Here is a 491,863-nt window from a genome sequence, read left to right on the forward strand (position 1 = left end):
TCCTCCTCCTTACACACATTATAGAGAAGGATGAAAACAAAATTCAATGGCCTGCAAAAGGCTAGGTCAGAAAGAACAGAGCAATCCAGACATGTTCTATCTTACCAAATGGACTTTATTTTCTCATTTACCAGAAGCACCTCAGGAACTATCTAAAAATGAATTCCTTGTGAATTATAATTGTTATAATCCTCCCCACGCTAAAATAGAAAAATATTCTAATGGAACACATGAGAATTATATATGGCTTGGGAATGAACACTTAATCCAGTGCCATGTTTTCAGGATTACAAGTTTGATTTAAAATGGTGCAAGATCACTTTTAGATGGAAACAGAACTATTATCCATACATTAAGAGCTGAGTAGTTTTGACTGAAAAGGCAAGTATGTCTTTTATTTGTAAAGGGGATTGTGCTCAGGGATGCCCAGAGGACTGGCAGACGCTATTTCTAGGTGTGTCTGATTGGACTCAGAAGTGACTGCTATCTGAATAAGTGAATTAAGGACTACAGTCTGCTTGTGATTTCCTATGCACACACCGGGAATTCAGATTTCATACTGAACTTCTAATCTTGAAGGCAATGGAGCTTGAAGGTGTGGTCACTGGGAAGATGGCCGTCAGGAATGGGATACTACTCTCATAGAATGAGCCCAAGGGAGCAGTCAGTCTCCATTTCCATCTGAGGTGAGAAGGTACCATGCTGGAAGCCAGGGAGTTTACCTTCACCAAACACCAAATCTATTCATCAGACTTCTAGCTTCCAGGACAACAAGAAAGCGTAGCTTCTACGACTATGTGAAGAATTTCCGATGCTTTTCATCCTGTTTTACAGACTTAGCTGAGGAAATAGTATCCATTCTTGGCAACCTGAATACAGTGAAGCTCAGAACTCATTCCATTGTGGAAGAAAGGTGAGTTTCCCCTCTCAGCCTTCTCCTTCCCTCCCTCCCTACTCCTCTATACACGCCTTGAGTAGGGAGATCCAGCATCTGCCCTTAAACATGAGAATTTGTGGTGTCTGACTTTCTGACTCTAGGACTAATAAAAGTAGTCCCCTCCCCTATCAATTCTTGGAAGTTTGAAATGAATGACGCCATTACCTTTTCCATGTCCCTACGTTGCAGATAACAGATTTGCGAGACTCTCAGCTTCCACACTTTGGCAAGCCAATGCCCATACCTAATCTCCTTCACACATATCTATAGACCCTGTTTGGTTTTATTTTTACTGAGATTCAGGACTGATATAATCAGGTACCAGAATTTATTCAATGCAAAGCAAACTTAAATAGTCACACAGAACGGGACATATTAAAAACTGAGAATAGCCAGTTGTGATCTCCAGAGCACACACCACGACAGTGATTTCCACCGTCTACGACAGTCCTTACTAGGGTGTAATCAAGGAAAAATCAGTAAGAGATTCAGTACAATGCATTTTCATTTTGTCAACTTTTCTTCCTAAAAATGTTACATGGTATTTTAGCTGAAAGACGATAAGCTCCCTCGCTACTTATAAATTCTGTACTGTAGGGTGAACACCGCCTGATAGATAGGCAGACACAAAGGAATGGTTATGTTTAAACTTTTTTTCTAAGAAAACAGGTGACTATTTGTATTTCGCCTAGGGCTATGTTTTGCCAAGGCTTTATTTATACTGGGTCTCCAAAGCAAATGGTCTCCAAAATGTCCAGCGTGCAGTACCTATTTCCAAAGAGACATCTGCACACATACAAACACATCTACCTGAACAGGGGAACATTGTTATGTGTGGTTATTAAATAGAATATGACTCAAGAACCGAAAGTAACATTAGAAATACCTAAATGCCAACTTGTGAACCAAGATATGGTAGACACTAGCTTACATACTTTGTGGGGAGTTTTAGGTTTTGTCTTGTTCTGTTTTTGTTTTTAGTTTATGAATATGAATATTTTGCCTACATGTCCCTATGTGAAATATGCCTGTGTCTGGTGCTTGAAGAAGTCAAAAGAGGTTTGGGTCCCCTGAAACTGGAATTGTGGATGCTTGTGAAATACCACATAGGGTGCTGGGAACCAAACCCAGAGGCCTTTGCAAGAGCAACCGATGGTTATGACTTCTGCACCACCTCTCTGGCCCACATATTTTATCCTTTAACAAAACAGGAATTAAAGAATTTAAGTAAACAATAAAACAGAAAACTCAAAGAAGCATTCTCTAGAAGCATTTAATGAAGCAAGAGACGCTGTGGCGGGATTTTATCTCCTGTGGCAGGAGAGGAAGAATTGGCCTCACATGCCTCTGTTCGTTTTATTGACTCACCGCAATTCATCATCAACTGTACTGCTTATAGATATGGCTTTTGTAAGAAAATTAACCCTGAGTTCCTGTTAATTTATTGGGAAGGAAATCATTAGGCATTTCAGAGAGGTAAGCAAGCAACAGCTTTATCTGAGACATTTAAGATAATGTCAAATATATACATATTAAAATGTGTTCTTCATTGAACATCTTTTTTGATTTTTCAGATATATTTTTCATTCTTTCTACTATTTGTTTACTGTGGTGCTTACTTGGATTGTTGCTGCAATCAAATGCCTCACAAGAAACAACGTCAGACAACAAGGACCCTAAGAGAGGCATACATAGATCTAATCTACATGGGTAGTGGAAAAAGATAAGATCTCTTGAGTAAATTGGGAGCATGGGGACCTTAGAAGAGGGTTGAAGGAGAAGAGAGAGGCTGGGATGGGAGCAGAGAAAAATGTAGAGCTCAATAAAAATCAATAAAAAATAAAAAAAGAGAAACTATGTCAGGAAGTATGCACTATGTCTCACAATTCAAGAGTACAATTATTCATGAAGAAAAAGGCAAGGTACCAGGAGAGATTCGCATTGGAAGCAAGAATGAGCATGAGGATACTTACATTTCAGATCAGGAAGCGGGCTGAGGACCGCAAGTACACGTCCTAGCTACAAACCTCAAGATCTATTCAGAATTGACCCACTTCTACCAAGTAGGTTCTTCTTCCCCAAGATTTCTCAGCTTCCCAAAACCACATTACAAGCTGGGGACCGAGCACTTAAACACAAAAATCTATGGAAGGGCATTCTGCCCTTGGTCCTTTAGGCTCATTGTCAACCCATAAAATTTAATCCAAGTTCAAATATCCTCATAGGCTTACAGTTCCAACCTTCTTCAAGATCCAAAGTCCCTCCTGTGATCAAGACCATATCCTATCTTTGACCACCAATACAATAAAAAACAAGTTACATCCCAACATACAATGGAACCCAGGATAAACAACTCTATTCCAAAAGTGAGAAATGAGAACACAGCAAGCTCAGAGCAAAGCAAGAGAGAAACACAGTTGGGGACATGCCAAACCTCGCAGCTCCATATCCTGCATCCAGGGCTTACAATGGGATCACCTGTGCTCTGGTGTGCTTGCATACACCTGGCTTATAGTTCCGCTGAGTATGGAACATGTGGCCTCTCTCTTGGGTCAGTCATACTCGGTGCCTGCAGCCTTATTTGGCGCATGCCCAACATTTCTAGCATTTCCAGTATCCTGGGGTCTCCGCTGCTACTTAGTCTTCCTTTGAAACTCAACACAATGGCCTCTTGTTGCCTCTGCAGAGGATCCAACCCTGCAACACATAGGCCTGATCTGCTTTCCGGAACTTTGGAGCAAGCCTCCGTAGCACTGTAACTTTAGTATTATTTTACGTGCCTGCCAGTCCAGCACCATGTAGACAATGCCAAGTTCTGCTGCCAGCTTCAGATGTCGGCATCAATACCCTTTTCACAGCAGTTGTGACGGCCTCCTTGTATCATTGCCACTGAGCAAGGGAAAACAATTTTTTAACGACCCTGCCTACACAGGATGCCCTGAGGACCAACTCGCTTTCCAAATAGAAGTTGTCTCATTCGGTTGCACTGATATGCCTGGAATTATCAGCGGAAGATGCCTTGCCTTCCAACAGCTTCCATCTTGTGCCACTGCAAAGCCCCTGCTTGCACGTTAGTGGTGCTAATCTTTTCCAAGCTTCTTGTCCTTGAATACACCTCAGAAGCTTTCTCGCACCCTTTCTCACTAAATTTCACTCTTTTTCATCCTTCTTCAAATTCCCACCATAAATCTTACTAAACACAGTAAAGAATAACCATTTCACAATATACATGCCTTGAAATTTCCTTAGCCGAACACTCTAGTCTATTTCTTTTCCAATTCAGCCCCATGAAAGTTAACAGGTCATAGACAGGATGCAGGAACCTAGACATTTTGTTTCCCTCTTAAATCTCAAGAGCCAGGCTTCCACTGCCCACAAATTTCCCCAACATTCGAGTCTTCGGTGCTCTCTCCAGTATGACTCATTAAACTCTGTTGATCATGTTCTAAGGCTTTGCCAGCCCACAGCTCCAAAGGCTTCTACATCGACCCCTCACCCCCAAGCCAGTCACAGAGGACTAAAACCATACAGGTTTCTCAGAACAGCAACAACAACAAAAATCATTTCTTGCTAGCAGTTTTCTGTGTCGGTTACTTTTCTCGACGTTGTGAACCAAGTGCCCTGATAAGAATCAACTTAACCTCTGCTGCCAAAGCAGTGACATCACTTGTCGCTAGGCGCTTTTCCACCGCCAGCTGTGCACCGTGTGCATCCCTTAAAAGTGTCCGCCAGGCACAGCTCGTTCTCTTGCCTCTTGCTCCTCTTGCCTCTCTTCTTCCTCTTGCTTCTTTCCTGTCTGTCTGTCTGTCTGTCTGTCTCTCTGCCTGCCTCCCCCATGTACCCACTCCAACAGGGCCTTTTATTCTTTTACTCTCCCTGTCCCTGGTTCATGATTGTTTGAGGGTACAGTCCATAATAGCGTGGGAAATGGAGCGTAAGAAGAGTATTGAGACCTAGGAAGCAAGATATGAGGCTTCTTAATCACATCTCAGATTGTGAAAGAGAAAGGGCCAGACGCAGGGCCAGACTCTAAACCTCAAGGCTTTCAGTCCCTCTTCCCCACCCAGGGACCCATTTCCTGCAACTACCATTCCAGGTCCCTAATGAATCAGCCTTCCAAAACAGCGTCAGCACTTGGGACCCCACATTCAAATGTAAGGCCCATTATACCTCAGCCATAGAATCTGCCCTGTTGGCTCTCTGAAGAGAGTCTCCATATAAAGTAGATTATTATTCAGCTTTTGAAATCTCCATGCCTCAATGGAAAAGAGATGGTTTATATTTCTGTCCATATGGTGGAGTTTTAAGGGCACAGAATAAAGTTCTCTTGCCCTGATATTAGTATAGTGTTATGCAATAAGAGAACTAAGAATAAGAGAAAGGCTTATGAACGTTTGCAAAGTTCATTGCTGTCAACAGTGAATCAATTAATAAATATCAAATGTTGGCCACTCCTCTAAATGACCACCTCTACTTAAGTTTCTTCTTTAAAAGCGTCTTTGGGATGTTCATAAGTCAGGGAGACATAGAAGACATAATTTTAAAAAATTAAACAAGAGAAAATGCAGTAAATAAGAAGCATAGAAATATGAATATATTAAGACACAGATTATGTGTAAACATTTACAAGCTTGTTTTTCTTAAACACTCCAAAGTAAGGTAAAAATCCCCTACAATTCCATTGCTTTATCATGTTTGTTTAAATACTTGGCATTTTCTGAATCGCTATTCGACCAAGTCCATTATTATCTGAACTTCATGATTGCATGAGATTCTAAAGCAAAGAGACATGATTCTTGTGACCATTTCACATTTACCTTTCATGAGAAAAATGACTTAACATGAATAAAATTCAATGAGAATCTTTATATTATAAACGGAGTGATAATTCAATACAGCATTTAAAGGCATTGCATGGTTTCATCATGTTTGAAAGGCCTTCTTTTTAAGAAAATAAAAACTTCCTTCTATGAAGTAACACATTTTTCTAATCAATGTGGCCAAACAGCAAGGATGACTTGAAAAAGGATAAAATTTTGTCCCTTCACTCAAGTGTCACATTGTCATTATGAATGAGAATAATGTATTCAGGACAACTCATCTCAGAAAACTGCTATGTAGTTCAATTCTTTTTTTTTTTTTTTTTTTTTTTTTTTGGTTTTTCGAGACAGGGTTTCTCTGCAGCTTTTTTAGAGCCTGTCCTGGAACTAGCTCTTGTAGACCAGGCTGGCCTTGAACTCACAGAGATCCACCTGCCTCTGCCTCCCGAGTGCTGGGATTAAAGGCGTGCGCCACCACCGCCCGGCATAGTTCAATTCTTTTCCACTGGAAAAAGTGCTGCCTACCCAGACATGGTGGTGCAGGTCTGTAATATAACAATTGGGAGGCATAGATAAGAGAATTAAGAATTTGAGGTCATTCCCAGCTACATAGTAAGTTTGAGGCCAGCCTAGGTTACATGGGACATTGTTCAAAATTATAAACTAAGAAGAAAAAGACAAATAAAAAGTGTTCTAGCTTTGTGTCAGTGCCCCCTTTTAATTTTTCAATAAACCTGAAAGCTAGCATATGCACTTTTGAAGGTTTGACTCAAGCAAAGATAGTTTAAATCTCTACTATTAATTACTATAAAGAAAATTCAACGTCATTAGTGTGTTGGTTTCTCTCATATAAATTACTATTTCTAGATAGCTTTTCAAATTTTTATTTATTTAGTGTCAGTTTTCTTGATCTCTCATTTTAGTCCTTTGCTTTATGGCAAGAGAGAATATGACCTTCGTACCAATTAAATATATCTATCAGAAAACTACTTGGGGGTAGATGTACTGGTAAAAATAAAATGCTGCAGGTCCCCGAGAGGCACAGCGGCAGAAAATGCTGCAGGTCCCTGAGTGGCGGCAGTGGCAGATGGTCCCAAGACCAAAGCGGGTTCCAAGACCACAGCAGTCCATGAAGGCAGCCAGTCCCAGGCAGGGAGCCCCCACGTGACCCTTGGACAATAAGGGCCAGCAGGTACTAGGCGGGGAGCCACATGGTGGATGAGAGAGACTGAGATGGAGAGGCACACCATGCAAAGTGAGCTTGGATGTTTATTTAGTGGGTTATGAAAGGGAAAGGGAGAGGGAGGAAGAAAGGGAATGAGGAAAGAGAAGAGAGAGAGAGAGAGAGAGAGAGAGAGAGAGAGAGAGAGAGAGAGAGAGAGAGAGAGAGAGAGAGAGAGAGAGAGAAACTGAGGTGTGGGGGTAGGAGGGAGAGGAGCCACGGCAGCAGCTACCTCTTTGGGAGAGAGAAGGAAAGGAAGAGACTCAGACTGCAAGCAGGAAGGAAGACCTGCCTGCCTCAGTGGGGGGTGGGTGGGCGGGATTTGTCTCTTAAAGGGACAGGACAGACCATTATAGTAGACAGCTTTTAGCTTAGCCACAGAAATGTTTAATCAGTACCCTCTCTCTTCCTGCGATTAATAGTTTTCCTTCTTTTTCACTAACTGTGCTTCTGCTAAATGCTGCTTCAATTTATGCTTCTCAAATCCTAGGTGGAGAGTTATATCTCTACAGTTGTGCCTATAACCTCCGTATGCTGAGGAGAACTCCGTCCTCAGTTAGACGATGCCACTCTCTTTGTATTTGGGCCTTTGAACCAAGTTTCTCAGTTCCCCCTCCCAAATCCTTATATGGAAATAAAAGGATCCATAGTTCTAGAATCCACAGGTCACTTTGCCCTTACCTTTTCATAAATCAAAGTTTGCAATGAAAGGGAACCAACATTGCAAAGACACAGAAAGGATGGAAACTATCCAAGATGTCAGTAAATAAATGATGTTTGCAACATGCCCCTTCCTTGGCATCTTGTTATGCTCATTTTTAATAAAAATGTTTATCATAGATAACAATATGGAAGATTAATAAAAGTATATCTAAGCATTAGCCAGATCACACACATCAAAATTAGAACTACTGAACATTTTAAGAGGTAAGTGCACAAACAGAGAAACTTGGATGCTTTTCAGGAATACTGATTATCATTGGAGTCATTTTTGTCAGGGAAACATCATGTGCAAATACATTGCAGCAAAAGTAAGAAAAAGCTGTTGTTAATTATTCCAGAATTTATTCTTACCTAATTTTACCTAAATCAAGTACTAGTCTGGTTTATCATTTTAGATGCCCTTTCTCCTGTAGAAGAGGTATATAATATAAAAGAAGAATTTTTATTCTCATTCTTGTAAAAAGGAACATTCCTTCATCACGATAAAGTGAGATGAAAAATATATTTAAAAGCAAATTTTCTCTTACTGAGGTTAGAAATGATTGATATTTTCTAGTCTTTTATTTGGGGTGTCAGGGTAGGGTAAAATGTGTGAACTCTATAGTCCTGGCTGTCGTGGACTTCATTGTTGTAGGTCAGGCTGATCTCAAACTCATGGTGATCCTCCTGTCTCAGATTTCCAAGTGTTAGCTCCATCCAGCAGACCATGTCATTTTACATTATGACTGTAAATTGTCATTTTTCACTATAAAAAAACATAATTAAAGTCTAAACCCTTTAAATTATCTAGATATTAGCCGTGTCTAATCCTAAGGAAAAAAATGATTGTTAAAATAGATAACAGATGTTTGTTTCCCCAAACCTATATAAAACTAAAAAATTCATTTATATACAAGATCTCATCTCCTAGAAGTAACTTCAACTCTAGGGAGACAGAGACAGGAGAATTCCTGAGACTTGCTAGCCTGCCAGTCTAGACAAATTATAAGCTCCAGATCTGGTGAGAGAACCTGTCTTTAAAAGTAAGGTAAGGAGTGACTATTGAAGTCTACACATACAAGCACACACACACACACACACACACACACACACACACACACACACACACATACACACCATACCTACCACATCACAGTACACATACACACACAACACAGTATATACACTCAACACAGTACACAAGTACACATACAGCACACCACACATAACACATATTATACCACACACACATGCCACAACCACAAAGACACACACACACACCATACGACATACCACAAACATACCACATATCAAACACCACAGAGACCACACATATACACACACCACTCATACTACACATACCACAAACACACACATCCCACACATAGAACACATACTCAGACACACACCACATACCACACACATATATGTGCACACACCAAACACTAGAGACATCACCACACCACAGACACACACATGCACACACAGCAGAGACAGAGAGAGAAACTTTAGTATTATTAAGATAAGCATTTCTTTCTCTGATGTATCCCCCCCTCCCCAATCAGGGCGACAACATCAGCCAGATCCCATGCGGCTTATTTGTCCATGCTTGGAGGGAAGTGTGAGAATTAAGAAATGGCAGGTAGAAAAATTAAAGAGACAAAAAGAAAGACAGAGACACAGTACAGTGTCAGTAAAGCAACCCAGTGAATACTGGATGGGCCTATGTTTGTTTTTCATGAGGTTTAAGTACCCCAATCCAAAGAGGAGAGGAAAGACAAAAGGCTTCTTTGCCAAGATTCAAAAAACAAACGCCCACTTCTGATCATTCTGGACAGCTAGTTTGTTGTTGACGTCAGATCTTCCTCAGCACCAAACCGGGTGTCTTGTGTACAAACCAGCTGGGACCACAGTTCCCAGGAATTTAGTTTTCATCTGAAAGTTTAAGATAAAAATTCAGTTTTAATTCATAACTTTTCTTAAAACAACTCTCTTCTAATTTGTAGAAAATAATGGTACGATAAATAGGATGATGACTACTGTAATTTGGGCTCGTGACAATCATAGCCACTTGAAAATCATTACAAAAAAATAACTACTTGGTAAAATAGAGCTGAGTTAGATTCTGATTTTACTTACGATTCAGCCTCCAGTTCACAAAGTGAGTGACAGATAAGGAGAATGACAATTCCAGTCTCGAGTTACTGCAGGTGGCTCTTTGTTACCAGCTGAACAGCATGTTGGGTAATTTAAGGTTTGTCTTTATGAAGCCTGAGAGCCTTGTGAGGTTAATATCAATCTTCTGCTTTAGCCAAACTGTGACAATTAGTATATTAACCCAAATTAGAAACAGTCTGAATTGAGAAAGGCATAACTCCTATCCTTTTTCATATATATATATATATATATATGTGTGTGTGTGTGTGTGTGTGTGTGTGTGTGTATGTATATATATGTATATGTATATATATGTATGTGTGTGCATATATATATATATATATATATATATATATATATATATTACCTACCCCATCCCCCTGAATTAGAGAAAACTAGCAATATCCTAAAGCAGCATTGTTGCTGCTCTCCTGCATGGAATTGTCCTCTGAATATGATGCTCTCTACAAACACACTCTTGTCCAGACAACAGCAGATGACAGGCCTGTTTTTACAGTCCTTCTCATACCCAGGGCTGCCTTCCTGGAAAGCAGTTTCATTTTACCTCTCTCCTCTGTGTCTCCTCTTCAACCCACACTTGATTCTATCTGTTCTTTCTTTGTCTGCTGGATTCCTCCAGGTCAATGACTGTCAAACCCTCCTCCAGGCCCCTTGGTATCTTATTTCAACTGAGTTCTGTTTTTCTCCTCAGGGGTTATTTCCTAATGTCTGAAATTACTTCTTGATTATCACAGTTAGGGAAGATCTAAGATCTAATAACATCTAGCATGCAGAGGCCCAGGATGCTGCCAAAAATCCTACAATACACAACAAGATCATCGGACTCAAATGTCTGTGGTGTCAGGCCAAAAAAAAAAAAAAAAAAAAAAAAAAAAAGAGCTGAAATTTTTTTTTAAAAAAGTACTGAGTATTTTGAGCAACTTTCAGTAACTTTTAGAAGAATACTAAGTTCTGTGGTTACCAACATAGTAAGATGGCTTTCAGTGTATAAAAGTTCTTGCCATCAAGCCTGACTCCGAGTTTCATCTCTGGCTGCCTACCACATCTTGAAGGAGAGAAAGACTCCTGCAAACTGTCCTCTGATCCCCCGCACATGTGCTGTGCATACAAATGTGTATGTATACACACACACACACACACACACATACACACACACACACAAATAAACGAACATAATTTTAGAGATGTGTGCTTTCCTAAAATCACAATGCACAAGCTGGCTGCAATTGAAGTGTCCTTTGTTTGGGCTTGGATGTATAATGAATGGGTGGGTTGCTGCTTTTCATTCCAAGCTTGTGAAGAGCTCTGACTGACAATTGTCTTTCATTATTCTATTTAATGAGAACTAATCTATTAATAATAAGTGCAAAGGAGCTGCAGGTCTTTTTTTCCTCCAAAATATACTATGAATGGGAGAGCAGACAAAGAAAGCAATGGCAGTGACCAATCCTGAGCAAGCTGAGCATCACTGATACAGGGTTTCTTCGTCACAAAGAATGCTTAATCCTACATAAATAATAATCTATTTTAAAAGAAAAAAAATAATTTCCAAGTGACTCTCTCTCTCTCTCTCTCTCTCTCTCTCTCTCTCTCTCTCTCTCTCTCGTATTCCACAAGAAGCCTTCATTAGCTTGGAATATTATCTTGTGACCTGTCAGTTTCATTTTTGTTTTAATTGCTTATTGGCCTCCATGCTCAGTTCTTATCCACTATGTAGATCTTTACGGACTTTCAGACGTGAAGATATTTCCACAGTTTGAAATTAAGAATGTCATTTCTTGACACAGCCATGCTGTTCTCGTACTTTCCACAAGAGTGCTCAAGTGGAATGCCTTTGGTGCTGTGTTTTGATTAGCTGTCTCCTGTACCCTCCTTTGGTGTGAGAGCAGAAATAGATCTACAAGAACCATTGTGACCTGGGTCAACAAAAGTGTCTCTTTGGCTATGGCGGAGGCTTACTTCCTTTTGACCTGTCTGGATCCGTCGGGCAGGAGATGAGTGGTGGCGGAAAGAAGGAAAACGGATGACCCAGTTTTAAAGAACTCATCAGGCAGTGTAGCCCTTTTCTTACAGAGCTGAAGGCTGCCTTGCTGCCTCATGACCTATCCTCACCCTGTTCCTGCTAAGATTTTGATACGCCTCCATTTTCTTGTATATTGCATCTTATAAAGCCCTACGCTACATAGATTGTGTATACCTGTGTGCACCAGTGTGCATTTTCTTCCTGCTCTCTATACCATTGTAAACTTTTTGCAGTGAAGATAGCCATGTTACCCTTCCCAGATGATACTAGAAATTTTGTGTCCAGAAAATCCATAAGTCTGGTGTTTATGGAATAAATAATAAAAGTATCTTTTGGGGGGTCCAGGGAGATGAATTACACATCCCAGCATCCAAATAGTGACTCACAATTGTCTATGCAGCCAAAATAGTCATATATACAAACCAAGATGAAATTAAAAGAATTTTAATGTAGTCTTTTGAATAGATGATAAAATGAAGTCACAGCTAAATGATATTTATAAATATTTTAAGATCCCAGAAATAAATCTGCCTTGAACCATTTGATAAACTAGCTCAATGTGATGTGTCAGGACCCATATAAGGGGTCCTCTCTGTGGAGGATCATCATCTGGTAGAGAACACAGGGTGCAAAACAAATGATTGCTCATGGACTGTGACACCCAGTGAGTAAAGGCCAGCAATAGCTACAAAGGTGCAGAGCACCACAGAAATACACAGGACCAGAGGTCAGTCCTTCAGAAGAAGAGAGCAGGAGAATAGTGAATAAGTTACATTGAAACTGGACCTTTCAGGGGGAGGTTCAGCTCACATAATGAAATTTCCATATTTAAATTCTTTGACTTCACTGTGACAACACTGAGAGAGGGTGGAATTTTAGGAGAAGGGACACACAGCATGCCTGAAGCAAATATTATGAAACGTTTTCATTTGCTCCAACACAAGTCTCTCCCATTATATGCTCCATCACCCTTACAAATGGCCAGACCTAGAGTCACCATATCTGCTCAGTCCTGAGCTTTGATCCCAAACTGAGAGAGAAATAAACATTTTGGTAAGTTAGCTACCTTGAATATTTTATTATGGCAATACAAAGCTAGATAAGTACTGAAGAAAAATCATATTTTAGTCAAAAAGAAGACAGAATTCCATTTGGGCTTCCATAATTCAAAACAAGAATAATTTAGGTTCTATTCTTTTTTTACAGAGAAAGAATGCAAACAAAAACCAAACTGCTGTGCTTACTACCTTTATTTCAAATGTTTTGTGTGTTATCATTCTGTCAACCTCTGCAAAAGATACAATTGGCGCCTAAGAAGTACCTGGCTGGAGCCCCACACAACAGGGCTCCTTCACATTCCCTGGATAAGCAGAAAATACACTCAAACATCTGTTTTCACAGAGAGATCTTTTATTAAGTGGGGAAGAAAATTAAAAGTGACTGATTTCTAACTTGGGCAGAAAATCAGCAGCAAATGATCTTACAGGTGTGATTTTTTAAGAGGACAAAAGGGTGATCTGTGTTAGAAAGAATGGACCAGTTGTGGTAGGTTTTGGGGGTGCAGGTTAATTAGGTGAGGCAAGGGGGGATTTTGATTGCCACACTTCAATATTTTAATAACTGGACCTTGGTAGTCAACCCCAGGAGGAGGAACTGACCAAATTAGGGAATCAGCATTAGTGGTTAGCTTTAGGAATGTAAAGATTTTCAGCAAATGGGGGAGGGCAAGGTCTTCCAGAGCCAAGTTTGCCATGCTCAGGCTGGCTAGCATCCCTTTGGTACTTACAAGGGTGACTGCTCTATAGTCCAATGCTGTGGGATATTGCTCTTGTACACTGTAAAGATTTGTCACTCATATTAGTTTAATAAAATGCTGATTGGTCAGTAGCCAGGCAGGAATTGTAGGTGGGGTGACTAGACTAAGAGGATTCTGGGAAGAAGAAAGGCAGAGATACAGTCACCAGCTAGATAAGAGGAAGCAAGGTGAGAATGCCTCATTGAGAAAAAGGTACCAAGCCAGGTGGCTAAACATAGATAAGAATTATGGGTTAAGTTAAGGTGTAAAAGCTAGTTAGTGAATAAGCCTGAGCTAATATACCAAATAGTTTATAATTAATATAAGCCTTAGTGTGTTTCTTTGGGACTGAATGACTGCGGGACTGAGTGGGCCAGTCCACACTTTGTGTCTGTTCTACATGTTCTTTCAATTTTCTCAATTGCTTGTTTTTCCTCTCATCCCCTCATTGACTACCAGCCCTCAATTTCTCAGAGATATCTTTTGCCACTTTTAACCAAGTATCCACAATTTCAGTAACAAAACATGACTGAGAACTTGACTCCTTAGTGCCTTTTACTAGTTATTAGAGAAAATCAATTTAGTTTGGGCGATATCTTTGTTGTTAGCCATTAATTCTTTTTCACAATAGCATAATCATAAAAGACCCCAACTTTTTATCTAAATATTTTGTCTCTGACTAAAAATGTGACTTGGAAAACTCTAACAGAATAAAATACATACATTCCAGCAAAGGCAAATTTTTATTCAGAGATTAAGGCTTTCAGTAAGTACCAATATATATAATTTTCTTAATTTGTGTTTTACATGTCATCTTGGCTAGGTTTTTTATGGTCAACTTGACACAAGCTTGTGTCATTTCATAAGAGAGAAACTCAACTGAAAAAAATGCCTCTATCAAACTGGCCTATAGGCAAGTCTGTGGGGCGTTTTTTTCGTTTTTTTTTTTTGTTTTGTTTTGTTTTAGTATTGATGTGGGAGGATCCAAGCCACTGTGGGTTAACTCAGCCCTGGAGAAGTGGTCCTAGATTGTGTGAAAATGTAAGCCCAGCAAGCCATGGAGAGCAAGACAGTAAGCAACATTCTTCTATAGCTGTTACTGCCTCAGTTCCTGCTTCTGGGTGCCTACATTGAGCTCCTGTGCTAGCTTCCCTTCACAGTGAACTGTAAAGTTGCACTGGGCCCTGATGTTTGTCAAACAATACACATATTTTAAAAAAAACTAAAGCACCTGTCACACCAGAATAAGACATTGCCTAATTCAAGATCGAAAACATTCATATCTATATCTTTTCCTAAAAAGCTTATAGTCTTAGCTCATAAACTGAGGCCTTTGGTCTCAGATGGTGCAAGGCAGGAGGGTCCACAGTATATACTGCAAGGATACATACTTTTATGTAATTAAAACAGATACTTAAATTATATTGTATACTCACAATTATGATACATTCCAACTTAAAGGTCTACAAATGGCTCATTCATAAAGGTACTTGGTGAGAACCATGACAGCCCGAGTTTCATTCCTAGAATTCACACAGTATAAGGACAGAACTGAAACTAATCCTGCAAATTATCTTCTGCCCTACACATATGCATGATGGTGTACACACACACACACACTTGTACAGAGTTAGGAACACAGACAAAATAAAGAAATATAACTTAAAACTTAAATCTTAGCTTAGTATATGATCTTTCAGTTCCAAAAGAAATATTTGTAGCCTAAATTTTGATGATGAATTAAACATTTCTCTCAGATGATAGGGGGCACTACACTGAAGTGCAGGAGTGTTGTGGCTTACCAGTCCATCTCATCTGCAACGGGGAAAACACTTCTGGAGTCACAAAAGCTTGAATAGCTCACAAAGCACTCACAAAAGCACCAGGGTGAGCGTAACTGCAAAATAGGAGAGATGATGGGGAGAAACTGTCAGAGACACAAGCACTATTGGATATTTTGATGGCCACTTTCAACGAAGCATATGATCAGTATCAAAGGCATTGATATTTGAACAATTACAAATGTCAAAAACTTGTAAATAGTAATTTAGTCCCAATAAAAGAAAATAATACCCTTGGATAAATCAAACAAGGCACATTATACATCAGCAAAATTTAGGCAGTTCTGAAGGATAATACCAGACTGAACCAACAGAGAGCTCTTAGTCTAGACAGAGAGAAACTTGACCTCAAGAAATCCTACTAGATATTGCTAAAGTTCTGTTTCTAGTTTTAAAAGTAAGCAAATAAGCAGCAAAACAGAAGATATCCAATCTCTAAAGAGATTAAAGTACCAGTTTATGAATGTAAATGATCTACAGGGTAAAGATAAAACTTAATAATCTCATTTTTGTCAAAAAGGAGAAAATGTAATGTTCACTTGTATTTGACTATAAATATGACTCCAAATAGATCCTCACATTCAGTCTGTAGTCAGATAATTCTATGTCTTGTAGCAAAGTCTTCCCAAAGAGCAAAAATGAAGAACTTGACAAGAATGGTTACAACCTTTAATTAACTTTCACGAGGCTTATAATTCAATACATGCACAAACTGTAAATGGATTAATAGAGTATACTACCAAGCTCTGAGCAAACTGGTCCTCACTTAAAGGGTAGATAAAGAACACCTTTATAAATGCCATAAATAAGGAAAGGAAACTGAAAGCTGAAACTTTTAGAACCACTTCTCCTAATGTCAGAAACAGCATCTCTTCAGCCACATTAAAGATGAGCAAAGATAAACTGATGAGCACTGACAGAAATGGTCCCAACAAGCTGTTGTGTGACCAGACTTTTCCTGGGGAAATGCTACACACATCTACCCACCCAGATAAGGGGCCCACAACAGACTAAAACAAAGATACCATCAAAGAGCAACCTGGTCATCTACAAGAATTATTAGTGTTACTTACAGGAGCATATGGGTGAAGGGTTACTTATAGGAGCATAAATGATCCAAAGACAGCTGAATCATCAGATCTCATCCCAGCAAGGGTAACAGCTGGCAAAGCTATGAACCTGCAGCATACTGCCTAGCTGTAGGCAGCTCAATAGCTTGAAGGGTGTCCTTTCTAAGAGACTCATGTGGTCTAAATGTCTTCCAGGCATCTCTGCTGGTTTCTATTTTTTCCAGACAGTAGACCTTGTCTCAGCATAATTGCAGCTTAGTTTATTTTAGAAACTTCTTTGTAGCTTAGCTTGTCTCAGAGTGACTCTCAACAGCCATTAATGCCTACTATGACAGGGATATGCATAGTGGTTTTGGTCAGTTTCAGGGATTTCCTTGAGTTATTTTGTTGTTTTCCTCCCTGAAGAAAGATATTCCCTTCAGGGTGAGATGTTTTAGTCTCACAGAAAACTGGTAGATGGAGACTGTTCATTTGTTCCTGGTTACCCAGGCCCGAAATCATCACACAGAAACTGTACTAGTTACAATACTATTTGGCTAATAACTCTAGCATATTCCTAGCTAGCTCTTACTTCTTGAATTACCCCATTTTTATTATCTTATATTTTACCACAAGGCTTGTTGTCTACAGGTAAGTTTCCCAGGCATTTGTTTCGGGATACATAGCATTTCTCTGACTTCGCCTATTCTCTCTATATAACTTTTTCAACCTGGCTATAATCTGTTAAGCCATTGACCAAAAGCAGCTTCTTTATTAACCAATGGCAATAAAACATATTCATAGCATACAGAGGGGAATCCCCACATTACCTCCCCTTTTCTGTGTAATTAAAAAGGAAGGTTGTAACTTTAACATGGCAAGATTACATACAACAAAACAGTTATTCAGCAAGAATTATAGTTACAATATTAAGTTCATTTACATTTGGAAAATTAAGGAAAATACTTATCTATCCTTTCTTTGGAAGTCTAAAGTTTTATATCTAATTTATCTTTTATATAACTATCTTTTTAAACTCCATCAAAGACTTCAGAAGGACACAATATTACCTAAGTTAACAGGAAATGCATTGTAAGATACTTTTAAAACTCTAGAATTGACAGAGACTTCTTGCTGCCTGGACAGTCACCTAAAGTTCTTCTGTAACATTGGGACATCCATATTTAGCCTACATTCCCTTAGTATCTAACAGACTTTTCCATGAAGCAGGAAATTTAAAAGATTGTTTTGCCGTTATTTTGAAAGTTTGTCAGTCACTTTCTTCTGTATCCTGTAGAATATCTGGCAGACTCAACCCTGAAAGACAATCTAACCTTTAGCCAAGTTCAGCACTAAATTTTCTTTGGGTGTGCATGTCCATTTCACACAGCATAACATCAAGCAGTCCAGGCAAGAATAGTTTCTTGTCCAAATGAATAGCAAACCCCAGAAAGAGTCTCTTCAATGCCCACCTTCCTCTTGAAATAGATTGGTGCTGCTAGGAGCAGATGAGTCTCATTTTCATGAAAAATTCTAATTCTTAAAACATTTTATATGCCATATTCTGTTAGTCTTTGAAAGGTCTGAAGAATAACTATCCATCTGAAATATATCTCTGTACATCTAGAAAATCTAACATGATTACAAGTTTGACTATTATAGATAACTATTAATCTGTACTTTTAATTATACATTATATTTTTAATGAGCTGTACAAACACAATACCTTAATATATTTTACCATGAGGCTCATGGTTTACCAGTAAGGTCCTTAGGTGTTTGTATCCTTCAGCAGATACATGACATCTTTCTGACTCTGCTTACTCTTTTTCAGTCAAGTTATATTCTCTTAAGCCATTGGCAGAAAGAAGCTTCTTTATTAATCAATGGCAATAAAACATGTTCATAGCAAAGAGAGGGGAATCCCACATCAGAAACTTTTACACAGCAAATGTTAAAATTATTTCTAAGGCCATTTGAATGAGAATTTGTATATTAATAACAGTGAATGGTGTTATAGAACATTTGTGGCTTTAATAATACAGGAAGTGACTGTTTCTTCTAAAAGAACATCATGCTAAACCGGGCGGTGGTGGCGCACGCCTTTAATCCCAGCACTCGGGAGGCAGAGGCAGGCAGATCTCTGTGAGTTCGAGACCAGCCTGGTCTACAAGAGCTAGGTCCAGGACAGGCTCTAGAAACTACAGGAAATCCCTGTCTCGAAAAATCAAAAAAAAAAAAAAAAAAAAAAAAAAAGAACATCATGCTATGAAGAGAATCTACTGTTAACTGTGTGGTTTATACTAAAATTAAATCAAAACAAGTTGTTGATAAGTGTCAATATATTGTGAAAAAAATTATAAGCAAATTAGGTTTGGGGGCTTTTTTGCTTTGTTTGGTTTAGTTTTTGTAATAAAGAAAAACATGAAGTTGGATGGGTAGGGAGATAAGGGAATGATCAGAGAGGAGTTGGAAAGAGAAAAGAATGTGATCAAAATATCATATATGAAATACTCTGTGTGTGTGTGTATGTTTGTGTGTGTGTGTGTGTGTGTGTGTGTGTGTGTGTGTGTGTGTATTTTAAAGAAAGGCCATGACCACACAAGTTTGTTAACCTGAATTTTCTAATTCATCTACAAGAAGAGTTTTAGAACTTCAAGATTATTGTTCAATACCACAAACTGTGTTTCTTAGAATAATTTGTGACTTCTGGAGAAACAGAAATTTACAAAATGAATGGCATGCACTGATCCTTACATAATAGTGACAGGGATGTAAAAGAGAATCTCATGATAAATTAAATGCAGCCAAAGAAATATTCCAATTAAATCTCCTACTTCTGTGGCAGTCTGTGACATCAATAATCAAAATACACAGAGCTTAGGCCTTGACTAAATTAACTGTCACTGGCACATACGCCAAGATGCCCAAAAACATTAACAAAGGAAGTGAAGCAGACTGTATCTTCTGAGTAGTAATAATTGTTATTAAAAGCAGAAGAGGATGTTGTGCTGTCAATAAAAGCATTTTAAAGTGTCCTTCACCCTTTATATCATTCATTAAAGCAACTATTACAATGTTTGAGACTTTAAATGTTTATTACTAAACAATTTAGATATAATTAAGGACATTAAAGTTATTAAGAGATTGGTTTATATCATCAAAATGTTTAAGAGCAGCAAAGGAAATGGCAGAGTAGAAAAAAAAAGCTATGCAAGCCATGAATGCCAGAACCTACATAGAGCTGTGTACATTAGCATGATGTTCACACTATTCCTGTGGGGAGAGGGAAGGGAGCAGAGATAAGAAAACCCCTAGAAGCTTTAGGGCCAGTCATGCTCCTAGGTAGGTGGCAGGCAGGTAGGAGCACGGGTCCTCTTATACAAAGAGAGATAAGACAGATGCACATTTGAGGTTGTCTTCTAAATTCCTCATGAAAAAATATCAGGTAAAAAATCTGAGCCTATGTCGTAGTTTGAATGTAACTGGCACCCATAACTTCAAAACAGCCTGTCATGTGCTTACTCGTGTTCTTGCTTATAAAGATTTGTAATGAGAAACTGAGCAAGAAAAAGTAAAATAATGTACAATTTGAAGAGTAAAAGTGTCCCAGGAAGTGGAATAAAACTGAGCTCTGTCTTCAAGGAGATAAACAGATTAAGAAATGGAATAAAGGGAGTAGTGCCCTCAGGGCAAGATCCTACCCAGCTAAATTTCCAACTTGTGAAAGGAATTAAAGAAAAATGTAGGACACATCGTGGAACATACCTTTGATCCCAGCACTGGGAAGGCCGAAGCTGGCCAGTCTCTGAGTTTGAGGCCAGCATGACCTATAGAAAAAGTTCCAGGACAGCCACGTTTAGGCAGTGAAGGAGTCATTGAAAACAGAAAACTGATGATGATTTTAATTGAACAAGACAGCCATGTTCCAGCTGCAACAAGCATCAGAACTTGGCAGCTTTAGCCACATGGTTCTGGCTTTAGAGTCAAGAAGCTACTAAGGAAGGGAACTGAGGTCAGGCATGTGCCGGGTTTCTAGAAAGGCCATTATGTGAAGCTGTGTAGGTAAAGACTGGATTGCCTTGGATACCCCAAAGTGTTGGAGATTCCAGATTTGGGGGATATCTGCCAAAGAAAGCTGCTAACGGAAATGGAACCAGCCCTAGTGAAAAAAGTATTTTGCAGTCAAAACTGAAAAGAGTCGGAGACCTAAAGAGGGACTTGGTATCAGACATGGAGATACACAATTTGGAGTTTGCCCAGCTGATTTTCAGTCTTGCTTTGGTCCTCACTATGTTCCCTTTCCTGTGTTTTGGAATGGTAATGTGTATCCTGTTCCATTATATGTTGAAAGTATGTGATCTGTTTTCTTTTTATTATTTTGATTTGTAGGGGGTTACAGTTAAGAGAATGCCCCAATCTCGGAAGATACTTTAAACTTTGGACTTTTTAAAGCATTGTTAAAACTCTAACAGACTATGATAACTTTTAAAGTTGGACTAAATACATTTCACATTATAATATTGTTACAAGCTTTGGGGGAGTGGAATGTGGTGATTTGAATATAATTGGCACCATAAGCAAATGGGCAGAGGCACTATTAGGAGCTGTGGCTTGGTTGGAGTAGGCATGGCCTTGCCAGGGTATAGGGCTTTCAGCTCCTTCTCTAGTACATACCTACTTGCATGCCTCCATGAACTGTAAACCACCCAATTAATGTTTTCCTTTATAAGAGTTGCCATGGTCATGGTGTCTCTTCACATCCATAGAAACCCTAACTACAACCACCCACTTGCAGGTTTGAAAACTTAGCAAAACTCACCAAATCCCTGAGCATGAAAACTCTCTAATCCCTGAGGGGGGAAAAATTCCTTGGGTTTGGTTTGAAATCTCACCAATCCCCATCCTGGGAATCTTTACCCTGGCCCACCATATATATATATATATATATATATATATATATATATATATATATATATATATATATATATATATATGCCTGTCTCCAGAACAGTTCCCTGCTGCTCTCACTTGAGCGGGTGCAGCCACCCTCTTGAGTCTCTCCCAAAAAATCTCTTATGTGAGGTTGGTTACATGGTATAAGTTTGTGGTATTCCTTGGCTCCCAACTGCCAGAATACTGTTCTCTTCAGAACTATAACACTGAAGAAACCTTCGCCCTACACTGGGGAAACTTTTCCCCCTCAAAGTTGTAATATATACACAGACTCTGCCACATATGTGCCAACACACACACCACACACGCACAGACACACACAGAGAGGAGAGAGAAAGAGAGAGAGAGAGAGAGAGAGAGAGAGAGAGAGAGAGAGAGAGAGAGAGAGAGAGAGGGAGGGAGGGAGGGAGGGAGGGAGGGGGAGATAGATAGATGATAGATAGATAGATAGATAGATAGATAGATAGATAGATAGATAGATAGATAGATAGATGATAGATAGATAGATAGATAGATGATAGAGATAGATAGATCGATAGATAGATAGATAGATAGATAGATAGATAGATAGATAGATAGATAGATAGATAGATAGAGAGTCTTTTTCTGTATGTCTGTCTGTCTGTCTCTGTGTAGGAAACTCTGTAAAGCCTAAGGAAGGTGAATTCACTTCCCTTGCACTTTTCCCCACTTACAATGTAAAAACAAGGCCAAACTGAGTAATTTCTAATGAAACACCAACTCAGTGGAAAAAAATCCTGGTTTCAAGATGTTCAAAATCTCCTATGGGATTTTGCATTAACAACTATTTTATGGTACTGTAATAAAATAACAAGGAAAAGCACACTGTCATAAAATAAATTGAAGTGTGTATTAAAGGCCAGATCTCAAAAATGAAAATCTGATCACTCATTTTACAAGCCCCTACCATTGGTCAAATGGTAAGCATGGTGATCTTGATCTTGGATTGACATAAAGATGAATAAAATGTTGTCACTGATGCTGAGATCCCAATTACACTCCAGACAAAACTTTGTAAATGAGAGTACCAGCTGTCGTTATGTAATCACGACAGGAAGCTCCTATTATTGTTTCTTATTTTTCAGTGAAATTATTCATTTTCGTAAGTATAATTACAGTCTTAGGTAAAAAGGGAAGGAAATCAAGTAATACATCCTAATGACCCCAACTGAGTACATTAGAAGATGTTCTTTTAGCTCTATAATGGCTGTAGTTTTCCTGGTCAGACTGACCTTGGTTGCCAGGACGACAAAATGTCAATCATAAATGTTAATGTGCCTAATTTACTATAGTTCTCTATGATAGGCATGCTCTAAGAGAAATATTCCTCATAAAATATGCATGGTCATGTGACTTCATGTAAATAGTCCTATTGTCACATGATAAAATCATTTCTATTATGGATACCGAGCCTAAAGCCAAATTCAGCCAGCAAGAGGACCTATGGATATGATGGAAAATTAGACTAGATTAACAATATTTTAACAAGATTTCTTAAAGAAAAACCTCACTTGAATGATTTGTTCATTCATCAATTCGATGGTTACAATGTCTACTCTGCACTGTTCGATGCTGTAGACCATGGGATTGAAAAGTTGGAAAGCCGAACCTTCTAGCGTTCAAGAATGTCCATTCTAGAGACTGAAATATAACATTGTTAAGCAATATGTAATATTTTTTATAAATAATACAGCAAGCTTTTAGGAGTTAGAGTGATTCTAACTTAAATTGAGGATTTTTCTGCAAGATAATAGTGGTTTGACCCCTAAGACATACTTGAGAGATATTGGTAAAGCTTAAAATCAGAGATATTTAGAAAACTCAAATGCTAAAACTTGGTCTTCCCAGGCATAGCATAACTTGTATGTTTGGGTTGAACTGACAACATTTGACACTAAAGGCATAAGATATGTCAACAACATGGATACTTATCAAAGAAGAGAGCTGGTAAGGAATTATAAAACAGGTAATAAAAACTTGTCATAATTTTATAGGAATGAAGATTGAAAAGAGCTATTTATAAAATAGACACCTGTAGCTAGACTACATTCACATGGAATGATGAGTGGTATTTTCAAGGAAAAAAAATGAGAGAATATGTATTTCTTTATAACCATTCAAAAAATATTTTGAAAAGACAGTGGGGAAGATGAAACAAGAGGATCATAAGTTCCAGGCTATCCTGTTCTATATAGGAAGAAAATGTCTAGTGTGTGTGTGTGTGTGTGTGTGTGTGTGTGTGTGTGTGTGTGTGAAATATAAGAAACATGAGTCTGCAGGAAAATGAGCAGTATTAACTGGAAAGGACTATGCAGACTGAGTGTTATCAAAAGGGCAGGGCAACAGAGTCAAGGAGAAAAGATATCAGAGGCATACTCCCAAATCAGAAGCATCGTGAAGAGGTGAGTCACGGATGGGAGTAACAGAAAAAAAATGTCTGAAAAACTCACAATAAGATGATGAATCTTGGTAGAAAAGAAACCATACAGCCAAATGTGGATTAAAATTCTTAAGAGGAAAAATTTAGAGGAATTTGTAATGTATGTATATTCATAAATGACATGATATAATAATTAAAAGAGGGCAAACCATAAACCATTTGAAATAATCAGCCACTGGCAGACTTGCATACGCGCACACACACACACACACACACACACACACACGTATGCGCAAGCACATTTACATATGTAACATAAAATTCAAGATACACATTATGTAGCACAAACCATCTCAGGTGTATATTTTTTCTTCTTGGTTTAGAAGGATTCATTCATCCATCCACTCACTGTTTCAAAGCCGCTTTTTGAGCATCATATATTTTACAACTAAAATTCTAATTAGGATATTCTATTGAACATGAACATTAGAAATAGTATCACATCAGGTCTCAAGACAATTAGGCTAAAATGAGTCTTTCTCATTAAAACGATTTTGAATAGCTTCCTCTTCTGATCCCTCCTTATTCATTTCTACCTGATTAAGTTAGTAGTAAGAAAGAGTTGCCAGGTGTGTGCACTGATGAGCTCTAGTTAAGAAAATTTTTGCTAGGTCCTTAAGTGTAGACACTTATCCTGTGGAGACCTGGTCAGAATGAACGTGTGAATGTGTATTGCTACTCAGTATAGAAACGCTACACTCATTTTCCCATATTTTACTGTGTTGTAGTATAGGAGCACTTTAAAGTGTCTCAATATTGTATAAATACAAATGATTTCCCCCAGTCCAGATCGCTGCCTTCCTCTGACTAAAAACCTTTATTCTGATATCATTATTTCCTGAGTGGTTTATTGTTTAAATCTATTCTAAAATTTTTCTATGTGGATGTTCACAGCCCATAGATGAGAATAGATGGTAACAAGTCTTTTCTCAACCCTAACTTTTTAGTTAAACTTTGGGTTAAAATTTTTTAGTTAACATTTATGTCACATGATATGAAGTATTAAAAGCAAAAGTCAAGCAGGGCGATGGTGGTGCACGCCTTTAATCCCAGCACTCGGGAGGCAGAGGCAGGCGGATCTCTGTGAGTTCGAGACCAGCCTGGTCTACAGAGCTAGTTCCAGGACAGGCTCCAAAACCACAGAAAAACCCTGTCTCGAAAAACCAAAATAATAATAATAATAATAATAATAATAATAATAATAATAATAATAATAGCAAAAGTAAGTATGGAGGGCTCTTAACTGAGGGTAATAAATAATCGTATGGCCAAATCACACCGCTACAACATGTTATGAAAGTAAGCAAAGCAAAATTAAATCTCCAATGAGTAGGTATTTTATATGATCTGTATTCAAATGGATGCTGAATTAAAAAATTATGCCATTATGAAGAGTAGTGGTGGCACACTCTTTTAATCTAAGCACTTTGAGGCAGAGGCTGGTGCATCTATGTGTTCAAGGCCAACTTAGTCAATAGAGTGAATTCCAAGATAGCCAGGGATACACACAGAAATCCTGTTTCAAATAAGAAGGAAAAACCTGAAAATGAACAAAATAACAGAAAATATGGAATTGGTCAATTTGGTTGTTTCTGTCAACTCAGATTTGGCAAAAGTACCTAAATGACTCATTATTTTGATAAAGTTTATATTTTAAGTCATCATAACTAGAATATTTTTAAAAGTTTAAAACTCATATTTATGATGAAATCACCATATAACATTCATAATTGATACTATAATCATTGCAAAACATCCAGACACTTAAGTTTTTGCTGGAAGAGGGCAGGGATGGGTAAAGAGGTATAATCTATTAGAACAGATGTCAAATGTTTGCCCTGAAGCATACCTGAGGTACACAGCTTTGAGTATGATGTAACAAAAGATCATTTCTTATTTCTTCTATTTTCTTCCACTTGGCTCTACTTCACTGAAAAACTTGAAAGAAAAAAACTGAGGAAACATTTCTTTAGGAAACATCGAAATAATCCAGCACCTGTCTCTGTAGCTCTATCAAACTCACAATATAGGCCTTTGTGTTGTAAAGGAAATTTCACATGTTAAAAGAGTCTCCTGCTAATTAAATCACCACATGCGCTGCAGTGTGGAACAAAGATAGTGAACCAGAAAGAAGAGATGAATTTCCTGGGGTAATTCCCTCTTCACAGAGCTGCTTCCACCAGGGTGTTAGCAAATACATCACCCTTTTGTTAACTGCGGATAAATCCTTGGTTCTCTTCCTGGCTTGTCTTCCTGCCCTTTTCTTCTTCTGGAGGGCTGGGTTTGTTTTTCCTGACAGCGCTGGGGATATCTAAGAGACCACAGTGGTGCCAGCCCACACTGTGAACAGTAAGTGAAGAAGAAACAATCTGGCTGTTTTAACACTTTGCAAATAGTAACTTGTTTCTGCTGCTTGATTTCTTGCCCCTGGACATCCCGTGGTATGATCATCAATACAGCAAGAGAAAAACGGGCCTCCTCTTCATCTTCCCCTTGTGCAAATTTAACTCAGACAGATATTTTCAATTAAAAAAAAAAGTCCTTTTAAAAAAAAACTGTTAGGATTTTCTTTCACACAGTGAGAAATCCATTATCGCCCTCAAAATTTCCCACCAAATCTTGATAAATTCCCCCCATAGGGTGGATGCAGACTGTAACAGCAACTGCAAAGACTTGGCCCCCTAGCCTCATCCCTTCTTCCATCCGCCCCATCTTATGTTCTAGTGGAACCAAATTAAAAGTCAAGTCAAATAATGTACATTGTGGATTTCAGGACCCAACATCATCTTCTATGGCTTGGGTATAATGAACATATTTATTTGAAAAATACTGAAACATACCTTCCTTTATTACACATGCCTAGTAAGTGTTCAGTCAAGTTGCCTCTAGAGTCGACACTACAGCATTTTCAAACAGCCAGTAGTTCTTTTCTAAATATTTTAGTTAGGAATCTCAATATATGATGTGCACATCAGTCACCTATGATCTTATTTGAATAGAGATTATTATCCAAAGCCTAAAAACATGCAATCTAGGTCGATCTTAGTTTGGGTTTTATTGCTGTAAAGAGATAGCGTGACCATGGCAACTCTTATGAAGGAAAACATTTAATTGGGGCTGGCTTACAGGTTCAGAGGTGTAGTTTATTATGATCATGGAGGGAAGCCTGGTGGTTCACAGGCAGACACGGTACTAGAGAAGTAGCTGAGAGTTCTAGATCCAGATCATAAGACAGTAGGAAGAGAAAGAGAGAGACCGGGTTTGGCTTGACCTTCTGAAACATCAAAGCCAACGCCCAGGTATGTACTTCCTCTGACAAGTCCACCCCTACTCCAACAAAAACATAGTTCTTAATAGTACCATTCCTTATGAGTCTGTGGGGACCATTTTCATTCAAAGCACCGCAGCATCTTCAGCCTATATCATGCCAGAAGGCTGAGAACAAGCACTTCTGGGAAACACTCGTAACTGCTTTGCTGTGAAACACACGATAAAAAGGTTAGTTACTCTGTGACTCTGAACGCTTTCTCTGCCCTGGGTTTCTCTTCCATGCACAGCACAAAGCAGTCCCTAGACAGTCACTTCATAAAGACCCAGGAAGAGAGGTGTAAGCTACTTCACCAAACATAAGCACTTGTCTCATTGTACGCTATTTTCTGAGGCATGATACAAAGTCAAAGCTATTGAATTTTGTAATAAGCACAGTTCTTACCCTGGGATAATAGGTAAGTTCTAAGAAAGAATCTTAATAGGAATGACTTGAAAGACTTCCCAAATGTTATAAAATCTGCTGTACTTGAATCATGTGGTCTTTTTTTTTTTGTATCTTGTATGTGAACAAAAATTTGTTTTGCCGACTCAACTAATAAAACAGATGCATACATATGCATTTACAAATATACATGATTTATAAAAAAATCTGTAAAAAGTTTAGAACCCCCAAAACTTGACATAAAAGCAGTTCAGGAATTTAAAGTGACTAAAATATACCATTTTAAGTTGTACCTCCTTGAATATTCCATGGCTTCCACCATTCAAATCCTGTCAACCATTCCTTGGGTCCTCTGTGGTTTTATCTGCTTGATCTAAAATCTGTGCCTACTTTGTCCATTTTTATAAATAAAGGTTTGTAGTAACCATACTACAAAATGGGAGTTGGAACCCTCTCTGAAACTGTAAATAAAACAAAAATCATTTCATAACATTCTATTGCTGATGATATCACACATTTTTTGATACAGGACACCGAGAAATCAAACTAGATCTGCACTGGTAGTCACTTTTCTCCTGGCTAGCATTCACAGTGCTTGAAAATCAAGGGTCCCAACATTTCTAGACACTGTAGGCTACAAAACCTACCTGACAAGAAAGATGTGCCCTATAGAGCAATAGTTGCACGACTCTTTTCGAGTGACTAATCACTATATTTAGATTTGAAACACATTCCCTGGGGGTGGGGGGAACACACCAGTTACGGTAGACCCTGTCAAAATTCAGCAGCTAGAGAGCTCCCAGGCTGCAGAGGAAAATTTACTAGTCATGTTTTGCTTAAACAGGAATCTAGTGAAAATGCCTACAAATCATTTTCAGTGAAACCTATAAAATAGTAAATCTTTCAGCCTGGGTCAGAGCAGCCTCTTCTTGCGGGGTGATGCTTAGCAGAAAGTGTCATAATTTGCAAAAGTGCTGAGAATAAGTGATTCTTGTCCTTTCCATCTCAAACAGAACACCTATTGCTACCCAATAAAAGACCAAGGGGACATCACAGAAACAAGGGGCAGAAAGAGTTTAAGAGCCAGAAGACAGAAAGGAGAACTATAAAATATTGTTTTATAGAGATGGCACAGCCATGTTAGTCATGAACACACAACCAGTGTAGCTGTATGGACAACACACACACTTACACATGCAATCACACACTCCACATAGCAGGGGCACTTTGGGAACAGGAATTGTTGTGGGAACTTATATCCCGAAATAACAACAGACAAATTGTATCCATTTAAACACTGTCTGGCCTGTTATTTCTAGCTTCTTATTGGCCAGCTCTCACATCCTAATCTAACCTATTTCTAATAATCTGTATGTCACCATGAGGTTGTGGCTTACCAACATGAGTCTAACCAGCGTTTGTCTCAGGAAGGAGAATTATGGCATCTGCCACACTTCCCTTCTTCCCAACATTCTGTTCTGTCTACTCTGCCCACTTAAGGGCTGCCCTATCAAAAGGCTAAGGCAGTCTCTTTATTCAACCAATGAAAACAACACACAATAGAAGGAACTCCTACACCAAGGAAGGGAGTTAGAAGGACTGGGAAGAGAGAAAGAAAGGGCAATGAGAGATGCATATAATCATAGCACATTGTATTCATGTGTATAATTAAAAAATACTTTTTAAAAGAAGATAATCATTTTGGCAAACAGAAAAACATGCAAGTGTTCATGAAAGAGGATCTTTGTTATCACAAATATTAATAAATACTCCCTGGGGAAAGTTGAATTGTAAGTGTTTTCTATGAAGTATAGTGTTAAGTATTTTTTCTTAGCTAACAACCCTCAATTCTGATGCAATAATTCCAATCAGACCAAATCAGATCAAATTAGAAAATGTCAAGGTTTAATGGTTGCCAACAGTCACAGGTGGCCCAGCAGGAAAACACAGAGAGAGGGGAAAGAAGAACTAGAACAACTACGAAAAACCAGGAGACCACGTGTTTATTCTCTGGTGCAGTTTAAAAAGCTTGTGGGTGTGATCTTGACCTTCCCTGGGGAGGGGCCACCTTTTGGTGGGCTGTCATGACCCTCCCTGGGAAGGGGTTACTGTTTGGCGGGTTTCTTTGAGGTGGAGTCTGGACTCTGACCACTCCCAGGGGATGGAATTTGGAATGGAGTTTTCTGCCCAACATTTTAAGATGTATGCCAGAGGGCTGGGGTGAAGCCCCCAACTAAGCATTTTAGATTCTTTGTATAAAGGGGTGTTAGGGAGTTGAGGTGATGCTTTTAACCAAATATTCCAGACTCTCTTTGGTTAAAAGGGTGCTGGCTCAAGTCTGGCTACTTTCTGCAGGTGTGGGCAACATGGGAGCGGGAGTTGGGAGAGCTGGGAGTTGGTCTTACACTCAGAGAGAGGTGTGGCTGGAGTGGCCTCTAATTTACTGTCATCCTAAAGCCCTCAGACAGCTGTTTCTTGAGGGAAATGAGAAGGCAGGTGGCTAGGAGAAAAAACTATATTGTTATTATTGGCCTTATGAATGGGGCTAGCCATGGGAAGGGTCATTAACTGCCAGAAAGAATGGGGCAGAGAAGAGCCCTGGTTGCACAGGTGAGGCTTGGGTGAATAAGTGAGACACGAAAGCAGATATGCCCTTTTAAAACCAGATTTTAGTTGGTAGGTGTCCTTGAGCCAGGAGAGTTGGTACCAATGGTGAAGTCCCAGGAGCTGGTGCAGGTGTTGGCATTGCTTTGTAAGTTGGTCTTGGCCTAGACAGCAGAAGAGACCTATAAAATATGATTAAAAATGGGTAGGGTTAAACTAGGCTCTGGAGACTGTTAGCTTTTACCAGACCAGATTTCTTGATAAAGGAGCAGACCTTTTTCAGGAACCTGCAAGTATCTGTAAGAACAAGAACATTTTAGAACTTTGGATCGTTTAAGATACACCTGAAACCTGTTAATCCTGGACTATGACGGCTGTGAAAGAGGCACCCCTGTCTGTATTTTTAGCAGGAAACTTAACAAATGAAGTAATGAGCTACCAGTACCTTAAGTCATCAAATGCTATTAGGCAGATCTGGGAAGGATAAATGAGACAGGTTTTTTTTTTTTTTTTTTTTTTTTTTTTTTTTTTTTTTTTTTTTTTTTTTTTTTTTGTGCTATGCAGGCAATCCCAAGTCTCTCCTTAGTCTTTGGAGAACATCAGCCTAGAAGCAGTGCTTGCCATTAGCTGCTGAGTACAAGAGGTGTAAAGATTTTTCTGCGGGAGGAAGATTTAGTCTACCTGTCGCAGCAGGATGAAATGATCCATCCCCCGGGTATAGCATCCAGGAAGCTGGAGAGGTGCAAAGCTGCTTTTTGCTGTGTGGGTGGCTTTGCTATACACAAAGGCATCTAAAGGCAGAAGGTCTTCTGTAACCATGCATCTTCTTGGAGGAGCTACCGGATGCTGCAGACACTGGCATGTCTCTGGGTTAGAAGCTCTTTTGTTAAAGGCCATACTCTCAGATCCGTAAAGGCACTTAAGAATTAGGTACCATTACCTGTTAGTTATATTTAAACTGGACATATAAGTTAAATGTAGACATGTATTTTACCCAATTAGTTACAGTTTGCCAATGCTAGTAAATGTAAGAAGACTAAAAGGAATATTTTAATAAGTCAAAGAATGCTAGCACACGTAGGTACTCTTACCCAAGATGGCAATGAGGTCAAAATAGAGGGTACCCACCTGTCTGTATTTTCTCAGAGTTGTTGTAATCTGGAGTTATAAACCACCCAGCTTGTGATGTTGGGCGCCTGACACAGACCATGGCTTCCAGAGATGCTTCGACAAACATAAATGTAAACGGGATCTGGGCCCTACAGGCATGTACTTGAAAAAGAGGAAATTGCCAAGACAAAGCCAATCTTAGCCTGGAAGAGAGCAATGGGCAAGAAGGGCATTTTCCAACACATAGCACAAGGCCAGTGAGAAAATATAGCCCCTCTCCCCTTGGAACCTCCAAATGTTAAGTGTTTTTCCTTAGCCAACAAACCTCTCCTCCAACGCAATAATCCCAATCAGCCCAAATCAGACTAAATTAGAAAATGTCCAGCTTTAATAAATGTCAAAACTCCTGGATGCCCACCCTCACCAACCCCGGAAAACACAAAGAGGGAAAAAGGAGAACAAGAACAACCACGGAAAACCAGGAGACCATGTGTTCCTTCTCTGGGGGCAGTTTAAAAAGGCTGTGGAAGTGGTCTTGACCTTTTCTGGGTGGAGGTCATCTTTTGGTGGGCTTTCTTGACCCTCCCTGAGGAGGGGTCATCATTTAGCAGGCATTCTTGGAGGTAGAGTCTGGATGCGACCACTCCCAGAGGAGGAGGCTTGGAATGGAGTTTTCCACCAATCATTTTTAAGATGTATTCCAGGGGGCTGGGTGAAGCCCCCAACTAAACATTTCAGACTCTTTGTATAAAAGGGTGTTGGGGAGCTGAGGTGATGCTTTGAACCAAACATATAGTCTGTCTTATCTGTGCATCTGTCTTTACTGCCGAGGAGAGAGATGTGTGAGACATGAGAATATGATATGTCAGATATGCTGGGTGATGGTGCCACACGCCTTTAATCCCAGCACTTGGAAGGCCAAGGCAGGCAGATCTGTGAGTTCAAGGCCATCCTGGCCTTTGGAGTGAGTCTAGGACAGTCAGGAGTACACAGAGAAATTCAATCTTAAAAGAAAAAGAAAAAGAAAGAGAAAGAGAAAAAGAAAAAGAAAAAGAAAAAATAATAACCTGGTAGTATCTGAAAAGTTATAATTATATAAGCTGAAGGTTACAGCGCCAGATGTATAAACTGAGAACATGACCAGTCCAAAGTATGGTTGAGGGAAGGTTTTTTGTTTGTTTGTTTAATATTAGGTAAGAGGGGGAGTACAGCCAGAGGCACCTGAAAGAGTCTAAAGCTGGGGGAGGAAGTAATACACTGAATGTGGGCAGTAGACTCTGCTGGGTCTTGAGTGAAGAGAAATGGGTTGGGAAGAGCCAGGGAGGAAACAGAGAGCACAGGCAGACACACACACACACACACACACACACACACACACACACACACACACACACACACACACACACACAGAGAGAGAGAGAGAGAGAGAGAGAGAGAGAGAGAGAGAGAGAGAGAGAGAGGAGAAGGGTCAAGAGAGGAAGGCAAAGGAGAATGTACCAAGAAAGCACATTGCAGAAATAGTGAGGTTATATGAAAATGAGAAGTGGGAAAAGGGAAACCCATGAGCTGGAGAAGTTTAGGGTGGGGGTGGGGTGGGGTGAGAAGAGCTGGGAAGAGTTCCTTGTAGTTGTGATACTGAGCCTGGAGACCAGCATCTCTTTCGCATGCTAACAAGCTCCACAGCAGCCATTTGTCCTGAACCTGACAATAGTCATCACCCTCTATAAATGAACTAGCTAGGGTATTTTTACATGCCATAAATTTGAGACTGGAATAGGTAAGCTTAAATTAAATATACTCACAAAGTCATCTTTTTCTTAGCAGTAATAGGATGAGGATTAAAATATTTACAGGTGGTAATACGGAAAGTAATATTTTATGAGAAATGTCAGTTTGCTGATCTGAAGAGGTGAAAGATAGTATTTGAGAAAAAGCTTGGAAAATCTGGAAACCTAGGGGCTATGATAGTAATTCTGTTCTACAGGGAGCATTGCTAGAAACGACTTTAGGAAAAGAAAAGACTGTCCAAGGAATTTTTCTAAATAGAAAATACTTTTAAAATATATAACAAAAACAGAAGAAAATTGATTCAGGACCCTGAATTGATCTTCATATAGCTAAAATGCAAAATGGTATTCATTCAGATCCTCCCTCCTAAACTATGTGAGTGTTTTGAAAACTATAATAATTTCATTCTATTTATTATATGACAAAAACAGAGACATGCAATTATAATCTTCTTTGTTCTATAACTGCTTATGGGGCCATAGCCAGTACCCATAAGTACTTTCTACTATTCATTTCATTTTTTTCTATACCCTCAGCAAGCATCTTAAGTGGTCTTCATTCTTTTCTATGGATGAGTGATCCCCACTTTTATTTCTGAAATGTCTGAGCCATTTCTTATCTTGCAAGGACTGAGTTGTTGCCATTTCTTATTGATTTTGTTTTAGTTAGGATTTTTATTGCTATGACAAACACCCTGACCAAAAACAATGTGAGGAACAGGGCTTATTCCATCTTGCAACTTTCAGGACAGACATCTCCACTGAGGAAAGTCAGGGCAAGATCCTAGAGGGAGGAACCTGGAAATGAGAAGTGATCCAGAGACTATGGGGGCAAATTTCTTACTGGCTTGTACCTCAAGCCTTCCTCAGCCTTCTTTCTTATACAACTCGGGACTACCTGCCCAGGGTTGGTACCACTTACAGTGGTGGATCTTCCCATATTAATAATAATTATTATTAAAAAGGAAACCACCAGACTTGCCTATAGGCCAATCTAATAGATGTATTTTCTCAGTTGAATGTGCTTCTTCCCAGCCGGGCGGTGGTGACGCACGCCTTTAATCCCAGCACTTGGGAGGCAGAGGCAGGCGGATCTCTGTGAGTTTGAGGCCAGCCTGGTCTACAAGAACTAGTTCCAGGACAGCTAGGAATGTTACACAGGGAAACCCTGTCTCAAACTGCCCTCCAGCCCCCAAAAAAAGAAAAATGAAAGTGCTTCTTCCCAAATGACTCTAGCTCATGACATAAATCAAACCGACAAAGACCTTAATCACGGGACATGGAACGCCAAGAGATACCTTAACATATCTTCTGCTCTTCTTCACTTTCATTAATCTTGGACTATTCTTTATACCAAAATATATATTTAACAGTTGCAACAGGATGGATCTGGTGTTTCCTTCAAGATTTCATACGTTAAACACTTGGATCTCAGTGTAGCGTGATAATAGATTGATAAGAGGAAGAACCTGGTCGGAGGTCCTTACTTGGATGAAAAAGTGCTCTCAAGTGTCATATGGACCCCAGAAGTATGGATTCTTGTTTCAGAGATGTGACATCTGGTAGCCTAACTTCTTCCTGGGATTCTGACTGCTTGCAGCTATGAGGTCCTCACTAGAGAGAGTTGATGGTAGTATCACGTGAACTTTTGAACATGCAGAACTATGAGCACTTCTGATATATAGTCAGCCTGCCTCGTATACCCTGATATAGTCACAACAATAAAAACAGGTGAACACAGCACACCTAAACAATAACTAGCCCCAAGCTTTCATATACATTGAACATAAATGAAACTAGAGGAGATAATGAAACTTTTGATATCATACCAGTTTAAATGAATGTTGGATAAGAGCAGTCCCATCAAAACTGACTCCAAGAAACTCAGTCTGAACATGACAGGGCTATCTTTTCAAAACATGTACAACCACAAATAAGGAGAAACTATCCGACATCCCAAATACTCCAGACTGTTCCATACATTAGAAAAACAAGGAGTTTCCTTTTCAACATTGGAAATCATGGCCTAGGGAGCCCAAGAGAAGCAGGAATCTCACATAGAGATGCGGATTGATTTCCTTTTCACTCAATACAACAGGCTAGTTTTTCTAGACACACCGGTGGTATAGAACACCTTAGACCAGCCCAGAGAATGCAAATGTAAAAACAGAGGGAAAAAATGCACCAAACGAGTTGGCAGAAAAAGAAAGGAAACTCTCAGAGGCCAAACCTGCCAGCAAAATACAAGCCCATAAAGCCCCAAAGCACTAAAACCAACATTCTCCTGAGTTTCATTTTAACGGTCCATGAGCCTGACTTAGTAGAGAGAAAGAAAGAGGAGTGCGGGGAAGAGAGAAGGAAAGAAAGGAAGGCCTGTTTCTTGCAAGTTGCAAAATTAGACCAGATATCCCCAAATAATGTTGGACACTTGAAAGAGTTCCAGTCCATGGATGAAAAAGACAGTTTGACCTGTCCAACACTATTTCCTCTTCCTGAGCACTGGAAGAGGCTATGCTTGTGCCTCTCCTGTGTAGTGTGTTCGGGGCTGTGAGGCGGTACGCTGGCCAGCAGACTGTGGGTGGAAATGCTGTATTCGATTTCCTGTCGTGGCCCTTTGTAGGTAATGGGTTCCAGATAGGACTGGAAAGCTGCAGAACAGCCCACTCCGCCTCAGACTTGGCATAAAGAGATAGGCTTTCTTTCCTAAGCCGCTAACAAGATTTGGGGCTTATTTTTTTTAACTGACTTTAGTCTGTCTTGTTCATTATAATGAATGAACGGAGAAAAGCAAAGGGTCCCGCAAAAAGAAATAACAGAAGCACCTGCCCACACATTGGTGGGGACAGCGTTGATAGATGCGGTGGAAAACAATATAGCCCGTGCAGAAAAATGACAGGGGACCTTCGTAGAGCTAGAGTCCCTCAAGTGCCTCCCAGAATCAAATTCAAATTCTCCCTGAGGGAACAAACATTAAATCTGGGCTCACATGCTCTAAAAGATAAGATTGCAAGGATTATGGCATAATGAATAAAGCCACAAAACAGAAAATAAGCCACTGGAAGCAACGGAGTAATGAAAGCAAGTCTACCATGTGGGATCTGAAGGATCCAAATGTAAGGTTTTCCACAGTGAGAACATGAAATCAGCATATATGTAAGATGGCCTTTATGGCTAGTTGAAGAAAATATTGAATTGAAAATATATTTGAGATTAAACGTATTAAATTTCCCACACAAATTTAGGAACACACACATATAAACTAACCAAAATGATGACAGTCGAATTCCAGAGCTTTATCATGCCCAAGTTTGACTCCCTAGAGAGTACCAATGAAGGGAAAGCCAAGATGTCGTGACCTAGAACCCAGCGTGGGAAGATGTGTAGGCTGCGGGGAGAAAATGAAGGCTCTACAAAAGGAAGATCAATGTAAAATGTAAGGAGGTATTTGCAAATTTCATTTCATCTGGAATTCATAGGACAGTGTAAGCTTAATTGTTAATATATAGATTTAACAGTAGAGAAAATGTAGGCAGAGAACTAGTAAGTTTAAAGGGGAAAACGGCAGCAAAGTTCAGACAAGTGAACAAACTGTTAGAGGAGATAATGAGAGTTTTAAGCTGTTGTTTTTGTGGGGTTTTTGCTTGTTCGGAGTACTAAGGAATGGATGCCAGGGCCTTGCAGGTAGTAGACATCCTTCCACTGAATGACCCCAGACACAAAACACAAAATGGTTCAAACCTAAAAATAACAATTAATAGGCCTTCTAGAAGGAGGGTGACAGAAAACTAAAGGTAGATGACTAGAGAAATTTCCAGAAATGATAAGACTCAGTTGTGAATTGAGAAATTCAAAATATACCCCAAACATAATTATAAATAAATAAAGTAAAAAAATAAGTAAAAAAATAAAACAGCTACATCATCTTGCAATAAGATCATTCCAGGGAAACTGAAGAACACTACATACGAAAGGAAGATAATTAAAAACCCAACCTAAAGGACATGACTTCTACAAAGAACTGACATTTAACTAACCATGTATTTCTTAACAATGGAAGAAGAGAGAGAATTAGATTAAGTCTTCAAAGCCCAGACAGGAAAAACAATTTTCAGTATATACCCACTTAGACCATATTTTAAGAACTGGGATAAATTAAAGACATTTCGTGCAAACATTTACTGAAAGTTCTATGACCAACAAATGTTCATTAAAGGAACTTCTAACGAATGTACTTTGAGAAAATTGATCTAAGAAGAAAAGTTAAAAAGTACTGAGTGTAGAAAATGGTAAACACATGAATAAATCATTGAAATATTGACTGCCAAACAATATGAATATGTTTGGACTTAAAAGCTAATGCAAAAAAGTTCCTGATTTAGAATAAATTTAAGGTAATAGGCATTTCTGCTGCAAAAGTGGACAAGGCCAGATAAATTATATATGCCATATTTTTAAAGGATCAGAAAACTTCAGAGCAGCAAACAAAAAAAAATCCAGAAAGAAGAAAAACCGTTTCATGTGAGGAAGAAAGCTTATCCTTTTTTAGTTCCTGAGGCTTTGCTGCCATTGCCTGCTTGGAGAGACTCAGGCTTGACTAATAGAGAGCAGGGGGCTTGGGACTGGGAAAGATGGGAATCAGGAAAGTTCTGTGAGGCTGCGGGACTGACTGAGAAAAACCGCATCCAGGAAGGGTTGTGATTGCTCTGCTGACGTTCCTACAGGACAGGGGCGGAGCAGCTGCCCCTACAGGAGGCTGGGGTTGGGGCCAAATCTTCCTGGAGGCGATGTGAAATGTCCAGAAATCTTAGGCAAATGCCCGGATGCCAAATATGCCACTAGTCTTATTGTTAAGGAAGCTGTTTTATTTTAAAGTTATAGAACGTAGATTTAAAAAAAAAAAAAAGCCAGTCTGCAATGTTCCAAAGCACTTCCTTTGCTGCAGTCTTCCTAATGACAAGACAGTGCTTCGCTAGTCTCAGAGGCAAATACCTGTAAATGGAGCAGGGAAACTGCCAGCCCTAAAAGGCAAAGAAAAGTAGACTAAGTCTCTAAAGAGGAAACCCAACCCATCTTGTGTTGCGCATGCCTGACCGGATTGAGAGGACCCGCCCGCATCCCCGCTCCCAATTGCCTGCACAGGAAAAGGAAAGTTTCCCCTACTGCTGTATGACTGGGTATCTTACATGAAATGTTTATCATACTTTAGAAATAGCTAAAAATTCACGTTGGAAAATGTGACCGTCCCTTATGAGAAAGGGAGAGATGACTCAGACACTTCAGTTAGAAAGGGGTTATGAAACCCGTGGTCAATATGTTCAAAAAAAACAACAGCAAAATGGGAGACAATAAAGACCAGAGGGCAGAGAATTGGAAAGAGGTTGGGGAATGTTGGAGAATATTAAGGGAAATGAAGAATACAGTGTGTAAAATAAGAAATATACATGAAGCTAAGGAATTGATAGATGAGCTCAAGATCAGACAATACACATGGAAACAAGAATGTCAACTAGAAGTAGGTGTGAAATCATGAAGAAAAAAAGATACAGAAAGATAAACATAGACAAAGAATTGAAAACAAATACCAGCAACTTGTCTTTCTCCTGGTGTTCCACTCAGAAGATCATTTAAAAAATTGTTTTCCCACTTAATTTTTTAAAATATTATGTTTTGATATTGTTTTTAGATTTTATCAAGCCTTTCTAGACCCTCCCACTTCCCTATACACCCTGTTCTTTCTTTCTGTCTCTCAAAAAACAAAATCACAAAATAAAATTCAAAACAAACAAAAAAAACCAAAAAAACCCAGTGAAACCAAAACCCACCCCCAAATAAGCAAAAGCAAACAAACAAACAACAACATGAAAACATAAAATTCCTTTTATGTTGTCCAACTACTTCTGAAAATAGAGCTGGTTCTGGAGAATGACTGATATACCCAGGGATTCTCCTTTTTTAAAAAAAAATCTGATTTTTTTCTCCCCCTTTGCCAGCAGTTATCCATTGCAAATGGGATTCTAGGTCTTCTTTGCTCTCTCAATGCTGGGACGCCATTTGGCATGAACGTGTGCAGGTTGTTTGTACGCTGTTTTAGTCTGTGAGTTCATATGTGTATCAGTCCTGTTGTGTGTAGGAGACACAGTTTCTTCTGTTCATCTACCATCTATGACTCTTACTATCTGCCTCCTCTTCCATGTAGATCCCTGCACCTTGAAGAGTGGACATCAATGAAGGCAGCCCATTTATGGTCAAGTGTTCCAAAGTTTTTCATATTCTACTTATTGTTCAGTTATACATCTCTGTATTAATTTCTGTCCATTGCAAGAAGTTTCTCTGATGATGGTTAAGTAATGCACTATTTATGGGTCTAGAACTATGTCATTAGGGGTCATTTTATTGCTATGTTCCTTTAGGAGAATAGTAATAGTAGATACTCCCCCTAGGCTCGTGACCAATCTAGTCTCAGATTTTCGGCCTGTTTAGCACTGCCAGGTATGGGTTCCATTTCATGGAGCGACTCTTAATTCCAGCCAAAAAAGTACTTGGTTACCCCATAACATTTGTGCAATTATTACTCCAGGGTATCTTGCAGTCACTCTTGGAGGTTGTAGGATTTGTTGCTGGGTGACAGGGATGAATACTTTTATCTTTTGATAGCACATAGAGTGCCTGTCAACTCCATGAACACTGGTCAGTAGAAGTGAAACATACATATGAGAAGAATTTAAACAAAGTCACCATATAAAGGGAGAAAGAACACCCCAACTAGAAATCTTACGTTACAAAATAAAACCTCTAGTACAGGGCACAGGTTACATCTTCTCAAGTCATTGGCCAAAGGTATTCTGTGATCCCCTAAACATCACAGGCTATTTCCTAAGGTATCAGTCACCCTCCACCACCTGACGTTAATGGCCTATTGCTGAGGACAACACTTATGTCATCAAACGATATATTTTGATTGAAAAGGTTTGTATATGAAAATTTTAGAGAGTGTCAGAGGCAACGATGTTAGGGAAAAAATTACAATTGAGATGTAGGAGGAGCTGAGCTGAGCTGTCGTTGAAAGACATCTCCGAGTTCTACAAGATTCTCGCAGGAATTCCAAAACCAAAAAGGCCCTTCAGAGATGTCACAAATGAGGCAGGAGACTTGGACACTTTTAACCTTATATGATCCGTTGGTAATGTAGTTGCCTCTGGGAGGACACATACAACTTGGGCAAAGCAGTTCTCTTTGGCAGAAGGCCCCGCTGTGCAAGGGATTCAGCTGTGAGTCATCAGCAGTCAACATCCCCAACAGCTGGGAATGTTACGAATAAGTGGGGCATGTGGGCGTCTTGCCCCAGCCCCCACTCTTGTTCACACCTGTGTGCTCTGAGCCACCTTTTCAGATGAGTTCACCCGGCTGGGAACGACTCCTCCAGGAGTCTGGTCTATCTCTTTTCCTGTATAAATTTACAAGAACAAAGTTCATGGAAACATTGCAACCCTCGCCACTGCAGCTGCTCTCGGGGCTATAACGCATTCATTGTCTCCCTCTTCTAGGCCCCATTTCAGTCACCCTCGGCTAGCACTTCAGCTCACGCAGGTGGCTGTGGCAGCGGCAGCTGGCTGATCCGTACACTCATTTCTGAACCTCCTTACCATAACTGTCTCAGAACCTGGAAGCATCAAAATTGAGCAAGAAGGAGCTGAGAAGATGGATCAGTAGGTAAGGGCACTCTCTGCTCAAATATAAGGGCCTGAATCCAAGTTTCAAGAACCCACATAAAAGCCAAGCATGGTTAGTCAGCACTGTAGTCATGGTTAGGGGTGGGGGGCTATAGACAGTAGGGTCAATGAGGCTTGTTGGCAGCAAGTTCAACTGCAAGGTCTGTGAAGACACCAAACGTCTCTGTTCTTTGCAGAGTATACATAGGTATGCACACCCACGTACAAACATGGTCAGATCACACACACACACACACACACATACACACACACACACACAAGTGGTTGTCAGTCTCTAGTTATCAAAACTCAAAGTCGTCAAGCTGAAATTACAATATGAAGTTTCATAGGAATCGTACTGTGTTGCCTATTGGAAGCCCTCTTTCTCTGGGAATACACATCTCTAGACTTCAGGTGGTTGATTCAGAAATAAAAATCTCCATATGGATCACAAAGAGTGATGGGAAGTGCAGTTAGCCCTATATCCTTGGATTCTGGTTCCTTGTAATTGAATTGTTAGAGACAGAGTAAGTTTTAATGATTGATAATTAGGGTGTGGATGTAATGTATACTGTATCTTCAGTTTGTACCATGGCTGCTGAGCATGGGTTCCAAGCTGGTCCCTCGGTGGCTACATCTTTAAAATCTCCTTTTATAGCTTTATGAAGCTAGCAATTCGGGTGGTGGGTTGTGCCCCCAGTGGATCCTAAGTTACACGCTAACTCTTATAATTCCTTTGCGTTGAAGGAGATTGTAGACCTGGGTTTATTATATCACATATCCTGTCAGTGAACCAAGCCACTACAAACACTCACAGAGGATAGCTAAAGCTCTCCAGGTAAACATGACAGACACAGATCTGTGTCAATGCCTGTCACTGTGCATCAATACCTCAGGGATGGAAGCAATATGATACACTCAATTTCCAGCTGGGTGGCGGCTGTATTTGGCATCCTTCACAGACAGAAATATACGGAGGAACGGGAGATTTTTGTTTCTAAATCTGGCAGTTTAGACATCAGCCATAGCACTGTGAAGAGAATTCACACAAACTCCACGCCCACTTTCACTGTGATTTCACACGGGAGCGGAGTGAAGAATGACGGGAGGTGGTTGACGTGGATTGTTGAGGGAATCCTGTTTTTCTTACTGCCAGTTCTGCTACTTTACTGCGTGTTCCTTCTCAGCCAAAGCAGCCTTCAATGTGTGTGCTGTGGCAAATAGCTTTAAAGCCTATCACCCTCTTCTGTGAATACAGTGTTAAGCTTTCTCAGTACAGAGACCTAGAAGAACATTTGGGCACAAGAATTCCTAGATTATCCAGTGAGGGCAAGGAGTCAGGGAAGACAGGTGTGAATTCGCTTCAGGTACCAGCCAGTACATCTTCCTTGCATTGCTTCAAAGCTACCTCACTTCTCATTCCATCTGGCACCATCATCTTACACAGCGTTTGTTTGCCTTATTTTCCTGTACTGGTTTGTCTCATTGCCACCACCAGTGCTCACTGGATCTGCTGAGCAATGCATGCTCTGAGCCTGAGAAGACCATTGGCACCACAATAAGATACACGCCATAAAATCTCGGTGGCCAAGCGTGTTGTGAAATGTCTGCGAGTTCCATTGTGAGAATGCCAGGATATCCTTTCCAAAGAAAATGTTTTAGAATTATCCCTACCCACAACTAAAGAGGAGTCACAGTTATTAATAGGTATTTTCAGAGTTTCAAGGCAAAAGTCATACAGGAGCAGTCTGTTCTGAGTCATTAAACAAGTGTCTATAAACCCGAGAACAGTAGCCTGAAAGAAAAGCTCTGCACCAGGTCTGACCACGGTGAAATTTGTTCTGATTGAATGTTATGACCCTGAACATCCAATAATGCTTAAACGGTACAGGGCCATGAGAGCACTGAACAGAAACTTCAGCCATACTAACTAGAAGAGCCACAGAGCAAACCCACAAGCAGCAGAAACCAAACCAGCGCCTTCTGCAGATGACTGTGCTCGCTGAGGAACTGCCCCTGCTTTCTGCTCGGCCTTGGAAATACCGAGTGTCTGACTGCTGAGCATCAAGGAATGCTTGAGATGGGGACGGAACTGTCTTCTAACATCCACAAAGCCATAGTTTGAGCATGCACATCAACTGGAGAGAAAGTAGGAATGGACAGAAGCTAGGAGGTGACAGCTCGTCGTCACAGCATCTGAGAGCGGAATGAACAGCTGTGTGGGGACCACAGCACCTCACCCTGCTGCTGCTTCACCTCCTCCAGGTATGGAAACTTCTTTGTGATCCCTTGACTGTGGAGATTTACCGGAGGCCATGTAAAACAGCTCAGCCAACTAGGAAGTATTCATTTAACAGAATGCTCACCCACAATGAAAATGATTGGCTAAAAGTTACTACGTATAAGTGGATTTATACGTGGTGATGACATAGATTGACATCTGTCGTGATTATGTTTATATCGAAGGGTTTTAACTAAAAGTCACAGGGAAGATACCTAATAGGAAAACAAAATATGGCCTCAATAAAACATAGGCTGTATATTCCTTACACAGGTCAAATGGGGTGAGGAACAGCTGGGGATTCTTTTAAAGATATGTCAGTTTTACACAGTAGAAAAAAAATAACGTCTTGAATTTTGGAGGCAAATGGATGGAGCTAGAAAACATCATTTTGAGTGAGGTAACCCAGACACAGAAAGACAATTATCACATGTACTCACTCATAAGTGGTTTTTAAACATAAAGCAAAGAAAACCAGCCCACAAATGACAACCCCAGGGAACCTAGACAACAATGAGAACCCTACGAGAGACATACATAGATCTAATCTACATGGGAAATAGAAAAAGACAAGATCTCTTGAGTAAATTGGGAGCATGGGAACCTTGGAGAGGGTTGAAGGGGAGGGGAGAGGCAGGGAGGAGAGCCAAGAAAAATGTAGAGCTCAATAAAAATCAAAAAAGAAAAAAGAAAAAAAAGAAAAATACTAGAAATACTAGTAAACTTGGGATGGGAATATCAGTTTTCATCACATATTTATTCTTTTACTAATGGTAAAAATTGTGTAATCAAAATAGACTCTATAAGAAGCTTAAGAAACAAAACAAAAACAAAAGAACTTATATTGAGCTTAGGGATATCAGTATTACTTCTAACCATAACTATATTGGAGAATCATTGCTGTGCACCCTCAATATACTTCTTTGTACACATTTATATTTCAAAAAGAAAAAAAAAAGAATTTAAAGGCCAAGTCGGAAATGATTCCTATTCCAATTTTCTACTTAGCTCCACTCTGATGTATGGACCCATTTTGCTTTGGCACTTCCTGTCGGCAGGCCCTACATGGCTTTATGGGTCTTCAGAGGCAGCCATACTAAATGTTCTCATGAGGTAATGACTGGTCCGAGCACAGCCCTGTCAGCTCTGTTTGGCTATTCTCTTTAATCACTACCTCATCTGCAGATGAATTCCACTCTGTCCAAGCAAACTTCCTGCTTCAGGAACTTCGACACATTTTTCTTGAAGGTTTATTCTCTGCCTACTGGCATTAGTCTGTTTCCTTTTGCTGGTTGTACGTCTGCAGGCCCCAACACTGGTTCTCCGCTTGCCTCAGAGACAATCCCATTTACTGCTTTTCTTTCTATTACCTTCCTTCATGGAGGCGTCTAAGCACGGACTTTCTTCAAATGAAGGGGACTATTCAAGAAAGAAAGGGAGAATTGAAACTCATTATCTGACGCCCTCCTTGATGGATAAAAGGGAAAAAAATCCCCTAAATGAGGCTAACTCTGAGTGTTCCCACGGGTTTTGTTGTTGTTTGTCTACTCCATAAGCTTTTAAAGAGTACACAGCTTGGGGCTGGATTGATGTCTTCACCAATAAACTGCCTGCTACCCAACAGGGCCACGTCTGATCTTGTGTATAATGTCAGTCATGATGGCAGACTCTTACAACCCCAGTTGGGGGAAAGTGGAGACAGGCAGATCCATAGAAGTAGCCAGCTAGCCAGGCTAGCCCATTCAGGAGTTCTGGGTTTGTGACCGTGGTAAGACCCTGTCCCACAATGCAGTGCAGCAGTCAAGGGGTAGAAAGAAGCCGCATTTTAAAGTGTGTCACTTCTTCATTGCTGTGTTCCAGTTGCTAAGGGAAGTATGTTGAATATTCTTGAAGCCAAACAAAAAAAATCCAATGTGTAGAAGTGAAAATATGATCATTAAGAATAAACCAAACCAAATAAGATCAATAGTAGCTTTATATTATCATCTAAATAAAGTCTGAGCATTCAAGCGAGGAACACATTGGGGAAATCTGAGGCAGGAAACGTTCCAAATTTACATTACTGGGTATAAGATGCTCAAAAGGAACAGAATGCTGAGAACAACTGTCATTTTTCACCAGCACACTGGAGAATTAAACTGGACCTATTAAATACTTTAGTAATGACGGGTACTGCAGGTGAAGTATTTCTCTAACACCTTGGAAAAGACAGTTTGTCATCATAAGTATTCACTAAGACCCAAAAATAGAAAATTTCCCAAAACATCTGTGACTTCTCAGATGGTAACTTTTCCCCAGATTCCAAGTATCTTCAAAAGAATAAAATATTTATTCATATTTTATGACATTTTCCCAAAGTATTTTCTCAAGATAATTTGTCATTAATAGAGCCAATATTTACAGAAAACAATTTTCCAAATACAATAGCATACAAAACAGAGGGCTTTTTACATTTTTCTTCTAAGAAGTATGTAAAAGCAGCTGTTGCTAAGACACTAACATTGTTATGTTACGGCAGCTGACCTTAGAGATAAGACTGATTATTTAATTATATTTCAAAAGATTCCTCGCTTCCTGCCAGGAAACTTGTATAGGTCAAAAGAGTCTTTTCAGGAAAAGAACTATGATTAGGCAATTAACCTTTCACTCTGTTTAACAGTTCGAATTCCTCTCATTTCAAAGTTATGCATGCAGCACGATGAAGCCAGTTGTGGATGTTTAGAGAGCGTCTGTGAGTGATAAAGCATGGTGTGTGGATGTGTGCGCCCATGAGCACATATGTGTCTGTATGAGTAGGGGAATATAATAACTAAAAATTAAAAATACAAAGGCTACTAAAGCAGTTAAAATAATCCAAGGTATTTTTCACCAACAGAGTTGAGGTCATTATTGTTACATGCCAGAGAGGTTCAAAGCAGAGATGGATATTATAGCTAAGATTTCAAAAGGAAATATATATTATACTTGGATAAATAAAATTACTAACCTAATTACCTCATATAATCCAGCCAAGATGTGTGTATGTTTACTTAAGACAGAACTAAAGCATAGAGAGTACTCTGGAAGTGAGAGAAGAGATGGACATATCAAATAATGTCAAAACAGAGGGTGACAATTATTGTACTCCTCTACAACAAGTAATCTTTTGCAGTGAAGTTAATACTCAAATGGGAATTTTCTGTGTTGAAAAAGTAATCTTATTCCCATAGAGCATAGTTGAAACTGAGCATTAAAAATATATTTACTGTAGTATGTGAAATTAGAGGAATTTTATAACCACAGGAAATACACTTTTCAGACTGGTTGATTTCCTGATCAGTTTTGAGTCACTCGTGATTTTCCCCTTCCACTTTTCACCTGGTCTTCTTGTACAGGCTAGCCACAAGATGGCCACATATGTGATAGGAGTTAGACACAACCCTGGCCGTGAATTGAGGGAAAACAGAAAGCACCAGTTCTACTTTCCTTTAAGAGTTAAATTTCCAGTCTGGTTGATTTTCCTTAATACTTCATTGGCAAGAATGGCTATACCTGTTTCACATTAAATCAGTGATAAGGGGTAATTCGTGGACAAGAATGGCCATACCAATTTGAGAGCAAACAGTGATGAGGGGTAATTCTTTACCACTTAGCTAGACTATTTATTTGGGGTACAGTGAGCAATGTATGAAAAGTCTGTTAGCAACACGATGTTTTAGCTCATTGCACCAGTTCCTATACATAAAATGCAGCACTAAAAGTACAGTTAGGAGCGAAGTCGTTGTAGTCTTTAATGACATACAACTAACAGGCTAGCTGTAAAGAAATGGTTTAAATTTTATAGAAATAACTCAGAGTTTAAATTTTTTTAAAAAAATACATAGTTGGGTACACCAGACTATGAACAAGATCTATAGATGGAAATCTATGTAGTGAGGGGCTATGGGCTGCTTTCTTGCAGCCCTGCTCCCGCATACTTAGCTTTACACCCGAAATAACATCACACAAACTGTATTCTTTTAAAGACTGCCTGGCCTGTTACTCACATCTTGACTAACCCATATCTAATAATCTTTGTAACACCACGAGTGGTGTCTTACCGGGAAAGATTCTAGCATACGTCCATCTTGGGCTGGAGCTTCGTTGCATCTCTCTCCCTGAGCAGAGGCATGGCAGTCTGTCTAACTTAGGAGAGGCGTAGCATCTGACTGAGCCATCTACCTCACTTCCTTCTTCCTGTTCTGTCTACTCTGCCCACCTAAGGGCTGGCCAATCAAATGGGCCAGGCAGTTTCTTTATTAGCCAATGGGAAGCCTCCATCAAATCTATACATTTTTAAGGAAAGAAATAAAAGAAAAATATGTGGAGGTCTAAGCCACGTTCATAGGTAAGATAATTCAATATTGCTATAATATCAGTTCTTTTTAAACAGATTAAGTAGAATCCCCAGACAAATTCTCAAAAGTTATCTTGTGGCTATGGATAAACTGGGTTGAAAACTAATATGAAGGGATGGAAGATCGAGAAGACATCCTAGCTAGGAGAAGTCACATACAAATATAAACTAGGCTTTCTCCCAAACAGCCAATCTATATTAAGCAAGCTAAAGGAAGTATGATCTGTAAAATGACAAATAAGGTAAACACCCTTGGGGTTAAAAACTGCTCTGTAACGGGCTATCAGATATTGAAAGAGCAAGCCACAGGCTTGGAGAAAGTGTTTGCAAATGTCATACCATATAAAAGACTAATCTAAAGCATAAAAATAATATTAAAAACTAAACATTGAAAAACAAGCATTTCAAAAAGTCGACTCATTAAAAAGCAGTCCAGATCCCTGAATAGGTATCAAAGAAGGGACTCAAGTGGGAAGCATGTGCAGAATGTGCAGCATCTTTTAAGCATCTTTTGCCATTTCAGTAAGTGAATGTGTAGCCCCAAGAAAAGACACGAATATGAAACACTGACATTTATGACTGGTAAACATCTGGAAGAGTGAAGTGTCTCCATTTCCGGTGGGGATGTAAAAACAATGATGATGCTCTGGATGACGGCTTGCAAACTTCTTAGAGAACAAGCTCTTGCTGCAGGAGCAAGAACTGGCCTGTTTGCGTTTACCCAAATGGGCTAGATTCCTATAACAGACAGAAGTCGTACATAAGCTTGGTACAGTCCCACTCACAACTAACAAAACATGGGAACAACTGAGACATCCTTCAGTGGGCCAATGTTCGAATAAAATGCATTCTATCCAGACAATCAAATACTATTCAGTACTAAGGGCAAATGAACTATGGGTCTAGGGTCTACTCCGCAATTATAAATCCACTCTCAGAGAGCCCAGTTTAGTCAGCATCTCCTTGTTAGGTGGCTCACAACCAGATGCCCTCATCTGGCCTCTGATGCAACTGTGCACACGTGGTACACATAAAGTAGCAGTCACACACTTGCACATAAATATAAATAAATATTTTTATGAAGATGAGTGACTAAAATTATAATATATATATAAATATATAAAATTATTAAAAAATTATAAAATTATAAAAATTATAAAAGGCACCAAGTCAAAGAAACTGTGGGAAAGTTCTGTTAAGTAGTGTTCTGATCCTATTCACCTCATATAGAAGGAAAACCTCTAGTGGAGTGGTTAAGAGAAAGGATAGCAATTGGGAAGGACTAGCTCCTTTCACTGAGTTCTTGCTTATATATATGAGCAGAACCCGGAATTAAGTCTCTAGCACTGCATTAAGCTGGGCATGGTGGTCTGCTCCCATAGTACAGTCACTGGAGCGGTTGAAGCAGGAGGTGTAGAAATCCAAGGCGTCCTCTAAATAATTTGAGACCAGCTTGAGTTGTATGAGATCCCACTCCAAAAGAAATCAATGGAGCGAAGGAGAAAATAGTGAAGCCTATGGAATCTGCACTACTGTGTAGGGCACTAAGGTGTAAAAACATTACATTTTCTAAAGCAAAAATGAACTCTAATGTAAATTTCAGGGTTTGGTGATAGGGACTTAACAATATTGATGCCAGTAAACATACCTGTTTGGTTGGAGGAGTCATAGTGTTTGAAGAATCAGACAAGAGGAAACAGGGAATATAGATAAGAAAACAGTACTCTCTCATCAGTTTTTCTGATTATATAGATACTCAAAAATGTCTTATTGATAAACACTACTGGGGAGCTAGAGAGACAGCTCAACAGCTAAGCATACATATTGCTCTTGCAGAGGACCACATTTAGTACATAGCACCCATATCAGCAGCCAAAAGCTACCTATGACTCTAGCTCCAGGGATCTACTGCCCTCTCCTGGCCCCTAACAGCACTGCACTCATGTGCACACCCACCCATACATATACATATGATTAAAAGCAAAAACAAAAACAAAAAAAAATACTATTGGAATCCATTAATAAGATAAATCAGGCAAAGATTTATTAAGGACATGATATCAAAGCAAGACACAAAATATAATAATAATTAGCCAACAACAATAAGCACATGGGATGGGAGAGGCAGGCAGAGGAAAATGCATGCCCATCTTATACCATGTCTCATGTCCATGTGCCCTTTCCTTTCTCAAATAGCACCATTGTACATATTTAGGTGACAGATTCAGATTCAGACACAGGGACACTGAGAGAAAGAGACTGTTACATTTTAAATAGTTTAATTCATCCCTTTCCCTGGGTGTTTGCACTCAAATCAAAGGAAACAGTTTCCATCCTTGCTAATAAGCAGGCATTGCAAGAATCTCAAGAACTTTCTACAGGGATAATATTGACCACATAACATCAGACTGGGTGCATTGCTTTGTCTTTAAGAAAGGAAATTTGGCGATTGTTATAAACGTGAAGAATGTGATGTGAAGTTAATGAGCAAGACAACAAAACAAATGGTGTGTAGAGTTCTTAGCCTATCCTCAGGAGTAAGCTCCCTGCTGCATTATAGGGTGTACGTTTTAAAATTCACACATTATGCATAGTGTGATGTATTCTCATACTCCGATAAGTCTTCTGATAAACTGATTCTATACTGCATTTAGTTCATTAAATTACACCGGGTTGATCCTAATTTTTTTTATTTTCATAAAATTAACTCTGAATGGTTTATGAGATAGACTGAACTGATTATTATAGCCAGCGTCTCATAGTTGGGATGGATATGACTTCATAAATCTTCTTGATATATTTACAGAAAATGTTAACATTAGTAATTAAATATCAGTTCTTGAAATGTTTGTAGTAGGTCCAGTACATAACCCTACAATATCCAGGCTAAAATAAATAAAACCAAAAGAAAAGAAATAAAAAATTTTGAATGCATGTATAGAAAACAGATATTTATGATTTAATTCCCTGCTTGAGGGATTAAAAGTGATGTTTAATGCTCCTAAAAACCTTGGTTTGACATGGAATGCAGTAGATTAAAGAATATAGGATTGGGAATTAAGAAAATCTGGGTTTAGATTCTGGCTTCCTATCTTGTTAATTCTATGACTGAGTAATTTTTGCAATTCCTTGCAACTTTAGCTTCTCATTAATATTTCACTAAGGAAAAAAATTAGTATTTATCTCTGGGATATAAATCACGTAGAGACATCGACACATGATATAGGCTTAATAAGTCATCAATACAAGTTTCATGAACGGCTCCTAAGTTCATTCAGAGGGCAAATGTCATGTTTTTCACCCGATATCACTCTACTCATAGGGAATCTCGAACACCACACTAGATTTCATTATCAATTTAATTAATCACAGAGTCCCTAATTTGGAAGGAAACTTAAGTAATCATGCAGAAGTGTTGTTTCCAAAATAAAACTGCACACTATTATAATCTGAAAAGCTCTGTGTATTTTTCCTAAGTTGTAAGATGATGACAAAACATTTTTAGATTATCATTAATAAGGGTAAAAATTAAAGTAATTAATTGCTTCAAGTTCTAAGTGCAGTTCCATGTAAGAGATAGTTGGTCTTATTTTAATAGAAAGCAGTGTCTACTGGAGTCATTAGTTATATTGATATGTTAGTTTTTCAACATGCTTCAGACAAAAGTAGAAATGTAGAAGTTGGCCTGTTGGAGACACAAGAATAGCTCCAACCAATCTTTCTTTCCTCCACACTGCCACCTTCACCTCCTCTCTCATCTTTCTGTGTTGGTAGAAAAGCGACCTTAAACTTGGGAAACAGGGGAGACTAAGACCCAGGAATGAGGTATGTCATCAGGAAAACTCTTCCCCTAGGTAAGATAGAAACAAGCATTTATCACAAATTACTATCTCCTGAAAGTGCTACCTGAGGAAGCAATGACTTTGTTAGGCTCATGTACAGAGCCTGGATGAGAGCGATTTACAGGAGCATTGAGGACCATGAAGCCATCACACCACCAGGGAACAGTCAGTCAAGAACAGTAAAATGGAATTTTTTTAATACAGCATAAATATCAGGGTCTTTCCATGTGGAAATGCATGTTGCTACTCTCTGGGAAGTCTGAAAAGTATTTAGATATTCGACAAAACGAAACAAAACAACCTATTTTTATTTGCCAAGACATTATAAAGGTTTTGTACCTAATAAAACACACACAAAAATATTGTCTCCCACGTTTCAGAACTTAAAGTCTGTTATCTCTTTTAACAGATAAATTGGGCTTAAATGAGTGAGGCATCCCAGACCCAGAAAGAGAAATGTGCTATATATTTATTTCTGTGTGGATATTAGCTATTAAGACAATGATAACTAGGGGTTGGAGAGATGGATCAGCAGTTAAGAGCACTGGCTGCTTTTCCAGAGGTCCTGAGTTCAATTTCCAGCAACCACATGGTAGCTCACAACCATCTCTAGTGGGATCTAATGCCCTCTTCTGGCATAAATGTGTACATGCAGATAGAGCACTCACATACATACATACATACATACATACATACATACAAATAAATCTTTTCAAAAGGTGATGATAACTAAGCTACAATCCATAGACCCACATAGAACAGCAGAGGTTAGATATAGAGTAAGGGAATGAGACAAAAATGGAGCTTCTAGTACCAGAATGGGGTTAAATCTATTTGAGTTATTGGCCAAAGAAGTCCCATGGGAATCCCCAAACAACTCAGGCTCCTGCCAAGACTATAGGTTCCTCTCTACAAGCTGATGGCAAGGTCCCATTGCTGAAGACAGCACCTACACAACTCACTGAATATGGGGAGGTTAAGAAGATGTCCACATAGAGCTTCCACCCCTATGTGGCAGTGTGTTTGGTATAAAAAGGTACTTTGCATGCTACCAAAAGAGAAACATAAACACCTACCCAGCCACAAGCCCATAGATTGCCAGTGGCGTCCTGGCTACAAGATATACTACAGCAACGGTGGCACAAATCTTGTGGGAGTAAGCAACCAATATCTGATTTAACTTAAGGCCTACTCATAAGATGGAACCCATACCTGAAAGTGCTTAATTGACCAAGAATCTGAGACTAGACAGTTTAGGAATCTAGGGTAAAATCAAATCTTACTGTTGAACAGCAATTACAAAAGTAAAACGACTCCTCCTAATGACATTCTGCTGTACTCATTGATCAGTGTCTTGTTCATCATCCGTTTCCTCCCTCAACAGATGGGGAAAAATACAGAGACATACAGCCAGAAACTGTACAGAGAATGAGAGATGTTGAAACAGTCAACCTTAAAGGGGATGTCTCCATCAAATCCCTTCCTCTGAGCACAGAGAAACCAGTTTTTTTTTTAAAAAAAAAAAAAAAAGCAGACAAGCCTAGTCTACAAGAGCTAGCTCCAGGACAGGCTCTAGAAACTACAGGGAAACCCTGTCTCGAAAAACCAAAAAAAAAAAAAAAAAAAAAAAAAAAAAAAAAAAAAAAAAAAAAAAGCAGACAGAAGGAAGAGCCAGAGAGGATAGAGGATACCAAGAAAACAAGGCCCTTGAAATCAACACAAGTGAAGCTTATAAGAACTCACAGAAACTAAAGCAGCACGCACAGGGCCTGTTCATATTTCCACCATGACCTCGGCAGATATATTATGGCTTCCATTTTAGTGTTTTTGTGATATTCCTGAGTGTGCAAACAAGTGGGTCTCTGTTTCTTGTGTCTTCTCTTGGGTTCTTTCCCTTCTGTTGTTTGTTTTGTCCGATTCCAATGTGTTGATTTTTGTTTTATACCATCATTATATCTTTTTATTGCTTTATTTTATTTCTTTATGATCTCTTAGAAGTCTGTTTGTTTTCTCATGAGAGACAGAAATAGGTGAATCTGGCAGGGAGGGGACGTGAGAAGGAACTTGAAGGAGTAGAGAGAGGGAAGATTGTAATCAGGATATGTTATGTGAGAAAAAATATCTATTTGCAATTGAAGGGAAAAAATTTAAAAACCAAAAAAGGGCTCAAATGCTTTTATCCAAACAAACGATCGTGTTTAATATTAACTTTGCTCTTTTCAGTTAGCATGCTCAGGTATAGCTTTCCTCTTTTCTTCCTACACCGGCACCACCCTTCAATTAGCTCTTCAGTTTTCATTTGCCACAAATGTTAAAAACTTTAAGTACTCAGCCGGGCGGTGGTGGCGCACGCCTTTGATCCCAGCACTCGGGAGGCAGAGGCAGGTGGATCTCTGTGAGTTCGAGGCCAGCCTGGTCTACAAGAGCTAGTTCCAGGACAGGCTCCAAAGCCACAGAGAAACCCTGTCTCGAAAAACCAAAAAAAAAAAAAAAAAAAACTTTAAGTACTTGTGCCCAAGACATAGTCTTTTGTTTTAAGGTTGATTACTTTCATTAAAGTCATATTTAAGTATAATTGGCCCTCCATAGCTATATAAAATATACATCAACTTCAAACTGGAAAACGCAGAAAAACCAGGTAAGTACATATGCAAATGCAAGAAAGAAATTGCTTTAAACATTAAACTATAAAATGTAGTTTTAAGGTGTGACCTTAAAGTTGTCACAGAGAAACTCTTGTCTTTTAAAGTCAAACCACAGTAAGTTTTATAAAGTGTAATTGTTTCCATCTTTAAGATGCCCAACATCATGTATTTTAATATAGTAAAATAATAATAGAGAAAAGCTTGTCAACTGTGTATCACAATATAGAAAGAAGAGAACAAGTTGTAATATACAAAGATAGGCACTTTTCCTAACTAATCTGTCATGTGCACTCAATCAGTGGAAGCAATACCTTTCAAAACTTAGGGTTTATCTCATTAAACACCCAGATGGTAGGAAGCAGAGATTGATACACTATTCTTATAATTAGAAAATTGAAGAAATGTTGATTCCAGACTGCCTTTTGCTGATTTTAAGAGATAAGCTGACTAATGAAATTATAGAGAAGTAGCTCAGTTCATGCCATTATATTGAAAATCGGACATTGCAATCAAGCTACAAGTAAAAACACATTGTCTTCCATTTCCCCCTCCTGTCCCCAACTCATTACCAAAAACCATGGCTTCATGAATAATCCTGGTATAAGAAACGATTGGATTAGCCTCATCCAAACTGAAACAAATAGCTGTAGTCCATGCATTTCCACAGCTGCGTAACAACGTATAAACACAGTACAACTAATTATACACACATTGCTAACGAACACTTTTTTTTCTAAGCTCTTTGATACTCAAAATGTATCTGAGCTTTATTTCACAAATAGGTCTTTGCATACACATTCTGGGTTTCCTCTAGTCAAGAAGAACTGAGAGAATGCTTGATCGTTATTGCTTTGTTGAGACTTCTCCTGGTCAAGCCTCTAGCAGGCTAGTGATCTTTTGATAGTAAATTCCCAGGTCTGGTTCTCTAACTACATTCTTCAGATAACCCCGGAAGAGAAAATCCTTTATAAATGAAGGCTTTGATTTTATGTGGGGGGACACCTATATTTCATTTTTGAAGAGAGACGTAATAAATAGAATTCCAGGGTCACAGTCCTCTCTTAACAATTGAAAATAATTTGTCTGGCTTTCTCCATTACATCGTTGAGAAATTACCTGCTAAATCTAATCCCAGTCCCACACTTTTTCAGGCAGTCTCTTCTTCACTGTCATTTGAACTACACTCCTTTTCAGCAATGTTCTAAGTTCTCAATACACTGTTTAAGAGGAGTTCTTTGATTCCTTGTAGACGTGATTGGGTGCAAGCTGTTAAATCTATGGTTAGATACTTTTATCATTTTTTGAGAAAATTCCAGCTATTTCTTTCTTTAATATACTTCCTCCCATTTTCTCAAAAGCACAGTTGTTTGAAAGTATGTCACCCTCTATTACAAGTATGAATGCATGTTTTATAACATCTTCAAATCTCTGATTTACTATTTTCCCCTTCATTGTTATTCACTGTGCTCTTCACTTTGTTTTCTGACATAAACCAACGTATTTTAAAAATTCAGATTTACATATAGCTGTGACCATGTCATAATAAAACTGTTATTTTGAATGCTAATTTAAACAAAATAATAGAAGTAACAAAAATGGACTGGCTAGATGGCCGCCAAAAAGAACAATTGGTTGCACAATTATTCGAAACAGAGTGTAAATGCCAGCAACTGCATTATAGTCACACATCCAAAAACACCTGTCGCTACAGCTCCGAGGATTCTGATAACCTCTTCTAGGGTCCACACATGCAAAGACATATGTATCCACACACTCTCGTGTATATTTACCCCTACCCACCCACAGAGCACAATAAAATAAAATAACTCTTTCCGGAAAGTAAAAATGTTCTCAGACTTGTCAGGTTTCAACATCAGAACAGAGAGTTTTGGAAAAATTCTCTTTTAAAATTCTCTTTATGTCTTAAGCAACAAGAGCATGTGACTTTAGTTTAAAATTTTAGGGGAGGCATGATGATACACACCTGGAATCCTAACGCTTTGGAGAAAGAAGCAAGAAGATAAGGAGTTCTAAGCCAGTCCTTGCTATACAGCAAGTCTAAGGTCAGCTTGGGCTACTAGAAAAAACTAGAAAAGCAGGGAGAGGGAGCATTGATTGCATCTAATAACAAATAAAGATTTTTTTGGAAAAAATAATCTTAATGTATCTCTTTCTAAATTTTTCAGCACTTAAAATTCTTTTTTATTTAGGGACTATTTTGTTATTAGTGCCTGTCATCAAACCCATATAGTTAGACCTTACATATTTAATATAGTTCATTACCTGTGTACATATGGAAAGATGGACTTTAAGACAAAAAGTAGCTGATAATTCTGATGCGGTGCCAACTCAATCCTGCAAGCTATGGTAGGTAGTTGCTATAATTTTAAAAATGCCAAGAAGAGAAGTCATGTCATGCAACAAGGCTCATGGTAGGAGGTTTATTCAAAGAGGAGAGAGAAGGAGAGAAGGGGCAGAGAAGGGGGCAAAGAGGGGGGCAGAGACCAGTCCTTGGGGACAAAAGTGGTGGAAGAGAAAGAGAGAGGGAGAGGGAGAGAGAGGGGGGCAGAGAGGGAGAGAGAGGTGGGGAGAGAGAGAGAGAGAGAGAGAGAGAGAGAGAGAGAGAGAGAGAGAGAGAGAGAGAGGGAGGGAGAGAGAGAGAGGAGGTGGGCAAAGCCCACGTTTAGAAAGGGAACGCAGTGAATGTGCACAGGAGGTGCTCTTAGTGGCTAAAGCTGAGGACGTATCCTGTTAGGGCAGACCAGCACAGATGCCTGCATACTATTGTTTTTTTCAAAGTTGACAGAAGAACTAAATTTTCCAAAACTTAAAATTATTCACAAACATACACAGATTGGGAGGGGGAGAAGAAAGAGAGAGGTTTATATATAAGTGAAGGGAGGGAGGGAGGGAGGGAGGGAGGGAGGGAGGGAGGGAGGGAGGGAGGAGGGAGGAAGGGAGGGAGGGAGGAGTGAGGAAGGGAGGGAGGAGTGAGGAAGGGAGGGAGGGAGGGAGGGAGGGAGGGAGGGAGGGAGGGAGGGAAAAAAGAAGAGGGATGATGATTCTTTAGGTTCTGTAGTCACCTGAACAAAATTGTACCCACATCCAGCACGCTCCATTTTATAAAGAGAGAAAAAAAATCTCAAGAAACAGCAACGTTTTGTTGCTGCTGAGGTTGTGACTGACACATGTTTTATTAGTTTCTCCATCATCATCTGGATAAATACCTCTGGTTTCATAAATGTAGATCTTTGTATCACCTGCTTTGAGGGTCTGTCTATAGTGTTTTTCTAAAAGCTACCATTCTTTTTTTTTTTTCATCAAAACTTATTTTTTTCAAGGAAGTAATTCTCTTATCCCGCATTGAAGTCAATAGTCAAACGACAACATTCTGATATCCTGGGATTCTCATCTTGAGTAGAAGCAGTCAGCAAACCAACATCATTTGAACTAGTTTATGAGAGTCAGAATGCAGGGATATTAATTTTCTAATTTGCTTTTGACCAGTCCATCCTCTAGTGGCCAGAAAATGACTATAACACCGCTCAATAACTATAAAGGACTAAACACAGGAATAACTATAAACCTGTGCTACCTGCTACAAACATAATGATGACTGAAGGAATTCCATTCCCAGTTCCTGGGAGCTTACAACTGGAAGATGAGTAAGTTTCCCGAGAATGAGCGACAGCCAGTGTGATGGAGCGAGTAACACAGGCACACTGGCGTTTGTGGTTCAGTCTATATCAGTTACTTTTTCCCAGGACCATTGAAAAAACTAGTTTGTCATTGGCTACCATATTGCTTATGGTTGTGTCTATTATGACCCTTGACTCCAAACTGTTCGGAGGTCATTATCATTAAGTTGTTTTTGTGTTTTCTCTTGGAGATGACTCTCATCTTCCTCCCTCCATGGCGGTATATTGCAAACGACCTTCCAATGGATTGATGATGGATTTGTTGTTAGCTGATTCCACAGCTGGTAACTTTAAGGCTGATACAGAATGTGACAAAAAGCAAAAAATAAATCCAGGCTTTGATTTTCTTCGCATCAAAGTTGGTACAATTCCATTGCTATCACGAATTTTAGAACTTCAGTTCCACTAAAGATGTTGGTCATCTCCCTGAGACTTGCATTAGTGGCCTAATTAGCATTCCTTGAGCAGATGGATTGAAGCTATGCCATAAATACCTTCCAAGGTTAAGGTGAGCCGGATTCGGTTCTCTTGTGTCATTAGGAACGCTATCACTAAGTAATGTACAGCCTAAAGAGAATTGGAAAAGTGTTTAGTCTTATATTGTTGGCACAGTTTTTTGGCTTAGTTCCCAGTGCTTGAGTTCTCCTGAAAATCTGAAATCAGTAATAAGATGGTCCATTGCTGAATCCCTTCAGTCCTTAACCTTAAGATGCCTACATTTTTTACCTTTATTTATTTGTTTGTTTGCTTGTTTTGCTTTGCTTTTAGGATCAATGCTGAAGAGTGTGCACTGTATCTGTATCCTACTGAAAAACTGACAGCCATCTTGGTACATGCATAATAGTTTCTCGTAGAACCAGTCAATCCTTTGTCTGGTTTCCACAGAAAAATCATGCCTCTGGCACAAGAATTTTCTCCTTTTTTTTTCTTCCTGCATAGCATTCTCTATAATACTAAATATGTTTACCATGATAAGAGGATTCCAGCAAGGACTTGCCACAAGCAATTACTGTAATTTGACTGAGTATAAGTTTGTGGATGTGGATTTTGTTCTTGGCATCATGTCCCTGCAAAGTTGCTGACAGGAGTTTGTAGCTATTGTGACTTTGGGAATACCCAGCTCTGAGACATAATATATTTCTCATTTTGATGTCTTGGGCACCCACAGGAGACACTGCCTATACTTTTAAAATTACTCTTTCCGTTTCAAACTCATTTCTTTTCTCAAGACATCCTTTTTTTCTTCATCTCACTGTTTCTTATTTTCTAACTTTGCTGTATTTTCTTCGACCAAAAGCACAGACTTTCTCCCCATTGTGATTCTTAGATGTGATTCAAGAAAAAAAAGTAAGCAATTTACAAAGTCATTTAAGGATTCTCCCATGGTTACATTGATTGAACTGAGTAGAGCATCCCTCTGTTCTCTTTTATGTGAGTTTCAATAGATAGTTTCCTGTCATTATTCCTGAGATCCTTTGTGGAAATGGGTATGCCTAAAATACAAATAATAACAATAATTGGTCATGTCCTAGGGTTTTCAGAGAAGTTATCTGATTTTACAATACAAATGGTGTCTTCTTTTTGTTAATATGAATACTCAGACTTTCATAAATCATTCTATTGTACTTTCCTAACTTCAGAATTACTTTTCATAATACCTGTTAGCCAAGGTCCAGCAAATTTTTACAAGTACAATAGTCATCTCAGAATCTTGATTCTTACTCTACAGCTCTGGAATGAGCCTGAGCCTCTAGATTTTTAACAAGCTTCCAAAGGATGTTAATGTTACTGGTCTGTAGAACACACTTTGAAAGGCAGGTGTCAGAGGGTCAAAAGCATAACCCTTGACTCTCTTGCTCACTGCTATCTTTTTTCAAACCATATATCCACTATGTAGATATAAGGCTATCACATTGTTTCCTGTCCACAAGAATTTATCAAGATAATAACTAACTTCTGACTCAATGGCACAGAGACTGGTGCAGATACTGCTGGCCTCTCTTACAGAAGTGCTCAAACGTAATGCTTCTCTTGATCACAAGAGCAGAACCAGAACTCCATTGGATTTCTGTAAATTGCATACAGAAGCTATCTAAGAGGAAGTAACCTTACCTTCCAAGAGTTTCTCAAGTAGCCATGCATACTCTTACAGACCCCTCCTTGCTTTCCTCATAGGCATGCTAGACTGGTTGCTCTTTTTGTTGTTGTGATGGTGGTTATTTTGTTGTTATTGTTGTTTTTGCTTTCAAGACAGGGTTTATTTCTTTTTTGTTTTTCTGAGATAGGGTTTCTCTGTAGCTTTGGAGCTTGTCCTGGAACTAGCTCTTATAGACTGGGTTGACCTGGAGCTCACAGATATCCACCTGCCTCTGCCTCCCAGTGCTGAGATTAAAGATGTGTGTCACCCCACCACCTCCCAGTGCTGGTTGCTCTTTTAATGACAGAGTATGAAAATGCCATTTCAAAGGGAGGGAGATTGAAGAGTCTAATTTTAAAAACCAGGATCAAATAAGCATCACCTTATCCCTCCTCCTAAAATCACAATATACAAAAATTCAAGAACATAACTACCTTGTTAAATTTGGAAAGGAAAAGGCAATGTAATTGGGAAACAAAATGAAGCTTCTCCGTCAAGGCTGTGATTTAGTGGCTGCCATTACTGGCCTCCGAAGGAGCAGGAACAAATCATTTTTAAATGTAGAAAGCCAATTATCAGTAATGAAATATAGTTGAATAACAATTAGTAGTGCTTCTTCAAAGTAATGGATTGCAAATAAACTTCCTAAAGAAGCATATTCACTGTGTAGCTCTTTGAACACACACACACATACACACACACACACTTCACTTTAATTATCAGATCACCTTTGAGTCAAGTACTTCTAAATGATATTTTAGCAAGAATTCTGACAGCTGGGGGAAAATCCACCTGCTGAGTTACTACCTTTTAATTACCCACATTGAAAAAAAAAGGTGAAAGCTTGACAAACTTGACCCAAGAAGCAAAATTTAAAGGTAAGAAATCAATAACTAATGTGTTCTAAAATTAAATGAACTCTACTGTGTATTAGGGAAGAAAACCATGTTAATGATTTACAACAGCCTTCTTTATCCCTTTCCTATAATTTCCTCCATTGGAAAACAGTTCTTAAGAGGATTCACTTGACTTGCTGAGCAGAATAACTTTGGAAAATTTGGGAGAGTAAGATGGTAGGTGCACAAATAAGTCACTGCTGAGTTGTCCAAAACAAAGCATACATAACACAGGAGAAGGGCGGAGTTGCTTTAAGATAAGAATTGTGGAAACAGATGTGACAGCTGCCAAAGACAATGAGGGGAAGTCGTTAAGATAGATTTCAAAGAAGTTTTTGCAAGGTTATGAGTCATGGGAGCCCATTTCCACCCCGCCTAGGGATTTCAATCCAAGCATCATTGATATCTGAGACAAGATGTATCTTCACTTGTTGATCATTCCTCTCATTCAAGAAGTTTGATGGCAGTGCCATCCACCATTCCTTTTGACAAGCTGGAATGTTTTCAGCTATCAGCAATGAAGGGATGGCAAAACTCATTCTCGTTCTGTAACTTGAGATAGACTCTCCAGACTTCTGCTAATGTCTACATTAGTTATCTGTGCTTCGCAAAAATGATATATTTTTGACTTAATAATTGTTATCTCTTAGGAAGTCATGATTGGGTACAAACAGCTGAGTGCTACTACTTAAATAGCAACACATTTCTCATGCTTAGCGTGCAGTTTTCACTATCTGCAGTGTAAATACACCCGCAATGGCCAGTTTCAATCTGCCAATGGGACTGAAGGGTCTAGGATCTAAAATCCTGAAGATGAAGCAGAATGCATGAATAGATGTACACACTTCTATTTAACCAGCCAAAAGTCATCCACCAGAAAAGAAATGTCAAGAGGCTGAGAGTATGTTATCAAGAATGTTTTGAAAACACTAATCCATCAGAGTACAGCCATTTAAAAATCATTTCCTTAAGTTTTTATAATCTTTTACTATGTAGAGTAATGCAAACCAGTGGAATGAATAAAATCAGACACAGTCTGGCTGGAGACATTAAGGTTTGAACAAATATTTACTTTAGGAGTATAACTTATCCATATTTCATTATATTCCTCTAAAACTACTAAAGCCAAAGAATATACATATTATTATGTTATTATCTGAGGTTTAATTAAAACATGCCTCTGAGTATTATATTGGTTTAATACACCTCATATTAGACAACTAAGAGAGATATCCCAGTAGTCTATAGCAATTTATTACTGTACATATAGAGAGGGAGAATGTTTATGGAAGAATGATAGATTCTATTCAAATGAACTTAACAAACATATATGTTTGTCATATTTTACTTTATGGTAAAAAAAATTAATTAAAATGTCACTTTCCTTCTTCGCTTTGGTCCCTCCAACCACTCTCATGTCCTTTCTTTTGGAAACATACTATTTCTTTAGATTCCATTATCTTACAGTAACTCTGAGAAATATCATCTGAACCCTATTAGAGATATTAATTAACAGATCTAAAATTTAAGGTATTTACTGAACTTTCAGACTCCCAAGATGCTTCAGTGGGTAAAGGTACTTGATGCCAAGTTTGATCATTTGAGGTTAATCTCTAGTACCAACAGAATGGTTGGATAGAACTGACTACTTCAAGTTGTCCTGCAGATATGCTATGGGTCTATAGGCTGAAGTTGGATGCTCCAACCTTACAAAAGATCTTTGGGTGGCTGTCTAGGCAGTGAAATGTCTCTGTCAATTCTAGAGTTTTGGAAGTTGCTTACATGCACTCCCTCTTTATTTAGGTAATATTATACCCTTCTGGGGTCTTTGATGGAGTTGAAGACAGATAGTTATAGTTTTTCTTAGTTATGATAAAAGATAAATTAGATATTAAACTTTAGACCCACAAAGAAATATTATAACTATAATTCCTGCTTGCTACCTGTTTTGTTATATGTAATTTTACTATGTTAAAGTTAAAACTTCTTTTTTTATTTAGACAAAAAATGGAAGATGATATTGGATTCCACTCTGTATGCTATGAAATTGTTTTATTACCATTGATTAATAAAGAAGCTGTTTTGGCCTATGGCAGGGCAGAATATATGTAGGTGGGAAAACTAAACTAAATACAGGGAGAAAGAAGTTGTGCAGATGCCTTGTAGCTGCCCTAAAAGCAAGAAGTAACAAATCACAAGCCTTGTGGTAAAATATAAAATTATATCTTAATTTAAGATATAAGAGTTAGTTAACAAGAAACCTGAGCCAGTGTAGTAATTAATATAGTTTCTATGTAATTATTTGGGTCTGGGTGACTAGAAAGCTGAAGCACAGTCTCTGTTTACACTGCCTCCATAAAATCTTAACAATATATTTGTCCAATCAAGCCTTGAATAATTATGATACCAACTGGCATGCAACTGTGAATCAGAGAAAATTTATGATAAGCTATAGGCACTCACTGAATGCTGAGAATGGGAGAAATGTATTCTCCTGACTTAGATAGGGTTTCTATCTCTGTAACAAAACTGATTCAAAGTAACTTGGGGAGGAAAGGGGTTATTTTGCTTATACTTACCTACAATTGTTTATCCCTGAAGGAATTTAGGATAGAAACTCAAGAAATGAAGAAACCTGAAGGCAGGAGCTGATCAGAGGACATGGAAGGGTGCTGCTTACTGGCTTGCTCTTCATAGATTGCTCAGTCTGCTTTCTTATAGCACTGAAGATCACAGCCCAGGGATGACATCATTCACTGTGGGCTAGGCTCTCCCATATCAATCACTAATTAAAAAAATGTCCTACAAGATTGCCTACAGATAGACATCATGGGAGCATTTTCTCAATTGAGGTTTCTGCCTCACAGATGACTGGCACTTTCTGTCAAGTAGATATAAAACTAGTCATCCCAACCATATTGTTCAATTCCAAGCAATCATTCCATAATACATGTATACAAGCCCAACACCAAATGGACTCAGTAGATTAAATAAAACTATATTATGTGTATATATATATATATATATATATACATATTGCTATATATATGAGTGTGTGTGTGTGTGTGTGTGTGTGTGTGTGTGTAAAACAATAAAGAAGAAGAGGTTACAGACCTGAGAAAAATAATGCAGGAAGACACAAGAGAAGTTATATGGAGCGAATAAGGGATAATAATGATGTAAATAGAAGAGTCATGTATGAAACTTTCAAAAAATGATAAATTAAAATAAATAATTTAAAAACATTCTGTTATTAAAATTTGTTTTATTTTATGGGCTGGTGAGATAGTTTAATCTACAAACATGCTGCCAAGCTCATAGACCTGAGTTCACTTGCACACACATCCAATAAATAAATGCAATAAAAATTTTAATTGTTCAATTTCAGGCTGTTTCAACATATTTCCAGATATATAGAAATATCTCAATAATGGATCTGAGCAATTTTACCAAATGAAACAAAACAAAAGGTAAAAATATACATTGCGAGATATTGATCACTGGTTGATTTTTATCTTAGATTATAAATGACACATGTTTTAAGTTAGAATAGGTTAAATTGTGATTTACTTATAAATAGAATAATTTGTAGCTGTTAAGAAGCATAATGAACACACTTACGGTAATTTTTAAATAAAGAGGGTAAAGCTTTGCTATAAGATGATCCTAGGAAAACAAAATTCTTCTAGAATAAAAGACTAAAACGGAACAGGTCACACAGTACTGTCAACAACTCTTGCATCTCCCTGGAAGCAATGATAGTAATGTTTGTCAATTTTTTTAAATATTAATTCTATGGTAATTATTAGAGAAAAATGTGAACTAAAATTCCCAGAAAAAAGTCCAAACATACATTAAGAATTTCAAAGACTGCCTGTTCAAAACTTGTAATTGTGGAGTTATAATGATACCAAAGAGACAAATTATCTGTTGCTGTGTTGGGTATCTTTAATAGTCTCTCATTCCCCATCCCTGAGTCAGACCCAGTGTCTTTGTGGCTCTCAGGTAAAGCCTGGAATATGTTAACAGCACCAGCTTCCAACAATCCAAAGGCTAGCAATGTTGTTAGATACCATCTAAACCCCATGGCAGAAATTTCTCTACTTTGCTGGATCCTGCTTCCCTGATGACTCCGCTAATGTGCTTTTAAATGCATTGATTTATGTGGCTCTGTTTTGTTTTATAAGAAGTCCATTAAACTGTTTCCACATCAAAATATTACTAGAGGCAATTGGAATCTAGGCCATAGTCACTTATATCTAATTCAAAAACAAGGTCTTATTTTCTTATTATTTCACCTTCTTTCTATATGTTTATAACACATGTATATGTATATAATTATGTATAATATACCCAGTCAGAGACAGTAAAAGTTTTTTCCTCTCCAGCATTTGAATATAAACTCTATCAAACAAAGCAATATATAATTAATGATTTTTTTCAATCACTTAGTGTTCTACTCATTTAAGTATACTGAGTAGTTTCTACTTAATGATTGAATACATTAATATTATTGAATATATGAATGTATGTTAAGCTGATAAAACATAACTGGAAAGGATTCTCATGGCTTTCCTGCCAAATAGAACTGTTAATCTGAAGGGATATATTCAGAAAATAAAAAGATTACATGTGCATTTCCAACCCCTTTCATAAATTAATCAGAAACTCTAATACAAATTTAAATGTTTTTGATATTTTTCTATGATCTATGAATTAGTGAAATGCACAATCCAATATCTTAGACATGAGTTTCACAAGCTAAGCTATTAAATGACTTCTTGAGAGAAAGCCACTACTGTTCCTGTCAGTAACATATTACACAGTCAAACCAATGCAAATACAAAGCTAAACTGAGTGTGGGTTTTAAGAGAATATTACCATTAATAGCATGAAACTTTCTGTGAATATGGTATTTGGGAACAGTATGAGAAATATTCCTTTAGTTCATGAGAGTTTAAAATAGTCAGGAAAAATGCGCTGAGTTTTCTGTAGATTAGTAAACTTCTCAATGAATCCGGTTGGAGATATTTTCCTTGCCTCATATCCCCCACCTAACCTCACTCAGACATGAATAAACATATGCCATGGGGCACCAAAGACATTAAGTGGAAAAATACAGATATGTATATACAGCATCTTCCCATGAAAATAACTCAGACGTGGAAAGTCCAAAAACATTTTACAATGTTTTCTTCTTTCAGATCATGCTCATTTGCATCAGCTAGAAATTTCAGATCAGCATCTAAAGTGTGCTATTATGATATATCCAATGGTCACATTAAAATTATGAACCTCAGTTTCTTAGAAAGTGGAGGGGTCCTTGATGATTTATAGTTAATGTGTAAAATGACAGAATTAAATATCTGGTCTTCTTTACCTGCTCTGAAATACTTCCTACACATACTTTTACACAAAGACTCTATTTATATGTGTTTTATGTACCTAGACATGTGCTTGCTAAATTAATCACAATCATATGTACGTAAATATTAACGCCAGAAAGTTTAAAATGTGCAATGAAAGTAACTGGAATGTTCATTATATCAGACTAGTTAATACAGTATAGCATCTCCATTCGAGACTCTACACTACAGTCATAAAAAAAGAATGAGCAGTATATATTATCATAAAGTAACTAATAACATATACTGGAAATCACAGAAGAAATATTTTCAGTTTATATAGACAAGAATTTAACATTTGGCTGAGTATTATGGAAAACATCAGAAGATATAAAGATACAATAGAAATCCCTGAAGAGAAAAAAAAAGTGGTTTATGTAGGCAAGGAGGGTGTCTCTCTCCTATTGTCTATTCACTTGCACTTTTGACTTTGTTTTATGTGTAGGTTTTATCTAACCATGCTAATTGAACTTATACGTATTTAATCCTTTAGTGACTATCATATTTTGTACCACAAACAAGAATCCATGTTATGATCAACTATATAACACCAAGTACAAACATTATAGAAGATATAATAATTTGGAGAAACATTTTACACTGCAGGTCAATAAAATTTTAGCAGTCACCTTTGCTATCATATACTATTAAAAACTAATGATATTACAGATGGAATGCATATTCACATGAGAACTATGACTATTCCAGGAAGTAAGATTAGCATAAAGCAGAAATAACCATGTATTGATACACTTGCATATGCATTTATTTTGGAAACTGTGTTATAATACTGTGCTATTAGATGCTGTGAATTGTTTACAGTCATATTTTCCAACTAAGTTTGTTTGTATTCCTGTTTAATACTTCAAATTGTTGTGTAAATGCAGACTATTTCTTTGCTACTTTTTGTCTTTTCTCTTTTTATATCTCGTGAATTTTTGAGAATTTCATACAACATATTATTTTTATCCCATTCACCCCCAACTCCTCCCTCCAATTTCTATCAGCTCCATCCTCACTTCCCTGTCCCTCCAACCTTTTGTCCTTTTTGTTCCTTGTGTGAATAACCTCATTGACTCAAAATTTTGCTGCCTATATTCTCTTGGGTGTGGACCACCCAATGGAGCATGTTCTACCTACTAGGGGCCAACCCCTTCCTCTAGAAGCCATAAATTGTCAATAGTTCTTCAAGAACTACTATGAACTCCTTCCCGCTTCACGCTAAGTTGTTAACTGGCTTAATGGTGTGCAAGAAATCACAGCTGTCACGAGCTAATGAGTTCAGTGGTCCTGCTATATCCAGGAGTAACTTATCCCTTTGTCCCTTACTGTTCTTTGCCTCCTACAGTTTCTCTGCCTTCACGGTCCCTGAGAATTGGAGAGGAGTTGAGATACAATGTTCTGTTTGTGGCTGAACGCTCCACTAACATTTACTCTCTGCACTTCGCTTAAATTGTGAGGTTCCAGGTTAACCACCATCCTCTACACAAAGAAACTTCTCTGATGGGGTCTAAGAGCTACATCAATCTGCAAAGTCATAATTTCATTTATCTTTGCAACTGAATACAATTTTGTTTTTTTATTTATTTATTTTGGTGGGTTTATTTTTGAGACATGGTTTCTCTCTAGCTTTGGAGCCTGTCCTGGAAACTAGCTCTTGTAGAACAGGTTGGCCTCAAACTCACAGAGATCTGCCTGCCTCTGCCTCACAGGTGCTGAAATTAAAGGCCCATGCTGCCACCACCTGGCTTCATTTTATATTTAAATACCACATTTTAAAAAAATATTTATTTATTTATTATGTATACAATATTCTGTCTTTGCGTGTGCCTGTAGGCCAGAAGAGGGCACCAGACCCCATTACAGATGATTGTGAGCCACCATGTGGTTGCTGGCAATTGAACTCAGGACCTTCGGAAGAGCAGGCAATGCTCTTAACCACTGAGCCATCTCTCCAGCCCCTAAATACCACATTTTTCATTGTCTGTCAGCTGATAACCTTCTTGGCTGTTTACATACCTTGGCTATTATGAATAAGAAGCTATGAACATGGATGAGAATATTACAGGCTCTAGGGTCCAGGAGTGACATAATTGGCTAATATGGTAGACATATTTTTCAGTTTTCTGAAGAACTGCAATACTGATTGTTACAGTGGCGGAGCCAATTTTCACTCCCACCAACAATTCATAAGGGTTCCCCATTCCCCACATCCTTGTTGGTGTTTATTGTCTTTTTGTTTTCTTAATCTTAGTCATTCTGACTAGGGTAAGATGGAATCTTAAAGTGGTTGTAATTCACATTTCCCTAATGGCTAAGGGTAGCAAACCCATTTTAAAATAGTTAATACATTTTCATTTCTTCTTTCTGGGACCCTAGTTCAGGTCCATAGCCCATTTTATAATTAGGTTGTTTGTTTTCTTCTGCCTAGATTTGTGTGTTCCTTGCAGAGTCTAGACACTAATCCTCTCTCAGATAACTAGCAAAGATTTCTTCCCATTCTGTAAGCTGATTCTTAATTCAATTACACTTTCCTTTGCAGCACAGAATTTTTTTAAATTTAGTTTCATGAAACCCAACTAACTGATGATAGGCCTTACATCCTAGCTAACCAGGTTCCCAAGCAGAAAGTCTTTGTCTGAACCTATTTTCTAGGTTTCACTCCCTGCTCGTTCTTCTATAAGCTTCAGAGTTTCAAGCCTAACACTGACATCTTTTGCCCATTTGGAACTGATTTGTGTGCAGGGCGAGAATTACAACTAACAATTTACTAAACCGGCATAAGTCCTAACTGCATTCTAAATATTTATCCTTATACCCACAAATAAATGTAGCTCTCATCCTTCAACAAAGAAACTTCTTTTTGCAACAGATGAAGACAATTAGAGTAAAACACGACTGACCAAGTGCCTATGTGGGCCCAGCTCTCATGATCCATCTACAATACAACTTCTGCAGCCCCTGAGACTCAGAGAGCACTCTATGTCATTCAATTATTATGTTGTCTCTTACTAGTTTTTATTATTTTTAAAAAGGCAAAGGTTGACCTGTGTGAAAATTGTTCATCACCAAGTGCCTTATTACTTAGATCGCTTCCTAAACTTTTTGTATAAAAAATATTAAAATAGAATTTAACTTTAATTTAACTTTATTCTCCTAGGCTCTTGGTAGATGTTTTGTTTTGAACAGTAAGAATGTGATAAAACTAACAATTGTGAAATGTTATTTGAATCATGCCGATATTTTTATAATTTTGCTACTGATTTAAATATGCCATTTATTTACAAAGTGTTAGGAGGATGGAGAGATGGCTCAAGAAATGTTCATGCAAAGGGAGCAAGTTCAGCCTCCATCACCAACATGTTCGCTCAACACTATCAAGTAACTCCAGTTTCTCATGCCAAGTGCTCTACTCTGAAATCATAGCTGATCTAATGACCTCTTGTGACCTCCAGAGACACCAGACATACCTTCGGTGCACACACATGTGTGCAGGCAAAACATTCATATACCTAAAATAAAATAAATAATTATTTATTAAAAAAACTTTTTAAAGTTCAAGCACAAAATAGAAAGATAGTTATAATCCAGCTGATTTTTTTTTCTTTTCTTAGTGACATTTAGGACTCATAGACGAGTTATTGTCAAGGCTAACTAAATAAAATTGCAAATTCCCTACAATAATAACAATGCAATTCTATTGGGTCAAGCGAGGGAATAAAACTATGATGCGGTTAAACTTGTAATGAATGCTGACACGAAGATGATAAAATAGAATGAGGCACAGCAAGAATCCACTGAGAGGGCAAGAGAACCTATCTCCAAGATGACCACACCTGAATTGAAACTTGACGGCTAAGAAGCCGTCAAAAATTGAAAGAAGAACGTGTAGAGCAGAGGAGAAGGGTGAGGATGAATTCCTGAGGTAGAAACGGTTAGCTTAGCAAGGCTCAAGCTGTATGGCTTAGAGAGAAAGGATTCCATGCTGAGATTTGAACCATCGAGAAGAGAAGTGCAGGTCAGGTCTTGGGGATTTCATCTGAGGTATCTGAGACCGCCATGGGAGGCCTCAGTAGAAGCCACGTGATTGAATTTACATTCTGAGGTCGCTTTTCGTGCGTTGGGGAAAAGATAGTACGGAGCAAAAGGTGTAAGAAAGACGGTAAGGAATCTAGGGAAGTGATACTCGTGGCCTTTGCTGTGATCGTAGATGTTGCATTTGGAAATTTTTGTTATAATTTGATTTGGGTTTGTTGGCAGTTTCTCTGTAACAGTGATAAGGAAGAGGCTGAAAATCGGTCAGGCTCAAGTTTCTAACTCCAACAAGGAGGTGATTGGTAGAGTCCTAGTTTCTAAAGGAAAGAACCGGAATCGTCCATTGTATTTGAGCTGTGTGATAGTTAATGCTCCGCAGGCCAGTCAAATGAACGCCACCCTTAGGGGATGGATTTGAAGTGTCCATATTATTGCAGCATCGTTTTTTAGATCTCTCCCAATGATCAGGTGATATTCCTATTATCTTCCATGTTGCAGTATGACCACGTGAGTGTTGAAACATCATCTTGTTCCTCACTGTTGCCCACAGTTTTGACAGTTATCATAGAAGGCACATATGCATGCATGAATAAATGCTGGGAACTCAAATGCCAGGATTGAACTTGTGCTCTTCCAATCATACCATAGAACCTTACTATGAACATTCTTAGTATTAATAATCATGATATTTAGGCCCCTTTCTTGCTGCCAAACAGCTGCGTCAACTACAAGCCTTGATCTGCAAAGGCTTTTGGCAATCACCTAATCACCCCTCTATTCCCTGGTTAGGATCCAGACAAAAGTTACTTAGGATAGAGATAGTTGTGTCAAGGCTTGGACTAAAACCCAGGTTAACTAACTCCATGACTAAATGATCTTTCTATTGCTTGATATTCTTCAGATCAAAATCCAATAAAAAATTATTCACTTCACTAGCTTGGCGTAGATATAGCTAAAACTTTCACAAAAGAGTCACACTGTTTAAATTACAAACTTGCTTATGAAATAAATTCTCTTTGAAATTAACAAAATGTGAAATACTAACACACTGCTTTTTAATTTACTCTCTCAAAGGACTTCATAAATTAAATAGTAAAAAAATCTACATACACTCAACATTACTAAACGTTCTTTGGTTTCCAAGGAATTTTCTCATCAGGCTTGAGAGTGCAAGCATTTACGGGGGGAGGATGAAGTCATTTTGCAAAAGAAAACATTGGTTCTTCTGAATTCATGGAAAAGCAAATGTGTGTCAATATGCTGCTGAGTCAACTGGACCACAGTAACCACGGTAGAATATTCCTCAGTGTTCTCAGACTTCTGAATACATAGTTTCCCCAATTGTGATTGTACCTAAGTAAGAGGGAGGGAACTTGATGCATCATAAACTGTCGCATTTAAAAGGCACATCTCCCTTTTTTCTAGAGCAAGGTTGAGATCCATATCATAGACAATAGAAGCTTTGGTTTGGTTTGTTTTTTGGTGTGTGTGTGTGTGTGTGTGTGTGTGTGTGTGTGTGTGTCATGCACCAAGGGGCAAGAGTTATAGATAGTTATGAACTATCTGTTGTGAGCATCAGGAAACAAACTCGGGTCCTCTGGAAGAGCAACAAGAGCGCACATCCACCGAGCCATGTCTCCAACCCCTATGCTATTCCTAAAGACAATAATTGTTTAGTCTTGACTTGTAAATTACAGTTTTAAACACTCAGTTCTTCCTTTAGAGCTCAGAAAAACAACAAATCACAAAGTCTGCAAATACATCAGCACACTTACAGTAGTGCCACTCCGTAGTTCTAATTATGCTGGCTGTCTATTAGAAAAAGAATGTGGGGCCGGGTGGTGGTGGCACACGCTTTTAATCCCAGCACTCGGGAGGCAGAGGCAGGTGGATCTCTGTGAGTTCGAGACCAGCCTGGTCTACAAGAGCTAGCTCCAGGACAGGCTCTAAAGCTGCAGAGAAACCCTGTCTCGAAAAAACAAACAAAAAAAAACAAAAACAAAACAAAACAAAACAAGAAAACAAAAATGTGGGGATCCCAAGTCTGGTCTACATTTACACTGACCGTAGATGTATACATGTGTATGACATCTGGATTGTAGCTTGTGTGTATGAGGAAATGAAGAGTCTCTTAGGAAACTAGTAACCCAAGGGGAATAGAATGTGGATGTACAACTGTGGTTCAACGATTTTAATACCACCACAAATTGAAAGTTCCCAACCTCAAAAAGAAAGTAAACTAGAATTAAAAAAATCTGTTATTTTCTTATCCAAAACTCACTAAGACTATAAACTCTATTTCCCAAAACTTGGTACCCTCTCCTGTCTCTCAGTCTCTATAGATGGTTTCTCCAACTAGCTCACTGAGAAAATTAAAGCTTTATCCTCCCATTACCCAATTTAGTAACCTTACTTTTTTACCCACGACCTTCGCTCCATCCTTTGTTGTTTCAGAAGTAGTGTGCTTTTTCCCACTCATTCTTCAATTATTTCAATAATGAATCATTGTTGAATACTTAAGAGTGACTCCATCTTCTTTGGGGGAAACTCACCCATTGGTTGTTTTCTCCTTTTATATTTAGCTTCTTTTTTTTACTTCATACTTCCCCAGTGGTATTGAACATTTTCAATGTCTCATATTAAAAAAAACTCAATATAAAGAATAATAATTCCTTTTACCTTAGGCTTTCCTTTCATAGTTTATGCCTACTTTTGTCTCTTTCTTCCCAAACTACTTGACAAATTCACTCATGACTTGTTCCTGGGCTACCTTTTCTTCTCACCCTTCATATTCAAACTAATTGATCTGAACAACTCCCTCTTCCTGTCTTCAACGGTGCATTCTATGGCTCCCTAGTGGAAATTTGAATTCAAGTAGTTTCTGAATTCTCTACCGATTTTTGGTCAGCTTCCTATACATCCCTGAATTTCTCAGTTGGAAGACTATCCACATTAACTTTGTCAGCCACTAGAGGTATTACTACCATTTATCCACAACCCACACCTATCTTGTGCCCTTGTTAACATCAACAAATAGACACCAGGGGACCGAATTTTCCTGGAAATTTTGTATCACCCGTTTCCTTTCCATCTCCCATATTCTTATAGCCAAATATTACATTCTCATTTCTTTAACCGTACAAGGAGCTCTGAAAATTGTCTGATTTGTTATTTTCTTTAATCAAAGTTGTAATAGGATAAGACTGTTGCTTCCTTTCTCCCCTCATTAGTCCATCCCCAATGCTGTAGCCAGGCTGAGCTTTTACAATGCAATTTATAACTCGATACCTCCATGCTCAGTTTTTAATACTTTTCTACATATACTGCCTGTATTTTTCATAAATAATAGATGGAATTATTCATTTTAAATTTATGTGAGATATAAACCATACATGCTCTTGTAACAAGTCTTTTTAACTAAGCATATTATTTCTCAGTGCTATGTTCATCAAGTCACGTATTCCCCAAGCTAATGGATAGTGTTGAATCACATGAGTAAACCCAGGTTTCTTTATTCATCCCCCCCACACACACACACACTGAGAGCTATTACATTAGTCCTACTTTTGAATTAAGCAGTGCTATGATTCGGCTGCCTGGAAATGTCACTGTGAACATGTGTGAAAGTTTATTTGTTTTAATATAGATATCTAGAAGACAAAGTGTAAGATCACAGGGATCACACATTTTGAGTTTCAGAAGATGCTACCAGATCATTGCGCAGGAATGGTATAAGCTAGCTATATGACGGGGTGTACATGAGGAAAGGAGGGAGGGGAAAGAGGAATGTGCCTCCAAAGTTTAGATAATGGTATCTCATATCTCCATGTACCATAAAGCAATGTATCCAATGAGACTCCATGAAGACCACGAAGATGTATAGAATCCTTACTTTGTGCTTTTGGAGTATTTCATAATTAAAACATTTTTATAGAACTTCCAATGGTTTCTTATTATCTAAAAGTCAAGTCACTTATCATGAATTTCAGGATTTGATCTGGTTGCCTGGCCTTTTCCAAGGGCTCTTCTTTCTAGGAATGCAGGGCCCACCACACACTCCTTCTGCTTCAGACACTGTCCTTTTCTCTTCAGTTCAACACAACCATTTGTTTGTAAGGTTCCTTTTAAGCTTTCTGAAGTCATCTCACATACTGCTTTCTTAGAAACGTCTTAAGTTCCACTCATTGTGCCTGTTCACAGCCATTCCTTCCTTCTTTTCAGTGACCCCATACATTTAGTTGTTTTTTAAACGTATCTTTAAAGAATCATACTATGATTGGTCAACTGTTTATGTCTATCTTCCTTTTAGACTTTGATCATGTAAGGGTGGAAATTTTTTAAGTTTAATCGAAAACTGTTTCTGATACTTAGAATATGCCTGGTACGTGAGTGTTCAAAGAAGCATCTGTGACTTTTTCTAGCTGGTATATGTTGCATCCTCTATCTGCTGCACCCTTTATCCACTGCATCTTCTACCTGCTGCATCCTCTGTCTCAAGCTCCAATAGGCCTAGGAGAGCTAAAGGAGGATTCATGGACTTTCTAGTCAATAAAAATAAAAAAAAATAAGTATAATCACATCACACAGATTTACAAGAAGTTAAAAGCACAACAAAACAAAGCCTTGTAGCACATGTAATTGCAAGAGTTTTGGGGTAACACAAATTCAAACAACCATATCTGTTGTCATAATTGATACAGGGTAAACACAGACTGAACATAAAAGACTTAAACCACAACCAAACAATTAAGATCTTGAATCTAATGCAAGATTTTTGAGGGGCAGAAGTTTCAACTGTGGCAATCAGAGAAGAGACCAGAATGACTGGTGAGCCTAATTGGGAAAGTTCCATTTCCAGGCAGGGGAAGAGAAGAGTCAGCTGATCACACAGTGTGTAGGGGCAGTGTCTCAGTAATATCACTGTTGTGTTATACAAGCATGTGAGTGTTTTTTTTTTTTTTGACAAAACCATAAAATGAAAACTAGAAACTCAAGATAGGGCCACAATTTTTTGTGAGGTGGCAGGGCAGGTTAGCTATCTATGATACTAGTTTATCTTAAAAATGTGTTAGGTCTTCAAATAAGGGTGGGTACATGGAAAAAATAAAAAGATGAATCTTTGTTAAATATTTATTGGTTTTAGTAAAAGTTACCTGCTTTCTGTGGCTGCACCTTAAGCAAGTAGTATCCATCCTAGGGAATACTCATTAATGCTGTGAATGTGCATGACCAAACATGTCTAGGGAAACCTCTCCCATGAACCTGATGCTTCTCAAAAGACTTCCGTCTTCATGGCAAAACAAATCACAAACGAGACTGAATTCACGTGTTTAGCTAGTTGCTTTCTATTTTCTGTTAATTTGATCATGGGTAGAAAAACATTCTTGGGTGTAAGACTGCCATAGGTAATGGAAGCCCCGGCAGCTTATTGAGCCCACTGATTCTCGATTCTCTACTTCAAGTGCTGGTAGAAAATATATTACTTTCTTTGTCCTCCTTAGACATTCCTTGGGGCCAACATCCCGGACCCTCTAATTCACCCAAGAGCTAAAGTTATTGTCATGGCAACAGTTATATCCCCCAAGACTTTCAATAAATAATTCATTGAGTACATCTATTTCCAGAAGATCTGCTCAGCCATGAATCTGGTTCTTCTTCAAGACAGTGCAGATATTGCCTCAAAACTGAAAAGCTAGTTTAACATGGACCAACAATTGGGATAGCAGAACCAGAAAGACAGACTTTAGTATATAAACATTGATGTGCATCGTAAATGCCTTGCCACTGGCAAATTCATTGCTGTCCCTCAGAGGTGTTTTTTGCAGCCACGGAGCAGGAGACAGAGAAAATCCTGATTTGAACACAAAACATTCTGGCTTTTTAAGTAATTCTTGCAATCCCCCAAGAAAAAGGCCAAAATTCCAGGTTAATTCTGGGGCTGATGGGGAGATCCAGGCTTGATGCCAGGTCTCCACCTTCCTTTCTAGCTGATGTGCACCTGCTTTTCCTTGATGGAAACCTTATCGAGTGTGGGAGGAACAATCCACAGCCTCTGTCATTCAAACAAGCCAATCAAGTTCAGTGCATTTAGATCGTGAGGAATAACATGCCGCTCAGTGAAAATAACATCCACGCCTGTGTCTCTGGAAGACTTCTAGACTTTTTCACCAGGTAGCTCCTTCTTTGTGATAGTGCCGTCCCATTATCTAAAAGATGGCACTTGTCCCGCAGCTTATTGAACAAACCCGTACTAGATCATCCCAGGCCGTCTGTCAGGCCTAGAGACTTTGGTCTAGAGTCAAGCTAGAGCAAAGGAAGCATTAAAAACATCTCAAGGCACCTAGACTCCTGTCTCCCAAGGGAAATCTTTGCTATATCACTCAACTCAACAAAGTCTTTCAAAAAGTACCTGTTAAACTGTCCTTTCAGTATTCTGTCTTGTCCACTTTAATACATGTCGCATGAAGGAGGAAATCCCATCTTGCTCACGATGTCCCTGAAATATGGAAGAATTTTGATAAATATTTGTTGGGGTGCTGGGGATGTAGGTCGGTGATAGGGGACTTGCCTATTATGTGCTGCTTCCTAGGATTTCTCTTCAGCATTTCAAGGGAAAAATAGAGTATCAGTTGAGTAAATAAATGTCAATTAATGGAGGCCTAATGGGATTACACAATGCCTATAACCCCAGTACTAAATAAACCGAGGATGGCAGTTAAGGGCCAGCCTGAACAACAGAACAAGACTTTGCCTAAAAATAAAAGTATTTCTACAACTTGATGGCAAATTTCAGGCAGGTGTTTTCTTGAGAGTCTTTGGGTAACAAATATTACTTAAAGAAAAAAAAAACAGTAAGTGTTTTTCAAAATTACATAAGGATATATTCTGTGTCTGGATGAGAAAGGAAGTCTTGTGAAAAGTTCACTTTGATTCCACTAGACACAGTATATGATACAAAAGGAAGAGACATGTTCACACACCAAGGTTACCTAAACATTGTGCAGTCCTATGGTGTATTTCTTGTTGTTAGACTATATGCTGCTAATTCTCACTAGGATTTTCCTACTTCTCTAAATACAATTATAATAATTAGCACTTTGGGGCAATCGATAACCCTTATTATTTCATAAACTGTAAAATATGTTATAGGCATTTCAAGAGTGATGGCATTGCCAAGACTCCTAAGTAGTAATTTCACAGTGGTGTGTGTATATGTAAGGAACAAGAAAGGGGGTCACACTGCTACCAGACTTTCATACCCTGTCAGTGTAACAATAGCATAATCAGAACCATGCCTTTGAAAACCTAACATGGAAACTGATTGTTTTTCAGATGCTTAATGCTAGTACCATATTAGATCGCCTGACATTTGGAAAGAAATTACTTCTGAGGCATTTTGTTTTCTGTTAGTCTAGAGCTGTTGTAGAAATACACATTTCATTTTTTAAAATGAGGAGTCTCTGCTAATATTTAGACAAACAAGGCTGTGCTGTGGAAATGTGTTCTGTGTTTAAAGACGCACATAGACAATATTTAGAATGGCTAAGGCCACCATTATTGCCTCTTAATGTGATTATTATTTTACCAGAAAACTGTAGAGGTTCTGAATCTAGTTTTTATTCCTAAAAAAAGTGCATCTCATAAGGCTGCCTGTACTTAGAATGACAATCTTAAAATTTGTAGGTTTGTTCCTATCAGAGGATATGATAAGATTTTAGGCTTATACACAAAGAAGTAAAACAATATAATAATAATAATAATAATAATAATAATAATAATAATAATAGACATGTACAAGACTTTGAGGAAAAAGCATAGGCTAAAAAGCACTAGAGGTCTGATGAGAGGTGGAAACGCAGAGTTAGGATTTCTGAAAGTTTAGTAGAATTTGGTGGCAGGTTCTCCTAAAAAGAAACAAGAAAATGAAGGGAGGGCCCTACAGCACTACCTTTGTCCTGTCTGCTGTCCAAGAACGCCAACAGATCTGTTCTCCAAATTTCTGTCTTCATTTCTAAGTTGCCAGCAGCGTCCCATGATTCCATTTTATACATAAAGTTATTATCCCCATTTGTATCTGGTCTGTTGTAAATGCTTGTTATAATCATGGCTTCTTAATTTAGCAGATGGTTGAAACTGTGTAATTTTTCTCAGAGGAATTAAATGTGGTTATGTCATTTCCCAGGTTGATTTCAAAGAAGTAACTTGAGATCAAGTAATGTTTCAATTTAAGTATTAGTTCAGAATTGTGGACATGATTGCTTTCTTTTCTCTACTTCTATAACTTTAAATATTGGGGATAGACTTTGATAGTCTTTTAGTAGTTTTGTGTTTGATGTTTATAAATAAAGAAATAAAAAATAAATAGCTTGTTATACTCCCATCCCATATTTTGCTGCAAGACTTATCAAAATTCCTCCCAAAAATTGTCCTATATTTGCATAGAACTGAATCTCACCTACTATCAGTTAGTATACAAGGGATAGAAATCATTTCTCACACAGGACTGGTGTGTGAGTTCTACCTACAATGAATTCTTTTCACTGCTTTCAAGATATGAATGGTGGGATCGAACCAGTTAGAAACAGAGAAGCAACATCTGACAAACATTCACACAATCTCCTGTCTACCTAATACACCATCAGTGCTTTCTAGTCAATGGATACTCAGTTGTCATTGACTGTTTTATACAGGAGCACAGATTTTGAAAGGCAGGAAACTACAAAAGGGAGAGATTGCCCAAAGTTCCAGATCTGTCTCTAAGTAACAAGGTCAATTCCCTTCACCCTGGGGATTCTTCCAAAAAGGTAGCGTTTCTAAACCAAGATTTTACTATTCAAAAGGCTTATGCTTATATGCCATGCAACATTTTTGAATTTCTAATTTCTAAGCCTTTACAACCCCCCACTGTTCCTGTTGAACTTTGCTATGGATACAGCAGGAAGCAAGTGGGAGGGGGGGAGAATGTTTGAGGGTATGCGGAGATGGTCAATTTAATCAGGGAATCTCATTATTATGCCATTATGTCTTGTGTACAGAAGCTTTTTTCTTAGGAAATAAAGGATCTCAAATTCAAATAGGAAATAAGCTGTACAATCCCCCTGTGAAAATGGCAAATTATATGAAAAGAGACAAAGAAGACAGCCATCTTCTAGGCAGTGCTGATATTGTAATGCAAAGTTGTTAGGAACTGTGGGTTTGCCTCTCTGTCTGTGACTTGCTAATCTTTTATGGCCTGATGTAATACTTTCTTTACAATCACAAATTATTGTCAGGATGATGAATAGTACAATGTAAACACACACATATGTACACACACACACATAACACGTGTACGCCGATATGTGTGGGAGCTCTACCCTAAGGATTATGTTTGGATACAAGACATCCTTCCATTGTAGTAAATAATTCACCCCCTCTTTTTAGGGAAGGTACCATTCACAGCCATCCCTGCGTCCTGCCTCCGGCCTTGGCACCCTGGGGAGATGCAGTCATGAAACTACAGGTGCTCTTTTCTCCCTGTGCATGGTCAGCTAAATGTCTGTGTCCCTGTCATGAGGATGGCAGCTATCACTGTGACAAAAAAAAAAAAAAAAAAAAAAAAAAGAAGTCAAGTTCTGCTGAAATAGGTTTTTAGCTAGCTTCCAAAGAGAAAAGTTCTCTGATTCTGGCAGACGGGGTGGGGGAGCGGCAGTGATGATGGTGGGGATGTATGTTCAACTGCCATTCAAGCTATTGTTCTTATTGATGTATTGCTCATACCTGCCACTGAATCCTGGGACTTTAACTGGTCTTTGCAATTGCGGGAATTCCAATTCTTTCCCTACCACATTGGAAGATCTGAACCATCTTTTGGGGTATTGAATGACTAAGTCAGGAAGTGCATGTTTCTGCTACAGTTTTGATGACTTGTTAGGGCTTTAGTGAATATCATTTGCAGTCCTTATACTATTCCATTTCTTCTACCCTTCAGGTAGTAGGCAGGAAGCAGGCAGGATCACCACGGGAAGATCCACCTGTTCTGATCAAGTGATCTCCACAGGATCCTCCCCATACTTCAGTATTTCTGCAATGAAAAGTGTGGTTTGCCTCCTATAAATTTGAATAATTAATTCTAATTTGGAAAAAAAGTATTTTTCTGATACATTCTTGTAAATAAAATAACTTTCTTGCATGCCTCTTAGATGAATTCCTATTCTGTTGCAAAATATGAAGAAGAAAGAACATTTTTGTTTGTCTCAAACTGATATGAAACCAGGGCAAAGGTTTTCATCTGCGGCACATTCTTTTCTATTGGTGTACACACATTTACAGCTTTGATGGTGCTTTGTATATTCTCCCTGGGTCTCCAGTACTTATACGGAGAATGCATTCAGCTATACGATCCACAGATGAATTCCAGCAAACATCGACAAAAGCTTAGTGGTTATTTAAATGCCACCAAATGAATGCATTTAAAGAAACAGTGGGTATCAAGTCTATGAATCTTAGGATCGCTTGTTTCAGTGTCTTGTTCTGAGACAGCAGCCCTGACAGAATCCTTTCACAGAACTATGGGAAATTTTGTAAGCACGCTCAGGGTATATAAGCATCATATTGTTTGATATCTACCCTGTCTTCATCAAACAGATAAGGAAACTGAAGAGAAAAAAGACTTAATAAAATTTCCCTGGTAGAGTGGCAGGAGACCCAAGGCTGCTGATCCTTGGCTTTAGCTCTCCATGTTCATCAACAGCATGACAAAGCAACCTGAGACCAAGGCCACCTAATTTGTTTAAAGAGCATGACAAGATTGTATAAAGACAGCTGGAAGGTGAACATGAGCGTGGTGCAATGATGCATGTGTTTGGAAATGTCAACATGAAATCCATTATTTTGTTTGCTATGAAATTGATGAGAAGGAAACATAATCATGTAAATTAAAACAAGTCAGGGCTAGAAGAGAATACCCAGAGAAATCTAGACGCTGGGAAACCCTTCGGTCTCCCTTTGGCTCTTAAGGCACATGGCCATGTTACAAGATGGGTTCCTGCTTTATTGGGGGCTCCTCACGGAATCCTAAAGGGTTAAATAAACCCAGTCAGCCTTAATTTTCCACTGTTTCCATGTTTTCGTTTTCAAAATTACCGTCTTTTATTTTCCATTGTATAACTTAATTCTTTGTCTTATATAAACCTTTTAAAAATCTTCTTGGTTTTCCCTAAGACAGAAAAAGAAAGACCCAATGGATAGCCATGTAGAGAAATGAAGACAGCACAATCAATTGGGAATAACTTGAGGTTATAAAAACGCATGGTGTTTTGAATATCAGATGATGGTACTTATCTGGCTATTTATATTTCACCCTATTTGTTTATGCCAATGTTCCCTTATTTATGGTAAAAGCAAAAGGTGGGTACTACTTAAATCCAGGCTTGCTATTGCTTAGCATGCCAGCAAATAAATTCAAAAATCACTCCCAAATCTTTTAACGTTTTTTTTTTTAAATTTGAGATTGCAGTTTAATTGCATTTCCCCCTTCCCTTTTCTCTCTTCAAGCTGCCTCATATATCCCTCCCTGCTCTCCTTCAAATTCATAATCGGTTTGTTCATCAGTTGTTAACCCAGGAATATATCTATTTGTGCATACACATATTTTCCTAAGTATAACCTGTTGTGTCTATATAATGCTATTTATATGTATGTTTTTAGGGATGACCATTTGGCACTGGACAATCAATCAATGTGCTCTTCCCTGGGGAGGACCATCTCTCCTGCTCCCAGGTTTCCTCAGTTGCCTGTAGTTCTTTGTGTAGGGCTGAGGCCTTGTGGGCTTTTCCCTGTTATGCTTGTCATGCTGGTGACCTCCTTGTTCAGCTCATGTTTGGGTGGTCATATTGGTGAGACAATTCATATAAAGCTTCTGATATAACTAAGAGAGATCTTCTAGGATACTATACTTTTTAAAATACCACACAGTTACTAAAAATCCAGAGAGGTTGACACAGGTTGTGGCTTTAGGTGAAACCAAGGATCACTTTGAGTCTGGATACAAGACTAAATAGCTTGGTTTACTCTGATATTTTTACTCCCTACACCACTGTGTGGTTGGATCCCTGAATAGTTCAGAACCTGTGACTCTGGTTTTCTATTTCTCTTCCTTTGTTTCCATGTGTTTGGCTAGTAAGGTTAACTCTCTAGGATGGGGTTGTCTGGTTTTCTTAGGGTTTGACCAAAGCTCTCTATTGGAAACCTCAGTTCCTGTGTCCAGCGTCCACTGCTTTGCTCCTCCGGGACCTACCATGAACATCTAAAATTCCTCGTCAGTGGAGAACCATTCAAAACCATACCATCCTCCTTCAATGTGTGAAGGTTTATCCCTTACTCTCTTTCATCACATGGTCTCCACACAAAAGCAAACACTAATCAAACATCATACTAAACTTTATGAAACGTTGAAGGTCAGACGATAATGACTGTGCTGGCAACAATAAAATCAGTATCTTGTTTTTTGAAGCAGAAACTTTGACATGGATGTATGGTACGGTTTGGCTACTCAGCACGGCTCCAAAAGACAAGTATGTTCCTTGGCTCCTGGATCCAACTGTTAAGGTGTGACTGACTCATGAAGGTCCTGACTTCATCAGTAGATTGATCACTGATGGGCTCACATTTTCACAACATGCCTGGGAGGTGATGAAAGAGTCTGGCCATGAGGTCCAGTTGGGGGACGTAGATCACTGGGAGTACGTCATTGCTGGCTAGTTCTTGTCTAGATCCAGTTCCTGCTCTCACTCTGCTCCCTCCTCCCTTCTCCACATCCCCTCCTGCCTCCCATTCTCTCCTTCCTGTCCATCTTGATGTAGGTTTTGTCTCCCCTGCTTGTTACAGACATGAAATTCACTATTTCTTCAGGCTCAGAGCAATGACCCTAGCTGACTGTGGACTGAAATCACCACAACCAGGAACCAAAATAAGTTCTTTCTCTCCCTTTGGTTTTGTTTGTTTTGTAGGTGACAGATATCATATACCCTAAAGTAGTCTCAGAATCACTGTATAGTCAAGAATGAACTTGAACTTCTGATCCTTTGCCATCACCTTCCATATGCTAGGGACAGGCAAGCACAACTATACCCCATGTATGTGATACTGGGGATTAAAACCAGAGCTTCATGCATGCTGGATAATACTCTACCGAGCTACATCCTCAGCCTTAACATTTGGTAAGTTGAATAATAGATTTAATGTGTTCTACAACATATTCTGTCTGACAAATGCACTGACTACTTTCCTTTCAGTTAGTCTATTGTCCCCTATAATATATGTGACACTATGTCACATGCTACAATGCCTGCTGTAAATGTGACTTGGTTAACATGCTTTGCCATCAAAGAAATGTAAGTAAAAACTCGTTTGAGATTCCATATTACCTTAGTCAGAATGGCTATCACAAGAAAACAAGTAACAAGAGATACTGGCAAGGATGTTGGGGAAAGGGGACCTTTGCTCACTAATGGTGGAAATGTAACTGATGCAGCCACTGAGAGAATCAGTGAATAGGTTTCTTAAAAAAAAAACATATCAAGCAACCATGTGATCAACTTCTATCATACTAGATAGATGTTATGGTGTGATGGGTATGTACTAACTCACTATATCATACTATATTGATGTTATGGTGTGATAGATATGGACTAACACACTATATCATATTAGATAGAATGTTATGGTATGATGGGCATGAACTAACGCACTATATCATATTAGATAGATATTATGGTGTTATAGGTATGGACTAACACACTATATGATATAAGATAGTTGTTATGGTGTAATGGTATGGACTAACAGAGATGGGGCTGCTGACTTGGGTGAAGGTACATGGGATAGAGTTGGTAAGGATGCCCTGTTAAATGCAACAAAACTCTCCTCCTTTGAACTATTAAAGAGGGCAAAGAAAAAGACCATTCTCATAAACACGTATCCAAATATCAAGGTAACACTGCTGAGAACATTAATGGACAAATTCAAATGTGCCTGTTCCTATGGAAAAGAATACCAGCATGCATATATTGAAACACCTCCCTTGCCCAAGTTCTTAGAAAATGATGACCAAATACATTCTGTCCCTAAAGGAAGGGAAGAGGAGGACAGGGTAGTAAGGTAGGCATTGTCTCACAAGCCACTGGATGCCCAGGGAAGAATGGCAGAGACGCAGAGGCTAATCTTTCTCATATGCATGGCATCTGGCAGTAAGCAGTTGTTGGCCTGATTCATCTGCTGACCAAGTTTTCCAGGGACCCTTGGGTGCTTGTTATTACTTTTACATTCCTCACCCCATGGTTGCAAGATGGCTGTTCTCACACGGCTCTTGCATCCGGATTTTACTTTCATATTCAAGGCTGGAGGGGAAGCTGAGATGCCAGCCTTTCTCGAATTCCTCCTGGTGGGCCACAGCTTGTGTTGTAGTGTCACATGGCCAGTGCCAGCTGGAGCAGAGCCTGGAAAAGCAGTAGACAGAAGTATCACAGTTGGCTGAAACCAGGGGTCATCACACTTCTTCTGTAACAGGCAGACAATAAATATTGTAAGCTTTGCTGGCTCTGAAGTCAGTCTCGGCTGTAACCACCCAGTCATGCCGTGGTAGCAAGACCATGTCTGTGTTCTTATAAAACTTTATGATACTGAAATTTCACATAAAGTCCACATATTGTTACATATTTTCCATTGTTTTTGTCAACCATTCAAAGTGTTTTAACCAATTTGAGATTATAGATGGGGGCCCTGATTTGACCTCAGAGCATATAGTTGATGGCTCTCCAGCTTAAAATTATGGAAACCCATCACTAGGCTCCATGACAAGATAGGGCGAATTAAGTCACACAGTCTGTATGCTAACAGTTATCTATGAGAGAGAAACCAATACCAGAGAGACAAATAAAAAGGCTGGAAATGGTATAGAGTTTTTATTTTCTACATGAAATAGAATTTCTGCAAGTCACTTGGTAGCTGACCTGGGCAGAATATTTTATCCCATTCTTCTTCATCCACTTTAGCCTAGAATATTTTTTTTTAAGTGAAGGTCATATCCCTTTTTAAGATTAGTGGAAATGCATACTGTTTCTCACACAGTGAGTTATTAGGAACATCTTTTCAGAAGGTAAATATTTTCCAATCAACATGGCATACACTAATTATTGTTGCTACACTTTATAAAGGCAAACTGGAAAAAAAAACCTCAAAATTATGAATTAAACTCTACTCTAGTTTCATAAATTTCACAGTTTTATTCCTGTACTTTGGGTAGTGAGGAAATACATGTGGACCCCTGACATCGGAAAAGATATTCTATAGCTGGTTTTGGCTCAGTCTCATTATACATTTTCTTCTTACGAGAGAGAAAGGGGGAACAAGAAGGCTCCCCTTCCACATTTAATTACAAAGGCAATTTCCGTTATAGCCCACTTACAGGAATACCTCTTAGCATGTTGCCAAAAGTATCACAACTTGTTTATCCAAAGGTCACGTGTGAATCAGAGCCTTTTGATATTAATCAAGTAATTTGCGAGTGTTGCTGGGAAAAAGAAAATGTTAGCTTTATTCTAAGAAATGAAACAGCTCATTAATCAAGCTTACTCTACTGGAGATAATTTGAGGGAGAGAGAAAGGGCAAATAGACACTTCAGATAAGAAATGGGCCTTAAAATAGGGCTTGCCAAAGTTTTCTGCACAGAAAGTACTTAAGTAAACTGACTTCAATCAAACACTATATATATATATATATATATATATATATATATATATATAAAATCCTACCCAGCAGGCCAAATTTAAGTTTTACATATGAACTACTTTATTAGTGTTCACTTAATGTCCCAAGTTAAAGATGCTATGTAGATAGATAATGGGTTTTATTTAAAACGTTTCCTTTCTATTTTTGTTTCTTACTGTTATTACTGCCACAGCTTACTTTTTGTAGCTTTGAAACTTGTTCTCTTTCAATCAGAAATAAATTCTGCCTTAGCAAGTATTTAAAGGCATCTAGCAAAATAGCATAGGTTTCAAGATCGGGGATATAAAAATCCGCTCTTGTCTAAAGGAATAAAGGATATAAGAGGGAGTCTTTTTTTACAGCACGATGAATTGCAAAAGTCCATTAGCCAAATGCAATGAATAGTTAAGTTTGATGAGCCACGCATTATCTGAATCTGTCAGTATATTAAAGTGACATGGGAGAATAAAAGATTTTAAAATATTGTGTCTTATTGTCTGATTCATTTAAAGACCCAGCTTTATTAAAAAATAAATGTTTTAATACAATGTACAACAGAATGTTTAGACATTACAATATTTAAAAATTCTAGGAAATATTTCTTTCTTGAACATTTTCAGTGCCTCTATCTATAGGGGAAGATATGGCTGAGAAACAATGTGCCTTTATAGAAGATCTCAGAGTTACTCTTAGGAGCGACAACATCTTTAATGACAGCAGAAGGCATATCAACAGATGTCTCTGGAGGCCAAGCAGAAGAAGGGGTGGATGGTGTTCTGGCTGGTTTTATGTGTCAACCTGACACAAGCTAAAGCCATTAGAGAGGAAGGAGCCTCAGTTGAATTAATGCCTCCATGAGATACAGTTGTAAGGCATTTTCTCATTTAGTTATCAGTGAGGGAAGGCCCAGCCCATGGTAAGTGGTGTCATGCCTGGACTGGTGATTCTGAGTTTTATAAGAAAGCAGGCTGCGCAACCTAGGAGAAGCAAGCCAGTAAACAGCTCCCCCACCATCAATTCTGCATCAGCTCCTGCCACTGGGATCCTGCTCTGTCTGAGTTCCTGTCCTGACTGCCTTCAGTGATGAACAGCCATGCTGAAGTGTAAGCCTAATAAACCGTCTCCTCCAAAACTTGCTGTTTGGTGATGGTGTTTGGTTGCAGCAACAGAAACCCTAGGAAGACAGATGGTTTGCTGGAATACACACACACACACACACACACACACACACACACACACACACACAAAAATATGAAAAAAAAACACAATAAGGCCAGTGTAAATGATTCTTCGGAATATCCAAAAATAGCCTCTAGACTAGGAAAAAAGAAAGAAAGAAAACCCTTGAGAGAAGCACAGAGTTTGGTCCTAAGAGGTACATGATACAGAAGTACGGAAGTCACAAACAATGAACAGCTGCATAACTCTGTTGAATATGCGTTGACTTAAAAAAAATCCTGTCAAGTTCAGCTAACTCGTGACTGTGAAGGACAGCCTCAATGAGGGCAGCATTTTAAGTTGAAGCAACTGGTTTCATATTTCTCAAACGTTCATTTAAAAAAAAAACAATACCAAAGTAGTTAGCGGAAAATTATGTTTGTGCACCCACCTTTAAAAATGAAATACTGAAATAACATTCATCTCGTCTATTTTTTATCACTTAGAAATATAGTTAGAATTGGTTTCCGGTTCAGGATCAAACTCTTTTAGATGGAAACACTTGTCAGTCATATCCTTACTCCAAAACGGGAGGAAGTAATTAATGGAGCATGCCCATGGAGCATACTGATCATGTCCACGCCCCTCACACCAGCCCTGGCTTTGTACTGAAGCCATTAATGTCAGAGTCAGAATGGCTGACTCTCCCAGGATATGGATTTGGTCAAACCAGGCAGCCATTGTAATCTTCTGAACCCTCACCTAGAATTTTAAGATAACCATGGCTCTCTATACTTAGTTATATTGCTTTGCGGCTAAATAGAAAAGAGATGAAGCCTTTCAAAAGAATAAAACAATCTGAATGAGAAAATGTAAAACAAAAATCTCCCTGTGAGGGAGAGGGGGAAGCTAGCCATCCCCTCCCTTAGATTTACAACCATGGAGACCCCAGAGCTCCAAATCCCAGGAAGCACACAGAATGAAGTTGTGGTGGGTGGGATACATTCCCACCCACGACACAAAGCTCAAAAGGGAAGGAAGGTAATATTGCAACATCCCGTGGTGGTTTCAGTTTCATCTGTGTCTCTGTGTGTTCTTTCCTGTTCTAGAGAATCTGTGTTGTTTGATCATTTTGCTGATATTCCCAAGACAAAATGAATTTAAAACCAAGATACTTGAAAAGCAGTTTGGAAAGTATTTTTATACTGAGTAAGACTTACAAATCTTCATTTGTCCTATCTCCCCCCCCCTTTTCCTTTAATATGGGGGGAAAAAAAGATGAGATGATGAAGGGAATGAGGAAGGTGGTGGGGAGGGGGGAGAGGAAGACAGGGCAGCCAACATCACTGAATTACATGACCACCAAGGTGTCCCTAGCGTTATCCACAATGTCTGCCCTCATCTCCTTTTGACTTGACTGAATTTAGCTCACCTGAAACCTTTGCTTTTATGCTAAGTATCTGCTAATCAACACATTTCAAATTACATCTCTCTTTTCATCAATTTCCCCTGGCGGTGAGTCAAAGGTGCAGACACTTACGTTTGTCACTGGGTTCAGCTGTAGACTTCATAGACTCATAGTGAGTGTTGTGTGCACAGCAGAGAGAGAGAGAGAGGAGAGCCAGTCAGTGTGAAGAATGGAATATAGCTAGTGATCATGAAGACTTGTAGCAAATGTATTTTCCATTATCACCCTGCAATATAAAAATGACATACTGCTAGTATTTGACTATTTTTATCTGGCTCGCAGGGAGCTCTCACTAGCATGCATGATCCCGAAATCTTTGATTCAACAAAGAATAGCCTAAAATATAGCAAAAGGTGATTTTTTAAAAAAAATTACAACACTGCTTGTCCAACATTTTAGGTGTGTTCCCTACCCAGCAATTCTATATTAAATTAACCCATTTCTGTTAATCTGTGTATTGTCATGAGGCTGTGGCTTACCCAGGTAAGGTTCAGGCATCTTTATCCTTCTGCAGCTACATGGCATTTCCTTGACTGTGCCCTCTCTCTCTCTCCCTCCCTCCCTCCCTCCCTCCCTCCCTCCCTCCCTCCTCCCCTCTCTTTCTCTCTCTCTCTCTGCCTGGCTATATTCTTTTCTGCTTTAGGACAAAGCAGCTTCTTTATTAACCAATAGTAATAAAGCATATTTATAGCATACAGAAAAGAATACCACACATCATCTGATATACTCTCAGAATCACCACATGCCTGGTTTACAGACACAATGTGTTTCAGAAATTCATTTTACAGATACACTGTATCTCGACACCCATCTGCATGCATACAAGGGTGCTTTCCCAGAAAGATATGACAGAAGGTCATTAGGGTCTCACTTTCCACCTCTGTTTCAAAGTAGAACCAGACAACGTGGCAGGGAATCCACCCATTCTGCGGAACATACTTTCAAGATGAAATACATTCATTTTAACATGGTCAGTAAACCATGGCTCATAGATAAATCTGGTCTGCTACTTATTTTTATAAATAAAGTCTAAAAGGTGATTTTAAAAAAATTCATCCATCATGCCCAATTTGGTTTTGCTATCAGAATGTCACACACTGAATCTATTGATAACTGTCAGTGAGCCTTAGATCACCAGCCAGTCAGAAGAAACAGACAACTGTTGCCATCACAACATAGGAATGGAGTCTAATTAATGGTTGATATACCTAGGACTATGTGTTCCATTATACCTAGACCAGCTGTATTGGCTACATATAATTCATAAATTTATCCTAATATAAATATTTTATGTCTTTGGCCAGACCAGAACTGACTTTAGCTAAAATTTTGTGTCTCTCTCTAGTTCAGTGATTCTCAGCAGTTGGGTTGTAATCCTTTTGGTGGTCAAATGACCCTTTCACAGGGGTCATCCAAGATCATCAGAAAACACAAATATTTATGTTATAATTCATAACCATAGCAATATTACAGTTAAGAAGTAGCAATGAAATAATTTTATGATGGGAGATCACCACAACATGAGGAACTGTGTTAAAGGGTCACAACCCTAGGGAGGTTGAGAACCCCTGCCCTAGTTCAAGATCTTCTGCCCTCTGTGGTAGGCTTGGGTTCTGCACGATTGTGGCTAGCGCCTCAGGGCTTTACCTGCTGCCTGGACCACTATGAATGTGTCATCTAATCAAGTCAACTAGCAGCTCTTAACAATGATGTCTACATTTGTACGTGCCCAAGCCTCCTGCTTGGAAGATATGACTGAATTCTCAGAGCATCTTTTTGGAACTAATAAAGAGCAAAAATTTGTAAACAAACACAATCCCAAATAATAATTGATCCACTAAAAAGGAGTTAAAACAAAGTAGCCCCAAATAAATAAAACTAATTGGAGTGATATTTTGTTTGTGTTTTAACAAATAAAGCTTTCCTGAAGATCAGAGTGCAGAGCTAAGCCACTAGAGGCCAGGCAGTGGTGGCTCACACCTTTAATCTCAGGATTCGGGGGACAGATGGATCTCTGCTAGTTTAAGAGAGGCTACACGAAATTGATCCAGTCTAAAAGATAAACAAAACACATAAAGGTGATCCAGCAATTGGGATCACATGTCTTTAGTCTCAGCACTGGGGAAGTGGAGAAAGGAGGGATATGGCTGGGTGGAGAGAGGAATATAAGGCAGGAGGAGAACGGAACTCACTGCAGTCTGAGGAGCAGTCAGTCTGAGCACAAGATCACCCCTTTGGTCTGAGCGTTGGTAGAGGTAAAACCTCTCTAGTGCCTGGTGTGTATGTGTGTACGTGTATGTGGGCGCATGCACGCGTGTGTTCACCTGTGTGCATGTTCAAATGTACGTGCATGGAACTGAAGGCCAGAGGACAGCCTCCACAGCCAGTCCACCTGTTTCGGTTGTCATTGTTAAAAGCACATAGGGTTCTGGGGATGAAAAGCAGGGACTCATGCTTGGATTTACTACTAGCGCTTCATCAACTCAGTCTTTCCCCCAGTCCGCAGTACTTTGACACTGTATTTTAGTGACCTTTTTTTGAATTATCATTAGTATAAAATAGGCAAATAGTGACCTTTTTTGAATTATCATTAGTATAAAATAGGCAAATAGTGACCTTTTTTGAATTATCATTAGTATAAAATAGGCAAAGTAAAATATAATCTATTGTAAAGGGACATAAAATGTCCACATACAGATTATCACAATGCATTTGAAAGAAAACAAAGGGATAATGTAAATGAAATAAGCCATGATTTTCAATTGGTTTTATTTATTTTATAATATGGATTTTAAAGAACTAAAACCTTAACTGTGATTAGAGTGAGTATTGTCCTTAACTGTGAAATGAGCAGACAAGAAGGAAAGAGCCAGGGCTGAAATTAAAAGTAGACACTTCGGCCGGGCAGTGGTGGCACACGCCTTTAATCCCAGCACTCGGGAGGCAGAGGCAGGCGGATCTCTGTGAGCTCGAGACCAGCCTGGTCTACAAGAGCTAGTTCCAGGACAGGCTCTAAAGCTGCAGAGAAACCCTGTCTCGAAAAACCAAAAAAAAAAAAAAAAAAAAAAAAAAAAAAAAAAAAGTAGACACTTCGTACACACCCCCTTCCCTCCAACATGTATCCATCCCCCTCTCTCCGTATCAGTCCTGATGTTCTGGCTTTATATTAGTTACAGTACCTGAGAGGTATGCCCAGCTGATAAACGATATTTTCATTCTTTTATGCCATTTTGAATCTTCAATTTTTTTGAGTAAAATTGGTTGCTTTCCCAGTGCGTGTTTTAAAAACTTTTACTACAAGCTCTAGCTGCTCAAACTTGCCAAGAGAAAAATCTCAGAGGAGTTACTTTGAGGGTTCTAGGATGGAAATGGGACACCGCAGTAATTATTACAAAAGTCTTGAGCTATTATTACTCGAAACACGGAATGCCACTCTCTCCACCTAACTGGAGCCGACAGCTTTGTCTTGAGTAAGTGAGATGCCTGTCAGATGCAAGAGAGGCAGGAGATAAGTGTGTCTCTAGTCAGCGCGGCTAGCCAGTGCTGACGACGACGTAAACAGGTTTAACACTCCAGCTTCAGTCCCAGTTTACTGCTGATGCGCAATTTGCCCATCAGCAGTAATGAAAATGTGATGGATTATAGGGCAAGCAAACCTCTCCAGGGCTGTCTCCCTACTCCATGTCAGAAATTGGAAGTATGGCCAATGCATATCCTCTTTCCATAATCTCAGCAATCCTGAGAAAATTTTGCCAGGCTGAATTTTAAATATTTTCTTTTACCTTCTTAGATCAGGATCAGTGCTAACAAACGTATCACATTATCTGGTGTGTGTGTGTCTTTCTCACTTAAGATTTTCCTGCCGCATAAAATTGCTTCATTTTCTAGAAGAAAATTAAACAACGCGTGACACCAGAAATCAGCTGTAGGAAGTGGGAGAAGGTCTCAGAAGCCGAGAAGAAAGCTTTATAGGAATTTCAGGAAGTTCACATGGAACTTATATCCTACTAGAGCTCTGGGGGTAGGGTGGGAATGGGGTGGGAAACAGCTCAAGCCCCTCGCAACAAGAACCCAAGGCCAGTATGGGATTGAGGGGTGGACAGAATGAAAACTGGCTCAAAAGCCGTCTGCATTCTGCAGGAAGACCACCCAAAATGACAAAGCAAGACAAAGTCCCAGCCCACATGCTTCTCTTCTGCTTTGCAAAAATAAGCACAAGTTAGCAAAACTGCATTGCAATTCAATTCTCTCCCTGTCTCCTTAAAGTATCACATTCCATGCATGCATAACCTCTTTCGCTAGAAATTTTCCTTCATTAATTTTGTAAATGGTAGGATGCAAATTCAATACTACCATACTGTTATACTACTATAGTATTTAAGTGGAAAACCATATTCTAAAGGTGTATACAAATGAGCTGCCACGATTCTAACACATTAGCTACCTACAGAAACCATCTCTCCCCTTTGCATTAGGAAGAATAATCAAGACTTAATGTATTTCCTTTCTCTTCACTGGAAACATATACTACGTGAAAACTGTCATCACTCTGGTGAAACACAAATGGAGAATCATGTATTGCCTATATCAGAGCTCTTTACAAGGTGAGCACTGAAAAATAGCAAGTAGCTTACGAGTAATTAGATGGCACTTTCATTTATATATTTTACGGTCTTCTACTCAGCAATAATGTGCTAGGCTGGGGAAACAATGCTAGATAGAAAGACGTGGTCCATGCCTTCAGTAGTTTTGCAGCACAGCTAAACTGTTAGGTAGGTTTACATCAATTGGGCCGTTATATGTCATTTACTCAGGAAAGACCTCTTAGTAACGGAGTGTTTTTATAGTTATTTGGGTGCAGCTACTAACTAGTTTGGGATAGATAAACCACTTAACTTGTGAGCCTTCTACTCCGGAGGTAGAACGTAAATGGTGCCAGTTGCTGAGCACTGAACTGTCACAACCTGTTCCCAAGATATTGTCCTTTCATTGCATCTAGTAATTGTCATGATCATCTGCAGTGAGAGAGGTACTGGGGAAAGTGATGAACGTGTTAGAAGAAAGCCGAGTGTTGGAAAAATCTGAGTCCAGTTTCGATACAGTGCCCCAGTGCTGAAAACTATAGACAGGTACGTCAGAACAACGTGGGGACAGACTTGTGGTCACTGAGGGTAATGACACTGGGCAAGCTAATTGAGGAGAGATGATTGACACCTCTCACGCAGTTTCTTGACCCCTAAAACTACAGTGCCTCATACATCCATTGGGTGCTCAGCAGATAATACACCTTCAGAGCCAAGTTTTATCCTCTACTGCAAGAAAGAGTTGATACAACCAGGCTGCTGTAGATGTAATAATAAGTTCAGCAAGACCAGAATTCTCTGTATGTTGGCACTTGGTCACCACAGGCTCCCTATCATTGACCCCTGAGTGGGTTGCACCTGCATTTCTTAGCGGAATAGGGCTGTGCTTTTGTGAAAGACAATGACTTCAGAACCAGTCTTCTGACTGCGGCCATTATTTTATACCATAATTAACTGGGACAGTGAGCTGGTGACTGAAGAATTCTGTTTTGAATGGCTCTTAGAGTGTTTTTTCCATATTTCAATAAGCAAAGAAAAAATGTTATCTTTTTTGAACATGGAAAATTAGGGAATATAAGTAACTTATTATTATTATTATTATTATTGTGAGAATTGATTACATATGTATCATGTTTAAATTCTACTCTTTTCAACTTTTCTTCTATTACCTTAAAATTCCAAAATTTATGATAAACATTGTAGGGATTGAGAGATTGCTCAGTAATTAAGAGTACATCTGGCTTACTAAAGTTTGGATAAGAATGTCCTCCCTGGGCTTATATATCTGAAGACTGAGTCCTTAGTTGATGGTGACACTTTGGGAGGGCTGAGGAATGCAGCCTTGATGAGGAAGGACATCACTTGGGAAAGGCTTTCAAGTTTTCAAGCCTCTTGTCATTTCTGGTGCTCTCCTTCTCTGCTTCTTGCTTGTGGTTTTAAGAGGGGAATGCTAAGGTTCTCCTTCCTGCCATTACGCCTACTTCCTGTTGTCATTGACTTGACCACCATGACATTTATGCCCATGGAACCAGAAGTCAAACACTCTGTTCGTTAAGGTGCCTCAGTCAGAATGTCTTATCAGAGTAGCAGAAGAGTAACTGAGACGCTACTGCTCTTTCAGAGGACCTGAGATTGGGTCCCAGAACTTGTGTGTAGTTCCTCTAAGTACAGCTCTAGCTGATCTGACAGCTGTAGACAGAGGGCACCTGCATTCACACGCACATAATGCCCCACACATACACGCAAAATGTAATATACATAAATCCTCAAAAGATAAGCATGGTGGCGCAAGCCACTTGGGATGTTGAGGGAAGAGAATTGCTGCAAGTTTAAGATCAACCTTGAGAAGCCTGTGCCGTGAGACCTTATCTCACACAAAACAAAACACAAAGACTCTCAGAGTTTCAGTGCTTTTGCTATGGAAGAGTCCTAAAGAAGCGATACACAACGTATTTGTTAGCAAGGCTTTATTGTTCAAAACAAAATTGAAATTCTCTGGCACATAAAACAATTATTTCTACAAAAGGAAAGCCTACAAATCTTGATAATTTATACAAATAACAGTTTTTCAAAAAATAAAATTTTAATTTAGTAAACTTGTCTTGTGCTCTACACTTGTAGCACTGTCTGCAATGATCCACCATAAATCCCTGAGCAGAGACGTTTCGATCATGTTCTAACAACCCAGCCCTCCCCTCCCCGAGTTGGTCAGCTACTTAAGTCCAGCCCTGGGGTGAAAAGTGTCAGGGATGTGTAGGTATTAAAGATCCATGCATTTTATGACACAGGCCCAGCTGTTAACAACGTTGGGAAACTGAGTCATGTGGAGTCTGGCTACGGTGCATTCGGTGAACCTAAAGGAACCAAGTGTTGGAGAAAAAGAAACAGTAACGAGAAAGACATAAAATGGGAAATCTAGAATAGCACAACAACTATTTAAATAAATAGAAAATGTTAGACACTGAATTCATCTTTATAGCCTTATATTAAATTCCTTTTTCTTCCTTTGGTCCTAATTGCCAATGCACTAGAAAATGAGACAGATACTTCAACCCGCTATTTTGGTTGCTGGTGTTAATGTTAAATGTAATTCTGACAGCACAGTGCTTTAGTTATAATTTAATTTCTGGCCCTTGAGCGAAATGTTTACAAAATAATATACACCTGGTAGGAGGGCCTTCTCATTAATCTCATCAAACATCCCCCCTTCATTTATCCTTCCCACAAAGAGGCTAACGTCATAGGACCGCTACTTCAGAGTCTTGGCCCACTGTATTCAAAAACATGACAGAACCTAGAATAGAGGGGAAAATATAGTATTTTTGCATGTCCGGCTTCCCTTTAGTAGCATCTGATCATATGTGTATATATACATGACGTACGAAAGGGAAGATGAAAAAACAAATTTTTAGCTGCAAATAACTGTCTTAACAAAACTGTTTTCTTTTTTTGTTCCTTTCATAGGGTTGGATAATAAATAAATAAATATGCAGGATATATAATAGTTAATTTCTCTACAAAGAAGTTGCTAATGCACTGGTATTCCAGGAATTTAATTTTCCGTGGCAAATTTTAAACGTTAAAGAAATTTTTTTTCTGTTTCATTTTATAGTCTTGTTATAAAACGATCACTGAAATACCTATTATTAGGTAAGGACGTAAAATACTCAGTTTTCTATTGGAAAATAAGAAAAGCATTTGGCAGAAGACATAGATATAGGCAGGCTGATGCTTACTTCATGGCATCTTCAAATAATTTATTTTTGACGTCTTTCAGGAAGAGCAAAATAAGATAATCATCCAGGATTTATCTGCATCGCTGTTTGGGCATATGTTTGGAATCGATGGGCATTTTACACCAGCTCTTTCAAAAACACAAAATCATTGACAATAATCCTTCTGTACTCAACCTTCATTGACTCATTATAGCAACCACCGTCTAGGAAGCACCAAGGACTTTGCCTTCTATAGTAACCATCGGGCACCGGGACTGGAACACTCATAGCATCCCTTTGTCTCGGCCTCAGTGATATGTGTATATAGACACCGGAAAAGGTAATTTCAAAAGAATTAACACAACGAGATCTGACGAAAAGTTATGGAGAAAATACTGACGATATAAAAATGAACATGACTTGGGACACACACCCAAGGCCTCCCTAGGTCCTCTCATACCGCCTGTATGAGTGGTTAGCGCATCTCTTCACGTTCCTTTTGAGACATGGGCAAACAAATGATGTTCAACCCTGGGAAGCCTAGGACATTCAAACCATAAAATGTTTAGGTGTATGCGTCAAGAAACAGCGGCAGATTCAGACAGATACTGACACAGTATTAAAATCAAAGTTTCATAAGTTTCAGAAATCAATAAGCAGGCTGTCCCAGAGAGGGAAGCCAACAGCGGTAAGGTCAACTGGTGGGCCACTGGATTCACACTATGCTTTAATCATCCCCTGTTCACACTTAACCTTAAGAGTCCACGGTGGCTGGATGGGCTCTCTGACCTTCCTCTCACAGTGTTGAAGGAACAATATATTTCAAAATTCTCTTTCAAAAGTGAACAATGTTTGCAATGAAGATTTCCCCCTCCCTTCTACAAATGCCAAAGATCCTGTTAAGTGCTCTGGTTTACAGTCTACCTACGGGTAACAATTCCACCCTCCAGGAGGTTTCAATGTTTCCCTTTTTGGTGTTAAGGGGCGATGCCCATAGCAAAGTGGATTCACGCAGCAGCGGCAGTAACCAAGACGACCTCGGTCCTGGACTTAAAGTCCACGGTGAACTTTGATCGCAGCACAGCTGGGAAGGTCTGTCTGTTACTGAAGCCAGCTTTGACAAGCGTAGACGATGAGCCCCCGTGTGTCAGGTCTTGGAGGTCTTCAATCCTTGCTTCTCCATGATGTTCCACAGCTTGCGGAGATTGGACTGAGTGATGACGTCATCTGGCTTGAGTTGCAGAGCCCGCAAGTAGTTGGCCTCAGCCTTCTGGAGCCGGCCGTTGAGATGGAGAATGGCTCCCAGGTTCATGAGAGCAGCGGGATACTGTAACAAGAGAGAGGACATGAGTGGTAAAGAGGCCGTTTCAAAAGCTCCTTCAGGGAAGACAAAAGTCCTCATCCTCTCATGAAGATGAGTTCCATACCTAGAGGCATCCGATGGAAGCAATGTGCCAACTTACACAGAGACAGGAAGAACACACATCTTCAAAAAACCTGCCATGTCCTTTGTACTTTAAGTAGGACAGTAAGGAATGGTATCTTTTTTTTTTCCTTCTTTAATGGCAAAACAATCATTCAGGCTGATTTTTGGAAAGAAATAAAAAGAGTTTTAGCTTTATCAGATCATGGTGGTACATCCCCCTAGGTCTATCTTCAGATGTCATGGTGGTACATCCCTCTAGGTCTATCTATCCGGAGCTGAAGGGCATCCTTGACTACACTGTGAGAGTTATAGGGTAGCATGAACTATATAAGGCTTTGTTTAAAAACAAATTTAAATGAATACAATTTCAGATAGAATTGATCTTCTGAAAAAAGTCCTCAAATACAGCTTAGTGACAGGGTGCTTGCCTGGCAAGCTTGAAACTCTAGGTTCAAGTCCCAAGCAGAGGCAAAGCCAACCAACTAAAAATATACCTCAAAGGTGAGAAACAAGAACTAGAGGGAAAAGGGAATATATATGTCCACGCTGTCTTGTCTCTTCTTGGCTATAATCTAGGCTTTCTGTGTATAAACATTAAGCTATGAGATTTATTGATATTTTCAGAGTGGAAGCCCTGAAAAAACATTTAAATTTAAATTGAACATCTTTCGCAAACCTAGACTAAAATATTTCCCAAGACAAGCCCTTACATTTAAATATTATACATTGTTAGATTTTTCTAATGGTGAATGTATATATAAATATATCAAATTAGTCAATACCAAAACAAAATTTAAAAGACGGTATAGGAAAATATAACTTGTAAAAACAAGTCATTTTATATTACTTGTTGTAAAGTATTTAAAGAAGAAAAAACAGCCGGGCGGTGGTAGCGCACACCTTTAATCCCAGCACTCAGGAGGCAGAGGCAGGCGGATCTCTGAGTTTGAGGCCAGCCTGGTCTACAAGAGCTAGTTCCAGGACAGGCTCTAGAAACTACAGGGAAACCCTGTCTCGAAAAAGCAAAAAAAAAAAAAAAAAAAAAGAAGAAGAAGAAGAAAAAACAGAACAAAACAAAAAACTTCTTAAGTAATGCTTTTACCATGGCAAGTGAAATATAAAACTATCATATAAAAATTGGTAAGAAATTTTTTAAAATAAAGATTATGGTAGCCATAGTTTACTGCAAGGAATTTTGTCTCCAACTTCTCAGATATTTGTTTATTAAAGTATATTGCAATGGGAAAAATATTTTGCTTGCTATCTACAAAGATAGGGGCTGTTGCCCTGTTTGCATCCGATCCTTAGAAGGTTCTTTCTAATTAAAAGCAATCTTTTTGGCAGCTACATAAATGCATAATTCAAATATCAGATAAACAATGTTTATATGCTACGACTGTGCTTTCATTTTGAAGATACTGTCAACCATTAATTGTCCTTCACTCTGTGCAAAAGCCAAAGATAATTTCCAATCATTTTATGATTTAGTATTTTTACAATGCATGCATTTTTCAGTTGAATTCATCTGACCCTACTGTTTACTGTAAAAACAAATATTTCTGAACCAAATCAACGCTGGGGAGAGTGGAATAGCTCAGTGCAAACAAAGGGGGGAAAAACATGTTCAGATTTCACATCGAGGAGATCTGGGTTTGAGTTCTTGCTTAACCATGATGACCTTGGTGAAGCAGCCTAATGCCCTGTGCCCAGTTTTTTGAATGTTGCCAGAAATACATAAAAATAGTAAACAGACAGACATGGCAGAATATAGCCCCAAAGTACATACTCTAAAAATGTCATGGTCACTTTCCCAAGTTTACTAAATGCTTGTTGGTAATTTTCATAATTTGGACTTCATTGGCTAGAGACTGTCTCTCTATACACATCAAATTCTCCAAAACTCTCAAATGCTAGCCATTATTTTCAAGCTTTCCTACATGCTTTTTTTCTTTCCAAAAATAATATCACAAATATAAGCGAGGCTTGACTTTCACCAACCTTTTGGCGAGGATGACTTCATGCTTATGAAGAAAAATACAGATGGTCAGTTTCTAATTTTAAAGCCAATTCAAGCACACACAGCTCTAAATTATATGACAGTGCAAATCTCTACACTGGAAACCAAAATAACCCCATCTACTGCATCTTCCAAAGGAATGCTGCTATCACAGCAACGTTATAATCTCAAGCTCCTCGAGGCCTGAACACATTTCTGAACTGTATCTCCTCACAGTACTTGGCATGACTATCAATAAACAGCCACTGAACTTTAGTATGCATGTATTCACAGTACCAAATACTAGAGATGCTAAAATGGGGCAGGGGAATCGCTGTTGGAGGCCATTCCTTGTTAACCAGAAGTAGAAGAAGCCAGGGAACTGGGATGAAGATAGTCCTTACTTCCTCAATTACAGTGTTACCAATGTGTCTTTACCTATAGTATGTATGCCTCAAATTGCAACAGAGAAAGAGTACACAAAACTCTCAAGGACTATGTAGTCAGATAGCCTAGTTCCCATACCAGCTCTGCCACACAGAAATGCAAATCTAGACAAGCTGGGTGTGGTCTTTGGACCTCAATTCTTGTCCATGTGTGATGACAGAGTATTTGCTTTATCTAGTTACTAAAGAGATTATATGAGAATAAGATAATAATGCCTTTTGTTCCTTCCTTCCCCACTTTGTCTTATCCCTTCAAAACTGCAAACCAGAATCTTCCTCCGAGTGCCCCTGAACAACACACACCAGGGCTTCCTGACTGCCTGTGCCTGTATTAACTTCCTAGTCTTTTTGAGGTTGTTTCCTAAGAGACAGAAATGAAAATCCCTGGGGATGTACACCACCCAAGCTACACACATGTACTGTATTATTGTTTCTAAACTACAGTCCATGATTTCTTCTCTCCTTTGGAATTATCTTCCTGCCATCAGTTGATGAATAAATATTAGTATTTAGTATTATTCTAAGGAAACACAATAAAGAAGCTAAATTAGTTTGATAAATGATTCCTAAATGCTAATTACAATGATGCTTTGGCAACAAATTTAATTTTTCTCACAACCATAGCATGTTATTCAGTAAATAAAAATAATCATAAATCTATGTTAGGAAGTTAATATGTGATGTTAGATCAAGGAAAGTCATTTAATATGTTAATTGTTTTCCCTAAAGAGTAAAAGTATCTGTAAACTAGTCATGTGTATGATATAGGATTTCTCTCTGTATACCATTGGTTAATAAAGAAGCTGTTTTTGGCCAGTGGCTTTACAAAATATAGCCAGGCTAAAAGATATATATATATCATATATATATATGATATATATATATATATATATATATATATATATATAGAGAGAGAGAGAGAGAGAGAGAGAGAGAAAGAGAGAGAGAGAGAGAGAGAGGGCAGAGTCAGTGAGACTCCATGGAGCCGCCAGAGAAAAGAGATGTGAGCCATCAGCTGAAATCTTTCCAGTAGGCCACAAGCCTTGTAGTAAAATATAAAATAATAAAAATGGGTTAACCAAAGATATAAGAGCTAGCTAACAATACGCTTGTCATTGTAATTGGCCAAACATCATTTTAATTAATATAATTTCCTCCTACTACATGTGCATATTTAAGAGCATCCATAGTTTAAGAGGTTGCATATTTAGTTATAATCATAACATTTGTAAGGGCTGTAAATACCTATTTTAATAGGGAAACTACTTGAGAAATAAAAAACCTGTATAAAATACTGCATGAGACATTGTATGATTATCTGGGTAAATGATAAACTGTGACTGAAGTAATGGATATTGGCACCCTACGTAACAGCTTCGAAAGTGTCAACCATGATTTGAACATAATTTTATACTTTTCTAAAAGCATAAAAATAACATATACACAACAGTGCTTTATCTCCAATGACAATTGGCTTATTTTCCCAAGCCTGTCATGTGTCACCCTCCAGAGTGGCGGCTATGGTGGCTTAATGCATGCCCACTGTCCTGAGGAACTTCTGGTCTTCTAGCCATAAAACTGAGTTCAGAGAGTAGTCTTGGCAGCACTTCAATGCTGGACAGAAAATCAGAATTGCTCACCCTACCTACCGAGTCAGAATGCGAGTTTTAACCAGATCCTAAAGTTCTTTTATTCCCATTAACATGCGAGGGGCACCGTCATCAAGGTCACTTCCGGATCAAAGATGCTATTACAGCACTTACAAAGAAACTGCTTAGAGGGGGTATATCGTTTAGAACAAAGTATGTCAGATCATGGATCTATCCCCTTGTAAAGTAGAATTCTCCTTTTAGTTGTGTAATTATTAGAGACAGTAAACGTTCAAAATGAAATTTTATTAACAGAGCTGTCAGTGATTAAATGCTGGGAGACAGAAAGAGGACATGTCTAAACAGCCTGCAAGACTCTTTGGCTACGGAAGCGAATGCAAGACTTTCGAGTGGCAGTCCATCATATTGCAGACTGGTGGCTTTGCTCTGTGCCAGCTGCAGCTCATGGGTTGGAGATGAGACCCACAACCACAACTGCCAACGTCTTCCCTCTCACACATGGTCTTTATTGAACACAGCCGTTGAAATTTGCAGCGTGTTAACCATGGCAGGCAGCAGCTTACGACCGTGTAACACAGGGCTCCTGGCTTAATACAACAAATGAGGCCACCTCCTTCTTCACAGGCTAGAACAGAGAACCAGGCCTCGCTTGCTCCCTTGAAGTGGGCAGATGCTTTACATCAAATGGGATGACTGGCAGCCATGTGGAGGCAGCGTATGACGTCTTTCCCAAGTCTCGAGAGAGCTGCGCCTTGTTATTTTACTGTGGTCCTTGGCTTGATTCTCTAACGTTGGAGGAGGAAATTAAAATGATGGACATGTACTGGGATCAGAGAGAGTAAAGACACCAAGATTATGGAGGTCTGATTATAGCCCCAAATCCACGAGACATGCAAAAACTCAAAGAGTAATTGGGAGCATGAGGTAATTTTTTTCTATCAGTATATTTCATAATGTCGGATAGAAACTTCTGATGGAAGAGTACTAGTGACTGAAGGGGGTACAGAGTTGGGAATTCTGGATTCTCTTGGAAACGGGACTGAGATAGATAAGTTTGGAGGGGCCTGGGAGGGTCCAGAGGGAAGAAAAGGCTAGACATACATTCCCTTAGACCCCGAGGCTATTCCTATCTCACAGGAACAGCTATGGAAGGGTGGAAACGGAGCACAGTACCCAACATTTCTACCTATTAAATGCATTTATTTCCAATCAGTTGGATTGATTCCTTTCCAAAGAAATCTTCTCATGTTGCTGAAACTATAGCATTGTATATTTACTGTTGTGTGAGCTAGATAATATTTGAAGAGAAAGTCTGACATCAGCAAGACCTCCTCCTAATCCATATACTATGCATTAAAGGAATGTTTCCGAGATACCCACCTTCATCTTTCCTTCTGAATATGATTGGCAAACAAATTTATATACTAAAAGTTATTAATGGATTCTCACTCCCTTTTAAAATAGTTACCAAATAACTCAAAGGTGCCATTCAATGTATTCGGTTGAAAATGCTACTCAATGGAACTGACAAGAGAAATGAGTGTACCACGATGCTTAAAAATTATTGACATAAACAGTAAGAAAAATACGGAAAGAACCCTCTTGTGTAAGTTTATATATATATAATATATTATATATAATATATATCAGATATTTAATAAATATTTACTGATTATTTTAATATAGGTCTTGCTGAAAAGCATAATGTACTGAAATAGTACTAGAGACATTAGATTTCTCAGTGCAGGAGATATTGTTCTTCCTGCTTCGCCCAACTGGGTGCTTAATGGTCTAACGTAAAACCAGAATCCTGAGTACACCACCCTTGAATCACTGTCTCCTAAGCCTACTATGTACGTGAGCGTATCACATTCAATTGTTAAATTTTTGGTAACTTGACCTTAAAAATCTCTCTTAAAACTTTTTCATGGGAGGCTGGGGTAGAAGTGATTAAGTAGAGTCTTTGCCTAGCCTGTGTGAGGCCTTGAGTTGGACGGTAACATGTACCAGCAAAACAAAACAAAAAGAAAAAGAAACAACAGCAACAAAAACACAAGGGAAATGCTTCCACTTATATCTTTCTCTTTTCTTCCATCTTGGTTTAAGTCTAGGTCTTAATCATTTTATTCTTTACTTATATATCATATAATTATTTTGACAGAAAATAAACATAACTGAACAGATAATGAGTGGCAGAATCAAAGAAGATTTACGCCATATGCGTTTTTTAAAAATATATTTTAAGTATAAAAAATTTTTCAAAGGGCATAACAAATACCATGGGCCCACCTAGCAAATAGAACCTTATACATACAACTGAAGGTGCTGTCTATCATAGGACTTTGTGCTGACCTCCTTTCTCTGTGTTGGGACTCTTGTCTGGCTTGAACTTGCACAGGTCTTGGGCATGTGACCACAACTGCTGTGAGTCCACGTATGTGCAACAGCACTAATATAGTTGGAAAACAATATTCCATTGTAGTAGCCCACCTCTGGCTTTCATAGTCTTTGTGTGCCCTATTCTGCAATGAACCCTGAGCCTTGAAGGGAAGATGTGTGACACAGATATGTCATTAATGGATGAGCATTCCATAGTCTCTCATTCTTTGCACCTTGAACCATTGTGGGTATCTGTGGCAATTGCCATCTATTTCAAACAGCTTTCTGAGGAAGGAATGAAAGATGTGCTATTGGATATAATAAATCACTAGGAGTTTAGTTAATAATGTGTGCATTTAGCAGAGTAGTAGAAGATTCTACGGCAGGATTTATGGCCTGTCTTGGTATGGTTCATGGCCTGCCAATGGTGCTAGATATGTGTATCATCTTGTGGAATGTGCTTTCAATCTGGTAAAAAAAAAAGGGGGGTGGGTTGGTTACTCCCATGATGTTCATGCCACTATTGCACAAATAGGCATATCTTTTCAGGCCAGTTGCTACTGTAGTTCTTAGCGTTTACAGCTAGGTAAGACTGATGATTATCTTTCGTCTCAGTGGCATGCATAGGACATTCCAGGCCATGAAAGCTAGCCAGAATGGATGAAGCTCCCACGTGAGCACCAGCTTGATATCTCCATGTTTTATAAAACCAAGTAAGTGGTATATTCAGTAATAGGGTCTTTGTCAAGCTTTGGGAGGTAACCAATAGCACTGGCAATCTCCTGTAATGTTTTGGGGTCTGTGGGACCACATTAACAATAATTCCAAAAGAGGTAATTAATTACTAGTACTTGGCTTTTTTCCAACCTTTTGGTGCCTGGTAGGGGCATTATTGACATATTAGAGTGTTTTCGACAAAGAGCACAACAATATACATTAACAAAAAAACGTCATCAACAAATGGTGCTTGTCAAACTAGATAGTTATATAGAGAATAATAAAACTGCATCGTTGTCTCATACTGTACAAAACTCAACTTCAGATACATCAAGGACCTCAACCTAAGACCTAATACCCTGATTCTGATAGAAGAGAAAGTAAAGAATATGGCTGAGCTTGGTACAGAAAGAACTTTCTGAACAGGACCCTAATAGTGTGGGTATTATGATCAACAGTTAGCGATATGGTACCTTCTAATATTAAGGAGCTTCAGTATAAAGGACATCATCAATTGAAGATGCAGCCTATATAATCTTTGCCAGCTATACATCCAACAGAAGGCTCATTCAATAATCTACAAAAAAATAAAAAAGAACCCTAAATGTCAAGAAAACAACCAAATTTTTTTAAAAAATGGGGCGTGGCACCAAATAATGGATTCTCAAACAATGGAATACAAATGGTTAGGAAACACTCTTTCTTTTTCCGTTCAACATCTTTAGCTATCATGGAAATGCAGATTAAAACTATTTAGAGATTTTTGTCTTACCCCAGTCAGAATGGCTAAGGTAAAAAACTAAAGACAAAGCAAAACAAACAGAAACCCCAAATGATGACACATGTTCAAAGGAAATGCTTATTTATAGCTGAGAGGAGTACAATCTGGTTCACCCCTATGAAAATCAGTATGAGAGTTCTTCAAAAACCAAAAATAGATACACCATATAATATATCATCTTTGATCATATACCTGAAGGATTCTATATACTACTGTAGGAGTGTTTTGCTATCCATGTTCATTTCAGCTTTATTTACAATAGCCACGAATGAAAACAGCCCATCAAACAATGGCCAACAAAAATGTGCTATATTTCCCCAAATGGAATGCCATTATTCAAGTATTAAAGGAAAACAAAATCATAAAATTTTCAGATAAACAGATGAAGCTGGAAAGAATAATTCCGAGTGAACTCACCTAGCCCCAGAAAAAGAAATGCTGTGTGTTTTTTCTCATTTAAATCTTCAGATATATATGTTTCATTTGGAATACGCACCGGAGGCCACGAAATTAGAAAGGAGCTATGGAGTGGAGTGGAGTGGAGACAGAATGCAAGGGCACGCAGAGTTAAATGGAAATAATGGGACAGGAAGGGATAAATTAACACTACATAACTTTGAAAAATGCCATATGGAAACTAAGATGCTCTCATTTTTTTTTTGCTTGCCTTTTTTGGTTTGGTTTTGTTTAGTTTTTTGAGAGAGCATTGTTCAGGCCCCAGGCTTTCCTGGAACTCTTTACGTAGCCATGGCTGGCCCTAAAATCACATTTCTTTTGCTTCTGACTTCCAAGTGCTGACATTACAGCTGTATAGCATCACGTCCTGCTATCAGTGTTTCTCAACTGAAAAATATAGCCAGGAGTGGTGGCTGACATCTGTACATACAGCATTTGGCAAGCTGAGGCAAAGAAATTTTAAGTTAATATGAGTCACAGAATGAGATCCTGTCTCAAAAAGAAAAAGTTTTTAAAAAGTAAAAAAGTAAATCTACCCTAAACAAACCAGAGACTTCTTGAAATGTGTTCACGTCTGTGTGTGTCATGTCTGATGTGTGTGTGTGTGTGTGTGTGTGTGTTAGGAGGTGAATGATGGTAGAAATTCTGTGAGTCATATGATGACTTTGGGCAGAAAGACAGCCCTTCAAATAACTCGAAGTAATCATGTAAAAAATAAAAATCTCAGGTCACCGTAGAGGGAGAACAACGGCATTGACTATCCAACCAGAACACAAAATAAACTTTATTTATGACCTTTGTCCAACTGCCTTGCTATATGGCCTCCCTTTCATATCCATTAAAAAGTAGCAATGTGAAAATAACTTAGGTTTCAGATGATCAAAAATCTTCCTATTCCCCCCTCAAGTGAGTGCTTCCATTTCTGCTGGCATCTTGTCCCATTTCCAAACTCTACCATCCTCATGTGCATCTCCCTCCTTCAGTTTCTCCTCTACCCCACTATGTCTCCCACTTAAATATTTATATTTCTAAAAGAAAGGGGGTGTTTCTGAGGTTTCAATCTGTGCCTATCAGAAAGAATTCAGAACCTTCAGCCCTGGTTTTAAGCAGCCTTTTAAAAATCCAACATTCAAAATGCTTTCTTTCTGGGCTACGTGAACTTCTGTTTCTGTTCTGTGCCCCCTAGAGCATCTGTTTCCCTCATAGAGGACTCCTCCAACAATGCCCTTCTTCCTTTCTCTCAGACAAACTGCTCATTAAAATAAACAGAACCAAGCCAGAGAGGACAGCAATGTCTATTGATTGCTTACTTTCAATGTTCCCATAGTATTGCCTGCATACATTAACTGCAACATTACCACAATGAATTATAGCTGCTTGTTACACACGTCTGTCTTCTTCACTGAAGGGTGAAAAACTCATTGAATGTATTTCCATTGTCTTTATACTGCTGGAGGTAGAGAGTGGAATAAGAATGAAACCCTCCATGAATGCTTGCTGAGATTCCGTATGGTCAAGCAGAAGAAACGGCTGAGCGATAGTCAATTCTATGCCAGTGTCAGTATAATTGGACATGCATTTAATGGGCACCTATATGTCAAGTTCTCTGCTAGACACTAGCTCAGTTATGGACAAAAGAAGCTTTTATTTTAATATAGACACGGAATTAATTCGTTTTTAGCATACCCTGGTATTTACCACAAAGCAGTAGGAGGTAAATCTGTATTATCTCAGTGCTGTTCCTCAAATTTAGGAGGTAGAGAAAACTGCCACCCATGCATTAAAGTAAGTGCTAATAGGGACCACACCAGAAGGACTCAATAGCCTCAGGTTTCCGTCCTCTTGATGACAAGCGCATCCCTTGGAAGGTAAAGGAAGATGTGTCTAAATGGAGCATAGTAAGAGCTGTGAGGGAACTGGGGTGAAAGCCTTTATTTCTGGGTACAAGGCTATCAGTCAAGACACACTATTTGGTAGCTGCAAGACTCTTATGTTTAAACTGAGAATGTGTATACATTTTTGCAATTAATGGGCAGCATCAAAACCATTTTTTAATTTTTTTAAAAGCATTTTTGGCAGACTGTTGAGAGTGGAGCTGAAGCCGGACAGTAATCCTAATAAATAGGAGTCTGGATTTCAATTAATATGGAGATTAAGCTGACAATAGCGAGAGCTATGATGTTAACCCTTCTGGGACCATACCAACTTCAGGGGAAAATACCTACTAAAAATGCAACATGAATGCAATGTACAGATGCTTCCTCATAAAACAGCATGGTGAAAAGAAACCCATAAGCAACTTAGTGCTCTCTGCTCAGAGAGAATAGTTCTCGGAAGTCAAATTTTGAATAAAGCATCAATGAGAAAAAAAATACCAAATCATAGACAGAGAAAGGGTAAACAGCACTGAAATCCAGCAATGGCAAGGAAGAGCCTGACAGATTATATAAATGATTCATTTTGTGTCTCAGTTTCAATGTAGTGTTTGTATTTATGAACTAGCTTTTGAATAAGACAAAACAGATACAGGCTGCCAAGAAGGCATAATATTGTATTAAGGGAGTTGTTCCAATCTGTCAGTGACACATTTTATCCTGTGTACTCAATCTTTGCTACCTACATCTGCCCCATCCCACGGAGAATAACAGGAATGTTCATTTAACTTTTATGACCGGTGTGATTGCCACAATGTGGCACGCTATTCATTTTGATGGCAGTCAAAATGTCAGCAGCTGTGGTATGGCGGGTGAGCAAACAGTCATTGTAATGGGATCATCTCCAAGGTAGCGGTTATCTCTGACTTAACAGTGCACCGCTTAAATTAAGAACCTGACCTCTGAAATTGCCTTTCGCTGGAAAAGATGCTACTTCAGAGCTGCGTTTCCTAATGCCCTTCGTTTCGCAGGGATGTTTTTCACAGGTCATGGCTCTTGCAGCATTTTAAAAACGCAATCAGTGCGCTGTTTGTTTTGATTTGCAGCAAGAACAACGCTCATCAGAAGAAGCAAAACTACCAAACTTTTGCTCTTCATCACTGAAAATTTCATGCAGATGGGAGTGGGGATAAAAAGAAGAAGGAATTAAAATTTAGAAAACAACCATAGCAGACAAGCGTCATTTATGTGTCAAGAACAAACAAACAAAGAAGCCTAAAATCAAGCTCTATGTGACCTCATTTATCTAGATAGGTATCACAAAATGCCACAAAACCTTTGAACTAATTTCTTAGCCTATTGATTTACATAATATAATTGGCTGTACACTATACTCAATAGTCTTAGCATGAAGAGGAAGGAAGAGCATGTGCATACATACATTCTTAGTCATAGTTGTATTACAGAGAATGGATTCTGTCCAGGTTGTCCCTAAAGTGCTGTACCACTCACTCAGTGGCTCTACGTATTCCTCACTATAATCGGATTCCAGAAGTCTGACACCAGATCACTGGTGTCTCTTTCCTGGATGTGCCGACCATGCCATGGCCTTCCCTGGTGTGTATACCCAGAGGAGACATGGGGATATTCCTCATGTCCAGTTTTAGAAGGGCTTTATTCTCTCAGAGGCTGTCATATGTCCAATGATGCCAGGATTCGGGTTTCAGCATATCATATGTGTTCAGGAGACAAACAAATATTGAGTTCATAACAGGCAGGCAGCATAACCCCTCCCCCTATTACACAGCAGACACGGACTACGATGTGAACACACAGATTAATTTGGGGTGAGGCTTAGTCAGAATACTCACATTTCATCACGACATAAGAAGGCAGCGAGTGTCTACTGACCAAACAAGCATCAAGGAACACATTATCCTGAGCCAGCTACCCACAGCCTTCATGCCCACAACAAGCAGAACATCTTTCTCATACACTAAATAACGATGACCAGATTAAACAGCACCAAACTGGAGTAAAGCAATCCCTTCACAAACTAGAATTTCTAGGTTAAAAGTAAAATGTGAACACTCCCTGAAGCACGGTATTCTATTCGCACTTTTATAGGGCCAGGGCTTTGCTGATACGTGCTAGGAGAACAGCAGGGCAAAAGTCTTTACACACCACTTCAGAAAATATTCCACCAGGACACACCCATCGCGGTAAAGCCATGCCTCACTCCGAGCCATTACACTTGCCACGGTATCGCACCTGCTATAGGTGTAAAATAAACAAAGGTAGTTTGTGCGTTTACACTCACGGCACACCAAGGGGCACTGAGTAGCCGAACTTCTCCCAAGCGCACTAATGAGTCAAGTACCACTAGGATCTCTCCAACCTGTGCATATTCTGCAAAGTCAGTATCTGGAATACTGGCTCGAACCAGACGGTATTAATCATCTCCTAAATAAGGCATGTCCAGCCAGCTTTGCTTCTACATCTATAAGATTTTAATAAGTGATTCGAGGACCTATTTTTCTTCCATGCTATTACATAATACAGATTTTGCAATGCTTTTGAACAGTCAGCCTACCAATATCTCATTGCTTCCTTATTTGGAAAACTCAAGGCTTTCTTTTGGGCCTCTCTTCCTTGGTTTAGTCTGTTAATATTTTTTTTTGGGGTTTTTCGAGACAGGGTTTCCCTGTAGTTTCTAGAGCCTGTCCTGGAACTAGCTCTTGTAGAGCAGGCTGGCCTCGAACTCAGAGATCCGCCTGCCTCTGCCTCCCGAGTGCTGGGATTAAAGGCATGCGCCACCACCACCCAGCTAATATTTTTTATTTAAAAAAAGGAAGCAATCAAGCAAATAACTAGATTTCTATGAGTTGTCACACATGCCCAATGTCTTTGCACTTACTAGTTTCAAAGACATTGACTCAGGACCCATAGCATCAATCCTCTCCAATAACAACCAAAATGAAACTTGAAAAGGAAGGCAGATACAAGTAAATCCTTTCAGACTCCATTAGTAACTTTCCTCTGGTTTATCTGACTCCCTTCAGATGCATTTTCTATACCAAGTTAGGGTTCCTTAATGATTATGAAAGTATGTGTCAAATACATTGCATGTAATACATTCCTACCCTTTAAAAAAAGTAATTTTGTGTGTACAGTGTAACAACATCTGACATCTGACCGTGCTAACACTCAGCTACTTCTCACTGCTACCTGTGATTCATGCCTGAGCAAGCAAAACAAAAAGGGCGTCTCTGGAATTATAAGAAGGCATATCTTTCCAGTTCTTTTATGTAAGAAACCAGACATGATAATTTTGTATTGCTATGTATTAGTTATTTTTGAGACAAAGAACCTTATGACTACTCCACTAGTTATCTAATTAAATTGTAGGACATTTATGTCATAAATGTTTAATGTCCATTGCGTACAATAATTAAATCTAATTTCAGTGTCTTGAAATGGCTCATAGAAATTAAACTATGCTCCAGTGCCTGTAATTTGATACTTTATTTCATTTAGTCAAAAATATAAGTTTAAGAACTTTGCTCACTTTTTGGATCACCCAAGAGAAGAATTAAATGGTAATTATAAAGGTTACGTTCTTAGAAAATAATGCTACGTGAGCCTGATCTGGTACATAAGTGGTCTCCAAGAGGATTCAGGGTGGGTGTAGGTCCCCTCAACTCCAGAGATGAGAGGCTTTTAGGCATCTCTTACTACATAGATTAGTGAGAAAATATATTTAAGAAATTTTATATTTATGAAAAATAAAAAATTAAATTAAGAAGGTTACTGAAATTCTTTTTCAGATTGTAAATATTTAAAATCAAGTCTGTCCTGCAGTTCTCTGACTCTGAGTTTCAAAATTATGAGTGTCTCATTGGGTGTGGTACTACATGTTTTTAATCTCAGAGAAGCAGAAGGAAGTAGATCTCTGTGCTTTCCAAGTCAGTGTGGTTTACATAGTAAGTTCCAGGCCAGTCAGATACACAGACCCTGTCTCACAAAATGAAATTATGAGTTCTTTTTAACTGTTATAGGCCATTTACATGTTTCCTTTAAAATGGAATCTGTGCAGCTACTAATTCAATCAATACCTAATTACTGAGCAGCTTCTGCACGATGGAGTCAAGCCGTACACAAAGTAACAGATCTGATGGAGCTTATGATCTCCCTCTATGCTTAAATAACATGTGTGGGCACCATAGATACTGTGATACCTACTGTCTTAGTTAGCGCTTTTATTGCTAAGAAGATACCATGACCACAGCAACTCTTATAAAAGAAAAATAATAAATTGGGGTCGCTTATATTTGCAAAGATTTAGTCCATTATCATCATGGAAGGGAGCATGGTGCCATGCAGGCAGACATGGTGCTGGAGAAAGCTGCTATGTGTTGGTCTGCAGGCAACAGGAAGGAGACTGACCGAATGGACAAGACTTGAGCATATATGAGACCTCAAATCCCACTTATATACTTCCCCCAAACAAGACCACACCTACTCCAAGTAAGACTACACCTCCTAATACTCCTAATACTGACACTCCCTTTGGGGGTCATTTTCTTCCAAACTGCCATACATACTAAGATTAACAAGCAAATCAAGATGTGCATTTAAGGAAAGAATGGGTAGGAAGGCCATGCATTTGTCTGTTTATCTTGGCTGACTCATCCTTGACCTTCAAAAAGATTCAAAAGAAGAGTCCATAAGGATATATGAACACTATATCCACAGACAGTTAAGAACCAGCAGTGGGATGAAGACTGAGAGGAACCTGAACTGGAACACCCTGAAAATATGGAAGGAACGTGCTGCCAGGAGGAAGGAATAACCATCTGTCAAATGTTTCTCACAGGATAACGAATGTAGAACTGAGCATGACCGAGTGCGGCAAGTGTGTGGTAGGGCAGGCTTGAATGAAGAAGTAAAGGTTTGCCTTAAATCGAAGCTGAGAAGTGGTGTGATTGTTAACCACAGAAAAGGGGTTAAGAGCGATTCTTATTGTTTTTACAGGTTTCTAGGAAGAATATGCTTTATAATGGGGACATCGTTACAATAGAGGAGAAAGGGGAGATAAGAAGACGAGTAGGAGGAGGATGAGGAGGAAGAGGCAGTAGCTGTGGGAGTGTTGGCCATTACCTACTAATGAAGAGTTTCATTTGAATTAGAAGTATGAGCACTATGTAATAGCAGCAGAAAAGTACAGATTATAACGATGGTTAGATGTGGTAACAGAAGCTTATGGAAGCTCTCTAGCGACTTCTGAATTTCTAGTAGTAGAGAAAATAAAGTAATAGCTTCTAGTATGACCCTGACGGACTCAGGAGAGAATCTGGAGAATTCTAGGCATGAGAATAAAGTAGAAATACTCCAAGACAGTATGAGAAAATACTGGAAAAACTCTGCAATGATTCCCCAGAATAGACGACACCTGATGTTACTGATTTTAAAGGCACATCTCTTTTTATATTTAGCTTTAAGGTGCAGACATGGACTACACAGAGATGGTCTTTTTCTGAACAAACATGCATGCTTATGTGAGAGGCAGCAAAGCAGAGGGAATAAATAAGGTGGTATTATAAGTGAACAAGCTGGAACACAATTTTTAAGTACGAAGAGACGGGAGCAATGCTGTGATGATGGAGCATAATGAATGGCTAGCCATTCCCATGTACTGTTGAGTGTGTGCATTCACACAGGTGGTACGCAGGGCGAAGATATAATTAAGAATGGGAACAATAGGGACCGAAGAGATGGCCTAGAGTTTAGGAATACCAGCTGTTCTACTAGAGGACCTAGGTTCAATTCCCAGCACCCACATGGCAGCTCACAACTGTCTGTAAATCCATTAAGGAGTTATGTATGGTTCCCTCACACAGACATATCTGTAGGCAATTATGTAGACATACCAGTAAACATAAAATACATTGTTTTTAAGAATTCATATAAAAAAGAAGAATAGGAACAGCAACCAGGCAAGAGGGATCACCAGAAAGAAAAAGGATTGGAAATATTCCAGGGATGTGCAGTATGGAAAGATACAGGTGAAAGAGAGCTGCAGTCATATAGGGAACATGGAAAGAGGGATGATCTTAAAGTGCTTATTCCACAGTATAAGTTTTGCTGTTGTTCCTACCGATTACTGATTATGGTTAAATTGGCACCCTCTGCAGATACATGTCATTCCTTCCAGCTGCTCTGAGATTTCCATTTCTATCGTTGGTACTCTACTGTATTGACAGGGATGAGTGAAGGTACATCTCCATTTATTCACTTTGCAGCACATTCTGCTGTATAGATTTTTACTCTCAACAGGTTACTACCCAAGTACATATGTTAGGAATCTGAATAGATAGTAGGTCTTATTGTATTGACTTAGCTTGCTTTCTTCTTATATTTTCTGTCCTGGGGATCAGAAAGCCCAGAGCATTGTATGAGCTAGGCAAGTGTTGTGTTACCATGTGTCTCCAAACTCCTTTTCCCTCACACTTCTGACCTCCTCTTTATATCCTGATTTTCTTTTCTTTTGTGGAAACCTAGATAATTTTCTCACACATATCTTTGCCGCTGTTCTCAGGAGAATCTGATGGTTGACTAGTCACTGAGTTTTGCTCTCACTATGACTCACGCCCCATCTTCAGAGTACTCATTTCCATTAGTAGTAGCCCCTCGAGACACAAGTGGCCAAACATTGTCCTCCAAAGAAAAAAAAGTCCGAGGTCAGGCCACAGAATCCAACCAGTCCCTGAGCTTGCCCAAGATCAGGCCACAAAATCCCACCAATCCCAGACCATCCAGAGAAGCTCTACTCCCAAAGAAATCCTATATAAGCCTGACTCCTGCTTAGTTTTTTGCTGCTTCTCTGCCAAACATTCTCCTCTGTCTTTCCCATTGAACCTCTTGTGTAAGCATTGTTTTACAGTGTGATTTTGTGGTTTTGCTTGGCTCCCGGCTGCTAGGATACATTTTCCTTCAAAGCTGTAACACTCACACCTCTCACGATCAATATTATCAACACAGTCACAGGTAGCTATATGTTCCTGATAATTCCAGTTTCTGTAGTCCTTAGGGAAATGCATATTTTGCTTCTACTGACTCTTTTGAGTATGCTGAAAACATCCATGTTGAAAGTAGAAAAGATTTTCAAAGGAGACTATTATTCTATCATCTACCCAAAGAAAGAGGATCTGTGCTTTCCTGACAAATGTCATTGAAAGGTCATAATGTTTGACAATTAAAAGAGCTGGCTCTAGTAGAACTTCAGGGTGCTGGACACAATACTGAAACGTTAGTCAACAACAGTGGAGGAGCTGTGTCTAAACAAGGGGGAGATTCAGAGGGAATTGGTCCTAAAACATTTTCTAACTCGCAGGAAGACTTGGAATAGCAAATACAGATAAGCAACACTAACAAAAACACAGAGACAGCTAATAGCATGCTGTGACATCCTCCTGGAATGATGTCCGTTCTTGGAAGGACTCTGCTTTATTTAGCTTACAACCGAGAAGCATGATAAACCCACAGTTCATTTATCAGACGTATCAAGCGAAAGTTTTTTTTTTTTTTTTTTTTCCCAACAGAGACAAGCTGTCCTATGCACGACTGTTTTGCATTTTGACAAAACTACTTCGTGATAATCCAGGGCAATTTCAAGTCGATGCTATAATGTTAGTAGAGCCATTCCAGCTCTTGCCAAGACAAAGTCTAATTCTACCCTTAGAAAATGAGACGTGATTTGCCTTCCTTTGTCTTGATTCTTCCTTTATCACTTAGCAGCAAATTATAGAGCAAGGCCTAGTGAGCCCAAACACTGATACTTAACAGACTAAACGTATTCGTGTCTTACTTCACTTATGAGAAGGGTGAAAATAGCCTACCTTCCCTGCTGCCAATATTGGAGTTTACAGGGTGGAAAAGGAAGTTGTATAATAGCTTTCATTGGTATCTAGTCAACAGAAAACTTTCCTTCTATAGACACACCATACCACAGCCATATTTGTACCACAAAGTACTGAAATTATAAATATTTCAACAAGCACAGAGAGCTATAGCCAGCAAGAAAGCAAGCTGTGTAGACATACCTGTCACAACATTCTTGAAATATCTTTATCATATTAATTTACTACCTCCTTTCTACACACAATTTCCCTAGTGAAAGTATCACTGGCCTTAAGCAGTGCATATCATTTTAATTCTCAGGCAATTATTTAGTCAATATTCACCACATTCAAAGCCATTAGAATCTTCTCTTATCATCTTTTTTTAATGGGCTACAAACTTAGATTCCATTAATTAAACAACAACTATCTCACATTTGCTCGTTACTTTCATATTTCCAAATTAGATATGGTTTTGTGACTAAGTCTCATGATTGGCCCTGAGAGATACCAGCCCTGAGAGGGGTTAAGGAAGCTGTTCAAGATAACATAACTAGTGAGAAGTCTGCCAAGTCCAATGCTCAGCTCTTATAAACTATTTCTTTACCTTTTCTCTCTTCGATAAGTATTCTAATTTATTAAAATAATGATATAGTCACAATTTCACATCCCCCCCCCTTTTCTTGAGACAGGGTTTCACTGTAACTTTGGAGCCTGTCCCGGAACTAGCTCTTGTAGACCAGGCTGGCCTCGAACTCACAGAGCTCCGCCTGCCTCTGCCTCCCGAGTGCTGGGATTAAAGGCGTGCGCCACCACCACCCGGCCACAATTTCATCTTAACAAGCACTGGTGGTGGTTCATAAAGTCTGACATGGCATTTGGACTGTGTGAACTCTAATACCCTACACTCATGTTGTGGGTAGAAGTTAATGGAAAAATGAAGACAATGAGTGAACTGGTAATTTTTCTTGTGGTTGTGACAACATACCTGGCACAAAGTAATTTAAAGAAGGGTTTGTTCTGGTTTCCAGTTTGAGGACACACATTTCATTTTGGCAGGGAAGCCATGAGAGCAGTAATTGGAGCACAGTTAATCACACTGCATCAGCAGTCAGCATGCAGGTGGAAGCAAGAATTGGGACTCAACTCTAAAACCCATGCCCAGTGACCAGCTTTGTCCAGCAGGTTTCATTGCTTGGAGGTTTGACAATATTCCCAAACAGCAGCAGCACTAGGGAACCAGTGTTCAAGCATGTAAGCCAAAATGGTGGACATGTCACATTCACATCCCAACAATGAGGCTGATGTTGGCTGTCCTTTTGTATATGTGTTGTTTTTATTGGTTAATGAATAAAACTGTTTCAGCCAATGGCTTAGCAGAGTAAAGGCAGGAAATCCAACCAGATATATAGACAGAGAGTAGGTGGAGTCAAGGAGATGCCATGTAGCTGCCAAAGGAGAAGGACATGCTGGAACTTTAGGAAATTTTCCAGCAGGCCACAGCCTTATGGTGATTCACAGATTGATAGAAATAGGTAAATTTAAGATGTAAGAGATAGCTAGGAATACACTAGAGTCATTGGCCAAGTACTGTTGGAATTAATATAGTTTTTGTGTGATTATTCAGGTCTGGACAGTTGGGAAACGAACAAGCAGTCTCCAACTACATACATGAGACTAAAGTATTAAGGAATGATAAAAAATTGTACTTGTATGAATTTTTCATAATTTTTCTCAAAGAAAACTAAACAACATTTGTACTCTATGAAACTATTCCAAATTTAGCCTTTACTGCTCGCTTCATGCACCCCAAAGAGGAAAATAAATCACTACCCATTGAAAGAAACACAAAAGGGATATTGACAATTTCCTTGCTCTTTTCCAGTATACCCTTAAAATCATCCTGCGTAGACATGTAGAAAGAAAAAAACAGCATCCAAGAATATTAAATCAGATGGAAAAACTCAATTCACTTTCTTCATTAAATGTAAAATAAGATCACAAACCATCAAGCTAAACACTTGTTATTGTAATTCACTTCCCTTAAAAATTTCTCATTTATTAAGTTAGGCAGAGCAAGGACTTTCTCAGAATGTGATCAATGTTGTTTATGGCTTGCTGCTGAACTATGAAGAAAATCAAGATTATAAAAGATGAAACTTTGTACGGCTCAGACACTCCAATATTACAATGAAGACATTGGTAAGTACTCAGAGACATCCAGAGTGTGCTAGTAGGATTGTGCCTGGTTTCAGAGGTTTTCTACAGCAACTTCTGTGTTCCTTAGATCTTAGGAGTTTTAATTGCATCCTAGTGCTGTTAATAATTTTAATGAAAAAAAAATTAGTGCTCCAGATAGGGAGGATCCAGAATAGCCTCACATTTATCACAGTTTAGAAACACTGCAAAATTCCTTCCACATTGTTTTCTCCACCTAACTACCATTGTTACAAGAGAGTGTGTGTTCTTGCGGAAAATAAGAAAAATGCCCCAGTATACAAGGATATTAATTAACTTATCTGAAAAGCAGAAGAAAATGTTTCCAGAGACACACTATAGCCATGCATGTGAACACAGAGTCAAAATCTGTTAGAAGGAAAGTCGGCGCTCAGGACGTCCCAGGGTTTTGTTCCCATTCATTTTCTCACTATGTGCATGGTAATTACATTATCATGGCAGCTTCTGAATGGAAATGCAAACCAAGGTAAGGCTGTGAAAACACCTGCCCAGCTTTCTTCAGCATTATGAAAAAAAAGTCATAGCATGAGTATGTAAATAATTCTTAAAACTACACAAGATATGAGACATTGTTTTATGGCACATATTTTCAAAGCAGCAGGTATGCCCTTTCAGGTGACATGTATAAGCTTCCAGGTGGTATTCCATTTTTGAAATAAAATCAGAGGGTGCAAATATCAAGGATATAAATAAGGGCAAGATAACTGGAAAACTGGAAAAATATGTAATATTTACATAATACATATACTATGTGTATATCACATATACAAATAAATATATAACACACATATTATACATATTACATTTGTATATTACATGTATTATTTCATTTGCTGGGGGGAATGTACAGAATGTCAGAGAATAACTTCTAAGAGTTGGTGTTCTCTTTCTGTCATGTGGGGCTCCAGAGACTGAACCCAGGTCATCAGGCTTGGAGGCAAAAGTGCCCTCACAAACTGAGTTATCTGACAAACACTTGTGTGTGTGTGTGTGTGTGTGTGTGTGTGTGTGTGCACGCGCGCAGGTCACTGTATGCACCTATATGTGTATGCACATGTGTGTGTTTGAGATGAAGTTAGTATTATTCTGTATGGGCTAGAAACTTCTATGTCATTGAGGAAAATTCTGAACATCTGATCTTCCTGCTTTCATCTGGCACATTCTAGGATTACAGGTATGTGTCAAAAGGCCTAACATAACATTTATTTAAACTTGTGAGAGACACTTCAATTTTGTGAGTCAAATAAGAACAAGAAGAAAATGTGGGGAATCTTTTGATTGTCTTCTTCACTAAAGATATGCAAAGGGTGATAAATGCATTTGTATACACCCTTTCCCCTCAATATACTCATACATAGAGAGGGGTAGGGAAAAATATATCTTAGGCATAAAATCCAAAATCTTCATCTGCAAATTAGTGTTCTTCCTGGTGCTAGAAGAACTTGGACTCTGGGAGAACATAAAATATATCAGTAATAGCATAGGGTATAGAAAGAAGCATATGTTTAGATTATAGATCTAAACCACACTTATATGTGCAAAGCACACAGGAAGGTGTGACAGAATTCTATTAAAGAGTTAATTCCTATTTATTTGTTTTCCTGTGGGGCTGCTTCTCTTTAGTCCAACTTTTCATCTGTGTTACAAACTTTTACCATAAATGCCAAAGAATAGCAGCTATTGTGTAGGGAAAGAAAGGAATTGGGTTTTTAATCAAGAAATTAGAAGCTCCCTTGGAAATAGCTAAGAAAGGAGAATGTCTCATATTTTATTCTTTTGCAAAGTAGAAAACTCTGGGGAAAAAAAACAAGTCTTCATAAGAGGATGTTAGTAGCAAGAAAATGCAGTTATTATGAGGACAATTTCTTTTTCTCAGTAATGGGAATGGAATCTTCCATTTGGTATGGGAAGAAGCCTCCTTGAAGACAAAGACCTTCTCCACAGGCTTCTGGTCTCCTCCACTGGAAGCAGTTTTGATGTACACAGAGAAGACAAGTGAAAAACTGAATTCCAGGATGATGTCATCAAGCCACGGTGATGGGCGGAATAGATGGACAGAAGGATAATTAACGGAATAAAAGGGTCAAGAATGTGACATTCCACCGTATTGTGTGCTCATTGTGGATTCGAAAAGGTGCTGGAAAAGCTGAGGGAGGCTGAGCGACAGAGAGGCAGATGGAGAAAGACTGACTGATGTAAGAAACCTGCAGTTTTAAAGGCAGGATAGGAAAACAAACACTTAAGACGGACAGAAGTCGTAAGCTTTTTCTAAAAAAAAAAAAAAAAAAGGATACAAATGACTATGCAATATTAAGCTAAGGTGATAAATGGACAGATTAGGGCAAATACCACCACATGCTCTTTTCTGAGTTTTCATTCAGGATCTGGTGAACTGCTGAAGAGGGGAAGGATGTTTGAGGCAAGAGCAAGCCTGCTAGAGTGGCCACCTGAGTGGAAGACACGTGTGATAGCCGATGTGCAGGACCAGAAGGAAGAGATGCTCAGAGGCCGAGGAATGAAGTCACTCATTCTGGATACATCTATATCTTCTCACTAAGAGCAAACCATCTGCCTCGACAACAGGGACTACTGCAGTAGCTCCCTGCCTTCCTGCTTCCAGCTGGTGTCTAACCCATTTTCCAAAGGAGCCTCTCTCTCATGTTGAAATCACTCAAGAAGTTTCTCTCCATACTTATAATAAAATCCAAGGCATTTCTGGCTCATCATCCCCCCCTCTTTCTAGCTTCTGTCTCTAGTATGCTTTCCGTACATGATCCAGCTTTCTGCTCCAAACTACTTTCTACCTTGTTCCAGGCCTCCCTTTTAAATAACTAGAACCTGGTGTTGTTTTACTCAGATTAAATCTCACCTTTTCTAGAGGCCACAAATTGATTATTCTATCCAAAGTGAACTTCTTTCTTTATTGGATATATGTATGTACATAAGGATGGATACATGTTAACAAGGGGTGATATGTGTGTGTGTGTGTGTGTGTGCAATATATATGTATGTACAGATAGATGTGTTCATGTTAACAATGTACATACAGATGGATGTATGTTAGCAAAAATGATATTTGATTGTACACTTACTTATTTTGAAACAGTTTCATGTCTCTCATAGCCTCAAACCTGCTATATAGTAAAGGATGATCTTGAACTTCTGATCCTTCCACTTCCTCCCCCTGAGGGCTGTGGTTACTGGAATATTCTACCACGCTTGGGTTTTACACGGTGGTGGAGATAGAATCTGGTGCTTCAGATAGGTTAAGGAAGGACTTATAAACTAAATTACATTACCAGGTCCACATGTTATTCCTTATGGCTTGCTTTTTATATTCCTTACAATAGTCACTGCTTAATAATTTCGTCTTCCAGTCTTCCTGCTCTTTAAGGGGAGGAGCCTCAATTTGCCTTGCAGCGCCCCTCCCACCTAAGCTCAGAAAAAGAGAAGCCATTTCCTTAGAACTCTTGAACTTGCTCACAGTCTTAGGAAGAAAGTACTGAAAGGCACTCTTCATCCCAAACCACTGAATGCACTCACGCTCACCTTTTAGATGAGAGAGAATTTACCACAGCTGCAGAGAAGTCCTGTCTCACATAACGCAGACTCATTTAAGCCTCCCCATTCAATAGTCTCATGGCAACATGGACAATCTTTTCGCATTCACCAGAACTCGTACCTCAGGAGTGTTCGTTTCTTTCTCCATCACTAGGTTCTAAGTCCACTACGGCAAGTAAACCTTCTTTTATTTCAGTCTCTGCATGCTAACTTCTAGAAGGGGACATGGCATCTAACTGGTACCCAGAGAGTATTTATTGGTTGGAGGGAAGCAAAAGAGTTCCACTTGTCTTTATAATTTGATGACATATGAGTCCTTTTTACTCTGAAAGCTCTAGTTTCAGGGAGTTTTCCGGTGGCCTCTCCTTTCTAGGCCCCTTAATTTACTTCCGATGCTGTTCAGGTGAAAGGAATACTAGAATTTTCATTACGAAAACTCAGCGGGAATGAGCTTGGCATGAACTCTTCTATCATGACCCTTTGCTACCTCCTCGACTCTCCCAGAAACAAGAGTAGCAGTACACTGACAACTTATCCAATACAGAAAAGTCTGGAGTAGGAGTTATAAAACTTATAAAACGGATTTTCATACCTTTTCTTCCCTGTTGCCTAATACACTCAGGGATTCACTGGAAATACTGTTTCATTCACTGAAACTGGCAGCTCCAGGACACAAAAGAATTGGAAAACTTTAGAATCATCTTGAGGTTTATATTATACTTCCCTCTCATTTTTCTTTGTTCTCTCTCTCTCTCTCTCTCTCTCTCTCTCTCTCTCTCTCTCTCTCTCTCTCTCTCTCCCCCCCCCATTGTCTCTTGTCTCCCCCAACACACACACACACAGACACACAGACACACACACATACAGACACACACACACACACACACACACACACACACACGGTCAAGTTCAGAAAAAGGCAGGAAATGTGGAACAACAATTTTAAAATACCACTTTATGGTATTAATTTACTGATGACAAGAAATTTAGCTGTGCGTCTCATGCCTGGAAAGATTTTCTTCTTCAATACTTCCTTGGTCATCGCCTTCTTGAATTGTTCCATGTGCACTTAAGGCAGAACATGGTCCCAAAATGCAACCCCTGGAATGTGTGAGTAAATACGGTTCTTTACAGACCAAGAATACGGGATGGGCAGCAGACTTAGTTTCTTGTACATCTCCCAGGGGAGTACATGGGCTCTTTCAGGGAAAAGTTTTGGTGAGAACCCTTAAGTACAGCTACTTAAGTACTTCAGTACTGAATATGTATCTTGAGATTGTTTATACCAGTTTTATATAGGTGTTTGAATGACCATATAGAGAAGAAAGCTTGAGAATTTTTTTTCAGAAATCGAACCCAGGTATTATGCTGCTAGCTCAGCGTTCTATCACTGAGCTACATCTCCATCTAAAGCCCTTGGGTTTTGGAACAGCATCTCACCTGTCACTCAGGCTGGCCCTGAAGTTATTTTGAAGTCCACACTGACCTCCAGCCGTTGTTTTAAATTTAATTTTGCGACATGTTTATTTTTCAAGGAAAGAAACCTTCAATGTCATATTTAGTTATCTGCAATTAGTATAATTAGATACTATTTGGTGCCGGGATGACTAATAAGGACCACATGACAAAATGTACAGTTTTAATCCTGGTTCTACCAAAGACGTAGATGCGATTTGTCCTGGGCTGTGCAAAATAATGATACAGACAGAAACTTGCATCCAGTAAGCAATGGAAACAAAGGAGTTCTGTGGAGAGGGCCGGTTGATCTCCTAATCCTGTATGATTTTTCCCTTCCTTCTGGCTACATGCCGGCCAGTTACAAGCAATATTTCTTAGTGTCTCTTGTGGCTAAGCTTGGCTATTGTATTGCTTGGCTTCGTGGCAGTAAAATAAAATACAAGACACAGGCTACTTTTGAAGCTAACAGATGTTGCTTCCACCTTGCAATTTAGGAGATTCAAATTCATGATCCAGTCTGTCCACTGGTCTGCATTTCTCACAAGGATAACATGTGGCAGAAGCAAGTGCTGGAACATGTACTATCACCGAGAGTGAAAAAAAAGACCATCCATAAAAGTCCTCCTCTTGGGAGATCTTTATTTCTTCATCTCTTTTTACAGCATGGTCTCACCATGTAGATAAGACTGGCCTTAGTGTTGAGGGTACAGGCATGCACCATCATTATTAGCATCCTTATTCTTCAAAGCATGCACCATTCCCAGACATGATAGACTGGGGACCAATCTTTTCCTAGTGAACTTTTGTGGGGACGCTCATCCAAACCCTAGAAGCTACGCACTACAGCTTTCACCAAGAAAGCAATGATTGGGTGTTTATAACGAACTGACACTTACGGCTTGCATAAAGGAAACCTTTATGTGCTAGAAGAAAGTCATGACTACAGTCAGCCCTGTTCGTGTCAAAGACAGTAGTGTTCTGGGAAAGCATGGAACTACCAAATAGAGAAAATGAACACTCAGACTCCATTGTGAGTGCATGTAGTTGGGCCTGGCCACTGTGTAGGAGGGAACACAGTAGAAAAGAAAGGTGAGTTAGGTGTACCCTATGAGGGGGGGGGGGGGAACACATGCCTCTAATTTCAAAAGACGCTTAATGATTTCCATTTCTCTAACTTGTACAAGCCACTATATACCTGTGCACAGCTGTTCTGTAGCTCTTATTCCCTCTCGGAATATGCATAAACGCATCTTCAGCATCGCACCAAAGGGACACAGCATTTACTTTCGTTTCTGGTAACTACTAAACACAGATGTACGTTCATGCGAAAGCTGAAGAACAATATGCATGGCTCTCACACAGTTGCTTAATGATTTAGATGGGAATCCACAGGGAAGCCATTTTACAAACTCCATAGGAATTCTAAGATGAAACCGAAAATTAAAAAAATAAGTCCTTTCGATAGTGTCTTCTTAAACAAGACAGGTTTTATCAAACGCTGAAATGAAAAAGAAAGACATCTTGAAAATAAAAATATGATAGAAAGGGCAAGATACAGTAAAGGCCAGCCTCCAAGAGGGAGAGGATTAATACATGAACAGACAAGATGTCAATGAAGCATCCTGAACCAAAGATGCAACCTGAGATAAGAAGCTAGTGTTGGCTGGGGGTGGTGGTCGAGAGAAGGGGATGGGAGTGAGAACATGAGGGAACTGGAAGGGCGAGTTGCAGGAGAGCAGAAGAATGAGAGCAATGAAAGAGATTTCTTGATAGAGGGAGCCATTAGGACCTTAGCAAGAAGCCTGGTGCTAGAGAAATCCCCTGGAATCCACAAGATTGACCCTAGCTAAGACTCCAAGCAACAATGGAGAGGGTGTCTGAACTGGCCTTCCCCTGTAATCAGATTGGTGACTTCTCCAAGAGTCATCAAAGAACCTTCATCCAGTAAATGATGGAAGCAGACGCAGAGATCCACAGCCAAGCACCACGAATAGTGATATCTCATTTGCATTTTAATAAATACAACTTTCCTGAACTCCAGAACACAAAACAGCCACACTAGTTAGCCATATAGGTCAGGCAGTGGTGGCACACACCTTTAATCCCAGCACCCACTAGCTAGCTAGCCATAGAGGCCAGGTGGTGGTGGTGCAAGCCTTTTATCCCAGCACTAGGGAGGAATATAAAGACAGGAAGTCTGTCTCTTTCAGGTTGAAGATTTCATAGAGGTAAGAGTTCGTTAATGACATGGCTGCTTTACTTTTCGGATATTCAGGTTAAACCCCAATATCTTTCTCTGGGATTTTATTATTAATGTTACAACCAGGCAGAGACCCAGGAGTCCAGTCGAAGAGAGGGAAAAGGGTATATATGAGTAAGAGGGGTCAAGATCATGACAAGGCAATCCACAGAGACAGGTGATCCCAGCTCGTGGGAGCTCACAGACTCTAGACCAACAGATGGGGAGCCTACATGGGACCAAACTAGGCCGTCTGAATGTGGACAACGGTTGTGTAACTTGGTCTGTTTGAGGGGCCCCTAGCAGTGGGATCAGGATCAATCTCTGGTGCATGGGCTGGCTTTTTGGAGTTCATTCCCTATAGTGGGATACCTTATTCAATCTTGATGCAACAGGGAGGGGCTTGGTCCTGCCTCAACTTGATTGAAATGCCTTGTTGACTCCACATGGGCCCGAGGCCTTACCCATTCAGAGGAGGGAAAGGAGGGTGAACCATGACTGTTATGTAAAATGAATAAAAAATTAAAATTAACAAAAAAGTTAAATAGCAAGGGTTTTTGCCTTCTGGGTTGATAATAAAATACTGCTATTGTTTATATTTGGTGATTGCTCTGTGGGATTATGAATTGCTCTGAAAAATTTTTGAAAGTAATTTGGTAGCATAGCAACTCTTCAGAGTAAAAATGTTCATCTTCCGCTCATCAATCACACCTTTAATGTTTTACCTTAGAAGAAAACATGCAGGAAATATATTATAGGAAGCTTTTGGCCACACTGTAGAGGCAGTTAAAAACAACAAGTAAAATAAATCTTCTTTGCTAGGAAAGAAAAATTGACAAAATGATGGCAGTAAGTTGAATACCTTGCTCTTCTCTGAAATGACCTTTGGTTCTGCTTCGCTACCTTTAAAAGCTTGTCTACATGTTAGACTGGCATTAACTGTACATGCGAGAGTTAAACACGGGCACCTGGGTTTTTAGAACATGCCAGGTTAGACACTGCTGTGTCTGTGTGACCAGCAAACCACCTAGACAAGTAAAGAGAACACACCAGCTTTCTTTGAAGCCTCCCTAATATTATGGAACTAGTAGAGTTTGGTCAGTGACATTGATATATGAAAGGTAACATGAACTTGACAGTCACAGCACGCTAATGTCTTTGGGGTATCTGCTTTGTGGCTGTTCTATTTGGTGATTTATATATAAAAAAGCATGATGTTTGCAATGTCAGATACAAAAGCATTCTGAACTGAATCTGGGTGAGAGCTGCAGACTAAAGTTACCTCAGCAAACATCACTGTGCAGCGAACCAGGAAATGGACCTTAGAAGAAAGAGAGAACTTACATGACATTAGAATCATGGTATGGGTCAGGAAAAGGCAGGTTGCTTCTTATACCAGTGCCCAGTTAGATTATGGTCTGGGTGACTGACAAGCACATTCAAGATCATAGAATCTTCTTACACAAAGAGGTTAACTTTGGCAAAGGACTTTCGATAAGTTAGCTGTAGGAATTTAAACGCTCAGCAGTGGAAACAGGGCTTTCAATATTAAATTATAGCAAATGGGTTTTCTCTCTAAAGGGTATGAATGTGACACTCGTAGGAGGATATGATGTTAGAAATAAGGTACTTCACGATTATATTTCATTGGATTTCTCCAAGTGTAATTGGTTTCTTTCTTTTCTCCTTCAGTCAGCACACGGGTTTTTATCGATATCTCTGTGATACAAACTCTATCTAGCAAAGTATGACTAGATATAATTTTACTTTTCTAATGTCCCCGAATATTAGATATCTTAATGTCACACTTTAAACATTCAGGACACAGTCACAGTCTTCTGGAATATTAAGAGTGTTCATCGCCTTTCCGACTTCATTATTAATATGATGTGGTGTGAAAATGAAGACATAAAAAACGCTAAGAGTGGAGACAGGAAATGCTATTTCTCATTATTTCTATCACAATTCAAATTGGGACCCCTACCAACTGCAGTCTTAGCATATGTGCACTGGGTCTTGAAAATGTGGGGTGTGAAGAGAGCATGCGCAGAAGATCCCCTTAAGATAAAAGTGGGTCAGCTTGGTTGCTCTTTCCTAGTCCCAACTCCAGCAGGTACCCTCTGCTAACCCACAGGCCACATCCACCAGAAAACCTGCCAGACCTCCTCCTCCTCCTCTTCCTCTCTCTCTCTCTCTCTCTCTCTCTCTCTCTCTCTCTCTCTCTCTCTCTCCCTCCACCCCCTCTCTCTCTCCAGATCCAGCCCTCCAGTTTCATCCCCAGCTCTGCAGTACAGCACCCTTAGCAGTTTCCCCTTCTACCATATTATTCCAGCTCCCATCTACTGAGGATCCCACAGGTCTTCCCCTTCTAACCTCCCTCCACCAGGTCTTCCTTTCCCTAGCCTCCAACTCCAGCAGGTACTCCCTCCTAACCCAATGGCCAAGCCTTCCAGAAAACCAGGTAGGCTGCCCACAGATTATCTCTTCTGTCTCTCTTTCTGCACTCCCAGTTCCAATGCCCCAGTCTCTTCCTCCACTATGCAGTAGAGCACCCATGGTAAGCGGTCAATCCCCAACCATCCATCTCTTGTGGATCCCACAGATCTTTCCCCTTATACCCGTCTTCTTTCCATTTGTTGCTCTGTTTCAGACTGCAACCCCAGCAGGCACTCTCTGCTAGCCCAAAGGCTGCTCCTTCCAGCACAACAAGCAGGCTGGAGGCAGACCCTCACCTCTCCTACTGCCCCTGAGATACAATTCTCCCTAGTTCTGTCCTGAGCTAAAAGCAGCAAATACGCTATGGTCTCCCTGTCCTCTCTGACCCCATCGCCAAGGGATCCTAAGGACTTCCTCCCTCAACCTTCCTTCCTCCAAATCATCCCAGCATTGCCATGCTCAAACACCACCAGGCATTCCCTCTGAACCCATGAGCTGAGCAGGCCAGGGAAACAGGAAACATATAACCTTGACATCCTCCCAAAACCTGGGAAGGAAACAGAAAGCAGAAAACAAGATGCCCACTCACCAAAGACAAATCCAGAAATTAGCACCTAGACATATAATCATCCCCATCCCAGATGCATAGACATCAGTGTAAAAACACAATTAAAAACAGCCAGGGCAATATGTTACCAATAATGTTCACCACAGCAGCCCCTAAATATTCCAAGATAGCTGAAGCACATGAACATGATCTTAAAACCAACTATATGAAGATGATGAAAGTCCTTAAAGGATGAAATTAATGAAGCCCTTAAAGAAATTCAGTAACCACTAACAGGGTGAAGAAATGAATAAATCCCTTAAAGGAATCTAAGAAAGCAAACAACTGAAGGAAATTAATAAAACTGCTCAAGACCCAAAAATGAAAATCAAATCAATAAAATATAAATGAAGGGAATTTTGGAAATGAAAAATTTAGGGACTTGAATAGAAACTACAGAGGAAAGCTTCACCAACAGAATACAAGAGATGGAAGAGAGAAACTCAGACGTTGATGATACAATAGAAGAAATGAATACATCATTCAATTAAAATGTTAAATCTAAAAATAAAAAATCTCTTGACATTAAACATCCAGGAAATCTGGGACACTATGAAAAGAGCAGAAGTAAGAATAATATGAATAGAAGAAGATGAATCCAGCTCAAAAACCCAGAAAATATGTTCAATAAAATCATAGAAGAAGATATTTCTTACCTTAAGAAGGAGATGCCTATAAAGATACAAGAAGCATACAGAACACCAGAGTATACCAGAAAAGAACTTCCCTTAGCACATAGTAATCAAGATATTAAACATACAGAACAAGATATTAAACATACAGAACAAAGAATATTAAAACCTGCAAGGGAAAGAGATCAAGTAACATATACAGGTAGACCTATTATACCTGACTTCCCAATGGAGATTCTTAAATCCAGAAGGGCTTGGACAGATGTGCTGCAGACTCTGAGAGATCACAGATGCCTGCCCCTACTACTATTCCCAACAAAACTTTCAATCACCATAGATGGAAAAAATAAGATATTCCATGATAAAATCAAATTTAAACAATATTAATCTACAAATCCAGTCTCACAGAAGGTGCTAGAATGAAAACTCCAATCTAAGGAGGATAAGTACATACATGAAAACAAGGAAAATAAATAATCTCACACCAGTAAAATCAAAAGAGAAAATTCATGTGTGTTCATATCCACGCACTTAAACACACATACACCAGCATCACCATTGACAAAAAATATAAGAACTATCAACTTTTGGGTCACTGACCTCTCTCAATATAAGTGGTCTCAATTTCCCAATACAAAAGATACTGACTGACAGCATGGATGTGAAAAGAGGACCAACCTTCTGCAGTAAGAAAGAAACACACATCAACATCAAAAACAGATGTTATCCCGGGGTACAGGGTTTAAAAATATATTCTAAGCAAATGGACCTAAGAAGTAAGCTGGTGTGGCCATTTCAATATTTAGCAAAAAAACCCTTCAAATCAAAACTAATTAAAAGAGATAGGGAAGGACACTCATAGTCATCCAAAGATAAATCCACCAAGATGATATTTCAGTTATTAACATCTGTGTCCCAAACTCAAGGGCACCCAAGTTTGTAAAAGAAACATTACTAAAGCTAAATCACAGACAGAGTGACCCTCATGCACTGTGTCAGAGAGTTCGATATTCAGCTCTCACCAATGCACAGCTCACCCAGATAAAAACTAAACAGAGAGATGCTGTAGCTAACAGACCTTATAAACTTAATGGACCTATCAGATATTTACAGAACATTTTACCCAACGACAAAAGAATATACCTTCTTTTTCATACCTCATGGAACTATCACTAAAACTGACCACATACCCAGACACAAAGCAAGTCTTAACAGATACAAAAACAATTGAATTAACTCACTCCATATTATCAGACCACCATGGATTAAGACTAGATATCAATATACACTCATGGAAACTGAACAACTTCTGAAAGTGGTGCTGAGAGGAAAGTTTATAGTACTATCTACCTATATAAAAAAGTGGAGATCTTATACCAGTATGATGAGGGATTCCCATCTGTATGCTGTGAATATGTTTTATTACAACTGGCTAATGAATAAATCTGTTTCAGCCAATGGCTTAGCACAGCAAAGCTAGGTGGAAAATCCAAAGAGATATATACAGAGAGACTAGGCTGAGTCTGGGAGACACCATGTAGCTGCCAAAGAAGAAAGACGCTCACCAGAACCTTACCTGTACAACAGCCTTGTGGTGGTACACAGATTAATAGAAATGGGTTAACTTAAGATGTAAGAGTTAGTTAATAAAAGCCTGGACAAACAGTGTTGCAATTAATATAGCTTTGGTGTGATTATTTGGATCTGGGAAGCCAGGACATAAATGAGCCAGGAAAAGGGAGTGCTTACACCAATAACTCCTCAGCACACCTGAAAGCCCTAGAAGAAAAGAAAGTAATCTCATCTAAGAGGAGTAGATGCCAAGAACTAGTCAAACTGAGGACTAACATCAATAAAGGAGAAACAACTAGAACAACACAAAGAATCAATAAACAAAGAGTTGTTTCATTGAGAAAATCGACAAGACAGTCATTAAAAGTCTCCTAATCAAAAAAAAAAAAATCACAGAGACAGAGGGTTTTATTGCAGAATTCTACCAGACTTTTAAAGAAGAGTTAATGCCTCAAATTATTCCACAAAATAGAACCAGAAGAAGCTTTGACCAATTAATTTAATTTTATGAGGCCACAGTTACCCTGATGATGAAATCACATAAAGACTCAACAAAGAAAGAGAATTACAGACTAATATCTCTTATGGACATAGATGCAAAAATATTCGATAAAATACTTACAAACCGAGTCCAAGAATACATACATCATGATCCAGCAGGCTTCATCCCAGAGATGTAGGGAAGATTCAATTTAGAAAAACATAGTAAATATAACCAACCATATAAAGAAACATTCAGACAAAAACTACAATATTATCTCATTATATGCAAAAAAGCCTTTGACAAAATCCAACACCCCCTCGTGATTAAAAAAAAGACTGGAGGGATTAGGGATACAAGGGACACACTTAAACATCATAAAGGCAATTTGCAACAAACCTATATAGCCAAAATCAAATTCAATGGAAAAACTCAACGCAGTTCCACTAAAATCAGAAACAAGGTTGTCCATTCTCTCCATATTTATTCAATATAGCACTTACAGTTTTAGCTAGAACAATAAGACAAGTGAAGGAGATCAAAAAGAATACAAATTAGAAAGAAGTCAAAGTATTGTTATTTGCAGATGATATGATAGTATATATAAATGACCCTAAAAATTCCACTAGAGAACTCCTATAGTTGATAAACACCTTTATCAAAGTATCTGATAGACTATTAAATAAATCAGTATCCCTTGTGTGTGTGTACATGTGTGTGTGTGTGTGTGTGAGAGAGAGAGAGAGAGAGAGAGAGAGAGGAGAGAGAGAGAGAGAGAGAGAGAGAGAGGGACTGAAAAGTAAATTAGGGAAAAAACACCTTTCATAATAGCCTTAAATAATATAAAATATATTGAAGTAACCTTAACCAAACAAGTGAAAGACTTGCATGATAAAATTGTCAAGTCTCTGAAGAAAAAAATTGAGGATTATATCAAAGATGGAGAAACCTTCCATTCTCAAGGGTTGGTAGGATTAACATAGTCAAGATGGCCATTCTACCAAAAGCAATATACAGATTCAATGTAATCCCCATCAAATATCCAATGCAATTCTTTTCAGACTTTGAAAAGATAACTTTCAACTTCATATGGAAAAACAAAAAACCCAGGATAGCGTTAACACTGCTGAGCAATAAAAAACAATTGTTGGAGGTCTCACCATTCCTGATTTCAAGTTATACTATAGAGCTATAGTAATAAAAACCTCATGGTATTGGCATAAAAACAGATACACATATCAGTGCAATCAAACTGGAGACCTGGGCATAAATCCACATACATACGGACACCTGCTTTTTGATAAAGCCAAAAATACACACTGAAAAAAAGAGCATGATCAACAGATGGTGCTTGTCAAACTGAATGTCAGCATGTAGAAGAATGCAAATAGATCCATACTTATCATCCTGGATAAAATTCAAGACTGAGTGGATCAAAGATGTCAAAATAAAACCAGATACACTGAACCTGATAGAAGAGAGAGTGGAGAACAGCCTTGACTGCATTGGTACAGGAGCTGACTTTCTGAGCAGAACACTGATAGCACATGCACTCAGATTAACAAATAAGAAATTATTAATTAATAAATTGGACCTCATAAAACTGAGAAGGCAAAGGACACTGCTGACAATACAAAGTAGCTGCCTACAGAATAAAAAAGATTTTACTAACTCCATATAGAGGACTAATATTTCAAATATATAAAGAACTTAAGAAACTATATATTAAAAACCAATAATATAATTAAAGAATGGGTACAGAACAAAACAGAGAATTCTCAACAGAAGAATCTCAAATGGCTGAGAAACACTTAAAGAAAAGTTCAAAATCCTTAGCCATCAGGTGAATGCAAACCAAAACTACTCTGAGATTCCATCTAATAACTGTCAGAATGTCTGAGATCATTAACACCAGTGACAGCTTATGCTGGTGAGGGTGTGGAGCAAGGGAAACTCTCCTTCATTGCTGGTAGGAGAGCAAACTTGTACTTCCACTATGAAAATCAATATGGTAGTTCGTCAGAAAGTTGGGAATCTATCTACTCCAAGATCCAGCTATACCACTCTTGGTCATAAACTCAAAGGTTACTCAATTCTACCACAATGATATTTGCTCAACTATGCTCACTGTGGCTTTGTTCATAATAGTCACAATCTGGAAACAACCTAGATGTCCCTCAACAGAAGACTGGAAAAAGAAAAATGTGATACATTGTCACAGTGGACTATCACTCAGTTTCAAAAAAATGGCATCATAAAATTTACAGGCAAATGGATGGAACTAGAAAAAAATATCCTGAATTAGGTATCCAAGACCGACCAAGAAAGAAAAGTAAAAAGTGTTTCATTCTACATGGATATTAGCCATTACATAAAGAATTACCAAATACAAGTTATAATCTATAGACCCAGAGATATTAGGTAAAGAAAAGTGGTTGATGGTGAAATAAAAGATTATAGATTTTACAGGCAGACTGATAGTGGGTGAGGGTGGAGTCAGGGTATCAGGTGGGGGTCGTGATGAGCTGGGGGAATAGAGTATGGGCACAGGTGGCTAGAATTGGGAGGACTTGGTGTGAGTGTGGAACCTAATACAGGGAAAACTGCCTGAAATCTGTGAAGGTGATCCTAATGAGAAGTCTTAGCAATAGGGGATATTGAGTCTTAACTGGCCATTTCTTGTCACCAAACAAGGCTTCTAGTACCAGGAATGAGCATTTGTATTTAATTGAGATTTTGGCTAAGGGGGTCCCATGGAAACCTCCAAACAACCAAGCCTGATGCCAAGAAAATGGGTTGCTTTCCACAAACTAACAGTCGGGCCATACTGCAAAGGACAATACCCACACAACTCATTGTACGTGGAGAAAAGGAGATGATGTCTACATGGAGCCTTCATCCCTACAATCTATAGGGTTCCTTCTTTGGTGTGGGAAGGTACTCTGCAGGCTTCTGAAAGAGAAAAGTGGACTCCAACACAACCACAAAATCCTTCATCTACTATCTGTACTGCCTGTAAAATATGCTAGGGCTATGGTAGCATGGAACTTATAGAAGTAGCCAACAATGTATGATATGACCTAAGGTTTACTCAACAAAGAAGGAACCCATACATGCAGTAGACTGCATGTACTGGCTTTTTGGGACCCTAGTCTATTTGGATACACAGCTTCCTAGGCCTGGATGTAGTGGGGAAGGTCTTGGACTTCCCACAGGGCAGGGTTTCCTGCCCTCTCTTGAGGGAGGATGGTAAGTGTGGGGAGTGGGAGGGGAATGGGAGGAGGGGAGGAAGTGTAAATTTTTTGAATGGAAAAATAAATAATTAAAAATAATAAGGAACCCATACAAGATACTGCTTTGGTAACCAATGAAATGGTCTAAATGCTATTGGTGAAAAAAAAAATTAAACTTAAAGAACAAACAAGATGACTCCAGATGATATTTTGTTAGAATCATAAATCAGCGTCTTATCTAGCCATCATCGGAAAGGCTTCCTCTTGCAGTTGATGGGAGCAGACGCAGAGATCCACAGCCGGACATTACTCAGAAAGAGAGTCCTTGGAACACATAGCTCTGAATTGGATGTGTCCATCAAATTCCTTTCCCTCAGAGCTCCGGAAATCCCACTCAGAGCTCAGGAAACCCCACAGAGATTGGAAGAGTTGTAAGAGCCAGAGAGGATGGAGGACACCAGGGGAACTAAGGCCTCTTATTCAACTAAGCAAGATGCTTATGAGCTCACGGGGAATGAACTAGCAAGCACAGGGCCTACATGGGTTTGAACCAGGTCCCCTGTGTAAATAATACAGCTTTTGGCTTAGCGTTTTCAGGGGACTCCTGACTGTGAGAACGAATGGATCTCTGATATTTGTGCCTGCTCTTGGGACTTTTTTCCTCCTGTTGGGCTGCTGCATTGAACTTAAAAGCTACAATTTTTCTTCATCCTATTGTATTTTATTTTGTCATACTTGGTTGTTATTTATTAGAAGCCTGCTCTTTTCTAGGGAGAGACAGAAAGGGTGGATCTGGAGGGCAGGGAAGGTGGCTTGCAACTGGGAGAAGTAGAGTAAGGGGGAACTATAATCAGAATATAATGTATGAGGTAATTATTTTCAATAAAAGGGGAAATTTTTTAAAGGGGAAGGCAAACTATGATGGCAAATTACAATACTATTTTATTTAAATAGATTACTTTAACAACAGCAATAAAAAGTAGGCCAGTTTTGAATTTATTATCATTGTTGTCAAACGAATTCCCTTTTTGCTTTCTCCATGACTAAAACCCAAGGGGCCATGTGGCAGTTTAAATAAGAATGGCCCCCATAGGCTTACATGTCTGAATGCTTAGCCATCAGGGAATGGTCACTACTTAAGAGGGATTAGGAGGTGGTGCCTTATTGGAGGAGGTGTGACCTTATTGGAGGACAAGTGTCTTTTCCTAGAGTCTCCCTCTTCCTGCTGCCTGTTGATGTTGATGTAGTAGAACTCTCGGATTCCTCTCCAGCACCATGTCTGCCAGCATGCCACCACGCTCTCTGCCATGATGACACTGGACTAGCCTTCTGAAAATCTAAGTCTGCTCCAATGAAGTGTTTTCCTTTCTAAGGGGTGCCATGCTCACGGGGTCCCTTCACAGCAATAGAACACTAACTAAGACAGGGGGTATCCCTAGAAGGGGCATGGCTTAGCAGAGTCAACATTGTGGTTTCTTCTGCTGAACATCCTCCCCTATAATAGAAGGAGTTTTTCCTCAATGAGAAGATCAAGATCTGAAGAGACAGCATGTGACTCATGTCTTTGTTTTTCTACTTGTTGCTTAGCACCACGTTGGCTAACAACCAGGTCATAATTATTTCTGTGATGCAGTTTCATGGTATGCAAGTCACCCAAGTGATTTCTTAGCTAAGAGTCTATAAATACAACAACATGCTGTACTATCAATCAGCAACTGGGGCACTATTAAGCTGGAAACAGCCATCACACTAAAAGTGCAGGGGTAACTAGAGTGACATTTATTGACTACTTGTGGTGTGCCGTCCAGTTTCCTCAATTTTCATGCTAATCAGATAATGAACAGGAATGGTGGTGATGGGACAGGGGTCAAATCAGTTTATGCAAGGTAATGCGACAGCTAAGTGGTAAAATCAGATAAAAACAAACATTTTTTAAAAATTTTATAATAGAGAACAAATGAAATGATATTCCAGAAGATCATAAGTTAGGAAGTACATTCGAAGAAGGAATCCTGGGGCTAAGATTTGGCTCAGTTAAGAGTGCTTCCTCAGTCTGTGTGCAACCTAGGGTTCCATACAAAACCAAATGTGTGGATCACGTCTATGGGATCAATGTTTAGGAAATGGTGGCAAGAGGAATAAGAATTTAAAGGTCATCTGTACTGGCATTTCATTTGTATTTTAATAAATAAAGCTTTCCTGAGGATCAAAATGTAAAAGCAGCCACACGGGCAGCCTTACAGACCAGGCAGCAATAACATACACCTTTAATCCTAGTAGCCACACTATCGTGCCATAGAAACAAGGCAGTAGGGGTGCATGCTCTTAATCCCAGCACTAGAGAGGATTCTAAAATGGGAGGAGACAGCTCTCAGTCTCAGTCTCATTCTGAGATTCCTGGAGGCAAGATCGTCATTTTCGGACTGAGGAACAGCCAGTGGCTGGCTCTTTTGCTTTCCTAACCTTTGAACCCCAGTATCTGCCTCTGAGTTTTTATTAATCCTGTTTCAGACATCCTTGGCTACACTGTAAGTTTCTAGGGTAGCTTGGGTTTCAGAAGGTCCCATCTCTATAACAAAACACACACACACACACACACACACACACACACACACACACACACACACACACACACACACACACAAACCAAGTCTCCTACTACTCAGTAGAGGTAAAGGTTGAAAGCTACCACTTTCTGTATATTTATCTTTCCCAAACTATATTAAATGTTCACTATCCATTTTTTAACTCTTTGGATTTACAGAATGATCCTTTGATTCAGATACTAATGCCCAATTGACAGATGAGCAAACGGAAACACAGAGACTTTTAAATAAGAGGTCCAAAGTCACATAGCAAGTAGTAAAATTGGAACTGGGTAGTGAACACAGAGACAACCAAGAACCAGGGGTCCTCAAGCTGAAGTATACATTAAAATCACCTGGGCTTCCAAAACGTGAATGCTGGGCTTCTTCTGTGTACGAATATTAAATTCAAGTATCGGGTTACAGTTTAGATCTTGACAAATTGCAGATGTGCCCAGGTGTTTCTAATGTGCACTAGGATAGATAGACACTGTGTGACATAAAGTTAAAAAGTACTATTTCAATTCCTCACACATAGCATTTGCTCTTAAGGTCATTGACAGGACTTGGATCTGAGAATCATTGAATCATTGTAAGTAGTAGGACTTTTGTGCTGCCAATTTTGCCTATGGTAGAAAATATATTAGCATTGATTGTAAGCAAGAAAATTATAGTTAACTTAAAACTAAGAGTCCCAGAGTGGATGTAGCATCCGGGTTGATTTAATCAATGTCAAAGGCCACTTTCTTGTCAATTTCAATTGAGTAGTAAATTCCCCACGTCGTTTCCCGAAATCACTGAAGAATTCTGTGAGAAGCCTTACAGCGTCTTTGCCAAACTAAGCTCAAAAGAGATGGTTAACTGCTGAAATGCTATTTGGGGGCCTCTGTAATGATTGTCTGAGTATAAGTGCTTGCTTCTCAAGGATTATGAGCCTACGTCAGATGCAGTGGGTCACGTCTATAATCCCAGCACTCTTACTTTGAGATGGGGCTTGCAGACAGGAACATCAACTGTCTATGGGTCACCTAGCTGGAAGACATGAGAAGGAAGACCCTGCCTCAACATTGGGGAAAGCAAGCACCAGCTCTTGACAACAGTCTGACCACCTCTACATCCTTGCCATGCATGCACCCACACTCACATATGTGTACCACACATGCATGATAATAACATGAAAATTAGTTAATAAAATGCTTTAAAATAATTCCTGTCCTACTTTATGTGGAACTTTACTTTTGGTAGATGAGTGGGAAATATTTCCAAGAAATAAGTCATTACTCGTGAAATAGGTGAACACCACCATATGGGTTTATGATTCTGATTTTAAAAATAGAAGAAAATAATAGAAAAATGGAAAACACAAGTCCCAAAGAGAAACTTCGGGAATGAAATGTTCTGGAAAGTGATGGAAGCTGTCTGCAACTGAAATTAAAAACAACTTTAAAGTATCCATGCTGTCTCTCCAGGGCAAATAAAAAAGCTATTAGAAACGGGTAAGGCAGATAAAAGACAAAGCTTGGTGAGCATGATCTATCGAGAGGCGAGAGAGAACAAACAAATTTTATGAACACATTTTCTCTAAGGTGGAGTTCACAAAATGCTACCATATTTTGGGGATTCCCAGCCACACCTTTCCTCAGTGTTCTTCCACCAAAGCAGCTCAAGGAAAAATTCAGTGTATGCGAACTGATCAGGGGCTTAAAACATAGCTCATTTTCAAAGAAAGACTGCTGATTCAATGAAATTAAGGAAGCACGCAAGGAGCCCAGGGCTTCATCCCAGCACATAAAATACTTGGCATGGTGCATTCTAATATTCAGGGGATGGAGACAGATGCATTAGATGTTCCTCACGTACACAGAGACTATGAGGCTAGGCTTGTTAAGACTCTGTTTCAAAAAGAAAAGAAAAACAAATGAAAAGAACAGAACAAATGATAGGTAGGGCTGGGGCTTCCACTCTAACCCTGAACACCACATAAAATCCGGTATTATAGTGGACGCTACAATAGAAGTAGAGGCAGGAGAGGGATTTCTGCAGATTTAATGTCCATGTATTCTTCACAGTGGGTTCCAGGACAACCAAACTAAAACAAGATACCTCCATCAACCCCCTCCATATAGGAGATGCAAACAAGACTGTGGACCCTGCAATCTTATCTAGCAGGTGCACTAGTCAGCTAGCCATAGAATGGGCTACAGACAGTAGCTAAGAAGAAGCGTTCTCCTAGACAGCAAGCATGTTTAGTCAGCCTGCTACTTTAATGCCCATAATTCTTTCCTCTCCCCTCCTCCTTCCATCCCTTCTTCTCCATCCCTCCCCCATCCTTTTTTCTCTCCCTCCCTCCTTCCAGGATCTTACTGTGTAACCTAGGTTGGTCTTGAACTCACCAACTGCCCATGACTAGGGTCAAGTGCCATCTTTCTGTCTCAGCCTCCCAGGTTCTGAGATATTGGTAGGAAACACCTCATCTAGCTCATGATCATGTTTTTGACATGTAAGCTAGTTCTTCATTAGAGTACCAGATTTTCTCTCAGTCCTCAAGTTGGGAGGAAGCCACTGATGTTCAGGCTTCTCAACTGGGGACTTAGGTCCCTGGCATTCTTGTTCTCTCAGCCCTGTGTCTTATGATATCATTCATCTTTGTCATTTCTTCCTTAACTGGAGTTGTTCCCTTATTGTGGCTACAAATTTCAAAATAGGTCATGCATTGACATTAACATGGGGAAATAAGCTACAGATTCTAGACTTTTCCTCTCTCATAAAGCTAACTAATGAATATTTTAAAAAGTTGGCTCATTATTCCTATTCTAATTTTCATATAGATAAAACATATAAAGTAAATATTATGACTACAATAGACTGTTTCTGTGCTTTTTAAAAAAAAAACTTTTATATGGTAAATTGCCTGTTGAGGTGTCTTTTGGGGGTTAGTTGTTTAGAAAATAAACAAACCGCTGACCAATTTAAAATCATCCAGGAGAATAACAAAATCAACCTCTGCTGTAGTAAACTCTATTTTCAAGAATGGTATGAGGCCTCTGTTTTTCCACAAGACCATGCTTTTCCAGATAATAAACAAGTATATTCTGTTATGCACGCAGAGCCCTACATAACATACCTAAAGACATATATCTGTTTATTCTGCTGGATTTGTTATGATTTCCACCATGGGAAACTGGATTTGTGAACATCAAACAGGAGAGCTAGCCATATGACTGATTCTAAATCTCACGATTACTTGCTTTGCAATCACCCAGGTTTGGTGGCATGAGCCTTCACCTCCATCCCTTGAGAGGCAGAGGCAGGAGGACCACAGTTTAAGGGTATACTGGGAGATCTCAGGGGGAAAGAATATCACTTCAAAGGAGCCAAGGCTCCACATTCAATTTGCCATGATAGCTCCTGATGGTAAAAGAGAAAAGCCAGAGACCCAGGGGAAACATCATGATAAGGAAGAATTTCAAGCTTTTACATTTAGCAAGAGTTGAAAACCAACCTCACTTTTGCAACCCTCTTAAACATCACTTGAATCTCCCTTGAAGGACGCTGTGAAGCACATCTTCTCAGTGTGTTCTTGGCAGTCAGTTTGGCTGTGTTTTGGTTTAATTTCCAGCTCTGTAAATGATCACCATGCTGGCGCTGAGCACCCCATGTTGTGGTTGGCTTCTACTTCCAAGGCCAGGTTTTATTGAGGGAAAAGAGGATATGCACAGCCTGTTTAAAATGTTACGTCTGCACTCCACACCACAAGAAGTCTACACCACAAAGCACAGGGGACCGCATACAGTGGAGAACGTCTTCCTATGAATGCCTCACTGGCGATAAGAGAGGACCTACAGCAGGCCAGGTGTGTTCGGGGAAGTGCAGTAGAGAGAACCAGGACTCTGCCATCATGGACTCATGGTTAGAGAGATAAGTGACAGATCCCACAAAGATGTAAGGAAATACAAAGAATACATACAGATAGCGATGATGCTGAGAAGCATAAAAACAAATGGGATCTTAGGATGTAAAGATTGACTGATAGGAAGTGTTTTTTTTGAGCAAGCTTTGATGACAACGCCAGGCAAGCCAACTGACTTTTGGATGGAAGCATGACTGTTGGAGAAACCACTAAGTTTAAGTGTCTAAAACAAGGGTTTTCCATCTGTAGGTTGTAACCCCTTCTGGTGGTCAGGCAACCCTTTACCAGGGGTCACATATCAGATATTTACATATTAGTTCATAAGTAGCAAAATTACAGCATGAAGTAGCAATAGAAAACTTTATGGTTAGGGGTCACCAAACATGAAGAACTGTTTTAATGGGTCATAGCATTTGGAAGGTTGGAAACCCCAGGTCTAAAGGATGGGTTTGTTTGAGCCAATTCCCATCTTTTGAATTGTCTTTGGAACTCGGCAGCTGCAATTTACTTTTAAGTCATTCTGGGTTAAGAATATCAATACAAATTCTTATACTGTAAATGGTTTAGTGCTTTCTACGGGACCAGTAATATTCTAAGTCTATATATACAGCAATTCCTGTGACAAATTCTCTGAGGAAGCAATTATTGCTTCCACTTGCAAGAAGGGCACAGAAAGCCTAGGCATGCTAAGTAGTTCCTAGAAGGCCTCAGAGCTAAGGGGAGACAAAGCCTCCAGCAGTTTCTATTGAACCATTGATTCCAGGTTCACCTACTAAGTTCTACTGCCAATCAGAGCATCCATATGATATAAGTTCATGAGGAGTTCACGGTACAGACAGATTTTCAAAGAATGTGATATGATTTAGACAAACTATTTATAGCAATACTCACTAGACAGACAATAATATATGCTGTACGTTCAGAAGGGGGAAAAAGGTTTCACGTGCGATGTCATGCCAGAAGTGGACAGTTTTCTTGATAGCATCATATATAAACAATGCAGAACAATTTTAAATGTTTCATAAACTAGATTCCACTCATGCATACAGGACAAAGAAGACTGGCTTTTTGAGATATAGCATATCCAAGCTAAACTATGACTATTCATAAAAGTATCTAAAAGTTAATCTGTATGGATGTCAAGGTTCACACTACTTTATGTACTAATACTGTGTCAAAATATTTAGTGCAAAATCGATCTGATGCACTTGATCCCTGGCCAGGCCCACTGAATGGGAAGAGAGAAAACCAAAATAGGTTTTGACAACTTGAAGTGATGCATTACTCTTTGATGGTCAAACTTCAGTGACAAAGTGTATTCTAACGCTTGGTATTTATTTGGCTTCCACTCCTGACCCTGGCTTGTTCTGAAGCCATCATTCACATATGCTCGCCTGGCAGAGCTCCGGATCGTTAATTGACTGTCACATTTTTTTAGCACATCTTAAGTGATCGGCATACATTTGAGAAGTACATTTCCCTCGAGACAGACAAAAATTCAGACAAAGTTTGAAAGGATTGATGTTGTCTGACATCTTCATGCTAGCTTTTCTTCATCCTGCTTTTCAAACACCTTCACCACACTCAGCAGCTTCGGTTTCTCCATATGATGATTATCAAGTACTCAGCACTTAGAGTGATGATCACTAAGTATTCAGTACTTAGAGCAAGTAAGGTCAACTCAGACTCAGTCAAATTTTTAGGATACAGTGAATAACAAAACTTCATTAAAATGATTTGAAATCTGATAACCAGTTAGCATATTCTAGGGCGGACAATGGCTTAGTGGAACAGCATTCATCTAAAATATAGAAAGTTATGGTTTTAATATTCAACATCATTGAAGAAAAATAAAACAGGAACAACAAAAAATCCTGGTATATTTCTAAGTAGGTTGATGTTGTCTTTCATAGGCCAATTTTTTTTCCTCAATTTTTTTATTAAAGATTTCCATCTCCTCCCCTCCGCCTCCCCCTTCCCTCCCCTCCCTTCCACCCATACCCCCACTCCACCCCTCTCCAAGACAAAGAGCCATCAGGGTTCCCTTCACTATGTTAAGTCCAAGGTCCTCCTAGCTCCCCCTAAGTCCAGGAAGGTGAGCAACCAAACTGACAAGGCTCACAGTGAGCCCGTCCATGCTGCAGAGTTCATGTTCATTGCCGTTGTCCTTGGTTTCTCAGTCCTCCTCCACCATCAGTCATAGGCCAATTTTTAAAAGGTAAATGTATCCTACTTTATCCTCATTGAAGGTATGTTTGGTATTTATTGTGTATCAATTTGTGTATTATTATATATTTAAACATTTTATTCCATATATAAAATCCCCAAAACAGTTAGCATATGAACTCATTCTAAAATGTATCTCTTGGTTTATCATACCAAACATATGGCAGAAATGTGATGTGAGAGTCAAACCATTCTATCAGTAACAACATTTCTGAAGAAAGATCTAGCTAAGAATTCTTTGTACCAAGTACCTTCCCTTCCAAAGACTACACCAATGTTAACTAAACCTTTCGGTCAACTTCAGATTTTTCTGAGGGTACAGCAAAGATGAGAAAATATATTTTATTTCTAAGAATTTTTGTGAGAAGCACATTTCTTGTGATTACATGAGTCATTGTAAAAAAAAACAAAAAAAAAACAAAAAAAAAAAACAAGCAATATGTTTCAAGCAACCCAAAATAATTTAACTGCTAGGTTTTTTTGAAGTCCTTGCTCTTTGAAGATGCAATACAGCAAATGATTGATTTCTTACATTTTTAGGCATTGTATCAGTTGCCAAAGATGCAATGTTTCCACACATAATCCCGAATAAATAATTATTTTTAAAGAAAAATAAATGCTATGCTTTTTTGAAAATGGCAAATATGCATTTGTTATACACAGGAGTGCAGGAACCCCAGTCTGTCCCAGGCACATGTCTGTCAGCTCGATCTCAGAAGCTGACACATAGTAGATATCATCGATGATGCTTTCGGGCCTTTAGGTCTATGCCATTTCATTTCCCAATGTCATTCTGAAGGGGATCCATGAATCATGTGCTGTGGGGGGGTGCAGTTAAAGTTTTAATTGAAAAATGTCCTGCAAAATGATCATGTGCTGAGAACTTGGTCCACAGCTGTGGCCAATATTGAAAGGTGGTTGGATCACGAAGATGCTAACTCCATAAGGGATGAATTCATGCTGAATGGGCTAGGAAATAGGTCTGGTTAGAAGTGGGTTGTTAGGGATATATCTTCTGTCATCTCTTTCTTCTCTTTCTGGCTATAGTGAGACATGTAGTTCTCCTCCTCCATGTCTTGGAGTTATGATGATTCCCAGTAACAGAGCCAGCCAACCGTGGACTAAAACAGTAAGTAGTTCTACATTCAAACTTCTTTTCTCAGGTATTTGCCACACATGTCTAACAGAGATGAATATACGTATATGCTAAGGGACTGTGAATTAACATCAAGGGTCTATCAATTTGCTCAACTGAACGTCCCCATTGTTAATACACAATCATTGTCAAAACTTGGATCACCACATCTTAGACAAGAAGTGGTTCACCATTTTAATGCCTGAGGTTGTGTATAAATTTTTTCACGAATAATCATTTGAAGAGGTTTAGGGCACACATTCTGACACTAGACTGTCTACATTTTCAGAATGGCATTTCATGTAGAAGCCCAAGCATGTTACTCTGCCTCATCTTCCCCATATACAAAAATTGGGCATATACTTTAAAAAAAAAAAAAAGAAAAGATGAGACTGCTGTGTAGCCTGCACTGGCCTGCCTGAAATCCACTACTCATTATATAGCTCAGACTAGCCTTGAACTCCAGATGTACACTGTATCACATGACTGAGAACTTAAATTTTAATGCTAAACCAGTACAGATAATACTACATTGATTTCTTTAAAAGATGGGGCCTTATTATATATCACTATCTAGCTTGGAAGTCAGAGATTCTCCCCTAACTCTGCATCCCAAAGGTTGGCATTAAAGGCTTGTGAATCCTTCTGATTTGACATTCATTAATGAAAAACAATGCTGGGAATTTTTTGCTGTCCATCATACTCATATTTTATTTTGTATAACAATTCATAATACACACATAGATGTATGTATATGCATATATATATATATATATATATATATATATATATATCAAACAACCTACTAAATAACCCTTTTTCTTTTCTGATTCTGAATCAGAATCTGGTTATGATGACAACCTGGCCTTGAAGTCACAATTTTTCTGCCTTGGTTGCCTGAGCGGTGAGACAGTATTCCTGCACCATCACGCTGAGTTTGTAATGTCCTTCTTCTTGTTTAGGTGAATGTTCCCTTCTTTTTCATCATTCAGTATTCACGGATTATATGACTTCAGATGTAATGATAACACGTTTAAAGCAATGATATGGTGTTGCAGTGTGGAGGGTTATAATCCATCATCTGTTCTTCATAAGCATTCCCTAAGACATAGGAAATGTTTGGGAGTTATGGTGCCAATTAGCATACTGGAAAATAAAATGATAATGTTCTATTATGCGATGAAGGGATCCCTAAGCACACGCATATGTTTCTAGTAAAGATTTTCGGGACTGATTAAAGAGCAGAATCCTGTTTGGGTAGCAAAACAATTTCATCTTCAAAACCCAAGGAATCCACCATTCCCTGTACTAGCTTGAGAAAAATATACAAAGGCATGAGAGAACAGCCTGGGGAGAGACAACTCAATTGAGGTGAGAAATTAGAAATTCTAAATATACATTTCTTTTCCTATATGAAAACTGATAAAATAAGATAGCCATGTATCTCAGGTTTGCTCTCTAAGGAGATTGAGCCACATAACTTCATTTTAAAAATGCTTTTGTCCTCTAACATTTGCGAATGAATACCCTTAGTATATAACTTTTATTATTGCTGGTATCATTTAAAAATATATCCACCAAAGTGAGGAAACGTCAGTGATTATTAGGGATTATGCACTACAGCAATTTTGATTTGTTGACAGTTTGGTTCATGTGGTTAAAGTGCTGAGGTGAGGGTCAAAAAAAGAGCACAATTATAGTAGAGAAAACCTAAACTTAACAAATAACTGAATACTGTTTAAAAAAGATAAACGACCCTTATTTTCTGGATCTATAGTGTTAAATGCATTGAATACATGAGATGACTTTCTTCATGGGAAACAACATTAGTATCTGGCAAGGATTTCAGATGCTGATTTTCATACATTTTTGTCAGGTCAGGTTTCACATTAATTAATTAATAAAGTGACAAACAAACTCGACCAAGGAAAGACTCCGTAAAGGAAATCCATCTACCTCTTCCATGCTTCAAGACTTCAGCGGCAAGGACACAGTAACTTAAACTGATGAGCAAGGAAAGAACTCCTGTTTTACATCCATGTGTTCTAGAACTTGCTAAGGTCAGTTACATCCCAATTCCCAAACTGAGGCCGATCACCTTCCTATGTGATATAAGCAATTAATGTTTTATAGTGAGGAATTATCGAGAGTGGCCATACCTGTCATCTAGTAAATCAATCTAGCCCATCATCTTTTCAAATTTGCTCCTCTCGAAATCCCGCATTACTGAACTCAGCGAGTTAGTTTCGAATGAAAGCAATTTAGTGATTAGGAGGCCATTGCAAATTCTTTCTTGTCACAGGCTCGTTAATGGCACCACATTTGCTCCTTTTTAACTTGCCATTAATACTTCAAAACGGAAACGCACACATGTGGTCAAGCTGTATTCCTAGGAGCTATTTTAGTAAAGATCACTTAAGACAGTGACACACGCACAAGCTGGAGATGAAAACCCCACTGGAATAATGGGCACTGCCAAAAGACATTCAGCAACAAAGGAGCTGAATTCCCTGTAGTTTTCACTTTGCAATATAAATATAGTGCAAGTTCCTGACCACATATTTTTGTTTTTTTTTTATTTGTGTGGTGTGTGTATATATAGTGTGATGTGTGGTATGCATACTTTTAAGTGTGAGTGTGTGCATATATATGTGTTTGTAGAACTCAGTGTACAGGTTTGGGCATCTTACCCCCATTGACCTCCATCCTTACATTTGAGTCAGGGTCTCACCTTGGACATGGAGCTCACAGGTTCAGCTGGAGTTGGATGGTGAGTGAGCTTCAATAATTTGCTATTGTCTCTCCCTACTTCACTAGTTCTGGGATTATGGGTGCATACCACTATAGCCAGCTGGGATCTGGGGAGTTGAACTCAGATCTTAGTGCCTGTGCTGTAGGAAGCTTGGTAACTGAGCCATCTCCCCTGTTCCTTATGGCAGCTTTATGGCCCCACTGCTCTGACATCCAAAGAAGCAATGGCTATGAACAAGCAAGGACAGAACATATTATAGCAATACAAATTTAACCTTTCCTAAAGAGGTAGCTCTTTTTTCTCTTCTAGGAAGTATCAAAACTGTTACTGCCATACACCTAACCAACTCAAATAAGAAAAGACAAATATTTAATTCTAAGATTGTCAGAAAGAGACCTGGTCAGTTGTCCTCATCAGCTTAGACCATGAAACCCAATATGGACAAGTTCAACAGAACCGCCATATACGGGCTACCCATGCATGCTTCAGCATTGCCAGGGCATAAATTTCATTTCTTTTCCAAGTAGCATGGACTTTAAACAGCACAGTCTGGGAAAACAGTCATCCAGGACGACAAAGACAGTCTTGGACCAAACCTTAGGCAGGCTCCTCTAAGAGCTCTCTTTGGACTAAGCCTCATCTTCTGCCTGCCCAGTCTAGCTGTTGTAAGTGTATTGACAAATCCCTGTAGTAGGAATGGTGCCCTTGCATCTGATGACCTTCTGATTAAATTCCCACCCTTATGCTGGGTACCTGGTCACCTGAAACGCTTTCAGCAACAATCCCACTAAGTCAGAAGCCAGAATTCTCTAGGCTTGTAGTTTTCTAGTGATCTTCAGTTCACTGCCATTCCAACTCTGACAGCTTCTATAGAAGAAGGAAATCTTTTCCTTTTGTTTTCTATCTTAATCCACCAGGAGAGACCCTTGCAATAAAAGATAAACAAGAGAATCCACATCATCCATTTGGCCCAATTTTGATGTGAAAAACAGAACTACAGTGTTTTTAATGCTAGGTTTGATGAAGGGTGAACAACCTAAAGCAAGGCAGGAAAGAAAGGGGAATTTGCACCAAGCCCAACAATAAGGAGAAGCTTTGCAATCTGTTTGTTCAGATGCTCCACACTGCTTCCTCTTTGGAGACCAGGGTGCTCTCATATAAACATCTGATGAACTCAGGGCAGGGGGTGTCAGAAAGTCCCTTCCACACATGCCATTTCTTACATTCCTTCAGCATAATGTATTCAGCATGACAAACTGCCTTATATGCCGGGGAAGTATTTTTGGAACCACAGTGCAACAAATCCTCAGACGTCTTTGTTAAATTTGGATTGAGCCTGATCTCTCTCGCCTGTATCACAATAATCTTGACCCCCAACCCAATGGTCCCACATAAAGACTTCTTTTCACCGAAGTCAGCACGCAATGTGGAAGCCACGTCTATTAGAACAATTTCTCAATAGCTTGCTGGACTGTGAAATCGGCATAGATATTCACCAGTGGATTATTCATGGTTAAATGAAACATGGCAGAGATACATAATGACATATTACATAATCATAAGGAAAGACAAAAATTACATTGTTTGCAAGAAAATGGGTAGAACTAAAGATTATGTCAGGAAAATGAGAGACAGTAATTGCAGAAGGGGCTTTCTGACTGTCTCGACGTTGAAATAAATCCAGTAGTTCCTACAATTAATAAATGCTAAAAAAAATTGTCTTCCTTCACATTTTAAAGTGTATGATTTTTCTGTCTTTATCAAGGACAGCACCAAAATGAAGTGAAACTAGCAATCTATGACTTTCCCAGACTCTGCTAAACCTATTGGGTTTTGGATGAAGTATATTTTTTTTCTCTAGACTAGAGTTTATATAACTAAGGACGATTAGTGGAAAACTCAGAAACAGAGAGTAGACTGTTTTGACTCTATACTATATGGTATAATTAGTACTTGTACACACACACACACACATACACACACACACATATACACTATAAACATATACCATATATTGTATAGTATAATCACTTGTGTATATTGTCTAACAATACTTTTACTATACAGTATAGAGTTATTATTATACAGTTACAAGTGGGAGAGAAGACTTTCCAGCAGCTTTAGGCTCTATCCCCTCAATCAAGGATCAGGATAAATACCTACAATGACAATGGAGACCCAGGAGGCAGCTGAGGAGGGGAACAAAGGGGACGATGGAGAATGAAAGGAACCTCCGCAGGTGGCAGCCATAATCTCCCCTCATCCTCCCAGGTGGGAGTGTTGGCCAGTGTGGTTCAGACACTTGAATTTTCAAAGAAAGCAGGAGTCAAGTTTCTCAGAAGAGAAGTGACTGGATGTAATTTTAGTGTGTGGTCCCATGACTCACACGGTTCCAGCAACAATTCCACATGCAGGGTACCACCCCAAAGAAATGGCAGTAAAAATAAACATGCCGGAGAGAATGTAATTAAATGAAATCCCCCAAGGTTGGATGTTCCTTAAACTAGAATATTCTAGTTGATTTTCTTTATATCCAAGAGCTACTTAAGTTCCTACCCATTTCTTACCTCCACTGAAGGGTTTTTCTGCTGTGAATCTAACAATACACACACACACACACACACACACACACACACACACACACACACACACATTTTTCAAACTGTCTTTAAAATTGATCACATGTGGACGGTGAAAGCCACAATACCCCCGGAACTGTGGCGTGAACTCAGGTCATCCCAAATAATCTTGCCGCAGAGTGGGCTGCAACTTGCCCACACCAGCAGCAAACAAATGGATTGCGCTTACCACCAGTGTCTTCTAATTATGTGACTTGGAAAAATCAGATAAACAAGAGGAGAACTGTAGCCACTTCAGAGGTACATATTTTTTGTTGTTGTTGTTGTTCTATTTATCTAACATTTGCAAAATTGTGTGCAACAGAAAGAAATTAAAATGTAAGCGGGGAGAAATGAGTGCACCAGAAAGCTAGACCTTGCAACTTGTCATAATAAAAGGCACAGCACAGTGTCATTAGGAAAAAGTGATCTCCAGAGAGAAAAGTCGCCATGGAGATACGGGTGGAGTCAGATTAAAATTGATCCCAGGATAAGCAGCTTTCAGAGAATTGAACAGCGATGCTGATCCGGCGGAAGTTAGTCAAGAATTAGTTATTTGATTTCTAAAATGTGTAAGCATACAAATATGAGGAGAGCTATTTAAGAAAGTAACATAATAAAAAAATGGGTAACTATATTTAAGAAATGAAAGTCTATCAAAGACTTCACTGTATAACATCTCTGGGTCCATGAAACATAGTTAGGTTAAAATATGGGGCAAACTAATAATTTCTTCCTTGATTAGAACTTGCATTTTCCCTCTTAGTTTGATGTATTACATCATTCATGTTCTAACTATAAAATATAGATATATTTGAAATGGAAAAAGCTGTGAGAGTGAGAGATTTATGTGCAATATTGAAACAGTTTTGACTTGCACAACTGATCTGGTAATTTCCATATATATATAATATATATATATATACATAATATATATATATATTATATATAAAATCAGTGCCTGAAAGTCCAGAGATATGGATATATATTTTTCCACATCAGAGCAGCCAGACAGTTCCTCCCTCACTTATAAGCATGAATGTGGTTTAACTGCTTCCCAGGCAAATTATTATTAACCCTGTCATTTTTCCCCTAACAAAGCAGTGATCTCAATAATTATCTCCAAAAAAAATCCCTTATATAGTCAAATCTGAATCGGTCTAGGTTAACCTAATTTCATGGTCTCTTGTTCTAATTATGGCTAAGAAATAGAATTCCCAACAGAAAGCAACTATATGCCCAGTGTATTTTATACTCCTTACATCAGAACAACCCAAAATAATTCTAAATACTCCCTCCTTGAGTTCCAGTGTAGATGCTTAATGCTGATCCATCCACCTTCTCTTAAAAGCATGTGTACAATAAAAAGGTATTATAAATTAAAATGAAAAGTAATATATTACAGAATAGTCAGGCTATCTAACCAAATGCACATTGTCATAGTAAACACATTTCTTATCTCATTTTGAACATTTTCCATATAATTGCACACACACACACACACACACACACACACAAAGGGGGGGAGAGAGGGAGGAAGGAAGGGAGGGAGGGAGGGAAAAAGGAAGGGATGAAGAAAGGGAGATAGGGAGGAAGAAAGGGAGGGATGAAGAAAGGGAAATAGGGAGGAAGAAAGGGAGGGAGGGAGGGAGGGAGGGAGTGAAAAGGGAGGGAGGAAAGAAAGGAGGGAGGAAAGGAGGGAGGGAGGGAGGGAGGAAGGGAGGGAGGGAGAGAGGATAGCTCTAGCTTTTGCTTATAAATTCATGGATCCTCTTAAATTTTAGGTACCTGGGAAAGGTAAAACTCAGGCATGATATTTTTGATTAAATAATCTAGGGGACATATTTTCCCTTTAATTTTCATACAATGAATACACTTGTGAAATATTTATGAATTATTATACCACTGAGAAATGTAGAGCATGAATAAAACATGTAGCATATGTCAGAAGGCTGAGTCCAAAGGACAATCTATCAGTGACTTCAGAAATCCACTCAGAGGAATGAGATGACTCCCGGCTTAAAAGAACACCTCACCAGGCAGCTATGTGGTTTGTATGACTACTGCAGACCTCGAGGAAATACAACTTCTGGTGCACCGCAAAGCTCGCAGAAAGCCACGAGAACTTAATCTCAGACTCAGCCCTTCGTTACTTGGGATTCACAAACGGCCAAATGACAACGACTGCATTCGTTTACACTCTACCTCCTCCCTTCCTATGCAAGCACAGCCCCTCTCCCATCCAGTTTCGTCATCCAAGTACAACTCAGCAGATCACGTTCTTTCATAAACGAATTCTTTACGACTTCAATATTTCCTTCATTCTCTCACCTATTTGGACAGATTCTTTTTGTTATCACATTTGAGTGTGTACACTTCCAGACAACTATCTTTATTCTTTAATGAATTTATACATTTTTATATACGTTCTTTCTTCTCTCTAGAACCTTCTTACTGGATAATGTCTAATGAGGCTTGTGACTAATTCTTCCTTCTCTGCACACCTGAGAACCGTCTCCCTCAATAGTATGGAAATGGAGTGTTGAAGGCCACCAGAGGCATCTTATTCTCTGACTCAGTGGACATCCATGTCCTTGTTTCTAGTTGCCTTTTATCGCAGTATTTGTGCTCATCAGCTAGGATTTCTAAACCCTGGAACCGTCTCTGATGCTTCTATCACCTCACAGCCAGATGTAGCACTTCCTAGGGTTGGGACCTTGATCCTTTCCCTCGCTTTCATGCCTTCTCTTCCATGGTTGTTTTATTCATTTTGCTAATACAACATTACTTTCTGCAGATGATATCCATATCGTCATCCTTACCTATACACGTTCTCTGGACAGCTTCCTGAAAGTAAGGTCTAGCAGAAATTTAGGATAGGGCTTCGGGGACAGCTCAGCCAGGGCAGTGTTTGCCAAGAGGACACGAAGACCTGGCTTTTTTCTGTAGCAACTATGTAAAATTTTAAGTGTTTCTGTGCTCATCTATAATTCCACAGCTAGGGAGGTGGAGCCATGATGATCTCTTGGGCTTGCTGGCCAGCTAGTCCAACCAGCCCAGACAGACTGAGGAGCCTTAGGTTCAGTGACAGAATGTGCCTCCGAATCTAAGGCGGAGATGGATAGAAGCGGGCACACACAATCAATTGCTCGCCTCCACAACCTCTCCATACATGTGCACACACCTCTACCTGCATGTATCACACATATAAAACTACATAAGCCCACACAGTCATACATTCATTCAGAATGTGCTAAGTCTAAACTTAAGATTGTACTCTTAAAACAAACACATCCTCGGATGATCTTGTTTGCGGTGTTTCTTTTGTTTCCCAGTTACCTAATTCAAAATTTGAAGCACTTACGTGAAGAACTAATTTTCATATTCACATGCTAGGTTCTATATGTTTTTTTTTTTCCATTCTATCCCTGCTTTTACTCTTTACTGCCTTATGCTTACAATGATCTTCTATTTGATCCTATCAAGGTTGGGTCTCCCAATCCTACTTTTCTGAACACAATACAAATTTTCATGTCATCTTAATTACTGCTTTCATTATGTCATATTGTCTGTCAAATTTACAGAAGCCAGACTTCTTTATCTTTACGTGGGATTACTCAATGTCTCTCACCTGTTTTTATAGGAGTTATCATCTTCCTACCATTCTCCCTGCCTATGTATGAGTATGACTCATGACCCAACCCCACTGCCAAAATTCTCTTCCTTCTACTCTTCTTGCTAAAATCTCCTATAAGAATTCTATCATCACAGACTTCATTAAGTTTTCCGATTCCAACTCAAAACCCTTTTAGATCAACCGAGATGAAAGTAATTTCTCCTATTTATTTAGCACCCAGCTTATGTCCCCCACAAAGCCCTTATGAGAAAGCATTATTTACTGCTCTGATATTCAAGGACTGGGATTTACATGCTCTCCCTTCCCCTGGCTTTCCTACATTAGGTTGTATGCTTCCCAAGGTCAGAGTTAAATTTTTTATAACTTGGAAGCTCTATTTCATTAGACATAGAGTCATATATAACGTTGACATTTGAATTAAAATTGACTGAAATGAGTATAGGTCATAAACAAGTCTACCCTGGAAACCCAAGCACAGGTCATTTTGTCCTCTGGACTTCAGGGTGGATGAGAAGTCAAGCAAAGGCAGGTGACTTTGTCCCATGCAAATTCCCCCATTCTTCACATTAAATTCTTTTATCCCTACGATAATGCAGACTTTGGCTTCGTTCCCAATCAAAGAACAAAGCAGTTTCCTTTAAAGGTTCCCTCTACTTCTCGGGAGTCAGCAGTTTTTGATGTGCATAAGTGGACGGGGGAGGCAGATGGAAAAGGACTGTCACACGGTGGACTCCACTCAGAGCTCAGCTGGCTTATAAAAACGAAAACTGACAAGCCCTAAAGTACGACATTGATAAAGCCTTTTCTTATTGTAAAAATGCTTTAATGTAATCTACTTTTAGAGCAATTTCTCCACAATAGCAACAGAATGAGATTTTGAGACAGCGTATACTTTGCTGTGAGAAACATGCCTATGATGTGTGCCGTCAACAATCACCATTCTCCCCTTACGTACTTCAATAAGGGAACGTATTGAACACTGCTGAGGCAGACAAATCTAAATATAAAAATTAGAATCCCAGAGAACCTAGACAGCAATGAGGACCCTAATAGAGACATACATAGATCTAATCTACTTGGAAAGTAGAAAAAGACAAGATCTCCTGAGAAAATTGGGAGCATGGGACCTTGGGAGAAGGTTGAAGGGGAGGGGAGAGACAGGGAGGGGAGCAAAGAAAAATGTGGAGCTCAACATAAATCAATAAAAAATTATATTATGTTCCTAACCATCTAGTCCTCTTTCATTATTTTACCATTTTTATCACTGGCGCTACACTATAAAAGGTCAACTCATTTAAAAATAAATGATGTAGAACAATGTGCTTTTGTATAATTAAATTGCAGGACGTATTAAAAGTAATGAAAACAGTTCATGATTAAGACAGAAGTATATCTCAGAAATAAAAATCTTTTAAGAAAAGATTTTTACATTATGTGCATGCACATGAGGGGGCAGGGGAAAGAAGAGGTTGCGTACATGAGCACAGTGCCCACGGAGGCCAGGAGAGGGCATCCCTGGAGTTGGCATTAGAGATGGTGCTGATGGGGCTGCTAGGTGGTGAAGTCATGTCCTTAATCACTGAAATGTCTCTCCAGCCCCATCAATGACTTTTTAAACATGGCAACAATAAGAGTCATCCCACAAGGCACACACTTTCTGCTGCACAGCCATGACCTCACACAAGCACTGTTAGATTCTCGCTTATCCTCATATAGCATGCTGAGGAATACACTGGCAATGGTATTGTGCAAGCGAACGGAAAAGAAATTCTATGAGAAGTAAGAATAAGATGAACTGCCTGTGCAGATGCGTAAACAAAAAAAAAAAAAAAAGAACAGGAAATGAAGCTGTTCAACTAGGCAAGAAGAATTGATACCCATTAGCTCTCCTCCCATATAATCAGGTAACTGACAATGGCATTTGCTCATGAAGTGTGGCAGGGACAAGAAAGCTTTTATGAACAAAAGGGAATAAGCAGCAAGATAAATGTTAGGCAGGTGTTTTTATTTAGATCAAATGCAGGATTAAGTTTCTCAGACAGTTCTCTGTTTCAGAGTAGAATTATACTATTGGTATGGTTTGTAATTCCATCATGCTGGCCTCAGTGACACCAAATGTACACTAAAGAGTATCAGCTGAAAACCCAAACGATCAGAAAATAAATAGGGAAAAATGCACAGCTGCTGATTTATTAATTATAGTATCATTTTTTTTTGTCAAATGTGAACTTTATCGCAAATCCCATAAAAAGTACTCTTGACAGATATGGAAAGGCTTGTTTGAATAAAATACATTTTCAAAAGCTAATCTGTAGCATACTTGGGAATGAAACATTTGGGGATCTCTTGGAAAAAAGGTTTTGCATTGGAGATTAAATATTGATTTTATGATTTTGCTAGTCATTAAAAAAAAAAACCCTGTTAGGCCCGGCCCGCAGTCTGTGGTACCTAGATGCCTTTTTCTGTTTTAGAGGCTCTTTAGTTCAGACAATTGTTTCTCCCTATTCCACTAGACTCTGATAAAGGCCATCACTCAACCATTCACCCAGCAAAAAATAAAAGTGACACTCGGGGGAACTGATTCTCAATGGATAAAACTTCATCTTAATTATCATGTAGTTTACATATGTTTAGAACACATTATATTGAGCAGCACCAATGGAGAAAGAAAACAAATGCCTTGATTGCTTGCCTTCAAAGCTACTGCAGGTTTAAGACTTTCTATTTAACACTTCTGTTTGGAAAACAGCCCAATGGGATCAAACTTAAACACTTACAAATGTTTTGTTCTGTTGCATTCTTAACCCCGGTACTGCTTCATCTTCCTCCAAACACACACCACTGCCTGAGAGATTACATAGTTTTCTCATTTATTCCTTCTCTTCTGCTCAGACACTAAATTCCTGATAGGGAGGCTCTGTGTCCTGTGCCTAGCATAGCACTTGATACTTAGTAAACATACAAAGCAAGTAAACGAGTTGACTGCTACCCTGGCTTTCCAGATAAATAATGCCTGTTTCCTCTTGTGGTACAGCGTCCTCCTCACCACCCCCTTTTAAAATCCATTAAGCTTTCTCTCTTTTTTTGCAGACAGGAGGCTAAATGACAAAGTGACTCTCTAAAGTTGTGCTGCCAGGTGAAGCATTAACTTCTCCACCCTTCAGCACCGCCGAGACCACAGAAGCAGCTGCGAGCTACAATAAGCAAATTCTGGCGACGTGTCTAGCAGAGAGAGGGACAAATAAGTGTACAATAAACTTTAGCCGGCATTGCTCTTGCCGATACGATTATTTCCTCCCTCTGTAAACAGCCTGCCAATTCCTCAGTTGTCTTGTAACTACGGGAAGTGGCTCAGAACAGCCGTCGCGGAACTTGGCATCTTGGAAAACTGAGTGTGTGGAGATGGAGAAAATTGAGAAGAGTGCAGAAGCACGGTGGTCCGATGGCCCTTCCCTGTTCTCTCCTGTGAAGGGCGTGCTAGGGCAGGTCTTTACATCCTCATCTCTGATGGTGGGAATGAGCAGGATGCTGTAGTGCCCTCCATCCCTTACTTTTGAGCCTCCCGCCATCCCCTTCATCTATTCTGTCTGCATCCCCCTCCTCAGATGGCCAGTTGCATTTCAACACCAATGGCCATCAAAAACAAAACCAAACCAAACCAATAAAACACAGAACACACAAACCTTTCCTCTCCTTTGGGCTTTCATTTCTGAAGATTCCTTTTTCATAAATCTTTTTTTAAGTTATTAAAACATTTTATTTTTTTATTTTTTTTAATTAAAAATTTCCATCTCCTCCCCTCCTCCTCCCCCTTCCCTCCCTTCCTCTCCACCCACACCCCCACTTCCTCCCTCTCCAAAGAGCCATCAGGGTTCCCTACACTATGTTGAGTCCAAGGTCCTCCCAACTCCCTCCAGGTCCAGGAAGGTGAGCAACCAAACTGACAAGGCTCACACAGAGCCCGTCCTGGTCGTAGAGACCAAATAAATGCATACGCTTTTGTCATGCAAATCTTTTGTTATGATACCTTAATACAGTTCTGTACATTATAATATATTACTATAAATGGAACTTGAGATTTATATATAGGGTCAAGCTCATCTTGGTTAAATCTTAGGGAAACACACACTGGTCCCTCATAGGTCTCTACTCTCACAAGACTACTACACCTCCAAGGAATCACGTTACTATGTCAATTAGTTGAGTGTACTGCTTCCCTAATACACCCCATGTTCTCAACTCTCTGCCTCCTTCTCAAAGCAGCCCCTTTCTACTTATTTGCCCAATAGATGCAATACTCTAACGAAATGAGACTGATTCTTGTATGTGCACTGCGCCCACACATGCATTTTCATCACTGTTTGAAGACTGCACTTCTCAAATGCATGATCTGCATTTGGAGAGAAGGGGAGAAGGCTTTGCTGTTGGACAGTGGTGCAGAATGTATATGAGAATAAATGTTCAGAACCGGAATTCGGTGCAGTGAAAAATCCTGCTTGTCAGGCTGCTAGAAAAGCAGCTTTTGGCTTTTTATAAATAGTAATTCCATTCCAACAGTAATGATACCTAATTTATATCCATCTTCCTTTCTGCAAGCGAAACTACCCTGGGAAAACTTGTAATGAAAACATTATTGATAAACTTGCAAAGCCGAGTTATTAAAAATGAGGATTTTAGAATCCGAAACGGGCATACAGCTGACGGTTTAAATGCAGTGGGAGACAACCAATAAGTATTTATCACTAGAGGAACAAAAAAGGCCTTCATGGAATTAATTTGAAGATTCACCCAAACAAAAGGTATTTAACAACAATCAAATGCATATCAGATAATAAAAGCTAATCATGATCTACAAAACGGGGAAAGGCGGAGATATTTCTGAGGAAGACAAAGAAATTTGAACTGATTGTAGTGATTAGAGGGGCCGAACAGTGGACCTTCAACTGAGAAACCAGGGAGGAAAAGACAAAAGAAGGCAGCATCGATGACAATCACCACTGAAGGCCCTAGGACCGTGTCTTCAACTATGGTGCCCATTGAGAAAGTACTTACATTAGGTCTCAGTTTAGCTGCCAGGTCATAATACTTCTCCGCTGCTTCATTGAGGCTAGCTTGTCTGTCAAAGAAAAAATAAAATACAATTATATTATGTATTTTAAAACGGAAGCACTGAGGAGCAGAATGACAGAAACTTAAAAAGATTACAACCACGTTGACTAAACAGTAAGTTCCCATAAAAATAAACTTGAAATGAACTTACCATTATTTTAAAGTATTACAAAGGGTGACCTAGCATAATCCCATTGGTTAGGTATTGCTAATTTATATTTACATGTCTGTCATAGGAAAAAGTAATTTCCTTCTCAGAAGACCTGCCAGATGGCAGATAACAAAATACAAGAAACGCTTGAATTGAGTTGTTATCTAGTAAAGACATATGCAGGTTACAGATTTAAAGCTACAGGAAAATACAAAGTTTAATTTCAAATGACGTAAAAACCATTAACAAGGGGACGACAATACCACTACCCGGCTATGGGATCTGCTTTAAAAGGCAATGGTGTTCTTAGGAGAAAGTGCAGTAGGTGAAGGGTTACTATACACGCGTTAGGATAGGAGTCTGGCTTCTCAGATCCCACATGAATGCCAGGTGGACATGGCAGTCTTTTTGACACCCCAGAGAGCAAAGGCAGGAGAGGAGGAAGAGCTCCAGAAAAAAAGCTAGACTAGTCAAATTAGTTAGGTCTGGGTTCAAGGAAGATATCTTCCCTCAACATAGAGAAATCAACGGAGAAAGGCAGCCAGCATTAGGCTCTAGCCTTCACACATATGTACACACATGTACACCCTCATACACACATGTGCTCCCACACAGGCAATAGGCATGCATACATGCATACACATGAAGCACACACACATGGAAAAAAGTGGGGAGGCAGAGTGTTCCCTTAAAGCTGTAATGTTAATAAACTTGAGACAACAGGAAGACAGAGAAAAAGGAAACAATCAGAATCCATGAGTAAGTCTCTCAATTAGAGAACCACAGTCAGGCTTTAAAAGAGAAAGCCAATCAGCCTCAATTATTAAATTGAATTTGCACTTTGGTCAAGGCAAAAAAAAAAAAAAGGCATAAAGACATACCCCATGCCGACATATAAATTATGGGAATAACGAAAGATAACATCTCTCTGGAGAACAAGGCCTATCTTGCTAACGTCTGAAGGAAAAACAAGCAGAAACACTACTATGTTTAATGTTTAATGGAAGTTGTAAAGAGAGCGAAGAAAAAAAGAAAAACTCAAAATGAAACCTTGAGCCAAGGCTCTGCTAGACTTGTGGCGTGTTACAATGTGTCACTGCCGTTTATAATCTCATAAATGTCAAAGTTCAGCCTCAGCATGTCAAGAAATGTACCCAAGTCTGGTCTGAAACAGTAAAACTTCCCTCACTAGGGTACTTAAAGAAGGTGCCCTCTACCAAATTACGGATTCGCTTTGGTTCAGATTCATTTGGAAATCTGAACCAGAATTCTTTAGGTCGTGCCCTGGAAGGGTTTTCTCTGGAGGGATATAAAAAGCATGGAGGTAGGAAATGAGAGGAACTTGACACTATGAGGAAGTATGTCGCTCTGAGGTGAGATCAGACAATAGATACCAAGTATTGAAGCGTGGTTCTTACTCACTGTTCTTTATAACCTGCAATTCATAAGGCAGATTCTGATCAAAGGAGAAACTAAGGTCTTCGTTAGACAAAATTGTTTCTAAGATACCTAGCAACTAGTTTTAAAAACAATTCAGAGTTTTTTAAGTAATTATATTTTTCAACTTAGCTGTATGTAAATGTGAAATGTTTCCCCGTAGGCTCATGTGTGCGTGACGACTTGGTTTCCTCCAGTGGAGCAGAAGGCTGAGGAACCTCTGTGAGGAGGAGCCTTTCTGGAGGTGGTATGTCCTGGGAAGAGCCTTGGACATTACTATGACTGAAGAACATATGTCAATTCTCTGCTTCCACACTATAGATAGCGTGTGTGCCCAGTACCACAAACTCCTGCCAGCCTATGCCTTCCCAGCCGTGATAGTTGGTAACTCTTCAAGCCGAAGGAAACTCTACCTCCTTTGAGGTACTTTTTGCTGGGCATTCTATCACAGCAATAAAAAAGTGACTAGTTCGCTGGGGCAATGCTCAAAAGAAATATTAAGAAGAGCTAATTTAAGCTAGAATTATAACTGATAACATTCTAAAGAAATGAAAAAACAGGATTTATTATACATCATATACATACAAAGTTAATTTCCACCATAGAACTTTGCTTTGATTATTAAAAAGTCTTCTTTTTTCATTACTGATCAGAAAGTATTTATGGCTCCACACGGAAAACCAGGGGAAGAATATGTTAGTTCTAGGCATAGAATGGTTATTTATATTCCTGATTTATTTTCTGGACAAGAGAGAAAACTCATGAGGAAGTGTTTAAAGCCCATTTTTATTGTCTAGGTTGTATTTTATACTTCCCTCTGAAAGAGAACTCCTTGGAATACTTATCAAGTCTTAATTGCAAAAATGACTAAATTAATTAACCAGTATTTAAAAGGTGAAGAAATGAGAAGTATTCTGCTCTGTGATTCGGGGAATTTATTAAATACTGTCAGGCACCTCCAGAGGAAAATTGATAGGGATGGGGTGCAAGACTTGAACCCCTGGACTGTCAATATACACCCATTTAAAGTAGCTGAAAATACGCATTTTCCTACATGCTTAAGGCCATTTCTCTCATTATGTCTTTAATATGACAAAAGTATACAAATTCTATCCAGTAATTTATAACTTTATCTAATATGTATAATGCCATGAGGTAATTGCTATTATTAACAATGATATAAACATAAGGGAAAATAAAAAATAGTACCAGATACTTTTCTTCATTTCTGATCTTTCTTTTTAGGGGATTATAGTTAGATATGATAACCATAAAATCTCACAAGTTTTTCCACAAGTATAAGACTCAAAAAGTAAAGTCTCCCAGGCCGGATGCAGACAGCCTTTCATTCTGGCTACAGCACACTATACATAGCCAATAATGATGGGGATGAGAAGCAAGAAAGTCACTCATCCAGATGGGCATTTCCCTCAGTCTTCAAATCAGCAATGTGTTAAGACACGTGACTAGACAGTAAAGGAATAACTAAACTAACAGCAGACACAATGAAGGGGAAATTCAGACGGAGGCCCCCCTACTCATTAACAATCTCTAGTCATTATATATATTAAGTATCCTCTACCCTCCACACCACCTCTCCCCCATAGGGCCAAAAATGTTAAAGGACTAGGAGAAAATTTAGGTGTTCCCTCTTAACTAGACTATTGAGTAACTGAATTTTCAATTATTTTTTGACTTTGGAATAATTTTTCTGTCATCAGTGAGACTCTAGCTGCAGAGTAATAATAGACAGTACAAAGGTCATGAAGTTCATAATTTGCATACTGCAGAATTACATTTTATATATAAGACTATAAAACATCAGTAAATATACACGTATATCTTATATATTTAATTTCTATCTCTGATGTTACTTTGTAAAAGAAAAATGTATTTTTGAAACAGGTTTAAGATCATTAGTCATATATGATATGTAAAAGAGATAAGGTAGTCACAGTTATATAGTTGTGAATTAAAAATCACTTAATAGACTCAGTACCCACTGCTTCATATTAAATATATTTCAAAGGGTCACCTGAGAATATTTTTAAAACTAGAGACATGTTTGTCCACATAACATAAATGTAGATGGAAATAATAGCTTGGCTTTGCAGATTTTCATCTATCATGACCAGATGCTTGCCTGTAAGCCACTCAAGGAAGAACAAACTCTAATTCCAATCTATAAGTTGTATAGAAGAAAAAGAAATAAAACTTAAACAGAAGACACACACACACACACACACTCACACACACACACACACACACACACACACACACACACACACACACACACACACGTATGGAACATCTTCAAATAACAAAACCAGAATCTTACACATGTAAAACAACGAAACCTAAAATCTGAAATAAATCGCTTATAAACTCCTTAGAAATGAACTCTGTCATGGCATCAAAAAGTTATAATACACATAAGTCTTTCTCTCTATTTTACAAAAGAGAGCAGAGAACAGGAAGTGTATCAAGTAGAGAGACTATATGTGCTTTTAAAAATGACATAATTTTAATTATTTTGCATTTACTTAATTTAGTGTGTGTATGCTCACACACACGTGCACACACACACGTGCGCATGCTAAAGGATAGCTTGAGGGAGACAATTCATTCCTGTTGTATGGGTCACATAGAATGGACTCAGCTCTTCATCTTGGGCATCAAGAGTCTTTGCCTGCTGAGCTACCCTACCATAGTCCTCAGGATGTAATTTTAGAAATAGTCCCCATGGGTCACACATTTTATCATGCCCCATAAACTTTTGAGTCCATTTTTTTTCATGGTCTCAGACCCTTCTGGAACTGCTAAAGACAGGCTCAAGCCTGGATATAGGAGGACTAAATGATGTTTTATATTGAAAATTTACAATGGAGGGACTGGTTGATAGTGAACCATTATGTTCATACACAGTAAATTATCACCTATGTTCACTGTGGATTTCAGGCAGGGGAGAAGTTACTGGGAGAACGAATGAGGAGATAGGGAGGAGGACAAATCGCCCATAGTAGTGATTGATGAATCAATGTTGCAAGCATCACCTGGAACTTGTTAAAACTGTAAAATCTCAAGGACCAGTCAAACCCACTAGATCAGAACATGTATTTTCTCAAGGACTCTGGGTGACTTCTTCACTCACTAATATCAAAGTGGCATTGAGTTGAAAGGTACCCACCACCATCAACTTCATCTGCCAAATGTTTAAAGATCTTACAACCCATAACAATATGAAATAAACATGATTCTACAAAAAACAAAAAACAAAAAAAAAACAAAAACAAAAAACCAAAAAACAAATGGCTGGCTGGCACAAGCCTGCTTCCAGTACAGGGAGCTACATGCAAGAGGACCCGGAGCTCAAAGATTCTGATACTTAGACAATTGAAGGCCAACGTGCTTGAAGCTGCAAGAGGAACTACCTCAAAACATTGCTGACTCTATAATTTGAAAATGCCACGAACCTTTCAATGTTCTTGTTCCATTAAAAAAAAAAAAAAACTAATGGAGCAACTGCACAACCTAGACATCCTCAAAGGAATGATTAAAGTGTTTTCCTTCAGATACCAAACAAAACCTCTACATGTTTATGCTCTTCCTACACCTTACTACCTAGAACCTGTGCAGGTCTTCCATATACTTTAAATGAATCCGACATCAGTTATAACGTTCAGAGCATCACAAATGCAATCAAAAGGTGCTAGGATGCCTTCGTTGGTCATTATTCTCTAAAGAAACCAGTATACATGCAAAACACAACACCACACTCAAATTTTGCCTGTAGATATTTAGAGTTCATGAATGCCAAGCCAAACGAAGGAATATTGAAGACTAACTTTATACACACACACACACACACACACACACAGAGAGAGAGAGAGAGAGAGAGAGAGAGAGAGAGACCTTAAAATTGTTTTGCTTTCATGTAAGAATTTAAATTTTGTATCACCTCCAGTAGAACTAATAAAGAAATTATTACCTCTAAATTCTACGTTTGTATAGGATACAATCATCTCATACTGTGATGTTTGAGCAGAAAAATTGCAGTAGAATGATTCTGCTCATATATTCATTCTGTTGTGGAAATTAGAAAAGCAATGAGAATCAGGTGGTATGACAGTTGTACATTTCTCACTGCATTGGAAGCTTGTACCCTTATACCTGAGAAAAGAAAAAAAAGTAACAGCACATTTCCCTAAGTCGTGTGACTGAAGACAGACATGGTCCACGGTAGCATTTTTAGAAGTTTAATATTCCGTCGATACAAAGTTGGAGTAATCTCCACAATGTACTCATAAACACACTTTCCAAGGTTTACCATAAAAGAATGCATTTTAACGCCACATCGAGGCATTATCACTTAGGATTTATATATGTGACAATCTGCCACCTTCTATAAGACTTCCTCCCTTAGTAAGCACCATAGCTTCTGGGTAGTCACATAGTTATAAAGATGAAGGGCACCTGTGATAATGAAAAGACTTTTATATGTAGCCAGACTACAGTGCATTCAGATTTCATCTTTGCGAACTCTGAGAAACCAGGATGGGACCCTTAGGGCTGCAGCTATAAAATACCAATATCACTGTACCCTCTGCCCATGTGCAGGGAGAAACAGGAGAGTGTCCGGTATGCATGCACAACAGCGCCAAGGAGGCAGGAGACACTGGAATCAACACTGCCTTTAGCCCTCGTCAAGTAAGTTCACTAAGGGAAAGGACAACAAAACTCTCATACCAAAGCCTACGAGCTAGGTGAAATGTGTTTTTCTTGCCTTTTAACTTCTTCTCAGATACCAAATAAATTCATACTCTCATTTCAACTTCCAGTTCTGGGGCGAGGTGGGGGCATGGAGAACTGAATACATCCCTTCCTACAAAATGTTTTCAACAGAATGGTTGATTCAATTGTTTCCTCTCCAAAACTATGTAGACCCGATTTCACTGAGTTCAAACATGTTCGGTGCCTTTGATATTTCCCTTTGATGATAATCAATCTGCTTTAAAAACAACAAAAAAAGAAAAGGTTTCATCTGGAAGCATCTATTATTTTTTAGGTCTTATTTGAAGTCCTAAAAGTGTCGCCATGCATTGTCAACGTTCATTATGCGAGACTGTGCACTTAGGATCGCTGTCTGTAAACAGAGTTGGTAATTAGTCACAATGTGGATTCTATGGTCCCCAGCAAGAAGCAGGAAACCCAGACTTCTTTCATCTCCTAACTTTCTTTTTAGCATAGGACTCAGGTTTCACCAATGAGATGCAGTCTCAAGAAAATGGAATTCCAGACTCAGGACAATGGGAGGACACTGAGTGAGCCCCACATTCTCTGCTCTTCCTGCTCCGAGCGATGGTGGTACAGGCCATGCATAGTAAGATTTGCTGAGCCTAAAGGCAGACAGGGTCATCAAGTATTATTCCTGGCTAGGAAGCGTAGAGCTTACCAAACACAATGTTCCCGAGGAATGGTTTGATTTCAAAACCAGCTTAGAATTTCTTAGGATACTTCATATACCAAATGACATTAGGTAAACTATTGATTAATTATGACATATATTTTTCCAAAGTGTATTCAAGGGGCAACCAAAACCATTTATGTGTACTTTCAAAACATCCCTAATAGTCTTAGATACTACAAAGGGGTCAGAAATGAGTTTGTACCGCAAGCATTTGTGATGGCTATCCTTGGTTGTCAACTAGACCACATCTGGAATTAACTACAACGCAAGAGGCTGGGAACATCTGCAAGGGGTTATTTCTTAATTAAATCATTTGAATTGGAAAGCCCACTTTTAATCCAGATCTTCAGAGGTGGGAAAATCCACCTTTAATCTGGACGACACCTTCTGCTAGCAGCCTATATAAAGGGCATGGAAGAAGCGAGCACCTTCTCTTTGCCTGCTTGCTCTGGCAGGCAAGTCCATTCCTTCACTGAAATTAGAGCCTACTTCTTTGGGATTTTTTTTGTACACTGAAAACAAGCTGAGATATTTAAACTTCTGGACTGAACAACTACTGGATTCTTGGATTTTCCTTTGGTAGACAGTCATTATTAGACCTACTGAACTGTAGCCTAGAAGCCAACTAATAACTACTGTGTGTGTGCACACACGTGTGCAGGCATGCTCACACGCACGTGCGTGTGTGTTTGCGTGTGTGCGTGTGTGTACATTTCTGCTCTTCTATAGAATCTCAACTGATATACAACAAATGCTTGCATTTCATTGAGATGAAAAACAGATAGCTACATAAAATATTTCCAGAAATTGCTACCCTTTGAGTGCAATATATTTAGACTGCTAAAGTCTTACTTGTAGTCAGTTCAAAAAGACGCAAGCCTCAATGGTTTAACAATGGATCTCTTCAAGATATCCATAGTGCTGATTACTGAGCCATTCTGAGTATTTTATGTATCTTAAGTATATTTGTATTTGATAACTGTTCACATGGTCAAATACATTAAAAGGTAGCCCCAAGTCACACTCAGTAATGCTTATTATAATAACAGAAACATAGAAACATATTTTATTAATTGATATGATGTTTGTATTTGGGGACATCAAGTAGACAGTTATTAAATTTACATTTACAGTTCTCCTTTTGCAGTAATTTTTGAAGGGAAGAGGAAAGGTAGGTAGAAGTATCTCGATAATTTTCTGGGCCCTGAGAGCTCATCTTCTCTGCTCAATGGACACATAGATTATAATGAATGAAGTAGCTCTTATTAATTTTTAGCTGGCTAGGCAGTATGATTCATTTTAAAAGTGCAGTCTATGATGGTGCAGTGGGGAAATTAATATAATGAATTGCTTTCTTCAAGCCGGAGCATCATTCGCGGACGATAGAGAAACAAGGACTTACCTGAGCATGTGAGCAGCATTGAAGACGACGTCAAACTCTGTGCTGTCGAGTTCGGCTGCTTTCTTTGCCATCTCAGCGGCTTCTGTGAGGCGAGATTCTTCCAGAAGAAACTGACCTGCCAAGGAAAGTAAGCAAGCTCTGTTAGAAACAGGGGTAATGGCTTACAATAATAAATAAGCGGTGGAAACACTGATCTGCCGCCAATATTTAACATCCTGCTTTTTCTTTAGTCATATTTTATATGCCTTTCCCATAATTACAGGATATCATAAACACTCTAGATTTCTGTGTGCACAAAGTATTTTTCTTAAAGAGGAATCTTCTATAATCTAACTCAAACAGAAAAAAAAAAAATCCCGAAGATTTAAAGAAATACAGTAAGCGCAAGTTGCATCTATTTTAACTGTTAGGACTTTGAATAACACTCATTCCTGATATATTCAAGCAAACAGGTGTATCCGTTCTCAGGTAATCATTTTTCTTTTTGCTGAAATTATCAAAAAGACACAGAAAGGAAGATTTGGCAGTAACTCACTCTGAATTATACCCTGCAATAAATGTGGGATAAGTACTAACAAGCTCTAATTTTTGAGACTATTGCAGATCAGCTTTGCCAGGATAAGATTGTTTCAGCTAGTGCCATCCAATTCTCTAAAACTGCAACTTAAGACTGATGTGATATCCTACAAACTCCCTACACTGGCAAAAATAACACGTAAAAATAGGTTAACATTTAAGTCTATATATATGTGAAGAGAGATAAAAGGGATTTCTTGAAAGATGGGGCTTTATTAACTGAAATACTAATTTAAGCATGACTTCACAGAGAGTAAAGTTAAAAATCAAATCAGAGGGGGGTGGGGCTTATGAGTTGATGTTCTAGTCTTTATCTGTCGTTGGGAGTTACCTGTTTTACTTGGAGATCAAAATTTTGAAATCAAGAACTAATGATAGAAATGATTAGAAAGTCAAGAAATTCCAACTAAAAAAAAAAAACCCAGAAAAATGCTTAAAAGGACCAACGTTGGGGTAGCTGTTGAAAAAGCCTGTTGTCAAGTGTTTAATAGTCACCACTGCCTCTAACCTAAAATACCTGCCCTGAAACAAGAAATGAGAACTAAGATTTAAGAAATTATGATGATTAATAGCCACTGTTTGGTTGAAGAAAGCTGAACGGACAATGACAAAAACAAAATAAATTTTGTGTAACGATAAATCTAGTTACTTGCTGTGGTGGTTGGACACTTGTATTTCTCAGCACTTGGGAGGATGAGGCAGGAGGATCATTAATTTAAGGTTACATGGCAAGACTGTTCTTCAAAATCATTATGGAGAAAGTACTAAGAATTATACACAGAAAACACAGTACTCAAAAGTTTCCTCCAAATACTAACTATATGGGGAGAAAGAAAAATATAGTTTAAAAAACACAAAACAATGAAATAATCTGCAGATAATGAAAGACAGATAATGAACAATATCTCCTCATGTATGGTTTTATGAAAGAACCAGGCTAAATTTTTTTAGTTAGTTATGGGTATGAGAGTCTGATAGCTCAGCAGTTAAGAGCACTGCTTGCTCTTCCAAAGGTCCTGATTTCAATTCCCAGCAACCATATGGTGGCTCACAACCATCTGTAATGAGATCTTGTGCCCTCTAGAGGAAGAGACCTTGTCAGTCCTCATCAACTTAGACCATGAAATCCAATATGGACAAGTTCAACAGAACCACCATAAATGGGCTGCCCATTCATGCTTCAGCATTGCCAGGGCATAAAAGAAAGACATATTGTTATCTACCCTCAATATAATATTCAATTTAAAAATGCATAATGTGTATATTAATTATTAATGTACAATTTAAACAAAGTGCAAGGTAGAGAATTGCTCAGTTTTGGTTTTTTCCAGACAATCAACTCTGAAGCACAGCCTGGATTAGGAGTTAGGAAACCACAACAATTCACTGAACGAGGAAGGCTTTTGTTTTACAGTTGGAGAGGGAATAAGAGGAAATACATTAACCCCGCTGGAAAACAGAAAGGAAAGAGAGACACAGAAAGGTTTATAGTCAGATATAATAAACAGTGAAATTCAGTAACACATAGGGCTCAGTTTATACACCATGCCGTAGAAAAAGCCTTTCATGCTTTGTCATGGACACACAAATTGTTAACGTACAACAACAAAATATCTAAACAACATACGATTATATGAACTCAGATATGCCTTTTTATTGTCATGTACCAATATTCATTTTCAAATTATTTTGTCATACAATTTGTACTTTTCAAACTGTTTGCAAAGTCCTTAAACTAACAAAAATGAATAATTTTAGCCATATAGATAACTATGGTTAAAATTCTCATTTGAACATTTTATGCTAGGATATATTTGTATTACTATTCAAAAATAGTTTCATAGCATATTAGCTATGTATTTTTATAATTCTGCCTCCAGAGGCCATGAATCCCCAAAGTCCACCAGTAGCATTCTAATAATATTAAAGTATAAATTATTAAATTACCCAAACAATCTCAAATGACATGTTGCTTGGGCGTTCACAAAAGTAAAATTCTTTAGTATCACTCTGGATCCTTTACCACCAGTCACTATTCACAGTGTGAGCTTTAACCATTACGTCTACTACCAAACTAAGGACTGAACCCTCCCAACTGCTTCAGCTGCCCAGATGGTGATCTATGCTTCACCTCAGTCATTGATTCCCCTGGGAACATCCCGCTTCCATGTTTTCTTGACTGCTAAGGCTATCTCGCATCAACCTCTAGTCCTCTTTTGCTTACCCACTGTACCTCCATTTCTTCTATTTTTGTGTCCTAAATATGCTTTTCTCAATCAAAGCCTTCTCTGACAAGTTTCCAATAGTTACCAGAATTTCTCCTGATTTATATTCACTATAATCTAATTTCCCATCCGAACCGAGGCATTTCAAAGAGGATAAGGGACTGATATTAATTATACTGGGACAAGGGCGAGCACCAGAATTGTCCCCATGTGGCTGCTTCAGTTCTGAGAGAGGGTATCCCAACCCTGTCATCTTCATCACAACTGGGAAGTGAAGGGTTAACAAAATAGCGCCCCGAATCACTGCCAGAGGATTGATGGTGGCAGCAGGAGAGACACAGTGGCTTTTCCATGAAGAAGGTCTCGAGTCCACCAGTGTGGTTACTGGAGCTCAGACTGAGAGAACACTTACTATATTTTAGAACCAGTCTGCCAAAGAAGGGCAAGAAGATGGGGAAGGCAGTCATGTCAATAAATCTATCTACTGTGGCAAATTCTAGAAAGATTGGGAAGTTTACATTGCCACTGATGTCTAGCTTAGTGCCTCACCACCCTATCCCCGGCTGTTTCACATGTAGGAATCTGAGAAAGACTTTGGAATCTGCATTGCTAACAGCACTGTAATTGATGCTGATCCTGCTAGGCCATGCCCATACTTGGAGAATCACTGTGTTATGGTGAAACAAAATATTTTCCATCATACTATGGATTCCAACTATATATAGGATTAGCTTGCAGATAGCCTGAGCTAGGCTGAAAATAACCTACATCAAGCAATAATCCCTATATTTTATGGGACATAACCAGCTCTCACATACAGACACAGATAGAAAGATAACACGTGTATGAACGGCATTGTCAATAATGGTACGTTTACTCTCAATGATAACAAACGCAAGAACAGACTCCAGGAAATCATTTCTTGCCTACCACTTTTTTTTTTACTTCTTTGGTTTGTAAGTTGTCTGACCAAGGTGAATTATCTTCATTTTACATCATTGTCTCAAATCAAAGGAAAAGCGGGCAGCAGAGAAGGAAATGAAAAACCAACTTGAAAAATTACAAGGAAAAATATCATTGTGTGTGGGGAAAACAGAAGATGATTAAACAGCGGGTGCATTCTCAAGAGCTCCTGAGACAGAGAGTATAAGTTACCACGTGGGCTAATAGCAGATGAAAGCAAGCGATAGCCCAAGTCTCAGAGCTCGCAGTGTAGGAACTGAACAATTTCCTCTTTGAACATTTTTCTCACATGCTGAACCATTTAAACTACTTGGTGGATTTGACCAGATTTTTAATATGACAAGCTTATGAAGATCAATCCTTCATTAATTCCTGGCTTTAAAAAGCTCCGCCTGTGAAGTAGAAATCGGTAAAAATGAAAACGTTCGGGATCAATGCTGCTTTGTATAACTTTCACATACAGATTCCCTAAATTAATTGGAACTGGCACTGCTTGCTAAAACACCACACACAAAAAAATTCACTCTTAAGATCATTTCAACTCAACTAAAGACCCACAAAAATATGTACGAGGTATAGCGATGATGAAGACAACATAGGATTTTTATTTACTAAACGAAATCACAGCATTTACACTAAAAGAGTTGTTCGTTGAAAAAGGCATATGATCCTTGGAATAGACTCAGAATCATCTAATCCTTACTGATACCACCATGTTTCAAAGCATGATCTCATTCTGAATTACTGTCCTAACCTCTTAAGTGGTCCCCAGGACTCTAAAGAGACTACTACTGCCTCAAGCAGTAGTCAGAGCAGTATTGATTAAAAGGAGGCTCAGTTGTAGCATTTCATGGCTGATCAGGAAATCCTGAAGTTGGTCTACACAAGTTAATATTATTTCTACCCTCTCTTGCCTTCCTGTTCATTTAACACGCTAGAAGGATAATGGTTGCTGCTCCAGAATAGTTCCTATGTCACTTCCTCCACGAGAATCCTGTTCCCTCGTGTGTATACCCTTGGCTCACCTTCTTAACTTCTGGAAGAGTATTGAAACAAACACATGTTCAATGACAGGACCAAATGAACTAATGAGAGGCCTTTGTGGCTAGTGCTTTGTCTTCAATAATAGTTCTGAAGGCATAGTTATGGTAAACGGCCACAAACCCTGGGCGTATCACAATAGCAATAGTGATGGGACCATGAATATTATGTCTTGAACTGACATAATTGGATGGGGTGTCATGGTTTGTGACCTCTGAATTTTCTCTAGAACATAACAAAATAGTCCATGCTTGATTATCACTTAAAAGACATCTTAGAGCCAAAACAGTTTAAACTAGGCAGAATATTTCACATTTAATGCTGTATTATGGGGAAAAAATTGATAATCTGGGAACAGAAAGAAAATAAATCCAAACAACAGAATAGTATCTCCTGTAGGTTTATCCTAGACATCTACATTATCCCTGCTGCAATAAGATATATAGCTATACCTGGAGAGGCTGCTCAAAGGTAAATGAAATCTTAGCTTTTGAAACAATTCTTATCTACTAGAGGAGGGAGGAGAATGTACAGTCAGTTCAACACACAAATAGGAAGGGATGGGTGCAAAGCTGTTGGGTTAAATTCATTATCTTTGACAAAGAGCAAAGGGCAGAGGTAATAATACCATTGACTGATTTCACCAAGAGAAGACAGTGTCGCCAGCAGTCCCCAGAGTGTGATAAACAGGGCCATTACTCCAGTGGTACCACGTGCATCTCAGGACTTTATGTACAGAATTCAGATGGGGAAACAGAGAGAACAGGTGGACTATGCAGGTTCACTGAATTTGCTGACATCTAGTGGCAGGAAGATGAGCGGGCAGAGGGAACTGAGGCAAGTAAGTCTCCCATGGGGGTGGCTCCACTGTAAAGGAAAAAAATGCAGAGAGCAACCCTCTCCTGTGAGAGGGCTGATGCTGAGGCGGTGGTCAGGATTTAGTGTCGGAAGGAAAAGCGGTTGCACATGATGTTCATAGTGCCTGTTAATTGGACGCATTGAAAATATGGAGACTTTCTTCAAGCCTTGCTGCATATCTTTGTGAGCTACCAGTTACCCTTCCGTTGAATGCTGTCTCTCTTTAAAACCAACTGTTCTAGCCTTCTCTCTGCTAGCTGTTTGCTTTGTTTTTTTTTATGTTCCTGGCAGCCCACGTTTAACGAAAGCTCTGTTTACAGAAGTAATGTGATGAATGAGCCATAGTCTCTGGCAAGGAGACCATGTAGGCCAGGTAACAAGGAAAAGATGCCCAGGAGAACAATCTTTACATCATATCATGAGGTTGAGAGGCCCTGGATTTGTCCCTAGGTGAACACGAGGCCAGGAATCCATCCTTAATTGGACATGTAACAAGGAAAGTGTCCAGTACAAAAGCGATTAGAGAATCGGCCTGCCAGGGTCCTGGGCTCCATTGGAAAAGAGGTCAGGAAGGTGAACTACATAGCCAGATTAATGCCTCCCATGATGCTTTCCAAAAGGGTTATGGCATGTCCAAAAGCTAGTCACATCGTTACAACCGTCTGGTGGGAAATGGGGATCAGGGTGGCAGAAGAGATGAGTGGAGTTGAGAAGGATGGGCAATGACAAGGCAGACAAGAGGGACAGTGAGAGCCCCATCCTGTTTAAATGATTAATAGATTCGATAGGGATTGAGTGAGACAAAAAAAGAAAAGAATGAAATAGGAACAAAAACTAGAGGTCCATGCACAGCTTTTTCGACAATCTGCCACATTTTATCTTCAGAAGATAAAGGAAAGGCCAACACTGGGCAAGGGCCTAGCTTAATCAATGAATACCTCGGTGGGAAGCCTCATTTTGTTAAAAAGTATTGCATATTACACACAGGAGCCAGAGAGAAAGAATTCAGGAGGACAAAAGGATAGAAAGGCACCTTCTTTAGCCGCCGAGGAAGTGACTGTACAACTCACTTGTCCAGAAAATCCTACTTTTTACACTGTAGGCGTAAGTATCTATTGTTAGGACCTGTTGAGGAGGTTAGACGCTACTGGCTTTATGATAGAATAAGTAAATCCTTACAACCAGCCAGTAAAAACCAGAACAGAATCAGGTGTAGTGGCGCAAGCCTTTAATCCCACTCAGGAAGAAGAAGCAGATGGGCCTCTGAGTTCAAAGCTACTCTGTTCTACAAAGTGAGTTCCAGGACAGCCAGGGATACAGAGAAAAACTGCATCCTGATATAACCACAACAAAAACTAACAGCAAAAACTATACAAGAGTTCAGGATAGGCTGGACCAAGTTCATGAAGATCATCCTTAGGCTGCTCCTGAATCTCACACCAAAATCCTTTGTTCACTGTCCCAAATCCATTGCTCTTTTTGCTTTCCCGCCCAATGCTTCTTGCTTTTCTAGTTTGTTAAATCCCATTCAAGGTCAGATTCAAAGGGATTTGCATAAATAGTGCTTAATTCCACCCCTTAGCAAAGCTTGACCCGATAAAGCCTTTAAGTTATACAGAATCACAATGGATCACCCCACAAAGGGGGAAATGGAAGTAAATATGAAGAAAAGGAAACACAAAACTAACTGAAGTGCGGTCTAGACTTCCTCACTGATTCATGTGCTGGGGAAGGCTGATTGATCCTGTATGTGCTGCTATGGACAGGGATGAATCTCCAGCTGGGACACAAATGTCTACAGTCAAGACTCGAAACCCAGTAATTTTATTGGGTTATTAGAACATGGGAGGTGGTATATGTTGTGAATTCCTTGGTAGTCTAGTTTTCTCTTTCTTTCTCCTCTTTTCCTTCCTTCCTTCCTTCCTTCCTTCCTTCCTTCCTTCCTTCCTTCCTTCCTTCCTTCCTTCCTTCCTTCCTTCCTTCCTTCCTTCCCTCTTTCTCTCTTTCTTTTCTTTGAGCCTGTCCTGGAACTAGCTCTTGTAGCCCAGGCTGGCCTCCAACTCACAGAGATCCACCTGCCTCTGCCTCCCGAGTGCTGGGATTAAAGGCATGCACCACCAACACCAGGCTTCTGGTTTGCTTTTTTGTTCAAGGAGAAATGCTGCTGAATGGCTCATTTTTCCATGACTTGCTCAGCCTGCTTCCTTACACATCCCAGGACCCTATTTCCAGGGACAGTATCACCCATGGTGTGTGATTTTCTTAACTGAGGTTTCTTTTCTCAAACAGCTCTACCTTGTTTCAGGTTGGCAAACATCTAAGAAACACACTCAGAAAAAAAATGTACTGTGAGTATTTATACAGATATTGTATTTGATAAACAAGAAGTACACATGAGACTAATTAAATACATATCTGATGAATTCATCATGTAAACAGAACATAAATGAGAATCCATGCAAGAGTCTTTGTGTTTTCCTAAATGTTATAAAGTAGTTTCCATTCCATCTCAAATAAATACTTATGAATAAATATGTATAACTGCTTGCTGCAATTTTTCTGGTATCTTTTCTACATCATACATGGGAAACAGAGAAAGTTGATTGTAATTTTGTATACTATTACATTATATGTATGCTTCACAAAAGGAGCACAGCTATTTTAGAAAATTGAAAAATTTTAAATTAAAAGGGATGTTATGAAGAAATCCATGCGGGGCACCTGACTCGAACCTGTCTGGTTTCTTCTTGGTGTCCTGTCCCCTGTTCCTCTCCCTGTCCACACTGTGCAGGTTCGTTCTCTCCCGACTGTGACAACGCAAGGTATGGACCCCTTTCCCTGCTGTCCACGATAACACAGTAAGGAGAACAACACAGTGATGTGGGAGAGTCCTCTGTTTGTGTTGATTTCATTTGTTAATAAAGAAACTGCCTTGGCCCATTTAATAGACCAGCCCTTAGGTGGGTGGAGTAGACAGAACAGGAAGAAGGAAGTGAGGTAGATGCCTCAGGCAATCACCATGCCTTGCCTCTCTGAGCCAGATGCGATGAAGCTCCGGCCCAAGATGGACGTACGCTAGAATCTTCCCGGTAAGGCACCACTTCGTGGTGCTACACAGATTAGATATGGCTTAATCAAGATGTGAGTAAGAGGCTGAAACTAATGGGCCAGGCAGTGTTTAAATGAATGCAGTTTGTGTGTTGTTATCTCGGGGCATAAGCTAGCCAGGCGGCTGGGAGCTGAGCGGCAGAATGCAGCCTGCCTGCAGCTCCTCGCCACAGTTTTCTCTTTGTTCATAATCTCAGCCTTCTGTGTGCATATATCGCCATCAAGTACCTTGTAATTCTAGCCCCCCCCCCCCCCGCCATAGACATCTTTAACCCTATTCTAAAAGAAGCAGAGTAAAATTTGGTTTTTGGAACTGATGTCATCTTTAAAGGCCACTTTACTCTATTAGCCTGCTCTTATGAGAGTTTCCCATATTGGCGTAGGAGGCGATGACATTGCATTTGGCATAGATAACACTGTGATGTGTCAATGGTATTAGCTGGCAGTGAAATTGGGATAATTTCCCAATGGCTTAAAGGACTTCAACTCCTCATTATGTTGAGTATATAGAAGCAGCTCCATAGTGTATCTGTCTGCTGAGGGATTAAATGAGATCCTACATGGGAATTTCTCAGCAAAATAATCCAAAATATTTATGTGATTATCCTAGTTTGGATTAATATATAACAATCAAAATGTATTGATTAATTCATCATGAAAATTATTTAATAAAAAGTTCATTTAAAATACCTTCCTCTATGTTTTCTTTCTTGATGCTTATGTTTTGAATGCACGTATGTGTCTGTGTACATGCTTATGTTTCTATTTGTGTGCATGTTGACAGAAGGAGAAGACAAGTGCACATTTTTCCTCAAGGATGATGCACTTGTGTTTTGTTTGGCTGAAAGTGGAAACAGGGCTTCTCACTGGCCCAGAGCTCACAAAGTAAACCAGGCTGTGTGCTTTGTCCATCACCTGCCAGGGATCTGCCTAGCACTACAACCACACCCCGTGAATGCATGTATTAAATTTCAATTAAATTTTATTTTAAATATGGTTTCTGGGTATGAAGCATGGGTCCCCAGGCTTTCGAGTTAAGCAATTTGCTGTCTGCGCCATCTTCTCAGCCCATAAAGTCTTATATGCTGAGTTCTTTCAGATCACTGTAGATATTTGTTACTGTAGTGATTCTTTCTGCTATCTTTTTATATAACAGCTTGAATGACCACTGAGAAAAAATTACATACATGTTGAATAGTTTCATTTTTCTCCATTCACTTCTTAACAAAGAGGGAAACCTGGAGCCCCATTGCCTTTATTATTGATGGTTGATGCTACTGATTTCCAAGGTTTCAGTTCTACAGTGATAAGCCTGAATTTCTTCCAGCCCTCCAGCAATGTGTTTATCAAGCATTATGTTAAATATTGGGGCATGGTTTTAGAAAAGGCACAATTCATAAAATACAATGACTTCCTTGCTGCTAACCTTAAGGAGAAATAGCTTAATTGGAGGGTGTCAACCCAAGGGATAGGAGTCTAGGAAAAAATATGCCCATTAGAATACTGTTTGCTAAAACCTCAAAAAAAATGAACACGAGGTCAGCATGTTATATTACAGAAATTTGGGTGCACAATAGAGAAAGCTAAACAGAGAAAATACTTGAGACAGAAGGCATTGTGTGTATCTGGGGGTAATGAAGGACAGACTAGGGCAATAACTAACCATGGCTCCAAAGAATGAAGAAGATCCAAACTATGAGAGACCAGTAATGAAATAAGTGCCCAGTGAGTACCTCCTAGTGTGGAGACAACAAAGGTACGAGGAAAATTCAAGGTTTGCCAACTAGGAGAAGATTGGCCCTAGGCATTCTGAAGCTGGCCATCAGTTATCCTATCTTCCTGTTAAACAGGGATGTTTAGGCACTTAACAGCTATGATTATGTTGATTCTTAGTTGGTGTCTTAGTTAGGGTTTCCATTTGCTGTGAGGAGTCACCATGGCCACAGGAAGTCTTAGAAAGAAAAGCTTTAATTGAGAGGGCTCCATACAGTTTCAGAGGCTCCGCCCATTATCATCATGGCAGGCAGCATGAGATCTGGGACACAAACTCCAGTGGCCACGCTTGTGTAAGACGTGCTTTTCCTCACAAGCCACCACAGTAAGCTCTCTTTCAGCTTGTAGAGCCAGAATTATTCACCATGAGTTCCCATAATTTAGTTGAATAGCTATTCTCAGTACGTTTTCTTTTGAGAATGTATCTTAAGGCTTCTTTTCCATTTATAAATGATTTAAAAATTATCTGGGCAGTGGTGGTACATGCCTTTATTGCCAGTACTTGGGAGACAGAGGCAGGTAGCCAGCTTGGTCTACAGAGTGAGTTCCAGGACAGAACTACACAAAGAAACCCTGTTTCAAAAATTATATGTGTGTGTACACATGTATATATATATACAGAGAGACAGAGAGACAGAGAGCGCATAGGTACAGGTATTTAAAAGAGGTAAAAATGAGAAAGTACTCATATGCTTAAAAGTAGAGAGAGAGCTCTATCTGCCTGTGGCCTCCAGAAGTAAAGCTCTCTCAGACACTGCTCTAGCGCCACACCTCTTTGCTTTCCAACAGCATGGCTGTGGACTAACCCTCTGAAATTGTAAGCAAGCCCCCAATTAAATGCTTTCTTTTATAACAGTTACCTTGGTCACGATGTTGCTTTACAGAAACAGAACACTGACTAAAACATATACCTAGTAGGTACTTTTATATATATACTAACTTATACCTAGTAGGTACTTTTAGACATATACTAATGTATTTTAATCATATCACATTTGCCTCTGTGTATCCAAAGAAATTATATAAAATATATTTTATCTTACCACATGGCTTTTCTATAAAAGCAATTTTGGTTTTTATTAGAGAGCACTTATCTTGTCTTTGAGTTTTCTGGAAAACACTTCCTATTGGAGATAAACAGATCCATGGAGAATCTCTTGATCTGCAATAGACATCACCCTGAGATTCAAGAATCAAACTTTACCAAGATTATATAATTGGTATCACAGGCATGGAAACATTCATTTCTATAATGCATGCATATAATGCTATACTGTAGTCGATATCTTGACATAGTTTGAAACCCATTTCCTGCACATTTATTTATCAGAAGCAAAAAATTGATCCAATATTTAAAAACAGTATTTGGTAAATTATTAAAGTGATAGAAAATTTTACTGCTGGAAAACAGCTAGGAGCCAACATCAACTTTCTAGGCTTCTGTTCCAAGTCTCTTTTTCTCATCTAGAGATCGGAGGTTAACAGAGGCCAAAACTGAATTATCTCCTTGTACCCAATTCTTCAGACTTTCAGATGAAACTGCAGTGAAAAAAATCTTCCCTACAACTCACTCCTTCAGACATGAAACCAGAGGGTCTAAACTAGAAGGAACCTATAGCATAGTCAGATGTCTTCCCTACCCAGTCACAACTGAATGATATTTTCCAAATCACTCATATCATTAACAAGCAAACTAAAAGCAGATAACTGCACGAGAGGGTGGATTTCTCATAAAACAACATTCGCTGGCATTTGAAGCGCATCTTAAAAAGACTCAGAACACATACATTTCATTTAAATATTTATTTTCAAGTTGTGGGAGTGTTTTTACCCATTCAATCTGTGGGTATAAACACCCTAAGGCAGGATGGAAAACTATATATTTCAGCAAATTGGCAAGGAACTGATATGAGAAACATAGTATGAATTTTCTTGGATAAAAATAATGAAAATTCAAGCAGAACATCCTTTCACTGAATTTGTTTTCCAGATTCAGTTACTAGCATGGGACATTACTGACCATTTGACAATACACTAGGTATTGATGGCATAGAAATTAGGAAACAGAATTCTCCTCTCAATATAGAATTATCTAAAGGAGGGATGGTTTTAATGTATTTGCTTTCCCAATATCTCCCAATCCCAAACTATCATCATTTTTTGCCCAATACACAGTAATCACTCTTAAAGGCATTTCCTTTTTGTACTTTGATATCTCTGACCTGTCTTCTCAGTTTGGTCCATCCCTGCACTTGTAGAAGAAACACCTCTTAGCTTTGTTTAGATAGCCCTCTATCTAATTCCTCTTAAGCCTCATCTTCCACTTCTCCATCTGGTTTACCCAAATCCAGTCACATGAGTCCTGTTTCACTGCTCCGAATCTACATTTTTCTGGCCATAGATGCATGAACTTTCCAGGTCTCCTACTGACACCTAGCTATCAAATAGTTGGCATGTTCTCAAAGATGACGCACATCATACACTCATAGATGTAAGACACAGCTACTCTTTTAAACAAATCTTCTACCTTCTACAGATCACTGCTATGGGATAATACTCTTGTATATTGTAAAGATTTGTCACGCATATTATTTTAACAAAACACTGATTGGCCAGTAGCCAGGCAGGAAGTACAGGAAGGGTGAACAGACTAAGAGAATTCTGGGAGGAAGAAAGGCAAAGAGCAGTCATCAGCCAGACAAAGAGGAAGCAAGATGAGAAAGCTGCACTGAGAAAAGGTACCAAGCCATGTGGCTAAACATAGACAAGAATTATGAGTTCATGGAAGTTGTAAGAGCTAGTTGGTAATAAGCCTGAACTAATAGGCCAAACAGTTGATAATTAATATAAGCCTCTGTGTGTTTCTTTGGCACTGAACAGCTGTAGGACCAAGCAGGACAGAAACTTCCATCTATAGATAACCTTCTAAATATGGCATCATGGTGTTTATTCCTTCACAGAATTTTCTGAATAGGGAACAACATCTTGTGCCAAGTAGATACATCTTACAAAAGTAAAATAAATCCTTCTCTAAGAATTTGAACCTAAGTCATAATATTCTCAAATTCTGTATTACTGATTAAAATGTCTATTTTTCTGTCAATCTACAAAGTTATAAAAAGAAATAGAACATATGCTATAAAATGAAAACAATGAGTAACTGAGAGATGCAGAAGTTGCTCGACTACACTAACTTTGGTTGAATCATCTTCATTTTTCAAGGCTTCACTCTATTTGTTTGCAAAACAGAGGATTGATATAGATTTAAATTGAAAACAATTTTTCAGTTCTAAAAGTCAAATATTAATATTGTCTCAGGTTCTTAATTATGGGGTTCTGTGCATTTGTAGACTATGTGCCCTAATTAGTCTTTTCTTTGATGTCTCATCTTGAGTTTTTTCCACTTATATGAGTAACACTGTAATTTATAAAATTATGTTGAATCATGCAGTTTTCCTTCTGGGAAATATAGTTCTAATTATTTGTATAACCCTCAATGTTAAATACACTCCAATAGAATTAAGAAAAAAAAATCAGTCTTTACACAAACATTTAAATACACGAGGTGTCACCATTTTCAAGTAAAATGTGGTACATATACACAACAGAGCACTACTTAGTGATTAAAAAAAAATGACATCTTGCAATCTGCAGGCAAATGGATGGAACTAGAAAAAAACCATGCTGAGTGAGGTTACCTAGACCCAGAAAGATGAATATATGAACATGGTATGTACTCACTCATAAGTGGATATTAGACATAAAGCAAAGGATAACCAGCCTACAGTCTACAGAGACGCTACTTAACAAGAAAGACCTTAAGAGAGGCATACATGGATTCCCCCTGGGAACAGGAAATAGATAAGATCTCCAGAGTAAATTGGGAGAGTGGGAGGAGAGGGATGGGGAGGAGAAGGAGAACATGAGGGAATGGGATGGTAAACGTGGGTGAAGGACAGAGAGGGAGAGCAAGGAAAGAGGTATCTTGATAGAGGGAACAATCATGGGGTTAGCTAGAAACCTGGCACTAGGAAAATTCCCAGAAATCCACAAGGATGACCCCAGCTATGACTCTAAGCAATAGTAGAGAGGGTGCCTGAACTGGCCTTTCCCTATAATCAGACTGATGCCTACCTTAATTGTCATCATAGAACCTTCATCCAGCAACTGATGGAAGGTGATTCACAGCTAAGCATTGGGCTGAGCTCCCAGAGTTCAGTTGAAGAGAGGGAGGAGAGACAATATGAGCAAAGGGGTTAAGACCATGATGGGGAAAGCCACAGAAACAGCTGACCTGAGTTAGTGGGAGCTCACTGACATTGGACTGACAACTGGGGAACCTGCATAGGACTGAACTAGGACCTCTGAATGTGAGTGACAGTTGTGTGGCTAGGGCAGACTGTGGGGCCACTGGCAATGGGCCCAGTATTTATCCCTAGTGTATGAACTGGCTTTTTGGAGTCCATTCCCTATGAAGGAATACCTTGTTCAGCCTAGATATGGGGGAGGGTGCTTGGTCCTACCTCAAAGGGATAGGACAGACTTTGTTGACTCCCCATGGGAGGCCTACCCTCTCCGAGAAGTAGATGAGGGGTGGGGTGGGGGGAAGGTGGGAGGAGTGGGAAGAGGGGAGGGAGAGGGAACTGGGATTGGTATGTTAAAAAAAGACTGCTTTTAAAAAAGAAAATAAAAAAGGTATTGTTTAAAAAAAGAATTCTCAAAGCATCTAAAGTCTGAAGTTAGATTCCCTTCCTTTTGCTTTCACAGTACTCGTGATTGAACACTAGGCCTCACCTGTGCTAGGGCAAGGGCTGTACCAATGAGCCACAACCCTGGTTGTAATAGTGATTTTTAATAATGGTCTCAAATGCGGCTGTAGTGGGGTGTAAGGAAATTCACTGTGTGGATCCCTGTTCACTACATAATGATGGTGGATACTAGCTCTGAAGATAGCGGAAGCAGGAGCAGTTTGAAACAAAGGAAATACAAGCAGAAAGGTGGAGAACAGCAGCACATCTATTCCCTAAAATGCCCTGGCAACAGTCCTCTCATGCTCTAGCAAAATAATCATGGAGATAATTTGATGTGTGGTAGGGGACCCCAAACCAGAAGGTATGAGAAACACCCTAATTTTGAATATTTCAAATAGAAAAACTTGTGGAAATAAAAATAAATTCTGCAGTCAGGTTGGATTACTCCATTATTATCATAACACAGTGGTAAACGAGCAAAGACAGAGTGGTCATATACATGCTTTCATATCATGTGTTCTGCCTAAAACAAAGCATCATGTGACTAGGGTTACATGCATACACATACAATAACATACACATGAAAAGATTCACGTGTGGCTGGCTCAGTGTTTCCTGCATTTTATTATTCCCATTCTTCCACAACTCCTAGCTACCACTGCTGCTTCTTTCTTTCTAGCTGAAAACTGGAAGACGGAATTAGTACCATACGGGAATAATAGCTATATTTCCTAAGGATTTCATTTTTGAACATGTTTACATTTCAAACTACCCAACAATACCTAACACATTAAAGTCAACGGTAATTTTTTTTAAAAAAAAAATAATCGTTATTTTGTTTCTCAAGGGCTTAGCAAAAGAAAATGCTTGATGCTATTGTTCCTTGAGAGACAGACCATCTACAAATCTGGAAGACCCAGCACATCTTATTCCACACCAACCAGCTGTATACTTTGGTGGCTAAACACATGAGTCACGATAATGATAGAGTGTTATGTAAGCTCATTCTGAACTGATTAAGACCAAGGCTAAATGCCATGAGACAGACATTCCTTACACTTGTGATAGCTTATGCTCGGCCTCGCTCTTAGGTATTTACAGCCTGGTATACATACATATCTCCCAGAAAGCAAGGCGTTGAGGCCAAAATGTAAACGCCTAAAACATCAAGTTGGCATGCTCTGTGAGCAATACATTACTGTGCAGAATGAAAGAGTAAAGAAGCTAATATTTTTATTATAAACTATGCCTCAGACAAAGGGCTAGATGCTTTCCTGATGGGATCTCATTTAAAACGCTGTGCTGAACTTGAAAGAAACAACTGGAAACCTGCCTAGTCCATTAAAGGCCAATGAAAATTCGCCGAAGGAAACTACAGTACGGAGCCCTCCTGTGTGTGACGTTTTAAATGGAAACGGAAGGATGTAGCATGAGGCTAAATCTGGAAGGAGGAAGTCAACCTCCTCCCAAAGGTCTCTGACCAGCAAAGAACCGGAATCTCCCTTCAGCATGGACAGCAGAGGTGGGGGTCATGGGAAAAGCGCCACCACTCACCGTAGTGCATGTAACAGTTTCCTTTGGTGGGATCCAGCTCAATGGCCTTCAAGAAGAACTTTTCGGCCTCACTCTTACGACCCTTGAAAAACAGAGAAAAGGGATGATTCAGCAGCGGATCACGATAAGTTATTTTTTACCTCTGGGCAATACCGAAATCCACTAATGTCTACAGACAAACAGTGCCGGGGGAAAGCCCTTATTCCTTCTAACTGAGGATGACCCAGGAGCATGTGTTGAGAGGAAAGACTGATTTCAGGGTCCTGGGAAGCATCGAGAAGAGAAGACTAGAAGAGGAAGTGATGTTGCGTCCATCCATGTAATCAAAGCGGAGGCTGGGGAGCTGAAAGGGATTTTACAGGTGTCGTAGAAAAAGTGTAAAATGGGTTACAGAAACACCATTGCCATTTTAGCTTTTCTTTGAGTAGCACATGTGCATTGCATGAGTATGCATAGATGCACATACATGTGGAGGCCAAAAGATGATCTCAGATGTTAAATGTTTACTTCTTATTTCATGTGAATGAGAGCTTTTGCCTGCAATGTGTGCATGTGTACCATGTGACTGCCTGGAGCCTGCAGGGGCCAGAAGGGAGTATGGAATCCCTTTAACTAAACTTCATGCTAGCTGCCATGTGGGTTCTAGGAACAGAACCTGGGTTCTCTGGAAGAGCAGCAAGAGCCCTCAAATGTTGAGCTGCCTCTCCAGGCCCCCAAGATCTGTTCTGACGATTGAGCTCAGACTCTTGCAAGGCTTTTTACCAACTGAGCTACTGCCAGGACCTTTCACTTTCTGTTTTATTGTCTTTATTACTTTATCTTAATAAAGTATTCCCTCAGCTCACATCACGGGTTGTTACTGCCAACAGGAGTTATGCACTGAGAGTGAAAATGTAGCATAGCTCCAACCATCAAGTTCCATTCAGCTTGTCTTACACTAATTTCATGTAGAGGCAGATGAGCTAGGAATGGCTTAGACACAGGAATTTTAATTGAGAGAAAGTGCTTGCACAACTCTTTAACACTGGAGAGAAGAGTCCGGACCATGCCTGAGACTATAAACAAATATTCAGAATACCGTTAACTTCTCAAGCAAGCCAGACTAGACGACATAGATATATAATTCTAAGAGTTCTCCTGTAGTCAGGAGGCTGAAGCTTGAGGACTACAAATTTCACAGGCCTGTGTAGGCTGCCAAGTGAACTCATGGGTAACCAGGGCAACTTATAAAGACTCTGTCTCACAAATAATAAGCTAAATGGCAGGTATATAGCTCAGTGGTCTGGTACAAGGCCTTAGGTTCAATTTCAATTACCAGCAGCAAACACAGGCTTGCAGGAATGCACACACACGCACACACTCACATCCACTCAAACAAAGTAAAGAAATACAGCGTTCCGGTCGGTGCTAAAGAAGAGTGCTTTCCCATGGCCATTCTCTTCTCTGATCCCTCAAGCACACATCACACTTGGGAAAGTTGGCCCCCAGATACCACTCAGAGATGCTAAATGTTAAACACAGCCAAGGGTTAAGTGAGAGAACACAAAGACAATGAGTGGTGGGCTCTAGTGCAGAGGGAACAAACATTGGTCCCAAGCAATGAAGATGACACTAGTTCTCTTCTAGACATGCCTCATCTCTTACCATGACAAATGTTCTTTCGTGGATGTAATTACTATCTACTTCCAAGGAAAAAATGAAGTCACAACGTGGAGAATTTCCAACAGTTATTTTTCATTGCTGCTAACATTCAGATCTGAAGTTATGCTAACCTAGGACTTAATCTGAACCTAGCTTACCTTCCTAGTTTTAGTTTCAATGAAATAGTGACATCACAGAAAAACAATAAGAACAACAGAGAAATGCTTTCGGGAAACAATTTTATTTTTCATGCAATTATATAATCCAGGCAGCTTATGAAGCAGTATGATCTTGACCTGGTTTTTGCTTCAAAACAATTGTCCACAGTAACAAATAAGAGAACACTAGGAAGAAATTTATCAGAGTGGTCTCTGGTTTGACAGATGAATGAAGATCTATGTGGACTCTAAATGACAGCTAAGTACCACGGTACGTCTAGACAGATTTTCCACAGGAACTATCTGTACGGTCCTCCTTGTTTATATACTACATACACCTCAGGCAATGCTTCATTCTTTGTTCATATACATCTTTTAAACCAAGGTTACTACAGACAATGATTCTAAGTTGAATATGTTCAAATCCCTTCTTATTCTCAATCTGGGCAACTTTTGATTAATTTGTCTGTATCTTCTCAGACTTTTTGTTCATCCACTCATTAAAAAAAATGAGTTACTACATCCTACATGCAATCGCTTTCCTAACTGCTATGCATTACCCTCTCAGTCCCTATCACCTATAACCAAGGATAACCTCCTGCTCGGAAAAATGGACTTGGGAAGTTCTTTCACTTCAATAATGGCACTGCATTCAGCAGCCACTGTCTCCTATTAAGTCTCATCAACTTCGCAGTGACTAAAACTCCAGCGTTCCTTAAGAGTCATGTCTCAAGTCGGACCTTCAAAATAGAGGAGGACGCGCAGAGCAAAGTTTCATATATACGTGTCTGTGGGCTTTCCTAAGGTAACAGCAGCAATTTCACCAATTCCCGAACTGAAGAATCAGCCTGGTGTCTGAAATAGGACAGATTCTAGACGAGCAGAGCAATTCCACACTTGTTTATCTCTATGACTCACGGAAAATCATCCCGTCTTTGAGCAGTACTCTGTGCTATTACAGAAAGGAGGATTTAGAGGGAGCACAGGGAAAACCCACTCTCCGCGATGCTGCCATCATGGCTGTATTCATGACCCATTTGCCCAAACTCATAAAGCATACAGACCAAAGGGTGAACTATCAAATAGCTGCACTACCAATGCCAGCCAGGTGATTGTGAAGACGAACTAAGTGTCGGAAGAACGCGGTCTCACCTTCATGGAAATACTGTTCTTTCTGATCAGAAGGTTTTTGTAAATGAAGCCTGGTCTAAAAACAAACCGTACTATTTTTTTTAAAGTAAAAGCTATTTCATGGGAATTTTGAATTGCACAACAATGATACATATAAAGTGATAATAGTAGGTAGGTACATTAGAAACTTGTAACCAATGTTGCTCATTATGTATATATGCACGCACACATGCGTGTGTAACAGGATACAGCAATGAATAACAAAGAACACGCTTTTTTGGATACACAGCTTCAAAGCACATGTTCATTCTTTAAATCATCAGGAAAATAATATTCCAGGAATTTATAGAAGTTAATAAAATCTATCATTAGTAAAGTGCTCATAAAAATGGTATATGAGATTTAAAAAAAAAAAAAAAAGGCTTTGAACTTTTTTCCACTTAAGGTTTTAAGGACAGAAAGGAAGAAACTAGCTCATTTATCAATGTCCCAGTCACGTGAACAGTAAAATCCTCATGTACCATTCACGGGTGAAACAGCGGTAGGCAGCTATAAAAACACACATCGGCACTCAAGGGGCACTGGTTTGTGGTGGGACTCGGTTTCTAAAAGAAACCGCCACCCATCATCTCCAATACAAGATGGTCATAGAGATCCCTCTTTCTGGGGGAAAGTATTGCACTATTAAAAAAATCCATCAGCTTTGGTTATTATTCAGAAGAATATCAAATAATAAAGAAAAGGAAAACCTCAAAAAGCATCTAAACTTAAGAACTGACCGGAAGACGCATCACTGAGCCCTAGGAAAAAAGTTGGTCATTGGTAAGTAATATTGCGTACAATCAAATTTAATTTACTATATCAACTACTATTAGTTGGAAGGCAGTGGGAATTTTAAAATATGGAGAAAAATAAATTGGGGGGAGGTGGGACTTGGAGATAGCACATCTGATAATGTGCCTACCATGCATAGGACCCTGGGTTCAATCACCATGAGCTATAAGTCAGGTGTGGTGGCACACACCCACAATCCTAGCACTCAGAAGGTGGGGGCAAGAGGATCATGAGTTTGAGGCCATCCTGGGATACACAACAAGTTTAAGCTCAGCCTTGGATATATCAGACCCTGTCTAAATAAGTAGACAACTACAAAAAAAATGAAATAAAATGAATTGTTCAGAAATTAAGGGAAAGGGACCATGTTAAGTACTAAATACATTCAAAACAGTATGATTCAAATTCATGAGAAACCAACAAGGTAACATTAAATAGCAACCCATGCTCCCATACCTTGCCCAGTCTGGCTCTCATCTATTTGTGAGCAATGAAACAAACAAATGAAAGAAAACATTCAATTCAGTTTATATCACATATTCCACATCATGGTATCGCCTTCCAGTTATTTTGCTGGTGCATCAAACTGGCGCTGCCCCTATTGCAGCTCGGGAACAAGCAGCAGGCTGCGTGAACATGAAGCCTATGGCATCTCTATCGAAAGCTAACCAGCGGTTTTCAAGCACAAACTGTATGGCCATAATAGTAGAGACATACATTTTTACACAGAGATATGCATAAACTGCCACAATAGTACTGGAATCTCTTGTTTATAGGACATGGAATACTGAATGCAATGTTAGAATTAGCCTATCATATATGGCTTTCGTTTGGGTTATTAATTTTTTTAAAGAAAAATCAGTTGCTCTGATATGTGGTTCCTAAACTTTAGGAAGATACACACAATGCATCATGTATGTATACAATATGAAAGCAAAACTATCTAGGGGAACACAGAGGAGACGTGGGTGGGGTTGGGGAGAGAGTACGGAGAGATCATACAACATAGGTGTATGAAAATGCCCTTGTGTAACACAAGTCCACGTACAATAAATACAATGAAAAAGCTTTCAAAATTGTAATAAAAATGATACTCAAATTTTTGTAATAATCTTTAGATAAAAATTATTCATGGCACAAAAGAAGTCCTTTACAAGGAGTCATGATACCAGAGTTCAGAATAGCAAATTACCCTGAAAGTCCCTGATGGCAAGACTTTACACTCTTGCATTGTGTTTTGACTTTCTTCCAATTATTTCCTGGCACAGAGCTCAACAAACCTTTATACGTTCTGAGCAATATGATACCCAAAAAAGATACATTGGAACGTCTTGTGTGATGGGATCATCTTTTGTTCCCGTAAGGACAGTCACTGTGGATTCTTATGTAGAAGACAGTTCACAGAAAGACCCAGCACTTATCTCTAGCCTGGAGTGTTTAGCCTCATGCTTGATACTCGAGGGAGGGAAAACAGGATGGAGGATGAATTAATAATCTATTATGCCAATGTGATAAAGCCTCAAATTAAGAAAAACCTTGAATCCTAAACTACAGGGTATGCTGAGCTTCCATTTTGCTGACTAGGCACATAAACATTTCAGTATTGCCAGAACAGACACTTCAGATCCTTCTCAAAATTCACCTACACATCCCTTCATCTGCTGGTTCACTTAGATAGATATATTAAATAACTGGCATCAGGAAGAAAACCATATTACGGGTTTTCTGGAGCCACTCTACAAAACAGCTCCCAGGAAGGAGTTATAGGGCCACAAATTTGTAGTCACGCCAGACAAAAGTTGTAGATTACTTGGAAACCCACAAGAGAAAAAAAGGTCACAACTTCAGGTGTTAAATCACAGGCAAACTGAAAAAAAGGCATGAAGAGGGATGAATCTTATTCACAGAAAGTGTGCCATCTACATGGAGCTGAGTTACTGTTCTGAAAATCAGCCACATCATTTGAGCAAAAAGAAAAAAAGCAGTCTGAAGACACCAAGAGTAAAGCAAGAATAAAGACCAGAATATGTAAAAACAAAATAAAACAAAACAGTGAAGCTTTAAGATATTCTTCTGAGATGACATCACTCACTTATCTATTAAGTTGCAAAAAGGAGACATAATTGTTACAAGTATATTAAAATAGGAATTCATATAATAAAACGTCATTAAAAAGTAATAATATCTTCCTGGGGGGCTATCTTCTGGATACCACAAAGCTTTGAATCATGGTTACATTCCGTAGGTCAGTTTTATTTATAGGCATTGGTTCCAGGGAAACAGATGCAAATACTTGAAGTTGTTCCCTCTTTTCCTTGAAGCCTTGTTTACATAAACTCAGTGCTTACCACCACGGACTTGAATACTGTGCTTCAATTAAAATGATTTCATGGGAAATCTTTAAGAGAGGGAAGGTCAGGACAATACTACATGTTTCAGAGAGGATGCAAACTGTAGTTTATAACCTAATTATAGTGTCTTAATTATATCACCTCTATCACTGACTCATGTTGCAGTTGAGATTCCAATGGAAAGTTGAACTCAAGGATTGGTCCATTGGTATTTCACGACTGATGAAGGAAGAGGTGCCCATCTTGAGCAGAGTGTTAAAAACCACCAGTGTTTTGTTAGCAGTCAAGAGATGTGGCCATAAACACAGTCTGTCTAAAGCTACTGAGAGGAAAAGAGAAGTGGTCACAGATTTTATAGCAGGGAGTATCTTGAGCAGTGTAATCAACAGTAAGGTTGTGTCTTTGTGCTGCTCTCAGTCTAGTTGTGGAATAGACAAGTTAAGAGAAAACTCAGAACACTGTCAGTGTGGAGTGCACTGGTGAGAAAACAATACAAGCTAAGAGGCAGAAGAATATCCAGGTGGGAGTATCAAGTGGTCAAGTCCCTTAGTGACACATGAGAAGTCATCAAAGAGAAAAAAGAGAAAGCAGGTCAGCGAGTCAGCAGGTATAGACTAGCAGGCACTACCATGATATAGCAGCAGAAGATTGAGTAAATCCCACAAAAGTCACAGGAATGTCTAGAGGAGAGATGGCGCTGCATGGGGCTCACTAGACCTACATGTTGACTCTGGAGCTTCTATCTCCATTCTGTGCATTTCTGGTATTAAAAACTACACTGGGTGCCATATGATCTTTTGATGCTTTTATTAGCCAACAAACGTTGAGTAGGCTCTGGGAACAGCATAAAATGGTCCAGTTCAAGAGTGCCATACTTTGGACAGGGGCCATACTCATCCACTCTGGGTCATTTCCGTTTTGGGGTTTGAGTTGCTGAGGTCAACACAGGGTATCTTCTAATGACATATGAACATGACACTGAGTCCAATAAGAAGGCTCGATGAATGAAGGCACTTACTGCCAGTCTAGCAACCAGAGTTCAATCCTCAGGGTCCACACTGTGGTAGGGGAAAAGTGATTACCACAAGTGTCCTCCATCTTGCATGTACACATGATTTAGCTTATTAATCAATCAATCAATCCATTAACTAATGCAATTAAAAAACACTGGAGTATTTTAAGTAGACGACTGAAGCCAAGCCTAAAGCCTCCAGACTTGGAGTTGAGAACTCATTCCATTACACTTCCAGAGTGTTTACACTCGTGGTCTGCATCAGGGTGGCCACAGTGGAAGAGCTGAGAAGTAATAAGACGGAAGATTTTTTTTTTTTTGTTGAGACAATGTGAGCCCTATGGGTCAGGTCTGGGTATAGTATAGCATCAAAAATCACTCAAGAATGACTCTGCAGTCGCTTGAACAAATGAAGGAATTATTTATTCTTCTGGGAAAGATTTGTGAGCACATCAGTAGGAAGAAGCATGTGTAGAGGGCTATTAGAGTTTTATTTGTTTGAGATGTCAAGGCAACACAGACTCTGGAGGACTAAGTCATAAAGACCGGCTGTATTAAGGGCCACACACCAAGAGTGGACAGGAAATAAAGAGACCAGATATCTGATGCTTTGCATTAGAAGAAAGGAAAGAAAGAAAACCTGCAAAAAGGCCAAGCAAGAGGAAGCTATAACAATAAACTCAAAAGCAAACCACATCACCTACGTACAGTTGTAAAGTTTTTAATAATAGACAAAGGCATATCAAGAACAACATTAAACGTAAGCATTCACGATCATTTTTAAGTGGCTATTTCAAATTATTTCAAACTTGCTGTAACGGCTTCCATGCATGACATGGCTGCTGTCCCTTCTTGAAATCAAGACAGTCGTGATCACCCAGAGGTCCCCACAAAGTTGCAGGTACGGGAGAATCACACAAGAGCCTGCCTATTCGCAATCCATCGTGGAAGTGGGGAAGAGTCCTCAGCCCCCCATCTGAGATTCCGACTATTCTGTCACCCTGCTCTCTCCACAGCTGTGAACGGTCTGAGGGGTCTGGTGTACAAGAGTGGGTGGATTGAGGAGATGACTCCTGTGGTCCAGCTTCTATGCGTCTTCCAGGCTAGGGGTGGGACTTTCCAGGGCTCTGGCTGCCTAAGAGTCACTCATGATGCTGGAGGTAACCTCTCACATGTCTTCCTATAACCAATTCCAAAATACTTATGGTTTTTATCATGTTATATTGGACAAAACTGTTTCTTAGTCTGTCAGTTTCTTATCTGCTGTCAGTAGACTTTATTTCCATAACTCTCTAGGAAAAAAAGTCCCACAGCCTTGATCTTTCAAAACACATATTTAGACTACCTGAAAATACTGAATATTCGGATTTTCTGTTTTCCACATGACTTTGAAACTATGGGTAAGTAAACCTGTAAAATTCTTAAGGTAAAAAATTAAATGGCTAACATCTATAAATGATTCATAATTGAAGGTGTTTAGCATAGTCAGACTTCCGGTTGTGTTCCATAGCCAATTTCCCATCTACATACGTTTATTAGTACATCTTCCCCTAAAGCCTAAAGGAATCATGCACACATACCTTAATAGCAGTTAGAGGAGATAATTAATTTGCTAGTATTCAACCATATCATAACCTGCATCTGGGCAAATTACTTTGACATTGTATTGTTAAGCCAAACTCAGAGTCATGTTAAGCCCAAAGTCTCAACATTAAATCTTTTTTTTTCTCAGCAAATACCAGAAAAAATTTATTTTTTCGGATACTATTCTTTTTTTTTTGATGCATTCTTTTAAAGAGGTCCATGTTTTTTTTTCCTCATTTTTTTATTAAAAATTTCCATCTCCTCCTCTCTTCCTCCCTCTCCCCTCCCCTCCCTTCCACCCATACCCAGGCCAAAGAGCCACCAGGGTTCAACATTAAATCTTACTCATCCATAATCTCAGTTGGGGAGAACAGTATTTAGACATGCAATTAAAATGCCCAAGAAAGCTCTAGTGAAGTAGAAGTTTCATTTAAATCAACTTTATAATTAAATAGGTAAATATACTCTCACCTTTTACTTTAAAGCTATATATACATACATAAAATTTACATAACACATTAAATGTTTATTAATTCCCTTAATTTTACAACTACTATGGGACACCCAGCATGTGCCTAGAACTGTTAACTACTAAGGTAAAAAAGGATTTTGCTAACAGGCGTAACTCCTGTCTTGGTAAAGTATAAAATTGCAGCTGTATTAGGCTGGACTAACGTAAGTACTAAACATTTGGTTCGACCTAGTCAAAGCACACATGAAACGTTTCCAAATGAACCAATGCTTGATTTAATGATCAAAGGATGCGCAGTACATTGTTTGAGTGGTAAACAGAAAGGAACGCTAAGAAAGGGAGCAGCAAGGAAGGGCCTGGGAGAGGAACAAACCACAGGATGGAAATCAGACTGAGAGAGGTGAAGCAGCACCCCGGGGAGAGAGGGCTGGGCAGAGCACAGCGCTCTGCAGTCACATGGAGATGCTGTCTGCTGCTTCCCAGAGACCTCTGTAATGAAGAGGAGGATAATAAGGTGGGATGGGAGCAGATAAGACATGTCAGGGGGGTACAGAAGTGCAGACTGGGTGCCTGGCATCAGAGAAAACAGAATTGAATATCTTCTCAGAGTGGTAGAGAGGAAGGGCAGATGGCATAAGACAGACGACAGTGACACAGATGGGAAGGTATTAAAGGAAGAGCAAAGTGCAGGCTTATGGGCCAAGACTAAGAATTCACAAATGGGGTTGATAAGGGATTACCTAGTGATTATCTATGGGTTCTTGAGGTATTTGGGTTGGCAAAAATGCGTGTAAATCACTTTGAACCAAATAGCTAAAAGCAAGGTGAAATATATTTTATGAAGACTGCAGTAGTAAATTGTGTCAAGTGCTTAAAATGGCCAGTGGATTTGGGGACAGAGGCCATGAATATGGGGTATGTTAAGTAATTTTTGAAGCCCGAGGGAAGGGCAGAAGTGAGGGAAGAGAAGAAAAAAATAGATAGTGAAATTACAGATGGTTATTACATTTATGTATGTCTGGCCATGAAGGGTAGTGCAAAGAATGTCATTAGAATGAGACAAGACCCAATGAGTATTAAAAAAAAAAAAAACCTAGAAAACCACAACATAAATTACAACAGTTTTCTTTCTCAGGTAAATTAAAAATTTCCAAGGTAAAACCCAAAAATGTACTTTGAACATCGAACATTCCAACAGAATTTTCCAACTATGGCCATGGCCAAATTACAAGTGCTTAGGTTCTTCCAGCTGCGTCTTTCCCTCCTAGGTATTCTGACTCTTGATTCCTACTTTTGTACTCTACTTGCCATTTGGAATCTCCTTTCTGATTGTAAACCACTCAGAACTGTTTAATCAACAGCTAGCCAAAGGCCAGAGAGAGGGAAAGAATGAAAACGCAGGAAGAATGTTAAATACCTTAGAAAAGCAAGGGCTCAAAACACAAGTCCTTTAAATATAAACAACAGACATTTATTTCTCACAGCTCTGGTGATCGGAAAGTCCCCCACTTATAACACAAATGCATACCCTAACTGGGGAACATGCTGGATGAGTGACAGCACAGAGGCCTGCCTGTATGACATCCAGAATTCCATGCCTAAGGCCATCCACGGCAACAATTCATCTCCAAAAGGAACAGCAAGAAATTACAAATTTAATCAGCATCCTGTAATCCATAAGACGGTATCAAAAGTTCACCATGAGAATGGCTTCCAGGGGGGAAGATCTCCATGGCTAAAGAGGGGAATGCCTTTAAGGACTCAATGAAAACGGAAAAGCCTCAGATCTTAGCTCAGAGCAACGAATCCAAACACCCAGCAGGCCTACTGGAGTACTGGGTCTATTCCTTGAGCAAGGTCATAAACGCTCAGTGGGTTGCTCCAGTCAACTGCTTAGCAATAGCAAGGGGTGTTCCTCTGCTCCGTGGACCCTCAGGGGGCTCTTCTGAACTCCGAAGAGCTCAGAGTTGACTCTGGTGCACAAGTTTTAGCCCCTTGGGGATGGTTAGAAAAGCTGTCTTGTGAGAGTAGAAAGACAAGAGCCCAAACAACAGCTGTTTTGCAGCTGGGTCACAATGGAGCGCAAAAAAAAAAAAAAAAAAAAAAAAAAAAAATCCCTGGACACCATAAAAGGTAACGGAAGATGGCAGAGCAATCTCAGAACCTCCATTTGTCACTGGCAAAAAGCCACTTGTTCGGAAATCCAAACGCTCTCCAAGAGGACAAAGCCAGATGTACATAATTCCCCAATTTCAATTCATTTCATTTCTTTTGGTAAAAAGCTTCGGCAATAAAGGATGCGGGAGTCACTTAATTTATTTAGACATAAAATTCTTTGATGATTTACCCAGGACACTAAAAGAAAGCACCGGATCCAGAAACAGAAACCTGAGTCCCTAGGAGGTAAACAGCCAGAGGAAGTCACCGATTGGAATGAGTTTCATGCTCTTCAGCTGGGAATCAAAGATCTAATTAATTGAACTCCATAGGTCTAATCCTCAGAAAAACAGAATTCGTCTCAAGAGAAGCAGTTAAAGATTCAGATTAAAGAAACCATTTTTAGAAGAAATTTACTTTCTGCTTTGGTTTGTTAAAGATGTATTTTTATATGTATGAGGGCTTTGCCTATGTGGATGTATGGGGGCCATATGTGTGTCTGGTGCCCTTGGAGGCCAGAAGAGGGCTAAAAGGCCATCATACTCCTGGGCGTAGAGTTTCAGATCGTTATGAGCTGCCATGTGGGTATGGGAACGAAACTTGGGTTCTTTCCAAGAGCACCAACTATTCTTAAATGTTGAGCCATCTCCGTAGGCCCCAAGTTCTTTTATGCTTGTCATCTTCGTTTGCTGATTTTGTTTTCAAGACCATAATACATAAGAAAACTGGCCCATTTCTTCAGGTCTGCTCAACTAAAGAAGCTTAGGCTGGGAAAATTTACTTGGACCTGAAACCAACAAACTTTAATTTGATGTACTAATGAACTGACGAATCAAACTAGTACCCCGGGAACTGAACGACTTACATTCTTCTGAAAGCAATTTCAAGGTAATGTTGCCCCTCAAAAGCAGAATATTCTGGAAAAGTTCTTAGAAAAACAGGCCATATTTATTTTGAAAGTATATATTGTATAGTCCTAAAGTAATTTCCAATTTTCCCCCAAAATGCTACTTATGTTCAGCTTTCCAATGTAATTTTACCTACAACTACTTCCTAGTTTAGCCAAATTTTATAATTTGACCTAATTCTTAGTATTCACAAGCAGTTTCTTGAATCAGGGGGCTGAACGATGGCTCGTACAGCGTCACCACGCCACCACATGATGCCTCCCGGAGATCTCCCTCTGGCCTGACACTCCTAGCAATGGGGGCAATTCATAAAGACATCTTTCATTGCTCAGGACCTGGGAATTTGCCAGGAAGAATTAAGTTTCATTTATCGCCTCTGCTTGCCAAAACTCATTTTTTCAAGTGCTCTATTGTCATGGCACACTGATTTTACTTATCCAGGCACAGTCCTGAGCATTTTGCAAATTCTGTCTGCCACATTCCATCTTTAGAACATTCCTGAGATCATATTAAATTCCATTCTGTAGAGGAAGAAACCAAGGCGCAAAGAGGGTAAGTACCTTGCCCAAGGTATAGACATGTGGCTTGCTGGGTTTAGAGCCAATATGGCTGCAAAGTTCGTGCTATGACACCTCAAGCAGTTGTGGGTAGATCACCTCCAGGGATCATGGGTTCATTAAAGCACAGCTTATGGGATAGGGAGACCAGCACTTGGTAAAGCACTATGCAAGCACAAAGACCCGAGTTCTATCGCATAGGCAGAGTCGTTCTAAGCACATGTACACCCAGTCCCGGAGACAGGTACAGGTGGGTCTCTGGGACTTACTAGCCAGTCTAGCCTACCTGGCTGTCTCAACATGGACGTCTTCTGAGACCTAAGACCTGAAGTGGACCTCTTGCCACCATCGCATGCGAACATACACAGATGCACCTGCACACACAGACACCTGAATACACACATGTGTGCATACAGAAACACAATCGTGCAAACCACTAGACCTTATAAAGCTAAATTCACAGGTCTACCCATCTAGTCTTCATCATGTTTGAGGAAATAATAGTCATAGGCCTGCTACCACACAATGTACTAGATAAGTAAAGATAAAATTAGATTATTCTTGATTTTACAGATCATATGATGACATCATGGTGACTCTGGAGGCAGGACCTCACCAACTCTAAGTTATTCTTAGGAGGGCTCTCATGAGACATATGCACTGTGAGTACATAAGAACAGCAAAAGATGTTAGGACATTCATTCTGCCTAAGTGAGTCAGGGCAGGATTCAAGAGGAGGTGGCATAAAAAGCTAACAGATGGGAGAAAAGCTGGCCAAGCCTCCAAGTCATGGACTTTCAAGTCAGTGCTGGAACGGGTTGACTAAAATCTCCCTCTCCAGAATTCAAATTAAGAAAACTATTTAGAAATTCTATTAGTTTAGCACATCCTAAAGGGTTGGCAATCTACAAAGATTAATTTGGTACAAAATTCTCTGTAATCCTAGCACGTGAGAAGTGGAAACAGAATATCAGGAGTTCAGGGCCAGACTGAGTTAGTTACACAGTGAGTGTGAGGCCAGCCGGGGCTATATAAGAGTCTGGTTTTCTTTCTTTTTTTTCTTTAAGGGTAAAAATCAGCTCAGAACATTTATTTGAAAATAAAATAAGCGTATTTAACAACTAGATCTAGCTGACTTTCTACCCTGCTAGGAAAAAAAATCTTTGAGTCACCTTCTATGAATAACTTTCTGTGACTTACAAAGAGAGGAAGAGCTATTGAACACAATATCAGTTAAGCAATACTAATTTACCTTTCCTTCTATAGTATGGCCTGACAAGAGACGGTACATGAAAGATTATAGGAACCTTTAATCTAGGTGGAAGGGAGAAACCACACAAATGGCCGGAGTCTGGCATCTTGCCAGCAGAATGCGGCTGGATGTATAAAAACATATGACAAGCATATCGTTAGACTGGACCATTCCCAAGTCCAAGAATCTCAGCGTTCTGGTTGAAGTACACCACACACACACACACACACACACACACACACACACACACACACTCTCAAACACACACACACACGTGTGCTTTGGTATTTTTACAAAATAAAATCCTTTCTTTCTGACAGTAATGTGTAATTCCACTAGAAAATACGGACCACTAATAGGGAAATATTGAGTGCAGAAGCATCAGTGTTATGCAGCCTAAAAATTCGCAAAGTATTTTCCTCTGGATAAATAACTAAATAGGAATTTTGCTCAGGGATAAATCATCACTGTCAACTCTCAGACCCTCTTGACCTTGCTAGGGAAAATGTGTGAAGTTGGCTGCACATGGCTCGCTAAACATCCACCTCCCACACTGTCCTCCTCACACCATGTGGTTTAATTGTCACCTGAGCTTGCAGGTTCATCTCTGGGATGCAAGAGAAACGGAACGTGCATACTCAACCACTAGAGCTCCTGTACCAAAGCCATGTGCAGGTATGCAGGATGACAGGTCAGAAACATGACCTCATTCTCCTCACAGAGGCTATAAAAAAAGAGAGCTTCGGAAGACACGTGTTGACTTGCTCTGCCTCTCAACGTGTAAGGCTGTATTTATATCAGGTCCATGACGTCATGTCATGGACAGATGTGGAGCTTTGAAGATTTGTGGAAAATTCCAGGCCATTGAATTAAATCATGCAAAATCATTTCTGTCTTCAGACGTGAGTGCATGTGTTCTAAAAAGAGAGGCATTTGCTCAAAGGAAGGGATACTAGTTTGGCAATCAGAATCTTCTCAAGAAGGATCCTGGGGACAGCCATGATTCTTAGGAGATTTTGATAGTATCTCCAGGAATTGGGTTCCTTATGGGGTTAGAGTCATAGCTCCCAATCAGTTCTATAACATAGAAAGTAAACAGAGAACTCTTAAGAGAGTTGCACGGTCTATGAGGTCAACCAGCGCTGGCTTTTAAGATCTCCCTGTATGAAGCAGCAACAATGCTTAAAAAGGATTGGGTGATGTAAAGGACATCTGAAAAGCACAGCGTGGCGACTCTGTGAGCATTCAACCAAAGACTATGTGGGTTTTCTTAACTGGAGCATTTATACCAAATCTGTTTACCCGAAGGCAAACCAGAGATATACAGGATTAGTTTTGCTATGTTTGAAAGAGCCTTCTTATAACAAACTCGCATGAAGAGTTTTGGGATCCAAAACTCTTTTGTCAAGCACACTGTCTCTTGTTCTGGAACGCCTCAGAAGACTGCAGGTAAACTTTGCCTGCACAGTCTAGAAAATGAAAGCGAAAAGAAAGCCAAAAGATTACCTAAGCCCAAAATAGATTTTGGAATTAAAAGAACTAAAGGTTTGCTCTTGATCAAACTGAAAATACCCATAAATACTACTGACAGTTTAAAGATTCTTCGGCTACCTCCTTATCAAGCCCTAAAAAATTTGTTTTCCAAACGGTCCATTTTCTGCTGGAAATGTTGACAGGATTTGGCAAGCTCACAGTGAAGTCATGAGCAGGGCGTAAAATGCTACCAATTTTACACTCAGGGGAAAGTTATAATTGGTTATGATATTACAATTACTGGCTGATACATAGAAAAATGTTAACAAAATATTCTTTCATCCATCACTATAACGTAGCAGAATCCTTTTAACAAAGCTTATAGTTATAGATGAGTATAATGAATGGCTTTATTTTGAAGAATATCATAATAAAACAAGAAGTCCTATATAGGTCATCAAGGAAAGTTATGGCTAGAAAATATAGAAAAGACATTATATAACTTTTACAATGAAGAATAAGCAAGACACATAGTTTTTTTAGAAGGTGGCATTAGGGAATGAAAACACTAGTGAGAAAATCAACTAAGAAACCATGAGAAGGGCAGGTTAAAGACTAAAAAGAAGCATCAGCCTTAATAAAGGTGCAGGAGAGCTATTCTAGGGGTGCATGATTCTGGAGTGTGTGCCTTCAGAAGGGTTTGGCTAAAATGCCCCTCAAATCCATTTACCTGACAGTTGTTTAGTGATGTCCAATATTATGGAAAATACTCTTGAGATACTTTTTAAAATAAAAATTTCTTAAATTCATATTACACAGTAATTGTCTATATCTTTTAAAAGAAGGTCTGGAGGTAAGATAGAATCATGTGAAAAAAATTAAACTTTTTTGCCTTTAAAAACATTCAATTATTGGGTTTTTAATTTTATTTTTGAGATTATAATATAATTACATTTCTCTCTTCCCATTCCTCCCTCCAAACTCTCCCATATACATACCCTTCCATGCTTTCCTTCATGCCTTCTTTTTACAGTAATTGTTATCACATGTAGATATGTATATACATAAATTCCTAAATACAGCCGAAGTCCATATAACGTTACTTGTTAAGATCATAATGAACTTCAGCAGAATAGCATATTCCAAAGTGAAAAGGTTGGTTCTCCCATCACCTTGTCAATTCACACTTCACCCAATTACTTCATATACATATACTTCCTATAAATCTCATCCCGTCAAAATTACATGGCAAACTAATTTCCCTAAAACATAAAAAATTAAATCCATATATAAAATCACACTTTTCCTGACGTTCATACCTCATATTTAACAAAACCAAAGGATAGAGAATGATCCACATTCTGCCATACCTATCAGAAGGTACACAGTTATTATCATAACTTCTATTGATGCAATTCTACAAATTCAACCATAGGACGTGGGTAGCTCATATTCTACTTGTGTTATGTTCCACTGTAAGGCTATAACAGCAGAACAGACAGTCAGTAAAATGATGCTGTACCATAAATAATGAGAAATATAATCGATTTAGCGTCTCTTCATTCCCATTGCTGATCATCATATCTATATCCCGTTAATATATCACATCACTGACACAATATAAGTGAACTTATTTTCTGCCCCAAAGTGTTGCCATCTAAGTCCTTGACTAGGGAGCAACACTCTTCAGTCCCTCCTTAATGCTCAGGTTCTCCATCAACAGACTGGGCCAACAAAAGAAAAAGAAAAAAGCTAACTTGGTGTTTCCCATTTTCATTGCTTTGCCCCACTCCCAGCACCTTCTTCTCTCTGACTACACAATCATTTGCATTCACCTTCATCATTATCATTTATCCCTTTGAATGTTTAATTTTTGCTTTCCCTTGGCTCATCTTTCACTTCTACTATGCAACATCAACATAATTTATCAATTCACCAAATAGCTACTGCTAAACTGCCATTCCTATTCTTGGCATTTCAAAGGAAGGATATCCTACATAGCTTGTTCAATGGCAGATACAGACTCCAAAGGAGCTATTAGATTTCAAAGATGATGCCCTTACCTTCAGGAAGCACAGATCACAGAGCAAGTAACTCAGGGGGTGTAAGTGTCAGTGCGGCATTTTAAGAGGAAACTTACATCTGAACCAGATCGGTCTTTGCGTCTGAGTCAGTCCTCCACATGTCTTTAACACTGACTGGTGACGCAAACAGTGTTATAAGATAACGTCAGACAAAGTCCAAGCATGCATCAGGGAGGACATCATAACTTTGCACACCAAGCTGAGGAGAGACTGGTAGAGACAGCTGCTGTAGGAGGGAGAGTCAGTTTTCTTCAAGGATTTGAACCTTGAGAAGCTATCACCATTGCAGTAGACGGCTCTATACCCATGCAGGTGGTGCAGAACTAAATAGACTCAGTGGGCTTTAAGCTCGTGCAATTGGAAGGAATAGTAATGGGGGTAGAAGGACAGGGAAGAAACTGAAGGGAGGGAATGGGGACAGAGGGATGAGTTTGATTATTCATTTTGTTAAAATATGAAAACAATATAAAAATTCAAAAATAAACAAAAATTAATAAAGAAGAATCAAGTGTTACCACCAAGTTGGTAATAGTTATCGATGGAAGTCATATTTTCTTCTAAAAGAATCAAATAAAATTCCTATGAAATTCACCCAAGAACATAGAAAGGCAAGTGCTCAGGCTGTATTAAAGCATTAATAGTTATTAGTTGAAGGCCTGTTTGCGATGAAGCTGGATGGATGGGTAGGAGTTGCCAAGTGGAGACACAAGAACCAGATATCCTAGATAAAGAATAGATGAACATGGCTAATTTACAGAACCACTGGAAGTCTAATACTGTGGGAAGTGATGGCTGTGGGGGCTGCACAGGAATACCACCACATCCAAATAACAGCGGTCAATGCCATACTGACCGGACAGTGAAAACACTAACAATACCTGAGCCTTCGTCACAATGGCATTTACTCAGTTTATGCTGTGCACCAGATAATGTGTTCTGAATGCTTTACATACATATGTGAACCCCTTTAACCTTCCCAATCTTCTTATCCTTTCAACTAAAAACTGTTGCTCTCTCATTTTACAGACAAGAGAGTGAAGGGGTCGTATTGATTAAACAGTTGCCTTTAGCTAGCAACAACGATCTGCTTTGGATGGAACAAGCCAAGCAGGTGGGAGGCAGTATTCATTAAGGGGCATTCCTCCAAGATGACAGCATTTTTGAAGCAAGCAAGCAAGCAAGCAAGCAAGCAAGCAAGCAAGCAAGCAAGCAAGCAATCAAGCTCTGTGATTAAATATATTTTTCGAAATGTCTTTTGCTATACTTTTGAAATACTAAGAAAAAGTCTTAGTATTTTATCTATAGTAGTAGATACATATATTAGTATTATATCTATATCTTAGTAGTGTATCTACTATATTAAAGTTTTTGTACTAGGAAAAGGAACCCAAAAGACATTCCATAAATATGCATGGTGTCTGATATAGTCAGACACATACATAGACATGGATAGTGTCTTACAAAGCAGCAACAAAAACAAATCAAACATACACACACAAAATATATCACTTGCATGTGTGTGTGCATGCACGCACACACAGCTGAACAGCCTGACAATATAGTTTTTGGGGGACCCATTAGTGAACTGAGTTTGAAAAAGTAGAAAAACTGTGAAATGTGGGAAAACCAATTATGGAAAGTCACAGTGGAGACACACTTCTTAGTAAGAAGTCAACTGAGCCACAAAACGAGTAGATTCATGTATGTGATGGTTTTGACAGTGTGCCGGAGCCTAAGTATGGATTCCGTTAGAGACAAGAAAAAAAAGCCTGAAGGTTAAGTCACTCAGACACTCAGTCTTCCAGGACTTCCAAACTGTTCTCCGTAAAAACCCAAAATGTGACTCCCTCTTGAGGATGGCAGGGGAAGAGAAGACTACCCATGGACGACCATAATCCCTCCAGCCCAGCTGTCCCAGTAGGAAACCCCCGCTCTTCAGGGTAAGTGACTAGCATTGCTACCTTCAGCTGCTATAGAGGAACAGGATTCTTCCTGTTTCATGCCTGGCTCCATTCTCTCCACCTTACAGGAGGCCTGACAGTGGTGATGTGGGGGAAGGGGGAGGTGGTGCTAATAAGCAAGCATCAACCCTGGTGAAGGACACAGGACAGACACACAAGTCCTCCTAAAGACTGAGACTCGATGCTGCAGCATACCTAAAGCAGCTCCAAACTAAGAGCGAATCGGATGCAGTAAAATAAATACAGCAGCGAAAACAAGGACAAAAATGAAGCCACTGAAGGAATGTGGAGACCAAACAACGCACAAGTCCTAGTGAAATCAGTGTAAATCCTTTCAATAAGGGACTATGGGTTTCGGTTTCTCGAATCGAATTCAACAATGGTTACCAGGCATGCCCAAAAAGAAGAAGTCTCGAAAGAAACAAGCCACAGAAGCAGACTCAGATGTGGGGATATGAAGCAGATTTTGGAATTATCAGATGAGGTTCCTGGAGGACAACTGCGACTCATAGGTTGATGGTTCCAATTAAAACAGAGAGAGCACGAAACAAAAATGGGTCATGTCAGCAGAATGTTATGGTGGGAAGAAAGAAAAGATATGCCAAAAATCAAAAGACATCAAGAATACCTTGGATGTGTTCAACCCAAGACTCAACAAGAATAAGGGCAAAATCAAGCTGGGAGGTGGATCAAGAGAAACTTCCAGGACTGCACACAATGAGAAAAAAAATTAAAAGTCTAGGGTATAGAAGCACTGTGTGGAGATTTCGCACATGTAGTGAGAATAATTGAAATATCAGAAAGAAAACACCACTGGATAGCAATGAAAGTGTTTGCCAAAAATTAATGACAAATACCTAATAATGTGACCAGAAATCTCAGAGAATGCCAAGCACACACAATTCTGGAAGTATTAAAATTAGGAATGCTATGTATATATACCAAACCCAGAGAAGCGATCTTAAAATGGGTGACTGTGGGGGGGGGGAGAGTATCTTCCCTAGAGTGGAACCAAGATAAGAATTAAAGTAGCCTTCTACTTAGAAGCCACCAAACATGACTACAGTAATCTATTCAAAGCCAATATACACTCATAAACTTAGAACTTGATATCCAACCAAATTATCGCTTAAAGGTGAAGAATTCTAGATGGCATACAGTGGTAGCCTGGCATGTAGAATCCGCAGCGCAGGGGTTACATGTGCCCAAGGAGAGCTATGGATACAGTCCAATGCAAAAATTATGAGGTTAAAAATTATAAAATATTAGCATTTTAGCTCCACATAAATAAATACTGCTATAGAAGAATGAAGGCAGAGTACGTTCCTTTTTTTAAACTCCTTTGATTCAGAGGATAGCTGCTTGCTTAAAACGGTAACAGTGATAAGTTAGTAATATTTGCTCATTTCAACAACACTGCTCTAGAAGAAACTCCCAGTTCAATAATAGTAGTAGTAAAAAGCTCATTTTGCTCAAATTCATTCACACTTGAAATTTCCCATTTTATACTTAGAAAGAAAACTTGGACAACTTTCACACATGCTATTGTTCAAATGTTGAAAAGCTGTCAAAAACTTCTCTATAAATATCTGGTAGCCCTTTGGGGATGAGCTATGAACCTTTCAAGGATAGGAACTATTGGGATGTCCGAGGTTCACTGAGCTATACCTAGGAGGGCATTGTGGGACTCAGTGGCTCTCTCCTAGTTCTTCATCCTGTCAAAACGCAATCTCTTGTTCAACATATGCTCCCGTTATGATCTGTCGTTGTCACCAGAAGTCCAACATAATGACAGTGCCCAATCGAAAACCTGAACCAATATAAGTCAATATAAACTTTTGTTTATTTCATAAGCATCCCATGTCACGTGTTCCATCATAGTGATGTGAAATGACTGTAACACTATGTAACATTACTTGTTGGGTGAGTGTTTGTTCAACAAGTCACCGCTTGTTGCTACTGTTCAGAGTCAAATGAAATGTACTGTGTTGGTCAATTTTCTTTTGCTAGAACAAAAATACCCGCGGCTGAGAGCCGTATACAGTTTGGAGACCAAAAGCCCACATGGCATGGTGCTACCAGTAATAAAGGCGCCCTTGGCTGCATTGCATCATAGATATTGTAGGGTAAAAGGTACAATTGGAGCAGGAAACGAGCCAGTCATTGAGCACCCTGACTCTGAACCCAGAACCAGTGAAAGAAACACCCTGGATTTGAGACCTGAGCTACGGAAAGAAATATCTTTATCCCTGAACCCAGGATCAAAGAAACATGCCCTGACTCTGAAAACAGTGTCAAAGAAAGACACTTTGTACATAGAATCAGAGCCAGTGAAGGAAATTTGCCCTGGTCCTAAGATTAGAGTCAAAAGGCTAAAAAGGATCAGTGAAAGAAACACAGTTTGGTCATGAAATCAGAGCCATCTCTGCCCCTGACCAACTAAACTAACCCATCTCTCTTCTCTCTGGGAAAACTCTGCCACTAAGAAGCCATATATAATCCTCTCTGCCTGTTCACTTAGAGGCTGGCATTTATCCCTCCCTGGCAGAGGCAGCCACTCTCCTGGACTCCTCCTTCCCAAATAAATCTCTTCTCAAAAGAGTCTTGGGTGACGACCTTCATTCGCCAGTGCTGAATAGAAGACTCTGGCTGGGATGCTCCCTAAGGAGGCTGAGCAAGGCTGAGCAGAAAAAGTAACAACTTTTCCCAAGAGCCAGAGAAGATTGCTTTATTTCTGCAGGAACTTTCTTTCTAGCAGAGTGTGAGCCAAAGAAATAATATCTTGGGCTGAAGAAGAAGAAGCCGATAGCTCTGCTAAAACGTTCCCTTAAGGGAATAGAGCAGAGCTCAGCTGTAGAGGCTCTCCAGAAGAGCAGGATTTCTATATCCTGCACTGCACCCAAGCTTCAGGTAGCCTGGCTTCTGGATAAGTCAGGACACCTTCCCTCCAGGGCTGAGCAGTCCTATTGAGGCTCCAGCCTCCAGAGCTGTCCTATTGCAGCTCTACCCCTCTGATGTGGGATTCCCCTCTGTATGCTGTGAATGCCATTGGTTAATAAAGAAACTGTATTGTCCTGATAGGGCAGAACAGAGCTAGGTGGGGAAAACTAAACTGAATGCTGGGAGAAAGGAGGCAGAGTGAAGAAAAGTCATGGGACCACCACCAGAGATAAACACGCCAGAACCTTGCTGATAGGTCACGAGCCTCATGGTAAAATATAAAGTAATGGAAATGGGTTAAATTAAGATATAAAAGCTAGCCAATAAGAAGTTACAGCTAATAGACCAAGCAGTGATTTAATTAATAAAGTTTCTGTGTGGTTATTTTGGGAGTTTGGGTGGCTGGGAAACGATCAAGCAACTTCCTACAACACCCCTTCAGAGCTGTCCTATTGCGTCTCTAAGTATAGCCTTGTTTCCCACTAAGTCAGGATATCTCTGCAGCTCTACAGCAGGGACATATTCCCCTAAAGATATCAAACAGGGATATGAGCAAGAGTGGCAGATTACATGACATCACAGACAGCCAGAGAACAAAGTGGCCCAGTATTGTTCTTCTTTAACAAACCTTTCCCACAAAACCAGGGTTCCATGAGAACTACAATTGTTCATAATACGGCACTGACTCTATTTACCTAATTGCTACCCACTAGCCCTGCCTGACACAATGGGCATCTCAACCTCTGAAAATAGCTTAACTATAGCATGGGCCCAGCTTAATAAATACTTTCAGACCTGATACTGTCCATTTTATTGGGGGGACAAAAAAATCTAAGCCTGACTGTTGCACCCACACTACCCATTTCTTCATTATAGGGCATGAAAATGCACGGCTTTACATACGACAGCCAGTAACTACGCCAGAGGGCTAATACCAAACCTTCTGGAAGGTCCCATTGAGGCGCGATTCCTGCACACTGCTGTTGTCTACCTAAAAGACTATTATCACCCGACACTAGATTACAGTATGTGCTCACGCATGTGACACACCCTGTCATGTTTTCTAAAGAGCCTCCATTATGTCTTGCCAAAGAGAACCTGCAATTTTAGACCTTTAACAAGAGTTATGCCTCCTACTGGCAGAAGAAATAAATGACTAGTGCGGGAAGGGATTAAGTGCTCGGTCTTCAACTCGACCTTCTGCCAGATGAATGTTTACAAGCTAAAGACTGAGTTCTAATCTCTTTGGCCTTCTTGTTCTTCACCCTACTCCTGTGAGTTTGCCTTATCACATGATTCTTTAAAGTCTCCAAATACATGAGATACTGTGTGTATCACGTGGCCATTCCAAGTGCCCTTAAGCTTTGCTACGACATTTCTGTCACTCTACATAGAATAATGCTCCAGTCCACTCTCAGTAGCTATGCCATAATTATTTTTACTTCAAAGTACACACACACATACACACGCAGACACACACACACACACACACACACACACACACACACACACACTTCCTCTCCACTTCACAACTGCATATGAAAACTTAATTGCTAAATGACTTATCTTTGAAGTAATGTTTTTACATGCTTTGAATTTAGGGATTTACCTAGATGATGTGAATACCTGTGTGTTCCAGCATAATAAAGAATACCCAAGGCTAGAGAACACTTTAAACAGTACAGCTGCATTCAAGGAAACACACTGGGAGAGTATAAGATAATAGGTTATGGACACAGCCCTACACTCAAGCTCTGTGAGTCTCGACTTCCTCAATCATACAGCTGGGTGATGGGGAAACTATCCACCAATTATCCAGTTAGGGTGTGGCTACCTGTAGCCCAGGTAGCAAAACTGGTAGGACATAGGCATGCACTCTCTTGGTGGGGTGCTAGCTGGACATATAGGATGTCGGATCTCCCCCTCTTGTAACCTGAGTTTCCTTTTTCAACTATTAAAATATATGTTATTCTTGAGCTGATCTGGTTATTTATCATACCGAACTAACTTGCTACAGCTGGGATTTGGTCGTTGGGTAACTCACTCACATACAGGATTGTTGGGACAGCATGCACACAATGACTATTTTGATGTGTGCTAAGAAGTATGAGGTCAACTCTGAAGACAGTGGGGTAGATGAGAGACCACTGAAGGGGCAGGGGCAATGGAAGGAACAAATTTAAAACTGATATCTGCTTTGTTGTATTGTAAGGGAAACAATAAAACAAGTTTCATACAAAGAAAGAAAAGAGATGCATAGCAAGCTCATATGGTCCTAGAAGTTCAAGATATGAGGGGAAACATGGGGCCAAGCCTAGAATACACTGTGTTGGAACAAATGCAATCTCAATGACTAACAGTCTACAACTCTGTGGGTCTCCCATTCCAAGCTGCTTGGGCCAACAGCCTCTAAAGTAATGTGGTAAACACAAGGAGGGGGTTGTGTTTATGAGTGTGTTCACAGCTGGGCTGGCTTTGAACCACTTTACAAGTCTGGAAAAATGAGGCTTGGGGATACAGCTTAGAGAGAGAATACGTGCGGGCCATACGTAACATGAGGGATACAATCCATCCACAGCAAATCAAAGGAAGGAAAATTAGAAATTACAAGCCGGGCGGTGGTGGCGCACGCCTTTAATCCCAGCACTCGGGAGGCAGAGGCAGGCGGATCTCTGTGAGTTCGAGGCCAGCCTGGTCTACAAGAGCTAGTTCCAGGACAGGCTCTAAAAAAGCTGCAGAGAAACCCTGTCTCGAAAAACAAAAAAAAAAAAAAAAAAAAAAAAAAAAAAAAAAAATAGAAATTACAACAAACGTCTGTGGTGATGAATACTTTAATACTGTGGTTAGTGTTTTATCAACTTAACCAAAGCTGAAGTCATCTCAAAAGCAGAAACTGTGGTTGAGATCTCCTCCAAGAGATTGCCTGTAGAAGAGCCTGTTGGGAGTTCTCTTGACTAGTGATTAATAGAAGTCCTAGCCCATGGTGGGTGGTGCCACCTCTGAATGGATGACTCTGTGTTTTCTAAAAAGCCAGCCTGAGGAAGCCAAGAGGGACAAGTAAGCAGCATTCCTCCACAGTCTCTGCTTGAGTTCCTGACTGGCTTCCTTCAGTAATGGACTGTGATTGTGAAGTATAAAACAAATAACCCTTTTCTTATCCAAGCTGTCTTGGGTCAAGGTCTTTACCACAGTAATCAACAGAAATAAGCTAAGGCAGCATCCAGTACACATGGGCATGTGTGTGTGTGTGTGTGTGTGTGTGTGTACATGCGCGTGTGTGCGCACATGTGTGTACATCTTCTCCGACTTACTACGATACTACTTAGGATTGTTCTACTTTAATGGTGGTAAAGTGGTCATGCAGTCATAAGAAATTCCAGATATTTTATTTTTATTTTCTTTTGGGATTAAATGTAAAGTGTCGTATTCTCTTACAGGATTATAAAAATAACTCAACCGTCTACACTGTCTTCTTTGCTAGCTAATATTCTTGATAGTTTATGTATATTAAAAAGTATTTTCAACTGCAATTGTTTTCCTAGTACCAGTGGTTGGACCTAGGACCTTGAGAAGACCTCCGCTCCGCCCTATCTACCGCTATGCTCTATCCACCCACGCTGTATCTACCACCGTTCTCTATCTTCCATGCTATATCTACCACTGTGTTCTATCAATGACTTTTATTTCAAGCTCTTTGAGACATTGCCTCTATAAATTGCCTCACAAGTCTTAAACATGCATCCATCCTGCCTTACCTTCCAAACAAGCTGAAGTTATTCACCAATCTCAACTAATTGAACTTTTAATCTGTGAAGGGCTCATCAACAAGAAACCTCACCATCACTTGAAGACCGTCTGTACAAACAATACATTTTAGGCGCTATCAGAATAAAACTAAATCTCCTTCTGAAAAAAAAAAATTGTCCCAACCTCTCAAGAGAAAAGTTACATATCTTAAAACTGTATGTTGTGCACATTACCTTTTCTGATACTAAATGTGTATTTAGGTAGGTCAACACAACAAGAAAGAAATTCAGATTTTCTTATACTTTAAACAATTATTATAAAATTATCTAGACGGTAAATTTTCTCAGTTAGTATTAATTAACCATGTGGCACAAGCTACAATCATTTGAGAAGGGAATTTCAGCTGGGTTTGTGTCTCTGAGGAATTGTCTCAACTGTTAATTAATGTACATGCATGTGGGGAGTGTCCCTGCCTACCATGGGCAGCACCATTGCCTGGTCAGGTGGGCCTGTGCTGTTAAGAAAATTAGTTAAGCACAAGACTATCTATCTACCTGTCTGTCTGTCTGTCTATCTCTATTAATCTGTCTATGCATCCAAACACACACACACATACATACACACACACTCAGCACATATGGCAATTAGCATACACACACATATATCTCTCTATATATACACACACGCGCACATACACACACATATAAGCAGTATTGGTCTATGTTTTCTGCTTCAGGTTCATGCTTGATGAGTTCTTGAACCGATTTCTCTTCACGATGGGCTATGTCCTGAAAGTATAATACAAATAAACCTTTTCCTCCTCCAAGATATATTTGGTCAGCACATTTTATTAGAGCCACAGAATGCAGTCAGCAAGGAATTATACAGTAAAAACTAATGATTCAATTGGCCTTACATCAATACGTTTTCATACTAGGTTACATGACAGGAGAGTCAACAAAAATGCTGGGATAGACCAAGAAGTTGCAGGTTGTAAGGCCAAGGCAAGTATCATAGTGTATGAGTTAACTTCATTAACAAACTTAAGGAACATAAAATGGGAAAGAGATGCCTGCAAAGTGATGTGGACTCCTATTTCTATCATAGCAATACAAGAGTCTGGATACAATTTAGGAAACTACATAATTACGCTTTCTGAAACAAAAGCCATTCCCTCAATCACAAGTACAGGACACTGACTTTTGCTATTAGTGTCTCCTGAACAAAAGTCACTGAGTCTTTTCTGAAACCCTGAAATCACTACTGTTCAGTGGGAATGCTGAGGCAGCAAACATCTGCCCACCGCAAGTCTTTATAAAAGCTTCTTTTTAAAAGTTCTGTGAGAACGCTATATTACATTTAGAACCACATTGCTTCTTTATCTTCGTTACTTCAATAAGATGGAGACATTTGCCTGGTGGTGGTGGTGCATGCCTTTAATCCCAGCACTCAAGAGGCAGAAGCAGGCAAATCTCTGAGTTCGAGGCCAGCCTGGTCTACAAGAGATAGTTCGAGGACAGGCACTAAGGCTACACAGAGAAACCCTTTCTCGGAAAACCAAACAAACAAATAAAGATGGAGACATTCAAGTGCCTGAAGGATTTGGGGGGACTTAAGTTAACAGGCTATTTCAATCGCATGAAATGGAGACCAATACAAAAGACAAGCAAAAGCAAAACCCACCTCAAACTAATAATAAAAGGCAGGTCATTTTTGAACAATATAATCTATTCCCAGAAATTAAAAGTTATCATGCAAATGGCACAAGGGGAAAAATAGCTGTTTTACATCTACATTTGCACAGCTTTGAATTCCAGAGAATGTCAGTACTTTGATTTGTATGACTCCCGAGGCGGTCTAGCAAAAGGAAACACCCCTCACATTGACCTCTCCTGGACAAAGGCAGAGAAATATATTTTAGATTCCCATGTCACCTAATGATGTAAACATAATACTTATATTGCTGATATTAGGCTAAAAGTGCTTATCTTGAATTATGGAAAGGGGTACTAATAAAACTACCATATCCGTTTTGATTCTCAGTAAACACAGAACAATGATGATGGTTGTATCTAAAACAATAAATCATAAAGTTTAGATAAGGCAACTCTATAGGAAAGCTTAACTGAACATTATGTTGAACTAAATTTCCTTCCATATGTCAGCTAATATTTAGCCAGCCGATTACATATGATATAATGTTTTCCCTTTTCACAGATGTAAATTTAACATATGAATTGAATACATTCATATTAATCACAGAATCAGGATTATAGAGAATTGTGTCTTGTGGGGACTTCTCCAATCTAAACATGGCTGTGCAGAAATCACAACAAAACAAATCCAGAAAGCCAGATGTTGCTCAGCACACAAAAGGAAAGCGCTTTGCTCTGAATAAAGCCAAATGGAAAGAGAATTCTCCATTCCAAGTAATAATAATAATTACAAAAGAAGCATAGGGCAGTGTGTTGGGCTTCCAGTAGACACAGAGACACCAAGCAGCTCAGGGCGGGGTGGGGCGGGGGAGGGCTTTTTTGGAGAACATCAAGTACTTTCACAACTGGCGTTTTATGGAGCCCAATTAACTTTGGCTAGACATAGGAGTCTGGCTTAGTGAGTCCACGCGGTAGCCAAAATAAAGGTTTTGTATGTCAAGAATTACTGTTCGAGTCTCCAATATCTTTCCTTCTTTCCCACTAACCTAAATCTGGAAAATAAGCTAACAGCCAAGAAGGTTTTATTACAATTTAAATCAATATTAATTTTACAGGCTGACAAAAACTGCAAAATATTTGGCTAAAATAAATGGAACAGAACAAAGGTTTAAAAAAAAAAAAAAAAAAACAACAAAGCAAAGACAAGGCTTCAGGACCCACACAGTTTTAGAAGTAACTAGAAAAATCACCTGAAATACAATAATGAAAATGGTATTTTTGTTGCCCTTCTTAGTGCGTGACCAATTTTAAATGCACGGAGTTAGCCCTAGGCAACAAAGTTCAAACAAGAAATAAATCACAATCTTAAGCAGAAAAATTGAAACTCAGCCTGTGTTTTGTATTTTATTTGGATAGTACACTACTATGAAAGTCTTATATATTTTTAAAGAGATGTCAGCTGAGCCTTGCTATATTTACACATAGAACCTACGTGTGACCTTGAGGCAGAGCTGTCCCCTAGGGTACCCTGGGAAGTTTGTATTACAGATAGAAGGTTGAATCAAAATAAGTCCTCTGTCCATGAGCAATCACATCTGATAATAAAAATACATTTAATCTTTCATACAATCTAAACTGATACTTAAAACAAATATCAAAAAATGACATTAAGTGATGAATAGAAAGATATAAGGACCGACTTCCGAGACTCTCTAATCAGTTAAAGATTGCCTATCAATGGGGGGAGAATCCACTTAAAATTGTTTACTAGAAAATAAAAATTAATAACACCTAATATGCAAAACCGTATAGTTGTATTGAATTCTACTATTTAATTACTAAATGTCTTTTAGGGAATGTTATTTAAATCTTGGTTGCTCGGGTGTTTCATTCGTAAAATGGAATAGCATTCTCTAAGAACGATCAAGAAATCACCATCCTCAAGACACAGAACAATAAAAATGACTCCTAGTCACACCTTGCTATAACTATAGAGCAGATCATTGATCAACCCTCATCAGGGAAGCTTCTAGCTGCAGGAATTGTAATTAATAAAGTGGTCTATAATTGGACAATGTGCAGAAAGTTAGACTTTGGAGCACGGAGTCCGGCATAGGATATCTCTGTCACACAGCTTCCCCTCTAGGCTCAGGGACCCATGTGAGAGAAAACACAATGGCAGTGGACTAGAGGGAGGCAAGGACACAAGAGGCCTAGCAGTGACGTGGACTCCTAGACACTGCAGCAGCATGCGCAAGACCTGTACAGACGCAAACCAGACAACATCCTTGCATGGAAAGGGGGACGTGAACGCAAAGTCCCACCCCTAACCACAAAGGTCTTTGTAATTGATACCTGCAGGGAAAGGGAAAATCGATTTTCTCCAATGCAATGCCAATGGGTCTATCAACTACACTCCAGGGCAGGCCTCATGCCCAGCAGTAGTTGCACAACACGAAACAGACTTCATTGCTTTGCTTTGCTCTGTACGGGCTTCTTGTTTTGTCTGGGCTTTTGTCTTACTGATTTTTCTGTTTTGACTTCTGGATTGTGTTGCTGCCTCCCTGTCTTGCTTTTGTTTGGAGATGGAAACTCCAAGTATGAAGTCAGGTATATATGGAGGCAGGAACTATCTGACAGGAGTTGGAGGGAGAAAAAGGAATATGCTCAAAATTATTTTAGGAAAAAAAAGTTTTGAAGATTAAAAATAAAAAAAAGTATTAAAGCGATAACATCCAGCACAGGACACGGGTGATGGACCCCCCCCCCCAAACATCACCTTCTTTTCAGTGCTTTGGAAGATTATGCGCGTGTCAGCTGTGAGGTCTGTGTGCTCTCTGGCCACTAACATCCAATACTTTAGCACATATCAATGAGAATGAATGCAACGGTCCGGGTGGAAGAGTAGGTCTAAGGACATGTGTAGAACAAATGAAGAGATTAAGAATTCAATAAGTGTCAACCCAAGCCAATCCATGTTGAAATAATCCATGCCATAAAATAAAATGTTCTAGGTCTAATATCAAAAGACTGACATATGTTTATATGTCGTTCAATTCACACAATAGAGGTACAGAAAGGGGGACTAAAGTTGATGAAGAACTTAAAAAATTACTTCTTGAGAAATTCAGGGCAGACTTCACAAAGGAAATACAATTTCAATAGGCAGAGAGAAAGAGGAGAAAGATGGCTTTCCTTTTCTTTTTCCTTTTCTTTCAGCAGAGGAATAAAATGGACATGATCTATAAGATGTGCAAAAGCGTGCTGGGAAGCCTTAAACCCCTTTGAACGGAGCTTGTTAAAGACAAATGTGTAAGAAAAATCGTTCCAAATGAGTCAGTCCACTAACTAGAATCAAAGTAGCAATCATCACATTTTCCTAATTTTCTCATAAAAACAGAATTCTCCTATGAAATCATCATTTACAGTCTAAGTCTGATATAGCTGCCAGACATTTTTACACAGTTGACCTTTGGCAACTTTTGACACAAGGGAAACACAACACCCCATTTCTACGTCTCTTAGAGTAGTAGCCTGTTCTGTTTAATAAAATACACACAATCTCAAAAGTCAAAATGTGTGGTATTTTCTACCTTGTCAATGCAGTGGTATATTAGAAGAGCAAGTAACCCATAATCGATCGAACGTAATACACTGGACTCAGAATCTGCAAAACATTTAATTTAGAAGAAACTAAATGGTTGAGGGATTTGGCTCTATGGTCAAGCCATTCCACAGAAGTCTGCATTCCATCTAATCATTAAGTAGGAAACTATAAAAAATATTACTGGAGGGAAATAAATTTTAAAATTTATATTGTGATATGTAAGCCCTTTCTTTTCAACATGTTTCTGTGAAGCAAAAACTTTCAATGCAGCTTTTCAAACCTATTTTGAAAAAGAAAGCCTAACGTTCTCTGAATTAAAATCTAACAGAACAAGATACATGTTCTCCATACCCAGTATTGGGTCTAGGCACATCAGCACTATGTGTGAAAATGTGGCCATTTCTCTCTGCTTGTTTGTTGTAGGAAGGACCATAGTTAGGCTATAACCTTCATAGTCATTTTTGAAATGGTTCTTTGAAACATCTTAAGTTCACCATGGCTGTCTGTGCACCATGAGAAAATCTCAAAAGTTCCAAATGTCTTTTAGACATTTTGTTTCCCAGCATTTGCATTTGCACAGAGGGAGACTTCTCTTCCTTCAAAGAAAACAGTTCTGTCATAGTTTCTGCCTGTAAAACTTTGGTTTTCCCCTTCAACTTTTCCATTCTTATGACACCATAAATGCTGTGTATTGCAATCTCTGCCAAAACAAAAAGTCATTCTGTCCTAAGAGTCCTCAGACTTCTCATGGTACCAATTTGTTTCTCATCATAGGTCTGACAGTCCAACTTTGACCATTCACAGCCATGAGTGAGTTAGTAAAAGCTTTCATCCTGCTTCTTCGCACCATTAAAGAGTGCCTTCTAATGTAGACAGACAATCTTTCCCCAGAAAGATTGTGTTTTTAGGGATGAAAATTCAATGACTTCTTCAAAGGAAAGAGATGAGGGAAAAGACGTGTGAGAAGACAGGAAGACAGCCCATGTTGGTGATATTCTGCAGAGTGGCTGAGAAACAGTAAACATTTTAGCTCTCAAAAAGGGACAGTCATAGAGCCTGTTTGGGTTTGAGCTAGGTTTTCTGTGTATACCTTATTGTTGTGTAGGTTGTTCTTGTGGGACTCCCACCAATGGGAGTCAGGTGTGTCTCTGACTCTTTTGCTGCTCCTGGGACCCCTTTCTTCTACTTGGTTACCTTGCTCAGCCTTGACATGAGGAGCTGTGCTTTGTCCTAGTGTAACTTGTTATGCTGTGTTCAGTTTATATCCCTGGGAGGCCTGCTCTTTGCTGAAGGTAAATGGAGGAAGAGTGAATCTGGGGGAGAAGGGAGGTGGGTAGCTGAGAGGAATAGAGGGAGGGGAAACTATAGTCAGGATTAATGAATGAAAAAAGAAATAAAAAACACAAAAATATAAAAAGAGGTGACTTTGAATCAACACATATTCTACTCCTCCCTCTGTCTGTTGTCCCTCATCTGTTGATCAAACAAAATACCTGAAGCTGAATACTTAACAAAGAAAATATTAATTATCTCACGAATCTGCTACGTTTATGGGCAATGTACCACTTCCGGCTTTGCTGCGGAAGTGTCTTCTGGGTACTTCACAACATGACAGATGACATCACAGTGGGAACATGACCAATAGGGAGAGATCACAGGACAAGATAAGTAGCTAGGGAGAATCAGGAGCCTTGCATTTTCGAGAATTCACTTACTCTGAGATCAGCATTAACGCCTTGTGAAGGTGATGTTGCCCTGATGGAATTATAGAATTATAGCCCTTCTCTGACTGGTCACCACTTAGGATCTTCACCACATGAAAAGTCAAGCTTCAAGCATATGCACCTCAACCCACATGCAAAGCAAAGCACCCTTTCCCCTCATCGCACATTCAGCTGTACAAGTATGAGCTACACCTGCACCACGGACTGCTAACTCATTTGCTTTATCATCGAAAGTCTCTGTTCTTAGAGAAGGATGCGGGTTCCTAGCATTTGTGTGCACAGAGGAAAAACCCAACCCCTCCAGTCATACCATGAAAATCATTATCCTGCTGCATAGATTTTAATCAGACCTGCACTATGCCAGATGCCCTGGTTCATGTTCTTCTTTAGGATTCTTTGGATCAAATGATTTTTCATTGTTATCTCCATGGAACAAACTTCCTTAGAGTGTGATCTTTGACAAGTCGATTGTAGCTCCACCTGATCTCTTCCCCAAATCAATCCATGCTGTCTCCGTTTATGTATCCCCTTCCCTAATTGTTGCTGTGCAGTCATTCCTAGTTAACATTTTACTCAGTGGAACAGGTGATGTTGTGGGTGGATGTGCCTTCAAAGTGTCATTTTCTTTCAGTCAGCTAAGAATCTATAATGAGAAGTTTGCCGGAGTCATTATTCTTTACGTAGCTGTGTTTGCTTGTGTGTTTGTTTGTTGGAGACAGGTTCTCTCTAATATGCAGTGCTACCTGTTCTGAAACTTTCTATGTAGATCAGGCTAGTCTTGAAGTAACACAGATCCAACTGCCTCTGCCTTCCAAGTGCTGGGATTAAAGGTGTGTATCACTATGCCAAACTTTAGAGTCATTCTTTTTTACCAAGTCTTTATGGTGCAGGTTGAACATGTTCAAGAACTTCTGTATGTCATCTGAACTCCATAAATTTGAGCAAAGCTTGCCTTCAAATTTATCTCTGATATTTTGTTCTTGAGTAGTGGCCTTAAAATGAATGTGTTCAAGAAATGCGTTTGCCCACAAAGTGTTTTACTTTACTATGTGAATATGTATAGAATTCTGAGTACAATCCCAATGCTTACTTTGCATGAAGAGGACATTGCTTTGGAAATAACTCTATAGCTGCTGCAGGCAATAGCATTTTCTCCACGTTTCTACTTTATTGAAATTACTCATTATTGTCTCATGCTTGTCAACATTAGAACCCGCCTTATTTGGTTCCAAAAGATCTTCTGATTAATCCAAAAGTTATCACATTTTGCCAACCATTCTTTTTGCACATTATGGTAATTCCTTCTAGATTGTGTTTCTTGGAAGAATATCTTTAAAAAAAGTTCTCAGTAGAGGTTTCTTATAGGTATTTTTACTTAATTTCTCCAGGGACTGAGAATTCCCTGATCTGATGCAAGTCTTTAAGTCTTAATAATATAGATAGATAGATAGATAGATAGATAGATAGATAGATAGATAGATAGATAGATTGATTTATCATGTAAACAGTGTTTTGTCTGTATGTTTGCAGGCCAAAAGAGGGCACCAGATCTCATTATAGACGGTTGTGAGCCACCATGTGGTTGCTGGGAATTGAACACAGGACCTCTGGAAGAGCAGTCAATGTTCTCAAACTTTGAGCCATCTCTATAGCCCTGTAAAATGTGTAATATTTTATATGGCCCATTATTTGGTAAAACAGGCCTCAGTTCTAATTCCAGCCAACTTGATGCTAACAAATTTGCAAAGCATATTATTTTATACAAACATTGCCATTAAGACAACATGAATGGGTGATGATGTAATTGAGGTTCTCCATCTATGTTTGTCTCGTTGATACATCAGGGATGCTCATATCTCACACTCTATAGGACAGACCCAAAGTTTTGGGTTTTTTTTCATTGTCTGTTTAGGTATATAATAGTATCATTATCATTAATTTACTGAATTCACTGGTTCAGGATAAGTACTTTAAACTCCTGCTATCCCCTGTACACATGGGAAAAATTCAATTTCTGGAGAATTCAAAAGACGGGTGCTTACTGTTAAAGCGAGCAGTTTCCCATAGGTGAGGTGAGCAGGGATGTGGTCAGTCTTGGATCTCAGTGACTCCATGTACCAGTGCTCAGCTTCAGGGAGCTTACCCAGTCGCATGTATGCTTCACCTGGAGAGAGAATTACCGAAGTCAAAAGGATGCTGCAATTTCTCATGCGTCAATGCACACTAGGATAACGACAGGCAAGGTTCCAAAAGTCCACAAGAGCTTGGAATTTCACCAGGAGGGAATGCATAAATCATCAAGGAGACATATCTGACATGACTTACACAGTATGCAATGCATATATGGACTAAAACAACGCAGGGCATACTAGAGGGATGGCTCAGTGTCTGCCACGTGATCAAGAGGTCTTGAGTTCGGATCCTCAGCACCCATGTATACAACAAGGCCAAGCGGGGCAGTGAGAGCCTGGAATTGGAAGCTCACACACGTATACAGAGGCAGGTGTGGCTGTGCCAGCCTGAAACCTGAAGCTCATTGGACAGGCACCCCAGGTGTAGTCTAGCTCTTCAGGTGGAGTAGAGATCCGCCTTGAAAAATGAGACTCAAGAAGTGTGGCGTTAGGCCAGGCGGTGGTGGCACACGCCTTTAATCCCAGCACTCGGGAGGCAGAGGCAGGCGGATCTCTGAGTTCGAGGCCAGCCTGGTCTACAAGAGCTAGTTCCAGGACAGGCTCTAGAAACTACAGGGAAACCCTGTCTCGAAAAACAAAACAAAACAAAACAAAACAAAAAAGTGCGGTGTTAACTCAACTGGAAAATTTACTATAAAGAGTGACAATCTGAGCTTGACCCCAGATTCAGATGGAGGAAGGAGAGAAGTGACTGTCGAGAGCTGTCCTCTGAGCTCCATATACACACTAAAATAAATGCAAAAAAAGAAAGGAAAAAAATGTTGTACATAGTATAGCTTTGTCTTTTAAAGATAAAATTTCCAAATATAGATCATTCCTCACCATTTAGTTTATAGTGATTACTCACTTAATTATGCATTTGAACCAGTTACATTGTTTATTTGGATTAATTTATTCTTTAGAAACTGATTTTGAGAATAACTACATGGCTGGCCTCATGTGGGGCTACAGGAAGGAAGATACACCCTCTAAAGTCTTTCACCCACGCAGAAGAAGTAAGAGTTAAAATGTTTTTGAATTAAACATTGCTGCTAGGCCACGTACCATCTTGCAATTTTAGCTTGGAGGAAGCTGAAATAAGACAATTACAAATTATAGGTTATCCTGGGTACAGCAAGAATTTTTCATAACAGCCAGGCAGTGGTGGCGCATGCCTTTAATCCTAACACTTGGGAGGCAGAGGCAGGCAGATTTCTGTGAGTTTGAGGCCACCCCGGTCTTTAGAGTGAGTTCCAGGACAGGCTCCATAGCTACTGAGAAACTGTGTCTGGAAAAAAAAAATCTAGGTGGCTATATTTTATTGTTCTTCAGCATTTTTCAAAGTTAATAAGAGTAAATAAAATTTACCAGTATCATTTGGAAAATCAATTAAAATACGGTGATTAACAAGTAAGACCAGTTTTTACACACACACAAAAAAAATTCAGGGTCTTTCAGGCATTAACTTTATTTTTCAGCTACTAAAATGTATAGCTAACTATCAACCAAGAAGGAAGGAGGGAAAAAAGGAGAAATAAAGCCAAAAGCATAGTAAGTGGTTTCCTTATTCTCATCCCTATCTCCTTTATGCTGGAGTATAAAAGAAAGCTCGGTAGGTAGAAAAATTGCACTCTAAGATAACATATAATTAAGTTAAATAATATAGCTTTAATGGTAATGGTGAACGTAGACACCTTCCATTTGCAGAGAATAGGCGAGACTAGTAACTTACTTTATCACCAAGCAGACTTTTATGACTAGCCATAACCGTAATGTCATTTCCATTGAGAAGCACAACAAGTGCCTCCCTAAGCATGCTGCCCACAGTAGCTATGCATGTTTAATTCAAGAGAAGAACGTACTCCCTTTTAAAAACAAATAAACATATTCTTTCCCTTTTTATTGTTAATTGATTTTTGTTCTCTGGGTTTTTTGCTTATTTTGCACATTACTATTATGACAAATAGATCTCATAAACTGAATTGGCTCTTGACCTTTGAGTGCCCTTTAGACGGTTGTACTGGTGTCAAACAGTATGCAAAATGCAAAGCTGTACGTATCTACCCAAGCCTATCTATTAGTTTCCAGTTTTAATGACAGTCCTTAGACCCAACTATCACGAAAGCGATCATTTAGAAATGGTTGAGGTTTTGAAGCATAAATTTTTAACAGGCTGTCATTTGAGAGTGACTGGATGAAGTCACCAGAAACAGTGACACCCACCTCAGAGATTAGATTGGAAGATGCAGAAAAGCTTTCAGTAGTAGTGGCAGGATATAAGATGAATGCCATCCACTTTACGAAGTTTCTGAAATAGCTATCTTTTTTTTTTTAAAGCTTGAGTTCTTCCTACCTCCCCCCCTCCTTTTCCTTCCTTTCTTTCTTCCTCCCTCCTTCCCTCCGTCCCTCCCTCTTTCTTTCTTTCTTTCTTTCTTTCTTTCTTTCTTTCTTTCTTTCTTTCTTTCTTTCTTTCTTTCTGAGTTTTATGTATTTTCTTTCTGTTATTTGTTTTTTTCCTTCCCATGTATGCTTACTTTCAAATAAAACAATGATATTTTCCCTTCTGAATAATGAACCACACCTTCCAGTAAAAAAAATAATAAACATGATTTATATAATAAGCATAATACAAAGTATTGAAAACCTGGATGCAATTAATGATAAAGTATGTCTGAATATATGTCTGTAAAAATGAATTATAAAGTCGGAAGGAAGATGGGCTTACATTTCATTTTTAATCAACCTGAAATTCTACCTCAGTTAATCATGCTTTTCATGTCAGTACTTGAAAGCTATACAACCATTTCATCAGTTAGGGAACCTGTTTTTGTTTATTAAAATTTTAATTTTAGGCAGAGTAAGTCTTACAGAAAAGCATTAAAGGATCCCAAGTCCTGAGTGTTTTGAGATTTAAATCATATATATATATATATATATGTGTGTGTGTGTGTGTGTGTGTGTGTGTGTGTGTGTGTGTGTGTGTGTATATATATATATATATATTACATTTAAGTTATTCACAGGCAAAAATAAAAAACATTCAGAAAAAGTTACATGTTATTTCCCTCTCAGAAATATTAGCAAAACATACTTTGAATAAAAATACTGATTTTGTAAGTATCAATAATCAGTGTACGGCTACTTTCTTTACTAAGAATTAGTGAGTAATATTAATTTGCAAGGCTCGAGATATAGGAAAATGGTAGAGATTCATAAAAAAGACATATAATATAATCATGGCAAGTGAAATAAATGTTAAAGTATTCTATATGCATTATAATACTGTGTATTTTAGAAACTATTATATCATATATATTAACACGTAATGACAATACTAAGTATCCTATAAATTAGGGTAGCAAACTGGCAAATGTCTGACATATGTTCACTGAGTTTGATTAGTCTACACATCTGAGCATGTAGAATTTCTCCTAATTTACTCTCATCAAGGAATCTGAACATAGCCACTCATGGTGGGTCTGCAGATGAAACCTATTCTGTAGTTTTATGGATCCCTCTCACTTCCTGTAAAAGAATATCACTACTGGATTTTCCAGAATAAAGGAATGGAGAAATAGAGAAGTTAAGTAAAATAAATACATAGTTGGAGACGTTTCCACTTAAACCAAGCACTGCCTGCCCTCCACAGCTAGTACTGGATAAACAAACTTGGGAGGAAACAATTTGCTTCTTGTTAATGGGAAATGATTTCCCATCTGTAATACATTGGCCAGCAGGTATATTTCCTTACCTTTGGTTCATCTGCTGAGTTAAAAAAAATAAAGATGACCAATAATAAACTGTGGCTGATCTTATAAATCTTCTTCAAAGCCAGACATGGTGGCCTATGCCTTTAATCCCAGCAGTTGGAAGGCAGAGACAGGTGGATCTCGTGAGCTCAAGGCCAGTCTGTTCTACAACGTGAGTTCCAGTAAATCAAGCACTGTGTCTCAAAAAAAAAAAAAAAAAAATGAAGAAAAGCAAAGAAGAAATGAGGAAGGAAATGCATCTTCATCTTCATAGGTAATTTAATTCTTAAGAGAGAAATGTGTGGCACATAAGGCCTACGACAGTAAAAGCAAACACACATACACACACACATATACACACATACACACACATATACACACACACACACGCACACACACATATACACACATACACATACACACATACGCACACACATACACACACACATGCGCACACATTCAATCATGCGGTGTCTACAAAACATGTAAAAAATCAAGATGCAAAACCTGAAATGCAAGAAAATGCAGGATAAATGATATGTGTTCAGATAGAACTCAGTTAAGACTTAACAAGTACTTGCTACATCACTGACATGGGCAAAGTTGGAGTTTTATAGTTCTTGTCTCAAATGAACGTGGATGTTTAGGGAGGAACAGGAAAACCTCATAGATTATGAGGGATTTGTGCAGGAGAATTACAAATCATAGCTTGAGAATGGAGAGCTAGTTCAGGACTTAAGTGAACTTACTGCTGTTGCAAGAGGCCTGGGTTCAAATCCACTCACCAAAATGGTGGCTAACAAACATAACTCCAGTGCCAGAGGATCCACTACAAGAACAAGGTACACAGACACACACACAGACCAAACACCCATACACAAAACTGTAAAAATAAATAAATACTTTAAAAAATAATAGCTTAATGACTGGACAGCTCAAGAGCCACTGTTTTCTATTTTGCTAAGCATCCAGTCACACAATATTTACTGACAGTCTAAAATACCTTTATATACTTATACCAGCCTTATTCTCAAATTAACACCAGTTTTGTTTACTAAGGTGACTGTGTCTCAGACCTTAAGCAATATGTTCAAGTTTTTTTTTTTTTTTTTTTTTTAAATAGTGCCAAACTCAGAGAAGGAAGTATGTGTTTTCTCTGGCTTGGCCTAGAGAAAAGACTCAGGTTAATAGCTCTTACTGTTCTTCCAGAGGACCAACCTTCAGTTCTCAGCACCCACGTTAAGTGGCTCACAACTGCCTATAACTCTACATCCAGAGAATTCAATCGCTGTTATGTGTATCTATGAGCATGTGCACATGTACGTGCATACACACACACACACACACACACACACACACACACACGATAAATCTTAAAAACAGTTCCTCCCACTCTTTTCCCTATACCATTTTTCACAAATTGGATTTAAAAACATAATTACAAATGAGATGAAATAAGAGCAAAATGTACCAGGAGAGGATTTTCCCTGGCATGAGAGTGATACTCACTGAATCTTTTAAATTGATTGAAATATTGAAATTATAAGAATTGCTGAAAGGTGATGGCCCCAAGAAAGGAAAGTTCAGGGAATTCAAGAATGAAAGAAATAGAGCTAGATGGTTGAAAACAGGCTGGTTGGAGGAGGGTTAACTCATATTCTCTAGGACTATAAATTTTAAGTTACAATAACAAAAAATGTTTATAGTACCCAGGAACAAAGAAACAACAATAACTACTTTTCCTGTTCATTCTTCTTTAAAAATTAATGCAATAGAGGTATTTCATGAGAATAAGATTTTCGGTGTGATGATGTAGTGGTTGGGTTCATTACCCAGACTTGTTTTTGATTCCCTTGCACACTAAAAGGGATTTGGATGTCTCTAGGTTGGCTTCCAGCAGAGATAACCCAGTTTCTTAAGTAGGACAGATAATGTCACTTGTCCTAATCAGAGCTACTTCTAAACAACCCAGGCAAAAGCCAACTTCTTGAGGAAAACAAACTGGGTTATCAGTGACGTCATGGCCTAGAGCTCACTGATTCCTGTGTTTCAAATTATTTGGCAGCTCCTGTGTACAGATAAGGGTTCGAGGAAGTATTATGGATTAAGACTCTGGACAGGTTTTGCTGAGTTTATAGAACTCTTCTGGTCACTCCTAACAAAAGTGATTTCCTATTCCTCAAGAGAAATATAATTGTTCAAGGCCTTTTAAAGACTTTGCTATCTTTCATATAAACTTACACTATCCAGTGTAGACTACAATAAACATACATGCAATATAGTATGTTAGAATTTGTTGCCAACTTCATAGAGTATAAAATCTAGTGGTAAGTAAATTTATGATGTTTTCATAACTTGATTTTAGGTGTACACACACACAACATAAGAAAAATGATTTGTCTTTTTCATTTATGTATATGGGGAGGAAAGAGAAACAGAAATAGTCTCTGTGCCCCGTGTGTGCAGTGCCCAAGGAGTCCAGAAGAGGGCTTTGGGTCTCCTGGAACAGAAGTTTAGGTGATCGTGAGCTATCTGCTGTTGGTATTGGTAACTGATTCTGTATTCTCTGATATAGTTTGCTAATTTAAAGCATTTAGTTCCATATTTTATTTGAAAGAAAACTCTGCCAGTTGCATCAAAATTTTAGTTCTCACACTCAGAAGATCATGACCCTCTTACTATGTGTTCAAATTACTCCCCAACTTTTCGCATAGCTCCACTTCTTCAGCAATTATCTTGTTATTTTCAAAGGTAATTATAAAACGTGTTGATTTATTGTGGTATTGAAAGAAATAAACAGCAATGAAAGTCTTGGGATATCTTTTATACCATTCCCTCATCACTGTCTCATATGAATGTCTACTCTCTTTTAAATTATAGTTTCATTACTAGAATAAACTACTTAACCCACATAGAGCTGTGAGGTGTGACACATTTCTTCTTTTATTTTTTATCTAAAACATTTAAATGGTTAGAAATCAACTTTTATAAACATCCCCTTCATACAGATATTTAATTCAAGGCCACCTTATCTTGTTCTTATGTCATTTGCTTTCTAATTACTCTATTTTTTTCCATGAAGTTGTGTGTAACATCCACTATTCATCTTTAAATCTTCTACTAATTTCCTGCTGATTGTATCCAAACAAACTTAAGGACTTCTCTCAAAGTAGTTGATCAATTTTTTTTGAAAATACTTATTGTTATTGCATTAAAAAATCTTTGGGTCTGGGACTTGGAGAGACAGTTCAATCAGGAAAGGGAGAGGGTGAGTTTGGGTGCCCAGATCCCACATAATAAAAGCCAGGTGTGGTTGTATGTGTACATCTGTTTCCCAAGTGCAATCTGGAGGACTGGGAACTGTGACAAGCAAAATAGCCAGCCCGTGAGTACCAGGTTCAAGAGAGACTCTCTCAGGAGTTAATGTAGTAAGTTTACTCACTAAAGCACACATACACATACAAGATGCAGTACACATTGTAAGACATAATCATAAAATTTTATGAATCAATTTTCTTAAAAGGTGATTCAACAAAACTGAGTTTTGCTCATGAAAGATTCTTTTTCGTATTTGTTCTCTCTCCTTCTCCAGAGATTATAATCCTTCTTTTCCCAAATAAACACAATGATATTCATTCATGATATCAGATAGAAAGTCATTCATCTCTTCATCATGTCTTCCAACCTAAGTCCAAGTCTCTGGTTCCAAATAATACCCAACTCATATCTGATGAATAATTGATTATGCTATGTAACAACTTGGATTTAGGTATTATATTTTTGCTAAGTGTGTCAGAGCATAGGAAACTCCAAGAAATTCCCTTTTCTTTTTAAAGAATCTCTGATGAAATAAAAGTAAATGACACTAATGTCATTTAATTGATAAAAGTGATTTATTTGGATTTTAATTTTCAGTGTTTTTATTCATTTATTTGTGTGTGTGTGTGTTTGTGTGTGTGTGTGTGTGTGTGTGTGTGTGTGTGTGTTTTACTTGGATGCATCTCTTTGTACCATGTGTGCTTGCATAGGCCAGGAGAGGCATTAGATTCTTCGAACCTGAGTGCTCACCAGCCAAAATTTTAGTTTATGCTTCAATGTCAGAAGTAGCAATCGAAGAGTAGAAAGTCTGGTTATTATTTTTAATGTTTCTATGCCACAAATTAACTGTTACTCTTCATTGCTGGTGTTCGTGACTCTATTTCCATCTGAACCTTCTCCCAACTTTATTCACATAAAAATAACATAGTCCAGTTAACCTAGACACTCTATCCCTGAATGGAATTACTCAATGGCAGGAAAAGAAAATTCACATGATTCCAATTGAGCTTCCTTCCTCTCTGACAATACGTTGAACTGTTGAGAATTGAACAGAGGACATGGAAGTCAAATCAAACATTTCCAAGTAGGGGACTGTGAGGTCACTGGCACAGGTTAAATATGGAACTAACAGCATTAAATCTAAGAGAACCTTAAATCCTGAAAGGTAGTTTTTCATCAGAGAAAATATGCAGGGGGTGTGTGGGAGGTTGGGGTGGAGCTAAGTATGAATTACATTAGGTTTACTTAATCATCAAGACATGGGTAAAACTTCAGAAAAAATTGAGAAGGTTCTAATTTGTAGCGTGAGGTTAAACACAGGAAACTCATGATGTGCCGTCAAAATTGAACTTGGAAAGAAGCCAAAACCCTGTGTCAATATTTCTCTACTTCCAGCTAGAGCTCCTGATGTTCTTTACGCTAATCAATTTCCTTTCAACTTTCAAGGAAATAAATCACGAAAATAATCAATTCTATTGGCTTGGTGCCAGTCCTATCCAGTGCTCAGAACCTTCCAACACTACATGTGGTGTGTGTGTGTGTGTATGTGTGTGTGTGTGTGTGTGTGTGTTCTTGTATATGTTGAGGGAGGTGAAAATCCTTCCCTTCAGAATACAGTCCCCTTCAGACTTTTGTACTACCGAAATACTCTAAAAGAAAAAAAAAAGGAAAAGAAAACATGCAAAGGGGTGCTAACTAGTGTTTTTAAAACAAAACCAGATTTACACCAGGAAAAAAGAGAAAACTGTGCACTAGCATGAGGAGCAATAATACATGTAATACCAATTGAGAAACAGGGATAAAATAGTTAAGAAAATGAGAAAGGACTTTCTTATGGCCAAAAGAGTAGCATAAAATATTTCAACAATTTAAGAAGACTTTTAAATACATGTGTTTCATGCATATTCCTGAAACAAACAATATTTATCGATAACATGTGATGTTTTATTTATAAATTTATATATAAATTGCCTTTGTATTAGTTACGATGATATAAAAAATACAAGAACCTTAACGTTCTTTTTATTTTTGACTACTTAAGAATAGGATCCTATAACAACTCCCAAACCTTTCCATAATTAATGTGTTTGTAACAACTTACTGTCTGGAATAAAACACTACACATTCTATTTGCTGTCTTTATTTGTTGTGAATAAGGCAATGGTTTCTATCCATGTAGATAAAATTATAAACAAACAAACAAACAAAAGATCATTGGGAAAGTTAAATGATATTTTTCTGTAAGAAACAACTTTTTTTAACCTATTTGGAAAATCAGACATGAATGCACACATGGCCTACAGAGAATTGGCAATGTATTTTAGTTTAACCCACAGTTCTATTGCTACCATTGAGGCTTGTGAGTGTTGAAGTTTTCACAGGAGAAACTGGGTAGACCTTGGAAGCATCAGCTTCTTCACTTTCTCCGGAGACCTCGCCTCTGCCTCTGGCTCCCTAAAGTCACAGTAAAGCCAGCATTCCTCTTCCCTAACATGGCTCCTAAAATGAAGACAGCTTCTTCCCAGAGGCAAGCGTAAGATATGCTTAGCAAAGCCAATCTCTCTATTCTCCTGTGATCCCTAAAGACCCTTGCCCCATAGGATGCCTGCCTGCATCAAATAAATGGAAGGAATTGTACAAAAAAAAAAAAAAAAAAAAACAACCAACCAACAACAACAAAGCCCAAGAAGGATATAACATATATCTTTAGCCAATGGGTTTTCTTCAATGATTAACCACAGCATCTGATCCATCTGTCTGATCCCATTTCTGTATGGCTTTCCTAGTTTCACCAAACTTCAGCATAAGGATAACTTCCTTTAGGTCTATGGGCTTTACTTTCTGAAGCTCTACAGTCACAGACAACTGACTAAAATGATTGCTCTACTTTCAATAGACTCTTCTAGGTGAGAAGAGGTACCCTATATTTCTGTCTTGGCAGTTGCCTATTCTAAACGACTAAACAGTAATTTTTCATTTCTTTGAGTTTTCAAGATAGTATCTTTCCACACACAAAAACCCCTTCCATACACTGTGTCTATCTAGAAAAGTGACATCAAACTCTGTATCTTTTAGAATGCCAGATTTTGAAATATAATGAATTCTGCAGTTAAAATAGCGCTTCAATTTTAAAATGCAGTCCAACCTGTATTTACCACTGGGTAAAAGATTCACCCTATGGCTATTATCCAGAAAAAGATTTAAAAATATACTTTTTCCTCATTTACTTCAATTGACATGTCAGGAAATTGATTTTTGCAAAGAGGACACATTGTAATTTTTTTTGGAAATCAGAGATTCCAAAGACTATAATTAGGTATTAAGTATATTCATTTCCTTATAATTTGATTTTAAAATAAAAAAAATTGAGGCTCATTCTTTTCCTTTACCACAAACTGGCAAAAGGATGAATTAATGTAACAGGTGGGCTTCTGTGGTTTTAATAGCAATGAAATATAATCAACTGTCTCATATCATATTTCCAGGAAAGCAAGTGAGATTGAGACCTAAGCAAGATCCTTAAGCAGACACACTATTGACATTCAAGTGTTCAGACTCCCCAAAGGGACTATATATCTTGCTGTCCTATGTTTAATTGAAACTTTAAACAAAATATATTGCCTATTTAATGCAGCTGAACTGGATGCTGCCCTTTGTAGTGTACAGAGTAATGCCTAGCAAAATTGAGGGTTGAAACCTCAGTGCACGATGTGGATGTTATGTCAAGCAGAAAATAAAAAAAGTAAAACTTAGACTCCTACAGTAAAATGAGAAATGAACATCTGTAGTTTTGTGTTCATAAATTTTGTAAATTTATCGTAGTGATACACAGCCAGAAGTTTATGACTTCTCCTATCTTGCTGACTATTTAACTTCCTGAGGAAATTCTGCATGTCTTTCAAACCTATACTTGCCTTTATTTATCTTAGAAACTAGAATATTATTTAGGGAGTTGTAGAGATTAGTACGTAATCCCATTAAATATTATGTAATCACGATTAAATATTGAGGACTGACATACAGATCTCAAGAGTGCCAATGGAGTCAGACACAAGAAAAATCTGCAGAATTACAGACGGGAAAACAGGTGACAAGAGAAGTTGCCCCGCGCTGGTGTGTTAATGCGACTACTAGGAAGGTGGACAGTTCACATCTGCTACAGCTGAAAAGCAGCCCCTCACATTCCCTGTGCCCACCATGCGGAGCCATCCTCTTTGGAAAAACCCATCATGGACAATGAAACGTGCAAAGCATCCTAAGAAGACATCAGTCTGCATAGTCTCTGAATGCCTTCTGCAACACGGTCGGGTGCCAGAGAGACAGGGGAAGGAGGAAAGAGATCAGCAAAGAGGAGAGAGAGGAAGGGTTAGATTACCCATGAGTTTTTTTTTTTTAATGAAGCTAAAAATAGACAGTGCAGAAGACTAAGTGGAAAACGAACTTTTATCGAAATTTTACCAAATGAACTCAGCATATAACTTACATACTTCAGGAAGTAATGATTACTGTCCATCACCAACAGGTCTAAAGGATCCTCTTTTTGAGAATTTTGGGGGTTTTATGCAAATAATAGCCTAATGGTCACTAAGAGCTATTATGACACTTAACTCTTTCTTTCTACAAGTTACCTTGTACCCCAAATTTCTCTAATAAATTAACTGTATTTTCAATTCACTGCCAGTTCTTCTACTCTCTGCGAATACTCCAATGCATTTGGAGATGCAGCTTTCATATCTAAAGGATCTAAAGGGCACCGTTAGGAGTGGAAAATTAAATCAAAACTTTCCTTTCTGCCAGAGATTTGTTACACAAGGCCTAAGGTCACAAAACAATGTTGTATGCATCCAAGGCGTAAAAGAAAGATCTGTGTATATGAAAGAAATAAAATTGGGAAACAGCAGAAGATGTTCTAAACATTAGCGATAAAACTGATGACTAACCGGACAGAAAGGAACAAAGAGGCATGAGCGGGGAAATTGATGGACAAAGGCAGGCAGTTTCTCCTTGGTGATAAATGTGTATGACATATTACTAAGATGCATGCTTAGAGGGATGGAAATTTGTGAGCGTGTACAGCACTAGTGACCCTATTGTCACGACCACACTGGGGAGTCTAAAGCTGAGTTGTTCTTATTTATTCTATTTGTTCCGGCCAGCACAGCACAGTAAAGAGGTGTTTTAAGTGATCCTAATTATTCAAACAGTGATTACAGACTGCACGGATTAGATTGTAAGCCTCGTTCTCTCTTACTCCGAGCTGTATCACCAAAATGAAATGGACTAAATCACTTGTATAATTAACTAAACAATTACTTTGCATTGAGAATGCACAGTAATTTTATTTTCGATTGTAAATAGGCTTAAAATGACCTCTGGGATTGAAAGAGCTCAAACTGATAGAAAAACAATAGCAAGTTACAAGCTAATTGAGCTTTCTCTAATCCTTTAGAATTGCTCAACCACAGCTCTTGAGCAGAGATAAGGGGACTGCAGAGGTCCAGGGATTGAAGAGGAGACAGAAGGTGTTCACAAGCATGTAAAGAGATCTTTACATGCTGCATATTTAATGAAGCAGCTATTAACCACAAGTCGGTAGGTGTCATATCCTTTACAGCTGTTTACATTTTTGCTTTTTTAAATTTTTTTATTTTTTTAAATAAAACAAACTATCTTTTTTCATTATATATACCAATCCAAGTTCCCACTCTCTCCCCTTCTCCCATTCCCTGCACATACTTTTCCACTCCCCCCATCCAGTCCTCAGAAAGGGTATAGCAAGCACATTGCCTTGGGGAAGGTCCAAGGCCCTCCCTACTATATATAGGCTGAGCAAGGTACCATCCAAAGAGACTAGGTTCCCAAGAAGCCAGTACATGCAGTGGGAAGAAATCCTGGTGCCACTACCAGTGCCACCCCCTCTCCGCCCGCCCCAGTCTGCCCCAGCTATTCAACTGTCACCCACATTCATAGGGACTGCTTTGGTCCCACACTTGTTCCTTTCCTGTCCGGCTGGAGTTGGTGAGCTCCCATTAGCTCAGGTAGACTGTTTCAGTGGGTGAACCCATCATGGTCTTGACCTCTTTGCTCATATTCTCATTCTTCCCACTCTTCAACTGGACTTTGGGAGCTCAGTCCAGTGCTCCAATGTGTGTCTCTGCCTCTGTTGCTATCAGTTGCTGGATGAAGGTTTTATGGTGATATTTAAGATATTTATCAGTCTGACTACAGGGCAAGTCAATATGGATCGGGCACCCTCTCCTCTATTGCTTAGGGTCTTAGCTGGGGTCATCCTTGTGGATACCTGGGAATTTCTCTAGAGCCAGGTTTCTTTCTAACCCTATAATGGCTCCCTCAATCAAGATATCTCTTTCCTTGCTCTCATCTCTGTCCTTCCTCCTTCTCCACTATCCCATTCCTTCAAGTTCTCCTCACCCTCCCCTTCTCCTCTTCTCTTCCCCTTCCTCCCTCTCCTCTCACCCCCAAGCTCCCAATTTTGTCAGGCGACCTTGTCTATTTCCACATTCCAGGTGGATCTATATATGTTTTTCTTAGGGTCCACCTTATTACTTAGCTTCTCTAGGATCATGAACTAGAGGCTCAATATCCTTTGTTTATAGCTAGTATCCACTTATGAGTGAGTACATAGGACTGATCTCCAAAATATATAAAGAACTCAAGAAAATTTTTACTTCTTTTTAAAAGCATAGTTATAATTCTGGCATTAGGGTGATTGAGGACAGGGGATTTCGTAAAGGAAAGGGTGAGCCAGTTTCAGTGACACCAACTGGGTACACAAAAGGCTCTGAATTTAACTCAAGAAACTGTTTCTGCCTCCAATGTAATCTGCAATCACAACAAGAACCTGGATCTTTGTGAGTTAATTTCATATTTCGGAAAATAAAGTAGATTCTGTTATGAGAACTTTTAAGACACAAGCCTTTTACCCCAGATATTCCATGCTACTGGTAGTTACCCAATGCTTCAGAGATAAAGGAAATGATGGAGACACAATAAATACCTATAATAATGCCAGAATAACAGATAATTTTTTTATTAAGAGTAAAGGGAAAACACATCATAACCAAAAAATAGAGAGATAGAATTAAATCAAGTGGAATTAATAATTGTGCTGTTTGTTTGTTTTTGTTTGTTTGTTTTGGAGACAGGGTTTCCCTGTGGCTTTGGAGTCTGTCCTAGCACTAGCTCCTATAGACTAGGCTGGCCTCCAACTCACAGAGATCCGCCTGTCTCTGACTCCCAAGTGTTGGGATTAAAGGCGGGCGCCACCACCGCCCAGCAAAAATTGTGCTGTTTTAGAGAGATAGAATTAAATCAACTGGAATTATTAATTGTGCTGTTTTACTTTCAATTATTACAGACAATAGTAAAGGGAGGATTTGGACTATGGTTGACGACTAAAATGGGGACATGGGCCTGCAAAGAAAATGCAGCAGTCACTTGAGTTTTCTTATCTTGAACTTTGATGGCTTCAAACTCTCCACTTTGCCAATAATCTTATCTATGGTATAATATTTACTCGACTAAGTAGAAAAAGACCTGACAGTAAATACAACCATTCACTCTTGGAGAGGGGAGCGCTAGAGAAATGATGGGAGTTTCAATGGAAGGCCAGTTTATAAAGCGTGTACCAAGTTACCAATTTTTTTTCATTTTTTTATTAAATTATATAATTTTACAAATTTCCACCTCCTTACCTCCTCCCATTTCCCCTCCCCTATCCCTATCCCCCCTCTGCCTCCTTCTCCAGTCCAAGGAGCAGTCAGGGTTCCCTGCCCTGTGGGAAGTCCAAGTAGCCAATATTTTTATATTCATTATTTTGATCAATTTTCAAATGGATGCTCCTATCACAGCGAGCTTATGAACAAGAACACAAACAGTCTAATTAACTATCTTGTCAGGCACACGTACCTAAAAATTGTCAACTCTGATTTCACAACCTACCCTATATATTTGAACTGCCATCTAAACCAATTTCTTATCTCAAGAGTCAAATAAGTCTTACAAAATTAAAATCACACAACAACCACCTTATGACCCCATCTGTTAACATTTTATGAGTTCACACACACACATTTAGTTTGCAAAGTGCTATGTAGTATCTGTTTGGTATATTTCTGAATGTTTCCAGTCCACCTAATTCTTCAGGGAAGACATTCTCTTACTAGTTATTACCACACCTTGGTCTTATGGAATCAAAATGAGTAAGAAGAATTTTAGATTAATTGTGTGCTTACATATGAATGACGACAGTAAAACTAAATAAAACTTAAAATAGTAAAACTTAAAATAGGAAGACCTGAAGTTGGGAAACAAATTAATCAACCCTGCTTTGAATTACAATGAAAGTGGGAAAAATATGTCCATCTGGTGTTCAGAGCAAGCGAAATGGCATGCGGCACACAGTCTTCAAATGATCAAAAGAAAGAAAAAAATCTACAGGGCTAGCGAGTATTTTTTCAAAAGAGCTTCAGTGAATTTATTACAACAACATTGCAATGAAGTTGTATTTTTACATGCACTCTATTAGCTCCCCTACATTCTAAAGTAAAGAAAAAAAGAATAGACACACACACACACACACACACACACACACCACACACACAAAACCAAGCACAAGGGCTTAGGGGTAGTGGCCCTGAAGGGCTAAATGAATGAGGCCTGTAAAAAAAAATGAATACTTGCTGGCTGAATCTAGCCAGACATTATAATCCATCACTGATCCCTAAAGGGCACTAATAATATGTAAATGTGTGAATTAGAAAACACAGGCAAGGCTGTTGATAAACTTGATAGGATAATCAGCACATGCTGACAGGCTAATGAAATTGATGAGCTGATAGAGCGGCTTATCTCCCAGGCCATTTTTTTCCTTGTCAAATGGAGGCTAATCAAAATGTATTAGGAGTTAAAGCAAACACTCGGGGGATTTAACCCATTTGATTAGGAGGTGAATTTGCTCTTGGAGAAAATTACAGTTTCCTGAACAGGCGAAACTCTAAAACCTGACCAGCTGACAGATCTTCCCATAAAATCAAACAGAAGGCAGCCACCATAATTACAGAGAGAATCCGCTATTGGAAATTATATTAGGGTCCTCTCCCTAGAAAACTGTCAGGGAGATTTTCAGAATCTAAGCAAAGAGACTCTCTCCTTCCATAATGGAAAATAACACAAAGAACCAGATAATGGCTCCGGGGACACAGTTGTCTTCTGCCTGTGTGAGCTCGGCGTTCGTGCAACCTAAAGAGAGGGCAGATCCCAAGGTACCAGCTCAATTCTCAATCCAATTTATTTACATACAATAATTGAATGAATTTTCTGAAATCACTAACTGTTGAGAATACTAGCATTTCCCATTAGCAATAAAGAGACCACATGCAGTTTGTCACCAAGGAACTCAAAACCTAAACCTAATTTCAGCAAAGATATCTTATTTGACAATTGATTAAAAACTGGAAGCTAAAGTTATGAGTAAAATCAAAGTAAAACAAATGCCTCTTCAGATAAAGGTAGAGGAAGCAGTCCTTTTAGCATTTATTTTGCTATGAAAAATACCCAGCATTAGAATGGAAAGGTTTAATGAAACCACCCAGCCTAGGCACACGTGATATTCCTGTGTATATTTCATTCATGTGAACAGATGGTAAAATGATCAAAAGTAAAAGACACAGTTTTAATCCAGTAAAAGCTTGAAGGCAAAAATATATTTAAAAATATATTTAATGAAGCTAATCTTTACCATGGAGGAATTATATCAAAGAAGAAAAAGAAATATCCAGTGTCCTCTTTGATGTGGGCGTTCAACCACTTTAATGCTGGGTAGGCCAGCTGGAGGTGCACCTCCCAGAGACATGAATGGCATTATCAACCTCTTCTGAGTTATATTAGATTTTCTTTTTGGTTTATTGAAAGCTATACTGTGCCTCATCATCCCATATCTGAACCATGCCTACACTTCCTGTCATGTAAGGAAGGAATATGAGGTTTTGTGGCTGTCGTTGTTTTGTTATTGTTATTGTTTTGTTTTGTTTGGCAGATACACATGTTCAAGTCACGGAGCACTTGTGGTTTTGTGTGAATGCACAACCAAGCAGCTAGTATTAAATTTCCCAAATCATATGACTTAGAATGAATACAAGCCTGTAGGTCACACAGCCTAATCCTAGCTATTTCATCTATATGAGGGAGGTCTTGGAATATCAAAGGACTTAATCAGATTTAATGAATGGCAGGTCTGAGTTTGCAATTTCTACTTTGTGGAAAACGGAATTGACTGGAGGGCAGGAGCAGTCCTTCCCATCTCCAATTCCTGGAAAGAGTCGTGTGAACCCATCAACAGGGCATTCAGACTACATTGGCGGTTTTCCAAAGAGTCTCATGCCTAACGGGTAATAGTTATGTCTACCATCAAATAGCTATGACAACAATTTCCTGAGCAGGAACAGATTAATCACAGGTGATAAGAGCTTGGTTTGGTTAGGATTTCCCATCCTTCACTTCTTGAACCGACGGGGGAGGGGGGGAGAGGAATCTATAACCTAGATTTATATACATTCTGATTGGTAGAGATTACTCAACACAGGAAGATAAACAATTGAAGTAGCATATTTACCATTATTTACCCTGTTCACAGTCTCATTCTAGTCTCAAATATTACTCTGAAAAAGGAAAAAAAAAAAAAAAAAACACTACAGGGACCCAAAGCCTCATCCATGAAAGCAACACACGTTGACTCAAATATTCTCAGTTTTAAAAGCACCAAGCCTCGGGCATCTCCACATCACTGCAGGCTGAGTACTGAGAATGTTCTGATAAAGAGAATAACATGCTAAAAATTATTATAAATCTGGTAAATTCACAGAAGTAAATACATATTATATATATACATATATATGTATATATATATATATATACCTAAATATAACCAAAATTACACATATTACAGATAGAATATACTGTTTTCTCATTCCATAGAGGTTCAGTAGTATTGGTACCCAAATGGCATTGAGAGTCCCTTGAAAAAGCTATGAAATTTGACAAATGTGTTGACATGCTGTATTCGTTCATCTCTTTGCTCCTGTCAGGAGGGTTCTGGACAACACACAGTGTAAGCATTGCTCTGTGATTACTAAGAAGATAGTAGAAGCCCACTGCACATAAACACCGGTTCTTCCTTCTCCACCACCCCTGACGCCAATTAAAACATAGAGTGGTACTTACCCATCATGTTATATAAGCTCTGGGGGGCAAACTGCCTTGGCATTTTCTGAATTGCTTCCTTATATACACTCAGGGCATCCTAATTTAAGAAACAAAGAGAAAGATAAATCATCATTAGAGGACAGGGATAGGCACTGAGAGTAACATAATGACGCCTCTCCAAAGTTAAAACTACCCATTTCTGCTTCCGAATGGTTCACTAGAGGAAAATAATTGAGCTGTCCTTTGATATCACGCTGCCTTAATTTCACGAGTGAAAACAGCCCGGTGAGGAATGTCACAGAAAAATTTAGCTTAACAAGGAACTGAAAGCTGGCGATGCTCTGTTAATATAAATTTTCCGGCTCTCATAGATTACTCACTAAGAAGAGCTAAAAAACATTCGCACTTGGAAGTTACTCATTAGTCATCATCCTGAGTCTATGCTCTAACTCAAGCAACCCGTGGGGGAGAAGTAAAATGCCAGCAAGCAAATAGATCTCCCCCCTGACAAGATTCACTGACACTGTTAAATGAAACTGTTCTAAAGGCGCATCTTCTTCCTCATATTGCAATATGAGGAAGTCTTTTTTTTTTTTTCTGGTTCTCTGAGACAGGTTTTTCTTATTTTTTTTTTTTTTTTTTTTTTTTTTTTTGGTTTTTCAAGACAGGGTTTCCCTGTAGTTTCTAGAGCCTGTCCTGGAACTAGCTCTTGTAGACCAGGCTGGCCTCGAACTCAGAGATCCGCCTGCCTCTGCCTCCCGAGTGCTGGGATTAAAGGCGTGCGCCACCACTGCGCGGCTTGTTTTTGTTTTTTGTATAAAGCTCTGGAGCTCTCTTTGTAGGCCAACCTGGCCTGGAACTCAGAGTCAACCTGGCTCTGTTTCTCCAGTGCTGGGTTTACACCACCACTGCCCAGCTCATAGCGTGGTCTTAAGATGTATATGAGTATGTCGGGGGATGTGGGCATGTCGTGAGAGAGGACAGTTGAAGGGAGAAGGATGCCATACAGACATGGTTTCTGTGAGTAAGGAGGGTAAGGGGAGATTCATCAAGTTTACTATGCAGCAGCTTGCTTCGCGACTTCCTCCACCATCAAAACCACATTGTTTTTAATCGACTGTTTTTAAAAGAATTAAGAAAATTAGATAGCCTTGAGATCAAGTTACATTCTTAATATTCAGAGTACAAATAATATCCTTTCATAAAAATATCAAACACGGAGCAAAGTGGGTAAGGATTCTAGAAACCATACCTTAGATCCAAGAAATTGTAGACTATGTGTGTGCTATCAGTCACTACATCCTCCAACATACACTGGAATATGAATAGATTAGCTTTTCAAAAGACTGGAGTGGCCCCAAGAAGAAGGTAGGAGATGAGATAACACTGAGGCTGTCTCAGAGCAGGAGGGCAGGGAGGGGTGGACAGACCTCATAATGTCCTTGCTCATGATAGAGTTTCCCCAGGTTGTACAGACAGCTGGTCACAGAGCTCTTATGTGCATGAGGGTCCTTCAGGTTTTCATCTGGAATCTCGGAACACTTCAGGAATGTTCGCCGGGCTTCTTCTGTCTTCCCTTGGTTCATCAGAATAATGCCCGTGTTTAAATAGGCAGCTGCGAGGAAAAACCAGAAACAGAAATTTGAAGCGCTAGGCACCGTGGATAAAAGCTGTATTGGCTTCATCTCTGTACCAAGGGATATTTCTTATTTATTGAAAAATAAAAAACTATTAAATGTGTATCAACTAAACACAGGATCAATAATGGTAGTAATAACCCCCAAGTATTTCTAAAAACATAATTATTTTTCATTCAGCTGAATACCACAAGTGTTTGAGCTCAAAATCTAGTTAAATCGAAGACCGAACTATCAGAATACTTGGGAAAAACTGGAAATGGCATTGAAGAATGAAATTCAGAGAGAGAGAATTGCTAATATTAACAAATATTTAGAAATATGAATACCACACATAGCTGCTTTCTTATGAAAGGCTTCAAGAATACGGAGGTAATTATTACCAATGAAAGGCAATATCTGAAAGACTCCAAAGCTGTAGTACTACTTACAAGCCAGGGTCGGCCGGCTCCCGACAGCCAGTTTGTAATAATGCAATGCTTCTGCCAACCTGCTGTTTTCCTGGAGCAGCAACCCTCTGCATGAGGAGAACAGAGACACTGAGAGGGGCTGCATCACAAGACAGAAACCCACACAATTTCATTCTATATCCCAAAGTAAAAATGGTCAGCAGCCCAATAAAAATGCTGACCTGGTACCATAAAACTAAATTCTAATGGAAGGAAATGATCTCTCAGGAGGAAAAATCCTACAAAGGTATCCATGGACCCTGGTTCCATGAGAAAAGTATTAAGAAGGATTTTTTTTAAACGGACTTCTGTAACCAATAAATGTTCCCCTCGCCAGACTTCTTCCCCTCCCGCTTGAATTGCCAGCCACCTGGATTTCTGTTGGGAACACACACATTTCCTCCTCATTTTACCAGGGAAACCTGGGGAAGGCAGGGATAAATATATAGAAACATGAGATGTCTCCCTCGCCAGTTGTTGCTTGGGTGATATTTGTTCACAACGCTCCCAAAGGCAAAAGGCTAAAAGCAGTCTGACTCAATGGCAAAGGCAGATCCAGATGGAGCAAAGAAACAAAAGAAAGAAGTGAAGGCCGTATATTTCTATGCCGCTTGGCTTTGGTCAAATAAATTTGCATTTCAGAATACTCTGCAAATTTCAGTCTACCAGGCAGAAACACATCTTCCTCTCCAGACCCTCAGACTTTAGGGACCTCTCTATGGGGCTCCTTAAATAGTACCCACATGGATTAACCAAGCCATGCCAATCCCCGCCCTTATGACATCAATGAAAATCAAGTATTACCATTTCTATGAAAATAAGATGTCAGGAAACTGAACTAATTAGAAGGTGTCCCGAAGGACTTTGCTCTGGGCCTATTCTCTTGTAAACAGTATCTTACAGACATAAGATACATCTAGTGGGCCAAGGGCGGCTGTGACGATGCCAATTGCAGACTCAACTTGGCAGCTTCCTTGGCTATTGAAAGAGGAGTAAAATGGAGCTCTGAGAAAAGAAAAGCTATTGTCAAAACATGCATTTGTTGAGTACTGCCAGGGTTAGGAATGGCTGAGTGTCTGCCAAACACTCATGTTTAGGAATCGGGGACTCTCAATGGAGCACTGCAAGCAGGTGATGAGACCTTTAAGGAAGGGACCCATTTGGAGGAGTTAATTGCCTTCCACTGCCTAACAAGTTGCTAATGCTGATCTCCTAGATTAGGTTCTGAAGAGATTAGTTATTTAAAAATCAAATAAATGAACAAATACAAGCCTGTCCTCCCCATGTTACGCTATGCTATGCTATGTTATGGTTCCAGGTTTCACCAAGTGGAGTGTCTATGTAGGTAAATTGCCCACTCAACTATTGCTATAAAAATTGCTGACTTTATCTTCCTTCTTCAATTCCATCTTCCCTTAGATTTGGCATCAGGTTTAGCCTTCTTCCATCCGTGAGACCATCCTATACAGAATGAAAACCCTGGCTACTTCTTCACTCGCACACTGCCTTATGGGAAGGTGGTGTTCCACGGTCGTTTCTGCCTCCGCTCTTCATATGCGGTCTGCACATCACCATGTGGCCCTGTGTCTTGCATGGAAGCACACTGCCTTTACCACTAAAATCAGGATTACTCTCCTGACTCCAGATGTGTCTATCGGATGACTGAGCTACCTGAGACCTAACTGGAATTTCCAAAGTCATCTGAAAAGGAAAAGGAGTAGTAGCGCCTGCGCAAAATTAAACCTGAAGTCAGATAAATGGAAAAAAACACCTTTGCTTAGATTGATGGCATCATCAGGATCAGCTGCTGAAACCAGAAAGCTGACTGAACCCTTATTGCTTTTCATAGTGATAGTTACATGCTCTGTGCACTCTCCAAAGCCATTGACTCTTATATGCTATGGCTCTTCGCTTGTCCCTGAAGGCACATCTTTATAGCTCTGTCAGAACCCTCTTTATCTTTTCTAGCCTGCAAGTAACTGAAAGAGCCCACTAATTAGTCTCTACATAATTACATTTCCACAGGGCAAATATGCTATTAGGATAGATGGGAGTGAACGGGTTGGGGATGTGCATGGATCTGACTGGGGCCTAACGCTGACATGTCTGGAGACTGATGTCCTTGGCCTCTTGGGTTCAGGAATGATGACACATTATACATTATATTCTGTCACTTTCCAATTCATAAAATACACACAGAGCAGAGAAGAGCACGCAGTGTGATAATAAAACCTTCAGGATCCTGCCCTGTGTCGTAAAGGTACTAATGAGTGATTTCAAGTCAGATAGCCACTGTGACTGATTAGCAAGGGATAAGGATCTCCCTGATTATTTTACCTTGTTATCTATGCTGCAAAAGGAAGTAAGATTCAGATGCACACAGTGTTCCACAATAACAAGAAGGAAAACAAATGGCATGAAAATGGCGACATTTGAGGCAATCTGATAACATGTCCTAATCCAAGAGTGGGCAAAAAGCAGACACACCTGGAAGTGACATTGATAAACACTAGTGTGCACACATGCACACAAACAGAGTAAGAATACTGTCATCAGCCTGATGTCACGCAGGAAGAAATGAGAGTCTAAGAATTAACAAACTAACTGGGGTTTTTAGTTAAAAACGAGCAAAGGCAGAATTGGATACTGTTTCTCTGATAATGAATTCCATGCTCAAAGATGCAGAGAGTGGTACACACATTTAATCCTGGTGGTGTAAAAGGTCCTTCTGTATTTGTATTGCTTTCATTGGTTAAATAAAGAGACTGCCTTGGCCTTTTGATAGGACAAAAATGTAGGTAGGTGGGGAAGACAACTGGATGCTGGGAAGGAGAGCAGAGTCAGGCAGACACCATGAATCTCCAGCCTGAGACGGATGTAGGTTAGAATCTTGCCGGTAAGCCACAGTCATGGGGTGATACACAGATTTAATAGAAATGGCTTAATCAAGATGTGAGAGTTAGCCAATAAGAGGCTAGAGCTAATGGGCCAGGCAGTAATTTAATTAATACAGTTTCTGTTTGGTTATTTCAAGGGTTATGCTAGCTGGACAGCCGGGACCCCGCTCCTTCTACTACAATCCTGGCACTTTAGAGAGAGAGGTAGGAGGATCAAGAGATTAGCGTCATCCTAATGACGCTATGAAATCTGAGGAGAGTCTGTACTACGTGAAACAAAACAACACATGTAAAACCTGCAGTCTGCCAAGGGAGAAATGCATTTAATAGTCTTACCCAGCTATAAAGCCCGAGAACCATGACAATGGTCAACCTCAGAGTGTCAGATCCTAAGATCTGCAATAGTGCCATAAGAGTGCAATAGTGGCTCTTATATCTTGGGGACTAAAAAGTCATTTAATTAACCTTAAAGCCTCCTTAATAGGAAGGAATTCAAGTCTACTACTCTAAACCAAGGCCATTTCTTTTGGGTGGTGAGACTATGGAACCTAAAGAAGACCCGGCACTGTCATAGCCCTTGACCAATAAAATCCTAAGTGTATTCCAAAGATTTATTCTTATACCTGCCCATAAGTGTAGCTCTCACCCTTGTCAAGGAAGCTTCCTTTTTGTAGCAGAGAGAGACCATTAGATAAATTGAAAATTGGTCACAGTGCAGAAGACAACTGAGTGGGGTGGGGGTGGGGTTCCCAAGCCCAACTGATACATTTACAATACATGGAGGAATATGGAAGAAGAGAGAGTGGAAAGACAGCAAGAGCGGGGGGGGGAACCTTCTACAAGACAGTGTCCTCTAGCTATGTCAAGCAAGCTGCACCCATGAAAGCTCAACAGGACCAGACCCTAAATAAGTCTAGCACAAAGTCAGAATCAATTCACATTCCAGTGTGGATCGGGGAACTCTCATAAGAACCCATGCCTCGACAAACAACTATTGACAGCTGCTGTTAAGAGGGAAATTCAGTCTTCCCCATCACCCCCAAGGGGACATTCTTAAGCACATATACAATGTAGCAACACTAATGGACTCAGTAGGTTATATTACATAAAAGTGTGCTTCTGTATGTGCCAATAATAATTAAAGAGGCCATGAGTTTCAGAGGGAGTGTTCTTGATAAAGATAAAAATAGATACTCAGTTCTAGATACACATAGACTACCTACTGCTTTGTTCTAAAACTCAAAGTTTGTGTAACTCTAGCTTGTCTTGAAAGAAGGAAAAGGAATCTTTCATCTTGAAATTTTTTACTGATTCTAGATCCATCCTAAAACGTGGTTAATACCAAGCCACATTTATAAAACCTACACTTGGCTTTTCTAAAACATAGTAGAGAAACTGAAATCTCTTATGGTACATTTGTTACAATGATAAGAGTAACTGCACTCACTCAGCATTTCCAGCATGCCAAGCAGCTTACATATTAGTACATACATGTTAAATAATCTGCCTGCCTGCCTGCCTGTCTGTCTATCTATCTATCTATCTATCTATCTATCTATCTATCTATCTATCTATCTATCTATTTATCTATCATCTATCTCTATCAATTATCTATCAACTATATCTATATAATTATCTTTCTATCTCTCTGAAACAGGGTCTCACCATGCATCTCTGACTGCCTTGGAGCTCACTATGTAGACCAGATTGGCCTTGAACTCTCAGAGATCTTCCTGCCTCTGCTTCCTGAGAGCACCACCACACCCAGTAACACAAGACATTAATAAAGTAGCACACAGAGGACTGATCATATAGAGACAAGTATATCAAAATGCAAGCTTAGTAGTCAGAAAATAATTTAAGACTTGAATAATACTTAATTATTCACACCAAAGGCTCTTCCATGACTGTTCAAATTGGTGACATGACATGTTTGCATACTGACCATGACAATAAACTCTTCTAGCTTCTGAATATATTAAAAAGAACACATTTTAATATACCACCACACAAGTATATAGTCAGAAATAGTTTTATAAAATAAGTGCAAAGCTGTCGTGAGAGCAAGTGAATGGACATTCTATATGTAATAACACAAAATTAAAATACGGTATAAGTGTAGACTGAAAAGAATTTATAAAATTATATTTTTGAAATGGCAGAAAGAAAGGTCATTTTTATATATTTATGGGTGGACTGTGAAGTATGGCATATATAAGGAATATTTTACTTCTCTCATGTCTCACATTCTTCCATGCTCTTAGGACAGTCACTCAAACTAAGGCCAGCAATGAATTATCCAGCCTGGAGAAGGAAAAAGAACAACTCTCTGTTCCAGTCAAAGAAAACACACACGAACATTTGAGCTACTAGTGGTAATACATAAATTCTAGAAAATTACTTCACATACAGCCATGTAGAGACATGCACAGACACAGGTATGTACACACACACACACACACACACACACACACACACACAGAGAGAGAGAGAGAGAGAGAGAGAGAGAGAGAGAGAGAGAGAGAGAGAGAGAGAGAGAGACCACCAGCAGCATCAGCAACAGCAGTAACAGATTGTTCTCTTAAGACACATCAGCTTTTGTTGGTGGTGGTTACTGATAAGTCTAAGAATTACCAATATATGTGCATAATTTCTTCCAGAAGAAAGTTTGATCCATCTTTTCCTCTAGTGTCCTCTAACAGCCTTTTTTTTCTAAAGTAGTACTTAAGAAATGATCACAGTAGTATAGCAACTTGATTAATGAAAACCAGTCATAAGAATAACTACAGCGGGTTGGGCAGAATTAAATGCGCAATTAAATATAAGTGGCACACAAATCCCAAGTTGGCCCTAAACACTAACAGAGACAGAAGGAAACATTTACTTAGCACAGTGGTTTAAACCAAAGGTGACTTTGCCACCCCAGGGGGTCTTTGGTACTGTCTAGAGACTAAAATTCATGGTTGTCATAACAGAGGTGCTGGCCACTGGCATTGACAGGGTATTGGGCAGACAAGCTTGTTGCTGGCATAATTTGGACATCAGGTGGGGATGCTGTCCACTGATTTAAACAGAGTAGTGGGCAGGAATGCTGAGCACTGGCATCAGCTGGTATCAGACAGGGATGTTGGTCAGTGGCATCAAATAGGTAGAGGGTGGAAATACTGACTGATGGCATCAAGTAGGTATCAGGTGGGGATGCTGGCCACGGGCATCAACTGAGTAGCAGATAGGGGTGTTGATCCCTGGCATTGACTGGGTAGAAGGCAGAGGTGCTGGCCACTGGTGTTAACTGAGCAGTGGGTGGGGATGCTGGCCACCAGCATTAACTGGATAGAGGGCAGGGGTGCTGATCACTGGCAGGAACTGGATTAAGGGCAAAGGTGCTGGCCATTGGCATTAACTAGGCAGTGGGTAAGGATACTGGCCACTGGCATCCATCAGATATAGGACAGAAGTGCTGGGCCCAGGCACTTAACTGGATAGAGGGCAGGGGTGCTGGTCACTGGCAACAACTGGGAAGAAGATAAGAATACAGGTATATATATCTTACCATGAAAAGGCAAGACCGGCTTTGCAGCGTAGAAACTGAGAAACACAATTAGTTTCTCAGGGTAAGTGACTGTAACACATTTCTTTGTTAGAAAAGTTCCTTTGTATACCTGTCCTCTCTATACATCACTATAAAGAACACATAAAATACAGAAAGGAAACTAAAAGGATATTTTCAATAAAAATATAACTTATCATGATTCTTGGTGTTTTTACGAAGAAGAGAAAAATTACTTTAAAAATTGGGGTGAAAAGGCATGTCCTTCCTGCCTCCGACAGTACATCTGAGCAAACTGTCAGGGTCTGTCTGTAACAAGGCTGACTTCCAGACACACATGCCAGATTACCCACAATGATTTCATGTATCATCACATCACACTGCCATCCATAAATGCGTGCAGCCGAGTTATCCTTGGGTGTCAGTGGAGGATTCGTTCAGGATTCCTCTTGGGTACCTAAAGCTGCAGAAGCCTAAGACCTTTACACCTGGCGATAAAATATCTGCTTTTAAAATCTACAAATTTTATATAGTATTTGTAATGCCTAATGATGTAATGTAAGAAGTTTCTGTATTGAATTTCCTAGAAATAACAAGAAAATGTCTGTTCAGAGCCAGGCATGGTGGCAAATGCTTTTAATCTCAATACTCAAGAGGCAGAGGAGGATGAGGAGTTGAGGGCTAGACTCACCTACACAAGGAGTCAAAGCTGCCCTGATCTATACGACAGCTGTGTAAAATACTGGAGTTCAGTATAGTTGTGACTTTTTCTGAATGACTTCATCTAGTGGCTTCATCTATAAAAGGAATACTCAGAAATGTTCAGTGCTGATTATGTTATTTTTCTGTGATAATACTAAACTTAAATATTTTTTAAGATACCATTGTTTGAAACCACAAACTTGATTAAGGAAAGTCAATCAAAGTTGTAATAAACATCCCAAAATAAAACAAAGAAACAAAACATTCTACATCATAGTGCAGAGAAATGGCTCAGTGAGGAAAGGCACTTAGAGAAACTTGAAGGACTTGGTTTTATTTCAGTGAAGGACTTCGTTTTATCCCAGGGAATAACATGGTTGAAGGGGAGAATTGACTTCATGTTTTTCTCATGCTATGCCAAGGGTACCCCCCTCCAAATAAATTATAAAATAAATGTGTAAAAGAATTCAAATCTTCAATTGTGACCACTTGCCTTGAATTTTAAAAAGGGTCTTTGGAAACACTTGAAAGAAGAGATTTCCCAAGGTAGGAGTAAATGAAGTATATGAGCAGCCGAAAAGTGAAGTATCCAATCATATGGAGCCCAGCATCTGGGCTGATATCTACACAAAAATCAAGGGGACAAGGACACTGTTAAATGAGAGTCTTCCAATTCTCTCTGGAGAAACAGTATGGACAATTAATTAACTGCCTTTTCATTTTTTAAAATTATGGCAAAGTCCATAGCGTTCCTACACTATGTTAATATACTAGATAGTGCCAGTCAACCTAGTATCAAACAATGAATAGATAATTATTGAATTAATTGTTTGTTATGAAAACAGATATGTAAATGATCACAACAGTATGCACATTGGGCCATGAGAAAGCACAGCGTCTTGGGAGCCCACAAAATGAACAGGTCAGGTGAAGTTCCTAGAGAAGAAAGAGGCCAAAGCCAAGAATGCTGAGAACAACATTCCAGTCAGAACAGTCATGGCAATGCAACGCCAGAGTCACAAAGGGTGGCATTTTTAAATCTAACAATAGCAATAATAACAGGCTTGGTGAAAATTAAATGACAATCTATGTAGGAGGAAGCATTTGGGAACGTGAAAGGCCAAGACAACTGACAATTAAAACTATACAGCTGAGAATAGGTTGCAGTTGTGAACAGTCTTCCGCCGCCCCTGCCATCAGTCAGAGGGCAGTGTTTACTCACAATGGCTCCCCAAGTGTTTTAGCAACACTAAGCTCAATTGTGAGGAAAAAAAATGTAGATCCATCTGCAGACGAAATATTCTTCTGAGATTTATCTCGTGTGATCCTCCTTTAACACATAGAGGAACTTTTTAAATTAATGGTTTACCCCACTCCGTGATACAAACTAAATTCTGGAGCTTTGATTTATTTTTCCCCAAAGCAATTTACACGTGTGAAATTTCTTAACAGTAATTAATTAATAAGTCAGAGTCATGTTTGAACTTTGTATTAACTCATACTTCTTAATCAAATTTGCTAATTCAGCTGTCTGTAATAGTGAGATTTTTTAATCATTTCATGATGTCACGAAGCTAAAGATGAATTTCCTCTTTTTTTCCCCCAAAACCTACGCTCACTTTTAGACAATGAGTATAACATGTCACTTAAAAATGAATCCTTAATCTTCTATTATTAAATGAAGTGATAATTAACTGCATGGCATGTAGTCATAAAACATAAATGCTTGCATATTCTCCTGGATACACTAGAAAGCAGGCAAAATTATCAGATACCTACATGGCTATATGTGAAATTAAACTTAAAGTCCTTCTAAGTACAGACTGTAATAAAGATACTCAAGCCTTTAAATTACCTATCTCCTAAGTTTCTAGACCATAAGAACTGAGGCAAGCACCTTCCATGCCTTAACCATTGTGCTAGACACTGAGTAAGGGAAAAGAAGCAGGATCAAATCAATATACAGCAAGGTTTTGTTATTATTCGTGCTACAACGTCCTGTGCAGAGGATGGTGGGGGATATAATAAAGGAGCCCAAGACCTTGAGCCACATCTAGACGAGTCAGCTGCAACTGCCCTTCCCTGGACTTCTGGTTATATGACAGAGACAATCATTGCCAATTCCAGTTTCTAATCACTCACCAATCAACTTCTTACTAAGTCATGAGATGTTATACACATCAGTCTTTAAGTTTTTATAAATTATATGAAGCCATACATAATAACACATATGGCTAGTATAGGGAATATAAAAAGTATTCTTTACTATACTTAAATGCATACAAAGTATGAATTGTTGAGTTTTGAGTGATAACCAGATTAGGCAACAACCAAATATATGAAATCAAACCAAATAGTTCAATAAAATTATATGATCTGAGTAAAATAGAGGCATGAAATTGAAACACTTAAATTATGTTTTTAGACATAACCATGGTCAGAATTACTAATCTTTGCCCAAAGAAATAATTACATTAGTAATATTTTTAATTTTAATTAATACTCTCAAATTCTAGAAAGTAGGAAACTCATGGGAGCTATCTGACGGAAAAGAAACAATCTGAAATTTTTATATGGAAAAAAGATTCAATGAGCTTCAGATGAAAAATTCTGAGGTGAGGGGACCACTACAGACACACCTGTGCTTTCTGCAGAATGGCATCCTGTGGTCACCAGATCACCTTTAGATAACAGACATTTTATCTGATGTCTAAACACAAGGATTCTCCTGACTCAAACATTTCTACAAATCAAATGTTCCATTTTATCGCCTTTCTTTAATTAACTGGGTGTGAAGACTTCGGGGTCCAGGGAATAACATTTTAACAAAGACTTCTTGGTGTAGAAAGTATTAGAAAAGGAAATATATGCTAAAGAATTTTGCACAAAACATGTACCTTTTACTTATTAGAAAATATTTCACGTGGTTTCTGACAAATGTAATTGGATATTAAGCTATTGTGACTGCACTTGGTTATTGGATAGCATATGAACTATGGGCAAAACTAAAAGATGAGGTACAGTTTTCCTCGGATGGATAAGGGGTCAATTGTTCTTCTATTCTACTGTCATTGCCTGGCAAAGAATGCAAAGGGGACACGAAAGGAAGAGCAACCGAGTGTCACAGAATGAAGAGACAAGGGCATAGGATTCTATTCCATGGTTCTCCAGAGTTGGAACTTTTGTCAAAGTGTGTTGTCTCTAACATGTCATATAACTGCCAAGTAGGTTCCAGAAAAAAAACAGCTTAGCTTCCTCTTTGCTCTTTTTCTTTTGACACAGACCTCTCTCTTTATTCTAAACTGAATTTCATTTAGACGTTGACAGCTCAGTAAAGTACAACTAGGACTTCTATTTCATGAGAAAGATGTTTTCTTATAACCGGTCAAATGCGAAACAGGAGACACCTAATCAAAAGCAATTGTTTAGGCATAACAGGCAAAGCCTTTATTAATTTATCTTAGAGGAGAAAAGAACAGAGCTGGAACATATTCTCACTGTTGTCTTTGCCTTCAAAGTAAAACCCTGGGCAGTGTCAAAGAGATCTTTTTTTTTTTTTTTACAAAGGTATTTCTGGGTTTGAGTTTGAATAATGAATCTAAACACCTTTATACTCTACCATAGTAGATTCTACTCAGGTAGGTTTGACACAAGATGCTACGTAATTACTATTTTAATTTATTATTACAGGAAACACATGAAAGAGTCATACTTTGCTTCAGAAGAGGGGCTTAAGGATTGGAGTGTCTCGGGAACTTTAACTCATACAGCTGTGATTACTGTTGGAAGCCTAATTCACAGACATGTACTATATCCTGACATCAGCAGGATATTCTCCATGCCTGTTTTCTGAGTGAACTGAGGCGACATTTTCCTCTGTCAAAAATAACATCAGGTATGAACAGTATGGATATATCCATGTGCTAATAAGATCATAGTACTCAATAAAAATCTAGAGAGAGAACTGATACTGGGTATACGGTGGGAAGTTTTCGTTTTACTTCTTCCCACCCGTATAATTGGGAGCAGAAGAGCTTTATAACTTTTTAGCTGCTATCTCTGTAGGAAAGAAAATAATCTGTGCTTTCTACCTCAGCTGAAAAGACTCAAAATAGGGTCTATTGCATTTTATTTTCTTTCTTCTTGCTTTTTCCCCCGCCCTCCTTCTCTTTCATTTGTCCTTTCTCTTTCTTTTGTTCTTTCTCTTTTTCTTTCTTTCTTTCCCTCCTCCATCCCTCCTTCCTTCCTTTCTTTTTCCTCCCTCCCTCCCTCTCTTAGGTTCCCTCCCCCCTTGCTTCCTGCTTCCTTCCTGCATGATTCTTAATACAGGAACATTTGTGAGTTGCTTCATATGCAGGTAAACTTGGTTTAAAATTAAATACAAACCAATACACCCAGAAAGGGATTTTGGGGGATGTCGGGGGAGTCATCCTTGAACACTAGATCACTTTCTTTTTATAGAAAAACTTGCCTTTGAATGGTGCTATCGCTTCACAAAGAAACAGCCAGGAAGTAATTGGAAACAGCATAAAATTAACATCCGACAAACTTTTCAACTTCTATTACAGTAGGGCTATATCAAGTTTCTAAGCATATTTTATTTAATCCTTCCAAAATAACACTAATATAATCCAATTTTACAGATGAAGAGGACAGATTAAGCAATTTTCCCACAGCCGATCATGGGAACCATCAGTGGAAGATCTGAACCTAAGTCTCTATAATGCCCAGCTCACCATCTGAGCCACTTTACTAAGCTGCCCTCAAGGCATACGGGGTAACAGAGGTTTCAATTTTTATGAAAGGAAAATTTTCTTGTTCTTTTTTCCCCTTTCCCATGAAAACAAGCGCTATTCTTGTAAGCCTATATATAGTCAAGACTCCTACAAATATTTTTCCTACCCTTTAAGCTCGTTTTGGAATTTAAAGTAAAACTGAGAACTCAAAGCATCTAGCACAATTTAAAGGCACTATGTACCAATGATTACATTTAAGTCTACACAGAGATTTACTTGTAATTCTTTGCTGTTTATGGAGGCTACCCAATGTGAATGTTTAATTAGTTCGGAAAGGGGCAGTTTTGTCAATTGCTGGGATCACACTGCCACATAGGAATCCAAGAGGCACAGGAATAAGCCTGGTTTCCTCAATATATATATATATATATATATATATATATATATATATATGTATGTATGTATGTATATACTTCTAGGAAAAATTACAAAGCACTCACAGTGTGCTAAGCACTGCTCTAGAAAGTTTGCAAATATATCAAAATGATGCCATTTGGAGTTCACATTTTCATAGTTAGGGGTGCTGTGTGTGTCTGGGTGTGCGCATGTGTGCATGTGTGTGGCACGTGGTATGCTGGAGATGTAACCTGGGATCTTTCACATGTTAAACATATATTGTACTGTTAGAATGCACGCCAAGCACATTCTTTAACACTCTAGAAAATCAGCTAGGAATTTGTACTCCTTTTAAATACACACATTTATAGTTACATCGTGGAGTTTGTATATTTCATAGCAATAAGTGCAATGTACAAAAAGAATTAAAAAGAGGAAAGGAGTGGGAGAATTGGTACAAGGAGTTAGTTTTGCTGTAGAGTCAGCCAGGAAGCCTATCTCAGTAAGGGTAATCTAGAAGCAAGTAATTGAAAGAAGCGATAGGAAATATAATTCAGCCTCGGAAATAATGTGCTACTTTATATAAATAAAATACATAAGAAGTAAGTAGCAGATGACACAACATTAGTTTTAAATTCATTATCATCTACATATCCAGATGCCCTCAAACTTCAATTATACGTTAAGCAACTTTACTATCACGTAAGCCAAACCTTATATAACAGAGAGAATAAATTAAGTGTCAGACAATATTACCATAATTCCTGGTGGGTCTAGAAAATAATTCTTAAGCCTCAGTAATTGAAACTCTGCAGCCGACTGATTGGGATTACACAAATAACCAATTTACATCTGTTCGTTTTTCTTCAAGAGCAGAGACTGCAAGGCACTGTCTTCTCACCAGGCAAAAACCTCCTTAGGGGAAAACTGAAATGTGTTCCCTAAAACTCTGCTGCCCATCATCTGCACCCTCCGCGTGAACACAATTTTAGGAAGAACAAGAGGAAGGCTTCTGCCCCTGTAGGCAGCGTCCAGTGCATTTTAAAGTGAACAAGACACGGTAGTTCAGCGTGTCACTGTAAAGTGCTGTACGAACTCTCTAATACACTTCTAACACACCTCCTTGGTTTCACCTCCACAGCTGTGGAGGGACATGACTTCAAAATTAAAGATCTTTTAATGCTATTTCAGAAGAAAAAAAAATGCCTCCATTCAATTTGCTTCACGGTGGAATCTAGGATAATGTCTTTTTTTCTACAGAGTGAATATGAATGAGCCTGTTTCCCGACAGGATAGCCAAGCCCATGTGGTGCTATTTTGCAACAGCTGCATCTGAAATAGGAGCCACATAACACGGATAGGCATGGGCAGGACCTAGCCTCTTTCTCTTTCCAGGCTCATAGTTACTAAAAAGACTCCAGTTTTGATGCGTGCTGGAGAAGGCAAGGCTGACAGTGCAGACACTGAAACTCTCCTGTGTTCTTGTCATAGATGTAAAACACACGAGTGTAAAGTATGTTGCTTGATGCAGCTCTGGTTAAAAGTCTATGTGGAGCACCAAAGGAGTGTCAAGACTTCACTAACAATGAAAATATAAATAATTTACATCTCCAAGCGCCACGGAGGTTTTAGTGTGCATCTAAGTTCTTTGGTCATTGTGCCCATATATAGCTCAGAAGATTAATTCATTCTCAGAGATGCCTTGTGGCTTTCTTGGTGCAAAATGGTCTTCTTTGAACACTTTATGTAGAAGAATCAAGACCCAGGTATTGGCATTCCACATTGTGGGTATTTTTTCTTCTTTTAATTCTGAAACATAGACTTATACAACCTGTACTGAGATGCTGAAATATTGGTTTTATCAATGTTTCCATTAATGCCGGAGACAGCAAAGCAGAGCCCCCTTCACGAGCGTGCAGTTCCTGAGATGCAGGAAGCAATTCCCTCCAGGCAACCCAGTGGCGGCTAAATGAGTGTGCTACTTGAGGGCCAAAGAGAAAACACCTATATGCCTGAGGACTGCTTCTATGGCGTCTGCATATGCATTTGGGCATTTGGCAATGTTACAGATGATTCTGTTTACAGCGATTCTACTAGTGCACTTGTTCTTCGTGGTCTTTTCCTCTTTCCACACCAATGGCTTCTGAAAATATAAATGTGCTGTAGGATAATATGAGTCTTCCTGATCTGATAAAGTGTGCAGGCATTGAAGCTGTAAAGCAGGTTATGGGGAAAAACCTGACTGATGAAAGAATTGGGGAAACGTGGGGGAAATGCAGAAATTGTTTTTTACTTGATTATAAAACTTGGCAAAAGAATTATACTGAAACAGAAAAGAACTTGGCTATGATGAATAAAGTTTCTGAGGACCATAGGGCCTGGCAGGTTGACTGCCTGTGGCCTTATAAATCAAAATTGTAATTGTAAGGAACAACAATGGGAAAGATACGACAATGGAGTAAAACCCACTGAACTATGCTTCTGTAAACTGCAAGTAGCTAGCCTCAAGGTGAAAGTCTCCAAAGTTGTTTTATGATTAGCTCAGCTAAGAATTAAGAATATAGTGGCTGGCATGGGGCATGGGAACTGGGAAAATGTCATAACAAATGATGATGTTCTGATTTCAAAGAATCTTTATACTTCTTGTGAACTGCTTTGCCCAGGTAACGATTAATCTGTGGCAAGAAAAAAAAGAATCATTTTCCTTGTGTAAAATTTACAATAAAGACTAAGGATGGAAGCTCAGGGCAGAAGAAGAAAGAAGAACAAGTAGGAGAAGAAACAGAATAAGGAGAAGGAGAAGGAGGAGGAGGAAGAAGAGAAAGAGAAAGAGGAAGAGGAAGAGGAAGAGGAAGAGGAAGAGGAAGAAGAAGAAGAAGAAGAAGAAGAAGAAGAAGAAGAAGAAGAAGAAGAAGAAGAAGAAGAACTTGCCCTGCAGCTGATAGCCTGCCAGCTTGCATCAGAATCCTCGGTTCGTGTATTCATTTCGCCTTCCAGACATCCCAGATTCGAGACCCTGGTCTCCAGTGCATTAACAGTCCTTGTATTTAGCCTTTTTTATATTATACAAATATATTTCACTGAAAGTCAGTTTTCATTCACACATGTATATAATTATGACACAAAAATCTATACACTCTACCTCCAAATGTCCTTATAAAAGATGTAAAAATGAATTCTGAATGCTTACAAGATAGCAAGAAAAAACCTAAAATTATTCAATCGAAACTCATTTTTCCCTTCTACCCCGGTTTCCCTTGTCTTTCTACCATGGTTCCCATCTTCGTTCCCCTTTTTTCCTTCCAGGCTGAGTCATGACAGTGTCTGCCTTGTTACAAAAACACATGGGGACTATTTGAAATAAAAGTGACCTTTGACCAGGCATAGTTGGTGCATTTTTGGAATCCCAGAACTCAGGTGGTGGAAGAGAGGATCAGGAGTTCAACGCCAACTTGCAATTACAGGCATATGCTACCATTCCCAGCTTAGAATTTTATATATAGCTTTCATGTGTATGTGTGTGTGTACAAATGTTCTCCTCTGCATGGGTCCATGTACCTATCTATGCATGGAGGTTGATGTCAGAAATCATCTTCAGTTGCTCTCCCACCTCTTCTGTAAGGTGGGGTTTCTATCCGTTAAGAATTCACCAATATAGCAAGTTCCTCTAGCTTAATTGCTTCGGAGACCCCACACCTCAGCCTTCCATGATCAGAATTATCAAAGAGCTGCCACATCCACCCTGCATCAACGAGGGTTCTTTGAACTGAACTCTGATTGACATAATTGTTTGGCAAGAGAACCATCTCCCTAGCACCAACATATAATTTTAAATCCAGACTTCAAGCTACTTGAAGAAAGAAATTATATTTTGCTTGTGAGCTAATTCTTACTTCCTAACCCAATGGCTGTTATTCTGCAAACACTTGGTATTTGCTGCGTGGATCTGCAGATAGGCTCATAACAATGAGTAAAAGGCGGGACTTCACAGTCAGCCTCTCTCAAAACCGTGTGAAAACCATTGATGTTTGTAATAGGTGTTACAAGAATTGGGAATTCTAAGTATTAGGAAAAGAGTTCTCACTTTAACAGATAAACCATAAAATCCACCCAGGATGAAGCCCAGGACAGATGTGCAACGAACTGCAGGAAAAGATGGCTCTGAAATGCACAGGCGTGAGCTGCAACTCAGCTGGCCACTGTAAGGGCCAAACAGAGGGGAAGTGCTAATGTGGACATGGGAGAGAGGAGTGAGAAGATACCTGCAGATTTACGGGCGAAAATAAGTGTGACCACAGTTCTTCCTGGAATGGTTTTTTACAGGGCCAGGCCTCCTGAAGCTAAGACTTTATCATCCAGGACTCCTCAGATTGATGACACCATAACTTAAGTTAAACTTTAGTTTTGGGCATGCTTATGTAATAGATACATTATCAAAATAAACTAATAATTACTATGCAAATTGCTTACTTGTTGATCCTCACCACTGCCTGTGACTATACAAGGAGGAAAAGCCCATGAAAACACAGGTACACACGGACTTGCTTTAGCTCTAATGTATTTAATTTTTTAATCTATTTATTGTTTGTTTGGACATAAGTCTACTGGGGACTGATGCTTAAGGGAGTGTTATATCAAACACCTAAACACAGCCATGTTCCTCCCTCAGACCCTACAGAAACTACCAGAATACCTCTGAACTCTCCAAAGTGTGCATCCATGTTATACACAATTTATGATTTCAACCCATGATCTGATGTATAAAGCCATGAAAACTAAAACAGAAAAATTTTCATAATGCATTTTTTAATTAACCTGAATGCTTTTTAAGGCCATGTTTTCCACTTAATCAACTCTGACTTCTTTGCCATTGGACAAACATCTGGGTCATTATGTATTAATTCTCTTGTCTGAATCCATATCTGTCATTTTGAGAAGACAGATATGAATTTTTTTATATTTGAATATTTGAATACTGTACCTCTTAACCGAAACTCAATAATGGACAACTGAGTGGTAAAATGTACTTGAGAGCACTTTTGGCTGATGTAATCATTAAGCATGGTCAACCTGCCCTACTTTCAAAAATCACTTATTTAAATGCCTACACTATGCTAAATCAATGCAAGAAATATGTTTTTATTAGATCTATTTTCTGTGAGGACAGTGAGAATTACAATAACTGTACAAATTAGAACAGAAAGTATCTAAGAGATAAAACTATGTAATATATCTAACTACATGCTTATATGCTTACTGAAACGTTAGGTCTACACGAGAGGAAGAGAAAAAGATACAGTACTAGGTTCTTTGCTGTGTTACTGAATAGGGTCTATGACTATTTCCATGATTTTACAAGACCACATGTGTGTATTAACTGTGTGAGGAGATTATCAAGTATAACAAAATGGGAGAAATCTGTTGGAGCTAGGGAAAAGCAAGTCTCTGTAATTGCCATCTTATTCTGGGGAAATATCAAGGGCCAGCTGAGTTGTTCATCCACAGCCTTTGCTAATTGCATCACAGTGAGTTAACAAGGGAATCCCTCTCCCATTCCCTTTATGTAAACATACGAAGCAATTCTGGGAATCCCTGTAAGTAATCAGGAATTCTCTACCATTGGATGCCAGTCTCCTGCACAGGCACTCACTGCCCATCTCCCTCTATTACTGTGCTCTCCTCCTCCAATGACACTTGGCAGGAAATCCTGTTTCGACCTATGGACATCTGGCCACTACTTAATTTTATCCATATATCCATCAGTTGCCACTTTTCAGGGGACAAGATTTATTTCTGTACATAGGCCAAGGTATCACACCAACTGGAATCTACAATCTCTTCTTTTCTGAACTCACAAAGATTCTCCAAACTTAGCCCAGAATATACAGACTTCTGATATGCTTGTTATTATTGGATCTATAACGATAACTTGATACTCCAATGTAGTGGTTTGAAGACTTTAGTACCCACTTTGTGGCACTGTTTGGGAAGGCCGTGGAACCTGTGAGTGGTGGAATCTCATTGCAGGAAATATGTCACCGAAAGAGGGCTTTAACTGTTTATGGTTGCACCTCACTTCCTCAGCTCCCCGTTCCAGCCACCATTACTGCCACTTGCTGCCATGAATCCATGCAATGATGGGTTTTATCTGTCTGGAGCCTTGGGCCAAAATGAACTCTTCATTCTGTGTGTTGCCTTCATCCTTGTATTTTATCCCAGCAATGAAAAAGTAATGAAGGCCGCATCCCTTTTCCTTCATTGATGCTCCCACTTAAAATGACTTCCTCCTAAGGCAGTTTTGGACATCATGAAAAACATAAACCACTGAAATCCATGTAAGTATTTTAGTGTCTAATACAGCCTACTGCCTGTCGACCACTTCTCTTCAGATTAAAAATCATCGTTGCAATGGAATTGAGTCTCCTAATAGTGAGATGTGCGGTAAAACTTTTGCAAATGAATCTAAAAGTGTCTGCTAAGTTCTAACATGTCTTACCCAGATGTGAACATATGTGGAATCGAGGTCATTACAAAAATAATTGGCTAACAAGGAAAGCGCTTGCTTGCTTGAGTAAGATGGGCATCTGGAGAAGGGAAAGGTCATGTGAGAACATAGTTGTGCACCGAAGATTCCCAGCAAACCACAGAAAGGGGCAAGAAACCTGTCTACTCTAGCTCCTTGCTGTAGCTGCATATGAACTTATGAGACAATACACCTCTATCTTTTTAGTTATTCAGCTTAAGTACTTTGCTCACGATAGCCATAAATACCAAAAGCATACCTGAATCAACACTAAGATACATATACAAGGAAATGAATAAAGCTCCTCAGTAGACATCTGATTCAAGAGGCACTTTTCATTAGTTTGGTTATGTTTTCGAAACAGGGTCTCATGTAGCAGACTCATGTCAAACTTGCTGTGTTGTAGAAGAGGATACTAAACTCGTAAGGCTCCTGCTTCCACCTCCTGAGAGCTAGGATTACAGGAGTACATGATCACACTTAGTAAGAAGGTTAATTGTGAGATAGAATTATCTAGTGGCTGATCAAAATGCATGTTTCAGAGAATGTGGTTATGAATACCTATTACGAGTCACAGAATTGTTCCAACTCTCCTAGGGATCCTATGACTTATCTAAATAAACAGCAAATATAGTTAGAAGTCCTCTGGAAGGTTACAGTAATGAAGCCACTGCCACACCAAGAAGCTGAATGTTAGAGGTGAGGGAATCATGATTTTCACTAAATAAAGAATTGACAGGAATGCTTTATTTTATGTTACAGTATTAATCGTTCTTAATTTGTTTAGAAGTCTTTCTTTCTGAGGTTGCTGCTGATCAGATGCTCTTTTTACATATCAAGAGATCACATTTTTTTCTGCTGACTTTTTAAATTAAGACTGTAGTAATTGAATTGCAATATTAAACATCTTGCCATTAATCCCAGATTAAATCCTACCTGCCTGCAGTGTTTTAATCTTTAATATGCTGCTATATCCACTATATTAATTCCAAGACATGCATGTATTTGTATTCATAAGTATGACTTGTCTATAGTGGTTTCTAATTTATTCTTTCTTGTTTGGGGCTTATTGTGATTTCAGGGAGGAGCTGGTACATAATCCTTTCATATGTGTGTATTTAATTTTGCCAAGTTTTGCTTTTAGTATATTCTAACTTCCTAAAAACAAGAATGGTAATTAGTGAAGAAATTATGTCTTCTTTGAGGATGTGGAAGAAACCACTTGCAAAGCACCTTGATTTTGTTCTTTCCTGAAAAAAAAATAATGTTTCTTGAACTTTCCCAAAGTGCTTAATTGACATTGCTATTTTTTTTTTTTTTGGCCAAAACAGATCAGCTGTATTTTCCTGAGATAGTTAACTATTTCCCAAGAAAGTGTATGTATTTACTATTGTGTTATTTTAAGCATTCAGATATCTGTTTATAATAATACCTTTCTGTTTTTCAGGGCTCCACGTGAGATTTTCTATTCTGTACAATATCATCCTTGCCAGAAGTTTCAGATCCTTCCATACTCATACCTAATGCTTCTCCAAATTCTAGTTCATTGATATTTTTTTCTATTTCTCATTGAATCTAAAAGCTGCTTTCTTTTCTCCCCTTTTCATGCTTCACAGATTGGATACTTCGATTCTAACAACACAGAACAAGGGCAAAATCTCAATTATCTTCAAACATGATCTCTCCATTAGGAAAAATAATCAAAAATTGATCATACTGTCTTAAATTTATTATCTGCCTTCTGAAACTGAATGAATAATGAATAAGTTCAATGTTCCACTGAATCACCTGTTTAAAAGAAGACAAATATATACCAACAACGAAAGTAGACCAACTATTTTTCAGCAAAAGCATGATTATATTTCAGGAACAAGTGAGTCGTGCAGTTAAAAGGTTGAAAGTCAACTACGTGTTTATGAGATGTGATGCTGTGAATCACTGAACGATAGCCCAAGGGCTGTGTCTCTCAAAATATGCTACACTCCAAATGAAAAGCAAACATACAAACACTGATCTGCTAAAACCAGTTTAAAATAATTTCTTGTGTGAAACATGCAACTTTAGTGACTTGCAAGTATGAATAAACAGTTGACTATATGCTCTGCTACGTGCTATTGGTGTCTGTTAAGAATAAGATGCAGTGCCTTAAACTTCACACTCTGTGGCTGTTGTCTATAATCATGAACAGACATCATATCAGATGCAATCAGGAACAGATACGCAAATGCTTTCTGAAGCATTTTTTAAAAAACAGATCTTGGGACAGATACGCAATCCCACGACCGACTCAATCACTCTGTTTTGACAAAAGATCAAGGAAGTCAGTAACTGTGATAAAATCCATACATTAATAGATTTAATTACAAATATTTTATTTCTATCTGTAAAGGTGATCTGAATTATTTCTTTTTGGGACTTGAAATATGCATATTGAATATTGTGGGAGCCATCCTCATTTTTATACCTGTCAATTAAACGTGCAAATGGAGGAGCAATGATACAGATTCATAGGAGTGTGTTCAAATGGCAGTTCATTACGTGTGCGAACTTAGTTGCCTCTAGGTCTCATCTTCCTCGTTCCTTTACTCAATACAGAGGCCGCACTGAAAACTGAAAACATTGTTTCATAAACAGAACGTAACCTTGTGTGTGTAGCTCTCTGATGTGATTTGATAACATTACTCAGTCACCTGCCCCAAACTTTTTTCTAAAGCTTTTGCAGTCTCTTAAGGTAATGTTCACTCAACGTCAGACATACCTCCATATTATACAGGCCTTTCTTACTTAATATTTTCCAAATCACCCTTTCCTCCTCTATTTTTACACAAATCAAGATTCAGATGTACTATTCAAAATCATTGGTTAGTATTTTTTAGTATAAGTATAAAAATACAGGTCTTAATGGCAATATTAATTCTGATCACCTAGAATCATATTGTATCTGGCATAGGGTATCACCTCAGCAATTGCTATTTAACTTTTAATGTAGTTATGAATGCCTGCATGTTATATTATTAAATAAAAAGCTCAAGTACAATGAAACATTTCTGATACTTTACAATGGGCACTTAGGATTCCCCAAAAGCCTCTAATGTTCATGAAGAAGCATAGGTGTTTCTTTCCAATTTATAAATGTTCATCAACTTCAATTGTTCAACACAAACATCTGCCTCACCCTTGTTCTGTGAGGGAGGAACCTGGGATGTCATGCACAGTGGTCAAGTTGGTAGCACTGAGCATCACATCGCCTGGCTGAATTACGAAGCATCCTTGAGAAGACTCCTGCACCGTGACCAGAAAAGCACTAGTCAGTGTGCTCCTAGTGCCAAGAATGAGTACCTCTAGGTTAGCTTTTCTACAAAGACTGAGAAAGTCATGTTTTGTTTTTGTTTCATTTTCCTATTAAGAGCTTATTTAGAACCAGAAGTAATCTCCGGACATGAGAGAAAATTATGCAACAGAAATAAGATTATGCAAACCAAAAGAGAAGCTATTAATTTTCCTTTTGATAGTTTGTTTCTAGACCAGTCACAGGAAAAATGGATTTGTACTAATAAAAAGAAATAGAAAAGGTTTTCTACTATTTGCTACTAAAATCATTTATCCTGTTTATTTATATCATAGGTTATGAAATTATTTCGGTGCACTTATTTTACACTTGATTCAACTCACAGAACATAATAACCACTTTTAAAAACAATAATTATTGAAATCCAGTCAACAATGTAAGTTATATATTCCATTATTTCCTGGACACGGGTAACATGTTTTAGTGAAATCTATGCTTCTTCATTTACTCTGATAGTTACATGTCATTTTCAAAATATATTGCAACTTTGTGCTGCACGTACCAATTTTTTCAGCTATTTGAATTAGGAGGGAAATCAAAGGATAATCAGTTCTTCAAGAAGGACACCTCAGTAAAGCTTTGGGAGATCCACTCATGTACTTTCTCTGCTAAACAGGCACCCACAAGTCATTATAAGATGAACACAATAAAGTACACATAAGGTGGTATGCTAGCTAATTTTATGTTTACTTGACAAATGTTAGAGACAACTAGAAGAGGGTATCCCTCTAGATGAGAGATAGATGAGGAAATGCCTCCATAAGACTGAGCTGTAGCCAAGCTTGTGCATTTTCTGAATTAATGATCGATGGGGCAGAGCCTAGCCCATTGTAGATGTAATCATCCTTGGACTGGTAGTCATGGTTATAAACCAATGTAGGATGGACAAGCTATGAAAGGCAAGTCAGTAAGCGGAACTCCTCTATGACCTCAGGATCAGCTCCTGCCTTCAGATCCCTGCACTGTATTAAGTTTCTGTGCTGACTTCCTTCAGTTATAGACTATGATGTGGAAATATAAACCAACTTGTCTTTTGTGCATGGTGTTTCATTACAGCAATAGAAACTCTAACTGAGATGGGTAGGATTGACAACTGGATTGTTTTTATGTTATCAGTAGAGAATAAGTTGGAGTAAAACATATTGCCTTTAAACTCCTGTCCAACGGGTACCACCAATGAGAAAGTGAATTATTAACCAGTTGCCTTTGTGACTGAAGATACAATATCATGGACGAGTCCTTGCTTAGTACATACCAGATTATAGGAATAATAATAATTAAGCAAAGACTATAGTTGTGGCTAACAGAATATAAGCTCAATGCAGAAGTAGTAATTGGCCAGATTACTTAATCCCCTATATATACAAGAAAAACACTCTACCCCATATTGTAAGACAAAAGGTCCTTTGAAAAATATATCTATATCCATCGATCTATATTAATGTATACATACACAAAAACAATATGTACACAAATGTTAAAACTCATAAGGTTTTTATGAAATAAAATTATCACATGAGTAATAAAGTCACAAAATAATTTAAATGAAGAAGTCACAATATGCTCTAAGAGGATCTAAATATATTCTTTCAATATGTCATTTAAAAAGGATATGCATTCCAATTATGTCAAGGAAGAAGATGAAGATGCACCCAGGGATGCATGAACCATGAGCAAGAGAGGCAGGATTGTACAAAGGCTTTACTGTATGAGAAGAAATTCTAGGTAATAAGGGGAAAATGTCCACACAAAACCCTCCTGCTGACACTCGCGTATCAGGGGGCAACAGATTTGTATTCCATTGTTAAAGTCTAGGAGGGTGAAGTCAATGTGAACACCAGAATACAACATTCTACACAGCTTCTACGGTTTACTTTAAATGCCTACCTCCTTTTCCATTTATTTTTATCTTTAATAACATGTCATATCAATACTTCTAGACTAGACCACTAAAAAGATTTAGATAGCACGCACAGAGATGCATACAAAAATTCAAGCTTCTGAGTTGTGATACCTTATTACACAATACTCAAAAAACACAAAAAGTAGGTGACAAATTTTGACTGAGAGTGGTAGCTTCCTGATAAGGAACTGGTCTTCTATGAATCCATAGCAACTCTGAAAAGGCTTTCCCAGGTGCCGCACAGTCCTGCCCACTCTGCCTAGAATTTCATCCACGAAAGCATATGGCCTCATGAGTCAGTAAGAGAAAACTTTCCAGGGTGAAAGCAGACAAAAAGACAGATGAGAGGTGGGAGAAGAAGGGCAGGCCATGAGACTGACAGACTTTCCTAGCAGGACTGAGAAAATCCAGGATATCAGCTACAGGAGTCAATAGATTTCCATGACATATAAAAATGTCCCAGATGTAAACGACAAAGGAAAGGATTCTAGTTTTCATTTACCAACGCAAACACGCAAAGCTTCTTAGAACCTTCCATTCAAAAGGCAAAGTTGATTTGGTCCTTGAGATTTTTTTTTCAAAGTTAATACTGACGGATATTTCAAATTACACAAACATTCCTATACTCATTTGAAGATGTGGACAAGCTAGATGATAAAGAAGAAACTCTAGCTAGCATCTAGAATATTTCTGTTATTTCACTGTTTGAACATATATTCTACATATACTTTGACATAATCAAAGTTTCAGTGAAGGAAAAATGTGTCCTTTAATATTCAATGTGCCATTTACACATGCCACATTAAAGACTTTTTTTTTGAAATTCTGTATTCATTCATCTCAGTTTCAGTAGAACATGTATTTTTAAGTGGAAAAACATCGATACCGACTTTTTTTAAATAAGGCATAGTATTTCAAAAAGATTTAACCATATATTAATACACATAAATACAGATGACGTGACCTCAAACAGGGAAATCATAAATGCCATTCTCCTGCTGATCTCAGATGCATAATGGGGGGAAAGCTATTTTAGAAAAAACAGAGATCAACATCTCCATTCCCATCAGTTAACTCACTGGTCCCCCTCACAGCAGGTTTCAAAGAGGAACTGAACCAGAGAAAGCCAGGCATACTCACAAATTATACAGCATGTCGGCCATGTTGCTGCGGTAGTATAAAGCGTTTCTGTAGGCGCTTTCAGCTTCAGAAATTTTACTCTGACTCTTCAGAACATTTCCAAGGTTACCCCATGCTGGCAAAGAGAAAAAGAAGTATTCAGGCTGAGTGTCAATCCGATGATATGTGACATAATATCCATCCATCAGGAAGTACCACAGGGGTGAAAAATCCTTCATAAAACATTTTACATGGAAAACTTATTTCCTTTATACCTTAACATTTCATCAAGCCAGGAGATTAAATATGTTCAAAGTCTAAAATAATTAAAGCTATCATTATGCCTCAGGGCTGATGCACGCATACCGTTCATCACAATGCCAAGAACGATGTTATCTTAAGATCACCTACAAAGACTCCATGTTCTTTCAAGTTTCTGTAGTGGGTCTTTGTGGTCTGCAATTACTGTATACATATTGGGCTGGAAGTAGTAAGAACTCACCCTCAAATAAATCAAGACTTCATTCAGCTATGAAAGAACTGATAAATGTCATAGAACACTCGAAGATGAGATGCACAAGAAAGGTAAACCAGACAGATGCCAGAGAACAGAAGGTATGAGTAAAATATTATGCTTCTGACCATAGGTAAGTCCACAAGCTATGTTATAAATATAGAGTATTAACTCTAAAAGTAGATGTTTTGATAAGCAGGAAGAGAGAAACAAGAAGGCTTATACAACTTAGATATATCTATTTGAGTTATTACTGACAAGGCCAGAACAATCAAACGTGTCTAAAGTATCAATTTTCATGCATTAAAAATATGGAGATTCTTTCCCTGTCCAAGTTCCCTGTGCTTCTCTAACTTAGCACCCCCCCCCCCCAGTTAACCTTGATTACTAAATATAACGCGTCTCGTGTCCTTTTGTTTTCTAGAGAGAAAACTGATGTGTCACATTGCAAATGCTTCCATCGCAAAAAGAAGACACTGAGCTCATAATTATCTCCCAACAAATAGTAGCACATGTTTCATGCTTGACATGGGCCATCTCATAAACGCTCCCCACACAGCCCTACAGATGAACCCGACACTGAGTCTGCCTGTGGACGCAGAAGCACTAAAGGATGTGCCAGGTTAATTCTGAAGCAGAAATTCCATCCAAAGGTGATTAACCTGAGCCTGCCCTATCCTTAATTAACATTCGCATACTAGCAGCAAAGTAAGATTCACACCCAGTGAACTGCTCCACGGCATCGTGCATTCAGAGAAAATGTTAGCATTCAATTAAAAAAAATTAGAAATATTATCAGGTAAACTAATAATTTGAAAACAGGAACGAAGAAAAACAGAAAGTCATATTTAAATTTAATAGACAAAAACACTACTTTTTTTAACCTAGTGCCCTTCATCTCAAATTAATATAGTATGGCCCTGCAGAAATTTCTAATACTCAGTCTTATTTTCAAGCTACTTCATTCCTCTCAAAGTTCTGCATAATAACAGATTAATAAAATAGATTACATTAAATTTACTCTTGAAAACACATGCAAATATTAATTTACACAATGAAAAAGCAATTAGCCCACGTTCCCACCCAAATGGATATGCTAGAGAAAAATATCAGCGAGGACATACTAAATATAAATTTTTAAAGATATATTTCCATAGAAATAAATGGAATTCTTAGCCGGGCGGTGGTGGCGCACGCCTTTAATCCCAGCACTCGGGAGGCAGAGGCAGGCGGATCTCTGAGTTCGAGGCCAGCCTGGTCTACAAGAGCTAGTTCCAGGACAGGCTCTAGGAACTACAGGGAAACCCTGTCTCGAAAAACCAAAAAAAAAAAAAAAAAAATGGAATTCTCATTAAGTGCTTATGTCTTAATTAAACAATAGCTAACAAGTGTCCCTCTGGTTAACAACAGGCATAACTAGCAATAGATCCAGAATAAATGTCTACAAATTTCATTGTATGTTCACTTACTCAATCATAAATGTAATAAGATATTTGTTAATTCTCAACAGCATTAAGAGAACTGGGCCCAAAGCATGGAAAACAATTCTTCAAGGTAATAGCTCCTCTAGATGGTCAGACTGAGTTCACTGAGGCACATTCAGATGTTACTAAAGAGCACTTCTGAGTATGTCTGTAAAAGTATCCAGAGGTAATGACATGAGGGGCTCTGCCCTAGCCAAAGACTTAAAATGAGAATAGATTATAGGAAGATGGTCAGAGTGTGGGAGGAGGGAACTTGTTGAAAACTTAAGTTGTTAAGATTCATTGAATATTGAGACTTTGTCCCTTCCACTGTCTCTTAGCTTCCTTTCCAACATAAAGTGGGCTCCTTAGTTCTGTCACATGCTCCACTTAGGATTTTCTGCCCTGCCTCCGGCTACCATTGCTAGAAGGCAACCATTTAACCTCTAGAATTATGTCAGTGTTTGTCATAGCAATGAGAGCAATGACACACCACATCAGTAGAATGTGTAAGGAAGGTAGGGTTTAAATATTACAGTAATATAAATAAATTCCATTGCAGGGTCAGCAAGATGACTCAGTGGGGAAAGGGTTTGCTTCCAAGTCTGATTATATGAGTTTGATCCCCAGAACCCATGTGGTAGGAAAAGGGAATGCATTCTTGCAAGTTGTCCTCTGACCTTCACGCATGCATCAGTGGCTTTTCTATGACCCTACAGAAATCATGAGCACACATATATGTAGAAATACAAGCAAATAAATATAAGGCATTATATTTAACATAGTGGTAAGCACCACAAATAATAAAAGAATAAATAACGCATAGCAGACTAAAGTAAAGGTAGGGAAATTAGAGCATGCTAAGAACTAAAGTATTAGGAGTCTCATCCTGAAAATGTTGGAAATTCCAATATGAAAAACAGAGCAACAAATAAACTTGTTAGTCTCCAGCTACATATAGTCCAGTCAGGTGGATGGATACGGAGAAGACAAGATGAAGTCCCAGAGATGAACAGGGTTCCACACATAGAGTCATTAAGCCATGGCATAATAAATACAACTCTGGAGTACGTTTTATTCAAATTGTCAGGGTAGGATTTCAGGGAAGGAGTTGTGTGACAGGTTAGATTTTGAGAAGAGCACTATCCATGTCTGCAGGGCAGGCGTGCGCTGAAGCAGAGAAAGAAGAGAGGGGACTACAGATGTGAGTCATTTGCTAGCATCCTTGCCCAGGATGCAGGGAGCACCAGGTTAGATCCCTAGCCCTACATAAATCAAGCATGGTAGCATATACCTTTAGCCATATCAGGGAAGAGATGGGGGCAGGCGAAGCAGAAGTTCAAGGTTGTCATCAGCTACAAAGGGGGTTCAAGGCCTGTGTAGGTCTTAAGAGACCCCCATCTCAAACAAAAGGGGAAAACTAAGAAAAAGACAATTCAGAAAGTCACCGCAGAAATCCAATGACAAAATGAAGACAGTTCCCAGAAAGATGAGAACAGAAGAGAGGGTGGGTTGTTCAAAGGAAGGATGCAGTCTGGAAGTTAAAGATGAACATCAAGATAGCTGAGGGAGTGCTGGGCTGTGCAGGGAGTGCCTGCTTTGGCTAAGTGGAAATCTCACAATCTACATGACTAAGCCATTGCCTACTGTATCTGGAAAAAGAAATCTACCCAATTAATCACATAGTTTAGAAATATTTTAACCATGTTATGTGCTAAGGAGAGAAGGGATGAAAGGAAGTTAAGAAGGAACACAGGGTACCCAGAACTCTTTGGACCTTCAGGAGCAGCCCAGTGGGTCCTACTTGACAGAGCCTCACAAACTCCCAGTCTCAGACAGATGCCCAGAGACTGGGATGAGTCAAACAAAGCAAGACCACTTCAGAGATTTGTCCAAATAAAAAGAGCCAGAGACTACTGTACAGTCCACAAAATACCAAACAACTCCCTTCCTTGCTAAATGAAAGACTAAGAAAAACTAAAACGATCCCCCTCATCCAATCTCAGGTGAAAACATCCTTCTTTAGAGCCCCTTCCAGCCCAGCCATCTGAAGCAAAACATCTTCTCACAGCACAGAGTCTGAGACATACCAGGCTCAGCACCACATCGTGTTCTATAAACTGCAAGAACTAACAGGACCAACTTCCTTTACTCCAGTTGTCTCTGGCTGACCTAACGACACAGGGGCTGTCATCGCGTTCAATGACAAACATAATTCCTTCTCAAATTCCTATCTCCCTTAGATCACTGCTTGCAATGTAGGTCAAAACAGATGTGTAAAGAGCTACCAAAATAAAGCATAAAATTATCAGAGACATTTTTGGTGTGAAAACTGCTGTCAGCAGGGCCATTTAAAGAGAAATGTGATTGACATTTTTGTCATGGGTGTTACCAACAGATGATAGTAAAAGAAAAGATTAAAATGCTCATTTACAAAAACATAAAGCTACTCAGAGAACATGGCCTAAACAAAATTAGTCAACTAGTTAGTGATTATTTTCGTGATAAATGTTCATTTTTTTAGGTTTCAATGATAAATAGAAAGTGAAAGAAAAATCATACTTAAATTTAATAACCATTTAAATGTCAGCTGAAGTATACAAAAGTGTATTACAGTTTAAAGAAAAATACTTAAGATGAATATTTAAAATTTAATTTTCAAATGCGTATGATTTCACCTCAGTATTAGAAAGGTAGAGAATGAATCAATGTAGCTTATTCTGTTTTTTTTTTTAAATACTTGGAAAATTGTACCATATTAACCAAGTCATATTTATTAATAAAACTGAAAATTCTATATAGATTAAGAATTCTATGTAATTCCAATCAATATTTTAATGTCATTTACCAAGTAACTCTTAAAATTTATCATTAAGATAATTGAAACTCCCCTGCACTATCATATTTCTCAAATATAAAAGTAAATGCCAAAAGGTTCCAAAGTTACATTTGCAAAGATAGGCGAGCGTGATGACGTTAGTGGGTAACCCGAGCACTTGTGAGGTAAAGACAAGAGGATCAGAGGTTCAAGGTTAGGCTTGCTCCACACTGAACTAAAGATCAGTCTGAGCTACAGAAGACACTGTCCCCAAAAATTAAATAAATACATATTTTTAAGAAAGTCAAATTAACAGAAGAATATGGAGACTGTCTATGAAATGAAACAGGACCCCCTCAAAAAGTCCCTGGATGCAATCATTCCATATACTGATTTCATTGGAATAAAAATTTTTCAAAAAAATAAAAAGTTGCCGGGCGGTGGTGGCGCACGCCTTTAATCCCAGCACTCGGGAAGCAGAGGCAGGCGGATCTCTGTGAGTTCGAGACCAGCCTGGTCTACAAGAGCTAGTTCCAAGACAGGCTCTAAAAAAGCTGCAGAGAAACCCTGTCTCGAAAAACCAAAAAAAGAAAAAAGAAAAAAAAATAAAAAGTTGTTCCAAAAATGTGTGGTAACTTTTAAGTTAGAAATGAAATTCAATGAGATCTCCTGGATAAACTGGGGACAAGGGGGGCTGGTAAAGGAGAGGGGATGGGGGATGAGAATATGAGAGAACAGGATGGTCAAGAGGGGAGAGGGATGGAGTGGGAGAGCAATGAGAGAGAGTTCTTGATGGAAGAGAGCCACTGTGGGGTTAGGGAGAAACCTGGTACTAGGGAAATTCCCAAGAATTCTCAAGGATGACCACTGTTAAGACTCCTAGCAATAGAGAGGGAACCCGAACTGGCCTTCCTTTGTAATCAGATGGTGAATACCCCAACTATCATCACAGAGCCTTCATCCAGTAACTGATGGAACCGATGTGGAGATCTACACCCAAGCACCAGGCTGAGTTCCAAGAATCCAATTGAAGAGAAGAAGGAGGAAAAAGATGGAGAACTACACAGAGACAGCTGAACCAAGCTCGTGGAAACACAGGAACTCTAGACCGACAGTTGTGGATCCTCCATGGAACCAAACAAGGCCCTCCATATGTAAGAGACAGTAGTGCAGCTTGGACTATCTGAGGGGCCCCTGTCAGTCGGACCAGGAACTAACCCCAGTACATGAGCTAGCTTGTTGGAGCCTATTCCCTATGGTGGGATGCCATGCTCAGCCTTAATGCAGGGAGTGGGGTTTGGTCCTGCCCCAACCCCAGCTTAATGTGCCAGACTTTGTTGACTCACCATGGGAGAGTTTAACCTGTTGGGAGGAGTGGGTGGGCAGGAGGGGAGATACGGGAGGGGGCGGGAGGAGGGGCAGAGGCAGGAGGGTGAACTATAGTTAGAATGCAAAATAAAGAAAAAATAAAATAAAATAAAGAAATGTTTTAAAGATATCTTTTAACAGGTAATGCCTGAGTCGAGGCCACATCTTAAACTCTATTACTTCTTCTAAAATGTCATGTAATTTTTAAAATTCTTTCCCAACAAAGTTCTCAAATACTTATCCAATCCTATTATACAAAAACATTGTTATAAAAATTTATATTGAATTTCTCTATGGTTTGTGGATGGTGGCGTCCACCTCAAGGCTCGACCTTGGCATGCTATGATAACAAAGGTAGAACACAAAGAGGCAGACACAGGCAGATCTTTGCCAGTTCCAGGCCAGCTTGTTCTACAGGGTGAGTTCTAGGACAGTCAGGGTTACTTAGAGTTTCTGTCTCAGAAGAAACAAACAAAGAAAAGAAGCAAAGGAAAGGCTGAAAGGAAGTATGAAAAACTGTAAGAGAAAACTACCAGTGTGGACTCTTAGCATTGGTATGAACTTGACAGTGTTCTAATCTTGAAAACCCCTGAAAACGTCTGTGATACAGTAACCATAGCCAGTTTATTGAGAAGAAAACTGCTTTAATTTCAAAATTATCATCTGAATTTTTAGAGTTAAGACAATTTTCCCTTACTGTGAGCACAATTCTTTTACATACATAATTTTGGAACTAAAAGATAACATGAAGACAAAATAAAATTATTCCAATGAATCATCCTGTCAGAGACACTAGAAGCAACAAGAACTCAGGCATAACAAAAGTAAGCTACCTGATACCCCTATTTATAATATATTCAATCATGCATCTTCCAGATTAAAGCAAACTTAACAGCAAATTCAATTGTTTTTTTTTTCTTTCATTTCTTCAGAAGTACAACTTTAAATTTCACATTTTTCTGGATATATCTTGAAACGTGAACATTCTCAGAATATGTCAGCAAAGAGTTGTGATTAAAGACCCCACAGCACAGGCTAGTGTCTTCTCCATTTGACAACGTGAATAGAACTTGCAGTTCAGGGAATTAAATAAATATTGTCTAATTATTTTGTGGCATACTCCAAAGGACTAAGCCACCTTGAATATATTACAGGAAGGCTACTAGATACTTCTACATAAAGCTGGAAACACTTGAGAGAAAAAAACAAGATCCTTGAAGTGACTTTCAAAATGAATAGGAACGTTAAAAACTCAGGAAATGAAGCAGAACTCACTCTTATAACTCAAGAACCATCACAAGACCCTCTGAGACAAGAGGGCCCTCTCTCTGTCTCTCTCTATGTCTCTGTCTCTCTCTGTCTCTCTCTCTCTCTCTCTCTCTCTCTCTCTCTCTCTCTCTCTCTCTCTCTCTCTCTCTCTCTCTCTCTCTCCTTCTCTGTCTCTTCTCCCCTCCATTATCCCCTTCCCCCTTCCCTTTTCCCTCCATAACTCACTAAATAAACTCAATACTCTCTGCATGGCATATCTGTCTGTCTTTCACCTGCTGTAGTCTCCCACCCACCAAGGGGATCCACTAAGGCCTTGGGTAACTTACTGCTGCCCATCCTGGGACAGGTCCCCCACCACCTGGTTATAAATGATAACTCTACCCTCCTCTCCTCCTGTTGCCCTCCCCTCCTCTCTATGAGTCCTCCACCCACTCCTCCTCTGCTTCCTTTCAGAAAGGGCAGGCCTCCCATGGGCAGCAACACCTCCTGCTGCACTGCTGCATGGGACCCAGGTACTCTACAGAGTAAACTACAACTTACATGACTGCAGTTTTCTGTCTCTGATGCTTCACAATAACAATCCAAGTAGGTGAGCTTCTGATAGAAGTAGTCCCTATATGTCAAAATTTGAATAAATTATATAATTTACCTGCCCAAAATAATATCATAGTTATCTCAAAACTTACCACAGATTTTAGTTTGAATATTACTAAAAAGATGAATGAATCTCCTAGCATTAATATTTAGTTTTTCAATATTTAACAATCATAACACAGTAATCATGCCTCTTCGGGTTGCTGTAAAAGCATTTTCATTTCATTGGAAAAATGGACAGAATCAAATTTAGCAAGGGCTCTTGCTCCAATATAAAATTTATTTGTACCTTATGAATTCAAACTATAATTTCTGATACTACATAAAAACACTAATATGTAAGAATCATCAAAAATTAAAATACTTCAGTATATTAAAGGAAAAATCTCAATGTTTGATTCCTCCAATTTTGAGTAAGCTGTGTAGAATCAAAAGCCTATTTTTCTTTCCACAAAAGGACTGGAAACTGGAATTTTTCCTGTATCGCCATGCCAGAAAAAAAATGCAAAAGAAAACAAGGAATGAACTTGTGCTGAATATATTGATTAAAAACTGTTTCTATGCAGATTAAACATCATTATCCGGAAAAATTTTGTATATATTTGAGCTGTCTTTGAAATAATGGCAATATATGCTGTCCTGCGGTGACACTAAAATGCTTTAGGAAACTCATAGACACGTCTGCCCTGTCTGGTTCTGTAGAAGGCTTAGCCTTCAGACTCGTTCTGCAGACAGTATCATCCAAATTATAGAGATCAACATCAAACAAAAAGGTTAATTATGTTAAACTTTCTAATCTCGATTGCAATGGAACTGGAACTTCCCATGAGAAGGGAAACTGCAACGCGTGAATGTCATGACGGATGGAAATGTGAATTGTGGTTTTGCTATCTTTCATTCCTGATATCAGCAAAGACAATGGAGGAGGTCAGTATTCCTAATCTGTTCCCTAATCATCTAATCATCCCTTCATATGGTTCTGGGGACAAAAGAATTCCTTTCATCCCACAAGACTATTTTCCTGAAAGTAATTGTGCCTTGGTTAACTGCGAATAACAGCATAATGTTGAGTGGCAGGTAAAACAGTTCTATTTCACATATTAAATGAAAGGCATAGAGGTGATGTAAGATGATTCATTGATACCAGAATATATAGTCCATATGTTTGGATGCAATTACAGATTTTATTTCTAGTGCTTTTACTGTATAAAAAGCAGTTTTACCCTTGTTACTCTATGTTTGGGTATGCAAATGGAACTTGTACTAAATATATACTTGTTTTAAACAGTAATAAAATGTACAGATAATTTCAGTCTTTCAAGATATAACAAGGTGTTAGTCTTGACACTGTGTTTGTTCTGCAATACAGCAATATCCATGTATGCCTTTTGATAGTCACATATACCATCCTGTGTTTCAGTTTGAGTGTACCACCTAAGAGTGGCCCCTCGGGATTTTATGATAACATCACCAAATTCTACCATATATCAAACTTTAAATGTGAGCCATCCTTCCAGCCCTAGCCAAGATAACTGACCAGAACTGTTCATGGTACTTCAAACTAGGTTTTACTTGCAATTGCTCTCATTCATTAATTTCTCATTTTCATGGAATTTATCAATGGTTTCTCTTTAATTTTTTTCTTGCCTTCTTCCTAATAGTAATGTGGGCTATTAAAAGTTTCTCTCTCTCTCTCTCTCTCTCTCTCTCTCTCTCTCTCTCTCTCTCTCTCTCTCTGTCTCTCTCTCTCTGTGTGTGTGTTTTGTTGTTGTTGTTGTTGTTGTTTGTTTGTTTGTTTGGTTTGGTTTTTTGAGACAGTGTTTCTCTGTGTAACAGTCCTACCTGTCCTGGAACTAGCTCTTGTAGACCAGCCTGGCGTCGAACTCACAGAGATCCACCTGCTTCTGCCTCCTGAGTGCAGGAATTAAAAGTGTGCACCACCACCACCAGGCAAAAAGTTTCTCCTTAAGTAGCAATAGTATTTTAGGTAGAAAAGAATCAATATATTTATATTTTTCTAATATAATGACTGGTCACAGGGGAGGAATTTGGAAGAAACCAAGCATTAAATCTCTCCTCAAGAAGTTTAAGTAAACCCTCGTTGTCAATAATGCTGTCAAAAGAAGTTAACAAAACACTTGGTGAATATATCTTAGAATGACATATGGACTGAGCCTCTTTCTATCATGCTAAATTGGTTCAGTAAGAGCTTGGACAGCTGTATCAACTTCCCCCAATGTGACTCAGAATCACAATCCTGCAATGAAGACAGGGAGACTTTACACTCCTATAATGTTGCTTTGAAATAATAGAATGTCAAGAGCAAAGGGATCTTTAGATACATCATTGTGACTGACAATAAGAAAAATGCAGAAATAAGAAATCAATATGCCTGTGTAATGAAGACATTAGCATTTTAATTACTGTATTAATGTAATTATGTAACTATGGACAACACCATCCAGTCTTAAGGTAAGAAAGAACATGACTCAGATCACCAATGGAAATTATAAGAACTATTTGAAAAGAGAAGCAGTATTTGCAATGTGAGAAATTACCAAAGCTTATCTATTTCAGGCCCCGTGTTCTGTGCTAGTGGTTCACTGAGCCACCAGAGAATGTAGAGGGGAAGGAAAAAGAAAAACTTCTCCCCGGATGTCTGAGACTGTAAGCTGCCTCGCCATCCTAGGCAAGGGAAGAAGAAAAAGAAAACTGAAAACAGGAAATTGAAGCAATGACTTACTGTGTCAAAGTCCAACTTGGTTGATGGTGAGCCTCCGAAGCAGCTCTTTCTTTCTACGCTAACATTTCGTCACTAAAGGGCATGTCTTTGGCACCCGCGGAGAAGACACACACTGTCCACGGTGACTATTATTATTACTGACATTGATTATGTGCCTTACAATAGCAGAAAGAATTATCAGAGCGGCACATTTCCGGGAAACGGAAACTGTGTAATTTTGCCATTTAAGTAGTGTCTGTTTATCTTCTGTGTGTGCAGGTGTACATGGTCATGCGTACACACATATAATTGTGTATGAACAGTCTGCTTTTCTTATTTAATCAATCTGCACATGGTTTACTGATTAGAAGATTTTATTCTTTAAGAAATTCCTAATTAATCTTTTTTTAAAATCAGTTTGTAAGTATAGAGTATATATTTGCATGCTAGATTCTCTTGGATAATGTTCTTATTTTGAAAGTTAGAAAAAATCTGACAATGATTTATAAGTATAAAAATGAATTTCTTACCCAATGTCAATAATGTATAAATATTACCAGGACTCACAGTTTCCTTCTGTCACATCTTTATAGAATTACATAAAATAATTCTCCACATGTGATTTTTTAAAATAATTATATGACTTGAGCATTTCATATTTTCCCATTATTGCTTTGGACTGAGTGGGTTTTTCTTTAAAATCAATGACTAAAATACATTACCATATATGAAAAAGGCTAAAACTGTATTTCTAGAGGCAGATGGCATTTGTCCTATGAAAAATGCATTCTATGTGTTATATAATAACGTAAACATGTAGTACGAAAGGAACATATTTATCTGCTTGTGCTTTATATGGGTTGAATATTTATAATTTGATCTTGCACATGGTGACCGGTTATATTGCTCGTTAGGACTTAGAATCACCATGGAAACATACCATGTTTGTGAAGGAATTTCTAGACAGAGTTAACTAAGGTGAGAACACCTCTTTTAAACATGGTCTATACCAATTCATATATGTGGCTTCTGGACTGAATAAAACAATTAGGTGGGCATCAGTGTTCACACCTCTCTCCATCCTGACTGTGGATGCCATGTGACCAAGTTCCTCAAGCTCCTGAACCATGCCTTGTCCACAGGGATAAATGACTAACGCCTCAAATGAGAGCCAAAAGCAACCCCTCCTTTCTTCATATGCTTTTCATGTGTATTTTATCTCAGCAATGAGGAAAACTAACAAACACATGATAGAAAAAGCTAAAATTATGGATACTAATAACTTTCTTGTCCTTTGCTTGAAATTTAAATATTTCAAAATCCCAACTATAAATAGAAAACTCACAATTTTCAAATCTAATTAGTAGTCCAGATGACTCCCTAACAAATTCTTTAGTTTAACGTCTAAAGGATACCATTTGCATAGAATCTTTGAAAATACTAGTCTAAAAAATTTTTTAAAACCCACTCTTTTGAATGCATATATTGATGCACGGGAAAGTGAGACGGATTGTAAAGTCTGCACACTACAGGAGACTAGGAATCCAGAAAAGCAAGCAAGCTCTGGGGGAGAGAAGCAAGGTGTACGGATGGCTTTCACTTGCACACATGTATCAATATCCATCAAGTTAGGAGCCTGAATGGCAAACACTTTCATAAATACTAATTGTGAATAAACAGAAAATTTTAAAACTAGAAATAAGAAGTTTCTAATGACCAAGATTATCCATAAAACCAACTGTCACGGCCCACGCTTTCAAGCCCAACATTTAGGATGGCTTGAAAGCTGAGGCGGGAGGAATACTTTTAGACTTTGAGACCAGCCTAGGTTACACAGACAGTTCCAGGCCAATCTAGACTGCAGAATGAAACCCAATTTCAAAAGGATGATAACAAAATTTACCTGAAGTCAGAGTGATGGCAGGTACCTGTAACCCTAGCCACCTGGGATCTGGCGTCCACAAGATGAGTTTAGCATCAAATAAAGCATGGCTCAGTTGTTAGCTTGGCTGTGTGTGTGTGTGTGTGTGTGTGTGTGTGTGTGTGTGTCTGTCTGTGTGTGTGTATTTTAATTTGAAACCAAATGAGGTTGAAACCGAGCAGTCATTTTTATAGTAATCCAAAAAGGAATTAAACTTGACAAACACAGAACTGAGAATCGGGATCTTGTCTACTGCTTCCTATACAGGCATCAGTAAAAAACTGATATTGATTTTGATAAGAACAAATGCAGGATGTCTGACTAGTCACTGAGATCTGTAAATATGAGAACCACTATAGTCCATCTTTTAGAGTTGCATCCTATAGGCTTGCATAAGAAAAAGGGAATTAAGGACCAACGTTAGCCTGTGACCTTTTCCTCAGCTTAACTTAAACTGTTTAATTGTTCATAATTGAAAAAATTATTTAAAACAACCAAAAATCACAGTCATATATTTGCTAAAGTGAACCAAGAGCTCTCATCTTTTTTATATATTTGTTTTGGTTTCTTGAATTAGAGTCTCATGTAGCTTGAGCTGGCTTTGAATTGTATAGCTGGGGATGGCCCTGAAATTAGATCCTCGTGTTTCCACTTCCTGAGTGCTGGGAGTACAGGCCCGACACACCAGGTTCCTGGATACCAAACCTAAGGATTTTTGTGGATGCTAGCACATACTCTATGAGCTAAGTTACACTGTCAGTTTCGGAGAATTAATATTCAGTCTGGAACTTAAAATTTATAATGTGTTTTAGTGTGTGATCGGTGGTTTAGCAGATGGGATTACATATATGCTACCATTCGTTTTTATGTTTCTGTGGTCACATTATCTATAATACCTCTGCTAGTCTGTGATGCTTGCCTTATTAACAGGAAGTTTGTAAAGAGCTGGGTTCTGAATACAGACATGATGAGAATGAGATGTCGAAAGGCCACCCAGAGGGAAAAGCTCTTAGAGCAGGAGGTCACAGGTGACATCCTTTAGAAAGCCAATGACATTTACTGACACCACCTCTACTCTGACCACTTATATACTGAGTGACACTCTACATGCTAGAGGAGGAAAAGCCAAGACAGGGTCTGGGGAGGCCAGAACCGTAGCCAAGAAGGAGCCCTAGCTGTATGAAATGAGAGACACACTGTAGAGCCCTGGGAGCCTAGGCAGCTGATGCTAATGTTGTCACGTTCTACACAGGCATGGAGACAAGGAGCATCAGAAACAAACAGAGGCCAAAGAGAAAGAAACCCTGCATCTAGCTGCTTTGCAATGAATTAAATGCTTTTTGCAAAGACACATAGACCAACTAGTTCACAAAAATGTTCAGCAAAAAATAAATAAATAAAACCTTTCAAGTCCAACATGTCTTGTCCGTTAAGCCAACCATTATAGAAAATCCTCCTTACTTAGCCCAGAAATGCAAAATCATTGTGAAATTGCCAGTCCACAGTGGGCAAGCAGGTCCAGTAGTTTTTATTTGTTTGTTTGGGTTTTTTTTTTTTTTTGATATTATCAAACACAGAATGAGACAGGATTTGCAGCTTCCACCGCCTAAGTCAGTACCATGTCTCCGCCATTCGGATTTAAAGCATAAATTCACCACACAGTCACTGTGACAAGCATCGCCCATCATCATTTGCATCCAATCAGCTAATGACTGGCAGCTGTCTTTGGCATTCACGATAAGGGCAGCAGTTTTAATGTAGGATGCTTCGTGAGGCTTAAAATCATACTCTGTACGAACACATGGCAGACTGAAGTAGTCACAAATTTTCAAAAGCTTTCAAAGGAAGAAAGGAAGCAAACCCAATGTGTTGTCTCAGAAATCATTCTGAATTACTGGCTTTGAAGGCTTTCTAATCTTTTGCTAGACTTAAGTAATGCGACGAATTGAGAGAAATCTTTTTACAGAACAATCCTCCCCATCTCGTGATTGCTGAGGAAGTAACTGAAGTCAGAATTCTAAGCACTTTACAAATAAAAGGGGAAAAAAAAGCAAGAGACCTGGATTGAGAGAGCTTTGTCTGTTTCAAAACGGAAGGCCCTGTCAATGACAACAGTCCTGAGTTACAAAATGAACTATATTCTCAATCCTACCCATCATGTTTGAAAGCATTCCCCCAGTACCTGGTTCATCAATAGCAAAACACTTCACTTTTCCTTATCTCGTGCGTATACATTCTACTCATAAACTGAATAGAAAACTCACGGACAATGACTGTAATATCTCATGTTCAATGTCTCCTTTGTTAAATGCTTTCTCTCCAGAAGGCACCAGCGTTACTGGATATGTGGTATTTCTGTCATGCATGTATATAAGAGAATGCACATGCTCATGTAATAATCTGAACAAGTGTGTGTATACGCACACATGTGGAGGCTTGAGGACAACCCCATGTGTCATCCTCAGGAGTATCTTTAAGATACTACCCCTCACTGACCTGAAACTTACTGATTAGGCTAGACTTGATGGCACGCAAGTCCCAGGGCTCTTCCTGTCTCTGTGTCCCCAGCGTTACCGGGATGATGAATGCAATGCCACCATGCCTGGATGCTTTGACATGGGTTCTGGGGATGATACTCACATCGTCACATGTGCAGAACAAGCCCTTCACTGACTTAGCCATTCTCCCCTACCCATATTGCACGGAAGAAACCCCAAATTTCTTCCACCTTATCTTATAGTCTATATAGACAGTCCATTCAGACAGTTAGCAACATCTTGATGAATGTTATGAGAAAGGCAAAGAATAGAATGAAGATAGGGGATCTCGTAAAAGAGGCACTGCTGTCATATAAAACAGGGTTGAAAAGCTCACATAATGCATCGTACTGACAATGGACCCTTCTTCTAAGCCCCGCAGAAGATGTAGTGCAACACACTGAGAATTTTAAGAAAACACATTCCACACAGATGCAATGACAAAGACACAAGCTCAGGGCTCAGAGCTTATCAGGCAAACAGAAGGCATCAACACTGCTTTCAGGACCGGCGGGGAGCACAGGGAGGCAAAGCTGCGGAACATGCATGGCTTATGCCTTCTTCGTGATTGTGTGGTTTTGCTTTGAAAGAAATGAGGAACGAGTAGGAAACTGTAGGGTAGGGAATACTACACATGTCCTGATGTATTTCCAGAAATTCAATAGGATGATGCTTAAATAAAAACTAAAAGGCTGTCACAATAGCGTGTCAGGATGTCGGCTCACTCAGCAAAGAAACTGAAATGGTCTCCCACATGACAACAAGAAAACCAAAGCGAAGTGAAAATCAGTAACATCCCAGAGTCATCAGGTACCTCCCATCACAAAGCTGAGCACCACCCTGGGATCTAGAAACATGGCAAAGCCAGAGAGAACAGCAGAGGACAGCTTTCCAGGAGCAGCACCATGGGGGTCAGAAAACCATTCAGGAGGTGACTGACAATTCTGACCAATTGGTGAGCAAGCCCAGAGGAGTTGGACAACATGAAAAGTTGCTGGATATATGATTGAAGACACAGCATGAAGAAATTACTGGTAGAACAGAGAAGGAATAAATGATAAAGGAACAGGGCAGGCACAAATAACTCTTGGGTTCCCAGTCACACTGCTGGGAACGTGGAGCTGCCATCAAGTAAAAGGCCGAGGGCTGCAGGAAAGACAGCTGCCTGGAACATAGGAGGCCAAGACTCAATAACCTTTACTAATTCTGGTCAGCGAGATAGTCACTTAACTACTCTTATTAAAATGCCTAAATGACACGCCACTTGTAAAGTGTTAGCATGGGGCTTTGGAAATCAAGGTTCTTACCAGGTAGTGAACTATAGTGTTGAAGAAATGGCCAATACTTGAACTATAATGTAAAAACTCTGGTTTAAAAATCATAATCAGGCACCACAATAGTTAATGGTAAAAATGACCAATGTAGTTAAAAATGCTTCTGCCTTCTGAGTGGCAGAGACAGCTCTTTTGACCTTGGCATCTGAATTTTGCCTACCCTGTCTTTCAGCGTAATGGCATTTGACTGGATATTTTGACTTTCGTAGATAATATTTCCCAGGCTTTCTCATAGAATGATGTAATCAACAACCTCTGGGCAAAGTATATGCAATGTCTTCACTATATCTTAGAAGGAATGGGTACACCCACATTCTACCCCTCCTCTCCCTCTTCCTGTCAGCTGAAGTGCTGATGTGTTAATGAGCCATCAGGACCACATGGGCAGGGTGACCCCTTGAGATGGCAGGGGAACAAACGAGGAGCAGGGATCCCGCAAAGCCGTGGCGCCAACTTATCAGTTTCTAGCTGTACATATTGAGATTGCCACATGAAAGAATACAGCCTCTATCTTCCCGAAGATATCTTCAGAACCCTTTGTAATAGCAGTTTAGCATGAAATTTAGCCAGAAATTTTAATAAATCCCCAGAACAACACTGTGATTTAAGTAACATGATGGGAGATTTGGTTTTAATTCCTTACACGCATCAGATTGAAATGGCAAGAAAACCCACTGACAACACAGACTTGTTCTAAATGTATATAGACCACCGAGGAAAAATTAGCTGAAAAGCCTTCTGCAAAACCTGTAAAGTTTTTTCTCCTAGAAATTCTTGGTTAGAGCCTTATCCACTCCTTAGAAAAGCCACATGCGTGATTCTCAAAGAGAACTGAAGAATTGCATGGCATGGAGCAGCTCAACTCTTCCTTCTATTCTCACTAAAAGCTTCTGCAACCCAGGGTGGAGAGATAGCTCAGCAATTAAGAGCATTTGTGGCTCCTGCAGAGAATCCAGGTTCCGCACACGCAAAGGTCGGTCACATGGGTGTATGGTTCCAGGTCCAGGGAACCCGATGCCCATTTCTAGACATCCACACTCAACAGACATGCACATGGTGCATATAAATAGATGCAGGCATTCACTCACACACATAAAACAAGTCATTCTTTCAAAAACTCTCTGTAAGTTACTGGAAGTTATAAACAGAAACAACTCCTTGGCATAGAGAACTGTGTCTATCCTCGATGAACTCTTGGCTTAATTTGCAATAACTAGACAAGGATGTCAAAGTCACTTCTGAGGATCTGGATCTACAGAAACATATCCCAATCTATTAAGAGGTCATTTCTTGTACATTTGGAAACATTTTGCCCCTTTGATATTTGTGGATCTTGATGCAGTCTTATGTCAGAGAGAGAGAAGATCCAAGTTCAAATGTGTACCAATAGCTATAACTTATAGGCTAAGTGAAAAATTACTTCAAAAAATGTACAGTCAGGCACTAATTATTGTGATGTATTTCTACACTAATAAAAATGCATCTTATTTCCTTTTTTTCTCCTGTTTCCACCACTATCTAGACAGTCTTAACTGTGATAACATCTTTTGGTTCATCATTTTGTATTTTAACAAAAACAAGACTCTGCATTGGCTAACATAATTTCTCTACAATGAAAGCAATAAAGAAAGGTATGGTCCATATTCTAATTCTATAGTAAAAAGATTTTTCCCTTAAATTCTTTTAAAAATCTTAAATTAAAATTAGACTAACTGACAGCCCCGGGCATATTTAATCTCTGCAAACCTTACAGTAACCACACCTATACCAAGACACAATAACAAGACTCAGAGGCAGCTTGCCTCCAAGTCCTGTGGTTTCCTTATGCAGAGCTTGAAAAACCAGACGTAGCGTATATTTAAGTGAAATAAACTTGACTTTCATCCTACAGGGAGACAGACAATTGTTAATATTTTAAAGTGCAGAAGGTAGGATTCTTCTAAGTTCTTACGACAGCTTTTTCTTCCAGTTAATACAAGTTCTATTGCTCCTGGGGAAACATAACCAGGGACTAGCTTCCTATTGCAAGCATGTATTACTGAATATGTGTCTCAGTTGGTCTTATCCTGTGTCTCTACATAAATAAGGATGGAAGGGACAGGGTTAACATAAAAAGGATCTCATCTGTTACAATGCTATGAGAAGGCTGAAAGTCTCAAGTGTCTAGGCAAAAATAGAAAACGAAGCATTTACCTTTGGCTGGGTTTACTTTTATCCCTGACCTATAGAGCATCTCTTCATTTTGCCAGTCTCCGTTCCTGATCGCAGTCTTGAGTCCATAGAAGACAATTAACATTGCTGTAGCGTAAAAAACCAGGCTCTTGAGAAACCTCCTTTGGACTTTGACATAAAGGGCTCTGGCACCCACTGTGATCAGAAGGCAGAAACCCATACTGGGAATATATAATACTCGCTCTGCAATTACAAAGCCGACATAGAAAAACAGGTTCGTGGCAGGAATGAAAGGGATTATCAACAAAGATAAGGACAGAATAACAATGTTCTCTGTGGACGGGAGCTGAGTTCTCTGTGATACGTTATTTTTAATGCCATTCTCTGCTTTGGATGCAAAGCTGGGCTTAGCGTCTGAGTTCCGGTACTCTACATCTGAGTGGCAGCTGTGGCCATTTGCATTCTGCTTGCCGTTTGACACAGCTTTCCCATTGCACTCCCCGTCTACACTTGGGTTCTTCAAACCACAGTAGGCAAGGAACAGAAGTCCAGAATAGAAGGCCACAGTGTGGAGATTTCTCCAGTCGCAAACTGTTTTGAGAAGAGGCACAGCATCCATGGACCAATCGAAGCTCAGGGTGTCTGGGCAGAGCAAGAGCCAGAGGTTCTTGGTAGGCAAATAGAAGAAGGTGAGCGTGCGAGCCAACAGGCTGTCCGAGTCAGCTGCCGGGTTGTCGGAGTTGGAGAAGCTTGGTGGTTTGTTTCCCATCCAGTATAACCGGGCACACAAGAGGCTGGTCCCCCAGAAGGTTAACAAGCTAATGCTGAGGAAGAGAGACAAGTTCTTCCGCTGAAAGCAAAAGAGAGGGAGGAAAGTCAACATCAGCACCATGACTGCACCGTGAGAACATTTCATTTAACACTGCAAGCTGAAATATGTTTGCAAAGGGCCACTTAAAGCACAGCCTTCCGTCTCAAGCACACGGCTTCATTTGCATCTCTTTTTAAATACGCTTAGGGAAATTTCCATCCTCAAAAATGACTAGAATCCTAGGTTGTACATAGATTTACATAAATATCTTTTCCACTCACTTTTGCAGTTCTAAAATGCCAGTGATCAAAGCATCTACATTCTCACCTCTAGAAGAAGAATTCGACATATTTCCCTCTCAGTGTAACGTGACAAGGAAAGAGTAGCAGTCACCTAATGACTTTATTTTGTAATGCAGGTTTCATAGAGAAAGCAAAGAGCAGTCCCATCTGCTCAGGGCTAAGGCATCCCGCCCTTTAGCCACATCCACGCCAGATTCAATGTCACTGTCTTGAATCTCCTTGCAGAAAGTATAAATCCGGTGTTCAATGGCTGACTCATACTGTCCCTACACTAGTAACACACAATGTCTAATAACACTCCTCACAGGATACTTTTTAATGTTTACAGTCTTTAAACTAACTTTTCGCGAAGTTTTTCCTTATTTTAAAAGAAGATTCTGAAATAAAAAAGGAAAAAAAAAAACCATGTTCTTAAGTTTAACAAAAGTAAAACACAGCTGAGTGTGAAGCACTCTGATAATGTCGGAAAGACGGAGGCAGAGGCTAGAAGGTCCCAAGTTCAAGACCGGCTACAGCTACGCAGATCCTGTCAGTGAGGCACCAAAGGTAGAGGTGTGGGTCAGCAGCAGTGTGCTTGTTGAGAAAGTACATGGCCCTGCCTTCAATCTCCAGCAAGGAACAAGGCAAAACACAGGGTGGCATCTAACTAGCTAAATCCAGAGAGGGAGTAAAGGACATAGGAGTGGTAGATAGCACAGCCCCCTGTTCTGATACACTCAATCTAGCACCGTGGTGAGGTTTGAAAATGGGGAAATACCACGCTGTTTTCATTACTGTAGCTCTCTAACAGAGCTTGAAGTCAGGGACGGTGATGCCTCCGGATGTTATGGGGAACATGCATAGGAACAAAATAGGCCCCTTAAATACAAGAGACAGTGGTGTGACTTGGGCAGGATATGGGGTCACCAGCACTGGGACCAGCACTAACTCTAATGCATGAACTGACTTTGTGGAGCCTATTCTCTGTGGAGAGATACCTTCCTGAGATGGGGGTGTGGGAGGCCTGGTCCTGTCTCAACAAGGTGATGGGATGGATTTAGTTGACTTCCCAAGGGAGGTCTTAACCTCTCTGAGGAGCAGATGGTGGGGTGTTGTGGGGGAGGAGAGCAAGAGAATAAGAGAGAGGGGAAACCGGGATTGACATTCAAGAAAAAAAATAAACAAATAAATAAATAAAATTTTAAAAAGGAAAGAAAGTGGGAAAATAAAGAATACTATTGAAGGGACACTAAATCAGTAAGTTAATATTAAAATGCTTCCAATAGAAGAACTTCCAAGGCCGTGGGATTTACTACCACATTTGAGCTATTGTCTGGCAACTTACGCGTCTCCTGATGCCTTCTCGGTGGATGATAGAAATGGTGATTAAAAATGTCTGCTTCTAATAAAACCAAGTCTCCATGCGAATCTCTAGTCACTCATCCCTTAAACCTTTTCTTCATTTTTTTAAGATCTTCAAAAGTTTTAATTTCTTTTTCTATTTTTTTTTTGATAGAGTTTCTTTGCTTAGCCCTGATTATCCTGGAAAGCACTCCAGGATATAATATATATATATATATATATATATATATATATATATATATATATACTAGGCTAACCTTGAACTCACAGAGATCTGCCCACCTCTGCCTCCCTAGTGCTAAGATTAGAAATGTGTGCCACCACACCCTGGTGAAAGTTTCAACTTCTAATTTAATTCCTATAGTTTGATTCATGCATAAATTGAAGTTTAAAAGAATTCCATTGAATTGAGTATTGAATTTTTTTTCCTTAAGTGAAGTTTCTTCTATTGCCGCTCAGGCATACCTAATAACTCGAATTCGAGCCACAACCTATACCTGGAGGTTACATAACGGGTGTGTGTTTTCGTTTGTTCTTGGTCTAGTGTATCAAAACTACACAGCACTGTTATTTATGAGATAGACTAGGTGGTGGCTCATATATTGTATAGTGAGTCTGATGCCCTCTTCTCCATCAATGTGTACATGCGGATAGAGCACTCATGTATTTAAATATATCTAAAAAAGAAAAGATGTCTATCTTTTAAAAATGTATAGGCCTGAATACAAAAACAAGCAGTGACTCATAAATAAAAAAAATAAAATAGAAGAAATTTTTTTTTTAAATTTCAATACAGCAGTATAGTAACAAAGGGCAGTCTACCATACTGATTTAAAGCCACAAGGCAATGAAGAGAAACATTATGTATGCATGTACATAATCAATACAAATTACTCCATCATAATGAAGACAAACAAAACATGCCGGTATACAACGGCATAGCAGGTAAAAGTCAAGTTGTAAAATATGAGTATTAAATGACGGACATACACGTATTTCAAAAATCTGTCTGAGTCCAAATTCCTTGACTATTGCTGGTCTCCAATTGCATCCACGCTCCAGCAAACAACGCATTTACATACTCCTTATGGCTGTGTAAAAGCTGCATGTGGAAGCCCACTCATCTGCTGACAGGCATAGACAGAACTGGGCTAGTAGAAAGGGTGCTGCAATACAGACGGGTACTGTAGCAGCATGCTTGATCAGAAGAAAACCTGAGTACTTTAACAACATGACAGCGGAGCACTTACACTCAGAGGAACTACAGTCCAAACTTGTCTTCAGAAATATTCAAAAATGCCAACAATCCGCATCCGGATTGTTCAAACAGGAATCTTATTGCCAGGTTCTACACTTTGTTATTTTATTTATTATAGTTATTATAACATTTATAATTTATATTAGTTTCCAATTAAAACATTTTCTTTCCTCATGATTGTTCGGTGGGTATCTCACAGGGTCCCACAGTATATCCCTGATTGGCTTCAAACTTACTATAAAGACCAGGCAAGCCTGGAACTGAGACAGATCTGCCTGTTTCTCCCTCACATTTCCTGGGATAAAAAGGATGGGCCACCATGACTATTTTTCCATGTTCTACTAACATGTATAACTACTTTGTCATACCTACCAGGATTTTTGATAGAAACCCCCTTAAATGGACAAGAACAATCCAAACAGTTGTTTTACATCTGATTTCCTCCAACTAAAACATCTAGGAATCCTCAGAGCCTGAGATTTGTAGGCATTGGATAAATGATTAACTAACTTTGACCCTCAAACTGTATAAAGCCATTTCCTACTGGCATTTACGTTAACATTTTAAACTTTGTTAAGTCAAATTATTATTCCCAATGTCACCCAGAAAGTCTCATAGAGAAAACAATATCCATATGACACGAAGAGACCATATCTAAAACCTTGACTGCTGCTACACACAGAAATACAGCCTTATATCTCTTGGTGACTATGGTCACGGTCTGTGTACCTTCTGTGGGTCTGTCCCTGTTTGTCCCCAACTCCCCTCTACCCACTTCCACCATCTCCATGTAAATCAGTTTCATAAATTCCACAGCAACATTTTTTTTCTCGATACAAATCCACCTTAAGATAGAAATAAACACGGGGAAAGTAATACATGCTCGGCTCACAAAAAAACAACTTGGACAGAGGATTTTGCCAGCTAAGAAACAGACAGGTTTTCAACAAGATTTAACACACCTATTTGCTTACAGAATGGCATAGATCGACAATATGGATCAAAATATGCTCTAAATCCTTGCCAAACTTTTCTTTAAGTGGACCAGGAAAATCAACTCTAGTCTCCATACTTGTCATGGGAAATTTGTAGAGGAATTTTTCAGAACTACCAAGATACAGAAAAGCCAACGAATGGGGGAAAAAAAACATGAATATAAGGTTTGCAGTCGACAACTTTTCCACCTGAGTCACACACTAAACTAATAAAAGAGCAAAGCCATAGCTTAATAGATAAATTTGTAAAATGTATCTTGAAACATCAAAATGATCACATTACATATAGCCCAAAGAACAGGAAATAGGGCTGGTCACTTGTCTTTGTACTTTTGTGGAGCTCTGGGATCCTTTGAGAAGAAAAGAAAAAAGAAAAGAAAAGAAAAGAAAAAGACAAAATGAAATTAATCCACTTAAAACAGCTCCCTCTGTGATTCATGTGGAAACTGTTCTTGAAGAACACAGTTTCAACCTAGTCTTCTGAGCTCAGATTTTCAGGGACATAAAAGAAAATGAAAAGAAATATGTAAATCTCAATGAAACAAAAATGTAAACATTCTGCCTTGGAGTATTACACCCATCACGAGACTCATTTTTGGCAAACTAATGAGAATAAATTACTTAAGCATAAGGCTCATTTAATTCCAAATTAAGCCCTTGGCAATGATAGCGCTTCTAAGAATAAAGTAGATAAAAATCAGTTCCCAAAAGCCCTAACAGAGAAAAGGTTCTGCAGACATAACAAACCATACGCCATCTATTTTGTATCTGGCATTTAACGCTGAAGTCACAGCTTTCCTTTATCAATAACACAGAATTTCTCGTAGAATTTCTCTTGCCCCAAATAAGTCTCACTGGATCTTTACCTCGAAACATGAATATAAATCCACCATGGTTTGAACATGTGACAAGAGAGAGACATGTATGAAAGTATAATCTGGAATTATCTCCTCCTAGAACATATTTCTGTGCTTAATCAAAGTTTTTTATATAATAAAGTTGTCCATGAAGAAGTCTGTTTAAAATGAATAATAAGTTGCCATAAATAAAGGGCTTCTAAGTGTGATAAGGAGTTTTTTTCCCCACACCCATAAACGGAGAAGATGGAAGAAGTTTTGTGTCTGGTATTTTAGAACATGCAAAGACACTCAAAAACTGGTCTTTGTCAGTGTATGGGAGGAAAGAATTTGAAGATTGGGTAATAAAACTTTTTTTAATTTAAAGAGCATTCATTTATTCTGACTCTATAGCACACAATAATGATTCCCATCAGAAGTCATTAGTACATCAGCTAAACAGAGAATTTAGCATAATAAATCAATTATAGATTGAAATTCACCTATGGCAATTTAGAGATTATAATTCACTAAACAAAGTTTTCATAAAAGGGGAGAGTGGGCATAAAAATCTAGATATCCGAGCACATTGAATGCACCTGAATTAATGGAACATGATTCTCTAAGACTAATATTATGCATATTTGATTCAGTACAGTAGGTGAGGTTTTTCATGTATATGAGTGCACGTGTGTGTGTGTGTGTCTGTGTGTGTGTGTGTGTGCATGCGCACACACAAGCAAATATCAGTACGTGCACATGGTGTGACCCAACTTGGACATCCACTGTCTTCCTCCATTGTCCCACACCTTATTTGTTTGAGACAGTGAGTCACTAACTTGAACTTACTGATTAGCAAGTCTAGGTGGAGAGTGAACCTCTGGGATCCCCCTATTTGTTTCTCAGAGCTTAGACAATAGCTGTGTGCCACCAGGCCCGGATTTTACTCCCGGGAATCTGAACTCTGGTTCTCATGCTCAAACAGCAAGCAGTTTACCCACTGAGCTACCTCCCCTGTCCTCTTTCTCTTAACTCAATTATAATCAAAATATTAGCCTATTTCAAATCCCTCATAATCATTATCTACACTTTGGACACTAGATGTAACAATGATCGTTTCATTTGAAATAAAGTTGTCGGGAAAAAGAAATCCAAGAGAACCATGTAGAATCACAATTGGAATGTTTAATAATTTTACTAAAATTCTTGTCAAAACTTTTGCCTATTCACCTCTTAAGTGATTGTTATCTTGTATCTGGATCTTTGCTCTCTAATACAACTTTCTAAGAGAGAGTGAGAGAGAGAGAGAGAGAGAGAGAGAGAGAGAGAGAGAGAGAGAGAGAGAGAGAGAGAGAAGAGGGAGAGAGGGAGGGAGGGAGGGGGAGAGAGAGAAAGAGAAGAGGGAGAGAGGGAGGGAGAGGGAGAGAGAGAGAAGAGGAAGAGAGGGAGGGAGGGGGAGAGAGAGAGGGAGGGAGGGAGGGAGGGAGGGAGGGAGGGAGAGGGAGAGAGAGAGAAGAGGAAGAGAGGGAGAGGGAGAGAGGGAGAGGGAGGAGAGGGAGGGAGGGAGGGAGGAGAGGGAGGGAGGGAGAGTGTGTGTGAGAGAGAGAGAGAAGAGGGAGAGAGGGAGGGAGGAGGAGAGAGAGAAGAGGGAGAGAGGGAGGGAGAGGGAGAGAGAGAGGGAGGGGGAGAGAGAGAGAGAGAAGAGGGAGAGAGGGAGAGAGGGGGAGAGAGAGAGTGAGGGAGGGAGGGAGAGAGAGAGAGAGAGAGAGAGAGAGAGAGAGAGAGAGAGAGAGAGAGCGAGAGAGAGCGCTTCTGGACTGATTCTAGAGTTAGAACAGAAAATAACGAAAATAAGCTTAGAGCAACCTATGCTCAACACACACCTAGAGTAACAGTGCGAAGGAACCCAGCTGGAGTAATCTGAACAAAAACAAGCGAAATAAGATCAGATTATAACTTAACACAAAGTGTAAAACATGATGAGTCAATATGACGTATTTATCATGGATCTGCTTTTGTAAAGGAATTCTAAATAAGTTGTGTGCATATCATACCTACAAAGAAGGAGAGTATACTTCTCACTCACAGCTAAATGTGACTTGGACATAACCGTTTCCATCCCATAACAGTACCAAAGTAGGAGTATTGGAAAGAAAACTCTTTCCTGTTGAGAAACGTTAAAAATCAGTCTCTTCGGGGTGACCAAAGTCAACTGTAACAATGACATCATGCCGGAAGCGTACATCCTTGATATGATGCAGCGGAACTGTGACTCTGTGATTGTACCTTTCCCCTCAAAATTCAAAGCCGTCTAACTCGTTCCTAAAAAGCAAATTCAAAATGAAGACAAAGCCTACAAAGTAGCTAACTAGGAATCTGCAGAACTAAGTTTTCAAAAGCAGGAGTTTCGAAAACTGTCATGACCAAGACCTTTTGAAGCTACAACCAATACATGTGATGTTCTCTCTTACATGGTATGGGGAAACAGCCGTGGGATGTTGGCATTAAAGGAGTCATGAACAAGTTATAGACTGTTGTTACTATTTCATCTGTATCTGAATGCAAGATGGTGATGACAGAGGGTACAAAAATGTGACTTAACATCTAGATTTTTATTTACTTAATTGTTCATCTATTGGTAAACCTGTGCTTTCTCCTAAAATAACGTCTTTTTTAAAAAATAGTAAAAGCTAAAGCTCTTCAAAACCAAATGAAATTAAATAGGTAGGCTTTGTTACACCAGCACCTAAAAGCTGACAGCAAAGAAAACAATTATAAATTAACACTGCAGTAATATCCTTACTGCTTCCTATATGGACTTCAGTGGAATTCAGGTTCACTGACCACGGCTGTTTACATGTCAGACAAGGTGACAGTAATTTAAAATTGTTTTTTTGACTTGCTCTGACACTCTACAGAATTTACAGTGTATTATAGAATCCTAATCGAAGGTAAATATCAGGGGAAATACTCTTCTAACCCTATTGCTATGGTGTTTCCGTTGGCATGGTGACCCATTCTTCCTCATTAAGCTAACGTGGGGAAATCAAGCAGCTAGCACATTTCTTGCGTACCCATGGCAAGGTCCTTCGACAGCTAACTATTTGCAACTGAAGGACCCAAAGAGTTCAATTAGTGGGACTGCACGGGTGTGCCACAGCCCCTAACCCACTGCACGAATAGCAGGCTTGTGAATGCCAGCCTCTTGAGTAATCTTGTTTAGCTTCAAATAAGAGGTTTAATGCTTCCCACTGGGCAGTGCGCTATGGTCAAATCAGGTTAGCCACAAAACAATCCCGCCTTTATGAAGAAAATATATGAAGAAAATACCCTCTGTCGCCTAAGAAACAACAGGAACAAAAAAAGATGCTTCACACAAAAGTAGACACCCCTTTTTAAAGTATCAAAACATTTTGGGTTGTACTGGACCCTTTCCACATATTTTAAATATAACTGAAGGGGAAATTATAAAATCTAAAGAGCTCACAATTAACTGAATTGGGAAATTCTATCTCCTCTCAACCGGAGAAACCCCTTGCAAATGCACTTCCAATGCCAATGAATTAAACTGAAACATTAAAAAAAAAAACTCTGTGTGGCTTCCGTGCCACAAACTACCCCATTATGAGATGCGTTCCAGTCTCATTAATGAGGTAAGCATGGGAGCCCAGCATTTTGCAAACATAAAGAGACAAATTATAATGAGACTTAACTCAGTGGGGAAGCTGCCACACAGTCCTCTTCTCTCAAAGATATCATAATGGACAGCTACTTAATGAGTGTGGGAGTTTTCCGATACAAATACAAAAGACACCATATGCAAAGGAAAATTTTTAACATACAAATGCTGCTAAAGATGCCTAGCTACTTGGTCAGTGTTCTTAAGAGCATAATTCCAGTGCTCTGTTTTTGTCGTTTGAGGACGGCAAATATGGAGTAGTCCATATCTAGGGGCCAAGTGACTTTGCTCTCTCTTACAAGTGAAAACTGCAGGCTTTCACTTGGACACATCTTAAGCATCTTACGTAAACCTTGTCTTTCTTATCAAAATGTCAGCTTATAAAGTGACAATAGTTATCTTGACTGGTGTAACTGAGGCACTCTGAGTTTCTGCAAGAAGGTTTCCACATGGGAGAGCTTGTGTTTTATCATCCTGCCAGTCGACAGCAAGTGAGCCTACAAGGAAGTTCCTGCACTGTGCTCCGGCCCTCAGTGGGGCATCTTTGCCCTTAGTCATTCCCATCAGACTTGGGCAGAAATGGAAATGACAGGGCTACTGAAGACAGGTGATCCCTATAACTAAGCAAGAAGTGGGCTGCCACCTCGACCCCCACCTCGACCCCCACCCCACCCACCCCCAGCTGAACAAAACAGAATAAAAAAGCTTCGAGGACATCAGTCGAACAAAGCGGGTTTACTGGTGACTGGATTCTGGTTCACAGGGAAAAATAAAAGTGTGGACCGTTTGATTAGTTCTCTCTAATACTGAAGATGTATTAGCAGCAGCAAATGTCTGATGTATGGATCTCAGATGTCCTTGGCTACTCCAGAAAATGCCTTAAAAACAAAACCTAGGCATGGATAGTATGGGGAAAGACTAAACAATAACCGGCAGGAAAGAATGAGGATCCTTCGGGCTGAGGCATCATGTTATTCAGGAGGGGGGGCTTTCAAAGCGTAAAACAGTCATCCTCGATGATGAGATTTATGTTATGAATAAATGGGATCAAATCCCCAAAGCATGAACACGCACTTCAGTGTCTTCTACTAGTCAGACAGAACTAATCATGAATGGCAAGCCACACAATACACTCCCCCACTGTATAAAGTTGTTACCTAGTTCATGTTATATAGCAATAGGAAATACTAATAAAGCTGCCAAGTGGCAATGGGCCAGATGTTTAGATACAAATAAAGACATGAAACATTTGACATTCAAGTTCTAATTTGATAGCATCTCTAAGGATACATATTTTTTTCCTTGACGGAGGCATCGTGGCACTAACACATTCTTGGAGCCTGCTCCTGGTAGCTTCTCAGTGGATAAAATCCTCCTGTAACTGTTGCACACCCAACTCCTTTCCTCCACATTTTCAGAGGTGAAACTCAAACTTGATCATGTACTCATTTAAAAAATTGTAGTTCGGAAATTTTAATGTTCTGAAAGTTCACAGGCAAACTTCCCTGGAAGGTGGGGTAACAGAAAACTTGAAAACTGTAAAGTTCCTATAACACTTGGTGCTTTGACCACAATTTGAATGCAACTTCAGTGTAATCCAGAAGCTTCACTACCTCAGAGATTAACTACAAAAAGAATTAGGCACTTATTAAATACCTATTTCTAGGGCCATTAAAACCCTCGCTAGTAATCTCTCTTTTTAATCATGCCTTTACTGCTAACATTAAAATACTAGATTTCAAGTGATCTCAGATTGAGGTAAAACTTAGTATTTCTTCATTAAGATTTATACCTTTCTTCTTTTTAATGTTATCAACTGAAAGCCCCGTTAAATGAGATTTACTATGTCTCTCGTTAATGTTCAAGACATATTCGGATAATTCCTTCAGCCTGACACTGCTCCAATTAGCCCTAATCATTACCATGCCCTAATTATTTAAAATTAAATAAACTGAACTTACACGTGCAAACAGTTTGCAAATCACCCCACATCCACTTCTCTTTTCAAGCTAACTCACAAGATTAGACAACTTGTTTTAATAGATTATTATCATTGGCCTAAGTCCAGAAAGCATTTGTCTAGTGGAAATTCTGTCTGCTTTAACAGTTGTGGTTTAGTGGACGCTCTCTGACTGAACTGTCAATCACTGTTTGACTGGCTCATGGCCCTTAGAACCCTGCTGAGAGACAAGCAAGAAGTTTTGCCAGGTACATGACTGGCACTCTGTTAGCTTGGATTAAGCAAAGGGCAAAGGGGAGTGGGAGGAACCAGTTTTTTAAAAACCTTATGGGAACCTATTTGCTTAAACGACTTTTGTTTAAAACCTTTAGTTGTGGGATCCCCTCTGCCATGCCTTGCTGGGCACCTTCAGTTCAACAATATTCAGAAATACAAATATTTTGTGCAATTCATGCCAAGCTCAAGTTAAACAAGAATAAAGGATGTGAATCAATAACATAGATTATACTATAAATTCTGATTAAGATGATGAAAATGATGAGATAGAGTGCTTTGGACCCAAGTAGCATTAGTAGGAAATTTTATTTTTGCATCAGTTTCCATGATGGCTATTAAACTAAACATGCCAGAAATTTTACAGTATGGATTTTATTTCCAAAAAACATTTTTGTTTTATGTTGTTCCATGTCTTAAAGCAATCTGTACTTTCAACAATGCAAACTAATGCAGGTCATCCAATTGATATGGTAAAGGGAACACAGATTAAGCTCTATTATACTGTTCTGGGAGAAATTAGATACTATGAGGAAAGGGAGAATTGTACATAATTGGCTAATGAATTCAAACACCTGTTAAGTAATTTTACACCTCCCAGATGACGTCCTGGCATCTAGTGGAGACGGGCAGGCCTAGAAAACATTCCATTCTCTAATTGTATCAATTGTGGGCTGTGCTAGTAATTACTTATTAGTAGCAGCAACGCTAATTATGAATATTTATCAAATATTTCACATAGCATATTTATATGGACAATATCGAGCAATTCTTTAGCAAACACTTGCTGTATCTGTCAACTTTGTGAATTCAGTCTGTCATAAAAAGGCAGGTGGGACCCAAGGAACTCAAGGTTAAATGTGTTACACAGAGTCCCACAGCTAAGAGGAAGAATGGAGGATTCAAAACCAGAGCTGGAGCGATGGCACAGTGGTTAGGAGCACCGGCTGCTTGCAGAGGACCCAGGTTCGACTACCACCACCCACACGATGGTTGGCAGCCACCTGTAACCCCTGTGCCAGGAGATCTGGCGCCCTCTTCTGACCTCTTCAGGGAACTCCACAGGGAAACAGGCATACATGTAGATAAAACAACCATGTAATAAAAATAAAGATATAAATTTATAAAGTATTTCAAAACTATGTCCTTCCAGTTTAAGTCCAGGGATGTCTGCTTTAGTCATCAAAACTAAGTCCATATTTCACCCTCACCACCTCTGCCTTTGCCAAACTTCAGCTCCTCAGACTACGCTCTCTTTGGCTTGAATTAGTGTTATCTGACATTAAAAACAAAACTATCTTTACTATCCAATTGCAAAACCTTTTGAGCCGTATTTTCTTAGTATTCAAAACTCCAATGTATCTACAACACTATGTGCCGTTTTTCTAGGCATCTTCCTAATTCACATATTTAGGCCTAAAGCTGCCAATATCTGACCATTCCCCTTCATCTCCAGAATAAACTTTGCTTCTCCAGGTTGTATTAATCTCCGCTTCCTCCAAGCTCTCCAGTTTTAAACTTGTGCCACTTACGCGAAAAATACCATAGAAAGGAAAGGTCAGGTCTTCCGTTGTTATAAGGTCCAAAGTGACACTAAGCAGATAATCCTATTATCACTTTCTTACAGAAATAAATCTCACTGCTCCCACGAGGACAGTCGCTCCGGAAGCGGGAGAACTTGATTCCAGTCATCTTTTACACCGTGTGTGGTAACGAGGCAAGAATCGGCCCATAGAAGGCATCTAATGTTAGATGAACGAGTGAGAAAATGCCTCAATTAACACATAACAGTAAAGGAAACAGTCAGACAGGGACAGAGAACAACTGGACATCTGTAGGAATCCAAAGATGGGAATCAAAGATCCCAATTCAAACTCTGCATCCTGTGTCTCTATAACCTAACAACATGCACTAATTATTCTGCGTTTCTTTGGCTGCGACTCCCCCAAAATATTAAAGGAAAAGCATCAGCAATAAATTTGTAAGCTGTAAATTGCAACTATTGACCCTTAGTCATTTAGCAGTCAATGTGGTTATTAGATTATTTTCTAACATCAGTATTTATGTTGAAGATAATGTAATTTTCCTTAATGTATTCCAACAATAGTGAGGCCTATTTCTTGAACACATTCAATTAAAACTATAAAAGGGTCACTTCAAAAGGTAAAAGTTCTTGGCTTAATGAGAAAAAAAAATTGTATACTGTGGTTTAAGTTCAGCAGTAGGCCTGAATCTCTGACCTGTGACATTGTAGAGAAGAAATGAGATTTGTGTGTGCTTTGCTGTGACCCATCAGAACAAAAAGGCAAAAGCCAGGACCACAGTGCAAGGAGTGTTTCCTTAAAGCAGAAAGATCATGACACGGGGGGGGGATGTATCTATAAAGTTTGGTAGCATCTGTGCTTCCAGGCCAACCCCAGGGGACTTGTAAATTATCACCTGTTGGCAGGGGAGATGCCTGTAGCAAGAGGCATCTCTACATTACAGTTTTTAAACTGAACATAGCTCCGTGCTTCTACGGATCTGTGTCCTTAACTTACAAATTTGCTATCCGTTCCTTTAACATTTTGTTATTCTTCCCCTTCGTGGACACTTGAGATTTAAAACAAAGAAAGCCATGATAGTGCCTTCCCTAGATAAACCCTACCCCTTACAGCAGTAATATAATATTTTGTTTGTGCTCTAACAAATAAAGCTAGACTGAAGATCTGAGTGTGGAGCTAGCCCCACTAGTTAGCCACAGAGACCAGGCAGTGGTGGTACACACCTTTATTTCCAGCACTCGGGAGACAGAGGCAGAGGGATTTCTGTGAGTTCAGGCCACCCAAAAATAGAAACAGAACTCACATCTTTGATCCCAACACTTGGGATCACAGGCCATTAATGCCAGCACTAGGGAGGTGGAGACAGGAGGGATATGGCTGGGAGAAGGGAGGAATATAAGGCGGGAGGAGACAGGAGCTCAGGATTCAGTCTGAGAACTTGGAGGGACAGGATACCCCATTCGCTCTGAGGATTTCATAGGGGTAAGAACTAGTGGCTGCTGCTCTGCTTCTCCGATCTTTCAGCTTTCACTCCCTAATACCTGACTCCGGGTTTTCATAATTAAGACCAATTAGAATTAATGCTACACAAAAATAATTTCCAATACATTTTAAATATACCTAAACTATGGAGCTGAGCTAACTTCCTAAACCATAGGGCTATATTTAGTTATCGGAGAAGAAGAGAATTGTGTTGCTTTGTTGCTTTGTTAATTCCCTTGGGGGACATGAATGAACAAGCAAGATCAACAAGAAGACCAAGGTGATGATTCGACCGAAGTCACAGCTTGGGGAACAAAGAATTATTTGGACTCAAGGCTTCAAAGGTTCGCGTTCACGGTCATTAAACTCAAAGCACGCAGTGATATTTTATTTGTATTTTAATAAATAAAGCTTGCCTGAAGATCAGGGAGTAAAACAGCCACACTGGTCTTATTGACTAGGCAGTGGTAGCACACACCTTTGATCCCAGTAGCCACACTAGTTAGCCATAGAAGCCAGGTGATAGTGGTGTACGCCTTGAATCCCAGCACTACAAAGGAACATAAAACGGGAGGAGACAGGTCTCAGCTCAGTCTCAATCTGAGGCTCCCTGGAGGCAGGATCGCCATTTCCATCTGAGGTAGAGGTAAGAGCCAGTGGCTGGCTGCTTTGCTTTTCTGACCTTCGGGTGAGTTTTATTTATTAAAATACAAATGAAATATCACGACATAAGCATAGAGGCCTGACCTCAAGATGGTGGCAAAGACGACAGCGCAGAGCAGAACAATCCCATGACATCCAGAAAGGGGGGGGGGGGGAGGAAAAGTCCAAGGCTACCTGGCTACTGCAGCATGGCTCCACCTCACAGTCAGTTCAGCTAGAGCCTGAAGGAAGTAGCTCACGGTAAAGTTGGAGGCCTCAGAACCCAATTAAGCCTCCATTGCACCCCTTGCTGGGGACCGAGCCTTCAACCCACCGCCTTCTGCTGGCACACTTCAAAACCAAGCCCAAACCAGGATGAGGTCCAGTTCACGTTGATCTTTATAGATATGATTCTTTCATTTTTTAATTCAAAACTTAATCTCCAAATTCTAATTCTATTCACAGCGGCTGTGGACATTTCCAGGTGGTGAGATAGCCCTGACGGGGCCTTCTGCTCACTTGGGTTTAAGGGGGGCAGTCATTACTTTGAATGTGTTGAATAAATTCAGAATCTTCAGGTGAAACTCAGTGCCCAGTTTAGGGTTAGCTTACTTTCGCATCTACAGGTGACAGAGACTCTAATGCAAAGTGTGATCCCCTAAGAATGCTGGGAAAACCTGGAGTAAGAAAATAAAGCTTTGGGGACTTAGTATTGCCTGGACAAATTACAGGGCTCGAAATCCCAGAGTCCTCAAGCATTAAGGTAAAGAGAGAAAGGCAAAGCCTCATTTATTAATTTTAACTTAAAACGAAGAACACCCTCTCAACAGACCTGTTAAAGACCCAAATGGAATGAAAAATGAATGCAAACCAGCTTTCTAAGACGCATGCGGCTTGTGTAAAATGGAACGATTAGCATCACTGAACTGAACTAGGGAGAGTCCAATGGCTAACACATGCCTGTGTATTAACGACATTACTCGAAAGATCCGATGTCGGTAAACTACAGCCCAGGACACAGCCACACACACTCATTTGTTGGCAGTGCCACCAGCCTCAGCTCTGGCTCTCAGGGCAGAAGACATGAACAACTGGTTTCTGCCAGAGAAGACCACACACCTGTGAGATTCTGCAGGAAGTATGTTGAGCTTGAAGCTTAGGTTAATATTATTTCCTTGGATATTGTTAAAATATGCAATAGATAAAGAAAAATTAATTCTCATACTTAGGAGAGTTTTCATATGTTTTATAGTGTTTACGTTTATACTGTTTTACATGAAAAGAATAAAAGATTAAAGTCAACTTCTGATTGTAAAATAGCACACCTAATATAAAAATGAAACATTTATCAAGTATTGGAAAGGGAGATCCACTCATAAGAGATTGTATTTTAGACAATCTATCAAGTTTTAAATCTCCTGAAGATAATGGGAAAAAACAACACTATCACATTAAAATAGATGCTCAACCATGCTACAAGGAAATGTGCTCAACGATGTTCATAGCAGCTTTGTTTGTCATAGCCAGAACCTGTCAACAACCTAAATGCCCCTTGACCGAAGAATGGATAAGGAAAATGTGGCACATTTACACAATGGTGTACTACACAGTGGAAAAAAATGATAACATCTTGAAATTTGCAGGCAAATGGATGGAGCTAGAAAACATCATTTTGAGTGAGGTAACCCAGACCCAGAAAGACAATTATCACATGTACTCATTCATAAGTGGTTTTTAAACATAAAGCAAAAAAAAAAAAAAAAAAAAAAAAAAAAAAAAAAAAAAAAAACAGCCTACAAATCACAATCCCAGAGAACCTAGACAACTATGAGGATTCTAAGAGAGACATACATGGATCTAATCTACATGGGAAGTAGAAAAGGACAAGATCTCCTGAGTAAGTTGGGAGCATGGGGACCTTGGGAGAGGATTGAAGGGAAGGGGAGAGGCAGGGAGGGGAGCAATGAAAAGTGTAGAGCTCAATAAATATCAATTTAAAAATTGGACACAAGGGACCGTCCTTTTAAACACAAATGTGTTACTCTGAAACACACAGCTCTCCGGCTCACAGTTCATACTTGGTTTTCACATAACATTTTTATAGGGCTGGGGATATAATTCCATTCATAGAGTGTCTGCTAAATATGGGCAAAGTCTTGGGGTTGGTCCCCAGTACAAGATAAAACAAGTGAGTGGCACTTGTCTCCGCACAGGGAGAGAAGGAAAGTCAGAAGTTCAAGGCCATCCTTTGTTGACAACGTAGCAAGATTAAGGCTTACCTGGGGTGTAGTCACTGTCTTAAGGCACTGAGGGTGGGACAAACAAAAGGAATATTACTGAAATACTTTAGGGTGTGAAATCTTGTTCCTGGCAGTGGGAAATGTAATATCTGCACAAGAAATACATCTTTCTAGTCTGTTTATTACCAATCTTACAAAAGAAATCCACTAAAATTATTTTTAAAACTGTGATTAAAAAAATAGAATGATAATATTTGTCTTTGAGGCCTCCTCAGGCAGGTTCCTATTAGGAAAATACTCTCCTGGAGAGGTTAAATGACTTGTCAAAAATTATACAGCCAGGCAGAGGCAAAGCCTGTGTGAGAGGCAGGGCTCCTGATTAGACCCGTGGGGTTCACGTCATTACGCCACAAGGCCATACTTTTCCCAGCGTGCTCCCTTTATCTGTAAAATCACAACTTCTCTCAAATGTCTAACATTTTTCAGAGGCTCTTTTGTAATTAATCGAGGAAAAAAAATACAGCTGGCTGCAGAGGTGCGGGTTCAAATGACCTTTATATAAATCTGATATAAATCAGCTAATGTCTTAACGGCATATTAAATTTTTATAGAAACATTCTCCCATCATTAACATGATGTTATTGCTCTTTTCAAGTTGCTCAGAAGTGCATTTGAATCCAGGAAGGTAGCTTGGCCACGTCTTAGGGTGGCCGTTTCTCTAAAGACATAAAGAAATAGTCTAGATTCTATCTTTTTGTAAGTGTGTTTAGGTTGTGTAAAAATATGCTCTCTTTCTTTTTTTTCTAAATAGGTAATGAGATGGAAATTAGTTTATCTGAGATTTTCCAACCCCTTTCTTCTTTGACAACAAAGCACCAAGTCACAGGTTTTAAAAAACCAGTTCTTGTTTTAGTTTGAGATACAATAATTACTGCTGCACGACAAGACACATGTAAAACAAATAAATGAGATAAAGCAAAAGATGCTCACTCTCTTTCATGTTTACACTGTTTGCCACTGACACTCATTGGAAAACCATGGGCTACAAGGCACCAAATGCACAGCCAGGAGAGCAATCAAATCCTGACATCAGATTCCAGCTCTAGAAAATTGTATTTATCTGGGAGCCCACAATTTATCATTGTTTTGTAAAACCAAATTAAGGATCCAAGCATTCTGACCCATACACAACCAACAAAAGAATACTCTGATTGCTCAAACCCCATCACAAATTTGTTAAACAATAAATAAGACAGCCAAGCATATCAAAGACACCAGTGAACGCAGGGGCTTTTTACCGAGACTCTAAGCATGTTTACTGACCCGCATTGTTTGAGGTCAAAACTTTTCCCCATAGGCCTTGTTAGAATTTAAAATTCAAACAAGAACAAACACAGAATCCTGCATCTATGAAACAGTGATATCTACAAGTCCAAAGTTCCTACCCTTAATTGTATTTCAAGCTTAAGCAATAGTGCAATGCCTCAGAATTGCACTCAAAGCCGGTAACTGGGTGTTTAATTAGACCATTTTGATGGTATTATGAGTTATGTCCCCAAAAGCAAGCAAACACAAACAAAAAAGGCCTGATCTGAACAAACATGAAGCAATCTATAGTTTTCATTTCATTTGCCATAAACGTTAGCATTCTTCTTCACGGGAAGATGAAATGTTCCTTACTATAAAGTTGTATAACTCAGAGTTCATATGCTCTGTTATTGCATTTGAGTAATAATTTTAAATGAGAATCATATCTACCCTCATAAGTTTTATAGATGAAGTAAGGGAATATGAACTGTTTTAAATATATATTAAATACACATACACACACATATACATGCACAGAAAAGTATTCTTTATGTGAACAGGAGAGACGGCTTGGCAGTTAAGAACACATACCGAGAGGAAATGAAGGACACCATGAAAACACTGCCCTCTGAATCAACAGGATCCATGCACATAAAGAGATTGAGGCAGCATGCATAGAGCTTGCATGGGTCTGCACCTGTTGGGGCCCTAGAGCTGAAAGAAGAAGCGGGCACATGTCTTCATCCCCAACTCAGAGCAATCTCCAATGTGTAATTGCTGGCAAAGGAAAGCTTAGTTTCTTTCAAAGAAGTCTCCTTGGGAAACAAATGAACTCAATGGCATCTTTGGAGGCTCCATGTATTGTAATGAACTGTCAACGTTCTTCCTTTTCTATTTTTAAAATTTGCCTTATTGCTTTTAGTGTAATTTTATTAATATATTTTTTCTTTTCTCTATTCTACATGTCCTTTGAGTACACATGATGACTTCCAGTTTAGTGTTTTTATGGGATTCCTGAGTGTATGAACAAGTGGGCCTCTGCCCTGTGCCTTCTCTTGGGCTTTTTTTCCTCCTGTGTATTTGTCTGTCCAGTTCCGATTTGCCAGCTTTGTTTTATCTTATGTTTTATTGTATTACTGTCCCACAGAAGCCTATTTGTTTTCTAGTGAGAGACAGAAAAGGTGTGGATCTGGATGGGAGAGGAGGTGGGGGGGGGGTTTGGAGGAAGAGATGAAGAGGAAAACATAATCAGGATACATTATGTGAGGGGAAAAATCTATTTTCAATAAAATAAGGGAGGGGGAGGTAGGGAGGAAAAGAAAGCACACAGCTGCTATTGCAGAGAAGCTGTAGTCAGACCGATCACAACTGCCTATAACTTACAAACACTTGTAGACACAGAAGCAGACCTACACACAATTAAAAAACAAAGGAAATCTGTTTTAAAATATTCTCTACAAACCACACTAAATAGGTTTCTCCGGGGCACACACACTATTTGCATCTCAACACTGCAATAATATTGTGGGGAGGGACGAGCAAACAGCAGCTCAGAGAGATAAGGACAGAGACTTGCTGGCCAGCCCATCTAGCCAAAACAGCAGACTCCAGCTTAATTGAGACACTCTGTCTCAAATAAACAAATTGGAAAGGAATGGAGGCAAACATTAGAAGTAGATCGCTGGCTTTCACATTGCGGACACATACATGTACATGGATTTGAACACATATGTGTACACATATGCATACACTACAACACATACACACAAGAAAGCATGCAACAAATCTGTCATATGACACATTGAGTGTTAAAAAAAGAAAAACAGTACCTGAGTTAAAACCAAATAAATCTTAATTAAAAAATAAAATTAGGAGTGGTGGTACTTACATTTAACCCCAGGATTTGGAAGGCAAAGGCAGAGGCTTCACTGTGAATTTGAAGTCAGGCTGGTCTTTCCATAGTAAATTCAAGGCCAGCTAGGGCTACAGAGGAGAGCCTGTCTGTCCCCTTCCCAGCACACACACGCGAGTGTGCACATACACACGCGCGCGCACACACACACACACACACACACACACAAACACACCAATCTTGGATGAAATGTTTAGATGCTGTAAAGGTTCTCCTCTAATCAGACTAAATCTGCTTGCCTGACATTTGGTTTCTCTAGCACTATGTATGGGGTCTGTCAGCACTCAATGCGGAGTAAATACCAGTTACAGCTCATATGCACACAGTTATTGTCTACTACAGGTAGGTGTGGGGATAAAATACCACCCACCTTTACATTCTTGGCACCCATAAAAGTGTTCGTTGCATGTGGAAGAACAGACTTTATATTTAATTGTAATATAGGCAAATGGCATTGATCCCAATGTCTAATAAATTATTTCTTTCATGATACCAGTTAGACCCTCCATTTTCACTAAAATTTGTGTAAGAACAATGCAATAGAAAGACCATCAGCTTTGGGGGTAAAATTTTTCCATGGAACTTCACTGTGCAAGATCTGTGGATTTATGAACAAATTATGTTACACCAGTAAGATTCTGATCTCTTTCCCTATCTGAGCATTAGGTAAGTAATTTACAGTCCAACACAATGTAGCACAGAAGACACCTAGCACACAGTGAGTCTAATAGTGGTCTTATTATTACAGCCAGTTCTGTATGCAAATGAAAGCTAATGAACTCAAAGGGGTTATTTCCCTTCCTTTACAAACAATATAGACATTAGTACCTCTGCGGAGAAGATTATACTGCAGAGTGCAAGGGAATCGAAGACTACAAATTATCCTGTCCAAGAACCAGAAACTCCAGACTGCTGCTTTGACAACTTCGCTTCACCACTTTCTTGCCACAGCCAAGACCTTTTCCCAAACAGGACATCCACGTTTTCGTCCTTCTTGCTCTTTTACCTCCAAAACACATTCATTTTGGAGTCAGTCTTGTGTTGTACAGATATAAAGAAATTCAAGTCACACACTATGATCAAAGAAATTTTAGAAATCGTTAAGAGTCAGTGTTGTGGAGATTACTTTAACTATATATTACATGGGTTAGGTTGCCTTTTTAAAAATGACGTAAGAATTTGTTTAATGATGTAAAGATGTGTTGCATCTGTTTCAGGCATCTTGCCTGTCTAAGGCACCTGATTGTTCTAATAAAAAGCCTAACTGCTAGTAGCTAGACCAGAGGGGGATGTGTGGGACTGGAAGATGGAGAGACTAGATAGGAAGGGGAATCTAGGCTCAAGAGGGAAGAAGAAAGAGAGCAAGAAAAAAGAGAGGAACACGCCTGAGGTTAGAAGCCAGGCAGTCACCAGGCAGCCAGATATGAGAAGCAGTAAAATTAAGATATACAGAGGGAAAGGAAGGTAAAAAACCCTGAGGTCGAACGTAGATAAAGAGAAACAGGTTAAGCTATAAAAGTCAGTCAGAAATGAAACTAAGGCAGAGCATTCATAACTAATAAGAAATCTCTGTATGAATTTGGGAGCTGGTTGGTGGCCCAAAAGAAAGCCTGGTACATGTCAGAAAGTGGCATTTTTAAAGGCCCCACCACATCCTTGAGTTGTAAGTTACAGCATGAAATCAAGCACACTTTCATAATGTATGTTGAGCACAGCTCAAATTTCCAGTGTTGTAAGCTTGTGTGGTACTGATGTGGAGATCTGGAAAGGATAGAAAAGAAACAGCCTACTATCAAATAATTATTTCTGGACCTATCTGAACCTCAGCATCATCATAGGAAGAGACCTGAATTGTGGGGTGAGCTAAGACAAAAAACAAATCAGAATGAAAGGCATGCTTTGTGTTAAACCTATGACAGCTACTAAGTTAATACACTATTGGCAAGTGGGTTTAAATCAAGCTGGAGAACCAGGGTGCAGAAAAAGAAAATGATGGAGCATGCGACCAAATCGGACTCTCTGAGGGTGGCTGATGGTGGAGGCTGACAGAGGAGCCAAGGACAATGGCGATGGGCGTGGTCTCTACGACGTGGACGGGCTCTGTGTGAGCCTTGTCAGTTTGGTTGCTCACCTTCCTGGACCTGGGGGGAGTTGGGAGGACCTTGGACTCAACATAGCGTAGAGAACCCTGATGGCTCCTTGGCCTCAAGAGGGAGGGAGTGGGGGTGTGGGTGGAGGGGAGGGGAGGGAAGGAGGAGGAGGAAGGGAGGAGATCGCAATTTTTAATAAAAAATAAATAAACTGGAAAAAAAATATCTTTTTCCAACCCTTAAAAAAAAAAAAAGAAAGAAAGAAAATGAGACTCTTACTGCAACTAGTGTGGGAAGAAAGAACCAGGAAGGAGCCAAGAACTAACCAGAAACAAGTTCTCACTCTAAACCAACTTTAAATAGAAGCTTGGAGTTACCAATACTGCAAAGGAACCTAGAAGAAGGCTTTGGAGGTTTTATTTGATGATTTTTTTAATGGCAGAATTGCTATTAGTGATGTACTAATATGCTAGCTACATGGAGTTCTGTTAACTCATCTCGAGTCTAGCTGAAGTCCAGCCAGCTGCCTGGAAACTTCCATAGTAACAAATCTTGAAATATTAAAAGAGAAGAGAAAAGACCTTGTACTGTGGGGTGGTCGTTCTGTATGCTGTGAATATGTGTTGCTCTCATTGGTTAATAAATCAAACTGATTTGTCCAATAGCCAGGCAGAATAAGGCTGGGCGGGAAAGCCAAACAGAGATACAAGGAAAAGGGTGGAGTCGAGAGAGACACCAGGCAGCTGCTGAGGAAGCAAGGCATATAGAAAATGTAGCAGCGGTAGGAGGAATTTGGGAATAACCAAAAATAGTCCTTTTAGAATAAATCAGTTTTAATAAGGGGAGAAAATGGAATAAACTTACAGGGCCAAGGTTCCAGGGAAGAGCTGCGAACCAAGAGGAAAAAGAAGGGGCTGGCCTACCCCAAACCCCCCAAACCCGGTTCTTTTAAAGGTATCCTCTGCCCCTGGGGCGGCCACGCCCCTCATACAAGGGAGTGGTCAGCCGCCCCAACAAGAAAATGAGATAATGCCATAGTCATGAGACAATACATTAGATTAATAAACTTAGGCTAATTTAGATGTAGAAGCTAGCTAGTACTAAGCCTGAGCCATGGGCCAAGCCTTTCTAATTAACATAAACTTCTGAATGATCATTTGGAAACAGTTGCAGGACAGGGCAGAACAGAGAAAAGCCTCCTATTACAATGTTGAGCGCCAAAAGCACTAGACCCAAATGGGACATGAAAATTACTCACTGTCTCTAATCTTAGCTACCCAACTACCAACTTGAACCAAAATTGGTGATAGGTAGAGGGATAGTACTTAATATTCCCATCCTGTTACCAAAACTTGGTTTTAATGAAAATGTTAAATTTAGTAATATTGAGTGAGAGTCTCACTGTCCATAACTGATTCTGAATGTAGCTATTCATCAAAATAATAGAGAGCGTTGAAGTTGTTCTATCAGGTCACCTCCAGCACTCTTTCCAACCTTTAAAAAATAAACAAAAATTAAACCGATCAAGTTTTCTTATTCAGCAGCATCCATACCATGCTGAAATCTCTACTTTAAAACACTTTGTCCAGAAATGGCTAGTGACCATTCAAATTTGATATAGCCAAAGAAAACTCATGCCTAATCCTAAAGTCTTTTCTAAAACACATTCATCCATCCCTACATCACCTTCATACATCATGTCAATTAAATGAACATTTTAAATAATGAATTTCCCAAATCTGTTAGGTTGATCTCAGCAAGCCAAAGTCACAGAAATTTAAGTTCCTGTAAAAGACATTTCATCTTAATACCATAACATTTCAAGGTGCCCAGTGTATTCTGAGATGTTTTTGGCCTGTTAGAAAATACCATTGCTCTATAAACCAAAGTTTCTGCCTCCCGAGCCCTCCAGTGAGGTGGAGAAATCAAACAAAAGAATGAGCAACAGCAACAAAATGCATCTTCAACACTTCAGTAGAAAAGTTTGTCATAACAGAGAATCCGGAGTCAGCTGTAACAACGGATCCTGGCAGGTTGGGGAAGACTCGGAGCAGAAAAAGAGATTGGCGTTCACCTCCAGGTGATAACACAACTTCTTCCCCACCAAAGAATGAGATATGAAGGCTGCACTGCAAGCCCCGAACTAATCTTCCTTCCGAGAAACCTGGCTAGAAGGAAAATAGAGAGGAGAGAGGATGGTGCGGGGAGGGGTGAAAGCAGGAAAGCCTGGCTCCCTTACAGATACAGAAGCAACAGCACCCTCCTGAGCCCAAAGGGGAAAAAAATCAGGTTACCAAATTGTGAGATAAGGACAAGACATTCACACAAGGGGGAAATTAGGTACTTGCGCTGATGTATATACTTATTTTTAAATTAAGTATACAAAAAAAAAATTCAACTATCAAATGATGCTGTTCAGGATGACCGAAAGGTGCTTTCCACTAATTGTCAGACATCAGCCAGGTAAACAGGAGGGCAAGCATCCCTTTCTAGTTTACTCTCAGTTCAGCCTCCACCCCAATAACTATTTGAATGTGGTTCAAAAATGGCCAAAGCCATACTCATCAACTGCTCCCGAAAAGAACAGATAAAGAATTCATAAATACACAGATGCTGGGGGGAATGATGACATTTATTGCATTAGTGATCTGCGTGTGTGTGCGTGCATGTGCATGTATGTGATATGCATTCATGTGTGTGCATGTGCCACCAACTCGTTTGTGAATGATCTTCTGGAAGACAGAGGGTAATACTGGGCAGATTCCTCTGCTGTTCCTCCCTTATTTTTCTGAGAAATTATCTCTCACTGAACCTGGAGTTTGTGGGCTTAGCTAGACTGGAGGGTCCTCAAGTACCTGATATCTATGGCTATGCTTCCCAGCACTAGGCTTGTGCGTGTCCACCATTTACATGGGTGCTAGGGATCCAAATCCAGGTCCTCCTCCTCCTTGTGTGGGTAACATCTTAAACACTGAGACACCCTCTTGTCCATGTTATTAGTTCTTTTTGACCATTATGACAGAATAACTGATAGAAGAAGCTTCAAGAAGAATGTGCCTTCCTTCACAGTTTCAGGGGAAAGTTTGGTTTGAATAACAATGACCCCCTTGGGCTTATATACTTGAATGCTTAGTCACCAAGAACTGTTTGAGAAGGATCAGGAGGCGTGGCCTTGTTCAGGGAAGTGTGTCCGTGGGGGTTGGGCTTGGAGGTTTCAAAAGGTTGCACCCAGCCCTGAGGGTCTCCCCCTCTTCATCCTCCCTTTGCCCTCCCCCTCCCCTTCCTTCCCTCTGATTGTTGCCTGTGGATCAGAACACAGTTCTCAGCTACTTCTCCAGCACCACGCCTGCCTATACACGATCATAATGATGATAGACTAACCCCCTGAAACTATCAGCAAGGCCCCAATTAAATGTTTTCTAAGAGTTGCCTTGGCCATGGTGTCTCTTCCCAGCAATAGAACACTGCCTAAAGCAAGGTTTTTGGTACATTATAGTGGGGATGGCATGGCAGGCTAGTTGTGCAGTAGAAGATGATTACATTGTGGCTGTGAGGGTAGAGAACCTGGGTTGGCAATGCTACTCTTAAACTCATGGGATAAGGGCAGGAGATTCAGGAGTTCAATCCAGCTTCATTGACATAGGGTGTTGAATGTGAGCCTAAGCCACAAGAGATCTTAGCTCACAAAACCAAAACCAAAACTAAAGAAACTACAAATCGGAGGGAAGGTCCTGGTGACCTTCAAAAGCTCACCCTCAGGATCTCACCTTCCCCAGTGAGACCCTCAAAGTGCCTTCCTCAGGGGTCCCACACTCCAAAATCAGACCCCACCTCATGACACTCACAAACCCCTCTGAAAACAGAGTTCAAGGTTGATGTTATCACACTGTCATGGAAAGAAATTACACACGATGCGCAAATAAACTGGGATATGGTTGTCTGACACTTCAAACTAGGAAAACTAAACATTCCACAAAATTTGGAAATAAGCTCACAACACTCATACATAAGTTGGCAGTAAGCTGACTACATTACGATGTTTCGATTCTTGCAATCTCTTCTCTTGAAATGCACAGCCGAATGCATACATTCTCACATATACATATATCACACAACAAAAGTACCTCCAGGTAGCTACACAGTAAAAACCAAGAAATTAACTCTCAAATAGCTGGACTATTAGTGCTAACAGACTCGGCAATTTCAAATTCACAAAATTAAAGCATTTTCATGCTTTTACTTCTTAAGTAGACAAAGAATTGGTTTTGGTTTTGTGTTTGTTTGCTTGCTTGCTTGCTTGCTTGCTTGCTTGCTTGCTTGCTTGCTTGCTTGCTTGCTTGCTTGCTTGGCTTTTTGAGACAAAGTCTGTCCATGTAGCTCAGGCTGTCTTCAAACGTCCAATGACCCTCCTAAAAGGTAAGATTCCAATTATGCACCACTACACCCACGGAACTGACGTACCTACTTTCTTTACTTTAAAAAGTACTTTTTTAACTTTCAGAACTGATACTGCTACTGCATGTAGCAAAAGTCTCCACATCTCTGTACCCGGCGATGTGCATCCTGTGTAGCCATAAATGAAGAAGACTTGTGCTGCTCTTTTCTTTCTTCGCTTACTCAGCCTTAAATTGTTTTCCCGTCACTCTCTCCATGTTCGCCTTGTGGTTTTCTTGGGAACTTAATGACATGAAAATGAGAAGCATGCAACAAAACATAGGTGTTGCGGATTCTCTATCGTATCAAGGGCAACCACGATGATGGCCACCGTTAATTTTTCTGAAATCAAATGAACAAACATGTAGAGAAGTGGGGGAGGAGGGGCGGCGGATGTCCTTTGGAACGGGAACACTGACTTCACTAATCAAGGCTATAATTACTGAAGAAACACGAATTACATTCTGCATTCATGCTATTTTACTTGATGCAAGAGTTCTCATCAGACCAGCAGAGCATACGGGAGCCATCTGGGCACTGCAGCGTTGCAGAGACACATGGAGCGCAAGGGCACGCTGGCCTTCCTGCCACCGCACCATCGCACACATTGGCACAACAAGGTTCTGTTTCTCCCTTCTGATTTCTCGTTAGCTTCTCTGAAGCAAGGACACTGGTCGATAGGCACAAAACCAGAATGCCTAGCGCAAAAAGAAAACTATAACTCTCTCCATTACGTCACATACCACAGAGAGTGCAATCATTAATGCATTTATTTGACCTAATATTTTTTTAGCAGCTCCTCCCCATCGCACCTTTCAAGGGCTCTCTAATATATTCATGGCCCTGGCTTTCTCTAGCTCAAATTTTACTTGAGAAATCAACATTAAATTAGCATTTTCATTGTCCCAGGCATTTCCTGGGTCATGACAATGGGGTTCAAATTTTGGTGAAGCACAGCGTTTTCTGTGAAACTGACAGTCGTAACGAGGAGGACCCCGATAATCATGATATCCCTGCCAGTCAATTTGATTCCTCTGAGGCAGCGGGTTATCGAAAACCCGAACTGAATGATGTAATATACATCCCAGACAGAGTGTTTGGAGAGCAGCAGAGAGGGATTTCAATGCGATTCATTATTTATTCATCACAAGATCCAATTTGGGTGTCATTTTCACTGCATACTTAACAGCTGAAATTCAGTGCTGATCGAGTATTTATTCCATCATGGAAAAAGGAGTGCTTTTAATGTTTTTTTTTTTCTACCTTCCTCTTTGAAAGAGTCCAAAACAAAGAGGGATTTTTGTGCCTTGTGGTCATTCATAACCATGTCCGAACTCTGTTTGGCAAGGCTGGAAGAACAGACCTGTTAGGAGAACCCTCCCTGTTTTTCTCATTAGGAGTGTAGAATAATATGCCAAATACTACTCAGTAAAGAGCAAACTAATACTCGTGGTCAAAAAATAAATGCTTTTCTAATGCTGAAGAATGAGGTATATGCTGTTATGGGACACTCAACGAAAAACAAGAAACCTCAACTCCCAGTCTCATTCTCAGGCTCATCAAAAAGGAACCCTTCCTTGAGTTTAGAGAAAGAACAGCCTACAGGCAAAATGGAAGTTGCTCATCCTAGGCTTCTTCTGTGAGTTAACCAAAGTTCACGTGCAGATAACAATCAAAAGTATCTTTCTCCATTTGCAGAAACACCGCATGTGTGATGATCCATGACACCGTGGATCATCACACACACTAGGTCTTAAACTCCTTTCTTTCCTCATGTTCCTTTGTAAACCTCTTGCATCTTATCTCCCAAAGCACCACTCAGTGCTCCCCTGAGACCTTTCCCTTTCTGTATTGCTCACACTGAGCCCTCTTCTCTGGCTCACTTCCTTAACATAAAATGCTTACTTTTTACTATTTCGTGTAAGTCTGCTCAAATATCTCCTCTCTAGAAGGCATTTGTTTTGATCAGAAAGCCACTTTCTCTTCTTCTGTATTTCCCTAACACTCCAATGCTTCAGGCATGCCACCACCACGTTCTAGCACGAGTTTCAGTGGGCATCTGCATCCTCTCCTTCTAACTACACAACTACTCTTCGAAGTCATTACAAGCAGATCCTCTCCCACACCATCAAAGATACTGTCTGGCACACAGATGAAATCCTCTTTCATAAGTAATTTGTGAACACATCTTCTCCAAGGATTAAGACTTAATAGAAGCATTAGAGAACGTTGCAAAGGTAGCCACTTCCCAAATTTAACCATTCAACCTGAACGTATGTGACACTTGGAACGCAGAATCATTTTAGCTGAATAAAGGAGCCCACCTGCAGGAATGAAGTGCCTTCTTAATCTCTGACTTTCTGAACTGCAAACTATTTCTGACCCTTGACCTTATTTATAGCATTATCTAGTTAGCGGTGTTGGCAGCTGTTAAAGTTTCAGAGGACTGCAGGGTCATGAATATTGAAGGCAACAACAAGGATACTGGGAAGGAATCCAAATTCATTTGTAAGTGCATGACAAATAGCCCTACAGCTTCAAGAAGGCTAGGAGACATTGGGGCTAGAGGCAGATACCGTGCTATATCTGGATTCCCAGAGTCAAGTGTAAGGGAAAGAAAACCGCAGTCGGGAGTATTAAGTACTTCAAGTAGAGTGCACAGATGTTGGTGGGGAAAAATCAAGAACAGCCAATGATGTCACATTTCACTCCGTCCAGCCGAGACGGGGGCCAGAACTTAAGAAACAGCACAATCCAGTGGAGCTACATAGCGGACAGCACTAGGAATGGCAAGACATTTTGCTGATGTCATCCCCAGCAGCTAATCAACTAAAAAAGCCCGTGTAGGCTCAGTATGCTAACACCTGCAGGTTCTGCCTCTCCCTATTTGTGTCCTTCGCTTCACAAAATGAAATGGTCAGATGGACCGGACAGCATTGAAGACACGTAGTGTTCAGGTGGTCATGCTCCCAGACCTTTTAAAGGAACATCAACTCCTTTAGGGAATCTTAAGAGAAAACTGAAATTCCTGGCAATGAGGGTTATTTGACAGATTTGTCCTCAACATACATCCGAAGTTTAGGTTATAACTAAGACAAAACAAAACTGAGACAATGTGGACAACCTCTGTAATATATATAATATATAGAGATATAGATATGATCTTTGATATAAAAAACCTCACTTCTAAAAATGACTCATTTTTCAAGTGTCCGTAGCTTCCATTTCCCATAAAATGGCATGCTTAGCCTCTTATGCATGTGAAACAAAGACATAAATTTAATTTAAAGGTATTACCCATTTTGGAAAGAACTATTATGAAGCAAAACTAGCCATGTATGTTAGTTGTGATTTTTATGGCTATGAAGCATCATGACCAAAGAAACAAATTAGGGATAATTGAAAATAAGTCAGTTGTAGTTTGTAGTATCTCATTGAAGTAAGACATGACAGGAGTGCAAACAGAACAGGAACCTGGAGAGCAGGAGCTGATGCAGAGGCCAGGCAGGGGTCCTACTTACTGGCTTGCTCCCCATGGCATGCACAGTCTGCTTTTTTCTAGCAACAAGGACCACCAGCCCAATGACCCAATGACCCAATGACGCCACCCATAATGGTCTGGGCCCTCTCACATCAATCACTAACTGTAGTCTTGCCTACAGCTGAGTCTTATGGAGCCAATTTCTCAATTGGGGCTCCCTCCTCTAGCCTGCGCCAAGCTGACATAAAATTAGCCAGCACACCATGCCATGTTTTCTGAAATGTTTTAAAGGGCAACTGAATTGGTTTAATTTTCCCAAATTACCTTAGGCTATTTATTATGAGAATTCCTATGCTGGGTTTTGATTTCATGTCTCCCTTTCATTTATTGTTTTCAGATTTCCCACCTGTCAGTAAATGATGACGAAGCTATGATGAGACAAAGTACGTGCCCACGGGAACACAGTTCCAAGATGTCAGTCAAATAGGCCCAGGAAAAGGCTCTGAGCAAGTAACGACTAATGTTTGCTGGTGTTCTGGTGCCCTGTGAGCTTCACCTGAATCTACTGAGATTTTAATTACTGTCTAAGGCCCTGTGGCCCTGCTGCAGTCAGAACCCCAGGCTCAGAAAATGGCCTGGTGTGATTTCCAGTCCTGCCCTTACTGGCTTGGCTCGGCTGCAGCCACCAAATGTAGTTCTTAACTAAGTCTCTAACATTCTACTTATCAATAAAGACATGGGAGTCAGATGTTGGGGTGAAAATCTGTTAGATGGGAATGTCGAGAGGCAACCAGCTGACCTTCCTTTTTAGCCAGAGATGGCAACAAGAGAGCATCTCTCTAGCTACTGCAAAGCAAAAAACCAGGAAACTCCAAGTCCCTCCCTACTCCTGTGTGTCTGTCCATCTTCCTGACTTCTCTGTACTCTCTCTGGTTAACTCCTGTTAACTAGTTGCTGGCTCTGTCCCCTGATTCAAGGTTGATTTTATTAACACTGTCTTGGAGTTTCACAGTGTGATCAAATACCCCACAACATAAGCTGGATAAGGAGAAGGTTGCTTTTGCTAATTTTATTTACTATAAACCTCTTAGGATTATAGGACACTGTAAAAAAATAGTGGGCAGATGAAAGTCAAGTATTTATTTGCATTGTCAGTTTTAGCAAATTTCAAGGTCCTTTGACCTTTATTGTTGATGACACAAAACTAAGTGGCACTAAGTGGCAGTAACATAAGGAATGATAAAATAGTCATTGATGAGTGATCAAGAAAATTTATTTTTCTCGAATGAATGGCTTCTACTCTTTTATCCCAGACCCATCAATGTAGGAACGGGATCCTCCTTGTGTAAAACTCAATGTATAGACAAATTAACTTCAACATCTTAGCAAAATACTTTAAAAGGTAAGGTTTAAGTGTGACCATAATTAACTGTATACCTACTACGTGGCAGGTATTACACACGAGGACAGGGACTACATAAATGGCTCATAAAACAGAATCCCAATGCCAACAACTAGAAATGATTTCTGTTCTCATATATTTCCGCAGATTTTATATTTAATATCTTCTGACAATTCCTTCTAACTACTGAATAAATTACAGTTTTCAGTATTCAACCATATTATTTCATAAATCGCATTAGTTCTCTCAGTAAGCATTTGTTGAATAATTTAAATGTGCTAACACTTTTATGCAGTAAGAACAGTGCCTGACAGGTGGAAATAGTAGGCATTTGCTAAACACGAACTAAATGTCTACTATCTGCCAAGTACCCACACACTTCCATACGAAGTCTTTTGCACAACTGAAAAAAAAAACCCACATACATAATATGTTTATAGTAAATTTTGCAGTCAAATTACAAAACTCGGCTATATCAAAGATCTCTGTTTGATTCAAACATCGTTTGTATTTTTATTCTCTAGGAAGAGAGTACAGATGTGGTGTGGGTATCCGCATACATGTGCACACTGAGGCCAAAGGAAAACCTCAGGCATCGTTCTTCAGGAATCTTCTACCATGTACCTTGAGACGAGGTCTCTCACGGGCCTTTAGCCTGCAAAGCAAGCTGGGCTGGATGAGCACAGAATTCATGTATATCTACCCCCTGCACTATGATTATAACTACAGGCCACTATGCAGCTTTCAAAACATGCTCACACTGCTTTAAAAGTTCTGTCTTCTCCCTGGCCTAGAATCTGTTTTAATAGTAAGCAACATGAGATGTTACAGAAAAGATTTAAGATTTCTTTCTTTTTTAAAAAAAAAAAATTAGGCCATACCAAATAGAAACCCAAGTGTATTCTCTTTTGTAATAATGAAGACACAGAGGAATTAAGAGTGACAGAATATGTATGACATTAAATTTATCTGATAGACATTTGAATTTGGGGCCCAGGAAAAAATATGGATATGAATTTAAGGAAAAAATAATTCTGCTGGTTCAAAAACCCCAAACCTTACGAAGATATGCTTTTTCAGTTTTCAGCATTTGACTTTCTCTAGTTTGCAGTATAGAATTCAACATGTATTTATATTGTATGTTATGGGGCAAGCCACATGACTATGATATAGAGTTACTTGCTAAGGTATTAAAAATGATAATTCTTCTGGATGAAAAGGATCCTGCAGGCATATCCTGTGGCCCAAGGACTGCATGCTTCTCCAGACAGTTATGTATATATCCAAAATAAAATTACAAGCTTATTTTAAAAACTTACATTTTTTTGATTGCATGGTTCTAGAACATTATTTCTGTAGATGGCAACACCCTGTTTCAATGTCAAGAAGTTGAGGGGGCCTGTAATCCATTTGCGTCAGTTCCTTTAAAAGACCTTCTTCTTAGGAAGCATAGAGAAACTATATATCTCAAGGTTGTAATTTTCCATAGCCCCCTTATACAATCTATGATCATATTTGCAACGCTCACAGTCACGAGACTCTACTTGAAAGTGTGTGATTTCGTCTGCATACCTTAGCTTGGGTGGATAGCTGACACCATACACCATCAAAGGACAGCATAAAGCATGACAAGTTCCACCACTGTCATTTTTTCAACAGCTGGTGTAGTAAAGACCTTCTGTAAGTGGGCACCCCAGCTCACCCTGGACACCTCAAAGTTCCTCGCAACTACTCTAGAGATCAGAAACTGACTCACCTACCAGAGGAGGAAGCTGATCAAGGAGCAAGCCCTTCACTGTGTTCACCTGACCTGACTTGGCACTTCTTTGCGCAATTTCTGCCTTTCACTATACTGTGACGTCACTTGACAATCTCAAGACTATGCATTCTTATCCCAGTGACTGCCTCTGTGGGGCCCAGGGCAACCTGGCCACACATGATGGGACGCAGGCCATGTGAGGCCCAGGCCACAGAGCTGCTGTAGCAGGCAGCACCAGATTCTAGGAAAATCCATAAACTGACACCACCCAGGGAGGGCCAGCCTCTGAAGGAAAGTACCTGACATTCCATCATTAGATAAGATTAGATAACGTCACTAGATGTCCCTGAGTCCAGGACTCACCTATTCCTCTTCTGCCAAGACCCCTAGACAAATGTCAGCCAATTGGGGGTCCTGAACCCTGGAAATCCCCTCCCCAGACTCTCTACTATGATACAACCTCTTCCAACTGGGCTTGCTCTCAATGGCTGAACCAGAGAGGTGGAGAGTCCAAGTTTAAGCTTGAACAAAGGCTCTCTGCTTTTACGTACACAGTCTCCGTGGTGGTTTTTGAGGGACCCCACTAGGTGGGCATAACAGCCTTCACTTTGGGGTTAAAAAGCCATCTTCTAGCAAAGGCAAACTAGGTTCATTCCTGTTTCTCCAGGATTGGGCTATAACCCAATCTAACCTTAACTACAATGGTTCTGAACTGCCTGTTCCAGGAATGGCAATCATGACTTTGTGGCAAAAAGTTGTTTATGATTCTCTTGTAACCCTACCTTTGTTCCAAATGGTTATATTGCCACCTATGACTACCTTGCTTTGTTCAGGAGTCCCTGTATAATTAACTGGTGCTTATATTCTGCTGTTGTAACCCCACCTATTTTGCCCAACAAAATGCCCCATTTGGAAACCTCGTACCCCTGAGCTATAAAAGTCTTATCTTCCTCACATCCACTACTGACTTCCTGAACTCCGTCTTCAGGAGAGGCAACATGAATTAAAAAGCATGCTTCAATTAATTTCTTGCTTTTATTAATTTGGCCATTGTGATTTGGGTTGGTGGTCTTTCTCCTCCCATCATTGGGATAAGCAGTGACCTTCACCTCTCCTGAAAAATGTTAGGGGCGTGCTAAAATGCTCTATTCTTCCTTGTAAATATAAAGACTCTATTATCCCGAAGTCCACGTTAAGGTCACTGGCCCCAAAACTAAGACTGACCCAAAGAGCTTAAACCAGGAAGAACTAGAATAAAAGAGCAACTATAATCAAGTAGAGAGAGGGTCTTGCTGCCTCCGCCACTCCCACTGCTGGCACTTGCCCTGGAAGCAATGGTCAAGAATAGCTCTAGTAAGTATTGTCAACGAAGAGTCCTGGAAAGAACTGTGCCTGCAGACACTGCCTGACCAAAAGACCGTGGAGGTGGAGCTGCGGGAATGTTGGGGGTCCAGATGCTTCACCCTCCTGATTAAACCACCTCTGGGTAGGAAGTAGCATCCGCTGTCTAACAAATAAAAAAACAAACAAACAAACAACAAAAAAAATCATTTTGGACTTTATGCATTTAACAGATTGAAAGTTCCCACCAACCCAGAAACTAAATGTGTTGTCAGGCAGTACCCTACCTTCAGTGTTTCAATGTACCAACAAAGTGTCTTGATTTATGGATTTCTTTGTTTTCTTGATGTAAAAACTTCATGAAACTGCTCCCATATTAGAACAGTGAGTCTGAGGGCAACTTAAATCTGTATTCGCAGGACACGGCCATTCAAATCTGGGTCTAAAGTAAACTATCTCTTTATTCCCTTTGAGGCGGGGGCTGCGTTTTGGGAGAGGGTGTCCACAGTATGCCTTTCAAAACAACCAAGGACCGTGAACCATCAAAACTATGAAGTCCTTTCCCAGGACACGAGGCCTCACACTCTGAGGAGCGTCTCCGGCACAGGAGTTCCATCTTCTAAAGCAGCACACCATGAGGCCGCCAGAAGAAACACAGAAAGCTCAGATGAATTCTAATGCCACCTAAACAAATAATTTTCTATGTATGTCACAACTGTTGTCTAGGATAGTCTTAAAGCTAGGAGCTTCGTGGTAAACAACTCTGCCCTTGAAAATATGCTCAGAACACTGAAATTTTCTCCAAAAAGGACTTTAAAGGTCCTGAAATCATGTCCTGAATTAGCATATCAAAATAATGAGCTACTGAAATGGAAATTCTTCATAAGAAACTGGGTGCTTCACAGCTACCGACAGGAGGTCCTGTGTCCTCAAAGAGACTGCTGTCTCCATCAAGACAGGGACCAGCAAATGTGCTTGTTCTTCATGAATTCCAGCAGAATAAGGTTTATTATTGCTGACGACATCATGTTAGAAAAAAAAAGTCTCAGCAATGCCCCCGTAAGAGTGACAGCGGGTTTGAAACCGAGAACTCCACTTGTAAACCATATGTTGTTTCTAGCACCAAACCCTATGCAGAATTTTCCTTAAAGCAACAACACAGAACTGGAATCACAAAAGAACCTCATTAAGCCTGAATTCTTGAGCTCTAAGTGTAAAAAGGTCCCGGTCCCCTCAGAGCACAAACAATGCAGTGACCACAGCCACTGCCTACTCCTTAAAAAATATTTTTTAAAAGGGTGACAATTAATAAATAAGAATAGGGCTGAGGGGAGGGCTCAGTGGTGAAATGTACCTGCGGCTCAAAGTTGGGGACCGGAGTTCAGGACTCAGTTATGCCTGTAACTCTTATTTCCAGGGGCTCCCTCACCCTCTACTGACCTCTGCAAACTCATAGGCCTGGGCACCCACAGAGACACATACATATCCGTAAATAATATTAAAATCTTAAATAAGAGTAATAAATAAACGCTTTGGATTTTCTTCCATCCATGTTCCTTGTGCAATCCAATTTTAAACCAAAAGGAACTTGGGAGAGGAAAAATAGGCAAAACAAGGAAAATCTGCCAGTTTCTTTATGAGGGGGTATGCAAAACCATAACCCACTGCTTGTTGAGGGTGGCAGAGCAGGCTTCTAGTGCCAACTCCTCAAGAGGCTGAGGCGAGATGAGCCCACTTAAAGCCTGGCTGGGCAATGCAGGAAGTCTCTCAGTTCAATACACTGATTTTCTAAATGTCCTCCCAAAAGAAAGGTGGAGCTGGCCCTAAACAGGTGATATTTCCATAACATAGCTGGGTGTTTTGAACCTTTCCCTTTGGTCAAACTCCAGGTGAGTTCTGACTGACGGAAGGTGAAGAGACAGGAAGGAAGGCAATTCCTCAAGGCACCCGCTAGAGCTGCCCCTTATGGGAAGTCTGTTAAACTGTGGGCCTTGCCCCTCAATGTGAGGGTCGCTCCGGGCTTGGCAGAAAGTGAAAATCTACAAACGCACAGTGGTCAAAACTTACTTCCACTTTCTATACAGAAAAACAAAGTGCTACCAACCCCACTTGCTCATGGTACAATACCATCGCTGCACATTATGATTTCACTGGAGTCTTGTTCTGAGTACATCACACTTCATAGTAAGCAAACAAATACTACTCTAGACATCTCTGCTCACAGTTGAGACTATGGTATGTAACCGCAATGTGTTCACTGTACATACAAAGTTTTGTTGCTCTCAAAAATATAATAGTTTTATTACAAAAAACAGCTACTAAAATTTTCCGACAGTCTACGCAGCACACAGATACCTTTTAGTAAACCACTGGACTGCATTGTGTTAGAATGGTTGATTTTCAAAAACTGCTGTCTGGCTGGGCAGCGGTGGTGCACACCTTTAATCCCAGCACTTGTACTCTGGAGGCAGCAGCAAGTGGGTCTCTGTGAGTTCGAGGTCAACCTGGTCAAAAAAAAGTAAGTTCCAGGATAGCAAGTTCTGTTACACAGAGAAACCCTGTCTCAAAAAGAAAAAAAAAAAAAAAAAAAAAAAAAAAAACCTGCTGTCTGGGTTGAATTTCATTTTTTTTTAAAAATTGTTATAATAATTTCAGCATGGTATTAGAAGAGCCTCTAACAATTCCTAAAGTAGCCTTGAACATATTGTGTAATGAGTAATTTTATAGTGTTCATCATAGTGACAATAAACTCAACTTATCAATCAAATCTGAAAGACACTGAGGATGTTCTGTGTTTTATCATGCCTAATACTCAGCTTTGCATAAAAATAAGCTAGCGCATTCATCTCATTCCTATTCGAATTCATTCACCTTAAATAACTGGTAAATTACCTGTAGTGAATGTTTGCTATGCATATGTACATGTGTACCTATTGACCCAGAATCACATAACCAAACTCTACCAGAAAAAAAAATGCTCTGTCTCTTTAAGTATATGAGGATCCCAAATCCTTCCATAACCTTGGAACAACATTATACTTGAAATCACTAAGGGAATATACAAACATTAAGCCCGGAAGCAAAGGTCTTAATTGGCCTCAGGGTAAAAGTTATAATAACCACACAGCGTTTTGCCTCTTCTATTCTTATCTACTGAAAACAAAGAAGAGGTGAACGTGAGTCACTGTTTTAGTATCTGACTTCCCAGGGCATTACCAGGAGGGATGTTTTCAAAACCCAGGAAAAGTCATATTAACAAAAAAGACAGGGTTTCCCCTCCATGGACTCCCGCATCTAGCTCCACCATCAGCTGTGTTATTTCGACAAATAGATATCACAGGAGGCAATTACTGGATTACATCAAACTTGGGGGGGGGGAAGGGAACTGAAACCAATAAAGATGCAGACCCTTGACAAGGCAAAATTATTCTCGTGCCCCCTTCGAAATCACGGAAAGATTTCAGAAAGCTGAGGAATGAAACAAGCAGCGATGGAAACCTTGCTCGGTAGGGAAAGGTCAAAAGGGGCACTCTATTTCAGGGACGATCAAAGGGACCTCATTTTAAATTCTACTTGCAGAAGAACAAATGGTTTGTGTTTTTTTAATGGTGGCAAAAGACCAAGCATGGAGATGACTCAGTAATGCAAGGCTCCAGAGGCGATGGTCACTTACTCTGTAAATGGAAGGTAAGAGCTGCTTCATCTTCAGCCGGTGGAAGACAAAGACATCATACACTGCTGAGACCGCCAGGACAGTCACTCCTTGTTCCTTCCACAACATACTGCATCCTGCACACAGTCCGGTCCCCAGGAACCAGCCCCAAGTTCTGGCTGAGTAGCCTCTCGTAGAACAGTGCTTAATGTAGCAGAGCAAGGCAAGGAGGAAAAAAAGACTGGCGCCCACATCTGCCCGGCCCACGATGCCCGCCACTGCCTCCGTATGAATGGGGTGAGACGCGAACATCAAGCCGGCCATGAAAGTCCAGTATCCATCCCCGAGAAGGACCTTGGAGAAGCGTGTGAAGAGCCCGGTGACGGTCGCATGCAAGAGAACATTGACAAGATGGTAGCTCCAGGGATTCAGTCCTCCGATGGCGTGGTTGAGCCGAAAAGAAAGAGTGCAGAGTGGCCGGTAGGACTTGTGGCTACCACTGTGCGTTAGAAGAGTTCCCCAAAAGTCATTGTAGAAAATGTGTGTCCATGGGGTTTCTGGGAGCAGGTCCTGATTAGTCTTGATAGCACGGCTGAAAAACAAAATGTATTAAAAATCAAATGTAAAATATATATTTTAAAGGAAATTGACATTGATGAGATACTCTTCCTCAGAGACTTGTATTGCTTATAATAACAAGTCAGGGATCTCAGTACACAGAGGTTGAACCCAAACCGTGCCCTTAATGCCTGCTAAGTGAGCACTCCTTTGCTACCTGAGAAGCTGGCCCCTTGATAAGCACAGCCTTTGAAGAGAAAATGAACACAAGTGCCCCGTGGGTGCTTTCAGCCTCCTGGGGCAGCTCCTAAATAATTGTTCCGAAATTCTTGTGGAACTCTGTTTAAAAACACAACCTTTAGGCTCCTGCTTAGTAGCCGCCTGTGACTCTGTGTTCTTAGATGGCCCAGGTGCTGCTCCTCTTTGGGATGCATCTAGAGCCAGCATCAGCACCTCCTAAAAATAGATAGGTACCAGGCCCTAGAGTAGTGCTTCTCATAACCCTACATCACCTGAGTATCCGGGTAAAAGATGGCTCTGGTGAAGTAGGAGTGGGGAGAAGGCAGAGATGCCACATACTAATACGGTCATCAATTGTGTCCATGCTGCTGGTCTCTAGGACCACAGAGGAGCTACGGCCAAGAGAGCTCTCTACCTACCTGGTGTTACCTGCCTGAATTTATTTATACTACAGCCTTTCCCATTTCTGCTCTCACCTGTAAAAATCATACTGACACCTCATTGTCACCTTGAATGTATTTCCAGGATTATGTGCCTCATACATCCATGTAAATGTCAAGGATGAAGGGCCTACTGTTTATTGGGTCCTTGCTGTCTGTCAAGCACTCTGGTCTCTTTTAAACTTTGGTGCAACACTGACAAAAATCTTGCTATTATCTGATATCTTACTATCGACATCTCTCAGGTGAGGAAATTATGGCTGAGAAAGATAAACCAACCACTGATTCAAAGTCATGTGTGTTTGGAATAGAAGAGTATCGTGGTTTGAATTCTGTGATTCCCCAAATGTAATTAGTATACCACCATTTAGGCACATAGAAAAATGTACTAATGCGAATGGTTCCATTTGTTTAAATGTCTATTTAAAAGAAAGATTATCTCATCAGTCATAGAATTTTAGCAATCCTTGTTCCGAATAACACTGATGAAATTGTTAACGCAATGTCGACAAATATTAAACAATCAAATGTGTGTTTCGTTCAGAATATCCAGGGGATAGATAAATCGTAAAGAACCAGGAAGAAGAAGGGAATCTTTCGAGAGTAAGGGAATGAAATAGAACATAAGACTGTAAAGGGACAAAGGGAAATTAGAATGGGGGGGGCCTAAATGGGGAGAGAGGTGGGAGAATAGGACAGAGATGGAAATATAGGGAGGGGTAGCTAACACTAAAGGCTTTTTAAAAAGCCTTATCAAAACCTACTACTGAAGACATTTCCCAAAACATGTGTGTGTGTGTGTGTGTGTGTGTGTGAGAGAGAGGGGGGGGGGAGGGAGGGGGGGAGGGAGGGAGAGAGAGAGAGAGAGAGAGAGAACACATAAAAGGAACTTAAATGGAGGTATTATAAAATGTTGGAGTCAATGCCTCAACCAGATATCCTAATGCTACCAAGTAAAATCCCCAGCATCAGGAATGGAACACATCTTTTTGAGTCATCAGCCAAAGGCTCCCTATAGTTCTCTCGTGTCTCTCCAGACATTACAGACTACCGCCAACGCTATTGGTTAGCCTCCGCAAGCAGATGGTAAAACCCAGATGCTGAAAAGACCACATCCTCATGTCATCATCATTCATGGAGAAACAGAACTCGTGCTCCGCTAGAAACTGGTCCCCTACCCACCCGCATTCACAGTGCGGGAAGGAACTTTGCATGCTACAGAAAGGAAAATAATCATTATTAATCTCCCTCAGCTACAATAGTTACCTACCTACATGATATACCCTTACTGGTACTGGAGTGGCAGAAATATTATCGGAGTAACAAAAGCCCTTTATGGCTTGGATTTAAAGGCCTGCTCCATGAGATGAAACCCACACCTGACAGAGTGATGTGGCGAAGAACTTCAGACAGTGTGCACAATACCTCCTTTAGTACAAGTTGGACAAAATTCCAGCCAGAGAAAGGGTAGTGGGTACAACCAAGAGTAATTTTCAACTGAGAGCGGCTGGAAGAGGGAAAATCTTTTCTCCTCAGTGGGGTGTCACTGTTTCTATCAGCAGCAAATCAGTGCAGGCTTCCTGCTCAGGAGCAGCTGTCCAGCACAAGTGACTCCAGAACTCTGTGTGTGTATGTGTGTGTGTGTGCGTCCGTGTATGTGTGTGTGTTTTCTTTGTTCTGTTTTCATTTTTGTTTTGGTTTGTTATTTGAGAGAAATGTTAAGTTGGGTTAAGTAGAAGAAAGGATGTAAAGAAACTAGTGGGGGAGAATATGATCAAAATGTATGATTTTTAATGCTTTCAAAGACATATTAAATAATGAATAGCCCTAAGACTGTATAATCCAATGTTGAAGATAGAATGTGAATGATTCTGTTTAGAAGATTCCTCTCCTGGGCTACTGTAGTTCCTGGTCAACAAGAAGACATCTGGATTACTGTGTATCCCTGCAACACATACTCTCTAATGATAGAGAACTAGCAAAGCACATGAGTCAAATGGCAGGAGGACTAAGAAGCTCCAGAACTGGAGAACTCTCTACCAGTCCAGTAGCAGGGCAGTTTGTGTATTTTAGAAGCTGCAGAACACATACATGATGGGAAGCTAGCCTAACAATACAGCCCTCTAGTTCTTCCTAGTTCTGCTATCTGTGGCGAGTTCAAAGACTCTTCTTCACATGAATGTTTTGAAAGGCCACGTTGGAAAAACCACGGACTACAAGGAACAGCCTTGAGTCCCAGTTCTGTAATTTCCTGACTGACTTAGAAAACATGACAATAGAACAAATACTCAAACAGATTAAGAACATCGTCCGAAGGAGAGCAGCTAAGTAAGAGGGAAAAGGGAGTATTACATGGGGCAGAGATGACTGGCCAGTGGTAATGTTTAACTATGCCTCTAACTGGCCCCCCAATAAACCTATCTGATTCTGTTTCTATGATATGCTTTTACCTTGAAACAATTTAAGGAACACTTATAATCAATCATTTATCTTCAACACAGTGAAGCAGAGGTCCCATGTATATTATTGGGACTCGCGAACAACTGACACCTTTACATTATCAGGTGTTAGATTATTGGACAAGGATCAAGGTAAATTTTTAAAACAAAGTCCATCATAAAGTCTAGTAGACAAATTCTGAAATCAAGAAAATGCAGAGTGAAATTTAGAACAAAAGAAAGGCTATTAGTTATTGGCAGTTATCTACTCTCTGCCCATCCTGTGTTAGTCCTTTATGTATATTATTTACTTATGAGAAGTAATTAATGTCTCTAGATGTTTAATACAAAGACCAAGCTATTAAAACTATGTCTTAAAATGGCACAATAGAAAGAGTTCATTGTTCCCCCCAATATATAAGTTTTCCTCTTTCATCTTAGTAGAAGGTTTTGAGCTGGGAACATGGTTCTCTTTTATATTTCCCTTAATGTTAAACATGGTCATGTGATTAACTTTGATCTACTACTTCCAGAAAGTATATTAAGAAGAGAATATTAATCTCCCCTCCTCCCACGCACCTCCTCTTGCAATATGGACTGCTGCTGAGAAGAGAAGCCGTACACAGCCAACTAAAGTAACCAAAGAAGGACAGTGACCCACTGTCATGGTAGACACTAGCCCTGAGTTAACTGTCCCATTTCTCTAAGACTACATTGCCATTTCTCCTATGCTATGAGACTGTGAGTGTCACCTAACAGCAGCAGCTGAGCCAAGACACAGCCACGTCCTTTGTTTTAACGGAAGACCGACAACATCACAGTTGTTTGGTTTTCCATTTTGATTTTTCAAGTCTCCGTGTATTGACTGTATATGAAATGAATTTCCATATAAATTGGCTTTTAAAATATTAGAAACAGATGTTTTTTTCTGGATCCATTAAATTAAAACACCCTGCTATGACATTCATCAAGACTCTAACCCAGAAGTAATTGCTTAAGACTTGATGGGTTATAATTAAAATTTTAAAAGAAATATGAAAAACTGACATACTGCCAAACAGTGTTGTCAGAGAGCGCAGATTTCAAGTAATTTTGAATCAAACTAGACTGGCTTATGCTGGATCTTAACATCGACAATGGCGTGCATATATCCAGAATCAATGCAGAGCTACTGACGTGTCCCTGTTAGAGCCCCTGAACTCAGGACAAAGCTCTCTGGGATGGGGCCCTGCTAAAATAGTCAGGAAAGCTGGGAAATACATTACTTAAGATAATGCTTCACCCTCTAAATGGAAGGTCCAGGAAGGATGGAAAACGGTCTTCCCTGACCCCGTTATTCTATATTAGTCCAACTCTGTAAAATCTTTCACAGAAAAAGAAAAGAAAAATCAAGCAACCTGAAAAATCCATTCAAAGCAGCTGGAATGTCTTATCTCGATAGCAATAAACCTAGTTACCTGCAGCAAGCAGAGATAAACTACGTCTACCCCCAACACGCACGCAAAATGAAGACTACTGACTTGTCCATGCTAGAGCCCCCGAGCTCAGGACAAAGAAGATTAATAAGTCAGAACAAGGAAGAAGATTAATAAGTCTTATACTTTCACTGGGGGGGAGGGGAGGATGGAAAGCTCCGAAGCCTAGCCACAAATTTATATACTGTAATGAAAAACAAAACCAAACAAAAAGCAAGCAAAAAAGCTAAAGGACTAACAATGTCAATAAAGCAAAGGCATACCTCACTTCTGTGTCGAACATACTAGAATGAAGGAGTCACCTGCATGATGGAATTCTCTAGCATGTGCCATCAGCCTTAACTGATGACTATTAGGACAAAAGACCATGGACTATAACCAAACTGCACTGGACTTTAATAAATAAGCCATGTCGCACGTGCAAGTCAATGATAAGGGCTGCGTATGACACCATTCAACCCCACATTAGAGAAGACAGACCAGAGGGACCTTAATAAAACTGAGTGATCTTCAGGCAGGACGAGGAGTACTCATCCGTCACTAAGCAAAATAGACTTCGATCCATTTGCATTTTCTCCTATGAGACCAAAATAGAAACAACAAAAACAACGTCTGCTATTTCACAGCTAATGGGACACCTTTCACGCAAACCAGAATTGCACGTCGGTCTAATTCCTGAGGTTGCTTTTTGCATGGGCTGGTGATAGAAAATTTAGAAAGATATTAAAGAATCAGGAAAATTCCCATCTGGGAAAAGTGGGCACGTGGGAGGTGGGGGACAAACTGACAGAAGAGGAAGAGCAGCACTTGTAGGCAGAATTCTCTAAAGAAGATGGGACCAGAGATTGTCTTCTGAAGCAAAACGATCCAGTCTCTCCAGTTGGTACAGAGGTCTTAACCTGCTTCGAGTTTTGTTCATTTGTAGCTCTGTTTTTGCTGCCTTGTGATTTTTTTCTCTCCCCCAACCCCTTAGGAAATGTTGATTAAGGCCAACATGTTATAAAGCTGAAGGATAGTGTGTCACCATCACCTCAACTACTGTTGAGTGTGTGGTCACGCCACTAAGACTTCCACTGGCTGACCTTTCCAGTCGCAAGTCTTAGGACAATGTCCTCCCAAGACATGACCTAGTCCATCAGAGCAGAATGGACCTTCAACCAGCAAAGGTATAATCCTCTGCCATTACTGTGTTGAAATGTAAGTAAAAGCCAAGCCTTGAAGCAAGGGGCGGGGTGTGGGACAACTTTACAATAGACTAAAATTTGTTATATGAGAAAAGAAGAAAAAGAATGCCTTTTGTGAACCATCCCTGCTTCAGTAATAGGCAAGCAGAAATATATATGCTGAAGCATACAAAACAATGTAACAAAGCCTAAGAACATGCTTTTGAAGATGCAGCACAGTAGAAGAGTCCTTGCACAGCACACACAAGGCTGTGGGCTAGACTCCAGGATGGAGAGGAGAGTGGAGAGATGAAAAAAATATATTCTGGATCCGACCGGACATACACTAACTGAGACGACAGTACGGTATGCCTTTTTCTCTCGGTACCTTGCTATTCTCTTTTAGAAACTAAAAATAACTGGACGTGCCTTGTCAGGCCACCATGAGAAAGAAGTAAAAAGTAAACATCTACATGCATGACAAAGTGTTGCATACAGCAAACGTGTAAATGACACGTGTCCATGCATCCCACTATGTGCGTGTAAAGCATGTGCTTGTGACACATGTATGCATAATACAATCATATACACACGGGCAGATAGGTCCTCTGTGCCAGCTGTTGTCATCATGACCAAAACCAACACTAAAAACAAAGTACTGTTGCTAGTGACACCGCCAATAGGTGGTGCTTTCACCTCCTTAGATTTCTAGTCTTCAGATTCTCAAGATCAAAGGTGTGACGATTTCACTCCAGCTGCTTTAGCCTTGAGCTGGTGAGAGGCTTGCTGCACAGACCTGACTGCTTGAGTTGGATCCCAGGATCCCACAGTGGAAGAAGAGAGCCTGCCTCCCAGATACTGTACTCTGGCCAATACACACACACACACACACACACACACACACACACAAAATAACATCCAAGGGTACACTCATATACACATCACTCACATATGCATAAGTGTTTATAGCTCAGAGGACAACTTTGGGAATTTACCCTTCACTTTCTACCTCTTTCGTGAGACAAGCTCGCTCTTATTATTGAGTGGTTTGGGAGGGTGGTTTGTTTGTCTGTTCTTTGCTTTCGCATATGCCAAGCCAGTTGCTCAGCAAGCTTCTAGGATGTTCTCCTTTTGAGGCCTCCCATTTCCCAGAGGATCACTTGGATTATAGATACATGCTACAGAGGTCCCAGGCATCAGACTCAGGAAATCAGGGTTTAACCCACTGAGCCATTTCTCTAGCATCCGGACACACTACATTTCTTACTGACCACACCTACGTGGAAGGGCGAATACAGGAACTATGATTTCCCTACTAACACCAAGTACATCACCTTTACTTCCAGATGTACAGTTGCAGGCAAGAATATCCCTTCTTGGCAAAGTCCTGGTAAAGAGTACATCAGGCAATGTCACTTAATGTATAACAGAAGCGCTCACTGTTTCTACAGACCTACCCTTGCTAGTACAGGCACCCTGTTATTTCCTTTAGAAAACAGTTCTGTCTTACTCTCAGTACTTAGGGTCAAGGCTGTCTTCAGAACATGAGGAAAGGTCTTGGAATTCTGTCCTTTGGTGTACTGCAAGTTCTTCATCTCCATCCCTGGCCAGACAACTGAATGAAAGGTACGTGAACCAATCAGAGTCAAGAGGGTACCAATCATCCACTGTGAAAGGGCCTCTTACTTCGAGAATGAAATGAAATCTTGGCGTTATTTAAAGGCATGGTCTGTCTGAGAGTAAGGTCAACTTGTGGTTATCAGAAACCAGAGTGAACAGGAAAAGGGATGCTTCTCTGTGTAGTTGGATCCAGCTGTGCCTAAAGCCAACAGATGTACTTTAGTCATGGAGATGTTATTCTAACACATGCAATCAATAGTGCGATATAGCAGCCCATTATACAGTTATCACGTAACACTGAGCTTGCTCTTTTCATTCCTTATATTCAGTATGACTGAATCCACACAGGACTTTCCCAGCAACCATCTCCATCTTCCTCTGTCCCCGTAAGGAGTACTAACATGACTCCATCACTGAACTCAAGGCTGTGCATGAGGGCCCGTCTCTCTTTCTCTCTTCCTCTCTTTTTAAATTATTTAAGGATACTTTGAGGCTTTTCACCACATCAGAAAAGCCCATGAATCCACCCTTTGTCTATTCTCTAAAATCCTTGTTTAGGCTTTCATTATTTCCTGCTTGCAGTGCTCAGCATGCTTACAGAATTGCATGGCCATTTGTATGCGTCCTTCATTAGCCTATAGGTCCCCTTAGGAAAGAAATAATGTCTTTTCTCCCAGTGACCAAGGTATCTTAGGCATGCAATAAATATTGTTAAAGAGAACTCAATGATTATGCCTATTGCCTGCCTTCTCACTTTGATCTATTATGCATGTGTGAGCTAAGAAAAAGTTCCAGAAATACAACACTAACTCCACCTTCACTCTCAAAAAAAAAACCCTTATCATGTCCTTTCTCTTTTCTTTAAAAAGAGAAAGGAAGGAAGGAAGGAAGGAAAGAAGGAAGGAAGGAAGGAAGGAAGGAAGGAAGGAAGGAAGGAAGCAAACTTTATAGATAGCATTCACAATCTCCTAGGTCGATATAGCATTAACTCTACATAAACATGCAATGTCTGAAAATCTGCCACATCTTTTCTTTGGCTCAAACCATTTCTTGTCTCCTAGGCCATATGGTTTGCTTTCAGCCAATCATTGCATCTTTCTAAATATGCTTCGCTGCATCAGTGCAGCATGCTAATTTGGAAACTACATGAAAAGTTCTTCCTTGTTCCTGTGGCTGAATGTATTTGCATTTGTCTTCGAGTACCAATGCATTCCCGTTAGTAAAACTAACTTCTTACGACAAGTTCCAGGGATCTTAAATGGGATGATATACAAGACATGTTTCAGAAGAAAATGGGAGGAATGTGTGTGCTAAGAGTGGCACACAGGTGTGTTTAATATCCTCCTTTTTCCTTTTCCAGTAGAATATCGCTGTCCAATAAAAAAAAAAAAGATTGATTCTGTCAATTAAAGTCATCACCTGCCAGGTTGTTCAACTAGCTTGTAATGGGCTAGGGACTTCAAAGGGCAAAACAGATAGAAGGCTGCGTGAAATAGTAAAAAAAATCCTGACTTTGAGTAATAGCAGCCTAAGGGATGAAGCAAGTAACGTCTGGGGAGTTTTGTGGCAGGGTGGTAAATCCACCGCTAATAAAAATACTAACAGCTAGAGTAGAACAGAAAACAGACTCCTGCCATTCCAGAAGGTCAGAAACTCGCATCAGGAACGCAAGCCTACATTCATGGAAAGAAGTTAATGAAGCAGTGTTGGAGCAAGGGATGTGTTGCCAGAACTGCCGTTAGTCATTCCCAAACCCACACAACAAGAGAAAGTGTGTCGAGTCTGAAAAGGAAGGAAGACATTAAAAAGGAAGACCGGACCAGCAGAACCATCAGCCGCTATCTCTTCTGGTGCTATTGTCCCCAGTGACGCCCCAGGAACCTTAATGGGAGACTCGCTTTCCTTTTTGGAACATCCTTATCTCCCCCAACACACTGTTAATGCCTCAGAAACAGAAAACACATCTTACTCATGTTTTGGAAAATAACATACAGCCAGTGTCCAAGCCATACCTGATAAACTCAGTTCTAACTAGCAATGACTTAGTACGGGGAGCTTCGTTCGAAATTGTTTAAAGTATTAAGGGAATTATCACTTTCATCAAAAAGTAGTTCAATCACTCTGGGCACTAACCTTTGCTCACACTATGATAATTAACTGTGAAAAACCATCAGGTTAATTGGCTTAACCTAAATGTCTCTGGCACTCACTTGCCACTTAACCTATAATGCCTTCATTAAAGTCCCTCTTTAGGGATAAGCCATTATATTGAGAAAGCTCCAGTTAATATGCAAATACCTAGCTAACAGTGTAGGGAAATGAAGAAAAATACCATACCATCTCGGTCCTGTCTTAGTTTGAGGATAAGTGATGTAGTTCAGAATCACACAGCACAAGGACATTTTCGAGACGGGTACTCTGCTGTCTGGGCAGGGATGTCTCTAGGTCCAGGGACAAGGGGAGGCACTAGGACCAGGCTGTCATTTATTATTACAGTTGGACCTGCTTGTTCATTTGCTCTTTGATCGCCTCCAACTAGACTGTAAACCTGTCAAGGTCAGAAATGATGACTTCATAAGCAACTACCACTTCATAAATTCTCACCATCCTGCTGTCTGGGAAAAAAAAGGTCACAAGATGTGAGGAAGAGCCTGTTTCAGGGCGAAGCACTGAAGGATGGGTGGTGAGAGGCCTTCAGAGAAGCAGGTGTTTGTTTATTGCAAAGGTAAATCTTGCAACTAAAGGAGTCGATTTTAGCGAATTTCCCTCCCATTCCTTTGAGAGTTTTTCCCATAGGCCATTACAGGACATTTACGGTCTGGACAGGAACAGCAATCTTTTCCTACCCAAACACACAGTCCTCCGAAACTAGAAAAGGAAATCCATTTAAAGATGGCCCAGGCCAAAGTGAAACCCAAACTGTTGGAGATTATCTTCCCACAGTTAAGGCAACTCTCTCCTCACCCCGAAAATGGGTTCCTCTTTCTTCTTACAGGGAAAAAGGTGAAGGAAGATGCTTTACTAAATGTTGTTAAAGAACCTTTAATTCCCCAGAGAAAACAACATTGCCATTTCTAAATTTCATGTCAATGAAAGCTGATCATTTAAGTTCAAGCTGCAGTTAACCTGAAGTTGTTTCTAAATGTTATTTACATGGAAGCTATTTAGCAAGATAAAGGCAAAAGGAAACAACAGGAAGATTTCAGGAATACTGTACTCCAGAAGTTTAATTCCACTGATTAAAAGAATCCTCAGCTCAAATATTATCCCATGCTTTGAATTTTATATGATGAAGACTATTCCCTATTTCATTATTTGGTCGTTAAATGCAATCACACCTTCCTAATTTATCAAGGGGGTAGTACACGCATCTCTTTTCCCGTTTTCTAAACTGATTCAGCCTCCATTAAAAGCTTTGAAACTACCCCGCTAATTTTCAAGAAACTGATAACTGCTTTGAAGAGGCACTTTGAAACGTTCTCATTATCAAATCAAGTAAAAGAACCATTACTGGATCATAGCCATCGTGAATTTGTCAGTAGGTTTCCATACCAAAATAGAGGGCGGGAGAAGCCAGGCATGTGGTACCCACCTGTACTCTCAGCACATGAAAGACTTCACAAGCTCACAAATCTGAGTCTAGGCTGTACTACGACCCTGTAGCCCGGGCTAGCCTTGACCTTATTATCATCCTACTTCTTCTGCCTGAGGAGATGGATCTACAGATTACGTAGCATGAGTAATGATAAATATCTCATGTTTTATTTACTTGATTTGACATACCACAGTATGTTTCCATTACAAATGCCTTTTAAAAAATGTATTGAAGAGTGCAAATCAATATTTGTAATTTTTCTAACTAAAAAACAGTATTGTTGGGTATGGTAGCACATGTTTAATTACATTATTCTGCCTACTGAAGCAAAGACAACACAAGTTAGAGGCCATAGATAATATCTTGTCTCAAAAGAAACTGTGGTGTGTGTGTGTGTGTGTGTGTGTGTGTGTGTGTGTGTGTGTGTGTGTGTGTGTATGCGCGCACGCATGCGCACTGTGTTTAACTACCTAAAATATATTTAATGCTTTCTATCAGGCACCAGATTCTAAAACAGAATGTAAGTTTAACCAGTAGACTCCAACATCTCTGCTTTGAGCTCAGTTTTGTCCTATTTGTGTGTGAAGAATCTTTGTACTCCAGGATGTGGGCATCCAAATACACTCTAAGCAAGCATGCGTTGACCACTGCAAACAAGCCCTGTCGCTTCGAGCCTTAGTTTTTACACATTAAGTTGCTGTTCAGTTTCAGAAAAGATATACAGAGATACTGGCAAATGTCCCAATCTTCCAAGGATAGTACTGCTTTCTATTAGAAAGTCACATCTTTGAGGAGGGTTCCTGGTCTTCACACCTCAGGTGAAGAGGAAACATGGCTGCTGGCTAGGGTCAGGCTCATGGAACGCCCACCCTAAACCAGGCCTGATCCTGAAAGCTGGGAAGGAAGTTACTAAGAGGAAAAACAAAAAAGGCCTCTCAAATAGCAGTGTCACAGACGGGAAGCCATACATATTAAATTATCCAGATGTTTGGCTTATCTGCGCACCTTCTTATTGTCTTCTTTGAAGTGAGGCTTAACCCAGTCACTTTCCTTTAGCCTCACCTCTCCTTCAGCCAAAAAGAACAGCCAAGACGCTGATTTCAGCCAAGTAAGTGTCTGCAGTGAGCCTTCACAATTTAGATTTTAAAATTTTCCCAAATGGTGCCAATGTATCCTCACAGGTATTCTAGCTATGACATTATTTTGTGTTTATATCATTTTACACGTTACAAAATGTGCTCGTGTTCAACACTGCAGCACCCACTGTGGCTCTGGGTCAGTGGATTCAGACAGCCGTGGATGTGAGAACTGCAGAGTCTTGCTGAGATTTGGTTCTGCAAATTTAGCGCTGTCTCCAGACTCCAGGGGGGAACCCACTTTTCTATTGCTCTGCCTAATATGGGCTGAGTGATTTTTCCCAGCTCCTGTAAATACATAAGATTCTCAGTACTTCAGAAAGTGACACACAGAAATAATAATAATAAAGTGGTTATTATGTGAAAATGAGACTTCCAGAGTCATTTGTACCACGATATGACTGGTGTTCATGTAAGACGTTCTGGAAACTGGGAGAGTCACCAGGGGTTGGGGGCTGAGTGGGGAGGGGGCGACAGAGCAAGGATTCTGTGATGCTGAGGATTCTGTGATGCATGAGGAATGGGCCTTCTATAAGACAAAGACTTCAAGAGAAGGTAGGGCTGCTGGCACCTGGCTGGGAAACAATTTCCAATCTCCAAAACTGTGGGAAAAGACAATTCTGTTGTGTAGGCTACAGGTCTGGGTGAATCTGTAATGGGAGCCCTTGCAAACACCACATAGGACGACAGCACAGGGACAATAAGTAGCATCTCCACTCGTGACCCTTTAACTTGCCGAGGGTCAATATATTCATAGCCAGGTTTTATTTCTCTGACACTGTACCAATAACTGTGTCTTTGCTAAAAGGTTGAACTTCATGAATAAAAATAGGGGTTTAAGAGGTGTTTCATAATCAGGCCAGAATTGACAAGAGTCTCCACCAGGGACAAAGAAGAATCTCAATCCTACCAGTGAGACCAATAACAGAAGGACACAAACACTAACCAAAGGCATAACAAAATGCCAGTAGTACTTCATATTTGCACTGAGATTAACAAAATATACAGAGTGCGAGAATTATCTCATTTTCTCCTCCCAATAAGACTACAAACCAAGAAACTGGAGTGGGAGAAGTAAGCTAATTAGAGAAAAGACTCACTAATTAAGAGGCAGAAAAGACAGGAGTGTGGCTTTCTCTCCAATCCACTTTACCTAACTCTCTAAGTTAGATAAAGGAACAGTCCCTGTTCCTCCCCATGGACATAAATCTCCAGTGAAAAGTGTTGGGAAGGCCATTCAAAAGTAAAACCCTGAGCTATTATTGCATTTTGTCTGGAATCCATATATCTGCCCTCAAGACTCAATAAAGCTATAAAAATGCTTTGTGCCATATTCTTTTAATTTCTGCCTTTCAAAGAGAAAGTCCTCTTAACACTAAGGAATCTTGGAAAACGTGAGTCAAAGGAAGGTGTTAGCTGTCTTCCAGTGACGGGTGCAAGAGGCAGCCTCATGAGAGCCCTGTGCTAACCCATAATTTCATCTTTACAAAATCTAATAGAAAGCATATTCTAGCAGAGGTTTTAGTGCCTGCCTCTCTTTTCAGCTATAAAATAGTCGCACACACTCACACATACATCTGAGAAAGATCAGACTTGAACATATTGCTGCAGCACATGCACAACATGGGAAGCTTCACCAGGATCCCTTGTGATGACAGGGTACACAGACATCCCGACAATAAAATCAGCCTCACAGCTAAGTCAGAGAGTTTTTTTGGACACGAGAATATATGAGCCCTGATGAGAAGCAGGCAAGGAGGAAAAACACTCTCATTTAAAACCAGCACAGATGAGCCTACACGAAGTACCCAAACATTTGGTCCACAAACTGCCAGCAACTCTCAAATTTGTCATGCGAGGCAAGAGATATTTCATGCAAAAATGAAAACAGAAAGAGATATTAACTTCACCATTAAAATTTACTGCCATTCCAATATGTAGTATTTTCTGATCTGGGATGTCAGTCCCTGATGAAACTTTAATAATCAAGGAATATATTAAATTCCAAAAAGCTCTGATGCTTTTTGTTTGTAACCCGTTAAACAAATCACACTGTAGGCGCTCAATTACATGTGCTAAATATTATGGGAAAATGACCAGCTAGCTCCTTTAGATCTCATGTTGTTAACAGACAAGTTATGGAGCACAAACATGTTTCTTTAAGAACAGCAGAGTGAGAGGCAGGTTACATTATATGCTTTTGTTGATTGCAACTACATATGCAGTCGTATGAGGAGCATTTCTGTTTAGCATTTTATTTTAACTGCCAAACCGATAACCTAAACTCCCCAAGAAGACTTGAGATCATGTTTACTCAAACTTGACCACGACTGCAATCAGTGAAGATGACTTTAATCACCCCCACCATTGCCAATAAAACTTTTTCAACCTCCAAGTAACTGTGCTAATTAAATAAATACACCAGGCATGAAATGAACAAGCAGAATCTATGTACAAGAATGGAAGACAGTATTCAGTCAGAGGAATCTAAGCATAACAGATCTAATTTTCATTCATCTTTTATCTGAAGCAACTTCTCATATTCATGTTCAGGGTTAAAAACGCATGTCCTCGAACACTGCAGAGTTAGCCAAATCTTGATTGGAATCATCCCTCTTGGATTCATTTGCTGTGATTCCCCTTTCTCATCTATAAACCATTGCTGATGAAGGTTAGCTAAGATAACTAGGTTATTTCCAAAGCCTGATGCCTGATACACAGTGAGCACTCAATCAATGACTGTCTTAGAGCTGGAGAGATGGCATAGCAGTTAAGAGCACTGGCTGCTCTTCCAGAGGACCTGGATTTGATCTCATTGCCCACATGGCGGCTCACAACCATCTGTAATTCCAGCTCCAGGGGGATCTAATGCCTTATTCTGGCCTCCATAGGCACCAGGTATACACATGGTTAACTGACATACATACAAGCAAAGCACACATACATATGCATTTCCTAGGAAAATAAAGGACTGCCCTTAGGGTCCCACCTCTTTATAAATGATATAACATTAGCCAATGTCAGAGTGCAAAAATGATATCCACAGCAGCCTAACTCTGTCAGGAAAGATGAGTGTAAAGTTAGGTGGGGTAATCAAAAAAAGTCTAAAGGAAAGAAGAAAAAGTTACAAAGTTTGAATGTCACAGACTAATTAGGATATTCTGGGAAACAGCCTCTCCACAAGGATGACAGTTACGTACTATCTATGATCAACTTTTCTAATGAAAGATGATAGCATTCTCTATAAACACCGATTTCCTTAGGCATAAATTCAAACCTTATCATTTTCTTGCATGAAACAGAAAAGCAATTAGTGCAGGCACTTCAAATCACACAAGACACCTATTTTCAAAGACAGTGCATGGGTAAAAAAATACACATTGAAATGCTTCTGTATGTCCAAGTAAAAGCTGCAGATCACCATCACCTAGGCTAAGCCTAGACATGTGAGCTATGGTCATAATGGTTTAGACTATAATCTGCAAGAGTTTATGATCTGAAATAGATCCACATCATAAAGCGCAATGCCATGGACTCTACTATGGTCATTCTAGGCAGAGGAAATGGACGTTTTATATGAAAAAGCTAATACTAACAGTTGCCTTGGGGAGGACTACAAAACAAGACTTCTCCGTTGTTGTTTTGTTTTTTGGTTTTTTTTGTTTTTTGTTGTTTTTTGGGTTTTTTTTTTTTTTTTGGTTTTTTGTTCTTGTTTTTGGTCATGTCTTCCAATGGTTTCCTCTCCAAGAGCATCCTGGGATGACGTCAATGTTTCTAACGGGACTAGAACTGTGCTACAACTCCCCAAGGGCATTTAGCACTTTTAACAGGAACTCTAAACTCCGCTGTCTTTAAAAAGCAGGAGGTCATCAGGAAAGGTCATTTTTCAAAGCTCTAGTGAACTGGCACTGGGCTTTTAGCTAGCCACAGAGATAAGGCATGTAGTCTTAGTAACTGAATAGCCTTTCTTTAATTTTTAATGCCTGTCCATTTCACAGCTTCCAAGAGGAATCAATGGCTTACTTATGGAATCATAAATGGCTCAGACTGTGAGTTGGGATGTGTTTTGACGGAGCAGGAAAGAAAGTCATCCATCAACTATTCATTTCGGGGAACATTGCTAAAGGTTACCGAAGCTAAATACAAAGGCTGTCTTCCTCGTCACACCAAAGGGAAAGAAAGAACAGTAACAAGCTCACCATTGTCGCCCTGCGAAAGAGCCGAAGTGAAAATAAGAAGCGTGGAGGGGACACGTGTTTTTTATTTCACATTCAGAAATCACACGCAGGTATAAATGCGTTCAAACGGCAATGGGTTGGGCTGGAATGTGAAAGACCAAGGGGTTCACACGTCTAAAGACACACAGTTGTTTTAGAAATTAACTACACCGTCTCTTAAACTTCTACACAAGTTCTAAACTGATCCAGGTGTTATCATCAGGATACAAACAGATGTAGTGTTAGCAAATTTAACTGTGGAGCCAGTTCCAGCACGGACTAATGGGCTCCACATGCTCAAAATGATCATCTTGGTAGGAACACACTCCACAAAAGCCGAAACTTTCAAACCAAACAAGGCTTTCATTATCAGCATTGTGCTCACAGAAGAGGACTTGGGGACAGAGGCTGCTTCACACTGATTATGATTTTGACGGCGGAAAAGGAATTCGGCCTCCGAATAATAAAGCCATGGTTGTCATGGGGCTGTTGATGACACGGCGTCAATTCTGTCCCCACAATAAAGTCAGCATTGTTTGCACCAGCCAGTCTTTGTCTTGACATCCCATCTGGGCTCAAAAGAGATCGCAAGTAGAACACTGAGGGAGACGCATATAATACCCGAGTGGGGGTAAGAATCTTTCTAGTCCTTGTGGTGTTAGTGTGTGTGTATCTATATCTGTATCGATGGGATCTCACTAACATTCCCCCATATTTTCTCTGGTGAAAATGGGAAGTCCCTCACAAGACTGCAGAGAAAGGAACAGATGGGGATAAATCCCATCAATGCGCTGGTTGTCTCAGAGCTGTGTCTGCCGTCCCAGAGGTCTCTAAAGAGGAGAAACTTGTACTGGAGAGACAATTCACCATTTCAATTTATAATTCATGATGTTTAAAAAGAACACAACAACTTAGTCTAATCTATAAGTAAAATACTGCATAATAAAGGAGGGCAAGCTTCGGTCAATTTCCTTTCCCTTTGGTCCATTTCTCTTGCAACTATTGGCACTGACTAAAGTTTCTAATGATGTTAAATTAGGGTAACATGCTAGAAAGCTCTATAGAGAAGGGCTTTCACCGAGCACTACACATTTATTGACTTTTCTATTGACCAAAAGCCATATAGCTTTTAAAATAACAAACTTCAAAACACCACATTAAAATTTTTCTTTCTCATTTTTCTTCCCGAATTTAACTCTACTATATTAGCATAGGAAAACATGACATGAAGTATGAGGCATACACAAACTCCATTTCCCACATAATGACAGACCCAGAGGTGATATTCAAAATATAAAGAGATGGGCAGGGGAGCAGTGTTTTACAGGCTTGTCCGAGGCTCAGTATTGAATGTTCACTAGGTGGATCATGCCATGAGGAGGTTTATGTGACCTTAGGTAATATCACAGGAAGGCCAATGGGGAGAGGGGTAGCTGTTAACCAACTACGATGTTCATACTAGTGGAGCTACCCAAATATCAGGTACCATGTCAGACTGGAGACACATGACTAATCACTGCTACAGACAGCATGATTCACATTCATGATGGTGGGGTGGGGGTGAGCTTGTAAATGCCTGATCTTTAAAAATGTCTATTGACGGCTGTCAAAGGGAGGGATAATTAGGGTAGCAAACTGAAGTGTCTAGGCGAATCATTGCAGAATGAAATAACCAACACAAGAAAGTTGAGTTTAGTAGAACTGGGGGATATAAAATTGGGTTCCAACTGAACCCTTGCAGAATGAGAACTGGTGAGTTAGCACCACAGACATGGAAAGCGACTAGGAAAACGTAAGGGAAAGGATGTGCCAAGGACTCCGAAATGAAGCCAACTCCAGCACCGGTCAAAGGCACTGCGAACTCAGACTTCAGTAAAAACATTCAGAGCAAATGATCAGAGAGTTATACGGTAAGCGGTAAGCACAGACCCTCCAAACATTTCCCAAGTGTTGCTATACAACTATAGCAGTTATTACCGATACTACAGCGGACTTGTACGACATGAAGAAAGGGACTGTAAAAAAATCCATCTTTTACAGATCGTGTAACACGCCGAGTAAAAGAAGAATATAAGCTCATCAACCCACTACCTGGTGTTTCTGGGAATGAAATCATCATCCTCATTTTCAGAATGACTAATTATTCAGTCATGCTGGAGAACCACTGATTTTAAAAAGAAAAAAAAAAACTTGATCATCAGTCACTTTGAGATGTTCTGAAAAGGTAATTTTCTTCAAATTAGTGAAAATGCACCACATCAAAGAAAGCTTCGATGTATTCTATAGTTACGAGGAAGGCTGAACCCCTAGAATATCTGGTAGATACTGAGCTATGCAGAAGCACACTGACAGTGTTTTTATCTAATGAGACAACGGGATTTCAGAACACAGTGAGTCCCCCATCACTGAAAGTTCACCATCAGCGATAGCATGCATAAAAGAGATTCATTAAAAATAATAATAATAATAATAATAATAATAATAACGAAATAGAAAACCTAGGGGCACTGAAAGTCTTGAGATGCAACATTTTGCTGTTTCTAAGGGACAATACTTCTAAAACAGATAATAATCCACTGACTATTAATCTTGTGATACATATGTGTGCAAATTAGAATTATATGCACAGTGTGGTGATGCATGACTTTAATCTCAGCATTCTGGAGGCAGAGGCAGACAGATCTCTGTAAGTGTGAGGTCTGCCTGATCTTAAGAAAGACGAAAGAAAGAATTATACTATGTATTATTTAATATTATTTAATATCCTTTAAAGTACCTCATTTGGGGGTTTTAAATATATATATTTTGCTTCGTTCTGATCATTAATATCCATGGTTGATCTGACGCACTGTAATGGACAATCTTCCTTGTGACTTGATTGGATTTGAAACCATCTAGGAGACACATCTCAGGGCAGGTCTGGCTGTGTGGGAGTTTCCATAGGGGTTAAACTGAGAAAGACCTACCCTCTCTGGCTGAGGTCCTAGGTGGAACAGAAAGGGCAAAAGGAGAAGCCAGATGAGCAGAGTGTCCATTTGCCTCTGGTCTTGACCAAAGGCCATGTGACACCGAGCATCTCATACTGGTTCACACCACAGCTCCCTGCTGTTGTTGTTTTGTTTGTTTACTCTTAACTGTTTTGGTTCTTTGCTCTTTGGTCTTTAGGGGACACGTGATCCAGCTCTCAAATAAACATGTGGATAGTTATTATTACTTATAAATGCTCAGTCTTAGCTTGGCTTATTTCTTGCAGAGTTTTTCTTAAATTAGCCAGGCTACCTTTTGCCCCTGGGCTTTTTCCTTTTCTTGCTTCTGTATATTCACTCTTACTCCATGGCTGGCTGTGTAGCTGGGTGGTTGGCCCCTGGTGTCCTATCTCCTACTCTCCTTGTTTCTTGCTCTTCTATCTCTTCCCAGATTTCTCCTTCTCTTTTTATTCGCTCTTCCTGCCAGCCCCACCTATCCTTTTTCTCCTGCCTTGCTATTGGCCATTCAGCTCTTTAATAGGCCAGTCAAGTATTTTAGACAGTCAAAGTAGCACAGCTTCACAGAGTTTAAACAAATGCAACATAAAAGAATGCAACACACCTTTGCATCATTCAAGAAACATTCCACAGCATAAACAAATATTCTATAATACCTTCCAGCCTTGAGAGACGGTATTCCTTTTTAAACTCTGAGCCTAAACAAATCAGTAAGTGGCTTCAGTTGAACACTGGGTCACAACAACAAGAAAAGGAGCCACAGAACACACTAATTTTAATAATCCTTAAAATACTAAAATGTGTGTGTGTTTGCTCCCTAAAATTACCGCCATCTATACCACTCTTTAAAGAAGGTGGTTTTTGCTAATAATTTCCCCAAATCTCTTAAGCTCTGAAACACTACTTTAAAGAAGCCCTGTGGATAATTCTGTTTGTACAGTTCTGGAGCTGTTGCTATGTTTGTTTTGTTAAAGAGCAGACAGTAGAAATCCCTTCCCCATGCTTCCTACTTACTTGGCTATATAGGCCTCATGTTTTGGAAACCAATTATGTATTTAATGGATAACAGCCTTAAGTGTCAAGATACAGCTCTGGTCAACATTAAAATTTCTTAAAAGTTGAGCACAGAAATCTTGAATACATTATTGAATTTGTCAATATTCCAATTAGCCGACAGATTAGCAGCTGTCTATCTGGCGTATTTGTTTGGGATTTTCGTTCTCCTTACAGGTCTACTTGGCAATAATGCGCCGCACATTTTGTTTGAAGACCTCAAACTGAATGGAATAAAGAAGCATTTTGAGAGGAAGAAAAAGAAATAGATGTACCTAATTGTTTTCACTCTAGAACGTCCTCAAGAAAGGGCCTCAACAAACAGCAGAGATCAGTCAGAGCCCCAACTACTGGAAATTCAAAACATGGAGGCTTTTCTTGGCGTCCACCCAGTTGACACTGCTTTGCAGTCTCTGTACGAATCTTGCAAATAATCTGCCAGAAATGCAACGAGGCTCTTAGCACATGTTCAAGCTGCATAGAGGGATTCTCGCCTGGCTTTAGCACCTACTTTAGTGGGTAAATGTTTGTCCAGCTGGCTTTATTGGTTTATTGTGCCACGGTCAAACTAAACATTTTCCATCTTGCTACCTTAAAAAATAAACAACTTTGTCCTTTAAAACACTTCAGAAAATGTTAACTTTATATGTTCTACCCCATAAAGTTTATTGATATTTTGGAAAAGATGACAAAAATACCTATGGAGAACGTCTCCACTGAGACAAAGCTTCAAGCCTAACTAGAGTCAGGCTGAGAAGGAAGCCATCTTGGATGGTCCCTGGGTAGGACTACATGTCTTCATTGGCACTTTCCTTGAACACAGCTCAAACTTCACATTAACTACCCATGAGGGGCAAGAGCAGCAGGAAAGTGGGAATTTAAGTCTGAACTAAAGTCTGCTCTCAGGACTGAAGTATTGTACTATGTTCTGTCAGCCCGCTTTGCTGTTTTGAGAGAAGTCATTTCATTTCCTTGGATGACAAATTAAGTTAGAACTATAATTCAGATAATTTAAAAACTTTCTGCTCAAACTCAAAAGCTGCTTCGAATTAGTGGCTGCCACTGGCACACGATTTATTTGTAGTGAAGACTTGTGCCTTTCAGTAATCATTTTTATTTTCTTTGGCTAAGCATTATAAATTATTAGGAGTTTAATAAAATTTCACTGCTGTTTTTCAAAAAAAAATTGTGTCGGGATTATAGAAGATATATCCCAGACCATAATGTAGAAGAGGTTATTACATAGGATAAAACTTGAAGCTCTTCACCGAGGAAACAATTTTCAATATAAATAACTAATGAAATAGTCCATAGTAGGTAGTACTTATTAAGCCTAAAAGTAATAGAGTAAGTCCTTATAAAAGAACTGCAGCCATAATTAAAAATGGCAACTACATTTAAAACACAAAGCAGAACTGCACGCAATATCTGACCATGGTGCGTGGGGGACAGAAGGGAGTGGCAATTCTGAAGGAAGTATAAAGTTCTACTAAACAACCACTTGGCTTGATGAGTCAAATTTTAGGATTTGGTTTCAAATTTGGCATAAGGAGTAATCAAAAATACTTAGGATGTTTTATAAAAAGGAAATGTTTATTTACATCAGTAGCCAAGAAAAATTCACCCCGGTCTTCAGGTGACATCAAAGTGGAAGCATCTGCCATCAAGGTGGGTACTGGCTGGGAGTCGGAAGCAGAGAGAAAACAGACACAAGGAAGGCCAAGGTCTGTACTTTCAAATGATTGGCATATCTTTCAGCTTCATCGAATATTCTTAGTATCACCCAGATACTAAGATACTAATGATAAAATTGTATCATCATACTTCAAAGAAGCCGTCATGCTGATGATTAGGTTTTATGAACATGTTCATGAACACAGAACAGGTAACAAAGTCAAAAGCAAGGAGTCAACATGCGCAAAGTAGAGCCACAACCTGTTTGAGGATATGCCATCTTATCTGGGGAAGATGACAGAACAGGGACCAATCAAATATCAGATCTCAGTTTGCAAAACAAATCACTATGAAATGTCTTCATTAGATAAGAAAAGAAAAAAGAAAGAAAAATGTATCTTTACCAACCATTAATTATCCTTTCAGAAAAACAGCATCAGTAAAGACTTTGGACTAAACTAAGAACTACAAACAAGCTCAAACCTCATCCATTACAAGCTTACTAGACTGTGCTAAAGGAATAATCTTCAACAAATATTTAGCACCTATAATCCCCCTGGTACTGTTCAGTGAATAGACTGAACCTAGGTGCTGGCTGCCAAGGAGACATAATGAACTTCTGGGAAAAATACTTTCTTTTGGATATGGCACAGCACCAGGCTCTCTGCTTCCCACTTTTGATGAGTGTCCTAGTTAGGGCTTCTATTGCGGTGATGAAAGGTGATGGCCAAAGCGACTTGGGCAGGAAAGGGTTTATTTGGCTTATGCTTCCACATCACTGAAGGAATTTACGACAGGAATTCAAAAAGGTCAGGAACCTGAAGGCAGAAACTGATGCCGAGTCCATGGAGGAGTGATGCTTACTGGCTTGTTCCCCACGGCTTGCTCAGTCTGATTTCTTACAGAGCCAGAACCACCAGCCCAAAAGGGGCTGGGTCCTCCTTCATCAATCAAAATTATTGATTACAAAAATGCCCTTTGGCTGAATCTTATGGAGGCATTTTCCTAAGCATGGCTTCCTCCTTTCAGATGACTGCAGTTTATGTCAAGTTGACAAAAAATTGGCCAGGATGGTGACTTAGTCAGAACCTGACATTGAGAGCCACAACCAATTATAAATGAGAGACACTGCTTGTGGACAAGATTGACAGATGAGTCCCTGACATCGAATTCAGGTTGTAAAACCAACAAGCTTCTTGTTAATACATAATAAACACATCGTATATTTTATCTTGTTTTGGTTTATGAGATGGACTCTTGCTATGTCTTCCATGCTGGTTTGAATTCACGATATTTTCCTGCCTCCCAAGAATTGTAATTACTGATGCATATTCCTCACTTGTCATTTATAAAACAATTTTTAATCAGCAAGAGCTGATTTTATGTCAAGTTCCCAAATAATCAATTCTCTTTTTAAACATTTCTTTGATTTCATTTATAGTAGCTACCATCTAGCACTGACTAAGTGAACCACTTGGGTAATATTCATTTCCAGTAATATATATATATATGTATATATATATATATATATATATATAGTATGTATATAATATGTATTCTCTAACCCAGCTAACTCTGCCTTCCCTGCTTCCCTGAGGAAATTACCACCATTTTGAAAGTGCCATGACTTTCTGCTCTGCCATGTATGTATATGTCTACCACTAAAGCATTTTCTACATCAAATATATGCTGACTTCCTGGAATATATCCCAAACCAAACATAAGTTTGTACTACTGACAATTTTTGAGATCTATCCATATCTATACATCTTTTCCACAGCTGATATCATCAAGGATTCCGATAAATGAAGCTGTACAACCCATTTCGCTATAAAGAGATGCAAAGCTTCTTCCCAGCTCTTCACATTCCATGTGTTTTAACACATAAAATTAAAAGCTACAACTCGGTAGCCTTTAAGATAAAAATTAATGCTCAACAGCCACTGTACCATAGTCCCAGAGCATATTAGGACACAGTAAGATGCCACAGAAAGATAACTTGCCAAGACCAGCACCATAATACTCAGAGTTGTAGTAATATCACATCCAGCTATTGTGTTTTTAGTGTTGCTGTTAGCAATAAACTATTATCATTATTAAAGGATGAAAGGTATGTATGTCAGTAATGGTACAGTAATTCACTCACAATGCAGAGACATACATAGTGGACCAAGGAGAGATCAGATCAATAATCACTTTAAGCCTATTGTGGGCAGAGGCATAAACATACAATTATTAAAACAGTAGAATTCAATTTGAGACAATACAAATATGCAAAACTATTGCTTCAAATCCCCCCAGGTATGAACTGAACATTTCAAAACAAAATGAAGACCTTTTGGAGGAAAATACCAACAAGAAAATCTTGTCAGATTGCTTTCTGCCCACATGGACAAGTGTCTTTGTCCAGCTCCACTCCTTTAAATGTTTTAAGTGGCCCTTACTGCTCTTGGGACAGAAAGAAAAGCTTTAATGCTATTGAAGCAGTTCAGCATTATCTGGCCTCTGCTCACATTCAGGGCTACTTCTGAGGCAACTTCTCTTTTAATATCAAACACCACACACAGAACTTTCCTGATCTGCCTCAAGGCCAGGTTATCCTGACCTCTGTCTGTATCTATCTTTGTAAAATGTTCCCAAGTCATGCCTCCCATTTCAATGTACCCTCATCTTGCTGGCACCCTCTTGTTCTTCAAAGTATAACTTCCAGTTGGCCTCAGAAGCCCTTTGGACATGACTGAGTGGATAAGTTCCCCCTTGTTTGCCTTCGCGGTGCCTAGCTCAACTCTGACCAGCTAACAGTTACCCCTTTGTTTCATTGCTTAGGCTGTAAGATCATGCTATCTTTCTTCATCCCTCTTGTGCACCCCTTCAAATATAGTAAAAATATTACAAAGCAAATTTCACAGAATTGTCCCCCATCAGATACCTCCCAGGTACAGCTAAATGACAAAATTTCAAATACGCCAATCACCATACAGAACACAGTATGAACCACAAATGACATGCTTGTATCTCCACAGAGGAAAAATGATACAGAGCACATTTGTGTCTTTTTTTATCTTTAGGAATATGAATGTGACATTAGGACAATCATCACAGTAAGACAAAATTACACATGCTTTCATTCACAGGCTCATTCTGGGCAATTCTTTACTACAATGTGCACAGTCTGCATTTGTACTGAAATCTCTGTGTACTCCATCTTCAAAGAGCATCAGATAAATTAATCTAGTCTTAGAAAGATTAAGGGCTAAAGGCAACTATGTCATAAAAGATAAATGATTCAATGTTGACAGATGACATTTTGATAATTCATGATATAAAAATGTTTTTAAACTCTTCTCATATTTCCTTTCCCTGAGTAATAACAAAGCTTAGTCATAGTCATCCACCACTGATGTGGGATTCCCCTCTGTTTGCTGTGATTACCACTGATGAATAAAGAACTGCTTTGAGCCTATAGCAGAGCAGGGCAGAACTTAGCTAAGTGGGGAAAACTAAACTGAATGCTGGGAGGAAGAAGGCAGAATAAAGGGACAAGCCATGGAGCCTCTACCAGAGACAGACACGCTGAAACTTTGCTGGTAGGCCACAACCTCATGATGATACACGGATTATTAGAAATGGGTTAAATTAAGATAGAAGAGTTAGCCAATAAGAAGCTAGAGCTAATGGGTCAAGCAGTAATTTAAATAATACAGTTTCTGTGTGATTATTTCGGATCTGAGCTGCTGAGCAGTCAGGGACTGACTAGCGGCCTCCCTCCAACACTCATTATCTACTATATGCCTAATATCTATTTACTTCCGTGATAAAACACATTTATAACACATGATCTTCACCAGGCACTGCCCTAAATCTTTACAAATATGAACATATGATGGGCTTTCAAAGTTTAAGAATTGAAAAACAAAATATTAAATAGGAACTGCATTATATTACATACATCTTAATGACTGGGATATTACTTTTTAATAAAGAGAAAAGGGTACATGTGCCAAGGGTAGTTAATTGTTCAGAAACATTTGTTTACACTGTGTGGAGATGTGTCGCTGTGATTGGTTTAATAAAGAGATGAATGACCAATAGCTGGGCAGGAGGGAATAGGAAGGACTTCCGGGCAGAGAGAACTCAGAACGAATCTAGGAGGGTGAGCACACCAGCGAGACATTGGAGAACTGGGACAACCAGAACAGAGGAGAAGAAACCAAGCCACGTGGTCAAACATAGACTAATAGACACAGGTTAATTTAAGTTATAAGAACTAACTGGGGAAAACCCTGAGCTAAGACCACACTTTCATAATTAATAATAAATCTCTTTGTTGCTTGTTGCTAATTGTGATCTAGTGGCCCAAAGAAAAGCCTGACTCCAGTTAATAGCACATTCATTGCTGTAAATTCTTATCACAGAGCTGGCATTACTTTTGTGCTTCTTAATGGTCTCTTTATGGTGAGATACTGCTCAAAAAAAAAATCACACATACTCACACATGCACATGCACGCGCATGCACACACACACGCACACGCACACACAAAGACAAATCCTTCATTGCATGAATACTCAAATGAAACAAAAAGCTGCTCTAAAGCCAAAATTCAGACAAAACTGTAGCAGGTAATCCCAGATTCGATACTCTCAGGCTGTAATAGAAACGAGTTTTTAAATCTGTCACAAAAAGGTCAGGCTTCCATGGTGCTGGTGGAAATGATGCATGTACTAGATCTAAGTTTGATCTAATGACAAATATTGACAAAAACCCTGGGAAGTTTTTGTTCCCAAGTCCATTTCTGACCTTTGAGGGTTAACAAAACCAAACAAACTAACCTTGATTGGTACAAACATAGTATACAAATAATATGTGCTTAATACACTGTTGATATAAACAGCCCTGATTCCACATATAAAAACATGACTAAATATTTTTACATATGCACTAAATGTCTTCTTAATGAAGGTATTTATATTAGAAATTGATCTTATTGTGGTCTCTAATTTCTCTGTTTTTGTTTTTCTGAATAGTTTTACAAATACTATGGGTTTTCAATGAATGGTAATATTTCTACATGTATTCTATTACTTATCACTTAATATGGCAGTTCCAAAATATTGATTCTAAAAATAAAAGCCTTCTGCTGCTTATATTGGTTTATTATATTATCTTAATGTCTAAACATATATATTATGCTTCTTAACCCACAACATCCATCATCTGAGTTGTGCAAAACCCACTTAGCAACTGTTTGGGAACACTGCATATGGTCTAAGGCTTGTAGGAGCACTAATAATATACTTCTATTAAATCACAAGCATTTGGTGGCTAGAGAGATGACTTAGTGGATTAGAGCACTGGCTCTTCTTCGAGAAGACACTGGTTCGGTTCCCAGTACCTATATGGTAACTAACAATCTGCAGTAATTCCAGCTCTAGGGAACCCATGCTCTCTTCTGTCATCTGTACATGTAGTACACAGACATATGTGCAGACAAAATGCATATATATACGTACATATATATATACATATTATATATACATATATATATATAATTAAAATTTTAAAGTTACAAGCCTTTTAAGGACAGATGAACTTTATGATACTTTTTCCTCTACACAGCTTAGCAAATTTTATTCATCATAATACATGGTAAATATCTGCCTATGTATAAAGACTCTTTCTCCCTTGAGCATATCAAAGCCATACAGCTGAGTGTTTGAGATGTCTGTCCCTGCACTGGATTGAGCATGTTCCCTGGTGGATGCTGACTATGACATATATTTTCATCTCTTCCTAACCTCTGGCTATTTTACAATAATACAAAAATCTAAAATATAACTTAGGTTGTTTATATCATCAAATTTCATAGAAATTACAGTGATGTTTTCTTCTTATATTTAAAAGGCAATAAAGAGAGAGAGAAAGAGTGTGTGTGTGTGTGTGTGTGTGTGTGTGTGTGTGTTCAGGGGGATGCAATTAACACAAGCTTTCACTATGTACAGCGGTGGGTCTGGAATCTGCACTATAGCCTAGGCGTGATCTTTCTGCTCTATCTCTAGCTTCTGCCTCCCAAGTGCCAAGATTACAGAAGCGTCAAACTACACCCAATCTCAAAAGAAAACAGTCTTTGCTGCAAAGAACAATAAAAGTCCTGAATGCCAACAAGCCTGAGTCCTATCACAGCTTGGCTCCGCACTGTAATACAAACTCAGTCCATTTCCTTTCGTGGCTACAATTCCAATTTTTTCATGGCAGGTACATGCTTGTCTAATGCCGCTTTCCTTCCTCTTGCTGTGCTAATGTGAGAAAAGAAAGAAGCACTACACGGTTAAGCTCAAAGTCTACACCCAGCAAAACCAGCTTGCTACAGCTACTGCAGGAATAATAGCTACCTCTGAAGTCTTCAATGTTTTTACATCTCACTATTGCCATTTACCTTTTAACTTATGTTTTAGACTCTGTATTAACGTTTTATCATCACCATGTATGATTATAGATCATAGAGATCAGAAATTATACAGAACTGGATTCAAGTCATAATATCCGTAACTTTCACATTTAGTTCGTGCAAAACAATTAGTACCATCCACCTATAGCCTCCCCATCAGTAGAAGGGAATTAGAGCTCCCTCGACAGGAATCAAGTTTAAAACAGATGTGTAAAATTTCAGGTGTAATAGGCTGAACCAATGTGTTAGTTTTCAGAGGAAATATGACCAAGGTCTAGGTCTTGATACTTCACAAATCTGAGCAGTGCTCTTAGACAATGAGTTTGAAAGATTCCCCACAAGCCTGTTCATGGCGGAACCATTCCAATCACAAGTTACCAAGGGTGCACGTTCCGTGGTCATGTCAGGGAATTTCAAACAGCTCATCAGGAAGGCCACATACATTCAACCAGAGGGGGGAAGACAAATCAGTCCAGCCAGTAATTAAGAACTACTTTCTACCCCCGCCAAAGATGTGCAATGATTTGAAGCAAATGTTGCCGCATAATTACAGACGAACATAATTGAAGCTCTCCATCTCTGCAAGTCCTTTTATGTGAGTAAATGATTCGAAATGGAATGCAAAATTAAAAATATCTTTCTTTAAGCACACCATTAAAATTATACTTTGGACTCTAAAACTTTGGAGAGTGCAAGCAAAATCTTCAGAAGCACGGAATAAAAGGAAAAAGTAGCATCCAGTCAAAAAGCAAAGGGCTCTCCTGCATATATAGCAGAGGCATTATTGGGACGTTAGCATGCACTCTTGGGCTCAGATGTATGAAAATAGCATGGCAGTGTGCTGGCTCCTACACGTCTATTAAAATCATGCTTTTCATCTCACATCTCTGGAAGAACAAAGGATACACCTGGATGAATACAAGATGCACAGAACTGATGTCAAATCTCAAACCTCAGTGGAGAATGTGTTCATACACCAGTCTCTTCCACTCAGTGAAAAGATATTTAAAGTAGATTTGGGGAGAGATCATTAAATTTAAGTATTCCTTTCCTTGAAGTTGAAATGAAAATGAACCTGATTCGGGCAAGCTTTCCTCAATCCAGAGCTATCGTCTGTCAATCATTGACTGACGACAGTCCCCACTGGACACCAGTCATTTGGAAGCTATGGCAAAACTGTCAATTCATTATCATTTTGCTCTTTTGTTCCCTGAAATTGAAGAAAACTGGAATAATGTCAGCAAATAAGTGGAGGATTACGTGTGTCTGTGTGTACGTATGTGTGTGCATACGTGTATATATCTGTTCTGTGTGTGCATGTGTGCATATAAATTATGTATGTGCAGATGTGCATGTTCTGTACACACATGTGTGTATTTCACTGTTACCAAATGCACAAACCATAACGATATTGATGAAAAGTAACAAAACTGTGAAAACAGAAAAAAAATTCTTCTTAGACAAAACTTCTGTTTCTCAAGGTGTATTCCACAAAATAGTCCATCTCATTCCTTGAGTAAATAAATATACTATCCAACATATGTAAATATAAACATTTGGGATAATCTTCAGGTTTTTCTTCATCCTGCCCGGCCAGGGAAATAGTAGACTGACTGCCCAGAAGAGAAAGGATTAAAAAAGGAAGCAATTATCTATAAAATACACAAGAAGCAGAAAGGGAGTTCAGTGAGGGACAAAGCTCCCCGGGAGGAGTGAAAAGAGTCCACTGAACGGAAAAATCAAAGTTACTTTACCAACACCCTCGTTGCTCCCTCCTGAGCCTTGGCTCTGCGCTGTCTCTCCCCCTTCCCATGGATGATGGCATATGGCCATCCTGCCTGCCCTTGTACTCGGGTTCAGAGAGGAGGGAAGAGCAATGAAGATCTCCTCCCACATGTCCAACCGTTTTGGTCCCATTTAAAATCTTTTCTGAATCTGCTGGTATGTATAGCTCAGTTTCCTTTTTTTTTTTTTTTTCAAATGAAGGCTGTCTCTAATGTCGGCTTGAAGTTAATTTAAAGGAGGCGTAGCAGGTTTCCTTTTTTTTTTTTTTTTTCAAATGAAGGCTGTCTCTAATGTCGGCTTGAAGTTAATTTAAAGGAGGCGTAGCAGGTTCCCACCTGTGCAGTCAGAGTAAAAGCTAAATCACAATGAGACAAGCACACACGCTTCTCAACTGCCTATATGTCTGGGGCTTATTTGCTTGTTTGTTTGTGTCTAAATCTCTTTTTACATATTTCATCGTGGGGTGTGCACCCATGGGGTACATGGGAATCCAGAGGAAGATTCCAAGCAACTTCCTCAGCTGCTCTCTGTCTTGTTGCCTTTAGACAGTGTCTCATGGTTGTGCTTGACATGTTAATCAACAAAAATAATACAACCGGGAGCCACTTTTGAAAAATCCATAGCACAGATTTTCATTAGTGTATCACTCTGACCTGCCTTGGCCACTAAATTTCTGCAAACTCAAAGATGACTCTGGACACACCCTGTGAACTAAATTATCATTATCTTCTCTTCCAAGATACTGTAATAAAATAGAAATTATAAGATCTAGCCAAAATACCTGTAAGAGAATAAGTCACAGCCCGACCAGTTCTTCATAATCATACATAAGCATCTTTTTTTAGGGGGCAGGAAAGTAAACATAGACGAAACTAGGAAATAAACAAACAAGATCTAGGACTAGAGCACACGACCAACTTACTAAATGTTCACCCATCCCAATCTCAGCCACAGGGCTACTTGCATAGGTATGCCCGTGAATGAATGCTAACCAACAGAATCAGAATTATTCTACATCATATAATATTTCTGTATTTCCCAACTACAGATTTTTATCTGCCTTTCACTGGATGAAAGTAGTTGCATTAATAATTATTCATTCATACTTACACATATATCTAAACTACAGACTTTGAGTTTTTTCCTGCAGACCATACTAAATATTTCTTAACACATCAGTAAATGCTGGAAAGCCACACACAGCCCTCATATGAACAGCAAGAACACCTGGTAGCCTAATTATGAAAAAAAATAAAAAATTTTAAACCTTTCCCAAAAAAAGAAAAAATTCTAACAGCTCCTCAGAATGTCTACAAACCATTGCAAAATGACATGCTCATCATCACCAAGACACTGAGTCAACAGAAAAGAGAAAGCCAAGATGCTTTCAATTATGGAGGTAGAGATAGATGTGGAAACAATCCCTACTACCTTAATAGGTAAAGCATTACCTCATATTAAGTTATACTGAGAATTAACTTATTACAGCCAAGGAGAAGACTCTGCAAGTAAAGGCACTTGCTGCCAAAGTGACAACCTGAGCTCCACTCCGGCTCTCACATGGGAAATAGCCGTCTCCAATATGTTATCCTCTGACTTCCACACAGAAGCCACGGCAAATTCACACACACACATTCTCTCTCTCTCTCTCTCTCTCTCTCTCTCTCTCTCTCTCTCTCTCTCTCTCTCCCTCCCTCCCTCCCTCCCTCCCTCCCTCTCTCTCTCTCTCTCTCTCTCTCTCTCTCTCACACACACACACTATAATCACGTCTTGGAAACGCCCAGGGTCACCTCTAACCCACAATACTGAAGAAGGCACACACCTTTAATGACAGCACTTGGAAGACAGAAGCGGGCATGTCTCTCTGAGTTAGAGGCTTGCCTGATCTACACAGAGAGTTCCTTCCCAGGAATTTTGATGGAGTAAGATTCCCATCTCAAAAGTCAAACAAAGGTTAAAATATTAAGCATATAATTTTAAAAAGAAATAAGAAAAGGTATTAAGATCCAACTGAAATTCCTCAGAATGGTGAGCCTCCATTTCCGTTTTAACACCATTTTAAAGGAGACTTTTTTTGTATGCCCTCTGCACTCTTACTTTTTGGGGTTTGCTAGCATTTTCTTCAACACCTGCCCCCAGACTGTAGAGTCATTCCCAGTCTGCACAAAAGGGAGATAATGTGTTTGACCACAGGCAGACCACCACATAGAAAATGAATGCCGTCCTATACTGCATTGTGCCCAGATACTCTAAGGACAAGGCAACTGTGACACATCAGGAGAGTCACTCATATTTACATAAAGCTATTTCAAGAATATGGCACCTCCTTTTAAGAACGCTGTCAAACTCACCATTTGTTACTGAGAATTTAAAGGAGCTATATGTACAGTGAAAATTAGGTCGGCCACATCATCACCCAAAGGACATTTGGCTACAGAGACTGATCTGGTTCAATATGTACACAAGTGGAATACATTACAACCTATATTAATTATTACTATTAAAGCTGAGTTTTACTCTGATTTCATAAAGTCTTCCTGGTCTTTGCAGATAATCTCCCCTCAAAGGAGGAAGAAAAATGGGCTACAACAAAGGGGGGCTATATGCAAAACCAAATCCAGCAGAACTGCTAGACCAAGGGCTGGAGTCCTAAAAACATTATCGCAACAACATCAACTCAAACAGATTCTAGCATAAGATAAGTTCTTAGGTACAAGATAAAATATGCAAACTGGGATTGCACATAATAAAGAACAATTCTTTATCGATCAATGGCTGACACTTAGAAGAAATAAGGCCTCTCTTATGTTCTATTGAAAAGCAGGATAATATTCATAATATGCCATATGCTTTAAAAATAGCTAGAGGAAAGACTTTTTAAAATGTTTTCATTGTATTTAATTATGTGTGCATGCACATGTGCACACATACATACACACAGAGATGTGCGCGCGCACACACAGAGCACCGAATTTACACTAAGGTCAGATGACAACTTGTCAGAGTCAACTCTCTACTTCCATCATGTGCTCCTGGGAACAAAACCCAGGGCATCAGGTTTGGCTACAAACACCTTTCCACTGAGCCAGCCAAGAAAGACTGCAAACGCCTTCACTTCATAGAAATGATATGCCTGAGGGCTCCGGTGTGCCGCGATCTAAGTGCCACACAATATATACCACAGGGACGGAAATGTCACATACTATAAATGTGAACAAATATTTGTCATTTAAAATTAAATTTTCAACCAAATGACTACTTCTTGCAAAGTTTGGATATACATATATACAAATAAATGAAATAAAAGGAGAAATTTACTTTCAAAAGTCACCCTGGCCAGAAGCAGTGGCAGATACCTATTACCCCAGCACTGGGAAGACTGAGAGAGAGGATCACAAAATCCAGGTCAGCCTGAGCAGTGTAATAAGATACTGTCTCAAAAATCAAACAAACAGCTGGGCAGTGGTGGTGTACGCCTTTAATCCCAGCCCTCGGGAGACAGAGGCAGGAAGATCTCCGTGAGATCGAGGTCAGACTGTTCTACAAGAGCTAGTTCCAGGACAGGCTCCAAAACTACAGAGACAAACCAAAAAAAAAAAAAAAAAAATACAAAAATACAAAAAAAAACCCAACAAACAACAAAAGTAAAGAAGCCCCTCCATCGTTTTGTGACCTCTGTTCCCTCCCCATTCAGTCTGTTGATAGAGAAATGAAAATAAAATATATAGCCAAGTCTACGGGCCATCTGCACATTTAATTGCTAAGGATCCTGGTGTTAAACATGACTTCCAGACAGTCTCAGAAATGGTGGCCTGATTGGAGTGCCTAAGAGATGGATAGGAATTCCACAGTTCTCAGCACAAGGAAAAACTGACTTACTCAGGCATTTCATGCTGGGGACTGACAAAAATGCTGATGCTTCCATATTAGATAATTAAATGGCAATTAAGGAATCTGACTCATTTTCCTCTGTCTTAGCCACTCTGTGATGGTAGGAGTGGAGGACAGATGGCTTCATGCAGAACCAACTATCTCATGCAGCGCGGAAAAGGTGCTGTGCTGTGTTTCAGGAGGTTTCAGTTGGGCACGAAGATGCTAAAATTACAAAATCTTTCCTAATGCACTGTCAAATACCTGAGCACTACAAAGCCAAGTGTTCTCTGCTGGATAAATTAAGGATTCTTCATAAATGGGCCCTCATCCTTCCAGAGATCTATCAACAGCCTCGGCAACATGACAGACTCCTAAACTGCCTTTCTCTTTGCAAATGTGAGAGATCTTTAAAGTATTGCCCTAAAAACAATAGCAAAACCTAAGTGTTTTGTGGACAGCCAACAATCTGTGTAATATCCACTTGATGAAATCATTTTTTTGGCTCAATCCATGATCATAACATGCAAGGATAAGCACCCTTTAATTATTAATTATTAATTATGGCAAATAAAAATAAAAGCACATGGGCTCTGTTGAGTTTTGTTCTTGTGTTTATCGGCTGTGGTGTATCTAGTTCAACAGGTCAACCTGAGCTGTTTCTAAATTCTGGGTGAGAATAAGCAGAAGTCTGGTATTTCCAAGACCCAATGAATCGCATCTTCCTCCCTAAGGAGGATCTTCTCAAATTACCCCCATCTATACTTAATATTAAAATTAGAAAGACATTCGAAAGCTACTGCCCTGCAGACCCGCCCTTCCCTTTTTTAAATAGATTTCCTTCTCTTGAAATAAGAATAGATATTGTTGGAGGTCCCAAGGTAAGTATCTACCTGCTTATGCACTCAGGAAGATTCTGATCACTTGCTGTATCTTATGAAAAGATATTTATTGATTAATTTTACAACTCAGCCACAGGTTCACATTCCTCCTCCCCATTCCTCCTTTTTGCCCCTCCCCAATCCCTCTCTTCCTCTTTTCTATTCAGAAAAAGGCAGGCCTCCCATGGATATCAACAAAACATGGCATATCAGGTTGCAGTAAGACTAAACACCTATCCTTATATTAAGGCTGAGCAAGGCAACCCAGAATGAGGAACAGTCCCCAAAACCAGTAAAAGAGTCAGAGACAACCCCTGTCTACACTGTTAGGAGTCCCACATGAAGATCAAGATACACAACTATCATGTGTATGCAGAGGGCCTAGGGCAGTCCACACAGGCTCCCTGCTTGTGGGTTCAGTCTCTGTGAGCTCCTTTGAAGTAGTTGATTCTGTGGGTTTCCTTGTGATGTCCTTGACCCCTCTCTCCAACAGGCTTCCCCATGCTTGACATAATGTTTGACTGTGGGTCTCTGCATACGCTGTATCTTAATGCAAACTCATGCTGCAATTCAGAGGACAGAATATTTAAAGAGAAACAAAAACAAAAACACCACAAGGTCACCATCTATGCATTTTGAAAGGCACTTCCTGGCAGTCACCCAAAATCTCAGAGATGCTCAAAGAATCAACAAATATGTAGGTAGCCCCTGACCCAAGGGTGAGGGACATGCATGCGCTGCATACGCATAGTGAATGAGTGTCTCTGAATTTTAAATGAAGTCTATACTGTTGGAACTGTTGGAACGAATTTCAGCTACTGTCATATGTGGTCATTTTTAAACAGATTTAGCCTGACATCCTGGGGCATGTACATTTCCTATACAAAGAGTGAGGGAAAATAGCATGTTTAACTCAACAAAAATGTATAAACGAACAACTACCCCTTAGAGGGGAAAAGTGTGTTTATTTACAGTTTTATAGCTAGCGACCTGAATTGTGTTTACTCTATCAGTTGATGGTCACTTGTGCACCATCGGCTTACGTATGGGAGAATTATTAAGCTAAATAGATCTGTGATTCTCCATCAGAAGAAAATGGAAGAAAAGACTAAATCTCTCCTACCACAACCTCAGCCCACGCAACTGCATAAAGTCTGCCTGGCTAAGAGATACTAACGATGACGCTGGTCCTCTCTCCTGGGCATGGATGGCATTATCCTTCAGACTGACTGCACATGTCAAGCTCAAGCGTACTAGACACTTCAGATTTGCTGGGTGACACCTTCACTGTGCAGTTAATTAAATGTTTTGGCCTACAAACGTCCACCCCTGCTTCTTCCAGGGACAGAGTAAGCAAAGAATGTATTTATCTTGAGCAGCGCAGATGCCAACATCAATAAAACTTGAAGCGGAGATTTCCATGCATAAACCACAATGGGACCGTCTGGTGTGATCCCATTAAAATTCAAAGATAATAGAGAATTCAATGCTTGACCCTAAATGTCAGAGGAGCTGTATTTACTCTGTAAATGTTAAATGTAAGGTCAGATCAGGCCCCAGGGGAATTCTTATTTGTTTCTCTAAATTTCACAAAAATTAAAAATGTGGCATTTAAAAGCAGAAGGTCTGTGAATACATCCACATGTAACAAGCCATTAATAAGCTAAACACTAATAAGCCTGAAACACTGCCAAAAGCATTTTAGCCTGTGGGTTATGAAGAATGTAAAGACCACACAAGACTCTCGAATAAATCACTACAAACTATATTAAGTTGTGCCGTATTTTAATAATCACCCATAAATAGAATTCAAACCTGCTTTAGAGCAAGAATGGGTGGGTGTCAGAACCTGGTAGTGTAGCATATGTAAGATTGGGGAAAACTGCATAAGATAACTAAATAGGGCCTTTAGAAACATAAAGTGGGCAGAGTAAAATTGTAGATTTAAAAGGGAGCGGTCAGTAAAGGGACCATGATGCCTGTAAACTAAATGGAGCAAGGTACAGAAGGCAAGAGTGTGATTGGTAGGCTTAAAGTAAACCCAAAACTCAGGCACAGACAATAAAATCAGACTCTTGTCTATGTAACAAAGTGTTTGACGCTGACCCACACAAGGAGTACCGTATAGTGTAAAAACGCAAACAAAGGAAAGACACAAACAAAGAACTTTAACTGTTTCCAACATTCTTCAGAAAACAATCAGGTCAATGACTGTCACACTACGGTGCATTCAGAAAATGTCACTGGCGATCACCCAGCCTCAAAGTCACAACTCCAGTGTCTCATCCCACCTTTGTGCCCTCAATCTGCCCTCTCCCACTGAGCACCTCCTGCTTCCATGTGGACTTCAGAACTTTCTTTTGTGGAAGTCATGTTCAAATCTATGTCTCTAGGGTGCCGCATTTCAAATGCAAGATGCCAAAAGGCCAACCATCTTTCCTGCAAGCTGCATGCTGGTCTCTAACTCCAACCTCATTTAATCCAGTCTTCACTTGATTTTAAAAGTCAAGCCATGCAAACGGTGCTGTCTTTTTGTCTCTGTCCTTTACCCTTATTCTAATATTTAGTAATTCTGCCTTTTGTGTTTTTGAATTTAATATATGAAATATCCCCCAATCCATTTCCCTTCTGAGTCTTGTCTTCCTTTCTCAGAATCTTATCTGCGTATCACTACAAGATGATGTTGAGAAATGAGACCGCTACAGACAATGTCTACTCAAGAGCCACTCGTGATTTTACGCTACCTGCCAGTAACACGTGCTCATTCCACGAGGACGCTTTCCTCTGCAGCACTTCAGATGACATCTGTTCTCATAGCCCTCACAGGCTTATGCAGACAATTGAAACAGCAGCATGCAGTCCGGATGTTCTTGCCCCAATCTCTACACAGTGAGAGCTTCTCTTCTAGAAAGATCTTCAAAAGCCCATCTCATCTATGCTGAAAACAAACTCTTCCCCTCCCCCGCCAGCTCCTCCACCACCTTAAATCCTCTACCCTGTTATGCCCTATAGAGTTCATTATAAAACAGACTTTGCAAGCATATTAGACAACTTGCATGGCTGGAACTCCACCTCAGCAGGTCACCATGGGCAAGTTACTTGATCTCTGTAACTGTAAACCAGGCTCTCTTTACATGTGGCAGTACCTGTCCCTTACATACTCTATGAGTGTCAAAACGCCAGCAACTAATAATCCGGCATAATTGGCAGTAATGTTCTTCATCTTCTTCTTCGTCATCCCCTATGATAGCAGCACCAGGGTAGCATGACACCACATGAAATACAAGCTTTCATACGACACATGGATAATGAGAACTAACCAGTACCTACTGAGATGTAAGGACTGGCAAACAAGCTCAATCAGGCTTGGAGGTAACTATTAGTTGATCCACCCATGGCCATGATATCAGTAAGCAGATATTTATTAAAGTAAATCTTAACTATGGAAAAATATGACTGTATATACAAAAGATAACAGAAACTAAAAGAGAATATAAGAAGACATTTCCCATGCTCAGTGTAAACTGGTTGCCAGAATGCCTTGTGAACCTATAGAAATAGAGATAAAGGGAAGCAGGAGTCTCACAGTGATGCTCAGTTTAGGGCCATATTTTAGATGTGTCATTGATAAAATTTTGTACAACAGAATGGTGGCTGGAATGGCCAGACTTCAAAGTAAATATATATTTGAGCAAGGAAAATACAGTATTCACCCAAAACAGGAAATTTTTAATGGTAATGCGATCTTTGCCTTGAATACCTGATGGGTTCTTGCTCCACAGAGAGAGCAGCTGACTCCTCTGTGGGATCACAAGGGACAGTGTGAAGGAGAAGGACACTGTGACTGTAACATAGCACAACAAAGGGACCCCTGAAGATGCCTGGAATACAGGCTGGTGATGTGGGAGAGTCTTCTGTTTGAGTTGATTTCATTGGCTAATAAAGAAACTGCCTGGCCCATTTGATAGACCGCCCCTTAGGTGGGTGGAGTAGACAGAACAGGAAGAGGAAGTGAGGTAGAAGGATCAGTCAGATGCCACGCCTCTCCTAAGTTAGTCAGACCGCCGTGCCTCTCCTCAGAGAGATGCCAGACGAGATGAAGCTCCAGCCCAAGATGGACGTACGCTAGAATCTACCTGGTAAGGCACCACTTTGTGGTGCTACACAGATTATTAGATATGGGTTAGTCAAGATGTGAGTAAGAGGCTGAAACTAATGGGTCAGGCAGTATTTAAAAGAATACAGTTTCCATGTAATTATTTCAGGTGTAAAACCAACCATGCGGGATCCGGGCAGGACGAAAAGCAGGCCCGCAGCACATCACTACAGGCTGGGGACCCCCTGATGATTACACCAAGATTGGGGAATTGTGGACATATTAACCTGACTTTCTCTTAATCTAAGCCACAAAATGATTATAATTTGGACTTCACAATATCATAGCAAACAAGTTAAGCATAGTCATGAGCTAAAACTAACAAGAGCATCAAACCAGCTTATTCTAGAAGGAGAAGGCATAAGTCATTTCACTACTTTTGAAATTTTGTGCAAGAATGTTTTAAAATAATCCATGCTCTGCACCTGCCACGTTGTTTGGTTTAAGAAAAGCAATTATTCAATTCTTACTATTTTTCCATAGACTTTCAAGAACTTCAGAAAAAATAAGGAAGAGAAAAAGGAAAGCACAGCAAGAGAAAAATATCTCATCTCACTTGACCTGGACTTCAGGAAGCCTATGGAGCCAACCTTTTATCATATATAAGATAGAAAAAGAACTCTGTAGTAACTGTCCTTGACATCACTGCTCCACAGGTGCAAGAAATGCTTAATAGATTAAGTTAATAAAACTCCATTTGGTTTCAGCTCTATCTACACTGCGAATTGATTCGATGTCACCTTAAATACCTCTTCTACACAAGAGTCAGCTCTGTCTGTCGAAGTCTCCCTTAAAAGAGAGGTTGTACGACATACCAATTCCCAATTTGGCCGTTACTTTAAAAATAAATCCCTTACTTTTCATGTGACTTTTTTTTTTAACTCCCAAGAAATTTAATGCTTCATGAATCAATTTCTCGGCACAATGGCTATTATTACAGGGAGAAGCGGTTAAAACAACACACAGTGACAGCTAGCCTTAGATGGCTGTGAATGCTGATTTTACCACTGTTTCAATAAGTAATAGGAAGTGGAAATCAAAAGAGAAAAAGTAAAGTGCTAATGTCTTCCATGTTTTCCTAAAATCTCATGCTAAGGTGTTGTAGGAAGCAGAGCATAATACAGAAAATGCAAGTTTCAAAAGAGCAGCAATTTCACTTTTGCCTGAGCTCGTTTTATATCATAAAAGGGTCATTGATTCATAGGCTCCTACCTCGTGTTACTCTCAGTGCCTGCAAAGAACTGTATTTTGAGTTTCTCAAAACACCCTATAATATACAAAGCTCACTATGTCACTTCACTGAAAGCAATAAATCATTGAGGTACTTTCCTCAAAATAGTCTTAAAAATGTACATTTTTTTACATTTCCACTTTTGTAATAGCATGGATTATAATTTATGAAAAATGACACATTAAGGTGTATAGGAACAATCAAATCAGTGAATTCTTACTAAATATAAACTATGTCACTCAAAGTCACATTAATTTAAATGAATATAGTCCTTATCAGGAACAAGGCACACTGCCTTATAATGAGTGTCTAACACAAAATAGAGGGAAAACAAAAATTTTCTGTAAAATAAATGAGAACAATTAATTTCCATTTCATTAGATATTCTGTTAGAAAGTATAAAGGTTCTTAATAAAAGAAGATATCATGGACTTAATTTGGGTATCAATACCTTGTTTGTGAAATGTTGGCCTCCTTTTATTTTCATTCTATTAATGTATATTAACTTGGATGAAAAGAGTTTCTGTGCTGCATGCTCAGTCTCAGAATTAAACTGCTGAGTGCGGCTCCAATGTGGACTGCTGTGTGCCTGGAACTGTGTGCAGCTCAGGGGCACCAAATGACTGAGGCAGGAGTGGCTCTGGCTCTGCTCCGCCATGCTGAACTGTGCTGATCTCAGATAGGATCTATTGTAATTAGCATGATAACAGCGCAGTAAGGTTTAGACTTGGCTGGAAACAGGTGGTACCGTATTACCTCTACATGGCGCAACTTAAGTTTTTAAGTGCTTAACCTTTTAAGAAGTGCTCCTGGATAGTAAAAAAAATTACAGATTCACAATAGGACAGATTCAGATATATAAATGTACGTAAGCTTAAGAGAGAAAAAAAATATAAAAAAATAAAGTTAATGCCTTAAAAAAGGGTAAAGTCTTTAAAGAGACAGAATAAAGTAAAGTGATAGAGTAAAAATAAGCCACGTAAAAATGGAAAATTCACAGAGAGTCTGGATTATGTATTTTATTGTGTTTTCTTTGAAATTTTTGACTGTAAAGGAGCTAAACACAGAGAGACATTTCATTATATGGGCTGCCAGGCTAGACCAAAATGGACATCTTAATGGTATGACTTCAGGATTTGGATCTAAGAACATGATGCTTTGGAAAAGAGGGTCTTCTTTTGTTTTCACAGAGGATGACACCCTGTGGATTGCTTCTATTCCAATATGGTATGATAGACCACGCCCTCCTGAAAGGTTGCTATGAACACCTTCAAAAAGTACTTCACTCAACTGCCGACTGAGATAAACCTAGCCCGCAGCGTTCCTTCTACAGTTGTGGCCTACCAGTAAGGTTCCATCCAGCGGCTGTCTCCTGTGGTGGTATCTTGGCTTCTCCTTGACCCCGCCTACTCTTCTCCTTCTCCATCTACTTGGAATTCCTGCCCTGTCCTATTCTGCTAAGCCACTGGCTAAAACAGCTTTATTCATTAACCAATAAAAGGCAATACATAGACAGAAGGACCTCCCACACCACTCATGGGACCACTGTTTTTGCATAAAAGATAAAGGAAAATCTCGCCCACTAGAGTTTAAAGAAAATAAAGACCTAACATTTGACTGTCATCAGTACAAGTTTCTTTGACCTAGCAGTTGGAAAAGCATGAACTTTAGTGAAAATACAATCTATAACCAAGTGATCATACATGGATCTTCCAACTCATTAACTATCCACAGACCTTATTAACATCTCCTCTCAATATCTAGAGCAAAGTGCCTCACAAAACTTACTTATGGTGGTCCTGAGCAAATTCTGTACCTCAAGGTAGCCTTTAACACCCCAGTTCACTGCTTTGGTCTGCAATAGCTGTATTACAGAGTTGTACCATCAGGTTGGGCTCCTTGAACCTTGAAGACCCTATCCATTCTAAAGCAATTCTTGGCTCCTCCCATGATCGTGATAGAACATACCTCTATGATTGCTACTTATGTAAACTCAAGACTGGTGCAAAAGCAAGATCTCTAGTGGACAGAACTAGAAGCTGGGCACACGCACATGGAAAGGTGAGATGAGACAAGCAGGATCACAATCCATGTGCAAGCAGAACGCATCCTTCTTCCAGTTAAAAAAAAAGTCAGACCAATTCTGCGCTCTCTGAGCTAACAAGGGAGACTTCACACCTACTGCCAGTAATACCACAATAGCATCAACAGAGTCCCCCAAATAGCCTTTTGCCTACTTCTAGTCTTCATCATGAGAAGAGCGGGCTGCAGTAGTTGCAGGAGGAGTCAAGGCATGGTGCTATAGCAGCATCAGAAGGCAGCACTGGCAAGGAAGCAGTTACCAGAAGATAAGGTCACCAAAAGCTCAGAATTATGATAGAAGGTGTCAAATAATCAGAGACCTGCTGAGAGCTAAGTGCTCCAATTCCCAGAGCTCTGGGGTGTAATACCGGAGCATGAGTGAAGAGCTTCGGAAAGCAAAAGCAGAAACCACAAGAAGCTGAGACAGAGAAGTACAGAGAAGACAAGGGGTGGGGGAGGTTGTGGGACTAAGGAATGCAGAAAGCGGTGGAGAAGCAAAGGCGGAAGTGAAGAGCTAAGGACTGCGATTCCTGGTCACTACAAAGCCTTTGAGAGGGCAAACTGCTGGATGCTGGAATAGCTGAAGGTCCTGACACTGGAAGCCTGGGGACTTTGTGGTATTAGCACGCTAAGTCTAGGGCAATAAACTTCGGCCTTAAGCACTTAGGGCAGTAAGCCTGACTCAGAAAGCTTGAGGCCATAACCCTCTGATCCTCAGAGCTTAGAACTTTCAGCGTCTGTGTTCGGGACTCAGCAACATAAAAGACTAATGGTGTGCTACCTGATTTCTACAGCTTCTCCCCAGACTGAGAAAAGTGGCTCCTGTCCCCACCCCTGCCAGCCACTTGTGACAAAAATAGTCAGAACACACTCCAGTTACTGATTAGGTATTTGTGAGAATGTATCAAAGCAATAGGATTTCCTTCATCTACTGGGAATTACATTTAAAGGCTGAATTTTTCTACACTTCCTTAAAAAGTTTCCAACACCAGCTCAGAATGGCCATCTCCCTATAGGAACCTCTTGGTCCTCTAACAAAGAGGGTCTCTCAACCTGCAGATCTAGACCCCTTGGAGGGGGGATGGAGTCAAACGACCCTTTCACAAGGGACCCCTAAGACAATCGGGCAACGTAGATATTTACAATATGATTTGTAATCGTAACAAAGTTCCAGGTATGAAGCAGCAACAACATAATTTTAAAGTTGGGGGTCACCAGAACAGGAACTATACTGAAGAAGCAGCATTAGGAGGGTCAGGAACATCTGCTGTAGAGGAAGGTCTCCCTCTACTTTACCACATCTGCATACAGTGGGTTATTCAGGTCTTTTGTGCAGCCAGGGAGGCCTGTCTCTCTCACTTTTACTCTCTCAATACAGCAGATACCTTGTCTTCTCCCAACCAGGTTAGATCTGTGCTTTGCTCCATTTACTTTTTTTCTTTTCTTTTTTTTTTTTTTTTTTTTGGTGTTTCTAAAATCCTAAAATCCTAAGCACAAAGATAAGGCAACGCTCAAAATATTCCTTGAACCAACGTCTGAAACCTCTCCCTGTGTCCAGCACAATTTCTTGTGACCATCCGTAATGGCTTCATTTCCTTATTGCAAGGGCTTTTTTCACTTACTGGAACTGTTATAATTTGCCTGCTGGTCCCGAGCAGCTCACGGCAGTCCCGATGCCTGGTCCCGAGCAGCGGGTCCCTGACCCTGACCTCCGCCAGCCCTGGGCAGGGCCCAGCCATGCAGCGCTGGGCTGGGGGAAGAAGGAGAAGAGGACAGAGAGAGAGAGAAAGGGGAAGGGGAGAAGTGGAGAGAGAGGCAGAAAGCGAAGCTGCATCTCCGAGAGGAAGACGGAAAAAGAGAGAGAGCTCTGGCCGGAAGCTGAAGATCAGCCTGCCTCAGCCGATGGGGGAGAGAGTGGGCGTGGCTTGTACGAACAATCATAACAGGAACTAAACACATGGCAATTTGAAAATATTGTTGAGGGTTAGAGATACGGCTCAATGGTGAAGAGCACGTACAGTTCTTCCAAAGGAATGGAGTTTGATTCCCAGCACCCACATCAGGCGGCTCATTGCCACCTGCACCTCTAGTTCCCCTGGCCTCTGCAGGGAAAAGACACTGATATTCACATACCAGCCCACCATATAAATACACACAAATGAAAGTTGTAAGAAAAAATTCACGAATATTTTTGAAACTTCTGTTTTACTCAGGACCTAGTGATAAAGATTTTCTTCTTTCTCTTTGTCCCCACCCAACTTCCCTTCCTTTAAAAAAAAAAGTCAGGAAACGTTTCATGAAAAAAAAATCAAAGTTTGAAAGACCCAATACAATAAAATTCAACACTTGTATTTAGATCATCCTTATTTGAAATTATCTAATATTAATTTGACATAGAAAGGAAAAACTTGTGCCTAAGTAAATTTGTGTTTTAAACAACAGGCTGGTTATAATAATTTGACATAGCAAAAAAAACTTTTGTTTATGCAAATTTGCATTCTAAACAATAGGCTGATTACAAGACCTATGCATTAGCCTACGGTTCTCCACAGCGTGTGTTCAACAACCCTTACAGGATACCTAAAACTACAGACTGCGCCAAATTCTATATCCTCTGCTCTGTATGTTCACATCAATGATAAAGCCACCTTTTCACTTAAAGGAAACGCTCTAAGGCAGTGGTTCATCTATGGCTCACGACCCCTTCGAGACCATTGGAAAACACAGATTATGACTCATAGCAGTAGCAAAATTACAGTTCTAACGTAGCAATGGAAATAATTTTACGGCTGGGGGCTCACCACAACTTGAAGAACTATATTAAAGGGTCACCGCATTAGGAAGGTCGAGAACCATTATTTTAATACTTCTCATAAAAAATATTCAAATCCCTGTGATCGCTACTTTTTCTGTCTTAAGGCTGTTGGCAAGCAATATTGGGTCACATGACCACAAGCAGTGTAACACAGCCATGGTGAATCTGACAAACTAAACTAAATGGCTACTAAGTAATCCAAAGGCGAAAAGCACACAGGGTAGGAATACAGGGGACAGAAGGCTGATCTACAAACTGACAGGGAGAATTTGGATAGCTTAGTGAGTCATAATTATTCTCAGAGTGACACATTGTTTAAAACGTATTTAACATTTACTTCTGGGATTTCCCAGGCAATATTCACACCACAGTGGGCAAGGGGTAATTGAAACTAAAGAGAGATCACAGGCAAGAGAGATACGATGTACTGTACAGCAAAGTTCAAGCAGAAGAGAAAATTAAATTTATCTATTACAACAACGACAACAAAAAAAACCCGCTACAGTCTGTCTAGGTTTGCTTCTTTTTTTAAAGAAATTATTGTGATAGGTCAGAAAATTCTGGACAACGTTTAAGAGCAAAAATTCTAGGGGAAGCATACTGAGAGAGACATTGGCAGACACAAGCATGGGTTTGGACTCCCACTATCAACAGAGGTTCTTTCAGCATGTACAGGTGATCAATAGGTGCCTGAAAAATAAATGAGCAAAATGAAGGAGTGAGGGTCTGTAACGCTTAATCATTAACTTTTTTAATGCTCCACTTCACTTTCCTATCTACGAACTGACAGCAATAATTATTTTTGGTAAATGGTTATTTTAGAGATTAAGTAAGATTATAAACATAAAAGGGTTTTTTAAAACTACAAAGCACTAAGCAAGCAAGCTACTTGTCATTAACATGTTACCTCCTTAGAGCGAGAAATAAAATTATACTGTTGAGCATTTTTCAAGAAAACATAACAATTTTCAGAAAAACAGTTTTTGAAATGATGTAATGCGCACTAACAATATCACCATATATTTCCCACTTCTGAAACTTTTCCAAGAAGTTCATGTTGCTTTTAGATAATCTAGTTAATAAATTCTACTGGGAAGTATCTGGAATCTTAATGAAATTTTGGCTCAACTTTTATTAGTATTTTCTATTGCTTTTTATTCCCCCGAGAGGTAGCTACAAGCATTTTTTTTTTCAAAACCTGAATCTAGGGATGCCAATTTCTGCATCCAATTAAAGTCCATACGAGCCCTTAGTAAACAGTCTCAAATGAGACTTGAAGATTTCCAAAGGATACTCTATAAAAGGCCAAATAAGTTGCAGCTAGCTATTAAGTAAGAGCTGGATAATTCTGTTTTCAATTATCCATCCAGTTTATTTGTTTCACTTTATTTTCATTTATTTATAATTATTATTGCGCACACTCTATGTTTTCCCCACACTACCTCTCAATTTAAATTGGTTGCTAAGAGACCTCATCACCTCTAGGGTACTAAATCCTGTCACTTGTCTACTTTTGCCAGCGGTTCTCAGCCTTCTGAAGGCTGCGACGCTTTAATACAGGTAACTCCAGCCGTAAAATTATGTTCTTACCGCTTCACAACTATAATTTTGCTACTGTTATGAATCATAATGTAAGTATCTGATATGCAGGATGTCTGATATGTGACCCAAATGGGTCCTGGCCCACAGGTTGAGAATCACTGACATGTTTTTTCTAAACTAGCATGTTTTGCTTATTAGCGATTTCTGTGATGGTAGATTCTGTCTCACACTTAACTCTGCCCCAAGCTCACAGAATTTCTAAGGATACAAAAACAGATTCATCAGCTCTTCTTTGTGTCAATCATAGAACCAGCCATCCCATCATGGTTTTTCCCCCTTGGATGCATCTACATTCATATTTGGGCAATATGTAACTAGGACACTTAATAAATGTATTTTCCCATAGTAGTACTCTCACCTGGTATGAAAATCAGATGGCATTCTCCCAACAAGTGACGGTGAAAACAAGGGAATTAGCTGCCTTTCTTTTGGCTCCATTATGAACAATAAGATTTAGAGGTTTGTTTCAAACACTGTGGTCTAATAAGCTCTCTGCCTCTCCAATCTTCCATCAAGGAGTTAATGGTCTGGAAACAAACACTTAAGCACACTGGGTAAGCTACCTAATTAAAGGAACCCTGGGTGAATCCTTTCATAAAGAGAAAATCCATCTGGCAGCGAACACAAACTTCCTTCTGTACCTACCCCACAGACTTGTAAACCTCACATGAGTGAGGTGTGGCAAGTTTGTTTCTAGAATATTTCCGTATTTTCCAGTAGCAATCTGGAATTTGAAGACCTACTTAACAATCCCTTCGCATTCAAGAAGCCTACATCTGAGACACCTCTTGAACTGGAAATGATTCTGTAGGAGGAGTTATAAAAGGTGCGTTTTTCAGGGACCAAAAAAGCATATACACAAACCGTGTACTAAAGGATATCTACAGTTGAGTTCTGCTACTTCACTCCACTTGGAATCAAAACTAATTTCAATGCCAAAGTCGACCATTTCGCTGTTCAGCTGCTCCCCATGGGCAATTGAAGAGGAACTGACCTGAAACGCTCATGCCAGAGCAGTCAGGATTCTTTTCTACTTATGTCATCTTCAGTGTGACATATGTAAGCTGACTGAACTGTTCTCATCTCAAACACCAAGCGCTGTCACGAAAGGAGGAAGGGACAGTCGTGCACCACTCTGGTAGCTGCCATCTGATGCATCCTAAACTGGACTCAGGGATCCTGGTTTCCCTGCAATATTTTCCCTCTGGCGGACTTCGGAGCCCCATCTGCATATCCAGCGGTGGTTGGATTTTGTTTTACCTGCTTGCATCCCTGTTTCCCCATCACACAGCATACGTCTCAAAGTTAATAACTGTATTATTCACCTTGACATTTCCAGAATAGCAAAGATGCCTACACTGTACCGTGCATTGGTGGAATAAGTTACTCCTCCTAAAAATGAAAATTTCAATTTTAAATTGCTATTGATAGGAATATATATAAACTGTTACTTTATAAAACATCTTCTTTGTTTATGAAAAGATAGTTCCAAAGATCACTGCTTTACCGTATGTCAACACCACTGTGTTTCTTACAAAAGTCTGTTTTTTCTTACTGAAACCAAAATTTAATCCCCATTGCTTCAAGTTTCCTGGGACAGTTGAGAGTCAACCTTCCAGTGAACACAAAACATAGTTCTCATATCAAAGGAAATAAGAAAGTTTATGCTGAGCCTAATACAAGTGACCATAGGTAGCAAAAAGCACACTTCTCAGAATGGCATGTTCCAATGTGGAAATGGTCACATGACTTACAGGCACAGAAGCCAAAAGGAATGAAGGAAGGAAGAAAGGAAGGAGGGAGGAAGGGAGGAAGGAAGGGATTCGTATTAAGGTATTTTCCAAATGCTTTGGTGTAAATACCAGACAGGTCCATAATAGCAAAACTGGGGAAATTCTATGGTTTTACTGGATTACATTCTTAATGAGAGGTTAGCGGAAGCTAGAGATCTGTTAACACATTGAAAAGGCAATGAATGGCGACCTATCAGACTAAAGCTAGCCCAAGATATTGTAAGGATTAGAGACATTCCAAATCTCCACAATCCTGAAGTTCTACTGGTCTGGGATTATCTTTAGTTTACTGTTTTGTGTGTATTTTTGCTCAGGGGAGTTGTCGTTGCTGTTTTCGGGGAACTCCAGTTCATGCCTGTCATTACAAACATCAAGACGTCTTTTAGAAACAGCTCAATTTTCTGAGCAGGGGGGTGCGCACTAGAATGTGTCCATAGTGCTCTCTGCACCGCCGTTCTGTGAGCCACATTTCTCATGCTACGCTCTACAGTTTCTTTCTCTCTTCTGCTTCCGCTTCTCAGGATGAGATTCTAAAGCTACTGCTTTCATCCAAAGACACCCACACCACAGAACTCATTTGTCACCTCAGTGTCCCGTCAACAGGCACGGGCCTAATGTTTCCTCTTCACACCAAGTCTCCCTCACATTTCCACAGAAACCACGCTGCTACGCTGCCCATCCCAAGTCAACATGTGTAAACGTAGCATCTTGCTGCACTCTTGAATTTGTTACTGGTGCCCAGTCTTTGCAGACAGGCTGGGTGAAGACACTACACTGGACTTTAATATCCTCTCACGGGCTGGCACGTGTTGAGTTCTGTTTGGGGTTCTGTTTTATGATGATTCAAACATCCTACTGTGACAGCTACACTCCGGGTTTCAGTAATGACATTCAGGCTCTGGTGACTGTAAGACAGGGACTCCTTACATGCTGCCATCTCCCAGACCATTTGCCTGAAGTACCCTGGACTTCCGGGCTAAACTGACAGCACATGCATTTGCTCCTAGTGCCCCGTCACAGGACTCAACCCCTTAGCTCACCATTCCCAACCCCATAGAGCGCATTCTTACTCTGCCTTTTCAACACTGTCTCTAAGCCTTATTCATGAAGCCGGGCAACCCAATCGGGGATATGACATGGCTTTCTCTGGGAATTCCCTCTTTTCTCATCCTATTGCCAGTTTCCGCCTTTAAGAAGGATTTTTTTTTTTAAATTTCCTCGACTCTCCCAATTGAAGATGAATTCTCCTCCAAATCCCTTTAGCAAACTATCCCATGCCCCATACCCCATTCACTAAACCCTTCCTCCATCTCTCCCCAGGACCTCTAGCGCACAGTGGTGCCCTTAGAGATCCTTAATAGACCATGGTGCTACCATTTTATAGTTGTCAAAACCACGGGCTCCCTCTTAAGAGGATTTTAATACAGCTGATAAACAAATACATAAATGGTATAGAAATACAGCCTTGTATCCAAACTTCTAACATGTCTTCAGAATATGCCAGTGTGTGTTTCTGATTTATTACCATTTCTGTTGTTCAGTAATTATCTACAACCAGCAAGGAACGCTCCAAGGCATACATAAGTATGTACCGCTTTCCCGAGTAAATGCTAACAACAACATGAATGTGTTTATGCTGGTTTCAACTCTACCAGTTAAAATCCAATACAGAAAATCCCTGTTTTCTCCCTACTCTCCAGGGAAAAGTGTGGCTAGGATATTTTTACTATTCCATCAATGAGCTTAAACCATACATTTCCAAGTTCGCACATCTGAAAACACTAAAACTGCTCAAATTGTGTCAGTTGGGGGCTGTTGACTAGCTTCTATTATTCTATGAGCCTCAATTCTTATATTTATCCATTCCCTTTCCTCCAATAAGCTACTTTGATGATAAAAATGAGTTGTCTTCTGAAAGCACAATAATGAGAACAGCTTGAATGAGAAGAAAGCCGTCTGATGTCCAGCTGGGGCCAAGCGCTGAGACCAACTGCTCAGACGGGGGGAAAAAAAAAAGAAAGAAAAGAAAAGAAAAAGCCAAGTAGAGAGAGCATCGCGAAGCCATAGTGATGGCAGACATGGATGAAAGAAATACTTTGTAAGGTAAGGAGCCAGATGGGTCCAGGGATACTGATAAATGCTTGCTTCCCAGCATGCCACAGGCAGGAGATCTTTTTGTTTACTGTCTTGCTAACTCATTTAGTGGCTCAGACAAAAAGGCCAGATACTGTCTTTAGGGCTTTGAAAGTATTATCTCATCTGTGTCACAAGCAGCTCTCTATAGAAGGCAGTATTATGGCTGGCCCATGATGGAGATAAAGTGTAGGAAAGCTGAGTGCTTTGAACAGGGTCAGGGGGTTAATAGAGACAAAATTAGAAACCAAGTCAGACTCCAGAATTCAAATCCCTACATTGTCTGCTTTATATCTGCAGGCATATATCATACGAAATTATGCTTAAGTCCTACTTATCTTATTATTTCTTCTAATATGGGTAACAAAACCCCAGAGAAACAAAGTGGGGCTTGGGGCTCCTGACCAAGAAACAAAAGTAATTGCCGGCAGATAGGCCGATCAAAGCATCATCACCCAGAGGCTTCACCAAAGTCCTCACAGGTACAGGTAATGCACCATAATAATCCACTCTGAAGGGTTCACCTGCAGGGCTCATATTATTAATTAAGTAGTTTACCTTTTAAAAAATATAATCAAAGAACAGTATCTGAAAATGTGTCTTCACTTAAATACAGTGTCTTTACAAAAAATAATCCAGTTCGAGGAAGGTCATGAGTGTGGGCCAAGGTCCAGTATGGCTGATATCATTATAAAGTAAATGTGCACCCTGACAATCAAACAGCATACACGGTGAAGATGGAAGCCCTGACTGGGATGGTGATTCTACAAGCTGGCAACACAGTATTTGCCAGACCACCGTCAGGAGCTGGTGGATGAAAGGCCTGGCACAAAGTCTACTCAGCCCTCAGGGAAACCAGCTCTACTGACACCTTGATTTCAGACTCTCTGGAAGACGAGTGTTGTCACTTAGGTCACCCATTGGACAGCACTCTGTCACGGTAGCCTTGCAGAATCAAGAGCCACACCCCTTCCCAAACTGTGAAAGACCTGCGGAAACTATATGGAACTACCTGTCCATAGAGTCCCTAGGAAATGAACCTCTGTGTAGAAAGGGCTCACTGCTCACCACTGAGAAAAAGTAAGGCACCATCCCTCGTCCTGCACTGTGCAGCTTGAACATCTCTTCAAGATAGGCTTTGCACCTCTGTTCCTTACCAACCAACCCCTTCTCTCAGACTAAGATGGTCATCTGTACTGTCAAGAGGAAAACAACGGATGGTAAATTTTACAATTATAACTAGTCACTGCAGTTAATTTTCTGTAATGGTTCTTCCATGAAAAATACCAAAAGGATACCGAAGAGATAACTGTGCAGGGTAGAAAAAGGGGGTGTTGTGCGTTCTGAAAACAGAACGGCAACTTTTGCCAGCCTTTTGTATGAAGCATGGGTTTTACTGGGTATATCAACTCCAGGTAAAACGATGCAAAATCATTCCAGCACATGCCATCATTGTTTGAACCTGTTTAAAAGAAACATTTCCTACTTCCTCTACCTGTTTTTAGATACTATATCTCTGAAGTAGCGAGGCTTACACATTTTAAAAGAAAACCTGGATCAGGGATGGAGAGATGGCTCAGTGGTCCTGAGTTCAATTCCCAGCAACCACATGGTGGCTCACAGCCATCCGTAATGAGATCTGGCCTGCAGGGTTACATATAGGCAGAACACTGTATACATAATAAATACATCAGAGAACAAAATAAAATAATTATAAAAAAAGAAAACCTGGATCAGTTACATTAAAAGCAAGGACTCAAAAACATAAGATCTACTGAATAAAACTCTAGAGACATCTATGGTACCTAACAATTACAAGCTCCATAGTATTTTACATAAATTGCAAAACCATAATGTTGCCATGGCTCTCCCTGCGTAAACCACTTCAACAACGTTGATTAAAATTGTGATTGAGGCAGCAAAGGCACCGTCAGTCAATGCCAAGGCTGATAAGCAGCACGTATTATCTTAGAAATTGATTTACTACTGAATGCACAGAATGTGGAAAATGAAGATACCAGGGGATATTTTTATGGATGATTTTAAAGCGACTTTTGTTTCTTTTGCCTACCTTGAACTTAATTTCACACAGAAACCAAGATATATTATGATACCTCGAGAAAATGGAGCTTCTAAAAATTTCACATACCATATCATGACACCACAGATGAGGCGCAATGTAGTCATTTTTCTGGGCAATTCGTTTCGAGTCCCTTGACAACAAGCATTGTAAGACTATGGAGAACAGCACACTGTTCCACAGCAGGGTCTAGGCTTGAGTGGGAAATAGGTCATCAAATGTAACCAGAGACAGCTTGTTCATTTCCCAACCACCCAGACCTGAATAATCACACAAAAACTATATCAATTACAACCTTGTTTGGCCTAATAGCTCAGGCTTCTTACTAACTAACTCTTACATCTTAAATTAACCCATTTCTATTCATCTGTGTAGCACGACAAGGCTGTGGCTTACTGGGTATGGTTCTGCTCTGGTATCTTTCTCCATCAGTAGCTACATGGCATCTCATTGACTCCACCTACTCTCTCTATATATCTCAGTTCGGATTTCCCGCCTGGCTTTGCTCTGCTAAGCCATTGGCCAGGCAGCTTCTTTATTAACCAGTGGTAATAAAACATATCCACAGTATACAGAGTGGAATCCCACATCAATCAAAATTTTCCCAAGGGCATGAATAAAACCCTTGATAATTTACATAATGCCCACAGTGTTATTTAAAAATAATTAACATATGAAAAAGAAGAGAAATGATGCTAAGAACAACATAAACAGTGGGTTATAAACACTAAATGCATATAAATAAATAATTTACATTAAAGAAAAAAATTTTAAAAAATTACTGTTTCCAATCCTGGCATAAATTCTAGCATGAACCATCATTCGCCCTAACCCCCAAACAGACCTGTCTTCACACTTTAAGTTGCTTGCTTTATGGATATGTGTGTGATATGCTCGTGTGGGCACACATGGAACACAGCATGTGTGTGGAGTTGGGGACAACTTTATAAAGTTGTTTCTCTCCCACCCCTTCCCATGGGTTCTGGAGAACGAACTCAGGTTGTCAGATTGAAGCAGCAGGGGTTTTCCCTGCTGAACCATGTCAGTCACCTGATGTCCTTAAATGCTACCTTTGGATTTAGTCACCTTGATTCATAGGGTGATTTCAGTAAATTTCCATTAATCATAAAAGAGAAACTTCCATATCTCCATTTTACAGTTGAGGACACTGGGACTTAATGCTCGATGACTTCACCAAGGCTAAAATCTATAGCTTCCTTCTTTGCCCAATCCCTTGCTTAGCCTCCTGAGCTCGACTCTCACTGGCCTCAAGTCCGACCCATGGAGGCTTCAGCATAACTTCTGATGGCTAAAGAGCATCTACCAGACCACCTGTCCAACTCTCAGTGTCTACCAAAAGAACTAACTGATGGCTCCATCCACCACCTGAAGAGGGAGTCTTCCCTCAGCCTCCATGGGAATGCTGGAGGCTGAGTCAGAGATGCTCCCTTAAATTAACAAAGCCCCATGATTTTCACATGCTTTCTGTGCTTCTCTCCTTGCTCTACTGAACCCCTTACACATCCCATTGTGCTAATTCTTTTTCCCTATTAAAAAAAAAAAAAACAGTTACCCATGTATACAATGAATTGGAGTTCTGCTCACGTTGGCCATTTTCTGCATGACCTAGTGTGTCGTGATTAAAATTGTGTGCACGCTCACTTCAGTTGTATCGATCTTTGGTAGACTCTTCTGGTTTAGTGTGCCTTTGCACAGCTAAGCATGGGCTCATATGGTCTGAGCACCCATGCGGGAGGAAACATCTGGAAGCGAGTCAGGAAAGCCCAAGTTCAGGCAGAAAACGCAGGGCATGATTCCACACACACACTCAAAGATTTTCTCTTAAGTTTAAGGTTCACAAAAGTCCCTGACGATCAAGTGTAATAAATATTATAGGTTAGCCCAAGCATTTAGCTGTATCAGGGATAGTAAAAGGTAGTAGAGGTATGGAATTAAATGTTTTCAACTGTATCTATATACCCACACGTATTAAATACCAACCAAATGCTGACCATTGCGCTCAGTCCTTTCAAACACACTCTCTAATGAAGAGAACTTTTTCCCACTGAGTCCTTCACTCCAGGTTGTAGTCAACAGTTAACAAAGAAGGCTGATGTAAATTCAAATTCTCTTAGATCACGTACCTACGAAGCACAGCAGCATCTGAAAGGTCTCCTTTGATTTTCTTTTTTTTTTTTTTTTTTTTTTTTTTTTTTTTTGGTTTTTCGAGACAGGGTTTCTCTGTGGCTTTGGAGCCTGTCCTGGAACTAGCTCTTGTAGACCAGGCTGGTCTCGAACTCACAGAGATCCGCCTGCCTCTGCCTCCCGAGTGCTGGGATTAAAGGCGTGCGCCACCACCGCCCGGCTTCCTTTGATTTTCTTAAGACACTTAATGACTAAGGGGACGGTGGTAACACCTAGGATGCAAAATGGCTCTAGAAGACCATGAGGTCTCCATTAACCCTGCGCCATCGCCACAGCTATAACTCATGGAAAGGCCACATTTTTAAAACGCTGCATTATTAAAAACTATACCATATAAACAGACTAAAGCAAGGGTAAGCAAAGGAATTCAAACAGAATTAACATCTGCTGAAAAAGATATTTAACACTTATCCCTCGAAAATAATTGTTCTCCTCAGCAGCTAAGTGTGCACTAAAAGGGCTTCTAAAATCCTTTACCATGTATTTTTGTGAAGCTATTCCACAAGGGTTGCAGACTTAACTCCTGTGAAATACTAATTTTTTTAATCTTTTATTTTATTTTATTTTATTTAGGATAAACAGGGCACATCCTAATTCTACACAGAGAATGGCATCTTGAACTGAATGTGTGGCTCATGGGGAACAACTCTATTAAAGACACTATCGAGACTCCATAAATTTTTCCATCAACTAGTGACCCTAACGAAGTGATTTTTAGAACAACTTCTTAATCAGACTATGGAATAGGATGACATTATTTTCTTTCCCCCAGACATGCACGCACGCGCACACACACACACACACAAAGGTGTTGAATTGGTTAAAATATACATAAAAGACAAGAAAGACTGCTCATTACCCATATTGGAGCAACGCCATTAGCTTCTCCTGAAACTTTGTCCCATATGAACTAGAAACAAAAGGGCACAATTGTACCATGAGAGCCTTTAGCTGGTTTTCAGGTCTATTATAAAACTTTTTCTTCTTCTTCTTCTTTTTTTTTAACAGCAAATAAAATCATTCTTCAGACTTGTTTCCAGATACCCTAGTAACCAGTTCCGTCTCCCCAGTGCCCACCCCCCTGGAGTCCGCAACACTTTTGCTGAATTAATCTGGCCAAGGTCTCTGGCTACAAACATCTCCTCGTTCCAATAATGCCCCTGAACTTCATGTTATTATAATCCAGCATCTTAAGGCCCCAGGCCAGCCTCTCCTACCCACCTCTGGTACACACGTACTGCCTGCTCTGTGGCTCGCCCCCATCTTAGTCTGCACTGCTCAGATCAAGTCTGGTGTTTTCACACACACATTACCTCTTAAAGGTCAAAACTGTTGATAACATATAAATCTACAAAGAAAAAAAAAGAAAAGCAAATCTACAAAGAAAAAAGAAAGCAAAGCAGGCGAAAAAATCGCTTTAACATGAACTCCAGCTATAAACCTGTTGTCTTTGTCTGGGTTGTGATTTAGACAGAGAGAAAATCATTTTATCACAGTTCTATAGAGTAGAATGTCAAGGGTCCCGAGTACCAGCAACAAGCCAAGAGCAGAAGCCATTCCCGCAGAAGCCCTGTTGGCCTGGTTGCTCAAGGCTCTACCCTTAATTTCATTATTCTAGCAACACCTGAGTTTCGAGGAAACGCATGCAAATCACAGCCTCCTCAGAAACCATCCTCACTGAAAGCAAACCACGCTCTACCCCTCAGAAACAAACACCAGGCTGATTAAAGGCCATAGTACTACGATATAGCTGAGAATTGTGTATGAATGGTAGAGACCATGCATTAACTAAATAGGCTGCCTCACTATAAGATTCCCTCAGCCTCTGTGATTCAAGTGAGCCATGAATAAAATATTCCATGATTATATTTCCTGGGATCCTGGGCATCTTTTGTCTATTTTCCAAAATGTTTTATTAGCATCTCTCCAACGTTTACTTGAGCGCTTTCAACAATGCAAAAATTGTTACCAAAGGCTTTGTGTAGGTCTTCATAGGGATTCCACAACTCCCGCTCCTTTCTACAGTTTGCAAAGACTATGATTTAGAGCAATTAAATAGCATCTCTGACATCAGTCACCACTGGGGATGTGCTCCATCTTCATGGTTGGAGACCATCTTTTACAAAAATACCACTTCTCAGGGTAGAGGCATGGGGATTACAAAAAAAAAAAAAAGTTAAGGGTACGAAGACACATGTGAAAATAATAAAACAGAAAATATAGGATAGTACTGGGAGGGAGTTCCAGTGAATAATGAAATCGCCCGTGTTTAATTTCCACAAGCTTAAAATACCCCCGACCTCAAAATGTAGGAGTAAGATTAAAAAAAAAAAAAAAAAAACTGCATTAATGTGATACAGAGAAATGAACATACCAATTGAAGGTTCTGGGCTTCATTCTTAGTTAAACCTTGTTGCTAGAACAAGACAAGCCACACTCACACCCTAGACCAAAACATTCTGTAGGCATACCACTCCCTGGGTGGAATCCATTGTTATCTCCTTAAGGGAGTAGGAACTTAGTTGACTCCTTAGATTTTTGTTTGGGATAGAAACATAACTACTTCTCTATTCTTGAAATACAAGGTCTGGATATTAGCCACACCTATTGACAATAACCTTGCGAGAGCCGAACTCTCTAATCTAAATCTAGGTGTGACCTTTGTTTGAGCCTGAAACAGACAATGACCTTGAAGGACCGGAAGTAAGTTCCAACTCTCTGACCTTCAGACAAGGTAGAAATAGGCTCACATTTTTGCGTCGCCACACTTCACCTGTGAATCTTTGAATCTTCACCTGCGAATCCTTTTCAAGTGGGGGCTAAATTCAACTTTACAAACTGGAATAAATACATATAAGTCAAAGTAAATATAGGTTTAAAAAAAAAAGAAAGCAAATAAATATAAGTGGAGTAAGATTACTTGAACATGTGAATAGAAGTCTCCCACCCCAGAACTCAAAGACAGTATCTCTTTTGACCTCATGTGAATAAAACCATATGATGGGAAACAGCAGAATAGTCAAGATGTACATTCCCCTTGCCTGTGAAATGACCATTCTGTGGATAGCCAAGGCACGGCTTACCAACTGTAGGGAATGTCACTAACAATATGTCTCAATTTACTTTCCCAAACACAAACTCCTTTTCCTAAGTGACTTGAGAAAGCTGTGGGGGAAATGTGCATCACATATACTTTCCAAGAACAAAAGATGACCCAAATTTCAATGACACATAGGAAAAAAGTCAAAATGACAAAGGCTAAGGGAGAGTCTAGAAAAAAGGTGTGTGCCCCAGGAATCCACACTCGCTGAGCACATTGCAAGCCTGTGTCCTGTCCCACACAAGCCGAGGCAATGTAGGACCCCAGGACAAAGTCACATGTGCCCTCTTCTCACACAGCCACAAACCCCATGCAAATATGCAAACAACCCCAAGAATGACAGCAGAGCCTAAAGCCATCAGACTAGAAAGAAGGTTGTCTAGCTTAAAGCAGAAAATCAAACATGTGAGGTTTACTTTGTGGGTACAAAGGATCTGACATTGAAAAACTTCCCTGGGGATCAAAGAGGCATAAAAGTTCAGTCATTTTCCCAAGTCTCATATACAGTAGATAAGCCTATTGAGAACATTGTAAGCTATGCTAATTGGTTCAAGGGTTATATATCTCTTTTGTTTGCTCCAACTGAGCCTTCAAACACTGCCCTGGACTGGAGAGAAAGACAGTGTAATAAATCTATCTGAAACAAAACAGCATTAGGGTTTGAAAGATGCTAATGAGCTCCAGGGTTCCAGCTTGAGCCCCCACTTCTTCCCACCTCCACACCATATTACTAACTCCTCAGTCTTCTCCAACTGGCACGGAGAGAAGATGTTGGAAAATTCTTCATCTGCTCTTATTAATTCCTTCTTGCAACTAATGCTTTTAAAGTGAAGTCAAGTGTCATTTGAGATAGCAACACTAATTGAGTCATTCAGGAGGAAGGCACATCCTTCCACACATAAAATATTAGGGGTAAATTGCATTTGCATTGTATCATTGGAAAATTTCATCAACATTAATTTAAAAGTGCTCTCTAGGACTTGTTCATTTCAAAGTAGAACTGCACCAAAACATTAAAAACGACATTTTTTAGTTAAGAATAAGTCTGAGTCACATCTTAGAATAAACACTGAATAGGGTGTAAATTAAAACATTGAAAACATGAAATACTTTATAGATGGCAAATACTATTTTGAGGCCTTATGAGTCCAAGACCCACCCCATTACAGATAGCAGTATTTTCAAATTCATTTTACACTGATTTCTTATTTATTTGGTCTAGGGCAGCACCTAGCAACTGTCCAAGGATGTTGATGGTGGTAATACAGAGGCCTCTGAAGCTGGGCATAGTATAATCCCAGCACCAAAAGGCAGAAGGATTGGGAGTTCAAGACCATCCTTACACATGTTGCAAGTACAAGTCCAGGCTGAGCTATATGACAGCTTGCTTCAAGAGAAAAAAAAAAGAAACCCTAGTTTATAAAAGATTGAGGTTTGGATTAGGAGAGACGTATAGAAGGAAATATTTGGACTGGTTGTGGTGGAGTAAGCCCAGAAATTTGGAGGCAGGGGTAGCAAGATCTCAGGCTGCAAGTCAGAAGAAAATTAAGTGAACAAAATACACCTGTGAATGTGAAACCCTCCCTCTTAAGACACGGAAATACATAGTATGGGAAGAGACATTTTCAGGTGGGGACTAGTTAGCTACTCATGAAAAGAAAGCATAGGCAAACGTAAAACATTCCTTAGCCAGAGAATGAGTGGTTAATCTAAGGCCAACACATACTCCCACACGCTGAAAGACTAGTCCTACAAACTACACAAGTAGGAGCTATACTATTTATCATTAAAAAATAATAATAACAATTAAAAGTGATGCCAAAGCTTTTCTTCCTAGTAAATGTCACTTCAGAAGAGAAGGGACTTAATCACTCCACTGCAGATAAATTTCCCGGGACTGAGCCGGGCGGTGGTGGCGCACGCCTTTAATCCCAGCACTCGGGAGGCAGAGGCAGGCGGATCTCTGTGAGTTCGAGGCCAGCCTGGTCTACAAGAGCTAGTTCCAGGACAGGCTCTAGAAACTACAGGGAAACCCTGTCTCGAAAAACCAAAAAAAAAAAAAAAAAAAAAAAAAAAAAAAAAAAAAAAAAAAAAAATTTCCCGGGACTGCAGAAGGAATTACCTAATTTGGAGTCAATTATTTTAGATTAGAAACCCTTAAAATGTTAGTTTCTTCCACTAACCATGCCTAAAAGCTGGGAACAGATATAATGCTTTGACTGGCATCTGAAACATGTCTCTTGCTTGAGGAGGTCTCCCTCCTCCAACCGGAGCAGATCACATCCTAACATCTACTACTAGCTGCAGTCAGTGTCTTCAGAGCCCAGTACCTGTCCCCGTGTTCAACCTCCCAGAGGTGACACATCCCCACTCCTGTCCCTCAGTGCTAGAGAGAGTCTCATTTACCCAGCCCTCCCAAATTCCGGTTATGTGGAGTCCTGCAGCCCAGCCATTACTACACTGAGCCCCAAATATACCAAGAAGAAGGGGAACGGGCCAAGAAACAAAGACATGAATTTTTTTTTTCAAGCACAGTAAATCTAGTTCAGCAATTTATTTCTTGGGAGGAAAATCACCACCCTTCTTCCTCTAAAGGGAGTTTACACTAGAGAAAGGAAGGAAGGAAGGAAGGAAGGAAGGAAGGAAGGAAGGAAGGAAGGAAGGAAGGAAGGAAGGAAGGAAGGAAAGAAACAACAAAAAGGGCAATCAAACAGCATTCCCAAACCCCCTGAAAACAAACAACAGACACTAGAGTAATCAAATCAAGACTCTAAAACAGGGAAAGGAGAGAATCAACTCCTATAGGCGAAACTCTGCATCCCACCAATGAACATTTTTAAAGGATTTATTTTTTACTGTGTGTGTGCATGCACATGCACGTATGTGTGAGTTTGTGGGTGTGTGAGCACATGTGTGCCGTGTGTGTGTGTGTGTGTGTGTGTGTGTGTGTGTGCAGGTATCCATGGAGGGTAGAGAAGAGTTTCGGATCTCCTGAACGAACTTGGAGTTACAATGCCTTGTAAGTCAGCCAACATGCTTACTGGGAAGCAAGCTTGAGTGCTTGGGAGAGCAGCAAGGACTCTGAACTGCTGAGCCATCTCTCTAACCTTAACAAAGTCATTCTCTTCCCATCCCATCCCATCCCAGACTCAAAACTACATTCAAGGAAACAATAAGGAATCAGATGCCCACCCATGAAGATTATCGGATACTATTAACAAAGAGGTCATGTTTCGCAAGTGTCCAGGTGATCAAGAGGTTATGTTGTTTCCTACCCCAGCAGAGTGGCTATCTCTGCCTATCAGTGACGGCATTTCACTTCAAGGAAAATGCTGCTTATACTCCATGGGAAGGGAGCTTTATTGAATGCATCTGCTCGGTGTTCATGTGGAGAATTCATCAAATTAAATTCTCGCTGGTCCTGTGTGGGCTTATTTTCCATTTGAAATATTTTCCTGACCACCGTAACATGCTTATACTTATTTGTTCTTCCCTCTTTATGACAATCTCGAGAACTCAGCAGAGCCTGCATCTGTGCCCACAGGTTGCAATCCTTTCTGGATGACACTCTTTGGAATGATTCCGATTGCCTGGCAAGGCCACACCTCCTACACCTGGTGGCTGCAAGGCTAGAAAATTCATTTAATGTTGCTTATCCCCCATTTGTTAGGTGGTTTAAACCAAAGTAAAAGGAATGAATCTGGATACTGGGGTAAGTCATTTGGGGAAAAGAGGTGCCTTGTCACCTCAAAAGAGCATTCGTAAGTGAGCGAGGGACAGCTGGTGACAGAAATCTGAGACAGACTTTCCCTTCAAGTCAATTTGGGACCTCTCGGTTCCCAAAGGGAAAGATGAAAAGTGGCTCAGGGTTTCAGCACTTTGAGAAGAGACACAAAGCAGGCTGAGACCTGAAGAGCCCGGGAGCACTTCTAGGGATGACTGAGATGAGGAAGATCTAATTCTAAGACACTCTCCAGTGCTGCGCAAGAACTACCCTAAACAATGGGACACTAGTCCTCGGACGTAAAAATGACTTGAGAAGACTGTGGGAGAGAGAACGGGAAGTAAGTTAGCCAGGGATTATTTCCACCTTCATATTAGAACGAACGCATCTAAACAGATGATTTTAAAAATAAATGAATGAATGAATGAATAAATAACTAAATAACTAAATAAATAAATGGTGGGCTAAAGCTATGGGGATCGCAAAGATGGTGGATCACAGGTAAAAAGAGTGCAAGCAGGCACAGGCAAAATAACTCAGAAAAGAGATGATTGGCAGGGGCCATTACAAACAGTTAACAATTGCCAACCCACCTGCCAGTCAGCCTCCCTATGCTCCTACTGAAGTCCCCGGGCTCCCAAAGGCGGCCAGAAAAATGTAAAGTCATGCATACATAAAAATCCAATAAATTAATGAAACAACATCAGTTTTGCCTACAGTTACATATAGACATAAGGGTATATGACTTTTTAGTATTACCATTGAATTTACAAAAACACTATTTTTTTTATTCAGTAACAACAACAACAATGATAATCAAGTGTCAGAAATACTGTCTTGCCATCCTTGGAATCAAAGAATGTTGCAATAATAAAGCCAATCCTCCAAACAGGAAGCATCAGAAATATGTATATCACTTCACATTGAAGACAAAGAAGCTCTAAATTTCTTTAAGGAAATTTCGGGATGAACTTTTCACGAAGAAATAATTCAAACATTAGAAATTGAAAAGTCATCTCCCATCTCTTGCCAAATGACACTTTTGGAAACTACACTATCACTTAAGATAGGAGGAGCACTATCAGACAGGAACCAGACAAAATTAATATAATACTTAGCTCACTGGTTAAAAAAAAAAGGGGGGGGGGTATTTAACTGCCTGGTAAATGTTCCTAAGCAGTTAAGAGAAATGCAGAAACACAAATTCATGCTGATAAGGTAAAATGGATTAGGTCAAAGACAATTGCGAAGGATGATTTTAAGAAATCTAAGTGAAGACTGAGAAAGTTTCCCAAGTACTAACTCTACAGGGGATCAAGGGATCCTATAAGTTCATTTGCATATAAATGGATTCTGTGGTATTCAAGCCCCGGAAGAAGGAAGCCTAAACACCATCGCCCACAGTTCTTTAACTCCCCCCTTTCCAAATCAGAAACAGTGAAAATACCAAATAAGTTCTCATACATCGAATGAAATATGATTCAGAAAGTATTTCTAATGACCTTTCATAAATAAGTTTCCTTCCCCATTTCACCCTGTCCACAGCACCCAAAATTAGCTCAAGGAGAAAATAAAATATGCCCCAAACTACAGAAAATAGCAGAAATCACCTAAGTATGTTGTGAATATAGAAACACGAAAACAATTTGACTCCTTGCTACAGGGAAGGGGAACTAAAATCTACAGTCCGACACCTCAAGCCAACATGACATTCCTTAGGATAAAGTGCCCGATCAAGCTCACTGAGCAAACACAACAATGGTAAAGCTAAACGCAAGCTGGTTTTGCTATACCGTCTTCTGCAGCGTGATGAAGACAAACACGGCAAATTAAGCACTTTTCATTTTCTCTACCTTGTAATGAGAAAAGAGGTATGCATGAGAGACTCGCTTTGAAATGTTATATGTAAAACAACTATCGCATAAATGATGAATAAGGATGTTCTTACAAAGAAAATAAAGCAACTTCTCCAAGGGCAGTTCTTGATGTCGGAGCTGTTTTCATGGCTAGGTGTTAGGAAGCGTCTAAGGAAAAAAAAAAAAAAACTGCCATGAACAGCTTAGTCCTAGCCACTGCCGGAGACAAGGAGATGCGGCGAGCAAGACCCTGTGTTATGCCCAAACCCGTGAAGTCTCCCAAAAGCCAACAAGGAGTCCATATGTAAAAGATGTAAAAACAAAGAACATTTATTTTATGCAAGTATGCAAACTCGGTCTCTCCGCATGTCCAACGTGTTGGAATAAACGGAGAGCCCCGAGCTCAGTCAGAGTTGGGTTTTTATAGTAGTAAAGGTGCGGGTGAGGGGTTTCTGAGGTTCAGGACCCCTGTCCTGCTGAGGTGGCTGGCAGGTGATCCTATCTACAGTTGGACCTTTAGGCATTTCCTTTGGATGGTCTGTTCTTGGGTGGTGCTCAGGTAATCTTAGTTTGTGGTCCTTCCTGCAACCAAGTATTGTTTGCTTCAGGGTAAACTACTGAGACTCACAGCTGAGTCCTACTCTGGCAGGTGATAATGGCTGGAAGTAAAGAACTTCCTTTGGGTGGCCTGTTTCTATTAAGCTTATCATGGCTGGCTCCTACACCCTGAATCAAAACACACACACGGGGTAAAGGAGAGTCTGTTTAGCCGTGCAAGACTAACTCATTCCCACTGTTTCAAACTATCGGCAGATCAATTTTCCTACAAAGAACAGCAGCCAGAGAAAATTTTCCAAGTACAAATTGAAGGAAATTCACACAGCATCACCCTGGATCTCTATGTGAACATTACAATAACAGGAATCAGAGTTCTCGGTTCTAGCCCAGAGAATCCCTGGAATTCCTGAGAAGTATGTAGTTGTGTATCTTGTCTACTTATTTTGTTATTGAAACAGGGAGAGGGTGCACACTTATCTCTACAGATACTGTGGAAGTTGTGTGAAGCTTACAATTCCTCATTAGACTGTGATTCCTGCTGAGATAAAAAAAAAAAAAAAAAAAAAAACAGGAGGGAAGGGGGCAGGAGAGATGGCTCAGAGGTTACAAGCACTGATGGTTCTTCCAGAGGTCCTCAGTTCAATTGCCAGCAACCACATACTGGTTTGCAACCATCTGTAATGAAATCTGGTGCCCTCTTCTGGCCTGCAGGCATACATGCAGACAGAACACTGTAAACAAAATAAGTAAATAAATCTATAAAAAAAAAAAGGGAGGGAAAAAAAGGGTCCTCTGTATTTCCTCCTGACCCTCTATACACAGGTAGATTCCTCCATGAACTGATTTAGTGATTCTTGAAGAAAAGAGAACCAGCCACTGGAACACAGAGAGAGCAAAGGAAAAAAATGACATCAGACAGGCGAGAATCAAGTAGCTGCGGCAGGTCGGCTTTCTGCATTATTTATATGCAATGAGAAGCATTTCAAGACAGTCATAACTGTGAGCAGGAGCTGCAAAGATCGATCCTGAAGACAAGGCAATACGGAAGGAGGTTCCTCAATGAGAATTTCAGTAATTCCTGAAGTTGACTCAGGGAATGAAACTTTTACTCCGTGCATTGGTCTGGTCAAATAGTAACTACAACCTGAAGAAATGAACCAAATCCTCAAAAGATCAGGAAATGAGTTCTACATTGGGAGTTCTCAGAATAAAAAAGATTGGAGAATTCTAAAGTAGTCAATGAAAAGAAGACCCAATCTCACAAAGCAAAAGACTGTCATTTTTTAAATTCAGTATTGAAAGGCATTTGGGCCTGCAAAATTAAAGACAAACTAACTAGTGTTTAAGGTGAAAGCCAGGGTCCTGGAAGCCCCACCAAGCTCAGCTCACCCATGTGTCCCTAGTATTCTGAAAGGGACAACACTGAGGAAGAGAGAGATGTCTTCAACGTGGCTTCTTCAGGAAGAAGGTAAAAAAAAAATGGGGGGGTCCAGCAACCCCAAGTCCATCTTCAGGACACAAAAGGAAATTTAGGTTTAAACAAACTGAGAATCTGGAAAGGCGGCAAATGGCATAGCTTTTTGTTGTTAGTGAATTTGTTCGGTTTTTTTTGTTTTGTTTTGTTTTGTTTTTTCTTCTCTTTGTAACAACCCGGCCTTCTTAGAATTCTCTTTGTAGATGAGGCTGGCCTTGAACTCATAAGAGATCCACCTGTCTCTCCCTCTAGCCTGCTGGGATTAAAGGTGTGCCACCCTGCGCAAAAACATGCATTCCTATGCAGCCTTTGTCCAGGTGTGGTCGAGCAATCAGCATCTCAGTTCTGATTCTAAAGTGGTGGAAACAAGCCCTCATCACCGTCGTAGGGAGTCTAGCACTGGAGTAATGGTTACTTTTGTGCTGTGGGGCATCTTCTGTGCTGTTAGGACACATCCACAGTGTGTCCTAACAAGGTTTGTTTGTACTAAAATCCAAGGTGAGTGTGGGTTTAGGAAAATGATTTAACTCTGTGCCTTCAGCCTTGGAGGGAGATTAAATAGTTCAGACATATAGATGAACATGTAGATGGGCAGATGTAAACAGGTGAGCCAAGTGAAGGAGACAGACACAGAAGAAAGGTGGAGGTGCCAGGTCTTATCCCAGGTTTAGTTACTTTGTGGAACCAAATGAGGAGTCAATGGTTTAAGTGCCTTAAGCTACTACACTGTCATGAAAAGTCTGCTTTACTAATGCAGTGCAATACTTGAACTGGGCGGTGGTGGCTCACGCCTTTAATCCCAGCACTAAGGAGGCAGAGGCAGAGGCAGGCGAATGGCTGTAAGTTCGAGGCCAGCCTGGTCTACAACAGCTAGTTCCAGGACAGGTTTCATAGCTACAGAGAAACCCTGTCTAGAAAAAAAAAGGCCCCCCATGCTCAGAAATGCATGCATGTAATATATGTGTGTGCATGCATATGAACATAAATACAAAATCACAAGTATTGCTTTTATAAAACTTTTGTGCACCTGAAGGTGAACTCCTACCGTCCCTCAGAATAAATAGTTCTCTCCATCAAGCAATAAGTTGTAAGTTTTCAACAGCTTTAAGTTTGTTCTGTATATTAACGCCAGAGTTTGAAAGTTTCCAAAAACCATGTGGAAAATGATACCAATAAGACAAACAGTGGATTGTCTTAAGAAAAGGAATTCTAAAGCATAAATAATAACAATTCAAATCTGGAAGATTCCTTCACTTCCCACTAATTTTTTTTTTTAATCCAAGTGTCAAACAGATTTCACAAGATCTATTTTCTTGTTGCAAAAGAAAGAGGTCAACTGCCACCAACAGGACAGGTTAAACAAAGTAACTGACCCCAAGGGATGCAGGAAAGCTCAGGTCTAAACCAGAAGATGGGGAAATCCCCTCAAGTAGCCTTCTGCAACTCCGATGAAATCAAAGCAAATTCAAAATCTGCCTCAGTTAATGTTTTGATAGGAGAAACCTCCTCCCCAGGCCCCAAAGACAGCCTCAAAAACAGAACTCAGTTCTGTTCATTGATGTGAATCCCTACGAATCTCCCAAATTGCTGCATCACAAAAGAAGCAAAAACTACAAAAAAAAAAAAAAAAAAAATTAGGACAAACCTCTTCCCCTCAGTGCCAAGTAACAGTCCTCAATCATGCGCTCTTATTATTCCCAACTGGACGCTCAAGAAAAAGGGGGAAAAAAAGACATAAAAATTACAACCTAGGCCATTTTCTGAATACACTCTCCAAAGAGCTGGATTGGAATATAAAAGTAAAAAGACTAATGAAAAGACTCAATGATGCTCACTAAGCTTCGGGGCGGAATCGAGGAACAAGGCAGATTCTCCACGGAGGAAATGAATATGTTGTTAAATCTCAGGGAGCATAGGCTGGGAAAATGAAAAACCAAAACACCAAAATCTGATGCACAGAATCACTAGGATCAAACTCTGACAGCCTCCCATTTCCTGTCCACTTTCCAACTCCCAGGTGAAAGTTAAGGGAGCCCAGGTCTAGCCTTAGAGTCATTACATACACTTAGAGGTGACCTTACGTTAAAAGTCAAAGAGAAAGCATGGAATCCCACTCCTGTTAGCTACTCACAATAAAAATAGGAGGCCCTGGTACAGAATCAAATGGCATCCATCTGTTAACTTTTTTTGTTTGTTTTTTGTTTTTTTTGTTTTGTTTTGTTTTGTTTTTCAAGACAGGGTTTCTCTGTATAACTCACTCTGTAGATCAGGCTGGCGCGGAACTGAGAGACCTTTGGGCCTCTGCCTCCCTTACTAAGATTAAAGGTGTGTGCCACCACCCACCTGGCTCCTTTATTAACTTTTTGACAACTCTGAAAATCAAGCCCTGGGAACAGAGCAGGCACATGACACCTGGCACTGCGCTTGACTTTTCAGTCAACTTCATGTACTTCTACCAGTTTCAAAGGACAGAGGCTCTCCTTGGATGGAGCCAGTGCTCTCGGGACTACAGTTGCTAACACCTGCCTTTACAGGGAGGTTCCATGCCCCAAAGAGAAGGAGTTGACATGAGGTAGTCAATTGAGGTAACACTCTTGTTTGCTACCTCAATGGTTTTTTAAATATGTATGTATTTATTTATTTATTATGTATACAATATTCTGTCTATGTGTATGCGTGCAGGCCAGAAGAGGGCACCAGACCTCATTACATATGGTTGTGAGCCACCATGTGGTTGCTGAGAATTGAACTCAGGGCCTTTGGAAGAGCAGGCAATGCTCTTAACCTCTGAGCCATCTCTCCAGCCCTGCTACCTCAATGGCTTTGTTTCTATTTTTTGTAGTGGTATACAAAAACTATTACTGCACTTTGGCAGCAATCCAAATTTGCATCCTCCTCATGCATCCTGCTCTGTAAACTGTCAAGTGCCATTAGCAACTTCTCAGTTATCACAGCCTGGTGACACAACAGGGGGACAAAGGTGTATTCCCTAATATAGTCAGGGTTGGAGAGGGCCAGCTGAGGTTGGTGGCTGCCTTAGACTGTGCCATTTCTCCTCCACTGCCCTTACATCATAAGCTTAGACCTGAAATCAAAGGTCATCCCTTGTGTTCTGCAGCTTATCTACTAACACTGCTCAGACAGAGATCAGTAAGGCCCTAGAACAAAAGTCTTCCCCTTGAGGATCCTGTAAATGAGTGGAAAAAAAATTCTAGCTAATGGCAATGTGAGAGCTCACTCTTTCCCCTAAGATTTCCACTTAACTATTCTCCTGACAAAAAGCTTCAGTGAAATCCTAAAATTTCCTGCTCTGGAGGACAGGCAATTAGATAAAAAGAAAACTCAGGGGCCCATGAAAGAAAATCATAACTATACACTAGACATGGTTGTGGGCATGATCTTTTTGTACACTATGTGAAGATGTATCTGTTGGAAGGAGGGCCTGCTCGTTTGTCCCAACCGCCCAGCTGGATCAGTCATTAGAGCATGAGACTCTTAATCTCAGGGTTGTGGGTTTGAGCCCCACGTTGGGCGCCAATCTGTTGGAGGGAGGGCCTGCTTGTTTGTCCCAACACCTAGGTTAGCTTAGCCCTGAAATAACCATATAGAAACTATATTAATTAGATCACTGTTTGGACCATTAGCTCTAGTTTCTTATTGGCTAATTCTTACATCTTAATTTAACCCATTTTTATTAATGTGTATATCACCATGAAGTTGTGGCCTACCAGCAAAGTTCCAGCATGTCTGACTCTAGCAGTGGCTCCTTAGTGTCTCTCTGTCTCTCCCTTTCTTCCTCCAACCATTCAGTTCTGTCTTCCCTGCCTACCGAAGCTCTGCCCTATCAACAGGCCAAGGCAGTTTCTTTATTCACTAACCAAGAAAAGCAATACGTAGACAGAAGGACCTTCCACACCATGTGTCTCTGTCCTTCCTCTCCTGCATAAGGCACCTTCTGATTGGTTTAAATAAAGAGTTGAACAGCCAATAGCTAGGCAGGAGAGGACAGCCAGGACTTCCAGATAGAGATAGGAACTCTGGGAAGAATTTGAGGTATGGAAGTTCACCACAGACCTGGAGGAAGTCTGGCATAGGGTACTGAGGAGAAGTAAAGAAGCATGTGGAGGAACGTTGATTAATACAAACGGGTTAATTTAAGTTTTCAAAGCTAGCTGGGAACAAGCCTAAGCTAAGACTACGTTTTCATACTTAAGAAGTCTCCATGTCATTATTAGGGAGCTGGCAGTCCAAAGAAAGATCTGGGGCACAAACTTCCTAGTTTCCAATCAGTGGTTACAGACATTTGCCTCCATCCAACTCCTTCATGTTTATTTGTGAAAGAGAGATGAAGAGGAGTTAGAAAGGATGAGAGAATAAGGAAGAACCCTTCACACCATTAAAGTCGATCTGACCACCTCCATCTATCTGTCTTTGTCCCTCTCCACACACTCATCATGCGCAATCGCCTACACATATCCTCATAACCAGTTTCTTGTAGAAGGAGCTACGAAAAGAATTAAGGACTGAAACATAAAAGCAGCTAATCTTCAAATATTGTATATTGCTTTAAGGAGTTATATTAAATAGCCAGTTTTACTTGCTGTCTGGTATCTATTAACCCTATCCCCAAGACCAGAAAGTTATTTAAATGAATTCAGTTCTAAGTCCACTTGATCTTATGATAACACTTCTAATCAAAAATTCTAATATACTCCATTTTCATTGTTAAAGAAAGTAGATAAAGAAGTTTACTGAGCCAAGTACTGTATCACCACAAGATTTATTACACCCATGAAAGACAAAATGAAGGCATTCTCCCCATGAACTCCATGGACCGTTATATAAAAAGAATGTATAATATGTTTGTTAATTTCTCTGCAGTAAATATGCCACAGATCAAAATTAAAAAATGAAGTCGTCTAAAAATTATGCAGGATTGAAAGCTGTGTGACGGTCAGTATCCTAACCCCACGAGCAGCTACACATTGGGTATGTGTTTATGAAGAACAGATAAGATCAATGTCAACAAAGTGAAGATGGCTTCCCAGTGTTCCCCTTGCAAAGATCATGAGGTGTGGCAGTAACTGTGTTCAGCATTGAACCCCTAAAGGCCTTAGATTGCAGCTCCCTGAGCAGTTCTCAGGAGAGATCAGGAAGCCTCTTGCACTAGCTTTGGCTAACATTAAATTAGAATGGGGGGAAAGAAAGAGGATCTGTAATGCACTCTTGTTTCCCCATGACCCAAGAGCCAGGAAGGCCAGCAAAGCTTTCATCTAAAATGCTGACAAAATTCCAGAGATTAAAGAAGGCAGGAAATTCAAGGACATTAGATATGAAGGCCACAGAATTTTGTTGTTGTTTTGTTCAGTTAGTTCACTCAAGAAGTAAATAATGACCATATAAATAATTTCTAAACTTGGAGCCATTTAAGCTACTGTGTATTTTAGCATCATGATTGGCCCTTTATTCACAGTGGGAAGGATACCAGAAATGACCTGTTTCTTTCAGACCCCAAAGTCAAGAACTAAAGCAATTCCAGGGAGCATCTAGCCATCATCAAACAGTATCCAGGTCAAAAATTCAGTTCTTTATTGTCTATTTATTTACGTTAATGGTGTGATTATTACATATTTCTAAACCCAAGGAAATGTTAAGAGGCTTTTCTCTGGAGCCCGGAGGTCTTCAATCTTCCCAGTTCTGTTTCAGACCACCAATGTGGTCTTTGGAGAGAGCCCTGCTTTCTAAAGCACACAGTTGTAAACAGCAACTGGTTGAAGTCCTAATTAGCATTAAACAGGCCCCAGGAATGAACAGCAGGATGACAAGGGTCACTACACTAAGGAGGGGGTCAAGCTGCCAGAGCCCAGGAGTACAATGCCCAAGGTACCCATGCAAATTAGAGAAGCAGTGGAGGCTTGTAAGGATGAGCTGCAGGCCTAAGCCCCTCAATCTCCCTTCCATTTGTGTCTCCTAAAAAAAAGTGAAGAGAGAGAGAGAAAGGAAAACCAAATGGCCCCACTTCTTCAGTGCTGCATGATACGCAATTAGTAATCACTTTTGTCCTAGAGAAGCAACAAATGAAAGGCAGCTAAGAACATCGCAATGGCAACGGGAAAGAATTACACAGTACAATTAGCATCTGTGTTAGGATGGGCAGCGGTTTTCTCCCACCGTATCCCAGGACTTCCACCACAAAGAGAAATCTGTACAACCAACGGCCAACTTGTTAATTTTTTTTCCACTGAGGAAAATAAGAAAAGAGCAAACTGCACACACATACTCTATTCAAATGTGACAAAGGGCTCTTTTCTCAAGACAGGCTCCAGGACTGCTGGTTTTTTCTTTCTCCCAGCAATAAAACTCCTGCCTTCATCACCCTGCAAGATAATTGCAGAAATCTGATTTGGAAAAGTTTGTGGGAATATTTTCGGAGTTTTGAACCTTATTAACTTTGATTTGATTATCGACTTGACTCATCCTGGTTTGGCTGTTTGCTTGTCTGTTTATACCACATTTGTTCGCGGCCCATGCCGGCAAATTTTTTCACCTTTCCTGGAGGCGAAAAAATGACATTACACTTACATTCAAGTTATTTACGTCAAAATATTTAAAACGGCAAAAGCAATGACTTTCTGTGATAATGCAAAGACAAAAAGCAGTTCGAAGTACTCAAAAGAAAATCTAACATGCACTATCCTATTTGACTTTCCAAAATAGAAACTGACTTTGTAGCACAAAAGCCCAAGATGTGAGGCAATCAAGTTCTCCAAACTGGAGATTGCAACTTGGGAACAGCAAGGTTTGTGCCTGCGACTCCCACTAACTCTACCTTTACAAAAATCTAAAAGTATTCAGCATGTTGGGAGATACATAGTTGAAAAGGGAGACAAAATAGAACATTTTTAATCTAAATACTCAGTTCCTCTTGATGCTCCCAGTGGTCTTTACAACTTGCCTCTGGGATGACAAATTCATTTTTAATCACAAAACTGAAAGTGTTAGCTCCAATTTCTCATGGGTAAACAATATATTTTCGATTGACATTTTAAAGCAAAGAAATAACCTAAACATGTTCCTTAATATTTCGCTGTCACCCTGCGTGAAGTAGAAAAGCTGACGCTTATCTTCTATTATATGAGGGGATCTTTCGTATCACAAGGCATCCATCTGACACATGCCACTCATGGGTTCGCAAAGTCTGCACGGGTTGATGTAACCTGCACAGCGGCGGTACTTACTGCTGTCAAACAGCAACGCAGTTGCTAGATGTTCCACAAAGATGAACACGGTGCTTTGCACCCCATGTTTCACACGGAGAAGGGGGGAGAAATATTTTATCGCTGCTTATTTAAAGGTAGAATAAGTATTCTTAGATATTGCCGAACTCATTTAAGCTCACTTAAAAATGAGAACTAAGACAGATCAGCTCACGCTTAGATTGTCCAGGGAAGCCAGCAAGCAACAATTTCCTATTAAATGCTAAAGAGTAAGAATTCCCAAGCAGAACCCCATGTGACGCTTAGATGAATAGTAATCAACCATATAGTGGGCAAAGTAGTGCTAAAAAGGCAGACAATAGATTAAGAACAGAAAGAAAAAAATTGTTCCTGCAATCTAAATATTTACAAATACAGGGTACTGAAAGGGAGCTAGGACATAGTCATCCTTAGAGGCTCAGGCTAACACTTAAAGTAACACTCTAACTAGGGGGCTCCATCAGAGCCCCAACCCTGCCATGGAATAGCACAACCATCATGAACAGCCTTGCTGAGGGAGCCCGGCTATTGTCCGAACTTCAGGTTAACCTCCACTTGTTACTTCATCATTTTGGAAAGACAGATAGCAACCCTAAACTTACAGTTAGGTTTTACAGTGTTCAGCTGCTCCCCAAATATCAAATTTTCCACAGTAAATATAAGTTTGTGGCACTGAAAGCCTTGTCATTTGAAACTTTCTCACGTGCTATGTCCCATAAGTAACTACATTAGAATTATCTAATTAAGAGATCCTATTTAATAACTCACAACAGTTGCCGCAATATTTCGGTATTGCTCCATTATCTACTGGAAGAGTTATCTGGCCTTCTCAATTTTCCTCTCCTTGGTTCCTCCCGTTACCAACACATCACCATCAAGCACCGGAACCATTTTAAATCTACTTATCCTTTCTATTCTGCCAGGAGACTGGGAGGCCTTGGCTTGGCACACTTGAGACTCTGGTTGGAATGTCCTTCTCCGCTGCATTGCCTGATCAGAAATCAAGTCAGCCGTTATGTGTCAGCCAGCGTAAGAATTCCTAATTGATGGCCAAGCACAATGAAAGAAACCATCCAGAGTGACCTTTAGCAAGGTGAGGAAGGGAAAAGATGCTGAGGGAAACAGAATGCTCAATATTTAAATTAAATTTTCTCAAGTGTCCATCACTGATCATTGCAAGGGTGGGAGATGAGGGGATGTAATATAATAGCTTTCATTAAGCTATGAGGGATATTCTAGGGGCGCTATGTGCATATTACTAGAAAAACCTAGTGAAACCAAAAGTAACAGATGTGATGATAAAACTATATATTATTTTACAGCAGAAAGGTACTGTCCATCATCAAACGCAATCCTTACATGCTAAAAAGGAGAAGGGTTCTTTCCCTTTTCCGATTGGCTAGAAATAAATCTGAATCACCTATTTACATGACGAGTAGTAATGGCACGTCCCACACATGGATTTATGGGTTCGTCACAATTCATTATCGTCTTCTTTGATGCTGAGAAAACTGGGAGAAAAGGGGGGCCTTGGCAAAAGCTTGGAGGAATGGGAAACATGAGGACAGGCACAACAAAAGCAATGTGCCAGCTACTGAAGGTGTGGACCCGCAAAAGCAAAAAAATCAGCACGGGACTTGGAAATGAAGCCGTGGCACACAGACAGAGAAGCAAGCCACAAAAAGGCCTCTGGAGAAAGAGAATATGAAGTCCGCGAATGAGACAGACACAAATTAAACAAGACAGAAACGAACTGACAGAGTCTGAGAAAGACACTGTACATAATACTTAGGACAGGTCACTGGGACATCTCACTAGCATGCACTGTGTGTGGGCTCCCTTGAGATCTTAGTACACGAGAGGCTGAGACAGCGACTTTGTTGTGAATACCGCAGAAACCAGAATGCACGACAGAATGCCAACCTATAAGTAAACACATTTCAGCACTCAAGAGTTAAATGAGGCACGAGGATCATGAGTTCAAGGCCAGCCTGGACTAAACAGCAAGACTCGATCAAAACATAGAAATAAAATGAAACAAGAGCTAGCCATTTTCAGCCTTCTGTAGAGATGGTCACCAAGACGAAATGCATCCTCTTAAGATGTAGTTTAAAAGCACAAACAAGAAGCATTTGTCCTCGGTCTATTTTACTTTCATCCCTTTGTTTCAGCAGCAATGTTTTAGAAAGAAAAACATCTATAACCAGTTCCAATAACCAACCAGGTTTGCTACTGATTTCAGTGATGAGAACCACCACGCCCACTTTCCCAAGGCAGGCTGATTCATTCATGCTGTCCTGATTGGTTATTATTTCCCCATCTACCATCAGGTGTTCCATATTCAATAACAAATAACAAAGTCATCCCAACCATACCATACAACTCACAAAGCATTTCAAAGCTGTGATCACGGACCTCATTTAATACAAGTTCAACCGGCACCAACCGCAATATAACCTATAAATGTGAGATTCCTTGGGGTTATACAATGCAAAGGCGCATCATGATGGCCCCTCTCTCAGACAACTGAAGGTACACTTTTAAAATTTTATTTAATTTAATTAAATACTTATCCATAGCTTTTATTCTACAAAGTAAATTTCTTGCAAGATTGATGTGGGTGTGTCTTCTATCTATCTGATGATTTCATTGGCTAATTAATAAAGAAACTGCTTGGCCTGACAGGTCAAAACATAGGTGGGTGGAGTAGACAGAACAGGATGCTGGGAGTGAGGCAGATGCCTCGGCTGCCTCTCCTCTCCCGGTCAGATGTGATGGAGCCAGCTGCCAGGTCAGACATGCTGAATCTTTCCCAGTAAGACACAACTCGTGGTGTTGCACAGATTATTAGATATGGGTTAGTCAAGATGTGAGTAAGAGGCTGGAACTAATGGGCCAGGCAGTATTAAATGAATACAATTTGTGTGTTGTTATTTCGGGTGTAAAGCTAGCAGTGTGGGATCCGGGCAGGATGAAAAGCAGGCCTGCCCACAGCTCCCCACTACACAAGATGCAAAACCAAAAACTATACAGGTGGCTTGAAATCCAGCCGACACCCAGAGAGGAGTCAAGATGCTTAGTCACCATTCCCTAGAAAAGAGTACCACCACCACACCACACCATCTGGTGATGCCAAAACCCACCAGAAAAGCTCCCAAGTTAGCCCTCTCTTTCTTCAGCAGCAAAAGCAACCAGAACTGAAAGCAGGTTCTATTCAAAATGTGACATGGTGGATGTCATTGGCTCACAACTGAAATGCCAACCCTCACGGGAACGAAGCAAGAGGATTGGCAGAAGACTTGAAACGACCCGAGACAGGTAGGAGAACCTGTCTCCAAACAAACAAACAAAAACGCCAACACGAAAAGGCCAAGATATGCTCATCAATATCCGCATTTCTACGTGTAGCACCGTAAGCAATAAGCATCCTACACACAGACAGCACTTCTCGTGGCAATCAGAAATCAGGTTTTATGCCTGCACACGGACAAGCCAGTTCCTGTTTTAGTCCCTAAAGTATAGTTCCTCTCCAAAGGAAAGAATGCAAGCCTCTCAAAACAGAAAGAAGAAAAGAAAAAAGGAAAAGTAAGTCTGCCAAACCCACAAGTAGAGACTGAAGAGACTGGAAGCTTATAAATGGGACAGAGAAAAGTCAAAACAAGAAAAAGGGCTGAATTTTGACTCCTTCCACTAGATACGAGCTGGTACGTTCAGTCTCCCAACCCCAGCGCTACTGCAGGCGGGAGAGATGCAAGCGTGGTGATCTATCACCGGCTTTTATTGCTGCTGGAGACTAAAGTTGGCCTTGAGCAGAGCATTTTTATTCTCTACCAACAACATTTTTTTTTCCTTTTTGAAATTATGAACTATGTCAGTGAGCATGATTAGTTCTTTAGAGCTCCACGCCTTCGAAGAGAGCTCAGTGCAGCTGAAGCTGGGATCCACGGCTTCTTTGAACCCTTGTTTCGTGCGCTGGTCCCACACAGCATCCTCTGCACTGGCCTTTACTATGGGTTCTTAACAAAGGCATTCTTGTTTCATTTACTTCACACATAAGCTCCGTATTATTATTTTTTTTTGCTTTGTGGCTCACTTTTATTTCTATTAATAGGGAAATAAATTCTGCTGTACTAGTATCATGTCAGAGCCAGTGTGACTGGTGGAAAAGCTCACAATGCTCTTCAGAGGACACCAAGTACTCCACACAGCGGAAGCAGGCGCTCAGAACACTGCTTGCTCAAGGCATGCACACTCAAAGGCTGTTTGTCAGTGGTCCCAGCAGTTCTGAGGGCCAAGTGATCACAATCCAGCCAGCGAGAGGCTGTCGGAGCAGTAAACAGGCTTCCCTGGGGCCTGACTTTGAAGGAAAATTGGGGTCAGTCACTCCCTCCTTGGCCAAGCTTCCAGCTGAAATCATCCTGGAAGGCAGGAGGCCATCCAAGACAGGAGATGAACACCTGGCTCAGAGAGTGCTCAGAGGGGCCTGGTCAGCCCCAGGCCAGAGAAACTAACTTCCGGCAAACTGGAGCCATACTGCTATGATATATATGATTTTGTGTTTGGTTTTGTTTTCTTTTTCCTTTTTCTTCTTAACCATTGACAACTAATATCAGAGGATTTCAAGTTTTTTTTTCTGCTTACAGCTCTTCATTGTTTTTCATCCCTCAGAAAATAAAATAAGTGAAAATATCTTAGTCAAGAAAGCTTTTCTTAACAGTGATTTTTTTAACCAATAACTAATACTTTAAAACATACGATTTACAAATTTTATACCACAGGAAGAGATGGGCACTTCTTATCCTAACCCAGAAAATATTTCCCAAAAATTTTCATCTCTGAAAGTGCCAGGGGAGAAAACTTACCTCTGCTTTCTGAAAAAAAAGTAGGGGGGGCAGTCTCTCGGGGCCACTTTAGGGCTTAAGCATTACTATCTTAGCTAAAGAAATATCCTTTCTCATTTTGCTGAGCATAAATTACAGGCTAGACAAGTGTTCTTTAGTTCTTGAGACATAAACTACTACCTAGGAAACTTCAGCAGTCCTAAAGATATTAATTATTTATCACAAATCAACAGATATTTTATCACGAACTGCAATATAATCAAAATAACATTGGGTTGAAGAGTAACAAATCACTGTCAAGCTCCTGCCTGTATATAATTTGAAACAAGATACTAAAACTGCCAGGAAGACATAGAAGCTGATCGTCCCTGGTGACAACCAATATAACTAACTCAGGACTAACTGTGAGAAGAGGAGGCAGGAAAGAGTTCAGAAGCAACCAAGCAGCAGATAAATTTTCACTTGGACTCAATTTTACCATTGAAACAACAATACAACGTATAAATTATAAGAAGAAAAACAATAGACTATACACACACATACACACAGACAATCAAATACAAAACCACACTTAAAAACAAACAAAAGCCCCTACCTGCAAGTTTTTAGATAAAAAAGCAAAAGGTACTGGGGACACAGCTCAGTTGCCAAGAGAGTTTGGATAGCACACATAAAGACCTGGATGGAAGACCTTGCCTGCAACTCCAGTAGAGGATAGAGCATTAAGAATTCTGATCCCCTCTGTGTGCAGTGAATATCATTAGTTAATAAAGAAACTGCTTTGAGCCTATAGCAGAGCAGGGCAGAACAGAGGTAGGCAGGGAAAACTAAACTGAATTCTGGGAGAAAGAAGGACAGAGTCAGTGAGAAGCCATGTAGCCCCCCAGACACAGATGCCAGGACCTTTACCCAGTAAGCCACAGCCACGTGGCGATACACAGATTACTAGAAATGGGCTGAATTAATATGAAAGAGTTAGTCAATAAGAAGCTAGAGCTAATGGACCAAGCAATGATTTAACTAATACAGATTTTGTGTGATTATTTTGGGGTTGAGCATCTGGGAACCAACAAGTGGCCTCCTTCAACAGAATTCAGTCATTTGTATACATGAGTATAGACTTGGTATATCTTCTTGTCCCAAAAGGGAAGGAAGGAAAAATAGAAGGAAGAAAGGAATGGCAAGCAAATATGGAACACATTTTGAACTATTTCTTCTTCTTCTCCTTCTACTTCTCCTTCTTCTTCTTCGTGAGACAGGGTTTCTCTCTAGCTTTGGATCCTGTCCTGGAACTAGCTCTTGTAGACCAGGCTGATCTTGAACTCATAGAGATCTGCCTGCCTCTGCCTCCCTCCCAACTGTTGGGATTAAAGGCATGCATCACCGTAACACCCTCTTCTTTTCTTTAGACGTCACAGCTATCTCTCCCTTTCCCAACACTGTTTTCCAGCTTGTACCAAGAGGTAGAAAGCTCAGTAACACTTGGCAAAGACTAGGAGTACTTATAAAATCCCAGACATCTCGAGAAAGTACACTATTTGGTTTAGCTTTCTGCTCAAGTAGGAATATTGGCTTTGTTTATTCTTACAGGGATAGCCTAATGCGGGAAATCCAAGTTGACTACATACTGTTCACCTCATAGAAGTCAGAATGTTCCTACCTCCTGCAATGATGACAGCTACTCCCTCTGTCTATGGTACAATCAGTAGGACTTTCTCCAAGGATGAACATATTTTGTATTCTAGAGGGGTACACACCTCCTAAGAGCAACTACTGAGCTCTTGGCATTTCTTTACTGTGAGGACTATATTTCTTATTTTATTGGTTTTAAGTTGGATTAACTCTTGAGGTTCCCAGCTAACATAGGAGATCAAACACGTCTCCAGTCACTGGAATCTCTGCTCACTGGGGTGTCGCTCCATGATGCAGCCTCACAACCCACAGCTGAGGAGCTACATGTGACTCCTCTGGTTTGCTGCAGCAATGTGAACAGATGAGAGAGGCTGTGGGGATTGTATCAGCACACATCATAAATATTATCATCAAAAATCACTCTCAGAAATTGCTTAAAATAGAAAGTAGCAATTCTAAGTCCATCCAGGTTTTCTTTCATGTTGAAAACAAATTATTGTGCAATAGCACAACAAATGCACTTGCAGATGGGTACGAAAGTGGCATGAGAGCAAAAATCCACATCTAATTATCCCAACAACATCTGGGTTGTTTTTTTTGTTGTTGTTGTTGTTGTTACTGTTGTTCTTCTAGTTTGTTTGCTCTTGTGAAGACCTGAGGGCACCTGTGGCTCTCAGAAGACTCCCAGCTGGAGTCAGTTTTAAGCTTCTGCCATGTTGAGATCCCAGGGATCAAACTTGTCAGGTTCAATAGTAACCTGGGACAAACAGCGAACTGTGGTGCATCTTATCATTCCCAAAGCACATGCTGACCTCCAGGATCGCTCACCATCACAAGGACCTCTTCCAGAATCCATGCTGGCCTCCAGGCTTGCTCAATATCACAAGTACCTCTTATAGAATCCATGCTGGGCCTCTTGGATCTCTCAGCATCACAAGGACCTCTTCCAGAATCCATGCTGGCCTCCAGGCTTGCTCAATATCACAAGTACCTCTTATAGAATCCATGCTGGGCCTCTTGGATCTCTCAGCATCACAAGGACCTCTTACAGAATCCATGCTGGCTTCCTGGATCTCTCAGCATCACAAGGACCTCTTACAGAATCCATGCTGGCCTCCAGGCTCGCTCAGCATCACAAGAACCTCTTCCAGAGTCCATGCTGGCCTCCTGGCTCCTCACAACTCTTCTCTCCCCACCCCACCCTGAACTTTTCCAGCTCATGGAACTTCCCTTCCCCCAACTTCTTACTCCCCCAGCTTCTCAGTCCTGCCTTTGCAGTCATGAGCCCTCTTTGTCCTCTTTGCTCTCTTGGTCCTCTTTCTTGGTCTGCACTGCTCACTCTCTCTTCTCCTTCTCTCTTGCTCTCATAGTCAATTCAACCTACTGGCCATGTTTAGTCTACTGTTTTTTCTTGCTGCACTGGACTCTTCCAGGTGTGACGGGCTATATTCTCCCTCATATCTACAATATACAACCTCACCTTGGACCCCAGTTTGGAGCTGCCATGGCCTCAGTTTATGCAGAACTCATGCCAGGAGAATTAGCAGGAAGCACTGTTACCTTCTGAGACATCTCAACAACCTCAAACCACTGATTTCTGACATCTGCTCCAATGAATATATTTAACAAGTCTACTGTACATCCAATTGTTCACATTTGGTGATCAAGACAATTGTTATTCTCCCAGCATAGCCAATAATATAAAGATGATGATGATGATGATGATAACTGTTTAAACAGGCAATCAGATACAGTCAAGAAGGGCCTGATTAATAATAATACATTCACTTGCATAGGTACTAAAGACAAATCAATCTTTCCTGCCTTTTCTTTCAGAAATAAAGATAAAATTACCTTAGGGTGGCAATGGTGAAGTGAGTGATTGTGTCTACGAAGGCCTTATGGATTAGCACAAAGCTTATGTATGCTAGTGTCTATTAAAAAAGTTACAGACCCTCCATACAAATGGCTAAGTCCACTGAAGTCAATGCATAGTTATAATTTTCTGTAATAGAGCCAAACATTTGAGACTAGAAGGCCCAAGAGACATTCTTATAAACAACAGGCCAAGAGTCACCAGAAGAAAGTCAATTCATCAAATGCATATGTTTAAGAAATTTAATTGCCGAAGTATTTATTGCCATGGTAATAATATTAAATGGTATACTAAATTTCACAGACTGGATGGTTTATGATGGCCTAAGTAAACTCAAGGAAAAGTCACAGTTTAACTTGCGGCTATGCATTTTATTAAGGGTATAATGATAAATTACTCAAGGGTACTTAAACCCTAATGGGATTCACAGCCTCACACAAACTAAACCTTAGTTGTAGTACGTTATACTACAAAGACACACAGATTCTTCAAATTTTTAAAAAAAATGTTATATCAAAAAAATACAAAACTAAGTAAGGAGAAAGGGTAGTAAGAGCTTCTACCTTCCACCTGACTTTTATACCCTAGATACCTTTAGGGAAGATGTTGCCTTGAGCGCAGCCAACTCCTAGGTTACTATCATAATTTCACAATAATTCAGTAACTGCACCTAATCTTTCATGGCAGATTGCTATGGAAGGAATAGCATAGGGCTCTCCTGACCCTGCAAATGATCCTTTGCAGGAAAGGGGAAGCCTCAGTCCCTTTTTGCCCTCTAGGACTCTCAAGGGACCAGATCTACACTGTGATCCAAATCGACATATCAGAAAACAATGTGTGATTCCTTACATTCTTGCATTTTTTTTTCTCTCATTTGATTTGACAATCGCTTCTCGGAATGTTAGCGTCGATGACCAATAAATACAGAGGCATAGGACAGTTCTTACCAACGCTTGAAAATTCTAAACTAAAGAAGCATACCAACATGCCAAAACTGGCAAATTTCTCAGGGACATATTACATGGGGAACCTAATTAAAAAGGACATTTAGGGCCCTTAAAAAACAGGCCCACCATCAGAAAAATTTGCAGCATTGTGAGAAGTCAATACAGGGTGTTTGGCAGAAGTCCATGAATGGAGCTCGGTTTGCAAGATTGAGAGCTGGAAGTGAGGACAGGCCAGGGTAGATGGGACACACACGATTTAGCATAACTCAGACCAGCTGTGCCGAAAGGGTCATGATTCACGCACCTCTGTCCACACACTGAAAATCAAAAGAGTTCTCGGGCCTTTTCCTGCGTTAAATGCAGCGACAGCAGAGACCAGGTGTTAAGGTCAGAGCAAAAACACAGATGCTGGGTGTGAAGTCTGGCGGCACAGACACGAGGAGAGAAAAGCAGCCTCAACATTCTCCTGCCACACTTTGCACAAAGGCATCCTCCCCCGCCGCTGCCTCCTCTTTCGCTTTCAGAATTTTCAACCTAAAATGTTCATATCTGTCAACTAAAACTCTAGTTCCTCCAGCTCTGAGAGGCGGAAACACATGAAGATCCTCAGGACAGTTAACTCCCGATCTTACGTGATCTCTCCAAGTGTACAGAGAAATGAAAAATAAATGGTAATACCTTTAAAACAAGCACGCACATACACAAAGAACAATCTCCTTTTTAAAAAGACTCAGGGGGCATCATGGAGCCTTCCAGAAGTTAGTTCCAGCGCCTAAGAAGAACTGCTTGACCAGCCCAGGCAACAGAGAGGGAAAAAATTAGTAAGAAATTAACTAAAAAAGAAAGCTTAGAGGAAAAACCAAGGTGGTGGGGTCTCTAGCACCTGCCTCAAAGCTCCACGGAGTCTGAGAGACCCACGAAGGCTCTGAAGTGGGAGGCTGTGCAGGTAAAGATGTAGGACTCGTGACTGCTTATGGGAAGATGTTTTTGTTTTTGTTTTTGTTTTTCAAGACAAAGTTTCTCTGTAGCTCTGGAGCCTGTCCTGGAACTAGCTCTTATAGACCAGGCTGGTCTCGAACTCACAGAGATCTGCCTGCCTCTGCCTCCTGAGTCTGGGATTAAAAGCGTGCGCCACCACCACCCAGCTGGGAAGATGCTTTTTCAAAGTAGATTCAATAAATTGGAAAAGAAGATGACAGAACACAGCTTCACATGTAGTGAAGAATGGCAAAAAGCAGTGGGATTCCCTGCACAGATGACAGGGAGATGCGGGACAGCCCAGAGCTCCCACAGAAACATGTCCTTACTGAATAGGGCCAGTCCTAGGCTGACTGAGCCACTGGCATGGAGCCCCCAAGGCCACAGCCTATGCTGTTTATTTTCTGGACTGAATCTTCTGGAAAAACCTCTCTACATTTCAGCTTCATGCTTCCCCTAGAGGCCACTTTGGTATCTGTGGTCTCCAGACCTTGTTGAAATCTGAGGTTCATGTGGATGTTAGTGGTCCCATAGCAGCAGGGCCATGTTGAAATTGTACCCAAGTTACCAACAGACGTCATGTGGATGTTCACATTTTGTCCTGCACCTAACGTCATGCTGATGTCCTTGGCCCGTGATGTCCGTGAGGGATGTGATGGTGTCTGTGTAGCAGAGGGCCATGATGATGTCTATGGTATGTACTTCCACTGGAGACCATGCTGGGATCTACGGCACACGCAGATGCTAGAGACCATGTGGATGTCCTTGGTCCATGCTATTGCCAGAAACCAAGTGGAAGTCCATGATCCATGCTCTTGCTGACAATAAAGGGCAAGGAAGCCGCTTTCGCCATGGCACTGATGACTGCAGACTCATTGTTGAGAAGGAGGGACATAAAAGGCTTCTGTGACAATTCCTACCCCCCCCCCCCCCCAAAAACAACAGCCCAGACAGGAGGCCATCGAAGAGAACTCTTAAAACCTGTGATAGGATGCTAACGTGTAGCTCCCCACAAATGATGGCTTCTGGAGGGGGCTCGCGTGGGGAAAGGTTCAGTTTTCTTTAAGGGGTTAGCCCCTGGGAGTTTGACCATGTGAGTGGAAGGACAACACAAATTGGACTTGGTTTTTGTTTTTTTCATTATCTTCTTTCTTTTTCTTTTTTGAGGGGGGGAAGTCACAAGGGTCAGGGTGGGGGCAGACCTGAGAGGATCTTGAGAAGTGAGTGTGATTGGGGCTCAAGATGTGAAATTGCCAAACAATCAATAAAATATTACGTAGAGAAAGAAAACTTAATCCGACTCGTGTATTTTCAGCACCTCTCTGGAAAGCATGGCAGAACAACTGACGCTTTCCAAAGGAGCAGCAGCAGAGAGAGAGAGAGAGAGAGAGAGAGAGAGAGAGAGAGAGAGAGAGAGAGAGAGACAGCGGGCCAGCTGAAGCATTGTACATGAAGAATTGTTGAGGGCAGAGTTCACTCGGGATTCTGAGACTGAAAATTCAACAGCAGACTGTAAGACTCATAAGGAGACATAACAGAACTGCTCGCCAGGAAACAAACCTCTGTATGGCAGAAAGAGAAGACAAATGGGTGAAAACCCAGAAAGGGGGTGCTAGGTAGGAGACCCCTGGATCCCCATAGATAGCTTAGGAAGGCACAGAAGAAATGACATGGAAGAAACCGTTGTAAGGAAGATATTTTGGCAGGTCAAGGACATGCCAACTGCCAACTGAAGACAACACACCCAGGGACAGGCAAAGACAGTTTGTCTTTGAAGTGTAAGAATGTCTAAGGATGCTAAAGGCCTCAAGAAAAAAAAAACTTTTTAAAACTACAGACAGAGCTCAGAAATATTATCCTTGCTTCAAACTTGGGCAAAATCAAGAGGAAATATTGCAAGGACAACATAACCACACACACTGTGCATTTAGGATTGACAACTAAAAACAGTGGCGGGTATGCAAAGGCCCTCCAAAAATCATATGGAAAAGCGATATTCCTACAAGGTTGCTCATCCCTAAAGAAGACATCTACATCAACCACTATTTGCCAGCCATGACCCCAGAAGGAACCAGAAGTTCTGGCCGTTGGAGATGACATAGCTCTCAGACGCATAAACTTACAACAGCTGTGTTTATCCACACAAGAACAGCACAAGATCAAGCCAGGCAAGATTCCAGCATAGATGGGTGGAATACTCTTCAGGCCTCATCCCTTAGTTAGGCACTAAGGGCTTTTTATGCCTGCTAGGGAAGGGAGAATCATTCTTTAACAGGATGGCCACTGGTAGATTTCCCATGCTCCAGGGAATGTCCCCAACTCCATGCACATATTGGTGGCACTACTTAGATCTAGTGAGTTATAAAACATACATAAATAAAAAAGAATAAACATGAAGAAGAGGATGTGTTGGTGGGCATAAGGGAGAGCTGAAGGAGATAACTGGGGGGATGGATATGACTGTATTTCATCATAAACAAGCATGACATTTCCAACAATAAAAAAATTATAAATAACAGTAAAACAGTATCCATTCTCATACATACAGAGCCAATGTCAAAATTAGAAAAAAAAAAAGCAAGAGGTTGTTAAGATGACTGAATAAGTAAATCAGTTATTCTGTATGTATGAGGGTCTAAGTTCAAAGTTCAAATCCCCTAAACCCATGTACTTTTGTTTGTTTGTTTTCTATTTGGAGAATTTTGGTTTTTTGTTTCTTTGCTTTCCAAGAGCGAGTCTCACAATGCATGCCTGGCTGTCCTGGAATTCACTCTGTAAACCAGGCTGGCCTCAAACTCACAGAGATCTGCCTGCCTCTGCCTCCTGAGTGCTGGGATTAAAGGTGTACAGCACTGTGTCCAGCTCCCCAAAACCCATGTTTTAACATATTTCTTTATTTATACTTTATAACTTTAACATATTTCTCATATTTTTGTAACCCCAGTTCTTCTCAGGAGAGATGGGAGACAGAGCCAGGGGAATCCATGAAGCTTGTGGCCGGCTAGCCCAGTGTACATTAGCCGACAACAAATAGAATTGTCCAAAAATAAGGTGAAAGGCAAAGACTGACTCTCATGGCACATATACACCTGCGTGTGTGCGCGTGCACGCACCCACATACAAACACATGCACACACAATAAGGTGAAAGGCAAAGACTGACACCCATGACACATATACACCTGCGTGTGTGCGCGTGCACGCACCCACATACAGACACATGCACACACAATGAACACAACACAAACAGCAACCACCATAAGTCCTGCTGGAAAGGAGAATGCAACAAGTAATTCCTAAAATACAATACATTAGTGGAATTATTAAAGTAACATATCACATAGGGACAGAGGAAAAGAACAGTAAATAAAATTGAAAAACATCATTCCCAAAAGAAAGTATCAATGCAAAAGAGGGTACCAGTGTTCTTACAGTAATCACTTAATGAACGAGGTAATATATGCGTGTGTTCCTTTTAAATTTAAGGTGGTTATTAATAGAAGCTAAAATAAAATGCCTTCCTCTTCCTATTAACTTTAAAATAGTAATCCAGAAAAAAAAATCTGGAAATCCATCAGAAGCATGACAAGAGTGGAAAGCATACACATTATACTTGGACCTAAAAAAGAGGAGAAAATACAGACGGAAACAAGGGGACATATTGAACCATGCTAGGACAGCACCAAACATCTGTCCACATAATGGCACACCAGCGTCTATAAAGTAAGCATAGTCCCTAAGTTATAGATTTAAAAATATGTAAATGAAAGGTTCCGTGAGTATGTGTATATATGTGTGTGTGTGTGTGTGTGTATATTCACATATAAATATGTACATTTGTATCTATTAAAAACACAAAGTAGAACAGGCAAGACAGTTCAGTATGTAAAGGTGGTTACCACCAGGCCTGATGACCTAAATTCCACCCGCTGGTGTCAAATGACCGAAGGAGAGAATCAAGCTCCCAAAGTCAAGCTCTAACCTCTGCATGTATAGTGTGGTGCATGCACACACACACACACACACACACACACACACACACACACACACGGGGTAGGGAGTGATGATAAAAAGCACAGGGTCTCAGCTCTCACATGTAGAGTCCAAGGGCTGCGCAATGGAAGCCAGCACTCAAGTGACTTTGATGCCTGGTCAAATATCAAACTTTTGAGAATTTGATAAAATATTTTTTCACCCAGCTCAGGTCTATCAAAGACAAAGAGGGGACATGAAGCAATGAAATGACAAGGATTTTTGAAATAATAAGATGTCACCCACTGTTATATCTTAACAAATTAGCAAGACTCAAAGACACGAACGAGTCTGGGGGAAACACAAGGTAAAGAGAAGAAGTTAATGAGTTAGAGGGGGGGAAAAGACTGAACAGATCGACGGCCACAGAAGCAATAAGGAGTTGTCAATGAAATTCTTTCTGAAAAGAAGTGGGCCATCATGGTTACATAGACAAATTCATGAAAACCTAAGGGACACATATTCTGTCATATAAAATGTCTCAGAGAACATAAAAGCATCCCAAATCATTTTATGATGCTAACATAATCCAGAAAACATAGCCTGAGAAAAGAAAACGAAAACCTAATTTCATTCATGAAGCCAGCTACAGAAATCCCCAAAACGTGCAAAAAGATTCCACGAGGTATTAATACATCATGCTGTATTTACATTAGTTTTATTTTCTTGTGAAAAATGCATTTAGGTACATGGAAATCATTAGCATAACTCAATGTGTGGAAGCAGAAAAGCACCCGAGTAGCTGGACATTCCTTTCAAGTAGAAGTTCTGTTAGAAGGCAGGGGAGGGAACACATGAATTTATCGTTGCTTTTCCACAAATTTTGACTGAACTATTATTAAGGGGTGTGTTGTTTTGTTTTGTTGAGACAAGAACTAACTACTTAGCCCAGGCGTGTCTGAGGCTCACCACTCATTTGGCAACCCAGGCTGGCCTTGAACTCACGTCTCCCCACCTCTGCCTCCCAAGTGTTGGGATTATAGGTGAGTACCTACCACAAAACCCAACCAAGAAAGAAATACTTTTTAAGGCTCTTAAACACTTAAACTTTGTTTAAAACCCGAACTCTGTGCACTCGTTGTACGCTTTAGTAAATTGAGTACCTCTCTCGTGCTCACCTCATTCAATAAAGGAACATCAAGAATTGAGTCTGCGTCACACAGCACGAAAGATGTTGTTAATTTCTCTTTTCCGGGGGATACATTATCAGCTCCTCCAACACTTCCCCTCCACACTCACATACTCACATCCAAACTGAAGAAACCGGAACAAAGGAAAAAGATGAGGAAACCTGCTTTAAAAGAGTACTTCCTTTTGTGGAGGTGCTTGTCTTTAATCCCAGCACTCAGGAGAGGTTCTCCGTTGTTATGATTGTCGTCTCTTTAAGAGACAAGCCACGCCCACTCCCTCCCCAATCCGCTGAGGCAGGCTGATCTTGAGCTTCCGGCCTGAGCTCACTTCCTCCCCCCCACCCCTCCCACCCACTACTCGCTCCCTACCCAGCCACTTGCTGCTAGGAACTTGCGCCTTCAGGGCACTCACTGTTGTCTGCCCAGCCGCTGGCCGCTTGGCTGGGTCCTTGCCGCTCTCTCCCGGTCAGGGAACCTCACTGTCGCCAGGACCAGCCCTCCCCGCTGCAAGCTGCTCGGGACTCGCTGGCAAAAATCATAATATCCGTGAGTTCGAGGCCAGCCTGGCCTACACGGTGAGCTCCAGGGCAGCCAGGATTACAGAGAGGTTCTGCCTCAGAAGAGCAGGGGTACGGTTGGGGGGGGGGGGGAGAGAGAGAGAGAGCTAGAAAGAGAGGAGAGAGAAGAGAGGGATGTGCGGGGATTCACTTTAACTTTAGTAGCACATAAGTACAAGGCCAGCACTAGAGAAGTGAAGGCTGGAAGATCAGAGGTTCAAGGACAAGCTCAGGCTGGGACGCCCGAGACTGTCTCCAAAAGGAGTTCTCAACAACAAAGGGATAAGGTTTAGATGGTAGTCTGCGGCGCAGCACTGGCATCTTGGGGCTTAGTTCCGTGGCAGGGCTGGGGAGGCAGTACCCCGATTATTTTTATTGACTTGTTCTTTTAGAATTTCATATGTATATATAATACATTCTTGTCAGACCCACCACACCCTCTTATCCCCTTTCTGTCCCTACCAGTCCTCCATCCATCCACCACACCCCCATCTTTTTTGTTTTGCTTTGTTTGACATATCTAAAAGTGTCTGAGGATCAGCAAGATGGGTCAGCAGGTCAAGGTGCCTGCAGTGCTAGCCTGAGGACCAGAATTCAACCACCATAAGCTGTGGAAGGTAGAAGTAAAGAACAGACGCCATAAAGCTCTGACCTCCAAATGCATGCGGTGGTACTTGTGTAGAGACAGACAGACAGACAGACAGACAGACACACACACACACACACACGCTGATGATGATGACGAATGTTCAAGAACACAGTGGGATTTAGTATCACTCAGTTCTCACCATATAGAGAAAATACTACAAGCATTTTGAGCACAGGATAAAAAATAAAACAAATCAACAACAACAAACCACTTCAGTTCCTGTCCCAGACCTGCTGGCCTAGCTTGTGACTGGAGCATAGACAGGCCAGGCGGTGGTGGCACATATCTTTAACCCGAGCACTGAGGAGGCAGAGGCAGGCAGATTTTTTTGTGAGTTGGGGGCCAGCCTGGTCTACAGAAAGAGTTCCAGGACAGGCTGCAAAGCTATGCAAAGAAACCCTGTCTCAAAAAAAAAAAAAAAAAAAAAAAAAAAGCACAGATGTTTCTGTATACCTGGATTTTCCATGCTGATCCTTAAAACACTACCTGCTTCCTGTGTCACCCACTGAGACTAAAACGCTCTCCTGCTGGCTTTCCGCGCTTCCCTTCAGGGTGCACACCATAACCTCTTATCTGTGACCACAGACACTCTTCAGTGAGGTTCCTTCCCTCTTCCAGCTTCCTGTTTCTCATCAACGAAAGATGGTGTGGACTAAAGCCTGTCCCGCAATGACCCTTTTATGAGCCAGGAAGAGGTGACCTCTGCCCAGGGATCCCCTGCATTTCCTCCTCGGAGGAGCCACAATCAATAGCAAACAGGGCTGTAGATGTCCAGCTTCCCACAGTGGCATCTTTTCAGCCTCTCTATTATGAGGATGCTTATTCTACAACAGCCTAACAAAAAGGCCAAGCATTCAGAGAAGTAGAACATACATCTCTGCCCCCTATCACCGTGGCCATACCCTTGATGGGGAGAATGATATTATATTATAATCTCAAAAAAGAAAAATACATATTCAAAAACCCACTTGTCCTCTCTAGATCATACTATTCTGGGTTCCCAGGGCAGAAATTCTAGAATATGTCCATTTTCTGTATATGATTTATTTTTCCAGTACTAGGGAAAACCCAGGGTTTTACATCTGCTAGGCAAGCACTCTACCACAGAGCTACGTTTCCAGGCTTTATTATTATTCTATTTGAAGAGCAGTCCAGTAAAGATGACTAGTCTGACCTTGAAGTCACTACAGCCCAGCGGGACTGGGACTTGGAATCCTCTTCCTAAGTACAACTTTAAAAATGGCTGGGAGGAGAGCACCCTTGTGCAAGGCATGACTGTCTGCATCATCATCAAAGGAAATAATGCCTTAAGTTAGAGTCTGAGTGGACACAACATTCCTCAGAGACAGAGAACCGTCCGGGGTTTGTAAAGCCTTGTTATATACAAGGAGACTAGGAGGTTTGGCGATGCACATGAAACAGCTCTGCAGTTGAAGGAATGGGAAAGAGAATGAATGTTTGAGTCAAGCTAGAGATAAGGCAAGGCCAGCCACACGGCAGAGGGCTGCTACCTGAGTGCAGAGCAGAAACAATCAATGAACATTTCCCAGAGCAGTGATAGCGGCAGCTTCTGAGAGCTGAGGCGGCTGAAGGTCCCTGTTAAGCTGTTACTGCTTTGCACCAAAGACCTCTAGCTTACATCAGACCTTCATTAAGCCTGGGTAAACAGCACCAACATCAATGGGACTCTTACCAATAAGGAGGTCAGTTCAGCCAAGCAGAGTCCCAGGGAAAGAAAACGAAAGATCACAGGCAGGAAACACAATGTGTAATCGAGATCGAGACCTGTGCAAAAGGCAGAGATCTATCATCTATCATCAGCAGTGGCGAAGAGAGTTCTGAGTTCTCTGTGAATCCTTATGGATGCGAACGGCTCAAAGAACGCCATGCCTTGTGGACAAGAGTTCAAGCTCCTGCTTCCTCACGCTGAAGACTTGGATGGCGCTGGCTTTGGATCCCTCAAGTCACCTCTACTTCAACTAACACCATACTCCTCCCAACCCTCAATGTTCTTCAACTTCTGCCATGTGAGCATCCCCGAATCTTATACAATAGCAATGATTTAGCATGCTTACCTATAGGCAGGCCGGAAGGACTATAAACAATTGACACAAGCATCCATGGCAACCTTTAATACAATACCATGAAAACTGAAACATACTTCTTTCTTCCATGATCAAAAGAAAGCAGACCCTGATATTCCTGGACCGGATGGAGACGGCAGAGCCGATAAAGGGCAAGAAGAAGACACAGTCCAGTCCGCTGACTGAGACTGAGTTCCACACTCTCCATTGTGCACCCCGTGCACCCTTCAAGCTGAAATGCCCCTTTCGCAGCATGAAAGCGCTCAGCTTCTAGGCATGAGTGGGACACCATTTTCAAAAGAAACCGTAAGACATGGTACAAGCCAAAGCTCAGGAGGGCATGATTTTACAAGATGACTGAATATTCTCCCAAAGCGAAGAAAATACAATTTGCTGAAAGAAAATCTGGGAATAGGCACACCGTTTCATCATTTTTCTCATGTTTGGATGCATACAAGCACATGGTCAACTGGCTCATCTGCCAGGAAGATGCTGAGCCTGAAGATATAAAGATTCTGCCTAGATTCGAGGAAAATTCCTTGACCATCTTAACTGTACATTTGAAAATAAAACAGCTGAAAGCACTCTAGTTATTTTTCATATGTAAATCAGTAACTTCCCAAATTATATGCTTAATTATTCTAATTCTACGGCTAACTAGACAAAAGTAAGAGTATTAGTCACAGAACCAAGCAATTCGATTTTAAACACAGTCACATTTGTCTTTATCGTTTCACATCTTAACTCTTGAGTTTCTCAGCCACAGGCAATAATTCATTCAAGATGCAAGTCAATGGATATGTGCAATGTATTTACAGTTTACTTACTGCCTTTGGGCTGTCATCGATAAAGGTGTACTGGCTACTATTTGTAACTGAAGTGTAGGGAAATAAGGTCAATTATCTTATATTCCCAGATTTCCATAAAGATAGGAATAACTGGAAATTTTGTAATTACTGTTTCCTAAGGTTTAAAAAAATGTATAAACCAAGGGCAAGCACTTCACAGATGATTACAGCTCTATTTCACTGCTTATGTAATAATCTATGAGGAGAGGTGCTGAAACCAAGACCTCAGTGTTACACTGAACCCCCTTCACAAACAATGGCATCTTGAAATCTGCATGCATAGATGGAATTATATAAGAACTATAAAAAACATCTGGAGTGAGGTAACCACAACCCAGAAAGACAAACATGGTATGTGATCACTCATAAGTGGATAATAGACATAAAGCAAATGATAACCAGTTCATGACCCCAGAGAAGCTAAGTAACAAGGAGAACCCTAATTGAAACATACATGGGTTCCCCTGGGAAGGGAAAATAGACAATATCTGTAAGAAAATTAGGAGCACGGGGTGGGGGTAAAAGGGGATGGTAGATGGGGGGGCAGAGAAGGGAAGGGGTGAGGAGAACATGAGGAAAAAGAATGGTCAAGAATGGGAAAGGGCAGAGAGGGAGATCAAGGAAAGAGATATCTTGATTGAGGGAGACATTATGGAGTTAGAAAACAAAACAAAACAAACAAAACAAAAAAAAAAAAAAAAAAAAAAAAAAAAAAAAAAACCCTGGCACTAGGGAAATTCCCAGGAATCCACAAGGATGATCCCAGCTAAAACCCTAAGCAATAGTGAAGAAGGTGCCTGAACTGGCCTTGCCCTATAATCAGACTGATAACTACCTTAATTGTCATCATAGAACCTTCATTCAGCAACTGATGGAAGCAAATGCAGAGATCCACCATGGAACACTGGACTGAGCTCCCAAAGTTCAGTTGAAGAGAGGGAGGAGCGATAAAATGAGTAAAGGGGTCAAGACCATAATGGGGAAATCCACTGATACAGCTTACCTGAGCTAATGGGACCTCACTGACTCTGGACTGACAAGGGGGAACCAGCAGAGGACCAAACTAAAACCTCTGAATGTTGATAACAGTTATTAGCTGGGGCAGTCTGTGGGGCCACTGGCAGTGAGACCAGGATTCATTCCTACTGCTTGAACTGTTTTTTTGGAGCCCATTCTCTTTGAAGGGATACCTTGCCCAGCCTAGATATAGTAGGGAGGGCCTTGGTCCTGCCTCAAAGCAATCTGCTAGACTTTGTTGACTCCCCATGGGAAGACTTACCTTCTTTTAAGAGTGGATGGGGGTAGAGGGAAGGTAAAGGAGTCGGAGGAGGCAAGAGAGTGGGAACTGAGATTGGTATATAAAATAAGAAAAATAGATAAACTTTTAAAAGTCATCATTTTGGGGAATATGTCAATTAAGAACCAAAGGAGGACTGGAGACTTAGCTCAGGAGCTAAGAGTTCTTGTTGCTCTTAAAGAGGACCCAGATACAATTCCTATCACCTCTATGGCTCCTGCAACTGTCTGTAACTCCAGTCCCAGAAGATACAATGCTGTAATCTTCTGACGTCCCTGGGAACCAGGCACATCCATGATACACTTGCTTAAATGCAAGCAAAACACTTATACACATAAAAAAGTACAGTAAGTCTAAAATTTTTGATTTTAGAAAGAACAAAAGGCACAATGTTGAACTGACATTTATAATATCTACTTAAAGATTCATACAGAACATTTAAAGGAGTAAACTTGATTGCTTAGACCACATTACATAACCCAGGTGTTTAGGGATTAAAGTGTAAGATGCTTAGGGGGCAGAGCATTGTACAGGGTCCAGGACTTGACTGACACCCATCTTCCTTACCACTTCTATAGCTCTGTTGCTTCCTATTGAGTATTGAAACCACGCTTTAATATTTCCAAACCACGTTACATGTTCAGTAAATGGTTAAATATTGACATCCAAGTAATAACTAAGCCAACTTAAATTATTTCGTGATATCATTAAGGTTTTAATTATTGTTGGAATCCTTTCCTAGCCTGGTGAGATGACATCCCCCTGGAATCCCATTACCTGGGAGGTGGGAGGAGGATGAGTGGCAGACAGCTCAAGACCTGCCAGGATGGTGTAGAATTCTATCACAAAGATCAAGGGAGGGAGGGAGGGGGAGAAAGAGGGAGGGAGGTAGAGAGAGTGATTATACCATAAAAATCAGGTAGTTTGAGTTTAACTTGTCATTTGAATAATCATTCCACAGTTTCCTTTGCAGAGCAGCAGAGGACAGGTGTGGAGCATCTGTGGTGGTTTGGATAAGAGAGGCCCCATAGGATCATATATTTGAACATTTGGTTCCCAGTTGGAAGGTTGTTCAAGAACGATTAGATGATGTTGATTTGTTAAAGTAGGTTTGCCAACAGGGGTGGGCTTTGAGGTTTCGAAGGCCCAGGCTGAGTCCAGTCAGAGTATCTATCTATCTATCTATCTATCTATCTATCTATCTATCTATCTATCTCCCTTCTTCTTTTTGTTTGTTTGTTTTTCAAAACAGGGATTCTCTGTAGCTTTGGAGCCTGTCCTGGAACTTCCTCTGTAGACAAGGCTGGCCTCGAACTCACAGAGATCCGCCTGCTTCTGCCTCCCAAGTGCTGGGATCACAGGCATGTGCCACCACCACCCAGCTATCTATCACCCTTCTTTCTATCTATCTATCTATCTATCTATCTATCTATCTATCTATCTATCATGTAGTATCTATCTATCTACCATCTGTCTATTAATCTATCATCTACTTATCTATCACCCTTCTACCATCTATCATCTATCTATCTCTATATGTCACCTACTATCTATCTATCTATCAATCGATCGATCTATCATCTATCTACCATCTATCACCTATCTATCTATCTGCATGTAACTTATGGATAGATGCAAATGCTAAGCTACTGCTTTAGTGCCATGACTTAGTGCCTGCCACCACCCTCCCCACCATGATGATTATGGACTAACCCTCTGAAGCAGTAAGCAAGCCCCAATTAAATGCTATCTTTTATATGTTGCTTGGGTCGCGATGTCTCTTCATGGCAATAGAACAGTAACAAAGACACCATCTATAAAATCGTACATTTCTAAAATGTGCATCGTTGTCACCAATTTTATGTGATTTATAATTCATATTTTCATTCTGGATGCACTGTACACATCTCTACAGGTTAAAGCCAAGTTGCTCTTTAGCATTTTGCTCCAATGTTCATTCACACCAGACTCCCTGAAGACCTATGTCAATTCATAATACTGAATGGATTACTGCAGAAAATGGCATAACAGAGTAAACAAGACAGAGCTATATAATATGGGCAGGATGAATATTTAAAACATTATATTGAGAGTTTTTTTTTAAGTAAATGGCAGAAGACTTTAGAGAGCTCAACTTTATGCCTACAAAGCTTTAAACTACATAAACCTAAATATACACATGCATATATGGTAAAAATGCCTTTTAAAAAAACAAGAAAGATAAACATAAAATTCCAGAATGTTCCCCATTATTGACATGGAAATGTGAGATTTAGGTAACAGATATTAGTGTTACATGTATCCTTAAATAGTATAAAATTCTTTTTTGGGGTTTTTGTCTGTGTGTGTTTCCCCCCCACACACACAGCAGTCCTAGGGATTCAATTAGGACTTCATGCCTGCTGGACACAGTCTCTACCACTAAACTAAATACTTTGACCTGGTTTTGTTCGTTTGTTTGTTTGTTTGTATACAAGTATAATGTTTTTAGGACGAGTATTGAGCTCACTCTGTAGCACAGTTAAGCCTTTGGTTCTCAACTCCCTGCCTCAGTCTCTCAAATGTCTATAATCATAGCCCTGTAGTAGAAGTAAGACTTAAAATTTTCTACCATCAGTGATAAAGCCTTATTGGAAAATGAGAGGAAGAGCCAGGCCCAGGGGTCCTACCCTGAGGCTTAGCCCTCCCAGCGGAGTTTCACTGGAAGAGGGCAGGGGCAAGGACTCTGCCAACTCAGAGGTCCCTGGGGATGGTAAAAGCAGGCAGCAGTGGATAGAAGTCCCTACTCCAGCCACAGCCTGATGTCCACAGGCAGCAGGTACTCCTTCCTTGTTCTACCACTCGGTGTGCTTGGTCACCTGCTCCCTCTGCACCTGCCAGGCTCCATGGTGGGCCTCCGTCTCTCTGTGTGTGCCTTCCAGAACAGCTTTCCATGTGAGCTACGGCTGTAACTCCAGCTCGAAACCCCAGGGCATGGGACATAAATCTGACCTTGAACCTGCCTTCCTGGAGCTACTGATATGATCAGAATTCTCAAAGTTCAGCTCTTCAGTCTGGGTGGTGAATCATACTTTGGTATTGTTCCTGCCCTTCTCTGCCATAAGCTAGGTTGGCTTCTCATGTCACTAGGGAACTTGGCTAGGTCAAAGATGGGAAACGTGAGTGTTGCTTTTATGTATGGTTTTGAGCGGTTCACAAAAAATATCAAAGGAATTAGGGACATTAGCTGCTACAGAGTCAAGTCACTGGTGCCACGAAGGAGAAATACAGAAGTGGGAACAAGGAGCAATCAGAAGAACCAATATGGTTCTATTTTCAAAGAAAACCTCGTAACTAGTAAGTTGTCCAAGCTGGATTCTTAAAGTATATATATATGAAAGACATTCCCTAGCAGTCATCGAGCCTTAGTTCACTCTCCAATGAAATGACCAAGAAAAATACCAACACATACTACCGGAGAGTAGCTACAGAAACGAACAAGAGTTTACATGGGAAAAATACCAACACATACTACCGGAGAGTAGCTACAGAAACGAACAAGCGTTTACATGGGAAAAAAAGTGTTAGTAAGCCAGGAACAAGAGCTCAGGTCTATGTTTCCAGCACACAGAAAGCTGAGGAAGTAAAACGGCTGGAAATTGGGGGCAACACCATGTCTGTGTAAGGGACAAACTAAAAAGAAACAGGGAAGAGAGGAAGAGAGAAGGGAAGTGGGGGGCTGTCAGTAAACATTCAAATATTGTTAGAGAAATGGCAGTACGCTTAAAAATAGGTATTTTTATTGAAGAGAAAAATTACAAAAGAAAATAAATTGCAACACTGATGCAATATTTGCTTTGACTTTGAACTTGCCAAAGCATAACCATGAAAGGCAGAGCCGTGTCTGACTGAGCGTGACCCCAGGACACGGCGGGAGGCTCTCATGTGCTCCCCGCACATCCCCAGTGGAAGTTGTGCAGCTACCTTGAGAGTGGGATCTGCCAATTTACAACTCCACACGAGGGTTGTCTACTAAAGGAAGCTTGAACTGTCTGCACCCTGAAGAACACGTCAGATCAGAAAAATATTTAGTTTGGGTTTTGTTTTTTTTTCTTTCACATTTTCTTTTTATCCCTGAAAAAAAATCAGAGTTTTCTTCGAGGAAAACAACCTGAAGTAAAACACACATGAGGTCTGAAGTCCTCCTGAACGAGCGGTATTTTTGTTATTGCCCCTGGGACCCTGGTTCAAATTTTCTTCACGGGAAGGAAATGGGCTGGGGGGCAAGGGCTCAGCTAGAGCCATTTGGGTGAAGCCTGTGTGATGTTTGCATGGGTGAGCTGCCCATCTGTGTATACAGCCAGAAGGCTGTATATACTTCTGCTATGTGGAAATCAACCTCCAGAGCAAGAGGACGCTGCTGGGCCACGGGAAATGCTATCCAAAGGCACAGATGCTACCTCTCTCAACAGAGTCAGTCATCAGCCCCCGGGAACTTCCCCCTAAGCGAAGTCTCCTCCAGGGTCTCCGTGCTGGCTTTGTTTATACCCCATCACCATGCAGGACCCTATGCTGAGGCTAATTATTCAATAGCAGACAGGAGGCCTGTGTATTCCTTTGTCTCATGCTGTGACCAAATCTGGAAGCAGGATTCCCTGCCAAAGCGGCAAGGTCACATCAGTAAGGTGAGACCCTCAAGCTGCTGAGCTATTGGCAGGATGACTGCTTGGGAGCCCTTCCAGCCCCTTCCAACATAAAGAGAATGCATCCACTACAACAAACAAGAACCCTTCCCGTCCTTAGAAGGTCCTGGAAAGCAGTGATGGTCCTGCTGGAGCGAGGGCTGGCACTAAACTCTTAGGAGTGGGTCGTTTAAGTTTACTTCAGCCACAAGGGGTGGAAAGCCAACTCAAACATAAAAGAGAACCTCTCAGCTCCCACCAATAGTCAGATGTTCAGAATGGTTTGTGCAGCGAGGCTCATGGGACTTCATCTTAGGAGTGATGGGAGCAAGACAGTTACCATCAACCTCAGGCAGCCTCATTTACAATGGTCAAGAAAATCCCAGGCAGGAAAAGGCTTTAAACACTATCAGGAGAGAAAAGGAAGGAAATAAAAAGAAGAGGAGAGGAGGGGAGGGGAGGGGAGGAGAGGAGAGGAGAGGAGAGGAGAGGAGAGGAGAGGAGAGGAGAGGAGAGGAGAGGAGAGGAGAGATGCTGGAGGGTCCCAAGTAATAGCCACCTATCACAATAAGTTGCTGCTCTACACTTTGAAGATTTGGCAGTCAATAAAACTGAGCAATAAAACAGATACACTAAGGGCACCAGGCACCTGCTGATGTCCTGTCGAGTAAGATTCCCAATAACCAGAGCTGGGATTACATTTGCTTAAATCACTGATGAATTTAGTTTACAGGCTTGTCTCCCGCAAAGTGACTGTCAGTTGGAACGCTGGCAGGCACTGCAAATACAATGGTGTGCAGATGAACTCTGATTGTAATCTCTACTCCACGGAGCGCTGATTGGTGAATGCTGCTCACAGACACTTGGAAAATAATTACGCCTTGCATAATACCCCTTCTTCTCCGAGATGCTTTCTCCAGTTCATTTAGCTGATCTCAAACACTGCTGTTCAGAAGGAAATGAGTGCAGTGACAGTGTGCTTCTCAGAAATCAAATATCGGAGCACCAATCTCCAGGCCTCGTCAAGGCGGGAGTGCTTACGGTCCAAGTGGCGGCTGTGGCATTGTCTGGCTCAGCTAAAGTACTTTTTCAAAGCAAGTGGCTCTGGTACAATCAAACTGTTTAATCTGGAGAGCTTTATCCTCTAAATAAACTAGCACCACACCTCCATTATCTTAACTATCATTTTAATGCGAACTTCCTATTAACACAGGCATCTAAGCTGTAAACCACCCCTAGGATTTTGTTTTGTTTCCTTTCTTTCATTTTTTTCTCACTGACTTAAACCACTGCAAAGACTAATCAATAGTGGAATATTGGTTCTAGAAGACAGTAAGAAAGAAATGTATTTAAAACAATGACATTGCCCTTGCTGTTGCAGAAAAACATCTTTATTTTTTGTTTGTCTGTCAACATATTTCTGACAAACAAAAGGCAAAGCAATGGGAACGCTAGCAGGAGATGGTCCTTTGAGGATGTCTCCCAGAAAAGCAGGTGGACGCGCAGGTGCTGGTCCTTTGGGGTGTCTCCCAGAAAAGCAGGTGGACGCGCAGGCACAAACCACAGTTCCTTCATTCCAGTGACATCTCCCCTAGGTCCTAGTACTGTAAGATCCCAGAATGTTCCAAGACCAGACAAACCATGACCCGCCCATGCTCCCTGGAGAATCCATTCAATGTTTCCTCCCATCGATATTTCCTGTTAACACAGTATAATTCCTTTCATCCAGATGGCCCGAGGAAGGCGAGCTGCTTTCATCATCGTAAGACATCGTAAGACAAAGGCTGGCATTTAAAACCAATTAACTTTCCCATCAAAAGAAAACTAGAAAGCATTTGAGATCTTTGAAAATTTAAAGAGCTTTATACATTAATCAATTGAGCCTCCCAGAGATTGGATGCCTCTGGCCATATCATATGGAAGGCCTAAAATTCACAAGTTACCTATAAAGATTTCATACCTTTCTATAAAGAATGGGCTTGCATAATTTTGGTTTGTATGGATTCTTCCCAACGTAGCAAAGAGAAGTGAATCACTAATCACTTCTATATTCCTCATTTAAAATTATTAAATCATCTAATATATAAACTATTGGCAAAAAAATTCTTAATAAGCCCATGTTAGCACAACACTATTTGTTCTTTTGAACTATGGTCCTCCACACAGTGAAACTACGCCTGAAAAAAACAGTCCACACCATGTTTATACACGGTTAATCTTTTTCCTTTTAAACCAGAAGACTTCTTTATTCAGAACCAGTAATAATGCCCTCTGAAGGCTGGAGAGACAGCTAAACCATAAAGAGCCTGGCTGCTCTTTGAGAGGACCCAGGTCGAGTTCCCAGTACTCAGGTAGTGAAACATGACCACGCAGTTCCAAATGTGTTCCTCTAGCCTCTGTGGGCCTGCACATACATGGTGCACATAATACATACAGGTAAAACTCTCATATACATAAAGTAAAATTAAAAATAATGCCATTTTATTTTCAACAAATACAACGGCAAGACAACATCAAAACTGTGGCTTAAGTCACCTGTTCCTTGTGTGTTGGCATAAAATAAATAAAATAAATTTCATGCCATTAGCCTCTAAAAAAGCAGCTTGGCTCCCCGGAGTAAGGAGGCAAGAGGCAAGAGTGGTAAACAGAAGACGAACAGCCTAGAACCATTCACACATCCGGGTGCATCTTTGCCATAAGCAAATTAAAGCAACAAGGTGCAGGAGTCTACCTGGCTCCAGGAAACAGCACTCACTCAAGATGACATGAAAGGAGAGAGAGAGACAGAGACAGAGACAGAGAGACAGAGACAGAGACAGAGACAGAGAGCATGGCCGGCCGGGCCCTTGCAACAGCAGTCCCGAGGACGGGAGGAACAACTGATTGGGGTACCCCAGGTACCTAATGCAAGCAGGAAGGTGACTTTCTCTAGTGAGACTTGAATGCTAGCAGTTCCATTTTAGAGTCCAGCAACAGGCATTTATAGCCCCAAATTTAACATTCATTTTCTAAAGGTCAGCAAGATGGCTAGGCAGACAAGGGTGCTTGCCGTGAAGTCTGACAAGTTGAGTTCAAGTTTCAGAACCCACACATCGGCAAGGCAAGAGGGGCTCCCTCAAGCCGCCCTTTAACAAAGACACAGACAGGCTCTCACACTAAATAGGCAACTGACAACTCTGCCGGACATAGCTCACCTTTTAGTGACTCAGAATCTCCATCTAGGAAACTCTTGTGAGCAACTAAAGAATGTTAGAAACAGCCGGGCGATGGTGGCGCACGCCTTTAATCCCAGCACTCGGGAGGCAGAGGCAGGCGGATCTCTGTGAGTTCGAGACCAGCCTGGTCTACAAGAGCTAGTTCCAGGACAGGCTCTAAAGCCACAGAGAAACCCTGTCTCGAAAAACAAAAAAAAAAAAAACAAACAAAAAAAAAAGAATGTTAGAAACAAAATACGGCTTCCAATTCATGAAAAGAAAAAGTCTCTAGAAGTAAGGGTATCTAGCTAGCAGCCATGTGGGAAATGTTGAGCTTCCCCCGAAGCTTTGAAAAGGATCACCAATTTTTCCCTACATAAGCTACAATAATGGCAAAAAAATAGCACCTAATAATAGTAGTTTGGGCAAAGTATATGTGTCCAGTGTTCTAGAGATAGAATAAGCAGAACGCATGTGGCCCTTTTTCAGTTTTTGTGAAACACACTTGCACCGCATTTAGTCAACACAATGATGCTAAACTGGAATGAAGAAGGAAAAAAAGAAGCAAGAGATGATCCAGAAGTACTGGTCATAGAAATTAATCAAACTTCAAATTCCATGCACATTAATAATTTCAGACATACCAACATAGACATACCAACACACACACGCATGTGCAGGCGTTCCAAAATTCTGAATGCTCTAAGACAACTTTACACCAGGATTTCTTTTCAAAACCTCAGTGTATATGTTATTCTGCCTCAGAAGTTAACACTGTCTTATAATTTCCTTACTGAAAATTAATTCTCAGAAAACATATACATTGTAGGCTCTGAAGCCCTATTTGCTTGGTTGCAAATTTTGGCTTTACTGCTTCAATTATTTTACTTTCTTTATTTAGAGGTTTTCCCATAGAAAAGAACAAGCATTTGCTCATTTAATGGTGATTCATTAAGCATCTGCCATCTACTAAGCACGACATCCTTTTCTGAATTCATGTGTATGTGTACATGTTTATATGTACGTGCAAGTAGCCATAAGGGCCAGAAGAGGGTACCAGATTCCCTGTGGTGAGCCATACAAAGTAGCAAGCCCTCTTAACCCCTGAAACATCTCTCCAACCCAGATATCACTTTATTCAACTTTTGTCCTGTTTCAGCCTGAAAGAAATGACAAATTCCTAATCCACATAGTGACTATATTTGAAACATCATTTTGATGTCAAGTGAGGAACAGAAAGAAAAAAAAACTCACATATATGAAGCACTCTGTGCAATTTTGAAACAAAAAGTAGACAATAGCCACAAAGTCACGGGATTGATAAATTATTTTTATCTCCTAGGCCTGACTATAGCTATTATTATTTCAAAGCATTCTAAAATTCAATAAGCTAGTTCATACAAAGCACTTAGCCTTAGGTTAAAGAAAAAAGCTGTATCTATCAGCTATTATTAAAATATAATTAACATCCTGATTATTTCTCTAATCTCTTTTTTGCTGCAGGTGGTGGGAGGGAAGAATAGAGTGAATTTTTTCCCTTTAAGAAAAGGCAAATCCTATTCTGTGTCAGGTCACCTTTCAGGAGCATGAAGAGACTACGCCAAAGGCCATTATAAGCATTATAAAGGTATCTCAGGTCAGTCATTCCTCGCTTAGAACAATGGGTTTTAACTTGCAAAGTTTTTTCTATTACAATAAAGAGGAACTCTGTAACTTCTCAAACTGGAGAGGAATAAGGATTGGAAAGCGGGGTACAGAGAACCATCACACAAATGTATGAACTGACACCTACGTGTTTTCTCCTATGAACTGTTCTTTAGTCCGTCTTTCTAGAATGACCTCAAGCTAAAGTTTACACCTCTGAGCACAACCTGAGGTTAAAAACACTAGCCTTGCTTTTATCTGCTCCAAGGGGAACGACCAGAACAAAGAGGCACTCGAACTCGAAGCTGAGCCTAGAACCAGCAATCAGGAGATTAGCTCTATACAAAACCAAGCATGAACTCTGGAAGTAAAGACTTTTGGACATACGGTTGACCATGCCACTATATCATAATAATTCTAAAAGGAAAAAAGAAAAGTGGCTGCTGAGGTGTCCCCATCGAAGGCAAGTCCAGGAGGATGCGGATTTCATTTTCTCACCGTGTGAATACACATGCCTGCATGTTCCTTTCTGAAGGAGAAGCAGTCCAAATTAAAAGGCTGGCACACTCAAGGGAAGCCAGAGTGATGCCCTGGTGACAGGAAGCCCCAGGGGAGGAAAAGAAGGTTAAGAACAGAAGGAAGCACCCATTCTACCTCCTCCAGTTGTTGCCAAACATACCCTGGGCCACCACCTCAGAATCACCACCACCCTGCCATCGCTGCCACACAAATTTGCTATATAAAGTGTGAATAAGTCCACCGAGGAATTCAAATGTCGGGGTCAATTAACATAAGCTATCCTGATTCATCAACTCTGAATATAACATTTAACTAACACTAAATAAAACATCTTCTATTAGAAAAAAAAAGCCATGCCTTATACAAACTGTACTGGTCTTGAGAAAATAAGGGACTTACATTAATGTGTCTTTTATCATTCATTGAGTTCATTTATTCAATAATTCCTCGTAACATAAATAAAAGAAAGGCTATTAGTCTCTACTTTACATTAAGTATAACTGGTCCACGATCATATAAACAACCTGTCAAGTCTGATATTGGTCCCCATCCAAGTCTCATGGATTTAAACACCCAGCCAAAGAGCCTATATTTTGTTTTACTAACTTTCCAATCATGCTACTTTATTTTAAATGACTTTTGGACTTTTTAAAAAGTTATAGTCAGGTAGATTTAATTTCGTACCATTTGATAAAGGCATTTTCTTTTTATTAAATTAAGCTGACAAAGTTTCTTAGATATAACACAAACAGAATTTTACTATATTATTTAGACAGGCCACCAAATTTGACATACCTTTCATTGTATTAGAATTATACAAAAGCTACTTCCAAACAGTATCAAGTTCACCTTCAGAGGTCAAATAGTTGTTAATATTGAGGACTCTAAAAAGAAAGTTATATATAAATATATATGTATATATAAATATAAAATATAAATATATATGTATACACACACTCATACACAAAGTCTTTTAGAGGCAGTGGAGAAATTCCATAAAGAACATGATCTCCAGAACCTATATTAAAAAGTTGTTGTTATATGTACCTGTAATCACAATGCTGCTAAAGGCAGACAGGAGAATCCCTGGGGCTTGCCGGCTACCTAGTCTAGTTGAATGGTTGAGCTTCAAGTTCAGTCATAGATTCTATCTCAAAAAATAAGGTAGAGGAGCTAGCAAGATGGCTCAGCAGCTAAAGTAGTTTCTACTCAAGCAAGAGGACACACAGTTTACATCCCCAAACCTATGTAAGTTCTAAGTGGGTATGGTGGCCCACCTGTGAGAGCAGCCTGTAACTTCCTGAGCAAGCTGGCTAGGCAGGCCTGCATATAAGTTCTGGGTTCTTTAAGAGACCTTACTGCTGTGGCCTGCTGGAATCATGCCGTGAGATTTCACCTGATAGAGCAGAAGGCCGACCCACCAGACAAATGCGTTCTGATGGAGATAAACCCAGTTTGCAAAGTACTGAGCCTACCACCCTCTGTATATCAGCTGATTCTTACAGTAGATCTCTTGTGAAGCCATAAGCATTCTCCTTTGCTACAAGATTCATCAAAATACGGATTATATTGGGCACAATTCTTTCCCATATACTGGTATATTGGGTTATTTCCCCCGACACACTCTGTGGGACCTACAGAGGAAAACTTATTCACTCAATCAATAACCTTGGTTCCCACAGTCTAATCTCTGCTTCATTCCCTGAGATGCCTTAGAAGCCACCTCCCTGCAACTATTTTCCATTTGGCAAGACATGCAGTCAGGAAAGGAGTCTTTCATGTAGATGACATTCAGGATTTTCAAAGATAAAGGGACATCCAAGCTCAGAGGCAGTGATTTAATTAATACAATTTCTGTGTGGTTATTTCGGGGGCTAAGCTAGCAGGGCGGTAGGACAAAGCCCTTTCTCCTTACTACAGATACACAGATTTAATAGAAATGGGTTAATCAATACGTGAGAGTTGGCCAAGAAGAGGCTAGATATAATGGAACAGGCAGTAATTTAATTAATACAATTTCCGTGTGGTTATTTCGGGGTTAAGCTAGCCAGGCGGTGGGACACAGCCTGCCATTATTACTACAAGACTTGCTTGGATTCCTGTTTGACTATGTAATGGACAGCAAGATCCTTGGGGAGGAAAGCACTGTCAGCATTTTGAATAACGCATACCTTTGTGTGAGTGTATGGGCATGCACCCGTGGCGGTTTGAAAAAAAAAATGTCCCCCAAAAGGGAGTGGCACTATTAGGAGGTGTGGCCTTGTTACAGGAAGTGTGTGGCCTTGTTGAAGGAAGTGTGTCACTGTGGCCATGGGTTTTGAGTTCTCCTATGCTCAAGTTATGCCCACCGCTATACAGTTCACTTCCTGTTGCCTGTGGATCAAAATGTGCTACTCTCAGCCCCTCCTCAGTACTATTCCTTTCCTGCAAAGCCACCATGTTTTTATAGTAATAATGGGCTAAAACCTCTGAGAATGGAAGTCACTCAAATTAAATGTTTACTTTTATAAAAGTTGCTGTGATCGCTGGGCACTGGTGGCGTGCACCTTTAATCCCAGCACTAGGGAGGCAGAGGCAGGCAGATCTCTGTGAGGCCAGCCTGGTCTACAAGAGCTAGTTCTGGGACAGGCCCTACAGCTACAGAGAAACCCTGTCTTGAAAAACAAACAAACAAACAAACCAAACCAAACAAACAAAAAAGTTGCTGTGGGCATGTTGTCTCCTCACAGCAACTGAAACCATAAGGCAATGTCCCTTCCTAAAACTCAGAGGCTGAGTGAGTTATTTTGGAACTTTATTATAAATGTGATAAAATATGATGTATCCACAAATATATGTTTAATTCAATGAAGACTACTCAGTTGATAAAAATATACATAACTACATGGCACAGATACTACTATTAATGGAGCCTTGCCACTCAGGAGGGAATGAAAATGAACATACTCACCTCAGAGCCCATGTTTTACTGAACTAACGGATAAGGTACTTATCTTAGGAGTTTTAATATGCAAACACTAGGTACACATCAAAATCTAAATACACAAGCAAAGGAAGAGAAAGAATTGTTTGTTTTTTCAAGACAAAGTTTCTTTGTGTAGCCCTGGCTGTCCAGGAATTAGCTCTATAGACTAAGCTGGCCTCAAACTCATAGAGATACCGCTGTCTCTGCTTCCCAAAGGAGGTAATTAAAGGTGTGTGCCACCATGACCCAGAAAGAATTTTCAAATGTATATACAGTTCTCAGTTACTCCCAAACTTATCTTTTGCCCATACAAAGCTCCTGATAACATATACAACACACACACACACACACACACACACATCATCATCATCATCATCATCTAATACAAACAAAGGCAACTACATAAGAGTTCTTAAATGCATTCCACAATGCTTTCATTTATACAATAAGACACAGAGACAGCACTCTCTCTCTCCAGCCAGAGCCAATCAATAAGTACTATAATTTAAGATCTCCACCTGGAGGAAGATCAACATTAGCTAGACCGCTCAAGTGAAGAACAAGACAAAAGAAGCAATTCCTTCTGCCTCACTTCCTGCCGCAGAAGGCGCAAGCATTTTGCAGTAGGTTTTTGCAATTCGAAAAAGGGACAGAAAGATGTTACAAACATGTACTATATTCCTGTGTGCTCTGAATAAGTCGCCAAATTAATAGCAATTCAAATAACTTATTCTTTAACAGCTATGTGCCGGCTCTGCGGCATCATAAAACCAAATTGGTATCTTTCCCCAAGCATAAATAACCCAGCTCTATCTCAGAGTGATGGTACATCTGCATAAAGATAATTAATTCTCATCTCCCACTATTATCCAGTTGTCCATTACCAAAGGGTAAGGGATGGTTTCTCTAGGCCCGGGTGTGCTAACACACAGTGTTTATTGCCAATCAGCATTCCAGGCTTCTGAGGAGCCGTTTCTAGAAAACCTGAAATTAGGCTCCACACGCATCACAACCCTGGTATTTACAGCAGCCTCCCTCGGGTAATGAAACTTCACTTAAAACACTCCATCTCTTCCCAGGCAACACATTTCAGATAGCATTCAAAGGGCCACTACCTGCGAGGGACTTCAGCTGCTCATGACTACAGTCTTCTATGGGACGGGTGACTTATCAGCCACTACAAAAGGTTTGCTGTTACAACTGTTGCCTGTCCTTCTCCAGAACAGCTAGTTAAGATGAACCGCCATCATGTGATTCATAGTATGAACTGTTTTAATTTGGAGTTGCACGAGCTCTACTTAGGGAAGGAAAAATAAAATTAAAGGACACTGAAGCAGAAGAAGATGAAATAAATCTCTGGTGTGAGTTTCAAGAGGTTAATCGCTGCCCTATTTTTTTTTTCTTTCTCCTGCAATGAAACAAGGGTTTGTATTCTGAAGAGATCTTGGATCCAAACTTAAAATACAACATCCTTACTATATAGCCCTTGACTACAAAAGAAAGCCAATTAGCTTTAGAATCAACCTCCAAAACTAGAAGTTTCGACTAGGAATTAAACGAGTAAATTAATTAGCCTAAACAAATAATTTTCTGGCAGATTAATAATAGATGGCATTTTCAAGGTCGAGAACCTACAGAAAAATCAGCAATTTAACCTGTGCTTGGTGTTTGTTGGGATGCCATTATTAGTGTACAACCCCCTCAGGTTGCTCTTGCTTCCCAGCCACCAGAGAAGGGGTCAAAATATGATATTGCTCCATGTAAGGAAATGGTTGTTAGTCTGAGGTCTAAAAAAGTTCATGCTGTTCCTAGAAAGACAACAGGATAGAGCAGTAGCTAAAGGCACTTGCTCCCAAGCCAGATGTTCAATACCTGTGTTCAATACCTGGGACTCAATGTGATGGAAGGAGAGAATACATGTTCACACACACACACACACACACACACACACACACACACACACACACGCGCGCGCGCGCGCACACACACACACACCAGATAAATACATAATAAGTGTCCTTTTTACTCTTTACATCACCTGTTTTGTTTCTTTCTGCCCAGAATGTGGACCTGACATTTCATCATACATAAATGATACAACAAACATCAATAAGCTTTTGGCACTTGGGAAGGAAAGAGGCCCTGGTTTTTTGGACTGGCTGAACAGAGCCAGACTGCTGGCCACCAAACTTCTCATTATGTGAGGAAAATAAGACCTTATTTGTTGAGGCTCCAGAGTCAGGTTTCCTGTTACTTACTGGCTAAAGTATTTCAAATTCAAACAACACCTCATGCATAATCTTTCTAAGGAAGACACTGTAGATTTAAATTCCAAAAGCTTTCCATAATGTATGGTCCAGTTAAAAAAAAAATCTCTGTAAGCATAGAATGTGGTTGAAGGTGGTACAAAAAATAGAAAAGTGGGAAATCTATATGGAAAAATATAGTTATATATAATATATATTATAGCATGTATTATACATTTAATATGTGTACAAATTAAAAATATGTACAGATTATATATATACATACATATATATATATATATATATATATATATGCCTGAAGTTGATCATCACTACCAAAATGCACTGTTGCTAGGGTGTCCAGGTCCCTTTCTGAAGGGAATAAAAGGAAATGGCAAACCAGTGAAATATCAGATATTAAATGGCACCTGTTAAACAGATTTAGTTCTAAACAACATTTAAATACAGGTTTTAGTGAGGGGATTAGACAAGTTGGTCCAGCCCATAATTCCAGCACTATGAAGGAATTCCATCAATGAAGGAATTTCACAAACTTTTAAATGAGCTATGCATCTGGTTAATCGCATCTATGATGTACTTTAGGTATATTTATATTAGAGTGTCTATATTAGGAAAAACTGCCCTTGGTTTGAAGATATCCTGGAATAAACAGTGAGTTCTGGGTTAGCCTGGGGTAAAGAGTAAAATCTGTTTCAAAAATAAAGATCAATTCATTAATTTAGTTTTAAAAAAAAAACACGCTGGCAAGGGAAAGGGAGGATACTCAAAAATAGAACATAAAAAAGCTGAATTTGAAAATCAAAATGGAAATTGGACATGAAATGCTGAGGATAGCAACATTAGCTCCTTAACTGACAGCAAGGCTCACATAAAGGAAAATTTAATTACAAACCATTTACTCTCCGTTATCAGCTGCCTGGTGATTCCTGCTATAAGTCTGCCCTTTCATTCAATGCCCAAGACAGCTGTAAGAATTTGTCGAGGAAGAATCCAAGGATCAAAAAATATAATGTGTCTATAACCACACAAAAGTAAGGACCTGAAAACAAAATCTGATTGTAACAATGGCCAAAGAGACAAAATAAAAAATTGCTATAGAGAATTCACTGCCCGACATCTGAAGCGATCGTGATTAACTCTCACGGGTAAAGCCATGTGGTAAGGAGGTCATGTGATCCAGCTATGAGACGAAGCCATGGTGATAAAAGCAGAATGGACTCAGAGAATGAAGAGTGTGTAGGAGAGAGCAGAATGTCTTCTTTAGAAGACAACCGCTCTCAAATTCTCATCTCTTCCTGTTTGAACACGTCCTGTCCCTTTCTACCATATGATGGGAGCATACAATAGAAGAAGTATATACATCAGCTATATGTATGTAATAGAAATCACAATTTGCTTGGAAGTTCTCCAACTTAGGTCCACTTTTCTCTATTATCTGGCATCCCCACACCCACCATGTATGCTGAATGCACAAGAGGATACATGGTATACGCGAGGTTTCAGAAAGAAATAAATGAACTTATGTCTCCACCTTAAAGGTTCTGGGTCATAAGGATGCAGAACACAGAAAGATTCATGAGGGCCGAGGGTTTGTAAAGTTCCAGAGGCTTCCCTAGGCTGTGCACACACAGCAAAGGGGGACAAGAAACACCCTACCCCCCATAAGGGATAATGACATTCTTGGCCACAGAAGGTTCAAGAAGACCACAAATTACATGCTGTGGACCTAGATATTTTTAGATGCTTGGTAGGAATATACATGTAAAATAATATCAAAGCATGCCCATTATCCTGTACCTCTGAGGTAGAGTCAAGAGGATCGACACAAATTTGAAGCCAGCCTGGTCTACATTGGGAGTTTCAGCCAGCCTGGGCTACAGAGCAAAGTCCTATCACAAAGGAAGACGTGACGACCAGAAGAAACTTCCTGGGATCTAAACACGAGGGTTTCTACAGATTTCCTTAAAGATAAACAGAGCCAGTCCACCTTATTGCTTGAGAGTGTGTAATCTAATCACAGCAACAAAGCCTCAGCAGCAAACAAAAATCACACAGAATCCAGGGAGAGGACCACTCACTCTCCCCTTAAACCTTAGGTGGCCCCAACCCCATGCCCTGCCCACACATGGGTGGTGACATCGGAATGCCAACAGCCAGCAAATTCTATGGCCTCCACTTTATACCTAAACACGTCATTTACATGACTGCCTGGGCGAAGTTTCTATTTCACTGTCCCCAAGTCCCCAACTCTAGGGTCCCCGTGCGAAGGAAGGATGGAACCGCTGCTGATAATCCCTTGCGCTCATCTTCTCGGTCGCGCTGAATCATTTAACCAAACCATAAAATTAAAGAGGAAAAAAGAAAAAGCTTATAACATTACTTCCACGACAGCCTTCTTGAGACAAAGCACACAGTAAGTAACAATTATAGCGGAAATGTGTAACTAGAATTCCAAATAAGTCTGATTTTGAGGCCACATGGAGATGCAAATCAAAATGCAAATTTGAGCCGGGCAGTGGTGGCGCAGGCCTTTAATCCCAGCACTCGGGAGGCAGAGGCAGGGGGATCTCTTGAGTTCGAGGCCAGCCTGGTCTACAAGAGCTAGTTCCAGGACAGACTCTAGAAACTACAGGTAAAGCCTGTCTCGAAAAACCAAAAAAGCAAATTTGAAAGTGACCCTTTACAAAAGCATGTGACAAAAAAGCATCCCATTCCCAGGAGGGATTGAGTGCTCCATCCGTAATCAGAGACACATCACGATCTCTTTCTGTCTTGGAGCCTGGGAGCCCCCTTTCAATGGTGTCTCTCCACTAAGCATTGCTACGTAGTCTGTGTCAACAACCAACCTATCTGTCAAATCCCTTTAGGTCTCCTCTCCAAATCAGCTGGGGACCGAGTATGTCCCCTGTGATCAGCAAACCTGGTGTCCAAAGCAAGGGTGGAGCCATTCCAAATCATTGCACAGGTAACCAAACCAAGTAAGGCTAAAAGGGAGTATAATGCCTGAATCGTAACACGGAGTGTTAGCAGGAAAAACAGTTTCAGTATGAGATTTCCCAAAGGGAGGGTTGAATTAAATCTGAGTGTAAGACAAAGAATCCACTCTGGACACCAGCTAGGTCCCAAGTACGCAAAGTCAGGATACAGTCACAATCCAAAACAACAGCGAGAGCAACCCATATGGGCCTTTTATTTATTCTTCCACTTCAAGAAATCTCCAGAGAGTCTCACTGTCTGCATCTGGAGCCACTAGAGGGGGAAGCCATGACAAGAGAGAAAACAGCAGGCAGTAAACCACGTTCTGCAACATGCAGGGATTCCTGTCTGTAACTAGATGGGAATCAATGGCTGCCACACAACAGAAACTCAACTAAGGGACTGTACATCTTTCCAGTATCAGGAATTGTAGAAATTGCTAGAATCTCCACTAATAGAGGATCAACTTTCCCTGCTGGGTACAGAAGACCCTGAGAGTAGGAAGCACCGCACAAATCTGTCCTGGGATTTCAGCCACGACCTCCGTGTTCAAGTGTGCTGATTCCCAGAATACAGTTTGCAAAGCCACCGTGTTTCTTCTTAAGGGCAATCAGTGGCACTTGTATAGTCTAAGAAACTAGGGCTCCTGAGGCAGTCAACAGCAATACTGGTTCTGCTGGTTTTCTAAGGTGGAGGCTAGAATACACCTTTTTGTTTTCCTTTCAGGGTTTTTTTTTTCTCCTCTGAGTCAGCCTTCCAGTATTCCTATCTACATTTTCTACCTCCAATAAAGGCAGATAACCGTGGCCATAATTAGACCCCAGCAGTTCCTAACAGACAGTTCTTTCAAGTATTGTTCAATCAGGCTTCCTGACCGGCCGCCTCATCATGTTTTAAAATAGGATTGATTTCCACAAAAATAAATGAATAACCTAAGACTAATAGCGACTTAAACAAGAAGGAAATTCATACCCTTACCTAAACACAGAGCAGTGCTCAGAAGAGTGAGTCCTGGTAGAAAGCCCTACCTTTGGCCCTCTTATTGCCCTGCAATGTTTAAGTGGAGGCCTTTGCCTTCTGGTCCACCTTATTCCAGCCACCGAACTGCTATTGGAGCCAGCAGAAAGCAGGGAAAGACATCACACCCGCCAACCATTCACCCCATTCTCCTTTACATTCTATTCCCGAGGACAGAATCATTTGGCCACATACCGACAAAGGCTGGGGAACCTGAGGCCTCAGAAAGCAGAAATGAACCTGTCCCAACTCCCTGCACAATTTATATTTGAGCCCTTAAAATACTAGGCAATCCAACATCCTCACTGTCCTGCTCATTCAAGCAGCAGCAATTTACCTAACACCAACATATGCATTGTTTTTAGTTAATTAGAACAATCATCTTGATGCTTTTTCATCAATAATAAAAAGAGGCATCGTGACATTAACTAATAATAAAGGCTGGCTCTGGTTTCATACAATAGCCTCAAAATGGTCACAATAATGGGTATAATAAATTAGAATGAGCATTGCATACAAATGAAAGCCAGAGGTCAATGGAGGGTATCTTTTCCAATAGCTTTCCACCTCTTTTTACGACACGAAGTCTCTCTCTGAACCTGTAGTTCATCAATGTGGCTAGCTGAGCACTGAGCATCACGGATGTAAGTAGAGATGTAAGCACCAATCTCTGCCGCTTCGACTCAGGTTACAGACAAGAGTACAGCTTTTAAGTGGATTTAGGCGACACTACACTTAAAGGAGAGGCACTTTACAATGTAATCTTTCCCTAGTCCTGTCCGGGGTCTTCTTGAGAAAGAAAACCACTCACCTCACCCCTGAAGCTGAGGAAGGGAGATTGGTAAATACATACAGCCAAATCAAGAAAAGAAAAGGAAAAAAAGATAGAGAAAAGTGAGAGAAGGGAGTAAAAAGGTAAAAAGGAAGAAAACGAGGAAGGAGGAAATAAATAATAATTATAGAGTTTGAAGTCTCATCCATGGTCTATGGCAGTGGTTCTCAACCTGCGCGTCACGACTTCTTAGGGTCAAATTGCTTTTTCATAGGGTCACATAAAACCATCAGAAATCATAGATATTAACATTACGTCTTGTAACAGTAGCGAGATTACAGTTACGAAGTCACAACAAAAGGGTTTTAAGGCTGGGGATCACCATAACAGGAGGAACTGCATTAAAGGGTGGCAACTTCAGGAAGGTTGAGAGCCACTGCTCTATGGGCTCTCGGGCTTCCCATGAACCCTGGCAGGAGTGCATTCCAGCACAAAACAGACGACATCACGGACAGGAAGAAAAAGTTAAGGAGAAGAGTCTTCCCCCTTCGAGCCCAAGTACGCGTTAGCTGAAAGGTTCCTTTCCCACAAAAGCCATATCTCTTAAAGGCTCTATGACCTGCCATACCATGCTAGGGACCAAGTCTGTGCCACATGAGACTTAAAGGACAATTAAGATTCAAATCATCCACATGGCACATCACTGAATTTAAATGGCAACATATTATTTTTTATTACATTTATTTATTTTGTGTGTATGTTTGTGTGTGTGTGGGGGGGTGTGTGGTAGAGGGTGGAGAGGAAGAAGAGACAGAGAGACAGACAGACAGATACTTGAGGATGTCATCAGATAGCTTATGTGGGGAGTTGATTGTCTTTGTCCACCACCAGGGTCCCAAGGATCAAACTTAGGTCTTCAGCCTTAGTAGCAAGTCAAGAGGACCCACAGTCATCTCACCAACCTAGATCACAACAGCCAAAAACCCTGCCCTGGTAAACTAACTTGAAGAAAGTAAAGTATGAACAAAGAGCTAGTGATAAAGAATAAAATTTAGTCCCTGTGACATCACTCGAAAAATTCACCATCAGTAAAAACACACGTTTGTTATTGTTGTCCTTGTTGCTGTGGAGGGGAGGGGGATAACTGTTTGTAGGGACTTTGTTTTCTTTGTTTCGTTGAACAGGATTCTCACTCTGCAGCTCAGGGTGGCCTCTACGGTGCTGAGGTGGCCTGAAACTCAAGCTGATTCTTCTGCATCAGGCTCTGATGTGCTGGAATTCCTTATATGAACCATGACATACAGCTTTGGTAGAAATTACTTCTATGGCTTCAGACTTAGCTGAGGAGGTAGAGTGCTTTCCTAGTGCACAAAGCCTCGGGTTGGAGCCCCAGCACCCAACCCAGGCATGAAACAAGTTTGCAATCCCAGCACTCAAAGGTGGAGGAAGCAGGAAGCTGAGAAATTTCAGGTCATTCTCAGTTACAAGCTCAAAAAGCTAAAGACCAGCCTGAGCTACAGTACAGCCTTTCTCAAAAAACCTACACTTGTACTGAATAATAAAGACAATCTTGTCCATCCTAATATGACTTTTCCAATAATCCCTGCAATTTGTCCTTTCCAAACTTGCAAACGAACAAAATCAAAACAGTTTCCTAGCAAACTGTACTAGGCAAAGGTAAGTCGCACTGTTTTGTTTAAGTTGAACTATTAGAAATTTCTAAGGAAGATAAAAATAAAAATACCATAGCAACCCAATGTCACCCAGAGAAGGAGTAATAGGGATTCTGAGAGAGAACTGGAAGCTCGTTTTCTCTACCAATGAGTTTCCTGCCTTCTCCTCATGCACACTTAACTCTCCCACATCAATGCCCGAGATATTTTCTTCCAAACGTGGTCCTTAGAGGAACATCAAGGAAGTGTCTCCCTTTGAGGATAGGGATTTAGTCATTAGGAAAAGAAAATAGTCTCCTTTCAAAACGCATATATGAAACCAGTAGGGAGTTTGTGTCTTAGTATACATGAACTCGAGCTTCACAGACTTCACTGGATCTCAAATGTCTATGTAAACAGTCAGCCCTGAAGGTGGAAAGCCTCAGACTCTGTAGCCGTTTATACTTCCTATTATTTGCATTATGTCTATAAACAAAACCAAGCTACAAGCCTATTACGTTGCTTACAGTAGCATCTAATTTCTGCTCATTTCCTGAGGTAGACAGAACGGTCTGCCATTCTAAATAAATATCTTAATAATGTGTGGATATTAAAAGTTCCCCACAGGGTAGCTGCTTTAAAACAGCAAATGAAACTGTTGAGTCTCGGGGTGCAAAAGCCTGCGGTACAGGTCCAAAGTCATTTCTAATCAGAACCACACATTATGGTTTTAATTACTATCATTGCTCACCCAGTAATGTCATCGTAGACCTGACACAAAGAAGTTGGGGAGGTAATCTAGGAAGAAATTTGGGTGATATTTTACTCTTATCCTTAACTACTGTCCAAATAAATCCATACGTAAGTGTGATGTGAGTTTCTCAAAAGAATAGAGAATACATATCATGTTATCATTCTGGCTAAAACGTATCAAGAAAATCGCTAACGTCATTTGTTATTTAATGTTGGTACTCATTAAGTACAATTTCTAGAGAGAACTACCATTCCCTCCGGTCAATTAATATTATCTCCCTGATGGACTTTTTACTTTAAATATTTATAAATTCTATCTAGCCATTGGTTGCTTGTATTTTATATGACAGGAAAATCTGAAACCCTGGGTACATTAGCTCACAAATGTGGGGCATTGAATAGTTGCTAAAGAAAAAGAAAAGAACACTCTCCTGTTATGAACTCAAAGCACCAGAAAGGTGACATTTATGAAAGTCGGTGGCTTCATTCCACTTCAGGTTAACAAGAAAGACGCTTTGTAATATTTTCCTTTTCCAACTATCTATTCTGCTGTTAGGTCTACAGTGCTGAATACATTCAAAACAGCAAGTAGCGATCTTGATTGGTCCTTCTCAGAAATGTTCAAATGCCAGCAATAATATGGCAATCACGGCACTAAATATCCATCACGGGAATGCTGCCCAGTACATAGACATTTCTAGCTTTTTCTGACAAGACTGTGGAAGGAAAACATAATGTAGTAAAGATCTGAAATAAAAAAAAGTCATTCTGATATTATGTTGCAATTACCCTAAGCACCTACCGAAAAGCATGCATAATAGACGGCAATCGCTAGGGAAATAAACTCTTATAAAGCCACTGAAATCAAAGGGAATTAAGCCAAAGGCAAACCCTACAGAATGATTATTAGATGAACACCATAACTGAATTTTATTAGTACTGGACAATGTTGAAAGCAACTTCAAAATAAAAAGGAACTCTATTCCTTAAACAAGATGGTCTTATAAAATAATCCCTTAGACGACTGCTGAAAATCATTTTAATAAACAAGGGAATTAAAAACTAGAGGAATGCCAGGATGTGAACCCAATATCACTCTTAGATTAACAGGAAATAATAGCCAAGTGAAGTCCAACTTTGATCACATCTTCCGCACATTTATCTAACACTTATGGGCTCATGCTCAAAGTCCCTACTTATGGAAAGCAAGCGAAGTTTTTGCAGATTTTCAAGGCAAACATGGGTGTGGTCATGGAGACAGTTACTTTGGAAGCAAAATTTAAAAGTCAGACAGCAAGGCAATGAGTTGGTATTTTTAATAATCAAAATTAAGGCAAAACGCTGACTAAAAACAGGGTCAGTACTACTGCCTTTCCCTTCGCTCAGACTCTACTGTGGCTCAGTGGCAGGTACTAATGATGCACTTCGGTAATTTTCATGGCTGTAGGTTGTTGCGCTAATTTCATTTTAAACTGTAATGGCATATATTTCATGGCATTATTACCGATGTTCTGGAGCCCTTACCCCATAAACTTTGCACTCAAGACAACCATCTCCTCTTCCCATTCTAGCCCCTGGAGAACTGTGTAAGATTCAGTGAATATCAGCTGAAGCAAAAGGATGTATATGCAAACCTATGTCGACATTTCCCTAAGATACACCCTATAACTAAAGTCAGATTTTTCTCTCTGGATACCACATACAAGCTATCTCTGGAAGGCTCTGCTAACTGAGGCCCAATCAATTCTACTATCATCTCTAAATCCTGCAGGAGTCCTTTAAAGAAGATGGAACTATCTCTACTGTATAACGAAGGAAGCTGAGTCTCCAACGGCGCCTCATCTTCACACGAACGTGTCTTCAATAGGTACTGGGTGGATACTGGTGACAGCAGGCATACTATAAGGTCTTATCCCATTTGCTCAGAGTTGCCTCCTCTGGGAAGTCATTTTTAAATGTATGAAGCTTGACTTTGGTGCATATCTTCTGTCTCCTTTAGTACCTTTGGTAGTTAGAATTTTAACACTACTGTGTAATCTTTACCCTTGGGTACTACCTGTGTGATTTTAGCAAAGGGATTCCCATCTCCCTTTGAGAACAGAGCCTCAGACCCATCAATTCAAGTCAATGGATCTCATCCACAACCTAAAAGTGCTTGCTCAGTGAAGAAGCTACCAAATAGCTTTACTCTGGCCTTATTTGACACTTGGCTGTTGCAGAATATTTGTTTAACATATGTTACATTCCTTTATGCTGTGGAATACTTGTTTAACGACAGAAAGATGTGTTGCGTTCTTTTATGTTACGTTTCTTCCACTCTCTAAAGCTGTGTTAATTTGCCTGCCTAAAATACCAGACTGGTCTAATAAAGAGCTGAACAGCCAATAGCTAGGGAAGAGAAAGAAATAGGCCTGGGGTTGCCAGGCAGAGAAAATAAACAGGAGGAGAAATTTAGGCTCAAAATAAAAAGAGGAGTGAGGAGTGAGAAAAGGAGAGAGAGAGAGGACACCGGGGCCAGCCACTCAGTCACACAGCCTACCAGAGTAAGAAGGAAAGAAAGATATATAGAATAAAGAAAGGTAAAAAGCCCAGAGGGAAATGTAGCTAAAGAGAAAATGAGATAACTTAAGTTAAGAAGCTGGCTAGATACAAGTCCAGCTAAAGACAGGCATTCATAAGTAACAATAAGTCTTGGTGTATCTACTTGGAAGCTGGGTGATGGGTCCCCAGAGAGTAAAAAACAAAACGAAACAATTACACCCAGCAGAGAATCCAGAAGCACACTGTGACAGACAGGACTTGTTAAAATAGCAGCAGAGAGGGAAAACAACCATCAGAACATAACCTCATTATACCACGAAATGACAAATACCTGTCCATCAGATCCCGTCGCCACAGCCTTGGGATTTCCCTCCATCGCCTGGTGTGAATGAATTCAGACATGAGTTCTTGAGTAAAGCCTTAAGCTATCAGCAGCAGTGATAAAATAAAAGTGGCTCGAACCCAACGTGGGCCTCCAGTTCCATCTGTGGACCCGCACGATCTTTTTATCTTTTATTTTTTATTATAGATTTATTTTATTTTTATGTGGGTGTGAGAGGGTGTCACACGTATGTTATGTGGGTACCCTCAGAGGCCAGAAGGCAGTGTTGGGTCCTCCAGAGCTGGAGTTAAAGGCAGCTGTAAGCCACCTCACTTGGGTTCTGGGAACCAAACTCGGGTCCTCTGGAAGAGCAGCAAGTGCTCTTAACCACTGAGCCCTCTCTGCAGCCCCTGCAATTTTTTCTCTGAGTATACATGTGAAGGAGCAAGTTTTCAAAGACCAGTTCCACACTATGTAAATAAAGCATTTACAAAGATATATAGTTAATTGTGGGTGCTAGAGAGATGATTCAGAGGTTTGGAGCATTGACTGTTTGCCCAGAGGTCCTGAATTCAATTCCCAGCACCCGCATGGCAGCTCACAATGTCTATAACAGAATCTGATGCCCATCTCTGGTGTGCAGGTATATACACAGGCAAAGTACCCATATACATAAAATAAATAAATAGATAGGTATATACTTAATCTTGTTTTTAAAAGACTGACAGGAGCTTAGGTACAGAATGGTTCTACCATGTCTTCCACAAAGACAACAGACAAAATAAATACCTCCAATATCAATAAGTTCTATCTCCATCCCTGTATAACAACTAAAATCATAGTTTCATCAAGCAAAGAAACAACCAAAGCAAGTTCTAGTCCAAAGTAGAAATGCATCATTTCTATTGAAGCTGATGTGGAGGAACATACCAGAATCCCAGCACTCAAAGATTCTGAGACGAGACTGCAAGTGCATAGAGAGAGCCTATCTTAACATCAAAACTAATCTAACTTCCAAAAACACAACGTTCACTTCAGGGCATGTCAGTTACCATGCACACACACACACACGCACACACACATACACACACAGAGAGAGAGAGAGAGAGGTGGGGGGACATATAGAAACATATATATATACACATATATGCACCCATACACAGAGACACACACAGACCCCCCACAAAGAGAGACATAGAGACATATATTCATAGGAATATATATATATATATGCACTCACACACAGAGAGACACACATATATACACATACACAGACAGTCACAGACATAAACACATACATACAGAGAGAGAAGGTTAAAAACCACTGAATAGATTCTAGTTGCTTAATATTGACCTTGCCCACAACCCTTAACTCTCTGAGTGAAAAGCACTAATGTAACTACATTAATCTCTGAATCCCAATCAACAATCACAAACCTTGGTTCTTTAGTAGGGAGTCAACACACGTTATTATACAGCAAAATACGAAGCTATTTTTGTTTTCTTTAAACATATACCCTACCTGACCTCACAGCAATGAGTTCATTAACTACGGTTCACCGGGTTTTAAGTCCCTGATTTTCCCCCCCAGTTCACCCGTTCTTAACTGCACCATTCCTATTGTTCAACCTGTCTCCTCGTCTGTATTTACAAATACACACTGAATAGAGAGAGTGCTGCACAAATTAAATGTATTTTGAAGAAAATAAAGAGATGTTCTCTGAGAACAATTAAAATCAAAACCCTTTTCAAGAGATAGCCTACATAGTAGTCAGTGCCTATAATTGTTGTGATTATGCAAATTTAACCCTCTAAGGCACCACAATGGTGTCTGGTGTTAGTATTCATGCTTTGGAACTTCCATACAGTAAGGCCCCTTTAAAGCAGTCAAATTTATGTAGCCGACAGCCCACACACATCTATGTTCTATCACAGTCTGAGCTCCCACTCCAAGGGTTTAAGGTAGATGCTAGACTATTTCAAATTGTAACTACAAGACTGAAGCATGTGGCCTACAAACATATGGGCCAAACCCTATTTCCGCACAATGGAAATCTAAACGAATTTTTACCTGCCTGCCCATTGCTACTGTATTTAGTTATTCCTTGAGCCTTAAAGATGAGAACTAAAATGTTAAAGAGGCTAACCTTATCCCTCAATAAAACAGTAGCCATAAACTGGGCGGTTGTGGCACATACCTTTAGTCCCAGCACTTGGGAGGGAGAGACAGGCAGATCTCTGTGAGTTCGAGGCCAGGCTGGTCTATAGAGCAAGGGACAGGACAGGTTCCAAAGCTACAGAAAAACCCTGTCTCAAAAAGCCAAGAAAAGAACAAACAAACCAAAACAGTAACCATAGTGGAGGAAGTAATTCCATGGAGACATATATTCTCAGAAGAATCTATACAAAAATGATAGTGATACACAACCTAGAATGGCAAATCTCCCAGAACTTAGAGTCCACTTGAAATTATTTTCAGTTAAAAAGAAAAATAAGGAGGGCTGGAGAGATGGCTCAGAGGTTAAGAGCACTGGCTGTGCTTCCAGAGGTCCTGAGTTCAATTCCCAGCAACCACACGGTGGCTCACAACCATCTGTAATGAGATCTGGTGCCCTCTTCTGGCATACAAGCATACATGGAAGGAATGTTGTATACATAATAAATAAATAAATCTTTAAAAAAATAAGGAAAAAATACACTCAGTAATTACTCAGTAATTTTTAAATACCTAATTGTGAAATTTAGCACCAGTAAAATGTTTGAACAGTCTTCAAATTCCAAAAAAAATATCAACCCAATCAATTTCCATCTCTCTCCCAACCTCAAACCTCTCCAAAGCATCACTTCCAGTTAGCATGCCAATGAGCAGGGATAGGAGAAGATGCAATAAACAGGAAGGGGAAGGAAAGCCGTTGTGACTTACAAAGTAAATACACTTCCTAGCAATCTGAATTGGCTGTACATAGTTTTTGCATAGTTTAGGATGATCGACGGACTGAAGGCAGAGCCATGCCGTCATTCATTACACGGACCATTCCTTGCAAAATAGAACCCTGCCAGCTACACACTGACTTGGTTTACCAGTTCCTAATTACACAGTCATCTGATTGCATAGCACAAGCACAGAGGAGTAGCTAAGGCAGTGTTCTTGTTTTATACAGACACACACACACACACACACAAGCTTGCTGCTTTTCTTCCCTTTGACAAAAATACAGCCTTAAACTTAAACCTAAAACTTTGAATAAACTGATAAGAAACTAAGAAACAGTACATGCTTAGATGCAAGCATGGGAGCCCTTCAGTTTTGCTCAAGATTCTAGCCAAAAAAAATCCCACTGTTCTAAAATTTGTACATGGCCTACTAAATACTTCTCATAAATTATATCATGACAGCATGTTATTTCTGTGCGCTGAAAATATTGTTGCACTCAATAACATATAATTTTCTTTCTTTAAAAGTTGAGAATAAACCCTGAACTCATACATGCCAAATCTTACCACCACATGGCCAGACACTCTGGAGCCCTATGCTGGCAACCTACGTGGCAACATTTGCTGAGTTCAGTGATAAGCCGGTGAAGTTTCCCCCACACACGGTTGCATGCGACATCTACACAACAAAGTTAGGTTGTGAAAACCATCAAACAGAGCGCTTTGCCCACGGAGACAATGCACCTTTGTGCGGGTGGCAGTCGATACGAGATTTTTTTTCATTGGTTGAATGTATAAACACCCGTGTATCTGGCACTTGATTCTAAATTCTCGAACTGTAATTACAAACACATGTGTGCATTACAGAGCCACAGATACACTGAAAGTGATTACCTTATTGAAGATGCCTGCCTCTCCAGAAGCTACTGGAAATAGCTGCTAGCCACTCGGAATGCAAGCAATGATGTTAGATGTGTAAACACATTTTATCAAGCCAACGTATATGCTCAAAAAGGTGTATTGGATACCTATATCTCATTTCTTCGGTTTACCTCCTGAGACACGTTTATCCCAGATTTTCTAAGTAGATTCCTTTTGACAACTGCAAAGGAATTCTAAGAAGGTAGGGCCAAAAATAGGCTAAAAGTACCCTGCATAGCCATTTTCTGTCCAAGATGGCGCCATCAAACCTATTTTCTCCTATCACCCTGTGTGCTGCCGAGATGGCTCGCCCACTTCCCTCTCAAGCCAATGCCTTTATTAAGAATATGTATCGACTGTTTGACTGTACAAAACGACATGTTCAAGTTGTCAGTTATACGGGATTCTTACGATTCACAAGATGTCCAAACCTATCCCCATTAAAGACAGTGTTTTTCAATGCAGGCACAGGGAGAAGACCAAGTGTACACCTCCCTTTCTTGTCTAAGGACACATAACTGATGAGTGGCAGCGCCAGAGACTAAAGGTTAGATGTCCCTCAGGCCACTCTCTTACACTACAACACATACACCCTCAGCAGAGGAAAAGCCCAGGGAGATGAAATTAGTCCTATAGGAAGATGAGGTGAACCAAGGTCAACTGGCTTCCATCTCTACTACTTTTGACACTTGGGTGCATAATATCCTTTTCCTAAGGACTTCACTTTCTATTAACCCAGGGCTTAAATCTTTGCTAAGAATTCTTTTTAAGAAACTCCATCCAGCTCAACTTCATACTGCCTCATCATGAAATGCTGTGGTGAAATCGAGAATCCCAGCTTCACCTGAGTGGAAGTCTCTGAAAAAAACTCAAGCTTCAGTAGACAGTATGGGTCTATGTCTCTGCCTCCCACACCACTGCCACTGACGAGAACTCATCTCTGTTACCTAAGTTCTCACAACAAGAGGGTCAGAGAAGAGCCAGGCCTGTATCCAGAAAAGGTGGGGACAGACAGTGGAATGGGGTGGGATCTGGCATTCCCACCTGTTCTCTGGGTGCACTGCAAATGCCACCAGAAAAGTAAGGGAGGCGCAGAAGCTAGGACCCTAGATCATGGCTCTGCCACTGTGTGGGGGACATCACATCCTTGATTTAGCATCTCAAAACTCTACCCTGAGAGGGTGAAAGAGACATGTATACTTCCAGAACACAAACAAAGAAGGAAGAGAGAGAAAATAGCTATGACATGAAAGCACGTGGCTTTAAACTTCAACCAAATCCCCCCACCTCTTTCTTGAATACCCCATTGGGGCTACTATTCCAAGTGGCACTGTCTACTTCAGACATCTCTGCTTCTACTCCTAAAGTTCTGAAGTAAGGGCATGACTCACAAAAAGGTCCCCTTTTATCTTCAATTATGAGTTCTCCCAGTGTTAGGAACAGTCCCAGCTCTTCCCCCCTCCCCCACCAAAGGAAAAAAAAACTTTTGGTAAAGACTCGGTCACACTAATAACAGGTCACATAGAAAACCCAAAGTCCACGAAGAGGAAAGCAAACGGTTAGGAGTAATTCCATCTACTTTAGTTAAATATGTAACAGGGGTTGGGTGGTGGCTCAACCGGGAAATGCTGGCTGTGCAAGTCTGAGGACAGTTTGATTCCTAGACCCATATAAAAAAGGCACACCTTTAACACTAGCACCCAAGAAGTGCTGAAAGGAGGGTCCCCGGGGCTTTCTAGCCAGCCAGTCAGTCTAACCAAATGATAGGCTCCAGGTTTAGTAAGAGACGCTGTCTCAAATTATACGGTAAAGTAAGGACTGAGGAAGACACTAGACATAACCCTCCAGCTTCTGCAAACGTACGCACACACTACACAAATACATACATCAAAAATGAAAGCGTAAGACGTTATTAGGAAAACAATTATTAGAAAAATAACACAAAGTTATGACCACTGGCAGATTAAAGTGGAAAAATTATTGCTCAATTCTTCTACTTTTTTATGGTTCAATATGACCATGACAGTGGAGGAAAGAATCGAAGTTACAAGTCTTAAACTGTTGTTTCAAAAGTCAATATAAAAGATCTGAGGTAAAGAAGGAACAAAGCAAACATCTGGTCTTCTTTATTTAAAAGGCCAAGCAACTGTGGCTTAGGAAAGAGGCTTTTCAAAGGCAGCATATAACACAGGGGAAAATGTCCCACTGGGGGGCGGGGACTGTGAAATGGCAAGAGGTAAACGCATTTCCTGCCAAGGCTGACTACCTGAGTTCCATCGCCTGGACCCACATGATGGAAGAAGAACCCATGCCTGTAAGTTGTCCTCTAACCTCCAAACATGTGTCATGGTATACACATTTGCACACGTGTGCACAAAGACATACATGCACATACGTGCATGCACCAAATGCACACCCATGCAATAATTTCTGCACGTCCCCTTTTACCTGTTAGACTTTTGGCAAATGACCTAACAAGTCAATTCTCATCGGTAAACACAAAGATAGCAAAAGAAGACTCCTTCCAGTGTCACTGGACTGTCTATGACATGAAGGGATATATGCAAAGACCCTCAGCCAAAGCCTGGCAAACACACAGACATCACAGATGGATGGTCTTTTGCTAGAAAAAGGCAGTACAAGTTCATTACCATCTCATCCTCATCAGTGAAGCATAGTGTCCCTGTGCTTTCATCCTTGATGAACACACAATACCAATAACTGCAAGCCATTTCCAGCCAACAGCAAGCCCAGGGGCCATTTCCAGCCAACAGCAAGCCCAGAACAGCCTTCCTTCTGACGATACCCAAGGACTAGTGGAGATAAAAGGCTTTGGAACCATTCATCTCCAAAATGTGATCCGCAAATTCAAACTGCAATTTTCTAAAGTGAATTATTCTATAGAAAACTCATGCTCAGGGAAAAAAAGTGTACTTTTAATAGGAACTAGTTCTGGTATTAAAAACTACAGAGAAAATACTAGTCTGGAAAGTAAGTAGCCAATAGAATGTCTGCTTTAACTATGTATATTAACCAATCTTCAGAAAGTAATCATATATATCCATAACTATAGCTCTTGATACTTACATAAAAAGATAGATGACAGACAGACAGACAGACAGATAAAAAGAAAGAAAGAAAGAAAGATAGATAGATAGATAGATAGATACAGAGAGATAGATGATAGATATAGATGATTGATGATAGATAGATATAGATAGATAGATAGATAGATAGATCGATCGATAGATAGATACAGAGAGATAGATGATAGATATAGATGATTGATGATAGATATAAATAGATAGATAGATAGATAGATAGATAGATAGATAGATAGATACACATCTACTCAGCCTTTGTCCAAATCTGGATACCAGCAAATATTCAAAACTATTTTTTATTGATGGTCAAATGATTTTGTAAAATTGTATTAACATTCCTACAATATAATTCTCTTACTCTAAATTTGTGTCTTCCTCTTTTAACATTGGAAAAGAACACTCTTAAATTTTGAATAAGTAGTGGGACAAGCTTTCAAAAGCTAAAGACCATCGGCTCAACACCACCCGCCTATCCCATGACTTCTTTCTTGTTCTCTGGTTTACACGCCCCATCTCCAGCATGCCAGGGGCAGAGAAATGCTTACTGGACAGAGAGAGACTGTCAAAAGGTAGTGAAGTCACTCCTTATTTTTCCAAAAAAGGTATAAATTGATGCTGCTTCCTTTCAGAAACAGAATATATGAAATAGTTTCACTCAGCACTGGCCACGTGCTATCAGGCCTACCAGTGAAATGCCAAAGGTCTGGTGATTGATTATAAAGCTGACAATAGATTGTCCATCTTCTTCCAAGTGTCCATGCAGCAATTTTATTATCTTAAGTTCTAATGAGTGACGTAATTGTTACGTTCCTTCTATTTTAAAAGTGGCAGGTGAATCTTCTGTCAGACAGAATCTTTCTTTTTTCCTCATAAATTATGAGGGTTCTTTTTAAGACTTAAGCAAAAAGCCTGTGTGTGTGTGTGTGTGTGTGTGTGTGTGTGTGTGTGTTGTGTGTATGTGTGTGTGTGTGTGTGTGTGTGTGTATGAAGTTTTTCCCACACAGATGTAGTACCACATGTGTCCACAGAAGACAGGAGTGTGTCAGATTCCATAGTACCAGGAGGAGAACAAGGAAGAAAGTTACATACGCTTGTGAGCCACCATAACCCAGGTTCCACAAAACAGCAAGTCTTCTTACCAACGTAGCCACCCCTCTAGCCCAACCGATGAAATCCTGATGCATGCTGGAACACCCAAAATCCACAACTAATAAACGGTCATTTCTGAAAACCCAGTTGGTTTGCTCAGTCTCGGGGCCCTCTCCTCAAACTTGAGCTAGACAGGAATTTCTATATCTGGGACATTTCTTGCATGTATCATTATTAATTCTTACAACAAATCAGACATTCTTTGCCATCTCATTTTATGGATGAGAAAAAAATCAAAACTCAGAGAAATTATGTCATTTCTCCAGGGCCACCCAGTTGTAAGTAAAAGCATGGAGCTGACACTAATGGGGTTCTTAAACCAGAAACCCACACTCAACCACCGCAGCAGCTGTCCTCCGGTGCAACACAGACAAGGTAAGCTTTAAGATGCTTTCAAGGGTTTAGCAATGATCACTAGCCCATGCTTTGGTCTGGTGATGCAGGAGCAACCATATTACATTCTAACCATCAGAAGTCTTTCCACAGCCAAGGCTAGGAGGGCCCCTCAAAATACAGTGGGGGCCTGAACTGAAATAAACTACGAATTGCTAGTCTTCCAGCTGGTGGTATAAAGGCCTTGGTGGTAGAACAGTTAATGTCAATTACCCTCAGCATCAAACCTCTGCAGCAACAAATCATATGAAGCGAAGGATAATAACCTTCGCTGAATTCTTTCCTCTTTAATTTGGGTCGTTATGTTCCTTTTTCCATATCGATCAGATGGCAAACAACTGAACGTCCGTTCATCCATTCATTTATTCATTCAGCACGTTTAGTGACTGCCTACTATGCGCAAAGAGCTATGAGAGGCACCAGAAAGAGACCATGAGTTAGCATTTGCGAAGAAAAAATAGAAAGTCTACAGCCTTACAATGAGCTAAGGTGAAACACACTCAATTGACAGTCACTTATGAGCAGGCTCCTGGTCAAAATCCACCAGCTTTGTGGGATGGATTCAACTGACACTCCGCAGCAATGTGGTAGGGACAGGCATTTTTTAAAATCCCTTTGAAGCTCATTTTTTTTTCTTTAAAGCTATCTCTATTCCACAGCTTAGTAAATCATGTATTCTTGAAGCAACAGAATTATATGAGCTTTCACACGGGTATTTAAATCAGTCTTTGCAAACCATTTTCAGGGGAGAGGAAAGGCATGTAAGAAGTGGCCTGCTTCCACGTGAGAACACTACTTTAAGTCCAAGTTCTTTGATTTTTCTGTTTTAAGTCAAATGCTGCTGCATAATTCATCGGGAGAGGCTTCATAACGCTTCATAATGGCAGGGGCAGGGGAGCCGCTGAACAATTTGGAAAATACACAAAGGAAAAAGCCACCCAGTCACTCCCGAAGCAACCCAGCAGGAGTGTAGCAGCCACAGAGGAGATGAGGAAAAGCACTGTGGACATCAGGAATCCACATTCTTGTCTCTGTCTTTCCATAACCAAACAGCAGATCTAGGTGGGTCACTGCCGTCTCTGGACTTCCATTTCCTCATTCCTAGGAGGGTGCAGCCCGAGTTATTTACACCGAGTAGCTGTGAAGAGGCAAGGCCTAAGCATGGAGAGGAAAGAACTTGGAAAGAAACATGACATCTCAGGTAAATAGGCATACAGAAGTCTTTGAAATTTAGTTGTAGAGAAAGCACGGGTTTTTTCATCAATGCTTAAACAGTGTGCCTACTTATTTCCATCTTCGTTTCCCAGAATCCACTGGGAATGTTTGTGAAGGAGCTTGTTAAGTCACCCACTTGGCCCCTTGCTCCACCATTTCTGGGGACAGCATCACAGGAACTCGATACAAAAGATCTTTACTGACAATGAGCCCATTTCATGATGGTGGCCACGCCCCTCTCGGTCACAGGCCGCTGCTTTGCAGTTGTTCCTTCTCTTGCCTCTCTCTCTCTCTCTCTCTGTGTCTCTCTGTGTCTCTCTGTCTCTCTCTGTGTGTCTCTCTCTATCTCTCTGTGTCTCTCTGTCTCTCTCTGTGTGTCTCTCTCTGTCTCTGTCTCTGTCTCTCTCTCTCTCCCTGATCCTAGGGTGCCCAAAGTCCCAAGTCCCCTACCTCCCTTTAGAGAAGCCACACCAAAAATGACAAAATAATCTCTCTTTAAAAACCCCAATCCTCTGGAGACCGTGACGGAAAAGGACTGCAAATTTTGACCCAGCCTGGTCAATACTGAGAAAACACGTTCAAAATAAATGAATAAGCAGACAACCAAACAATCTTTGCTTAAGTTCCCAGAACCATGAACAGCTGATACAACCTTTGTATAATCCCTCCTGTATTATTAATTCTGGACATTACTGTGAAGTTTATTCACAGAAAAGCAATTTAAGAAGGTACAGAGAGTAGGTCTTAAGGGCACACCAGCAACCCCAGAACCTGGGAGAAAGAGGCAAGAGAGAAGATCAAGGTCATTCTTGGCTATCTAGGGAGTTCTTGGCCAGGGTGGGATGAAGAACAGCCTGTCTCAAGAAAATGAATCTTTAAAGCAGGAACCAGCTTTTGGAAGTCAAAGTTCATTCTGTGTTCCAGTCAGATAAAAGAGATGCAGACCCGGATGACAGACGATACACAGAAAGTACCTCAAGTCTTCTCCTTTCTTTTCCTTCACTCAAAGAGCCTTTTGTGCCCCATAGATCTTTAAGGTTTAACCCTGCCTTCTTTTTGGGGGGGGGATGGGTGAGGAGAGGGGTTCAAGACAGAATTTCTCTGTATAACTCTAGCTGTGCTGAAACTCACTCTGAAGACCAGGCTGGCCTCGAACTCAGAGATTCACCTGTCTCAGCTTCTGGAGTGCTGGAAACCCTGCTTTTTAAAGCTCTTGCCCCCTCACCAAACCCGATTCCTTCCCCAACAGCTCTTGCCTCCCAAATATTGACAGGTAGTCCAAACTTATTCCTGTAATGCATTCAGCAGGAAGCTACAATAAAAAAGACTTCATAAATTTTAATACTGCAATTGATCAAAATACAACTTGATGAATTCAGAGGAACCAACTGAAATGTTTAAAAGCAGAATTTAGACTCTCCTGAAAGCAAGAGAAAATGTGCATATTTTAAAACTTCCATGCTCCTTGGTACAAATGCCGCTGTTTTCTGGTCTATAAGAAAAAGAAAAAACCAGTCCAGACTGGGGACATGCCTCACGTGGTAGAGATGCTTACCAGCATGCATGAAGTCCTAGGTTTGCTCCCAAAGGGCATATAAACCAGCGCTTGAGAAATGAAAGCAACAGAATTTCAAGGTCATTCTTGGCTACACAGACCTAGGACAGCCTGGGCTAGACTGTCTCAGGGGAGGAAAAGGTGTCTCCGTAAGTTTCTCTCCTCTTACTTGGGAGTGGGTATCCTGAGCTTGTTAAGCCCCCTAGCAGCTGCCATCACAGACCATCCCAGGAACAAGGAGGCAAAATGTTCCTCTATAGAGTGACTTTTGTTTATTGGAGGAGGAAGGATTATAGCTATTGAGGAGAGGGTACACAGATTAAACGCAATGACTTGTGTGTCCTTTCAAATTAACTCCATTTAGAAAACCCGCTCAGTAAATGTAATCTAATTTAAATGCATATCCAAACCACTTATATTTGTTCCTCGTCTCCTGAGGAGCAATTACTTCTATTCTTGCATTCCTTCCAGATACACTGACAGCCACAGCACAGCAGAGGTGAGGCATGTTGTTAACCATCTTGTTGTGCCTTTCCTACACCCAAATCAATCTTGGTGCCCTCCCCACTTCTTCCTAGCCAATGGGTGTTAAGTGTGACACACAAACCAAAATTTAAAACCTGGTGCTTTTATTCATTGCATTTTCTCTTTGGTTTTGGAGATGAGTTTCCCTGAAATCAAGTTGATAAAATGCCCCAGAGTCTATCCTCTGGCCTAGGGCTCCCACAAGAACAGGACTGTTTTAGATATCCTGTCTTGACTGGCTAAAAAGAGTCACCAAATGATCAGAAATTCCACTGTAAGAAATTCCATTATACATACCCTCCAAAAGTCAAAAAGAGATATCTCGGCAATATTATACATTATTTAACCTCAAGGCAGTGTTCACAATAGCCTAAGCCACACAACTCAAGTCTAAATGGCTATCACTCACCACATATAAACAAAATGTGGAAAGTCTACACAAAGGAACAGTATTTGGTCATAGGGAAAAACGAAGTATGGATGCTTGCTCTATAACTAAACCTTAAAAACACTTTCCGATGTGAATGAAGCCAATTATGAAGGGCCACCTATTAAATATTTCTATTTGAATGAGTAGGCCACAAAAGGCAAGTCTACACACAGGTCTGGCAGTGCTGCCGGGATAAGAATGAAGAGGGGAAGGAGGACAGAGAGGAAAGCTAAGGGGATACAGGAAGGGGAAAGAAGTCTAAATCCTTCGCTCCTCTTCCAGAGAACCTGAGTTTGATTCCCAGCATGCATTTCAAGCTGCTCACAACCACCTGTGACTCTAGTTCCTGGGAGAACATATATTACTGACATAGGATAGTCTCCGTTCTCTACACGGAAGAATGTTAATACAATGAACTGTGTTCATAGCCTAAACACGTATTGTTAGGTCTCAAACAATCCCTGACAAGTCTCACTCTACCTGTGGCTCCTCCCAGCAGTCTCACCCTACCCCCTACTCACAGGGGCTGGGCTTCCCTTCCCCCATCTCTGATCCTTATGTAACTCACCCATTTTTTTTGTGATGAACCCTTTGGGTCTCCTGGTTCCCAGGTGGACCTCTCTACACTCCCCTTTCTCTTCTTGTCCTTTTTTGCTCTCCCCCTCCTCTCTCCTATCATAAGCTGGTTCATTCTAGACCCTTCCAGATGCCTCTGGCTGTTCTCTCCTTCATACCTACAATAAAACCTTCTCTACTCCTCAACCATATCTAGGAATGGTCATGCCCTCATTTTCATTCACATCCTACCTTCAAACATTGTCTAAAGTCATTCCTTTACACTATCAGAGAATATCAGAAGCAAGACTAAACTTCCATTTATACAAATAAATAAATAAATTTTAAAAATCATCTTACAACCCGTGTGACCTAGGGTTTTATTTTAGCAAGAGCAATTCCACTCAGAGCACACCAGGAACCACCCTGTGATCTCATTGACAGAAAAATAAAAGGTTGCCTAGCAACCATTTAAGATGTACCTGCAGAGGCCAATGGCAACAGTACATATGGCCACTGTAAAGACACTCCCTGGAGAAGCGTAGGCCCGAACATAGGTGTATCTTAATCTTTTCTTGAGTAGCTCTCCACAAGTCCCCGTGCTTAGACTAAGTATCAAAAATGCACTGTAATAAACTCCAACTCAGCTTCACCCTGACTGATTCTGAAATTTCTTTCTGTGGCAAAGCCAAGGACCCTTGGGCGTTTAGCAGAAGGGTGGAGCAGTATCACCATCACATACTACTGGCCATGACTGACAGTTACAGAACAGGGGGTTATGTCAAAGTTGTGCTTCCCTCTGAATTTTGACATCATGCTACGTGACATGGAGTCATCTCTTCTCTCTCAGGTACATGACCAAAGGAAACTACTCTGAATGTACTTAGGCTTTAGAAAACAAGGATGATCTAGGCAGAAATAGGAAGAAGCATTGCCCCAAACTTGTGGCATCTGTACTGTGTGGTGTTTGCTCAGTCAAAATATTCCAAGAGTTTACCAACAGTAAAGCCAAGATGTTTCAGTCTTCCTTTATTTATATTTCTACATTTTATGACTCCAGGTTATTAAAACACAACAAGGAAAGATCTACAGACATTGATTAATCTCAGAAAAGTCCCAATCAGGGTCATCTATGTACTTGCCAACAGGAGAAAGCCCTTCTCCTTAATTACAGTCAACAGGACTGAACTCCCGAAGCCACAGTAGGCATAGATGTGACATCTGCAGGTCTCTTCCTACGACTATATGCCTATTCTGTTTATTTGGATATACAATTGCTATGTTAATCATAATAAACTTTCTCCACACTTCAGTAAACACCATAAGCTAGTTGGAGCTTCCATTTTCCTGTGAAAATGTAAACCTCCAGAAAGTAAAACAGGCTGAGAATAGGTGGGTGGGTGGATCAAGAAAGGGTGAGCATCCTTAGAATTAGTCAGAGAATCCCATTACTTGCGACTCTTTGCCCAGTCCTTTAAACAAAGCTACACTGGTCATAAGTTCCATCGCACAAATAGGAAATCCACATTTTTCTGAATTCAGATGAACACTGATGGCAAACCTACACTTAATCTTTTCAGTATAATAAAAAGCCCCACCCCCAGGGCCCATGGCCAGATCTGATCATTCCATAGGTCTGTGGCCACCGGTAAATGACTGAAGTTTCTGTAGCTCCCTGAGTAAAATCTAGGAATTAAAACCCTGGCCTAAACTCACAAGTGTGCCCCTTCCTTTTACTAGCATGCTTTGGGGTTCACAGAGTTCAAGGTCCTCCACATCTATGCAACATCAGTTTCTGTCTGGCTGAGTTTTCAATGAATACCACACCCTGCAGGACAGAAGAACACGAAGGCCACTGTTTGGGTATTTTGTTATTGTTTAATAAAATAGGAAACCAAACACCTCAATAACTGCATGCATCTTTGGGGAATGTGGACTAATTTCTATGTTCCTTAAGTGGCCTCATCTATAATACTGGTAATGAAGGGACAGCTACTTTTGTTCCTGCTAGGTCGCCCCTTGCAGGAGTATGAGGCCACTGTTACCAAATCCTATAAAACCTCTTTTTTTTACTTAAGAAAGTTGGAGGAGCTGGGGAGATGGCTCAGGGCAGAAAGTGTTTGCAGTGCACACATAAGCCCTTGAGTTTGCATCCATAGCATCTATGTAAAGGCCAGACATGGCAGTACATACCTATAATCCAGCACCAAGGGGAACAGAAAGCAGATGCTTTGGACTTACTCCAGCCATCCTGTGCAAAAGCAAGAGCTCCAGGTTCAGCGAGAGACTCTCTGCCAACAAATAAGGTGCTGAGCAGCAGACGAAGACACCTGATGTGGGATTCCCCTCCGAATGCTGTGAATATGTTTTACTATCATTGGTTAATAAAGAAGCTGCCTTGGCTCGTGTCAGGACAGAATTGAGCTAGGTGGCAAAACTAAACTGAATGCTTGGAAAAAGAAAGCAGAGTCAGAGAGATGCCATGTAGCTGCCAAAGGAGACAGATGCTCCAGAACCTTACTGGTACACCATGCGTCTCGTGGTAAAATATAAAATAATGAAAATTGGTTAATTTAAGATGTAAGAATTAGTTAATAATCAGCCTAAGCTATTGGCCAAGCAGCGTTGTAATTAATATAATTTCTGTATAATTATTTGGGGTCTGGGTGGCTGGGAAATAAACAAGCAGTCTCTGCCAACAGACACCAGTTGCCAAGCTCATTTGCATGGTGTTGCACTTTCTAGGAAATGTGCACACACATGCATATACCACATATGTGTAGGCACATACTCAGAATGGAAGAAGATGGAATAAATATGGAATACGGATCACATAATAAGGTGTTTGAGTGTTTAGAAAGTTCCACTACTAATTTAGTGGATATAACATCTTTTTTGTTGTTGTTCTGGTTTGGTTCTGTTTAGTTCCCCCCCTCAATAATATACAATTTAGGATAAGTCAAAAATTGGGTGGCAATATATGATTTTAAACACAGCACAATGCCTGACACATTGTCAGGGCTAAACAACCTCCTCAGCAAAAGCATTCTGCATAATTAATACAGGTAGTTGGACGATTTCTCAAGCACTCTGTGCCATTCATTTTTCTGCTTTGTATTCTCTGAAGGTTTCCAGTGGTTTAAGGAGCTTCTTTTCATTTGTTCAATTTAGATGTCTAAGATAAGCCTCTTGCAGTACGCAATATACAAATTATCCTTCACCTGTTACACCTACAAGTCATATCAGTGAACATATAATACACCTGTCTGAGAAGCAGGTTCACACCACGATGAGGAATTTCACTGCTGGGCAGCTGGAAGAGTTGTCACAGTCGGCCACACAGAGCGGAGGTGAGAAACTCCTCCTTGCCACAAATATCCCAAAGAGACTGAGCCAACCAAGCCAGCTTCTGCCCTTTGGGATGCTATAAATGTGATGTTTTACTTCTATCTGTACGACTAGAGAGTATTACCACCTCTCTCTCTCTCTCTCTCTCTCTCTCTCTCTCTCTCTCTCTCTCTCTCTCTCTCTCTCTCTCTCTTATTCTCTCTCTTCTCTCAGTCCAGAACTGTCTCAAGGCATTGCAAGAAAGGCATTGCATGTTACATGCAATATAACATGGTGCTATTGTAGAGCCACATACACTCTGCTTAAATGCAGCAAGAAAGCCAGTACGCGACATACATCTGCCTACACATTGGTTTGTAATGCTAGCACGGTTTGGGGGTCCATGAAGTTTCAACTACAGCACATCCAAAAATGAACATACATCTGCTCCCTCTACACGGGCTCCCTTATGTGTTCGCACAAAGAGGATAATACAGATAGTTGGATGGCCATCTGATACCATAGTAAATCCTTAAGTACTTCCTTACTGTTTCCCATGTCTGGTCATCAAATTTGGTGGAGTAAACTTCTTTACTCCTGTGGGTCCACTTCCTTCTCATCTTCCCTCAGTTGTATAGCTACAACTCTGAATTTAGCATAAAAGAACCCTACCTGCCCACTGTCTTTCCCATCTATTCAATTTCTACCTGAGGACTCTTAAAATTTAAGTCTTGAGGGATTGGAGAGATGGCTCAGCAGCTAAGAGTACTGGCTGCTCTTTCAAAGGCCCTGCTGGGTTCAACTTCCAGCACCCATATGGCAGCCCATAACTATCTATAAATCCAGTTCTAGGGGTTCTGATACAAAAAAAAAGGTATCACATCACCTGGAACACACATATCATGCGTACATACATGCAGGCAAAACGCTCTTACACTTAAATAAATATAAAAGGAAAAGCTCATGTCATATCATCTATTTCTCCTTTAAGAGTTCCCTACAGCTTCCAGTTTAGCTCCTTGGCTCACCAAGAGCCCACCACAAACTGAAGTCAACCTACTTCTGTGTATTTCCGCCACCATCTACAACCCCAAAACATACTCTTCTCTCTGGTCACCCTGAACAACTTGCAGGTTTTTCAATCTTCTTTCCATGCTAGCCAACTCATAGTACTCCTAAGACTGCCCTAACCCTTCCCAGCTCTTAGCACAAGTGTCACCTCATCCATAAGATGTCCTGGGCCACCTACCGTGGGCATCTCTTCACTGTTGATGCTGACTGAGATAATGTCCAGAAACATCTCCCATAGTAGCATAAGCATGAGGCGGCTCCTCCCAAGGCCAAGTTTGACATCAGCTGTCAGTAGAGGGTGAGGAAGGGAAGAAGGGTAGAGAGGGGAAATGGGATGAGGAAGAAAGAGCTAGGCAAAAAGGGAAAAGAAAGGAATGGGAAAAGGAAGAGGGAGTGACAGAGGTCTGGTTGAGAAACAAAAGTGATAGCTCAGAGAGGAAGAGCAGGATTCAAATATTTGTGACGGAGCTTTCTTCTAAAATTAGGTTTTTAATAACATTCTGAAAGTTTCCTTTTACTTCGTGGGGGATAGTCACAGGGTATTTATTTCTTTGGTTTGCTTCGTAATGCTAAGGATTAAACCAAGGGCACTCACTGGGCAGGCCATCCGTGTGTTCTACCACTGAGCTACATCCCTGGCCCTCTGAAACATTCCATTCTATTCCTCTGATCCCAGAGCAGTACCTCTCGGTGAGTCGAGATCTAAAGTGGAGTATAATTTTCACATTGCTATCCGCTGGAGAGAAGGCATCATTTAGAACATTTTCCATATGTCCTAACAGTCGGCCGTGTATTGTTTTTTATGCTGTCCATCTATCTGCACTCTGTTTGTGTATCGCACTAGAACATATGCAAAACTATACTAATACCGGTGTGCTCTAAATAGTAAGGCTACTTAGTTGAAAGAATCAAGGTGAAAAATCAAATTACAGGTCATCCAGATCAACAGCTTCCAACATTCTGTCAACAAACCCAACGGGAATATTTACCCTAAACTCCACTCAAATCAACACCGGACTTTCAAACAGTTGTCTGGACAAACATTTTACACACAATGCTTTTCACATTCACCAAAATCAAGACGAGCCATGATATTTTCTGATCTATGAAACGTACTCAAATGCCAAGACCCGTGGGTTAATATAAATATTTACCAAAGCCCAACACCAAACAAATGAAACCCCAACATTCAGCCTGGGTCATCTTGAACTGGGTGACTCTGAGCGCTGGGACTCTAATAAAGCTGACAGGACTTGCTGACCTTTCGGTACCTTTCTCTGATGTTTACTGACCTCAATCAGACGTATCGAAGTTACAGCAGTGGAAGAAATGCATCTGTGTGTATTGGATAGCTTAATGTTTTGTGTTGCTTTTTAATAAATGCATTCTTGGTGCTCCCAGGGGCCCTCATCCTGGTTTTCACTAGAATTAAAAGGGATCTGGGCACTTGGATAAGAAGGGAAAGGGGATCATATTTTTTTTTTTTAAACAGGGTTTCTCTGTAGCTTTGGAGCCTGTCCTGGAACTAGCTCTTGTAGACCAGGCTGGCCTCGAACTCACAGAGATTCGCCTGCCTCTGCCTCCCGAGTGCTGGGGTTAAAGGCGTGCGCCACCGCCCAGCTCAGTCTCATCTTTTTAGTTGTCTCCAGCAACACGCACTCTTGTCTTCCCCTGCAGAGGAAGGTAACAACACATGGCAACAATTCCGCCAGCACTTAAAAACCACAGATGTGCTCCCATCACAAGACAGGGAGGTGCTACAGTGCTACCAAAAAAAAATTATGCTTACAAATACTTCAATGTGATGGCTGCTAATGAACCTGCCACTTAATTCTGCTCTTACACAGCTTCTTTTTTTTTTTTTTAAACAAGGTGTGGTGATCTTTTTTTTTTTTATTTTTTGTTTTGTAATATTTATTTATTTAGTATACATTCTGACTGCGTGTATGCCTGCAGGTCAGAAGAGGGCACCAAGCCTCATTACAGATGGTTGTGAGCCACCATGTGGTTGCCGGGAATTGAACTCAGGACCTTAACCACTGAGCCATCTCTCCAGCCCCTGCTCTTACACAGCTTAATGAAGATGGAGAACTGGAGAGTGGATTTGACTTCCAATCATTTGGCCAATGCATCTCAATATATTTCTTTCTGCATGTTTTGTACCATGCATTTAAGACATTGTTCCTAGAACAGAGGCTCAGATTTCACCAGATGGCCAAAGGGATCTGTGACACACACACAGAAAAGATGCTTGGAAAGCAGGAATTCACTCAGATTCATTTCTGCAGAGCTTGCGAAAGCAAGCTGGGCAACAGTAAATGATACCGGCTTCAGTAAATGTTCAGGTTCGCATAGTCACTTAGTGGAAGGAACGAGCATCGCAACCCAGATACCCTAAAAGTTCCTCCATCCCAGGCTGTCATAGGGCGATGCCAAAGCTCTGGAGACCGACAGGAATGAGTTAACACCTGATTCATCATTAATCAATTCATAGTTTAATCGGTCTAGTGACATTAGGCTAAACGTATAACCTCACAGAATTTTGTTTTCTTAATCATAAAGATGAATAATGATTACCTTATTGGGTGCAGAGAAGAAATGAAAATAAAATAGAACAAGAACTTAAAATGTGGCTTCCTACACAATACTAAAATGTAATAATCCAGTTTGTATACATTTTTACAGGACTCTTTAATTGTATCACTTGTATTTCCATAAAGCTTCACCAACCTCTAGAACTTCTGTCTGTCTAAATTTGCTCTTCCCATGATGCCCAAAATCTGAGTCTGTTTATTCCTAGAAAACTTATAACCCTCAAATATCTGTGGCCAGGAGACAAATGCCATCAATTTTGTCCTTATTTTCATTTGACCTATTTTTCCTCATTTTCTTATTCTCTAGACAATTACGACATACAACTCTTTTTCCTCTTTAATGCATTTTTTTATGTATCATGCTCATAGTTTCTATAATTCATTCAGATCCCGACTCAGACATAAACTATAGACTGGAAATGACCACAGATGGAAGCACTGAGCTCCCTGGAAAGGGAACCAAAACCCTCAGAGAGGAAGCCACCCCAGCCGACACCTGAGTGCTGCCCTGATCCTGAACTCTGAAGCGATGCAGCGAAGGCAAGATCAAAACTGGAGCACCTAAAATACGGACCGTCAGGTATGTGAGCCTGTGTTGGGACGCATGCTTCTCTCACGGTGGCTCAAAGAGGTCACTGTGACTAGAAACCTCCACAGAATTTTAGAGTCCAGACATGAATCCTCTCTAGAGGAGAACTCCAGCTCAACTTAACACATAAAACCAAGAGGACCAAGCAAAACCTATAAACCGGCAGCATGACTTCAACATAAACACGGGTTTTATGGGTCCGATTTCAACAGTGCATGCTTCCCTATTGCTCCCATAAAGTAGTCCGCTGATATCAAAGTTCCTCCAAGCCTTCCATAATGGAAGTGCTTCCTGGAGACATTCAGATGGTTGGCTTCTAGCAACATCAGCAGTTCACCCCTGGCAAGCTGAGTGAGTAGAGAATTACAACAGGCCCCGAAACACCAAGTTTATGGCCTCGGTGGGATTCCTGCTTTGACTTTTCTGCTTCGACTGTGGCAAGTACAGAATTACTTATAAATGCAAGTAAATATTATGTATCTGCTCATAAAATTTAATGTTGGGGTTGGACTATCACAAACTGAGACTATTATGGTACCCTTTAAATAAGTATCATGATATAGGCCGCTTTGCAACATGCCTCCCCCAGCTTAATATTTTAAATTGAATTCACTACCTCTAAATCAAAAGCTCGCCACTTGACTATATGCCATTACACAAATTGTTTGTTATGGCTTATAAATTAAGATTTTAATGAACCCTTATGAAAAATTAAGCTAACAAGTTTTTTTTTTTTTTTTTTTTTTTTAGTTTTATTGTTCAGGTAGTTGTTAGCTAAATGCATTTCCGTTACTCAACAGGTCTTATGTTTTCATTCTGTATATTTAAAATACACTTATTTTTGAAACTCACCATTGAAACTCCTATCTCCGGCAGTGTTTTTCAGTCAGTAAGGGTTAATCCATGTATTATCTACAAACCTACATTTGAACTATGGATTTTACAAAGCCACTTGCTGCTGTTTCTGAAAACTTCTATTTCTAGCAATGTATGGTAACAACATTCTTGGAAAAACCAATCAGAAATAAGTCTTGCCTGACACTGACTTTTCGACTTGAGGACAAGCATATGCAAGTTGTAACCATGTGACAAACGGGCACTCGGACAGCAGGGAAGATTCAGTCCTGATCAGATGTGGCCTTTTCCCCTGCCAATGGGGGATGGGGGAGGGACGGGACTGTCACCAGAGAGCACTATGCCATTTTCTCAAGGGTGCCTCTCAGGTAACCCAAAGAACAAAAACCATCAAGAGGAGGCTGTCAACAGCTGAGCCATGATGTAGAGTCAGTCACTCTGTCGGTGTCAAAACCACAATCCTAGAAAAATCGGGCCAGTGGACTGACCTCATGAGACAATAGATGCCAGAAAAATACTAAAGAGCCGTTTAGAGCAGAGTAAAAACAAGGCAAGGAGATGCCCATGGGGAGGTCAAGCAGGACACTTGGAGAGCACATTGAAAAGCAACCCAAAACCAGTTAACAAAGCAGCAGACAGCTGCGAAACACAGGCTCGCTGGGGGAAGGAAGAGCAGTAAATTGAGAGCCATACGAGCATCCTAGAGTCTGTACTGTCAATATGGGGCATTTACTGTAGGCCCGGAATAAGGACCAGGACCACTGACAAGCCAAAGAAGCCAATATACAAAGACCTGCAATTGCACAGAAACCATATTGATGGACACACTAGATCAAATTCTTCACAGGCACAAAGTCTGTGATGTCCACGGTAGCATGTATGGGGACCTTGCAGTCAGTCACTCCTGGCTATCCTGGTCTCTTCGGCAGCATGTTCAATAAATTTCTATTACAGTTTCCGGATAGTGAAAGAAAGGAAAGTTGGTAAAATACTATATGTCTGACCTTGAACTTCAACTCCTAGGGGTTATCATGGACCTGTTTTCTCAGCTAGTCCGGGACGATTAAAGGGACCAGATGTGCTCTGCTCAGAACATCTGCCAGAAGAGTTTTCAGACTGAGTATTCCATTAGAAGCAGGGGCTAGCAAACTTTTCCCACCCAGGGGCAGATGGTAAATATTTTACGTTTCGCAACCCCCAAAGTCTCTATTGTAAACTACTAAACTCTGCCATTACAGAAAGGAGATGCAGCCAAAACATGAATGAAGAACGCAAAAGACTGTTTTGATGGGAATGGCTGTAGGGTAGGCTCATGAGTTTTTCCACTCCAATTTAGACCATAATCCAAAATGCATACCTACATACCGATATGCCGACTCTAGACAGGGAGCCACCTCACAGCTAAGTGCAGCTACATGATTTTAAGGCGACATTGGCTCCAAAAGATATTACTAATAATGATGAGGATAATGAGAACAGAATGGAGCAGACTTCCTAGCTTTCATGAGCCTCTGTGGGATTGTCCCAAGAACCCTCAGCCTGCCCTTCTTTCTTTCAAAGATAGTGCTTCCGGTGACAAAGCCTTGCAATATGGTATCATATCGGGCAACCTACCCAAATTCTCCATTCTTATGCCAGACTACAGATAGGTACAGGCACATTACCTATCTAGAAAGAACATACCCAACACTCCTACCATCTACCACGTTTCCTGGATGACGGCCTAAGTTGGGACATTTCTGAGAGAAACAACGAGTGGCATGACTGGAAAGCCCCTGACACCGCTGCCTTCTGGGTACCAGGATGTTTGCAGAGAGAAATGATTTACCACAAAAATCAAAGGCCAAGCCTGTTTAAACTGATTTCCTCAATTCTGAATCAACTAAAAAATCAAAGCTCTCTCCCAAACCTTGAAGAGAATCATCATATTTTTTACACAGTCATCTGCAAAATCCAATTCCTTAAAATGATGATAAGCACATCCTTGCTGCTCCATCAATTGCTAGTAACTTGGCCCTTGACCCAAGTGCTCACACTACAGAACGAAACACTCAAAGAGCAAATCAGTAAGTCCATGTTTATACACAGGGGGCTATCTCCTTATCAATGCTGCTGCCCCTTTAAATCCCATTCTTCCTTTTCTGATACCAGTATTGACAGCAGACAGACAGCTGTTGAGGAGTCCCATTGAACTCGCTACAATTAACATAACTTTCTGTAATTTAAAAATCTTTAAGAAATAAATGGTTTTCTTTAAGTCAAGGAAACCAATAATCTTCTACAAAAGAAACATCGATTCATTTCCAGTTGCTAAAGATTTGAACAAACTACCATTCCAATAGCTATAGTTTTCAACAACAACAAAAATTATAGTGATAGTCTTACTCATTTCTACCACTTTCATTCTACTCTGGAAAAAAAATATGTTTTTTTAAAGTTTTCAGGCACTCTTATGTAGCCCAAAGCAGCCTTGTTAGTCAGCTAACCAGGTTCCTCCCAGCCTTCAATGGCTCAGTGCCAATAGACAGCTTTCACTAGTGGCCAAGGCGACAGGTTTTCACCATCCCTGTGAGCATGCTCCATACCCCCTTGCCATCATGGCCTGAATTGTCATTTTTCTTCGTCCTTGCTCAGAGGCAGACATTTTGTATCCCCATCCCCCATGCATCCAATAAATCTCTTATATGAGATCCGTCGCATGGTGTGAGTTTTGCAGTATTCCTTGGCTCCCTATCTCCAAGATACTTCTGCTGCAAAACCCTTTCAAGTTTTAAACTCACTACAGAGATAAGGCTGGCCTCAAACTTGGGTCTTCAGGTCTAGCAAGCCAGGAATGCTGGTGTTTGCCACCATACCCACTTTCTCTAACAAACACCTTGGGAACACACAGACACACAACTTAAAAGCAGTAGGTATGCTTCTGCGTGCCAAGTATTTACGCTATACGCTCAAAGAGATTAAACCAGTTTTTTTATGAACACCGACAGAAAAAATAGAAATAAAAATATAAACGTAAGATTACTCTCTTGAAAATATTTTTAACTCTTAAATGCCGTCCAAGACATGCTATGTATGAGCAAACTAACATTCTATGTATGACTAACATTCAGTTTAGTCTTGGACTCCTAATTGAGAAGTAAACTCCCCTCCCTCACATATAAAATGAACTAATTCATTCCCAGAACTCAATTTCCAATTAAGCAAGGGTGAACGGAAGGATATTCATGATGCTAGCCTTTAAAACAGTAATTAAGCATGCCAACCAGAAAGAGGTGCATGGGAGAGAAAAGCAAGGTTTTAAGGAAACAAGGCGGGGATCTGAGACAGGGCTGGACAGGGAAGAGCAGCTGCTGCTCTTGCAAAGGATCCAAGTGTAGTTCCCAGCATCCACATGGAAGCTCATAGCAAACTGCAACTCTGTTTCCAGGTAATGTGGACTTCAGGCACCAGGCATGCACATGGCACACATACAGATATGCAGACGGTCATCTATACACATGAAATAAAATTGAGTAACCTTTTAATTAAAAAAATAGGAGGCAAGGGGCTGGAGAGTTGGCCCAGCAGTTAAGAGCATTGCCTGCTCTTCCAAAGGTCCTGAGTTCAATTCCCAGCAACCACATGGTGGCTCACAACCATCTGTAATGAGGTCTGGTGCCCTCTTCTGGCTTTCAGGCATACACACAGACACAATATCGTATACATAATAAATAAATAAATAAATAAATAAATAAAATTTTTAAAAAAGGAGGCAAGGGATGGATGATAATAGAATCATGCACTATGAAAGGATTGTGCTAGGGGGACAAGAGAGATGAACAGGAAAGAAAACGATGGAGATAGAGAAAGGTGGGAGCAGGGTCAATCAACCAAGTCAACATGGATGAAAGTGCCATCAGGAAACCTGCCACTTTGCTTGAATTGAGACATATACAACATACACAGGGAGAGAGAAAAACAAACAGTATCACCTTTCTAATGCCACCATCCAACAATCCAGCATGTGCCCAACACCCATCGGGATTCTTTTTTAACACACCAGAGAGGTGACTGCACAGGCAGCCGAATTCAGCACATTTCCATGCCAGCCAAGAATTTTGATTTCACTTCGAGACGCTCGTTTACCGTCTGGTTTCAATTCACAAAGGTATCAACCCAAACTCCCCGCCTTCCATCACACGGCCTATCTTTTCCTCCCACGAGGAAAAAGCTCACCGCAATTACCCAGAATCACCCCGTCTCTGTATCATAAACTGCAAGCGACGGTACCCGGAGCAAAAAAGTGGCAGTGTCCACAGCCAACTGAACTCCAGCCTGCCAAAGCTCACTCGTGGGAATGCCATTCTTGACCTCCCATCACTGCAAATAACCAGCCCTTCCCTTCCTACTCAAGGCCTGGAGAAATCCGACCATCGCTCTTTGTTTGGTTCTCAAAATTAACCGTAGGCGCATGTTTACTAAGGTCGGGAATTGCTGGTTTGATGTATCAATTTAAACTAATGCCACAGCATTGAGAGTCATTTTACAAACCACTGATGTTTGGCTTCCATAACTTGACAACAGTACGGCTCATTTTTAAGCTGTCAGAAGCTGGCTTATTAAAATAATAAATAAATTTTCACCTGAACGTTCTTAAAATGCTCCAAAGAACAGATGCGCGCTAGAGAGAACTAGGCTGCTAGCCAGCCAGAACCCAAACTGCTCTCATTTCTAGAAGCTTGCCACTTGCTGTTACAATTTAGCTATCAACAGGAACAAAGCAAACATTCCGACTGAGAGTAACGCAACACCCAAAATGTGAATGGGATTACGACAGAGGTAAAGCATGTACTGTTGATGTGGACTGTTGCACGAATGCGCCTAGTTAGACTTCGCAAGATTGCTTGGCGGGTGGGGGCACTCGCTGCCGTGCCCAAGGATCTGAGTTCAATCCCTGGGAACCACGTGGTAGAGAGAACCAATATGCACAAGCACTCCTCTGCCTTCGACACGTGTACCATCGTCCAAGTATAGACACACACAAACGCACACCACACCAACAGAGGGAGGGGAGGAGAGAGAGACATAACCTTAATTAAAGATTACATAAAAATAAAGAAACTTATTTTGCACTATATGTGGGCATTAAGGCCAAGATTTTAACTCAAAACATTCAATGCCCCAAAGCAATTACCAATAAGATACCAATGTATTTCTTAGACAAGTGAACTCAAAACCATGATGCCAAAACATGACTTATTTCAAGCTCAGACGGAAGCCAGTCAATGAGAGTCACACCAATATGGCAAAGTCACCTTGTCCCTTGCCACACACCTACTGTACCTGAACTTAGGAGGGAGGTCTTTTTCTGTGGACGTGTTAAGTGGGAAGGAGAGAAAATCGCAAGAAGTGTTCATGTTTGGCAGGAAGCTACTCTCTTTCAAATGGGTATTTTTAGTAAAAGGCTAAGTAAACAGATACAGGATATGCTTTAGCTGGAGGAGAGATCAATTTTCTTAGATGCAGAAACTATCTGCAAACAAACTGTGAGTCTCAATGTGGGTGGAAACTCATGAAGAAACCAAAAGTTTCGGACAGAGTTTTACATTCACTCACTGAAAGCCGAAGGGGAGAGACAACTATCATTGCGACACAGGCTAGCACTGTGTTCATCATCTTTTCCCATAAAACTGTAACTAAGTCTGTTTCCGTTATTTCATCGTGTAAGCTATACATCAACATTCCCGTTCGCTGCTAAAGAGAACAGTTCTCGGTAACTTCTTGCGGGCCATGTTACCTAATGGAAGAGAAAGCCATTTGTGTTAAAGAACATGAAAGGTAGCCGGGCGGTGGTGGCGCACGCCTTTAATCCCAGCACTCGGGAGGCAGAGGCAGGTGGATCTCTGTGAGTTCGAGGCCAGCCTGGTCTACAAGAGCTAGTTCCAGGACAGGCTCTAAAAAAGCTGCAGAGAAACCCTGTCTCGAAAAACCAAAAAAAGAAGAAAAAAAAAGAACATGAAAGGTGTCGAGTGATTTCCCATTGATTTTTAATTAATTATTCACCACAAACCACACGCTGGCGCAGTCTGCAGCAGTGTGCATGCACAAATGGGCGCAAGCGTCTCAAATGATGTCGCTTCTCCTTCACTTCATTACATTTCAAAGCAAATATAATAAGTAAATGTCAAGGACTTAGACAGACACCTCGCTGGTTAAGGAATACAGTGGCCTTGCAGGGAACCTGAGTTCTGCTTTTAGAGATCACTTCTATCATACCACAACTGTCTATGACTCTGTCTTCGGGGAATTCATGCCTCTGGTATCGGCTCCTTGGGCACCCACACCCAAATCCACATACTCATACACAGATAAATAAAAATGAAATAAGTCTTTAAAAATATTTATAGAAAGAAAATTCTCAAAGTGTTTATTTACTACATTTCGTTGGACTTTGTCAGTTATATGTGTACTGGAAACATTACATCAAATATCAGCTAGAAATAAGTTTGAGTTTGAAGTTTCGCTGTGCAGCACAGGCTGGTTCTGAGTTCCCTGTGCTGGAATTCCAGCTGTGTGCCACAACTGGCTACATACTGATTGCAATAAGAACCTCTAAATCTGCCACAGACCACTAAGATATACTAATCCAGTGTTCCTAAACTGTCAGCAATGAGGTTAATGGATAATTTTCCACCATCAGAAATATTTCAAAAGTAATCTCACAAACCGCACATTGTACAAGGCTCTTAACATAATATAAATCAATAAATTCACCCCAAAACTCCATGTGGTCAATGTTACTGTTATTACACAGAATCAGGAGCTTTGTCACACAACTACAATTCCAGCGTTAGACAACAGCAGTTCTGGGGTCAGGACTTTAGATTTTCTGGTCCCAAAGACCTTTAAGGTCTTCACCTTTCTGTCCCAAGCTTGAGGATCTCTGACTGAGGAACAAACCTCATGGACGCTAACCCTCCACTTCCTGGCTTGACTACGAGTAGGTGCCATTCATCACATGTGTTCAACATACTCACCTGGACTCTCCACACAATTGAGGAACACAAACACATCAGTGCAGAAAATGCTTGATGCACAAACCGTGCAGCTTTTCTCTTCACCAGCCCACCAGAAGCGCTGTGAACACCTATGTACTCCAAAAGGGAAAGGGCTGTCAATCAAGGAGGAGCCCATTAGAACCCAGGGACACTCATCTCTGACAAGAAGAAAGACGCTTTATATCTGCGGCCCTATAACGAATCCCATTACCCTCAAAAAGCAAAGAATTACATAGACTGGTCAGGTGTCTATTCAAAATAACCTTTGCTTCTTAGAGACCAGAAACATGGCACAAGCCAGCGAAAAGAAATAGAAGCTGCTGATGGAAACAGATACGTGGACCCCTAGCCAAACATCAGGCTGAGTGAGCTCTGGGAATGTGGTTGAGAGAGGGAGGGAGGATTGTAGGAGAAACGGTGGTCAAGGACATCACAAGGAAACCCACAGAATCAACTAGCCTGGGCTCATAGGGGCTCACAGAGACTGAACCAACAACCAGGTAGCCTACATAGGACTAATCAAAGTCCTCTGCAAATATGTGACAGTTGCATAGCTTGGTCCTCTTGTGGGACTCCTAACAGTGGGAGCAGGGGTTGTCTCTGACTCTTCTGCTGGTTTGGGGGACCCTATTCTCCCTACTGGGTCACCTTGTCCAGCTTTAATGCAAGGGGAGGTGCTTCGTCTTACTGCAACTTGACATGCTGTGTTTTGTCGATATGCATTAGAGGCCCGCCCTTTTCTGAATAGACATGGCAGAGGAGTGGATGGGGGTGGGCACAGAGGCAATAGGAGGGTGGGAGGAGAGGAGGGAAGGGAAATTGCAGTCAGGATGTAAAATAGATCAACAAAATTTTAGAAATAACAACAAAATACAAAAGAAGGAAAGAAAAGAAACCGAAATTGCAAAGTTGCAAGCACCGCTGCCGTAAGGAGCCTGGGGACTCGGGTCTCAAGAGCGGCAAGACAAGAAGTGGGATACGGGAGCATAGAGAACAAACCATTAGAGACTGGACAGCAAGTATGCAGCAGGAGATGTGAGTGAAAAACCTCAGCCACTGCAGGGAAAGCCATAGCTGTGCTCTCAGGGAGAAGAGAGCAAGATGCGCCGCGGACGGCGATCTACTGAGTCATCCCACCCCTGCTTCCCCACACTCTCCATCTAAGTACATAATGATGCCGTTTTTAAAAACCACAGAGAACATTCCTCATCCTACTTCATTTGATCCCCACTCTATGCGAACAGTTATTATTTTCACTTCCTGACCAATTAAAGTCCTGAGTTCATGAGAGCTGAGATGCTCGAGTACTTAAGTGGGAAAGTGGTACTTGAAAATCTAAAACTCGCATCTCTCTTTCTTTTTCCCTTGATCCAATATTTGCTCCCCACGCTGTATCATACTATAAAATAACATGGAACTAAAAGGAAAAAAAAATCTAACTCATTTTAGAATGGGTGCTTTTAAAAGAGTCTATTTGACCCGCTCCAAGATCATTTAAGATGCCTGGAAGCTAAAGTGGACCAAATTAAATATAACCATTGAAACCCAAGTCCCAATTCGTTTATTTTAATTTGCATGGTGCACAGTACACGAGGACCACACCACTGAGCCCTGTCTCTAGCCCAGACGAGAAAGGTTCATACTCACAGTAGGTACCCTCGCCCCCATCGTTACCTAAAGCCTGAGTATCACTAACAAAGCTCTGTTTTCATATTCTCAGCTGCTACTTATGGATTCTGCTGCCCTCACAAAGTCTATGAAGTTTTCATGCAGCGAGAGCTACATTTTCTCAAAATGCATTTTGGCTCTAGAGGCCCAGTTTGGGCACCAAGACCTCAAGTCATGAACCCCTCAATGTAAATGAAGGAACAAGCATTAAATCTCCAGTCTCACTTGCTTTATTTGCCCATAAAATGCTTTCTTTTTGGTGACCACAAGGCTCAGTGTTATTAGTCTCTGTTTTAATTAGGATTTCTATTGCTGTGAAGAGACACCATGACCAAAGCAACTCTAAGAAAGGAAAACATTTAATTGGGGTGTCTCTCCCTTCCAGTTTCAGAAGTTCAGTCCATTATCATCCTGGCAAGGACGTGGTGGAGTTGATGGTAGATGTGAGGCAGGTCACATCGCAGATGGCAGGGAACAGGAAGTCGACTCAGACACTGAGCAATATCCTGAGCATAAGAAACCTAAAAGTCTGCCACTCCCACCCAGTGACACACTTCCTACAAGGCCATACCCACTCCAACAAAGCCACACGTCCTAATAGTGCCACTCCCTATGAGTTATGGCAGTCAATTACATTCAAACTATCATGGTTTCCCAATAACTTGGCTGTATATGAACACTTCTGAACGGTGAAAACTGTGAAAGTTACCTTTGCCCCCCTTCCCTGTCTAGACAGTATGAGCTCAGTTATTCTTGACTTTTCTTTGGTATTCCAGAACTGACAACATTTGATGACTTTCAGACACAACAGTAGCCCACGCATCAGAAAATGAGCTCCCCCCACCCCCCGGGAAACCTATGAGCACCCTGATGACCACACACATCTGTTCCAAACTGAGAACAGCCCTCTGCAAATCCTTACAGAAGCCTCTATCTGCAACTCCTAAGAAAGAAATTTTGTTTTTAGGAGGAAAATCCCACGATTCTAACTTGCCGGGTTATAGCCAACAAAGGTCTGTCTTGCCTCAAAACTTTGTTTCCAGCCCGTCGCCTCACTGAGCAACATCAGGACCACATCTACCGCATCAAGGGCAACCATGTGTGCCTTGCAAAATTAGAATTTGCTATCTGAATCTAGAGTTATATTACAAAGAAGTTGGGTTTTTTTATGTGGGTAGTGACCACTGTGTCAACGGAGGTCATTTCCTAAGCTTCACCAGACTCTACTTTTTCAAATTTCGAAGATTAGAACTGTCTTGATTGAACAAAGAAGCAGGAAGGAGGCAGAACATAATTAAATCAATCATCTAATACCTTACAGACACAAGGGACACCAATATTCCTTCAGTCCCTTTCTACCCAGGAATTTAAGCAGTTTTCCCAAACATCATCTGTAATCATAATTTTTAATTATGTATCTTTATTTTATGTGTACTAGTGTTTTGCCTGCATGTATGTCTGTATGTCTGTGTGAGGATGTCAATTCTTGGAGTTATAGACAGTTGTTAGCTGCCATGTGGTTGATGGGAATTGAACCTGCGTCCTCCGGAAGAGCAGTTGGTGTTCTTAACCACTGAGCCATCTCCCCAGCCCCCTGTAATCATATTTAAATGAGACTCTTTTAAAGCCTATTACCCAGCGTGTGGTTCCAGAGCCTACAGTACCTGCTATAGCTGAAACCAAAGAAATGCAGATTCCGGGTTCTCTCCAGGCACAATCTATACTGTAACAACCCCAATGTACTCCAGGTGGACTAGGCTTCAAGAAATGCTGGCCTAGAAACATATACACATAGAAAGACATGCAGCAATTGCCCATCTCAGTGTTTCCATAGGAGACACATAGAGTGATCCACCTAATTACAAGCAAATGAAGATTTTTGCTGAATTAAAAAGGATTTTTTTTTCTTAAGTGAATTGACTAGCTGGGAATAATGACTCAAGTCTGTTATTCACAGCACTAAGGAGTCTGAGACAGGGGGATTTTAAACTTGATGCCTGACTGGGTTACATAGGAGACTCGATCTCAAAAGCAGCAACGACAACACAGGCCATTGCCTCCAAAAATTCAGAGAGGCAAGCTGCAAAACAGAACCAGGTCTAAACCCTACTTACCCACCACAGGCATTTTCAACATCACACCCCAAGCGTATTTAAAGGGAGCTACCAAACATGGTTCATAGAATTAGCTGGTATTATTTTCATTGATAACACATGAGTCATTGTAACACTGTGACATTTCTACTTCAACATATAGCAAAATCCCTAAAGACTATTATTTTTAAAAGAAAAATTTCTCAAACGTAAAAAGGTAAATTTTAGCACATGGTGTCAAATCTCAAATTCAGATATTTCCGTTAAATACACACACACACGCACACACCACACACACACACATGCACACACGCATCCCTTACAGAATGGGATAAAATGTATGTAAAACCTTATTTCCTTAATATAAATTTAGCAACAACTCAGTAGCATTGTTGCTTCCAATCGAGTAACAAGAACACCTTCCTATTCTAAATGCAGTTTACCAAATAAATTCAGGTATACCAGTTTTTCACATCAGCTATAAATAATCGCTTCCCCCTAAAGGGCCTATTACTGCAAATAAAAATGTCTTTTTGCCTGATTAAACTTCTTTATCATCGGAGAACTTTTCTTCTGCAAATTTGTAGCTGAAAAAATTTCCCGTTAAAAGCCTGCTCTATCGAAATGAGCTCTTCCAAAGCTTTGGGAGTGTGGTCCTACAGGTAATTATTAGGGATAAGGAGAAGCTGCCAGTGCCAAAAGAAATAGATTTGGCAAGAGATTTGGACCCAGGTATTTTGCTGTCAGATACCCTTTTGCAATCACAAGCAGCAGGCTCCTTATTTCTGGGTGGAAGCCTGAGGACAGGAAGATGCAAGTAGCCAGCAGTTTATAGAGCAATGAGAAATGTCCCCAAAGGAGTCAATACGGGCTCTTGCAGCAGCTGCTGGCACTAACTGAAGAAGCCTTTCTCCCAGATGGCTCTCTAGTGACTGTGACCTCCCCAGACTGAGAGAAGCCTATGAGAGGAGTCCTCGTAGCCGCCACCTAAGGTACCCCCTGCAGAGGGTGCAATTTGTGAGGGCTGTCACTTCAACAGGCACTGCCATCAGCAAGCCCTTGCTCCTCCAGAGGAGTCTTCCTAAAGCCTTTGACTGTGGATTGATCTCAGGAACAGCCGCTGACAGCAGAGAGAGCCAGCCGAGTAGGCATGCCTTCTTTGTGGAACAAATTGGAAATTAACCAAAGCAAGATGCTGACTTTTCTCCAAGTCTCCGGGTGCATCTGCCGCTTTCCAGCACTACATTTATAACCGTAGTAACAACAGACTTCACAACAATGTCCTTTACGGAAACATAGATCATGACAGGGTAAACACAAAACCAGGGCTGTGCTTTTTATTCCTTCGGCATCTTTATAAAATACCGAGGAGCAAATGCAAGAAGAAAACATTTCTGAAGACAAAGCAGTGAGTCTCTCTTGCCTGATTCATCCTTAAAGAAGAGAAAAATGTCAGAAATAAACTTGTGAACTGAATTTAAAATTAATACCTAAAGAATTTCAAGTATGCAGGGTTCTATGGCCTGCCACTCTTCCCAATGGATTTTTAAACATTGTGGAAACAAGACTATTTCAGATACTACAGTCCCATCATTTAACACTGTTCAAAATGTCAAGAGCCGGATTGCGCCCCAGTGGCCACTTCTTAGCAAATAATGTATCCTTTGAAGTTAAAATACTCAGAATGAACACCAAGAGAGAAGCCCTACCTTGAGCAAACTTACCTACTTCTACAGAAATCAATCAGAAATTTACCTCTGGCATCACAATTAAGAGAGAAGTACTTTTACAACTGCTGAATTTTAGAGTTTCAACCTCCATCGTTCCTCTATCAAAGACTATGTGTGCATATAGTGTGTGTGTGTTGTGTGTGTGTGTGTGGACATCTATATGTGTATGAGTGTGCACCAACGGGGTCATAGCATGCCTTACAAGTAACAAGACAACCTTAGTCACGTGTCAGTCCCCGTCTTCCCATCGTGTTTGAAATAGATTTCTGTGTTGTTTTTCTGTTAGACATGCTAGCGTGAAAACTCCTGAGGATTTTGCCATCTCTGCCTCCCACCTCCTCCTCAGAGAAGCGGTCCTCTACAAGACTGCAGACAGTCATGTTATACATCTGGTTTTTATGTGGTTCTGGAGATTCAAATTTAGGTCCTCAGACTTGGGTGCCAAGTGCTTTTATGCACTGAGCCGTTCCTCTACCTCCTTCAAAGAAATATTTTTAATATTTCCTAACTACATAAACCAAGACTGAACACTATGGTAATTATTTCTTTTGGTCAACTAACCACAAGGCAGAATTCTATGAGAAGAGGGAACTTCAGTCAAGAAAATGTCCCATCAGATTGGCCTGTTAAGTCTGTGAGGGCATTTTTCTTGATTAAAAACTGATGTGGGAACACCCATCACCAGTAGATGGTACCACCCTTAGGCTGGTGGGCCTGGGTGTTATAAGAAAGCAGGTTAAGAAAGCCATCCAGAGCAAGCCATTAAGCCACTCACCTCCATGGCTTTTGCATAAGTTCCTGTGCCCAGGCTCCCGCCTTGAGATTCTGGCCTGACTACCTTTAATAATGGACTGTCACACGAAAATATAAGACAAATAAACCCTTTCCTCTCCAAGCTGCTTTTGGTCAGAATGTTTTATGGCAGCAATAGAAAATGAACTGGGACAAGCACCTATATTTGATCCCATTTTTTTCAACTTGAGGCTTCTAAAGAATATGAATGTTGACAACAGTCTACAACACGCCTCACAGCGTCTCACATGGATACCACAAAGTGGCCTTGCAGAGGAATCAAGAAACAAAAGCTGACGGCAGATTACAAGAAAATAGCATTTCGTCTGCCAAGAACCGAGCAGCGCTGTCCTCAAGCAAAGAGGCACCTGTGCAACCATGAAAGAAGCAAACATGCATATGATCAGATCTGATTCCACAATAAAATGGGAGCTAACGCCCAAGTTACAAGTCTCAGTCCATGTCTCGGTCACATACTAATTTTCTGAACATCTCATCTTCGAGGTAATAATTTCTGGTGGTGCAAATGAGTCACATTTATAAAATATTCCCTTACTGTTGTTGTTTGTTTGATTGATTTTTTTAAGACAGGGTTTCTTTGTGTAATCCAGGCTGTCCTAGAACTCACTCTGTAGACCAGGCTGGTCTCGAACTCAGAGATCCACCTGCCTCTGCCTCCCAAATGTGGGGACTAAAGGTGTGCACCACAACACCTGGGTATGAAATGTTCTTAAATATAAAGCAAGTTTCTCTGAGAACATGGCAGCGACATTAATGGTTAATTTGCAGAAATCGTCCCAATGTTCCTGTCTTAGTCACTGACACTACACCTACCAGGTTCCCTTGTTTCCCATTCATCTGTAAATAAGAAGACAAAAAAAAAAATCACAATGATAAACATTCAAGAGCAATTCGAAAAATTTCTAAAAACAAAAGAAAATAATAATAAAAAACCTCCAAAAGGCTAAAATAAACATTTTAGCTTTGTATTCTAGAAACTTCGAGTATATACCAAAGAAGCACAAAAGTGACTGGAAGGTTATCCAGGAGAAAGGAGGAAACACAATCAACGTGTATATTACAGTGGTCTTTCTTACTGACATTACTAGCTCAGGAAAGACATCAAGATTAAACTCTCTGAGGCAAGTCTTTTAAGCCCAATGACAGGATGCCACGAATCTACTTAACATGTAAAGCTCCATGCAGCTCCAAGTGTTTTATCACCAAAAACTATAGTATAAACAGCTGGGTCTTGAACAAGTGCTTTTAGTGCGCTGGGCAGCAGCAGACATTAGGACAAGCGTGCTCCTGACACATGCTGGAATCCAAAGGTTGTACCAGTTTCAGAAGGGCAGCAGCAGGGAATTCACTGTTACCACAGAGGCGCAGTAACTCTGAAATCTAAGTATCGATAAGACAACGGCTCTTGGAATGGACAATGTGAATTAATAATCGTGTTGGTGCCAGTGTATGTACAAGCACATCTGTGTGTGTGTGTGTGTGTGTGTGTGAAAAACTAAGGGGCAGATGGCTGGCAGGCAGTTTCCCTTTGGGCATCTGTGTGTGTCCTCTGAGGGCCTGTATTGGGGTCATCTGCTGTGATACACACCACGTGACAGGCTCAGAGGAGGTGAAGCAAAGCAACCTAAAGCTTTTACCTAGTTGTGATTCTAATTCTCCAAGAAGAAATACAGTTGTGCAAACGAACAAAATGAGCCATTTCCACATAAATGTGATGGAACAACCACAGCTTAGCAAGAAAATAAAATGTCCTAGAAAATAGTTCGTAAACTATAAGTTATTTCCAATTGCATTTTATCAATATTATAATCATACTGGGGAAAGAAATAAAAGGTAAAACAATACCCTGATGTTTGATTTCTGGTAATAATGACCTGATGAGAAAGCAAAAATTCCCCTTGTTTCTGATATATGTATCCATTCCTTTGTTTTATTAACATAGAAAATGATGGGTTTCACTGTGGCATTTTTAACACATGAACCATTGTACTCGGCTCTGAGACAAGTTCTCACTAAGTAGTCCAGGCTAATCTGGAACTCACATGCAGACTAGGCTGGCCTGGAACTCACAGAAACCTTCTTGCCTCTGCCTCTCGACTTCTGGGAATAAAGGCACACCACCTCATCAATATCAAGCATGACTTCAGAGGTTCAACATATTGGAATTTAAAACATAACCATTTTGGACTGATCCAAGGCAAATCTACTAAAATAATTCTCTAGAGAGAAGTTAACAGAGTGATCAGTTATCTCTTGCCATATCCTATCAAAGATCACACTAACAGCCTTAAAAATCAAACAGAAGGAATACCTGAATACTGGCAGGTGTAAAAGGCAGGTTTCCGAAAATTGTTATTCTGCCTTCTCCTAACATTATGAAGATGTCTAACTGAGAGATAGCCCATCCAGCCCATGATAAACAGATGCTCTGCCCTCACAGGCGTCTTAAACAAGTGCTTTTAGTCACTGATCAGCAACAAGCCTTTCCCTTCATTTGAATACTGTCAATCAAAATCAGTATGAACAAAATTCTTCACTGTTTCTGTTGTTTGATTGTTTTGTTTTCAAGTCTGGGTTTCTCTGTGCAACAGTCCTAGCTGTCCTGTAACTCACTCTGTAGACCAGGCGGCCTCCAACTCAGAGATTCACCTGCCTCTGCCTCCCAAGTGCTGGGATTAAGACGTGCACCATCACCACCTGGCTCTTCACTGGTCCATTTTATATTTATATTCTAAGGAAACAAAACAAGGAATGTGCTATTATAGTTCTGGTTAGATAATGGCCAGATGTAGTGGCACAGACTTGTGATCCCAGCACTCCTGCGGCTGAGGCAGGAAGATCAGTAGTTCAAGGCCAGCCTGAGCTACTACAAAGCAAGCGCCTCAGGTTTCACAGGTAGGTAGAAGGAGGAGGAGGAGGAGGAGCAGGAAGAGATTAGGACTGCAGCCTTTGATGAGTTCTTCTCTTTTCCTCCTCCTCCTCCTCCGCCTCTCCGCCTCCTCCGCCTCCTCCTCCTCCACCTCCTCCCCGCCTCCTCTCGAATAAGACATAAGAAGGAGAGGTTGCTTTCAAAAGTTCTCAATAAGATAACTAAGAGATGCATAAGTAATGTTAAGGACTATTTGGGGCTTTAAAAAGCAAACTGTGAAGGCTGCAGCAATGGCTCAGTGGACAAAGCACTGGCCACACAAGAACCCGAGTTCAAATCTCCACAGCACACATTAAAACCAAACAGGTATGGCCATGCCTGTAATACTGCTGGAGAAGTGAAGACAAGGGATCCCAAGGAACTGGCTTGCCTGATGGGATTCAGTTATCTTCAGGTTTAGGGAGAGACCCTGCCTCAAAATATAGCGTAGAGAAAGAACAGGAAAGATAGCAGAGCGGACATCAACTTCAGGTCTCCACATGCATGCTCAGCACATTCTGTGCATGAGTGTGAGTGCACACACATGCACGCACACACACACACACACACACACACACATACCAGATAAAGTGGCACACATGAGACAGAGAGAGGGAGGGAGGGAGGGAGAGAGGGAGGGAGGGAGGGAGGGAGGGAGAGAGGGAGGGAGGGAGAGAGAGAGAGAGAGAATATATGCAGAACACCCATCAAGGATATGATTCTGCAAGTGACACACACATGTTCCAATATCAAAATCTCATGTTGTCATGTTTGAATTTTCCCCCCAAAGTAATGAAGTATTTTACTCAAACGATAATTACAAAGCTGTAATATTCTTACTTCCCTGTCCCTATGTCATCAAAGGGTATGTCACCTACTGCACGACACGGGCACAATCCAATCAGCCTCCTTTCCGCTGACAGTCTAACTTTGCATTGAGCTGACTCCTCTCAGTGTGAACTCTGAGGAACTTGCAGTAGGATTTTAACAGGGAGAGTGTGCAATGTTTCCAGGTCACCCCCAGCGAGTACATAAGAGAGCCAAGACTTTGGGAATCACCAAAGGGACTTGTTTGTATTTTGCACTCTCCGTAAGCACCCAGTTTCTCCCGAAAATTTTTAAGAGGGTCCTTCAAGGTGTTACGTGCACTGGAACTTAATATCTGGCAAGCATACTTGAGACACAACATAGTCGTTACTCTGTACTGAAGGTGAGAGAAGGGAGAGAATGTTTTCCCATCAGATTCTGTGAATCCTGCCCTTGCATTGCTCATTTCAACACATCGTAGACATAATCTTAAGTTTAGCACCGAAGCACTTGCAAGACATTAAGTTTTTACCATAGGAAATGGATTCTTTTTTGCTTTAAGAAAGCTTCATGTTACCACTTAACTTCCAACAAGCTACATAAGACATAAAAAGCAATATCATATAAATAGATGTATAGTTTATAAAATAAATTTGATCATTATATTTAAAAGGAATGGTAACTTTGAGAAGTACCACAGCCATAAAGCTCACACTACATATATAAAGCCCGCCTAAAGGTAAGATTCTTCAGGCTACACTGCAAGGTTCGAATTTAGCTAAGTAAGCCATGCAGAAGCACCATCTCTCTCCTTGTCTATGGCTCTCTCTACTTCCAGTGGCCTCTGCTCCAGAACTGTATTTCACAGAAGTTCCTGGGAGGGCATCACGATGCACAGATGTCATGGAAGCAATGTTTTTAACGTGAATCTTTGCCATCTGCAATGGGGCAGTGGACCACCCATAGCCCTATCACCCCACAGTTTCCATTTGGCTCCCCAGCTCGCGTCCCTCTTCACACACCAGTGAGCTGCAGTACTCACGTCGAGAGTGTATCTGCAAAGCCAGAATTTACAGTGCCCCTTGGCAGTGAATCACTTCCACATGCTGTGCACACGACAAGAAAGGCCGGTGCTGCATAAATATGCACCTTACGGCTTCCACGAAACCCAGAAACCAAGTTCGCACTTCTTAAGATTTCACGTTTTTAAGAGTATGTGGTTGCATATGATGTTTTGTGAGAAATCAACCGAAAGGAACTTTGTAGTGCACCGCAAAAAGCATAGTTCACACTTTAGGCCCTCAACATCCTATAAGTACACGTCTAAATATCATCTTGAACACGCTATCATAATATGGGAAAATTAGCACATTAAATGCACCTAGGCAGACAGGAAACAGAAGAGAAGGATTCCAACACTCAGTGTGACTTGGAGCAGATGAGGGGCTTATAACAAATTCCAGCCACCAAGGACAAGTCATTTATTATCACAGGAACAAATATCTTCTAGACTCACAAAGTCCAAACACTTCAGGGTGAGAAAATGTACATGCCCACTTACGTAAGTTTTAGTCTCTATTTTTTAAAACGGGTGGCCTCTTTTTGCATATCCTCTTTGGAGTACTGGGCGGCAGTTATGAGTAGTATTCGAGAGGAATGCTTTGGTTTAATACTGTATACTGTGATCATAATTCTGTATACTATGCAAGTATTTCAGGCTTTCCTCTCTCCATAAGCTCCTTACTCTTGGGGTCAGTGCTTGCTCCCCCAGCTTGCTCCAAAAGCCAGCCACTGCCCTGACGCAGCCCTGCACTCATTGGAGTGAAAACTGATTAATTTTAGAGGAACCAAAGCTCTCTCCGTTGGCGCTCTTAAAATAGCAGGTGCATCATTGCAGAAATCTGGAGGAAGAAAGGCAAGGACAGCTTCCCTTGCTGTGAGCCTGTTCCTTAGAGCAACCGAGGTCACTGCTGAAATCGGGACGCTTGTATTAAAAGTTGAGTAAAAGTTGGCCAGAGACTTTCTATCAGCTAATGTCTGCTAGGCACAACATAAAGCACCCCAGGGGTGTGGGTGGTCTTTTTGCAAGTATTATCAGACAATTCCATAGCAGACATGAGGGTGTGGGCCAAGATCCCATAATTTAAGATATACATCCACCAAGGCTCTTAGCAGGAGAGTGGACACATCAGAATGCTGAAACGGGCTGATTAGCAGAGGAGCAAAGTCTTGCCTCTCTCTCTGTAGTCAACCACTTTGCTCGAGTTCATGCACTGCCTGGCCCTAACCCTGGGGACCCATTCACTCCCCTAAGCCCAGAGAGGCTGCCGAGAGGCTGTCAAAGTAAATCTGTGGTCGCTTCTTGGATGGTTTAACTTCAATGGAGCATGAAACACCCCAGGACGGTTAATAAGTTTAGCCAGGCATGTTGTTCTCCCTAATATATTTTAATTATGCATCTGCTTTAATTGTAATCAGATTAAGTCACCGGAAAAGGCACAAATTGGAATTTTCCCTAATGGCTATTGGAGCTTTTCACCAGTCTCTAAACACTAACATTTCAAAAAAAAAAAAAAAAAAAGGTAGAAACACCAGCACAAGGGTGCTGTTTTCCAGGAATCGGGGCAGTTTCTTTGACAACACAGTCCGGGTCTCATTAGCCACCCAAACTAACCCAAACAGAGAAGACAAAGTCAGTCTCTAGGGGCGTCTTCTTCCCCAATTAGCATCAGAAAAATCACTGTCTATCGCAAACCTCCCGAACAGAGCTAAAAGCCTATGTTTTCATAAAGGACTGTTTCATGATGGGTGAGCAATGACGTTAGCTCAAAGTTTACTACCAGGCACGTCAAACAGAAAGTTGACGCAGAGTACGCGCGCTCTTCTCACACTTGGCAACTGTCAAACGTGCATTTAACTTCAGGAAATAAGTGTCCTATCAATAAAAGGAAACGTCACAGAGAAGATCTACTAAGGGGTGAGCAGAGACTTCCTTCCAGTCCACAAGTAAAATCACTTAATATGCTTTTTGCACTAAGCATACCTAGGACTGTTATTGTCTTTTTATTTTTTTTTGATATAGGTTCATTAAACAGTTTACCAAATTGCCGGGATTTCCGCTACAAAAAAAAAAAAAAAAAAAAAAACAAACAAACTTAAGCGCCTGCCAACCGGCAAGAAGCAAGCAAGAACCTGCTGCAAAGTAAGAGCGGAAACTCGCTTGGCCCGCCCAGCGCGCCGGCGTCCCGGCTGTTTGCTTTAGGAGTTAAGGTTTCCACGTCGCCTAAACCTTCAGGTGCTGATACCTGTGTCCCCAGGACACGCTTCAGCCTGACAGCGAGCAGCTCTAGAGCCACCGAGGAGCCCCCACTCCACCCCATCCCCTCGCGCCGCAGTCATGGCCCCTTTCTCTCGCCCACTTACCTGTCATCGTAGCAGAAATCCGCACTCAGGGTGTTGAGATACAAGGCGAGCCCCAGAGCGCTGCTCACCAACTCTGCAATCATCTCTCCACCGCCTTCCCTCGGGCTTGGCTCCCAGCGCGAGCGCAGCAGCGGCAACAAAAAACAGAAGCATCAATCCCCACCTTCCGCCGCCTTCTCCTCCCGGCTGCACTTTTGCCTGGCTTCCCCGCCCGCCTCCTCGCCCTCCCTCGGCTCCTTCTTCCGATCCCGGGTTTCTTTCCGCCGGCTCCTCTGGTCGCCTGGCTCCGCTGCTCCTGAGTGCTCCCGGGGTTAGCGGCTCACACTGCGCTCCCCATGCCCGACAACCGCGAGAGGCAAGAGGCGATCCGGCTTCACGCCCCCCGGCGGAGGATTCGGGCTAGTCCTTTCCCGCGGCTCGCGGTCCCCACCCTAACCCATGGCACTTTTGGGACGCCCTAGGTAGACGACTGAGGAGGTAGAAGAGTGTGAGATGGGGGGGTTGAGGGGGCGAAGGGGCCGGACGGAGCCGGGATCTGGGACCAGCGGGAGGAAAGGAGAGCGAGATCCAGAGAAAGGGGCGGGTGGGAGGGACGAGGCGAACCGCCTCCCCTCGCCGCCACCCGGGCGCACGACTCCGGGGTCGTTCGCACCAACTCCACCGCCACCAGCGGCTGCTGCACATTCACTCTTTATTGGTTCCCTCCCGGCCCCCTCTCCAGTGAAGTGAGAAGCGGCGACTGGGGACTCCAAAAGCTCCCGCGTGGGGTTCTCGCCGCGGCCCCACGCGCCTGCGTGGCCAGCCCTCCAGCCCAAGCTAGCCCTGCCCCTTTCTCCACCCAGATCCTCCCCGCAGGCTCCTCCTTGTCTACCCCCACTGGCGGGAGGCTCCGCCCACTCTCCCAGCTGCTCTAAGCCTATTCCTCCTCCAGTCCCGCTCCATTCTTTCTCTTTCACCTTCATTTTTTACTCTGGAAAGCCCCCCCCCCCCCCCGGGACAAGGACGACTTTTTGGAAGATCGCCCAAAACGATAGCTAGAGTGCGCTCTGGGCAGGGGAAACGGAGGAGAAAGGCGACAGGAGGCGTCGATGGCTTGGCCAGTGGTGCCTGGAGGCGCCTTGCACCCACTAGATCGCTAGCCAAGCATTCGGTGCCAAGAGCTGTCAGGCAAAGATCTGGTCAGCTGGATAGACTTCTGGGGACACTGAGAGGTAGAACAGGTTTGGCGAACGCTGGCAGCCTCGGTTGTCACTAAGGATCTATTGCCCGCGTGCACGGTGCGTGAGCTGAATTGAAATGGGAGGGTGTTAAAAGCTGGGGGAGTGTTTAGGAAGGAGAGCGTTCCACTGTGAGGCCACGCCACCACTGTCAACATTAATGGCAACGGAAAGACACGTGTCCCTCGGCGAGATTATGAAAAGGGATCCATAAAACGAAAGGGGAGAGGCTAGAAGGTAAGAAGCAAGTGTGTACTCCGCAGAGATTGTGGAGGTTGGGGTGTCTTTCGTGGATCAGGACTGGTCAGGCTGGCTCCGAGAACATGCAAGAGACCCCCACGCTAGTGCAACCCTCTACAACGCCACCCTTAAATTCAGCGAAGAGGAAAGCTAATGCCCTTTGCTTTCCGCCCGGATACAAGACTGGATGGAAAGCATCCAACATGATGAAATACGGTGTAGAAAAAATGGTCTGGACAGAAGAAGCTCTGGGAACTAAAGCTGCAAAACCAAAGAGGTCCGAGGGCTGTCTGACACACCCCCTTCCTGCCTGGTCCCCTTTCTTACAGGACTGGAGGCTTTCTTGGACCACAATGAACACTACTGCAGCGCCCCCTGCTGCGGGGAAGCTACAGGACATGGAAAACAAGTCCTTCGTGCAGGGCTGGCTTGTCCCCACGGGAAGAGACACACCTAACCTGAGAGTCTTTCAAAGGAACGGAAAGAAATAGAGACCCTGGGTATGTGGCAGCGACCTGAAAAGTTTGAATGCCTACAGAACAAAGATGTCTGACTTTGCAAGAAAATCTTTTAGACACTGACAAAAGTGGTCTACGTCCAACAGGCAAATCGGGATTTGACCAAAATATTATACACATGTAGAAATTCTCAAATATATTAAAGATGGTGATTTCTATTTTGCATATGCCCCTATATACTGTACTTTTTGTTTTTTAAATCATATCAATTGGTCCATTCGGGTCATCTCAGTCTCTGTCCTGGGATTGTATACTGATACTGGATTCTGGGGACCTTGGAGGAGGAATACATACTTGAGTCTGATACGGGGGTTTGAATATCAACTCAAGCTGTTCATTATTTGGTTAATCTGGGACCAATCACCTTCCGCACACCTCATTTTTTATAATTTATTTTTGGTTAGATGAATTATCATATAAAGCATCTAGAAGGGAACTGGAAAGATCCAAATGAACAGGTTCCCAACGTTCTCTTTTTCTTCGTAAAGAAAACCTAGACATTCACTTCCAAAATAAATATCTTAACACCACCACTGCTCCAATATTACTCCCAGATATTGTTATCTCCTGCAGGAACTAATCTAATGGTCTTGTAAACGGTCTCCGTTCTACACCTACAGTCTCTACTCCAAGCATTGACTTGAGGCATCAGATAGGCAGTTTTAAATCCAATACTTAAGCATGTATAATTACTTCCTATTACACATAGAATATAAATTCTCTTTCTGGTTCATTTTGGCCCTCTCCTTCTTCTGTTTAGCAGACATACATCTTCTCTGGAACCTTCTTTCCTCTCCTCCTGGAAATGCTTTCTCCCCAGACACTCTTGGCTACCTTCCACTACCAGGTAATTTTTTTCAAGTGCTATTACTTCAAATTTTCCTTCTTATACTTTATAAAGGACACATGCACACACACCACTCTCACACACCTCTGTCTCTCACCCTGTATTACTTTCTTCTTAGTACACACTTATAGCTTAAATTACCACTTGAATGGAAGCTTCATGAAGCTAGGAAACTTCTCTACATAGTGCCCAGAGCCTATAGCCTCTGAACATGCAAAAAATCCTAAAAACAAATACTGATAGCAAATGAGAAGTAAGAGTATTTAAATGAAATTATAGTAAACGGAAAATCTACAAATATTCATCAGGAAGAAGACATTGATATGATGTCTGTGTTAAAGATGACAAAGACCTAACAAAGCGACGAAAGAGAAGTGATTGACAGTTTTTAAGCCATCACTTCTTCATGACAACCATGGTGGGAAGTCATAAAAGGACAATTTTTTTCCCTAAAATGTATTGGTATAAAAATACCAGAGAGCTTTGAGTTCAGAGTGCTAAAATCTTGTGAGCATTTATCCATCCCAATGGTCCAGAGTTTAAAAAAAATGTGTGTCTTCCTCCAACCCCAACCCAATTCCTCCAAATTGAAAACCTCGGGAACTGAGATGTGCCGTAAATGGTAGATCTCTAGATTCTTAATAGACGGAAGACTGGACGTCCTGCTGTGTTTGAAAAAAGAATCCAGTGACTTGTACAAGCATTTTATTAGACTTTAACATGGGTCTCTGTGTCCTTACAGTGCGTTAAGCTATGGACTCTTGCAGATTGCTCCCCAAAGGCTGAGAAGCAGCCAATGTTTGCATTTTCTACCTTCCTCCAACAACTACAGGGTAGGGGATTGGATTGTCATCACTATCCCTGAAGATCATTTAAGATCACATAGCTCTTTTTTAGCTTATTAAGATGCATTTACCCAGTGCGAGCTAGGCTGCTGCTGTCTCAATTCCGAATTTATATATCGTTTATTTAAAGCTACTGTAGCTCCCTCTCTCTCTCTCTCTCTCTCTCTACAGTTGAAGGAAATTGGGCTAGTTGGCTTAAGCGTTCTACCTTAGCCACAAGATTGGCCAAAAAAGTGCTAAGCCCTTATTTTCCAGAGAAGGTCCCACACATCTGCTACCACACCACTTCCTCAATGAATTCCATTTTATAGTCGACCAGACCTAGCCTACATTCGTTCTGTGTTCCCGTTCCTTTGTTGTATAATTCATACCTTTGCAGTGCCAGTTCCTCGGGGGAAAGATTTCCTTATTTGCCTAAGACATTTTTAGTTTATTGTGCAATCCCATCTTCCCTTTGGGTGTTGCATAAATATTAACGAAAAATCCACATCTGGTGCTAGTCGTCATTTCTATTTGTCCCAATATAACTTCTCTTTGAACAATTCATTTGAAAAAGTGTGCCAAGGGTGAAATGGGGCACATAATTCTTTTCGCACTACACAGAATGCTTTGTAAAATGCCCACGGATTGGGTTATTTATGAACAGAAGATTTGCAACCTCTTCCACAGTTGCAGCAGGCTAAAGTAATTACAACACCCCCCACACACACACACACGTGTTTTCCGTAAAGGTATGCAGGAATCTCCTGCAAAAATCTCAACAGATTGACTAGGTAGCAGAAAAAACACTAGCCCAGCAGGTGAACCTGCCTGTTCAAGAAGGAGAGAACAGAGCTCTCTGCTGGGGGACTCGCAAGCTCTGAGTTTTGCTCAGGAAATAACACTGCAGGAGAAAAAACAGCAGAGCGTGGATGAAATGTGGGTCAGGGACTAGAAAGGCACCCGGGCTGCGTGCTTAGTTAATGGCAGTAAAAGCATTGGCTGCGTGTGGTACCATGAGATGCTTTCCAACATCTCCTAACTCACCACCCTGCAGAAGTGACAGCATGTAACCCTGCTTTATCCTCAGACTTGTGATCCATTAGGAATATAATTAGGACAATGCAAGCAAAGAAACAGATCCTGTCTCCTCTGTCACCAAACCAAGGCTGCTAAGGACCAGCTGCTACCAAAATAATGATCACTTTAAGAATTTCACCTTCTCCCCCACCTCCAGTTCAGAGAAAATTGGGGGTGGGGAAGAAGAGGAGGAGAGTATAAATTACATGTTAATCACCAGCAAGGAAGAATGAGAGAGACGCTGAAGGTACTCATAGAATTCAGACGCTATCAAGAAAAGCAAGGACAGACAGCCTCCTTCACAGAACCTCTACAAATGCATTCACATGCAGGGGTATAAACAGTGATAAATAGCACAATAACAACGTGAAAATTGCTTAGAATCTCAGCTAACAGTTTCAATCAGTCTTGGTTTCAGTAAAACAAAAAATAAAGGCTAGAGGAAAAATTTGTTTGAATGAGAATGTTTAGATTACCTTGAGGTTCAGGCCAGTATGGACCTTTTAAGGGAATATTTTTGCAGACAACTTTCTCCCAAAGAAGAATTTACAGTTGTGCTGTTCAGTAGGGTAGCTATTGAGAGATACCATTGAGATCTCAACGACACGCAGCTATTGAGTGAGCAGCTGAGATCTGGATCGAGGAGCCTACGGAATCAAGCTTTTAGTTTGGGTTACTTTTCAAAATTGTAAGCGGTCTTACACAGTTCTAGATTTATATACATTCTTCTACCATTATGGTTTTCTTATATCTCCTCTTGGTGAAATGATGTGACTTATGGCCACTCTTTCAGACAGAACAGCCTAGGCTGTGAGGGCCTCCAGGCTGCAGACTTCCCTCCTACGTGTCTTCCCAGGAGTCTCACTCGAAAGCCAGTTACCAACATTCTCTCATTGGTCAAAGCTGCGCTGTGAGTCATTTCCTCTGACCTGCAGGGATTCTGCATAGCTTGCTTTTATTTATAAAATACCATCCAACTACCGAGTATTTTTAGTTATTAGACATTGTCCTGAGCACCTTATGTTTATTATCTCACTAATCCAAAATAGCTGCCTAAGGAAATAGAGACACACATGGATTAGTCAACAGCCCACAGCCTTGCAGCCCCTAAGTGGTGGCACTAATGTTGTAAGTTACAAAGCCCCTGTCTTCACCATTCCTTACTACAATAGAGTCAGGCTGCTCATTCTCCCATTCCGGTGGCCACACCTTTCTTATGCATTAGAGGAAGGGACTTTTGACAGGCAAGATGCTCAAAGTGCATTAATATTCTATCTCGTCTACATTTCCTCAGTTCATTTTGGGTAAAGTATTATGAATATCTTTTTGTTGTTGTTGTTTGGTTTTGTGAGACAAGGTTTCTCTGTGTAATAGTCTGAGCTGTCCTGAAGCTTGCTTTGTAGACCAGGCTGGCCTCTATCTGCCTGTGTCTGCTTCCCAGGGGCTGAGACTAAGGGCATGCACTCCCAGATCTGGCATGAATATTTTTTTGTTTTTTGGTGAATGTCTTTTTTAAAAGTCATTTTTGTATCATTTTCCCCAATCTAATACAGAAACTTGGAAAGATTTTACATAATTCCATAGTCCATCCTAACTCTCTAAAGGCTTTATATGTTATCATTATGTATAAAAATTTTAATTTGTATCTAAGACGTGTCCAACCAATCTATTATGAATTAACTGCAAGTGTGGGAGAGTGATAAGAGAGGATAAACAGAGTATGATCAAAGTATATTATATATGTTTAAAAATTGTGAAAGAATAAATTATAAAAACAAAAGAGAATACTGATACCTGGGATTCCTTCTACTTACAAAAAAAGTCCTTGTTTAATTTGTTGGTCATGTGATAATGACTGGATGCTTTTTCCTTCTTCTTCTTCTTCTTCTTCTTCTTCTTCTTCTTCTTCTTCTTCTTCTTCTTCTTCTTCTTCTCCTTCTCCTTCTTCTTCTCCTTCTCCCTCCTCCTCCTCCTCCTCCTCTCTTCTCCTCCTCCTCCTCCTCCTCTCTCCTCCTCCTCCTCCTTCTCTTCCTCCTCCTCCTCCTTTCCTCCTCCTCCTCCTCCTCCTTCTCCTCCTCCTTCTTCCATCTCTGCATCTCTCTACATAGCCTTTTGAGTTTGTTTGTTTTTGTTTTGATATTTTGATATCTTTGAGGCAGGGTTGCATGAAATCCAGGCTGGCCTCAAAATTCTCATTTAGCCAAGGAGGTTCTAAAACATCTGCTCATCCTGCCTCCATCGCGAAGGACTGGGTGATTTCTTAGTATTGAATTTTGAGATTTCTTTTATTCTTCATATGTCTTTATTATATATATGTTGGAGATATTTTTCTCAACCCACAAACTTTTTTATCCCATAGATTCCTTTCACTCTGTTAGCAGGGTCTTCCAAAGATCAGACATTATTAATTTTTCTCAAGTCCCATGATCTTATGTGTTGTTTAGTGCAAGCTATTTGCATCAAATGGGAGAAAATTTACCCAATCCAAATTCACAAAGGATTTTTACTTATTTTCTTCTAGATCTCTTACAGTTTGAAGCTGGAAAACTTTGTAGCGAGGTCTTGACCTACTTTGACTTCATTTTTGTAAAAAGCATGGGATGTTATTCAGTTTAAAAGATAGATGTTTAATTATCACAGCACAATTTGTTGAATAGTCTATTTCCCCACTGCCTTGCCTTAGCATCTGTGTTGATTCACACAACACACACACACACACACACACACACACACACGCACACACACATTCATTATGTGCATATAATTTGCCAGTTGATCATTTGACTATTTCCCATCTAATATCAAATATTTTTTAGTTAGTGTTTCTGAGACAAAGTCTCACTATGTACCCGAGGCTGGCACTGAAATTTATAATCTACAGTTTTGGCACTATAGATGTATCTCATAGGCCTAGATCAAAGTGTCTTAATTACTGCATCATTGTAATATTAAAGTACATGCCTGAAATAATATAGTAATATCCTGTCCTACAAAAAAATTAAAGGCATTATGGAACTTGTCTAGATCATATAGCTAGTAAGTTAGGATTTTTCTATACCTTGTTTCAAACGCTTTTCTGAAATCTACATCCTTACACAATCTTCATCTTATTAGTAGTGTTGGGACCATTTTCTAATGAGATCAATTTCTGTTTCAGATTTGAATGGCATCTTGCTCCTTCTTTAAGCCCATTGTAATATGGCACGGAAACAGGGCATGAGAACTCCAAGAGAAACTCTTTCCTTGGCTTCTTGGCTCTGGTGAGTTCTTTCTCTGAGATAATGGACTGGAAAAGGCTAGACCTGTGAACCATGCAAATGCAGTCATGTTTAGATTCCCCATAACTGAATGGAAGCGAAATATAGGCATCTACTAAATTTAGACATAACATAAAGAGTCTAAAATTTTTTGAAAGTATAAATGATTGCTGATGAAAGTCGTCAACCCCAGATGAGAACCTGTTTACTGCCATGTTCCCAAACCAGTAGAACTTCTAACTGTATAAATGTTTT

General features: G+C 40.1%; 1 protein-coding gene across 1 annotated transcript; it reads right to left on the reverse strand.

Moving 5' to 3' along the window:
* Positions 1-95,296: 95,296 nt before the first annotated feature.
* Positions 95,297-484,041, reverse strand: Tmtc2 (transmembrane O-mannosyltransferase targeting cadherins 2). The gene is made up of 12 exons (XM_038314716.1): positions 483,626-484,041; positions 322,156-322,726; positions 283,414-284,242; positions 264,702-264,816; positions 239,488-239,573; positions 238,850-239,034; positions 237,438-237,516; positions 219,001-219,122; positions 183,711-183,792; positions 166,862-166,976; positions 158,348-158,411; positions 95,297-97,719 (listed from the first exon to the last, which is right to left on the reverse strand). Exons 1-12 carry the CDS (start codon positions 483,706-483,708, stop codon positions 97,540-97,542), a joined length of 2,511 nt encoding a protein of 836 aa, XP_038170644.1. The 5' UTR covers positions 483,709-484,041; the 3' UTR covers positions 95,297-97,539.
* Between the last annotated feature and the right edge of the window lie 7,822 nt (positions 484,042-491,863).

The sequence above is a fragment of the Arvicola amphibius genome, chromosome 17 (assembly GCF_903992535.2).
Source record: "Arvicola amphibius chromosome 17, mArvAmp1.2, whole genome shotgun sequence".
NCBI classification, from domain to species: Eukaryota; Metazoa; Chordata; class Mammalia; order Rodentia; family Cricetidae; genus Arvicola; species Arvicola amphibius.

What these genes read in the sequence shown, in the direction of transcription:
- Tmtc2 (XM_038314716.1), bottom strand. Translation starts at nt 483,708, where the DNA reads ATGATTGCAGAGTTGGTGAGCAGCGCTCTGGGGCTCGCCTTGTATCTC. An exon ending in AAAAGTAAACCCAGCCAAAG is followed by an intron (nt 264,817 to 283,413) that starts GTAAATGCTTCG and finishes TCTCTTTGCCAG; the next exon opens with CATGGGGTAACCTTGGAAAT. An exon ending in ATGAGCAAGGACATTATGAG is followed by an intron (nt 237,517 to 238,849) that starts GTCTGTCCACCC and finishes TTCTTAAATTAG; the next exon opens with GATGCCCTGAGTGTATATAA.